At 37.9% G+C, this 576,716-nt stretch overlaps 2 protein-coding genes across 5 annotated transcripts; both read left to right on the forward strand.

Moving 5' to 3' along the window:
- The first annotated feature begins 22,216 nt into the window (after positions 1 to 22,216).
- Positions 22,217 to 317,847, forward strand: ERC2 (ELKS/RAB6-interacting/CAST family member 2). The gene is made up of 20 exons (XM_053989685.1): positions 22,217 to 22,244; positions 26,100 to 26,899; positions 64,699 to 64,722; positions 65,329 to 65,745; positions 95,961 to 96,035; positions 103,763 to 103,918; positions 108,802 to 108,969; positions 136,608 to 136,775; positions 158,926 to 159,063; positions 163,776 to 163,916; positions 164,459 to 164,599; positions 168,003 to 168,038; positions 173,100 to 173,129; positions 173,977 to 174,170; positions 179,075 to 179,086; positions 190,118 to 190,253; positions 227,303 to 227,463; positions 290,400 to 290,547; positions 303,694 to 303,825; positions 317,821 to 317,847. The coding sequence occupies exons 2-20, from the start codon at positions 26,243 to 26,245 to the stop codon at positions 317,845 to 317,847; spliced, it is 2,961 nt and encodes a 986-aa protein (XP_053845660.1). The 5' UTR covers positions 22,217 to 22,244; positions 26,100 to 26,242.
- A 123,248-nt stretch (positions 317,848 to 441,095) lies between these two features.
- On the forward strand, positions 441,096 to 456,281 carry WNT5A (Wnt family member 5A). Of its 4 annotated transcripts, none has more exons than XM_053989566.1 (5): positions 441,096 to 442,058; positions 445,323 to 445,456; positions 446,598 to 446,863; positions 451,582 to 451,874; positions 453,426 to 456,281. In XM_053989566.1, exons 1-5 carry the CDS (start codon positions 442,053 to 442,055, stop codon positions 453,882 to 453,884), a joined length of 1,158 nt encoding a protein of 385 aa, XP_053845541.1. In that variant the 5' UTR covers positions 441,096 to 442,052; the 3' UTR covers positions 453,885 to 456,281. The 4 variants fall into 4 exon arrangements, with proteins under 4 accessions (XP_053845541.1, XP_053845544.1, XP_053845540.1 ...); XM_053989569.1 differs by lacking the exon at positions 441,096 to 442,058 and adding an exon at positions 442,630 to 442,662; XM_053989565.1 differs by lacking the exon at positions 441,096 to 442,058 and adding an exon at positions 442,669 to 442,880.
- Positions 456,282 to 576,716: the final 120,435 nt, after the last annotated feature.

Here is a 576,716-nt window from a genome sequence, read left to right on the forward strand (position 1 = left end):
GCAGATTCAGCTCTGAGTAGAAGAAATACTTGCAGAAATTGATTTGGTTAAAAACCATCAACTACACTGAATCCTCCTGCCTGTTAAATTTAACAATAGAAAAAGGCTTTTAGAATTAGAAATACTTTTCTTTTATGCATATTTTTAACCTGTCCAAACCTTAGGTTTTTAACCTGTCCAAACCTTAGGTATGGCTGAAACCGAAAATGCAGCATAATAGAGATTTAACAAAAAAGGAAAGAATGACCTATGCTAATGTAATGCTTTCTGTCATCTTTTGTTCGAGTGTCCCATTTTGTCAAGTTTTCTAAGCAAAGCTCTTTAACTGTAACTTGCTTCTTGAACCAAGTTAGTCTTGATCTTGGATATATTTCAAAATAATTTAAATCTCAACAAATGCTACTTGCTGAGTATTATAATTTTCATTAGTGCTTTAGAATTTCTGAGCATGTAAATTAATTTAGTTGTAGTCCTTATCACTCTTTGAAGAGAATGTTAATTATATCTGGCAATAATTGTTTTGCAGAAAATTGGGGAATCAGCCTGGATCTCTTGAACAGTTTATGATTCAATCCCACTTCATGAGTAAGCTTTGCCAACTGTTTTGTTTTTACAATGAAAGCTTTAATATATGTGGGGGTGTGTGTACACACGCATACATACATTAAATATATATAAATATATGGAGTTCTTATAAGCATACTTACCCAAAAATATAAGTATTTACTGTATTTCTTTTTTGCTTGTTGTGAAAGCTTCACACTGTTGAATTAGATAAGCTTGAATAGAAACAGATTGGGACACCAGTAATTCAGGATATTCTTTTTGAATAGGCAAAGGAGCTTTATTAAGAAAAGGAGATAAATCTGTTGTGCCATGGCTTTCAAAAATGTTCTATGCTTCTGCAAAACAATTATTGCCAGATATAATTGACATTCTCTTCAAAGAAAAAACACTTATCTGGCTACTACAGGACAAGCCTGAAGGTGGTGATGACAAGTGTGACATGGAACCATCGTGTCCTTACTGGAGCTCAGGTCAGGCTGGAGTTCCTTCTGCAGGGGCTTTTCTGTCCTGCTGTAAGCAAGTGCACATCTGATAGTGCTGCTGTGTTATAGTCTGGAACAAATGAAATCTGCCAGCCATTATTCCAGTGTCTACAAGTAATTGCCTCATACTTGGACAAATCTTTATGAGTTACAAAAAGTTACCAGTTTCTGAAAGGGAGTTCTGTACTGCTGTGTCATACCTGGGTTTTTTAATTGAGTATGCTTTCACAAGCATACTCATGGGTAATTCAAAAGTGTACATTATTGGATCAGAATCATAAGAATGAGCTGAATTCTGTCACTTTTATGTATACTAAGTTGAAAATAACTGGGGTCTAAAAGGATTATTGCCAGACCAATGAACATTTCAGAAAAGGACTCTGTATCTGGAAACACAAACACAAATATTTTCCCTGAAATTTTCGATGATTATTCTTAGCCAATTGTATGTTTGTGAGTGCTTTTTGACTTATATTTTGGGAGTTAAATTACAGAGCTAGATATACTGTGTGGAACTACTATCCTGTCAGAAATGCCCAAATGGAATTTCCAAAGATCACCTGTGAAACTGCCCTATGGCCAGGAGCTCAAAAACATTGCTTGCTATTCCTGGATAATTGGGGTAAAACCTCTTTCCTCCCTACTTTACTTTTCCTTTTGCAAAAAAGACCAGTATTAATAAAGACTTTGATAAGGTTTTTCTTCAAATACGTTAGATTATACAGTAAGTAGCATCTCCCTTTCATAGCATGTACACTGCTCTTGTTTCCAGTAACACAGAAAAATGCAGTTTCATCTCATCTCTATGGCTACGTGGCATTATGCAGTGTGACTTTTGAAAAATTGTAATTTAATTTTTTTCACGGTAAATAAAGTCTTTTGTTCAGTCACAGGGAGGAGTAGAATACTGAAAATAATATAAGGCTACATGGCTCTTCATGTCTATGATATATAATATTTCATAAATGATTTAAATAATTGGCAAATTGAAGGAGTGAAGCTTCCATAAAAGCTTCTCTGAAAGGGATTCCTTACACAGAACTTGCTGTATACACATCACCCCTGATAGCTGCAGTATAGAAGGTGTGGTTGTCTGAATGATCTCTCCCTTTCTGTGTGTATATATATATATATATATATATATATATATATATACAGAGATAATAGATAGAAGGGACCTGTTGCCTGTGTCTTTTTCACTTCCATCTCTTTCCTAAAAAAAAGGAGTTACAATGTTTTCTTTTCTCATGCTAAAGAAATCAACAACATAGAACACTTGAGATCTTTCTGAATGACATTTCTATACCTGTGAAGTTTGAATAAGCCAAATAACACCACCATGGGATTAAACTAAATTTTAAGGCCATTTGGGAGAACATAAAATGCTTACACATTTAACTCTTGGTTTGGTGAATAAAAAGAAGATGACATCTGTGACAATTAGAACTTTACATCATGCAAAATTTAAAAAAAGGGAGAAAAATAGGGGCAGCGGTACTGTTGAGTGCCTAAAGGGCTGAAGCTGCTGAGCAATTTATGAGGAACTGATTTATGAGAGTTCCTAGCTCAAAATGCATTCTACAGGTGCTTCAGAAACAGCAATTTCTGTCTTCCTAATAAGTATGATATGACAATGAAGACTTTCTATTCCCTCCTTCCATCTGTGTTCTACAGCCATCTGTCATACTTTATCCCTGTTTAGATTGAAAATGTTCCTGATTTATGCAGTGTTTGTATTTACAAACTGAACAACCAATAGGCTGCTGTGGGACCCATGGATTTCAGCCCTTGGCAGGAGGGCCCCTGTTACAAGAGGCCATTTTTATCCTTGGAATTGTTAAATTCTGGCCTCTAATGCTTATCACGAAATAACTAAGAAAAAGCACAGTTGCACTCTACTGTCCTGAGGACACACCACCTCTGAATAATAACAGATCATCCAAAGGATGTCTGGAAACAACTGAGTCACCAGAATGGTAATACTTCCTAAAACATAACTCAGGCTTATCAATAAATAGATATTTTTTCCTCTGATGACAAAGCCAAATGTCTGTTATTATATTTAACATATAGATGCTCTGTAGTCTTTGGTGAGTCTTTAAATTGACACAAATGGAATTTTTAACTAAAATTACACAAGCATTTACTTTAAATTTTAAAAAGCTATTTGATTTACTGTAAATGTATCCAGTCAATTGTATGTCAGCACTTTAAAGATAATTGTTCCTTTTTCCTAGAGAGATATGTATTTAATATAAGCAACAATTTAGATATATGCTTACTCAAATTATGACTAACAAACAAGTTGAAACTGCTAATAAATAACTTGGGAAAGATAAAAATGGCTCAGAAGTATCCTTACTGTGTTCCTATAAAATGTGATTGCATCAGGAGAGCAGCAGAGGGAACAGCATATAAAAATGAAAATAATGTTTTGACAATTTATGTTTTTTTTGATAGCTTCCCTTCAAAATCAGACCATGAAAAGACCATGTCTTATGAAAAGGGGGGATAAAATGTTGAGGGATTGAGTAAAACAAATCTTTAGTTTATGTTTCTGCAATAAAAATTAGCACTGATAGTGCTAGAATAGTGCTAGGAAACAGTTAATCTGCTTTTTGAGTACAAGAACTGTGCAACCTTAGGGATGCTGGTTCACCTTGGGTTCTACTGTAAGAAGAAAATTGCATTCTCAGGGATAACACTGTATCCTAAATTCCATCAAAACCTCACTACCAGAGGTCATTGGTGTAGGCAGCATCATGCCTGTACTTGAGGTGCTGACCATTGCTGACCTGGGCTAATAAAAAGTACTTCATCAGTAACTCAGTAGCTTTGACTTATTCTTCTGGTATCTATTCCATAACCACAGCCATAATTCCATTGCAACATGGAGTTTTTTTCTTCTACAAATAAAAATTCTAATGATTGCAGTACTTTATTCTGGTCTTTCCCCCACTTCTCTTATTCATATCTTCCTTAGGTTTTATTCCCCCTACTGTATGTGTCTTAGTCATTTCTACACCTCTGAAAGCGTTCTACACTCGCAGCTGATCTGCCAAAAGCATCTCTAAGATCCACGCTAATTACACGGGTGGGTTTGATGACCACTGCTTAAATTTCAAATGGCAACATGCAGATCTTGAATATTTTCTGTTCTATATCAGAGCTGCATGATTTTGGAACACCTCAGTTTGAGCTTCAGTAGCGTACAGCATCTTTTAATAACTTAGTGTAGGAGAACTGCAGTACCCCAACCGTCTGCTTTTTGCTGAACTCTCTGAAGCAGCCAATTTTGTCTTGCAGAACGTGGCTGCTGCACATGCTGAGTGCTGATTGCAAGTATTATCTTAAGAGAATCACTTCTCAATATTTAGGAACATGACTCTCCTTTTAAAGGCATGCTTTTGGGCTTTTATACCCCTGCTGGCTTCATCTCACCAGGAGCTACCTGTCAAACACCATCTTTCAGTTCTACAGCTGCCTTTGCTGCTGTGTTATGTTTATCAAAAAAATTGGGAGGAAGAAGAGGACTGTTAAAAAAACCACAACCTGCAGCTTCTTAAGAAGCAAAGAAAGTAGCCTGGCAAGAAAAAGAAACCTGTGCTATAGTGCAACCAGGGTTTGAGAAGGGCCTGAAACCAAGACTCAGAGCCTTTGGGCAGCCTAATCTGCTTTACAGAGAGATCATGAAAATTGAATGCAGGTAGGAGCCCTGCAGGAAAACGTATAACCAGAATATTTCTGCCAGGCATTTTTCCTTGCCTACCAACCTTTTGTGTTAGCAGGTATGACTGGAAAGTTCAGTAATGGGTGTGCTGGGCAGGCACTATACGAGGTGCTGGAGATCTGGGGGTTAATGTGCTCACAACCTGAACTCACCTTACACTCCTGAGTACTTGCTGCTGTACCAAATCCTTCATAAGCCTGATCTTCTTTCTTCACTTGTGTTCCTTATAATACATTGTGAATCACCATAATCTCTGCTCTGTAACAATACCACAGAAGTGCTATTTCACTCAATTAATGTAATTGTAAACTATTATAAATTAAATAACTGTCAATTTCCAAAATACTTTGTTTTCTCTAGTTATGCTTCCATGTTCCCATCTTTTCTTCTCATTCAAAACCACAAAGTAGTTTAGATTACCTTTTATTTCTAAATTAACCCTGGGCCATGGAAATGTTTAGGATCCTAAAATTCCAACTGAACCTTAACACCAAAACCATGAATCCAATTAGCTGCATGAAAGAAGCAGACAAAATATTTCCAGTGAGATAAGGTTTGTGCAGAGAGGTAGTATGTTTTCTTAGACCAATTGCTGTAGCTGCAAAATATTTCTACTAATTTTCAAATGCACTCCTCTTCATGGCTGTATGGTGAAGGTATTAAAAAAGATTTAATACAGGAAATAAAAAATATATTTGAAAATTGAAAATACATTTAAATAAAGAGCAGAGAAATTTAAGTAAGTGTAAATAAGATGCAGAGAAATGTTATTTAAAATACTGCTGCTGTTACTTCTGCCTCCTGTTTTATCCCAAGGTCTCTGGTTCTTAATTCATGTTAAAGATGGTCATATGCAGCTCTCACACAGCAGCAGCAGCAGCACAGTCTGCTCAGGGATCAAGAAATCATGCTCTGTATTGTAGTCTGATCTTTCGTGGTTTATAAAAATCTTTTTAACTGAGCTATACTCAAGTGATTAATGCATTTATCCTTCCCTTCACAGTGGCTGCTGCTGTAAAATATGGTTTGTCTGTCTCTCTTGTGCTGTACTTATTTGCTTTCTGATTGCCCTGAAGATTTCAGGATAAATTCAGTACTGCATGGCAAAATACTGCTTTACCCAACATGAAAAATCTTTTTGTTTAGAGTCAATAGTTCACTTGCATATAGGTGTCTGACATCCTGAAGGAGCAAAAATGGAAATAAGCTATATTTGTGAGATTTTCTATTGCTTTTCTCTTACCTTCTCTGTGGCTGATAAATGTAGTGAAATTTTGCATTGCATTGCTTCCTCTAGCTTGTAATTTAACAAAAGAGTTTTACCAATACTTCTATTTGTTTCTATTGCCTGGCTTTTCCTGGGAGTTCTAAATCTGCTTCTCATCATTTCTATATTGCTTCAGCATAGATTATGTGTTTTTTTCTGTTTTTTTTTTTTTTTTTTCACATCTGCCAAAAGAATCCTCGATACCAATGCATTGACAGGAGCATCCATATTTCTTCACCCTTAAAGGTGAGTGAAGGATAGAGTATCAATTGTTTATAGGCTTCATTTTTCTTCCTGTGTTTCAAGGTGTATCATTTTTCAGCTAGTTCAAGTAAGTTTTCTTCCCAAGATTGTGTCTAAATGGATAGAAAGATTATGGGGAAATGAAAGTTATATTTAATCCATAACCAGAACTGAGTGGTAACAAAAAAAAAAAAAATCCTTGAATTTGCAAGAACTTTATTATGAGAGCCACCTTCTGCCTCATGGCACAGTTACACCTCAGGCACAGTCATGCTCATGATCTGCACACACTGAGTCTTGCAGCCCACAAGAAATAGAAGTGCCAGACTGGCAGGGAGGAATTCCTGTACTTTAGCAGCCATTTCGTACCCAGTTGTAGGGAAATGTTATATAATATCAAGCTGACAATTTAATATATTTCTCCCTTTCTATTTTAACTTGTGAGCCTTCTCATTTTTTTTCTATATAGCTTAATAAAGAAAAGTCATCAGTTGAATTTAATGTCGGCCTCCATTATTGGTTTATACATAAGTTCTTCTGTTACAATGTGTGATTGTGTTTCTATCACTGAAGTCACAGATTGCTCTTAGTTAGAAAGATAATCAGCAAACTTTATGAGTGGAATAGGATGTAAAAGTGGGATTGGAGAAATGAAGAAAGCAGAAACTCCCAGGGGAGGAATGCAAAAAAGGCACTGCTGAGTTGGATCCTGGATCTAAAGCCTCCCCTAAGGAAAGTTCTTCATCTGCAATCATCAGTACTGAATAGGCTTTCTTTAAAGGCACATTTCAGGGTCTGAGGGGAACTTAATTCATTAGATGCTTCTGTAGTCAGACAATCAACCAGAGAGAAGGAACTTCACCTACAGTTACATCTCTGCTAGTAAATTAAACAGGTTCAGGAAACACTTCTTGGCACAGAAACTGAACTGTTAAATTATTAGAAAAATCATGTTTTGGACTGGACAAACTCCCCCTATCCCAGTTCTCAAGCATGTTTTGGAAACTGGCATAAGTTTGTGCATAGTCTCAACTGGAATTCTTTATGGGAATATGCTATTTTGGGAGTTGAGAGAGTCCAGAGGCACAAATCAAGATAATGCTAAGCCATTTCTTCTTTATTCCAGAGAATTGTTCTACAAAAATTTAATTACATGTGCTTGCATTCATATGGTTTACAGGGCTGCTTCTAAGTGATAAAAATAAATGAGAAAAAACCATCATCTCTTTTTAGTTCTAGAGTTGGTACAATAAGGGGGCATAACCTCTTGAAGTCAGATCCTCAAGTAGTGGCCAAGTTTTGCTCAAATGTGGGAGAAGTTCTGATATTTCACAAAGTCAGGCTAGTAGATGATTGACATAGAAATACTGATAAAAGGATGTTTAAAAGCCTTTATTTTAAAGCCTGTATTTAATCTTTCTTCAATTTTAAAGCCTGTATTTTATCTTTCTTCAATTTTAAAGGCCAGGACTTAAATGAAGTAGTCAGAATTGTTTGTGCTATTTGTTATTCTGTGTCACAGCACTGACAATCTCAATGACAAAATGGATATCCAATGGTTATGAGATCCTGTTGTGAGTAAAATGGGACAACAAAGTTAAGATTACTTCAGTGAAGATTATGGAGTAGGTGACAACTGTCTGGTAACTGAAATGTAGGATTCTTTGTCTAGCCTTAGGTTGTACATGAAGCAAAAACTACATTAGTAAATATAGAAATCTAGTGTTCTTGGGTTCTCTAGACTGTTTTTTTTTTTTTTTTTTGCATAGTACCACAAAAGTTTTGGATGAACCACAGAAGCAGGAAAAGTGTTTTCTTCTTAAAGGCTCTGGGACTTTGTAGTGAAGAAGATTTCAAGATTGAGACAGCCTGAACCTTTGTATCATAGATTTTTTTTTTTTTACTGTGGAATTGTGGAGGTTTTTTCATGTTTGTATGCAGAGGAGTATTACTATATGTGTAAAAGCACCTATAAAACCATGTTTTAAATTGTTTAATTAATATATAAAATAAATCTAACTTAATTCCCCATAAATGCACTTTGTGTAATCCTGTGAAGTATTATATAGTGGATATAATGTGTTATGCTCTCAAAACAGTCTGGAAATTGTCTCAGTGCATCTATATAGAGTAACAGATGGAATACTATCAATACTATCCCCTTATTATAGATATAACAGTAATGTGAAGCTCACACCTGCTATGTAATGTCAGTTATTAGCTAATAATTAACCTTTGTGGGAGCTGGAGCTGCCATCCATGGTCAGGTGTTTTGTATTTCTTGTTATTCAGTTGGACACGCAGCTCCTCAACAGAATCCACAAGGAGCACAAAAGAGGCAAGCAGCTCTAGGTTCAGTGTCAGTTTCAAAGCAGCCATACAGGGCTACTGGTTTTAATTATTTTCACATTATTCCTGAATTTGGTTGATCTAATAGGGCCATACTCACTGCAGAAATTTGCTTCCATTGGGAACTGCTGTGGTGGATAGAGTTTACTTCCCCCAGCTCAGGTAGTTTTGTTCCTCTCCCAGGCCTCCCAGCATGTGAATATGATTAAGGCAGTGCCTCAGGCTTCAGTACTCAGCTGTTTCAAACTGGAGGAGATTGTGCTGCCAGTAAAAGGTTCCCTCACTGAATAGCTGCCCTGTAGTTCTGCTGGGAAAAGGTGATGGGTAGGGGTGAATAATCCTGTAATCCTAGTGTTTTTACATGCCAGGTTTCCTGCAGAGTTTGAGATCATAAGTAGGGAAGAAGATGTGTTTTCTGCAGCTTGAGAATTAAGAGGAGAACCTCAGCTGCCTTTAGATGAAGTGCCTCATATTGACACTTGTAAGTAAAATTTTATTATCTGTATTTACTTTTCAGGAGTGAGGTTGGCATTTGGAAGCTTAATTCTTACTGAAAAGTCAGTTGGACATTAGCTCTGAAGTGACTTTAAAAAGCCCCAAACCAGCATCTAAGAGTTTGCTAGTCAGTGCCTATTTAGCAGCACTCCTCTAGAACAGTCACTGTGCATATTCATGTGTCCAATAGTGGTAGCAGTAATACTGTGTTTCCAACCAGGAAAATAAAGGGTCATGGATAAAATTTAAAATGTTAAACCTAATTCAAGATATTTAAGCTGTATATGCTACATACTGTTAGAAATTCCTGGAGTGTGAGTGTTCCTAAGAAATATGTTTAACTCTCTGAAATATGTTGTAAAGCTGCTGCAAAAGCCTATTAATAGCCCTATTTTGAGATGTGGAAGCTGGAGGTCTTATGTGAGGTGGATATTTTTACTATTAAATTATTTTAGTATTTTTGCTCTATTTCTTACTGTGATATTAACAGCATCTGCCAGAGTAGCTTTATTTCTGTCCTGAATAGACATAGGCTGTGCAGTACACAATAAACTGCTGTATTATGTAATTACAAAAGAGTATATTTTCCTTGTTTGTTTTTTGCATTATAATACATTATAATGAATTCCTCAATGGTCTCTTGTGTGTTCAGGTATATTCAAGTAACACTTTTCCGTCCTCTGTAAAGCATGTGATCATGTAAATTAATAATAAATAAATTATACTAATAATTTTAAAAACCACAATAGCAGTCTTGAGTGATATGCCATGAGGAAAGCAAAACAGAAGCTTAACATGTAGTGGGAAACTATTTTGTAATTCAGTTTGACAGGTATTTGTAGGTGAAAATAAAAACTAATAAAGAGGAAAGAACAGTCCATAGTTAATGACTCATGAATGCACCATCTCTGTGGACTTGACTGATAGGGCCTCATTCTGAAATCAACAGAAAATTGGATTTTATTTCAATGACTTTGTTTGTATGGAGTTTTTTGTTTCTTTCGAGTCAAGTGCTTACTCGAAATCTGATCACCACGTCATGGTAAAGGCAATTTTTTTTTTTTTTTTTTTTTAGTTCTGTAAATCAAGTTAGGGAAGCACAGAGGAATAGGGTGGGGCCAGGTTCAATGACTAGAGCTGAAATACATTTTCTTGGGTTTTTAAAGCACACACCTGCAGTTGCTTGCTAGGAATTATACAGCAGGGACCAAGCTTAAAGAAATTTCTTTTTAAAGAAATTAAGCACTAAATAACATCCAGCTTCATCAAAACATGAAAGGGAGCAAGCTGCTGCTAAAGTCTTAGTATCACAAGTGAGAAGAAAAGAAAGATGTGGGAAAGATGAAGGGATGCACAGGAATTGAAGACAGTAACATTATACATTATGTGTTATTTTGAATTATTTATACTTAGAATAAGTAAACAGAATGGTTGTAATAAGTATGTTTTACATGCTTCTGCTTCCAACATCAGAACAGCATAGATGGAGGAAAATAAGAGACTCGAAAATCTGTATTTCATGTTTGCTTGGTTCAGGCCTTAATTGTGGACTAATTGAAATTTTTAAAAAATTGCCATTAATTTCAGTGGGATTTCCATGGCTCCTGATGTGAAAGCAGAAAGAACTGTGAATATACTGTATTTTTAAGGTAGAAAACAAATAAACTGAAGTCTGCTAGCCAAAAATCTATTTGAAGATAGAAACTGTTGACAAGTGCAAACATTAGGCATAGTGTCACATGGCACCTTATAACATAAACAGTGGTTTAAGTTTTACAACAGACTGCTTTCCTCTAACAGTTGGCTGAAAGATATGTCTAGTAGTTAATGGGAACCTCTTACAATAAGCAAAATAAAAAAGTGTGGTAGTTTACTTATATGATCTGCCTCTTTTTGTGCTTAATGGCACCCACCTGCATCATGGCACCAAGGACGACACAGATGGTCCTGTGATTAGACTGAAATGAGAACTTCCATCAGCTGCAAAGCAGTCAGCCTTAAGGACACAATTGCTATTATCTTACCCTTTGGGTTTGGATTCTGGCATGGCCTTGAATGTAAGGCATGAATATTATTGAAGGGTTTGGATTACGTGACCCTGAGGTTCTTTGCATGGATGTTGTTTCTACTAATACAATAAGTAGATTAACTGTAAAATTCTGATTACTCCCCCCCTTCTCTTGAACTGCACATTTTTCTAACTAGTCCTGTTGAGTACAATTTGGCAAAATATTTTTTTTCCCCACTTATCCACATGGTCTTATCCATGGTGGGTATATTCTGTTCTTTGGCACTGGCAGTGCTGGCAGTCCCCTGCAGAGGGTCTGCTGCTCTGAGATGGGCTGTGATGAACTCTGCTATAAAGTTTATTGAATGACAGCAAGCTTAATTCATTGCAGTATTGTTGCAGCCTTATGGCAGCTCTGTCTTCCCACAGTGATTATTCCTTGGAAAGAAGATTCTTAGGCTACTGGTCCTCTGTCAGGACGCTTCTGGCTTTTGCTGGCTATCACAAGGCCCTTGGTCTTTGCCAGTGAGTGAGTCACAAAAAGATAAGGCAGAACCTGATGTTCCTTGTCTTTGCATATAGACAGGAACGGTGTGACATGTTGTTTAAAAAACTGTCAGCAGCTGACACCACTTAGAACAAAAGTCCTGTCATCATTAACAGTACTGAGACAGAATTGGTTTTAGCAATATTGAGACAGGTCTGTAAGAAATTCTTATTTCACACTGAATCCAAATTAAGGGCTAAGCTGAAAATGGACACTTTTTGTGCTCTGAAGCATTCAGTGTAGTGACCCACATTTTGTAGTATTATCTGTTTTCTTACAGATGCAGACTTGCTAACTCTTAAGGAATACTTTGTTTGCTTTTCAGATCAAGTGAAATTATTTGTATACAAAACCATGTCCCTTCTTGTAAATTTCTCCAGGAACAGATTTTCTCTGTCCATATTTTTCATAGTTTTGAAACTATTTGAACAGAAGTGTCCTCAAATAAGTATGCAGACTTAAAAGCAATTGAACTCTGCATTTTAATCATGGTTATTCCATTACTTTGAACTCAGAAAAAGTATTTGCCCTCTATTGCAATTATAGCTGAGGTAGGTGGGTACTGTAAGAGTGTGTCCCTTTCTTGGGGAAATACAAACCTGTTATGCTCCTGCTGGGAATGGCATTCTAGCATCTCCAAATAAATATCTGTGACAGCCAATTTTTTTAACTGGCTTTGGATAATTCAGATACAGCAATAAAGGGATTATGCTAATTTTAAACATGATTGGTTGACATCAATTTGATTTGACATAATTTTTAACAGTAATTCCATAAAAGTTGTTCTTCTCAGTGATGTTTAATAGTGGCGTTTATAGATGCATATGTGAGGGAAATAAAATAGAGGTTATATTAAAGCAACTACAGATCTGAAATTGTTCTTAAAATCATTGTTATGGCAATGAGATCGAGACAGATGAAATATGTTTGTGAAATTTTGTGTAGGCTAAGATATGAAGGTGCATTGAAGCTAAAGACTAAAGGTGGTTACTTATAATTGTATACAAAGCCATTAAACTAAAAAGAATTTATAAGAGGGAAAAATAGAAGAGGAACAAACCCTCTGTTCTTAGGGTGAGAAGCCAGTGATGTTTATAGAAGTTTCTTTCATTCCCCTTAATAAAAAGCAATAAAATCTCAGCAATAACTTTTAATGCAGTTTTCTTATGGAAAATGGTTTTCAGGCTTTGTATAGCAGATAATCTGTGGGTTTTTTTTTTACCCTGCATACTGTTTTTTGAAAAAAAATCCACAAATACGGATGTCATCTTAATTTCTTTTGCACTTAAGCCCGAACACGGATTCAGATTTCTGGGTTTGTTCTGTTTATGTAAATGCATGCATATGGCAATGGATTTTTAGGCATCATGTTCTGAAGCACCTGCCTTTGAACGTTTCTGGCCTTCGGTGAACAGGGGCGAGAAAGCAATTTATCCTCTGCAGTTTTACGCAGACCTTAGGTGTATTTTTAGGCTGTTTCACAGTGAGTAACACACTCGCAGCCGTTGGCTGGGTGGGGGCTGGAACCCGCGGGCTGGCGATGAATGGACAGAGACAGACGCTCGCAGGAATCGGGGCTGCGGTGCGTGCGCTGCTGCTGCTGCTGCTGCTGCCCCCGGCGGCTCCGAGCCGCGCCGCTGGAGCCCCGGCTCCTCGGGAATGCTGGGAATGTTGAGTCAGGGACTGGCAACCCAGACAGCCGGGCTCGCAGCTGACTGAGGGAGACTCGCTAAGGGACGGAAAGAAGAGGCACAGGGGCACACGAGCCTCCCCCGACTGCAGCAGGTTCCTTCAGCCCCTCGCAGGTATTCCGCGGCTCCGGCTCTCCCTGCTGCCGCCTTCCTCCGCGCAAATGGGATGCCAGCTAAACGTGATGTTGTAAAATCCATGTGAGGACGAAAGGCAGATGCAATGATTTGAAAGGTGAGAAGCCTAAACAAGAATATGGCTGGGATGCATGACTGTAAATTTATTGTGATCAAGGAAATGCTGGATATTGCTTTTTACAACTGTCTGGTAGCTGAATCCGGAGATGAATTTGCAGAATAGGCTTTTTATATTGCTTTGGAAACACATTGTAATAAATGGGACCAAGTGCACGTCTTATTCTGGTAACAGAGTGCCTCTCCCTACAGAATCGTCAACCAGAAACCTCTCTTGCAATTTCTATTAAAAGCAGCCATAGGAGTCTATTTTTTAATATGTTTTAAATTTTTTTTTTTGGTGCCTAGTGTTTAAAAATATTGTTGTTAAAGTTTTCTAGAATAGAATTGATGAGTTTTGGAAATTACTAGCTTTATGCCTAAATAATGGATAATGTTTGGTGTTTTAAAAACCGTGTCAGGAAAAAAGGTGAGAGATTTCTGCTCCCTTCTAGTGGCTGGCAAATGGAAACAGATGCTAACAGGGTATTATTTTTTAGTTATATAATTAATGAATACATACTGTGGTCCCTCATTAATGATGCTGGGGTTTATTTTATTTTTTTTTAAGAAAAGATCATTTTAGGCTGGACAAGTGATGGATGTGATGAAATCCACGCCTATGTTTACCAAGGATACGTAGATATCAAGGATACATAGACATTTTTCTGAGAGCACTACAATAGTAATTTGATAGAGAAGGATATATATATATTTTTTTTTTTTTTTTTATTAGTGTGTGATTGATTTCTAGGCGGCTACCTGCTAAGCCTTGTGATGGATGGATGGGAATCTATTCCCTTAGCGGCGAATTGCTCTTCCCCTGGTGATGGACACGCCGGCCGACCACTGGCATTGGCAGACACGAGCTCGTTGCACACGAGCACGGCCAATAAGTGCAGCCAAGGGGAGGGCAAATCCTACTTGCCAGGGTTACTTTTCTGGTCGGCTTTCTAAATCAGTGGTTTCACTTAGCTGTTGTCGTTCGGGATTTGGTTTTATTTCCATCCCTGTACCTCCAGCCTCACGTGCGTGTCCAGGGCGGCCGCCTCGAACGCGGCCCCTTCCCAGCAGCCGCGCCGGGCGCAGGCCCCGCTCCGGCTCCCCCTCCTCGGAGGGCGGGGAAGGGAGGGAGGTTCCTCTCCATCAAGACGCTTCGCCCCGGCACTTGGTTTCCCCGTCGCCAAGCCGAGGACGGAGCGGATCCCCCGTGTCAGCCCGGCCGCCCTGCCCTGAGGGGAGATGCTGGGGATGCGCTGCCGCTCTCCTCCCTCCCACCCTCCCCCGGGAATGGCAGAGCTCCACAGCCTACATGGGGGCGCGGGGAGAGCCCTCCTGCGGCCCTCTCCCAGCCCGGTGCGGGGGCAACACCGGGCACTGCCCCCCCAGCCCCCCTGCTCGGCCGCGGGGCTGAGGGAGCCCGGCCGCCTTGCCGGCCCGGCTCCGCGGAGCGGCGGTGTCAGGGCTGCACGTCCCCACGGGGACCCCAAACCAATTCCTCTGCCGGGGGGATTTCCTCGGACTGTCCCCGTGGAAGGGCGGGGGATGGCGAACGCTCCCACAGCTCAGGTGAAGGAAACACCAGCCATAAAACCCCACCAGCAGCAGAGCAGGCGAAGCTCCCTCAGCCGCAGTCCCCTCACGGTCGCATGTGCTGGAGCAGTGCATTCCCCGTTAGTTCCTTTCCCCGAGCAGCAGGAGGAAAAGGGCCCTTTGCTTTAAGGGTCTGTTTCTGCACACGCAGAGTGTGTAATGGTATATCCAGGTCCCTTAAGGAATATGTTTGTGGGAAAAGCTTTCTTAGTTTCTTGATGGAAGAAACTTACAGTCCAAGTCTTGGCTTTGTGGGTGACTGTGTTAATGGCTGTGTGTGAAAGTGCCTCCCCATCTCCTCAGTGCCTTAAAGGAAGCATTTTTACTGCTATTATTTTTGTTTGAAAGCTCTGGGTAAAATGGCTTTCAAAGGCATCAAGGTGAGTTAGCATTTTCACTTTTCCTAGAGGAATCTGGGAGGAAGGAGAGGCTGCCTGTCCGGTGAGTGAAGGGAACATAATTTCTTCTTCCAAAGGCTCATTGAGATAAGGGCAGTCCCTGGGGTTTATGGCTGTCCAGCTCAGGCTGAAACTAAACCTTTGAACTATGGAGAAACCCCATCCTGTGCTTTATGAGCACACCCAGGATGGGGGTAGATCTTCCAACTAAGAACTGAGAAATGTCTTGGTTAGTGTTTGAGTGCCTTATTATACTCATTATCCTTGCTCTTGTGGTTTGCCAGCATTTGGAGGAGACCCATCTTGCTGCCTCTTATCCTGTGGGTGGTTCTTCAACTCCTCTAATCTACTGCTAGTCAAATTCTGGTGGATGGTGGTGTGAGATCCATTGTCCATGCCGGTCCCTCCTGCTATTCCTTGCCTGTTCTGAAGGCTGTAGAAAGGTGTGGGCCTTATTCTTAGCAGCCAAATACCAAAAGAACACATACTACCATTTTAGCATGTAAAATATATGTGATACTTAGAGAATTATCTATTCAGCATGTGTTTTTGTATAAACGTGCTCAAGGTGATATTTTTTTCTTTTGCTTTAGAAAGATGATTGTTACTGACCTTTGAAGGATGACTAAGAAAAAAGAGTGGGTTGTTCACCCCTCAAAGAGGGTGAGGCAACCAGCCTGTGTATCAGTTCCAAAGACCACATATGTTCCCCCACCTGTATCTCTTAGGGCGTTTATTATATGTTTATCCACTATGATGCATTTGTTATCATCTCTGTAATTTAGTTTTTAAATGCCTGGGAGATATAGATATGGAGGATCTTAGATCCACGTAGGAAATATTACTCTGATACAGATTTTTTTTTTTTTAAATTATTATGTGACCCCTCTTAGCTGTGATATTTTATTTGTTTGGTTTAGGATTGCGTTAAAATATTTTTGTGATTTAAGTCTTAGTTTTTGAATAATCTCATGTACTTAGCAATGATGAGCTTGCCTCAATGTATTTATATTTTGCAACACTAACACTAGCTTATATTTTCTGTCAAGTCCCGGCAAAAGGCTGAGAGCTATTTGAAAGTAAAATGACTTTGTAATTTCTTTTTCAGGGGTTATACTTGAAACTAAATTCTGAAAATGAACTGTGTAGTGCTGCTTCTTCTGAGTGGTACTTTGACATTAAGAAAATACAAAGGCATATCAGCAGAAACATCAGTGAAATGTTGCTCTGGAGTATTTTGGTTTTAGTCCCTTTTTAAAGATGTAGAGTATTCTATAGAAAGAAACAATCTTAAACAATCTTTCACAGTCTTTCTGAAATCAAGTGAAATAGACTTATGTTGGTTTCTTACTGCTTGTATGTAAGATGCAAAAAAACCCCCAACCTGTTTGCTTGGAAAGCAGGAGCTGACTACTTGTGCAGGTCCAAGGGCTTTTCTAAGCATGGATATCCAATGTTTGTATGAGAAAATGTGTGTCTGATGAATTAGCATTGTGGAATTTAAATTTTGTTGTTGCTTTCTTGGCAATTGATTTTGGGGATTTTTATGATTAATTTAATGACGGTGGCTTTTAGATTCCCAGCTTTGGAATATCTTTAGTCAGTTTTTGTTTTAAAGTAATGGCAAAAATTAGGAAGCACATCTCCTTTCAGGGACAGTGTCTCAGGTGCTGAGCTCTGCCAGAGGAGAAACAAGGAGCAAAGGTGTTCTAGCACTTCTCTGGATACACTTCATTACTGCTATACCATTTCTAGTCACAGAAACTTGGAATTACTTCATGATATTAGAAATTTAGACTTTGCAATGGGCAGGTGATGTGCTGTCCCTTTACTTTAAAATGAGACTAGTGAGGGAGGTGTCTAGAGTTGGAATTTCTGTGCTTTTAGGACAGCACAAGAATATGTCTAAGAATTTGAGGTCTATGTCAGTTTCAAATTGTGATTGGATGTGTGGGAGTCTTTAACATTTTGGATGTTTAGCAAAGCTGGAGCTTTTCTGTGAAATTTTAAGATTAGGTTTTTGAAAGGTGATACTTGCTTTCTAGATTATCTTAAAAACTCATTCTAAGACAGTCTTGCAGACTGGCATTCACTGGAAATGTTTTGGGCTAGTGACCACATGGCTTCTTTAATGATCAATGTACTTTTTATTTGATTGGAATACTCCACTGGCAGTAAATACTGTTTGGTTTGGTTTTTTTTTTTTAATACTCCCCACTGTTTGTCCTGCTCATTATCCTATTCCTCTAACTGAAGTCACAGTGCAGGTATAGAATCTAGCAGCTAAATTCTACAAAAATTGAAAATTGAGAGGTTTTTGAAGTGATTAAACTCTCATTGTGTGAGAAATGACATGGGACATTGAATAGAGTAAATGAATAGATGAAAGTGGTGTGTATATATAAATATATATTGTATAGGTATGTGTGGAAATGATACACTGTAGTTTCAGGATACTGTGGAGTTGGGCTGGGAAGCCACTGGAGAAAGCATTGTCTATAGTGATTGCTTAGTTGGGTACAATGTGCAATTTATTTTGAAGGAAGTGAAAGAAATGTAACAAATCTCTGCCATTTCTGAATTTAGTCCGAAAAAGCATTTTGCACAGAGCACTGGTAATGTGTGGGGCAGTTTCCCTCCAAGTGAATAACTCAGGTCACTTGGGATGCTGACTGATGGGACATAATCTTCTCCATACATTGAGAGGTTTACAGAGCACATCTTGGTCACTTCATTCCAATTCCTCATGGAGGTTTAATATGTCTGTACTTGTGGTTACACTGTTTGGTATGTTTGGGTTGTTTCATTGCAAGACTTGGAGGCCATAGTACTTGAATTCTCAGGAACTGATTTTTCTTTGTCAAATATGAGCTGAGTCTTGTTAGAAATTTTGCTGCTGCCCCTTTAGTTTTCAGTGTTATCTAAACACTTTTCATGGCCAGTAAAATTAATTTACTGGTAATCTGCTTAGATATATATTTTGTTATCTCTTGGCACATGCAGTGTCTGAATTATTTAATTACTTTATAAAAAAAGCACAGGTCTGTGTTATTTCTGTGATGGTGAGGCTTTTGACTTAAACAGTTTTCTGCAGTGCATTCTTTCCCTCAAAATATATTGCTGAAATACAGTTCTTACCACTTTTGTTCTTTGAACAATTCAGATTAGTGGACAAATATCCTGGTAAATAAAGCACATTTATTTTTGTTTACCTATGTCCAATAACAGTGGAAGAAATGGGCACTCTCTGGAGTACCCATGCTTCTCTGGAAGACAGTTTGCTGTGTACAGCAAGTTTATTTTTGATAGCTGAGTCTTGGCAGTCATGATGTACCTCAGCTTTCATTTATAGACCTCATTTGAAATCTGCTCAAACCATTTGTTTTTCCTTAAGGAAACAGTTACAGTAACATCTGTCATCAACTTCAAATGTTAAGTCAGGTGCCTGTGAGGACTTAGAAATTGCACTTGTGAACTGGTGTGATTGTGCTTGGCTGAGTGTGAGCCCAAAGAGGGCAGATTGGGCTGTGCTGTGAAATTATGAGCCAGCCACCAAGTGCTTGGGGAACTCTTCAGCTCTTTTGGTGAATAAATAAATAAATAAAAAGGCAATTCCTGAAGTGCAATGTCTTCTAATGGTTCCAGGATGCTGATTCTATGATGAATTGAAAGCCAATCTGCTAAACCACTTCCATTGCTTACAGAGCCTGTAAGTTCCTTGGACAGCTTTGATCTGATGTGGCTGAAGCACAGCCAGTTTTTCTTTGGCATGGTACTGAAACGTGCATGCTCTTGTACCTGAGCAAAGACAGCAGAGGAGAGATGTTCTACAGGTTTTTACATTGTGATGGTTTCAAAGCACGCTGAATGCACGAACATGCTTCTTGTTTTGCAGTCTGAGGCTTCCTAAATATCCCAGTATTTAAGTATTCTAAGAAACTGCTGGAGGCTGCACAGTCTTAATAGCTGATCCTATGACTATTTTGTTGCCTTTTTACAGAGAATGGAAGCTTTGTAGCAAAAAAAGAAAAATATAGCTTTATCTTGCAGATGTGTAAGCCCGTGTTTAGTAACATTGATGAGAGTAGCCTTATTCAATTGAAAGTACTCCATTGTGTGGGAGCATTTCTGTTGGTTTCTAAACCATTAAGAGCTATAAATGCATCTTAAAATTAAAAGTATGACATAATTGTAAATGACAGACTATGTGAAAATAGACAAATTTACAGGTCAAACTATGAACTCGGTCAATTTCCATTTATACTATTTTCAGTTCTTAGGTTATTTTACTAAAATGAATGTAGTCTTTAATATGCATTTACTATATATATTACTAGCTGAACAACTTTTTGTTTCAAAGAATTGGTATAAATGCTGACAGTACAGGAATTACAGAAAATGTCTGGTCTTTGTGGTTTTTCCTGGGAAACTCTTAGGTTTTCTTAAATCATGCTTATTTTTAAGCTCTACCTTCTTAAAGGATAATTTAGTCTATATCTGTGTTTCTGTAAATTTAGTCATTCAAGTTAGGTAAATGCTGACAAAAGCAAAGCATAACTGTGCTAATAATTAGGCATAACTTTCAAGTAATCCTGAAGAATGTTGTGTATTTTTACATTCTATTGTTTTTCCCCAAAGGAGACTGTTTTAGTAAAAATTCAAGACATATGATTGTTGTTGTTTTTCTTTAATAGACATTAAATGAAAAGTACTGTTTGCCTGATTTACCAAGTGCCTTAGAATAATCCTCCACAAAATACTGGAGTTTGTTAATGCAGGCTTGCATTGATAAATGAGAATTCTTATTGAGAAGGGAATAAAAGGCAAGTGAATAACAATTGCAGGATGGAAGGCATGATGAATACAGACTAGGATGCAGAATTTAGCATACAAGGCACCTGCATACCTGCAAGGACTGAAATGTTAGGAAATATTTCTCTGGAGAACCAAAAGCTTGCCAGGTCTTTAGAAATATCTGTGTATCCTGAGAACGTCATTATGGTGTGGGGAAGCTGAGAACAAAAAAACTGAGCAGGGACAAGCACTGTTTTGGAATTTGTGTGTTTCTATCCCTTGTCGCTTGTGATTCACACCACCCACCCTCCCACCTGTCAATAAAAAATAGAATGCCAATGTTAAGAGCTGCAGGGAGCAGATGGGCAGCAAAACAATGACATAGTGAGTGTGGCACTGGGAGCTTCAGTCAGTTGCAGCTGAGCTGTTTTACCCTGCACCTCTGGAGCTCTTCACATCACCGTTGGTGCTTGTGCTTCATAGTTTAAACAAAGGGTAGCCCTAAACATCCCTGCATCCGGGGGGTGACTGTTAAATCAGAAGGGACTGGACAGTGAGAAAGGCTCAGCACTGGCAGGTAACTTGTAGAGACTCTCCGTGGTTGTGTTTGCCCAGACTTGACAGATAGGCTGCCCTATAGCTTTTTACAAAGATACAGTGTGTTCTCTGGCATAACAATTACAATTAGATGTGATGGTTCTGCCTTTGCTTGGCTGTAGAAGCCTTTTTTTTTTTTAATGTTCAATTTTCAGGTCTTTAATATATTTCATTTTATTTTTCTGATGTTATGTAACAAACTTGAAATTTCTCACCTTCCTTAAGTATTATAGAAACCCCAGGAAGACTTCTCACATGCAGGACTGCAGGAAATAATTGTTTTAATGGAAGTGTTAGAGATAAAATGTTAAGAGTTTGAGCAACAAAGAGACCTAACTTAAAAGTTATAAAATAATGGCGATGTCAACTGGCGGAGTTTAAATATTACTTATATTATTTAAAGCCCAATTCTAACTATAATGATGTTTTAAAACAATTATAATGTCTCAAACACTGTATTAAAAAGTAAAATGCTTTGAAAGAAATCTACCTTTCTTGAACACTAGGCTTGTTTTAAACCCATGAAACTTGTATAAAAGAGTTAAAAAGGTATTGTTGACCCTTCACTTAAGTATATTTGAGAGTAATATAATTGACAGTCCTGATAATGGTGTCAGAACTGCTTGCTTTTCACGATTTTTAATACAGCATTTTGAGCAAATATTTCAATTGGTGGAGTGTTCTGATTGCATGACAAGTGTTCATTGCTGTCACTGCACCTGACAGCATTAGAATGCCTGACAACTTTATTTTCCATATATGTCATTAGATGCATATTAAGCAGCCACTCCTACTTTTGCCTTCATATTTTCTTCTGTGTGAAAGAGAAATGAAAGGCAGGCAGGCTTGATGTGAGCTGTTCCTATGAGGTGATAAATGCCAGTTCTTCCATGTAGGACTGATGGGAGTTCAGGGACATGAGCAGCTCACAAGATTAAAACAGGCTTTGGAACTAACTTTATTTACAACTACATATGTGTAATTTTTACAACAAGCTACAAGAGAGGGGATAAATTAATGTCTGTTAACTAGTAAAATGAAATGTACTGTGCAGACTGTAGTAAATCTAAAATTTACATAAGAAATACAGATTCAGGACACTGTTAGCAACCTAAATGAAAATGTTGCTTTTGAAATTGTCATATACGCTTTGTTTTTCAAACTTGTAAGGAATAGTAGAGTAGCAGGAAGAAATGGATTATTTTCTTTTTCAGATTAAAAAAAGGTGAGAAGAAGTTACTTGGTCAGCCTGGTAAGCAGGAAAATAGAGTACTTTGTCCTTTTAATAGAAACAATGCTGGTCTTGTACTAACATCATATGAAGAACATTGTATTTATATATTTTTTTTACTGTATTAAAAGATGATATGCTGGGCTGCTCACTCAGATTAATGAAGAAAGGAAGGATACTCTACAACAGATTTGGGTTCTTTGTATCTAGTTTATATCAGCTTGCTGCCTTTTTTTTATTTTACATCAGCACTGATAGCAAAAAACATGCAAAGAAAAGAATATTCTCTTCTGTGAGGAGGTATTGTGCCACTATGAAAGCAGTAGAAAACCTAGGTAAAACAGAAGAAAGTGCTAGAAATATTTCTGACTCTTAGTCACTACTTTTAATGCACATGTGCTCCCGGTGTTCTGTGTACAGAGATGTTGTGTTTTAAAAGATGCTATAAAAATAAAGAAATCATTGTTTGCTAGGACATGTTTTTATGGAACAGATTTTTTTCTGTCAATCTCCTTCCTTTTGTGGTGCCTCAAAGTGCAGTCCTGGCAGAGAAAATATGAGCACTGTGTTCTACATCACCTTTTTTTTTTTTTTTCCTCTTTTGCTTCTTTTGGTTTATATGTGGGGCGCTGTATAGTACTAAACAGTTTTAGACAGTTTGCAATTGGGTTGATAATTTCTGCACTTAACTGTCACCATATATTGTTTGGGGAGGTAAACTCTAAAGAAGAGGTTTCCTTAAAGCTTTTGGTACTTTTACAAGTGTTTGAGCTCTTGGCTCAATGTTAATATTGGCAAGTAGTTGTGCAAAGCTATTAAGTATTTGGCTGATACCCAAACTTCCTGCTGACTAGGTGATTCAGGCCACAGGAGGGGACACTAAAAGCCTAAATCATCCCTCAGCATGTAAGAGTGTGTAACCACTGAAAATCAGAGCTTACAGGGTACTGTGTATACAGTATTTCAAGCAAACTCTGTAATTATGTTAAATGTAGGAGTAAGGATTTGGAAACTAAATTGAGTGAGGTCTTCTAATAGCATCCATATTAGAATCCTTTGCTCCAGGTTACTCAAAAAATAGAAAGCTAAAAGACAAATAAAATGACTTGTCAGACTTCAGCCATGTGGGTAATGTGAGCCCATGATGTTGCTGTGTGCAGAATGCAGGTGGGGCAGGAATGTGGAGAATGAGGCAAGCTGAAGTTGTAACCAGTGTCAGGGGCACTGTGGCATGAATGGGGTCAGGTCTGCTGGGGTTTTCAAGGCTGATAAGAGCATGGGGCAAAGTGTCCAGTGCTTGCCCTCCTGCCCCCAGCTCAGAATGCATACTTAATTTTCTGGACCCTAAAATGATCCGCATAAAATATAGTTTTGTTTGTAATGCAGAATGATAAACTTGTGATAATAATGGTTAATTTTACATCATGTACATTAAAGGCTTTTATTTAAAATAAGAAAATATCGAGCCAAGCAGGTGAGCATCTGGGGTTTTTTTTTCCTAGTACTGAGCTGATTTGGATTTTAAAACTCAATTCTCATAGGAAAATGTGTGTAGTGGGTCTGCAGTCTGTCCCTACCAGACTGAATGAAGCTGGGTGACTTTTCGTCTCAGAGAAGGTTTTAGGGGGATATGACCTTTGTTTCCTTTGTCCTGGCTACTGCAACACCTACAACTTTGGTAAAGAATACTTGAGAGTATTAGTATTCCTGCCTCCCTGTCCAATTAAAATAGCAATATAAAATAAATTTGCCTTTCAAAACAGAACTGTCTATATCTCACCTGTCCTAAGTTAAGCTCAGTGGGATGGCTCTGTCAGCTGGTTCTGTTGGAAGCTGGGATCTCTCCTCTCTCTTTTTCTCCAGGCAGTAGATGATGATCTGTGTGGCAATTGTTGAGGTCCTGAGGCTGATACTGCTTCTTCAGGTCTCCAGTTCCTGATGTGTTGAGACACACAGTAAATCTTCCTGAAGCTAGGAAGGCTCCATGTAAAAGCAGTAAAGAGCAGAAAATGATTTTAGGTGCTTTTTCTCCCCTCTTTCATAAAGCAATGGTGTCTGGCTTCTACTGTGTCTGAGGCTTCACAGCCATAAAGAAAGGCTCCAGTTTTATCCTTAAGAAGTACACATGTTGAAAAAGCATATTTTCATGTGCTTGCCTTTTTCTGATGTGTTTGCAGGAAAGCCAGTTTGTATAATTCAGGTTGTAGACAGTAACAAACTGCAAATGAAAATGGAGAAACCCTAAGAATTTTTTAAAGTCAGGGTTTTGAGCTTTTGGTCTATGAGCTGTCCTTAATAGCCAGTTAAAGTAAGAAAATCAAGCATATAATCAGTGTATTTGTGTTTACAACACATAGGTCTCTGTTTTGATTAGAATACTTCCAGGGGGAAAATATAAGAAATTGGAAATGCTGTGTAGGTAATAACACTGGTTGATGGTGTTTTGCTTCTCTTTTCCTGTTGCTTTCAGAATTTTCAAGCTTATGGAAGTTACAATGTTCAGTCAGCATTTGAACATTGTTTAAGAAGTTTAGTGAGAAGTTAGCCTCCATTTGGATAAGGAATGAGGATCCTTTTTTTTCAGTAGAGCTCAGTGGTAAGCACTGGAGTGCTAAGTAAGATAGGTGTTCTCTGATATAAGAACTTCCAAAACTTCACAAAAGTTGAGAAAAGAAAGACGACAACTAATAAGCTCTAAAAGGCAAAACAAGTACCTAAAAATATATGTCAGAGACATAAACAGAAGGCTAAGTAAATTATTAAGTAACTCTAAGCAAGAAATGTATTGATTTATCAGACTGCAAAGGAAAAAAGTATGGACATAAGATTGAATATTATGCTTCTGAGGATCAACAAATTTATACCCAACCCCACCACCTGGCCATGTATTATATCTGCTGTATTTAGGAATATTTTATTGTGTGCAGTTTAAATTGACACTGGCATTTCCTGCCAGCAGTATTGTTTCTTTCACCAGAATTGAGTGTAGTGTTTTTTATGGAATGTTTTTGCTTTGTGGTTTTTTTTTGATTGAGTGAGCAAGAGGGTGGGGTGAATTCTCTGAGTTTTGAAGATTTGTTGTTGCTTTTGCTCAGGATCTGCCAGGAGCCAGTGGAAGGAAAGTGATCTTCTGCTGCTCTCATGGGAGATTTGTCTATGAAGGAGCTATGGAACTATTTCAGGCAACTAGAAAGATAGAAGGATGGATTTCTCAGAGGGCTTGCTGGCTTATTTGGCCAGAGGATGGCTGGCACTTGAGAATTAGGATTAGCAGTTGCACTGCCCCAATCACCATTATGAGAATTTTTTTTTTTGATTGGTCAGTGTGTTGAAGTTGAGATGGCAGAAAAGCTGCACAGGTTCTTGTGGTGGACCAAGCTGTGGGTCATCTCTTGAATGCTGCGTGAGAGCTAAAAAGAGGGGCAGATTTGGACAGTGATGTTAAAATGCCAAAACTTGAAAAAGTAAATCAACAAGATTCTTTTATATCTGTTTGCCTTGGGAATGAATTCTGGAGGCTTTAAGAGGGTAGTTCTTTATGCCAACAATATTTTTCTTAATATAAATTTCATATTATCAGTTATTTAAGTCTGTTAATGTAGCAGCTAAGGTATGTTATTGGGCCCATGTTGTTCATTCCAACCTAGTTTAACAAGCTTTAGCTTGAAGTTTTCTAGCAAGAAAGAAATTAGGAGTTTTATTTTGATTGAAATTAGTTTGAAAATGCTTTTTAAACTAATCATCAGAAATATAAAATGTATAGCAGTTTTTATTTTTGTGGTTATTACCCTGGGATGTTGGTTTTTCTGATATATGGTGATTACTTGTAAGTTTATTTTCCAAAATGAAAACTTAATCTTATATTTTTTTTTTCAGGTCTGTCTTGGGAGGAAAACCGGATTTTGCCTACTGGAAGAATGCAGTGAAACTGCCAGTATTTCTAGCCAGAATTATTAATTTAACATTTAACTTTAGTGTTACTAGTTTCTTACTAAATAGTACCTCAAAGTAGAAGAAAAATGTATGGAAGTGCAAGAACAATCAGCAACTTGGAAGGAAGTCCCTCCAGGTCTCCCCGCCTGCCAAGGTCCCCTCGCCTGGGCCACAGGCGAACCAGCAGCGGGGGAGGAGGGGGGACAGGGAAGACGTTGTCCATGGAGAACATCCAGTCCCTTAACGCAGCCTATGCAACATCTGGACCAATGTACCTGAGTGACCACGAGGGTGTAGCTTCTACTACTTTCCCAAAGGGCACAATGACTCTTGGAAGGGCTACAAATCGAGCTGTGTATGGTGGCCGAGTCACAGCCATGGGGAGCAGCCCCAATATCGCTTCTGCTGGACTGTCACATACTGATGTCCTTTCTTACACTGACCAGCACGGAGGGCTGACCACATCCTCACACCACCACCACCACCAGGTTCCTTCCATGCTGAGACAGGTTAGGGATAGCACCATGTTAGATCTGCAGGCTCAGCTTAAGGATCTACAGAGGGAGAACGACCTTCTCAGAAAAGAACTAGACATTAAGGACAGCAAGCTGGGGTCCTCTATGAACAGCATCAAAACTTTCTGGAGTCCTGAGCTAAAGAAAGAGAGAGTATTGAGGAAAGAAGAAGCAGCCAGAATGTCAGTTCTTAAAGAACAGATGAGAGTTTCCCATGAAGAAAATCAGGTAAGTAATTATGAAAGTTTCTTTGTGTTGATTTACAACCTAGCACTTGATGTTTTGCTTTTGGTACTGTATCCAGTGCTGGCACAAGTTTGATATTTGCCACAAGAATTTTGTATCTTGGTATATCTGCTCCTGACTGCTAAACTGCAGGAAAGCACACTAATAAGAGAAAATGCAGGTTATAATTTCCTTCATGCAGCATCCCTTCACATTTTAGATGGGTAATATAATTGTTATTACCCTTTCTCTTATGTTTGAAACTTTCTCTAGGGTTTTTTTGCAACTGTCTAAATGTTGTCTTGGCAGCATTTTCTGAAGAGGTAAATGAGCCACTTTGGAAGAACTGTAAATAAATATCCAGAGGCATATTTTGTTTAAGCTGTACAGGGAGTTAACAGTTTTAAAGTTAAAAGAAGATAAATCCTCATATTCAGCTTTCTGTACTTCTGCATTACAGAATGAAGTTTTCAGTAATATTTCAGACACCTGCATTGTCGTAAATGACTATCTTGTAAATATGTATTTCAAATACTTCTATTCACGTTGTAACATTATTTTCCTGAAGTTATAAAAAGATTCAAATATTTTAGTCTGGATGGATAAATCTATGAAGTCAAACTTTGAGACTTTGGTATATCAAATATACTGCTGTATATACGAAGCTATATGAAACAGCAGCACAGAATAGATAAAAAAGTTTATGCTTCCTTTTTCCACACACTTTTTGGCTTCTGGTCTTATTTTAAAGCTGCTCCTTTTTAGACCATATGTTAACTTTCCCCAGACAAAAACACAGTCCTGTGTTTCTCTCACTTCCAGATTCCAAATCTAAACTTCTTTGCTGGCAGGCAGCAACAACTGAGATTTTTAATTTACTTCCAAGTTTGTGATCAATTAGAGCTACTCAGCAAACTTTCCACCTTTAGGCATGTCAGGAACCTAAATACCTACAGAGCTGGCAAGTCTGTTACCAGTTACGTCAGTGGGAAACTGGCTGGGTTGTTGTCAGGAATTCAGTCCATTAAATTAATTTATTACTGTCTTGTATAACTTTTGTATCCAGACTGACGATAGTAGTTGCTGATTATTTTTTTATAGCAGATGGACTAGGATGCTGCTAGAACCAGTATTAACAAAAAGATGCACGGTGGAGGTTCTGTTTTTCAAAAACTTTGTTGGTTAGATACTTTAATGGTGGTAATTGATGTCACCTTAGGAGGAGAAATATTCTAATTGACTGTGTATCTTATGGAAATGTCACATTAATATCTTATACTGACATTTGGAATTTGAATCTGGTGTTAGAGACTTTGTCACGCACCAATGGGGTTCTGTTTTGGTTTTTCTCCCGAAAAGTTAGTTTTGCTTATCTTGAGGGAATGTAAACTAGTAACTCAGTTATGAGTTCATTCATGTTGTATCTTTCTGACAAACTCTCTTGTTTTCTTGTAACAGCAAACCTGACAAAAGCAATGTATTTTGCCCTATGTGTATATTTAAGATGAATCCTCCCTCTATAATACACAGAGATTGGGTAGTTCTATTCCATTGCTAAGTATCCAAACATTCACTGAAGAGGATAAGTAGTACAGTGGTATCCCCAGAGAGTGCTCCTTGTGATCCAGCTGCTGTTTCTTTGTGCTTAATAACTCAGTGAACTTTAAATTCAGCCAGTTACTTCTGGATTTGTTTAAAATGCCAGTGTCCACAGGCTCTTCCAGCCTAACATACCTGTGAGAAACCACTGTTTTCATTTGGTTTTGTACTAGACTTTGGCTGCTTTTGCTAGGATTTCCTGCTCCTTGTACTGAAAGAAGCAGTAAATAAGTGATGTCTGGTGCCAGTCTCAGTGCCACTTAGGACTTTACAGTGCCATCATCACATCCCTCCCTCGGCTCTTTTCCAGACCAGGAGCATCTTGCCATGTGTGATAATTCCTTGTGAAACAGTTAAATGATCACTTTCAGATCTATTATGTTTGGGATTTTTTTTTTTTTTTTTTTTTGAGGTGAGGGGACCAAAACATAAGATGTTTTTGATAGGGTGTAAAATTAGTTGTGTTGATGTTGTAGTGTTTGCCCGTTTATTCTGTATGCTTTTGTTCTTTCCAGTTTTGGATGCCTTTATTTTTGCTGCTACTGAGTACTAAGCTAATATCTTAATGGAAATATTTATCATAACTGGTAAAAACCTCACTGTTAATTCTAACCAGTTTTGATCCCAGTTTATTATGCTTAAAGGTGGGATTATTTTCGCTTGTGTGCCACTTTTATCTCCCTGAATTTCATCTGCCAGCCTATGACTATTTGCTTAGTCATATAAAATTCTTCTTTGCATTTGGTTTTTGTCTTTATTGGACTGAATAACCAAACACCATGAGGAAAATCAGTCATACTGATCACCCTGTTCTTTGGGCTACTCAGGAAGTGTCAGTCAACACAAGCCCCAGCCACAGGTTCCAGCAAAACTCCAGGGACCTTCTGTTGGTTTTAGGAGTCAGCCATGTGTTTCTGCTATTTCCTCTGTTGTAATTAAATATTTGTGTATAAAAGTACCCATGCTGTTATGTAATTGCTGCTTACTTTTCTTGTAAGCATTTGGAGAGGAGCCTTTCTGAAGGAATGGCTTTGGAAGCCCAAGCTGGCTGTGTCAGCTTGTTTGTCACATTTATTCAGGAGGCTATTGATTCTTTCAAACAACTAATTTAAATTAGAATCATCAAAAAGCTGTAATTTTAAAGAACAAAAAAGGCAGTGTGCTCTATCACATCTATCCTAAAAGTGGTCAGTCTGTCCTTGTGTGTCTGAGGTTGACTGGCTTATAAAACTTTCTTAAAAATGGAGTTGTTTCACACTGAAACACTAAAAAGTGTTTTCACATTGACTGTCCATGATGAAAGTGACCCTGCCTGGATTTCTGGGTCTCCTAGCAAAGTTTGGGAGCTTCCAGGAGATGGGAGAAGGGCAAATCTGCCTGCCAAAAAAGAAGTGAAATGAGAGAATGAGTGACATGTGTTTCATATTTTTATAGTGGTTTCTGAAAAAATATTGCAAAACCCAAAGATTTATTTGGAAGCTGTATTTTAAAAAATCATCAGTGATTTCTAAATACAGAGAGAGAAAATAAAAAATACACAAACACCCAATATGGATTTATCAAATATAATGTCAAAGATGTCTGATTTTTTTGGATGACAGGAAAACACCTTACGCATAATGGAAGAGCAGTAGCAACATATTGATATTAAGAAAACTTTGTCTCAAAAGATCTCCCTTTAGTGAGTTGGTGGGAAGCACATGACAGGAAATTGCTATTACTTGGAGAAGTATTTGATTGGAAGCCTATGTAAAAGTGTGATAATCAGTGATTCATGGTGAAATTGGAAATGTTTCCAGTAGCATCTAGTAGGGATCTGTCATGTGCTTGAGCCTTTCATCAATGTCCTAAAGGATGGATGTGTTATGCATCCGATAATGGCAAGGTTGGGAAGGCTTAAAAACATCCTGGAAAGTAGGATTATAAATGAAAAGAAATTTGCCAAATAAATGAATTAGTTTGAAATAGTAGGGTCTGTTTCAACAGGAAAATTGATGAAATTCAACCTTTTGGAAGCAGTAGGAAGTTTATGGACATTCCTGTTTTCCTTTTGAAAGTTGTTATATGTCTGAAAGTGTATGCTTTCAGCACCTGTACTTTAATATCACAGCCCACATTTAGTTGGTGTTTATTCTGCATATTCTCTGTGATATTTTCTCACTGTGTAACTGGAATTATATATGTGTTGGTATACATAGGGGCAGGAAGTACTCTGCATGTTTTTAACTATTTAAAGTAGCTCTTCATCTTGGAATCATCCATTTACCATGTCTCAGAGATTTTGTTTTTTCCCCCTAGGTAGATAGTTAATCTCTCTAATCTGGCTTGATTAGAAGCTTCTAATCATGTGCAATATATATGAGAGTCAGTGTGGAAGGTTTCAGTGGAGAGCAAAAGGCCATGAGGTGGGAAGTGCTGGGAAGACACAAGACATTATTCCTTTCCAAGGTTGCTGCCTGCCTGTCAAGAGGGGAAAACTAATTTATTGGTTTGGATTAGCTGCTTCTAATACAATATATTAATGTTTATCAGTTTATATGTTGCTTTTAGGACATTGCAAAAACTGAATCACTGTGATATTTTTTAAAATGCCATTAAGCTCTATTGCACAAAATAAGGCCCCTTTTACTTAAAAATGTAATCATTTAATAATACATAATTAATACATAATGGACACTGTGTGCCATAAACAGTAGCTCTTTTTCAGGCATGGCATGGTTATATTGGAAATAAATGGGTGAGCATGATCCTTTTTTCCCTTACAAAAAACCAGGTAATTTTAATTGACTTAATGTGTTCTTTGAGAACACATTACAAATTTTGATCTTTTGAAGTTTAGTTCCTATCCTGATACTGCAGGAATTTACTTCTGATTAATGAGATGGAGAGAGGATAAAAAGGATAGTGAGCAGTTCCTCTGAGGCTTATAGTTCTGAATAAAAAATTTGCTTGAAATAGTTTTTCTCCAAGTAACTTTTGTCCATCTGTAGCAATGGGAATAACTCAGATGCTGCAGTTAGCAGAATAGAGCTGATAAAATAATCAGTACAGAAGGGAATGTGTATTCATGAATTTAGAACTGTGAGTAGCTCAATGTTACTTCCCAATGTGCTCTTGATTTTCACTTTGATTCATGACAAGTATCTAAATAGAACAATAAGGTAAAATCTACTAACAAATATTCTGAAATGGCATTACCCTTCTCTGTACTAATTAAACTATGTTCCCGATAAAATATTGATTAGGCTAAGGTATACATTATTTAAATTTTTTTTTTTTCAGATATTTTGTTTATGCCCTTTGAAGTTCTTGTAGGTTCATTGTAGTGGAATATGCAGGCAGTTGCCAGCACTTTGGTATTTAGTGTGAGTTTACAGATGGGTATTGCCTTCCTTAATGGGTCAAAGTATGCACTTGATTACCGGTTGGAAAGGACCTTTCATTGTTTGTTGATACCAGTTGTGGTCAGAGGAGGATTTTTTCTGGGTATAAATATTTTTCAGCCCATCTTATTATGTAAATGTCTGAAACAGCAGGGATTTTGAAAGTTAATGTGAATATTAATGAAGTACATGGTTATACAACTCAAAGCTAGGAACCTGAGGAGTGGAAACATTGTGCTTGTGTTTTACTATGCTACCTGAGGTATGTTTTCATATTAATAATCTTAAAAAAGAAATTGGCTGTATTTTTATTAAATGAGTCTCTTCAAGAAAAAATACTTCCAACAACAAATTTTAATATAGTATTTACAACCAGTGAAAGCTTCTTAAGATGTTTTAGGATGATTCTGTAAAGCCAGTAGGTTCATCACACCCATTCACCTTGTTTTCTGCTTTTCACTGTACTGTTGTTTCCTACTTTCTTCAGCTTTTAAAAAAATATTTGTTTTGAGCTGCATGCATACTTGTTGATTTTAACTTTGTTTTGCATGTTTCCACTTTTGTTTTCTTCATTTAAACTCATGTACATTGATGGCAATTTAGGTAAGTGCAAAATATTCTTCTTTACTTTGTTTATTAGATGCGGCAAAGTGCTTAAGCATTTAACCCCATGGAATAGATTAAATGGTCATTATCTGAATAGCAAAGTAGAATGATATCAGTGGATCTTATATTATATTCAAAATAATAATGTCTGTGAGATGGGAAGAGGCCAAAACAGGACTCTTGTGCTGAGGAGGGATGGTGTGTAACCGGTGAGGAACAGTGAATAAGCTGTGCCAGAAGGGAGTGTGTTGCCTTCTGTTGCTGCTACTGATGAGGAGCAAAGGCTCCTGGCTCTGGTGGGGACTTGAATTTGATAAGGAGGGGACCATGATACTACAGACAACCAAGGGAATTTTGATGGAGTAATAACCTGAAAGTGCTTGAGGGTGAGTAAGGGAATTTAGTTACTTTTTAACCTTTTGAGACTCTCTGTCTCAAAAAGCTTGGCAAGATATTGAGCTAGAAAAATGAATAATAGGAATGTGACTCTGTAACCTGAAGCTTTTTGGTGCTGTTCTGGTTTAGATAGTAGTATTCATGTATACATTAAAAAGTAGAAACTAATTGTTTATGCTGTATGAGAACCGTATAGCATGTTAGTGGTAAATTGGAAAGGATAGTAATAAGAAGTTACACCCTTTTGGGTATTTTTGAGGTATAAAGAGAGCTGAGGAAAGTAGTTTTTGGTTTTGTTCTGTTGTCCCTAGTATTTCAAAAAAGATAAGGACCATGAATTGTAGTCTTTAGAATGCACTGCGTGTAGCTGTCAACTGAAAGAGCACTATTTCATTTAGAACAAAAGGTACTTTAGTCATCATGTTGGAAATGAATAATTATTGAACTTTGCAAAATACCTACTAAATTCAGGATATAGGTAATTCTGTTTTCCAGTGTCAAAGTGCTAGCATGAAATTTCATTTGTATCTTGAAGGATTAGAATGAGTGTCAAATAAGGAGTGTCAGTGAGTGTTCTTCATAAAAAAGAATAGATAAGACCAGTAACATTTTGAGAAGGTGGATTGACTCTATAGTTGACAGATCATTGAAATGAAAGGTAGTTGGAGCTGTGTGAGGCTCTGTGACTTGAAACTGTGAACTCACCAGCTTTGAACATAATCACTTCCTTAACTAGTGTTCGATGGTTCACTCCAAAACTATGAAAGCTGCCAAGTTTGTTGTGGTTTTTTTTGTCCTGTAATGGTGGTGATCATCTTAAAACTGAAGTATCACATGAGGAGTTTTCTGAAAGGCTATAGGTTTATTATTTGTTTTTGAAGATGATATTTTGGCTGAATTTAGTAATTTCATCCTGTTTGTTAAACTTCCCGTGCAACATCAGATGGATACTGCATTCTCTGTTCCCCAATCTGATGCACTTTGTTCTGTTGTTCAGTGGTGATTGTTGTGTTGTTGTGTGGGTAAAACCCTTTAACAGAAGCCAGGATTCTAACAGGGTCTCAGAAAAGACCACTTCTGAAAAAACAGAGACCTAGCAGAATATTAGTTGGGATGAAACTACCTTTAAGTTACCCTTTATGGTTGTAGCCCTGCTTGAAGGTGTCCCTTCAGCACCTACTGCTAAGCCACACCTGCTGCTTTTTACCCCCTCCTGACTTAGAATTGAAGCTGGACTTCCCTAATTTATCCTGGTAGGTACTTTGTGCTGTCAGAATGACTTAAGGAAATGAGAAGAGAGGTACTTGTATGTAAGCCATTTTGAATTTTGTTAGAATTGGGTGGTGTTGGATACATCATATTAATCATAAATGGGTTCATAATGCAGGAATTTGTTCTGAAAGCAAGTTTTACAAAACATAAATGAAGTCTCTTGGAGATGTTAATTAAACCTTTAATCTCATCAATAATACAGTTTCTCACAGGTATCATAGATAATACATCAAACGTTATCCTTGGTGAATTTCTTTTCCACTGATTGTGATGGAGCCAGTAGTTCATGGAGGATTTTTTAAAAATATATTTTTATTTCACTGTTAGGTTCTCTAAACTGGCTTCCTTCCTTGAGGTCTTAATCTGAAAAAAATGCTGGAAATGATTTTTCAGAGTTTTCCATCATCTAAAGTGGAAGAGAGAAAAGGAAGGAAGTACTGAAAAAAGAGTAATTTCTTTCTTATTTTATATTTTTAGTCTTTGTTAGTGAAATTTCAGATGTTTTCCTTCCTCTTGGTCCTTTCATCTTGTATTTTCTGACAGTTGTCCCCAAATCATCTAACAGGCAATTGATAATGCCACATTCAATTAGCCTGCAGTACAGAACTCCTCCTCTGGGCTATTTCTGAGAAACACAACCCTTTTGGCTGTGCTGCAAAGCATTATATTTATTTGTTTTATATCTGTATATAATTTAAAGATAAACTTGCATGACACTTCCTAACCTTCCTCTTTTCTGTTATATTCCTGAATTCCTAAGATGCATTTCAGATTGCTGTCAGGGTAAGGGCAATGTTGTGATGGTGACTTAACCTGTTGGTCAATTTTCTTCTGAGTTTTTGCATCTGGGGGTTATGCTTGGTTAATGTCATGCAGGGTCAGATTTGGACTGTTTGTCATTTGCTCTGTTGAAGGTGTCTGGCATTCCTGACTATGGAACTGTGTATTCCCTGGTGCTAGCAAGTCACTTGTTAAAGCTGTCAGCAGCAAGATAATATTTGTTACTTGAATTTATTGCTGGAGTATCTGTCAACTGACTTGGTAAAGAAACTAGGATTCAGGAACCCTTGGCATATTTTATAAAGGATAACTTTGGTTCAAGTTGGATTGCTTGTGGCAGGAGCAAATAAGTAATTTGAAACTACTAATTTTATAATATTTGGCCTGTGGGATGGGGAAAATATTTATTTTCTGAATTTCCTTAAGCATCTGCCACAGGATAGTTATTGCTCTTACTCTTGGTAAGATCTTGGAAGATGACAAAAAAGCTAACATAACACATGTTAAAAAAAACCAGTAGATTTCATGTAAGTACTCTTTGTACCCCAAAGGAAAAGGAATAAATGATGAGTTTGCCAAAAGGAAAATCCTGAGGCAAATCAATATGAATATTTCAGTGTTAGAGATGCAGAGAATGCTAAGGTCTTGTAAGGTCTGTATTCCAGTCTCATCTATAATTGAATGAGAGGGTGGGGTCTCATCACATGACATTGGTGTAGAAGAAAAGCCAAGGTCAGCAGAACCTACAGGAAAAGCATAACACATGTTGGGGTGCAGCTTCAGAGGAGCAGCAAACCCTAAAACAAAGCCTGCTTTTTGAACTCGCTCGAGTTTCCATTTAATTAACTACAGCATTAATTGTATACAGTGCAAGTCTCACTGCAAACCCCTGCATTTAAATTGAGATAATCACAGACAGAGGCAGGGAGCTGTACTTTGAAAATTAGATGTTCTCTCTGTATTTTGATTTAAACTGTGTAAACGGACATATAGCTTTTGTAATTTCTCGGTAAAAAGGCTGAAAGAATAGTCCTGTTAGTGTGAACTTTTCTTGTGTGTGTCATTAACTTCCAGGTACCTGGCCTGAACATTGTGGTATAATATTCACTTTGGATACTCTGGAAGGCAGTGATGAACTAGTGGCTTATATTTAAATCATGATAAACCAAAGCATAAATAAAATGTGTAAATCTAAACTTGAAGAATCACTGTTTGCAATCAACATGTCTGTAATAAAAGCCTCCTGTTCTATTGATGTGTATAAGTAATTATGCACATGGGTACATTAAGAAATTATACATAAGTTTTGATAATTCAATAGTCACTTAACTTCTTACCTGAGTGACAGAAACTAAGCTGTATCTTGAGGGAAATCAAAATTCCCAATTACCTTTTCTTTGGAAGCCAAAATTCTTTCCACATCATTCTGAAAATGCATCTTCTTGTCAGCACAGCTTTCTGGGCTATGGAAAAATTTCTGGGCTATTGAAAAATTGAGGTTTATAGTCAGTTTGATGTGAACATGAATACATTTAGGTACATATTATACTGTATTATCTGGTTTAATATACATTAAAAAATCCAAAAGAAACCCACAATCTTGAATATTTCTGATAATTAACACTGTAATGAAAATTACAACATACCATTGGAATTATAGTACAATTCTCTGGAAATCTGAAGTTCTTCCTAAAAAAATTTGTTTTCAGAAGCACATTGGGTTGTATGCTGGTGTAAGTTTTGCTAGCAAGAGTGATTTAGCATGTTTTTTCATCATTGGTTAACAACCACTGCTTCCTATATCACCCTTTGGTGGATAAAATCTATTTTCGTTTTATATTATTGTTATTTATTTTTAGTATCTTTATTTTTCTATTTATAATGTAACTTGTACATTCTTAGTTTGGTTGAAATATGGGAATGAATGAGCTGCACAATTGTGTATGAACAATCTGGTACTTTCCTTACACTTGAGATATATTTTTGTCTTCAGATTCTGTGTTGCAGTAAAGGAAGGGAGGAGAGGGCTGAGGAGTAGAAAACACAGGAGTTGCTGACGAAAGCAAAACCAGGCATTCTTCATCCTGTTCAGGCAACTCATCCCCTGAAGAGGGAGAACTGTCAGACTGAGAATTCGAGTAATTAGATAAGGACACTCATGATAGACTTTTCCACCTGAATGAACTGCACTGTCCTGGCTGCAGGACTGCAGAATTAACAAGCAGTGCCAGTCAGGCAAACTCCAAGGGAAAATATTTGTAAGTAACATGTTAGAGAAGAGATTTTTTTCTTAAAGGCATATATAGATGTAACAATAAAACGTGAATTGAAGGCACCAGTGATCCTGTGTTAAATAGGGCAAGGGCATTGTCCTGTTCAGGGCTTGTGTAAAGCATTGCCTCACTGTGTAGAGAAGTGGTGCCTTGATGCCTAAACGTGGAATCAAGCATTGGAGAAAAGATTATGCAGATTTAGAAGAAAATGAAATTGTCTTTAGGAATATATTTTCCCTACTTGTTTCATCTAGAGCATCTCCTTTTTTTTGTGTCACAGTGGTCTCAGAAGAAAATGGTAAGTTGATCCATTTGGAAACTGTATTTGAAAACCAAATTTTGTTCCCAAGTTTTTCTAGGTGTTCATTTCCCGTCTGTGTCCAGTTGAATTGTTTCCAAATACGTGAGGTAGAATCTACTCTTTATTTGCTATTCCAAAAGCTTAATTCGAGGATAACTTGGAAGTAAAATAGATAAAAAGTTAGTGCCATTAACTAATTGAAATATTAATGTAAATATTTTATGGCAAATTTTGTTACATATTGTTGCATTATTAATATTTCAGGTATTTCAACATATCTTAATTAAAAGCCACTCAAAAAAGTAGAGTAGTTTGGATATAGGAAGACACCTTTGCCTCACACTAAATTGGTCCCAACTTCTACAAGTATTTTGTGCAGGTGCCTTTCCCCCTACCTTTCTCCCCACCACTTGCAAAATCACTTTATTTCTGTGCCAACCAGCCATTGCTCACAATCTTCTTTTCCTAAGTCAGTGTCACATTTGGGGTACTTCAGGTGCTTCACACTTGCATTGCTACTTCATGAAAATGTTGGATACTGATGATAGTGTGAGTGCAGTGAATAACGCAATTTGCCATTGAGTTACACTCTCTTTGGCAGGTCAGCAGTGTGTTTTAGCTCTTACAGTGTTTGGTGTTTGCCCTGGACACTTTGTTTTCCAATGTCCATAAATACATTTTTTAAATTCTGTATTTATACAATCTGAAGGGTTGTGGCTTTTTTTTAGTGTCTTAATTAACATCAATCTTTTCCTACTACTGTGGCAATATGGTGTGGGTTTTTTTTTTTTTTTCCCCTAATCCTGGCTTAATAGTGTCTACAACAAACTTCACCCTTCCAGACCTACTTTCATTATACATTTTTTGTAGAATTAAGCAATCATCTGTTCTTAATAATCATCTTAACAGATGAGGAATTATAAATTGTGCAGAAACAAACAGTTTTCTGTTTTTCTAGTAAATCTATTTTGCTATGAATTTCCTTTCAATTTATTGATTAACTCATTTTTGCCAGATGGTAGAAAATTCAGGAAAACACATAATGAGGCTTGCTGCTGTTTTTTGTTTTTAATTCAGCTCGCAAAAGGCTACTGGCAGGATTATGTGTGATTAAGAAGAGTGAGTCAATTTGTATAAACTCCTTATTTATACCATTTACACATCTTGCACGTTCAGTATTATCCCTCTCTCCTCTCTTGTGCTGTTCAGCTTTGACTATGCATTTTCTTTGACTCCTAAATTTGAAGTCTGCTGTGTCTTGAGCTAGTCATTCTCTTGGACAGTGTGGCTACTCACCTCCTTTTCCCAAATTCAAAAGTAACTTTTTCCTCTTCATCAGTGCTTTGTGTTGTGTGATCACTAAAAGCAGTGCTCCCTTCTGTTTCACTGTGCAGGGGACTGTAGCAAGCATCACCCACATGTGAGAGGATAAAAAGCTTAGATGTGAGGAGGCAGGCGAAAAGGCAGTGTTTCCTGTTCCCCAGGATTTGTCCTTCCCTTTTCCCAAATTGCCTGCCCATGAGTGAGGACATGGAGTGAAGTGCTGTGCTGCAGGACCAGCAGCTGGACTGAAACACGCTCTCAGTTGGGAGCATGGATGTGGACACAATGGAAGAGTTTGTCACCTTTATAATGACCATTATAAAATTGGTTCATCCTGCTCTCTTCACAATTCAGGGAAGAGGAACATCCTGATAGTCTCCAACAAGTTCCTCTGAGTGAATTTACTTTCTCTAATAAATGAATAAGAGAAAACAAATAATATCAGTTGAAGCTGTTGAACTTGCCACTTATACTGTGAATTTCCAGATGTACATAGATGATTCAAGTACTCAATCAGGCATCAGTTTTTTGGATGCAAAATCTTAAAATTTGCAGTTCATAAGCTGTAGATGAAGGAAAAAATTTTGGTGCAAGTTCTGGAAATAATAAGCCACTCTTAAAACCAATAAAAAAGCAAGACCCCGCCAACAGTCCGAAAGAGAACTGTTACATAAAATAACCATGGCTTGAAATGTTCCTTTCTTTAAAGCACTAAGAAGTGCAGTTTTGAAAAGACTCCAAACAGAATGATCAGATGAACTTGGGTATTATAAAATTATTCTGAAACTGTGAAACCTAATGCTTTAGCTGTGAAGCAAGAAAACCCAAACAAAACAGGTAAAGTAGTAGTTTCTTTTTCAGATTAAGAAGTGATTCTGTCTTTGGGGTTGAATTCCATTTCCTACAGCTATTACAGGAGAATAGGGAATGTGAATATTCTTACGTCACCTGCAGAGGCAGGCAGTGAACTTCAGATCCATACCTTTGCAGCTGTTGGATACCTAAAACCAGTGCAGACCAATATACAGTTAAAGAAAACTTCATAGTTTAGAATGGCTAACTAATAGGTTGTTTTATAAAGTCACTTGCTTTTGCTTTTCTGTTAAATGTTAGAAGTCAATTGGTTTTGGGCCAATATGTGTCACAACTCCTGCTACTCTGTAGTTAAAACATGGGATAAATTACAAGTTCAGGTTGTTTTAGAGAGGAAATTTCCTATAATATCAAATATAGATGAAGCTTTATTTCAAATAAGATGTTAATATTTTTTGCATTTCAAGAAATTATGCTGGAATATTTACTTACCTTCTAGGAACACATGTAAAACTGCTGAAATAAGAAAGGCAGAAATTCAGGAGAACCCAGCAGTAGCTTTGACAATCTGCATTGTAATGCTCAAGAAATGTAGTAGCACTTTACATAGTTTGCCGGGGTAGGGAACTGTACACACTTCTGCACTTCATAATTCCATTTACCAGGCTGCTAGAGAAGAATCTGAAGGAAAACAGAGCAAATTGTGATAAATGCTAGAAAGAATAAATATACAAGTGCACATTTGCTGTACTGGTATTTTTAAATTCTGCCTGTGCATAGCGACACTGTTGAACTTTACATTTTAAATTGATAATACTTGTATATGAAGTAACCCTCCCAATCTCTGTTGTTGAGATGATACAGCTTTTTCTTTTAATGCCTTTCCATTTTCTACTGTTTTACTTGTGGGTTCTTTTGCTTCTGCCTTTTACTCTTTTAATCTAACTCCCTAGTATCTAAGTAATGAAATGAGTGAGTCTGAACACAGTCTCATGAATTTGGTAGAGCTATTCTATTTTAGTTTACGATTTCCTTTAAGCTGGGCAAAACCTGAATGACACAGCAAACCAAGAGGCCTTAGCAATATTTCCTGTTGAAAGTGGAGTGTTCAGTTCTTTGTACAAAAGCTTTAAAATAATTTAGCTGTGCTGTACTGAGTATTTAAGGAACAAATGCTTTGGAAGTGTCTGTATTTGAGAAGTAAATTGTGGAGGTTTAATTTCAGAAACAAAAACCCCTGTACAGCAGCTAAAGGAGCTCATGCTCTGTCCTGTCTGGGCTTCTGGAAATACTCACCAGATAAATGCATTCTTTTTTGGATTTAGCCTCTTGGATCTAGTGTAAAACTTGATGTTCAGAAACCCTATTGGCAAAGGTTTCATAGCATCTGAGCATATGATTTTAATTCCTGGATTGCTTTTGAATATGGATCTTTGCCATCAAATAACTTAATTTGCCTTCATAAATCACGAAAAAGTATCTTTATACTTTAGTGACTGAGGCTTTGATTCTTCTGGTGTGAATATCATCAGCTTTCCATCAGCTCAGACTAGTTCTCACTATTTTAGTTGCATGGTTTCTTGCTGTGCTGTAAGGGATTTCATTATTAAATCTTACTAAAACTGAACCCAAATCTGATGTTTAAGAACACTAAGTTAAAAAAATACATATTCTCATTAATCTTTTGCTAATATTATGCTGTATTGAAATTTATCTCTTGATAGTAATTGATTACTAAAATATAAACTGGAGGTTTCATATCAGTAGAGCATCAGAACAGTGATTATGCCTAAAGGGATACAGGAAATGCTTTCTTTTTGGTGAATCAGATTCCTTAGTGTGAATTTAATTTGCCTTTTTTTTTTCCAACTTGTAATTGATGATCTGGAATCTACAGAGCAATATTGAGACTAAATATTTTCTCTGTTATGCTCTTGGTATACCTTGACTAAGTTTTCAGGTATGCCTGAGCATAAGTAGCTCTTCCCTTGATAATAGAATTATGATGAATAAAAAAATGTACAAATGTCTGCAATAGGTGCTGGCACCTAGCATGTTGTGTGTCTAACACGTGGGGTGCCATTTCACTGCCCTTGCAGCATCTCTGTGATTTTTCATGGTGAGCCCCTGTTTTGTAAGCTGAAATGTGAATATGTTTAAGAATGAGTCACATTATTTGCAATGAAGTGGACCAATGTAATAATTGTAAGAAATGTAATAATTGTAAGAAATGTAATTTCTTCTGACACTTCTCAGAGTACCATAGAAGTATGAAAGCACTTTACAGAAGTCCATTTATTGAAATCCAGTTTTATGTTGGCTCTTAAATCTGTAGTGTTCTTTGCTTCCATTAGATGGTTGGCAGCCTTTGGCAATTCCAGCATCCTTCTTTGTGAAACTAAAAATATCTTGACACACAAAAGTATTTTCAAGACTGCCTGCTTCCCCTGTACTGGGAAACTAACAGTCTCAGGGGGTTGAGGTTTTTTTTTTGTTGTTGTTGGATTTCCCCCCCACCTTGTGTGGCATATATCTCTTTTATGCCAGAAACTGTTAGGAGATGGAAGAGCTTCTTTTATTGAAACTTCCAAGATTTTCAAATTTTGTACAAGAATGCTTAGTAATATATTTAAAAGTTGTGTATTTTTTTCTGAGAACTTTGAATTAATGAACTAATGAATAATCTTTAAGACTTAAAAATTAGAACACTTAGTGTTTTCTGGCTGTTAATGTAACAGAAAAGGATTAGAAACTTTCGTTGTTAGTACACCCTCCTAACTATGTACACAGGAATAGAGCTTTACACACAATAAGAATAAACTAACGTAACAAATTTAAAACAACAGGAGAAACAGAAATTTTCTATATTTACATACAGTACATCCATCAATAGCATAACTGGAAATCGCAGAACTCTTTTTGAAGCACAGCCAAAATGTTTTTATAAAAAAACTCACCAACCATTTGTAGGGAGAACAAAAAAGAGGAATTTCTTGGCCTGCTTCATGGAAGAGGCCGAAATAGTAAAGTATTCAAACAAGGTTTTTTTGTTTGTTTGGGTTTTTGTGGTTTTATGTTTGTTTATTTTTGGTTACTGTTTTGTCAGTGGAGCAATGGGATAATAAGGCATTAGAAGGGAGGAAAAATAGAGGTGACATACAGAAAATATAGGTGACGTGCCAGAATTGCACTTGTGGGTTTGTTATGAACACAGAAACATCTTGCTTATGCTTAGGTGTTGTCTTTAGTGCCACATGTACAGGCTGTTTTTGTCCTGTGTTATCAGATTTTACCAAATCAGTAGTCAGCTGAAATTGCTAAAATCATGTTGTATGGATTCCTTAAGGTGGATTAGGTAGGAAGCACTGCAATTTGTGGGTGAAATTCTGGTTACAAGTGAGGGTAGCACCACATCTCAGGACTAGAGCAGGGAGAGCCTGTAGGGATGAGGAGGGGTGGTTAAGGAAAGAAATTTGATCCTAAATGCCCAGTTTGTTCCTTCAGAGATGCCAAGAAAGAATTGTTATCTTGATTAATGCCAACCTCAGGTGTACTGGAGACACAGGCAAATTCTAGGCTCACCTCAGGGGAGTATTAATTAGCACCAGCACACCTACTGTTCTGTCTTGAGAACTTAATTGCTTTAGCCTAGATGAGAACCGTGATTCATAAAACAGAATTTAATGACTGTATTAGAAAAATGGTTGTGAATAAGAACATAAATTAATCCCTAGAGGAATTCCTTCTATAACATGAAATAGGGAATGTTTCTGCAAATTTAGCTTTACATCTTCCATACTAATTTAACTTTCTTTTCACAAAATATTAATTCCGTTTGATTTATTTTTTAACGTGTACTAAACTGACTTCTTCCAACATATTAGAGTAACACTAGAATGTTCATTTGAACATTTCATGAGGTGGAGAAAGAAGTGTGTATTTGATGGGTCAAATCCCTTGGTCTCAACTAGTTTCTCTTGGGTGAGGTCATGTCTACCACTAAGAAATTTTATCACCTGAGCATTTGTCACCTCCCAGCTGCCAGCTCTGCTGTGCTGCGAGCACCTGGGTGCTTGGCTGCTGGGGCTGGTGCCTCTGGTGGCTGAGACACTGTGGTGGCCAAGGCTGTGGTGGAGGGTGGGGGCCCAGAGCTGGCAGCTGCTGCCAGCCCTGAGCCCTGGAGCGGGTCCAGGCTGGCGCTGCAGCAGCAGCTGAGTCTCAGCTCAGGGCTCGTGTCACTTGTGGAGGTGGCTTCACTGGGAGGGCTGGGTTTTGTCTGCTTTATTTTGGCATACTCTGGGTATTGTGGAGCCATGGCAAAAAGAAGGCAGTAGCTTACCAAAAAAACTGGCAGGATATGACCAATCTAAAATAAAAAAAGTATCAACCGATCATGTTAATGTTGCCTTAATTTAAAAATGTTCATAACATGATTGCAGAAGTGTTTACTTTGAAAAATTTAATTGAGAAATGAAAGAGTTTCATTAGGTATGCTGTGCTATATTTTAGCTGCATGCCTGTAATTGAATTTACTCTGCCCGGAGACTGTTTATATCCTCCTTAATGTGCACTGAAGTTGGTGGCATAAATACATATATGGTTAAGGAATAACATGTCTGTCAGCACTAAATGAATATATGGTGAGAGATGAGGGATGGAATAAAAATATTGGTGGAACTATAAATACATGGTAATAAAAATGAGAGTGAATTGAAAAATTGTAAATGTGTTTTTTCATAGTTTCTCTATCTCTTTGGTAAATGCTGCTGCTTGTACTTTAATAAGGAAAAACCCCAAATCTAATAGCAGAGAGGAGGGTAACTTCTGAGTACATCTAGTCTTGATACATGAAAGAAGCAGGGATGTGTGAAGGCCCTGTTTTTTCCTTCCTTGAATTGGAATGAATGTTACCCAAACAATGCCACTTTTGAGATAAGCAACACTTTGTCATATATCTTTTCTTGAGATAGAGAAGAATGTTCTTTTTAAAGTTAGTTTGTGCAAGCTTGTACTTAATGCTTTGAAGGAAGGTTGTGAAAAATGCCTGGGGAAATTGGGAGCAGATCTCACTAAATTTAGCTATTGAATTCATGCTGTGAAATTTTTTTTAAGGTCTTGCAAAATCCCGTTCTAAAGTAAAACATAAGTTTTGAGAAAGTGATGCAATACACACTCTATAGCCTTACACTGCTATATCTTCAGGACTGGGAAGTAACCAGGAGGAAGAAAGTTGGTAATTAATTGTATTTTATATTTTAGTAATGCTCTTGTTTACTTGCTATTAAAATACTGAGAAAGTATGACCTAGCTCACTTTTTATGAGTGAAAAATAAAACGTTCTGTAGAAATCCAAATTGTTTGAGTTTTCCTTTCTATAGTTTTCTTTAAATATTCTACTATACCCTTTCTACTGGAATCCTCAATCATATGGTAGAAACAATTTCAGAGGATTTTTTCTGATTAGGTATTTATAAACACATATATCTTTATGTATAAAGGACTTTCCATACAGCTAGGAAGCATATTGGTATTGTTATGTTGGTGTGTGGGAATATAATAATATTTCAGTTTAGTGTAGTGGTAATGGCATATCTGGAAAGCTTTTTTCTTGTCAACAGTCCAATTCATAAAAGAATCTACTGAAAGCCATATGTTTTATTGAAATATGAAATATGATAGATGCTCTCATGTCAGTGTTATCAGATGGATCAATGAATGTCTAAAACCCTTTTTCTTCCTGTAAATAATGCTGTATTTGCTCAACATGTGCCTGAAAACACCTTCCTTGATGAGAATAATTTACATGCTAACTTTTTATTAAGGTGCAGTTATTTTGGTGGTTATGCACAAAGAACAGGGAAGAAAAACAGTAAGAGGCCCTCAGATTAGAGCTGGAATCATTTATTAATTTATGGTATTTACAGCATACTGTAAAGTGTGTAATAAGAGGAAACTATTCGGACTCTTTATTGGTGAAGTGGCTGGAGAGTTAAAATCTCCTTTACTTTCTAATTCACTGTTTATGACCTAATTCACAGATTCATCTTTCCCTGTGACAAAATTGAAATGGAACCTTTTCAACTTCTGATGCCAATTTTCAATGTGCCAAATCCATCTACCTCCAGTCCTTTGCTTTCCAGCAAAACAACCATCTGCTTCCCAAAGAAATGGGGAGGCTTGAAGTCCCGCAATTAAAGTTGGCATTGCAGCAACAGTGCTGTATTATTTTCATTGCATGTTTATTTGTTTAACAAAGTGGCATTCAGGTTTGCCAATCAGTGTCCCATTGTGAAATGTGACTTAAAGCCCATAGGAACAGACAGATGCTAAGAAGTATTTAGATTTTTTTGGTAGACTGGAGACAAATTTTTGACAAATTAAGATCTTTTTGATTATATTTATTGCTGCATTTTTAATGCAATGCCAACACCATCAACTTCCAATATCAGAGTCACAAAAGATTGCTACTTTTGGTTTCTCTTTATATTTTCCCCATATCGTCTCTTTTGAGACACAGGCTATTCTGTATGTATGCAGGTGTAAAAAATTTTCTCCATGATGTTGTGTTCCAAGTTATCTTGACTATTTGCATGTTCACTGCTCCCATCTCACCTCCCCTGTTGTGCTTTCATTGCCCCTTTCTGGGTCCAGTTTTTCTACAGATTACACATTCTTTGCTGCCAGGGTTATTATTTCTCAGCGAACATCAGTCTAAAAGTTCACCCTACAGATAATACCTCTGTTCATCCTCTCTTCCCCCCTTGTGCCTTTTTCTGGCTCATGCCATGTTCCTGGTTTCAGTTCCTCGCCATTCTTTTCTCAGTGTTCTGTCCCAGCTCTTGTCCTGCTTTTTGCCTCACAGATGTTTCCACGTGGCTGTTGTGCCTGAGGTTGCCCATTCACTTGGAGAATGTCTTTGTACAGATTTGAGTGAGTATTAGGGTTTGCTTAAATGAATTTTAACTATTACTTCTGTTGGTACCATCTCTTTTCCATTGCTACCACTTCCTCTGAATTACAGTGCAAGAGTGTTTGCAAAACCAAACTTCTGGAAGTGAAGGACTGTAAAATGTTTGGTAATGACTCCTGGTTTCTCATGTCTTAGTTTTGGTTCTGCTATCTTTATATTCCACTGCACATTTGTAGGAGGAGGGAAGGAGGGAGGAATATCATGTCCCTGGAGTGACAGTAGAGGTGGGCTGTATTTCATATGCAGCTTAAAAATAATTATTATGAGCCAACAGAAGTGTGTGTTACTGAATGTTGAAAGAAACAGCACGACAGCAGAAAGACAAAATATGAAACAGATGTACCATATGTTCCTGTGCACTTGTTTTCTATAATAAAACCATGAGGCATGCAAGAATAAGTGTATACTAAAAAAAAAGTAAATTTGATTTCTTTTTTCAAGGCTTGGGGAAAGCCCCAAATTTATATTTGATTCATTCAGAGGAACTTCCTTTAGAATAGTACCTTTACTGTATTTTAATCACTGATAATGGGGTTTTTTTTGCACTTTTTTCTGTGTGATTTTTTTGGCAGTTGGGAAGACCTGAAATGGGCCTCAAATGCCCTCAAAAGCTGGCATGAATATCATTTTTGCAAGAGGGAACAGACTTTTAGGTGAAGAATTTATAAAATGTTCATGTATCCCACACTAATACCTTCCCTAGGTGTTCTTGGGGGATATAATGGAATTTAGAAGGCCTATATGGCTTTTATGCACTGGAAAGTGGATAGATGTGCTAAGATTTCCCTGCTGTTTCTGGCAGTCTGCAATTATTTTGCCATAGGAAAGGGTAGAAAATGGGTGTGAATGTTACTTTTAAGGTTTACATGTAGGAATTACTTGAATTACAGAGTATATTTATTGGTAAAGTATTTTGTCACCTCCTACCTGGAATTAAAAAAAAAAAAATAGTGATTTAGTATTTATTGCAAACTGATCTACTGGTGAGAAATGAAGACACTATGGATTTCTGTGGAAATTTCTGAGGTCTTTGAGTTTGTCTGAAAATAAGATTCTTTTGTGAAGTCTTCAGGACATTTTCCACCTGTAAAAGCAAGGAGATGTCCACAGCTTTCCCTCTACAGCACTAAAGATCCTATAAAGCTCCACAGAGAAGAGAATTTAGTCTTGAGTTATTCTATAGAATTTAGCCTTTGCTTATTAGAAATTGCAAATATATTGTAATAGCAGATGAGAGACATGTTAATGTCATCAGCATAATGATTTTTCTTGTTCTGTCTTAATTTTATGATGTCTGTCACAGTAATTTGTGAAACACCCCATTACTTTTATGCATGAGTAAAATAACTTGTTCAATACGTGCCTCCCGGTTTCATATATGCAAGATATTGCACTTCTGTAATTTTTAGTGAAATAATATTAGAAGAGCTTTATTTACTGCTCATCTTGTAGCTGCAGGTGTATGTGCAGAGTGATCTTGAAGTTCCCTCAGTATTTAACTTGATGAAGAGAACTTCCCTCTGAAATGAAACAGAAATAATCTGAAACATGTGCAAAGTATCTGTTAATAAGGGCTAGTAGGACGGGTACCACTAAAACTCTAGGAATTTCCTGTATAAATAAGTTAAATTCTGTGAAATCTTGTGTTTGAATAAGGGCACAAAACCTTATTCAGATGGGCAAAACTTGATACCCATCAGTGATCTGTCTACGTTCTTCGTGTTGTTTTCAATGTTTTTTTCTGTATAAGTTGATTCTATGCTAAAAGTAATGATTCAGCTTTAGATTTTTGAACATATGAAATTTGCATTATAGTATTATTGTAGGTGTTCTGTAGTGCCTTTAGGTCAGAGATAATTTTATAGAAAGCAAGTAAAAGGGAGCTCATCACTTTTGTTAAGAGCATTTACCAAAAAGTGGAGTTAAAGGCTCTGCACTGAATAGACTAAAATGCCATTTTTTGATATGTATGTTTTAATGGGTAAAAATGAGGCCATTATAGAAAACCCTTTAGGAGTTAGCCCCTTAGGAGTACCAAGAGGTCGTTCATTTATTACCTAAGGAGGTCTGACTTTTGATGTGCTTAAAAGATTTTCATTATACGTGCTTTTTTTTATACATGCAGACATTCCACTGTGTAGCTGCTGTGCTGATTGACACAATAAAATAGAAAATACAAAACTCCAAGTTTTATAATAGTGATTTAATGTCTTATATTGCATCTGGACCAGTTTTTGAGAACAGCTGAGAATTCTGCTTTGATCCTTGATTTATTTTTTGGGCTCTTGTGCTTTTTGATCTTTATTGGGAGGCTAAATACTTTGGTAGCTAGGGATAAAACTTTGTGATGGTTTCTTTTGTGTGCTAGTTCCTATTATCACCTAACAATGAGTTGGGCCTATGCTTTCCCAGTTCATCTAAGGTTACTGCTATTTCAGTTGTTCCAGTTATTTAATTGCTAAGTTAACAACTGAGACCCATCATCTAGGAAGGTTTTTTTTTTTCCTATTTTTTCCTTTTTTTTAAAATTTGTAAGACATTCACTAAATCATACAATTACAGTCTTTTCTGTAAAATATAGCACTCAGCTTGTGTTTCAACTGCATTTATACTCTACCTCTCCCTGGAAGTTTAAAAGAGGAATTACCTGTGTAGATCTGCTTTATATTCCATACCCTTCCCTAAAGAACAGCAGAGTGATCACATCATAAATAATGACATCATCAATGACCAGTGACATCATCCAGGCAAACACATCAGTCTGTGTTCCAGATATTCTTTCATCCTGGTTCTCTCAACCAGGGAATCTATCTCCAAATCAGGGGGAGAAGTGCCAGAAGGACACCTCCATCTGGAACAGTGCCTATAGTGAACCTAAATTAGTTGTTGGCAAACCTAGAGCAGTCACTCTTGTTCACAGGCAGGTTGTGGTAATTCACTTCACAAAAGCTCTTCAAGCACTGAAGAATGTTGATCTCTCAACAGGAGCTGCTCCTATCACACACAGGCATAATATCAAAACTGCCACATAGATTAATTACAGGATATTTTAGGAGACAATGCATTTGTGTTTAGTGAAGGCGATCTTTTATTAGGGACAACAGAAGTGTTGAGGTTTACCATCTGATCAGGACTAGTCTGACATTTATAGACAAAGCTTCCTTTAAGTGGGTGCCATTTACTTTGGAAAGCACTCAAAATCCAAGGCACCAGATATAAAGTATTAGAAATGGTTCCATTTTACCATGTAAGTTTGAATTAAGAAAATAAAATTGAGTTCAGAGGGATAAGACTGTCAAAAAAGTAAAGTTTAAAATCAAAAGTCTAAAAGTACTTCCTTTTCCTGTAACTTTTAAGTAAGCACATTTTAATGTTTCTTTTGTATGTCATGAAAATTTTGATTTTACTGTTTCCCAGAGTAAGAGCCAGAAAAACCATCAATGTGCTGAGAAGTCTAATTAGCTGAAGCTATTGCAAAAATTTGCATTATTGCTGCTGAAATGAAATTTGAATTCTGGCTGATGGAAGTATGCTACATTTGGGTATTATTTATAACTGTCTACAGTGCATAGATTTATTTATTGAATGGTTTTATCAGATGCTTGCATTGAATCAGGCTTCAGGACAGAAAATTGTATCTGTACATCAGTAATAACAGGCTTCTGGTGTTTTGTCTCGTTCAATTGAATTTAATACAATAAAAACTGTGAGCATACTTTCTTTTGTAGGCAGGTATGTAGTTATCAATCTTTTGCTGTTGGGATAACTTCCAGCACAGTTTAATTTGGAAGAAACTTTGAAAAGATGATTTAGTATAGAAGAATATACAAATGAAGTTGCACAATAAGTCTGAGTAGGCATGCTTGATTATTAGGATTTATTCTGAAATTCTTGGTTAGACTTAGCACATTTATCTTACACCAAGTCCCTGGGGTCTTGTCAGGTTACCCAAGTAAGAAATTATTGAACTCTTTGCTCTGTAGTTACCAAGAATCTAGCATTTCCATTCTAGATATTATTAGGGAAAAAGGTGATAAAAGATTCTACAGAACAAAATAATAATGTAAGTCTATTTGATTACAAAGGCAATTAAATGTTTAATTTCCTTTGTTTTCTGAAGTGCCTGGAGCCATTTTCTATTTAGTGATAGTTAAAAATAAATGATCCAGCTGGCTGAAAGCTTTTCACTTGGCAGGTAAACAGTATTACTCTCCAAGGAGGTCAGGATATTTTGCATTTCATCATTCCTGGAATTTGTTTTTTATGGTCCAGCTTGATTAAGCCTCCTGTGGCACTGGAAGAAAAGGAAGCACACCTCTTAAAACAAGAAAATTGCTACTGACTAATTAAAGTTTAGGACAATACAAATTTGATTTATATTTGCTCCCTTTCTAATACTATTTTTACTAAACACGATACAGAGTAATCACAGAACAGTTACTTAGAAATATCCACTGATTATTTTATTATTTAATTGGCAATTGTCTTGCTTGTGGTTTAAGCCCAGCTGGCACCTGAGCCCCACACACCCACTCTCGTGGGAGAGCATTGGAAGGGTGAAAATGAGATACTAATAAAGAAGAAATAAAGAGGAGAAATATCTAAAGAAGTGAAGCAGTTTAAACTCATAGATAGCAAAGCTAGATGGGTCCCTCCAAACACTTTTTTCTTTGAGGGTTATTTTTCCTTCTCTTTGAAACTGAAGAGAACCCCCAGAGCCATACAGTGATTACAGCATCTCCTGTTACCCTTTCCAGGGGAATTTTTTGACCAGTGGATTATGTGGTTATCCCCCTCCATTTTTGTCTGAGAAATACTTGAGGAACAGCAGGTCCTCCCTATGCAAGCACAAGGAATCAGTACAGATTACTCTGTAATATGTTGGCAGCTTCTGTGATCTGGTGAACTGAGAGATGAAAAGGAATAGGGCTAATCCCAATACATGTTTACATTTTACTGCAACTAACAAGCTTTTTATATTTAAATGTGCATACAAGTAAAAAATGTGGGGTTTGGAATGGACTGCCCTTATCTTTTAAAGTAATCAATAATAAAAAAAAGTGCTTGAGTTATTTTAGATTTTGGTTTGTCAATAAATATTTATGATGAACGGAGGAAAATGGGATGGTTATTCACATTATCATATCCAGATATTTGATTCTTATTGAATATGGATAACAGTCAGGATTTCTACAGGCTCTGTGTATCAAAGGAAAAAAAAAATCCTCTAATCCTCTCTAAAAAGTATAATGTTTTAAGGTTTTTGACAGTAGAAATGGCAGAGTGCTATTTTAAGGTACACTTTTCTATAAAAGCTTTTTTGCTTTAAGTTTCAGAGTACAAGTGGCCTAGACTTCTTTCTCTTAATATATAAAATTCAATATCTAGGACTGAACTTGTGTTTCCAATACAACTGAGAATATTAAAGCGAGGGTCAAAGTAACAGATGAATCATGGACCTGATCAAGGTTATTTCAGTAAAAGACATTTGGGAGAGGTAAAAAAACCCCAGTGAGTACCTTTGACATGGCATGAATAGACTGAATGTGCTGCATTTTTTTGTTAGAAGTGATAGCAAGTGGTTCATTATTTAACTGAATTTTGAGTTAGGAGTAAAGTTATATTAAATAAAAAGTATGAAATATACCTTTGAGCTAAAGCTGTCTGATTCACTGTTGCAAACATCAGTGAGGTCAGTATGTCCTGTTTGTGAGTACAACTGCAGTTTTAATGCTGTAGCCTTTCTTTTCATCTCATGGTTTTTTTTTTTTTTTTAATAGAATAAGGTAAGTGATAATACAGAGGAATTGAGGCAGGAAGCGAAGGGGAAAAGTTGTAGAATTCATATCCTGCGTTGTCTGAGATAATGGTTTAAGACTTGACAAAAGGTGAGTGTTCCATTGACCACCTGTTTGCTTCTCTCATGATGAAATACAAAAAATGATCATAGGAAAAAAAGCCTGTAATGGAGTTTTTACTGCCACCATTCTGGCAAGTGTTCTTGTTAGGGATAAAAGGTAGTGTAATGCCTTTGAAGTTCCATTTTATTCTCATTTCTAGGATTTCTAATCTCTTTCGTGACTCCATGATCACACTTTTTGATGTCTAGTCCTCTTCTCCTTTGTGTCTTTGAACACAGTCTGGCTGTTATGTTTTTTGTACCTCTGCCTCATTGGTGATAGTTCCATACCACTGAGTGTGGCATCATTCCTTAGAGAAAGGCTTTAATTATTTTTCATCTTATGTAGAAATAATTTTTAATAAATGTGCCCGGGGTGGCTTCCTGTTATTAGCAACTTTATCTTCCCCTGTAGAATAAATTTGAAGTAAGTAAATTATCCTGTGATCATCAATCCACTTATTTCATCAGCAAGTTGATCTACAGGCTGCAAATAAGAATGTCTGCTCTGGAGAACTAAAGAAGAGTGTTGTGTTTAATGCGAATTTCTCTGTGCATCTCTAATAAAACGTCTCTTGATTGGAGTGATGCTAATGTTTAATTAACAGACTCTTCTCTTTGACATATTTTGAACTTAGGGTTATACACAAGCTTGGCTTCTTGGGCTAATAGATTTGACTGTAAAGATGTTAGATAATACTTACAGAATAAAATCTGATCTCCTGCCCTTTTCAGTTGAAAAAATGAATGTGGTTTTCTTAATAAGTATAATTGCATTTAATAGCTTAAGATGCAGGCTTCTAAATTAATTTATAACAACTGATATAAGTTCTCATTTATGGTGAATTGTATCCTGTATAAGAACTTTCTTTTTATGGGGCTTTCTCATTGCTGAGTAGCATACAGGTTTGATGTAGAGAATTCTGGGACAGATTTTACACCTGAAGGAGTATCTTGCATTACTGTTTACCTCAGAGGTGATGTAAGTGCATTTGCTTCTAGATTGAGTGAGAGGCAAACTGGAAATTATGGGAGCTGTAGCATGTGAAATAGTAGAGACCAATTCCCCTGTGACTAATCCTCTGCTGCTACAAATGATCTCATCTGTACAGCATTAGAGTATTTCAGAGCAGGATCTCTTCCAGGTCTTAGATGGCCCTGAATTAGAGAACAATAATTCAATATTTTATTACCTCTGGAAGCAGTGCAGTCGTTTGAAATATCATCAATATTAATTTTGCTGTGCAATTAGTGTGTAAAAAACTTCAAAAAATTGGAATGTGCTGTTTCTGTTACTAGGAATGTGGTGTGAAAATAACACCTTGTAGTGTGATGATTCTCTTTTTGTTAGAGGAAGAATCTCAGATGGAGGGGTTGGAATCAGCTCTTCTGAATTTGATGCAAGAATACTAAGGACTGGTGGCAGCAATAGCTGGGCTGAGAGAGGGCATTCTGAAGAGTAGTTTGAAATGTGGGAAAACAAAGTCACAGTTACACAGATGATACTGCTTGTCACACTCATCCTTCAGTGGTAGTGCTCTCATTGCCATACAGGCTCTCAGGTTTGGAGGGGAGCACTTGTATTTTCCAACAGCTTTGCTCTTGAGGATCAACAAACAGTGGCCACAGCAGGAATGCAATGATGCTTTGTTTCCCTTAGCATATACAAATATTATTCCCATAAACTTTACACTGAAATTCATTTACCTTTGATTATCTCATTTTAAAATATTGTCTTCAGTTTACCATATTCATAGCAAAACCTATGAATCTTTGCAACAACACAGAGTAAACATAATAAAGGATCAGGGAGTTTTCGAAGTCAAATATAAGATGCACCTCAGCATGAACTGAAAAGTAGAGAGATATAACATTATATACCTTTTTACAAAGAAAAGAACCCATATGTTTTATTCAGTTATTGACAGAAACTGACATTAGCTGAGCAGGATGCATGGAGTGTTTTGGATGGCAGAAGGAGTATTGATTCTATACTCCCACTTCCTTTATACAGAATAGAACAAATCCCCTCTGGTCATACAGTGCAAAAACTGGGGATTAAGGCAGGATATGTTGAAAGGGATATTCATTCTGATCACAAATCTGTACTTAAATTGCAATGAGTTTACATTATATAGCCAACAGATGTGTAAGCATGTGATGTGCAGAAAAAAAAAAAACCCACCCTGGCAGTTACAACTAAATAAACATTTTGTACTTCAAGGTGGCTCTAAAATCCTATACCCACCCCTGGATCTTGTGGTGTCTTATCACAAATGTGGGGTGATGGAGAGAAAATCAATAGTAGTGGTGTGCTTGTGGAACTTAGCATTATTTTTTTGTGTGAGTGTAATGCTTGGAGCACAGAGCAGATCATCAAATTTCTTTATTTGTTCTTACCTTAATAATTGCTTTCTTTTGTGTTTGGTTGAAAAGTAGTCACAGAGATTTAATAACTCCTTTCTTCCTTAATACCTGTGAAAATTGAATATTCTTACAGCATGCTTACCTAAAGCAGTGTGAAAAATGAGGAAAAAACCAATAGACTTTTGGAGGAAAAGTAGATAGTGCTAACAATTTAAAATTCAACACTGTGGAATGCATTTGGCCCCACTGAATGAAATTACCCCAGTACCTGTTTATTTAATTGAAGTTGGCAACAAAGGGGCCCCTGAAGGCTTCTGGACACTTCAGGAGTTTGAACACCACTAAATATTAGCCCAGCATATGGGTACACTACTATTTCAGTAATTAAGGTTACGCAATGCACTTGGGGGGAAAAGACTCCACCAACATGCAAGGAAAGGTGAGGGATAAAAGAAATCAAGTAGTTTAAAATGGGATATTTACTGCATATGAGTACAAGGTTGTATCCGGTTGTTGGTGCTTGTGGTGCCCAGAGGGCTTGGAGTCAGCACTGCCTGACCCGTGGGGCGTCACCAGGGCAGGGCAATCAGTTCTGCATCAGAAATATTGGTTCTGGGTCCGAACTTGGAACAAAGAGCCAAGCGCTGAACAAAGAGTGCAACTTGATCTCTTCTTGAGTGCTGACTGTAAGTCAGTGTGTATATATGTATATGTACACACACACGGTATATGTGTCTCTGTGTCCCCCCCACTACAGCTGTCGAATTATGAGGGGGAAATTACGGTATCTTCTAAAACACCGGATTTAGGCTGTTAATTTTATTATTCTATCCTGCAATTTGTAATCCGTAGATAGTCTTATGTATTTATGTGATGTCCGTGGCCGTGGTGTGTTATTTCTGCTGTGCCCGTGGCCGTGGTGTGTTATTTCTGCTGTGCCCGTGGCCGTGGTGTGTTATTTCTGCTGTGCCCGTGGCCGTAGGTTTTTGCCCTTGCGTTTGTGCGCTCCGTGCGGATTTTCCGGCGGCTGGGGATTTAGTGCCACCTTGTGGGAACACCCCAGAGCTGCAGATTTTTTATGGAGATGTCCTGGGTTCCTTTAGGCCGCGAAGAGACTCTTAGGAAATCTGTCAAGAATAAATCCAGCTTTAACAAAGTTCACTGTGAAACCAAAGTTCTCCCAACTTGTGAAAGCGTATATTTGTTAACTGCAGGGATCTTTTTGAGCCCTGATGATTTCTTTCCTGCATATCTGCATTTCTTCAGTAAACTAGGGTGAAATGTTTTCCCAGATGGTCATCTTGCTTTGTGATGCATCATTTGTCACTGTTGGATCTAACCGAACTCTGTTTTGAGTGGAGCCACTGAAATCCCTATATTGATTTTTTTTTTTTTTCATTTTCCTTTAACTGTCTCAGAACACAGAGTTCTAAGGCTCCTTTTCAAATTGTTTCAATGGGAAATGATTGTGTATTATGGTTAATCAACTCACAGTACTATTCCTAGTAGTGAAAAAGAATTGAATGCTGAAGAGTGCTCTTTTTTGTATTTTGCTGATTAAAATAGACCAGGGGGAGGTTGAAATTGGAACTTGTATTTCTGGCTTACTAAAAGCTGTACTTGAAATTGTCACGTGAATAACTTATATTCATGTGATTTTTCTAGTGGCTGCATTTAAAAAAAAAAACTATAGTTAGAAAGTTACAAAATGGAAAGGTGGCAAGGGTAAGAAGGTCAGCACAGATATTGAAATGTCCTGTTCCCACAGCTTAGTGATGCTCTGCATTTGTCTCTTCTGTCAATGGAGCCTTCCTGTACAGAAACTTCAAGCACCAGTTCACATGTTAATTAAACTTCAAGGTTTGCAATACAGTGCTGAGGTTTTGTTTGGTCTTCTAACTTTCCTCTTTTGTGTCTTTCAATATAGTGTAAAATAATCACCAAAATCTCCGCTGGGCAGACTGGCAGGCTCTGTCTGTTGGAGTTCCCTGTATTGCTTCTTAGATATGATATATAAAATGTTAACTTTTACAGTGTGTTGAGTATTAAAGTCCTCTGCGAAACAAGCACATACTGCATATTATGCAAATACTTGTTTTCATTTTCTAACATCATTCAATGTTTTGTAGCTTGCTGTTCACTGATAGTAGCAACCATTTCTGTTCTGATCTGTTCTGACTTTATAGTTGGAAACACTATTTGGACACCTCTATAGTTTTTCTTTATCTGCATTTCTCTTTGGTAGCTTCAGCAGAACCTGCACTTGGTCTACAAAAATCTCTTTCCTCAGATTTTATTTTATTTCTTTAATGAAAGAAGTGGGATGTTTCATTAGAGGCAGACTACAAAATAGAAAAATAGACATTTTTTCACCTTTTTTTTTTTTAATTTGGGAAAAGGATTAATTTTATTTTCATTTTTTCAAGATAATAGTGAGCTCTCTGCCAGAAGGAGAAACTCTATAGCAAATTTTAAGCAGATAAAGGGAGGGTCTGAAGATCAAATACCCCAAATTTTTCAGTGTTTGAAATGTGTCCTTGTTTGCTCTCAATGCTCTCCATTTTTAAGCAATTTCTTGACTTTGTGCCTGAAAAAAATTCCTTTAATGTACACCGACCTCAGTTTTTGAGAAATAAGAAAGTAATAAGTTGTTTAGCATCCAAGATTTTTGCTATGCTGTGATTTTGACTGAATCAGCAGGCTGCACAATACATTCTACTCTCCAAAAAGAAAGAGGAAAGTAATTGGCAAATATTTTTGTTGCTTATCAGGTTTTTTTTTTTTAAAGCTGGCAATCAGAAACAACAACATTCAGCTGGTAATCAGAAACAACATTCTGAACTTTCTGTTCTTCATTAAGTGCAATTTGCACAATGGTTCACACTTAACTGGTGTTACAGAACATAATCCCATGGATGTGAAAGTAAGAAGGCAAATATTCCCAGGTTTTTGAACAGGTGCATTTCAGTCATACATGACCATGGAAGCAGGAATAAAACTGAGTTCCCTGTGACAAATGCAGATCTTAATTCACACACAATCCTGCTTCTAAATTAAATACTCTCATTTATGTGCATTTTGTTTTAATTTCTTGGCCCACTCTGATCATCACTAAACCTAATTTCTCCTCAGGCCCCAAACCAGCAGTGAGAAATGCTGATCCTATGGCATTCTACTACTGTTTAAAAAAAACCCAAATAATTATGTAGTCCCTAGAGTTTTCTGAGAGAGAAAACTGCCCTCCAATACATCAGTAATCTATTCTGGAATCTGACAGGGTAGTGCTCAGTCTGTTGCTAGTCCACTGAGGACATTTGTGATTTCACTTTCAGGGGATGCTCTGCTTTTTTTTTTTTTTTTTTCTTTAAAAACCCCTAAAATATTCCCACAAAACAAAAATATGCTCTTAGCTTCTCCCAACATTTGATTAATCAGTTTCCATGTTGATAACAAATATGTAACCAATTTTATGGAATGAAAATGAACTAAAAACCTGTAGCTTGGTGAGGCTGAGACAAATAATACTTTATTAGTTTTTCACTTTAGTTACCTGTTTGTGACTTGCTGACTTAATCTGGATATGGTTGTTTCTGTAGTGGGCATTGAATACATAATACCCCACTAATTATAACAAAAGAGGAATATAATGCTATTTGATAAAAAGCTTGACATTGAACATCTCTGTGCTGGGAAAAAATCTGCTTTGTGTGTGAAGACTTGAACTTAGAGATCAGGGAGAATTTTTTTTTATTACCAGTTTTTGTTTGTTTGTTTGTTTGTTTTTTGGAAGTAAAACAGAAACAAAATTTCAGTCTGTAATAATACACAGTGCAATGTTTTGTTAGTGAACAACACTCAGTTTTAAGAATTTATTCCACAATGTTTTGAGAGCTTTGTGTATGTTGACAAATATCTTGTCTAAATAGAACATATTGAAAACCCTTGCTAATGTACTGTTACTTTCTGAAAGTGTGTGATTATTACTTTAGGGGTATATTTATTGTGTTAAATCTTTCTTCATAGGAAAGCTTTAACAGCAGAGAAGGCAGTCTCAAAAGCAAAGGCTTCCAGAAAGTACCAGACAGTGCATCAGCAGAATTGAAACCTTACTGTTCCTCTAGATAAAAGGCTGAGGAGATTTTTCTGTTTCATGAGAAACAGAGAGCTAGGAATAATGTGCTCTTGTGCTTTTTGTTTTTCTTTTCATCTTGTATCTATTTGTTACCAGTGGGGCTTGTGGGTGAGATCGATGGGGGAGTGGAGTTTTTCTTGTTTGGACAAGGCCTCGAGTGTTTTCTCACTTTCCTAGATTTGTGCTGTGGTGATGGGAAACTCAGACCATGTTTCTGTTCAGTGATTGCAGTTACTCCTGGGATTAGCTGTAGAACAGGGATTCTGCTCATCTTTGGTAAACAATGGGCAGTCAGAATACAAATCACAAATATTGATTATGTAGAGCCAAGGCCACGAGGGACATTTTGTGTGGGGAGGATAAAGGTTTATCATCCCAAATGGTTTAAAAACTGCCTTGGGGAACCTTAAGTGCTTCAAGCCTGAAAAAAGGAGAGACTTTTTATGCAGGCAATAAAAGAGTATCAGAGGAGCTGGAGTTCGTGAGAGAATGGAGGATTTCTCACAGTATATAGTTTATCTGTTGAGAATAGTTTTACAACATGAATGCCTAAGATTTATCCTTGAGTATCCAGGACTTCTTAACCGAGCATTGTTCTTAGCTGGGTAGTTAATGTTGCAGACAGAACTATTGGGAAACAAATAATCATCTGCTTTTCTTAAACTGACATTGATTTCTAGGCCTTGTTAAAAAGCATTTTGTGTTTTCCTCCTATAAACTGTAAGAAGTAATCTGCAAACAGATTCTTCCACATGTGTTCATATTGGTCAAAATATTTGTTACTGATGATTTTTCAGTCAAGTAATATACTATTTAGTGACTCTGGCACTGCTAACAGTATTTCTCCAAAGGGAAGAGGTGAAAAAAAGGAGGCCAGTGTTGCCATAGCAGCATAACTGGACTGCTTAAAAGTTGTCATGGTAAGGATCACCTAAATACAAGCCCCTGCATTTTGCTATGATACTGATGACAAAGGTTTTAATAAACCTCCTCTTTTTAATAACTAAAGAAATTGGTTTTTTTTCCCCACCATGAATCTTTGCAGATTATTCTTCTCAATTCTGTTTGACTTGTTACATTTCTAAAAGTACCTTCCTCTTGACCTTCTGGTTCTTGTGATTACATGCTACAAGATTCGGCTCAACAACATCTCTCAGCCCACAGCAAAAAAGGGAATTAGGAAAGAAATATATTTACAGGTTGTTCCTTAAAAAATAGGTGCAAAACTGCTCTGAATTTGCAGTACTAAAGCTTTTTAGCCTGTATGGGGATGCATTTTTGTTCAATGACCTCAAGTCTTTAGGCAATACTTGTTTTTTTGCCAAAATACTTATGTGAGGTGACCTGGAGAAGCTGACTGAATAGTAGTGAAGTCTGATACTTCAGACTAAATATGTCAGCACTGCCCTATCAGATTCCAGAATAGATTACTGATGTATCGGAGGGCAGTTTTCTCTCTCAGAAAACTCTAGGGACTACATAATTATTTGGGTTTTTTTTAAACAGTAGTAGAATGCCATAGGATCAGCATTTCTCACTGCTGGTTTGGGGCCTGAGGAGAAATTAGGTTTAGCGATGATCAGAGTGGGCCAAGAAATGAAAGCAAAATGCACATAATGAGAATATTTAATTTAGAAGCAGGATTGTGTATGAATTAAGATCTGCATTTGTCATAATGAACCGAGCTCTATTCCTGAACTGAGGTCTCTTCCATGGAAAAAAAAAAGAGTTTTAAATGTACATGACCAGATTCCTTATTTAACTTGCAAAGCCCAGGATCAGGGGCAAACTTAGGGGAGTGATAGAGCAGCTTGGTGGGCACTTGATTAGTAACGGAGGAGGAAAGGGTTGAACAAGAAGCTGATGGAGGGGGTGTTCTTTATTACAGTGTTTGTCTTCTGGAGCAACTTTACTGAAGCCCTACTGGCCAGGAAGTGCCTGGGTATGGGCTGCTCATGGGACACTGAGAGTGAATCTTGTGTTTTCCTTTGCTTCTGTGCATGGCCTTTGCTTTTGTTTTAATAAACTGCCTTTACCTTGACCCATGAGGTTTATTTCATCTTATTCCCCTCCTGCCCCCAGTCCTGCTGAGGAGGCGAGTGACAGGGTGGCTTGGTGGAGTCCTGGCCTCCAGCCAAGCTCAGCCCACCACATCTGTGTTAAGAAATGCAGATTTAAGTGTACGTGATAAGATTCCTTATTAAACTTGCAAAGCACGGTCGTAAGGGCAAGCTTTATAGAATTTGACAAGACACCAAATTTAAAGGCATAAAGAAAGAAAAAGTAAGCAAAGTCAGACAAGAATTCTCTCTTTTCAAATACGTGGTTATATCAGCAAACAGTGTTTTGCAAAAGCTCTCTCACATCTCACGCTCAGAATTTTCAGTGCTGAAGTTTCATCGTGTGTGGTCAGAATCTCTTGCTATTCCTCCCAAATTAGATCTCTTTTCTCCTTCCAACTCTTTCTGTCAGTCCTGTCTTACACAGGCAAAATTCTAGTCAACTGATTTTCAGTGGGGATTTTTGGATACCAGATTTATGAATTGTAATAGGCAGATGAGGAAATGCATGAGATAATTAGTTTCTTAATTTATGGTAATGAAGAAAATGTCTCCAATTCCCTTTCTTTTTTTTATTTAAAGAAGAAAATTAGGATTTGCACGTTTTTCTTTAACAATACTTCATTACAAATATTTGCAAATGTAATGCTTGTACTTATTTCAGTAGCACAACTAAATTTAACAAGAATTGATTGAACTGCATCTAAATCAATTTAAGAAATTGATTTAGATGCAGTTCATAACAAAGCTTTAAGTAGTCTGTTTCCTTTTGATGATAGAGCCTCATACTGTGGAGAATTAAAATAGAACAGTAATGGATTATCGAATAAATAAAGCTTGATTTTAGAGAATGAGAGGATGGTTGACAGGATAATTTGCTGTTATATTTGTTGAGGTATATTCTTCAGGTATAGCTGTAGCTTTCTAAAGCATACAATTGCACAGGATGATTTTTTTGCACAGTCTTCATTTTATATTTGCCACTGCCAAGAGACTAGGCTATGTTAGCTGATTCAGCCCTGCCAATTCTCTGTTTACTGGGGTGGGAAAGAAACAGGAGAATCAGGAGTCAAAATCCAGTGGGCTGGGTTCTTGAACATGTTCTTTGCTTTTGGTGGCAGTGTGATGGTGCAAAGCACAAGAAGCTGTGTGCTTCTGTAGGTGGACCAACAATTTGAAATCTGAAAGTCTCCTTGTGAATTCATTCCCCTCTGCTGTTCACCATGTCTGTGGCTTTGGGATGCTCTGGAAGTGTTTGTGTGACCCAAAGCACAATGTGGCAGGAGAGTTCTCAGCAGGCAATTCTTCTGGGTGTAGTTAGTTGGCACAGACTAGAGGAACTTCCTTGTGTAGAACATGAATTGAAGTCTGGGAAGAGCCATTAGTTAATCTTCTTTTTATAGTTTTGTTTCAGTTTATGGGGCAATTCACAGTTCCATGGATTGCTTCTTGGAGCTGGGCTGTGGAGAAGAATCGAAAAAGTTCTGAGAGAACTGTTTATATATTGTCAAGAAATTAGCATGGAAATATTTCTGGTCAACTGGTCCATTTTGAATAGAAATGATAAAAAATGTGATAGATCTTACATGGGTTTTTTAAAAAATCCTGTAAAGTTCTGTGTCTCTAATGAAAGCCATGTGACAGATATTCACAGCACTCCTACATTCCTTCCCCTGCAGTTAATTATACAATTTCTTTCCACCCTCACAACATTTGTTCTTTTCTTTCCTTAGCAAGCTGCAGATACAAAAATCTCTGCCAGCAGAAGTCTAAATCTGGTCCACCATGTTCTAAGTCTTGAAGGTGTATAAAAATGGATTCTTTTATGTCAAAGTAGCAGTAGTCTGCCACAGTTGAGGCTGTTAGTTTTAAGATAATTACAGAGAAGCAGCCAGAACTACTGTCATGCTTAGAGACAAACGTGGGTTTGGGTGGAGCCTAAGGAGAGCATGCACAGGCTGCTGGGGGCAGAAAAGGAGCTTGTCTCATTTATCATAACCAGAATTGTTGTTTGAGTTCTGATTTCTAATTATTTTTGTGTTGAGCTTACATTCAGAAGGTTTGTGTGTTAGCAATGTGTATGTCAAGTTTACTTTCATTTGTCAGTTAGAACATGGTATTTTAGAATTAGTTTTCTTTTGCTCAGCCAGATTTTTATAGACATATTGACATTTGATATATAGGGACTACTTGACTTTGGAAAAACATTCATTTGTAAATAGGTTGTAGCATGAAGTAATAAATATTGTCTGATTTAACATTAGGAGGATGTATCTTAAATCATTATTCAGATCAGGGAAATAATTTTGATTATTTTTGGTAGTTACTGAAGATTGCTGTTGCTTAGTTGTAGCATAGTAGTACAGAGAAGGTTCTTGGACAGGTGTGAGAAGTAGGACAATGAAATAATTTTGGAATCCAGAAAGTAGTAGTCTTGGGGTCACAAACAGTTGGCAAATTGGTAGATTCGACGTGGGGAAGTTTCTAAAATCTAAAGGATTTTAAAGTTTACTGGAGTTTTTAAGCTTATTATAGCTAGTTAAAAAGATGGTGAGATTAAGAAACAATTAGAGTTGCCATTAAATAAAAGCAGGGCTGTAAATGAGTGGCCTACATGTGTATGCTCTCAGCTGAGTGTGTGCCTAGTAAGATGCAGATACCAAGAGAATTAAGACCTGGACATACATTAAAGTACTGCTTATTTAATGATAGAACAGATTCAAAGTGTCTTGCTGAATTCTACCACTGGCAATACTTCTTTTCTGTTTGAAATAACTGATAAAAACATTATTTCAAAAAGTTGGTTTCTTAAGATGTTTTCAAAAAGGTTGGTTTCTCAAGGTTTAGAATTTTTCATTTAGTTTAAATCATTGCCAAAACTCAACAGATTTACATATACTTGTGTAAAACATGAAGGCAGTATCAAATGAAATTAAGTTTTGTTGTTATTTTGGTGTCTGTGTTGTTGCTGTTTTGGGTTTATTTGGTGTGGTTTCTGTTGTTGTTTCTTAGAATGTGGAGTTGCAGAACATCAATTAAACCTGAAAGGTCTGATGACATGCATTTAAGTCCCCTAATTCCTTCAGTTAAATGTCTTTTAGTACAGACTATGAGAAAAAACAAATTGTCAGATGAGGATATAATCTGAAATGAACATCATAAGCCATAGCAATTTAGGCTAATTATCTGCACTCTAACCTTAACATGGGCAAAATCCATTTTGTTTTGAACTGTGTTGAGTAAGGAGTGCAAGACATACCTCTGGAACAGAGACAGATCCCTGTATTCAGATGTAGTATAAATATTTTAGGACAAGTTACAGTGTTCTGAAAAACCTAAAAGTGTAAAAGAACAGCGATGTCCAGTAGGAATGTTGTAATTTATCATGGGACTGATTATTTCAAATGTTTTTCTTTGTCACCTCTATTGAGTGAAGTCTGTCTATAAGTTTATATATTTGAGTACTGTGAATTTGTTGTTGCCTTTCTGTATAACTCAATAAAATTATTGTTTTCTGTTGAAGATACTTTTTGTTGAATTCAGTTCTTTCTGTTGAATCTCCTTTGCTTGCATCTGACCTTTATTTATGTTGATTTTGCTTCATTTTTTCGTTTACCATGCTGTTCAGTTTTTGGATGCCAGAAGAACAAAGGTTTGTCCACTACTCGCAGTAAATTTATTTTTCAAAATTCAGTATCGCTTATTGTGGTTATTTTTTTTTGTTTGCTTTTTAGAGATACAGTAATCCTGTTTACTAAACTTTTCATAGCTTTAGCTACCAAAATGAAAAAATGAAACCAACCAGCCCGAACTGAGCCCCTCCCCAAAGTCCCCTTTAATTGTAGTGAGGGCTTTGATTGACTTTATAAACAGCAGTACTGTTGAGCACCATGAAAAGTAGATTTATCTTTAGTCTATGAGGTAATTTAGAAAACATGGAATACTGAGTCTTTGAGCTTTGTAGGTTCTAATGGATGTGTCACTACCTAGTGTTTGCATTTTTTGCTATTAATTTTGTACGTAGCTGACATTATTTTGCGTCTGTGTATGTTGTCTTCTTTTTTCTTTCTAGAAGCACTTGAAAGATATCATTACAAATATTGTCACCTGCATTTGATATTTTATAAGGTCATTTGGTATACTTTCATTACTAATTCTAATGACTTTTTGTAACAGCATACAACAAAACTTTAATCAAATACTAATTCTACATTCAGATCCTAAGCTAATTTTTTCTCTTTCGTCTTCTTTATTGCAGCATCTGCAAATGACAATCCAGGCACTTCAAGATGAGCTTAGAACCCAGCGAGACCTTAACCATCTTCTCCAGCAGGAAAGTGGGAACCGAGGAGCTGAGCATTTTACCATTGAGCTCACAGAGGAGAATTTTCGAAGACTTCAGGCAGAACATGATAGACAAGCTAAAGAGCTCTTCCTGTTGAGAAAAACTCTAGAAGAAATGGAGCTTAGGATTGAAACACAAAAGCAAACACTAAATGCCAGAGATGAATCAATAAAAAAGCTTCTAGAGATGTTGCAAAGTAAAGGTTTGCCTTCTAAAGGAATGGAAGATGACAATGAGAGAACTCGAAGGATGGCAGAGGCTGAATCTCAGGTTAATCATTTAGAAGTGATTCTAGATCAGAAGGAGAAGGAAAACATGCATCTTAGAGAGGTAATGAAAAACTCATTTCTTTGTTTAAAACACACATTTTTGTTAAAAATAGTAGTGAAATTTGTTGGAGTTTTAGAAATATAATTAGAGTATTGTAGTGTTTTCTTTTTGCGCTCTAATTTTTGGATGGAAAGGACAGCATGCGTTTGTTTTACATCTGTAATAAGTAATCAGCAGGACTGTAAGATATTTGAAAGCAAGAATAAGAAATTATGAAAGAGAAGTAGGTATATTTGGGGTTATTGTCTCTGAAATGTTGCTTTGCAAAGTTTCTTTATCCTTTCATTTTGGTAAAGTGATATCTGGCAAGTGAAGACTAGACCTACTGAAGGGGAAGTGACACCTGCTGCTGCTCTAACTAAAGAGTCATGAGTGCATGCTACCTTTGTGTTGGATTTGTATGCCTCTGGTGTTTGAAGAGTGTTTTAAAAACATTTTCCTCCATATACACAAAGGCTTCTGCTTATGTGTATTTCTAATATATTTTCATGTGGGGATACTCCAGTTTTTTACATAAATATACCATAATGTCACATTAAAACACTGTGCTGATGGTTGTGCTCTACTTTGAGAAAACCTAAATTTGATTCCAAGCCCACCTGCACTAGCTGCCTACGTCTCTTGCAAATGCATTTTTGGGACTGGATTTGGGATGATTGGATTAGTACAATTGAAAGAAAATCTGCCCTGGTGTCAGGCCCATCTGCCCCTTTAGATCCCAGCAGTGTTCTCATGTGACTCTGTCAGGCAAAGAAGGCAGGGCCAGAGACCCTGCTAAGGAGGGTGAAAATTTGCAGGGAGGTTGTGGACAACTACACACAGCAAGGGAAGTCAGGAGAAACACATCTGTTCACTTAGAAACTCGGCAGCAGTGTGGTCACTAAAAACACCAATTAGCCTGACAGATCAATGCACAAATGAAATTAGTGCAAGAACTTAAGAATTAGTGCTCAAGATTAAGAACAGATATTTACATTTAGGGACTGTTGGCAAAATATTTTCTTTGCTATGGACAAATTATTTTCTATTTAACTTATGTTCTTCTCTAACCTAGAATATGCATTGAGGACTCAGTAGTTTCTGCTGCCCATTTGAAGCTTAGAAAATGGAAAATTTTATGATATGCTTCAGTGAAGTTTTCTTGTGAAGGTGTGGATCCTGAATCTTTTCACAGGCAGAATTTTAATTAGAACTGATGTACTGCATTAGTGGATTCTGAAAGGAATTGCATAAGGACCTAATGATACTGAATTTGTGATGAGGAAGGCTTGTGGAATAAGTTCTGTAAACTAGCAGACAAGTTTCTGGATTTAGATATTTAGATCTGCATATACTCTGTTTTCAAGGATGGGTGATTGTGTGATTGTATTTCTTCTGTTGTATCAGTGTCAATTGAGTTTGTGAACCTGAATTTGGCTTTATATGAGACATGAGGAAATTTGAAGAAAGTTTCTAATGAGAATGGTTATCAAGGACAGTGAGAAATAGAACTAAATTGAGCTCAAAAAATAGATAAAGCGTAAGCTTCCAAGTAAAGTCCAATTGGCATCTGCTTTACTGGATGTTTATTTCCAAGACATGCTGCAAGGAGAAATTATTGCTACCTATAGACTATGCATGTTTCCCCTGTATTTATACTGAATTAATTTGATATTCCCCCCCAAGTTGTTCTCAGGGGCAGGGAAAAAGTTGTTTCTTCCTCAGTTCATATGAGAATATAGAGGTTGTCTTTTGTCTGGAGTGCTGCAAGTGTAGATTGGGATTTACTGCTTGTGACATGCTGATATACCTTGGTAAGTGATCAAGGTTTAAAATTTTACTGGATTTGTTGCCTGGAATCTGTCCCAGCCAGATTGGCAGGAACTGTCTAATGTTTTGGACATTTTGGCTCACGATTTTTATAGAATTCAAGGCTTTGGGTGCAGTCTTTCTCTCCAGTTCTCTTTCTGTTGCACATAGTATTTATAGGTTTTATTTTATTTATTTTTGAGTTTCTGCATATTTCAAGTTGTAGGGAGCTTGGAAGTATGATGTGTAGGCTGTAGGAGCTCTTCAGAAACAAAATGTTTTAGTAGGTGCCTGTTTGTTTATCCAGGGCTCTGGATTTTATTGTTCTGGTGGACTCTTGGAAAATGTACTGATATTCAAAATTTTTTTTTTTTACTTTCTTGTTATGGAAAGTTGTCTGCATGCTTTGAAGTAACATCAGACATTATGTATAGTTTAAAAGTATTATGTATTTGTTAAAAGTCCAAATAGATCAACCTTTGATCTTCATGTGTAGCTTGGTAAATCCTTGTTCTGCAGCGCTCATTTGAATTTCTGTCTCTGCTTTTAGTCTTCATCCTGCACAATACAGGTTCTCAGTATGATAAAACAAAGGTTACTGGGTTGAATCTTCTGCAGCAGCCTGCACAGTGGATTTTTTTTTTTTCCTGTAACTAGTGTTTGTTGTTTTTCATCATAAGTGTATAAATCACCTGTCAGTTACTGAACATTTTTTTCCTCCTGAGAATGCTTTAAAAGTAAGCTAGAACTTGGATACATTCTTAATGACTTTCGTTCATGATTTATTTAGAATTCATTCAAATTGTGTTAATCTTTCTATAACCTTAACAAAATATTTGTCATTTTAGAACATAATCTAAAATACTCTGCTTTCTTTATTTTTACAGGTTGGAGTATAGTTCAAGTGTTGAGTGTATTTCTGAGAAACTAGTATTGGGTCATGTGTAATGTTCTGTTTGATCAAATCCTGGATGGCTGTTTCTTCTCTTTAATTCAGGGGGAATTCCTTCATGGAAAGGGTTGTTAAATGCTGGAATGGACAACTTGGGGAAGTGATGGGGTCATCATCCCTGAAGGTGTTCAAGAAATGACTGAGTTTGGCACTCAGTGCCATGGTCTGATTGACAAGGTGGAGCTTTTCAAAATCTTTGGACTTGATGGTCTTGAATATCTTTTCCAACCTTAATGACTTGGTGATTCTGTGAAGCAAGGATGATAAAATTCTGTGTAGCATCATATGAAGTTATTCAACAAATAGGGTTTGTTTGTGTCAGTTTACCTTTACAATGATAGATTCTGCTGTAGATTCCAGCAGAAAGAGTGCTGTCTGTGGAAAAAAGTTACCATGGTGCAAATGAAATTGAATTTGGAAAAAATTAACTGAAGACAACTGATTTTATACCTCCTCAACACTACCTTAAAATGAAATGTAGAGATGGACTTTTGTAGAGGGACATAAGCCCTTTGCTGTGGGTATTTAATTTAAAATTACTTTCCATCTGAATTTTTTGGTACATGAAATTTAATTGTGTACCAACCTAGCTAGAAGAAGGTCAAGTCTTACATGTTGAGCTTTTGACCATGTTTTTCCCCTAATGCAACCATAATTTTCTCTCTTATGCTGTTCATTTCTTAGTGCTTTAAAACAGTGGAAAGCTGGATTTTTTTTCTTTTTTTCATTCATTTTGTTAATCTTTTAAATCATTCAACATGGTGGTGTAGAAAGCTATTAATAGTCACTGATGGGTGATAGTTTGACCAAACCAGAGAATTAAACTACCATGTTGTGAGAGAAACTCAAGCAAGTGGTCTTGAAACATTGGGAATTAAGGACAACCTCTTCAACACACTTGTATCTCAAATGAATGTCAGTTCTCTCTCCTTGACCTGCACCCCCTGAGCACTGATCCTACAAGGAATTGAATAGTAAGGGAGGTGGTCTTTGTTACTCCACAGCTGCTTTTGTCTACCTGGCAACTTTTTCACTTAACTAGGTAGAGAGAAACAACTTCTTGTTGTCTGTCAGACTCTACCACCTTGTCAAATATTAATTTTCTGGCAATTTCACACAAGAATGCACATTATCAGAAATAAATATCCTACTGTTCTGATTGGCTGGTTATGCAAGAATCATGCAGAAATTTCTTGTTTTTAAGCCATTGACTGCTTCTTGCCCTTCCCCCACCCACCCCCATGAGTAGCCTCAGCAGAATTTGGTAATTATAGCTGCTTCAAAGATCTGGGAGTTCTCTAGGCTTTAGATGGTATTTCTTAGAGAAAGTACAGGCAAGAGTAATGGAATTGGCTGGTGTACTAGAGGCAGAGAAATAACTCCAGAATATAAACCAGTTTTTTTTTTCCCTTTATTTGCTTTCCTATTCTTAGGAGATACAGGCTGTGAGGTGTTGACTTGATGGCCCTCAAAGATTGTACCTTTCTGCGCAATCCATATATCTTTAAACTTTGTTTCACAGAAGCAAACTTGTGATGACTCAAGTTTTACTCAAGCTTTGTGTTTCAGGGCCTTAGAAGTGGCAAATGTGAGGCACATTATGGAGAAGGAGAATAAAGCTGAAATTGGAATCTTGCTATTTTACAGGGATAGCAAAGAATGTCAGTGTCGGCAAGGTTCACTAAAATGTTGGGAAATAAGCTGTGTAAAAAATGGGATTAGATTTCTTTCCTTTATCAAGGAATTTAAAATCTAGGCAATAAGCTTTCACAGGGATAGCAGAATTCCCAGCTTGGAGAGAGTTATAGCAAAGGCTTCCTTAGTTCCTGATTGACAAAGCAGGAGAGAACAAATGTAGCTCTGAGTAACAGTGTGAGCATGTGTTTCTGCTTCAGTTTGGGAGATGGAGCCTCTTGGGAGAGTGTTGAGCTCTGTTTCGTGCTTTCTGAGGATTTCTGCCCAGATTGCACTTGGTTTTCCATCACTGTTAGACTGAATCCCATGCTTTTAGCTAACTAAATTCACTCAAGTATTTTTGTTAGTGTTTTTCAAAGGTAGATGAAATTTATTGTTGTTTTCTGAAAAAAAATGAATAGCTTTTGCTTTGATAAGAAAATTAATGTATCTTGTGGGGAACAAAGTGGTCTTTGCACGTAGACTTGAGAAAAAGGACATTCTTGGTCTGTTAGTGGTTGAAAATCTGTCTTGAAGCCCTAACGTTATACTACGGCTTTCTTCATGTTCAGAATTAAATATCATAAAGATCACTAAATATACATTCTTGTCAGAAAACACAAGGTGCCTGCCTTAAAGTTCTTAAATTGGTTATCACATGTCTCTTCTAGAATTTTAAATAAACATTTGTTTCTCTATAACTTTGGGAGAACTGTAGGTAATATGGGGATTTTATCATGTGGAAATCTAGCACAGATGTTTGGTATTACTTTTTTTTAAACATAGTGACCACACATTATTTACCCTAAGTACCATTAAGTATTTTTTTATTATTGCTATTAAAAACTTGCCTAAGGCAAAGTCCCACTAAGTCTCTAGTGAAGTCAAATGTTAAAATTCCACAAAGTATTTTATTATATATACATACACGTATATTACACATGCCCTCTCTGTACAACATACAATTTCACTAAAACAAATTCTGCGATCATATAGGATTTTATATACACATTTTAACTCTTATCTTGCATGTATTCTTAAAATAATGTTGTTGCTCATGGTTTAAAGTTACAGCTTTTTTGTATTTAGTAGAAAGAAGAACAACACATCTTTATAATAATTTAAAGTGTACTTCTAAACTTTCAAGGGGCTTTTTAAAACTTTGCTCTATCTTTGAACTCAGCTTGGTCAAATAATGAAGGCTGCTGATAGGATTTGAACTGCCATCATGAATTAGTTATTGCATGTTTTTAAAGTTATTAATGGAGCAAAGTTCCTTCTTCCACTGTGAATAGAACAGATGCCTTGCAGACTTTTGGTGTTTACTGTAAATGTCTTACACTGGAGCCAGTAGTAATTTACTAAGGAAATGCTTTATCGACACCGAACGTTTCTTCCCTGAAGTTGGTTACCCAGATTAACAACCATTCTAGACTGAACTTTTTTATTAGGTTCATTAGTATACCTCTTTCCTTTTATTTCTCCTGCCTCAACTGAAAATATTAATCTTATCATTTGCTCTAAAGACAATTGCTTTTTATCAAAATACCAATAGCAATGTGTATTTTTAAGGTGACCCCTTAAGTATACAGAAGGACTCTGCAGTGTTGGCAGTTGCTGGAGACATGAGAAAGTAGACAGAACCTGATTATGCTCTAGAGAACAGTTGTTACTTCTAACATAGCCCATTCAGATTTTGCTATGCCCTGTGATATTCTTGCCAGGGTGCTTGGTTGCAATAGTTTTTATAAGTCCATGAAGGATTGGAAAGCTTTGTTCATTTAGAAATCACTTTCTTTAAAAGCAGGATTGACCTCCATGACACAACCACCAGTAGTTTGGAATTGCATATATGAGAAAGCTGTCAGTTTGAAACTGCCATGCCTCATATCAGCAACTAAAAAAATTATTTTTAGAAGAGAGAAAAACCAGATCCATAAATAAGCTGGATTTCTGTATTTTTCCATGTGTGGAGGTGATCAGTATTGATCCTGCCAGCATTCCTGGAAACTGCATCCTTTAGAAGGCAATCTGGGGACTGGCTTAAATTGCTGTAATTCAAGTGTTGTCCCCAGACATAAAATGCTGTCTTTGCAAGGTTCTTTGCTCAGTTCACACATTTACTACTTCCTAGTTGCATGACAAGTTTTTGGAGACAAGCCATGATGAAATAGAGAAAAATGATCAATTTTGGTTTCTTTCATATTCCCTGTTCTGTAAATGTTACTGCTGCTACACATTTCTGTGCCAATAACTTCATTTATCTATAATGTAATTAACTTTTTCTAGCTCCATCTTCCTGTCCTTTTTTGTATGAATGACTATAGCTCATGGAGGTGACTCACAGCTCTGAGATGTTAATGTATTTTCTCAGAATCAGAACTGAATTTCCAGGGAAGGGGAGAGTTGGCCACCCTTGAATTCCAGTGTACACTTCTCTGATTTAGACCCTCTCTGTTACCTGAGTTGAAATTCCTTTGTCTTAGGAAACATTCAGCCTTTTACCTGGACTGGAAATCCATGTACTGTCACACGAGATGGAGTTGCAGAAAACTGCAACAGGCCAATCTCCTGCCAGTGTCTATATCTGTATATATATATGTATGAGCACACTCTTCCCTTGCAAGGATGCAAAGACTCAAAAAAAAAAAAGTTTTTTCATCTTCAAAAACAACCTCCTCCCTCTTTTACTCCTCAGTCTGCGAAAAAAGTAGTTTTTCATTTGCTAATTTTTTTTCCTTGTACAAGTCTTAAGCTCTGTGTAAGAAAATGAGTTTTGCCTTGGTATGTGCTGGCTTATTTTAGTAATGAAAATGGAAGTTTTATTGTAGGTAGTAGAACACAGATAATAATGTAAACCCTTTCTAAAGTTTCACCTAAAACTCAGCTTAATGAAGAAAAGTGTAACGTTAGATTAAGCTATTTAACAAAACAATATTTCTGATTTAGTGAATAGATTATCATTTCCTAATTTTAAGATGTAGTTATTGGCTTGTGAGGCAATCCTGATAATAGGAAAATTTTTTTGGTTGTTAACAGTTTGAGGCTGGTATTCCAACATGATTATAAGGCTCTCAATAGATTTATGCACAAATACAAAATTTGATAATGGCTATAAACATAATTCATCTTCCTTATTTGACTAAAATGTTGGCAAATAACCCCAATAATGCTCTGAAAGACATATCCACCAAAAATGTGGATACGTTTGAAAGCACCGAGGACAAAATTCTGTTTTTTGGTTGTTTGGGATTTTTTTTTTTTTTTAATCAGATGAGGTCAGTGGGATTGACTGATTTAAGGGGAATAGGATTAGATTTGAGAGAATAAATGAATCCAGACTTAGTTACTGGTAGGCTACACTGCTGGAAGGAAATAGTTTGCCATAGCTTTTCTGTAGGTGGAGCCAATGTCTTCACCTGCTTGGTTTATTTCCATATATCAGCACATCATCTTCTCCTTGAAACACAAGCCTTTAAAAAACAAAACAACCCACATGTTTTAGAGCCATTTATGTCTAATGAGTGTATTTAGGATAGTTACTGGTTCTGTATGTTCTTCATTGCCCTGCTTTTTATGCAATTTACTTGAATGTATTCTTTCTAAATACACACTTTATGTTCTTTCCTAGAAACCTGGGATAATGGAAGATTTTTTACATAGGTCAAGTTCTACTGATATTACTTAAAAAAAATAAAAATAATGTAATAATGCTTAGTCAGCTGATGGCTGTAGTTGGTAACTGCAAACAGATTCTTTGTGGTGTTTCACTGGCTGCTGTATGCCCCATTAACAAAGTTCTCATGCTGCCATTGCTCTGCAATGTTGTCTCATTCCTAATTGCATTCAGACCAGTATTTTTTTGGGAAAAACTTCCAAATGGGGCTAATAAAGGGCCATTTGTTAAAGGGAATGAGCTTCACACACCTTTCTCTTTAAAGTATGCATGTGGAGAATGCATTATTTTCATTTGCTAAAAGATAATTACATCTAATTATCTATTTTTTATAGTCACACTGCTTTAATTGGCTTTGACTCTTACACATTTAATTTCCATGAATATAAATTTATTTATAAAAGTACATAGGTCTTAGGTTTTAGGTTTATAACAATGAATATGAGCTAAAATAGATGGGTTTATTTTCTTTAGCTCATTATTTGACTCAAAACTAAACATTGGAAAAATATTTCTCTAATGCATAGTCTTTAGAAGAACTCCAGGAATTTCTCAGTTCAGGAGACCTTTCAGCAAAAAGTTCCTGTAAATACCGAGTCAATTAAATTTCTCTCTGCTGAATTTTTGCAAGGTTTATTAACTAGAGCAGTGGTCTTCAGATGCTGAGTGAGAAACAGTGTGTGGGTTACTAGGTATTTGAAAGTATGGGGGAAGAATATGAGGCCCTACATAATTCCTAAAAATCAGCCAGTAGCTAACTTGAGGATTTGCATCTTTCATGTAGAGCATGAAGGCACTAGATGGCTCTCTTGAACGAGGATTGTGTTTCAGTCTTGTTTTCACAGACAATCTCACCCTATTTGTTATTTTTCATTGCTCATTTTAGAGTGGTAGTCAATGCAAAGACAATTCCACACAGATTTTATTTAAGTCTGTGATCTGAATGCAGTTTAGAACAGCTAAGTCAGAGAACTAAAGCAAGGAGACTGAAGAGGATAGTGCAGCTTTCTACAGAAAATCAGGAATGCAGTCTGAAGGCATTGGTGGAATTTGGTCCCACTGTGTTAGTCAAGGATTGTAATTTGATTTACAAAAGGTAAAGAGCAAACTAAGGGTTCATTTTCCTCTTTGAATGGGTGGAGTTTCTCCATATCTGCTCTGATACTGCAGCTGCAACACATCTGAAAGTGCACTGGGGAGCCAGCAGTGCTCATTTCAGGCGTTAGCAAGTTCTTAGCAGTGCTGAATTAAAGCACAGCCTCTCTCAGCTTGGGGCACCTGTGAGACACTGGGCACTCCCATGGCTCCAGCATTCCTTGTTTCAGTAGCTGGAGGAATAAGCTGCCATTCAAAAGAACAGTGTTTTCATGGAGAAAGCACATTTCTCTGCTACATCTTAAGAATTGTAGGCAATGTCATTGCTGATGGAGTTTTCTGTCCCCAGCTATGAGTAATTGAGGTTGTTGCTACTTGCTATTTCATAAGTGATTTTGCAGGTGTCAAATAGATGAGAAGACCTAATATACTATCTGCTCAATTGTCTTTGCTGTCATTTATTAAACATCTGTTTTGATGAAGAGTTACAGTATCCTTGGGGAATTACCACTCTGATAATTCCATAAGATGTAGCATTCATTCTGTCTCTCTATTTTTAACAATTATTTAAAAATTTTAGAATTTTTTGTACCTCAAGTGAAAGATGCTTGTGCAGGTTTCCAAAGCTTGAGCAACATAATGATGAACAAATAAATATGTGGTGGACATTTTTTCTGATTTTGTAGTGCTTTTACACATACATGCCACAAACAATTTTTCCCCTTGTAGACCTTTCTCACAAAGGAAGTAGAATCTATATGCTATTTAAAAAGGTACCATTGTAGCACAGGAGGAAGGATTTTTACTGCAGATGCATTGTTATCCCAGCAAAAATGTTGGTCTGTTTCAGAGCCTTGGTGGACTGAACACCTGCATGTTTCAGTCACAGCAATCAGTTTGTTCTTACTTGTTCCTGATCTGCCTGGAGAGAGTAATTTTCAGCTCTCAACTTGCATATTTTCACATAGGAGGACATGTGGCAGAGAAAAGATTTTCTGCTGATAACAAGTTTCAGAAACCATTATCAAAATAATGTTACCTTTCAGCCTCTCAACAGTATTGTGAGTGTTTGCAGAGGTCTTGGCAGTGCTTACTCCCCATCTGCACCATTAAGGCACAGCATGATTGGCCAGAAAAAGGAATTCTTACCAAGAGATTGGGAACAGACAAGCATAGGCTCCCAGGAAAAAAATTCATTTTGACACCAACTCAGATAATAGAATTTATCAAAACAATAGTGGGCTTCAGGATGGTAACATGGAGCTTCTGGAAGGATTCCAAATTGGGGCTACTTTGATCATTTATTTCTGCTGTGTCCTGCAGCAGGAGGAGTTTCTTGCCTCAATCACATGTATCTGGAAGCCAGGTGCCACATGCAAAATTTTTCTTTAATTTATTAACCATTTTTTTTCTGAATGGCTTGCTTTCCACCAAAGCCTAAAAAACTGGTTTAAACATCCAGAAAACCGGAGTGTTTTTTTGTGTCTGATAGAAAAAAACAGAATTAGAAAGTTTCATAAAAACTTCCCTTTTATTTCTTTAGAAACAAAGTGAGTGTATTATTAGGAGGCTGAATATTCCCAGTATATGAATTTATGGTTTTGCTCATGGTGTGAAGTACCAAACCATGGTACTTCACAAGCATCTTTCATTCCATTTTATAGAGCTTTAGTTCTAATGTCAAATGTGTTTGAATATTGACTATGAACCCCTCCTCTTAGAATCATTGGGCAGAATGACAGTGATGAATGCCATAAATAAGGGGAAGTATAGGCTGTGCAATTACAGTGCTGCCAAACAGGGTTTGGAACTGGTATGTGCATCATGATAGTTGTGAAATGCTTACTAGTTATTTACAAAATGCTGAAACTTTGTGCAGAAGCTCTCCTGAGAAGAGGAGCAAAAGAGCTGGCTTAACATATTTAATTTGCCAGCTGTAGGAGTTATGCACTTTCTTTTGGATAGATATTTACTACAGGGACGTAAAATTTAGGCAATTTACAGCATGAAGGAATTTATGAAGAAAGCTTGTTTTTTCAGATTGAAATAGGTTTTATACATGATTTGAATAATTGCATTTGCCATTATGACAGCTAAATTTATTTCACTGTGTTCTGCCCAGGTCACAATTATGTGTTGTAAACTTGGCAGTCATTGGTGTTCCTGATCTTTCCCTGGACTTCTGCAGCTTGAGGTTGCAGCGACTCACAGCTTTATGAAAGACCTGCAAGAATTTTCTTTCCGCGAGAATGTCCTCCCCTTTTTCAGAGCTGAGTTAAATATTCCACATCTAATGTTTTTAATTTTTGTCTACCATCCCTTTTCCATTTCACTTTGAAGGAGGAATTCAGCAATAACAGTATCAGCCAGTATCAGGCTTAAACAATTGAGACTTTTCTGTGAGACTTCTGGCTCGCTTTGGTGTTTACTGTGTCTCATCATCAGGTGATTGTGATGAAGCCATACTCAAATTTTTTGCCCAAGACAAATTTGCCCAGAATTACAAATTTAATCAGGTTATATGCTAACCTGTATTCCTTTTGAGACACATTGAAATGAGAAAACTACTTGGCACTCTTAGATATCAGAAAAGCCTTTTTGTTTGAAGGTTTGGAGCCCTTCTTCCCTGAACTGTTAGTCCTAAAGACAGCTTAAAAATTCTACTGTCTCCCTGATTACCCCCTGAATTACTGTTAGTTCAGAGTATCTGTCTCTGAATGTATTCAGAACTTTCCTGAAGTGTTACATAGTGCTTGGGGTTCACGGAGAGGGAAACATCAGGACAAGCAACTTGGAAAAAGTAAAGTTTACCAGCTTGTCTGTACTCTGGATTTCTTTGAGATGTTTTGGCCCTTTCTGTATTCAACTTCACACCCTCCTCCACTCTCATCTGTACTTGGGGCACAAAGATCAGTAGCAGTCATGCCTTGTTCTTCCCTCTCTCATGCTGGGAGTGTAGCCCTGGTGCAGGTGCAGAGTAAGCAGCAGCTGTTTTCCCAGCTCTGTTCCAGGTGTGTGAAGCACGGCAGTGACTTTGTGGCTGCCTGGCTCTCACACCTGCCTGGTGCACAGCTTGGACTTCACTTATTTCCCAACCTTCTCCAAAAGCAATTGCTTGGTAATGGCAGCTGCTTCTAGATAAATAGAAACAGCATACACAAAATCCATGTTAATGTACAGACTCTGAATCTTTCTTTTCCAAGTGAATTTCCTGGCTACAGGAACAGAGTATTCTATGTAAGTAATATAACATATATAGCATCTTTATATGTAAAGTGATATTTGTGGTATTAATGGATCCGTAAAAAATGTTTTGGGGGATGATTTATATTAGTTCTCTTGCATGATATACTAGGTGAAGTGTCTCATGAAAAAGATGGATTCTGAAGACAGACAAGTGTTCTTTTAAAGATCTTTTAGACGAGTATTTAATTTTTTTCTCCAGTGTAAATTCAAACTTGTTTACTGCATCCATAAGTGTTTTCTAATATTTCTGAGACAGTGATAATACCATTGCTCCTGTCATGAATGTTTCCAAATGCAAAAGTAACTTTTCTTTAGTTTCACAATAAAATTCATATAAATGTTAAAAAGAAGAGAATGGCAAGGTTTGAGTGTAGGAATGTAATTCTCTATAGAACACCTATTTTGTTTTCAGAAATAAAATAGAACTATCTATATTTTGCACTAATTTTGTGTTTTGCATGCTTTCAGAGCTCTGGATGTGTAAACTGTACCTTCCAACATTTCAGATTTGAAGCATGACACATCCTGATTCATCTGTAAAAACAAATTTAAAAATTGACACTTCCTGTGAAGGAGAGGCAATGCATACATAGAGCATGTTGTAACTGTGGAGTCTTACAGAACACCTGACAGTTCTGGAGTTGTACTTCAGAAAATAGTTTTTCCAATGATTTCTTGCGTGAACAGCCTATCAAAAGCTTGCGGGGAAAAGGAAATATCTTTAAAAGTTTTCATTGTATTCTCAGCTGTGTTAAACCAGTTTATTAAGAGTGGATTTATACGCTCTGGTACCTGAACAAAGTAATTTGTATTGGGATTGTTCAATGTGATGACAGAACTGGAAGTCATTATTACATTACACTTGTATTTCTTGTTGCTGGCAAGTTCCTGAAGGACATGAGATTTTAGATGTTGTCACACTGAGACAGAGTCTCACCTAACCTGGAAACCAGCAAGATAAAAAAGCAGGAAATGACCTGTAAAGAACAAAGTTCTTTGGGATTTTTCTGGATCTGGTTGGGGATTTCTTGAAAAGGAACTGAGGTAATGATTGATTGTGGAGGAAGGAATGAAAATAATGAGGTGTTGTTAATTTTTCATAATTGTCAACACTACAGGTGATAACTGGAAGCAATATATTGCTTTGTCTTGAAAGCACATGTCAAAAGCTGTTGTAGATGTCACTGTACCATAACAGCTGAGCCAAAATATAGTGTGCTTATATATGAATCTGTTAATCTTGCCTAATTTAATGCACTGAGAAATCAAATCTAACTTTTTGGTTTGTTTTCTAGGTTGAGGTTAAATGAGCAAGCAATTCTTTGACTTTTTAATGAAAGAAAGTCTGTGTTGCTTTAAGTGTTAAGAGAAAAAAGCACTGAATTAAAAGATGGTTTTAAACTTTTTTTGTACTAGCTCATGGATTGTTACAATATGGGCTGTGATTTATTTATTTATTTTTTAGTCGGCCATCTGTTCCTTGCTAAATAGCAGGAAAACAGGAAAGGCAAAAATATCAGAAAGTAACTGAGAAAAGTCTTATACTGCAGCTTGGTGGGTGACATGTGAAAAATGCAAGCTCTTCACTGACTTTTAGGCTGCATGTACATTATAGCAGCAGAAGAATAGTTTTGGAGCTAAGGAGTTTAGTACTGAGGATATTTTGGGGGATTTATATGAGGTGGGTTTTTTTTTTTATCTCTGCCCTTTTTGATATAAAGATCAAAACTAAAAGTCTGTGGTATGTTTAAGGCATATTGTGCTAGAGATAATGATGATTTTACAGAACTGTTTCTGTAGGCCATTAGGCTGTAGTGTTGCTCTTTCATAATTCCTATTACCACAATGCATTGTTTAAGTTCATGTACACCATGTTTAGGCAATAAACAAAAATCCAGAGCATGTGGAAAATTCATTTTCTAGAGGTTTTGGAAAAATCTAATTATAGGAGATAATGTGTTACGGTAATGCAAAAGCTTAAGTATAAAATACATTCACTTGTAACCTGAGCAGTGCCCAGACTGCTTTCTGTTAAATGTTTTCTGTTGGAAATTACTGGCATTAAAATCTCAGCAGGTTTTTTTTTTTTTCCTGATGAAGGCAAACCCTTTGAACAATACTGTTTTTATGATTTTGCTTAAAGTCTTGACAAAATCTAATTTCATAACTTAGATTATTTAAGATGCTTTGTTTTCATGTAATATCAGCAGAGAAGTGGTCTGAGAAGTAGCAGTGAGATGTACCTGTTCCAGATTTTGCTTGGCTTCTTTCATTAGGTTCTGCTGGTATTTTAGGGTATTTGGAACTTAATAGGATATGATCTTAATTTCTTTGTGGTTAAAGGACACTGAGCAAAATTTGAGAAATAAATTTTAGAAAATAAAGACCGCACAAGAAGTGTTCAGGGCCTGAACCTTTGAAGCCCAGTGAGTTTTATATGTATTCATGTGAAAATACAGCATTTGTGCTTTAAAAATGTGCAAATTTCTTACAGTCTACAAAAAAGGAGGGAAAAGTGTTCTTTGTGATACTTTAATATACCATGAGACTTGTAGTCCTCAAACTCTACTAAAATGGTAAATGCTTTTTCCATAGCACATTGGGATATTTCAGAACTACTGGGCAGTACTGTGCAGCAGTTTGACAGAAGCTCTGTGTTCATGGCAATCTCATGTTTCCCAGGTGGATATTTGAGGATGTCCAGCCCTAATGAAGGTTTTCAGTACAAGTGTACTGAGCTGAGCTACTCGAGAATGGAAGGACAGAACACACTCTGAACATCCTCATTAAACTGACTTCCAAGACGAAGACAAAAAATGTTCTGTAATTCAAATATATTTCAATTTTAAGCAAACATTTTGTATCTTAGTGCTGGTAGTATTAGAGACATTCTGAGCACATGCAGAAAGGAACTGATGGACACCTGCAGTTCCTTCCACTGTTGCAAGTTTTCATGTCAGTATTTTATTCTGAGTACCTATACTTAAAAATTACAATTAAATCTCTGACACTTACTTTTGAGATATCCCACCTTCCAGCCATGAGCCTATTCAGATCATTTGGTTTAGATTAGAGTTTCTCAGATTCTGACATCACAGGTCTTTAAATAGTAAGGGAAGCCCATGAGGTTAATTGTGTAAGTTGCATTATCTAGAAAACAATTTGCCCTCTCTCCAGCTATTGCTGCTGTGTCTGAGTAGTTCTTGCTGTGTTCTTTAGCCCTTACCCTGAGGCAAAGTCTCTTCTCACTCAGGCTTGAAAGTTCTGTCACCTCAAATTCAATGACTTTATAGAGCTAATCTAATAATAGAAGTACAGAGTCTACTTTTTCTTCAACTGTTATTTGCCAATAAAGTAAACTGACAATTCAGATGAGTATAGGTAAATAATGATTAACAGCCAAATATGGATATAAATGTCTGTATTCAGATGTTGGTAATTGAGCATGACCATGTTTAAACACCGTGCCTAGAATATTTGGTTTGCTAGTATTGGAAACCCATATGACTATCAGGAAAGACCTACCTCATGAGTAAGGCTATTAAGTAATCTAAGGTAAAAATAATTCATGTGAGTCTTAATTATTGAAAAAAAACCATCCCAAACCAACACAACAGTCAACCCCCTGAGAAATGCATAAACAAAACAGCAATGTGTGAAAAGTTCTTTAATTCTAACCTCTAAAGCATTTTTTATTGTGAATAGATAATTTCAGACTAATTGTTTACAACCAGATAAGTTGTGATAATTCAGTTGAATTTCTAAGAACTGTTTTTAAAAGCTATTCTGACAGACATTTGGTAGCATTAATATGCTCAAGAAAAGAGAGAAGGATATTGAGATTTAGTTCCTCTTCCTATAGATAGGTAAGAGAACTAGCAAGTGAAACTTTGAAGCATATTCAGGTCTGGTTCCTGAGCAAGAAAACCCTCATTACCATGACCATTTCTCATTTTGTGGACCAGTCATTGATTAATTCAAAACAACCCCATAAAATGGTACTTATTCTGTATATAGGGATTGTTCTATATGCACACATTTGCAGAGGAGGAGAACATCAGGGTGTAGCAGAAGAACTAAAGGGGGGCCCTCATGGTGGTCCATTCTTCTCGGTGAACCACAGAAGTCCTACCAGCATTTCTGTGGTAAGTTTGCTCCAGTGAATGAATTATTTGTCAGTCACACTTGTATTTATGTTTGTGATCACAGAGCTAACAATTTGTGCATGTATCTGGGAATATTTTTATTTTCTAATTTTTCAGTTAAATTTACTTTATCATTGTATTTTAATTTCTCACTTTACTTTTTTGTTTTAAGGGGTTGGACAATGATATGAGCTACAGATCAATTTAGGGTTCTTCCCTTTTCTTGTCTTCCAGATTCTTAACATCTGGTAGGAAATGCATTGCATAGGAGGAAGGTCAGAAAAAGGAATTGATGATCCCAACTTGAAAGACTAAATGGAGGCAGGTAATGATGCAGTTCCTTGGCTTATAATTCTGCCCATTTGATATGAGGCCTATATAGTAGCTGCTTCTTAGAATGCTACATGATAGATATTAATGAAGTACAGAATTACAATCATTTAACCTAATTGCTCTGTAAGATAAAATAATTAAACCATCATTGTTTTATTCTTTCTCTTAGATCACCCTGTGATGACCTCACTCTGTGTACCATCATTTTCCTCACAGAAAACATGAAAAAGAAGAGGATTAGAAGAAGCCTGTGAAAAGAAGGATTAGATTGCACTCATTTTTTTTTTCAAAAATGTCCTTATGTTGTAAATTGTTCTAAAGAAAATACTGTCGTCCAAATGCAATAAGACAAAGAACTTTCAATAAAAGTATATAAAATGTAGTTACTTTAAAGTATGTTTTTCTTAAAATTTCAAAGAAACTTGGTGTTAGGTTTTTCATAGAATTATACGCTTCCAAAACTGTGTTTACAGAGATACGGGGTGTGGAGGACTTGAGCAGTGAAAGAGACAAATGCAAATAAGAGATCTAATGTAGAATGATGCTTTATTGTTGGCATGTTTGCTACTAAATGAGGATGTTACATCCATTTCATTTGTATTGCCTGTAAATTCAGTAAGATCCTCGGATTCATGGTTATACTTAACAGACTTGCACATGATTTAATCTGCAATGGCTTTGCTGCAGTGATGTCACTGACTAGGATGACACTTGTGCTGATGTAAATAAGGAAAGAGTCAAACCATTGGTTCACAGAGACCTGCTGAGAGCCAAGGTTCAGCCCTGAAACCCAATCTTCTCAAAAAAGGCACAGAGCAATATCCAAATAGAAAATGAATAATGCCTGTAAAGGGAGCCTTTAGCATGCTGAGGTACTGACTGTGGACCTGTTCCTGAAGATATTGCTGTTAGGTAGGAGTTGATGCCAAGAATTTTTGACATTTGTGGGATAAGGCCATCAATTGGCAGGATATGTGAAGAAGTGATTTTGAAAATGGAGGCTGTGTGGTAAGATATAGGGGCCTAGAAAATCTGCCTGACTCTATTGTGAGAGTCCATAGAGAGCTGTAAATAACCAGATAGTATTTAACCAAGAAGTAATGCAGTAAGTAAACTATGGAATAAATTGTTTCTGTAATATGTCAACAGAGTTATGTAGTTGGCAATTCTCCACCAGCTAACTTTTTATACTCTCTAGGTTTCTGTTCTTATTCCACACAGTTTCTCTCTTCTCTGTACAGTTAACCTACTTCTTATATTTTTTAACCCTTAAATTATCTGGAACTCTTTGTTTTGAATTACTTGTGCCAAAATGTCTTTTTTTATAAGCTTTGTTATCTGATGTCAGTAGAGCTTGGGTAATGGTTATTATCAGCCTACTGCTATATTTAAATGAAGGAAAATCTGCCAATTCAGAGATGTACTGGGTAACTTAACAGATCTTTTTTTTTTTGTAATTTAATGAAAATTTGGTACATTGGTACTTGTTAAGAGCTCCTAAATGTGGCTTAAGCAGTGAATTGAAACTATGGAAGGTGTATGAATGGCATTTATATCTAGGCTGAAGATTTGGCATATTCTGTGAGTCCTGTGTGCTTAAACCAGTGACAGATTCAAGCTCCCAAGTGATTTACAGAAGGTCTAGATCAAATTCCTCACAGGGATGTTTGGGAAGACATAGAAAACAAACTGCCACATTTGAAAGAATTGTTAGGACTGACCTTGTCTAAGCCTATAAAAACTTTAAGAAAGAAATAGGAAATAAATGTGAAATCAAACATTTCAGGTGGTATTGAGGTTAAGAGTTGTTGCTCTGTAGTGTGAAGGGAGAATGGAAAGAAAAGAATAATCAGTATGAGTTACAGAATCCCTGAGGTGTCAGCATTAACAGATGCCTAACTCCTAACAGAAATAGCAGAAGAAAAGTGTAGACTTGATGGATGGGTGAACCATAAATATATTTAAGTGAGGGGCAATAGCTCTTTGCAGCCTCAGTGCATAGAAATTTTCTGTTAACTTGATAATCAGTGAGTTAACAGCATTAATATTTATGTTCTAATAACTGGGCTTAAGAATAAATGATGAAAGAAAATTATTTCATCCCCTAAAATATAGTAGTCTTTAGGGTGGAGACTTGGCAAGGAATTGTTGAGTGAAATTTTGTAGCTTTGACTTATTTAGCACTTTTTGCTCAGCTATTTCAGAACTACATTATTAATATGTCTGTGAGATGTTTTTTGAAATGTATGTAAAAGTCAGGAAAAGGTTGGTTCTCCTTTGTTACACATATCACAATCCATGTGTTTTGGACTAAAGTTTTCTCTGTTTTCTATTATGAGTTTTAGGTCATAGAATTCAAAAAGAATTCATTTGGTATACACTTACCTGCAAGTTTTCATTATGCTAATTTTGTCAACAGTATATAGACTGTGAAGTCTTAGTGCATTTATTAAGTGCTAAATAGAGATTGAGATTTTTTCAGATTGTCTTTTCTCAGTATGGCTAAGGATTCTTTAGCAACATATTGTGTTTTCAAAAAAAATTGCTCTTTAAAAGTGAAACTCTACAAATCAAATCTCCATAGTAACACTAGATTCTTCTGCCAACCTGTGCTGTTGCACATTTCCTTGTCAAACTGAAGGTAGTTTCACAGTTGTATAAAACCAATCTTGTTCGTGTAGTTAGAATGGAGAAGTAAACCAACACTTTTACAGGTAATTTTGCTTATATTATTGTACATCCTTTCTCATTTCCATTGCTGGTGTTTTATGTTTTTGGCATTTCTGGGGGGCAAAAAGTGTTCTGAAGTGGAATTTTAGCTTGTAGTTGTACTACAGAACATGTTTCGTGTAAGACAAACCTTGAAGAAATGGCTTATTGACTGAAATGACTTTAAAAGGAGTCTTTTAGCACGTTGAGAATTCTGTTTCTATTCTACATATCTCCGCTTACCAGTGAGACTTCTGCCTGTCATGGAGATCATAAGCTGATTGAATCAAAATGGCATAAAAATAATATCTCTAGTTCAGAAGTATTTTCATAAATAATGAGTTAGACCTGTTCATCCAACTCTGTAAATAAAAGGAATCTATTGCCACTTGAACTGCCCTGGGAAGCAGTGCAGTGTATCCCTGTGCTGCTCAAGGCTGTTCAGCTGAAGGGGAACACTGCATGGGCTTTCCTGATCCTGGAAGGAGGCATGACTGTGGATTCCTAAAACTGTGGATCCTGATTACTTCTGGCACATAAGGTGTCCCATGAATTATCTTTCACTGTCCTGATGAGGAAACAGTTCTTGAGTGTGATTGTTGGGGTTGTGCAATTGTTAGAGTGGATGATGAGGTAGCTCTGCATGAAACACTGACTGTGTGTTTGACCTTCCTTCCCACCTTAAAATGAGAAGTAGATTTAATGGATGATCAAAATGCTGTTGGAATGACTTAGTGACAGGATGTGTCTGCTTATGGATGGGAAATGTCTGTATTTTTATACATAAAATGAATGTGCTTTTGGTCTTTTGATTAGTAATGAGTTGCAAGTTTTTAATGAAAATGGTAGTGGTGTGCAGCCTGGCATAACTGTCCAGTGAGCAGAAAGGAAGAGGCTGTGGGCTGACTAAATTGTTCTGGTTTCCCACATAGAGTAGGATGTTTGCCACTTTGATGATTAAAAATTACCATTTTGTGGACTAGCAACTGATCTTGTGATACCTATACTTAACATTGCATGAAATGCATACAGGTATGTAAAGGTCCATGTAGATGTCTATTTAATAATGCTGCTGATCAATATGTGGAAATCCTGCAAGGGGGGAGGAATTCACATATAAACTTTTTTTATTCTGGAAGTTCAAAAATACTTTTGTTGAAACTTTTGGCTACTGTAACCCCTCTGCTTTTTATATATTGTTCAGTGTATGAACCAGAGCTTGAAAGGGTTGATGGTGTCTTGTCTATACATCCCATACTTGCCTTAGACTGAATTAACCTCTAATTTTAATGTACAAGAGAAAGGAGAAATGATAAAAAAGAGAAAGCTCCTTCTTGGGTATGAATTGAGGTCCCTGCAGTACCTCTGGGCTCATGAGCATTACATTGTCTTATGCGCCACATAAAAGAGAGAATGTGTTCTTCAGAAGGACAGCCTGGCTAAGAGCAGAAAACATTGAACCTTCTTCTTTATAAAGTTCTCCTGAAACAAAGTATCACTCTGAAAAGCCAAGAGCTGACTCTGCCTCTCTTTTGAAACAAATATGACAGAAGATGTTTATAATAGCACTAATTCCAAGTTTTTGAGTTTATAAAGATACAGAAATCGGATAATACATAGCATGTAATTTTTTTTCTCAGTATATTAAGGAAGTTTTATTTGTCGAAACTGTACCTGCTGTATTCAGGCCTTCTGTAATAGTGACTCCAAAAGTTATCAAAACAAACCAAACCCCAGACCTATACTGAGGTAAGTTTTGTGCCTAAAAAAAATGTAAAACATGGAAAGCATAGATTACAGTGGTTTGTTATTGCTGCCACTTCTATTTGGAACATGGTGGATTTTTAAAGTACACATAATCATGTCTTCTGTACAGAATTTAGTATCCTATGTCAACATGCAGTTTTTCTCTATTTGCCAGTTTTCCAGTCTCAACCTATGCAAGCATCATTACATGGATTCATAAAGTTTCGAAAATTCTCCTTTAGGGTCTGTTTTTAATCACAACAGATAATAACAGTAATTTTGGTTGAGATTATTTTGATTTACATCTATGGAGAAAACGAAGCATTTGGATATACTTATAGTATCTACACATTCAGCATTTGTTTTGAGTACTGATGCACAGGGAAGTAGTTTTTAAACTGTCCCTCAGCCCCTGGTCTATAGGTATTCGTGGCAGCATGAGAAGTCTGAATTGTGTGAGGAATGGTGTCTTGCTCCTTGTATTGCCCTGAGGTAAGGAAAAGGAATAAAATAAAGAATTTATTTTCCCATTCTTAAGTCTGTGATATGAAGTGATTTTGTTTCTAAGAGACAACATCAGACACTTTTCACTCCACCATAATAGAAAAACAGATATGGAACTGTTGTATCTTTTATGCAGTGATAAAATATGGTGGGTTTTTTTTTTTTTGGTTTTTTTTTTTTTTTTTTTTTGATCATATTTTCAGTTCATGTGTGGGTTTTTCTGTTCTGATAAAAATGGAAGACTGGAAGAGGAAATTTGAACAGATGGATTTGAGTTACCAAGCAACACTTAGTTTCCCAGGCAATGGAAAAAGATTCAGAGCAGGTGCTAAGTGGATTTTATTCCTTTTTCTTTTTTTTTTTAAATTATTGTGAGCTGATGTATGAGCTTCACTTTAACAGACTCTTGACAAACTTCATAGAATGATAAATATTCAATTCACTACTTGTGCAGGTTGTTTCCTATATGAATTGAACAGTTCCTTTCTGTAGTTGTGGTAGAACACAGGCTGTGCAGCAGGGCTGTTGTAGAGGACATGGGTGTTGTTTGCTTCACTCCAATATTCTCATATACAATCAACTCTGTTTTTCTGATTTTAATGTGTTCTTGTAATTTCAGAGTGAAATAAGTGTTCTGCATTCTCAAATGTTTAGACATTACCCCCACTGCTTCCCTCTTGAGGAAGACTTGGTTGGCAAATATCAACTGATAGGCAGAGCTGCATTGAATTGGTAGGTGCCGTAAATTCAGTTTCTGGCAGATCCAAAAATAGGACTTTTTTTTTTTTAAGTCAGTGCAAACTAATTTCTTCCTTTCTTTTTTTTAGTGAGATTGTGGTGGGGTGAGTTCTTTAGACAAGCATAACATTTTAGCTTTAGGTTAAAAAAGCATGCTATTTATGAGTTTGTTTTTTTTTTTTTTTAAACGAAACCAAAATGCCCACCTGCTAAAGCACGCATGTCACTCAAATTATGTGAAAAATTATCCATGTCTTATCTCTTTAGGGTACTGCTCTCATGTCCCTCTCTGCCATATATTTGCATAACCGAACAGCTATATAGAACACTTGGGAATGTAGGGATGACATTTCCCTGAGTATCTAGGGGAGATAATATCTTGTTAACTGAGAGCTTTGACATTCTGTTACATGATGATAGGATGACTGTAATCTTTGTTAGAGAATAATATCTAATTTTTAATCTAATTTTTAATCTAATTTTTCTATCTCCACTTCTTTTCTGCAGCACTGCTCTCCATGCACCCACTCATCACCCAACTGGGGCATTGCCCCACCCAGGTGCAGGACCTGGCCCTTGAGGGTTCCCAGGAGCACATTCCTGCAGCCTGTCACTGTCCCTCTCACCCATCCCTTCCCAACCAACAGCACTGCTCAGCCTGGTGTCACCTGTGAGCTTGCTGAGGCTCTGCTCAGTTCCACTGACTGATGTATTGGATAGTATTCATCTCAATATGGGCCCTTGGACGCCACAAATATTGTCACAGAACTCTGCATTTTAAAAAAACTTGAGCCTCAGAGCCAATGAATTTACACATTTGAAGTCTTATTAACTCAGATGTTTGCTGGCTTTGCTGATTAAGTTTAAATACTAAATAGCCTAAACCAGCAGTAATTTTAAACGCATGTAAGTAAAACTCACCCATATTTAGAAAAGCCCTTCCTGGAGAATTAGGGAACTGAAAATCAAACCCGTAAGTTATTTTAGCTAGTGATTTCACCAAGTCCACATGAAAGGAAAAGAGACATGAAAATGTAGGCTCAGAAAAGCAATAACAAAAGAGTATATCAATTAATAAGTCTGGACATTAGTAGGTACAACTGTGCTTTTCCAAATTAAAAAATCCTGTGCTAATAAATTTGAAGTATTACTGCAACATGGGGGTGGGCCAGCACTCCCCTGGGTTGGCTCAGGCTGTTTACAGTGATTGGTGTTTTCTTAGTGTAAAGTTTATAAAAGGATTTCTACCAGAAAAGTGAACACATGTTTGAAGTTCTGTGCATGTTAACACCAGCTAACACATTCTGCAGTAACCTTAAGAGCTCTGTGCAGCAAGTGTGGGAAATATGTAGTACTTATGGCTTTGAGTTGTCGAGTGCGAGTCTGGTTTTGGCAGGGCTATTTTGCTGCCATTTGAGAACTAAGTTCTTAATTTAATAATTTGAATTGATTTTGCATCTGCAATCAGGCTGAAGAGGAGCACTGGTGCAGAGCAGAAATTAAACAAATGTTGTTGGGTGTGCGCATAGGTTGGAAGGTGGGGAAAGCACTAAACAGGATATCACCCTTTGTCTTTTTGTTTTTCTAGGACAGAACTCTTAGGTTTCAGCTTGTTTAAGGAACTTATCAGGAGGTTAGTTGTGTGAGTATGGAAAGAACTATTGGAAACTGCTTTCCTCTATTTAGATGAACTGGCCTATAGAAATACCACAAACACTGTGTGTTGGCACTGCTGTTAACATCCTGTCCCGCAAGTACCATCCATGTTTAGATGGTTTTTGTTTTTTATTATTTATGAGGAGTGGAGCTGGCACACAGCAGCATCTCTACTGTGTGTTCTGGATCTTGGGATTGTATTTGGTAATCTTTGCTGTGACTTTACCCTTTTAAGTGTTGCCTGTATGCTTTTGATGGCAGGAGCAAGGGAAGTCTATTCTTAGTTACACCCTAAGGTGGAATTCCATTATTACTCCACGGTTAGTGTTACACTCATTCTAAAACTGATGGGATATTGCTTTCTGCTTGGCCTTATTAAAAAGTTCTTTGTGTGCTCAAGCTTCTAAATGGGAGGGAAGAAGTGGAAATAAGTCTTCAAAATAGTGGATTTGTTGGATAAGGATTTTTTTAAACACTATGGATTACACAAAGGATTTGTAACAATAAGGATTTTGCATTTTAAGAATCTGAAGATGTGATTTTAATAAAAGATAATCTTCTAAAAAAAGATCCCCACACCCAAAACCAAATAGTTAAAAATCCTGGTTTATAGCTACCAACAATGTTTCATTTTTGTGTCCTACTGCAAATTAAATTATTCTTTTTAGTGCACATGAGTTACTAATAAATGACTATTTAAACATTTAGCTTTTAAAAAAAGGCATATTTTTCCATGCAGTTATAAAGCTTTATATGCACTGAAAAGAGAAAGATTTTTAGCCAAGATGTTTCTAGAGTATATTTGCTTTGCAGAATTGTAAGCAGCAGTTGGAATGTCTGTTTTCTGATTCTAATGCACTACACCTGAAAACAAATATATGGCCTTCCTTTACTGCAGACACTCAAGCATTTCAGTATGCGTTCTTAAAGGAAATGGTGAAAAGAGAGAAAACTGTTTATCATCAAAGTTTCTTTTTCTGAAAATATGTGTGTAGCAATAACTCTTCCCTTTTTCTAAATTTGGGGAAGTAATTTTGGTAAGAGGACAAGAGATTAATGGTACTGTGCAAAACAGAAATGATCCTCTAGGAGTTTTATTCCTTCTACAAAGAAAAGAAATAAATTTTCAAGAATTCTGGTAAAAGTAGAGTTTCAGTAGCTCCTTTCAGAAAAAAGACTGTGTGCTTTCAATTACAAATTAAATTGTCCCACATGCATTTCAAGCTCCATATACAAATCTTGTTTTCACTTGAAACTTTTTATATGTGGTCTCTTGCCAGAGGACAAACTTCCAGTATGACAACGCATGTGTTTGCTTAAGGTTTTTGACATATAGGTCAAAGAAAAGCTGAGTTTCTTAAAGCTCAGATTATTTTTCCTCATAGTCTATCTTTAGGTATGTTAGTAAAACTTCATAAGCCCCTCTTATATGCATGAGTTCAGGAATAAATTGAAGTCTGATCATTGTAAAGAAGTGCTTTGGCTCATGATTCAATGTGGTGATTTTCAACTGGTGTAAAAACTCTTCCTTTCTCCCTCATACTCTTCTTTACATCTCCAAGTTTTTAAATGTAGGCCAGAGATGGTGTTAGACTCATTGTTCAAGAGTAGTACTGGGGCCATTGAGATTGTTACTGGACTTCTCCATTGTCATGAACTATTGACCTTTGTTTTATAGTTTGGTGGTGATCCCTGATAAATGCAATTTCTTTCATATTCATCAAAATTCATGTCTGTTTATTTAAAATGACAAAAAGAGAGATAATTAGGCATGCATCTGAGTATTTTGCTTAACTCTGAGAACTTAACACATTTTAATACCCCTAATTTACAAAGAAAATCTCTGCAGGACTTTTGTAGCTATCCACCCTTCCCATTTCCTCTGATTTTTCATTTCATGTTCTTATAAACACATTTTCAATTCTCCAAACTGTAAAATTTGTTGGAATTTGACAAAATTTCTTTTATCAGGTTCTCCCAGAGTTCAAATACCTACAATGGTGAATTTTTAAAAGAAAATTCATGGTAACATGATTTTTAGAACCCTTTCCAATAAAAGGGCTCTCTATTCATGCACAGTGGAGACAGACATAGGAATTTTGTGTTGTCAATTTATGGTTTCCAGAAAGACAAAGAGTTTGATCAGGATTTCTTAAATCTACTTTCATTTTAATTACTGTGAGACTGTTTTGGTTGGGGGTGGATGTGAAGAGTTAGAAAACAGCAGAGAAGTCTGCATGTTAAGAATGAATCAATTCCTGTATGTTATATTTTTCTAGTATTCTGATTAAATCAAATTTTATCAGTGTTTCTAATGGTATTTTTGACTAAAGAAACACTACGGTTTAGACACTTCAGGTAAGTGCTGTGCTTTTACTTAAAAGATTGAAATACTGAAATACTGCTGATCTAAATTTTTAAGTTCAGACAGGCTGATCCTGTAGAAGAACTACCAAAGCTTTTTTTTTCCAGGAGAATGGAACCAGTGTGCTTTGGGGTGTTTGAGAGAACTAGCAGCTCCTATGCCATTGCCTGCTGTGATTTGCAGATTGGTACATTTTGTCTGTGAAGGCAAAAAGCTGCATTTACTGACACAATGGTTACTCATGCCAGTTTTTGTACTGCCTTCTTTAATAATTTTTCTTTCTTCTTCCAATGCAGACACTCACAGTTTCACATCATCTCCAAATTGCCTATATTTCTGAACATTTCCTTTCTAGCACTTTGTTTCATTATTTTAGGCAGTTTTGTGTAAATAAAGGTAAAACCTTGAACTACATTGACAGTATTGGTATCATTGAATGAGAACAACACAGTCACTGATGTCTTGGGAACATTAATAAAATAATTCAGAAACAGAGTAAAGAAGGATAAGTTTGCAGCACCCTGGCTTTCCTACAGCTAAGGGATGAAGTGTCTTTTAATATAGCTGGGATAAAAACACAGTTTTATTTGGGTAATTAGTATTAGGTTCAGATTATGCTACGTAGTGGGGATTTTCAGCACCAGTGATTAATGACAAAATCCTGCAGTATCATCTTATCAATTTCTGAATAAAAGGGTAGAATTCATCTTCCACCAGTATTTTAAGATTACAAATATACTCTGTCTGCTCTTTGGATCTTTTTTGGTGTTTAAGTTACTTCTGAGGCCAATACAAGATGCTAACCTAGTATTGTGGAAGGAGAAAGCAATGGCCAAGTTTGGATTGAAGCTCATTTTAGTCTACAAGCCAAGACTATTAAAGTAAATTTAATGTGAAGAAGATCTGATTACCTGCTAGTTTTGTGTGGGTGTGTTAATAACCTTGACAACGGAGCATCATCAGGAAATACAAGGTGTGGGCATTTGGTTACACAGCATTATAATTAATTTCCATGTGCAAAGTGGTTACTCAGAATTTCTACTATTTGCAGGTGTCATGTAGAGGGATATAAAGAAAATTATTTTTATAAATGATTGCATCTCTGAGAGATTTTTAGTATAGGCTTTGATTGTTACAGAGATGATGACACAAGAATGTTTTCATGGATTTAAGAATCAAGAGTTCCCTTCAATACAGTTTAGGTTTAAATAAACTATCCTTGGTAAGTTTTTGATTTCCCCCGCCCACATTTTTTACTTGTCTCCCTGGGCTTTTTATTAAAAGAAATTGAAAACAAGAAATAGACATCATTCCAGAAATGATGTAATGGATAAAAATCTGGTTTCCTTAGGCTATGAGGACTTTCTGAAATCTCTAGAATATCTTTTGCTTAGCTGTTCAGGCAAATTTGAAAGCCTCCAGATGACCTCAGACAATCAAGGTAAGGTATCATGCACATAAAGTGTATCTTTAAATTAGTACCCCAAAAGTATATTCCTGAATCAGGTACCCCAAATGAAAAAGCACATACATAGAACAACATAAATCCAAGAACTGAGCCTTGTGGGAGTCTCCAAACATTTGAATCTGATTGGAAGAAAACCCGCACAAAATAATAAAGTGGGAGTAATTTTCTGATCTTCTCCAGAATCCTAAAGTCTGCTTCATTTTACCATCAGGGATAGAGAAGAAAAGCTTTTAAGTCAGCCAGCATCAGATTGATTCATAAAGCAAACAGGAAAAGCATTATGAGGCAAGGCTTCATGCTATGATAGACATCTCGGAATACGCATCTCTGGCAGTCTATACATCTTTGGCTAAGGGGGTGGAAACTCTGGTTTGTCTCCCTGGGCAATGTGTGGAATCCTGTTTATATTCCAGCTCAGTTTATATGGCCCTGGGGAGCAAAGTCTGGTCTTAGAATTAGCTGTAATTTTTGCTGATCTGATAGTGGTATGACTGGCCAACTATTCTTTTTTGTAACTGTATGACAAATTCATTACATACTCTTATTTTTTAAAACATTCGTGCAGTGAAGGTACTTATTTCATCTAAGAAAAACAGCTGGTGGTGATTGAATGATTCCTTGCATAGGTGATTTGCAAAAATGTCTTTCTTTTTATAATATGGAGAGTTGCATTTAAATTAAAAAAACCACAAGGAAAAAGGTCCAATCAGATATACGATTTCATAAATGCCAAAGCAATTGAAAAATGCATAAAAGCAAAATTATAAGTTCACTGTTATCTGTTAACAGTGGTTTAAATATATGTATATGTACCTGCAATACATTTAATCTAATAAGAAACTGTTCAGACTTAGTGTTAAGTATACTAATATGTCACTTCCAGTTATTTTAGTACATTAGGCTGCACATTTTTTAATCTATTTTATAAAGATGTTTATTAGCAGTAGACTTCAGTTTAATAACATACAGTAATTAGTCTTTGAGAGCAGTTGTTTCTCACAGTCATGGATAAGCAATATGTTTGTTGCTGCACAGAAGAAACTGATTGATAATTTGTGATACAAAAAATGACTTTTAAACTTGTGGTTTATACAGGAGGTTATACCTTGGTTATAACTTGGCTCCTTGGCCTCAAGCATAAACATCTTTTTCATGGCTACAAGGTTAGTTCAGGAGTCTGTGTGGAGTACTGCAATAGAAAGAACTGGGACATAAAGACATCAAGGATGGCACTTCTGTCTTTTAGAGCAGAAAGACTCCAAAGGAGTAGAAATGGGACAATATCTGTCCTGTTTCAGGATTTTTTATTAATAAACTTCTCATATGGTTTATGGGAAGGGAATCAGCATCACCAAATTCTCAAATGAAGGTGTTTTGTCACACTTTTACTACATTTTTTCCAGGTAGTTATGTGAGTTTTTTATTGGGATATGTCATACCAAGATGCAACTCTGGTTTCGTGAGACTGAGTGTTGCTGTCTTCATATTCTTGTGGGTTTTTTTTTAATTATTGTTTTTATAAAGACCAGTATGTATTGGTACTGTTAACTTTGTCTTAACCAAATGCAATCCATTTTTCTTTTGCCTGTGGATTAAGATGCATAAAAAACAGTATGAAAATGTGAAAACTGAAATGTTAATGCTACTGTAACGTGTGCTGCGTCAGCCCACTACATAATTATTATCCTTAAAATGTCAAATTTGAATATAATGTGTTTAAATTGCTTATTTCAGACAATAGAGGAAAAATTAAGAAGAAACTGCAGTAAAAGATTTAACACCAGTGTTTGAATTAGTAACAGAATTGAATAAAGTTTTGGTGTTTAAGCAGCAACAGCAGCATTGTATCTGGACTAAGAAATTCCTTGCTGGGTTGTCACGCCTGCTGTTAATTATTGATAAGGGGTTTCAGAAATAGCGCATGTGCTGTCAGAGTTGGCTGTAACATAAGATAGGGAGTGCAGTGGTGGCAGAGGGGATACAGCCTGGGAAGCACCTGTAGCACTTGGAGTTACCTGCTTCTTGTCATCAGACTTATTTTGTTGCAATGAGTTCATGTGAGTGATTAAAATAATGGTAAGATGAGTCGTCAAGCTTATTTCTATCGTGTCCCTCCACAGGAATTGCATAGAAGAACCCAACTTCAGCCTGAGCCAGCAAAGACGAAGGCTCTGCAAACAGTCATTGAAATGAAGGTATGGCCTTTGCATGTTTCCCTGTTATTTCTACAGAATGAAGTCTTGTACTGGGTATGGCTGGGATGGAGTTAATTTTCCCTGTAGCAGCCTGTCTGGTGCTGTGTTTTGAATTTCAGACTGAAAACAGTGTTGATAACATGCTGATGTTTTTGCTGTTGTCCAACAGGGCTTACACAGAGTCAAAGCTTTCCCAGTTTCTCGCTCTGCTGCCACCCTGCAAGTAGGGTGGGGGTGGACAAGAGGCTGGGAGAGAGCACAGTGGGGACAGCTGACCCAAATTCACCAAATAGAACGGGAGGGAGCACAGTGGGGACAGCTGACCCAAATGGATTATTCACAGGGATAATCCATACTGTCACGTCATGCTCAGCCTCCACAAACTGAAGGGAGGACCTTCAGAGTCATGGCATTTGTGTTCCCAAATAACTCTTGTGCCTGATGGAGCTCTCCTGAAAACAGCCAGGCATCTACCTGCGCATGGGAAGCATTGTGTGAATTCCATGTCTTGCCTTGCTTGCATGCCCAGCTTTGCCTTCCATATTACACAATGGGTTTTCCCACTTCTGCTCTCTGGTTCTCTTGCCCATCCCACTGAGGGGGAGTGAACAAGCAGCTGTGACAGCTGCCTAGCAAGTGTTGATTTATGACTTTTACTCATTAGTTATTGAATGCTTCCTTTAGCATGTTAATTTATTTTATGTAGCTAGGAGTAATTAGTACTTATTTCTCCTGATCTGTTTTATAAATAAAATTGATGAAAAATATAAAGTGTAGCATTGCTGAAAAATGAGAACAGAATATTGCTTTTTAAAAAGACTAGGGGACGTGTCTAGGAGATCCAAAGTACATAGAATAAACTGGCTAATGTGAAATGTTTTCCTCCTCAAACCTTAAAACCAGTTCTTCTATTGGTTGTTATTAGGCCATAATTTTACAGCCAACCTAAGGGAAAATCTCAGTTGCATCAGCAGGTATGACAAAATGTGATGAAACAGCTCTCTTAGTCCTGACTATAGTTTACTCTTTTTGGTATGTAATATTACTAAAGTGTTATAGCTTTTCACTCCACAATAACAAAGAATAAAAATAGTAATTTAAAAAGGGAAAACTGATATTTTTGCATAATTCTGTGAGTCTGGATTGTTCATCTTTAAGAGAATTACTATAAGACATGAGATAATTTGTGAGTTGGCAATGCTGCCTGAAATTCATTAATGATGATCTTTCATTTCATTTTTAAAAGGAAGTGCAAATTAAAGGCCTCATTTTGCCAGGGACTTCTGTTATGAGCAAATGAGTTCAGCATGTCTGAACGTTGTGGTAAACACACACTTAAAACAACTGCAGGACTTTATCAATACAATATCTGTCTTTTAATAGATAGTAATTAGTTTGGATTATATTAGTAACAAAGAAGATACATTGATTACAGAATTCCATTTTTGGATGTATATTTGCTTTGGACATTAGTTTGGAAGTCTTTGTATGAAATCTATGTTTTTGCAGTAACTCACTACCTTAAGTAAATGGGAAAGTAAGATACTGGCTGAGAAACTTGGTTTTTCTATAAATATTCAGAATTATAAATTTAAAAACTCTGGGATACAAAAGCAGTGTGTTAGAATAATGTATAATCTTTCATGTGGGTTATATAACAATGTAAAGGATGTGTTGAAGTTAATTTTCAGTTCCTCTTCCTGTACCAAAAGTCTTTGAAAAGAACAGGGATGGGGGTACAGGACACATGAATGACACATGTGATGGCTGTTGTTGCTCCTGACAGTGTCTGTCTCTGAGGACACTGAAGTGTTTTCTGTTTGAGTCCCAGGAGAGGTGGGTGTGGTGCAATATTCCACTTTTTAAAAATCAGATCTTTATCGTGAGGATTTTGATTTGTTGTGAGTGAGGCTGCAATCCTGTTGCTGGAGTCCTGATGCAAAGCTGCTCTTTGCCTCTGAGGCACACAGTTCTTTCTGTCCCTATGAACACACCCCTTTGGGGTTGCCCCTGTCTAAAGTAGGCCTAATATTGAAAAGAAAAAGGGACAAATGTAAGATGTTGAAATCCACATGATTAAACAGCAGTTTTCATTACCAGTTTCAGATTTGGAATGTTTTTCAAGTAAATTTAAGTTGTCTTAATCCAGACAGCATTTGTTTTGAAAAAAATGTGGAACATTTGTTTTGAATGATCAAGCTTTGAAGGAATTGTTTCCCTACAATGTTGAGGGTAGAAGGAGGGAGAGGATTAGCTGCAGTATGGCAGTCTCAGGCCATCCACTCCCCCACGCAGAGACTCCGAGCAGTTTACATTTCTCTTCACCACACCCAGCCCCTTCCAGCCCCTCACCACTTAAGCTTTTGTCTGAGTGCCTTCCATGGCTCCCCCAGGCTCTGCCAGGATGCAACTTTCCCTCCGTCATAAATCCTTCTGTTCTCTCTGTGGTTTTCTTCTGTCCCTTGCCACTGCTGAATTCTTTCTGTCCCTTTTTCCCATTTGTATTCCCTTTCATCCAATCAAGGATACCCATTTCTCCTACCTATTCTCCCTTGTGTTTGTTTGTCCTAGACATCTTCTGCACTACGTGTCCTGTCCTGTCATCTTTCTCTCTAAAGCTTTGCAAGTAGCTGCTTATTCTTACAGCAATTGCATTTTCTGCATAACTCCTGTCTTGTTGACCAGTGTTTATCTCCTGTATATTCATGCAAAATAAAAAAAAGGCAAACAAAAAAAAATATGTAAAATTCACATCCTATGCCTTGACTCCTGTTTTTCTTGCTTTATTTATTAATTTCCAGATATCTGTTGTCTTTTCAGATGCATTGCACAGGCTGTTCTTTCCTAACTTCCTGGTTTTGCTTCATGGACACATTTCCCTCCAGATATCTCATGTCTTTTGTTCTATTGCTTCTCACTACACTGTTTACTTTGTTCTCTTTTCTGCAACTGACCTTATTCTCCAGAAGCCCTTTTTTCTTCTAGAAAGCAGTCACAAAACTAAGGGAGGGCAGGATGCTTCCTTCTCCCACATGCTCCTGTTATTCCCTCAAACTAGTCTAGTTTTGATGCAGTGGTTGCTTTTGTCTTTGTGACTGTGGGTATATGTGATTAAACTGCATATTTATCCCTCATGCCTAAATCTTAATCTATTAAAGTATAAAATAAAACTGGTACATGGAAATCCTTTCATTTGCAATTGCACGTATGCATGCTTCCTTGCATATTGTGTGCTGCCAAATGCCAGATGACTGATATCTTTGAATGTATCCTGAATATCAGTGATATTCAATGTTGATTAACACCTATTAATATAATTTAAAAAAAGATTAAAAGTAAACACCCTTTTCACTTGACTTTATGGTAAGTACTGCTGAGCACATGAATTGGGTCAAAGCTTGCTCATCCCTCATGAGGCCCAACCTGGAGTGCTGCCTTCTGTCCTGGGCTCCACAGGACAAAACAAGATGTGGACCTGTTGGAAGAAGTCCAGAGGAGCCACAGCAATGATCCAAGGGCTGGAGCAGCTCTCCTGTACAGACAGGCTGGCACAGCTGGGGCTGTCCAGCCTGCAGAAGAGAAGGCTCTCTGGCCTTGTAGCCTCTCAGTACTGAAAGGGGACACATAAAGATGGGGACAGACCTTTCAATAGGGCCTGTTGTGATAGGACAAGGAACAACAGCTTTAAACTGAAATAGGATAAATTTAGATTGGATATAGGAAGAAAAATAATTTTATGATGAGTGTGGTGGGGCCCTGGCACAGGTTGCACAGAGAAGCTGTGGATGTCCCTTTTCCGAAGGTGTTCCTGACCAGGTTGGAGGGGCTTGGAACAACCTGGAATAGTGGAAGGTGTCCCTGCCCGTGGCAGGGGGTTGGATGAGATAGATGACCTTTAAATGCTGCTTCCAGCCCAGCCATTACATGTTGCTAAGGTCTACTTCTATCACCACTAAAAGAATGATAGTACTTGAGAGAGAAAATCAGAAATTGCCTACAAATATGGCCTAGAACTCATCTTAAGGATAGGATATTGAAAAATATGTGGAGTCTAGCAACTATAAAGTCTTTATAAATGTAAGCTGTAAAGTAAATGAAAATATTTGTGGTTTACCTTACTTGCAGAAAGAGCCATCTTTATGTATTGATCCAGCTGTGATATTTCAGGTATGGGTTTGGTTCTAGAGAAGTGTGTGTGATTGCAGTGCAACATATTCTATTGTTAAGATTGCATGAACTTTCACTTCCCTTATCTTCAAAGATAAACCTGAGTATTCTCTGCATTAAATTGACAAGGTAAAAATTCATACATTCATTTTCTTCAGTAAGGGTAGTTGCGTATGGTCTGTTGACAGTCCATGCATATAAGTGTGTTTAAATTCAAGCTTTATTAAATATGAAGTTTCAAATATTTCCTTCTGATTGTTTATTGAATGCCCTACAAGCAAAATTTTGCAGATGTAATTTAAATTTATGATGTATCTCAAATGATGAGCAGTAGCATTTCCTTACTTTTCCTTTCAGAGTAAGACAGCCTGGAATGCTGTATTATATAGGGTTGGACTTGATGATCCTTGTGGGTCCCTTCCAACTCAAAATATTCTGTAATTCTGTGGTTATTTACAAATGTTTTGCCCTTTTCCTGCCCCTCAGTTTTCAGGAAATGAACTATAGGAGTCTTGCAAGGACTGATATGATTCATGAAACATCACTGTGGAAACTCACTTGTTAGACTTTTTACATTGTGAAATATTGTTTTCTTCAGCATCAGGACACATACTAATTTTTTTCACATTCCAAAAAAAGGTGGGTTTCTGCTAGCTCCAGCCAGCAGAAACCTAAATAGCCCTAACCTCTCTCAGAATATCTGCAACATATTCTAATAAAGGAGATAAGGAAGAAGTATTGGTTACTGCTAGAAGGAGGGGATAGATTAGGGTGAATGCCCTCATCTCTGTCACAAATCCTGCTACATAATCTTACAACTTTTAACAGATTTAGAGGGCCTGGCTGAAAAAAATCTGAACAAATGCTGTATTGTTTTAGAACTCAGATGATGTTATTAGTACAATTTAATACTAAGCTACTTCCTTAATATTGCAAAGGAATCTTTGTTGTGATTCAAGACAGACCTATGTAGTTCTTTAGAATGTTGCTAATGGGGATAAATCTTAGAGGTTTGAAGGAAATATTGCATCAGTTCCCATTTCAGTTTCTGAAAGCTTGCCAGACTTGTGCCCCAACAAGACTGGTTGAAAGTTTTCCAGTTGAAATTTTCTGTGGGAAAATGCTGATTCAGCTGAATCAGGAGATTTTTGTGGGAATGTGTCAGAACTTTTGGCAAATGCAAAGCTACCTAACTTTCTATGCATCCCATAAGTCAGCCCAGCTCCCCTGTGGCAGTGCCACTGGGAGCTCTGGGCTCTCTCTGTTATCTTTGTCCTACAAGGTTGTTCACTTTCCAGCTGCTGTCCAGGCTGGAAATCTGTAAGGTTTCCTGGGCAAGCCAGCATGCAGTAAGAAACAGTACATTTGAGTTTCACACAATTTGTGAAATTACTGGCTTCTGCTTCAATAAAAAGCTAATGTAGAGTTTAGTGACAATTTTTCAAGACATTGCATCTTTAATCACAGTATGCAAAGATTGATTAAAAATAAACTTTTCCTCAGAGATTTCAATTTTATGGTGAAGCAGAAGTACAGAAAGTTCTAATACTTTTTTTCCACATGTTTTTTTAGGTATTTCTCATAAAGCTTAAATGTTACTCTGTGGTGTATAAACCTTCTAAAGAGTGTAGTAGGCTGTGCTAAAATTGTTTCTGCTGTATTATATTTGCAAACATGTAAAATACAAAGGCAGTAGAAAAAGGCAGACTCTTGTAGACTTAGCTGTGCAGATTTGATGAAGACAATTCCCATATGTCATGTCATAGCAGGTCATGTGTAAGTATTAATATATTTCATTGCAAAATCATTCCGAAGTGTAGTGGAGCTTAGGTTTTGCTTTTATCTTCACAAATAGGATGAAAATAGTTTTGAAATGAAGTCTAATGGAGCAGGCTGAATTATTTATAGTATCTGTGAGATCTACAATTATTTTTGTGTTGTGTTTAAGTCTGGAGAGCTTTTAAATACTTCTGTATCTTTTCTTCCAGTATTTGGCCTTTTGTGCAGCTTCTTTAAATGATAAGAATCAATGAAACTTCTTCCCTTTTTTCATTCCATCTCAATATTTTACTTCCCTGTTTTAGAACTGAAATTAATTTTAAAACTAATTTTTGTTGTAATAAGAAAATAATAAAAGAAAACTTGTTGCGGTTTGAGATTTATTGTTGACTATAATGATAAAAGCAAAAATGTTAGAGGAGTGGCAGTGGGCCATCTAAATGACATTGCTTAGTCCTTAGCTATCATTCTATATGGACTTGCAGTGTGAGTATATTTTATATATATTATTATTAATGTAAATTACTTTTGGGCTCCAAAAATAATCTGAGTTTCTTTTTTACTTCAGTACCAAAAATTCAGATGCTTTTTGGAACATCATCCAGACTCTCCTGCATCTTATACTGCTGTATCTTAAATTGCTATGTTTGCCTGGCTTTGTTATGAAAGAAGTTATTACAGGAGTTGGGGTTTTTGCTTATTTTTAGGCAATCTAAAGGAAGCAACAGAAACAAAGTTGCAGTGATTCAAGCTTAGCTTGTCCCTGGTAAAGGATCAATTCCATTTGTATTTTTTTCCCAAATTAACTTTCTAACTTAATAACCTGGTCTTAGTGAATCAGGTTGGTTTTTGTGTGGTGTTTTTTCTATTTTTTTAAATTTAAATTTAAATTTATTTTAAGATTTTTATTTAATATTGATCTCAATGGTACAAGAACGGTATCCAGTCTTTAATATTTTGTGGGTGGTTGATCCTTTATGTTGAACAGATTTCCTAACGAGTAATTCTGCAATGTTCTTTCAAACAGAAATTTGTGACAAGTTTGTGTAATCACTTTTGTAATCTTTCTAACTCTCACAAAAGGGACTTGGCCAATTCCCAAATGACTGGAAATAACAAAAAATTTTCACTGTTTTCCAGTGCAGTGCTGGCACACATGGCAGCCGTTGGCTGGGATGTAGAAATTTTTCGTGGTTGTGGTTTTGTTTATCTTGGGACTCACAATAAAAAGTGCTACATCCTCTCTTAGTGATGTGGCTAGATTAGCCAAGGAAAAATATATGAGGACACAACCTTTCTCCTTCTTGAGGGCAGGCAGAACTCCAGAGAAACTGGGACCCTGAGCCACACAATGGAGTGGCCTTTGCCCTGCAGAGACATGGGCTGGTCTCTCCAGGCTCAGCTTGGTGTTTAAGAGCTTGGAAGAATAGCCAGGCCTAGATGGTTACTAATGATAATAAGGTTTGTTATCATACATATGTGGAAAAAAAGGGCATCTGCTATTCTCCCTGTTAAATGAATTAAATGGTGAATTAAATGGTGTTTTGACCAGAATGTGTTCTCTACAGACTGTGCAACTGTGATGAAAGATATCTGGTCTGAATTCTGCATTTCTTTAAGCTAAAACTGATAGAATTATTCCTGGTTTATGTGGATTCTCTATTTGTACCATTTATTTTGCTGTCTCATTATTTGATATTCACTCAAGTACAGATATGCTTCTGTTACTCTTTAATATATGTCTCATATAATTTTCAATACTTTCTTTTTTTGTAACTTAGGATACAAAAATAGCTTCACTTGAGCGCAATATAAGAGATCTTGAAGATGAAATACAGATGTTAAAGACAAATGGAGTTCTGAATACAGAGGACCGAGAAGAAGAAATCAAACAAATAGAAGTTTACAAGAGTCACTCAAAGTTCATGAAAAATAAGGTAGGATCTATTTATAAGAGAGATTAAGACTGTTTAAATAATGGAAAGAAAAGTATTAATGTGACTGTTTCCAATGCAAGAAGCTGCCTGTCTCCTTTTGGTAAATCTCTACTATATAATAATCAGTAGACAGAAAGGAGTGAAACATTTTGGGTAAATGAAAATTATTTGATTTTAGCTTTTGATGTCGTTTTGCAGTAAGGACTTTTGTTTCATAGGTGATACCAACTTGTACTCTGCTCATATTTTTAAGACTAGCAATTTAATGACTTTGTTCCTTTAATTTCAAATTACTGTACATAGACAATTAGGAGCTGACCACAAGCAGGTAGTAAATATGTAGTGATGTGACACATTTCCTGGTTTCAAACTCACAAAACTTTATTACTTGTTCATTGTTTGGGAGTTTTTGCTACAGAAGAAATGAAAATATTAGTGCCCATGTGGAATTAATCCAGATTTATTAAGAAAAAATAATAAAGAACATACTTATTCTGTTGGAAAAATGTAAGTCTTAAGCTACTGAAAACTAAAGCTCCTAAGTAGCATTATCATCAGGAAAATTATTTTGCTAACCTAAACATCATTAATTTCAAAGCAATTCAGTTTTAGTGACTTACAGCAAAACTCCCAATGCATGTCAGCAAACCTGTTGATATAAAAATAAGGTACAAAGCCTAGAACCTTAACACTCTCCTGATGTTTTGTGAGGAAAAGCTTCAGTATATTTCTGTAGCACAGAAAGCAGATGAATGAGAAGAGTATTAAATATGCATTGTTTTGTCACAGCCTTCTGATTTTTGATAAATGCCACGTTCTGATGAAGCTTTGTCTATATTCTTTCACTAGTCTTTTTCTTCCACTCAAGATTTGCAGCAGAAGATGTTATTTTTATGACTCATCTGAGAGCCTTTCAAGGTGGAGAAGTATTTATGGAGCTGTCAGCAAACAGATCTTGCTGTACCTGATCTGTTGAACCTGAGATTGTTGATGAATTCTGATAAACAGGATTGATGGCAAAGAACAGTACAAAACTCTTCTGAAATGCTTGAAGCTCTTTATACGTTTCATATTCTTGAAGTAAAACTTGTTTTCAATCTGTTCTTTATTTCAATAAATGGGAAAGTGTTAAATGAAGGCAAATACTGAACATCACTTATTTACATGAGTGGCAGAGAATGTTTGGAAGTGCTTCTTTTCTTGACTATTTCTTAGTAATATTCACTCCTTCCAAATATATAGGCTTTAATTGTGACTTGCAGTTAAAAAAAGTTGTAAAAATGAGAAAGAAAACTTGCTCAGATTTGTTTTTCTTGCTCACTTGATAAGGCCTCTCCTTGCTCAGTTTCTGAAGGGAGAAAACTTGTCATTACTCACATAATACAGAAGTTGTCAAAACAGGTCTTAAAGTTCATATGACCAAGAGATCTGCACCTTCAAATATCTTGATTGAGAATATGAATAAAACATATAGGATGATACATACTTTTAATAATTCTGCTTTGGAAGACTTTCTTCCTTTACTGGGGAAGAGTAGTCCTTTGGCTGTCAGCTACATATTTAAATGAACACAGATGCATTTTTTTTTCAGGTGTGAGTTTGCACTTTGCATTTAAGTAGTCCTTTGAGTATTAGAACTTTCATGCTATCCACTGGAATGGTATGAAAATCTAGTGGTAGTTGAGTACAATTTCAGTGAATTACCAGTAAGATGAGTTTTAAGTATTGACAAAACAGTAGTAAGGTGCTCTCTGATTAATGGTGCATTTAACAACTTTCCATACTGAATGAAGGGAGCATGCAAGTTCTAGGAGATCCTCTAGGAAAAAAAAAAATACAGCAAAACAAAACCGCAAAACTTGGAAAAAGCTACAGAGTTTAATTTTTGTGTGGGCAGGCCTGGAAATTTAGCAATCAGTTTAAAACAAGACCTTTACTGTCATAATCTGTAGAATCTACTGATAGACTTGTAGGGTCTGCTGTATGCAGGCATATTATTTGCATTGCTACTCCTTTTCCTAAATCCTTCACTTCAAAAAGCAGTTGTCATTCGTTGAATCAGATGAAATCCTATGATGTGTTAGTCAGCATAGTATCATTTAATTCAATTATTTATTTAAAGATTTAGCCCATTAATTTTAATGTGCAATATTCAGAAGAAAAGCTCTGATTTTTTTTCCCCTTTGTTTTCTGGTTACTCTGCATAATGTCACATAAGAATTTGGTGTGTAAAAATAACAGAAGAACACCCATAATGGTTTTCTGGAAATGGAAAATTAATGGGTTCTGAAGAGCTGAAATTATGGGAGGTGACAGAATCGTAAATTAAGAAGGAAGAGAAAGGAATTAGGGTTTCAGGAAAGGAGGTGAAGCAAGATCATATTGGGCAATGTTGAAAAAGTGGTGACAGGCAAATTACACCCATGAAATGTGTGAGATAATGGGAAGGTCAGGGTCAGAGGACAGACTTGGACGTTTTTGGTGCTACAGCACTTAGATCCAGACATGTAGGTTATCTTCATTTTAGTCCTTACAAAGTATAAAAATGTTTTTGTTGTATTATATGACATCATGAGGTTTCATTGAATCGTGACAGTTGGTCTTCCACATCACTTTAGATATAGCAAAAAAAAGTTTGCATATCTGCTCGAAGTGACAATCTATTTCATGTCCTGTTTAATTAGTTTTTTTACACACTGAGATACTGCAGAACTTTAAAAAAATGAATATACCCATACCTAAAATTTCTTAATATGATTTTTATAGTTTGTTTTATTATACCTCTTTATTTTTGTGGCAGTTTTTAAAATGAAAATCTTAGTACTTTTTCACCAGGATACTTTATTTTAAAAAGACATCAGCATATTTATTCAACAATCTTTGTGTTTGGTTTACGTTTTAACTTTGAATTTTTTTTTTATTTGAGAGCTGTTACACATTTTTAAACTCCTGACAATTTGTAGATCTTGTAGCCAGAACTTTACACTAAACAGATTCTGTTTCTAAAACACAAAGAACACACCTGCAGTGAAAGCAAAGCCTTTTAATTTTTTTTTTTATTATTTCTCAGGGTGTGGGTTGTGTCATAGAGAGAAGGGGGAAGAGTTTCTAGAAGAGATTAAGCATCTGTGATGTTCACATGCATCTCATATAAAGCCTGTGATGTAATGCTGATTGGCTGCAGATCCACATTTTGTCTTTGTATCTTGCGGACAGATTTTCCCATTGTTCATTTTCTATCCGTTTTCTCTTGGTTGCCATACTTGCTTACATGCTCTGGCAAGGGATGGAGGAAGGTGGTTTGCTTTCCAGAGAAAGCTTTCTCTAGCAGCTTTTAATTGCATTCTTTCCTCATGTCTGGTTTTTGTATGCTTCTTTTCTTATTTTGATATTTTCCAACTTTAAAGGCGATTTTTTTAGTGCCAGGGTAGATTCTTGATTCTATACAGTAGCTCATGGGTGACTATCTGAGCACCTTAAGCAACAATGCAAACATATTGAGATTTATAAAAAGAAATAAGGAATAAATATATTAAGACATGCATACAGACTGTTTGGAAGAATCATTACTTTAAAATTTAATTTTTAAATATGCACTTGCAATGTAAAACAAAATAGAAGCATTTTGATCAGCAGTGAATATTTCCAGTACCATGCAACACTGAATTTGTGAAATGTTTTAGTATGTGGATTTTTGGAATGTGGTTGAGTAGGATCAAGCTGTGGATATTCTTTTTTTTTTTTCCCTCGGGATTTTTGAATCATCGTCCATCTTCCACTTCTAGATTTCTTGTATTGTAAATGTCTGTTGGGACATGGAAAAGAGCTATTCATATAAAGGAAGTGATTTCTCTGAGTTATGCAGATGCAGTGAGGCATTTTATTTCAAATAATCCTCATGAGGTGATGTATCTGGATTCAGCTGGTGACCAGTGTTATACCACAAGAATTTAGGAGTAGTTATATGCCACCTAATTCACCATCCTTTCACCTCTACACATCATTCTATATATAGTCCAGTGCTTTGCTCTTATTCATATATTCTAAATCCACCACAATTTTGTGTTCTGTGGCTATTCTTCCCATTTATCATTGTGGAAAGAGGAGAGTAATCACAATTTCATGACATTTACTGATGAACCTTAAATTCACTTAAATTCAGAAGCCCTGTCTTAGTATTGTGTTTCTGCTGTTTCCTCTGGGATAAGCTTTTATAATCTCAGAGTCCTTTCATTGTATGGAATTTTGTATAATGTTTTCCCCAGACTTCTCTTAAGTTAGTCTTCTTGGCTTGGCTTTTCTACTACCTGAGAATTCCATGTGAACTGCCAGGGAGAAAAATAGGAGGTGGGGATGGTGGGTAGCAACAAATTTGCAAGAAGAGGAGTAAGGTTAAAAGTCCACTTTACTGTTTTGCTCTCCTAAGATGCTGGATTTTCTTTATCAGACTTCTAAAAAATTCCTGATTCATTCTGGCCAATGATAAGTCATGGGAATCATGCTGTTGGAAGGATTGAATGTATGCTTTTATGAGCACTTTTTTTCCTGTGCATTTTTGCCGTCCTGCCAGACTTGCCTCACATGGGATACATGCCTTTGAACTTAAGTGAGGTCCATGGTGAATTTATAGGCCAAATCATCTTTAAGATTTTCCTTTTAACTTCTGCAACAACAGGCCATTCATTCATTCTTAAGACAGAGTGCATTAAATTTCAAGAAACACAATTGAAGGTGTGAGTGTAAAAAGTCTGAACCTTAATTCTCTTCCAGAATTCACAGGTGTCTGATTTGTCATATCATGGTCATTCACACCTTTCAGATTTCCAGTGGAGCTATGAATTGGAGACAAAATTAATGACCTAATGTTTTTTCCCCCACTGCAGATTGATCAACTGAAACAAGAGCTCTCAAAGAAAGAATCAGAACTTCTTGCCTTACAAACTAAGCTTGAAACCCTTAGCAATCAGAATTCAGATTGCAAGCAACACATTGAAGTGCTTAAAGAGTCCCTTACTGCCAAAGAACAGAGAGCTGCCATACTTCAGACAGAGGTATTGTATTTCCTAATCATGAAATGCAATAAAAATATTGAGTTCATGGACAGTATCAAGGTTTTGATATGTTTGATTCAAGTCTTTGTGGCAGGAAAGTTGTTAAAGAATTATGAATAATTGATCACAATTTAAATGCCAATGTGTTTGGTGTAGATATAATTTTGGTAGTACACCAGCTCTCATTCTAGAACTTTTTTAGAAGTGCTTATGATTGCCTTTTAAGAAAATGTTTGTGTCTCATTCTCATTGGCTTCGGTGGGGGGAGGTGAACCTTAATGACTTGATTGTTGTGATATCATGACCTGATTCCTCATCTGTTAGGTGACTGAGTTTCTCTTTTGATTGCTCTGGTTGATGCTCCCTTACTTCTGTGTAATTCTGTTCTGAAGGATGAAGCTATTGATGTATTTTTAAGGGATTTCTTGAAAGGTGCATATTATTAATCTTATTATTTTTTTCAAGCACTGTCAACTTTTATTTTAAAATATGAGTAATTTCATTCTTTAAAACAGACCAGTGTATTAATTACTTATGTACCTACAACATCAGACCATAAAAATGGAATACTCGTTTGAGATGGTTGTTACATTTAAGGGAATATGTAAATCCAGCGTTTAAAGTGCCAATCAACTATTTTCCTGGTGTTTTAAAAAACTTCATAGGCTTGGAGCACACAATATTGATTAGACTGATTGCTATTAAAACTTCATTATTTTATTTTTAATGTGTTTGCTTCTTTCAGGAAACAAATACCTGTTGAATTTAGTCATACAGAGCAAATAGTTTCTATTCAGAGAAGTATATTTAAGGTATTTATTATTATACTATTATTTAAGGTATACAGGAATCTTATAGAATGTTTCAAATGTCTGGCTAGCAAAACTCTAGGAAAAAAAATGGCTTAAAACTCATCCTTCTTGTGGAAACAGGAAGTAAATATTTCTAAGATTCCGATTATCCCTTTTGCTGTATGTCTTGTGCTCTGCATGGTAAGAAGATACAGATAAAATTTAGCATTTCTAGCTTGTGTTTTATGGGCCAACCATCACATGAGTATAATACAAAGTAATCACAACAGGACAAGGATAAAGACTCCAGCAATTTCAATGATCTCAATCTAGCATTTGAGTAGGAAAGATTGAGTATTTTAAATCCTGGGCTGTGCAAATCTGTTTTGCAAGGCTTATATGACCTGTCATACTGCTGAGGATGGTGATGAATTCCATTGGTTCTCCACTGATTAGACTTCCTAATCCCTCACCACACTGGTTTGTATTCAGTGTGTTACAGTCTGGCTGGCTGATGGGCAATGGTACAAAGAACTGAATTACAGTGTTCTTGATGAGGGGCTGCTGGGATTCTGCAATCTTGGTGGAGAAACAATTGGCTTCTCACAGGTATCTAATGCCTCTTAGTTTCTGCACAAGGCTGTTGAGCTTGAACCTTTTACACGATCAGGCCTAGACTGTGCTGTGGTAGCAATCCACTGCAGGTCTGGGTCTCTGGGAATTGGGAAAAGATTTTGGTTGCTTAGAGCCAACTGTATCATCCATCTCCAGGCCTCAGATCTTATCTAAAGGGAGGGCAATGGCTTCCAGCAGCAGATGGGAAAGCAGCTGCAGGGAGATGCAGGGCAAATGGCAGCCTTCCAGCAGGTGGAAGTCATAAGGGAAGAAATTTTGTACTGTACAAGCTATTGTTGTTGGTCATTCCCAGATGAGGAAAGCTAATAACATTTTGGACTGCATTAAACCACACATCTTTCTTCCTGCTTGTCTATTTGTAGAACAGTTTTTGTACAATCTTGTGTCCTAAAACATGTTCATAACTTGCTTCATAAAGTGCTTCATTCTGGAGGAGAAAATAACCACCAAAAGGCAGTTCTAATCCTGTGCTGAGTAAGGTGTTCAGAGTTGCAGTGTCAACTTCCTGCCTAAATAGGATTACTTTGTAATCACCTTGTTGTAATTAAATTAGCATAGTAAATCCTGTAATAAAAGAAACCCTCCACAGGCTCTCAGTTATTTCATAAGAAGCCTTTTATTATTATTTAGCTTAATGGTACTCTGCAGGTTATCTTCAGGTTTTGCTGAAGCAGCTGCATATGATGCAACGGGAGGTGAGTCACAGAATCACGTCATGGTTGAGATTGGAGGGGAGCTCTGGAGCTCCTCTGGTCCAACCCCCTGCTCAGGCAGGGCCACCTAGAGGCAGCTGTCCAGGATCATATCCAGATGTATCTTGAATATTGCAAGGCATGAGACTCAACAAATTGTTTGGGCCTCGTGGGTCAGTGTGAGTGTTCCCAATGCTCAGAGGGAACCCCCTGGGTTTCAGTTTGTGCCCACTGCATCTTGTCCTCTCACTGGGCACCACTGAACAGTCTGGCTCCATCTTTACAGCCTTCCTTCAGATATTTATACACAGTGATAAGATGCCCCGTTCACTTTTCTAGGCTAAACAGCTCAGCTCTCTCAGACTTTTGTCATATGAGAGATGCTCCAATGCTTTAATAAAGCCTTTAATTAATCCTTTAGTTTCTTTATGACCTTTCACTGGGTTGTCTTCAGTATGCCCAGAGCTGGACATGGTATCTCAGGTGTGGCCTGAGCATAGAGGAGAAGGATCACCTCCCTAAACCCCTAGTGAGCCTAGGTTGCTGTTAGTGTGTCCCTGCAGGGCCACATTGCTGGTGCTCACCATCGTGACCACCTTGACCCTGAGGTCCTTTTCTGCAAAGCTGCTTTAAGCTGAGTGAACTCCAGCATGTGTGGGTGCTTGGCATTGTTTGTCTCCTGGTTCAGGACTTTACATTTCCTTTCCCTGAACTCCATGAGGTTCATGTCAGCACATTTCTCCAGCTTGTCAAAATCCCTCTGAACAGCAGCACGACCCTCTGCTTTATCTGTTGCCCTTTCCACGTTTTTTCCAGCAGCACACTTGCTAAGGCTGTACCCTACCCCATCACCCAGATCATTAATGAAGGCATGGAACAGGACTGGATGCAGTATTAACCCCTGGGGTGCCATACTGGTTCTGCTGGAGTGTCCTCATTCCACTTGATAGCCAGCCCTCCACCTACACGCATGGTTCTTACAAGCCAGGTCTGGTAGGGCCTGAGGCTTGGAGTAACCTGTTGTTGTAACAGTTTTTTTGTAAGTCATGTATCCCTGGAAGTGCATTGGTTTCACTCTCTTTGTTGGCAAATTCTATCAGTGTTTATTATTTGGCAGAATGGATTTTTTTGGGGTATAATGTCATGTTTGGAATTTTAATGATGGCTTAGCAAAATTAGCTCGGAAAATATTACTGCTTTAAAAGTATAGTTTAAGTTTGAGCTCTATCTTGCACAAATGGTTTCAGCAGTAAGAAATGAAGTAAGGAGAGTTATGATGACCTTCATCCTGAAGAATACTGACTACTATTGAGGCATGACTAGCAGATTTAGTTGGTTTACATGTGTTATACCAGATCATCAGAAATAAGAGGGCACTTGAATTTTCTTGATGAGCTTTTGATCAGGTTTCAGGTGCAATAGCACTTTGTGTCATAATGTGAAAGAAGTTAAAACCATTGGTAAACAAGCCTAGAATCTAAACAAAACATTCTTTTTGAGTGGTGTTTCTGTTGTCCCAGTGATGTCAGGGTTTTGTTTTGATTTCAGTATGTTTAGTTGACTTAAAAAAGCTATCACTTGAAGTTTTTTTTGACAGCTGAAAGAAAAAGAAATAAACCCTGTGCAGCAGTAACTATCACGGTGGCCAGAGTTGGGAGGTCTGAAAATGGTTTGCTGCCAATAGGAAAAATGTTTGGAAGCAGTCCTTAGAAGGTTCACCACCTCTGCTACGTGCATTTCATTTTGTTCCATTTTTAAGGTCATATATGATAATAGTGCCAAACTATGCAAAATTTTCCTACCCTAATGTATATACTCTTTGTTTTGATTATCTCTTTATTAATGATGTGAAAACCCTGAGGTCAGATGAAAATGAGGCAATGTAAGGCTAGTCCAGCTACAGAAAACTGAAAATGTCACTGTGCTCCACAGAGAATTGTTAAAAGGAAGAATAAGACACTTGATGAGGTTTTCCCTGATGTGTGAAAAAGCTGTTAAAAGATGTTAATTTTTAAATGAAGCCTTGTAGTGTTACTGCAGAAGGAAAGAAGTTAAAGAGTGAATGTTATTTTCAGTTATTTAAAAAAGATGAACCATGGCCATTTGTATACTTTAAAAAGTGATAGACAGTACAGTTTGATTCTTTTTTGTGCGTATTTGCAGTGACTGGTGCTTAACTACTGCACTTACCATCAGAAGAAAACTTATTCCAAATTGATGCAAATAAATTCAACTCAGCTGGGTAGCTCAGTGGAGAAAAACTTTCATAAGCATTTCTGACACAAACATACTTTAGCACTTAGTGTATCATTGCTTTAGATAACACACCTGCAAACTGGCAGGTGTGCTTTTTGAAGGTTAATGAACTGTGAAATAAGTAAATGTCTACAAAGAAGTTTCTGAATTGTGAGCATAGTCCTATCAATGGAGCAAATGGATTAGAAAAATAGGTAAAGCCTGTACTGTAACTGAATAACTGATGTGTTCAGCATACATGTATTAATATAGAAAATCCAATAAAAATGAAGAGGAAGGGTGATTATAGTAGTTATTTATTGCAATCTGCTTTTTTGTTTAAACAAATCTGTTTATAGAGAAAGGGTTGTGAAATGATTGACTTCTTGGCAGTTCTTAGTTTGCATAAAGAGCAAAGAAAAGCAGACAGCACAGAATACTTGGAACAAGACTAAAAAAGCTTTATTTTTCTTTCTATTACAATGTTGATATTTGATATTTCTTGAAATGTAAATCTGCTTTTAATTTTACAACAATAATGGTATAACTACGGTTATTTCACTCTCACATTTTTGTTTTTCTCAGTTAGAGTTTTACTTTGAAATTGTGTTTTTCTATTGTTTTGTGATTTTTCTTGTTTCGAATCAGGCTGGGCCAGATCTTTCAGTGTGGTCTCTTTGCTGTGCTGCCAGGGCATTGTTCTGGTGGATGTGCTGTGCGTGCGAAGGGAGGATCACCCGTGGCACAAAGCACTGCTCTGGACACCAGGCTGCCATTTGCTCTCTGTCACTCTGCAGCTGTCCACTGCTTTCTTGACAAAGGGCTCCACATTTCAAGTGCAGCTTTGTCTCAGGTGGAATGTGCCAGACATTTCAGTTTCTGTGCAGCATTCACATTTTGTACACCCTGTGACTGCTCAGAGTAGGAGAGAGGAGTGTAGTGGCAGAGCAGTAAATTCAGAGTAAAGCTGAAAGAACACATAGGTTAGCAAAATGCTGTATCTAAACAGAAGTAAACTGTAGAGCAATCTGGGAGGCTTTTCATTTGTTTTTTATTTTGGTATCTATCTGCTTATTGGATTCTGATTTCAAGACTGCTCAGAGGCACATCAAATGGCCTGGTCTGATTTCAGGGATCTCTGTGCTTTGAGCAGGAGGTTGCACTTGTGACCTCCTGAGACCCATTCCAGTGACTTCATGGTATTACAAATGAAGTTCTCTCAAATACCCCATATATATCATACACACAACCCCATCCCCCTTGACTGAATCCATTCTTCATTATTGCTTTGAATATCCTTTCTTTCTTATGGAGACACCATTATTTTCATTTCAAAGAAATTGAAACAGAATTTCCTGTGAGCAAGGTGACTGAAAGAGAGTTCCATTTGCAGGGCCTGTAGAAAGTAGTGCCCAGAGGCAGGAAAACAAAGTTGAAAAGAAAATGGGAAGGTAGAAAGAATGGGATGTATATTCAGTGTGTAAAGACTTTATGCAAGTTATTTGGGACAAATAGTTTGATGCATATTAGATTTATCTTGCAGTCAAAACACTTCTCATTTTCATAGATTTTATTGAATTAAAGAGAAAATTAAAGTGTAGTTCCCTCCTGCCCATCACCCCAGTTCTTAGTTTTATAGAAAATTACCTTGTTGCCATTGAAAACAGTATTCAGTTAGACAGCTTTAATGGGCTTTTATAACCGGGCAAAATTTACTCTGATAAGATAAGTCACTAGTGGATGGAAATGATTAGAAAAATGTTAGCACTCTTAGCTACTAATTTAAATGCTTTGCTCTAACTGGAGATATTTGAAGAGGAACTTCATCAGGATTGCTTCAGAAATGATTCTTTGTATGCCCTAACTACTGCTTAAATTGTAATTGATCTAAAGGGGCCTAGTTATGATCCTGGTGTAGTGGCACCATGTAGAAGAAATACGGAGAAAAATACACTTCAAAACAGCATTGAAATTTCACCAGGTAGATGCAAACCCAAGGGGAACACAAAAATGTTGTAATTAGCAGAATAACCAGTAGAGGTAACAATAACCAGTCTGAAACAGTTAATGACTTGCATATATTGCTATAGTGATGAAGTGCATGGAGAAGTTATTGAAGTAGTTTTGCATAATTTTGGGATTTCTGCTTAAGAGACAACTGGGAAGAAAAGGCTAGAGCCACTTAGACTCCTTAAATTTGTGATTTTCTTTTTCAGGATATCCTCTTCCTAACATAGGTAACAGTCCTTAACTCACAATTGCTCTTAACCCAAACACTCAAAGTGTAGGAGGTGCAAAGATAGAGTCTTGGCTGAGGAAAAAAAATATGCTTACAACAGAAACAGAGTTTAAAATAGGAGTAATGGTCCATTTGGAATGAAAAAGCTTCTGCAGCTGTGGTCATCCAGAAATCTTTAGAGATGCTTATACTGACAATAGACCTCATATGGCTTATTGATTATTTTCTTGGTAAGATTCTGAATAATATTTTCCTTTCTGCCTGTGTCATGTGTGTTGTTTGTTTTCTTCCTTTCTCCCTTGTTTAACTTTTAGAAGGAAAGACTTTTCTAGTTCTTGATATCACAATGGACAATGAAAGTGTAAGGATCTGAGCTTCTGAAAGATTAGTGGTTTCAGAGGTGACCTGCTAATATTTAGAGAAGTGTTCAAATAAGATCAGCTCAGGCAAACGGAACTTACACACTTCATGTCCCAAGTGATAACATGATATAATTACATAATATTTTACATTTCTCTAGCACTTTCCACACTTAGAATCAACTAATGCAATCTGTGAAAATTTTTAAAAGATTTGTCATTGTTGTAGGTAAAAAGTATTTACAAATTATTCCCTGCAAAAGAAACAGCAGCTGCATTTTCTCCTGAATAGTTTATTTCAGTCATTACTTGGTATGTTTTCAACTAGCTGATGTGATAAACTTAATGGAATTCCAGTTCTGTGACTTCCATTTTGGTTTTCTGTTAAAGTCTGAGCTGCTTTTTCATTTCATGAGTTGGATGAAATATAACCCAGACAGAAATGCACTAGTTCATTTGGACAAGCAAAGGGCACAAATGTGGCAAAAGCTGTCTTGCTGAAGTAGATTTGGTACTTCTTATCTCTACCATGGTAAGTCATGGCAGTTAAGGCTTTAGTAAATGAAAGTCCTTGAGTAAAGGACTTGAGTAAATGCCAGTAAATGCCAGTCCTTGAGGCTGCCACAGATGTGGGAACAATCATCTTGGTTTCGAGTTGTTGCAAGGAGAAAGTGCAGTTGTGCACACAGAGCCATGAAAGCAGTGGCTTGACACTTAAAGAGAAGCGGGGCCAAGAAACTACTGTGTGTGATACCACCTAGTTAAAAAGAACATTAATGTCCTTGGAGCAAAAATTGTTCAAGATGTGTGGTTATTGAGATGGCTCTTAATTGAATTCAGTTAAAACACAAAGTGCTCTCAAATGCAGGGGGCTAATCAACATAGAATGGACTTGACTAAGAAAAAGTGCTTGTAACAAATATATGAAATCATCTGCCTCCTTTGAAAAGTGTTCTTTTTATATCTTAAATAATGGAAGTAGTTAATGGTGTTAGTAAATTTTTCAGTTAGATAACTGTGCCACAGTTCTCTATTTGTTTCATTCTTTCTTGTGATTTTTTAAAAATATGGCATTATAACTTAGCTCTTCAAAAACATCCTTCACTTTTGCCTTTTGTACAGGAACACACACTTTCTCCTTATTTGTATGCAGTAAAATTTGTAATACAGTAACATTTTTAAAATAAATAGTAGCATTAAGTGACATTAAATAACTTGAATTCGTTTAATTGCCTTTATTATCTGTTCTGTGAGATATAAGGAGGAAAAGCTTTGAGTTGCTTCCTCTGTGCTTCTCCCTTGAATGTGCTCTCTGTCACACAGAAGATTAAGTTGCTCCTGTGATTTTCAATATTAATTTCTGTATTTTTGAAAATGAATTGTGCAATGTAAAAAGTGATGACAGTACCAAAGTTTGCTGATGTCATTGCAGCTATGACATATGGGGGTTTTCTTGCTCTTTTATGATCACGCTTTTCCTACCTGTGCTCATCCTAGCAGCTGTAGTTGGTTAAAGGCTGCAAATGCATCCTGAGGAATTTCCCCTGTAAACTCTTTGCCACAAATCTCTCTCTGTTTTTGAAGTTACTGTTCCTAATAACTGGGAATGTTTCTAGTTTTACAGAAAAAACTGTATAAGCTAGAAAAAATGAAAATTTACAAGAGTGGAAAAAAATTGGTTTAAAAATGCAAACAAATATTTCTGATATATTTGAAGAAGTAAGTCACAAAAGAAGGAAACAAGAGGACATTTTTCTCAAGCATTAAGAATAAAAGAAGAAAAAGAGGCATTCTACAAAATCAGTAGGAAATGAATGAAAAAAGAGCATGAAATTGTGGAGGGGGGTTGTAGAAGATGCTGTTATGTAAGAGCACTGGGACAGGAACATCTGTGCTCATGTACAGAGCTGCTTAAACATAGTCTGAATCAGTGGAGTTCTGCTACAATTTGTGTTAGAAATGTCTAAGTATTGTAAAACTAAGACCTAACAAGATAAAATCCGGGGTTTGCAGATCAAGTATTTATAGTTTTGAAAATGTTGGTACTTGTGTCAGGTTGGATTGAGAAGTAGATCAGAAGATGGAATAAAATAGATAAGGATGCTTTGATTTGTGTTACTGTAGAGTTCATCTGGCTGCCTGGTTTAACATAAGAGGTCAGACTGTATTTTTAGAGGCAAATCCTAATTCTTTTTTAATGTGTGGTGTTGATCCCTCCTCCCCCACATTGAGTAATAATTTTCATTTTAAAAAGGTTGATTTTGTAGACATTCATAAAGGGCTTGTGAACCACTATTGCCTTTGCTCAATACCCTTTTCCTTCTGTCTTTCAGTGGAAGTAAGTTTGATACAAGCAAGGTGCATGTCAGGTGCTGTTAGCAGGGCTGGCTGGAAATAGGCTGGAACAATTCTGCAAGTACTGCTTTTATGAGGACTCATTTCATTCTTGTGTCCTTTTACTTTTGTTTTTCAAATTCTTCCTCAAGTCAAACAAGCATAACAGCTGTTTCTTATCCTTAAAGACTGCTTTCTTCCAGCTGTCCTGTGCTGTGAGATCAGGCACAAGATCAGTACAGGATGGGAAAGACTGAGGAGTGTGTAAATAAAAACAGTTCAGGCTCACATTCACTGCATGCTCGTTTTCCCCTTTCAACTGTTTAAACTGTTGAATTCCAAGAAAATACTTAAAATACTTTCCATTAGTTAATTACTTTTATGCCGTATCACTTACTCATTGTTCTGAACATTGTTGGAGCAACACTAATTTGGATTCTGGAAAAGATTATAGTATTTATAAATACTGGAGAGTTTTCCTATAATCCCTAATTGAAATTAAAATCAGTATCTATCATATCTGCCTATTTCTACAGATTCCTAATCTTTTGCATAAATAATATTTTTCTATTTTCCAAATATAGGAACTGTTTGTGGTTGAAATTAAAACATTTTTGTAGCAAGATCAGAGAAAGTGACTTTCTATTCCAAAATATTTAGTGTTTTTCAGTAGTAAATTTGGAGGAACATTGTGATTGAAATACTCTGCATGGAGGACACAAATTTTGCCTTAAAACTTAGGAGAAATAATAAAATAATAAAATTGTCAGTAGCAATTACTACCAATAGCAATAGGAATTGCTAAGATTCTTTTTTCTTTGCTTTCTACAAGAAGTGTTCATGATGCCTGTGTGCCATATCCAGTGTAAGAGAAGTAATTCTTTGGTCAGGAGCTTGCATGGGAGATGGATTAATGCTGGAAAGATTTGTACTGGAGGCTCATCTTTCACCTGTAAATTTAGATAAATAGCAAAATCATGTAAAAATAAGCAGAGTCCTTACTGGGCAAGGCAGGAAACTGTGGTGGAAAGTGTGCTCGGGTATATTTGAGCTCCAGATTGCACTTCACATATCCTTTACGTGTTTTGGAACTCTAAAACATAACATAGTGCACAGTTGTTAATGGACTCCCTGCTACACTGAATTTCAAACAGAACGTGTATTTTTGTGTTGTGGTTCCACAATCTTTTCTGTCTTTGAATATCTATAGCTAAATTTCTCTGCTTTATGTCAGGAGCAATAAGGTTCCTGAGATGAGAATGTGTGGGAATAAAAGATGGAAATCTTAATTCTCCTCAATACCTAGTCAGTTCCACATAATGTGAGTTACAATAAAGTAATCTTTTCTTTTACTGTTGATTTAATTTTTTAGTCAAATTTAAATTTAATTTCACTCTTTCAGCCAAAAGAATTCCATTTTCTTGCTTAATAGGCACAGGTAATTACTAAGATACTTAATTGTGGACCTGTTTAATCTTCCTACATATGTGATATAAGAGAAAATTGGTTTCCTCTTACTAAATAATATGTTTATTTTTGTTTTAGGCCAGTTTTATCTTCCCTTGACTCAGGTGCTGGTTGACCTTTCAATAGCAGCATTGGTTTGGTTCCTTGTTTATTTTGAAATGTTGCCAGAAGTTGGCGTGAAGGGAAGGAGGGGAAGACACGTTCCCTTTATTTTAGCCCATTTTAGGATTTTATGCATGATTTCATAACATTGTGGTAAATACAATAGTACATATTTAATACAGCTTGGAGGTTTATGTTTGCAACAGGCTGGAAACAATTGACAGTACTTTTCTTAAGCATAACCAAAAACATAATGAAGTTTATCCAGCCAAGTGTCAGGCCACAAATAAAGACAGGCACATGTGTGGTCAACCTGCCCTCCACTCCTAGGAAAAGGGCCATTGGACCAAATGAACTCATTTTGCATCAGGCAGGAAATCTTTGCCAGACGTGACCCAGACTCGTGTGCATTGGTGGCTCCTGGCTGTGCCCAGCCCTGCGGCTGAGTTGGCTTCTGAGCCAAACACAAGTCCAGGCCTCGCTGCACTGAGGTGCCAGTGGCCTCTGTTACCTTTTTCTCTTCCAGGGTGATTCTGTGTTCCAGCAGTCTGGCAGCAGGCTCCACTCTACTTTGTGTTATGTTCACAAGTTTGAAGCGTGCTGTCACATACCTAGTGAGAGGATAAGCTTAAATGATGTGTGAGAGGATAAGCTTAAATGATGTATGTTTTTCCTGGACAAAGGATGCTTTCAGGAATTGTTCAAAATAGAGGAGGATGTTTTGCTACCATGCATTTTTATAAATGATCTATTTTGTATAATCAAAATCAGCTTTTGTACTTTTCTAATTATGAAGCTAAATGAAAACTAGTGACACGGGGGGTGGGAGCAGGCACAAGTGTCTGGGAGGAACAGGGAGACCCTCTCTGAGAATCAGATTTAGGGTTAAGAAAGACAAAGCCCATCTGGACTTAACTGTAACAAGAGCTAGAAAGGACAAGAATGGTTTCTACAGGCACAGCAATAACAGCAGACTAGGGAAAATATGGGGTGATTGATGAATGGGAGGGGAGATCTGATCCTAAAGGAGATGGAGACAGTCCAGGTACTGAGTGCTTTGTTCACCTTGACCACTACTAGAAAGGCCAACCTTCAGCAATCCCAGGTCTCTGAAACCACTACAGAAGTCCAGTGCCGGGTAAACTTATCCTTGATGGAGGAGGATCGGCTCAGGGGATATTTAAAGAAACCAAACACAAGTCCCTTGGCCTGCTGGAACACACCTGCAAGGGCTGATGGCATTGTGTCAGTTACCCTTGGAAAGTGGTGGGAACTGGGAGAGGTTTCTGAGAACTGGGAGAAAGTCAATGTCTTACAAAAGGCAAGAAGGAGGATCCAGGGAACTGCATTGATTACACTGATCCCTGGAGAGGTCATAATGAAGAAGGAATAATCATGGAAGCCATTTGCAGATACATGACAGACAAGAAGGTGATTGTAGTAACTGGCGTGGATTTATGAATTTCTGGGTAAATTCTCCCCAAGAAAAGCTGTATTTTTGATGGGTTGCTGATAGTTTGATTTGAAATCTGTTTCCCTCTGTTTATGTTCATTGGATAATTCTTAAGCATTTTTTATTATAGTATTCACCTTTTGCAGTTACTAGCAAACTCTCTTTTTCAATAATCCTTTCCGTAGTGGTTCTAATGGTTTTTAGGCAAGTAGAAGCCTTGAGAGATCATCTTTGTTCAACTTCATTTTGTAAAGGATGGTAAAACCTCAGGTATGCAATAAATTCTCACCACTTACCTTATGAACAAAATTACAGGATAGCTGGAATTCTGGGACCTTCTAACTCTCTCTTCTGTGTGCATTTCATACTCAATCCACCCAGTTGCTGTGCCTATGGGGAAATCCTCAGGGAGGATTGGGTTCTGGGTGCTTCACAGGGTGATCTCAGGCCTGGTTAGAGGTTGTGTAGCCCAAGCTTCTGATCTAAGTAGGTTTTAGGTACTGCAGGTTGCTCATAATGGCATCCAGCCCAGTTTTGGATACCTCAGGGATGGATTTTCCATAACCTATTTAGACACCTGCTTCAGTAGTTGACCAAGCTTGTGGTAAAAAAAAAATAACAAAAACCAAACCAAAGATACGTTTTCCCTATGTCAAGATGGAATTTCCATGTTCCACTTGTCTAATCCCTGCCTAGTGCTCCCTTGAGAAGAGTCTGGCCCTGTCTTCTCATGCCCTTCCACTCAGTAATAATTGAAGACAGCACTGAGATCTTGCTGTGGCGTTTTTGTCACAGTGCACAGACCTGGTGCTCAGCCTCTGCAGGTACATTCTGTGTGTCAGTTCCCAACCATCCAGCTGGGACCTTCAGCTGGAGATACACCAAGTCTAAGCTGAGCTCTGAGTGTGTTCCAGAGACTGGCTCCACATCCCCAAGGCATGTGCTGCCTGTTCCAGTTAGCTGGCTTTGCTTCCTGCTGGCTTAGCTATTGTGAAGCATTTTATGTTCTGATGCATAACCAAAAGAAGCATTTCTAGAACATGACTTTGGAGTGGCAATGTGTTATTAATTGCAATAGTTATTATTAGTCGTACATAAGTCCAGGAATTATTATCCACTTACTGTTCTAAGATAAACAGTTTGATGAAAAGCTTATCTTGATATTTGATGTGGTATTTAACAGTTCAGTGTATTTAAAAACATGACATAGTAGTCTGTCAATAAAAAAAGAACCTTTCCTATCGAACAAAAATCCCTGTGACAACTATAGGACAAATATAATTGGGAAATTATCTTATGTTTCTCCACAAAGATAGATGTAGCTTTTATGATTTGAAGATGAGGATGTGTTTTTCAAGCCCTGTCTTGGTCAGTTGCAGGATTATTAGTAGATAGATTTTCTTAATATTGTTGTATTTTCCTTGTTTGCTTCTGTTGGAACAGTGAACAAATGGTTTTGGTGAGCAGCTTCTCAAAAAGAACATGCAAAGAAGCTGTGGCAGCAGTTTATGTCAGTCTCATAGTATCTGCTGTCTTCTGTTTTCACCTCTTCCTGGAGCAGAAAGAGATCCAAGGCAGGCTGATGTGATTCTCTGCTTCCATCTCCAGTTACTGCCATGAACCCCATAATAATCTCAAAGGGAACAGGAATGAGGACATGGCATACTTTGGAGTTCAGGGCCTCTCTTTATTTATTTCATTATTTTTGAGCTGGCTGAAAAGTGTCTGCAATCACATGCACATAGGGGTTGGCCAAATGGGTAAGAATCAAACACAGATTTCAGATCTGTAACGTTGGATTTTGCCCATCTAGGAAAGAGTTCTTGCGTGGTTGTTATCGTTTCGTAGGTTTAAAATGTAGTGGCAATAGTGCAAAATTTAAAAATATAAACTATCATCATTTAAAATGTCAAATGCAGCAGCTGAGAGAGAACTCAGGATGGCAGCTGTGATGTGCCATATTGATAAATCAAAAAAATAAATTCAAAACATATGATCTCAGTAATGTGATCCAGATTATGTATTAGAGGGTAACAGTTGTGCATTTTCAGTGCTAGAAGTTTACTTTGCCTTTGACCCGGTGCCTTGATGTGCACTGAAGGTACAGTGGTGCTGCAGTGGGATGAGTCATATTTGTGCTTAAGTTGTACTAACAACCTAAGTTGCTATTCAGATGAATCATAGAAGTTCAATTTATAGTGTAAAACTATAAATATGCTTATTCTATAAGAATTGTATTTTCTTTTCTTTGTTGCATAAGATGCAGAGGGTACTCTAAGGTATCAAAATTTGAGTGTGGGGGAGGTACTTGCTGTGGTAAAATCTTAGAGTGAGTGTGAGAGCATTTCTACCCAAGTGATGAGAACCTCCTGGACATGATTGACTTAAATTAGCTTGATTGGTTTTTATCAATTGCAGCTGCACTATTTAGCATAAAAATGCAAAACATCCAAAAATCATTTGCCTTGCAGTGTAGTAGAAAGATGGTTTTAGTTAGTCTTTAAGATGTTTCAAATGTTTATTCTACACAGATTCTCTGAGAATGGATCCAGAATATATCCAGTTACAGAGAATTAGTAAATATATTGTAAATGTTGAGAAAATTAATTAAGGAAAATATGCTGCTTTATGAATTGCGTATTTAGGATTTTTTTTTCTTTTATTTTAATTGTGTTAGTAAGTTAAACACTTCAAAGATACTTGTTGTGGTGTCATAATCAGGCACCTGCCATTAAAAGCTAAAAGAGAAAGACTGGAAATTTTTTGTGATGTACAATTTTCTGACTTGCTCTCTCAATCAGTGTCATGCTTGAGAGAAATCCTGAATAAATTTCTTTCTAAATAAGACAGGAAAGTTTTAGACCAGCGCTGAGGGTTGCAACCCAGTGTTGAAAACTTGGCCAGGGAAAGGCTGCTGCTGTTATTTAAGGGCTGTATTCTGTACAGTAAGGTTTGATATATGATAGACATTTTCCTTTTTGTAGAACTGTACCTGCAAACTCACGATCCTGCCCTTGTTTCAAAGTTTCCTCTTTTTCAGTGGCTTAATGATTTTCTAGCATGGAAAAAAAGAGCCCTTACTTATGTGTGAAATAATAGGTTAATGTTAAAGAGTGGGATTACCTAAAGTCTTATCTTTTGTACACTTTTAAATGTTTTTGGTACAAGAGGCCTGTTAAGATCAATGCCTTTTATTATTCCTAGATTCATTTAGTCTTACATGCTCCTAAGATAATTATGCCAATTTAGATCTTTAGACAGGTACGTGGAATTACGATGTAGAAAATGGAAAACCATCCAATTAAGAGCATACTTAATGGTATAATTTCACTTGCTGAAGAAATTAAATATTTATACATATGTGTATGTAAAATTTATAAATTTGTACATATATGTAAAGAAATCACAAGGAAGTGCAGAGACTGCTTTATTTTATTCCTGTGCTATCAATTTCATACTTGGTTGACATTGAAAATCGCATCTATATTTATAATTCACTAAAATTTTTTTTCAGTTCTCTGTTAGGTCTTGCAGTCCAGTACAGAGATGAATGAGGGCAGAAGGTTATATTTCTTCTTGCATAAATAATACAAAGGTTTAGAAAGTTTCAGTTACAGAGGCACTTAATTGCATCTGCACAGGTTTACAGCCAGCCTGGTGAGATATTACTGGGGGTATAACACATGCATGAAGAACAAAGGCTGACTTTGCTGTCCTGAATTTAATTTTCAGGAATGATAGGCATAAACTCCCCTGTTTTTTGTAGAGGTAAAAATCAAAGAGGCTAATACACACATGTGTTCAAAAAATGTTTTTGTAATGCAATGTTAAGTAGATGTAAATTTAATAAATTCATTAGATTTTACATAGTTGCTGTTATTTGCCAGCCAACTGCTCTTCACTTCTTAGAAAACAACCTTACTAAAGGGGTACTTGGAAACTAAATTCTTTAAGACAGCTTGGGAGCTGCAGAAAGAAGTATTAGGACTTCTTTCACATATCTTTTATAACTTACTGGTTTGAAAGGTGAGGTTTTTCTGGGGGGTTGGTTTTGGTTTTGTTTATTTGCTTTGCTTCCACTTGAGAGATGGTATTGTGATACTCTTATATGTTGATAAATACAATTAACTTTGCATAGTGTAGTGCAGGATCTTATGTAGTTAATCTATGCTAAACTTTACATTGGGATTCCTTTTGTGTCCTGGCATTGTCCTGTTTCTTGAAATGTATCTTTGTTTTCTCAATCTTTTGAGGAGATTGAAAAAAGGAGCAGAATTTCACCCATGTGCAGAATTATCCATGTCTGGGAAAAAGATTACTTTCAGAATGCTTTCCAGGAAAAGAAAAACAGATGAGGAATAGTACTTTATTTATTTATTTACTTTTAGAATTTTCTTAAGGGGCAGATTTATAAGGCTCCATGGTAATGTCAGCTGTCAGAGATTTAGGAATGAATTTTCATACTCAGGTTTCATTCCTATGACTAGTACATCTGATTTCATGTAGCCTCTCCTTCTGTGTTAAATTATTTATACCCTGATTTTTTTTTACCAGTAATATTTGTTTATACATGAATATGCATATATGTGAATATATATGTATACATATATGTACTATTTATATATAGACTGAAAAGAATAAACTCAAAATGTATATACTGTGTACACAAAATAGAATGTTATAAATGATTAAATAGTAAATTAAAAAAAAAAAAATTTTCTTCCATGTTTTCTGTAGCATGTTAAGAAAATAATTTCCACCATTGTTTGTATCTTTATATTTAAGGATAACCTTTGTTGAAAGGGTTGAAATCCTAGAAGATTCAATCCTAGAAGTATTTCAAAGACATGCTTTGAAGTCCAGAAACTTTCAAGAGACGTCTTTTGAACACAATCAATTGAAAAAGCAGGAATTCTGGTGATATTTTTGGAACAAAATCCAAAGTTTGCAACTTCATTGGTAACATAGGATTTAGAACTGAATTTTACCACTCCTGTTCCCAGACAGGATAGCAGGCTTGAATAAATAGTAAAAATCCATTCATGTCCAAAGTGATAACATATTCTGATTATTCCCCTTTGGATTTGCTATAAAAGATTATTTCTCTGGTGTAGAAAAATACCTTTTCAGTTTTAGAGAACGCCTGTGCATCCATTTTGGTTATGAATTTGGCTAAATAAGGCTAAAGCAGTATCTTTTTTCGATAAGACTACTAATCTTTAAACAACAAATATGCATAATGTCTAATTTAGCTGAATGTTAGGAGGGCTTTCCATGCTGTACCATATTTAGGTGTTTAAGGTGGGACATGCTTCAGTCCAAGAGTGGTGAAATATTGGCTGACAGAGGAGCAGTGGAAATAGCAGGGAGAGGAAAAAACAGGTGGGGAAACGTATTGGTGAAACATCTCAAGAACTGTACTGCAATGAGGCTTATTTCATACTGAAATATTTCATACTGGCTCAGCTTGCCAGAATTTGGAAGCACACACCTGGAGACACAGAGACTGGAGTCCCTGGTGATGATCCTGAAATCTGAAATGAGAAAAATGGATCACCTAAGGTAGTACAAAATGTAGGATTATACCCCTCTGGACAAAAAAAACCAGAACATTTTAGTATAAAGGTTTAGGTAAAGGTAATTATAGTGTGTTAAAGGATTGCTGTTAGTCACCAATAAAATGTGGCTGTAGAAAATCTGATACTGGAATGTATCAGGAGAGAGATTTGTTACAGAAATTGGGGAATATTTTTATGTACTCTCTGAGATCTTGTCTGGAATGCAGTCATCCAGGTTCAAGAAAGATGAATTCCAGATAGATAGCAGAGAAGAAGAGGAAGGTTAGGGGAATGGATGATCAGGAAAATAAAAGAACTTTCTTATGATGCTAAAAGGGCTCATATCTATCATTGCATTGTGGTTTCATTTGCAGGAATCATTGCAGCCAATTCATTTTGCTTATCACTGTTGTGAACTGGTGGCATTCTTCTTTTTTTCAGCTATGATATATTGGCTAAGGAATAGTAATTTCCAATTCAAAGATGAACAAGTTTTTAAACAACTTTGATTGTTTAAATGAGGTAATGTGACTGGACTCTAAAATACTGTCAGTTTATGCTCAACATCTTACAGCTTAAATGTTATATGACAATTTAATATTATTTAGATGTCATACTCTGGTGTTTCAACAATTTCAGTTTGTTTTGTGCACAAAAATATGTAGAGGTTTCTTTCTCCTGTCCCCTTAAAAAATGGAATCTGTTTGTCTTTACGTGAGAATTTTTTCATGCTTTTCTCACATGTGTGCTTTTTTGAGGAAACAAAATGAAGCAAAGGTTTCATTCTAAAAGAAATTATTTGAAATGTCCATTTTAATTTTTTTTTCTTTTTTTTTTTTTGCTCAGCTGAACTTTTGCTTCAAGCTTGTGAATATGGGGAACTTTTCACAGTCTACCTGAGTAGGAGTACACTGCACTTCCTAGGGGCATTGATGAGATTTTTTGCATATAAAAATTGGAGATTTTTAAAATAATACTAACAGAAGTTTGTCAACTGTCATTATGGGACAATGGAGGATGTTTCCTTGGGAATTTTTGGAAGTGGTATTGCTCCTAAAGGTCTTTCCAGAAATTCCTTAAGTTTCCTGCTGTCCTGATTCTACATTCCATCAGACTATTTACTTTTTTGTGCCTTTGTGGCATGGTGCTTCTCTGACTTTTTGCATAAAAACACTTTTCAAATGTGTTAACAAAATGTTGTTTTCTTGTAGCTAAATAGTTCCCTCACTTCCCCATTGATTGTTTCTTCATTATGATATAAAGTAATAGTTTTATTTCTCCAGCATATTTTTCCGTTTAGCAGATAGTACATTGAATCAAGTAGATTAAAAAAAAGGAGGATTTAGAGGGTCTTGGAAATTAGTTGAGAGACCTGTGGGTTGAAGACTTTGTTGTGAAGAGCCAAAGTTGGCCTGTGTTCAGCTCAGTTGAGGACACTCTATTAATTTAGTCCCCAGGTCTTGGCTGTCACTCTTGGTTCTTGGAGGTTGCATGGCTCTTTCTCTGAAAGTAGTTTTTGAGAATTATTTCACTGCTGATTCTTTTCCTGAAAACATCCCTTATGTATTTGACAGTGTAAGACTATTTCTGTGATAGGGATTGTTTTCATATCTGACTTTACATGGCTTGTTTAGTGTCAAGGCTGTAAGGAAAGCAGCACTTACCAGTTTTGCTTTATCTTGCTCATGCAGATGCTGTCTGTCCTGAGGAACTTTGTCCCAGATGTAATATAATTGTGGTAAACTAGTAAACCTATAGCATCCAGATGAATAATAAATAAATGCAAGATCAGATCTTGTCATGGCTCTGACTTGCTGCTAGATGATCTGGCAGACCGGATTCAGTAAAAATATTTGGCAAGGTAATCTCTGTTAGAAAGTTAGGCAGCCTGCAACTGAAATTTGTCTGATTTCATTCCTGCATAACTTTTTATATTTAATTTACCATTTAACCTCTACTGATATCACTGTATTTATGAAAAGAATGAAATTGTTATTTTTATTTCCTTAGTTCCAATTTCATGCACTGTTTTAAAGTATTGTTTGGGTCTCATTACTTGCCTTAAACTGTTCAAACATTTAAAATATGAGGTGAAGGTCTATCATTCCTGTGATTATTGAAGTTCTTTAGAATAAAATGCCTTCTCCAGTTCTACCTAGAATACCTAAAAAATGTTACTGCAAAGGTGAGATAAGTAAGGAGTTATCAGTTTGGAATCTGAAACAGTCCTTTCAGTCTTTTGACAGGAGCCTCTCATGATTGAAGTAGCCTTTCCTTGTCTGGAATTCTTATCACAAGCCAGCACAATCTCTGGAAACTAGTTTGGAATTCTGTTTCCAGCATAAAGGAGGAAATATTTTTGCAGTGTCTAGGATAGCCAGAACAGATGCCCTTTTGTTTCAATAGGAGCACAGGCTGCTTTTTGGTTGAGGTGCTTCGTATTAAAAAACATATAAAGCCGTGTCATTTTAAGAAATAAATTAATAGATGTGATACGTTATTTCACAGAGCAATTTCTTAAAGGGCTCAGAATATCCCTGAATTTCATCTTGCTCATATATACAGGGGAAATAAGCAAGAGGGTTGCCTTGCCTTGCATGGCTCAAAAGTCATGCAGTGGGAAATTTCTGAGTTCTGGAAGGGCCCAGAGGACTGAAGGTTTGGCTTGAGGACATGTCATGGAGGGAAGCAGACCTGTAACCCTTCCTGGTACTCGAGGTCCTTATCAAACCAGCTGATGTTTCCTGTTGTCCAGGAGATTATGGAGCCTGGCCTCTTGAGAGAGAGAGAGGACTTCACTCTCAGCTGTTGTATTTGAAAACTTTTGGAGGTGAATTTTTAATTGGAGGGATGACAAGTATTTGAAGTTTATTCCCTCTTGTGAAAAATGCAGCAGTTTTCAAAGAAAAGGCTGTAACCTGGTTTCTGAAAGAATGTGAGCAGGAGAGATACAAGAGTCAAAATGCCATATTTCGTGGAGAAAATGCTGTGTAGTATTTAAAATAAGCAATATATGTTTAGTGTATTATTTTAACCTTTTTCTCTGTTTGCCATGTTCTTATGAATAAATGAAAAGTAATACCAAGCTGTTTTATGTCACTCTGCGAGCTGGCTGTAGATTCTGGAAGATGAGTCTGTAGTCGACCTGATTCCAGCTGGACCTGCAGCTGTAGGAATGTCTGATAGTGAAGTAGGTGACACAGCCAGGTGCTCCAGTTTCAGAACAGGGTGAATCATGAGAATCTCCTCTGTGAGATGTGTCACTGAAAAGATGTGAAATTGAGAGAGATCTCGAGGACACGGCTCGTCCCTAGAAGCCATAGCACAGCTCTAAGCTTGCTGGAGAGAGATTTTACCTACAGGCACCTCCTTTATTCTGAGTAGATTACAAACATAAATGTGCTTTTTGAAAATTACACATTTATTGCTGTGTCAGCTATTTTTAATTACTGAATCCTACTAGTAAAAAAAGCTAAACAGAAAAAACAGTTCATGTAAAAACTCTGTTTTTGCCATATTTAAAATTAATGGATCTTTACTGATGATTCTGTTATGGAATTCTACCCATTTTTTTTCATGAAGCAGTTAAACACATTGGCTTGACTTTAAAAAAGAACACCATGGCTTTCTAATTAACTTTCTATTAATCTGTTACAGTACAATAACATTTGAATAGTATTGAAGACAGAAATTTAAAAAGTTAAAAGCTTCCAAGATTGGTAGTTTTGTAAATTGGTTTTAAGTATTTTGAATTTATAACTATCATTATGTTGCTCAATAACATTGAATCTGGAATGACTGACTTCCTTTTGCAGTAATTCAAAAGTATTATGATAGCTATAGTTTTATAGTGAGCATAAAAATCAGTGAGGTAAATTCAATGAGGTAAGGTTAGTGCTGGAAGTTTTATTAACAAAAACTGTAAGTATTAGCACATGAGTTACAGGTCCCATGTGTTTTCCAAAATTTGCTGGAACTAAACTGAATATTAAATTCTGAACTTTGGACTAGTTGCTTTAAAGCACTTAATTTTAGTGGTAAGAATAAGCAATATATAAATTAGAATAAACCAGCTGGTAGGCAGTTGGCTGCATTGATAAGGTACACTGATCAGAATTCCTTGTGGCATATGATGTTCCACAAGGACAAGCTTCCTACTGCCTGAAGGAACCATTAATATGTTGTTTACAGTCTCTGGTTCACTGAAACCTTTTCTGGTGTAGTTTGACCCATCAGTTTACCAGTTTTCTCTTTTAAAGAGCAGCATAATCTGGACTGGTGGATAAGAAGAATGTAAGAAAAATAAAGATTGATTAGTAGAGCTGCCAGAGCTGTTGAGGGTGGAGGCTGAGAAGTTTAAATTGTTGGTGTCATCTTCAAGGATTGAGTAAAGTGATTTTGAGGTGTTCCAGCACTGGGTGCTTCTCCTGTCCTTGGAGTGAAGGAGCTCGTGACAGAGATTCTGTCAGGGACATGGCAGGAGTTTGTTCTCCTGATGGGAACAGCCAACACTGGCCTGTGCTAGCAAAACATCTCCTGTTGCTCACTGTCTGTTTCCCTGGACTATAAAGTCCTCCCCTTGTGTCAGTTCTTAAATACTGAAGTCATAGAAATAAAACAGTAAACTAGATTATGTTTTAAAGAATATAAAACCTATAAACTATCAGCTGAATTAAAATGTGAACTAGAGCAACTTAGAGCAGTAGAGGGGTGAGAAGGAGGTTTGAGATAATGCCTGAAAGTGGAATTTTCTTCTGTGAAGTGAAAAAGCTAGCAAGCTCACTAGAGTTTCAATTTGGAACAGAGTGTAAAGGATATTAACTGTACAAAATTCAGGTGTCTACAGCTTCAAAATGTTCTGCTTGTTCTGCCTTGAATTTTACATACATCAGATGTTTTTGATAGAAATGAATGTATGGCTTGCCAGGTACAGCTATTGCTTTGAAAAAGATAATCTTTATCACATCAAACTAAAAAATGAGGGAAAAATATGAATAAGAGGTAGTTTTCGTTATATATTCTTATTTTAGAATAGGCTTTTTTGGGGATTTTTTTAAATGGCTCTGGAGAGTACAATTGGGACACATTATATCCTTTCTATACTTGTAGTTCAGTTCTCATATTTGCAAAAGGACCCATGTGAGAATATGCTGTCTGTACTAATAATTCAGTAGTTCTGTATGGAAAATCGGAGTGACAGCTCTTTTATTCTTGGTTTAAATTGGTTTTCATAGGAACAGCTTAGAACTTCCCCAAGATATATGTGGGTGCATAAACACAGGCACTAAGATCTTTAATAGAAATTTGCGTTTTTTATTAACTGAAGATTTTCCTCAAAAGGTGGCTGCATAAAATACTGAAAGAGCAAATAATAGCCCAGAAAATGTCTACAGGGCTGTGGGGCCTGTAGTGATGACGAGGAAGGGGGAGAATGATGGTACAGAAGGGGAGGAGCCGAGCTCTTGGGCACAGTGGTGAATAGTGGCAGCAGTGTGTGCTGGAACAGGGCTGGCTCAGGAGGGGATTGACAGTGGGTTACAGATTTTTCACCAGTTACCCCAGCTGTGGTACTACAGCACACTTAGGACTTCAGCAGGACCTTCAGGTTTAGTTTAAAAAAATACAGTCAAACATTTGCTTTAAATATATCTATTTATGATGGTAAAGTAAATAATTCTTAACGGGGGAACACAGTAGTGCTGCTTCACATTTTACTTCCCCGTGGAGCTCCTTAGCACTAAACCACTTTCATAAATGATATATGTAATATAGCATCTAAGTTAAACAGTTAACAGTAAGGAACTTCAAGGAATAGACTTCACTACTGAAGCTGGTTATGAGTGCTGGGTGATGACATGAAAATTAATAAAGTTTGACTTTGAATTTGGCAATCTTTGCCACTTAACATGAACTCTTTTTTTCCAAAAGTATAGCCCAATTCTAAAGTTTTTACGGTGTGTTGTATATTTCCAGAGCAAGTGACAGAGTTTATTGTATTAAATAGTAGAAATAAGTAGCTGCTGAGGAAAAAGAAGTAAGACAAAATTAAAAAGCAATTTACTTGGGGAGAGTTCTTTGAATACTTAATGTGTTAGCTATCAGATCTGGTTTTGCTTTATTTTTCTTGAAAATTATGGTATTCTTTAGACTGCCAAGTTTTACTAGTAAATATACTGCAAGAGCTTGGAAAAAATAAGTGAAGGACTCTTAAAATTAGATAGTGTTGAGTGAAAAGCCAAAGAGAGGGGTTTTGTGTATGAGAAATCCTTATGCTTTCAAATATATATATCTACATATCTGTTGCTGTAAAATGACCTGAATTTAATTTCCTTTCAAATCATATTTAAAATGCCTTTGATGGAAAAGAGGTAGTAACAAAATGGTAGATATTGCTCATAGTGTGCTGGCATGCTCCATCTAGAGTACCTCACTGTTGTGTTATTTTTGGGAGATGTAATTTCACATCTTCAGGGAAGAGACAATTTCTTATATTGGCAAATTTAATCTGGCCAAAAATGAAGTAGTATATTTTGCTTCTGGTTGTCCACAAGATGAGGACCTGATTTAACAGCATTTTGGTTTTCTGCCATCTGGAGGTTCTTATTTGACTTATGAGATGATGTCATACATGCTTAGTGCTGAACAGATAGTGAAAGGTCGCCTGCAGTTCAGCCTGAGGTAGTTTTGTTTCCTGTTATGAGAAATGTAAGTCTTGGTTCGTGGTTACTGCAGGCAGAAAGACAACTTTAGGGAAGGAGAAAATGACTGACCTAACTGATATTCTCCTAAACCTCCACATGGCACTCCTGTGAATAGAAGATCAATCTGCACACCCAAGATCACACACAGTATGAGTTGTCTATTCCCTCTCCCAGGCTGGCACCGGTCAGAGTTCTGCCTCCACTTTCAGAATAGCTCCATGCTGTGAATGTTAGTTTGGGGATGTTATACTTATTCCATCAAAATACTTCATTGTGCAGGTAAATTTTTGAATTAAAGTGCTCTGCTGTATCAGTCTCAAGATGAGGAGATGTAAGAAACTATATATGTATTTGGCAGATTTTTTCCTGCCACCTAAGGCTGTGGTGGATATGCTGTGCTCTTTCCTTCCCAACTCTTGCACTGTCCTTGTGTGAATTGGAGTTGAAAGGATTGAGACTCTTTGGCTGTTTCTCAGTGCAATTGAAGCTGTATGTTGGTTATGCTTTAAAGACTTTATTGGAAGCTAAAATCAGGATTTGAGTTTGAGAAGCTGGAGTGGACAGGAGCTCTGCTCCCGTTTCCCAAGCAGGTTGTCACTGGGCATTCAGAGCCAATTTGCTCATCCTCTCCACCCTCCTTGTGCTCCTAGGTTTTATTGCCTAAAATCCCCCCCATTCCTCCATTGAGTCTAGAGAGCCATGCTGACAAAGTGTGTGGGAAGAAATCTGTGAAGAAGAGTGAGAATTGTCTCCTCAGCCCTTGGGGCAGGGACTGGATGGGCAGAGCAGAAAAGATTATTGACTGAGGCACTGCTGGGTTCAGCCAAGCAGGACAAGCTGCATCAGACCTGTGGAAGCTGCTGTGTTATCCCAGCCATGGGGGAATGGTGTCAGTGCTTTGTTTGTCTGAGGATCCAATCTCCTCCAGCTCCCTTGACTTGAAGCTTTAGGCTCCTGCCTGGTGGCAGCTGGGAAATGAGCCTGGCAGTGGCTGACGGGGAGAGCTGCTTAGAGCTCCTCCAAGGTCCTGACGAGCTCCTCAGCTGCAGCTGAAAGGCCCAACAGAGAGTTCTGGGATTTGACTTCAGGGATTGCTTTCAGACATGAAGCAAAGAAGTGATTAAGTATAAAGAAGATGTGGCAATGAGATTCAGATGAGGTCTTTTAGGTATATAAGAAAGAGGTCTGAAAGCTTGCTGCTACTATTATTTCTTGTTTTCTAATTGAAAAAGTCATCTTTGAATCCCTTACTGCATGCTGCTTACAAACGGAGAGATCCTATTACTGTAATGTTGTAAAAAAAGTTTTAAAAATAAAATAAATCTAGTGGAATATAAATCTTTTTTCCAGTGTATAGAAAGGCAATGAGCCATTTTAAAAGCAGGAAGAACATGCATTTTGAGATCCAATAGATCATCTAAATTGGTCCCAAACCAAGTTTTAAAGTGGCATTGAAAATACTTTTGCTTTGAATAAATTTAGTGTTACAAAACACAGAATATACATAAATATAGATTTAATGATTGTTTTGCACTCTGGCATATTCTGATTAACTAGAGAACAAATTGCTTAATGGAGGAGACCCTTTCTGACTGTTCCATCTGCAGAACTAAGAAATGCTTAGCTTTCATTTATGCCCTTTCAGTTTCTTCCATCTAGCTTTTTATTATGAATTAACCTTATGCATTTCTAGGAAATACAAACTTTAAACTCTTGTTCTTTATTTTCTAAAATTTGTATGTTTGAAATTTGGGTTAGTGAATCTAATATTTCTCACTTGCCTGACTGCCTGCAGTTCTCTTGTAGATGGAGAATTATTCTAATTTGCCACATCATACATTTTCAATCCAAATCTTGACTTCTCAGTGGTGAACCTTGCAGCCAAAGAAAGCCTGTGAGTCCACTTAATGTGAACACCTCATGGTTCAGAGGTGCAGAAAAAGCCTCTGTTCAAGGAAGCCTGTCTCTGTAACAATAAATGATTGCATTCCCTTTATCTTAATGCTCTACTTTCCATGATTTTTATTAGCACTGACCAAATTTTGTGGTTATGTTTTCTTGCATTATTTTATTTGCAAATAAGCTTTCAATAATATGAAGCTCACAGTGAAAAAAATCTTGGTTTTCAAAAACTTCATATATGATGAAATCTGTTCTTCACTCCCAAATATTCCCCACCCCCCAGTATTTTATGCTGAGCTGCTCAGCAATTCATTTGTAGTTGCTTTTCTGAACCAGAATATGTAAACAGTGGAAGTGTTCATGAAGGCACCAGTGCATCTCCAGGGTGATTCTTGTAGTGATGATGGTTAAAGCCAAACATATTCTCTTTCTTTAATGAATTGAGATCTCTGCTATTTTATTACTGTTTGAATTGCATTAAGAGAATAACAAATTTGCATATTTACACAGCAAGAAATGAGAAAATCAAGGGTGTTTACACATTCTGGGCTGTTGGAATTCTTTTGTGTTGTAGGCACAGAGTTTGTGGTGATTGGGATGGGGCTGGCCCAGCCTCATCCCCAGTGGGTCCAGCTGTGAGCAGCACTGACAGCAATGAGCCATGGAGTGCCCAGGGGCTCTGAGCAGCCACCAAAGGGAGCAGAGGGCACACAGGGGCAGTGCATGTGGGATGAAGAGTATAAAAGGTTGTGCTGTAGAACAATAAAGAGCTGTAGATGCTTGAAGCTTTCTTCGGTGTTGGTCATGCCTTCACCTTCTTCCCGACACTTTTGAATTATTTTTTTTCTTCTTTTTAGTTTTTTTTTTAAAAAAACCCACCAGTGATATATGCAGAGTGTTTTGCTTAGGAAAATCCTTGACTATCCCTTATTTTGTTTGATGGGGATTTGTGATTACTGCAGAGAAGTAGTCAGACCCATTTGGTAAGAGACTTTTGGAATAAACACTGGAGAAAAGTGTAACACGTAAAACAATGTCTTAGAGTTCAGTTTGGAAAATTACATTGAAGAGAAATAAAACATTTCTTAAGTGTGAATAAAAGAGTATTAGAAAAAAATATGCTAATGATCTCTACTGAACCCTAAATATGCTTGATTTACTTACTGTAGGTTGATGCCTTGCGGTTACGGTTAGAAGAAAAAGAAACCTTTCTGAATAAAAAAACAAAACAACTTCAAGACCTCACAGAAGAGAAAGGAACCCTTGCTGGAGAAATTCGTGATATGAAAGACATGTTGGAAGTAAAAGAAAGAAAAATTAATGTCCTTCAGAAAAAGGTAAGATCACTGATGAAATGATATGGTGTACAATTTTTGAGGCACATTTAAAGGAAATACTCCTGTTTCTTAAAGTGTATTACTATTAATATATTAAAAAAGATGCAGAGAGTGTTTATTAGTAGATTTTTCTAATGTAAAATGCCTTGCTTTTATCTGTGGGTACATTTTATTATAGTATTATATCATATCAGAAAAATATTAGATGCTGCAGTTGTCACATAATTATTGGAGTTAAAGTGCTAAAAATCCTGATAAAACTTCTTATCCCTCAACATAAGGAATTCCAGTGTCCTTATGAACACTGATTACTACTCTTTCCAAATAATGTAAATAAAATGTGTGGACCTGCTAAAGGATTGGGCTATTGCATTTTTAGCCTGTAGGACTTCCTTTTCTGGGTGGAGAGAAGGGGAGTGAAGAAGGAACCTAAATGAAGTCAGTTATCTGCTTTCCTTATGGCCTAAAGACATTAAGAAAGGAGGCTCCTTCCAAACAGCCAAATTACCTTATTTCTAATTTTCCACAAGTGTAACTAACTGCATTTGCTCTCCTTGGAAGTTGGAGTCAATCATTGCAGTTTTCACCTGGGGGAATGGGGAGGGAATTTCCTGTAGAGGCAGCTCTGCAAGGGTTCTGCATACAGTAGTAGAATGTTCGTTTCCAAATCCTTTTTCTCACACTCACCAAAATATTTATGCTGCCAGACCTGTACTGTTTGTGTCCTGTGTGTCACTGTTTACCATATAGAGATGCACTTGTTAGCATACAGAGAAATGAAGGAAAAGTTTCTGGCATCACCTATATTTCACTCTTCTCCCCTCCTTTTACAGCCATTCAAAGAATGTCTACTCCTCCTTACTCTATTATTATGTAGGTAGTTCATGTTACTGTGGTTTTCCTCCAGGATTCATACAGGGTTCACATGGTCTAGTTGTGCTTCTGTCTGCAGTTGCTTAAGTACTGAATTTAAAAAGCCAAGTTCTTATTTTCCAGAAACTGAGAGGGCTGCTTTTTCAGGCCGGGGAAGTAAGGCCTATCAAAGCTGGAATATAAGTACTCATCCACTTTAGTACTATTTCTGAATATTTGCCTTGTTATCAGCGCTGATCATGTAAAAGAAAGCAAACTTCAAGGCTTTTATCCTGAATGCTAACTAGTTTTGGACATTTCTTGAGCATTCTGAAGAATAGAATGAAAAAAAAAAATCCAAACCCTTGAACAAACCAACAATTACAATTTCTCTTGTATGTAGATCTTGAGGAAATGGTTCAGTAGGAGGAATGTGTATTCAGTGATGAAAATATTGTGATGAGTAACTATCACAGAGCTATCAGCACTGTCATGGCTTTGTCCTCAGAAATATGCAGCATAACACTTTTCCTATTTCTAAGAAATGTTGGCCATTTTATTAGGGTGTGCAGATGGTCTTGCCTCTTTTGCACTTGCTTCTTAATGGACATAATCATTCTCAAACTGCACTTTCTCTTCACTAGATCATGGAACAAAATGTGTCATAGCCTCATGAGCTCTAGAATACAAATAAATACAAATAGAATACAGATAAATCCTGCTAACAGCTGGGGGAAGATTGGAGCTAGTACTGAACTGATCTTTTTAAAACTGGAGGTATCACTTCCAGTAGCATTTTCTATATTGTAGGTTTTTATTTCCTTTCATTAGGGGACTCGTGAAGTTTAGTTTTTCTGCTGTGGGCTGAATACTGGGTTCACTTAGAGAAGAATGAATTTTGCTGATTATTTTTTAAAAAAAGCAATAAGTATTGTGTTTACAGCACAAAAGTTATGTGTAGATTTACTTTTCTGAAGCATTCTTTATAACCATATTCTTTTAATGTGCAGATGTTAGCATACTCAAAAATACTAATGCCAGATTGTCATAATACCATTATTTTGTTTATAGAAGAAGAATGTTGTATTTGGAAAATACATTTTTTAAATTACCCTTAGGTCACATTTTCAGATTTGGATCTTTATTTTACTTGTGTTTCTCTTCCAATATTCATTCACAAATCATTTGACTAAAGAGAAATTTGATTGAAAATATTGTCCTGCTCTGCTCACCCCTCATTTAAGTAAATCTAGAACATGATCCTATAAATGATGCTTTCAGGATTTACTTTTCATGTGCCTGGTGTACAATTCTTAAGTAGAAAATGCTGTATGTCACCAATGCAAACCCAAGCTTTTACATTCAACTGGAAAAAAACCCAAAACAAACCAATCTACTTGTCTGGCTAGCCCAAGTGTTCAGCTTCATTTTGGCAGCGCTTGTTAGATCATGACTTCTTGTGTTTAGGGTCCCTGAGCATTCCAGTGTCCTTGGCAGCAGATGAAATCTCATCTCTGGATCACGATACTCGCATGCAGAAGGGAAGGTGTTCTGGGTCTATTTTTTTTTCAAGAAGCTTTCCTGGCACTAGTGCCTTTCATTTCTAGATAACTTCACCCTCACCAGATGAAGTTGTGTCCCAGGGCATTTATACCTTGGACAGTCCACATGTTCTGGCAAAGGGAGCACAACTCCTTTTGGAGCACAGGCAGATTGGTCATGTGTTATTTCAGAAGTATGTTGGACTATGTATAGTACTAATTCCTAGCACTATAATATTTGTTTTTGCAGTATTTTTGAGCAGGCCCTTTTCAGGGGTTTTCAGAGAGTGTAATAGTGGATGGTGTGCTTTAAGAAAAAGATTGTCTAATATACCTGTTTGCTTTCCAGTTTTGAAACCATGCCTTTCCAATTGCAAACATAACTAAGAATAAATTTTTATAGAAAAGTATTTAATCTATCCTAATTACAGTAATTTTATCCTTTATTTTAATCTAATTATAACTTTATCTTTTACTCCTTTCTGGTTTGCAAATGACTTTTGCTTTCCTCCAGTTTTTGCTCATCATCTGAACTTTTGGTCACATCTGCCAGTATTGATTTCACTTTGGGATGGCAGCCAGACATGTCTGTGCTGAGCATTTAGAAACTTGTTCTCATTGTGCACATACATGTGGAGAATTCAGGGAGTGGAAAGCAGGATTTCAGTGACACTCAGGAGGTGGAACAATGACCGGGCCTCACAGTGGATTGCCCTGTGTTTACATACCCTCCCTCATTCAGGACTGCTCTGGTTCTGCTCACTCTCCTGAAAACCCTTCTGAAAATGAAGGAAGTGCTTCTAGTTCTTTTTTGCAGGTTCTGTCTGGACATCAGATTCTTCTAACTGTTCTATTTTAATGCTTGCCTTATTTTCTTCTTTCTACTCAGGACCAAATTTTATAGTCTTGCATTTTTGTTTACTTTTGATATGAGACTTGTGAATAACCAGTTGTGTTCGTGCCTTCAGTTGTTGATGCAAGATAGATGGCTACATCTCTCTCCACTCAGCCTGAAGTAGCTCACTCAGCCTAAAATAACATTTGTTTTAATGGTTATATTCAAGTAACTGAAGAAGGAAGAATTTGTGTATAGTGCCTAAAAATATTTCTGTCAGTAATAACCTGAAAGTGAGCAGGAAGGAATATGTAACTTGGAAATATACATTTTCTAAACTGTATTCCTTCTCTTATATGCATTATCTGCTGTATAGAAAAAATATTACAAAGGAGATAAAACCAAACCCTTGGAAAGTGGAGCAGTCAGTCCCTTCTCTTTTCTAGATAGCTGTCACACTGGGAGGGAAGGACAGGTTCTGTTGAGAGCTCACTACCAAAGGTGTGGAAGAATCAAACCCAAAACAGCTGTGGTGAGGCCCATGGGAAGCCATAGGCATGAACACAGGGTAACAAGATGCAGAAAAATTTATGGGCTAGATGAGGATCTGGTGGTGCATTGTCCTTCTGTGCAGAGATTTGGGTGTAATTTTTGACCAAATTGAAAAACCGCTGCACTATTCAGTATGATTTGCAGGCTTAAGGGAGGCCCAGCACTGGAGCAGCATGTGTTTAGAGGATTTGGATCAAGGTAGATTGGCATGGAGTAATAATAAACTTATGTCAATGTCAGAGGTGCAATATTACTTAATATTTCTTTCTTTTAGAGCCTTTGGCACCACTGTTCCATTTTAGTGCCAGTAAAGTTGGGTATGCTGTTTTAATAGCCTTGTTTAACCTGGCAAAGCTAGTCTTACACCTCATATCTGTCAGTTTAGCATGCAGAGGGGCAGACCTCAGAAATCTTTAAGTATTTCTTACCAGAACGTTCCAGTTCTATGAATGTGGTCGAGTTGTAGGCTGGAGGGCAAAAGTGCTGAGCTGGATGACGTCCCTCTTTGCTCCCAAATTTCACCTTTTGTACAGTAGGTGGAAGTGGATTGTTTTGTCCTCTAGGAATCTACAGATACTTAAAAACTCCAATTATATACTCTGAAGTAGGAGTCTCAGTGATGAAAACAGTAGCTGTTGAGACAAGAGCAGTGTACAGGATGTAGACCTGGATCATATTAAGACAAGAGCTTGTGGAAATTCTTTTGTGGGGACTATCATAAAAGAACACCAGCTAAAAGGAGCTAATATAATACTCTTCCTTGATTTGCTACATAACTTTTCATGTAAAATGTTACAGTTTCCATCTTTAATAGTTTAATCTTTGTGATTGATGAAGTGCTACATGACTAACGGGCCTTAACCTACCAGCTAATTAGCATTTGTAGGAAATGTCATAAAGTCTTAGTTCTCATGTAAAAATTGCAATCTGTACCTGGAGTGGCTGGACTATGCATTTAGGTGATATTGTCCAGTTTGTGTTAAATTGTGTTGCACAATTAATTGGATGCATTGCTGTTGGCTGTCTTCTAAAAAAGAGGAAATGTACATGTGGTCAGATTAGGAGTGGTTAGTACAAACAAAGGAGTCCTACTCTTGGGCTGAGAAATTTGCACCAGTATTATTGCTTGATGCAGGCTACAAGTAGAAGCAAGCACGTTGCGGATAGAAGATGCCTTTGGAATGTTTTTTTTCCACAGTTTAATCAGCTGGGAGCATGTTTTCATATTCCCAGGAAGGGGTCAGGGCATGACAAAGGACATTTTTTATTAACTGTGTCAAATTCTATCAGAACACTGTAAACAGGCTGTTATGTGAGCTGGCATTTTGCAATCACAAGTCAGAGATCTATTGTATTTCTGGAGTCAGATGATAAATTCTGACTCGTTCAGAATATTGTTCTGCAAAATAGAGCAATGTTCTGACCATAGAATTAAGATTTAAAAAATAAAATTAGGAAGCCTTTCTGGTGTAGCATAAAAGTTTTGATGTTACAAAACTGCTATGGTGACTGTTAACTTTTGTACTTTTACAAATTGAATATTTAATAGTAAATGTCCATTTTAAGAGTACAGTGTTCAGTGTACTGAGTATTAGAAAATTGCGCTTTGTTGGCTACTAAGGCTTGTAGCTTTGCCAAATCATGGTATGTTTTTCAGAACAGTCTGAAAGTAAAATTGAACTAAATAGAGTCAATCGTTCATCCAGGGTGGTGGTGTTACTGATCCAAATACGTTATCAGAAAAATGTGTCCTCAAGGAGTCTGTGCAATCAAATGCAACTTTGGGACTGTTGGGTAACCACAAATCCCCCTTAAGCATAACCGGAGCAGCTGTTGGGATGCTCTCAACTTGCACACAGAGACACTGAGAACAAGGTCATTAAAATCAGAAGCAGGGATCATTTTCATTTTTCTTTAGCTTAATTTCCCATTCTTTGTAACACACTATGCTACTAAGTTTTTACAGTTTATAAAAGACTACTAGAAATATGTGACCCAATATACATTCAGTCAGTGAAGCCAACCTGAATGTTCACCCATTCTGAAACCATAGTTATGAGTCTAGGTCCTTGCACATTGAAATTCAAGATCGTTATAAACTTTTCTAGCCTTTGCTTGAATGGATTGTCCTTTCCAATGAATTTGGGACTCACTGAGGCTAGAAGTCCAGAATTTTGTTGTTCTCCCCTCCTCAGTTCTCCATGACCTGCTTGCTACTGCTGTTCTTTTTCAAGCCTACACTTCAAAAGGGGAAAAGATGGATTACACACTTCTGCTTACTGGCCTATTTGAAAATAAGCACTTATCTCTGTAGGAGAAAATCACCAAATTCTCAAATAGAGTTTCATGAGATTACAAAATTTAAAAACTTTTATGCAATGCCAGTTCTGTAAACATGATAATTTTTGAATATCAGGTGTATTGTAAGTCATGGAGTCTCAAGTAAGAAGAAATACTGACTGCAATTGTCTACGCTACAATAATAACTTATTGTAGATCAAGTTATTGTAGATCAAGTTGTAGCTGGTTTTGAGAGGATTCCTCAGAGATGAAGAGAATGGGGTTGTTGAACCCTCAGGCTGTTCACAGCATACACAAGTGCTCCCAGACTCAGTGTGTCATGTGCAAAGTGGGACTGAGCCTAATGAGGCACTTACATAAGGGTTTCACACTGCTGGTGTGACACCCGTGCTGCTGGGGGGGAAGGAAGCTGCCCTTCAACCCTGAAATGTCAATACTAATTAACAAAGTTACCTTTAAATAAGATATTAAGTTTTATTTCTACTGAGAAAACGGCCAACTCACATGCTGGGAATTTTAAGCTGTGTGAAGAGTAATATATTCTTTTTAATAGAGTTGGGGGAAATTTCTTTTGAAGTGTGAAAGAGTTCAGTTATGTGTAGTGTGACTGGGCAAAAGGCAAGGGGAAGTTGTCATATTTTGGAGGTTCAGTAGTCCATAAAAGAATTTTTTAGGGAAATTGATGGCTACCAATATATCTAAAAAAGAATCAGGGAAAATCAGAATTATTTAGGAGAAAAATATTTTTCTTGGCAGAAATGAAATTTCTCTCCAGAAAATGTAATAGAAGTCTACGAATTTGAATTAAAAATTATAAGGGAAAGTTTTATAAGTGTAATAGAATAAATTTACATGGAGGTGTCCTGCTGTCATGGCTCTCTTAGAAGTTTTAGCTGCTGACTGAGGGTGTATTCATGTAATTCCCTCCTCTTGGAACTGCATCTTTGAGTGGCAGCCTGGCTATTTCCCCACTGTCTCAACATGACAGACTCAGCTGGTTTTGTTCCTGCCAGCAGTTTAGCACTGAATCTTTGACAACTCATTGAAATGACACAAAATCAGATCCCCCAAGAAGCAGTGAGTGGAACAAAGTATTGCACAAGCCCAAAAGGCTTGTATGTCTTATTACATGCTGATGTTTTTCTTGGAAACTTTCAAGGTCCATGCTCCAGGTGAGTGATTTATGGCAGGGAGGAAGGAGGTTGGGTGGCTTCTCACCTTCAGTGACTGACACAGACATTGATGAGGGGGATTCACAGGGATAGGCACATCTCAAATCATAATTTTATTAAATGTTCCTTAGGAAAATACATGAATCAGCTTGTTAATTAGATGCAGTATTATGAGAAGACAGGTTTAAATCTGAAGTGATTCAGAAATTATAAGTTTCATGTATGTTTTCATCTGAGATTTATTTTTTTATAGTCTTATGTGCGAAATATTCAGCAATATAGTGACTGAATAACATTAACCAGGATAAACCATCCTTGCCTGATCCTGAAATAAATAGAACCCACTGCCCTTGTTCACCTACTTGCTGGGGTAGGCAGTTACACTTGATCTGCAGCTTTACCTAATGTATATCCAATGTTATATCTGGAAATGAAAAAGAAACGTTTCCTACTAAATATAAAAAGTAGGGTGATGCATTAGCAGTTGGGTTTTAACAATTTTCTAGTATATTAAAACTCTACTCTTCTGTTGGCATAGAATCAGCCACCCTAATTTAGACATTGCTAGAGCTCCTTGATGTTGGCAGTTGTGCTTTCCTGGTGGTATTCCTTTGCTGTTCCTCTGACTGAGCACTCTGGGACTAGAGACTCTAATACCTCAGTAAACTGGGTATTTAATCACATTTGGAAAAGCATCACCCTTCACCTTTGAGTGGAGCTGTTATTGGCTTTATGAAATCACGAAGTTCAAAGACTCAGGAGTATGCATGCAGATAAGTTTAATGGTAACAATAAATGAGAATTGTTATCTTCGTGCTTCTCCCTTCATATGATTGTTACCAGATGTGGCTGGAGCTAGAGGTGCCAATTTGGTCAGATTGCTTTGATAATTTTCTGGTTGCCAAGCAGTATGTATTTCTTGGTGGGAGAATCAGCAGTGATATGTTTGAATATGAGTAGAATAAGTCCAACTTTAGAATGGAATCTGAATCTAATTCACTTCCTTCTAACACACCTGACTTTAATCTTTAACGCCCAGCCAGGCACAGTGCTAAGATCAAAGTGAAACAAAGAGGAGGGAGTAAAGCAATTCTTGGAAAGTAAAAAATAAAAATGGCATAACATTGTGTAATCTTTTATATGTGACAGAAATATTTGGCTTATTTACCGTTCACTTAAGAATAAATCTGCAGTAAATTTGCTAAAGGTGAGTATGCCAGCAACCCCCCTTACTTATCAGGGAGAAAAATCAGGCCCACTATATTTATTGCCTAAGAGGTACCTTAATTTGACAGCAGAAATCTGCATTAATGTCCCCAGAAAGGCACAGAGTCTTTTATTGCTCTGTGCTTAACCCCATGCCAAAGTGTCTGTACACCATGGGAACCTCTGCACGCTGCTCTCTGTAGAGTCTTCTGCTGATCTTGAGGGAGAAGCTGCTGAAGGCCCACAGCAATCTGTCAAGTTTTCATCGTAAAGCTTGTTGACAGACAGGATTGGGAGGGTGTTAAAGCATAATTTAAATTTGAGTGAAGTATCTGCTGTGTCCTATCCCAAATTCTTCATTCATGGTTAAGTCTGAGATTTTGTTGTGGCTGTCATGGGAACCATAAATAATTTGATTTCAATGTTTATTTAATATAAATCCATGATTTTTGAGATTCTTTGAATGATGGAAGGATAGTAAACAGCTGATCAAATGGGAAGAACTTCAATGTATGGAATTAGAATATAGTAATAGAAAACAGGAGTTTGTTAATTTAGTTGCAAAAGAGGTCACCCCTGTAAACTGTCCTTGGGAGCTTGTCACGTGTTACAATAATTTCTTGCATGTCATTTTGTCTTCATCAGTTCTCGTTGTTTGCACACTTTAACTCTTACTGATTTCTATGTACTGTCAATTTATGAAGTGTAATATAATTCATCATCTGTCTTGAAATTTTTGGATTGCAACACCTTCCATTAGTCCTTATACATCCTTGTCATCATTCAATCCAAAGTGTCAGTGGTATCTACCATCTGAATGGGAGACACTGAAAATGGAGTTGTCAGACTATTGTAGCTTCATTACTAAGTGATGCTCAGGTTTTTTTGAGAATTGTACAGTTAAAATTAGGTGCATGTTCTTGAAGAGAAAGCCTGACAAAATTAATTGGTAATGATTCTAATGCTTGTAGAAGTACAGAGATAGTCAATCTGTGTAATATATTGATACAGTCTGTAATACATTGATATAGACATAATTTCTAAAGGATTCCAAGTCCTTGTTCTTAACTTCAAGCTCCTAACTCACCCCTCCTGTGAGGGTTTTATGCAGTGTCTGCCAAACCTCTCCATGCAGAGGGGCTCATGGCTCACGGAGTGAACATGAAGATCAGTGGGAGAGAGCTGCATCTGACAGCTGCTGAAACTTCTCATTGTCCAGCAAAGAAACATAAATCAGAGAAAAAAAAAATGACATATTTTGACTATAGTATGTCAGTGTCACTGACATTGCAGCAGCAGGTTACCTTCAAATGCATCTTCAGGATTTTCCTGTAATTGCAAAAGGGACAGTGAGTGTTCTTCACAGATCCTTTCATCAAAGCTTTTACAATAAATAAAAAAAACTGAAGGAAGCAAAATGGATGAGGATGGCTAAATTGATTAACAAATGTAGGCATCAGAGTCCTAATGAAAACTGATTCAGAGAAAAAAGTATTTCTGTCATAGGTGTAATTTATAAAACTTTTCCTTTATTTTTGTGTAGTTGATGGTATTAGAGTGAGGCTAAGTTTCACATACCAACCTGCTGGTTTTGAGTAGATACAAGATAAAGGAAATTCAATCATTTTACTTTTTAAAGGACATTTTTCATACCAAAAGCAAACTATCTTAAACACAAAACCATATCAGATTACAGATTATTGCCTATTCAGACATTTCCATAAAAGCATTGCTGTCTTACCTTTGCTGCTATAGAGAAACTAAACTGTTCAGCAGATGTTGATTAAAGACATCCAAGTTGATGCGTTTAACATTTCAGTTTAAGTTTAGTGGTGCTTTGATAGTTTATATGTCTAAAGACTGTGCCTGGCCTGCAGTAACTAATGGTGAAACTCAATATGTGCATTGTCTTTGGTGCAGCTATAGTGAGAATATTAAATTACATCTCATAGTAACAAGAATCTGAGTTCTCTGATGAACCTTTTGAACACTTCAACTCTTAATGGGTCTAAACCTATGTACATTGACCATATGTTAATTTAGAATGATTTAGAAAAGACATCTCTAAATAAGGGGGCAGGGATCTGTTATCCTTCTGCTTTTTCTTTCATGTAAATGTATTCCAGTGTCTCTTATATATGAATATAGATGGTTTCTATAACCAAGGAGCTAAAGAGAAACTTTCCAATTGGAAGAATATTATTATTTCTGATTAATTGCTGCCTAACCATTTCAACTTTGCTGCTCTGGGGATTTTTCCTACTTTTTACCACTGGTACTTCAGGAAACTCATATAAAATGATACCGTGTGAAACTGGATTCTCCATTACAATGCTTTAAATGCGATTTTGAAGGCCAGGGTGTTCTTATAGTAGAAATAAACATGGCTGTATTAAATTCCTATAGCCATTATTTATAGTAGTGGGGGGACAGGGCTGTTATTTTTACTTTCAATGTAAATTTTTTTTGCTATTACAAATTAAAAAAAAATTAATCTAAAATTAATTTCAATTTTAGGGCAACCCTCCTCCCTTTTCAACCTTTCTGCCCCTTTATGCCTTAATTTGAGAATAAAGTAGTGTAAAGTTTAATACTTTTCCTCTGTTGATGATGTATTATATTATTAAGTAGAATATTTTATAAGAAAACTGGAAAACAGAGCATATGGGAAATCTCAAGAAAATTTGTAAGAGTATGGAAAGAGATAAGTAATTAAGTACTAAATAGGATTGAGCAGTTTTAAAGGACCATACTTGCAATATTTTTCCCTTCAGGTGTGACATACCTGTTATTTACAAGTTCTATGCAATTAATTTATTGTTTCAAATTAGGAGCAGTGCGCATATCTGAAAGTTTCTCAATTAATGAAAGTATTCTGGGATTTCTCTGAAACAATCAAGTAAAACTAACATGATCTCTTGAGTGAATTATCTGTCTGTACTTCTGAAGCCTTTGTACCAAATATGTTTAATATTGTCACACAGTTCTGTGTGAAAGGGATGTTGTGAAACTCTTCATATGAGGAGATATAAAATTAGGGTTATAATATAATTAATGGCGAGGTCTTTTGACAGAATTAGTTGTAGCATGTTGGGATTAGGCATTTGCTATTTTTGGAATTGTTTATGATTTGAGTTACACTGTCCTGTGGAGCAGTGTGATGATGTTTGAATGTGCATTTATTTTGCTTTTGTCTAGACTCTTGTATCTTTTATAGCTTTGCATTGGAATCAAAACTACATGAGTTGTTTAAATGAGAAATGTATTGAGTTTCAAATTCGAACCTTACAAAGCATGTTAAATATCTCTTTAAACTTTCCAGGAAAGGAAATAAAGGTATTCTTTTCTTTCGCTCAGGCTGGTGATTTAAAGAGTAACCTTAAGCCATCAATAGAAATATATAGTGGTGTTAGTAAAAATAAAGCAGATATTTTTAAAGTGCACATGTGCATAAACTAAAATATGAAAAATAGGCAAGAAAAACTGGGACACTGCAAATTATGATAGAGTTTAAATTTGGTGTCAATTCCTTAACTGAATTGCTAACATCAAGTATATGGTATTTCAGTGGAGCAGTGACTTTCTAGGTTTGAAATATTTTATTATAAATCATAATTCTGGATTGAATATGAAAAAAAATAATCCAAGAGAGCAAGAATGCAAGTGAAAAAAATACTTTGGATAATAAAAGAAATTATTGAAGTTGATTGAAAAGGGATCAAAAAGAATAAAAACAACTGCAGTTGAGAGGGACTTATTTGGTGTGAGAATGACTTTTATCTCATATATAACTTTATTCAGCATTTTCATTTAGAAAATATTCTTTACTGTTTCAATTAGGGAAAAAAAACCAAAAAAACCCTAACCATCTTTGAATGCAGATGAAGAACAGGAGATGATGACTAGCCTAAAAAGAAATTTGGATTGTTAATGCCAGGAGGCTGAAGGCAATGATTAATATAGTTTTGAAAAGCATTTCAAATGGGATGTGGTAGTGAAAATTGCCAATATTCTGTCTGCAGAAATAATGGGTAGTGGAGCAAAAGATGATAACTGCTCTCTAAATGACTTTTGTGTCATCCCACCTGAAAAACCATGTGTGATTTCAGACATCTCGTGGTCAGAAGAAGGATGAAAATGTGAAAGTGTCAGACAAGAAGAATGGTCAAAACCTGTCGAGTTTGGGTATCTGTCTAAAGTCAATAGAGCTTAGTTTTTTATTTTAACATTCTGAAGGTATAAATCTCACAAATGAGGATAAATTATTTTGGACAGTGTAAATCTTAGAAAATGAGTAGCATGAAATCAGATTGACAAGGTCATCTATTAAGTGATTGGATAGCCTTCAAATGGGAAAGGAAATTCAATTTTCATAGGTTTTTCATTGCCGGGTAACATAGGCAGTCCTGGAAAGGATCTTAGGGTATTACAGTATGTTCCACTGCCCACAAGCAGGATTTGAAGGAGATTCTTACAGTGAATGAAAACATTGCTTTTTCTCTAGGGATTAAGTCAGGCTTCAAGCCTTTCCACATCACAACCTGCTCAACCTTTTCACTTTGAAATGAAGCAGTTTGTCAGGTTTCTGCCTGTTATTCAGAACTCAAGGTTATGGCTCTTTTCTGTAATGGAAATCTATTTTTCTGGATGTGTCTCTGTTTTCCTATCTTAATCATTTTCCTAAGGATATAAAATGACTATATTGCTCTTTAATAACAATATTTATTTTAATAACATGTTATAAAGTGAAATAATTTAAATTAAAAGTAAGGTAATATACTTTTTAGTGTTTTTCTTGTAATACTTTGGATATCCAAATGAAATCTGCTTTCAGAACAGACTGGTCATCTATTTCACAGCTTATGTTGTTTTTCCTTTTCTATTACATATATTTCCCTTTATATAGTTCTGTATTTTAAAGCACAGCACACACCATACACCTTTTGTTACTCCCTGTTCCTGTCCAGCCTTTTGATTTCTCTGTGTTCATTGCTCTGGAAAACTTCCCAAGCTACTGTCGAACTGGCTTCTGCTCTCTTTCTGCAGCCTCTTGAGGTGCCTATTCTTACTCTATTTCTTTTGTAGCTTTCCTTTTCAGTGTTCCCTGTTGCCCAACACTTGTCTGTACAGCTTGTCAGCCACCTCTCTCTTCTCACCATCTGTTAACTTTTATATGAGGCGTGCTGTAACTTTTCAATCTGGACCGAGGCCCCCAGGTCTTCCCAATTGATACAGACATAGTAGGAATGACAAGATACACACTATTCAACTTCATTGATCTTTATTAAAAGTATAATAATGCCAAAGCAGCTTTGTTTTTTTCTCCATGTGAATTTACATTACAGTATATTAAAGCAGATGTACTTCTCTCACTGGCATATGACATAGTATAATAGTTTTTCATGCAAAGTAGTCTTTAAAATATTTTTGTGTAAGCCAATGTAGCCTATATTATAGGGATATACACCAAGTAGTACAAAGCTGGCCATGAATAAAATATCACCAGATGTTTTCAAGCACCAGAAAGGTAGTATTGACCAGAAAGGTATGGTTTTTCATGGTTAACTTTGACTAGTAGTTCAGGTGCTCTCAATGTGCAAATTGGGCTAGACTTCAAAAAAATTTCAGTAATCAGCCTGTAACTCATAAAATATTGTGAGATGTAGGTACCCAACCAACCCAGGTTGAAAATCTGCACCTCATATATACAGACAGACATTATAAGAAGCATTAGATTAAGAATGAATGTCTGCCTCCTCTTGTCATAAATGGAATTATGTGTTAGTCTATTTTGTATTTCTGTATTTACTATCTGGAAAATAACTATTGCATTCTGAGTTACATCACAGTAAATACATATAATGAGAGCAAAAGCTTTTCAATGGATGTCTCACAAGATTGTGAGTCCTGCTTAGAAGAGTCCAAGAGTCAAGCTGTTTTGTTCAGAGAATTTATTGGCCCCTGAGGAGAAGGAGACAGAGACTGAGTATTTCCAGATACACAAATGGATATTATCAGCCCAGGCTTCTTTTGGCTAGCTTCCTGGTGAAGGTTAATTTTAGCGTTAAGTTCCAGCTCTTTCTCAGCTTGAGTCTGGCAACAAAAGCCAAGCTTTGAGTCCAGGAGCTCCTTTCTGTGTGACAGCCTTCTCCTCTCTTGGCTCGTTTGCCCACTGACCTGCTTTTATAGCCCTGTAAAAGTATCAGCTGACTTGAGGGCAGAGCTCTTCCCTAAGCAGCCCTGGGGGAGTTTTCTTCTGCTCTCTGTATGAAAACTCAGCGCACTTCTCTTTTTTCTTAATACTTGTTGATTCCTCTGAATCCTTCCTGTACCTGTACTTTGAATCCTGTCTTATGGAAGGATCTAGAATCTTACAGTAAGTAAAAATGGATGAATTATTTCCTTCAGTGACTGCACAATAAAACAAATATACATGCTTGTTTTGGAAGAAGAAGAGGAAAAGATAGTTATCACTTTTGATCTCCAATTTTAGTTGCATTTGCTTCTATTTATTGATGCAATAGGCTGCTCTCAGTTCCTATGTGTACATGAGACAGTAGATTGATGTTTCCCATCATGGAATAAAGACAATTTTTTTTTAAAGTCACATGTAACAGGTACTGACCAGAGAATATTACTGCATATCCCAGTAAATGACATATATTTTTCCCTACTGATCAACAGTTCATAGATTCTTTTCCTTCCTTTTGTTCTTTTTTTCTCTCTCCTAAATTATTTGGTATATGTATTTTCTATTTAAAGTTCAAATCCTATTGGATTTTTAAATATACTGTAATAACACTTTATGCTTCTGTACTGTACTGTTTTCCCTGAGTATTCTTGAATCCTCAGCTGATGTATTTAACAAACTGAATCAAACAGAACAAATAATGACGTGGGAAACACTTGCACATTATGTGAGTAGATCTTTGAATTCTACCACAGACTGACTTACTTTCCTTAGCATACTCTGGGAAAGTTTAATTACTGTGTAACAGCTCTTCAGAAGCTTGATATCAATGTAAATTTCGTGTCTTCATTAGTATAATTTTTTTGCATTTGCAGCTTTATGACTATACTGTGGTGGATGTGTTGAGTAGACTCTCAAAGGAATGGATAGTCAGAGTGAACATATGGGACAAAACTGTTTACAGCAAGAATGTCTTCTAGATCTTAAAATATTCCTCTATTCCTCGATTGCTTACTCTCTAGGACAGAGATTTGTTGTACGAATATGTGACATTTTTAGTAAGATACAATATAAGAGCAGCTCAGTGCTGTTCAGGTGGCTGAACCCCACAGCTGTGCTTCTGCTGTCAGTGTTAATTACTTCATCATACGTCATCATTTTGTGCTTTTCCCTTCTTTTTGCTTGTTCTATTTTCTTTAATTAATTCAGTGAAAATTACCATCTCCGCATATCGGCATCTGTGTAAACTTGCTTTTTTTGCCTTGTATTTTCTTCATATTTGGTTGCTACTACAGCTTTAATGTTCAGTTAGACACCAGTTAGAACTTGAAGCCTTATTTTGCTTAAACACTGTGTAAACTAACATCCTTCTGGCCCAAAGCACTTGCTCCTTCTTTAGAGACAAATTGCATGTAAAAATCAGCAACTTCAAACAAAGGAAAGAGGAAGGTGATGGTCGTGCATTGAATAAAATGGACACCATCATGTGGTTGATAATGTAAATGAATATACAGAATATAATAATTTTACATATATAGAATATATGATAATGATAGCCATATGATAATGATCAGCCATAAAATTAAGTTTTCAAACCCCAGTATTAATCTGGTCGGCTGTGTGATCTTAACAGGATCACACAGGATCACTCATTAAAAAATGAGTTTAAAGAAGTAGAAATTGTGTTGTATTGAATTGCTGTAACTCGGGGGGGAAGCAGTGCAAATGTACATCAGGAAAAATGGCCCTGATTACTTTTTTTTGTTCTGGTTTCCTATGTCTTATGTATATTTCTGTTTTTTAAGCTTGTCAAGTAGAGCAAGACTGGGAAGGATTATTTTCTTCCTGCTGGTTTAGGTTGGAAGGTGGCAGTGGGGTGACTCCCAGCTCATGGCTCTGCTCTGTTCCCTGGTGTGAGGGCTGATGTCTGAGCAGAGCCTGCTCCATCAGCTCCTTTGGGACAGTCACTTTGCAGCTGCACTGGGGCACTTTGAGCTGTCCTCCAGAAGGCAGCTTGTGGTAAAAAGTCTTCAGACACATCAATCACCTCTTGTGGAAACCTTGCAGACCTACTGAGCTGGAGACTACTTTCTCCATGGGCATATCCATAGTTGGAGATGTTATTTACATAACCTAAAGGGCTATGTGATATTTATGGACAGCTTTAAAAATACCTTCACTATCTCTGATTGGTAATCCAGTAAGATTGAGCTGGTCATATGCTTTGGGCTATCTAGAACCTCTGGTGTTGAAGAAAGCCTCGTGGGGCAAAATAACACAAGAATATAAAAGCTAAAAAGTACTATTGAACCATGATTACTATTGTAATTTGAAGTAGGTAAAATGCTGCTGTATTTCTTCAATTTGGAAAATATAAATTTGCAAGGTAGTAATAGGAAGACACTTTGGAAATATTTTAAATTGAGAACATATTATGCAATAGGCAGCTGCCAGGAAGAAGTGTTGTTCTTTTGAGACATAATCAAGCACTTTTTAATGGAATTTTTACGGACTATGGAATCCAAGAGTATTTTATCATGTCATTATAAGATTAAGAGTAACAAGTTCTTTTCCAGTTACATTAGTCAAGCAGAAGATTAGTACAAATCTTACACTTTAATGAACATATCCAGCTGCAAGCAGCAACCCCCTATTTTATAATAATTTAAGGAGTTTTGCATTATAGGACAATTTTTTAACATTTATTTTAATTTTTGGAATCTAAAAGTATGTAATATTTTACTTCTGAAAAAATATTCCTAGTTAATACTTGTCCACCTACCTACTTAAAAGGAATAAAAAGTGACAGTTACTGGCACTGGTTGAGGAAGCACTTTTGAGGCAGTCTCTTTCAGGTCCAAAGGCAATCTGCAATGTCAAACTGTTGAAGCAGAATTTGTCCTTCAATGGGTTCATTTTATTATTGGAAATTCTGCTTAAACTAAGAATTGCATTTAGGTAGTATCGTGACTCTAAGGAAAATTTCCCCTCTCACTCCATAGGTTGAAACTTGAAATAGCTGCTGTAGAGCCTGTTAATTTTCCAATATTTTGCCTGATATGATATTTAATAACTGTACGCCATTTGGTAGAAAAGATATTGCTAAAAATCAATAGTGGTCTCCAAAAACTATACCTCTGTATTAAGTCTACTATTACTACTCAGATAGTAATATTTTTAGTCATGGTAGGGTAAAGTAATTTCATTTTTCCAGCTTTTTCATTACAAATTAAGCATGCATGCAACCACAGACACCAGAAGGAGATGTTGGGATGTCTGTAGACATCTATTTTGCTGAGTCACTACCAAAGCTGGTTTCATGTTCTGGGACATCCTGAAATGTTTCTGAAAAGGGCCATATGAGCCAGAACATTTACCATGAATCTTACTAATAAAAATAAATTATGTGTAAGTAGCCATTTAGTTGTATGTTTGAACTATGCCCTTTTTTTTCTGTTTTGATTAATAGTTACATTACTTTTGTCTTTTGCTATCTATGTCTATAAGGCAGAAGCTAGTCTGAAAATGAATACTGAGTTTTAAAGTAGTCATAGATAATGCTCATGTTGGATAAATGCTGCTTATTAGATCCTTTTTTCTTGTAATGCCATTACTTGTTTAAAATAGACTGTAACAGTATTTGGGAAATTGTTTAGTAGGATTTAATTTCTTAAAATACCAAGTTTTTTTTTGGTAATTAATGCAAATGATACATAGAAAAGTTCTGTTTTCTCTCCTAAGTTTCAATTTTAAATTTATATAAAACTAAACTTATGTTACTGATCTACTTCACTGGAATTGACATGGTCTGTGCTTCAATATGAAACAAATCTCGAAGACTTCTGCCTGTAGAAATTTAGAACAGAGCAAAATGAGCTTTTGGAGTAAAAAAACCCATTGTTACAAAATACTTATTGTCTGAGTTATTTAAAACTCAAATACAGAGAAGAGAGAGAAATACTTGCTGCTAAGTTTAAATATATGGCTTTATGGTTTCGTTAGCTAGGACCAAAAAGTCTTAGATAATTTCTCTCTTCCAGGTTCTTAAATTCTCATATACTTTAATGCATCTCTGAAGGCAAATTATTACAGCATGGAACATTTTCTTTGATTATATAATTTTCTTGCAAGTTCCATAGTACAGCACCTTAATTTTGACAATGAAAGGAGTTTTCTTTTGAGAACCTGGGATACTGGAGACTTTTAAAGCCTGTCTGCGGGTGAGATTTAATTTAATCCCTTGAGTATTTAATAAGCATTCCTGAGACTGTCGCCAAAAGGTGACAAGATTAGCACTTGAGGTTTATTGACAGGATGCCTCATAGGAAAGACATTTATCTGTAAGGGTATTGTTTTAAAAGAAGGAATAAAGTCTGGGTTAAGCCCTGGGAATATGTACACTTTCTGAAAAACAGAAAGAATAGAGCACTTTCTTTTCATCCTGGCACAGGGACATAGCAGTTTACAGAGGTAAGAAAAAGATGTGGACAAAACCTCGCAGTAACTAACTTCCTATTGGAAAAAAGAAGTACTTGAGGATTAAGAAGGTCTTGACAGTCCCTGCCATAAACTGAATTCAGGCATGCTCAAAAGTCATTATTCAATAATAGAATTGTATTCTTTCATAAATGCTCATACCCAAATATATGTGTGTGTTGGAGAATGACAGAGGTTACCAGAGGGTTTGTTGTTCTTTCTGGATTTAAAAATCTCAGGAAGAACTAAATCATATCTTGTGTTCCAAGATTTTAGCATGTGAGACCTCTCAATCTCTTTGTCTCCTGTAATATTGTTGAGAAAACTCTGTGATTAACTGATCACAAAGTCTTGTCTGCATCAGTTGGTCTTTGCTAGTCCTGTGCCCATCCCAAAGAGCAAATACTCTGTGGTACTGATTCTACTTTAGCATACCCCAGTGTGGTCCTGTTCCCATGAAAGTATTTCCTTCAGTTTATATAGCACAAATAGAAGAATAATTAGATCCTTTCCTCTTATTTTATCTATGGAGTATGTATTGAGTGACTTATTTTAAAGCAGTTGTGATTCAATGGGGATGTTTTTAATTTGCTGCCTGTTCTCTTTTACCTCTGAGGAAAGAATTTTGTAAATGCTGAATAATTTTAGAACATGTTTTCTTGGTTAAGGTTGGCTCATATTTTCAATTAGTTTTAAAAGGAAGGAAATAGTGTAAATGCTGTGGAATTCAGATAAGCACTGTGCATAGGAAATAAGTACTTTAATTTAGGGTGCCTAGAATTGGTAGGTCAAGCTGATGATAGTAAAGGACCAGATCTTAATTTTGTTTCAAAGAACATGTAATCAATATTCACTCTCCTGTTTTATTTCCCTTCTACTTGTGAATTTGTTTTGGTGAAGCTGAAATGTGCAATTGCTTAAGTATTCCACAGGGTGTCATGATGTAGTTGTTGGAATCATTATACTTGGATGAAGTAAAGAAAGAAACATAGTGTGCAGTCCTCTGACTGCCAGTTAATGTAATTTTAGATGTGACTAATACACATGCCATAAAATAAAAAGTTCTTAACTCATTAACACGTGTATCATGTTTCTGTATCTGTATAAAATATACATACGAAGAAAAATATTGCAAGAGGTCATTCACAAGAGTAAGCTATTCTATGTCAGGTCTTCCCAAAAAGAGCTTTCTATATATTCCTTAGTATTTTATAGTTTACACAGCAAGTGGAATCTTTGGCTCATAGCAGTAATCTGATAGACCAAACAATGTATAGTAAGAAAAAAGAAAAAAGTTAGAAGACTTGTATTTGACACACTATAAAGAATTTCTAATTGAATTGTGCTCCTCCAATTTTACTTTCAAATTTTGTTTTAATTTTTAAGTTCTTTTAAAATTTAATTTTTTAAAAACACGCTTTATGCAGTGCGCACAGCTGTACTGTGGATTTTATGACTTGTTAATTGTAGATATATATGATGTCAAAACTTCAGGATTTTTTCTCCCACACTTGTATAATGTAGTAGGAGGAGAATTTTTACCTAGGTGTGCCCTAAATTAAAGTGTATTTGATTATGGTGGTATGTTCTTGCATATGGAGATCAAATTTTTATTGATATAACTGTTGACTTCTGCAGAGCTGCACATGCGTTGAATTCAACTTCACATTTGTAAAGAAATCTTAAAAGCAACTGTAAAAGCTTCTGCTTCTCTTAAAATCTGAGTTGCTTTAAATGGAAAGATATTGGCTATGTGGAAAAAAAAATCATTACATTATAAAATGAACAGGAAAACTGAATTCATTTCAGTAGCAAGAGAATGTGATCCAAAGTGAAAAATCACTGATGAAAGTAAGAAGTTGAATATCTGCTGAGAGTAATAATTTGTGCGACCTTGATAATATATTTAAAACCAGTTTTGAACAAATGATACTTCATGGATTTTGGCATATTTTCTTATATTATCTGAAGTGGCATACTAAAACAACAGAGCAGTTAATTTTCTTGTTACTATTTATTTGTGTGAAGTCTTAAGTAACAAATCTTGGGTTTGTGCCAGTTGGTGCATAATAATAAGTGGCACTGAGAGTGCAGGACGGAGGGAGGGAGATTCTTCCAACAGACAATTAATGAAATTTTACACATCTGACATAACACACACAGCCCTGCATTCTGCCCAGAGGTCACAATGCCCTCCGGCCACAGAAAGGGATTGCTGTGACCATCAGCAGCTGAGTGCTTTTATTCACATTTGCTTCCAAAGTCCACATTGCTCTGTGGGCAACTTTTTGTGCAAAACCTTTATGATTTAACTCTTCCTGAATTAACCACTATAAGTCATGACAGTGTGCTTATAGGTACTTTAGCAATATGTTCAAATACTTTCTAGATGAGGAACCGGTTTTATTTAAAGAAGTAAAAATATCCAAAATAGAGTGACGTGTTTAAATTTTCATGGAGGTGAAGAAAGTGAATGGAAGTGGTGCCCCTTGAGATTTTTTGTTTGGTTGTTTGTGGTTTGGCCTTTTTAAGAATAAACATCTTGATCTCTGCCCAGCTGAGTTTTTCTTACAGCAAGGCATCATGGAAAAAGAGATTTTTAGATAGGCAGATTATAATCTTTCTTCTTCCTCATTTTAAGGCTCACTCAAATTGCTTTGTCTCACCCTTTCTTTGTCCTTCTTATTGAACTAGAATAATCTAAAGGGGTAATTCCAGACATACTTTGAATTACTGAGATAACGCAGTACCTTAAACTAGAGTGATTAATATCAGAAAATATTTAAATAATACCTGACTGCAGTGAGATTTTCCCTTTATTTTATTGGAAAAGTATATTTCTTCAGCAAAAGAAAACAAAATAGAAAGGACTGAAGTTTAAAACTGTTGATGATATAGCAGTTACAAACGTGGCAGTATAATGAGGCACGTGTATTATATGTGTGATGTGTATGCACTCAGCACTCAAGTCCCTCTTGGAAAATTATGACAAGGTTGATGATTATTGTAATGTTTTTATTTACAGATTGAAAATCTGCAGGAGCAACTTAGGGACAAAGACAAACAACTAACTAATCTAAAAGACAGAGTGAAGTCACTGCAGACGGATTCCAGTAATACAGACACAGCTCTAGCAACCTTAGAGGAGGCTCTATCAGAAAAGGTAATGTTTCCTCGTGAAAACCTTTATGTGCTGCTCTTGTGGGTGAAGTGTGTGCAGAAAATGTGCTTCTAAGCTGGCCTGACAGCTCTCCCAAAGGCTAGGGCCTTATCAGGGAAGCAGGTGGCCCTGTTCTGGTAGGATGAGCAGGGAGTGACTGCCAGGGGATGAACTGACACAGACCTTGGAGGGGAAGGACTGGTGTCCTTTGAATGCTAATGGAGAAAATGGCCCAGGACATGGGAAGATTTTGCCTTAGTCAATGAGGTGAGTGGTTATTTCCTGAAAGAGCTGAAAGGCATTGGACACCTGACTTAAAGAAGGTAGAGTTTTGGGCATTTTTCTGTCTTTGTGATCTTGATTATCCTGTTCTTTGGCCCATTAAGCACGGGCCAAGAGCAAATGGCTGTACCAACTGTTACCTTGGCTTGCTGTGAGCACTATTGGCTTCCTACACTTCATTCTTAAGGGAAACTGTTTCATTAAAAAAAATATTGAGCATTCCTTTTTTTTTTCTTTTACAAACTCTATGCCTTTAATTTGAAAATATCTCGAGAAGGGATAAATCTGGACTGTTTAAATTAGTGGCAACATTCCTACCAGTTTCAGTGAGGTCAGGTTTCTTCTTTCAGTTCACTTTGAATATGAGGTAATGCAAGTGAATTTATATGCCAAAAAAATTAGTACAAATACCTACATTTTTCAGCTCACAGATCTTAATATGTACTACTTAAATGTGAACAGTAAAGTAATATGTGCCATTCTGCAGTGTGTAATCCTATGAAGGTATTTATGACTGCATATGACTTGAAAATGCTGCTGTGGTGTTGGCACTGACACATACAATGTTAATATCAGATTTTTTTATTTCTTGTGTGTTTAATTGATTTCCTAACATTTGCTTGGTCAATAACAGTGAAAAAAGTTCTTATTTGGTATTGATTCATGTGGATAAGCATTTATTTATACAGTAAAATTACACATTTCTGTAATCTTTTACTGCTAATCTGGACACAGTGTTCATCAATTTCACAGCATGTTATTAAAAAAATGACAGAAAGTACTTTTTAATCTGTTTTCTCTCCTTGTAAACTATCTTATCTGGATTAGTCACTTTCCCAAAATGCCTGTAGAGGCAACTGAGGGTTTTTTAAAACAGTCATTTGGGAAGCAGAGTGACTGTCACAATGGAGACTTGCATAGGAGTAGGAGGCAAGCAACGCTGCTGAGTTAGGATTCAGATTAGCATTTGAAAAATGGGGTGCTTGATCTGAGAGCATGAGCCACGATGAGGAGAAAGTTCCCAAGGTAAATGCATCTCTCTGTAGGATTTTGATTGTTGTCCAGGGAAATCACCCTCAATTTCTTTTCCATTGTAAGTCCCTTGAAGGCCACACTTGGAAGGGCAGATTTTTTTGAAGTCAAGGGTGATTTCTGGGATGAACTTACACACTGAAAGAAGCCAGTAGCCATCCTCTAGAAATTCCAAATGGACAATTACACCTGGCTTTCTTGTGTCTTCTGGCAGCTAAATACTTTGACAGTGTTTATTTACACATGTGCCTCATTCCTTTCTGTGTCCAGCTTCCCAACTCCTCCTAACTGCTCTCAGTAACTTTCTTATGCAGTAGCATTCTTAAGACCTACAGACTTTATCAATAGTTACTAAATATTTCCACTGGCAATACTGGTAGAAATATGAAATAGAGGTTTGCCTGAAGTAGAGGTTTGCCCAAATAGGACAAAACAGGAACCCTTAATGATTTATTAACAAGTGCATCAATAGAAGTGCTTTTATCACTATTCATTATTCAGTATGTAATGCTGTCAAGAAAGGATGATGCTTTCGTTTAGGAATACCTGGTTTCCATTTCCATAGAAATGCATTCTTAGCATGCTTTGTTTTTCTTTCTAGAAATTGTATCAGACCTACTTTTTAACTATATTTTTTTTTGTTTATACTCTGAGATTAGGCTGATTTTGCATTATATTAATTCTTTGCCCATTCAATAGTTTTTAGAATTTTAGTTTAAAAATAATGAATAAAATTCTTCAAGACTGTCATGGGAAGCTCTTTTAAAACAGAAATAAAATTTAGTCATAGAAGTTTAGCTAACCACAGTTTACTGGAATCTGATTGAGTTGCTGTTCTTAGCTTCTATAGGAAGAAAAAACAAATTAAAACATGTTCATATGATATTAATGAGTTATAAAGCTATTTTTAAACTCCAAAACTCAAATGTTTTCCTGCATTTTTCTTGAAAATACACAGATTAAGATTTTGGCTCTGAATTAGAAAACGTGTCTCCTTATTCTTTATGAAAATAGATTTTTCCGAGTATCTGTCTCTTGATTTTCTTTCATATTTAGTGATTAGGTATCTTGGGAGCACTAAATGAGAAATTGATGTAGACATAATAAAACAATGTCAAATTTTCCTTCTTTTAATCTTATAATTTTTTTGATGATATTGCTGGTGGGATTTGTCTTCTTGTCAGGAATCAGAAAGAAATCAACTTCAGTCGCGTTTGAGTTAATTTTGGAACTAAGCTGCAAAAGATTCATTCAACTATTTATTCCTAATTTCAGAGCCTCTTCTAAGCATTGAAAATTTGTAACAACAATAATAAGGATTACATTACAATTAAAAAAGAAAAAAAGCTTTGAAAATCAGACTATGCAAAAGTGCTATCAGCTGCCTTGATGTTATAACAAGAAACTTTTCAAAGAATATCTCAGCTCTTGGACTGGCCCAAAGCAGCTCAAGAGGTTGCTTTCATGAAGCTGATATTTATAAAGTTGGTCCTACTGCAGCAGCACACAGCAGATAAGCAATGGAGTATGTCTGATAATGGAGCTATATGCTGGGGCAATTCAGTTCCTGCTTCTGTGATAAAGTGCAAATAGATTAGACCTGTGAGGTCCCAGATTAGTGCATAAGGAAAGCTGCCCAACGCAAACAAGACTGAAACAAGAACACATTGTTGGGATTTCTGCAAGTTAGCTGTTAATCAAGCAAAACATGGTTTATTAGGGCCTTTTAACACGTTTTTGACATTTAGCCTTATGCAGCTGACAGATAAATTAGTCTTCTTTTGTGATTGACTGAGAAAAAAATATACTGTTCATTAAAAAGTTGAAATAGTGTTATGTTTAATTTGTTGTTGTAGATGAAAAAAATCATTTGGGTAAATAAATCTTCAAGAAGAAATTGGTAAAAAATTAAGTCTGAATATAACCAGGTGGAATCTGAATGTTTATGGTTATTAAACTATTCTACTTTATGGAGGCTGGCATCTTAAATATTAATATTCAAGGTAGTAAGAATTTGCATCGTTTTCTTATTAGGAACAAACCTGAAGTTATTTAGTATCATAAGTTTGGATTGGAAGGATGTTAAAATCATCACCTAGTTCCAACCCCCTTGCTGTGGGCAGGGACACCTTCCAAACAACCTTCCAGGTTGTTTCAGCCCTTAGATCTCCCTGGCCCTCCTGGGGACCCTCTCCAGCACAGCTTTGTCCTTGTGTGGGGGCCCCAGAGCTGGATGCAGTTCTTCCCCAGGTGGGTGTCAGCAGGGCAGGACAGAGGTGCAGAGTCACCTCCCCTGACCCGCTGGCCACGCGGCTTTGGCTGCAGCCCAGGAACACAGGTGGTGTTCTGGGCTCTGAGTGCTCATGGCTGAGTCATGTTGAGCTTTTTGTCACTGTACACAACCAGGTTCTCCTCCTCTGGGCTGCTCTGTCTGTTCTCTGCCCAGCCTGGGCACGAGTGCAGGACCTAAATGATGTTGCTTCTACTGCCCCCCTGACTGCCACCACTCAAACAATACCAGTAGTTCTCCTGATACTCTGCTTAAAGACCTGCTTCCAGTTGAAAATGCAGTTCTAGTGGTTCTTTCATTGTACCCTAAGTATTTCTCTCTGATTAGTATTTGCATCCTTCAAGTATTGATGAAATGTGATTTTGTAGAATATAATCAGAGCTTAACAAAACCATACTGCTGTGTCTGCTTTTTCCATTTCACCCTTTGAATTAATCACCCAATCAATGACTGGTGATAGTCAGCAAACCTTGAAATAGTTATTGGAAATCAGCAAAATATGCAGAAACGTGGCTGAGTTTAAATGTCTGTAGGGTTACAGAGAAAAGTCTTTGGGTTTCTTAATTTGTATCAGGGTACTTTTTCTGTGTCTTGGACAACTGTTTTTTCACATCTCAAAATATAATACATATAAACTGTAAGTTACTGATAGTTAGCAAGTGGCTGATTAGATCTGGAACTTTGACATCTTATTGCAAGCACTGTAGAGTAATAACAAAATTGAAGTTGAGTAAACTGGTCATGGCCTCTGAGGAAACTACTCATGGCTTTTTTGAACTTTTTTCAAGACTTCAATCATGTATGAATACAGGAAATATATTATTGAAGTGAGTAACTTTCCACATCTATCACAAAATGAAACATACTCGTATCAGTATAGGTCTTTAATGAAGTTCCTGTACTGTGTTACTCTTATCAAGTATTTAAAAGCTTGATCTTATGATTTTGAAATCTAGAGAAATCTTGCACTGAATTTTTATACTATATACAATCATCCTCTGCTTCTGCAGTTTTTTTTTTAATAAGTGCTACATAATGCAAACAAATTTAATGCTGTCTTTTCTTAAAATTATTTCCAACTTTTCTGTTTTGCAATTCTTTCCCTTGTTAGGAAAGAATAATAGAGCGTCTGAAGGAGCAAAGGGATCGAGATGACAGAGAAAGACTTGAAGAAATTGAATCTTATAAAAAAGAAAACAAGGACCTGAAGGAGAAAGTTAATGCTTTACAAGCTGAACTGACAGAAAAAGAGGTCAGTCTTTTCTTAAAAACTCTGCTCTTCTATCTCTGTCATTATGATGAAAGAAAGAGCATTAGGATTACTCTTGAATCATGTCAAGTACTGAAATTCTGCCACTTCAGGGTTCTGCTTCAGAACTGCTGTTTTCTAAAGCATTCTTCACAGTCCTCATTTGTACATAAAATATTACTTCAGTTTTTACATAGTTGTGCATCACAATCTCTACTTTGTCCTTTACCTAAGCTTCCACTAGGTTCAGATTATTCCATTGCTGCTCCCGTTTTTGTTTGTCAGTTAGAGAAATAGTTTTCAGTGTGTTTGTACCTCCAGAATCTGACATGAACTCATGTGTATTATGAATGTTTGTGTTTCACTGCATGCCAGCTCCTGTGGTTCCAGTTTATGCACAAAATGGTGTCTTTTGCTATCAATGCTTATGTTTGAGTCAGTTCTTTTTGGGGGAGGGGGAACAGGATCCAGGTGATTGCTAAGTTGGCAATGAGTTAGTGTCCTGGTGACTAGGAATTAACTTTTTACTCTTGGTCGTTTTCCAGTCTAGTTTAATCGATCTCAAAGAACATGCATCTTCATTGGCATCAGCAGGGCTGAAAAGAGACTCCAAACTTAAGTCTTTAGAAATAGCCATAGAACAAAAGAAAGAAGAGTGTAGTAAGTTGGAAGCACAGTTGAAAAAGGTAAGTTCCATCTACAAACAAACAATCAGCAAAACAAAAATCAGCATCACATACCCTCATTTTGAAATGATGAGCTTATTTACTCTTCTGGAGTAAATTTAGAATCTACCCATCTTATGCTGTTTGCTGATGCTTGCATCAAGTACTGCTTTTTCTCAAGAGGTTTGTACCAAAGCCACTAGTGAGCCTCAGAAATTGTCCTCAGTACCTCTGTGAGGGAATTCTGAGAAGCTGCAACAAGTAGATGAACTGAGAGCAGGCCATTGGAGGGAAAAGGGCAGAAAGGGATCACCAAACCAGCAATTTATGTATGTGTGAATTAACACCACTTTTAGAAGTAAATTGAAATGTTTGCAGGATGAGAAAAAAAAATTAAAGGCTTGTCTAAGAAATGCTGGAATTCCTAATTAAAAAAAAAAATCAGCTTCTAAAAAGAAAGGTATAGCTAGGTTTATTTTGATGTATTTTTGGCTTTGTTGGTAAACACATTTGTGATAATTAAGCAAAATAATCAAAAGTTTATATCAGCTGGCAATTCAGTATTGCTATTCAGCAGGAAGTGGAAGCAAGCATTTAAAGGAAAACGTACAAACCCTGTATTTTATTACATGGTTTTACTTAAATTGCTGCAATAAACTAGATTTTGCTTAAATGATTTGCAAGTGTTTTGATACCATTGTTTCTTTGACCTTTCTCTGTGTTGTAGTAATGTCTGCTCTCATTGTTCTCATTATGTATTTGATGGGGTCAGGCATTACGTTTGCCTTCTGCAATTCATGACTAAGTGTACATCAAGTGTTGTTTTGGTTTTTTTTTTTAAATATTGATATAGTTTTTCATTTTCTGGTAATTAATATTTGTTCTGTGAATATTATCACTGTTAGCATAATATTCTGACACTCTTTTTACCCAGGTTGAGTAGGATCCTGCTCAGATTAAGCATTGTTTCAATAGCCTGACCTGTGAAGAAGGTATTGCAAATTATAAAGGATACCAGCGTGTCAACCTTATACTTGTATTCTTTCTTAATTCAGAATAAATCTATGCAGTTAGATGCCTGCATTAGATCTTTAGTTGAGAGGAAGGGAAGCTTTTTCAGTAAACATATACAAATGGAAACACAAATAACTTAAATGTTTGATACCTTAAAAATGCTATCGATGGTCAAATTAAAATCTCCAAAAGAAAGATTTATCTGGAAGTCATTTAGTTTGTTAGAATAAATGTTTGTTTACTTTGCACTCCACTTCAGCAGATACTTCATTGCAATCTGAAATATCTTTTTTTCCTCATTTAAAAATTATTGTTAAAAGAACCCTGGAAGCACAGATCACTTAAAAAACCCTCATCAAAATCCTCTTGAAGGATTTGAAATCCTAAGTCAATCATTTATGACTGTACATATAAACACATCATACAGTCATGGAAAAACAAGCACTTACAAAAGTCAGAGGGTGTCTGGGATGTCTTTTTTTATAAAAAGGGAGCATGTTTCTTGTGTATAAATACAAACAATTATTGAATGAAAGTTGAAAACATAATAGTTTTATTATATCATAAATACAGCATAAAGCCCCAATGGAAATTCACCCACCATTTGTAGGAGACCAGGTATTTCCACAATAAAATGCAGTTACAACCTTCTTTCTGGGCATGCTTAATTGAACAGAAACAGTGACTGTTAATGACAGTAGACTCCAAACAGTCATTTTCAATTCACATTTTCTTTAATGAAATACTTTATGTTCAAACCTGTAAATACCCTGCGTTAAAAGTAATTGGTCCCCAGAAAAATACCTGCACCGTGTTCTCACTCCTCAGGAAAGTGAGTGAAACAGAAACCTGGGTCACTCTTGCACATGTCTGGGTCAGAGGAGGAGGGGACAGCGACAGGGTCATAAATGAACCCACGTGTGCCATGAGTGTGCTCACGTGTGAGCACCAACCTCTGCAGGAGCAGAGGGATCCGGCACAGTTTACTTCTCTTTCCAAACCCACTCCAAGGGGCTGTCTCCTTGAAAAAGTTCCAAGTAGCTTCCACAGTACTCCTCTCTAAAAATATCATGGAGGAGGTACTTTGTTATGCTGCTGTAAAATAATTATAGTTCAATGTTGATTTATAAGTTTCAACAAATTAAACTAAGAAATATGAAGATAGTACTCTGTGCATGCTTGCTGGGAGTTAGTTTTGCATGAGCACTAATGGTGGTAAGTGCTATGTCTGAAGGAAAATGTGCACAAGGGGCAAGTCCAAGCTAAAATTGTAAATAAAAAACACCAAAGCAACTTCTGGAGTTTCTCCTCCCCAGCTTTCCCTACTTCTGTTTTTTTGGAGACAGTAGGATTAATTTATTGATAATAAAGATGGTTTTTATTGGATCTGATTAGATCCAAATATTTTTCAGTCCTGCAATGCTGGACTTTTTGCATTTCGGCAAGAAAAAATATGCTGATCCTAAACCCATGATTTTATACAGTAGGCACATTTCAAAAATAATGAAGAGAATATTTGTACAAAGTAATTATTCATGTGACTTTGCTATATTTTGGTATAAAAAATAATGTTTTAAATTCTAGATGTGCTTATTGAACATTTTGTGACAAATACTATGGATTGAAATTCATAAAAAAAAATTTTTAAAAAATTCTAAATACCAGAGAATGGTCAATGCTTTTTCCCCCAGATTCCATAGATTTTTGTTGAGTTACTTTGTATTGCTACTTGTGGAAGAACAGCAGGAATTGCCTAATAGGTAGCAAAGTGTTTTATTATATATATGTATGTATATATAATCTTTATTATCCACTCCAGATTTTCCTCCCTTTGTTGTTTTTCATTATCTTAAATTTACTTGCTTACTGACATATTTGCAGTTGCTAAAGTACTATTTGCCAAGCTGTACTGTTTGAAAGTCATTCTGCATAGAAAATTCAGTATTGTATTAAACAAAAGGAAAGTAATAAATTTAATGATACTATTTAATTAATCTTTTATTATTACTGTCTTTGAAACTTTGGTGATAAATTGCAGCCTCAGCCAAAAGCACTTCTCGTGATTCATTGCTTGAGACCAGCACTTAATGTATCATCAAAAGTGGACACCTCTCTTTATTTCATGGGTTATTTAACTTGAGAAAGGGAAAGTAACACAAACCTTAAGTTTCTTACTCCAGCTATTCTTTTTTAGGAGCCAAAGTCAACATTTATGTTTCCCCAGTGCCTCTCACTTTCACCAAGGAATGTTTAGAATCTTAAATTTCTCCTTTTTTTTCTTTTTTTTTTTTTTTTTTAATGACATGTTCTTCTGTGCAAATGCACTGGTTTTGTTGAGCTAATGCTGTTTTCCCGGATCTTTCCTTCTTTTCCTATCTGTGCTTCACTCCTTACCAACTTTGCAATGTAGCAAGCTGAGCAGTTGTTCAATCAGATGTACAATCCAGTAAGTTCATTTTTAAAATGCCCGCTGTAACATATGGAAGCATGAGGATCCATTCCCTTACTGTCTTGTGCTCTTCCTCTGTGGAGCTTTGCAGAACACCCCTGGTGCTCACTCTGCTGTATCCATTGTATCCAAATAAATGAACTTTGTGGACTTGAAGGCCATTTTAAGAATCTGAAATGTGTTAAATAGGTACATACTGTGTTTCTGAGAAAATAAACGTCCTTTAGGTCCTCAACTTCTCCATTAGAAAATGCATGCAGAATTTTTTTTGCCTTTTGCTTTGCTTTTTAATTCCTCCTTGTATAGTACTTTATTTGATCCTTCAAACTTACATAACTCCTGATTTATTCAGCTTATCTTCAGTGACAGAATTAATTAGATGAATAATAATATCTAGGAAATGACTGGCAGTATTTTCAAAGTTCATATGACTAAAATAGATCAGTTCTACTCATGAAAGAGTGCATACATTTAGCATATACACATTAGGAATGTGGAAACTTTGTATTTAAGTGAAGAAAATACTGAAATATAAAATGATAAATGCAAAAGGCAGTCTTTGAAAAAGCACGGTATTGCTGTGGCTTGTTTAGCCACATTAACATTCTCATGAATTCCTGCTTTAGTTGCACAATATCTCTTTTAATTTGACTCCTTCAATTTGAGGAAGAGCAGCAACAAACCTTTTCTCTGCAGAGAGGAGTTTCCATCTTTTTGGCTGAGACTGTTACATTTAATGTGCTGTGAGCATCACCGGACAGAAAAATGATGTAACTGTAAGAGCAATTTAAAAGCTATAGTTTACATAGTAATCCTAGTCAGAATCACTATGTAATTTGGATAGTGTATATATAGAAGAAGTGGGTTTGTAGCTTAAGTAATGTGATACTACACATTAGAGGAAGTATTGCCATCACTGAAGTCAATGGGAGCTTTGCCATGAGTGTTCGTGGACCAGGATTCCAGCTTTGGGATCTATTATGGTTAGGTTTTGTAGTGCCAACCATGTAATGGATGTGTCATGACTTTTGTATGGGAAAAGAGAGTCCCACAGAATGTGCTGTATTTACTTTTAAAGTTATTGGTTACCTGTGTTTAGAATTTGGTCCTAAATTTCAGCACAATAGCATTAAACCTGATATTATCACCTCTACCCTCTGGCACAGCTGGAGAAAGAGCTTGTCCCTTTCAGTGATAAACTCCTTTTTTCCTCTATCATCTTGGGTCACTTCTGTGGTAGTTATGTTTCTATTCACGTCATTTGCACTGCTCTTGTGCGTGTCTTTTCAGACTGGAGTCTTTTTTTCTGTTAGTTTTTAGCTTGGTTTTCATAAATACTGGCCAGTCATTAGCTCAGTATTAGTGATTCTGATGTATAGAATTAATTTGTTACTTCCTAATCTGTTTGTGTGCAGTATTCCAAAGTCAGTCCTTTCTTAACTGTTTTTTCTGCCTTTATGTGGTTAATTTTCAAAAGGACAGCCTGTTGGAAGTTGCAAAGCAATGGGTGTAAGATCCTTTTCCTTTGGCACCAGGCAATCGTACTATACTTACAAGATGATTTTTTTAAAATAAACTTCTCTTGCTCACCTGCTTTCTTCTCCTACATATATAAGAATAAGTTTTAAATAGAATTGGACATACATTTCTTTATGCTTTAAAGGTGAACTTTTTGAAATACCCAATGAGATTTTGTGCAAAATTGATTATAAGAAATTATTGTCTTTGTGCTGTCATGAAAATATTATGCTGTACTGAGTCTGGAGTTCAGGTGAACCTTTTTCTGAATATTAAAGACTAAATTTTCCAAGATCTTCTATAAGAGAAATGTCAGATTAAAATTTAAACTACTTGCAGAATACACTATAAATTACTTAGAGCAGTCCCTAAAATTAAATGAAAACCTCCTGAGTTTTAAGGAGACAAGACAATTCATGTGACAGCAATGTTTTTTTTTCAATTATTCTTGAAAGTAATAAAATTTGAAGGATCTTAGAAAGTAATAAATATCTTGCATGTAAATTCTGCTGTTCCTTTTCTTTTTTTTTTTTATTTTAAGTACCCACTTGATTTCTGTGTATGTTTGTCTGAAGCTTTAAAAATGAAATACTTATCTATCCATCCATTCCTATTATGTAGAATAATACATGCATGACTGTAGCATAAGACTTTAATAGCCTAAATAATTCATGTTGCATGTCTGTGCCACACTGTTATGATATTTCTATAGGAAATTTGTGGTTTACATAAGGAAATGTTACTTTTCTTCTAAACCATTTGCAGTGCTTGTGAAGCAGAGATCAGAACAGATGGATAATTAATGTAAAAATCTGTGACATTCTAATGGTAGAGTAATATGCTATTTTTACTCAGTTGTAAAAATAACATACAACATCAGAGTCATAATATTGGGAGAAAAAAAGCATCATAAAGTGGGTGGGTTAGTTTGAAATTAACCTAATCTTCACACACAAGGGTTATCATTTGCAGATACAGATTTAAGAAGGCTGAAAAATACACATGGACCAGTCCTACATGGACCCAAACCCCATAGAAGCAGAAAATGTATTTTCCAAGGTAACAGAGAATTTAGGGAGTAAACAGGGGACGGAAATTAAACAGAAAAAGGTGAGGACAGGAGAAATAGGCAGGGAATTTCTGATTCATGTGATTCATGCTGCTTCTGTCTAGAACTAGATCCAACAGTTCAGTCTACAGCCTAAAAAAAGCCAAAGAAATCTGCCCTGTCCTGGCAGGAGCAGGGTCAATATCAGCTGAGCAGCCCTTTAACTCCTTTGGGCCTACTGTTTGACCTCAAAAGTCAAGTTCCATCTGTCAGTAAATCACCCCTGATTTGTACACAGCAAATTCAGAAAGGTGCCTAGTTTAGATCCAAACACATCTTTCAAAGCCATAAAATAAAATGGAGGCTTATAAGTAATTCTATGCCTTTGTGCTGGCAATGTCAGATGGATTGTGTTTTGCTCTTTTCTGGAATCAGCAGCTTTGTTTACAACGTGAAGATTCCCTTAAAGGGAAATGCAGGTTAAAGTACTGCCTGCAGAAAGCTCTTTGTAAAAATTGTTTATTGTTCTTGCTCTCCCTTTTTAACTAACTTTCTTTCTTCATTTGGACAATAGACTTGTAGAAATCTGGTTCCTGCCAATAGTCCAAAAAAGAGTCTCTAAGTGCTTTGAAAAGTAGAGACAATTGGCTAAATTGGTGGTTTGCAATACTGGTTTTATTGTTTTTTTTTTTTTTTTTAATACCAACCTTGTAGTAACTTAATGCTTACATTGATTTATATGTGACATTGGTTGGATGCTTAATCACATTTAATCATACCTTAGAAGTTCCACTTCATAATGGGGAAATGCAGTGACCCAGTTTGTGCTGCAGAATTTTCCAAAACCACATCCCACAAATATGGAATAGCATGAGTACCACAGAAAACACAAGAACTGAAAATTTTTGCACCTTAATGTTGATTTCCTTAGCATGCTGTTGAGCAATGATTTGAAGGGCTAAAGTGAGGAATAGATTTATTATTTCAGGTGGTGATTTGCTTATCAGCTGTGCAGTAGGTAATTTTTTCAGTACATTTCTGAGCTGCTGTGTGACAGGAATACTCCATGGTAATAGAACATTTGGCACCTCTGCATTGGTGATGCTATCATGTTCTTGCCCAGTTATGCATTTTCCTTGTAGAAAGTGCAGTGTGGCAATGAAGCATAAAAAAGAGACAGGTTTCTCTCCCTCATCTCCATTGCTTCTTGCTCTGGGATAAGAGAAGTGTAGAAGTACATGGGGGAAAAAAATTTGGGCTGAAGCTGAGACTTATTTTATGCTGAAGTGAAGACTGGTTAGAGGAAGGAAGGTGAGTATTTTTCCTGTCTATGAAACCATGGAAGCAAGGCTGGTATGTCATTAATTTTGTACCAAAGTAAAGGGAAGGGATGGAAAGGCGACAGGGAGTTACACAAAAGAGCAGTAGCATTTAGAGAGGAACTGTGAAATTCTGGATTTACCCTTGGGAGAGGAGGAGAAATCTGAAGAGTAGGGAACAATATGCTTTTTGCATAAGTTTCTTAGTATCTTGAAGGTGGGAGTTGGGTTATATTTCTTTTTCTAGAGTGAATTTACCTATGGAATTAAATGATTCCTTGCAAAATTACATAGTGATAAAAAAGTGTATAATATTGTAATAGAGTTGATGGACAATCAAAGTGTTTTCTCAGATAATTGCCCATGAGTCTGAGTATTACACTGACTTCAAAAATGACAATGCTAGGTGAAAGTAAATTTCTTGATACAATTAGCAACTGGTATAAAGTAAATCCAAGTTTATTATTAAGGAAGATTATGAGCCTGAAAGGAATCTGTTGCTGACATCTCAAACAGTAAAATCAAGATACTCCTTGAATGTTACCTTGAAAGGAGTTCTGGGTTTAAAAAGTCTCAGATCTGCATGGAATTCAGGACTGGAGCATGTATCAAAGCAGAGATTTTGAAGAGCAAGGTCAGTAGGTTTATTAGGCTCCTCATGTCATTCCCTTGGCTTCTTTTGGTGATGAAATATTTCTTCTGAATAAAAACCTCCAAGTAGGATAAATAACACTTCAAATCTACTATCCTTTTCTAATTATCCTCATGCTTAAATGATATGTTACATGCAAACCCCATAAGTTTTTTCCCTACTAATTTCAATTTTTTGTTGTATTTATAGTAAACTCAGACTTGTTCTTTATTTATACAGAAAATTTTAACCATTGCAAAGAATATGTACCTTCTAGTGCCTGTAGTTTATATTAGTTCTTTCCCAAACATGCATGCTTCATTTTGATCTGCATTTCTTTCATTGCTTGCTTGCATTGTCCATTCCCTGAAATTAAGAAGGATAAGTAAGTCCATGTCTTCTCTGCGTACTAAGATAGTTGGAGGACCTTCAGTTCGAAATACCATGAATTTCTGTAAAAAATCCTGTATGTTACCTGAATTTTCTATGTTTAATGTGCACTGCCTTAAACTACTTCTTTTTTCCTTGCCTGCTCTTTCAAGATGCCAATTAGGAATAATGGGAAGCAAGGGGTAGGCTAAGCATTGCAGTGCATCGTTGTTTCCATCTGTCTGTGATTATTGCAGCCAACAGTTGAAAGCACTCGGTGCCAGGTCGGGCTCCCATTGAAGTTAATGGGGTTTTTGCCATTAGGTTTGATGGGAGCTGGACTGGGCTCTGCACTGTTGTTGTTTTCATTGCCTTCTCTCTTGTCTGTGAAACTCCCACCCATCCATGCATGTGTTTGCCAGGTTTGTGCTGTTTTCACCAATGGGCTTGTTCCTCTGATGTTTCAGGTTAAGTATTAATGATAGGCTAAAAAGGATTATTGGGTAAGATGTCTGCTGAAAGCAGATTCTTAGTTTATTGGTTCATCTTTTAAGATCACCTCTGCATTAAAAACAATTTCTTTCCTTTAAATTCTTTGTATGAAACTGCATTTGAGACATCTGTTGATATAGATATATACTATATGTATATATGTATCTGTGTTTGTATATTTATACATGGACAAAGTGTGTGTGTTTATATATAGGGAAAGAGGACCTGATTTGTTAAGAAATTGCCTATATATTCAAAATACACTGAACTTAATGTGAATTTAATGAATTTCAAGGTGAGTTTTTGTTAAATTTGAAAAAACACCTTTAAAGGGGGGGTCACTTTAATATGTAAAAACCCCCTTAATAAATCCCCTCCCCTATCAGAACAACAGAATTTGACTACGTAGATACTTTTGTTTCTTTTTATAATGCATCAGACAGGAATACCCATAATCCTTTTTAATGTAAACTTGAACTCTGAGACTGGAGAAGTAAAGCTCTTAAAGCTATTTAAGTTATTGCCATCCTTATCTTTTTTGAAATATTGATTCTGAAGGCTCATGAAGCTGAAGAGGAGGCACGGATGAATCCAGAATTTGCAGACAGAATGAAACAGCTTGACAAGGAGGCCTCGTACTATAGAGAAGAATGTGGCAAAGCTCAGGCTGAGGTTGACAGACTTCTAGAAATACTCAAGGAAGTAGAGAATGAGAAGAATGACAAAGATAAGAAAATTGCTGAGTTAGAAAGGTAATTTTTGTATTGTCTTACATTGAGTAGCATTTTTGCTTACTTGATCTTCATTTCAGAAGCAGAGAAGTTACAAGTGGAGTATATTTTTTAAGAGAATATTTGTTATGCTTTGTAAAAGAACAAAAAAGGGCTACTTGAGAACTGCATCTCCTGTCAGCTGACTTCAGAAAAATGTAAGGTTTCCATTTTTTAATACTCTTCATAAAACAAGCATGTACAGGAAATGGCATGTGCAATTTACAGGCACAACAACCCCCCCAAAAACCGTATTGGGGAACAAGTCTGTCTTTTTAGTGACTGGTTAATCAAACCTGCCCCCACATGTTTCTTCAAGTGTGAACATCATCAGTCATTCTCAGAGGTCATGAAAAGTATTGGTAAGTATTTCTGACCCATCTCATGACTATTTAATAATAGTTGTAACTATTTTTCAGTGTTCCCATAGTCTTTGTTTGCTTCAAAAGAATATTTTCTGATGTTGACCAGGCAATGATTGTCTTGTTTCTGGGAAGATTGTAGAGACTTTCCCTAATGGAGAGAGGAGGGTTTGGGGATTTGTTTGATGCCCTTTATAATTAAATAGATCTTGGAACCTTCTCCTGTATGGGGTCCTGCAATTTATTTGATTGATCTGTTTTCTTTGTTCTCTTCCTTTAATTAGACACTCTTGCTTGAATGAAAGAAGGAATTCTATGTTTTCAAATAATTTATATAATTGTTTGATAGTGATCAAGTCAGAAGAAAACTGTTTCATGGTTCCAAAAAAGAAGTTTAAGTGATTTTAATTTTTGTGATTGCTACAGTTCCAGTCAAGACAAAGCACCCATTAGGGAGCATTACCATGAAAGAGAGGAACGTGTCAGAAATGCTGGTTACCTTGGGGGGCAGAAAACAGCCAGCATGAAAAGAAACATGTATAGAGCACCTTTTACTGAGGATGACTTAGCAACCTTCACAGCTACCTGCTGCCAAAACTTGTTACTCTTTGCAGATGTTCGGTGAAGTTCAGTAATGGTTAAGTGTCATGAGAATGGGGACCTCAAGTTCAAAGTGAGAGAAGATTTATATTTAAAATAGAGCTGATTATTTACATAAGGACAACTTTAATTGGCAGTTGTCTCTCTCAGCACATCAACTTTAGAATACTCAAGTGTTTGCATCTATTTTAATGTGTAAAGGAGGTCCCAGAGGAAGTGAATAATCAAGAGTGGTCACTTTGTGCACCATGCCTGTGAGCTCTGCCTACACTCTCCAAAATCCTAAAGCAGCAGATTGGAAAACACACCACAGTTAGAGGTTTTGTGTGGATGAGAAAGTGCTGCCTTTTCCATGCAGTGGTGCAGGGGCAATTACAGACACAGACTTGTAATGCAGCAACTCCAGGTGTGACCACCAGGTGTAAACAGCAACTGATCCCCTCCTTGCACTGTAACACTGAATTATTGTGTGACACCAGACTCATTAGTAGGCACAGTAATCTTGGGTTCAAGAGGATAATCTTAAGACCTTTATTAGATAGCAATCATGAATGAGTTGAATATTTGAATATTAAGATGACAAAATTAAAGGATGATCATGATGGTCATGATTGAAGTACTGAAGCTTGTGATCTCAAATTTCTGGAAATGTTAATTTGATTTAAATACTTAATGTAAAAAGAGATAAAGAATTTATAGAGAGCAGTAAATTAATTTGAATTGAGAATTACTGATTACAAAACAATTACAAAAATACAAGGAACTAAGGGGTCCAGAGATACTGGTACAGTATTGTCAGCCTCCAATCTGTTCCTGTTGTCTGAGAATCCTGCAATGGGTGAGAATTTTCTATTTTTGTATTCATTTTCTTTTCAAATATGTTATACGCTTAGCAGTGAAGTTTGGGAGCACCTATTTCTAGTCTGTTATTGCTGATGAGGGTGTTGACCCTAAAATAACTTCTCAGAAAATAATGTGGTACTGCTGAGTGAACACAGACTTTTGAAGAGAATGTACTGTACTTAGAATGTGATGGAGTGGTTAAACTTTGCAAAGGACCTTTAGCATATATTTGACATTTCCTCAAACTTCAGATGCAAGGGCATCTCTGGGGTCCTGTAGGAAAATGAATGTGACATTAAAATGCATTTATTCATTCACGGCTTGCTGGGATCCACGTTCACTGCTATGCCAACATCTTTACATTGCAAGATAATTGCAACAACATAAATTTTCAAAATACTTCAATATAAATTTCTGGGGAAGTGATAATCTAGACTATTGCAAGCTGTAGTATCCTCACAATATTTGTTATATTCACACAGGAATTCTTCAATATAATGAGGTGTGCTTGTATAAATAAGCTTGAAAAGTAAAAATGGTTGTAATAAAGTTATCATTTACAAATTCAAAGAAAAATTAAAACAAGGAGATGAATACTAACGTTCTACTAGACAGAAAGTATTGACACATGAAGTGTCAAATAGTCAAGGGTAGAAATATCTGCTTTGAGATATGGGCAGTTAAATTTATAAGTGTGTGCTACTTGGCAGATGAACATTATTAATTATGAAGTCTTCATATGAATGTTAATTCTTTTGGTTTTAATGTGATTTTCTTGGCTCAGAAACTATCACACTCCTGAGCGTCACCACTTCAGATTAATATTATTGCTCATATGAAATCATGTTGGTCTGTTTCTTTACTCTCCCTATATTAACTTTTTATTTTACAGTTTCTTATTACTACACAGGAGAAACTACTCCTTCTTCTATACTTAAGCTATTTGATAACTTTTATTAAAATTTTCACAATTTATCTGTTTATAATTAAAAAGTTTAAAATCAAATGCAAGATATTACATTTAATGTATAATGTGCTTTTGTTAAATTTACATTGCTGATTTTCTTTGGTTTTCCTGATGAAGGAAATGTGGTTCAGGGTTTTCTGGTTTTTATTTTTGTGAGATTTTTTTTTTAATAATGTAAATGAAACTGGATAAGGTAGCGATCAGCTCAAGTTTTAATGCAAAGAGCCTCACCAAGGAGAGGGAGCTGCAACTGAAACAGAACTGTCAGGATTGAAGGAATGTATTGTTTAAAGCTTTTATTAATAGTGTTAGAATGAGAAGTATGTTTATGAAATGTGATAGAGAGTTTGAATCACAAAATGAAGTGAAATACAGTGGTATAAAATGCATGTTTGTGAAGTTAGGACCAGTAAGGCTGCCTGACATAAACTAAGGATAATCCTTGATACAGTTCAGGAAAAGAAAGATTGGGTGAATTTGCTTATGGCTGTGTCATTAGGAGCCATCTAAATAATGAAGCAGAGATCTAAATAATGAGGAGTGAATCCTGATATGTCAGAATTAATATCTACAGTGAGGATAGGGAGGTATTAATGTCATTAGGTGCTGGCAAGGCTCTGTGTGGAACTGTGCTGTGTACTTCTCATCAGTCATATGCCTGGAAGTTGAATTAAAACTGGCAACAGGTGCAGAGAGGGCTGGTAAGAAGGAATGAAGTGCTCATGACACAGAAGGAGTCTAAGCAACAGTGTTTTGTTTCTCTGGTAAAACAAAGCTCTGTAGGGATGTTTGTTCTGTGTTAATATGGGAAGGGGTAAGCACTGTAGGGAGAGTGATTTCAGTGAAAGAGCACTGGCACATAGTACAATATAAATTATCCATTGGTAAATTTAGACTGAAAAGAGAAAGAAAGTGATGACAACGTGGTGAAGATTGCAAAATCTTGGATCCACGTTTCTCCAGTGGTATGTGAGATACTTGGTCATTTGCTTGGCTAGGTGTAGCTTCTCAGCAAAGATTGCAACAATATAAAAGTCCATTTAAAAATATTTTATTAACTATGAGACAAACCTGTTTGTTCTTAAGCAAGAAGTTGTTTTTTGTTTTTGTTATCTACTTCTCATATGCAGTGGGTTTATAATACTATAGATGTGTATTCAAGCTCTTGGGGTATTCAGTCTACAATTAATTCATTCTGAATTGATTTGGATTTGAATTCTCATGAAGGTAAGTCTACACAGCAGTGACAAGTCATTACACAAGAGAAAAAAACATCAGCACGTGGAATAATTGCATTTAAAAAGAAGTACTTTTATGGCTGTTAAATATGCTCCTTTTCCTAAATGAACAAAATGCTGTGTGTCAGAGAATGATTTAAGGACTAGTCTAGCTGGGTGGGGATTGTTGTGGCCTTACATTTTTGAAAAGGGTGTGTTAGGTATTTTTTAACAAATAGAGTTATAAAAAATCAGAGTATTTTCAGGCTGAAGTATTCTCTTCTTTAATTCATAAATTAAAAATTTGCTGTCAGCATTGGAAGGGGCTGCATTTTGTGGATGGGGTGGGGTGCCAAATCTTCATCTTTGATTATTAGCTACAGAGCTTTGTGAACTTCTCAATATCTTTGAACAAGTTGCCGAATTGTTTAGCTGCTTTGACTTCCATTGGAAGAGTTGCTGAATGAGGGTCACCAGCCTATGACAGTTCAAATGAAAGACTCTGTGGCATATGACAAGATGTTTGTGGGGCAGCAACTGCTACCAATATTCATCCAATTTATTTGTTCTATTTGGTGTGTATGTGAATTTGGAATTTGGATGTTTATAAATATGGATGTCTTTCTGCTGTCCACCAGTGACAAGACACCCTTTTAATTTAAAGTTTTTCTTCAGTGCACAGGAAGGATGTAGCTCTGCAGAAATTTCGTTTTAGTTCTTGCTTTTCCTTCCCTTCCCTTTCTTTTTTTTTTTTTTTTCTTTTTAATAATCTGCTAATATAACATCTGCTTGTTATATTTTTAAAGAACTAATGTGTTCCTCCCTTTATTCTCTTTTGCTGTCTTCCTCCCTATCTGTTTTTCTCCAAACTGCTGCTTTCATCCCTTCTCCAACCAGCTTGACTTCCAGGTCAGTATTTTCTGCTCTCCTACTTAATGCTCCTTCCACAATGAAGGTTTTCATTGATGCTTCATTTATTTGGTTGTTTTGATTCCACATTATTAACTTCTGTTTGTATTTTGTTGGTTTTATTCTGCTTGTCCCTGTTGCGAAGTTTTTGGTCATGTAATTTCTAGACCAGAAACTTTCCAGTAAATTAATCTTTTTCTTTAATGCCTAGGAGAAAAAAAAAAAGTTTATTAACAACATATTCAATTCATATGTTGTTTTGTGTGAAGATGTTTTCTTCTTTTGGTTTTGCTTATGTTATCTTTGTTTAGGGAGTCCAACATTGGGAATAATTTTTTGGTAGATAACCCAACTCAACAGGTAATGAACAGTGACAATTGTGTACAGAGAGATTTATACCGAAGATCAGTGACTTACTCTTAATACTTTGCCATTGCCCCTTTTACTGCTTACAAACAGAATATAAGATGTTGCAGTGGTTCAGAAACTTTTAGCTGTTTTTGCTGGCCAGATTCTGAACCAGCACATAACTGTAAAGGAGTTGTCTGTATGTGTTTTTATGCTGTGTTTGGATGTAACCTCATCTAGTCAGGTTCGTGTTTTAAATTCTTCCAGGTTGGAGATTAGTTTAGCTGGCACTGGTCTTTGCACACTGTTTTAAGTAAACTTTTCAAGTGTTACAAGTCTTGTGGTGCTTGTTGGAAGTAAAAATTGATCTGGTTGACATTTTTTTCTTGTAGTAGGCCTTGATGTCAATTTTCTTTCTCACGCTTATGGGTGGCTGTAAATTGTAAGTTAGCAAAGCCTTAAAACATCTTTTTGATGTTTTCTCTTGTGCTTCTCCAAGCACAATTCACAGTTCTGATATGTCAGAGAAGTCTCCGACAGGGATGTCTTCAACCTGCACAGCTAAAGATGGCTCATTGCAAAAAGATGACAAGACTTTTCTTTTTCCTCCTGATGTGCTTTAGTACATGTCACAATCACAAGTTACTTTCCAGCTGAAAAGTTTTGTTTCTGAAATTTGAGGCTTATTGATTGCAGTAAAGAATTGGATGAACTCGAAATTTACTGTCTATCTACTTCAAGCACATTTTTATGTGCTTGAAGGGATAGTTATTGCACCCAGATTGTGAAAATACTTCAACAATTTATATTCAGAATCTTTCTTTCTTCCAGAAGTTAATTAAATGCGTTTATTATGGAGTTGGCCATGATGAAATTATTGTCTGAATGTGACCACTTTGCATTTCTATCAGAGCATACTCAACACTGATTGAAAATCTCTCTAGCTCAAGAGAGCCTAAAGAAAGGTATTATGCTGTGTGGTTGTCATTTTGGTTGATTTCACTGGAATTCAGTGATTGGTATGCAGAAACATTTATTCAGCAGTTGGAGGTGCAATTTCTGTTATGTTTTATTGACCTGAAAAGCCAACTGACCTTGTTGAAGCAAACTGTCTGCATAACCCTGCCAACTTCCATCCCTAGAGTCCCAGATAAGTTGTAGAGTATGATTAGAATTTATTGTGGGTATTCAGTGAAGTGTTAAGTTTTTTCAGCTTGAATCTTCATTAAGGTTAAAACTTAATTTAAGAAACAGATCTATTAATTTCCATAATTTCTGCTGATCAGTATGTTCTTGGCTGTCATTTTAGTCATCATACTCCTGTGAGGTTTTTATGGTTAGAAAAATGCTGCATCTGTTTTGTAACATGCTAGGCTATCAATACTGATGACAAACAAGAAAATCAAATATATTGGCATAATGGCCTCATGTGCACCTGCCTGTACAAGATAAAATATTCTGAGTACAGCCATCAGTGCAGTGACATCCCCACACCTTTTGGTTACAGCAGGTTATATACTCCCCAAACTTTTCTACCTGCAGATAAGCAGGAGGTGGATATTTCTTCCATGTGAATTGTACTGACCAGTGCTAGAAAGTTTCCCACCAGCTCTGATGTTGTCCTTCCTAATTGTTTCCGTGGGAGGCCAGAGCTCAATGAGATGTGCAAGGGAAGGTTGAACGGAGTTTTAAATTTAACCTACAAGCCGTCCACGGTTTTGTCAAATGTCAGTTTGATGGTTCCAAGGGCAGAGTGATATGTTGTTCAAAGATAATGTCCCTGGAGAAACGGAGATAGTGTACTACTGAAAACTGAGAGAATCTGTGATATACGTTACTCTTCTGAGAGACTGGTTATTCTGAGTGAGAAACATAGTTGTCACGTTGGATAACAGGCAGATTGCTGACATGTCATTCTCTTTTAGTCTGTTTGCTACATATGCAGAACCAATGTTTTAGCATTTAAACATTTTGAAAGAGATGACATTTTGAGGTGAGATTATATAGATTTGTCTGATTTTATGTGTGGTTTGAAGTTTTGGAAATTTCATTTTTTAAGAAATAATAAAATAGAAAGTTTATTTCTTTGGTATTTTACTTTAAGGGAAAAAAGGAAAATATTATATTACAAAATAAGCAGAAATCATAACAATGAACAATAAAGATGGGCCCTGGGACAAGATGGTGCACTGTTGTTCAATTTCATCCCACTCACTACTGGACTTCTTCTGGACTTTCCCTTTCAGTTTGCTGAAAGCCATGCAAAGGTTAAAATAGAAAGGAATTATTTAAATAAGGAAGGATATTTTGTAATTTGATTTGCTTTTTTTGAGGTTTGATTTGGAGGTATACTCCATAAAGTAAATTGTTGTGCAGAATGAAGTGGATAGGAGGAGGAAAGAGCTCTACCTCACTGAAGGAAAAATATCAACTTTGAATTTGGTTGGATGTGACACCACAACTCTATGCTGGGGAAGAGAGAACAGAAGGAGCTGTTACTCTTTCCTTTCATGGTAACTGATTGAAGGCATCAATATTTCTTATGCTTCTCCAGACCTGCTGCCTCCAACTAGTTTTCCTCAGAGTCAGCATCCAGAGGGCAGATTTCTCTACCTCTTGAACGTGTGCATGAAGTAGCCCCAGAGCACTCCCTGGGGATATTGGTGGCTGCTGGGCTCAGTGCTGTCAGGATTCCCTGAGCACGGTGGAGGGGTGTGTGGTGAAGAATCATTGTGAGATAGCACAGCTTGCCCTTAAAAAGCTGTTACTGAAAAGAGACAGGGGCACTAAATTTAGGAATTGGGCTGTTGGTGCAACCACTCCTTCCACTCATATTGTTTGCTTTCACAATGCAGGAGCAACGTGACCGTGCTCTGATCTGAATTTATAATAAGAGGAAGTTTGTATGTCTAAACAAGAATCATACAGAGAGTACCTGATTTATTTGGAGGTCTGAAGAAGTTACTGCAAAAGCTTTATAGAAAGCTTGATTTATGTATTGGATGATAATGGCTGGATTGATCCTGAGAACTTCTAGGGTGAGCCAGGAGTTGCAGTCAAAAGATTTGATCCAGAAGGAAATTGCAATGAAACATGGAGTGCTGCAGAGGAGGTGTGATCCCGATTGCTGTCAGGCTGGGCTGGATATGCTGTGGAGCAGTTGGATGCAGAGAAAAACTGGAAAGAGTCTGGAGCTGCTTTTTCTCTTTTTTTTTTGTTTGTTTGTGTGGAGATGCTTTGTTAGTTTGGTAATTTGAAGAGAAAAGCTTTTCTGGAATACAGCTGGGAAGGACCTGATGGAGCAGTAGCAGGGCTGCAACTTCTTGGTTGCAAATTTCAGGCAACAAATTATTTCCAGTAACTGGTTACAGTTATTGCTAATGGTCTCAATTAATAAAATAGCTGAGCAAGCAATTGCCATATTAAATCAGATCAAATATCCTTCTCATCTAGCGTGCTGTCATCAGCAGTGCTTTTTGGTTTTTTTTTTAAAGAAGAACATCAGAAGAAAATACACGACAATCCTTGGTGTAGGAGAGAGATGTGTGACAGATGAGTCTTCTGGTACGAATTTCACACATGTTCATGTAAAGTGTCATCCAGCAGGAATGTGCTGAGGAAGACAGCAGTGCTGGGTCGGAGTTTCCGTGGTTGCAGTGCAGATCTGCCTTGAAACAAAGTGACATGAACCATAGTTTGGAACAGGATTTTAGTATGTCTCTTTCATTCATGCGTTATCCTCACGTGGATATTTCTAGCATCTCTCCAGGGCTTTGGAGGGAACTGTGTCAGACTAAACACTTCTTAAATAAAGATTTTGGAAAACTTCCCAGAGTGTGTGTTAGGTAAACCCTTCCTCCCACATTTTTGCCTGTGAGGTGAGAAATGTTTCAGTGACTTCTGTGACGCTGGCTTGATTTCTTCTAGGCAGAGTTCTCGGTTGTCCCAGGACAGTAATATTGTTTTGTGGTGCCTCTGGGGGCAAAACAATTGTCTCACTGAAAAACTGTCATAATATGAGTATTAAGAAACCTGAAGCCAGCCTTCAGGCAATTGAAGTGATGAGATGTAAAAGTGGGGGGAGTGTAAGGGGATGGGAAGAAGGGAATTTTTGAGACCTACAGGTCTCTGTGGGCTACAAGGCTGCTCCTTGGTTGGAACTGAAATAGCTATCTAAGCTATCAGTAATAGGAGTTGGGAATGTAATGAAAACACTGAATATACCAAAATTCATTTATCTTATCTGCTAATTCTGCATTCAACTGGAAAATTAGGGATATAGGAATTAATTTTTTTTTTAGATATTTAAAAATGATTTTAATATTCCTTGGTTTAGGTGATGTTTTTTGTCCCATGTTTGTGTTGGTCATTTTGTTTCAAGTTCTTTCTGTCAAAGAGATGTGGAGAGAACACAGAGGGATACCTGCCAGTTCTGATGAGCAGATGAACTCTGATGTGGAGTTTCCCATAGTCTCAGCATCAGGTGAATGGCAGAGAGAAGAGCAAGCATCCTCCTGCAGTCAGAGACAATATTAATTTCTTGTGACAGTATTTTCTCAGGCATGTGGAAAATAGTGGCCTTTTTTACCTAAAGTCAGTTTGGCCAAGGTTAACCAGAGAGAATTACCTGCGTCCAAATTCTCATGCTCAAAAGGCACTAAGATTTTACTCAGTTTTCATAATCTGCTTTCCTATGGGAAAGTCTTAATGTCCTGTTAGCCTTCCTGGCAGCGAGGAGATCCAGCCACAGGCTGATAACATTTTCCTGTCTCTCCAGGGGGCATCCAGTCAAGCTTGCTTTCTCATCCCAAATGATAATAGATGTGTTAAGGAAGCTGAGCTACTTCCCTTTATGTCACTGTAGAATAGATTTTTTTTTTTTTTAGTTACAAGATCAAATAGCGTAATTGTAAAAATGGAATTTTGTGTGGTTATAGATTATGTTGTCACACAGGTTAGGAAGGAGACACCAGATTTTAAAAGATGTCTTGGACACTAATAATTCTTTAGGTTATATGATCTTGATTGAAAAAAAAAAAAAAACCCAACATGAAAGTTTTAAATGCAAGTGACAGCACAGAAAGTCATTGCTTAGTTTTTTTATTATCATATTATAAAACTTACAGTGACTATGTCTAGCTTATAAAATCAATTCAGCAGTCAAGCATGGGGGCTTTCTTTTAGAAAAAATTGCTTTTGTTCGCGATTTGTTTTCTTTGTTATATTAAAATTCAGCCTGTCACAAGTAGAGATTTTCTTATCCTGATAATATCTATTTTCTACAGAAAAATCCATCTCTGAGCTGTAAGTGAATAAACAGTGTCCTTGTTTGTGTCAGGAATGTGTCTGTCAGTACCCCTCTTAACATCTCTTGTGATGATTTTAGTCTCTCAAAGTCCAACCCAGCTTTGTTTTTCAGGTTTATAGATAGGTAGTAACAAATGCATTTATATTCCATGAAAATGACAGAAACAATACTGAACTTGCTTATATCTTAATAAAATTCTAGTTTTGCATTTCAGTGAAATTAGACCTGAATTTTGAAACATTACCCTTATGCTGGTTTAGTCATGACTCAGTGAGGCACTTGCCTAGACTCTCTTTCTTAAGACAGTGAGAACTGAACTGCTAGGAATAATTCTACTGAGTCTTACTGAAGTAATGTAATTTGGAATGGACATTCACATGGTTGGGATTTAAAGGATCAGGTCTTCTGCATGACTAGCTGCTGAGACCCAGAGTGCCCAGTAAAATGTTAAGATTTGTTTCATTGATCACATACGTGAATTCTTTGTGAAAGTGTGGACTGTTTATAAAGGAGAAAGAGATAATAATTTCAAGTAATGATGATGGTAATATTCTACCTATTGCTTGCTTAGAACACTGGGTGATGTTTTTTTATTTAAAATAAGTGTACTATATTGAATTTTAAACCACATTTTGATGCTTTCTTATTTTATATAGATTAATTGTTTTGACTAAATCGTATTTCATAAAATAGATCTGGTTGGTTTGGTTTGGAGTTGATTTTTTTTTTTTTGCTTGTTTCCGTGAAAACATTCTCTGCACTCTGATTTTTTATCTTTTATTTGCTGAGGAGCACAGCTTCCTAACACACTGCAGAATTTTTTGATTGACTTGCAGACAGCTGGTCTCATTGCAATGCTGTTTAAAGTGATTAAAATTATTGCAGAGACATATTCCTTTAGAAAATGTTTCAGATTTTGCTCTTGGGAGCATTTTGCATGTCTGCATTTTTTGCATGCTTTGGGGGAAAAAAATCCTTTATGAAATAGAGTAAAGGCTATACTAACATGTAACACTTATTTTTGGCTGACATTACCAGCTTTGTGGCCAAGGTACCCAGGTGGCTAATTAAAGCAGGGAATTTAATGAAACAGTGTGATTTTCTATAGCTATCAGAGATGAAAGCATTGGAGGTTAAACAACACACACTACTGTAAAATAAAATCTAAATGCTACTCACGCATATGCAGAAACTTAGCGCTTAATATTTGTCTTAAAAATTTGAACCAATTTGAAGGAATTACATGTCCTATAGTTAGACTGTGGGATCAATTTGTGTGCTACTCCAGAACAAGAAGAAGCTCCAAACATGGTTAAAGTGTAGTCATTACAGTTACATTCTTACCAGCAGAAAAAAGTGGTGCCACTGTTTTGCTGGTTATATTTCTGCTGGCCCAGGGTCTGGTTTGCTACAAAGACATTGCAGTTCAAAGATTAACTACAATGAGAAGTGCGTTCGAGGTAAGGACATCTTGCTGTTTGCTCAGGAAGATTGATGGGCTCTAAGTCCTTTGGAGAGATAAAGCTAAAGGGCTCTTTGTGGCTGTTTTGTCTTTTCCTCTCGTGCTTGGATCTGTGATACACTAAGGGTATCTAAATATTTAGCAGCAATAGAGGATGGTTCTTCACCAGCACAGAAGTCAGGGCTGCTGCAGTCTGCTGACTCCAGCACTGGCATTCTGAGGCCACTTTCCTCAAAAATTTGTTGGATGCTGAGAAAAACAGAGGTATTGGCATTGCTGTCATTTAGATACCTGATTTTAGGTCTAGTGCCCAGCTGAGGTGCAAATTGATTACTGTGGAGCATTCTGAGTGTTGAGAAAGATTATAAAAAATGATCCCAAGTCAGAAAGATGCAGGAAGAGGCTGATTTTTATGGAGTAGCATATCTAAGGTGAATGACTATTCAGTTAAGAGCAATGCCTTAATCTAGGTATAACAAATGAGAGAACTTAATGAGTAGTAAGGTAGCTTCTAGAAGAGTTATATTACTTTATAAGAGTTATGTTACTTTTTGTTATCTTTTTCTCTTCTTTAGGAGTGAGAGAATGTCTAATGTACTAAAAGAATAAGATTTTAGAAATTTTTCTTTTTCCTGGTGTTCATCTCTTCTTTATTAACTGCCCATATTATGGGTATCTCGTATTTATGTGGCATGGGGTGTTTGCTGGATGTTGCATATCCTCATATCTCTGATACTGAATTATCAAAAGAGTCAAGAGATGCCAAGGATATCATCCTTTAATTTGTAATTCTGGAACAGAACTAATTTCCTTTTTTAATTTTTTTAAAATTATTTTACACTATTCAAGGTATATTTATATTCTAGCTCTGTTTTCAAGACAGTTCAGTTTCACTCTGAATTCTTTTTTGTTCTTAAGCTGCTAGATATTCTATAACAGTTGCTGACTGGCTTTAAGCATAGGAACACAAACAAATGTAAATTTGTTATCTGAAAAACTGTCATTAATCTTACTTTTTAACATTTGGCCAAGATTTTTTTGCAGAGAGTTAGTAATCTCTGCTTTTTTTTTTTTTTTTTTTTTTTTTTTTTTTTTTTTTTTTTTTGCCTGCTTTGTTTCTTAAAGATTTATGAACTCAGAACATCATTTCTTTAAGCCAAGTGTAGTGTTGGCACTATTTCAGTGTACTGTGGGCTTGAGTGCTTCAGAACTGGTTTGTAGCGTGGCTTTCCAGTTCTGTGAAGTTTGTAAAATCACAAATTCAGCAGAGTGGTGGGTTTTAACTAGCTTGGGATGACTGTAATGTCTGGCTCAGAGGTTAAAGAATTAACTTAAAAGAGAATAGATAAATAATAATAATAAATTTAACCCTAAAAAAGAATAGATGCCCGACTTCAAAATGAACCATAAGAATGTGGACAATGAGAGAGGTGTGCATTTCGTCTTCCTGCTCTGAGGCAATTACACTATCAGAAAATGCTACCTAAGCAGAAAATTATTAACTTGTGATGGTAAGAGGAATTCTACTGAGCAGACGCTTGAATTGTACACTTCAGATTTCAAAGATGTGTCTTAAGCAGTAGTCTTTTATTTATTTTATTCTGTCTAATGAATTTTGTGGTCTTAGAGCTTTTAATTCAAGCAGTGTAGCAGAAAAAATGAAATTAATTCCATATGTTAAAAAGTAATGTAGACATAACTGTGTATATCAGCATTGTTGCTGGTAAGCTATGTGAATATTTTATTATATGTCCTCTGTGGTCAAGGCATATATATTATGGTGATTGGGTACTCTTCCCAAATATTTTTCTATTTCTCATGCATATTTTTTACTTATCCTGATCTTCTATTTTATTCAAAAGCATTTTAGAAACAGTAAAGCCACATGAAAACATACCAGAGCAGGCAACTCAAAAATTCTACTGGACCAAGGATTGTATTTGATATTTGCTATTAAAAAAAAAAAAAAGCTGGTGGGAAATATGTTTTTGTACTTATTTGCTGCATTGTACTCCCCCAGTACTTTTAATGCAGACCTAAAGAAAAAACCTCAGCTGGGCTTTTTAACTGTAGCATTTTCTGTTAATTTCCATAGGTATGTAGCCAGTTGTGGCATAAAGAGATTCTATGACAGAGCTTTCTTTTACTTCCTTCTCTTCCAGATTTTGCCTATCACAGGCACCAGATGTTTTCCCTTTGCAGCTTTACCATGTTCTGCTTTTCAGTGTGGTATTAGAGAAGCTGAAATGGGAAGTTGTGTCAGGCACGGGTGATGAAAGAAGCAGCTAGCGTTGGCATAAAATTGAACTTCTTATAGAGATTAAATGAAAATGAATTTATCATTTACTCAACATGAGACTGGATACCAATTTATGTTTTAACAGCACGAAGCCATATTGCACCACCAAAATTTCTGCCAAATACATTTATATATGAAGTTGTGGAAGTGGTTTTTTTTTTCCAATATTCATTTTGGCATTATGCTGAATAACTCTGTGCTTACAATTATGAGACAGACTCATGACAGGGAACTGATTTTCACTTGGAGCTGCGAACAAATTACCTATATTTGAACTAATTGTCCATGCTTTTTTTTTCTGGGCAAGTTTATGGCACTTTTTTTTAGTTGTAAATGATTGGGTTTTCTCTAATGTGCTATACTTACAAACTTTTACATGAAGTGTCTTTTAAGAATTTTTAATTTTTAATTTTTTTTTCAATGGCACATTTATTGATTGCAAATTAATTGTTAATTTTTGATCATTAATAAATAGTGAAAAAATAAATAGTGGTAGGACAAAGAAACCAGTGATAGAAGTAAATATTGAATGACCCAGTTTCTTTAGCATAATAAAATCTGTGCAAGAAATGTATTCTATAACTTTTTTCACTGCTTCTGATGTGGAAGCAAAGGAGGGATTTTCAGTGATCCTTTTGGGCATTGAATAATATTCTCTTCATTTGCCACAGTAGGATTAGTGAGTAGATCTCATTAGGAATTTGCACGTGACTTTTATTTTTTTATAGATAAAAGGGAGCAAATTCCTCCATGTCAAAGAAAGTCTGGAAAATAATATATAAGAATTCAAGCAGGTAGGAAGTATTACTGCAAGGATATGTTTTCATTACCTGACAGACAAAATTAGTTTGCCTTCTTTCTTAAAAAGGTGTATGCTAAGTTTCAGAAATGCTTCTGGTAACTTAATGAATAACATCCACAAGAAAAGATAATTAAAACTGAAACAATTCTTTTTTATTAATACAATCTTATCAAAAGAAAACATGTAAGGGTAGCAAAGATTTTTTCATTTCCTTAGGAATGGCTCATAAATTGGTTTGTTGATTATCTTTTTTAGAAAGAAGTCCCATTATAAAAAATGATAAAAATGTTTTTTTCATGTACAAAGCTATTTGAAAAGGCATCCTCTATTTTTCATGGCATATTTATGACCTGACCTACTCCATTGCACTTTAATCCACCTAAACACTCCATTTGTAGTCCAGGTTTTAAAAAACATAATTTTGCAATGTACATTAGTCACCTTCTGCTTCCTTTGAAATTAATACTTGAAACGCCTATTAAAATTGTTCCTGAATGCAGTGTGTGTAAGGATTGTTGGGTAATCTCTCTCTTTCAACAATTTTTCTGCACAGAGCTCAGAATATGTATGTGTTTTTGTGAGGAAATCATAAAAAGGGGGAAATCTTGTAAGCCCAAATAATTTCTCTACCACTCTATAGTTGAAAGCTGTTTTGATATGCCATCTTGCAAACAAGACGAAGCTTTGCTGTTACAACTGATGCTTGGAAATCTTGTGTCTGTTGGAGAATCAATGTCCTGTGTTGTAGTCACAAAATTAATCTCTATTGCAATTATCACTAATGGGTGTGTGTGTGTGTGTGCAATTCTTAGACATATGAAGGACCAAAACAAGAAGGTTGCCAATCTGAAGCACAATCAGCAATTGGAGAAAAAGAAGAATGCACAGTTGTTGGAAGAAGTTCGTAGGCGAGAGGACAATATGACTGACAACTCTCAACATTTACAAGTGAGTTTATTTTTCAATTTTTTTTTAAGCTATCTAAGAAAATACACTTCTGTTCCAGAATGGATCTGTTCACACAAAAAACTGATGGTTCCTTCCTTTTCTATCAGAGGATGCACTGCTCACCTCAGTTGTATCGATGAAATATTTACTATTTAGGATAAAGAAAGAACCAACAGAATTTAGTTACTACACAGTTACAGTTCTACATCAGCAAATGTTTTTTCTGACAGTTGGAAAGAAAAGGTTCAAGTCTATATCTTCTATATTTCAGATAGACTTTGAGCTTTATTCATGGAGAATTTCTACAGTTTGAAAGTTACTGATTTTGGTGGCTGAGAAATGAATGTTCTTAAACTGATCTGTTTAAGTGATACATTACATACCAGGGAGCTTGTGTTCAAGGCCACAAATTTGATGCTTGACTTAAGAAGTATTCTCTGAGATCTGAGTGTGAAAAACCACGAAGAGAAGTGCTGATTTCTGTTGACAACATCAATGTCTCCATGCCCAGTGTTTATAGGCAATTTACAGTGCAAAATATCAATTTTGCCTTGATCTGGTTAATATAATGTGTTTCTGGAAAATTTCCAGTGGATGGAATTTGACCCTCTCATGCTTCATATGGTTGTATTTCTCATGTGTTCCTATATGCAAAATGGAAAAATTAACACCACATCTCTCTTTAGGCTTGTGTTGGTGAAGCTTTATGTCAGAATCAAGTTCAGGAAATGATACATTATTTATGCATCTGTGCAGTGTTACGTTTACATTACAGCCTTGGTCATTACATACTGATTGCATCACCATGCATTCCACTGCTCAGGATAGAGCAATAAAAGCTTGTGAAGGATTTGGTCTGCCAATATGGTATATCAAAATAAAACTTCAGTGTTGAGCAGCTACTTGTAATTATAGTGGTTCAGTACAGAGAATAAATTTAGCTTATTTTTAGTATTATTTTTGAAATCTATTACTGCGGGGTGATGACTGGAGAATAGAAACCATTCTCAGGATCTTTGATGTAACTGCTGTACTTGGAGCTTTCTGCTTGTGAGATGAGATTGGGTCTAGCAAATGGAGGTGGTGTGGCTGAATGGCTTGAATTTAGAAAGAAATTACCTGTCTGGTATATAGTTCTGTTCCATTCACTTCTTGTAAAGCATCTATGCACTAAGAACAGTTTGTGAAAACCAGTTAACCAAGAACGGTTATTTCTTGTTACTGTGCCTTAAAATGTCAATATTTTAAAATTATGTCCTTCAACATATTACTTTCAGTAATGTATATGTTAGGTAATATATTACATTCCCAGTAGCTGCAAGAGCCAGAGGAGAAAGGGAGCCTTGGTTGTCTGATTGCTGGTAGGGATGATCCTGCCTTCTCTGCCATACAGGCAATCAGCTGCTCTTATCAGTTTGCTGCTACAAATGGTTGTTGTATTTCCTCTGTCAAAGACTTCCAGTTTCCTTGGCTTATTTCTTCTCAACCATTTCTTAACACTGAAGAGTGTGAGGAAGCTTGTGTTGCCCTGGGATTGCAAGATTTCGCGAGGTTTTGTTGCTCTACAAAAACACTGTAGTGAATCTTGCAAATAACGTAAATGCTCTGACATTGAATAGTCATGTCACAGTGCAGGTGACATGATTAATGTACATGTATTCTGCTGATAGGAAAGATTTTTTGTTTAAAGTTTTTCACTGGTGTAATTTGTTTTATATGTGTAAGGTAATTACAAATGCTAGGTGAGAGCGTCAAGTCTTATATGAATTTGATAAGCAAGTGATTGACTTGTTGAAAAGCCAAATAAATTCTAAAGCTCCAGTAAATAACCTTGGTATATAAAGGAATTTTTTTTTTTTACATGTTTTTAAGAAAACCTTTCATCCTTCATGGAGTTGTGTAAAAAGTAACAGCAGTGATCTAAGGATTTAAATACTTAAACATTTCTGGGGAGACAAATGCTGTGACATACATGATATACTTTTTAAAAAAAATCTAGGAGTACTATGCATCTGCTAATTAAAAACAGTATTAGCTGGTGTTTCAATAAATGTTTAATTAACATCTATAAACATTAAATAAATGTTTAATTAACATCTTAGTAAACCATAGGGACCTGACCACCTTTTCTTACTGCTCATAATAACTTCTGCTTTTAGTGGAAACACTCTGCATTTATATACATTTATAACACACAGTGCTTGTGTCTGCAGTGTACTTATTACATTTGTGAATGATGTATTGAGCTGTTAGGGGAAAAGTGTATCCTAAAATTCTCTGGCCTGATGTAATGACTGTATTTGTTGGCTAGCTGTGATAAGCTGGCTGTTGGCTGGCTGTGATAAGCTCAGCTGAGAATTGAAGAGCAGTCAGACTGGTCAAATTACGTTTACTGCAGCCAAGTCTTGATCCCTTTTGCAGAAGTAGTGGAAAAGATGAAATAAGAAAGTGAGTAGGGCTGTCCATGGACCATCCAGGGGCTGCCCAGGGCAAACTGAGGCGATCAAGTGCCACCCTTTCTGTGCAGCTCACCCAGGGGCTGAAGCTGTACCCATTCAGCTCTTTCTGGTGCCTGTGCAGAGGTTCAAAGGCTGTCGTTTCTTGGAAGCTTCAATAGTGCGTGATAGTTCCTGAGGCTTGTAGCACCATGTGTATTGGGACACTGCTCACAATCTTTTCTGGTAAAAGCCTCTCTGAGCTGGTTCATGTGCCAGTGTCAGTGCTTGCAGGGCAAGTTTGAGTCTCTGGTGGCCCCATCTCACTGCACTCCAGGGCCACTGCTGTGATGGAGAGTGCTCTGGGATGCCTGTGGAGGGAATTCACTTTTGCCTCCCTCAGCTATCACCTGTAATTGTGAGTGATGCTTCAGGTGTGGTTTTGAGGGGTTCTTTGGATCACTGTAAAATTGGAAACATCAGGAAGCCAGATTAATTCTTGGGAATGAAGAATAGTTGTGAGGTTTTCTGTTTTTTTCTAACACAAATCAAGGGCAGACCTGTGCAAATCTTGCCAGACATGATGGTCATATATTACACACAGCATCACAGCAGGAGAGCCTGCTTGAACACTTTATCATGACTTTTCTTGAGATTGGTGTATCTAACATGCCTTCATTTTTCTCGCTTTTTTTGGTCTGTCTTAAAAATGATAAGCCTTTTTGAGAAACGCTGAGCTAAGAAATATACAGATTCCATGTTATAGATTTGTGCATAATTCTTCAAGTCTCTAGAGGATCTTGAAACCTTAGAGATGTGAGACTTGTTTATTCCCTGAGATTAATTTTTTTCTTGATTCTTGTGTGGAACATGTTTCTTTCAGTACCACTGGTACCTCAGTAGAATTGGGAAAGGAAACATTTGCATCACATTGAGAACTTAAATGCATTTGATTTTGATTCTGATTTTCAAATCTGCTGTAATAACAACAACGAAGTCTTTTTGTTTCTCTAGAGTAAGCAATAAGAGGGTGCACTAAGAATATTCCCATGTGTCTCATGGCCTCAGAGGGAATTGAATATACACTTTTTTCTGAGTATGCTTTTCATAAATGTAATATATCAGTAACTGATCTAAGTCTAGAAACAATTCTTTTTTGAAATTTTATGCAAACTGTCCCATACATATGTGTCACAAAAAAAAAGTGCAGAGATGAACCTGAAAAAAAAGTTTAATTTAATACCCTATTCTGCCCTGATCTACAGCTTCTGGGTGTTTCCCCCCTTTGTTCCAGTTCATCTGCTGGCAAAGTTCTTGACGCTCCTTATGTTTTAAATGTTTGGGTAATTTGTCACAATTCTCTTTGAGGTAGCTTGGGTTTTCTTTGGCTGGAAACCCACATGCAGAAAAGAGACATTTCACTAACAAAATTGTTTTTGAGTGAGACAATGTGTAGTTCTCATTGATTTCAAATATCATGCACAGGCAGCTTGATCAATGGTTTATGCCTGCAGTACTGTAGAACAGGTTGTGTACACATGTACATTTTCCAGGTGTAAATACCTCACTTTTTGAGCAGAGTTCAGCTTGTCAGTCATGCTTTTTCATGGGATGTAGTGAGGAAAGGCAAGAGTTCCAGTCTTCCAATAGCTCTGTACTGGCTGGAAATTTAGTCTTGGGTAATGAATAAAACATGATCAGGAGGAAGTCCTGTCAAAAGAGATAAAAAAACTGGCTAGTTAATATTACTGCTTTCTAATTCTTGCCATGTGAATATCTGTGATGTCTTAATCACTGAAAATAGCTCCCAAGAGGTTTCACAGCTAGTCAACATGAATCCTTAACCCTGGATTTGTTTCTTTATTTGTCACTGTGTGCTTTACCATATAATTCTCAATTCCATAATAGCTCTAAAAATACAAAATGTACCTAAGACATTGCACATTGCTGTATGTTATTTCTGTGTCTTACAACATGGCCTAAACAAGGGGTATATCTGACTGCTATGAATTTGCTATGACTTCTCTTAATGCAGTATTCCTACTGCATTGTCTCAAAAGCTTTGATACTATAATATAAATAAAAAGAGGAAGCTCGGGAGTGAGATGAAGTCTTGCAAACAAAAATGAACAGAGCAGTGTAATCAGTTCAGAGACAGAGGAAGCAGTCCTGACTGCTATGCAGACAGGCATTAGTGCATGGAACTGACACAAGGCAGGAGAGAATTCATTGCATAAACACACAGCTTTGTATTAGCAGTGCTGAAATTCATATGCAGTGACAAAACACAACCTTTTAAGAGGTTAAAATCATGATCTATTGTATTAAAAGTAAATTCTAATTTAAGCATCCGTCCTAAGGTGGACCATACCTTTCTAGACAGCTTTAAGAATTCTCTCTGTTTAATAATTCTAAGCATTCTGTATGTTTCTGTCTTTAAAAGGCTGGTCATTTTTGTGGGAGGCAGACAGAGGTAAGATAGGGATTTTACCTGTTTACACCACTCCTGTGATTTCCACGACATGCACGTGTGAACTGTAAGTTGTGGTCTAGCTCTGATGTGTAGAATTGCAGAATTGCTGGGTACCTCTCATTCTGTTGTGGCAGAGCTTGAGGGAAACGAGGTGACCTCTCTTGATTTTCCTTTCTTAATAATATGAGCAATCAGAACACATAGATGAGATATATTGTAGACAGACTTTTGAAATATGCTCAGAGACAAGAGGAAGATATGGCCTGCAATGCTTGTGAAGGTCTTCCTTCTCCCTAAGATTTCTGCTATCAGATATGAATATTTTGAAACAAAAGCTGGTTTTTTTTGTAAGTCTGGATAAGAGTCAGCTACACCAAGTCCTTCAGTTGTTGTGTAAGATGTTTGTTGGAGCCAGTTCAGTGACAAATTCAGAAGGTGGGGTAGCGACAATGAGAATTAAGTTCTCCCTTAAAAGTATCCATGGTCTTGTTTGGGAAAAATGCAGAATAGAGATTAATTTATATTATGGTTGTAATGAGTTAAAAACTTAATTTTACTAAAACTTGTCTATGATTAAAGCAGAAGTGTAATGATGCATCTGACATTTAAGATTTAAGACTGTGATCATCTTGTGTTATAGACGTTCTCTTTACTATTGCAGCCCACACAGAAATAATTTCAGCAAAAATTTTATTTCCAAAGTTTTGAAATGAATTGTTTGGCTTCTTTTTCTTTTTCTGAATGGGTATATTTGTTCAAGCTGTTGCAAATACTGTTTAACAAGTGAGTGAATTTCAAGTGCAAGTAAGCAATTTTTGAAATATTTTTGGCTAAGTTCTCTCTATATAGTCTATTAAGTAAATGAATGAATATATGAAAAAATGTGAAAGTCAATATTTTATGCCCATTTTCTCTAACATATCTTCATAATTCTCTTCCTTTTAATGCCTTAAAACTAGCATGTGGTATTCTATGCTCTTATTGTATGTATGTTTTAAACTACAGTTTCTTTGGGGACTGTAACATTTTTTATTTAAGTGGTTAAGCTGAAGTTTAGTCAATTTGTAAGAAAATTAGTGTTCATGAACGTATCAGTTCGTTTCACCCTTGCAAAGCAAGAGTTATGTACTAGAAAACAGAGAGAACTCAGCAAAGTGCACAATTGTGAGCAGTAGAGGTGTGTTCATGGGTAACCTCTTTGGCATTTCTCTGCTTTTTTAATTGTAGGTGGATTTTGCCAAGGTAGATTGTAGGAGTAAGTACAGGCTCAAAAATGTCCAGCCCTTAGCAAAATGTATAGCATATTTTAAGCTTCACACAATTCAGGGAACTTTTTTAAATCTTGTAGATAGCTAGGAAAAAGGCAGGAATTGCATTTTCTTGAAGTGGTTGTTTTTGTGGATTTGAACATACATTTTTAATAGGCATTTAATAAAGGTCTTTTCTGTACTCATTGATAATGAATCTCTAAAAACCCCACAAGTGTAGTAGTGGACACTAGGCTTTAGAAAAAAATGAGTAAACCTATGGTGCTGTAGTGCAATGTATTAAAAAATGATTACCAGATTAGAAATGCGTACTTACAAATCTCAGGATAATCCACTCAAACACATGTGAGACTATTGAAGACACAGCTAGTGTACTTATCTTCAGATTTCCAACATAATATAAATATAAATTCAGATTGTAAACATGGATGGACAGTTAGGAATTTTCCTTCCTTGGCCTGTGGAAGTTCCTTATGCTGTGGATAAATTCCATATGTGTTGCTGAAACGTGTGTTGAACTTCAGCCAGTAGTTTAAGATTATGTTGAAGAAAATATTTCTAAAAGGTTTCAGATGAAGAATGGTACTTGAGAATGTACAGAGGGCAGGAAGGTTGATTGGTAGGTCTGAGGATCAATACCAGAAGTGGTTTTTTTGGAGGGATTTACTTTGACATTTGTTTTCATTGTGCAGTGTAATCCCCAGAAGCCAAAACCACTCCTGTTATAAAATGTCCCTGTAGACAATAAGTGAAAATCTCACTTGCAGACCAATTTTTACTAGAATCAGAGCCTCTTAACTTTTATTTTTTTCTTTGTCATAATTGGTGAGTTGTCAGAAGTGGTGGGTTGACAGAAGTCCTGCAGTGTTCTGTGCTGTGTTGACCTAACCACATATAATATGAAAAAAAAATGTAGTGGGCAAAGCATTATCAGCAAAACTGTTCTATGCAGTTGTCATATCCTTTCTTTTGACTAATGTATTCCATTATCCATTAATTTTGGGGTTTTATGCAGTATAATAGAATATTATGGATAATTTTTAATACACTCTTTGCATTATTAAAAAGACTTGTAGGGCATCCCATATCAGACAGTCTGAATACTGACTTTCTCAGTTTTTCAGTTTCTACAGTTAAGTCAGAAACTTAATGTTTTTCAGTATTGTCTATGTAATGTTAATTTCCTGGCTTTAGTTACCCAGGAATAAAACCTGGACTTCCTGATTTGCAGTTATTTAGAAATCTGTGAACTGCAACTATTGACAAGTACTTTATGTTTAAATTAAATCAGTTATTTCTACTATGTACTTTAATATGTTTTGTTAGTTGAAAATGGAATATATGGCAAGGTACTGGAAGGGAATGTTGTTGTTGGAAAATAAAAACCTGCAACAATAGGAAACAGAAAAAAATTTAATGTGATACAACTTTCTTTTCTCCCTCTCAATATGTAATAACTCACACATGCAGGACTCCTGTAGTCTCCAGGGGGCAATTGCATTCACATGCATCAAAAGAAATAGTTCAGTTAAACCAACTCTCCCTACCCAGCAATAATTACCACAGGTTTACACTGAGATATAGTTGCAAAAGGTTAGTCAGTAGGGCATCTGCAAATCAAGTTATATGTCAGCTCTACATCAATAACCTCATTATATTAGATGTTAGTATTTCAGCACATGACTGTCCAATATAGCATTCCACATATAGCTCATTTTTAGCTTTTACATTGAGTTACAGCTCATCTAATACGTTACTAAATTATGGATTTAAACACTCTATATGACATAAATTATAATTGATGACAAAAGCAATGATTTAGATTGAAATTCTACAAAGTGAAATTGCAATAAAATGTCTGACCCTATTTGTGTAGCTGCTTTCAATGTAAGATGAATATAGGATGTTTAACCCTGTAATATAAAAGAAGTGCAATGGCAATTAGTATTAGCATAGATTTTCCAATTTAGGCATTATTTAAAAATGTTACCTATAGATATATAGTGAAAGCTGTTTTCCTATATATAAAGAAGCAAAAAAGGTAAATATGTTCTAAAAGTACAACCAATTGCCTAACTTCTATGCAAACTCCCTCCATACACTTCCTTATATTTGTTGCTTTTGCACAAGCTATAACATTTTTGCTGAAAGCTTGATAGGCTGGATGGAGCTATAAAAAGCTTTTCAAAAACCTTCTTGTGGTCTGCATCAAGATCAGATTTCTACCTAGTTCCATCATTTGGTTTTGTATTTACCTGCTTAGTAACCAGTGAGAGCTGCTGGTGCTGTTTGTCACTCTGCATAGATAATTTTGAAGTCTAGTATTAATATATCTGGTCAGCAACAAAAGTTCTGCTTGAGTAAGTCTAAGTAGAACTATTTTGGTTGGTTGTTAATGAGCCAGATTTATACTTATCTCTCATTATGAATAGTCTGTAATAGCCTTATACATTATTACTTACAGACTCTCTTGTATACAGACTGGAAAGATGTTGGAATCTCCCCCAGATTGGGGTGACCCTGGGTGGTGGTAAAGTCTCTCCTCCAACCCGTGCCTTCAAAGAAAGACTCAGCAGTCTTCAGTCGTCTGGTCTCAAGGCAGTTTATTGCATGTTATCTCAAGGCACACAGACTCCCTGACGTTCTCCCTGACTCCTTCTCCTTCTGCGTCTCTCTCTGTCTCCCTCCGTCTTCGTCTCTCTTGCCCAAGGGGCTGGTGCCATCTTTTATATCACACATTACGTATTAAATGTTTATAGTTTTTCCCCAATGCTTATTACTTATATTGAACAGTGAAGGAAGGCAGTACACCTTTACATATAGTCTTGTTCTACCTTGGAAAATATTATTATTTATTGTAACCCCATCTTTGCCCTGAGAAGCTTTTTTTGTGAGAGATGAAAAATCTCTCAGTAGAAAAATCCAGGGTCAAATATCATTGTAAGATTAAAAAAAAAAAAAAAAAAAAAAAAAAAAAAAAAAAAGGTGTTAAATTAATAACTTCTGAACGTGACAAAACATAAGAAATAAAGGTTGTGTGCAAGGTGTCCCAGATGGGTGATGGAACCATTGAGGAGCACAGACTTTGTCTGTTCAATATTCCCTTTACTTGTCTGAACTGTTGACTCAGAATATTTTACTTGTGATACTAAAATTGTTGCTAATGAATTCTTACTGACTGAGGTACTTAGTGCAGGTGAAGTTGATACGGTTTCTGGTCCAGTGAGTGATCAAAAGTTTGTATTTAGGCTAGGAAAGGCAAGGGAAACCATGTACCATATTAGTTATTTTGCAATTTAGTAGTCTCTTGATTCTCAGAGGATGGTGAATAATAGCTGCACATGAAGAAATAGAAGAGTACTGATATTTGTAGTTTAGAGGCAGCTGTCTTTTTAAGCAAAATTGTGAAGATAATCAGATAATTCAACAACAAACACTGTAGTGCAATATATTAAATTTTATAGAAGGCTCTTCTTTCAAGTTACTGCAAGGGTCCTTAACAAGCATTTCTTTGATCCATTATTTCTGTTTATATTTTTCCATTTCTCCTTTTCCTTGGGAAAGTCTGTTTAGCTTTCTGCATCTGACAAAGACTCCTCTACAAACACCTTGGAGAAAGCTTGACAGGTTTGGGATATTGTTGAATACCAATCTTTTCACTAAATGAATGTCTTAATAAAATTAGAGCTTTTTTTCTGTGACACCTTTAAAAATTGTAAATAGGGGAAAAAATGAACTTATTTTAAAATATTAGTCCAATGTAGATGAACTATAAAAATGTTAACTTTGAAAGATCACAACTATGCACAGAATAGAGATTTTTTTCATATTGCCTTTTAAAACATACATTTTGAGTTATTCTTTGTATTTCTATGATATTTTAGTGACATGAATTAGAAATGCTTTTTCTAATGCATTTGTTCTTTAGTGGAGTAAAGTTTTATTGAGCAATATTATTTGGCATCAGGTAGTAACATTTCTTTTCAGACTTGCATATTGGCATAATGAAAGAAGCATTTTACACCTCCTCTTCAGCTGTCACATACCTTTGTCATATTGAGAACTACCATAATTTAGCCATCTAGAAGTTATTTCAGAGATAAAAGCCAGGTGTTTGTGATCCCCTCCTTCTCTTTGTTTTTTTAAACTTCAAAGGGACATTATAACAATGTGAATAGTGTGTCACATGAGTGCTATAGTCTCCTCATTTTGAAGAAAGAATTTTGTGTGTTCCTACATATGGGGTGAATTCCTGGCTCTACTAAAGTTAATGCAGTTTTTGCTACTGCCTTTTCTGACAAAGATTTCTCACATGAAGAAAAAATAATTAAAAAACCCTGTACAGACAAAAAATAAACTTAAAAGGTCATTGAGAAAGCAGATCTCAAGTAAAAATGGAAACAGTCCATTGTCATTCATCATTTACATCTGATCTGTTGATGGGAATTGTAATTTGTGAGAAAGTCCTTCAGCTGTAAGGCTTGTCAAAATTGGCTTTTCTGTCTGGGTGTTCTTTTATAAGAACATTTGGCTGCCAAGTCCTAGCAAATATAATTATTTCTGTTAATGCAGACATTAGAAAAGATTGCTCAGAGGTTGCTGTCTGGCTCTTGTGCTTTCAACATAGGCTTTGATCCTTTATTCATGATGGCTTTGTTAACCTTTTTCTTATGAAGCTGATAAACACTAAAATAATTAGTGTTATAAGCAGGATAACTAGCAACAAAGCAAAAACCTCAAGATTGAAAAGGGAAAGCTTTACATAGAACCCGTGTTTTAATTAAAAAAAAATAGTTAAGTAGTAATCATTCAGTTAAAACATTTAAAATAATTTAAGTGTTACTATGTAGTATATTTGTTTTCCTGATCTTTTACAATGAAGAAGTATTGGATTAGTATTGCTACATGAAAGTTCCGAGAAAGGAAGGAGTAGTTTCAGTGGGTAGTCTAGAAGTCTCTTTGGTGCACAGGTATTAAATTCTGCTCCACAGGTTTTACCACATGTGCAGTGGCCATTTCTTCATTTGTTCTCTAAGATATGGATAAAGCAAGTATAAACCTGTGTTATCTAGCAAGGTTCTGAAGGTCCTGATGTGTCTGATAGGTTTTGTGTTTTGTTTTGTCATCTGTTTTCTTAATTTTTTCCCCCCTCAAATTTATTGTTCCCCAAACTAGTTCTCAAGTATAAAACAGGTGGCCAGATGTTTCAAGCAGTGATTGAAAGACAGTAAATCAGGCAGAATGTAACTATAGCATTTGTGCTTTAAAGGAAAGTGTAATCAGTAATAAACTCAGTGAGCGAGTAAATGTTTTTAGAAATGTTAGGATGCTGAAAAATAGCTCAGTATTTGCATGAAAATTTGAGGTATTTGGCACTGAATATATATTCCCAAGGAGAAAAAAAAGAATGCTTTTCCACTACCTTTTTTTAATGCAATTGAACAAAATCTAGTCGTAATATGAATATGTCAGCTATAGGATGAATCCAGAATGAAATTTAGGAATAATGTTTACTACTGTTAGTGTAGAAGTGCGTGTGTGTTTCTGGAAAGTATCTCTATTCACAGGATTAATATTTGAAATACGAACCAATGGAAGTCTGCTTTAGGGAACATGCATTTTCTGAGACTTTTAGTCTTAGTCACAGTCAGTATCCATATTGCTGTTAGATGTCAAAAAGTGTTTAAAAAAGACAGTCAAAGGAATAAAATCTTTACAGGCATCATGAAAGCTATTTAGAGAAAATTATATTGGCTCAGAGGAAATGGATACCACCTATCATAAACTGCTTTAATAAGACCAAACGGAAACCAGCACAATTAAACAGCAGGATAAAGGAAGCTAACAAAAAAACAAAAAGCAACTTTCTCAAAACTGAAATTTGTCTAGTTGATAGAAACAGAATCATAAAACCTGGCAAGTAACAAAAGCACAAATAGGTAGACCATGAAATGCATGAAGAACAATAAGGAATAAGTAAGGAAATGCACTTAGACTGGTCATTTTCAAATGTGTCAGAAGGCAGAAGCCAGCCAGAGAATCTCTAGAGCCAAAGATAATCAAGGCATATAAAGAGTGCTTTCAGAAAATGGGGTCATGAGGTCAAAAAAATGAAAGATATTTCTTGTTCTGGTGTTCAGAGAAAAAGAACTTGGTGGGTTCTGCTTCTAGGCCTCCTCTTTACAGGCAAGGTATTGGAAGGTGTGTCTCAGAGTCAGGTGACAGAGAATGCACTGTGCAACAGTTACTAAAATTAAAAATGCTGTCATCATAGGATCAGAAGGTAATTCAGGTTGAAAGGTACTATCAAGTTCAAACTTTGTTAAATGTAGGCTGAGCTTGTAGTCAGGCCAAGATCCTCTCAATACCAAGCACTTTTCATGCTAACCTTCTTGAAAATTCAAGGTGAAATATGTGAATTTCTAACTTGCCTAAGAACTGGAGGGTGACTAATGTGACATCTCTTTCTAAAAGGAGTTTTGGAAAACTACCTCCACATGTGATATCCTTATTGGAAAAATCAAGAAAAATTGTTTTTAAAAAGTAGAAGCAGTGGGCATTTGACCAACTAATTTACCAACATAGTATGTTGGTAAAGAAGCCAAGTGCTTTTCCAAAAAATTTAAGTCATTTCTCCTCATAAGATTACAAGTCATTATATTTTTCAGAAGTCCCATAGGAATATGCACTGAGACTTTGTCATGTTTTTAAAATGCCTGGAAAACAGTGAATAGTTTAAAGAAATAAAGCATCATCGACTTGAAGACCAAGGATTGCTTCTTTAGTTGCGCTTCTCTACAAACTCAGGACATGGATTGTATTTAAAAACAAACCCATAAGAGCAAGTTAAAATGAAAATGACAACTGTTATAGAACAAGAAAGACATTATGATATGAAGCTATGTAATCATGTTACTAAATGCAATACTGAGGGCTAAAATTTTAAATGTTACTGGGAAAAGTTTAGTGAAAAAGGTTTTCTTAAGAAAATAACATTTTGGCAAACTTAGGCTGATTTATGATGGTAGGAGGAATTCTGTGGGTTTGCATGGTTTTGACCTTAAACCTGCAAAAATATGTTGGATTTGGCAATGTTTCACTTGGAGTTTTGGCTTTCTTCAAGCTCAGAAGTCAAAGAAACATTTGGGATGTGAACCGAAGCCAAAGAAAAGGTTTGGATGAACCATACATTCCATAAAAGCCAAGTTTCACCCAACTCTGATTTTCATTTTTCCATTTTCTTTGTTTCTTTGCACTTTTTTCCAGAGCTGCTTTTCTGTTTCTGAGTCTTAATTGATAGGAATCTCTATACCCAGTAAAAATCTTTTTACTGTCTATGCATAAGGAGATGAGAAGGGAGAACTCAGAAGGTTTTGTTTCTTATTTTTGTATTACAGCAGAATTTGAACAAGAATGTTGCACCTTAAATGATAAGATGTCCTCATGTTCCTTTTGGGAATATTTTTTTAGTGGAAATGATGTTAGATACTTAGCCTTCCTTGTGTGTGTTTCAGATTATGAAATGACATAATTAAGACATCCAAAGCACTGAACGGTTTAAGAAAAAGATACAGTTTTGTGTCTTTTTATCACTTATATTAACAAGTGTCTCTTAAATCTGGTCATGTGAATACCACTTTCCATGAAGACAGACACGCCTGTGCAGTAAATGGTGCCTGTTCTGCATCTCATTTGGATCTCATGAAGCTGTGGGATACGATACGTTCAAGCTGCTGATCTGAGAAGTGTCTCAAATCCATGGTCTTTATATGCACATCAGACACTACACATATGGTAAATGATAAACACACCATATGGGATTTGGGAAGTTAAGACTATTGAATTCCTATCCCATTATTTTTTCTTACATTGTATGGTCAAATCAAAAACATATTATTCTTCACATTATTAAGGGGTTATGTTTGTGGCCCCATTTATAAGGTTACAAAACTGATCATGCTTTCCTTTGGCCTAGAAATTTTCCTGGTTACACTCAGGCTGTCATTTAAAAAAAAGGAAAAGAAAGGGGGTGAGTAGTGTTTGTGAAGTTTGTAGAGTTCGGCCAATTTTTGAATTACACTTTTGAAAACTTCACATGTAACCTTAGCCAAATATTACAGCTCAGAACAGCTGAGCTTAAGGTTAACTTTGAAAACTTAATTTTCCAAAATTTTATTGTGTGTATTGTGAAGGTGTTATCTGGAAAAAAATAGTTTCAGACCTGACAGTATGGTGACTATATGTACACTTTCACGACAGTTTTTTTTGGTGTTGACTTTGTGACTGGAACAACTTAGTATCCTCAGCTGAACTATCAAATATTTATCTAAAAAATTACAAATTTTGTACGTCTTTCACTTACTTTCAGGTGGCAAAATTATTTTCATCTTCAACGAAGATTGAAATTAGTTACTCTGTCAAAGAGTTTCCCAAAACTGTACTTACTCTGTTGAAGAAATGTGAATTTACATTAGGTTTGTAATTCATCTTGGAACTCTACTATTTCTTAAGCAACAATTTTTCATTAAACAGAAATTGGAAAAGCAGCTTTACCACAGTAAAATATGGCAATAGGAACCTGTGGGTAATAGGGGAGGAACTAGAAAACAAAGCTCCTTGAAAGGTGTGTCAGGAATTGCAGGGGGGGAGAAAGAGATCTTGTTCCTTTTAATGCTGCATTACCATCCTTGTCCTAATTGGAAAGCAAGAACTGTGTCCTGAATGCATCAGAGTGCAGCTACTTTTGTGTTCTCTTCCCGTGGTAAGTCAATAACTGAAACAGGTTAGGGGTAGAGACTCTTTCATGCTAAATGTCTGTGGTTGAAAACTGTAGTTTAGTGTAGACTTCCCCCAACCTGTTTTGTTGTTTTATTTTATTTTGGAGATGTGTGCAGAATGTCCCAGTAGGTTTGTGTTATAACTAAGAATAAAAAAGAAGGTTCTGTCTGCATGTGGCCTTTATGTAGATTCTTAAACATGTGAAAACTTCTGCACTCTTGTACTGACACTTTGGGTGTTTGGACAGTTTGGGCCTGTTCATAGACATTTCATCAATGAGGGCACTCCTTGAAAACTGCCCAGGAAAAAAGTCAGACACGTCATACTGTAGCCTTGGGGGAAGTGGCATAAAAATTTCTGAAGAGATGGAATACTAGAAATACATGAGAGTAATGCAAAATATCAGGCTACTTACATAGAGAATTCTAAAATTAATTATTTTTTAACTTATTATAAACAATGAAAATGTCTGTTTGTTTGGCAAGCAATAGTTAGGGCACCACTACAAACCTGCAGCTTTTGTTGGTGGGCTGCATTCTGTGCAGTGTACTTAGCTAAGAAAGTCAGCAGCTGAATAGAAGGAACAGAAATGACATTATTAATTCCCACTTCATATATCATGAGCTGATCTCATCAGTTGAGCTGGGATTGAAGAACACTGTGTATAAGCTATACTTCTTCTCATTGTACTTATTAAAAGCTACAATAGTATGTTAGAAAGGATATGGAGGTTTGTCTGTAGGGTGAGTGAGACTGTATACCAGACCTGACTGGTTTCCTTAATCTGAAAACCTTTGCACCAAAAAATTATACGGATGAGAGCCACGAGACTTACACCTTGGAATATCAAAAGTGGGGAGGTAGAAGATGGGCTCTTGATTTTGTTTACCAAAGAGGAAATGACTCCATCTGTAGGGGTTCTCTGAATAAATCTACTTTATCCATGGAACTGGCATATAAATCAATCTCATCATTTTAACTGGTTCTCTTCCTTGCCAACCAGGGATTCAGATTATCCAGCTGCAAAGCACTGTTATCAGTTGTGTAATGAAACCCGGGCACGAGAACTTTAGTTGACCTATCCACTATAGATGTGGCTCAAGAGTCATAGTCAGGAGACCCATTTCACATACAGCCAAAATGTGCCTTAAGTTAAAAAAAATAAGCATGTATAAATCTTTTAAAGACAGTCAACTCAAACAAGACAACTATTATAACTAAAGAATTAAGCATCTCCTGCTCTCAGTGAGCATATATTTGGGCCTGAACCTTAACTGAGCTATGTTTGAATCCATTGCAATTTTCCCTTTAAAATGAAAGAACAACACACTGATTTCATCGGTCCTTTAATTATGTAAAACAGAAACATCTAAGAAATATGTTGACATGAAAAATTATCTGGTGACAACAGAAGCAGCAGTAAAACTGATCTAGAAGGAATGGTATTCTTATACAGCATTTGGGGGAAATCTGCACCAAAATAATTGTTGAGGATTTTTTTCATAGCCTGTAAGAAAGGTAAAATTAATTTTTTAATGAAATTCAGGAAAACTATAGTTCGTAGAATGACAATAAGACTGAAAAAATGATCCATTTCTCTTTGTAGGGCCCTAAAATTGATAATGGTTGAAGACAGGGAAATTATCAGGCAGAAGCTATAAATGTGGAATGGAACTGGAATATGTAGGGAAGGTGTTCTTAGGCTGCAAAAGTGAAATGGAGGTGCATGGTACTGCCCTGTCGAGAACTTCTAGAGTTGTTAAGTGCCCAGGTAATGTCTAAGTAAGGAGGATGTGCTTTAACTGCTCCGTGGGTTCACTGAGTCTGTTGCTCAGTTACTTCAGACTTAGGTAGTAGAAGATTAATATAATAAATTTAAGACCCCTGTTTTATACCTTTGAGCATACTACCAGTTAGTACTATACTTTCTAAAACACTGTGGAATCTGTGACTGCAGGAAAAAGCTGAAAATATTATGGTTTAATCTTTTTAAGAGTGTGTGAAATCAATTTAGTTTTCATAGAGCTTTTACATTTTTTTTTTTTAAACTTTTAAATCTGACCAAAAGCCTTACACTTTTGTACCTCAAGAACTGATGTAATTTTCTGTTTTTCTCCCCCAGCCCCCCCAACCATATCCTGAACATGAAAAAAAAACTTCATTATATAAATCACCAATTGCTTGTAGAATCCCAGAATAAACTCTAGACATCAAGGCCCATAATCAATCCAGCTGGTGTCTTACTTTCCAAGGAAGGAATCCAAAATGGCAGCTCAAATGACTCTGTTTTGTGAGTCATCTGAGCTGTGGTACAGAGTCTTTTGGAGAAAAATGGTTTCCTGAGATTTTCATACGATCATTACACTTCAGTAAGTAATAGTGTATGTAATGATATGGTATATATACATTTTAAATTCCAGTGTTGTCAAGGAAAAATGTGCATTGCATTAGTGTAACATACTGTGATTTACAGTAGGGCACTTCTGTCCGCATTACTGAATGCCAGAGGACCAAGAGGATCTGTCGGGTCTTATCTGTCTACTCACAGCTGTATTTAAGCAACTAATACACGTTTCTATAAACAACTTGATTTATAGACACAGTTGGCCACTGAGAAGTGAAGTTTTCCTGAAGGGTAGGAGAGATGTCATTCTTCAGGTTAGTGGGGAGATCACGAACGTCCAGCTCCTGTCGTGCCTGTTGGTGTTCAGTACCAACCACTTTACTCTCCATACTTATGAGTCCTTTTAAATGTATGATACTTTCTGGCCTTTCTTAATTTTTTTTTTCCATGAAGCTAAAGTGCTTTTTGTACTTTTATTCTAGTTACTATCATTAACTCTTTGATTGACTTTCTTGATTTTAGGTAGAAACAAAAAGGGATTTGACTTTTATTTTTCTGTTTTGGAAACTTAGTTGATTAAGATTGGTAATGGTCTCGCCAGAAGTGTTTTCTTCCCTCCATGCAAAAATTGACTGAAAATTTTCTTCAAGACATGAATATTTTTGCAGTTCTCTAAGCGCTTTTTACCCAGGATGGTTTTGGGTTTGTTTGTGGGTTTTTTTTTTATATATTTTTAAATCTGGTTCCATATAAGGTTATACATTACATTACTAAGGCTCTGAGGCCGAATTAGTGTAACCCGTGTCACAAACCTGAGTGGGTTTAGGTATTACCCCAGAATGACTCTTAGACTCCAAGCCATGCACAGCAGTAATTTTAATTAATATCTGCAGATTTTGTGATCGGTCCATACAGTTTGGAAACTCGTACTGTAATGTTGCATAACAGCTACCCCCTGCAGGTATTAGTATGATAATTATGCCTTCCTGATGAATTGAGAATGTGTTGGTTGGAGCACTGTTTTCAAAGAAGGAATCATCAGCATAAGAACTGGATCAGATAGGAGATACATCTACTTAATTTTTTTTTTTGTCCTGCTCAGCAGAAAAAAAATTAAGTAAAATAATCTATGAATTGGTGCATAAAAAAAATAAGATTAGGCAGTGTTTTTTCCTCAGTATCCTGTCTCAGGTTTGCCGGTGGGTAGCTTTAGGGACCTTTTGAGCTAGAAATAGCACATATATTGCCATGTTTAGAAGCCAAAGGACTTAGAATCAATAAAGCATTTAAAACTTTTGGGCACTCATTTTGGGGCTGAGAACCACCCCAGATCCTTGAGCTGTAACAATGTAAAATGTCATATTAAGAGTTTTGCCTTTTATGTGGTTTTTTAGCCTGTTGCCTTGTAATGTCCTTAGGTGCCCATAATTCTTCAGTTGTCAGAACCAGTGAACAATAGGTCCCAGTTCACCTTTTCCATAGCATTTTATAGTCTCTTGCTTCTTTCTCAGTAGTGCATTTTCCAAGGTGAAAAGTCCTGCTTGAAAGTCTGCCTTTCCTCATTGCAGATGGCTTTGTTTGCCTTTCTTAACAGGGAGAGTAGATTCTTCTAAAATTATTTTTGGCAGGTCTGGAGTGTTTTGTCTAGTCATTCTTTTGTGCATTTCATACTAGGAAATAAGATAAACAGGATTTATATACATTTTAAATTGAAATTTCATAGAAAACAAGAAGGGACAAGACAGTATCTTTTAGTGCATCCATAGTACTAACTGAGTATCAATTACACCACTGTTTCTAAGATGTTTGTCTTGGTTTTAGTGACATATGTAGTAATTTTGTTTATTATTCATAGTGCACAGGTATGAAAAAAAATTCTCTATTATCTTACATTAGTCCCTTTTTCTGTAATTCCAGGCAGTTATTTCTTGTCTTACCCACACTGGCCATAATAAATTGAGTTCCCTCATCCCTTGTGATGGCCTGTAAGTGCAAATGCCTAGTGTGTTCCTTAGTTTTCGCTTCTTGAAGTTGATAGACCCTAATTCTTTCAGTCTTACCACAGAGGTTTTTTTTTCTAGTTTTCTTATTATCCTTGTTGCTTTTCTTTGTAGTCTTTCCAGTTTGATCACATCTTTGAGTGGGTAAAATTTGATCCAGTTCTCCTGCTGAGATCTTGTCAGTGCCAAAGAAAACAGAAAGATTACTACTAAATAGGCATCTCTCCATAGTGTGAGTTTTGCAACAACATGACACTGTTGACTTGTCACCTTAGTGTCTCTTGATTCTTTTCAGTGAAGAGAATGAACTTGCTTTTCTCGCTATTAAATAGCAGATTTTTTTTCCCCTGTTTAGTTCTATCTTTAAGATCCTTTTTTTTTTTTTTTTTTTCTTACTGCAACTTTGTAGTCTTAGTATTTGGGGTTATTTAGGAACTGAATATCCTATGGTCCTGCAAAATTCCATTTTTTTAAACATCTTTCTCTTTTAACAGTGAACTGTTGGTGACTCACCACAACTTCCAAACAAGTTTGGCATCCATGTTAGGTGGCTTTCATTTGGCTTATATTTTTCTTTAGTTTGGTTATATGAATATCTTGAAATTTGTTACCACATACGACTCCTATTCCTGTTGTTCAGTTAAGCCAATTTCACTGTCATATGAAAAAAATAATTTGATATGGCTGCCTGGGAACTCCATATTCATTCTTCTAGGTGTCTGAAGCAAATGACTTGTTCCAGTAAGCCTGAGAATCAAAACTGACTTATCCAAAATTCTCCAGTCTTACTCTTTTTTTTTTTTTATTAAAGACAAAATTATATTGTTCATTCCCTGGTATTTTGGTATCACAATTGTTCTCCAAGAGTTCTCAAAAGCACTTTTGTTTTCAACAACTCTGAGATTTTATCAGTCATTTCTACTCGTAGGGCAAAATTGCCTATATCTAGCTAGTATGAAAACATCCCAGTGTTAATTGTACTATTGGATCAGTGCTGCCCTTGGCTAAAGAATGATGTAAAAGAGCCTTTTGGTGGTCTTGGCATAATCATTTAATAAATTTACAGATGTGCCAAAGAGAGTAAACTTAACAGAGGCAAGCCTCACTCTTTCAGTGTAGCTTTAGTAATTTTGTTTGTGAGTTTATTCACAACATTCTTTTAAAAGTTTTCAAATAAAAGGGATGATACTGTCTCATCTAGTAAAACAATACTTGGACATGAAAAGGGACTAGGATAGTGGGGAATCCATTTCATAATTATGATAGTTAATGATCCCAGCGGGGTTTGATATCTACCAGCATCCAGTAACTTTTGCACAGACAGGTGGTAAAAGATGGGGGAAATATAGTTGTAGCCTCAGGCAGATACTCAGCTCATGCAGCTGTTTCATGCATTCTGGAAACATGACTCAGTTAAAATCAAATAAGATTCTTTATGCCAATATTTCTTACCTGCATATGAAACCAGTTGTCTTTCATTTTGCAAAAACATGATAATTCAAAGAGCATTAAAAAATGTACTGTTTCTCACACAGAATTTATATCTTGCAGCTGCACACTAATCCAAGTGAAATGGAGTAGAGTTTCACTTTATCAGCCAATCATAACTTTAACTGTTTTTACAATTCATCGTACAGTTTTTAAAGCCAGATTTAAGTCTGTATATGAAAAATAGTCTACTTGATGTATGAAACCATAGATTAGTCAATATGTATTTAAAGAAGTACTTCAGTAATAGCAGAAGAATGACTTCAGAGAGTTTACGGACTAAACTCTGAATTATACATGTGGAATGTAAGTGTTACGCCATCAGGACATTTAGGACTATGTGTGAGAGGAGTAGCTGAAAAATATAGTTAATTACTTAAAATAATACCTGATCCTGGTATTATTTTACAGCTGTCATATCAAGACTCTTTGTCTATCCCATATCACAGAATCATAGCAGCATTTAGGTTGGAAAAGACCTCTAAGATCACTGTTTACCCAGCACTGCCAAGGCCATCACTGACCCATGTCCCTCAGTGCTACAGCTACGTGGTTTTAAACACCTTCAGGGAGGGTGACTCCACCACTGCACTGGACAGCCCATTCCAGTGCTTGACAGTGCTTTTGGTGAAGAATTTTTTCCTAACATCCAATCTAAATGTCTCCTGGTTTCCTCCTGTCCTGTCACTTGTTAGCTCGAAGGAGAGACCAACCCACCTCACTACAATCTCCTTTCAGGTGTTGTAGACTGAAAAGGTCCCCTTCACCCTTCTTTTCTCCAGTCTAAACACCCCCAGCTCCTTCAGCTGCTCCTCATCAGACTTTTGTTCCACCTCCTTCCCAGCCCTTTGCCCTTCTCTGTATAAGCTCCAGCACCTCAATGTGTGTCTTGTCTTGAGGGGCCCAAAACTGACCCAGGATTTGAGCTGTGGCCTCAGCAGTGCCCAGTGCAGGGGGACAATCACTGCCCTGGTCCTGCTGGCCACCCTATTGCTGACACAGCCAGGATGCCACTGGCCTGCTTGGTCACCTGGGCTCAGCTGGGCTCATGTTCAGCTGCTGTTGACCAGCACTCCCAGGTCCTTTTCCACTGAGCAGCTTTCCAGTCACTCTGTCGCCAAGCCTGGACTGCTGTGTGGGGTTTTTGTGACTCAAGTGCAGGACCCATCACTTTGCCTCCTTGAACCTCACACTACTGGCCTTGGCCCATTGACCCAACCTGTCCAGATCCCTCTGCAGAGCCCTCCTACCCTCCAGCAGATCAACACTGCCACCCAGCGTGGAGCCATCTGTAAATGTACTGGGGATGCCCTGGATCCCCTCACCGTGTTCATTGATGGAGCTGGCACTAATATGGAGCCCTGGCAAAAGCCACTTGTGCCCCTGGTCCCTTAACCAGCCATCTCAAGGCCCTGGCTTCTAGTGTGGCCCTTTTTTCTGAGAGAAGTTATGCAATAGGTATTATGCAGAGTAGATGTGTCTGGGAATTGCTGAACCTGTTCATTATTTCCTTAGTTAGGATCATTGAAGAAGATGAACAAACGAAATTTCTGCTTGTGTGCCATATGAATATGCCAGGAGATTATCTTTGTTCTCACAAGACACTGCTGAGAATTGAATTGCACCTCTACAAAAAAAAAAAAAAAGAACCAAAAAGTGCCACATCATGATTCCTATGACTTCTTTAATTCCTTCTTAGAGATTATCAGAATTAAAGAAAAATTCCTTATATTAGGAAATAAGGGAGGAAAATCACCAAAATCACCATAGTCAGCACTCCTCTTCACACACCAATGGTCAGGTTGTGGCTAAGAGTCTATGGCATAGATCTGGGACTGGATTGTATATCCAGAGAAATGTTTCATATTTCATCTTTGCTGTCTGAAAGTGTCAGGAGACTTCTAAGATACTGATTTGACCTTGTTTTTCTTGGGTCAAGCTTGAGTTTTGTCAAACAGACAAAATTTTGTCTTTCCCACTCATATTCTTTTAACATACTTTTGGTTCTTCTTCAGCAAACTTTTTATGCTATACAGGCTCAGATAAATTTGTTTTAATAAATGAAAAGGCTTTTTTTCTGTTCTTAGACATTTATGGTGCTTAGTCCTGTGGTTGAACAATGAAAATTACAGCACTGACTGTATGTGTGACTGTAGTGATCTCCATTTACACAACACATTTAAATATACTCAGACATAGGTACATGACAAAATCTAAGTATGACTTAGAAAAGACAGCTTCCAGGAATAAAAAACTATTCAAGTTTTACACCTGGTCCATCCTTTAAAATTATTTTTACTTTTTACAATTTTCTAATTGATGCTATTTTTGCTGTTATCAAACTGTTAGAGGTATTACTATTCAGCTTTTTTTGGGCACAAAAAACGTCTTTCCTATTTCAACTTTGTTTTTTTTATAAGTAACTTCCTGCTACAACAATATTTTCTGGAAAAAAGTCAAGGATACCTAAATACCATAAGCAGGTTTTACAAGTTAAAAATTCTGCTGTAATTAGTCTTCAGGCTACCTTTGGCTCCATGGATTTAAAGCTATCAGAGTTTACTGTTTTGTGAAAAATATGTTTTACTTTGTTTGGACATGCTTGTCATAAGTTTCTCAGTATATCATTATGCTTTAAAACCTCCCACTGGCAGTGTCTGGAAGGAAAAAAATATAGTGTAAACTATAGAAGACCTAATGGCAGCTTCCTGCCAACGTTCATTCTTGAGTCAACAACGCTCGTTTTTGTTTTTGCTTTTGTGAAAATATGTCACAATCTAGTCTTTCATATAAGTTGGCTATTTTTTTAGCAGCCTAGTAGAGCATATATCCGTATCTTCTACTTTCCCCTATTTTTTTCTCCTTTACATTCTGTGGTATCTGTGTTTCTGGTCATGCCACCAGTGAGTGCACACATAAATTATACACCTAAAAACACTCATCACTAGAAAATTTATTGCTTCTAATATCTTTCTCATGAACAGTTGTGTTTATTTCTGAGTTGACTTCTCTGGTAAAGACAGCAATGCGTTTAGCTTTGGTTCAGTTCTTTGTTTTTTCAAGACTTTCATTTTAGATATTACACTGTATGTGGGCTTTTAACCATAAGTCTGTGCTGGGAATAGGAAAATGGTTTTAGTTTATAATTACAATGCTGAGTAAAAATAGTAGTGGATTGCTGTACTTATTAACTCTATTACTTCTGTCCTGCTGAATCAACAGGCAGTACATGTGAGAATAATATATCCTCCTGGCAGAGCATATAATTGGCATTTTTTTCTTTTTGAAAAATGGAAATGCTATTTGGAGAAGGCAGGGGGCAGGGAGGAAAGTTGCTTTTAGATAAGGAACTTGAATCTTCTTTCTTATGTTTAAGAAACTTATGTTTTTTGGTTTGGGAAGTCTTTTATCTTCTGGGCCTCCCTTTGGCAGCATAATTACTAACTGTGCTTAATTAAAGTGAAGGAGAGACATACAAAAAATACTGCCTTTGAAAAATAGATGCTCTTCTTTTTCCTTTCTTCAAAAAACAAACCAAAGCAAACTTCTTAAGCATTCTTTGCCAGTATTTTGGCTTTTTGACGCTGAAATACTAACTGATTTGTAGTATTAGAATAACACAGTAAGTCAATAGCAGTTATTATTTATATTATCTCATGTTAGTGTGCATTTATAGCAGTGAGGGGTACTCTTTGGTGATGGCTAATTTTCCCTGCTCTTGAGTTGGAATGTTGTATAACATTATATCTAGTACCAGGACAGATTAACTATATTCCTAATGCAGTACAGTAGGATAGCACTTATTCAAACAACTTGTATCACACCCCATTTGTCCGGGTTTGTGTTATGAGGAGTCACTGTTGGACAGGAAGACATGTACAGCAGGGAAGTTTGGATAACCAGGATCATACTGTGATTATTTAGGCTTTTTGTTGACCAAATCCATTATATGTAGAAAGGCTATATATCTTTTTTGTTCCTTTATAGAGACCCTCTGTAAGATTATGCTATGAATTTGCAGAACAGATGTTGTATTATAAACTGTAACTTTTGATCTTGTCATGAACAGTAGATTTTAGATAAGTGGCACCAGCACAGAAAAAGACCCCAGACTGAAAAAGCCAACTTAGAACAAGAGAATTGCTGATCTTTACTTTTGAAAAATACTTTTATTTACTCATTGTAAACAGTGTTTCTTAAAAGGAAAAACAAGTAAACACTTAAGTGCCAAGCTCTCTTCCTAGATAAGAAAATATTCAAAGCACATCTTACATATATGCAACATTATTTTTCTCAGTATCTCTTATACCAATCAAGATCAAGAAAAGTCCAAAGTCTTTCACTAAAAAACCCCTGCAGTTGTTTAAATGGTGTTGCCTAAACGAGTGAGAATTATTGAAAGTTTCTATAGCTCGCTCTCTGTGGAGATTTTGCTTTGTAGGTGTTTCCTGTGGAATTAATCTTAGAGAGGGGAAGGAATTTAGATGTCATTTATGTGCATATGTGTGTGCTCACTGAAGTGATTTTGAAGTTCTTATGTATGCACCAAGAAACTGGAGAAATTAGATATTTGGAAATGGAAATTGGTGGTCTTCCAGGCAATATTGGATCTGAAAGTGCTAAATCCTTTAATAAATAAACCTTGATTCAGACTGGAATGTCTTGGCTTGATCTTAAAGGTGATATTATGAAGGTCTTCTAGTTGTTGACTAGCCTGAAAGATAATTATCTGCACATTCCAATCTTGTTCTGCCATCAGCAGTATCTGAGGCCTAAATGGAACAAATGTTATTTCCACTAGAAATATATTATATTTAGACTCTCCTCATTCCAAAACATTTAAAAAAATATTTGTATCTAATTGGAATTACAAAGAATAAAATAAATAACTGTATGACCTGCTTCTAACAGTCCTGTGTGCTTAATTTCAGCCCTTGTAGGCAGTTTTCTAACTGAAAGTGTAGTTTGTGAGCACACAGTTATATTATTGGGTTACTCCTTTTTTGAGCTATAGATTAAAGAATAACCTTTTCTTTGCTGAACATTTTGGAAACAATATTTCTTAAAACACATCAATACAATGTAAATTTTATTTACTCTAGTGGGTACTGGAGCAAATTTGAGGGACTGAATAGCCCATTTGAAATGGAATATATGCAGTATCAGGCATCTTGAAATGGATAGAAAAGCTTCTCTGCCTTAAAAAAAATGACATCTTAGTTTATACTGCATAGCTACTTATTTAATACATGATAAATCTAAGAATCTTTTGGGTTTGTATTCAAAGTTCTGCTTGCACAAGTGAAATATAAATGTGATTCCTTTAAGGACTGTTGGGTATAGCAGAGACTTCTGTAATAAAGTATTTCTGTGGGACAAAGACCTGTACAAAGTTGGAAAAGAAAGGAAGCATTAGTTTATAAATACAGTTTCAATATGTATGTTTGCAAAGGCACTCTTAATATAGTTATAATGTATCCTCACTTGTGGGATTGTGTGTTCCATGGATAAAGACTCTAGATCTTAAAAAATCCTTCAAATGCACAACTTGATGTGTATGTAGTCATCTCTGATCTCCAAAACCAAGCCTGCCTTTGGAAGAGAGGGATGTAAAAATAATAAAATATATGTCCCCATGAGAGTTAATATACAGAATATGAGCAGTGACAAGTAAGATAGTTCAGAGGAAAGGTCAGGCAGATCCAAAATAAAGCTCTCATCAAGGCCTGTTTAATCCTCCCATATGTAAATTATGTAAGTCCTGCCACTCAGATTACAGTCTGAATTCCCATATATTTTGCCTCAAAACAAAGTTAAAAATATCAGCTTGTAGATCTGCATGTTTTCTGTTTATACTCTCCTGAATGTTGCTTCATGTGTGAAGAGACTTGAGAGACTTAAAAGGAAAACAAAACTCTTAGATGAGCAATAAAAGGCAGTTTATGTTAGTTAAAGGTTCCATGACTGCTTTCCCTTTTTTCGTCTGGTGAGAAATACTATTATTCTCATCAAAGTTTGTCTAATATATTTTGCCTACAAAAATACATAGCTGTATGAAACTTGTATTTTTATATAAGCCTTACTTATAAAGCCCATTACTTTAGTGTCTAAATAATGCCCATATAAGAGGAGTTACAGTAGTAAAACCTTTAGTAAATTCCACAGAGGAATTATTATGGTTCAGGCCAAAGCTTTAGAGTATAATTTCTTTCGGGTTTCTTCTTATTAATAATTTATCTGTACAAAAAATTTCTTCATAAACAGAATTCCTGCATTTTATGAGACTACCTTTCATAAGGCTTCCCTTTGCAATGTACTGTAAAGTGCAATTTAGGAAGCACAAATGCTCAACCTAAATACTGATAACTGCTCCTCTTCACTATTTTCTCTAGCACATGGCACAAAATGCTTGTAATCACTGAGTGAGCAAAGCTGCAGTTTTGAGCATATAACCCACCAAGAGGCTGAGCAATAACTGCTTCATAAGATGTGGGAAATCAATGAACTTCCAGAGGGAAGATCTGTAGGCACAGAGTTTGTGGTGATTGGGATGGGGCTGGCCCAGCCTCATCCCCAGTGGGTCCAGCTGTGAGCAGCACTGACAGCAATGAGCCATGGAGTGCCCAGGGGCTCTGAGCAAGCACCAAAGGGAGCAGAGGGCACAGAGGTGCAGTGCTTGAACATGAGGGGATAAAAGGCTGGGCTGAAGGACAAGAAGGGCAGATGCTTGCAGCCTTCTGGAGTGGAGTGATGTTACTCTCACTGGGCAGCTGCCTGAAACCTTCTGATGAGGTAAGGTGTTATTGTGTATGGGGGAATGCTTAAAGCCTTCTGAAATTGTGTGGTGATGCTCTGTGTATCATGGCCCTCTTGACTGTGGCACATGCTGTGACAAAGATCTGCTGGAGTATTTCAGCTTTCAGAGAATGAAATACCATTTTCTTCTTCCTTTTTCTGGTGTTTTCTTGTACCTGGTAGATCCTATGGAAGAGCCCAGTAATAAGGTGAAGAGTGGTATAAATATAATTTTCTGCTCCCCTTTTTCAGTCCAGCAAAACAAAATCTGTCACTCAGTGGAAGTGCATTTGGCTGGTATATTATTATGCAACAAAAAAATTTAGGTTTTACAACATTCAGTTGCAGTATTTGCATTTATGTATTTGTTTTAAATTCTCACAAACTGATGTGATAGAATTGAAATATTTGTTTTCTTTGTAGATGAGGCAAAGGTTTAAGTGGCTGGTCTTTTTCTTCACTGAAGTGTATTCACTGAAATTTGTTTTGATTTAGTAATAGTCAGTGTAGCTTGGTTGCTTGGAAAGTGCAAGTTCTGTAATTCAGCATCTTTGTTTTCCCCAAAAATGTGAACTCAAAAATGTGATGCTCAATTTCCCAAAGAGATGGAGATGAGCTTTTCAGGAGCTAACCTGGTATAAAACCATGGTCCTGAAGTCTTTTACTTCCTATTCTTCAAATAGTTATTGAAAAAATATGTTCAGTTTTGGAAGGATGGTATTTCTTGGGCTATCTTCCTACACTTGTCAGTGTTCTCTCCCCCACCTGATTTTCTTCTCCCACCTCTGTAATCACAGCAAATAATTCTTACAGAGTTTCTTTTCTGCATGATGCATGTGTGTACAGTTTGTACATGTGTGTAGAATTGTGCAGTCTGTCTCTCTGCACCTTTGCAGCACTTTTGTGTGGCTGTGCAGTTGTGTGTAAGGACCTGTGCAGTTGCTGCACGGTTTCCTCCTGAGCTCGTGTGGCTGCAGCGCTGTGGAGGCATCGAAGGGCTCCGTTCCTGCCCTTGGCTTTTGCCAAGTGCTGGCAGTGCTGCTTCCAGAGGCAGCTGAGCCTGTGCCACCACCTCCCATCTGGCTCCCTTCTCACACAAGTTCTGTTTCCTGGGGCTGGGTTGTTGAATTCAGCTCAGCATCCTGCCCCTTGAGCCCTGCTTCTTCCAGCCACAGGGAGTTTCTCTCCCCTGTGTTGGCTGAGGGAGGCACTGTGTTCTGGCACTGATGTACCCAGTGAGATTGTTCCTGTGCAGTGGCTGTGGAGATAGTTTCATGGACAGAGAGCTACAGTTTGAGCAAGATTTCTCTTTAGTGCTCCGAAAAATTGACATGCTGATGGTGAACTGCCTTCATGGAGGAATTCCTGTTGACAAATTCTGGGCTGATACTTTTGCTCCATCGTGATCATTCCTGGCTTATCATGTGTTAATAATGGAGTCCAGTTGTCAGACATTTTGTTGTCCCCTCAGGCCTCCCTGACTGTCCCATGGGCTGCCCTACCCTGGACAGCCTCATAAGCACTTCAGTGCTGTTCCTATTGACTGGTCTCTTCCTGAAGTGATTCTTCAAAGCTATTTTTAATTGCTTTATTTTAAATTATTATATTACCCTATGAGGAAACTTGTCTTGCTTGTGTTCTTTCTGTATCTGAAACAAATTAGTGAACTGTTTGTATTTCTGCTCCATGTATTCTCCAGTACTTTCCCCATGGCTCTGAATAAATTTGAGTCAGGTTGGAATTATCAATTGCTATACCAAGTATTAAAATTTTATTTATTAAGAGTTATCTGTAACTGGGTGTACCAGAGATAAAACTTGGCTCTTTTGTGACAGACATACTTGACTTTCCTTAAAGTTATTGATATAGTTGATATTACACTATAAACAATAGGAGATAATTTTAGTTTTTAAGGAGATAGCATTTCCATGCCACTGACTTCTTTATGTATGCCAAGCCAATAAAATATTACATAAATAATTTTATAGCAAAAATGCCCTAGGATTAAGTAAACAGGGCAATATTATCTCTATGAAGAGAAGAGCACAGATGTGTCTTCCTTGGGCATTCAGTAGTCACAGAACTTTTAAAGATGGCATGAAATTTTTGTTGCTGCAGAAGCTATATCTTCCAATCAGTTACATGAATCTTTATATTGCTGCCTATTAATATTATTTATTAATAGTCATTGTGTCAAACCTTGTTAGGAAATAGTTTTTTCGGGGATTCCTCACATAAAATTATCCAGGTATTTTCATACAATAATGTTTTCACTTTAAGTTTTACTTGCTATTTCACAATATATAAGCACAATTCACAGTGTGGAAAACCTCTTACTTAAACTACTTGTTTGTAGTAAGACTTTACACACACCATGTGAATCCCTGCTGTGTTTGGATACATTCTAAGGAAGCATTTCTAACTTGAATAATATATTGGGATTATGGATTAAAAGTGGTGGGGAAATAGCTTTGTGCACTGTAACCTAACAAGCGTGCTAAGAATCAACTTTTTGGCAAGAAAACTCCCAATTTGCCCTCTCTCCCAGAAGTTGACCTGGTGGATGAAATAGTAGATGTGTGCATGATTCTAGGCATGCCTTCTCCAAAGATCAACATTTGTACACACTTTAGTCACTTTTATACGCAGTGCTATTGACATTAACCAGGGAGGCCGCTCTGACAGCGCTGGGCTCTAACACCAGCTAAAGAGTTGCTCTGCTCTGCCTGCACGGTTTATCTGAAAGGACTCAACACCAAAATCACACAGCCTAATTGTTTTCAGCCCATAAGGGTTCTCTTCCAGATACAATATCCTGTAGGACAACTGAGTGTCCTACTGAAATCAGCATATTCAATAGTCAACTCAATTTACTTTTATTCTTCTGAAAACAAAACCTTGAGCTCTGTAATTTATCAATACATTATATCAAGTTTGCTTTCACTTGCACAGCTATAAAACACTTTTCATGCTACCTTTGTAATTAGGTTTGGACAGTATCAAACAAGTGTAAGAGCAGAGCTAAGGCTACCAGCTGATTAAAAAGATCATACACTTGCTCAGATGAAGCTCAGTGGAAAAGCAGAAAAAATTAACAAGACATGTCAGTGAAATAACTAATTTTCAAAGTAAAAGCAAAAATAAAAGGATGCTTTTTTTTGATTGTTTCTTCTCTTTAAAAATGGACCTGCACAGCTTCTCAGGTGCTTGGTCTTGTTTCCATCATGGTGCATGTCTGGGTGAATGAACTGAATGGGGCCAAGTGTGAGTTAGGCCTTGTCAGCATGAAATTTGCCTTGGAAAAAGAACATTTTTGACTGATTCTTGCATATAGCCTTGAAATATCATAATGTGATGTTATTTACTTCATCATATATATAAGTGTTTTGCTGTTGATGAAGGTCTGTTTGGGACAAAACATTCCAGCTGCATCTGAGAGTAATACTCTATTCTCTTGCCCATCCTTTTTAGTTTTCCTGAAGGTCACATTCACATTTTGGCAGTGGGTTGTCGTACAGTGTATTTTAGATGAAGCTAAGTGAGAATACTGTAACTGAGGGCCAGTTGTATTTCACAAGATGAAGTGTTTTAAATAGATGACAGTATTCCTGGGACTGCAGGGGAAGCATCGTTTTTGTTTGTACTTGAGAGTAGCTTTTTTTTTCATCTGTCTAGGAACATGATCCCAGAGCACAGAGGTTACCATTATTTAGATAATAATTTTGTCTGATTTAATAAAAAATGGTGTTGTTTTTAGTTGTTGGTTTGTTTTGGCTTTTTAAACTGATAGTTAATCTATTTACGTGATTATGACCAGAATTTTCCAAAATAATTTAATTATGTTTTTCAGTTATAGGTAAAATCACTATATTAATTGGAAAACCAAATCACGTATAATGAATCAAAGAATGATATTGTTGTGGTCCTATATTTTATTGAATTTCTGAGGCTTAGAATAAGATGGTCAATGTTCTAACTTTCAGTAACAGAAAAGTGAACCACTTGAACACAGTTCCCAAAACTTTCATTCAAAATCTTAACTTAATAAAGACCCCACAGCATTAGTAATCCTTTCACTTAGGTTATCTTTTTATTTTAAGGTATGGGAATCCACTACATTCCAGCATGATTCTATGTAGAGATGGACATATGTCTGTCATAACAGTGTGCTTACATGAATTAACATGGCTGGGAACCACCACGTGACAGCAGCAAGGTGGTACTCAGGAAACTACAGAACCTTCTCTCCCTGCCTGTGGTCCCTGCAGGTCTGGAAGGGAAATATAGAAGTGCCCTTTCTATGCTGTGTCTCTTCTTTATCTGGATGAAACAAAACCTTGTGTATTCTTAACATAGCTTTTGGTAATCAAGTAATCTCAGTGAGGTTTTTGATGTCAAATTCTGCAGCGTGGCGTCCCATTTGATGACTGTGCTGTTGTGTTCCTAAGGACATGGCCCTGCCCTGGGGACTGCTGCTGCAGTGCTTCTGGTGCTTTGTGTTGAACTGCCACTGCATTGCTGGCTGACGTCACTGGGCCCTATGTATCTTTTACGAGTTGGAAAACCAACCTGGAATTTATAAATACTACTTAATATTCTGTCAAATCCTTCACTTATGATGTTTATTTTAAAGCTTTTATGCATTCTAGAGTATGGTTACTTTTCTCTTCTCTGACAATTTCCAAAGTTGTGAAACACAGCATGTGTCTAATTTCTTTGTTTGGCAAGGTTCAGCAGCGTCAGCCTCCATAACTGTATTGGTTTTGTTAGACCTGTTTCCTGGCTTTAAGAACTGTGATAGAAGTCAGAGGTGAAGAATTTGTCTATGGATGACAAATGGCATGGGAAGAGAGTAGAGGGGAGGGTGACAAAGAGTTTATTTCCATGTCTTGCAAAGCTCAGGATGACACTTTGCTATGTCTGTTTGCTTTTGGGAAAAACAACTTTGCAATGAAACTGTTCAGGTAGTTGCACACTGGAGAAATTTGCATTAGAAACAGGAAGGAGCAATGTATTTACAAACCATCCTGCAGGATAGCACTGGAATTTTTAAAAGCAGTAGGTCCACATGGCTGGTGCTGGCCCTCCTGTAGGTGTATAATTGAATTAGCCATGAGATAAAGTGGTTCCCTGCATGGCCAGCAGCTGCTGGCATGCCTGGCACTCACCTTCGCTGTGCCAGGCATGGGCAATGTGTTCGTGGCAAAGGCTGAGAGTCGAAAGAGCTGTAGGTGGACATTTGGTGTGTCCAAATTCCAGCTCTTATCTGTTTTCCCTCATCTCTGTGAATGTGTCTTCTATGCCCTTTTAGTCCAGTGACAGAATAGATTTGTAGGAAAGCCACAAAGAGTAAGTTTGAGGATTATAGGCTTTCCTTTTTTACAATCTCATGCTTAATCTAAGGGGAAAACCCCCAAATATTATTTTAATTAAATTAATCTTCACAGAGCTGGAGATAACTGAAATTTATGTAGTGTGTAATTTGGTGTAGAGAAAAAAAGGCATTTCCTTAGGAAATGGAAAAAAAAACCCTTTCAAAACTACTGGGTGGATTCTTACACTGAATGACTTATTATCAAAATGCATCCAGCTTTATTGAATGAATGTAGTGTTTGTTAAACTTTTTTAAAAAAAGTAATGATTAATATTTTAATACTAAGGTAAAAGGATCTCTAAATAGATAGATTTCTTTATTTCTTTTTACTATGTAAAATTCATAAATTATCTGTGTGCTAACACAAGATTAGGTTTTAAAAGAGGTATGAAATTTTTGTATAGCTGCTGATACTTGAAAAAGTCAGGGAAATCCAAAACTCTTGTATTTATCACCAATGTTGTGGCCAAAATGAAGTGCCAATCCTTTAAAGGTAGTAGTACTAACCATACTAACCTTGACTGCTGGGATGTTGCCAGCTCTTCGTCATCCTGCAGAAATATATTATACTTGAACTGAGAAAACATGCAATTGTCCCTCCCCCTCTTCATTCCCACAAACTGGAACAGTATTATGTTAGCTTGAGCTGTACTGAGCCGAATCCAATCTGGAATTAAGAATGCTCCAGGGCATTTTTAATAAACTGTCATTCATTTGAACTCTAACCTCCTTTAATTTGCAGAATCTGGTAGCACAGATGTATTCTTCAGCCACATTCATTTTTTTTATTTTCTTATCTTGGTGTGAAACACTGCTGATAGCACTTAAAAATGTGAAGCTGCAGAACAAGTAGAAAGTGTTCACTGAAAATAGACTCAAAACTAAGAAACAATTACTGTAGTTTAGTTTGCTGGGTTTCTGCCATTCTGAAATGTAAACTTAATTCTAGTGCAGATTTTAATAAAATCCTCAAAGTGCCGAGGTCAGTTAAGCTCTTTCTGAAAGTATGAAGAAAAAAAGGCTTTTATTACAAAATGCAAAGGATAAAATGAGGCCATTGTCTTGCAAAAGGGAAGAAAACCCAGCTAATAACATATTCAGGGCATAGAATACTCCTGAGTTAAGTGCATTCACTGAGGTTCTTGCTGTAAACTCTTTCAAAACTTGTATTCCTGGGAATTCAAAACATGCAGGGTTTGTGATTAGGAGCATTTACACTCAGGGATAGGGCTGGGAAAAGAGAGCAGCTTCCAGGTGGGAACTGGCCCCAGTACCTCTGCCCCTGCCAGGTGGTGCTGCTGGGCTTGGGCAGGGATTGCCCAAAATCAAAATTTTCATCTGTAATACTGCCTTCAGTGGTTAAAGTTAAATTTCCATTGTAACACATCTGCTACAGCTATATAATTAATATGGTTGGAGGATTGTTTGTGCAACTTCAACATTCACACATTTACATTTGATAGGAATGGATTTAAAAAAAAAACAAAACAGTTTCTTGTGTACATGCCTGCCAGTTGAATTTGGTTGTAGGTGTTGGTAGGACAGTTAACTGGGAAAATGTGCAGCCATGATCTGGGGTCATATTTGAAAAATGAAGGAAGAACTAGCTGGCAAATAGTGTGTTGAAAGTGTAAATGCAAATAAAACTTTCAAGTCAACACGTGTTAACAGTTTGTGGTTTGAAAAAGTTTTCATATTTAAGTTTTGAAAGGTTTTTTTTTCTTTTAAACTTTGATCTCTTTTGTCTGGTAATGTAATAGTATATTATTAATAGACATTAACAAATCCACAGCTTTGTTTTCCACAAGTCTTTAATTCTCTTAAATGTTTTGAAATGTAAATTATGTGATATATGTGATATGAACTTGGGTGAGGATTCAGTCAATCATCAGGTGGGGTGCCAAATTGAGAACATGGAAAGGGAGCAAAATGATACTAAAAATACAGAAGTTCAAGAATTCTACTTTTTTACATTCTCATTTGCCCCACAAATCTGCAAGTGGGGAGTGACTTGGTGTTTAAAGATACTGTTTCAAAGCTGGAGAATTAATGCCTTTTCTGTTCTGATCCTTACTACACTTTCTATTAAGCTATGTTGTCTGGAATTAAGTGATAGAGTGGATGCTCAGGAGAAACTAGATGCAGCTTTTAAAAGGTACAAGGAAAAGCCAAAGAAATAACCCAGAAAACAGAAATATCATGTGTATTAGTAGTTGAGTCTTGTCATTGTTGGAAACATCATGGGTTTATGTTCTTGCACTAAAGTAGAAGATGAAGTACCTGGTGTTATATTAAACATTGAATCTGTTTTTAAAGAAATATGATCTGACTCTTTACTTCTGGCCTGTTAAGTCTTTTTTTCATGGGATTTAAGTGCAAATCCAGCTTTTTTATTTCTTTATTTCCCTCAAGTATATGCTCCCTTTGCTGTTTCTAAGAACATTCACTAGACAGTCATTTTACAAAGGTATCTCAAGTCATCATCTTTCTTCATGGTTTCTTCAGTGGAATCATGCATCTGCAGAGACTCCTGAGTTGCACTCCTTGCTGTTTCATTGATATCACCATTACACTGCTTTTACTTTCTGAGTGGAAGGTTGCACATCAGTATTTTCAATTCTGTTGATAATTCTGATCTGCATTCATGAAATACAGCTTCTTATGCACTGCAGGGTATCAGACACCTTCTAGTATTTCACTGATCTCATTAGAGTGTTTGTATAGATGGTGTGGAAGGAGTAAGTAATCAGAGTATCATTGGCAAACAGGCTGTGAGTCCTCATTGTAATTCATAACAACTGTTATTTATTTGTATTATTTATTGAACTTTTTATATAGAAGCCCATCTATATGGGAATTGAAACAGAAATGGCTTATAAGCACTGATTGCCTGCTAGGAGGCTTTAGAGAACAGCATGAGCCTGGGAGATGTAGCCCCACTGATGATATGAGCCCTGTGGAATTTGGTCAGACTCTTCAATTCGCAGCAAAATTGAACTCCTTTCAGTACTTTGCATAACATGGATGAATGGAATATATCTTCTTTCCTATTTTATTTTATGTTATTTCATATAGAAGTTCTTCCTGAAGTGCTTTCTCGTTTATAAAATAATTATATTTAGACAAAGGATGTGAGAAAGAACATACAGGAAATAGGATATTCATTATTCAAATCAATATGTGTCACTAAAAAACCTATTTAACTTTATGTAAACTGTATCATTTGAAGAGGGGGAAATCCCACTGTCATACTGGAGGCCATTAATGGAAAATGATTCACCCCACAAGTAAATCTGCTGCTGCCAGACAGGTGTCATTGCATACTCTCCATTCTTTAGCGTGTTCTTTAAATTTCTCCATGCTGAGGAAAGAATGGGATCACCACAGCTTTCCTACACTTCATGCTTCAGAGCTTCTCACAGTTATCAGGAGGAAAATAACTTGATTGTTATTAGAGGAGTTACAGACCTTTAAAGTTCAGGATGATAGAATAATTTGATTAGAAGGGACCACTAGAGGCAATGCAGTATAAACTCCTACTCAAAGCAGAAATAACTTCAAAGTTGGATCAGATTCTCCAGGCTTCATTCAATCAAAATCTTAAAATACTCAAGGACTGGAGAGTTTACAGTTTCCCTGGGCAACCTGTTTTGCAAATGTGTGCATTCTTCATGAAAAAGGTTGGGTTTTCATTAACACTTTTATATTAAAACATGCTGCATTTAAAATTTCTGAAATTACTTCTATGAAGAGTTACCACCACCCTGAATTTAAATAATACAAATGGTGCAGGACATATTTATAAATTGTATGTGGCAGTGGCCCAGGTTAAATAGGTTTCTGGTGATCTGTGTTAGTTCTATTTCGTATAAATATTGTTTATTACTAATGGACTCATGGAAACTTTGAGGGTTTTTTTGTGGTTTTGAAACAACACTGTGCGTTTTTGAGACAGTTATGATAGTAAGAGATTTGAACAGCCATTTACAGAAAATAATTCCTTTAGTGTGTTCCCCCCCCCCCCCCATATTTTATATGGATTTAATATGTTCTTGTTGTAAAGAATATGGAGTTGAAAGTGTCCTCTCTCTTAGGTAGAAGAGCTGATGAATGCACTGGAAAAGACTAGACAAGAATTAGATTCTACCAAAGCCCGTCTTGCCTCAACACAGCAGTCTTTGGCTGAAAAAGAAGCACACCTGGCTAACCTGAGAATAGAGCGAAGAAAACAGCTTGAAGAAATTCTAGAAATGAAGTAAGTACCTTGATTTCTCTAATTTCTGGGAAAAAAAAAAAGCAGCAAATAACTACTTTTGCCATAGGAGAATGTTTTGATGTGTTTCTTTTGGTGTTATTTTTTGATTTTTCTCTGCATATATTTCACAATGCTTATATTTAAGTGTGAATCTAGGGATTTCTAATAGTTTTAAGACACTTAAAATCCTTTAAAAGCACGGAAGTGCAAAAGTCTTCATTTTAGAAGAATCAACTCAACATTTTTTGAAAGTTGTCCTTTTTTGCATGCAAATAAAACTATCAGTACTATAGAACTTCTGTGAGAAACTGAAAACCTAAAGCCCCATCTCTCAGTGGGAATGCAATGCTGGAATCTCTGCCAGTGTCACATGCAAAGGAAGGGAGTTATTAACTTTCTATTGATGGTTCAAAGCTTATTGCTTTGAATTGGTTAAAAACACCCCCAAACTAACAAAGAACTTTTGCATACACTTTACCACTGTGGATATATGGTCAGAATGAAAAAGGAAGAGGGACATATAATTTAAATCTAACTTCCTCCATGCAAAGAAAAGTAAACATGTGTAATTATGAGGCATTAAAGCTCTGCTATGATCTTTGAAATTGGCAAAAAGGGTGAACCTGCTATGACTTGGCTAGGCTGATAATTGTGTAGTTAACATTCAACAAAGAAAAATCAGAGTTATAATTTTGAAACAGCTTTTTTGAAGGAGGAAGCCATATATAATTTCAGGTCAATTGTTACAGTTATCCTTGCATTTTAAAGGAAGGGAAATAATCAGAAAAAATTATTTTCATTATGTTATTGTAAATAAGACAAAGTGGAAATGGAGTCACGTACTTAGCAGAGTTTTATAAAAGTGAATTTTAAGAATGTGTGCCAGGTAATACAGGTGCAGAAATACTGTAATGGAAGCACAAATGTTTCCAGGGATATCTAAAGAATTTCTGGTTTTCACTTTAATGAGCTCTGTATTCATATAGAAAAATGGAATCACATATGAATTAGAATACCATGGGACATTATATTTTATAACAGATACATTTTAAAAGTTTTTTTTTAAATTTTAAGTTATATGTACATATTAATTGTCCCATCATAACTCAGATGCTCAGTGCCAGTCATCTACTTTCTATGTAGTGCTTTGGTCTGTTTCCTCAAGTGCCTTTTTTTCTTTTCTAATCATAAGATTTTTTTTTCTAATCATAATTAACAATTGCTGAACAAAATAGAGGAAAAATTTCTAATTCTGTTAATGTGACTTTTTAAATTTGGTACACAGAACCTCACAGAACAATCTGGAAAATGAGGTTGGCAAAAACTGGTGAGGTAGAACTTGTTTTGACAAAAGCTGTTCTGTTTTATGCATGAAGGACTGGTTGACTGGTATTAGAATTGAAAGACTCAGTAGCAAAGATCCTAGTTTTTTTAATGTAACTTATTAATTGGAAACATTTACTCTAACTTCTACTTATTGTTTAAAAAATTCAATATTGAATGAGTACAGTTTTTGGCTATGAGCTTCCAGTTAAATAGGCATGAAGTGTGTGTTTAAGAACATTCATGATGATTTCCTATGCTTATATTATTTTCAAGTTCCAACCATAACTCTGCATTCTAGGCCCATCTGGCTGTCATTGTCAAGATCCATCTTAATTTACTGGCCACAATCAGTTGTCAGTTTTCGAAAATTTCTTCAATTGTCATTTCTTGTTCCCATATAAATTTGCTTATTTATGGAGGTTTAGAATAAAAATGAATAGCAGCCTAGTCTTGTTCATATCTATTTGATCTTTTTGAACTGGAAAGAAGATAAATACCTGTTAAACAAAAGGTAGTTTGATAAAATCAACTCTTTCTTAACTTGATGACAATTTGTGAAAAAAAGGTTTATTTTAACAAATTTGAAAGTATAAGTTTGAAGAAGGAGTTGCAGTTGCATGTTAATTTCCAAATTTTTTTTATAAATGTCTATTAAAAATATTACTATATTAGTTCTGGAGGAAATATTTTTGCTATGGTCATATTATTTTAGCAGTGCACACATAACTCATACTGACAGTAATGGAAGTTATGCATACATGTTAGCAGTAAAATGCAGCATGTGTTCAAATCCATCATTTTGTCTAATTGTCTTGTTGCTTTGTGCTTTTTCTGTGTCTGAGCATAAAGCAAAAATCAATGCACTTTTTATTTTTTAGTAAGTGATACTTCAAAAAAATCTCTACTGCATAGTGTGACAAAAGCCATGGTAATGTGTTTTTTTTTTAATGTATTTATCATCCATAGAAATATTTCAGTTGGCCTGAACTTTAAATATGGTAGTTAGAAATATATCCTAAGACTGCTTTTTCCAGACATTGTTTTTGTTTTCTAAGAGTCCACAAGTAGGAGCACAACCTCCTGAGAACTTCACAAGGCCTGCCTAGAAAAGCTCATTCATTTTGTAACATGAAGAGCTTGAGGGTAGGAGAAGTTTCAGCGCTGTGATGTGGTGGAGGTTTGTCAGATGTTTCAGAAATGCCATATTTGTGGAGCATACTTTCATGACCACAGTGCTTTCATACAGATCTCCTTTCCTATGTGGCGGTTCCTTCCAAAACTCATAAACCTGCTTGTAACAAAATTAGGTAGCTGTATAGATAGATAAATGAGTATTTATATAATATTAAAATTTCCTTATATATATATGTATGTGAAATAAATGCCTGCCCTCATGGAAAGTGGGTTTTGCTCCATGGCACAGATAATCTTTTTAGAAATGGTTGAAATTATTTTCCCTTTGGAAGATATAAAGTTTGACCTGGAGAGCCAAAAGTTATAAAAGAAAGTTTAATGGCATGTGGTAGAAAAGACATAAAAATGATTGTCACTCCTTTTGTAAGTTCAGGTTTTAAACTATATGCATTTTATCTTCAACTGCAACCTAAAACTCCAACACCCAAGCTCCCCCCTAACTTTGGTATAAAAATTTAGTGTTTTCTTGGTTGAAAATCTTTGTTAACTTTCTGTCATGTTTACTCTATTTATTAAGTACAAGGTTAGAAAATATTTCATTGTGGTTTTGCATTAATTTGATGATCTTTCAGTGACTTAGTTGTGTGGCAAACACTGCACTCAGTGAGTGGCCATGCGATTAATCCCTCAAAAGACAGAACTTCGTGTTTTGACCTGAAGATCTGACAAGTCTTAATTTTTGAGATTTAGTTGTTAATTACTGAGTGTTTCCTCTGTTAACTCGGCATACTCAATGCTCTGAAGCTTTCAGAATTCTTGCCAAGAGTTTGAAAGGCAATTTCCTTGCCTTAAATAGAGTTCATGCCATCACCTGTGGGTATTGCTAAATCAGTTTTGTTGGAATTGACTTTGCCCTGAAATTCACTACAAATTTCCAGAAGAATATATATTTTCCCTTATGTGAAATAAATTGGATGATTAGTAATGAAGCATTAAAGAGCTAAGAAAAACCCAGCTACTAGTTATTTTATTCAGTAACAAAAACAGAACATTACTGTGCTGTCCAAAAAATATACTTTAAATTAGATTTTGCAGTAAACTTTCTTACAGCGACAGTATAAAATTAAACATCCCTTCCTTTAAGTATGGTCACCACTTCTTTCACTGAAAATAATAAAAGGAAATTGCTTACCTTTGTTTTTCAGTAGATTTATTCATTTAAAAGCACCTGTGTATAGTCAGGGAGGAAATAGTTGTGAGAAGAAGGGGGTAAAATGTTTTTTCCACCAAGCGTTCAGTCCCAGCGGCTGCCGCTCTGTGCACAAGTGCTGAACACACGGTGCCCTTTGCCTGCTGGGTCAGTGGTTCAGCTGCTGGCCAGAGAAGGAGAGGGCACTTGGATTTGCCACTAGATGCCAGTCTCGGGTGCAGGACCATGGTTTGAGTCGGAGCAGCTCCATGGGGTGAGGAGGAAGCTTGTCCTGTTGGGAGGAGAATGTGCTTTGTCCCCTTGTCTGTCACCAGGTCTGACTGGTGCCCTCCTGCCTTGTAGAGCAAAAGCTTTAGGCATGGAAAAGCATACAAATGGCTTCAAGTGGACTTTTCAGGATATTGCAGGGATGAAGAGGGTCTTTGAATGGATTCTGGAAGTCAGGGGTCATAGCCTAAGGGAAAGACTGTGTAAGATGTAAAACTAAAAAGTCAGAATTTGTACAGAAGTCAAAATGCTTTATGAAGTACTAGTGGCAGAAGTATAAGAAAGTTTACCATTCATCTGGTTTTCTGCAGACATACCACTTTTTTCCATCTATAAATTTTACTGGAGTAGAAGTTGGGGATTTCACATCTGTGTAGCAGCTCAGCAGGAGTTTCAGCTCTGACAAGAGCTGTTGGATATCCAGAGAATCTATCTAGATGTGTTTCCAGCACCTGGACAAATCAGCTCATGTCCCTGCCTTACATTATCCAATTACTATTTCCATCCATCACCATCTGAAACTGACACCTGGGGAGGGAACTCAACATGTTTGCCTTTATTTATGACCTAATTGCTCAACCCTAAGAGGTTCTGACACCCACCGGAGAGTGGTTTCTTCCTCATTGCTGTGGGTACAGCAATAGTGAAAAGGGCTTCTGAAATCTCTGTGTGAGTAGTAAATCCAGTGCATCTGGAATGTTTCAGAGTAATTATGTATGCAATTCACCTGTTCCAGGCAAGCACAGGCCAGAAGCATGACACTCATTGACAGGGAAATCCCTGATGAAATTGCAGGGACTCTACTTGCATGTAGTCATGAAGTTGATTTCCATTTTTTTTGGTTCTTCCATACAGCATGAAGGACAAGGAGAGGAACATAGCAAGGTAGGAGAAATTGGCAAAGCGATTTAGGGTTGGAACTGCTCTTTGAAATGTGTGGAACTCGCTTCTTAAAACCACTTTAAAGGATGGCTTCCCTACAGACCTCCCTGCTTTCTGTGTTACAGCCAGGCAGAGTTTTCCCCTGCGCCCATCTTTTCCAAAAGAAAAGCAGGATGGGAGATTATCAGTTCTCTTCCCTGCAATGGAACCTGAGGTGTTTCTCTAAAAGGTGTGGGTGAAGTTGCTTAGTTTCTGCTCTTTTGAAATGTTGGTGTAGTCTAAAAGCAGCCTGTACCTACCTTGGGAGTAGTTCTAGGCTGAGTGAGCAGTAGTGGATATGTGACGGTAAATTAGTCTCTTTGAAGTTTAAGCAAACACAAGGGTCAGATTTCTTATATTATTAATTAAGTATTATTTTGAAAGAAGAGTAATATTTTTTTTCTATGTTTCCAGCTGTATTGCAGCTTGCATTTGGAGAAGGATATCTATGATAATTTCTCTAACGTGAATTCTTTAACATATCTTACTCAATAGGTTAGATAACAGAATGTGTATAAATAGCTGTAAAGTGTATAAATAGTGCATAAATAGCTGTAAAGAAAAAATAATTTTCAGGAAGAAGTTTACTATTTTTTTATAATTTTATTAGAAAGATGATTTTGACTTGTTGCATCTGTGGTAATGTATACTATAAACATGTTCAGATAGCATGATTGTCTCAAAAATTGTACCATTTCAAATGCAGAACACTAGACTGTTTTTTAGTAACCTGTGGACTGCTTCAATTTAATTGTAGGATTCATGCTGAGAGTATAGAGAGTCATATCCCAAGTTAAATACAAACAAACCAGCAGGATGTTGATACAACTGTGACTTCCATAGGAAGTAGTTAGAATGGTAATGTGGTCTCCTAACTTGGGTGGAAAGTCTCTTGTGGCTGTTTTTGCCCCACAGACCTGTAACACAGCATGCCTTGACTAACATTTTTGACACCAACTTGCAAACACCATAAAGATTAGAGAAGGCCAAATGAAGGCTTTGTTCTCTGGAACAGAAGCTTTCTTGATGAAAATGAAAAGATGTTTTTCTTTTGTAAACAACGAAGAGGCTCTAAGCAATAAAATGTTTCTCTCTCTGAGAATAGAATGAGTGAGCTGTTAACTTGTCAGAATGCTTCCCTTAAAGACATCTGAGTGTCACCGAGTTCTTACTTATGTTCCTACATTCAGATTACAGGATAGTATACTTTGATTTTATTCTATAAGATTCCTAATGTTTGAAATTTCATCAGCATGGGAAACAAATTTCTTTTCTTAATTTTGTTCTTTTTAAGGTCATAATTTACTTTCAAAATAGGTTGTCACCTGCTATTGAAGGTTAGTAAGATCAGTTTAGGATTTCTACAAACTGTGGTATGAGAGGCTGTGCTACTTTATATATCAATATTCAAGTAAAGGAAGTTGGATCCTCTCCCACTGTTTCTTGTCCCTTTTAGACAGTGGGAGAGGGAAGTAGCAACCCTAAGTGTTTCCAGGGAGACAATGTCTTCCTCTCTTTTATGGAAAGGTAGCAATGCTTATGTCACAAAGGCATTGTCTGAAGGCAAACCAGGAGTTCAGACATATTCCAGACAATGCATATTATGGTTATAATAATTAAACATACTTTTCTGAGCTAGAAAATAAATCTGGCTTGTTTTCTTAATTTCATAAGGATTTTGTCTCTAGTTGTACAAGTGATCATTCCAGTTCCTTTGATCTATGTGATTTGAGGCACCTGCCAGGCAGAAAGAGAATTTGGTGGTCATTCCCAGTCCATATCCTAGGAGTGCACTCTGCTTTCCAGTTTTGTTGCCATTGTTCTTTACCCATTCTGCTTCAATAGAAAAATAGCAGTCGGTGCTCCAGCAAACATTTTATATTGAAAATTCTACAATATTTTTCCGATTTTCCAAAATAAAGTATTTTACAATCCTTTTCTTTTGGTTTAGTGCTTTCCCCAGGACCTGAATGGTAGAGACATGAAGGGGATCCTGCAGCTGCTTTATGAGGGAGACACTTTAAAGACTTCTGAGTCTGGGGAGGGTAAGGCAGGGGGAGGATAAGTTTGAAGAATCAGAAGAGAAGGCATAAAGTCAGTGTAGAGTTTAGGCAGATCTCCCAGCATGAGGAGTATCAGGCACTTGCTGAAGTTAATCAGTGATTGATTTGAAGGGGAGAAGTTCTGCTTTGTGGAGTGGTTGCTTGGTGACCTTTTGGAACTTGCTTCCACAGACATCAGCTGATTCCAAAAGGGTTTAGACAATTCATAGACAAGAGCTGACTCTTTATGGACTTCTTTACACTCTTTGGTTGTTCTTGACCTGTGTTCCTAAAATTTGTTTTCTATCTGTAGTATCAGCTCTTTCCTCCCACATTGCTCACTTTCACTGAAACACACAAAGTGATAATTTCTAACCCCTTTTTAAGTTTAATTTTTTAAAAGAACTGTTTATATTAAGTCCACTTATAGAATATGGAAAAATCAATGGCCACACTTTGAATGGCCTGTTGTGTCTTCTGTTGCCCTATAGTGTATAAGTGGATTTACAAGATGATGTAAGTGACAAAATGATTGGTTTAAAGTGCAGGTTTTAAGTGAGATATGACAGTTACATGACATTCTCTAGTGATTTAACCACTTAGGAGACAGGCAGGATTAACAGTATTTCAGGTTTACAGGTGTTTCAAACTGTTTGAAGAATGTGGAGATGCAGAGTGTTCTAGCCTTTTGTAATGTGCATGAAAATGTGAAGAAACAATTGCAGTTGAAAATCATTACCTTTACTTCTCCTATTATTTTCTTTTCCCTTTTAAATAATTTTTTTTTAATTAAAATGCTTTTCTGGTTTTTTATATTTAAGTATGTTAAGGGTTAAATTTTTCTAAGGAAGCTTGTTATTTTTATCTGAATTTAAATTACTGAGCAGTTTAGCAATCTTCTAGATAAAGAAGTAGTGGTGAATATGCTACCTACTAAGTGTTAAACACTTTTGGTCTGGTTTGTTTTGCATAATTTCTTTATTTGCAATGTTAGAAAATATAAGGAATAGAAAAGATGGTACCCTGCAATTAGTGATCTTGACAAAGCTGTGTATACTATGTTTTAAACTTACCTTAAAAATAGTTTTCTTAGGTAAAACAGTAATTATGGTAAAAATTATTAGATAGGATGGCATTTGTTTGGAAGTTCAGCCAGCATGGGAATGTAGAGGCCACCACCTCTGATAATACACTCAAAAGAGCAAATGGCTCAAAAGTCAGAAAGGAAGGAGTAGGAGGCTGTAAGTAAAAAAAAAAAAAAAAAAAAAAAGAAAGAAAAAGTTAGGCTTCTGTTTCATGGGTTTTTTTAAAGCTGACTGAATTACGCCCTTGTCTACTGAAACCCTCTCAGTGTAATTCCCATTGGCCTCCGTGACACCTAGGGCAGCACTGATCAACTGCAGGCTCCCATAGTCCTAACCTTGGCCAGCTCAGTATGATTCTAGCAGATGTTTCTGCATTTTAAACCTCAAAATATGATGGGTCAGGTTTTTTTTTTTTTTTTTTTTCCCTTTTTCAAGTGGCAAATCTTGCATACTTGAGATGCAGGCCATGCAATTCAATGATAGGAATTATGAGCTGAAGGTGTCCCCAGTGGGATAGTGCTGAACTTAATGTAAACTCAGATCTTTGAAAATGGAGAAGCAAAAAAATTTTAAAGGCTTGGATCATTTAAACTAAACTGGTGGATTAGTCTTTAATATTGTATAAAAATGAAAAATATAAAATGTGCTTAGAAATGCATGTTTTTGGTTAGAAGGAAAAGGTCTTTTAAGGTCAGGAGAGAGCAGAGTCAGAAGCAATCAAACAGGAGCAGTTTTCCTATCAGCAGAAGGGAAAGGTTTGATTAGCTGTCTCTGCCTTCCCATTACTCCTAAGGGGCTACGGGGTAAATCCACTGCTACCTTCTTCCTGTGCTTCCTTAGTCCTCCCCATGCCCCCAGCAAAACAAGTACTTCTCTCTGTGCTGTGGAAAAATATCTAAATTTCCATCCCTTAGTTCCCTCTAATTGTGCTCTCTTGTGTAGTAAGGTGCAAGGTGTGCTTGAAGTTTTGTGCTCTCTTGTCCAAGAGGGTTCACTGATGGTTCTCTAATGTGCCTTCTCTTGTGCTTTGTAAGGTGTGAGCTCACAGGGCAGCCCTTCTGCCTGCAAGGCCATAAGTAAAATTTACTCTTTTATTTAACATACATTGTGACACCTGTAAGAATTTATCCTCCTAGATGTCTGTACCTCTATCTTGAAATGAGTAACAAAATTTGCCCTTTGGAGGAGGAGACACACTTGTTGTGGTGGTGTTTGTGCCCTCCCACTGAACTGTGTCTAGATTACTGTTTGTGACTCTGACAAGACTGATCCATCCCCTTTATTAATACAGTGCCAGGTGTTATGGGTTCCCATCCATCATAACTGTAATAAACAAGATAATAATAAAAGCATGCATGACATTATGACTGTCAACGCTATCTGAACAGTGTGAATACAGAAACATTGCAGCAAAAAGAGAATTCTTCAAATACAATTGGTAAAATATGACATAGCACACAAAAATGTGCTAAAGCACTAACTTTTCAAGGAACAGCACCTCTCCTTTCAATGCTGTGTTGCTGTTTAGCAGAGACTAACAGATCATGAATTATGTGATGATAGTAGAAATCAGGATGAGCTCATCTCTGTTTTCTCTGATTGTGAACAAAGCTGGCTAAGTCCACGCTGTTGTGCAGTGTATCAAGGTATGTCAGCAAAGAAACCCCTATTTAAGAAAGTACATTATATAAGATTGTGCTAAATCCTATAGTCAAGGTGTTTTCAGCATAAACATCACCTTAAAAGGACACTTTGCCTTGTTTCCTTAGGGTCAAGTGGCTTCCACTGAATAGACAAACTTTTCAAGGTGAAACAAAAGCTAGGAGATAGTAGAAACTTACACAGAATATCTTTAGTGAAAGACTTTACGGTTGTTGGTAAATAGAAATGTTACTTTTGTAGAGGAGCTTGCATAATTTTAGTAGGAGTACTATGCTTATTGTGTTACATTTTAGTACTAGAAGTTTTATTGGGGTATACAAGTGAAAAGTTTGATATATTTTTGTCCTTCATATTTAATAATGATTTTCTCAAAACCCATCTAGTCTCAGTTCTGTAAATGTGCAGATACTGAAGGGGAAATGATGATTTATTGGCTTAGATTAGAAATGTAAAATACATTTTTGTGGTTAAACTCTTCCCAGTTTCTAACCACTCCTACCTCAAACATGTAGTTTATCATTGTTGCATTCAGCTCTGACCAAAATTAGGCCACACAGGACTCTGATGATGACCATATTGCTAAAATCGTTCTAGTTATGATGGATTATTCATGTCTGCTTCCCAACAAACTTTTTGCATCGTTTGAAAACCAGCTTCCATGATTCTCATCTTCTAGGTGGGAGGGTGAAACGTAGATTGGTCTAACAGAGACAGTCATTAAATGTGCTGCTTTGTTCTTTTGGTTTCCAAACTCCTTGCCTTTGTTATGGTTAGGGAACAGAAATAGGTACTGAGTAGAAAATGCCAAAGGAAGGGGTTTTTGCGTGAGGGGACTTTGTGGTAGTTGTGGTCACCTGTCTGCATGTTATGGCAAACTGTGTCCCAGAGGCTGGTTAAGTGCAGTTGACAGGGAGAGCTTTTAAACTAAAAGGAGCATTTCTCCCACTCTAAAAGTCCCAAAATACAGAATACTGTCATTTTGTTAACTTGTGAGTGTTTTTTTTTATGAGCTGGACAACTTCATCCATCTCTTGCATGACTACCTTGAGAAGTTTCCTGTGTGGTCAGTAAACAAAAGTTATGCAATTGATGCCTATGAGGTTTAAAGGACCTGGTGTTGGGACTCGTGTGAATTCAGTAGCAAAAAGCAAGGATTATTACCTAACACCTAAAGAGTAGCAGCCCAAGAAGCAGGGTAGATCATCATCTAACATCCAGCAACCTGATACCCTCTTAGCAGAGAGGAGAATGCTCTGACATTCATGAGCTTGAAAGAAAAGATTTTTCACCTAATGAAAAATGTTTAAACTTGCAGCAAGCATGAAACAAACTTGACTGCTTTCCAGTTTTGCTCTGGGTGCCCATTACCCTCTGTGCCCACCTGGTTTATTTTGTCAACAACTGACAGAAAACTGCTGAATTGAAACCAATGTTCCTGTTCTTGAGTCTATGCATCCCACCCAGGTACCCACTGCTCTATTTATAAAAGTACTACAAGGATCCAATCAGGAAGGAAATTTACCTACAGGATTTTCACAATTTTATTAAGAAATAGAATTTAATTTTTTTTCTCTCAGAATAATCTCCCTTCAACACTTCAATACTGTAATGTTTTGTTTAGTCTAATGTAGGGTTTTGGTAGTATCTAGTCTAAAAATGAATCTAATTAACAGATGACTTGAGGAAATCCCTCCTGTAATTTAGCAACTAAATGAATAGGGGATATCAGTATCTGACAACCAAGTTCCACTTAAGGTTAATGTAACTATTACCTCATTAGTACAAGTTTCCACTTTTCAAATAAAACCTTTATTGATCTAAATATGTATTTAACGAAGGACTAGATGAGCTTATGTGAAGTTGGCTTTGTGAAATTATGCTGCCTTTATTGATACTGACTAGCTTTATAAATGTTTATCCTAATTATGTTTTATTGTGATTAAAAAAGATTGCAGATACTCTGCCATTTTTGTAAAGTGAGCTGTTGGAGCTTTTTTGTTCAGGAGGAGGGTAGGGTATGGAGAATAGTCCAGCTCCAGAGAGGAGGCCCCTTACAGGCCATATGAATCCACTTACATGTAAATTGCTTGTCTATATGAATTAAGGTGAAGGTTATGAAAGAACTGCATTTCTGTGTTTATTGTAGGATTTTTGACAGTCTCTTTCCTCTTTCAAGTAAATTTGGCTTAAGTCCACAGTCAGTACAGTTTTAAGTAAACTCCTCTTTTGTTACATTAACAGGGTTATAACATCACTGAGGCAGATTTCCAGCTGCATGAATTGAGGCCTGAGCATGCAGAGTAAGGGGATAATTAAAACCTTAGGCTGAGCGAGTTAAACTAGCAGCTAAAATTGGATAAAAGGCTAATTGTCCATAGCAACAGAGTGAGTGTTTCTAAATATCTGTGAAATATAGATAAATATTTGTGGCCTTTTAATTCCTTTGTAAATGCTCAGATTCAGATCATACTTTACGGCATAACAAAAATCAAAAGAAAGTAAATAGAAGGCCAAAGAATTGTTTTCCAGCTATTATTTTATTTTAGTTATTAATTGAAAAACAGAATCCTTTTGAAGACTTCAGTGAAATTCTGACTTTCTTTACAGTTCAGGAAGCATTTTTGTGTAGGAAGTATGAGCCTCACTGTGTGATACTGTATATCAGAATGGACTGGTCGGTGCTTTGTCAAAATTTGTCATATCTCTCTTTCCTTCCTCCTTTTTTTCATTATTGAGAGTGGAGTTACATACCTTTGGTGACCCTCAAGAAGATGACATAGAGTCAGGCAAGATGATACATTACCACAAAGTTAAAAAAACAGAATGGGTTGTAATGGCAGCTTGTACTGAACTAAATGAATTGTGAAGGCCCATTTGTTATTCATTAGGAGAAGCAGAGCAGATACTGTTCTGCCTTCATAGGGAGCCTTTAAACTTAAGGTCATTTTACACTAGTACCCTTGTGGCATGGACAGCATTTAATACATTTTTAACAGCTTTTACATTTCCATGGTTTGCAGCAGTGCTTGTTGAATCATTTCTCTAATGAAGGTGTTTTAAAGTAGTTTAGAGTTACTTTGGGGGAAAAACAGGAAAAAAAGGAAATAATTGGGTTGATGAAGTGACTTTATATACTAAAGAGCTAAGCAGGCAGAACATATTGCTGTGAAGTAATGCATGCTGATTCCCCCTGCTACAGAAGTACAGCCCTGGAGAATGTGTTTTGTTGTTGTTGTTGATTTTGTTTGGGGAGGGCTGTTTTTTAAAATGTAAGTAGAATTAAAGTTGTTTTTTTCACAGTAATCATTCCTCTGGGGAAGAATGGTCTGAAGATAAAAATTTAGGCATATTTTTGAGCTATTTCTGAGTTGCTCAGGAGTGTGATGGAGAACATGCAACATTTTGGTGTTTTTTTGGGAAACTGTACATAATGTCTATGATAACTCTTGATGTGGGCATCTAAGGAACCCAGGGGATGAGTGGCTGGGAACATTCAGGAAAAAGGGGCAGGGTCGCCTTGATAGGCAGGGAAGGAACGAGAACAGAGGGAGGGGAATAGCTTGAGAGATGGCTTTAAGGGAGGGTACAACTTAGAGATAAACTAACTTGGGCAAAACATGGGGGGATAACAGAATGAACAATTTAACAATAACTTAATGAAATAGACATGAACCACAACAGGCTGTGGTATGAATTCCATTTAATTTTTTTTTTTTCCAAGCTAAATACGTGTAATTAATGGTAATTATACAACATTCTCTGAAACTGTTTATTTTTCATTTATGATACCTTACAACTTTATTTTCATGATTTAAATGTATTTGTTAGAAATGTAATATAAAGAACTTCCCTGTAAAAGGAGAGTTCCAGTATTAACTACCTGAGACACTTTGATGTTATCCCTTTAGCACAGAGCTGTCTCCTAAGTTGAGGATTTTTCCAGGAGCTCCCGGTTCTGGAGTGACTTCTGGTGCAATCCTGACTCAAACACCTCTTGGGATGCCATTGCTTGGGCATCTTGTAACATCTTCAGATGGATTTTGTAGCAGCTGTGATCAATAAAACAGAAGGCAACCAAACCATTTCTCTGCATTGTGTGTCATTAGGATGGTCCCTGTGCCGACTGTGCCAACTGGGGCTTTCCTAGAAAAATTCCAGATGTTTGTTCTGCCACTGGAAAGCAATACAAGTCACAAGTTTTGACTCAGGCAGAAGTTCCAGAGTTCGAACAGGTTAAAAAGCCACAACAAACCAAAACAAATGAAGCAATGATAATCTCTTGAACACTGGCACACATCACACAGTTCACAGTAATGACTATTGAATCAAGTAGAGACACTAGGAGGAGAAAACTTGTTTCATGTTCATGTTAACATCCTGTTACAGTGAATCTGTTGATACCTTCAAAATTAAATTAATAGTCACTAAAATAAGACACTAAATTTGTCTGGGGTGATCTGCAGTTATATTTGAGTTTGCCTTCTATAAGTAGTGTAAGAAGAGTTTGCTTGTAGTGTTCACTGACCCACTAAATTTTTAGCTTGTTTTAAATAGTGTGACTGTATGTGTGCATCCTTGACTGAAATTTGATTATAAAAGTTGTCTACCCCAGTCTCTGGAAAGGCATGTAAAAACCCCAGACACAGGTGATAGGCAGGCCAACTTTTATAAGAAACAGCTTTTTTCCTACCCTGCATTTTTTAAAAGTAGCTTGGTTTTGAGATATTAGAAGTGTACCTATGGTGGCTTATTTTCTTTGATCCTCTGTGAGTCAGCCCTATGAGTGATCCAGTGCATCCGGGCAGAATGACAGTTTTACCTCTTGTTCAGAATAAAGTGGCTCCTTTTGCTGTGGCACAGAAGAACTGTGGTGTGGTAGGATTTGTGGGAATCTGCTAATGGTTAGAGCTTTGCAGTGTGCCTGCTTCTACCTAGGATAGCTGAATCTAAGTCTGCGCAAATAATCAAATTTGACTGAATAGTTATTAGGTATTACAAAAATATATTGAAAGGCTAGATACATGGTAATCCAAAGACAAAATCTAGCAGTGCTTGTGGGTTTTTTGTCTGTTATTCTGTTATCATAAAGCAAGCAGGGAGTTATTTTAAAGAAAGTGCAAGGAAAATAGCCCGATTTGAAAGACTCAATATTGTGGTAAATCTGGTAAGACTATGAGAGGAAGAAAATCTTCATTTATATTCCTTCAGATGACTAAACCTCAGACTGATAGGAACAATGGCAGATTAATTGACTGCCAGGTAAAAGATTCATGTTGAGAGCAGATATCTTGCCTCATGAAGAAATTAACTGATTTCTGTACCAAGTGATTCTTTTGACACTGACCATTGTTGGGGCATGTTTTGTAGATGAGAAAGACCATAAATTCTTCTATGTAGAATTTACATGAAAACAACATAAATGCATACAGAGACTATTTAATGTGTTCTAATCCCAGAGGTGCTGCAGCAGTTGTTTCTGAATCAGTTGAACCACAAAGCAGTCAGGTTGGGATCTTCAAAAAAAAAAAACAAAAACCCAGGCATTGGTGATAGAGAGTGTAGTATCAGTCCTGTGTTTGCACAGGCATGAGTTTATGGCAGCTCAAGGTGAAGAACAGCAGGCTCCAGGGTCCTGCTTGCCAAATCTATGGAAAGCCTGGAAAACTCTGTAGTTCCCTAAGTTAAGGAAGGAGTATTGGGGTAAGAGCTGAGCTCAATGAACTGCATAGTAATGTATTGTATATTCTTTATGAAATATTAATGTACTACACTTTGTAGGCAGGTAGTAGTAAGAGTCAAAAGCAGTTGTTGAAGTCAAAGTCAAGAAAAGGAAGGTGGAGACATTAATTAATTAATAAAGATGTATAAGAGAAAAAAGCTTTGGCAAAACAAAAGGAAACACACTCCAGTGAGGAAAAACATGTTTGTCTCAAATCTGGTACAAGCTAGTTTTTCCTCCATTGGAAAGTAGGGGAATTGTCTAGGTAATTTCAATGCTCTGAAGGGTTTAAGCTGTATGACCTTCAGAGATTTTGACAGTGTGACTGGCTCCCTCAGAGTCACAGCTGGGATGGTCTGGGGGTAGCAATGCATGTTTTCTTAGGAAAATAATAGAGGTACCAGCTGTTGTTAGGAGCCATCATGTCAGTAACGTGTGGTGAATAAACATGGTTGTTAACTGTTACCTTAAAATTCCTGGTATCAGAGATGATTTTTTTTAAGACTTTTTTTTTTCCACTAGTGGAAATGAGTGATCTGATCTTCAGCTAATTTATAACTAGAGTTTAGATTTTGTAATGCAGCAAATCAGGCTGACAGATTTCAGTGGGGAAAAGCTCCTGGTTAAATGAAGTGAGCTGCAAGAAGCAATAGTCATGACACACTTGGGCAGAGACAGATGTGCAGATGAATAACTGAAATTAATGGCAGGCACCTTTAGGGGGCTGGTTAATCTGCCAGGAGAGAGTCTGTCTCTTTTCTACCCACTAGTACATCAGCTCATAAAAAATACAAATGAGCCCAATAGCAGCAAGAGCCTTAAGATCTGCTTCCTCATTAGTGAAACTTCAGAGAAGCATTCCCTATAGCTCTGTATCTTTTTCTGCCTTTAAAGCAAAGTTGTTAGTCTGAAGTATGAAGGCTGAGTTCTTGGGGCAGAGGAAGAGAGAGTAGTGGAATGAATCAATAAAAAGAAGAGTTTATCTTGAATTATTTTGGTAAACAGTATATTTAAGGGTTTTAATGATGAAAAAGATATTAATATATTTGGTAAATGGTTTTTGTATGCTGGAGACAGACTGCCTTGTATGGTTTATAGTTTTATTCATGTTATAGCCCATTAAGAGCAGCACTATTAGTGGCTCATGTGATATTGTGGTCATTCTGAGCTATCAGGGTAGCAAATTCTCTTGTTATGCACAGCTAGGGCCAACCTAAGGAGAGATTCCTGACAGCATGGAAAAGTTCATGAACTGTAAGTTGTGTGTATAATGTTCAAAGAAAAACAAAGTTGCCAGTTGGGGTGGGAGGAAATGCCCTTTCCAGAAGCTGAAAATAGAAAAAAGGGTAGAGAAGGCTGAGGAAAAAAAAACCCACCAATATTCAGGTTTAGAATGTTTCCATTTCCTGTAGTTGTGGAAAAGCCAAAAAAACAAAAATTGTGATCGACAACTAGAAAGAAGAGGTCACTGGTCAAGAGGTACATTAGGGGTTGTTCAATTGTAGTGATAACTGGAACTGATAAAGTTAGCTAAGGGGGTTTCTAGCACTCAGAAACCCAAGAGGATGTAAACAACTTTGTTCCCTCTGTCTTCCTTCTGAAATTGCCCAGTGAAAGCTAGAGTTTGCTCCAAGCACTCTCTCACAATTTATCTTCTCTTTGACCTTTTGTTTGCATATGCTCCCTAATATATAGCAATTACCTCAAAGCTATTTGTAGTCATCATTTGGGATCATGTGGCTGGTTATGTGAACTGCTTTTTTTTTGAAAAGCTGGAATAAAAATTGTTCCAGGCAAAACAACCAAAAAGCAGAATTGTAAAACTGGTTGCACATGTGTTTAGTGTAATGAAATTTATGCCTGACTCTTTCCCTAATGCTACATAATAGATCATGATGATCTTATTTCTGTACAATGTAATCTTCTGTGTGTCTGGGTTATCTGACTGTTGCACTATTGTTCGAATGGATTTGGGTGCTTGTTTCTCTCCTTTTCTCCTCTCCCTCACAAAGACTAATCATGTGGACTTGCATATTTCTGTATTTCTTTTAATGCCCTAGTTTATGCTTATCAGCAGCTCTTATGAACGTTTTCATGTACTTTCCTAAATTGACACGCTCTGCGCCTTCCCAAGTTCTTTGATTGTGTATTTATCCACAGCCATGTTTCGAGGAAAGGGCCTCCAGGCATGAAAGATCCAGAGGGCAACAACAGTAGAGAGCAATGATGCACGTTTGAAGTATTACAGTGATGTACTGACTAGTGAACCTGTATGTTTCACTTTTGAGTTTTGTTAATTCAGTTTTACAAGATCTTTGTCAATTTTTCTGTGCCTGTCTACATCTATAAAACACATACATGCACACACATACATTTTGTATTTGTCAGTGATATTAAAGACCCTTTAACCCCCTTCTGCTGTCTAATAGGTTCAGGAATTACTGCTTTTAAAAGCACTTATTGACCTGATGGAGTCAGGAAAATCACATGCTTCTAAAATGCAAGGTTTTCTATGTCAGGAATATTATTCATTAGCAAAATTGTTCATTTATCTAAATTTATCCTTAGCCTATGCTTAAGTACTTCCTATAGGTCTGTAATTACCAGCTGACATGCCAGTTCCATGCAGATAGAATGTGAAGAGATTCTAAAGCTTTGCTCCCTCTAGGGAGCCTCAGAGACCAAGAAACATATTAGCCATTTGGAACAAAAGTAGTTGTATAATTTCACAAATTTACATTTATGGAATTACTTAAATTATTCCTATTTAAGGACAAAAGCATTTGTGTTTCCTTACCTGCCTTTTCTACACAACAAAGATGTTGGCTGCCAGTTTCATACAGAGTTTGTTTATGTTTGACACAGTAGGGATGGCCTGCACTTTCTCAATCATCTGCTGTATTTGCATAACCTTGCAGAGTTAATGGCTGCCATTCTGACAAATTAAGCTGGTTTCCTGTGTCTTTAATGGATTAAGTCCTCTTGGACAAGTTATACTTTATTTTAATCCATGAATAGTGTTTTCTAAGTGTTGTAAATAATACATTCATTTGTTTAATTCTATTGTCTTTTGATTTGTGTGCTAAAAAACATATATGAAGAATGCTAAACAAATATGGAACAAAACAAGTTATATATCTACATAAAGATGAAACTAATGATTATCAATGCTTAATAGAAGAAAAAATCGAGTTATACTTTAATCACTGTCAAATATTTGAAAACATTTTGGCTGTGAGGGTATTCATACTTTTAAAGCTTTGATTTCATTACAGTAGAATCTTAATTCCTGATTGCTGAAAATTACATAATTTACACCGTGTGCTCCAAGTGTAGCAGGAACATTGCAGCACATGGTTTAGATGATGGAGTTCCCTGTCAGCTGCAATATACATTGTTGTCGTCAATATGTGTGAACAGGTTAGAGGCAAAATATCAGAATGGAGCACATGCTAATATTATAAATTCCTGAAAATGTCATATTTTGCAGGTAAGGTTGTGTTTAAAAATAGCAATCTGTGGGAATTGAGCAGCACTGAATCTGAGGCAACACCACTTACCTATTTGCAGAGCAGCATTTTTATAGTTCATAAATGATCTATAATAGACATATTCTTGAAGCATACTGGTATGGTAGAGGGGTAGTGCTTCTGCAGGTTTTACTCTACAGATAACTAGAGGTATAAAGCTACTTCTTTTCATGTAAATGAAACTTTTTACTGGAGTTTTTTTTTCAGTGAGAGCATTAGGCAATACACTAATTTCAAACTGCTTCGGGCTGTGCATTTCCTACTTTGCTGCCTGTGCATTTCTTCAGAAATACACCTGAGTGTTGAGAATGCAAATATGCATCTCTGTTCATCATACTGGTGTTTGTTTAGACAAATGAGATTTTCTCAACTCCACAAAATAAGTGATAAGATGCTTGGATTAGGACCGCCTTGTAACAGAAATGTTGCATTTAGCCACACAGTAGAGCTGAGTGCAGAGGAATTGAATTGTTCCTGGCTGCCAGACCTTCATTCAATTCATTAGACCACACATACTCTGCACTGATTTTTTTTTTTTTTTTTTTTTGGTAACATGTCATATCTCTGGCAGTGTTCCTAAATGCTCTGTGTTTTGCATGCACAGGCTTATAAGCTAACTCTTCTGTGTGAGCAAATCTGAAAATGCTATTTCTTCCATATAAGTCCTAAGTATGAGATGTCTCCGTGGACTACCGAGTAAAACAATGCTATTTGTGAGATATGACATAACAACAAAATATTAAACAGGAGCTTAATTCTCCCCATCCTCCTCAGGACCATGACAGTGGTTCTCCTACTGGGAAATACAATGATCTGTTATTAAAATGACAGCCCCACCTAGGGAGACAACAGCCCAATTCAAAGGACAGAGCCAGAAGCGCCTCCACTACCACCACCAGCAATTGGGATCAGCTGGTGCACTGACAATTTAAACATCTGGTGGCAGGGCTTTCTCAGTGGAGGTCTGTTGACTGTGGAATTCTCTTACACAGACACATACATGGTTTAACAAAGCCAAAGTTTTTTTATCCTCAGGGTACGGTGTCGGGCGATTTCCTTTCCCAGGCAGCAGCGTTTGCTGCTGGTTCCGCTGGCGTGCAGTGCTGCGTTACAAGAGTTGTCCTGGAGGGGTACAGCCAGTCTTGCCAGAGGATGAGCTGCTGTGCAGTGCCAGCTCTTCACCAGCTCTCCACAACTAGCAAAGCCCTTGAGGGAGTGCGGCGTCAAAATATCTCTTGTTCTTCCATGGGAATTTATCATTTTTGCACATTATCTCAGTTTTACATGGGGGCTGTGCATTGCTAGGAGCTAGGAAGTCAAGATGTATGTGCTCTCCTGTTCTGCATCCTAGAGCTTATGTTCAACTGCCCATTTTCCCAGAGTGCTTCTTTAATTAATCTCCCCAAAATGGGAAAACTTCATTTGTGTTTTGCAGGTATGGTTCTGCAATGCTTTTCTGTATCACACCCATAAAATATGTCTGTGTTAAAGACAACGTTTCAAAAACAGTTGAGGTTACAGTAAAAAAATAACCAAGCTACTACTAGCAGCCAGTACAGTGGCAAAGAGAAGACAGTGAATTTGTCTTGCAGCTGTGGCCCGTTGTCAAACCTCATGGAGGAGGGGTTACTGTTCTCCTAGGTTGTCTCTGGACACTTTTTTCCTAAAAGTTGAGTGTTTCTTTTAGGACCAGGTGAAATCTGCAATTGTGATCATTTATTTGCTACTATTACACATATTTCAATTTATGAGCTCCTAAATCAAACATAACATGACTTATTTCACGCCATGGTTTATTTCAGGGTGTTAGGAAATTAAGACCACACAGAGGAAACAGTACTCAACACAGAAATGTGAATGAAGCAAACTGTGATGGAGGAATTAATACATATCCATGGGGTTACGATGTAGCATGACAGAGGAGTGTAACACAGTACTAAGTGCTGCAATGTAGATACAAAGCAGGACAATTCCTCCTTGCTGCCCCCAAATCTTCTACTTTGCTAAGTAAACAGAAGAAAGAAGTTTAGCTGGAGGAGATAAAATATGTGTACTGACTTTTGAGTGGTTTTCCACCACCTTTTTAGCTGCTTATCTACATGATGAAAATTCATTGTGAAGCCTGTGATAAGGAGATGCTGCTACTCTTAAAATGTCTGTAAAACTTTTATGTGTAACTATAGTCTAGAGTAGTGCATTGCATTGGCTTTCACTATGAAAATGCAAAAGGGAAATCGTAAATGAGGAAAATTAGGAATGTCTTCTGTGCTATTTTAACCAGCTGTGGTTTGAAGACTGTGGTAGAAAGTACATGCAAGTAACTTTTCCATATCTCTCTCAGCTAGTTATGAATGGGAATGACAGAGGCCAGGACACCAATACATTTACATACAACACCCTTGAAATGATGATTAATTGAAATGTATTAATTTCAGCAAGTCAGTTAAAAAATATCCTGTTTTTTAACTAGTTATGTAGTTTTTTGTTTCTTTAATTACTTTTATGTACTTCATGTAGCTAAGTTTACACACATTCTTCTCACTGTAACTGCTAGTTTATATAGAAATAAATAAATATGCTTTTATATGTTAGTGTAGAGGGAAATATATTTAACAATACTGTAGAATATATGTTGGTGTTTGTGGAAGAAAAATACTTGAAAGACAAAAGTGTATACCCTTCATTTACATTTTTAAAAATTTGTTTTACTTTTAGACTAAACTGGCCATTACTATTATTTTTAATTCTCTTTTGCCTTTTTCTTTGAACTCAGTTTTGTACTTTTGAACAAAAGAAACCAGTGCGGGGCAGGGTAAAATTCAAGATGGTTGTGTATTTAGTGTATGGAAGAAGGATGTTTATTTCTTTATGTGAAAAATTATGTTGATTGTTTTGGGTGTTTGAGATAATAGTGAGTTTATTTCTGAAATAAAAGATGTCCAGGCTTTAAAAAGGGGATAGAAATTTGTTTTATGAACTTCCACTAGAAGTCCTTATTAAATACATGCAACTAAAAAAAAAAAAATGCAAATAGCAGAATCCAAAATATTCCTGAAGTCATATTAGCAAACTTAACTAATACCCACTCTTATATAAAATAAACACCAAGCTTCACCACCTTCCCTTAGGCATAGTTAAGAAGTATTGGAATGTTGTTCCAAAATGGCACGTGTCTTTGCAGTTCTAATATCATCATTATCCAATAGATGCTATCCCACAAGTGGGAAAACAAAAATGTGTTCCAGAGCCTTTTCTGCTGTCTACATGTGTGGCAAAAAAATTCCATGCACCACATGTCTCTTCACTATATCTATATGGTGTCTGCCAAAATAAATATTTTATTCCATTTATTTGCAGTTGGTATTGCACAGGTCCTTCTAAGATTAAACAGTCAAAGGTCAGATAAGTTGAGATGAGCTATAGTTTTAAAATAGTTGTGCTGCTCATAATTGTGTGTATAGAGGTTTTTAGATATATACACATATACATACATACATTATAGATACACAGACATATTTGATTAAAAGCTGAGGATGTTTGCTCAGCAGAGAAGCAAAACCATCATTATCTGATTGTACATGGAAGCCAGTGGCTGCTAATCAAACCCGGGGCTGCATCTGGTTAAACATACTTGGCATGGCCTTGTTACAATTAGAGGTTTTGCCATGTCAAGGGAATCTTTCACTCAAAGCAGCGACCCATATTGTACTGAACAAACACATGAGTTTTTAATTGAGAACAATAGCTTAACAAACCACTTCCCAGGACCACTCGAAGAAAAAAATGTGCCTGTGGCAATTCTGGCACTGAATTGTGTTTATTTGAATCCATTTATTCCAAGCCAGGCTTCAATATACCAAGCAAATTAAAAAAAAAAAAAAAAATTAAGCCAACATGGAAAACAGAGTTAAAGTGAGAAAAATATAATATGCTGAAATGTAATGCTAATCTGTAATTGAAATACTTGTGATTTAGCAGATCTGTGTGTATATACTTGTGCCCTCTACTCTCATAACTTTTAACCTTGAAGATCTGCACCTAAATTATTTTGTTTTGTGTGTGTATGAATTTCACAATGTATATAGCTGTGATGTAGTATGTATTTACATTATAAAGTGAGCGCTGAATATGGCTTCTGTTATATAGAATTTATGCTACAGCTGTATTTCACAAAACAACTTGGTATAAATTATTGTATATTTAGAAATAGCTGGAAATGGTAACAAGAGCATAATAAACAGTGAAGAACAGAATGCTTAGTTTGGGGGGGTTAGGTGTTATATACACTAGCCAGTGCCCCAAATTTTTAACTAGTACATGTGGTATTCTAAATTCAATAATATCTAAAGTGTGAGTATATTTCTAACATTATTAGTTAACCCAAGGTAAATGACTGAAAAAGAGCAGCAAAAACTTGACATAGTATTTATGATACTGGAATAAAGATTAGGATATTTTAGTTCTGTTCTCTGTTTTTCTACAGCTTTCTCAAGATTTTGAAGACACAGTTTAATAACAATTTTTCAACCTGAGGTTTCCAGTAGAAAAATATTATCATCTGCTGATTACATGCAGCTGTAGGTAAAGTTGGGTACTCAAAAAGGGAAGCAATTAGATTAGTAGACTTTTAAAGGTTCTAATCTTGATTTTTAAGGTGTGTCATCTTGACAATTGGTCTTATACTTGAAGCATTATTTTTTCTCCACTCTGCCATCCTGTTGGTTAAGTTTCTGAGTCATGATTGGAACGAACCAACTTCATACCAGGGACACAAAGGTAAAAGGAAAAAGCAGGGAGGAGAGTGAAAGGGAAAGGTAGCTTGGAAAAAGTGTGTGCTGTACTCACTGTGGTCATAGCTCAATTTAACTGTGTGATGCAGCTTGAGAAATAGAAGTGAGGGGTTCAAAATGCATCATAAAAATGCTGTAGGCAGTTCTACAAAAGATGGAAGCTCTGCAAGTGCAGCCAGTAAATCTGTAATAGTAAAGAAGCAGAATCTTAGGGGTGAGCTCACTGTAAAGGAGGATGTGTGTATAGAGGACGTGGAGTACCTGTAGCTGTGTGAGCTCTGACTCAGGGAGAGCATGAAGCTAAAGAAGTTCTGTCAGTAAGGAACAGATTGTGGGAGGGATGCATAATCCCAAAACTTTTTGTTTTGAGCAAGAATTTGAGGCCATTTTACCTGGAAGCTGTATGGCCCAGTCTTGCTACAGCTCTTTATCAAACTTAGGTTTTTTCTATCCGGAGACACTAAATGCAGTTTTAGGGGAGTTATTAACAGATTAATGATGTTAGTAAGTATGAATTCTGTAGAAGCTTGCTCTTGTGATTCTTCTTTTTTTTGGAAAGCATGTTGCTTCTGGTAGAATCAGATATTGTCTGACTGTATGACTGCTGGGCCCTGGTGTCCAGGAGGACAAACTGTACTCTGGGGTGCATGAAGCACAGTATAAGCAGGTGCTTAAAGGAGAGTACTATCCCATGGTATTCAGCATTGGTGTGACCTCACCTGCAGTACTGTGAGCAGTGCTGGGACCCACCATTTAAGAAGGACACTGAGGTGTTGTATGCATCTAGAGGAGGGCAGCAAAGCTGATGAAAGGGCTGGAAAGTACATCCTGTGAGGACAGCCTAAGGACTTTGTCTTTTCCAGTTTGGAGAAAAGGAGACTGAGGGGCAAACTCTCAGCTCTCTACAGCTTCCCGAGGCAGGGAAATGAGGAGGGAGGTGCTGATCTCCTCTCTGGGATCCAGTGATGGGTGCATGATGTGGGAACAGCTCAAACACCAGGGGACGTGTAGATTGGACTTTAGGAAGCATTGTTTTACAGACAGGGTGGTCAAACACTTGGACAGGCTTCCTAGAGAGGTGGTCAGTGCCATCCCTGGCAGTGTTTCAGAGGTGCTTGGACAATGCCCTTAACATGCACTAGCCTTTCATCAGGCAGCTGGGCTACATGGTCACTGTAGGTCTCCAGCTGAACTATTCTATACAGGAAGCATTTCTGTCCTCTTGCAGGTAATTTAAAATTGGGAGAAACACCCTGTTTTATGATCAGCTGGCATGATGGAAATGCAGTTATTCACACTTCAACCTTTTTGTACCACTGGGCTCCAACACTGCACAGATCTTTGAGCATTTAGAGCTCAAAGTGTTTTGTTAAAATAAGGTTAAAATGTTTTCCTAATCAAGAAAAACTGCTTTCTTGTTTCATAATCAGACTGTATGTATTTGTGATTTTGTATAACAAGTGCAGTTTCATCTCATTATTTTTAGTATTATTATGTAACTTGTGTGTTAGGATCATTTTGATGGTGCTGCTGATTTTTACATTGGACTCTACTGCAAATAATGTTGCTTAAGCTTTGTGTTGGGTGATTGACAATGAAAGGTTCTTGAACTAGGGAGTGTGGGTATTTTATCCTGTGGGCACATGGCACCTCAGTAACATGGAAAGAGTAACCTAAGAAGTAAATTACTTGACTGGATGTTGAAAATTCACTATTGTTTTATTCTTCTATGTAATATTGATAACCCTGAAGCATGAATTCATGCAAGTAATACAAAGTTTGTGCAATCCTGGTGCTCGCAGGCTGTCACAGTAAGTCACTGCAGCTTAGAATTTTCTTACTGATTTCCTGAAGTCTTATTTCATCACTGGAATCTCCTCCTGGCCATAGCATAGTTTTTTCAATATTGTTTCTTTATACATTTATCCCAGAATAAATTCCAACTTGTTGACAGCACAGCCTTGTACTAACAGAGTAGTAGAACTGAAATATTATTATGATAAAACTGCCAAAATGGAGTAGAGGGACACCCTGACTGTTTTTTTCTTAGAGATGGCTTATCTTATCTATGTTGGGGTTTTGTTTATTTTGAATGTAGCTTGTTTTTAAGTTAGTCTGAAAATGCAATAGTCAATGGATTTCATTTTTAACTTTGTACTATAATCTCAGTGGATGGAGAAAAAATGCTGGTAAGTTTTCCATGATGGATTTAACCATGCTGTGTGTCTTAGCCTCCATTCATACACCCTGTTCTGGCAGCAGCTGAATCTGGTTATGGAGTTGCCTCCTCAAGTTTAGCACTGCACGTTTATATGCTGCTAGTGGTGGTGATTCTTTGTACTTTTAATTGCTTTCTATCCTGGTTCTGTCAAAATGATTGATTAAATTATTTAATAATGATTTAATTCTTTAATAATGTTGAATGATTTTTCTAAACCATATCATTTTGATATGGTTTAATTGTAATTTACAATTACATTTGTTGTTTTACTATGAAATCTGAGGAGATGGGGATGTTCCCTCACACAATACTTTTGGGAAGTTGTGCAGTTAAGATTTAGAAAAATGGAAGTTGAGCAGTTCCATTTTGCAAGATCTTCAGTGCTGTGACAAGTGAGGCTACTGGTGAAAGTTGGCAAAAAATAGGGATGTTTTTTGCAATATGTGGGTGTGCCTGTGTCATGGGAATGTTTGAAATGAAGTTATGGTTAGAGTTACAAAACCAGGAGCTGATAAATCCCTGTATTTGCTGACTATTTATTTATACTGACTACTCTGCCAATACAAAGTGTGGGCAACTGTCAGCAGCACAGATGGACTCATCTTTTCCTCCTGCATCCAGAAGAGTGCTAGAGGATGGTTAGGATTTTGGGTAGATTAGCAGGAGGAAGGAGGCACACACTAGGAAGGGTAGCAATAGATAATTTTTAGATGATTATTTATTTGCAGGGATACTTGGAGCCAGTGTAGTTTTACCCAAGCCACACAGATTATGAACTTCCTCATTTACCATAACCAGCTGTCTTTCTTGTTTCTTTTGGCATCATCACAAAAGGCTCATGTTTTTTCAAATAGCATCTCCTTGTTCCATCCACATTCTCCTGACTTACTAACATGCAATAAATATGGAAGCTCCTCCCTCGAGTTTCCTAATGGCAGCTCTGTCAATGCAAGTTAATGCAAGCCTAAGTGAGGCAGTGTGCTTTGAATTGATTCTTCATGCCTCGGTGGGTATCAGTCTGTGTAGCTGAAATAAAATTATGTAACTGTTATATCCAATGACAAGGAAAATTTTCTTCATTCAAATGCTTGTAGGTTCATAGGCCACTAGATGCTTTTGGCAGCATTAACATGTGAATTGTAAGCCATTCAAATTCTAAGGAAGAGGTGTTTCGAAGCATCAATAAAAAACAACATCCTTGAAAACTGCAGTTTGGAAATTTTAATTTTTCAGGCAGGATGGTATCTAGCTATCTCTAGCAAAATTACAGTCCCTCTCAATTGATAATATATGGTGAAATGTGTGGAAAATTTTCATTGTAGTCTCGTTACTTCAGTATGCACAGATGAGCTTTTCCTTGGGCTGTTGAGAGCAGGTCATTCATCACATCTTCTAATGGAAGTCATATGTTGTGGAAATGTACTTTAGCTACTCCTATCTGGGGGAAATAAATATACATTGAAAGGTGCAGTTATCATTTGGAGATAACAGAATATAAAGGAGCTTTCAGTCATTCTGGAAAGAGTCATAGGCTTTGCTCTAGTTCTGAGAATAAATTTTGTAGAGTCCTTCCAGCTGCATTAATTAAAATTCATCAGAATTTGATAAAGGAAGAGCTGAAGAAGGAAGATTCATGGTGATACATAGGCATTAGAATCACTGCAATATTTTTTATGTAGTCATTTAAAGGTATACCATAAAAAGGGCAGTAGACTTCATACTAGAAAAGCAAGAAGAGTGAATGTATCTGCATGCATGTAATACACAACATTGAATCACATTTTATTTTAAAAGAGATTTCAATTCTGCTATGATGGATTCCACAGTATTCCTTGTGTTAAGAAAGGATTAAAACCTCCAGCCAAACAGTTTTAGATACTATAGGTAATGTAATGTAATCCAGAATGTTCAATTAGAGCAAAAACATAAGTGACTTCTATTTAATGCCATGCAAAGATAATTATTTAATCTTGATAAAATTTTTAAATATATATTAATGGATATTCTAAACTCTTTTTTTATATTTCTTGTCTTCTTGTGAACTGTATTTTTTTAAATGAGAGTTTTCTTTAAGCTGAGAAAAAAATATATTTATGCCTGTTAGTAGTATGTTGTACACTGTACAGTTAGATGACCTAGAATGTGAGACTTAATGGAACATAGCTGGAGGTTATGGTTAAACTCACTTTTATTATAGCCATTTTATACACTGTTAGGATGATTTAATTAGCTAATAAGCAAAGGAAGTTATTTCAACCCTCATCTGTTGAGGGGTTGAAAGAATCAGATGGTCCATATGGCTGCATTTAAGCTTCCTGTTGTGTTTTTTTTTCACAGTTCAGATATCTTCTTTGTATTAATCTGGGGGATCAAATAAGCCAGACATGCCTTAACTGGCACCAACAACAAAGACAAATGCCTTGTAGCTGTGAGACCTCATGAAAGCCAGACTTTGGTCTCTTTGACCTTTTTAATACCATTTACACGTGTACAAAGTCTATTAGTGACATTTTTCCTAATGTGGAATTACTCACCTTTGAGCTTAGTATAAACTGAGAACTAAAGATTAGATATTTCATATGACACAAAGTAGATTGTAACACAGGTTTTATTGAATGCATGATGCTTACAGAATATTTAAGGAAATAAACTGTTGTAGAATATCCATGGTTCCTGTTTCTTTTGGAATTTTATTTCACTTAAGATAATCACTAAAAATAACTTACTATAATGGATAACTAGCTCTCTAAAGCAATCTTCCATTAAGGAAATGACTCATTACATGTAATTTTCAAGTTCAAGAAGAGACTGAGGTCTATCCTATAACAATACAAATAGTGGGTCTACCACAAAATCTGAATTCCAGCACATTTAGTAGTCTAAATAATCACTATTCAGCTAAGTAATGAGTTACTAAAAAAGAATGGAAGTGATATGCCTGTAGGTTTTCTACACAAAGAGGAAGTTGGCTACCTTGAAGTCTGTTCCCTGGAAGAACAAATAATCTTTCAGTTACTTTATAGCTTGGCACACTACTAAAATTCAGTTGTCTAACATTTTGGATAAATATTTATGAAGGGTGCCCTGCACAGTTTCATAGCGAATTAAGAAATATTGGCAGTTTAACTGATATAAATCTACAGAGGACCAGAGACATTTCTTTTGATCTCTGTCTTACTAAGAACCTGTAAAAATGACCAGAACCTGATAGTACAGTCTCATCTCATAGAGGCTGATCTGCTGAAGAAGTCCTGCAGGACATGGTTTTGCTGAAGGGCAGTCACAGGTCCTGAGCACATCAGATACACGTCTATACTTTGCATTTATTCCATAAGGCTTTGGAATTGCTTTGTGGGAATACATTTCTTGTAAGAAATTAATTTATTCCCTGGAAAGTTTTGATGAACTGTGAAATCACAGCATAGCCCTGCAGCCAGCAGGTTTTTTTCTGTCCCCTTATAATTTTTTAAATACTTCAGAAAAGTAAATAAAGATCTGTATTTTGCCTTTCATAGCCATGTATCCATAAAACAAAATCAGTAAGTTTTGCTGTCGCATTGATCTACGGCTGTTCTTTGAAACCTGTGTAAGCTAGTAGAAAAGCCTGTGTTTACCTGTGTTTGGTAGTCGAGAAATCAACATTTCTTTGTTCTGACATTTTCTGTCTGACTTGAGAAACTTCAGTGTTTGCAGTGTATCTTGTAGTTACATTAGCAACACAGGCAGAAAAAGTCAAGCTGCATGAGTCCCACTGAAGTGGGAATAAAGTAATGCCCTAAGTTCTCTGCTACAATTTTGTATGTGAAAGGCATATCCTGTTACATCTATTGAACATTGTGCAGACAAATTTTGTTATCCAATCCTTGCCCATTGTCTCATTTATTAAGTTGTACTTTTGTGAACAAAACCATGGGAATCCTTGCTTGCCCTGTTGAAGTGCGCTGACTGACATGTCTTAGTGATCTCAAGGGTAATCCTTAATCGTAGCATTGCAATAATACAGGATGGAGGTCAAATGGAGTGATGACCTGCAATTTTTCAGCAGCAGAAGGCTAATACAAGCTTGCTGTAATGGAAAAATTAGTCGGAAAGTGCAAGCAAATTCAGCAACAGGCAGGCATTAAAATTATTTTGTAAAAGTGTCAGTGTGTGACCACATTTTACTAATCAAATAAGCTTTCATATTTATATCTACAGAATTGCTTTGCAGTTTGTCCAGTGATGGGAGGAAAGGGTTTATTTCTTGTCAAAACAAGCAAGAATTTTTTGTTCCACTCTTTCAGTCATTGTAGCAGAAAGAAAGGTAGTGCTTAGGTTCTCAAAGAAGGGTACTGATTTAATTTTAATTGATAGGTTGTGGTTGAATCCACAGGCTTCATCTGCCTGGAAAATGTTGTAACTTGATGGCTGGCAGTCAGTCTCTCTTGATATATTTGCAATAATCATTTGGAAAGAGAAAAGAAATGTCACTCTGTTTATGGGATACCTGGATTCCAATCCTTGTACTAGTGAATTTAAAGAAAAAAAGCCAAAACATTTGACTTTAATCCTTCAGTTACTGTAATTGTTTTACTTTCATGAAAAAAAAAAAAAATTGTTTTCTTTGGATTGATTTGCAGTCAGTTTTTGTCCACGTTTCTTTCTACTGGACTAAGATATTGGGAAAACAGGGATACAGAGGTGCTGAGTTCAATCTCTGATACAAGGTGTTGTCTCTGAGCAGCACACAAGTGGCGTTTGAGTGCATTGCTTTTATGATTTTGTGGTTTTGTCACTGAACTGCACTTTTGTGTTGAGCTCTGCCTTTATCCTAAAAACAGAATCTAATCCTATTGCTGGAAACCTCTCTGTTTTAGGAGTCTGTATATGTGCACAAAACTGCAGCCCCAAATTCATGAGGACGGGCTGGATTTCCTGGGTTCTTTTCTAAACTTTTAATTGAGGAAAAAAGCATACTGTGTTCAATAATAGGGATCTCCCTCACAGTTCAACATGAAGCCTTAGTTGCAATCTTAAGAACATCAACAGATATTCAGGGTTGACATATGTATGGTTTGGGTCTGTGGTGTGTTGTGTGTTTGTGGGGGGAAGCATGAGGTTGTAATTAAGGTTTTACATTGTACTGTGTGGAAAGATTAATGTGTTTGTCTGTAATGTGTTTCTTCATCACTGGGGGACAGGGGAAGTTCTTAATAATGATGACAAGCCTGTCACTGAAAATATGCCATTTGGGCACTGGCATGAAATTAAGTATTGTCCCATAATTTGTCATATCCTGGGTTTGCCTTGTGAGCGATACATTTATTCATTTTTTTTTTTTTCTTTTAACATGGAATTTTTATTAAGAAATTTGACACTGATGAGAAGGAAGACTAGTACTTCTTTCGATTTCAATTCTTGTAACTGAAATGTATAATATAATATTAATTTTAAGAGTGCATGAATAAGTAGTGTCCTTTTTGAGATGCTTGATCAGAAACTGCTCCCTATATCCTGAATCTAAGATGTTAAAAATGGAAAAAAATATGAAAATATTTATTTTCTTTTATAACTCCTTTAATTTAGTTTATAAAAGGTACTTTACAGCATGTGTTCATCATCCTAAACAATTGTGCTTGACTTTGTGCTCATGGGCAGCACTCTGAAAAGCAGACTGAAAGAAATATGGAAACATGCAAAGCATTTCATGACTAAATTGAGATACCACTGCTGTTCAATTTAAATGGCTGGAACACCTGAAGTAGTTCTGTCACACAATAATTAATTGAGGAGGCAAGAATAGTATAATAAAGTTTACCAATGAATTTTTTAAGTTTTATGACTAAAGATATTTAAGTTTATTTAGGAAGTGGAGTAAATGTTGGGGAAAAGGTGGAACATGTCCCTGTCCCTTGTTGTAGCAAGATGGTCTTTAAGGTCTCTTCCAACCCAAACCATTCTATGGCTCTTTGATAAGTCTGTGATTTTAGAATGTTAGAAAATGAGAAGAGAAGCAAAAGATTAGAATGAGTAAATTCTTGGTGATTTGTATGGAACATGGAAATACCAATGATATAGCTGAACCAGGGAGGAAATACTGGAGAGAAAAATGATTAGTACGGAGATGCTGCAAAACAATTAGGAGAGTCAGTACTAAAGAGCAGCACTGTTTCTATATAAGTGCTTATTTTAATGTAAAATGTAAAACCAGATTATTTCACCTTAGGGACACCTTGTAAGTAACAATCTCTTTTCCTATCAGTACTCTGGACTGATAGAGTGGCATTTTACCAGTTAATTACTTGTGGAAGTTGTTTCACTATAGGGTCTTAACATAGTTCTCAGCTCTGGGTGACCAATAGAGAATCTTATGTGAGGTCACTGTTTCTCATGTGATCCTCTTGCTATGATTTAAAAATAGTGTAATTTTATTTCCTTTTAAATGTGTGGCCTATGAAGATAGAGGAACTGTCACAACTGGTGCCAAATTCTTCATCCCACAGAGAAAGCATTTGTGGTGCACGTACCTGAACTGAGCTGAGCCCTGAATGCTGGCTGGGCAGCAGGAGGTTGAACTGCTCAGGAGCCACAGCCCCTGGCTTAGAGTTGGAGAGGAGTGTAAAGTAGACATTGCAGTCTTCTGTCTCCACCCCAACCTTCTCCCTCTCACTGGCTTCCCAAGTCCTGCTGTTCCTTCGTAGGCTCCTAACACCTTGGTAGCCTCCTTGCACTCTGCATGATGTATTCATATTGTGCCCTCTGGAGATGAATGGATCTTTTATTATAAGGATGTTTATATTTCAGCTGGCAGTGTCCAGCAGGATGAATGCCTGGGAGAGCCAATGATAAGGAAAAAGCCTTTGCTAACAATCGTAGTGGAATGACACAAAGCAATATATATAGGAATGTGGCAGTGTGAGAGCAGGGTACAAATAATTCACCAATAAATTTCTGTGTTTAATTATACACAGATTCAGACCACATGTTTTTTTCTTCCCAGGAATGCCTATCATGGGAGAGATAGCACTGTAGAGGCTTAAAAAAAAAAAAAAAAAAAGAGGAAGTTTCTCATGAGTTTTGCTGAATTAGTGAGTGAACAGTGCTTTAATACACCAGACCTCTCTCTGAGTAAGAAATATTGCAATAAGTTATAAACTTAGTTCAGCTCTGAATTATGCACTGTGTACTTAGGCTATGCTAGACCTGTAGTATGTTTATCTGTTGACTTCCACTAAGATTTAGGGTCTATTTTGACTTAATAACTTGCTTTATTTTGTTTGACATATATTTTATGGCTTCCATGTGCATGGATACATAAGATACACAATCGTGGGTGAGGGTCTTGAGAGAAAGTACAGCACTTTAAGTGCTAATAATAGTGGTTGTTGCATAAAAAATAACACATTCCTGTTTTTTTCTGATGTCTTGTCACCCCTTAACTGGTGTAGAAGCCTTAATAAATGGTAAGAAGCAGAAGATAAAGCTGTCTATAATGCTTGTATTATATTTTACTTGGCAAGTCCAAAACATAAAAAGCCATAAACAAATAGAAATAAAAAATATATCTCCTATCCCGCTGGCACACAACTATTGTGTTCAGTGAAAAAATCATTCTACAGAGTGTACTGATGATTGGCATCCTATTCTACACTTCAGTTTTTCTTTCTGTTACTAAGAAAGATTAGTGGACAACTATATGAGCATATGGAGTTCTCTTAATTTTAGATATGATTTATGATACAATGCAGACTAAATTGTACTTATTTGGAAATTTTAAGAACACATATGTTTTAGAAAGCAAAAAGTTTTCAGCAGTTTGATCTTTGTTGTTAAATAGAGAAAGATTAAAGCTAAACTACTGTGCCTAGAAAATATTGTACACTGTTTTTGTCTTTTATTTATCCACATTTGGCTTCCTTTCACTTCATGGTTTATAAAGGAAGTCAAGGGCAAACTGCTGTTGTTATGGACCCCTCATGTTTCAGAGCAGAGCTGAAGCTAATCATTGCTTTCTTAGAGATGTATATAAGAAGATTAAATTAAAAAAAAATGGACTTTTAGTGGAGGAAGTATAATCCTCAGGGTTTATTAAAGTTTTAACTGAGGTGACAGGGCAATCCTTGCCATTTTGTCAAAGATGATAGAGGAATAAACAAAAAGAAAGAAAATTCCAGAAACAAGTTCAAAACGAGGAAGCAATCTGTCCAAAGGCAACTTCCAATTCAGTGCAGTTCATAGGGGAAAATGGGAAACTTGCACTGCCTTGCTTTGGTTCTGCTTTTCTGGCATGTTGTGCCTCTTCAGAAGGGCTGGTAAAAAGCACTGCTGAGATTCTGTGTGGGGAAGCTGATTTTAGTGTTACTGTGGGCATGCTTTGGCTGTTTGGTATATTTGAGAATTTGGCTGCTTTCCTGTCCTCCACCACAGATGAGCAGCTCTGAATGTGGGGCTGTGAGCGTGGAATTGTGGGACAGGGCTGGAGGTGTGTTTGTCCACCTGGTTCCTTTTTAGGAAGTCTATGGGCATCAAAAGACACACCTTGAAAACAGTGCTGTGCCTTTTGGGACCATCCATCCAAGGTCCATTGAAGGCTATCAAGTAAATATCATAAAATGTTTTATTCTGCAGAATAATTTTCATTCTGTACAGAACAGGCCTTCTACTATGGGGTTGACATGTAGCTAAAATGGACATTAGCAAGAAAAAGAGCTTGTAAGTAGGTAGTTCTGTAGGGTGGGTTTTTTTTTTAATTAAGGTGGTTAGCATAATAATGAATAATTCAGACCAGTCTTCTGAGAAACTTTGGTTTATGCATTCTGGTGTAGAAGATGGATGTGAGTGATTTTTACAAATACTGACTCAATTTTAATGGAAAATTGCTGTTACAAAGGTTAGCAGGAATGCAGTATCAGAAATACACTTATTAACTGAGGATGATCTTCCTGTTCTAGAGAGCAGGGTGAGTTTGAATTCTAGAAATTCTAGAAACTGCAGCAGTACATGACCATCTGAAGCAAATAACCTTGTCAGGTCTTGTTAGCTGGGATGCAGCTCTGAGCCAGTGGAGCTGGAGTCCTCACACTTTGGAGTTATTTAATTTCTGCTGTGTCAGGGCTGCACACAAGCCCTGTGAGCCAGCAAACCTAATGTGAGGCAAGATAGATCTCACTGTTGCTGTTCTTGCCTTTGCCTAATTTTTTACCTGCATTACCTGTGGATCTTGGTTGACAGAGTCAATTTCACCTTTGTATTGCTGTGTTTATCATACTGTCTGTAGCTTTTGAAAGGCTAAGGAAAAGGCATATCTGGAGAATACACTAAAACACAACTATTTGTGGAGATTTTGCAATGGAAATATCATTCATCTTCCTATGCAGTCATTTCAAGATCAAGCTGAGGGCAATGTTCCGGGGCAATGTAATATGATTATACTTTCCTTGGGAGCTGGACAATATATCCTTTTTGAAAAACGATTATATATTGATGACTGAAAAGGAAAACTTGACAAACTGCAGTGAAAATAACATCCCCCTTGAGAAAGTTTGTTTAATAAAATTATGACATCCCAGCATAAATTCACTATTGCACTTTTTCCAAATTTTTTGATCCCTGGGAAAAAAAAATCTGTGATCAAAATAAAACTGAAATGTTGAAAATAGAAAGTCTTCCTTACCTGATATTGAAGCCATGGCTTTTATGATTTCAGGATTTTGTTGAATATTTTATTGTGGTTTGTTTTTCATATACAAAATTAACTTTGAACTGCTGTTTCTCCAACCAAAAAAAAAAAAAAAATCAAGTTATAGTATGTGTATTCATGTAGAAACTGAGAAAAGATTCTGTTAATGCACTCTTGAGTAAAGATCAGTTAATTTTTCTATTCTCCCCTTGTGTTACATTCCTCTAAAAAAAGAAGTGAGAGAAGAAAGTGCTTGAGAAATAGTTGTAAGTAAGTACCATTTTGGTTTTTTCTTAAATTGTAATGGAATCAAATTATGATCCACCCCTGCCACTGTTGAAATATTACTTGATTTTTAGAACACAAATACTTACCCTGATTTTTGTCATGTACATTTGTAACTGCTGCCAGAATCAAAGCTTCTGGGTGTTCCCAAATGAGAGCTGTAAACTTCACTATTAATAGAGAAAATTATGTTTAATTTGTCTCTGAGAAGAAAAACAAAGTTGGGAGTTGTTTCATGAAGCTAGTAGAGGAAGCTTTGAAATCTCTATTGAAGATGATGTTGTAAAAATTGAAACTGCTCAAACACAGACTTACCGTACATGCTTTTTTAAGAGGAAAGGCCTTTTCCTAGGTGAACTGAGACATTATTTATTGACAATATATGTCTGCACAGTGAGGGATAATAAATCTACATAGAAAAGCAGCCACAAAATAATTTTACTATTCCAGTTGGTGTCCTGGGCCAGATTAATCCCTGTTTTTTTTCTGGTAGATCAGTAGAATGGCACTAGGGATTCATTTATCGCTTATAAAAACATCCATTCCTCAACTGTAACTCCCAGAGCCATCACCTTCTCTTGTATCAGAATATAGTCAAATGTTGTGTATCTATATATATGTATGCTGATTTTACATGCCTTTTAGCAGAAGTTACCTTCACATACCATTGCTCATTCCAGGTGGTATAAAAAATAAAACACTTAAGATAGAACTGCAAATGGAGAAGAACTTGCACTTTGGATATTTTTGTATCCCTTGATATCTGAATGCTTTACATTGCAGTCAGTCCTTCTATATAGGAGTTTGTGAAAGCCAGATTTTCTAAGTACTCCAGGTATGATAAAGTTTTTGTAGATTCATAATGTTTAGTGCTAAGGTCTGGTATTTCTGATCTTGCTGTATGAGGAGCCAACACTGACTTCTAATGGGTTGAAGCTGTCTGAGCCACAGAACCACATATAAGCATGAAAAGATTGCTGTCTAAATTACTCAGTCTCTTTGTGCAAATTTTTACTCAGGATATTTTGAATTTAGGAGGAGGAATAAAGGTGTGTTTCCTTAGGGGAAAAAATGTTTTAAGTAGCATAATTTTTCTATTTATATATATATATATATATATATCACCCAGGTGTGTTTCAATCTAAGTGTGATAACAACATCAGTGTAGGTAACTCGTGTGATGTTCCTAGTGTGTTTCTTATTTGGTAGATTAGAGTTGATATAGAAGGAGACAAACAGATTTGAACAATTGTTATATATCTACACAATTAAGAAACAGATTTCCAGCCTATTCTAAAATGGCAGGGTCAGTGATGGAAATCTTTTTCATGACATGATCTAGAAGTATTTTCAGCACTAGCTTCTGTGATTCATACCTGGGGTCACCTCTGATGAGCAAGTTCCTATAGGAGATCTATCACTAGATATAAAAGAGAGCTTCGTGAATGTAGGTAGCCTTCTTTTCTTTCCTCTGGAGCAGGAGTGTCTTCATGACTCAAACTCTCAGGAATGTTTGGTAGAAAAGGTGCAAATAAGGTGTAGCACTGTGTTGAAAGCCCATGAGTTTCCAGCTCCCCTGATGGTGAAGATTTGAGATGTAAGTAGCAAAGAGTTCTGTTTGCCATGCATTGGTTACTACTTACAGGGAATATTTTTCAGAAATTCTATTGAGTTTCCATCTATGCCTTTAGCTATTTAAATACAATTTCTTTCCTAAAAAAGAAAATTAAGTATTTTTTTCCTATTTTTTCTTCCAGTAACTTTACTGAAGTGATTAGTAGAACCTAGAACAGAGGCAAGAGGCACATAATTATCTCATGCCTGGTCTGTAACTGTACTGGGCTGTTAGTACTGAGCATGTTAGTTCTGGACTAGTCAGACATGAAAATGTGAAGCTGTGTTCTGGAGAGGTTGTTAAGAATGCTGTGAGCATGTAAGGACATCAAAGGTGTATGACAATGTTCTGTCATTGTGTCCACAGGCACATAGCAGCTCTCTGTTATATTGTGCATGTTATGTTAGCAGTTTGTCTTTCTCCCAGAGCCCTGCCCCGCTTGCAGTAACAAAGATTCATTACCTCCACTCCAGCATTCCATGTCTGCACGGCAAGAGGTGCTGACTTATCGTCCTGTTTTCATCATCTACCTTCAAAAGTGCCTAATGCATTGCCTGTTGACAATAATTGTAGCCTAGATTGCTTTTGCATATGTTGGCAGGGATATGAGAACATAGAAGTATAAAACTATATAATCTTATATGATGTCAAATTCTTCAAGCAGCATTCACTTACGCAGCTATATTGGAGATGAGAGATATTATGCATCCTTTTGTGGAGTTATTTTTATGATTGCAACATGGAGAGAGAGTGTATTAATTTTTTAAATTTTCATTGGTATCAGTACAAAATTTCCTTGTGGTGTAAGATATTAATAATGAAACTGCCTTAAGTGTTAGTTCACATGGGATCATTTCAAGATACGTATGTTAATGAGCATAGTCTATCACACAGACAGCTTGGAGGAGTTTATTGAAATTCAAAATACTTACAGGCCAGTTAGTCAAATTTGTGTCCCAAAAGTGGTGAGCTACAGCTAAATATTTGATCTTACTACTGTGCATTAAAATTATTTCTCAAACTTTATGCCACAGTTCTTCATTACTTAGCATAATAGTGAGGAGTTTATAAATAACAACAAGACACTGAATATTTTTGAAAGTAGTTTTTCCTGAGAGGAAAATACAGAACAAATGACTATCAGAATTCTAGATATTTTAAATTAAGAAACAACCACCCTCTAATATTTAATTGGGAGAAAATTGAGATAGAAAACAAGTTTTTTTGCTAGTTCACGTAACGCTTTTTTTGTTTTGGTTTTTTTTTTTTTTTTTTTTTTTTTTTTTTTTTTTTTTTTTTTTTTTTTTTTGTTCCCTGTCTGTGTTTTGCAAAGTTCAGCAGTTGAGCATGACTTAAAAAACAGTGAGGTTCCCTTAGGGACACTTTGGGGATTAGAGACATACTGTAGTAGAAAATGTAAACATGATAGAGCAAAGAGCAAGGTCATGCAGAGCGCTGTCTGTTAGCAGAAGATCTTAAAATTGATTCACTGCTTCTCTGTAAATTCTCTCTGCAGAGAAATACTGATCTCTGACACAGACTGGGTGATCATTCTTGCAGGAAGGTTTTGCATAAAGTACAGTTGCTTAAGCAGACTGGAAAGATGACACTTTCAAATAATCAGTTGTGTTATTCCAGTCTAGAATTAATCGTCTTAGTGTAAAGGCTTGTTAGACTTAAAAACTATTGAAATAAAGTGAATTAATGTAACCTAAAGAAGTTTCTAAAGGTTCTAGGATTATAGATTGTGCTTTAAAGAAGGACATGAAGGGAAACCCAGGTGAGGACCAGTGCAGTGTAACTGGTCTAAGTTAAAATCCCAAAGCCATCAGTTGATTTCCTTGAAATCAACTTTTGGCCACAACATCAAAAGATGGCATTTATTTTTAATATAAAATTGGTTTTCTTTAGATGTATTGCTTTTTAGAACAGTCAGTCATCACCAGTGTTTTGTGTGTGTGTGTTCATCACCTCTTACAAATCATTACCACCATGATTTTAGTTTGGAACAATATTTCTCTTATTGTCTGCCCATATTTTTGAAAGTGATAGTGATCCTATCTCCTGGGGGCAGCAGAGACAAGTGACTGACTCTTACATGGGTCTGAATTAGCATCCACTGTGGAAAAGGCAGAAGTGCTTTGTCTGCCTGAGAGTGTTGAGGTTTGCCACTGGAAGTAGGGAGGATTAGAAAGGATTTTTAATTTCTAAGGTATCCTTTCCTTAACCTGCTGCATTATTCCATTTTTTGACCCCAAGCTTTTAAAAAGAACAGGTTTATCCTTAAAAGAGTCTGGTTTTTTTTTTTTTTTTTTTTTTTTTTTTTGAGATATACTTTTTAGTCAGGGAGCAGAATAGAGATATCGGGATGCTAAACCAGTTGATAGTTGTTCTTATCTGAAGATTAAATAAGATTCTGAGGAATATGAAGACTGTTGAAGAATATTTGTGACCCTTTACCACTCCTACAACCACAAATGGATGGGATTTAAGGGAGGATCTTACAAGTAGCAATCTTGCTGTTCCTGACTAGCAAAACACTTAAGCCCTTTCTCAGCTGAAGAATGTGGGTAGTTTTACTGAATCCACATCTGATTTGCTTGTGAGAAAGCATGCCCTGAAGTGCTTTAGTGAACAGGAGCAGACCACTCCGAGCCTTTCAAGTACTCAATAAAAGAATCCTCAAAGGTGTTCTGTAGACTTGAAGTAGAATCCCCAATGGTGATGAGTGCAGGTTTTTGCCCTCGTCTTTGTACCCCCTGACTGAATGAACTCCCAGAGTCACTTGTTCTCTTAAGACTTCTGTATATATGTATCTCTATTACAGTGTTTCTCACTTTCCTTATAAACTCTATCTTCAGGAATTTGAAACGTTTCTTTTGCTTATTGTAACTCAGTGGCAGTCTATGGAAAATTTTCATTGTTTAACAATGGGCATGGGAAGGACTTCACATTTGGGGTGAAGAGAAAACCATGTTTAATTGGTGTATTTCAAATACATTATACAAGGAAATAATCATAACCCAGAAGTTCTAGAATAGGGAAGTGATGGAAATTCTGGATAGAGGTTGAAATTCTGGATAGGAAAATTATTTTGGCAGCTTTGATCACAGTAAAAAAACCCTGATCAGTGCAGAGTCATTTTTTATCGTTCTCACATTCTGGATGGACCTCTTCATTCTGTTGCAGCTGAATGATGTTTCATTTCTTTCTGTTAGAATTACTGATTTTAAAATGCTCATTTCAAGTAGAACAGTTGTTAGTCTAACTTTTGTAATAAAGATTGCATTTTATCTAGTGCACTTTTACTTTATCAGTGTTTCTCTATTAATAAAGTAGAATATCCAATATGTACTTGGTTGCTGCATTATACATAATTAATTCATAGCACAGGTTCAATAGATTGGCAAAAAAGGTACTGTATATAAAACAAACCTGAGGATTTAGTAAGCTGTTTGGTGAACAGCTATTAGTGCATTTGGCTAAATGTGGATCTTTTGCTCAAAAAAGGGTAAGAGGAAAGAGGGTACTGCCATCTTACATGCATGAGATCAGTAAAATGGAACTTTTGTTTTGGATGATTTTGCATTACAGATTAATTAGCTGCACACAGGCTGTGCAATTACAATTTTAATAGCATGATCAGCTTTGAAAAAAAAAAAAAAAGCTGGGTTCTTGATGTCATTGGGGAAAGAATCTGGAGAACACTAGTATAAGTGGGAAAGAAAATGCCTGATGCTGTTTTCCATTTATCCTAATCTTCCTTTTTCCCTGTTATCTAAACCCTGTTTGTCTGAGACATGTGCTTGGTCCCATTGGCATTAAGTAAAATGAATTTTTTTCCTTTTCACTGCTTGCTTAAGTAACAGGACTGGTTGTCTCCTGAACTCACTTTTGCTTTGTGCTTCAGTCTCCTTCTCTTGTAAGTCATTCCATATGTTTATTGTACGTGTCAAATTGTTCAAACTGTTATTTCTAGATTGTTTTATTTAAGATTTATTTTTAAACTGGCAAATACAAATTTAGTGAGCCTGCCTCTGTGTGGACCAGTGTTGACACCCTGTGGCTAACTAGATTAAATCACAGAGGAGTATTTAGTAGGGGTTTCCTGAGGGACATCTCCCAGGCTTTAGGCACTGCTTGAGTAGAGTAGTCTCATAACTGAGCTGTGTACTAACGGCACAGCAGGCTTCTGCTCTCATTTCCTTCAGGGAATATGTGAAAACAGTACAGTAGTACATTGAATAACTACTGAATTTTATGGCTACTTTTCCTTATCCTGATTCGGTACCTTTTAACTGCTTCTATGCTAAGGGAAAAGTGTGCAAAAGCATTATGGGATGTGTGTCTTTCAAACAGTCACAACATCAGTGTTCTACTCATTGACCATTCCAAACATTCTGTTGCAAAAATCTGTAAGCCTTTTTTTTTTTGTTTTTTTTTGCTGTTGTGAACAGGGCCTTTCTCTGGAAATTGTTGCTATGTAATTTATTTTAATCTGAATGTCTGTCTTTACTCTAAATGCTTCAGCCTTAAAGCAGCAAATTCAGAGCAGCAACACTGAATGCAGAGACTTTATTGGACTGGGAGTAAGGTGTACTTTAAGCACTGATAAAATAATAGACTTTTAATAACATACATTTGACTTTTGTGATGGATTTAAATGTGAAAACATGAAGACTTGATATTATTTTTTGTTATTTAGCTGTATAATGATGGCTTAAAAAAATTAAGTACCACTCAAAGTACTTTTTTATCATTTTTTAAGGAAACGCCATAAATGAAGCCAAGGAATAAAGAAAAGCTCAGAATAATTTCACCATTTATGAAGTCAAAGGCTGAATTTTTACCAGTAGTTAGTGTGTTCATTGAGCAGTCATGGATAGGACATAAATCAGGCACTCAGGTGAACTGATGGTCCTTACAGCATAACCTCATGGACTGGTTCACATCAAGATGTGCAGTTTTTTCCCTCCTTTCTTTGTCCCTATTTCTCTTTCTTCCCTGCTGCCTCCAGACCCTCACACTTCCTTTGGGAGTACACTCACACCAGGTCTCTTAAGCTGCCCAGCACAAAGGAAGACAAAGGGGGAATCTTCCAAGGGGGCAGGTGCCAAGCCACTTAAGACTTTGTGGATCAAAACAAGAGCTTTCTGGTTCACCCAGATGTTGGCAGACAGCCAGTGCAGGTCACAGAGCATTGGTGTAAAGATCTTTTTCTAAAATACATGATTTGCTAAATGGATTGCTGCTTCTGAACTAGCTCAGACCTCCCCTTACATCAGCCCTGGAGTAGCCTCATGTTGAGCACATCACAGCAATTAGCCCAAGAGGGCACTTTAGACTAAATTCTTACCTGACTTTACACTTTCTACAGTGCCAACCATCCCAGGGTATATGGTATCTGAATCAGAACAGTTGTAATATTAGTTGTTGAGCTGGCACCTTTGTGAGCTGCTTGTTCTTTGTAACTACTAACTTCCCCTCTTCCTTAAATAAACTGTATGTCAGCCTTTTTGGGGCATTGTACCCACTGATGCCACATGACTTGTGTTATCCGTTAAGAATAATCAATACATCTGTTAAAGCTTCTGTGATTTCAATTTTTTTTATGATCTAAAGAAGTACTGAAAAATTCTTTATTCTTGGGTCAACTGAGGAGTTCTGTGGCAGTGTATTTTTGGAGAATAGCTAGTTGAGCCTTTTTTCCTCCCTGTCTCTCCATGGGTAATTCACTGCACCAGTCCTTAAAGTTATTTTAATATGTCTGTTTGATATTTCTCCTTCCATTTTAACCCTTAAGGCTGGGCAGAAAGCTGGTCCTCTGTAGTGCTCTGTGGGTCCTTGCCACCCTCCAAAAGATTCTTCCACTTTAAATAGCACCACAGTCCAAAAGGCTCTGTCACTTCAAATTTATGCAACCCATGCTGCTTTTGCTGTACTGAGGATTTTTCTTATGGTTTTGAGGGAGAGCAGGTCTGCCTTGTGAGCTTTCCACCCTATCTCCCTTTAACCTCTCAAATCTCTTTGCCTCGTTTCAAGTTTCATTACTTATACTTTGACCAGCTTTACTTGTTGCCAGTTTTAGACTTTCACATTCCAGTTATTATATTCTCTTGGGAATAAAAACTTGGTGTGCTATAAATTTACTTTTCTTTTACAAGAAACAGAATGTAGTTCTTTGGAAGTTAATCTATTGTCCCCATTCATCTGATAACCTTTGGGCTGTTTTTTTCTTTGAGAAAGTGAGTGAAAACATATTTTAGTGTTCTTATAACAAAGTAGTTCAGTTTAGGAAACCAAAGTATATGGATTTACTGTATTTTGATATAGTCTTACATGAAAGGATCTCAAAGACATAGCATTTAGAAATTTTTACACAATGGACAACAAATTTAACTAAAACACAATGTGGATTCTCTTTTAATTTTTTCCATTTACCATGGGAAAATGTATTTATTTTCTCTTTAAGTGTTTTACTCTTCATAATCCTCCATAAATCTTGAAAATGTCAGTCATCTAGATTATTGAAAGCACATAATAAGTGTAATACTTATATAGTTGTTAAATTAACTACTGAGTACATTTAAAGACAAAAGTTTATAGCAAAAAATGTTTTTGCCTTCTAATTATGCATTAAGGAAAAAATACATTTTACAGTTAGTGAGGTTAAAATATTCTCTTCTGTTTAGTCTTTCATCTTGAGTTTTGAGAAGATGAACTGCCATGTTTATCATACTTATTTTGACCTTAACCTTTTTTTAATGAAAGAGACTTAAAATGTCCCAGCTGGCATGTCTCCCACTGTTGTGAAAAAAAAAAAAAGAAGAAAGAAAACTTTGAGTAGCTCTTCCTGTGCAGTAGTTGTAGGCTGAATAAAACCATATAATGTATTAAGCAGAGAGTCAGTAATCTGTTATTTGGAGATGGAATTTGAGACATGTCTTGCCCCCAGTTTGTTGTGAAACCTATAAAAAACACTGTAGAGAAAAAAAGGCATAAAATGTATTAGTAAGTATAGAAAACCATTAAAATATGCTTTATTTTTATAATTTTTCATCCATAAGTATAATCCCAACAATCATCATAACACCTTTATAATTTTGATGTAAGGTAGTTTGACTCAGTGCAAAGTTTATGTACCAGACCAAGTTTGATCTAGGACATTCCCTGTGTTTTTAGTGGAATTTACAAAATAAATGTGTACCAGCTGGAGATCTGATTCAAGGAACATTATAGAAACCTCTGTACATAGCCTACAAAAGCAATTACAAGTTTTTAACCAAAATTACAGGTGAAAATTAGCTCTGGGAATATGTTCTTATATGAGGATCAAAAGGGCATCACTTCACATAAATCAGAAGAGTCTCCATTGGTACAAAAGTAAGGAAATACAAAGATGATATTTCTTTTATAATTAGTTTATGATTTTTTCCACAACTGTGTCCTGCATCAAATTTGAAGGAGATGAGGTGTCATTGTCTTGCTGTCTGTATCAGATGTCTGTTAGTGAATATTGGCTGAGAGAGCATCTGAATGGAGAACACCTTGTTCCAGATCCCTTCCAGGCACATGTGGGAACCAGTGTAAGGCTTCCCAAATAACAGCAGCATTCGCTCAGGGTTAAAGATGAGAAATAATTCAGTGCCTTGGGTCTTATTTTAGTGATGAGCATTCTGTTCTGGTACTCAGAACCTGAAATTTCTCCTTTTACTTTTTGGCAATTCTAGAAGAGTAAATTACACTTTTTCCCTTGGAACAGAGGGAGAATCAAGCAGACATACACTCTAGCTTATGAATAAGATTTAGGAGTAAAAATTTTACTAACTTCTTATAGGAGTGCTTCCCCTAAAAGCTGTTGGTAGCTACACACTCTGGCTCTGTATAAAACCTGGGTATGTTGCTGATTATGTTATATGCAGAATTAGAATTTTATCTAGATAAAAAGTTCTCTTCTCTTCCTGACTCCATTAAAATTATCCATGCTTTATAGGGATCACTGGTAATTAGTGCAGTATAAAGTTCTTGAAAACCACACATCAGCAAATGCATGTCCTTGTGCACTGATGTAACATGTTGGTGTAACAAGGGCTTCACTCAGTGTTCAAAATCTGCGGGAAGTTCCTCTGGATTATTTGTGACGTCAGTATTTCATCTGTTCAGCTCTAGTATCTCAGCTTTTCTGACTTTTCATTCAAAGCCTTAATATGGGAGAAGGTGAACAACTTTTTTTAACAGGGCTTGAATTTATATGTCATGCTTGAAGTTGTGTGCAGTTGTGGCAAAGACCTGGAAGGAGCTGTGACTTTGGTCAGCCTTGTGGCATCAGCCTGCTAAGCCTGGTTTAGCCTGGTATACTGTTGGATCAGAGGGACAAAGGGTTGTGGGTAGGAGAGTGATTCAAGGCTTGTACCTCAGCTAGTGTATTATTCTTGATAAAAGTCATAAATGTTGATGGAGTAAGATTGGCAAATTTGATCTTCATGAATGATCTGTGGTAATGACAGGTTAATATTCCAGAAACCTATATTTTGTTAAAAAGCCTATCAAGTAACAATATTTTTTAATCCGGTGTCTTCTAAAGAAAGAAGTAAATGAATGAGCTATAACTATCTAAAAAGTACTTCCTTGAAAGCTGTCATTGTCCTGGTAACTTGAAAAAAAACGCTCTCAATGAATATTAAAGAAATATAGCATATTTAAGCATTAGATGTTCATGATAATATTAGTAGATATCCTAGTTATCCTAATTTGTTTTTCTCTTTGTGATACTATTGCGTGAGGAATAGGTAGTGGTAAAGTGATGTTTAAAAGCTTGGTTGTGGTGGCATTATGTAACAGTCACTTTTCAACACAGTTATAGTGTTTCAATTTGCAAATTTTACATACTAAAAAAAAAATCAGTTCAGCAAGCTGCAAACTTTTAAAGACTTTAAATCTGCCAAATTATAGCCACTTATTTTTGCCTGACGTATTTTCAGCTTAGACCCACATAGGAGCTGCCAAACTTGTTTCTTTTCATTACCTGTTCTATGTCTAGCTCGAAGTTTAGATTTTAGAAAATGGAAAAAAGCTGTTTGTGAAATCACAAGGCTCTTGAGCTCTTAGTTTCCTCTTAGTATCAACGTTTATTTATTTAGGTTTGGGCTGGGTTTCAAAAGATTGAAATTGGAAACAGAGAAGGTGACTCTGAATACCATTTATCTGTATGTAAGCGAACATTCAATGTACATTTAATTTAAAAAATTGCTGTTTCCTACAAGAGGGAGATATTTTTCACATTGTTAAAACATTTTTAGAGGTCACTAGGTGGTCATGTCACCAGCAGGGAGTTTTTGTTTGGCAGGCTGCATTAGCAGTTAGTAACAAATGCCTCCCATGATTCTGCGTTCAAAAGGAGTTGCTTTGCAAGTAACAAATACTTACAACCTGAGAACTGAAGTATAAAAAGTAGTGACAGGGGAAAATGTTTGGAAATGTAAAACAGCATCTTTAGTGGCCAAATTGGAGTGTTTAGGGAGTTGAAGATTACATATCTGCTTTATACTTGAGCTTAGAGTTTACAGAAGCAATAATATTTTCACTACTGCAGTTGTGAGTCTCATCATTTCTAAAGAACTGTAAATTTGCAGCTTACAGAAGTCCTTGGTTTGGGCTATAATTAACTCTTTCAATATAATTGTCATCAGAGCCTTCACACTCGTTTTAAATTTTGTTTCCTTATGTGGATTTGCATATTTTATGAATGCCTATAAATATTATTACTTAATTTTCCTCAGATTCGATTTTTTTAAAAAATTAAAAAGAAATAAAACTGAATAACACCAAATTTATACTGAAAGTTTTGCCAAATCTACACTGGGAGAGAATGGCAGCCGTGTTTGAGAAATTTTTTGTAATCTCTGTTGTTTTTCTGGATTGAGATATTGTGTGTAAACATTTGCTAGTGGGAGTACAATGAAAATAGTATTTGGAAAGTAAAAGTACTGAGAGTTTCACTGAAAACATCTATTTATTATATGTGTAATACATTTCATTTTTAAACAAATGACATTAGTAGCTGGAACAGCTAAGGATTTCTTCCCTCAAATATAGGGTTCACTTTTTCCTGATGAATGTAATAGAGATGTTCTGGTTATTCAGGTGTATTGTTTAGGCCCATTTAGGCAAAAGAAATTAGGGAAGGACTCTGAAAGAACATAATGCCCATGGCAATGCTCATCTGAAGCAGCTGCTTGACTTAGGACTGCATTGATTCACACTTAAGATCTGACCCTGGCACTTCTGCTGTTGTATTGCCCAAATCTCCACAGTCCCTAGGCTTTATGCACTCAGATGTCCTTGACAGACTGGTTGTATTTTTCATTTAAACTGATCTTGTCCAGAGTTAGAACCTCTTGGTAGGAGAGGGTCTGTTGGTGGACGCACTGCCTTCCCAGTTTCACAAGGTGCACCTTCTATGGAGAGTCTGCAAGGGAAGGACAAAGCCAGAACCAGGATGAATTGGACACATGTGGTCTTTTCCTTGGCACCTGGAAGTACGTGTTTTCTTAAAACAGAGCTTTGCACTCCTCCAAGAGCACCTCTTGTTGATGGACAGTGCTGAAAGTCTGCGAATGGAGATTCTCTGAAGGATGGCAGGGTGAGATCTGCAAGTAATCCCATCAACTCACCTTTACATTTAACTTGCACAGGAAGGAAACTCTAGAATATATGAGATAGGAGAGAGTTGCTGTGCCCTCTGATCCTGTGACCTTGTTAAAACCAGGCCCCCAGTCTGGATGAGCTGAAGAATAATGTGCGCCAGCTGTGCAGGCTGCATGGAGCATGGGGAACCAGGAATCTTTGACAAAAAAAGGTGCTTGGAAAGGCACTTTAGGCCAATTGATACCACATGGTGACCTTATGAGGACTAGAGTCCTTGGGGTCCCTTTTCAGAATTAGACTTGGACCAAATCTAGCAGCTGGATTTTTTTACTCTGGAGAGTTGCTGTGGTTTAGTTAGCTATACTATTGCTCATCTGTATTGAATAGGAAAAAAACCCCATGCCTGGAATTCTCAATATCTCTATTTTATGATACTCAGAAGACACATTCTGATAATTTTTTCTGGGGATTCCTGGCAGGAGCAACGTGAAACTTAATCCTTACCTCAAGTTCTGTGGTACTAGAGTAGCTTGTGCATTACTGTGGTTAGGGCTCATGAAGGTGCAGGAGAGCATTTTCACAGGTCCATGGGCCTCTGACAGATCAAGCAAGGAGCAAAGGACTTGTGTTTCTCATGTGTGAGTGTTACCTGTTGCTCTCAAACCTGCCAGCAAGCTCTCCTGTCCCTGTTTCAGTGTGGACATTCTGTTCAGATGAGCTGGTCTGGCTCCTGAAAGATGGTTTTGTTCATTATTGGGATATAATCACAAAACACCTGGAAGCAGTGACTTTGTGGTGGGTACTGACACAGCCTATGGCTCATGAGATTTACTTAAAATATTTTCTTGATTAGGATTTCCTAAACTGTGGTCTTACCTGATCGGGATAAACAACAATAAACTCAGTCCAAGAGTTTTATGGCCCTTAGTAGATTTCTCACCAGTTCAGTTTCTGTGCAAAAAGGATCTGTGGGATATATTGAATGTTGTTCAGTAACTTCATTTTTCTTTAATCAATTAGGCTGAAGTTACAGGGTTTTTTTAAAGAAATTTGTAAGCACATATTTTGCTATGTACACTATAAAATAATGTCAAATTGATGGGTTTGTAATTGTATATTAAAGAACAGTAGATCACCTTAAATGTGACAATTGAAAATTAATCTGTAAGTCATTAAATGCTGGGAAATGCTATTTGTTCTTTTGGTAGCTTGTCTCCTGTCCTGAAGCAGCCAAGGTTTCACTGCTGGAATATATTAATTTAAGGTGATTTCTGTTAGATTGATCTTAAGAAAATTAATGCCACAGCTTTTTAACTAGCAAATTTTATCAGTATGTTTAGCAAATTGCCAGTGAGGTGCAGTAGACATTGTCAGTAATCATTTCTTTGTGGACTTGGAAATAGTTTCTGAGTTGCTGTTCTGTTACTTGAAAAACTAAGGCCTCTCTCAACAATCAAAATATATACTTGAGTCCTTGGAGGAACTTCAGGTGTTTCTGGAAAGGAGTTGGGGACACAGTTGGGGTTCTGTCCATCTCTCAGTTCAAGAATTGGTCATTTATAAATAAAGTCTTAAACTTGGGCTATTGTTTTCAGCAGATTTTGATTGTGCTCTGATTTATTCATTTTACTACATTATGACTGCTGGTTTAGTTACCAGATAATAACAGAAACTTAATGATGAGACACTACAGAGAGTAAACTGCTCTGATAAGTTCTGCCAGGTAAGTTTTGGGTTTATGCAGTTTGTCCTTCAATTGTCTGTGTATCAGCTGGCTGGAGCTGGGGCTGTTGGGGTGCACAGGACAGAGATTCCAAGCCAGCCACCTTCCTGGCCAAGTGACAGTGCTGGCACAGCTGCAGGGAGCAGAGGAGCTGTTGGTTGAACGGGCAGGATGTCAAGCTGGGTCACTCAGTGGGACATTGCTCCTTAAGAGATTTTCAGTTGCAGAAAGGTTGGCAACTAGTGACGTTGCTTACAGTCAAATGGAAAGTACTAAAAACTTAATCTCTATTTAGTATTCCAAATCCATCAAAAATTCACTGGCTAACACCAGGATTTGATTATAACCAGTAAGAGTTATGCTACCTGTTGATAAAATAGCTATTGAGGAAATACCTGTTAGCAGTTCCTCCTTTTATTATATTCTCATGTGTCTTATTCACTGTAGTGATTCCAGAGAAATAAATATAATTTTCTTTATTATATGAGTGTCTGAGACAGTGTTTGCTTAGAAAACATATTTTGGAGGTATTGTCAACACATGTGAAACTGTGTTCCAATACACTTTGCTGATTTGCTTTTCACTTAGGTAGTCAGCACTGATGTGATGAGTTCCTTGTTCAGATCTCTTGCTTCAAGCTACTCTGCTTCCTGTGAATGTGAACTGAATATGTCAGCCTTTATAAACATCATATGGACTCTGTTCCTCCCAGACAATTGTAGCTGTTAGTAATTGTTCATTACAGAGTAACTTCCACTAATGTTCAGAAGCATGGAAGTAATTTGGGGAGAAACATACTTTGTTCCTTTGTACTCTGTATAGTACCAATCTCTGCCTTAAGGATAAGCTGAAGTCAACCATAACTGTAGAACCATGAGCAGTATTCAAAATGTAGCTTTAAAATTAATAGAAGAAACAAACCAACTATATCTTTAATACTTGAATATAGTTTTAAATATTTTATTTATTAGAATTTTACATAGTGTTTCCTACATTTAAAAATACCTCAGTTCTTTGTTAGCTAGAACTTTGTTTTCTGTTGTTAAATCACAGGGTTTTGTAATGAATACAATAATAACCTGCATGCTTTTCTCTCTTTTTTTTTTTTTTTTAATAAGGCAGACATAGATAAAATTTCTTTGTGCTCAATCCTGACGTGAATTTTTGTTTTTTTGGTTAATCCTCTAGTCCAGAAAGGGTAATGCTGCATTCTGTCTTTCTTTTTGGCAAATTTTTGTGTTACTTTCTTATTTGGGGAAGTATTGTTGTAGCCAGCTAGGATGGTTCTCATATGCTTTAAAGTAATGTCTAGAATATTTCACATCATTTTGTATTCTGAGAGTGTGCATTTTCTTTTGTGCTGGAGTGCATACTCAGCAGCAGAGGTACTTGCAGAGTTGAGTTGTAGTGACTAAGGAGGTCCCTTTTGTGCAAGAGGAAAAAGATCCCACACCTCCTATTCTATCTAGACTTTGATTTGGTAACTTCTGGCTTCTCTGAGCAGCTGAGGTGCCATTATTATCTCCCACCTGTACTGAATCTCTGCTCATTGCAGAAATTAACAGCTGCTGTTTTATTTCTCATAGCAATGGCACTTCTATTAGCATTCCTCCTTCTAGTGACAGCTCATCTGAAAATGGATCACATTATTTGTGTGAGTCACAAGGCCACCCGGATAGCAACTTCAGCCAGCATTTTCCATGGCAACTACTTCTTAGGCTGATTCTGCCACAATTCTTTCCAGATGTGCTGTTGATTCAGGTAATGTTCAAAATCCTGCTCAGAATATTTTTTTTTTTTTTGTCTTGGATTCTAGAGCTTATCCACGGTTTGCAGTAAGTGTACAACTTTGGACATAGTTTTAAAAAAGTCAACCATGGGCATGCAGAGGCCCCAGAACACATCCTCTGATTCTAAAGAGAGTTTTTTTTTGTTTTGTTGGTTTGTTTTTTTTTTTTTTTTTTTTTTAAATTACTGAATTTGTTTTTTTTTTTTTTCCCAAAAGCACTATTGATTTTTGTTAGATGGACAGTCCATGTCTTACATTTTGGAAGGAATTTAGAGATTTTTGACTTACCTCTTGTAGGACTGTCCCTGGGGAAACCTGATTTTGCTCTCTGACCTGTGTTTGGTAGCTGCTTCTGGAAGTCTCAATACCCTTTTCTCCCAAGAAGATTCACCTAAGTTATTTTAACATATAATGAGAATACCCAACTAGACCAGTTGGTTTCTGACACTGGCTGATAGCTTGGTAAGGAAGTGTTCCAACAATGGAAAGAGATGATAGATAAAATATTGGCAAGAAAGAAACACCAGTTTGATTGACCAACCAACAAACAGAAAGAACCATATAGTTCTTTAATTCTAGTTCACTGATTTTAATAATTTCAAAAGTATCATCTAGTACTGATTTTCAGTAGCCAGTGTAGTTTATGGATAAAGTGATTTTATTATTGATTTTTGTAGTAGAATTTGAACCAACTTGATCTTAGCACAAAAGCAAAGCCTTTTTTCCTGGAATAAAAGTACTTCAGTTTAAGAAGTTTTGCTAAAGACTGTCAGAAGTGTTACTGAAATCAATAGGGACTTCATGTGTTAGTTTGGTATGACATGTAAGAAGTTTTTTATCAAGACTAAACATGCTACAATTCATTATGGAACTATATTAAGATATCTCAGTTCTGTTATTTCTACTGTGATGACTCGTTAATGCCATTCCAAAGCCCATCCTGTGGGCTCTAAACCTGATCAGACAGGGTTTATACCTCTTTAGTCTGCTTTGAGAAAGTCAGCACAAAGTGTCTTCACTGTGAGCCAGGGTGGGTTATTTTAGAGCTCCAAGACTCTACATATGCATTTTCTAGAATGTCTCCTTAGTCAGAAACAGATTTTCAAGCAGTTAACCCACCAAAGAAGATCAATGAGGAAACTTCTTTATGCAAAGTTGAATCATGTGAGGTCTTTGTGCTTCTGGCAATGCTTGTGAACAGCTCCATTAGCAGGGAAGTTATATAATTAAATAACATCATGTGGTATCCTATCTCTTTCATTCTCAATCTTTTAAGACACTAATTAGAGAAATATTTGTGTGCTGCTGCCTAATTTCCTCTCTCCTTATAAATATCTTGTTCCTACTCCAGGCTTTCATTGTCTTTATTGATACTTTTCTATTTTATAGTTATTCATTTCATAGGCTGTATTTTGAGTGTGCAGTATTTTATTAAAAATGAAGTTTGGAGATTTTTTCAACTGAGATAAAGTAATGGGGCAGGGTTTGAATCAATATTCTCTGATACAATGTTTTTAGGCAATTAGGTCTTTAGACATTCTGCACCTAAAGGAATTGTGGCCTGCTAGTTAGAGAAGAAATAACAATAACTTATCTTCTTTATCCAGGTGTTTATTTTTTTTTAATATTAGCTCCAATAATTATTGGTGTTAATACTTGTTTTCTGTGGTTTGTTCCAGTCGTTTCAGATATAATGAAATTGTCAGAAATGATATGTTAAAGTTTCTTATGTGCCTAGCAATACCTTATCAACCAGGCAAGTTTAACAAAAATATAATTTTACAAAATAAAAATGTTGAGTTGTAATAATTGATAGAATTTCCTGTATCAATCAAATTAAGCTATTTAACTTTTAACATACACTCATAATGTAGAAATAAATTATGAATGTCGTCATGTTAGTAAAGGTAATTATGTTTCTGACCTCACAGATGTAAGTTTAAATAGTTAAAATATGAAAATATCAGCCTTCTTGGGGGGTGTGTGTCAGGGGTGCTTGTTCAGACATCTGAGGGGTTTCTTGGCTTCAGGCTCACATACAGAGTGTACTCTGACATGTATTTGTGACTGGTGGGATTTACATGGCACTGGTTTGCTGAGCATTTAAATGGTGCCCTCAGATCAGTTATCAAATATGAATGACAATTCATCTCACTGCCAAGAGAGTGCATTCTGTTAATTCTCTAGGTGCCCCAGCAGTTTTATTTGTCAAAATTGCCTTCTAATGCACTGTAAAGATCAAGGCATGAATTCTAATATATTCATACTGATTTATAGATTTTGATTCAAAGCCACTTTGATTCAGAGCCACTTTGTGACATATTTTCAAGTTCAATGTGATCTACATTGGATTTTAGGAGTTCTATATTTGTTGTTCAAAGGGCAGTTTTTGTAGAATTGTGAAAATTAGAAGGAAGACCTTAAGAAGGAAGACTATTTTGAAACCAAATTAATATTTTTCTTTAATTTCCAGTGGAAAGGAAGGAAATAGAGTTTTTTATATTTTTGTTTGTATGGATAATTTTCTTGATCAGCATTTATTAAAAGCTGAAAAAAGGCTCACTGATTCTTAAATATAACCATCTACTTTTTAACAAATGGTTATTTGGAATATATTTTCAACTCAATATTAAGGACAGATTACAGTTAACAAAAGTTAAAAAACAAAGTTTTTTTTTTAATATTGCATTTCTGCATCTCAGTTTTATGTCTTTGACTCAAATATTTTGAATTCTCTGCAAATTCATTAAAACCATAATAGCTCTTAATAGTAACATAGTTTTCCCTGCTTAAACCTTTATTTGGCAGTTCAAAAACATTACCAAGAACTATATTCTAAAGATCAAACCATTCTTCCTCCAAAGCACTTTTATCTTTGTCTTCTATAAACAAAAAAAGCGGTGTTGAAGGATGAGGGGGCTGACAGTGACAGATTACCTGTAGTTTTGTTTTCCTGTTTAACTTAGGTGGACCCTGTGCAGTGCCATGTTGTGCTGTAACACAATCCCATGTGCTCAGATCCCATAGTTCTTCCCAGCAATCCCCATTTCTGCACTGCTTTGGGCTGTGGCACAAAGCAGGCAGAGGGATTTTATCCAAGTGTTGGTGTCATTCCTGTGGAGAATCAAACAAAGCCAAATGAGCAACAGGAGTCAGTTCCAGTAAAAAGCTGCAGAACTCAGGAATAATTGTCATCTAATTTCTTCTATGCTTTGCTTTGCAGGACTGTGAATTATTTTTTTCCTCTGCATTTGTCACACAATCTGAAGCTTGTTACGTCTACTCCTGTGTGAGCAATGCTGCCTGTTTGAATGAAATGATAATGCAGTGGTTATAGAAGCATGATCTGTGAAACTGTGATGTGATTGCTTTCACAATGTCTTTTCTAGGCCATCTGTTTTACTTATGTGCCATTTCTAAAATAGAAGTTATTGAGACATCAGAAGTACAATGTTATAGGGCTTGGAAAAGTTCAGAGAATTCAAAGGGCAGTTGAGTGTCCAACTTCTTACTTGAAAACTAACTTCATGCCCAAAAGCTGGGCATGAAGTTCCTTCTTTGCCTTTTAATCTGCATTAGTTTTGTTTCCTTAATAAAGGATCTATATACTCATTTCAAATTGCTGTTGAGGAAAAAAGTGAATAATTTGAAATTGCCAATGTAAAGGCAATGTGGAAGATGTAAGTAGAGGTATGATTATGGGAGTAATGAACTGTGGCTCTGGGGAGGTAGAATGGAGGAAAAGCAAAGATGGATAAGGAAGCTGCTTTGTCAAGAAACTCCTTGAGATTATTCAGAATCAGGTCCTCTCTTTTGCTTCTTTCTTTTAGTCTGAAATTTCATATTAGGGACAGATGAATCTTCCCTTTTCTCCTTGATTTTAGTCTAATCTACACCTAATATAAATTCAATACAGGTGTAATATAGAGAATATTTGTTGTCTGTCTCACACAATGTACATGCTGGTAGTTCATGCTCACACCTGCTTCCAGCAGAAGACTTGATCAGATGGAAAATTCGGGGTTTGATACTCAGATAATGTGAGGAAAAGTGTTTGTTGGGTTGGAGTGGGGTGTGTAAGAGCAGGGCCCTCTTTTTCTGTCCCCCCCTTAATGGAGCAGCCCTTTCTTGGTGTGTTTGGGCTGTGGAGCATCAATAGTTGTCTGTGTTTGCTGTTAAGGGAACCAGCACAACCCAAAATGCCATTTCATGCTGTCTTTGTCTTCTGGAAGTATTTCAAAGGGGTTTGTTCTTTGAATACAGTGCAAGATAACTGTTCATTTAAAAGGAGTAATCTATAAATGTGCTTTTGTCGAGCAACTGGAGAGATAAATTTTCTGTCAGAAAAAGCTTTAAAATACCAATAATATTCTGAAGTTTATTTTCTAAGATGCATGCACATCCATAATGGATTAACAGCATGTTTTAACAAACCATTTATTTGCTTTGGGAGTGACAGAGAGAAGCTGTTTCAAACAGGATCTCTCATCACCGTCTATCTCTAGTCACCTCCTACTGAACTTAAGGTTGAATACCGGGGGTCACGAGGGAAAGAAAACAATAATTAAAGTGAAAAAGTTGATTGAACTGGTTTTTTTTTTTGTCCTTCAGTATGATTAGCATGTAAGAAGCTGGCTGGTATTGTACTGTATATCATTAGTTCAAACATTTCTGACTTGATTTAGCTTTAATAGTGACTTTTAAAATTGCATTTCTGTATTTTGTGGAGAACAGCCTAGGTAGTAAAGGCAGTAAAAGTTCTCATTAGAAGGTCTTGTTTCTATAAATCTTAATCTTGGAATTCTACTAGGTTACAATTGGACTGTTTCTAAGAACTCACCCCACCTCCCAAAAACTTGTCATGGGTTCTTTTATTAAAGCTCAAAAAATTATTCTTAGACTAACAGAGGTGGGGAGTAAGGCAGCAGTGTTTACAGAGCGCACTTCTAAATTGACTGTGATAAGTGGCAATGCAATGTATTATGATTAGAGGTTTCTGGGAGACTCTTTAAGAAGGTTAACTGCAAGGCAGCTCTCAAAAGAAAGCATTTATCTTAGTGGTCATCCTTCAGTGTTTTATACTACTGAGATTTTTTGTGGGTGGTTAGAACCATTTTTTTGTGTTTTATTAGCTGTATCTTGAATACCTCCTACTAGCTGAATGACAGTTTAGGGTTATTAAATCTGTTCTTAGTACATTTTTTTTATCCTTAGTTAATCTTGACTAAATATATGCTAGTGAGCAACCCTTTTTTCTCAGTTGTTGCCCATATTTGTTAAAAAAATTATTCCATTTGACATTTGTTTAGGCTGAAGTTTGATAAAATACTGTATACAATATACTTTTTCAGTTTGGCATTCAACAGAGACTTTCATGGATTTATTTCTTCTTGCATTATCTTATCTTCCCTTCTACTATGCTAAGACTTCCTTTTCATATTAAGTAATTTTTTCACTCCTGGACAGATGCTTTCACAAATGCAAACTCTGTGTGTGTACTGCTAGAGATCCCTAAGATTGCATTTTTCAGGTGTTATGTAACATTTATAAATGAGATACTTTGCTATCATCTGCTTTCTCTAATCCTCAATAAGGTACTTTTTTTTTTAATTCAGATTTTTCTTTGACACTACTTCCAGTGACTTTACTAAAAGATTTATATTATTTTATACTTTCTGTTTGTTTAAAAGGTATCTCTATTATCAGATTAATAATTGATCATTCCTCCAAGGAAAGGAATCTTTGTATTTGACTATCACTGAGGAATGGCCATTATCATTACACCTTGGCTAGATATTAGGAGGAAAAAATTTGCTGCTTTCTTCTGCAATTTATGGACATTACCTGTTCTGTGTGCCATGAATATAGAAAAAAGTAGTTCTATTTCAATTTTGACATAGCATTTTATGTTCTTATTATCATGTTGTCCCTCATAGACTATTTATTATAGTTTTTCTCGGTGTTTTCTCATCAGTCATTTTTCTGCCTTTTTCCACATTTTTCACAGATTACTGGATTAAGTATTTCAGCTAAGGCTTTTTGTGTAGATGAAAAGACTCACTTCTGCCTTGCAATCTATTTTTGTTTTTACTTCTTGGTATGATACTTGCCTTATTCACACCAGATCACCAATATGAAGTTTCTCCTTACTCTTCTAGACAGCATCTTTGGTTTGGAAAGACCAATTTTATTCCTGTCTTCATGGCACATGAAAAATCCCCCCATTCTGAAGCCTCATTGAAATGTAACAAGTAGATTTTCTAGTCCATCATTCATTAGTTAATGAAAACATTATACAAACTGGAATTTTGGGTAGAACACAACTTGTGTAAATTCCTGGCCATCACAGCAGTGGTGTTTCTTCCATCTGTTCTTTTGTATTTTATATGAAGTGACATTAAGTATAGTCAGATTTTTGTGCAAATTTCCTTGGTACCTCTTAGTGGAAGCACTTGGACTGTCAGCCCAGATCCCTCAGCTGTGAGTGTGCTTGTTTAGAGACTGTTGTATTCACTGGCTCTGTGTTAAGGAGACTTGCCTTAGATTGCTGTGAGTTGTTGCAGGCAGCCTTTGCCAGGGGAAGAGAAATTTCATTTCACAGGTTTTGCTTTTCCAGGGAAAAGTTTTCCCTTCTCTCCTTGCAATAAGCAGCATATTATAGTGGAAGATATAAGCTGGGAATCCTAGGAATTACTTTATGAAGGTGAAAGACAAATGTACAGAATAATTACCAATTTGGAGCATTTGCTGTTAGGTTTAATATATATTTTTTAATTTGAGGGTTTACTTACTTTTACTGTGAAAAGTTAGACTGATTTTTTTTTTTTGTGTTAAAAATACTACCCTGTTATTTGTATAACAGATTAGTTTGCCAAAAAAAGAGAGGAAAAACTACTAAAAACAAAAGGGATTACTCTTTATAAATATTACTGTTAAAGAATGTCATTTAATCCACTGCTCTAATAAATTATTTTAAAATGTATTTTATTGCTATAATTTATTAAACAATAAGGAGACATTTTGGCTGCAAATAGTGATAACATCTCTGTAGAACTGTATTTGGATAGTCATTTTTTTTTCTGACACAGTAGATAATTAGGAATTATAAATTATGCTTACACTCTTAGGCACGTTAGTGGAGACTGTATCAGACTGTATGTTGCTCTTGGTGCCAAATCAGGTCTTGATTTTTAAAAATTCTAGCATTAAAACTCATGATGAGTTTGATTTTCTCACAGCAAAGTAGAAGTCTATGACTCACCCGAGAGATTTAGGTAAAAACCTTGCCACCAGTTTACATTTTTGAATGAAATTGCTTTGTGTTTGTAGGTGAGAAAATCGTTATTGTCAGCCACTTTGCTGCCATATTAACCTTGTTCCTAGTGGCCAGATAATCTCATTTCAAATGTTTGCTGCAAAAGCAGCAATTTTAATTTTTTAGCAAGGTCACTGAATAGCTATAATAGATTTCCTCTGTCCATGAGATTTTGTTCTTCCATAGGAAACTTGAAATATGATGACAGGCGAGCATAACAATTTTCACAGGTGTGGGTAAACTAGAGTGCAAAATGTAATAAATAGGATATGATAATGTAGAGATCCCAATCTGTCCTGAGAGGCAGCTTCATAAATGCTTGGATCTCTTCACTTCCAGTGCCTCACAAGTGTGGGCATGGTCTTTTTCCACTTCTGTCTTCCAGGGACCTAGTGGGGGCTGGATCCTAGGCCATGCAGGAGTAAAGGAGGACATGGCTTTCCTCAGGTGCTCTATCACAACCTGCATCTTTATTTTGTACTTTAAAAAAAATAATAAAATTTTTGGGCTTCTCTGTCTTCCCTCTGAGCAAGAGTAGTTAATTAACAAGAATTAAAGCATCTGACATATCATTTGGTAGAACAGACCAGCTATGCCAGCCTCTTGTTAACCCACATGCCTGGTTAAATGACACTTATATTTGAGGTTATTGCTCTTCAGATTATCCATGCTAATAAACATGGATAATCTGCTGCCACATCCAGGAATATGTCTGTGCAGACAGTGCTGTGCCCACCCTTGGGCAGGCTGTGTGAGCCAGCCCCAGTCTGGAAGCCATCAGCACGTTGTGTGGCACCATGCCAGAGCTAAAACACCTTGTCTCAGATAGCTGAGGCTTTGCAGCCCCTCAGTGGAGGCTGGCTCACATTTGGGTGGCTCCAACAGTGCTGGCAGTGTGAGTTTGCTTTTGATGTGTTCATCATTCCATGTGGCTGGGGAAGCACTTCCCCAGAAATCCCCACTCTTGTATCGTGCAGTCGTCTCCTCCCAGCTCCACTTAAATTAACTACAAAGATTTAAAAAATATGTTGGCAATAATGTTGGGGGTGCAGTTTAAACATATATGTGCTGTGGGTTTGATTCAAATCTCGGAGTGTCTCAGTGGACCACTTGTGGTGTGATTTGACAGCAGCTATTTCACATGACTATGAACCATCATTTCCTGGAAGTGCTTGATATGAGTCATTATTTCCTGGAATAAAGTGTTTGGTTACATATTTTCCCAAGATAGGAAAATCCCCATCAGCTGAGAAAATACACGCAAGGGTCTGCAAAGTTTTGTGGGTTTGGGGCTGCAGAGTGCAGATTTCTCAAAGCATGGCTCTCCTCTCCCATGAAAGGTTTCACCTCATCTGTTACTTTAAAGTGGGCTGGATGTCACTGAATCCTATCATCAGATGTTGAAATGATACCAAATAATTCAGTAGTTCTGACTCTTCTTCCTCACTAGTCAGGTTTGTGTTTTTACTGCCAATTTAGAGGCAGTGACATGATCTAAACTTCAGAGAAGTAAAATTCAGTATACTGAATTTTAGTAAAAATTCAAAAAAGAAGTAAAGAAGTAAACTTCAAACAAAGAAGTAAACTTCAGTATACTTCATGTCCTTTTCAACCTTTAATTTAATAGTTTTATTCAATTTTTGGCTTTTTACAGATGTAATATGTGTTAAATAACTATATATCATTAAAAACCTCATGGGTGACAAGTATTTGCTGTGGAATTTGCTATTAGAGAGCAGACATATTATATTGGGGCTGGCTGGCATGGAGTTAGCCTATACAACTTAAAATTGAACTTAAATATATCCTAAAACCTTTGAAATTCTGAGATTTAGGTTTCTTTAACACACAAAAATTAGGTAGGTTTGTGATGGTAGTATTAATGTTTATCTTGAGATATTATAACTGGAGCATTATTACACTTCTAACTAACTTTCTCTGTAATTTTATGACAGTATGCTCTCAGAAAACTGCAGAGGACTGAACCTTATTTAATTTGGAAGAACATATTCTATGCCTATATGCAATATGCTGTTTCCTTTTCTTTGGCTTTAAAGTCACAGAATACCTTTATTTCTGCCAGAGAGCTTGTGTTGTCATGCCTGACATCTGTGGGGGAGGTGAGGCCCTGGCACAGGTGCCCAGAGCAGCTGTGGCTGGCCCTGGATCCCTGGCAGTGCCCAAGGCCGGGTTGGATGGGACTTGGAGCAACCTGGGACAGTGGAAGGTGTCCCTGCCATGGCAGGGTTGGCACTGGATGGGCTTTAAGGTCCTTCCCAACCCAAACCATTCCATGATTTTATGATAAATTGCTTCCTTTCTGCAAGTTCAGAGGAAATGAATAGTGTAGCAAATCACCTTGTTTTTTTCTATTTTGGTGCATTAAAAATCTGATCTTTTAATGAAAATGTTATGGAATAGGTACTTGAGCACAACACATCAACAGACTGACAGTCTTTTACAAATTACTACACAGCAATTTTTATGCATTATTATGAGGTTTATAGAAGAACAATGTACCTATACTTCATTTCAAATTAACATAATGGATATGCAACCCTCTGATATATATTTTTTGTGTAATATTGGTTATTTAAAATAATTCATAACTATAATTTAAAATAAGACTGTTGGAGTCTTACAGCATTCTCTTTTAAACATCATTTAACTGAGATTTGAATGAACAAGACAGAATAATAAATGAGACTATTAATGTGTATGAATAAAATGCAACTGTTTATCTAAAATTGATCCATGTCGCATAACTTTGCCTAAAATAAATGGGTTGTTTTTCTTTGACTCCATCAGAAATATTGTCCTATAAATATTTATATTAATACATTAGGAACTTTGAAATAAAAGTGAAGTAACTTTCTTGACATTTTTGCTGGCAAGCAAAGGACTGTGAAAATTCCAAACTTTTAGCTCACCTTGACTGTATGAAGTTCACGAGCCGTATTCTTACATTTATTAGCAGTTGGAGCCTAAGGTTAATTTATGATTCATTTATCCATGTTTATTTTTTAATGATTGATCTTATATAGTTCTGGGAAAAGGTGCAGGCCATAATGTATTCTTTTCTAAAAGCTATTAGGTATTATGTGCTCTTTCTTGGCTGATAAGTCATAGTCTGTCACTGAATACGTTGCAGAAGGTGAATATATTTCTTTTATTTTTGAAATTAAAGGACAGATTAGGGCCTTGCCAGAGCATGAGCATTTTAGGGTATAAGATACTGCAAGATCTGTGCTTTCAACTGCATGTTGTAAAAAATTGCCTTTGTCTGATTTCCTCACAAACTATTTGTGGTGTACCCTTGTGAGTGTCTGTGTTATCCCATATTTATCTGAGCGCTGTAAGATTATGTTCGCTCTCTAAAACTGAGGGGTCAAGATTGCAAAGGAAATTATTTCTCATGAACAATCAGATCAAAAAACTTGTATTTTACTTTTAGAAATATATTTTTCTGTTGACACAGCACATGATAATAAATCCATAGGAAAACATGTAAGTAAATATGAGGAAGATATCCAGAGATTCCTGCACTGAGAGCTCTAGGGTACCAAGTTAACAGGATAATATAAAAGTTGGTTTTATCTATATCTTCTTTCTATTATTCAATCTCTGTGAGCTGCATACATCAAAAGAGATTTGTGTAAGGAATTCTAGAATTCAGGAAAGTGAATTACAAAAGAAAAAATCTAAGATTTTTAAAAGCAAGACATTTCACAGAACTATTGTTAGATATCATATTGTAGTAAAATAGACTGTGATAAATGGTTGATGAAGCAAATAATGAAAAGTCTATAAAGAGAAACTTTTGCCTAATTAGTTTATTTCATGATTTGGTTAGACCTGACAGTGTTTGCTATTTGAAGTGTTCCAAAGGTAAGTGATTGTTCTCCTAGTGATTGAAAGAAACATCTCACATAGTGTGGTATAGCAATATATATTCTGTTTTAATGAGAATGTAACAATTTTAATTTTATTTTATCAGACAGGAAGCTTTGCTTGCTGCAATTAGTGAAAAAGATGCAAATATTGCCTTGCTTGAGCTGTCTGCCTCAAAGAAAAAGAAGACGCAAGATGAAGTAATGGCTCTTAAACGAGAGAAGGACAGATTAGTACATCAGTTAAAACAGCAGGTGGGGAGACTTTACTTTTCATACTTTCATAGCAACAGAAAACTGACACTTATTTTCATTTGCACTGTTTTATGCTGATGTCCTTTTGAGAGTGTTCAAGCCAGGTCTGACACGTGTCAGCAGTTGCACAAGGTAGGATGTGTTCCATTTAAGTGTTTATTGTTTCTCTGGAGTTGTTAAGGATGAGCTGCACATTTGCTTGGCTCATATTATATGCAGCCAATACATTTTGTTTTCCCTTTTCATATAGTTTCCAACCTTCTTAATTCTGTGAAAGGGGACAGCAGATGCTCTTTGCATAAAGCAAGTTCTGTCCATTCTGTTGAGTCTTTTTAACCTCCTCTTGTTCAGTTGTTTCCTTATCTGTTGTAAAATAATTGTGTTTCCAGAGGGCTTCAGGCCTTTTGAGAGGTTATCTAGAAATTGTGATTATCCTTAAAATAAATTCTCAAATGGGTAAAAATCACTGTGTCTTCAACATTATAAGTAATTTGAGGTTTAAATAAAAACTATATATAGTTTAAAAACTCTCTAGAAACAGATGTTACCACATATGTTCTGGCCATGATGCAGTTGTCTCTCAGGTCAGTCAGCTGCCCAGGATACATTTAATCAAAATCTGTATGATAAATAGGCAGACATGCTTCATGCTTTTTATCACTTATCACTGTGCTGCACCAGAGCAGATGATGTTGAGGTCCAAATAATTTTAGGGATTTTTGTTTTGGTTTGCTTTGGAAAAGATGTCTTTGTTAGACATCTCCCTTTTTTGCCTTCATCTTAGGTTCCTGAAGAGTAAATGAATACACCCCTTTGCTATGTTCCATGACACCTTTTAAAAAAAATGTCTGTCAGAGAACTGAGCAACTGTTTTGTTGATGTGCTTGTTTTGTTTTGTTGTTGAACCTTTAAGCTATAGCTGGAAAGTGTTCAAAACACTGATGACTTTCTTCAGACAGAGAGGAGGAAGAGGGTTGCTAGAGAAGCATTGTGTTGGATGACTTCAGTTAGAATTGTAACCAAATACTTCAAATACCTCCATTATTTATAGCGATAAAGATCTTCAGTAAAGCTATTTAACTAGATTAAATTGATGCCAAAATAATCTCCCTGTTATCTCAGACACCACAAAAAAAGAGTCACCAGGAACAGGAATGTGGTTTAACTAGGTCACCCCTTTATTACACTTAAGAATTATCTGATAATAGAGGTTGTAGACTTCACTCATACTTCTTTAATCCCTTTGGGGAGGACCACTGTCTACCCCCAAAGGTTTCTCATGTGCATCCAGCACAAAGGCTTGCTCTGACTTTGCTGGGCAGGAGGCAGTGGCAGATTCCCCCTGTGTGATTCAGTTCCTCTGTGTCCTTGAGAGATGCTCTCTTGAGCTGTTTCTGATTCTCGAGAACCTCAGTGAATGTTCAGCTGCAGCATTTGTTTTCTTCTGCTCTTATTTGTCCCATCCTCCATTTCCACAGTTGTTGCACTGCTGAAAGAGAGAATTCAAAAAAGCCCAACTTTTCCAGCCTAATGCGATCATCAAAGGAGAAATATTTATAAATATTAGAAGGTGAATCACTAGATAATGTTAAACATTAACATAAAGCCCTAAATTCATCCCTGATCTATACTGTAAGAGGAATTTTTGCTTTGAGAGGCAAAATAACATGTTGGTCCATGATTAAAAATCTATATTCCTTTCATATATATCCACATTTTCTGGCATTTGTGAATGTCAAATACATTGTAAACCCCTATTAGGACATTGATTTTAAAATAATTTGTCACAATTTTTCACACTGCAAAATAAAAAGAGGCATCCTAGAGAAGCGAAATATTCTGCCTTTGTCAGGAAATGGGAATATTTATGATTTATTTTAAAAAAGCTACAGATAGGCATATCATATTTAAAAGATTAAAATGTTATTTATATGAATGAGTTAAGCCATCTTTTTATGGGTTGTGACTGTGTGAGTTTAAGTAAAAGTTCTGTTATTTTTAAGCTGGAAGAAGAGAATTGTTTTTATGCCAAAACCTAGATAACCTAGAAAAATTATTTGTATCACGGTGTATTCAGCTGTAAAATTAGTAGTAATAATTCTGACCTCTGTGTTGCAAACCCATTTTCTTACAAGAAACAAACATTTAATTGTAATGATTTAAATACAATTTAGCAGCTGCAATCTGTCAGTTAAATATTTATTGTTTACTGCCTAAATATTTGGGAAGCATTGTAATACACTCCCAGCAAAACAAGACCACTGGCATTGCTTTGATTCGTACACCAAATGCTATATTTTGAAAGCTGTAGAACTTTGTAGTAGGTTTAGAAAAAAACCTTTCAGTAATACAGTATTAAACAAAATTACCATGTGGGCTTGGCTGAGTGATTACATAATGTGCATAATCACCCTGGCCAAGATTCCTTTTGAGAATTCTGAGAAGGTATTTTTAGATAAATTTGTACAGTGATGCAATCCTTCATGAAATAATTAGCTAAAAAGTCAATTTTTAGAACATCTCAAGAGATTCTTGGGAAGAGCAGAGGACACTGCTATGTTACTGATTCATCCTGAACTTGGATACTGAGATAAAATGTCCCAGTTGTCTCTTTTCACTTCCAGGATATAGTGCCAAAAATGTAAGTGCAGTTGGCCAAAAGGCAAGGTCTTCTAACTCCTTAAGAGCATTTTATTTTTCTTCTCAAAACATGAAATTAGAAACCTTTCCAGTGCTTTCAGGGCTGCAGGTGTACAGAATACTCTGGCCAGAGGCAAAGCTGGTGTTTGGCAGAGTTTTTTAGTTCACTGCTCTATATTTCATCACATCAACATATTGCTAATGCAACAAAAAGGGTGAGAAACAATCAAGGAATTTAAAAAATGTGTGTAATCACACTTCCTCAGCAAGCTAACAGCTAGCAATATTTTCTCCTGCATGCAATACACAGAATTAATTCTGACTAATTACCCTGTAAATATTTTAAAAAGCTCTTTCACCAGAAAATGAGGAAAGTGGAGTTGTAGGCAGAGTGTTGCATTGCATATACTGTTCTAGTTAAATACTTCAGAAACCTTGCTACTCTGATATTATGGTGGTAACATCAAGCATTCAAGAATTACAAAATTCCCCAAGTTGTATTTTCCCTGATTAATTCAGCTTTACTGCATTGTGTATTTTATGATATTGAAAGGGTTTATTTTACTGTATCAAAAAAAGAATATTACTAGAAGTTGTTGCGATTGTGATTATTCTGGCAGCCCAAAACATTTTTCTGCAGCACTGTGAATTAATTAATTGCATTTAAGCTCTCTATAAGTTTAACAAGTGTGGGAGCCAAAAAGTCATGCACTGTTTTTTTACAGTGTCATTACAGACATTGTTATCTGCAGCACTTGTGCACAGCAGCAGCTCTGGGGTTGGTTCCTATTCTCTGTTGCTTCAGTTTCTGATGCTATACAAATTTAATCTTTCTGATTGCCTTGAATTTCATAGGTGTGAATGTTATAGCACTACATCATTTTATTCTTGTTGTTGTTATTGCTGTTGTTATTGTATTGCTGCTGCTGTTTACACAGATCTGCTTCAGACAGACATTGATTGTGCAGTTGAATTGTGCAGTATTACTGCACAGTGAGTAGAATATGTGTTAAGAAGCCATTCACAGGGGTACTGCAGACGTAATTGGCCACTCTGCTTCTTTTTTACCTTTTGGGTTTATGCTGTTTACCATTACTCATAATATTGGTCTTGTTCAAGCTTTAAGCACCTAATTTTAAACAAAAGAGAAGTCTGAGGCCCTTAAGTTTTAGTTTTATTTTTGTTGCACTTACACTACACAGGTTCATTGTTTATTTTGGACAGGTAAGAATAGATGTCCTAATAATTTCCTAATCAGCCTGGTTGTTTTTTCCTTAAAAGTTCTCAGCAAATGTATGAAAATGGCTTTTACTCTCTGATTTTAAATGTGGCTGTTCAGATCCCATGTAAAGCAATACAAGGCATTCAGTGGCTTTACTACCTTAAAAATCTTTTTAGTTTATACTTTTCTATTAAGCAGAAATATCCTAAAGTAATATTTCTGCATGTCTTAACATTGGGGTTTATTCTCCTAATTTTTAACCTGATTTTTAATCTGTGTTTTTGAGCATGGGTCATGACAGTCATTGCAAATGGATTGCATCTCAGTTTTGCCCAGTGCAGGTTCCCGTGGGGGTGGAGGTGCAGTGCCACTTTTCCCTGTAGCTTAACACTGGAGGGCCACAAGGTAGGCAAGGCAATGTGTGAGTGGATCTAAAAGCCTTTGCCTGAATGATTTAGTTGATTCAAAAGACATTCTGTGTTGGAAAAATACTGAAAATGTTGGCAGTGCTCTCGTAACACTTTTCACATATTCTCAGTAAGATTTGACAATTTATATTATAAAATTTGATGGACTTGGGTCATAGCTGGATATGGCATCACTTTTTCCTCCTTATGCTCTCAGGAATCCAAATCTTTTGGATGGTATTTTTACAGAAACCTTTTCCAATGAGAGGGGCTTCTTTTGCCTTTAGCAGTCAGCCCTTGAAAGCACTAAAGGCTTGGTACATGAGCCCTTTCCTGCTTTAAAATCTGTTTCTGTTTGTTCTCTGTTCAGAGTTTTTTGATTCTTGAAGGATCTGTGTCACAATTTAAGCCGCACCATGGCTCAAGCCTTTTTTCACTGGTGATAATCTGGTCTTGAACTTTCCCTAGAACTTTGTTCAGACAAATAGTTTAACTTCACTGAGACTGAAAATCTTAAATGGAAAAAGTAGGTAATGCAGATATAAAATAATATATATATTAGCACTGGAACTTTTATAATTCTGGATCTGACTTGCTTGGTAGGTGAAAATGGTTATTAAGTACCTCAAACAAGAGTAGTGAATATCCCCATTATAACAATCTGAACTCCCAAACCAAAAGGATTTTTCTCCATGTGACATGTTTTAAACAAATCCTTATGTTCTACTGCAACATACCCCATGATAATAAGACTAAATATAGTTTAACACTTGATCTCAAATGCAGTGCTAAGAAGCCAGGTACTAAAAAAAATACCGTAGAAACTTGGTACTTCTGATGCTGTAATTGTGGATAAAACTGGTAATTCTTACAATCCAGCACCATAAAGAAATTAGTGATATATAAAGGGTCTCTATTAAGCATATCAAGGTGTGATGTTATCACCATTTCAGTCTGTATTTAAATATACAACCTATGTATTGAAATGTATGTTTTATTTAGCAATTTTTGTTGCATACAATGGAATAAATGTAGGAATTTCAACTTAAGCTATATTTTCTATATGATACAAATGGGACACCTGGGCTTGGTATTGAAATTGTAAAACTTACAGCTGAAACTCACTATTCAGACATTAAAGATGGTGAAAAATGACCAGTGCTGCCAACCAGAGATTTGCAGTTTCTAAATCCTTATTTAGTTGCTGAAGTTTCTGATTCATGCCTGGTTTTAAATAATTATTATGGGGAAGTATCTTTCTAATGAGTTATTTCCTGTTGTAAAAAGGAAAAAAGAGAACCTTCCTTCTTCCGTTGCTTGTCTGCTTTTAGTAGGACCTGGCCTGAGATGTCCTCAGGCAGCTACAGTTTCAGAGCTTTAATTATGCTTTTTAACCCACTGCTTTGTGTCTATGTTCTTACATACTTCTATGTAATTACCCAGGTTAGTAGTAGGACTCAGACAAATAACTTTAGCATGACTTGAGCCTATACATTACTGAGTATGCTGTATTATTACGAGATATTTCCTGCGCTTCAAGCCATACTTTTAATTCACAGAGCTTTAAAAGACTTCAAAACCACAAGTTCTAAATGCGGGAAAATGCACAAAAAAAGTCAGATGGTCCATGTTCTATTCAGCATAGCTTTGTTTAATCACAAGTGTCAGAAAAGTTGAAATTTGGCCTCAGTACTTTAGATAAGTGTCTGCTTGGCACTTGGAAGTGCTGCCTGTCTCTGTCTGCCAAGTGTCCAATATCCCAGCTGGTGTTTGGGAGGCTGTTGTCCTTCAGCTTGTGAAGAGGGAGGCTTACTCTGAGCTGTAACTTCTTTCAGGGTAAGTCAGTCACATTTTGTCATCTGGCAAAGCAGCAGGTGTAATGGTTGTTCATACCAGTTAAATAGTGTTCTAATTAAAAAAGAACTGAAGTGTCTGTAAAGCTTCTATCTCAGGTTCAACACTAAATTACCAGACCTGAGTCTTTGAAAAGATTTACATAGAAGTTGCTTTGCAGTGCTGCAGAGGAGTCAGAGTATTAATTAGTCCATTGATTTTGTATTTTCCCTGGTAGAATGTTGGATTTAATGAAAACTTGGAAAATAGAATATACCTTTTCTTAAACCCTATTTTCTGTCCTGCGAAGGCAGACAGGGCCTGAACGTCAACTGCTCTGGGTTACATGTTACAGATTATAAGAATTCTAAGATTTAAATGTAAAAATACCATGTGAGTTAAGTAAATATAGATATGAAAAATAAAAATATGTGTACTTTCTTAGCATGAAAACTTGACTGTGTTCCTTACATCGTGTGGAACAGTCTTATCCTAATGAGGTAAAACCTAAAAAGAGTTAAATGCAGAGTAGCCAAGCTTTTCTGCAGTGTGCTATCATGCACACTCTGAGCCTGCATGCATCCTGTCTCTCACACTTTCCAAGACAAGTCATACACTATAACAGGAAAAGAAAAACATGCTTATTAGCCCATTTGGAATTTTAACAGGGAAAAATTTGTGTTCTTCAATGGAGGCAGGAAACAAAGCACCAAAACCCATGTTAAAATGTAGTTAAGAGTAAGCATACAAGAACAGATTACATTACAGGGATGTTATAAAAAGAAAATGCATAATTAAAGCACTCAGTAAAACATAACGCCGCCCCATGGTGATGCATTCCAACACCCATACGGTTATGATTATCATACTTAGTTAGCATTTACAGTTGCTGCTTAGTTAACATACTGCAATGTTTTTGTTATCTTTCACTTACTGATGAGTGCTTGCAAACTTAAGAGTCTTAACCTCATTTTTTTTTCCCATTGGAGTTTTCTTGGTGTCTAAAACCTCCCCACATAAGCAACAAAGAAGCCTGAATTGAATATTATTGTATATTTATACTCACTGAAGACAAGAGTATAATTTATTTTGGAAATAATTAGCATGATGTTGTTAGTATTACACTGTTAAAAGTGGCCTGAATAATTAGCATAAAGTAATACAATCTCTGGAAGTCTATTAAATCCACTTCTTCCATGCAGCTCTAATAGTGGCAAAGATCCTTCAGAGCAATAACCAGTTAACAGATCCTCTGGCTTGTGGAAAAACGACCCTTCTGTCAAAACCATACTTGGTGGATGTGTTTTAACAATTTGTCTCATTTCATCATGTGGATTCAAGAAAAGTGCTACCCTTAAAAATGGAGCAGTCTCAAGGTCTGGCATTCTAGCAATAGCCTTGGAATTTTCTTTTCTTCTACAGCTGGATAGTTAGTGAAGCAGTGCCCCAAAGTATATCAAAAGTTTATACTGAAACATTGCAAAGGAATCTCTCCTTTTCTAGGTGGCAAATTATTCTCACTCTTTGGCTTATTTTCATATCACTTGTGCAGGATGAAGGTATCTCTACAGGCTTGAGATGCTAAAAGCAGGTGGAACAATGACAGTGAGGTTGAAGATGATTTTTTAGAGGCTCCAAGGTTGGAACTTGAACTTGTTATTCTTGATCTCAGAAAAATATTTAATTCTGTTGAGACACAGAAGTGGAATAAAGGGAAACTTGCTGAAGTGGGTCTAAAAAAAAAAAGGATTAGTGAACTTTATTAAGTTATGGAAGTACAGGCTTTAAATGGCATTTAATTTTAGTTTTTTTTGTAGCTTGTGGTGACTCTTTTGTTATCAAAAGTCACCGTAAGGGTTACTGACAAGCACAGGATTCTGTGGTGCCTTCTCAAATACCTTTTGTAGCTACTTTCCAAGACTGTCTTCCTGTTACACAAATGTGGTAATCTACATTGTTTTATTGTAATGTTTTGGTTTTTTTTTAATAAGAAAATACGCTGGTTTTATCTAGTCATGATTTTATGCAAACTTTTATAGTCCTTTACAGATTGTGAGTGATGAGTGTAATTTCTTGAACTTCAGGGGTGTGACCTTCAGAGGTCAAGTACAGCATTTGCTGTCCAACATCTAATGAATTGTAACTTGCCAAAAAAGCAAATCCAGTATAAATTGTATTCCATGGCAGTTTGTGATTTCTGAGTTGTGCAGCAGTAGACATGGTAAGAAATTCTTCCCTTCTCTTCAGACGACAACAATTTTCAAAGAACATGCAAAAATATTGTTCTAATGTGAAAACTGATTTTAATTTGGAGAGCCTAAGTCCAGACCTGGCTTAATTAGCAAACTTTTTTTCATTAATTCCTTCATGCATCTTCTGGATAAACTTGGTGAACTCTGTAGTCTGGAGAATGCAATTTTTTAGATCATTGCCCTTTTCTGTTTTCTAAAATATTGTGTCAGGAGAAAAAAAGCTCAAATAAAGTCACCTGTTATTAAAAATTATGAAGACTAGAACTAAATGCTTGCCTCATGAAGTTTTCAGAGTTCTTTGTGGAATTATTAGAATGGAATTAGAATGTGGGATTATTTTCAAGCAGTGAAATTGCAAGAAAAAGAGTTTCTGTGTCATTAAAGACAGCAAGAGGTCATTGCAGAATCAAACCTAGAATGTGTGTCTCTAGATTTTAAATTTTGTGCTCTAAGAAATGGATCCCAGGGTAGCTCCAGGACAGCTTGCAGGCTTTATATCTGCCTCCTTCTCATATAGGGAAAAATCCTACCCTATTGAAAGTGAGTATTCTAGAAATATTTCAAATTCCATTAAATGAAAAAAGATTGAGTAGAAAATGCAAAGGAAAGTAATAGCTATTGAATTGTATTACACCTATATCCCAGAGCAACAAATCTTACTATTTTTCCTCATTTGAACCTCATTTATGAGAGTTTCGTTGTTAACTTGATCCAGATGACAGATGAAAGCATAGTTCCCTATTGCCACCTTGCTAAAATATTTTGTAAAAGACAGTTTTAATATTACAGTTTTACAGTTACAGATTGCTGTTAAGCTATTTAGTCTGTTACCAGTCAATCAAAGACTTTCATTTCACTTTGGTATATCCTTCCTTAAACTCAACAGAATTTTAGGAGGACAAGAAATAGCTGTCAGTTTTCTTGCAGTGCTAGGTCATAAATTCTTTGGTAAGTGGGTTAAAAATTCAGTTACACATACCATTCATGACCTTGACAGCTTAGCAAATAGTGATATTGAATGATCAAAGACAACTGTTTCAAGCCCTAAGGGTTAATATACCTGTGCAAGTAGATCTAAGCTGCTTTTAATTCCTTGATCATTCCTTTATTTCAAAATGGATGCAGTATTTTTTGAATGTAGTCAATAAATTGAGAGCAAAAAAAAAAATCTGAGGACACGGTTTAGGCTAGAACTAATAAGGCCATACATGTTCTTTAGGAGATAGAGTTAATTAATTGTTGCATTTTACAAGTTAACATGTTTTTCTTTTCTAGTATAAAACCAAATTAAAACATGTTCCTTCTCAGGTGTGGGCCTGGTGTTCTCTAGACATTTTCAAAAATAACTGTTAGCATGACAATTTTTTTTGTCAGAGCTGTGGCTATGTAAAGTTTTTGCAACCCCATTTTCAGGTGTGAGAGGAGAATGTGAATACAAGTTTGACCTGTGCAATATAACTATTTCAGATAAGGTGTGACTTGTGCAAAGTAACCAGTGGTGCACATTAGATATTATACAGTTTGAATGCATGTGTGATCACCACTCTAATTTTCATTTATTATCTATTCCAAGATTCAATTTCTTGATCATCCAGAAATGTCAGTATTGAGTAATGTGCTGTGCTTTCTAAAGAAATGTAAGAAAAGGTCTTGGGTGTCCTTGAATAGGAACTTTTCAGGCATGCTGAAGATGTTGCAGGAAATGAATGATGGAAATGCCAGGTCACAGTGTGGCATTTCCCCTCTCAGGCAGCACTGAAGCACTCCCTGAATGTGTTGCTCTGGCACCAAGACCATGAGGATTTTCCTCTGGCTGATAATCCAGTATCCCAACACGTACACACCTTTCTGTGTGTGCCTGTATGTAGGTGTAGGGGTGTGAAGCCCTGGGGTTCTGAACAAATTCCAATGTGGTTCATTAATTCCTTCGTCCAATAAAAATGTAGTTGGCATTTCAAAGCCTGCTAAATATCAAAAGCTAGCAACGGGAGAAAACAGAAGTGATGTTACAGATTTCTGTTTAGAAGGATGTGATAAGGATTGTACTCTTCCTCAGGATAGCTTTACTTTTGTTCTTCTCCAGAAATCCTCCTGCTTGTCCTCCTCAAAAATCTTGCTTTTGAAAGTTTGAAATCATAAGGTGTTTGTACTTGTTAAGCCAAAGCTAAGCATACCTGTAAAATACAGTTCAGTGTGGAAGTGTGGCAAAAGACAAACAGAACATCAAAATTATATCTGCTCTCAGTTGAAGAGCTAACAAATAAATACAAAGTGCTTTTAAAAGTAATATTTTGCCAGGTAAGTTGCATCATTTTAAGAAATTGATGGCAGTTACAAGTCATGATGAAGTTTAGATGGTTTGATGGGTACTTGAGTGGAAAAGAAATTCTCATTTCATATTTCTTGCATATTTTGCTTCCGGAACAGGCACACTAAAGGAAGGCTACTAGAGCATTAACATTTCCTTGTGCACTTTTTACTGCAATCTGGCATGCAAAAGGAAGAAACATAAGAAGTAGTTTATTTATATTTCAGCACCAAATTAGAAAGATGACATCATTCATTTACAGTTCTTATCCCATGACACACCTAATCCCCAACACCTCATTACAGAGGACACTTTTAGGATTGCATATCTCATCTTGTTTAACTTTTGCATTCTTTATGGAATACAGTTGAAAGGTAGGAAATTTAAGGCTGTTCATTGATAAGAAAATAAACTCATAAAATTTTAGGAGCTTCCCCAAAGAGGCAGAGTATGACAGTGTTTATAGTAAGTGGCTTATTATTTGTCTATTAATTCTCCATCTTTTCCACTCTTTTGTTCAAAAGGCCTTCCTCTTTGAACCTAAAGACAAGCAGACCAACCATGATGATTCAGATTGAGATGATACTTTTAGCAAAATCATAGAAAGTCACATCTGAAATTCATACAGCTGTTTTCTGCCATCTTTGTATTTGGGAGGGAGAAAATAAAATATTTCCAGCTGTGCAGATTCTTCTCACTCTATACCATATTGAGACAGTGCTCTTACAGTGCTATGGAGATGCTCAGAAAGTCTGACAGTGCACATCTGACCTGTGATGTTTCCTGTGTCTTTTTGTTGGGGATGCCTTGAGGGTTTGGTTGGGTTAGTTGGTTGTTTCTACTTAAACTGAATACAGCTCCCCTCCTGTAAAGCAGTTTTCTCTGATCCTCTATTGAACATCATGTGAAGTGCTTGAGAAACATTGTGAAAACTGAGAAAAATTAATTGCTGAAAAGGTACATCAGGACTTCCTAGGACTGTGTGGCTGTTTTCCTTGCATTAGACTTTGTTATACTTGAAATGTTATATAATATGAATATTTAGTTTACTTGTTTTTTTTCAAATCGCTTTTCAAATTCAGCAAAAAACATTAAAGTTGGGGAATTTAATAGCAATCTCCAAGTTTTGCATTTTCAATGAAAATATACTTGCCAGTGAAATTTTCTAAACAGAGACTTTGATATAGAATTGTTGTTGAAGGAAAATCAAATTACGGCAGTCCTGGAAGTAAATTTACCACATCCTAGCTATGGGACACGAGTTATCTCATGGACACTTGCCATTGGAAGGCAGCTAGACCAGTTAATATGGGAACATACTGAACAAATGAGTTGTGTTCAAATTCATCTGCTTCTCTTGGTCCTTTGGAACACATTAATCTGGGCAAAGTCCTGGGGAATGTTTTTAGTTCCCATCCTCGATGGGGTTACCATGAATCCTGCTGCCTTGGAGCATGACATCAAGTGAGCTAAGACTGTTATCTTTCCTTCAGTCATTAATTGTATATGCCTGTAACTGATTATTTTAATTTTGGAAGAGATCTTTGGGTGTTGACAGCATTTTTTTCTGGGTTTTGTTAGTGCAAAATTAATTAAAACTTGATTGCGGTTTAACAGGTTTGCCTGAGAGAGTCTTCAGTCCTGCTACCATGAAAAAATGACAACTGTATCCATTGGTGTCAGACTATTGGTAATAAGATATTTTTGGTGTTATGAGCAAGGTTTGAATTATTCAAGTCTATGTATTTCATGGTATGGAATAATTGTAATAGTGATAAAGAGCAGCAATGTATCTTGTTATCCCATGGTGACATAGATTTTATTATCTGCACACAGCTGTAGCTGAAGTGTTGATCTGTTTTTCAAGATCTATATCTTAGACTTACTTCCATTCAGTAACGTGTCAAGTTCCATAATCTCTTATTTCTCTAAGTGTCTGTGTCTCTATCACTTAGTTTTCAGATTTGTTTTACTTATTGTTTAGCAGAGTGATCCTGGTGTACAATTAAAATGAATTCCCCAAAATAGAACTTTTAGAACTATTCGTGGTTGTTGCTGACATGCCTTGGTAGCTAACTGTAAATGTTTGAAGTACACTTATTATTCCTTTCAGAGAGATTTAAGAAGTTAATTGCTAAGACATAATGTTAGACTGGAAAGAATAGGAAACAGCTCTAAAATAATATATTTAGAAAAGCTGAATATCCTTTGCCCTTCAAACACATCATCCGTCATCATTTACTTTTCGGACTTTGTGTCATTCTATGCATGTGAAAGCTGAAACAGAGGATGTGTTCACATACTTGATTTCTCTATTTCTCTTTCCTTTCCTTTGTGAGCCAGCAGTCTGGATTTCTATTCTTAGATCCTTCAGCTCAAAAAAAACCTCCTGAAAAACCCCCAGAGCCAAGAGATTCCTAAAACACTGTCGGGATAATACATTCCAACATGCAATAAAATTGTCTTGCTTTACATTTTAAACAGACACAAAACAGAATGAAGCTGATGGCAGATAACTATGATGATGACCATCACCACTACCACCACCATCACCACCACCACCACCACCGGTCTCCTGGGAGGACACAACACAACCACAGACCCTCTCCAGATCAGGTTGGTCACCTCTTTCTTCATCCTCAGTTTTATAACTTTGTTATTTTGTTATTTCAGAATAAAATAAATTTTCCAAAGAACTAATAAGCAATGGTGCGTTCTTTGAACTGAAGCTAATAGCTCTGGTATTTATTACCGTCCTGAAATAGTTTAAAATTTTGGCATTTTGTCTGGTGCCTTATTTTTCTGGAGTAGAAAAACAGTCTGTAGAAACCAGTAACTCATTTTCAGATGAAGGAGCCTGAGGAAAAATTTAACATTGCTTTTATATGAAAAATCATTTTTTGATACTAAAATAGGTTATAAGTTCATAATGTCTGGGTAGAAATAAAAGGGAAAAACAGGGATGAAAATATAATGGGGATGTATGATGGACTACTTAATTGGGAGAAGGAGGCTAAGAGGCAAATTACACATTTTTACAGTGACCGATGGAATTGTGTTAGAGTCAGGAGCAGGTAAGAATGAGAAAACACGATTTCTTGGATACCGACACAAATTAAAAAACCCAAAACCACAAACCATGAACCTGAACAACATAATACATAATCATTTCAATTCTTGGAACATGTTAAGAACAACTTTTTCTGTCAGAAAGAGGAGAAGGGAATTAAGGACTTGCTGTCTTGGTTTGGTTCTGTTTCTGATTAACAGAGATAAGTTGGCTGAGTTTATAAAAGAAGGAAAAATTGTATGGAAATATCTGTAAAATAAAAAAGTTTTGGCTTTATACAAGGAATGGAATGAAAAAAAAATCAAAATGAAGACAAGAGATGTGAAAAAACAGGTAATAACCACCACAGTGTTACTGAAACCCAGACACTGTTTTCAACTAATTTAAGAAACCTGAACCTGTGAAAGAAATTTGAGGCACAAGACAATGTAAGAGCTAACGTTTAGTCAAGTGCTTTTCAATGCATGGTAACAGCTTATTTAGGGAAGAGAATGGATAAGGAACATAAGGAAGGTCAGTATTAAAACATATTCAAGAACATTGAGATGTTATATGAATAGTGGAAATAGGTGCATGATTAAAGATAGAGCACATAAAATAGTAGCTATTTTACTAGTATTTACTAGCACTTGTACTCTCAGATTTTTTCCTAGGTGATAGCTTTGGGCCATTCTTTACAAAAGAATGCAGGTCTAGCATACCCATCCTATATTTAGTCTGCTTGAATTTGCCAAGGAAAATTATATCAAACAAATCTAATTTCCTTTGATAGGGTAAGTGGTTTTGTGGTTAAAGCAGAAAGTGGTAGCTTTTAATTCATCAGGTGTTTAATGCTGTCCCACCAGATATTGTTAAATGCCAATAAATACATAATTTTGTAATGTAATGAATAACTAATATAAAATGAATTGCAATAATAAAAGCTTTATTTAAAAATATATTTTTTAGTTTAAATAATAATGAGATTGCCATGAGTTAGGTGTGCAACCAATAGACAAATTTTCCATTGCTCATTTTCAGACAGGAGGGCCAGTTACAGCAGGGTTTCAAAGAGGTCTATCCTTTATCTGATTCTGTGGAGTATTTTTATTAGAGATTATTTCAGTGGTGAAATAGAAAGGCCATTAATATTGTTGATCATGAACAGAGGTGTAAGAAGCTCCAAGCACAGCAGGAGAAGTCAAGCTGCTCAATAAGCTGCTCCAGTCTTGATAAATTGGAGAAAGTCTAGAATAAGTAATGTTAAATTCGGCAAAGACAAGTCCGCTTACAGGGGAGAAGTCGCATGCTATTGAGGTAATAGCATGGAAAAAGGAATCTAAATTGCACAGTGGAATACCATTGCAATGAAGTTGGATCTAATTCTAGGATAGGTATAATACTGAAGAAGAAGCAGGATGCAATTATTCTGTTCCTTGGAGCACTGCTGAGAGCTTATCTGAAAAGCTGTTTACAGTTTTGATCTCCATACTTTAGGAAACATAGACAAAGTAGAAAGGGACAAAAGGAGAGCAACAAGAATGATAGAAGTTTGAGAGAACATGACCTGTGAGGAAGGCTTAAAGAACATGATTTGTTTAGTCTAGAAAGTACCAAAGGGGAGACATAAGTCTTCTAATACATAAAATGTTGTTGTGAAAAAGACGATGATCAATTGTATTCCAGTGCCCAATGGAGAAAGGCTAGGAGCAGTAAATTCAATTTTGCCAGGAATAACTAGGTTAGTTTTTTAAAAGAAGACTTTTTCACTATAAGTCTAATGAATCTGTAAGTGGAAATAAAATGTGGACATTCTTTCATATGCATGTAATGGAAGGTCCTTTCTTGGAGGTTGCTAAGAACAGGTTAGATGAACAGAGCTTTATTTCAGCTTGTGTTGGACTTAGAATAGGTGTTCTGAAGTGCTGTCATCCCAAAATTTCCACAAACTCTGCAAACAATGGATTAGCCTAGCATATGTTTACATGTAAAGAAAGCAAACAGGAGATTCATAGCAAAATCCTTGCTGAAATAACCTTTGAAAACAGCACAGTCAAGGGTAGTCATGAGTGAACTCTAGACATTGCTTTATCTTACTTTTTTTCAATCATGGCTTTTACTTTTTTCTTTATTTTTTTGTTGTTATTTACCGCTCTTTGCAGTATTCATTCTGTGTACCACAGAAACCTGCATTTCCCATTCAACATTACACACAGATTCTAGGTGTGTGACTATAATCCAACATGTGGTTTAAAAGCACAGACTAAGATGGGAAAATAATAAGCCTGCAAATCATCAGAGGGCATTCTTAGTTTTTTAAGGAGATAACGTTGTGCATTTTTAATTTGGTGGATGCTAGGGAGGGATTTTGAAAGTTTTCTTCCACCTTCCTGAGAGGCAGAGACAGTTGAACAGAGTTAATTTGAAACATTCTTCATTTCTGTAGATAATACTGTATTTTCTAATCCACATGCCACATTTATATAGAGAAATGCATGCTATTTTATGTCTGTAAAGTATGTACAGTGAAGTGCATTCTTGCAACAAAGAATAAGATCTTTCTCTACCCTTTGTAAAGAGAAAGGTGTACCAGAGGTCCTTGGAAGACCTTGGAAGATGCACATCCTATTTGAAATAGGCATAATATTTATGAGAAGCTTTCCTCTTCAAGTATTGACATTTTATAAATTATTATGTTTTTGTTATAACTCTTACCTGATTTCTTATCCTGCCAAGGGCAGCATTTGGCAGAATGACTCTAGACTTAGTGAAGAACAGGATCTCTGACTTCTTTTGAAGGAACTAGTTGAGCACCTTTTTTTACATACAATGGATTGTGTTTTGGTCTTCTGGCTGCTGCTAGGGAACAAAGACAAATTTCCAGACATTTTAGCCTTTATTTCCTCCTTTTTTACTCTCTAGGGAGAGGCATAGATGAGTGATTTTTTTTGCCATTCTTGTCTGGACCTAACTCTGGTCAAGTTGTAAGGAAACTTCATAAAGAGTAGGAAGACTCTAACTCTCATCTGCCCATACACGTGGTATTTTTACAGTTGGTCATGATGTGATCTCTGCTTATCTTGATACATCTGATTTTTATTTGACATAAATTTCTGGGGATTGAGTGCTGCCATGTCAGTAATGTATATTAACAAATTTTTACTAGTCTTTAAAAAAAAACAGGAAAAAAAATTTTGCAGCTTTGCACAAAATCTTAAATTTATTCTCTTCAGTTTTGGCTTGAGAGTTGGCAATCTTTCTTAATTTCCACCTGGAAACATTTTGGCAGTCAGTGTGTGTCCTGAAGCGCGGGTGTAATACTCCTAGAATGAAAATGAGCTGAACAAGCATTTTCCTCTAGCTTCAGTTTCCAAGGAATTGTACTATGTAGCCCCTTGTAGAGTGCATTACAGTAATCTAATCTGGATTGTTGCATCCAGGAGTTATCTGGGACAAAAACCCCCATGGCTAAATAAATTGGAACTTCCAGATTTTGCAGCTCTCTTGCCCCACAGCACAAATTCTCCCAAACCCTACTGTCTACCTCCCCAACTCATATTTCTCACCTCTACATCCTTACTGTTTTTTCTTAAAACCTTTTTGTCTTGGCCTTAGTTGCCCACATCATCTTTCAGTTTTTTTCCTTTTATAGAAAATGTTTTGAAGGAAGTGCCTTCGTGTGTCACATCAGTGACTGTGTGCTCTGTTTGCTCAAGCAAATTGCTCTTGTTGAAAGTTGTTAGGAATCAGCACATTTGTATTCCCTGCCACAGCTGCCTCACTGGGCAGCCCTCCTTCTGTCAGTTGTGTCCTTTCAGGATGGGAACAGGCCTGTGAGTTACCAGCCACAGAGAATTCTCCCTGCTAGCCACAATTCTGGTCAATTTGTGACCTCTCGTTCCCTTTGGTTTTCTAATCTCTGGAGCCTCTCTGACCCTCTCTGTTTGTTTCCTGTTCTGAGTTTGAGGCTTTAGTCACCCATATCCACTTACTGTTCATTTCTGTGGGCATTTTTCACTCCCTGTTCAAAGTCCTTACAGTCCTCAACTTACTGGCATGTATGACCAATCTCTAACTGCAGGATGGTCTCCACATAATGAGTAGCAACCTTTGGTTATCACCCAGGACTTCTCCAACTTCATGAGAACATTAAGATGTGGTTGAATGTTCTAAGTTCAAGATTCTGCTTATGGACTACTTGGTAAAAAATTGTAATTGATTACAAAATTAAAGTGGCATCTTTACAGGAAAAAAGAAGTGTAGGTAATCTGACATGAGTGTGTCTCAGATTAAGTTAGTCTGATGGCATTCTTAATAGGAAATTAGGCTATTTGAGAGGTCATAGGCAAGAACTTGATTCTGCATTAACATAGTATAAGATTGGAGGTATAGTATCTGAATAATTTTCATACTTTAGATTTTATTGCCAATCCTGATGCTTATAACAACTATCAAATCTTACTTCCCACAGTACTGGAGATTTTAAAAGAAATAAAATGTACAGTGTTCTTAATCTCCTAAGAGTTTCCTGAATACCTGAGCTGTAGTGGATTCAAAGCTGAATGCTTTACTCTGTGGTCACCAGGGCTACAAATATATTTTGATTTTGTTTTATGAGAGATTATGTGCTCATAGAAAATCAGATTTTTAGAAAAATGTGAGTATCATAGGGTGTGCTTTAGGAATTGGATGCCTTCCAAAAAGTTGGCCCTATTCTTAGAAGCTATAATTGAGGATGGAATGTCACATGGTGCCTAAGAATGTAAAAAGATGTCCTTTTACATCTTTTAATCCTGTCTGACTACACAGATTTTTTTTCCTACTTAAAACATTTTTGATGGCTCTTCTACAAGATTTAGTGTTTAGAAGTAATTTGTTACAAACTCACCAACAAGTTTTCTGTTCCTCTGAGATCTCAGCAAGGAGGCCTAAAAGGTAGTTCAAGGTTTCTGAACTATCCTTCTATCTACAGGAAAAGTCCTCCTTATCAGGGCAGAGATGGGGCAGGCTGTATCTCTGGAGCTTTCCTTCCTCCAGTCACAAAGCAAACTGTTCCAGAAGGAGCCTGTAGCTGTCTTACTACTAAATGTGCCTCATGTTAAACAGGCTTTTTAAAAGTATGCTGATAAACTCCAGCATTTGAGAAAAGAAATCACATGCAGTGATGCGTGAAACGTGACAACAAACTGACTGTCGCCAAGTAGGTGTATGCCACTAAAAACTAACTTTTTGAAGAAGACCATGTGCTCTGAAAAAAAAGTGTTTATTGATTTGTAAAGTGGTGACTGGTCTTGGCAACAGGTCCTTATTCATCAGCTGGAACTGCTAAATATCCTTGGAGTTGCTGAAAGACGATATGTGAAAAACTCTGAATAGGTCAGATGGGATTTTGTTTGAGGTGGATGACTTGGAAATCAGAACCACAGGACAGTCAAACAATGATTATTATTTTAGCGTCTGGATCCTGATCTACAAATCACTGTATCGATCTATATGTAATTTTAGGGGAAGGGAGATCATGCTACTTTGTGTATTTTGGCAGTCCTGGTCGTTAGCATAATGCCTTGTATTCTGTGGCCACCCTGGAAAATTGCCAACCTCAAGCTCCTGAACAGGCCTCAGGAATATCAAAACTGAGATTTTTCCTTAAAAAAAAACCCAAAAGAAAACCAAAGAACAAAACCTAACAGCCATAAAAACATAAAACAGAGTATTTTAGCTAATGCAAATAGCCATGGTTATTTGAAAAGCATAAAATTCTTCAAATTTCTTTAGACTCTGAGTAGAAATTTCAGTCAAAGCAGAAGTTTAGTACCTGGGAAAATGAAATATCTTGTTTGGGAATTTTCTGCATCATTGAAACTTTGTCTTTTAGTTGTTCAAAAAGAAAGAAGAAAAGAGAAAAGAAGGAGAAAACCAATGACACTGTCCTACATAAAAGGAGTGATATGATATAGCTGCCTAATGCATTAAATTGGAATTACTGTCTTCCTCCCTGACCCAGATTTTATTTAATATTCTGTGTGTTTCTTTATCCTGTATGTTTACACATTGTTTTTAGGCAGGTGTGAGCTTGCTCTTGTCTGTTCCCCAAATGGATGTGAACTTGTTCTGCTGGTGCCTCAAGCTGCAGGGCAGCACGCAATTGCATTAGCACAGAGCTGAGCCTGCACTAAGCTCATTGGAGTCACATGGATTTATTTAATTTAGGAATTTGGGCAGGGCAAGGTTTGCTTGTCAGTACATTCAATATAAACAATCTCAGACATATCCACTGTAAATAACTAGTATTGTGCTGAATTAGTGTTTTGAGAACTCAAAAGTGCAGTGCAAATTAGTCAGATAAATGCTTTCAAATTTTTAATCTTTCATCTAATTTTTCATCTTTGCTGCACATATTATTCTTCTGGAACAAAGAACTTGTGATTCATATTGCACATTGTTCAGACTTGTTGAACTGAATGCAACAAAATCCTATTTGTATCATGGTCACCTTTAAAACACCAATTTTCCATTTAAGTTGTATACAGTTTTCATAGCTATATTGTTTATTATAAGCAGCTACTGAATGGCAAATACTTCTCTTCTAATGAGGAAGTAACTTCTGTCTAAGCATTTCCCAAAATTCAGTGTTATCATGTGCTTATTTCAGTAGATATTGAAAATTTTGCCTGACATCTATCCAGGTATTTCTGTCTACTTTGTCCTAAGAAGAAAACTGAAATAGCGTTCCACAGAGGCTTGCCCACATTTTGAGGTTTGGCTTCAAACATAAGGATCATTGTGAGTTACACTGTACTCATGATGGAAGAAAAGAAAGAGCCTTGAAGTTTGGAAGAGTATCTCTGAATCTGAAGTTATCTTTCAGGAATACTCTGGTTCTTGATTTTGATTTGCTGCCATTTTGCAGGTACAAACATTGTGAGCTATTCAAGATTTCTCACTTGAAAGTGAAAGCCAATGGAAATTTGAAGTATTTATTAATGCTTTTGTTATTCCTGCCTCCTAATTGCAATTATACTCTAGCCAGGCTACTTTTTAAACATCTTTTAATTATATTAAATTTTAATTTACAAAAAGACCAGCTAAACTGGAGTTGTATTAAAAAAAAGAGTAGGAAATAGGTTTTGCTGTCTTTGATACTCCAGGAGATGAATTTTTCACATTGAAAAGTTATACTTCTCCTTTGCTTAGAGAAATTAATTTATTTTATATTTTGAGGTTTAATGAATGTGATATAAATGTATACACATTGAACAGTGTGTATATTTATATATATCTATATTTATATGTTAGCTTTCCAGTCTTTTCCACATATGGAAGAATTTTTTGAGATCATGTTTAGCTGTAGAAATCTCTCCCCTTCATTTCCCCTGAATGTGTGTGTTATAATATACAACACTTATATAGAGGTTTACATTTATCTTACATTTCTTAGTAGAAAAATTATCTGCCACCATCATAGTCTAAAATAGGTCTTTAGACCAACTGAGAGAGCCAAAAATGCATTTCTGGGAGACAGTAACTTGATAACAAAAGTTGCATATCTGGTGCTGGTTACTTAAGTGAGATAACATGTCACAGGCTTTCACTACAAAGGGGACCATAAATTTTTGCATTGCAAATCTGATTTCACGGACCACTTCTTGTAAGAAGCATTGAGTTTCCGCTTCATCTAGTGATAAAACTTTAGAATGCATGAGTATCTGGTGAAACATCTTATTCATGTTAACGCTGGTCTGGGTGCTGTAAAGTACATGGTCAGAAACAACATTTTGCTTTCCTCCATGGCCATATTTGTGATTGATTTTAACCCAACTATATACAAATAGAACAAATGGTGAGATGGGATTTAAGGCCATTTTCATAACTGGGTGATGCATGGTCACTTGTGACCCCTTCTGTTATGGATAACTTTGAAACTAGACCTCTGACATAAATACATATTGCTGAAGCAATTTTTAAGATTTATTCAGCTTTTTGAATATACAAATGAAGCATAAAATAAAGACCTTTTAAAGCTCTATGCCCCAAACACTTAAATGAATCCACTGTTAGTGTTTGCACTTTTTAGCTACAGGCTCAGTTCTTCAAATCATTCATGCACAAAACTCTTCTGTAGTAAATTGTTCTGTGCATGGAGAGTTTGTGTGATTAGTCCTCAGCTGTGTTTTGCTCCTAGAAACTGAGCAGCAGATGAAAGTCTCTCTAAGCTCTGAAAGATTCTGATTTTTAGACTAAGGTCTTGATTTGAAAGAAATGTCATTGCATAGCAGGTAGATTTCTTTGTAAAAAGGGAAAATTAATATTAGTAAATGTAAGTAGGACAATTTCACAGTTCAGAGCCAGCAGTTACATGTTTAATGACCCATTAGAGGCTGTAGATAATAAGGAGAGCAGTGTAAATCAGTCATCAGAAAGTTAGTTGCAGAGATGAGCAGGTTATCACTAGATTTATTTAACCCAAGTTAAGACATTAATTCTTAGCATGCAGGACATGAAAGGGAAATGTGGTGAGCCTTGTCAGGAAGGGTCTCCTATTGTGGGAAGAGAGCCAGAAAGGCTTAACTCATCAAGTTTTTAATGTTGCCTGTATTGCGAAAGCTAGAAGGAGATTAGGACTTCTTTTTCTTAAGAATAGATTTTATAAAGATACTTGCATGCCACAGGAGTGCAAGGGATTGGGCTCTAACCAAATTTTATACACATATTTTCATGAGGTGGCCACATAGTAATGCAGACTTTTGCAGTCTTCGAGTGCACCTACATTAGGGTTTTAGTTCTCATCAAGAATCAATAATTTGAATCAAATCCTCCTGGTCATTCCTACTTCTGCATATGGTTCATATACAGATGTGGTGCTGGACTGGGCACCCCAAGTTCCTGTTTGATTCAAGTTAAATGAAAGATACATTCCAGGAGGTCCTCCAACACTGAAATTGCTAAAGGGAACAGTTTTGGGCAAAATTAATTCAGAATACCCCCCAAGACAGGGGTATTGTACAGAGGTGGCTCTCAGGACCGTTGTAGGGGCTGTAGATCTGTTGCTGTTGGAACACAATTATTACCTCCTGCAGCTACTCCATGTTCACCAGTGATCAAGAATACGCTACATGCAGAACAGCAATGACTGGGCTGATAATTTCTGGCATCTGATTATTAAAATTTTGTAGATAGACCTAATTGTGTAGACCATGGTTAGAGTTCTCCTTTGTTTCTAGCCTGCAGTGTGAGGTAGCCCCTGTTACCTGAAGGCTATTGTCTCAAATTTACTGCTGACACTGATGAGCCTTAGAGAATTGATGGCTAAGAAATCTGCCTGCAAAGCTTGCATTGAGATACACTCCAATAACAAAACAGAAAATATCTCTGTACAAGCCTTCTACATCTGTGTGTAGTGTTTTCCAACCACTGTTTATTAACTTCCTCATTTGGATACTTTGAAGCCATATTTGAGGTTTTGTGGCAATTGGATCAGAGCAGTAAATCACATTTAGTGACAGCAGATACTTGTTTTTAAGATATTAGGCAATTATAGTAAATAGCAGCACATAAATTTAAGAAAAAAGCAAAAATATGAAATAAAATCAATGATTTGTAAAAAGCCTTAATATTATTTGAGATTACTCCACTTTACTATAAATACAGGTCCAAATTAGATGCTGAGGTGTCTGTCCTAAAAATACAAGGCATTCAATATTTTAAACACTCCAAATTGTTTACAATTTTATGACAAGTGTGTATACTAATTTCTCAAGTCAAATGGTATCTCTCAAACTTTGGGTGTTTTCCTGTTTCGCTTGTCAGTAACTGAGATTTTGCTTTGCAGTTTTTGTCATTGAATTGCTATTCTTGACCTTATAAACCAATGAAAGATCCAAGTTTAAAAAGCAGTTAATGTACACAAACATTAATGAAAAATTGCTTGATTGCAGTTTATTGTTTGAAAGAGCCATAGATTAATGATTCTGTAGGATACACACACTGATATGAAAAACTAAGCATACTTCTGGAATCCTCTGTTCCAATATTAATACATGATAAGGCATAACTGCAGCTTTTATTTTGCTTCACTGTGTGTCAAGAATGCAAAAATAAGTAGTGAATTTTATTTGTCTCAGAACTTCAGCGAAGAATTCTGTATTCCCTCCATTATCTGTTTGCACTGAGGCACCAAACCTTAGCTTCTCGATACAATGCTTTATTCATGGAACCTGTCAAAATTACAAAATTATGTGCTTTTTATCCAGTGCTTTTGGGTACTTGTTTCTATCCATAAAGAAGAATTTATAACTGTAAGCCAGGATTTACACCAGTTGAGACTGGTTTTGAGGTTGTTCTTAGTATTAAAAGTTTAAAATACAGCGATGCTATTGTTTGTGTTGTTTTTGGTTTTTTTTTTTTTAATTATTATTCTTCAATTTTATGTCAAGACAGAACACTCTGCTTAATTTTATGAAATTGCTGATAAAAAAGATTGGAAAATATGTAATAAATTTTTCTGTACAGGATAAGATGGATCATGGCACACATTTTCATTGAAACACATGTGAGGAAAAAATTATGGAAGAGGATTTTTATTAATTGTAGCTGTTGAAGGTTAAGTGAACTGTGATCATAATGTAGACTACTCAATAATTTCTTCATCAAATCTATAATTTTAACATTCATTTGAATATATCTTTTAGAAAATGTCTAAGACTTGATATGAAATCTTCAAATCATCCAGAAATGACAAATTACTGAAAAATATATCCTGTATTTGCAGTGTAACTACATCCTCTAAATCTCTATCTAGATGTTTTTTACTAGAGAAAAGATCTGTCTCCTTTTCTCTATGTTACTTAATAATGATCAGAAAATCCTTTAATGTTTTCTGAGGGATCATTTAGGTTGAATCTCCTTTTTCTCACTGCCAAGTTTATTTTTCAATAACTTTCTAGCTGTTTCCTGATCTGTTTACAGTCTTTCAAATATTCACAAGAGTGTGACATGAGGACCAGATGTGAAATTCTCTTAATGGTCGTATGCTACTGTCTAGAGATGCAGTAAAAGTTCTGAGTTTTCTCTCTCTGCCTGTATTTGTCTTGGTAAATCCAACATTGTACCACGTGTTCATTTCCACCATGACCTGTAAAGACCTTTTTGATGTCCTTGATTTCAGAAGCAGTTCCCTTTCTTCTAGGCCTGCCCTGTATGTTTTCCAATTATGATAGTGGATTCATGATTTCAGGCATATGTGTATGTGTCTGATAACATTTTTTCAGATAATTCCACATCTGTTCACTTTTCCAAGAAGACTGTTAAGCTTTTCTTTCAGATCATGGGAATATGGAACAAGTTTGGGATGAGAAAGATATCTATAGGTCCCCTTCCTTCTCCAGCAAACATTCATTCAGTACAGAACTAATTGTTCTGACACTGTGTCACGTGGCACATAATCAAATGCCTTACAGAAATCTCAGCATATTATTTCAAAGCACTTACCTTATCAAAGAGTCTGTAATTAGAAAAGATAGAAAGTTACTTTGACAGGGCTGGTGCTCAATAAAGCCACGTTGATTGACATTAACTGAGCTCCAGCTTTTAATTTATTGCTTTTTGTATATCAGGATCAGTGTCAAACTATATTTGTCTTTAATTTCCCATAAAACTCTTTACAAATATTTGACAATATTTGATTTTTCAACTCTTTTAGAATTCTGCCAAAAGGAGATGGCACAAATGATTGAAGTAAAAATGAATGTCTACTGTTTGAAGAATTGTAATACTCTAAACAGCAAACCAGCAGTGTGTAGTTGGGGAGGAGTCACTTTGAAACCTGTTGTAGTGTCCATTTTGTTGATTTCTTGCTGGTTTTAAGGATATCACCAAAGATTAACCTAATGTATTATGTTAGTGAAAGAGGATCAAACTACTCAGTGGAAAAGAAATCCTTCACTCTTTCTTCAACCTTTACTCTGGCAAAAACTCTTGTCAACTTGAAAGTCAGTTCAATTAGCATTAGTGGGTCTGACCAGGAGTGGCTCCTGCAGAATGCAGAGGCAATAATTGTGTTTCCAGTGAGGCAAACCCAGCTCATTGGAAGTTTTACAGAATCTGTGCCTTTGTTTCAAAAATAAATTAGGATATTCAGGCCTTACTCTGCCTTTGCTTTTTGGTGTATTTGTGCAGATCTAATAACTCAGATGTGTTCCAAGTTAACTGTAAAAAATTTACCCACATTTCTTCTGTGTTAAATGATAGCTAGGTTTATAGTGGACTGTCAGATTTCTTTACTTAATTCAGCAACATGCAAGACATCTATCTTAACATCTGGTTTTTAATAACACTTGACATCTGGGAGCTCTTTTTTATTCCAAGAATGGGTTAGGAACAGTAGTGATACTGGCAGTGTATATTTTCAGGCTAAAATTCCTGTCCATTTCAATCATAATTAATTACCATTCATTTTATTAAATTTTTAGACTTAATTAAGTGCCAGCAATATGTTACACCAGCTAACTTTCAAGGTTTTGAAATTATTGAATGGATTTTTTTAATGTTTCTAAGATATTAATGGGTGAATTTTAAGGATAGCTAAAATGATATGATTTTATTTGATTTTGAAATCCAGAGTTAAATGAAAAACACTGCTATGCACCTCTAAGTTCTAGCAGCTGAGTACCACATCATTGGGCACAGTAGAACTGTGTATAGAGATATCTGTGCACGTGCACATCTCTGTGTGTACAGATAAAGAGTCATTGTAAAACTGCAATCTCAGTCTGTCTGGGGAAGAACATTTCAGTCTCCTGGTTTAGTTCATGTTTATTTTTTAGATTTTATTAAAATGTATTTTATTATTAAATTCAAGTTTAGAATAAATGTGAAGAAAGACTTTCTGGTTTCAACTTATCTACCATAAATTAACCCCCTTTAAAAGCAAATTCAAGAAATTGTTATGAATTTTTGTATTTGTCATTAATGTTATTTATCCCTAAAACTCGAAATGAATAAACCTAATGGTTCAAAACTGGAAAAAAGGGGAAGAACTATTTAATAGCATCCAAAAATGTGCAGTGTTTAACATGTGTTGAAAAGATATTTTAATTGATAGCATTTTGGAAAAGTCTATTTTTACTTTGTTAATGATAAATGTTTTGGTTTTTCAGCAGTTTTGTATCTTTTAACAAAATGTAAGACAATTTGATTAATTTTTTTTTCTTTCTTAAAGTTTTGACCTTTTCATTGCCCTCAATGTTGGTTTGAATTGCATGCAATTAAAAAATAGATAATCTTTTAATATTTAATCTTATAATCATCTTCCTACACAGTTTTAACTGGGAGGGAAAAAAATTTACATCACTGTTGTTGTTTTTTTGGTTGCTATAGATGCAGATTCTTGTACATGTAACACAAGCTTGTTCAGTTGTGTTCACTGGCTTACATTAAAAAAAAAAAGCCACGTTAACAGCCAAGAAAATTGTATTTTATATGCACCAAAGTAACGAACCTTTCTTTCTTTCTTTCATTCCAATGCCAACACCTTCTCTGTGCATCTCCTCATGTCTGGCACACAGGATGATGAGGAGGGTATATGGGCATAGCCGTTCCTAGAAACCAAAGTTCCAGTTTTGTTTTGAGGGGTGAGAAACTCTCTTTTCTCTCTTTTTCATGTTGCAGTCTAATTGTTATGTTTTCTTTTACACTGCATGGAGCTGTGTGTTTCTTGACAAGTGTGTTTGTGAATGCTGTAAGGATGTTTTCTCATATGCAGTGAAAAATGAGAAACTCTGTCTAATGGTTTAATGGTCTAATGGTTTCATTTTTTTCCATAACTTATTGTGGCTAAAGGTGTAGGTGAATACAGAACTTTAAAAGACATGTATCTGTATCTGTCTAGATAATTTTCTTTTTTTCAGTAGGTAAGTTCTTTAAACTAGTATTAATTTGCTGTACCTTCTCTAAAATCCCTGTAAGAGCACTGTAATATCTTTGAAGAAAGTGTATGAAAGTTTGATACTTAAGAAATTTTGCCACAGATTAAGCATGCAGTTTTACTAGAATAGAATTTATGATATACATAGAAAAACATGAGACTACCTCTTTAGCTGAAATGTTTTAGTGAAATTTTAAAACAAGTAGCAGATATTTAGTAAGGGAAGTATAATCTCTCTGTGCAAGACATACTCTTTCCTAAAATATTATCATCCAATAACATCCCTGCAATAATTTGCTTGTAATATTCAAGAGTACAAAGTGCAGCTTGAATTGTTTGTCTCTCGAATTATGTGTAAACACTGTATTGTCATGGTGTGTCAGGTGTTGGTTGATGCATATCCACTTGTTTGGGGCTTGCCTTTGAATCTGTGGGTAATTTGTAGCTCAAAATCGCTGTGGTCTCAACGTTGCTGAGGACACCAGGCTTTGGTGGATTGCTTGTAGAAAATGTTGCTCACAACTTCTTACAGGAACAATTTGGAATAATTTTATTTACTTCAATGGGCCTGTTCAGAGGAGCAAAATTTACTCACATAAGCAAAGATTAATGTCTTATTAAATCTTCCACACATTATATTGCTTTTGGTTTTTTACCATTCTACCTTTCACACTGCTGATTTTCATAACAAGTAGTATGGCTGAGGGAATCAAATCTCTCAGTCAACTAAGTGTAAATTAAAAAACAGCATTAATAAAATTAAATTTGGTGTCTATCCATCTTATTTATAAAAGCTTCTATGTATTTTTTTTGTTACTGCACTAATTTTGTTCACTAATTGTGAACATGAAGAAAACAAGGGATGCAATGAGAATGAACATGAGGAATATATTTTATGTTGGAGAGGAAAATAGAATAGAAATAATTTAATTTTAAAAGTATTTGAACTGCAAGAATATGGGTTTCTAGAAAAGATCTTCACCTTACTATTTTGTACTTAGTATATTTGTCATAATTTGTAGTTACACAGTTTAAATTATTTAAACAGTGACTGTATTTCCATTGCAACATGGAACATGTTTATGAACCAAAACATATTTTTGCCCTTTTAGAGACTCAAAACCACATTTGATTTGGTTTAAGAAAACCTGTGTATCAAGAATGCAATGATTTTGAAAGCTGGCTGACAAGAGACTGAAGGGAATATTTATTTAGCATTTATTAGAGCAATGTAAAATAGATTATATGCTTTTGAATTATAGTTGATTTTTCTTTCAGAGGATTTTTTTCCCTACCAAAAAACATAAGTGCCTGATATACCAAAACATTTAGCTTCTGATCTTGTTTTGTTCCAAGACTAATGGTTATGATTGATTTATGCAATCAAAGTTTTTCTGGAGGCCATGAGGTGGGACTCTGCCTCAGTAAAGACAGTACAGGCTGGTCCTCTAATTATGTTTAAGACATAGTTAGTTTAAAAAAAAAAAGTTAAAGTCCCTTTAAAGTTCAGGATGAGGAAGTGTTCTTATAGGGAACTGGGTACTCATTAGGGAACAGGCAAAGGTGTTCAGGGAAATCTCCCTGGCCAGCCCATTTAGTAGCCAACATAGCTGCAGTGCTTGAGCCTTATTAGAAACAGGATCTCTTCCCCTCTCCTCACCCTTACAGAGGAAAAAAAAGAACAAAAATCATGAGGTGATGATAAGTTTTAAGAATTAAGCCTATATAGCAATCTGTCATGGGTAACTGAAGCCATGTGACCCACAGAAAATGTTTTGTGGCACAGCTGAGGAGTGCAGGTAGAACACAAGTGCTTGTTTTCCCTTTCCAGTTCCAAGCACTGAAGTGCAGCAGACACTGGAAAAACAGTTCAGGCTTTGCCACAAGCTGTCCACGTGTGAGAGAGAGCTCAGCACAAAACCTGTTTGTACAGTACTTTGTTTGTACAGTACTGTAGACTGCGTTCTGTGTCAGATGTGAAGTAGGTTGGATGTTTGAAGAGATGCTGAGGAATGTTTGGACAAATTTATTGTCTGTGACATCCTCAGAGCAGGGTTACCTTCACACGTGAAACAGAGAGTGACTGAAGCCTGGGCCTGGCAGCAGGCTAGTGCTTTTGAAAACAGGATCATAAAGCTGGACTGGCTAAATTTGGTTTTAGGAGCAGCTCATAAAGTCTGTAAATTTAAAATTTGGCCTTAGTAACACTGTGTAGACACTTCACAAGGCATCAGTGCCATTCAGTAAAAAACTCCTTCAAAACAGAAATTGTCTGCAACATGGATGAAAGAATATTGCTCAGGCAAATATTCACTGTTCACTTCAAACTATTGGATTGTGTTTCATATGCTTCAGGGAGGAGGAGAAGGCTGTTATAAAGCAAATGTGGTGCCTAGATTTGTCTTTGCTGAGATGTGGTGAACGGTTCTCTTTCAAGATGTGCTTGCTAAAGCTAGCAGTACAAAGAACAAAATTTGGTCATGTTGCTATATAAGGATATGTTTAAAGACATTAACTATTAGCTATTGTTCTGCATTTTGTTTTCATTATTTCAAGCTAGGACTTTGGTAAATAATTTATTTTTCTTTTTGTTTGGCTTGTTTTGGAAAAAAACATGCTAGCTTTGAAATGAGCATCAGTAGCATGCAAGGCAAGGGAAAAATAAGGAGCATGACAGTTTGCAGTGTTCATTTTAATTTTCTCATTGAGTGTGCGAATACCAGCTCTATGCTTAATTAGATAAATGGGTGTTGCTACATTGACTGGAGCCCAAGGGCATTTTGGATTTGTGAATTTTTAGGCATGACTGTTGTTTTACTGTAACTTAGTTTTTACTAAACAAAAGAAGGAACCTCCCAAGCAATGTTTGTTTTCCGAACCGTGGACAGATTTGTGACTAGTCTTTATTCCTGTTAAAATACTTTTATTCTTAATGGAAGACATTTATAGCTTTTAGTTTTATTGGGACATTTTATATTGGTTTAAAAGTTACCTTTCTTTTATTCTTAAAGATTTCAATACTACTGCTAGTATTTTTAGATATTAATTGCTCACTGCTGAAGACAGAGGGTTTTCATTAAAAGTAGGAATTTGTTTAGCTGTATGTGTTTGGTTATTTTTTATTGATTATATACTGGCAATATGTCAATCACTTGACATGAGAGTTAAGGCTGGTAGTTGAAACCCTAGGCCTGTTAGAGTTAATGAAAGCCCTGTTATTTATTTCAGTACTGTTCAGTTTTTACTCAGAGCAATTTCTTCCTTTTGATTGTTCTATTCATAGTACACATAGAGACAGTATTTGTAGCACCTGTGTATATACACAAATGTATTCTCAAAATTATTTCTATGAACTAGATGCTCTTTGACAGGCATTTATCTAATCTTAAACATTGTATTTATGAAGCACCAAATCACCCTCATGTGTAACTGTGGAAATTAATGATATAAATCGAATGGTTTTTTTGTCTCTCCCTTGTATTTTAGCTGTGTGAGTCAGGCCATTCTGCCTGAACTTTGGCCTCAGCTTTTTCACTGCAGGTGCAGAAGGTGTACAAAAGAAGAGAAAATGTAGCTGATGAACTTCAAAGCTTTTGATGCAGTCAGTCTGAAGACAACAATCACAGGGCCTATCATCATCATCAGTCGTGCTCTTTTATAATCTTCCATAGTAAAAATAAATAACATACCAGAGCGGTTTTAAACACTGTAGAAAGTGAGAAAAGGCTGTATGTGTTTTCACAGCTTTCATCTTTGTTTTGAAATGCTATAGTTGCTGTAAACTGGAATAGTTAATTACTGATTTCACACAAGTAATCAAATCATCTGGCTGTTGTTTAAGATCTGAAGAAGTCGACATCGTGAAAAAAATAGTAAAAATCTGCTTTAAAGATATGAATTCAGTGATGGATTGCATTGTGTTGGATTTCACATCTACAAATTATCATGAGAATGTGTGAAATTACTGTTATTTTATTTGTCTTGAAAGCAGTTTTGAAGGGCTGTTAGTGAATATTAGGGTATGTGAATGTGGGACTGCCCGCAGATCAAGCTGGCTGGAAGGGCCTGGTTTGTTTGGAAGCAAAAGTACCTCCTGACCTAATCAAAGGTCATATGACATAAACTTTTGAATGTAAGATTTTACAATGGAACACTAAAAGATGAAAAAAACCAATTTTGAATAAACAATAGAAATTGTTCTGGGAAGTTTATGAAAAAATACAAGAGAAAATGTTCATCAAAGGATGGAAAATTATACCTAATTAAAATCTTCTAGTATCTATTTTTAATATTCTGTTAGTTACAATACTGTAATGCCACTCTAAAAATAAGAAAAAAAGTAAGAAAACCTCCCTGTGCTGACTTACTTAACATCAATGAAATACCAGTTGTCACTGCATTTGTCTCTTGGTTTTCTCAAGGAAAACCTCTGAGAGGTGATGACTGCTGTCAGAGATAGCCAGTCCCCCCAGCCACAAGCCTGGAGCCAGTTTGGAGTCACATTCACACTCTCTGTTGTGCTTTCTGCTCTTCTGGCACTGGTTCTATATGGGAGCAGGTTTTCAGATCACACACCTTCAATAAGGGAAGCACATCTTCAGGGAGTGGTGTCTGGAGCCCAGGCTGAACTGAGGGTGGTGTAGGTGCAAAGAAACAAAAGCATTTGGCTGTTCCAGCATCCTTACATACTCCTCTCCTTTTTCTGACAGAGTAAAGGCATTGGGCAGGGTGGGATTGTCTTGACTATGAGCCTCAAATAATGGGCTGAAACATGATAATTTATAAATAATTCTACAACAGAGAGTAAAAACACAGAAAGAAAAAAAAAAAACCACTGGTTCATGTGATTTAATTAAGTTCAGTATTTGCATCTTGGGATTGTTTTGACAATATTAAGCTATTTGTATACTTTTGCTCTAGTAGTAAATACTAATGTAATGAATTAGAAAAAGCTAAGAAATGCCTGTTAATATTTCTGATTTCACTATACTGTCCCACTCTAATTAGTCATCTGTTTTGGCATCAATGTTCTTATTTGTTCAAAATATCTCTTGGAAATGTTGCTCATTTCCAGTGGTAATAGAATGTCCCTGCATATCAGAAATGGCAGAGCCTTGCTGTTTCATTTTCTTCCTGTTTTGATCTTTGCTTTACAATTAACCAGTGAAAATGTGTATAGGTCTGTTTTCCAGAAGAGCTGTGATTGTTTCACTGGAGCCTTTCAGCACATCTGGCTGGCCAGACCATGAGCTCTTCTTCAGCTTGGCTGTGAGTTCTACCAAAGCCAGCCAAGCTAGCTACACAGTTTATGCACTAGTTTTACTTTAAACCAGAATTTATTCTCTAAAATGAACAAGCTACTCACTTGAACAGTGTTACTGAAGGGTTTGAAGAGGTCATTGTCTTCTAGGGAAGAGGGATGAGAAGCTGGGCTCCTTCCACAGCACACCTGAATGGATGAGGAGATCTGTCCCCAGCCTAAGCTGTGCAGCTGTGCCAGCTGAGGATGTTATTGCCACCCACATTATCCACTTGCTGCTCTTTTTCTGCTGGGATTGTAACCCCCCAGATCCATCAGCAGAAGAAATCAATCCCTTATCAACTTCAAGCCAGCTGAGCCAGGCTAGCATCAGTAGTGATGAGTGCCCATTCATCAGGCCAGCCTGGTTGTCCTTTCCTGGTGTGGATAAGGGAGCAGAGGAGCAGTGATAACATCCAGCTGATGGCTGGGGCACAGCAGCCAGTGGCACTAACATCTTCAAGTGGAAAAGCTTAGTCTGGAAGAGAATTATATCCATAAGTTAAAAACAAAAGGACCCTTCCTGAAATCACTTTATCTTCAAAGGCTATAGCACCAATTTAGGTAATCAGGCTATTAAAATAATATAAATTTATCCAGTGCAGTTTTCTTGTTTAACTAATCAGAATCAGAAACTCTTTGTTCATTTTGCAGATAGACATATTTCTACCAGATGCAAACATGGAGATCAGTAATAAATGATATTTTCCATGGAGCTGTAATTCTGGAGAGTAAATCTGTGTCACGTTTTAGGAAAACAAGTTGTTCTAATATTTTTTTTTGTTGGGATTTTTTGATAGATCTTGCAATAAGCTTTCTCTGAGCCAATTATATGAATAATATGATTAATTTTGTCACACATGGTTCTAGGACCTTGAAATTATGTGATAAATCTCAAACAAATCTGGAAGCTTATAAATGGCTACTGTTCCCAACGTGGCTGAGGCCTCAATCTGAGTTTGCTGGAGCCATCAAAGCAGCACGGTTGCATTCTTTGTGTTGTGTTTTACATCTGCTGAGCTGGCCTGCTGGTGAGCTTCTCATGAGGATTCATTTTAGCTCCAAGAATATGGTGAGGGTCGAATGTAAACACTGAGGTAAGTATTTAATGATTTAGGGATTCTATTAGCTAGGATGATTTTGATTATGGCAATTAGAGGTTTTAGGTCTGACTTTTGTTCTACAGGCTGATAGGAATTTATACCTGAGTAAGTAATAACAGATTCCAACATTCTGATCGAATTGTGTTCAAGCCTTGTGCATTGAAAGTGCTCTAAGATTGCCTTTATGTTTTTTTAAAGTAATTGAGTATTATATCCTTACTTATATTTATTGCAGGGCAAAAAATGATAAAGGTTTCTTGCCTTCAATGTTATACTGCTGAAACAAGTGTTTTTACCAAGTTTCTAAATTCTCTTATGTGCTTTACTCTATGTTGCAGCTGTGGTTAGATATAATAAAAGCATCCTTATCCAGCCTATTTAACTTACCCACAGTCATAATATGTCTGAGATTGACAAAATTGTTGAGAAATTTATGTAGATCCTGCAGCATTCATTTGTAATATATTTATGAATGATAGGACATTTAAAAAAAATTGTAAAACTGCTTGAAATTTGCTAGCTGCTTTCCTTCACCAGATTTCTTTACCAAACCACATTCAGCTTTTAATCCATCTATTTTACAACTCATCTTCTAAGAGAACTTATTCTCCATTTGTCAATTTGCATAATTTCTAAAGTCAGTGGCAGAAACTTTAATAAGGAACTGTTGTATTATTAACTGTTTTATAATTGAAATGAGCTATTTTAGAGTTCCAGTGCTGTAAATCTCTTTTCCTTGAGGCTTATAATCTATTTCCATTGAGTAAGTAATAGGTGGAAGCATATTTAGAACTAGAATGACTCTTCATTTTTAAGAAAATGAATAATCCTCAAAAATATCTGCTAGTAGTAACAGTTCTTCAAATTGAACGTGTCAACCAAAAAGACCTACGACTGATTGTGAGAAAAGAGCTCAGAGTACTAATTCCTTTTTTTTCATTTATCTCTTTTACTTAGTAAGTTTCTAATATTTAATTGGAAGAAGTGAAGACAACTTGTTCAAAAATTGTAGTGTCTTAGGATACCTTTTCTTTTGGTTTTGTGGGGAAGAGAGGTCTTGTATGTGAATCCTTCACAGATACAGTATTATTGCTTGAAGGAAATTTGAAAAGTTTTATCTGGAAGTGATTCTTTAGGAGAAAAATACCCTGTCTTTCCCTCTTAAAAGCAGTGTAGCTCCAAAAATGCACTTTAAACAAGGTGAGAAAACCCTGCCTTAGTTACAGAAAAAAAGGTACAGTACAGAGAAACACCCATGAGCGCTCTGGCTGTATTTGACTGCTGTTAGCACCAAGAGCAAATGAGTACTGGCAGCTGTACTTTCACCAATGTGCTCTGTTTTTCCTTGAGGATTGATAGGTTTAAATGTACTGATGCTATCCTTGAGTCTGTCAAACTTTGATCTCATGCTGAAGTGTTCAAAAGCTTCATGCGTTGCAGGGTTTCAGCGAACTTGATCTTACAGGTTTAACTTAAATATTGTTTCCATTTTGAAGGCTGTCATATGGGTGTACCACAAAGAGTGTTTGGTTTTAGCCCTGATGCCTTGAGTGGTGGTATGCAGCCAGTAATAGAATACTTGGAATAAAGAAAAATCCTGAAATGAATCCCTCCAGCTATGGGCCAGTTGAGAGCGAGAGAGACAGGATGTAAAGTAAAACCAGTATGTCTCCTTTGATCAAAGGATAGATTCCCCACCACCACCCAGCAGGTGATTAACACATAAGTACATTCTCCCCTAAATGGGTGGAGGGACAAAGCTGAGTATCTGCTTAGCACCCATAAAGCAAACTTTAGTTAATAACTGATGTTAGAAGTATTTCAAATGCTGTCTTTGTGCATTCATTTTCATGGTTTGATGTGATCTGATGCATGTAAATGCAACTAAATTGTCTTAGAATAGGAACTTCTCTAAAGGAAGAATTGCTAAGCACCTTATGAAACTGCATTTTTATTTTCAGAAAAGAAAGCTCTTTCCACATGTAAGTGATTACATATTTTTCATCTGTGTATGCTTTCTATATTTAGAAAAATTCATTAATAGTCAACTGCACCATGGATTTGGAGTATGGTGCAACAGCCCTGCAGGGTGTGGTGGTACATGGTTTTATACATAAAAGCTGCTCAGAAACAGACTTGACCAGCTGGAAGATCTGAAAGCCACTGACTGTTTTTACTTCAGAAGTAATGACAGTGGGTGTTTCAAATTTTTTTTTTTTCTGAAACTATAATACTGGGTTTAGAAATCTTTATTTTCTCATGGTTTCATCATATTTTATTCATTAAGTGCTGAATACGTGTTTGTTGAAGAGGAGGAATGTAGCACATGAAGCTTCCACTGTCCTGGAGGATTTACAACACAGCAACACATTGATGTCAGTAAACTTTGTAATTGTCCCACTGACTTTTTGAGGCTGAGATTTCACACCAGAACTTTTGGAGAGAATGTCAACTCTGCTGTTCTCATTTTCACGATTTTGATTCTCTTTGCAGTACAAATCATGAATGCAGTGACCAAAAATCTAAATCTCACGTACCTTTGCTGTATTCTACTCCAGGTATGATGTAAAAATGTCATCAATGAGTCTTTTTAATAAGTGGCCTCACTTGAATTGCCTGATGGAATATCATCTTAAGAAAAACTGTATTAGGAATTAACTGTAGTATAGATGTTTTTTATGTGAAAGAAAATCAAAACATCTGCCTCACCAAGCAGGATCTATCACATGTCATTATTCAGAGACCACTCAGCTAATTACAAAGCCCAGTTTTTTTTTTTTTTTCATAATTTTATCACGTGAGATCAAGTGTAGATATACATATGACACAGATGTTTTTTACTAAGATCCTGCAAACACTAATTAAAGTATTTATCCCATTGCCCAAGAACTCTTACATTCTTTTAATGCCATGATGGAATTTTTTTTAAATGGACAGAGATTCATTGCCAGATTCTAAAACAGCATGGAATATATAAATCTAAAATAAAAAAAATATGCAAATATTCAAAAAATCAAGTGTGGATGTGGTATTCTAGAAAAGAACCCAAATCTATGAAAGCTGCACTGGTTATTGGCTTTGTTGCAAGACTGCATTGTGGTTGGTCCAAATTGTTTGCATTGCTATTGGTATTATAATGTAATTTTAGCAAGCCTTTAGCAAGGAAAATATTGTTTATCAGCCAATCACTTTTCCTTAGATCAAAAGCAATAGTTAGAATATAAAACCTCTAAATCTGCAGGAGAGGTGTTTGACAAAATAATGCAATTTAGTAAGATGGAAGAACATTGGTTTAAAATGTTATTTACATGTTGTTTTCTATATTTTTCCCAGAGTGTTGGGTAGAGTGTGCAGAGTTTGCAAGAACAAGTTCCTGTCTTGTCAAGTGTTTCCAAGACTGATGGTCAGGTATTTCCAGCAGTGTGGTTTTTAAATGGTGACAGATAAAGGCTCTGTGGTGAGGTAAAAACAGGAGCTGAGTGTCAGAACGACTTATTCTGTGTCTTTGGGGGCTTTTTTTTTAGTAGTAGAAAAACTGCTTTCTTCTTCAGTGCCCAGCTTTATGTTGCTTCATGACTTTAGCTCAAGACTCCATATTTTGTGACACACTGCTCAAAGCCATGTCCCGGTACAGCTGTGACAAAGCATCACCAATCTCCTGACGCAGCCTGGCTGCCAATCACAGGTCGGCTCTGTCCCGAATATCCCGAATATCCCGGGGCTGAATTCTTGTTTGCATTTCCTTTACAGAGAGCCTGCGGTTGTTATTACACCTGCTGGTGTTCAGTGTCACTGACCTCTCACCTACAGCACCATCAGGTGCTCTCTGGCATCCAGCCCACTTCAATTAGCTTCATTTGTCAGGTACTCGTATCTGCCAGCAAGCAAACTGCAAAAAGAGGTCAAAGTAGGGATTTTTCAAATGTAAATGTTTCCTGCAAGCTGCTGTTGAAACTTAGACATGTCATTCAAAATGCATGCTGCTGCTTGCCCAGTCCCTCAGCAAACTAATTGTCTTTTACAAGAGCTTGCTTTTCTCAGTGTCTTTGCAAGTGTTGTCTGGGGTTGTTGCATGCATATTCCTATTGCCAAGTATTGTTGCAGGCAATCAATAAATCACAATATTTAGAGCATGTTTCACCCAGATGCTGCTTTGAAATACTGAATGAAGATGGGGAGGGGGAAAAAGTTTTAAACCACAAACAGGAAGGATCCAAGTATCTTGTTACAACTGGTGCTTTTTTTATATGGGATGTGTTCGGATTTATTTTACTATATGATATTGAATCTGTATTTTGATTAAAAAAAAAATTGTCCCCCTTTATGGTTTAGGGTTTTTTGCTTGTTTTTGGTCCTTTATTTTTTGGGTGATTTTGCTAATTTAGTTCCTAGGGCCACCATATGAGTAACATAGTAAGATGTAGTTTCTGGTAGTAGATGATCTTTTAAAACTCAGTGGTAATTAATGTCCTGAGGAATTGTGTGGATTCTGCAAAATTACTAAATGTTTCAATGCCTATGACAAGACTACAGCTTGTATAAGGTAGTGGTCCTTGAATTAAAATTACTGCAGGAAGACACTGCTATTCCCAGGAACTGAAATGAAGCATGATGAGGTGACAGAAAATATTCTTCCTGCCTTATAGAATAATAATTTCTTTTTGGTTTTGCCATTCTTATAAAGGAACTGAAACTTCATCAAAAAACTATACAGTTGTACTTGGATCAAGATTTAGCAATTTTGGCTAAATAATATCCTGGCTTTCTTCTGCTGCTCTTTCATTGCCACTGCCAGTAGTCAGGAGGAAAGATTTGGCTTGGTGAGATGGGAGTGAGAAGGAAGAGATTGGTTGTGAAGTTGGGAATTGGCTTTCTGGGAGTGCCGATTGAGGAAAAGAGCCCTCTCCAAACCTGTGATTGTCGTGTGTGATTAATGACAGAGCTGCAGTCCCGGGTGTGTTTTCAGCAGGAGGAGGCAGGAAGGAGCTTGAGAGCTGGGTTCGTTTTAGCATTAGGGCAGGGCTCAGTTTGTTTTGGCAGGATTGAACTTCTGAGATGGAGTGAAAAGGTGAATGGCAAAACAGGTTCTTTGGGTTATGTCCAATGAGAGGGGTAGGTAAACTGTGTGCTAAGAGCATTGGGATAGAATTAGGATACATGGAGAATAACAAAGGTCTGAGAGAAAAATAGTCATCATTTCTTTCAGCTCTTCAAGTTATTCTTTGGTGGATTTTCTCCATCATTCTTTTGATTTCCTTTTGTTTCCATTTTCTCCTATTTTCCTTTTCTCATGGTTTTTCCTTCTTGTCTTTGGCTGATCTCACTTGACAATACAATTTATTTACTGTGGCTTTCCTTTAGTTCATAATCTACTTTCCTACCCCACATCCAACTTGTTTTCTCCCAGTAACAATCATGGCTACTGCAACTTTAGGTATCCAGTTATTAACTCAAGGAAATATATGTAAAATAGATCATCTCCCTTTTACTTCTGCTTCCTTATTTCATAATTTAACTTTTCAAATAGTTTGTTTTAATTAATCTGGTTAGATTCCCCAAATAGCCAAATTACTGCAATTTGTAATTTACTTTTGCAGGTATGTAAATGAACAGCACACAGCTGAAACCTCAAGGCAGGAAAGGAGAGGGAGGTGAGGTCTAGAACACAAAGGAGGAGGAGGTTTTCCTTCTGCCTTTGATTTTGGCTGTGTTGTGCTAAAGCAGCTTTTGTTTTGGTGATTACTTCAGGCTATGAATGTGAAAAGTGACTTTCAGAATAGAAAACAGTTGTTTTATTCATTGCTAAAGGTAATAACTAACACATATAAACTGTCTGCTACTCTAGGTGAGTCGCTACACAGAAGTTTTAATACAAAATAAACTGCCTGGGATTTAGTATGGTTGGAGATGTAGCATACACAGGATCTTGCCAGCCCAAAGACAAATCTTCTGAAAGGCTCTTCCAATCGAGTTAGATAATTTATATTGATTACATTACTACAATAAAGCATGTGAGCAGTAAGAAATAGTCATAATTGGCACAGTGAGTTAAATTATCTTCAGTCATATACAGAACAGAGCATAGGAAAAAAAAGTAGCTGAAGAACAGGTCAAGTTTTAAGTCAAAAAACCCACAACAAACTATTAAACCAATAGTATTGCAACTGATTTTTTTTTCAGATGCTTTTATTTGCTTTTGTGAGCTACCAGTATCACATGAGCAGTGAGAACTTTTCTTCTTTCATTGTGGCTTTTTGTCAATTCTTGCAGAAGCTCTGCTCCCTTTAGGAAAGTTTAAAAAAGTGGTTTTTTTTCTCTATGTCTAACTGAAACTATACTGGAAAAAATATATTACCTGATTTTTCTTGTCAGAAGTCTACATTCAGTAAGATAGCCAGGCTGCATTTAGGTTTTGATTTGGTTTTTTTTTAAGAATTGTCCATTAATGGATGGAGAATTCTGGCATGTATAATGGATTTAGAAACACACATGTACAATACAGTTAGATAGAGAACATAAAATATAGCATATAATAAGATTAGAGATTCACTTTTATTACTTAATGAGTTTTTGAATTAAACTCCTCAACTTGTCGACGTTAATAATACCCTGTCTCCTGTTTTCCACTTGGAAGAATAAAGTTTGAAAGGTCTTCACAGAATTTAACATATTCTAAATAATTTTCAGGAGCTAAGGAGTGATCAGGAATGGTGTAGGAAGTTGTATAGAAGATAAAGTAAATGACTTTTTCCCTTAGTGTGGATGGAGCATCATTGACACTCTGCTTTTCATTTCTAAGAGCCAGGGCTTTGTCTGCTGGACTCTTCACTCTACAAAGACAATCAAGGGCTGCTACTTGGCAGACTTTCAAGTCCACTCCAAATGTCATTTAGTCATAGGAATCCATCTTGTTCTCCCTCCAAACAAATGGATGCTTCCTAGTTTCTGTTTGTCTGTTTTCCTGTAGAACATGAAGAAGAGATTTTAGAAAGAATCTGTGAATACAGAGTGCACAGTATAAATTTACTCCTATGAAATCAGGAATTACTCAAAACTTTGGGTGTGTGGTAGAGAAAGAATTTTGGATCCTTATTGCCAATTTCCAAGGCAACTGCTGAAATGAGTTTTGAACACTTGTTCTCACTTTAGCAATTTCTGGCAGAGACAACGATATATTGTATAGGACAGCTTTTATGATATCCAAAGCAGGACAAAAATTTGGAAACAATGGAAGAATCTGGCACATACTAATCTGTAGGGTGTGCACATAGTTTAAATAACTTTACGATGTGAAATCTCTGTGCTTGGAGTCAATAATCAGAAGCTTTACAGGTTTAGCAGAAAGAATTCCATTTTGAAACAAAATTAACATACCATAAAAAAAAAATCTCAACATGAAACTGGAGTGCAGTATGATGTAGCGCACCAAGGCTTACATGTCCAAATCTTTTTTTCCTCTTTTCTGAACAAAGGCCAGTACACACATGCAGATTAAAATAATGAATCAAATGTAAATTAAGCATCAATATGTTTGGTGCACATAATTTTATATCTGTATTTGAAAATATTGATTTCCTTAAATTAATAGAACATGTACATTTACATTTATTATAATGTTGTTTTTACAAACTGTCATTGACAGCAGATGAAGGGATCTCATGCTTATGTAAGAACCTATATACTCTTTTAATAGCTACTTTTTTGCCATTTGACATCTACTAAATTTCCCTTTTCTTCTGATTTTCTTAGAATTGTGCACTGTTTGCATTACTGTGGTGAAAGAGCTGTATCATGGTAAAGAACATGACCAAAATGCCCATCCACCATCAAAGAATTCCCAATGCTAAAAAACAGTGAGTGGGTTTGATTCACCAAATTTAAGCTGTCTTTATGTCTGGGCAGAAATCAGCTCTACCAGATTCCAGATCAGGTCTGTAGTGTTTTCCAAGGGTTTGCCACTTAGTAAAAAGGCAGCTTGTTGTGCAGAAGTCTTAAAAGTATAAACTCAGCTATTTTGGTTTTGTGGTTAGGACAGTGCTGTTTATTGAGTTTCCAGGTAGGAATCTGGTAGGTTATCTAGCACTCAATAAATTACAATATGGCCATTGAGCTAAAAAAACCCCAAGATACCTACAGTGTCATCACTGGAAATTAATCAACCGGTCAATCTGCTTATTTAAAACAATATTTCAAAAATTACAAGATGCCCTCTGGCATGACTTCCTGGTTCTATAAGGGTATACTTGCATTTGTCTCCTATTTACTACTTCAGAGAAAACTCATTAATTGCCTGGATGTATATGCTATGTTTTGTTGGTTTATCTTTGCAAGCACACGCTAAGCCCAAGTTGTAAATATATTGTACTAATTAAGTTAGCGATTTCCGAATTATTTTATTTTCTGAAAGCTTGAAAATTTGACATGAATTGAAAAATAAATGTATCAACATTTGAGGTTGAAAGAATGCATGTCATGGCTCTTTCTTTAGTGATTAAGATACATTTTAATAGACTATTTTATTATCATGTTGTGTTCAAGGAAGTCCAGATCTAAATTCCTTTGGCCAGTTGGCTTGACTCTTCTTCCAGGGACTGAGCAGTGTTGCCAATTTTTTTTATTCATCCTTATTTACACAGAGTGACTGGAAGCTTTCAGAGTCAATCATTCCAATCACTCATACCTGAGCTGAACCCACATGAATGCAAATCCATCTGGCATTTACCCATCCCATTAAATTTGCATTTTGAGCTGTATGGGTTGCATGTTTCTTGCAGGCGTAGTCAAATAGTGTTTATTATTTTGTGAGACCAGCTTGACCAGTAGCATCCTCTGTGAGGCAGGGAAAGAAGGAAGGGCTTATAAAGGCCACACTGAGGAGCAGTGCCCCAGCTGCTGTTCCCCCAGGGCTCAGGCAGTGCATGTGTGTGCTGGGGAAGGTGCTGCTCAATGTCCCTTTAGCGCTCTGTGGTGTGAGGGCCAGGGTGATGAGGCAGAGCACGCCAGCTTTCCCTCCCAAAGGGTCCAGTTGTTCATATTGGCAGGAAGTTTTACTTACCAAAGTGGTTTAGCAACTGGCAAAGTGAGCACATCCAGCTCTGAGGTGTTCCTTACACACGTTTCTTCATGGGAATTTCTTGTGTTAACAAAGGTACAGTATGCAGTGTGCTTAATATTCTGTTTTATTTATCAAGGCAAAGAAACAACTGTATGAGGAAGGTCAATATACAGTAAAAGTTATTTTAGGTTGAAGGTCAATATGTTGGTGCTTGTGGTTTGTTGTTTAAATCTTTAGAGATTTTATGTATTAGCAGTTATTTCCTGGAAGTTATAGGAATGATGTGAAATCCTAGAAGGATTTTCACTTTTCGCTTTCCCTATCTTCTTTTGAGAGGAGAATGGTACTCAGCCTCGTAAAATTAATTCATTCCTTAGTTGTAAATCTTATAAAATTTTTGAGGACTTTAATATTTTGCATGTATTAAAGAAAATGTGTGACTATGTTTTAAAAAGTACACAGATCTCATTCATATAGAAACTGAATAAAATTAGATCAATTGAAGTGTTATGTTTACAAAATTTTCACTTTCTTCTCATCTGCACCAAATAAAAAACTACAGATGATCCTTTTTAAAGGTAGCAAGTCCACAGAATTCCCTCCTTTCTCAGGACATGATGTCTCAATGCACTGTCCTACCATTAAAGTGATTTCTTTTCACTACTGCATTTGATCTAGAACATTATTTTTACTGAAACTACTAGGGTTTAAATCTTTTTCCTAAGGGGACATGTTTCTTCAAATAATTCACTGAACAGTAGAATTGATTTCTACACCTATTAAAATGTCACAAAGCTGTTAGTCAAAACAAAAAAAAAACCAAATAGCAGTTTAATAGTTTATTTAAAAAATAAAATATGATTGTCAATATTGGGACACACCATGCTTTGTCTTAAAGGTTTTTGATGGGGCACTGATGGATTTAGTAGTCTGTGATCATTCTGACAGGCTGGCTGCTGACAGACCATCCCTGTGGATATCTGGAGATCAAGGTGCAGCAGCTGGAGAACAAGGTCTTGGATCTGAGCAGTCCTTCTGGAAAAGGGAGCACAAGGCTTTGAAAGAATGTTCCAGCTACCTCCACCCTTTCACCTCCGTCACAAGCTTTGCTGTATGAGAAGTTTAAGGGCAGATGAGTTATTTCCACAAAGGCTCCTGTGTTAGCAGGTTTTAGGGCTGGCTCCGTGTTCTGTTATCAGTGTTTTCTCAGGAGGATGACAGCAGCTGTTCTTTGATTGAAACATGAAGAAAGATGTGTTGAAGTCAGATAAGCATCACTGCTAAAGCAGCTTTACCTCCCAATTTGCTGCTCTTTGTAACATGGCTACTAATAAGGGATGCTGAAACTGAGCTTTATACTTGATTTAAATTAAAATCTTGTAAGTCATGTATACCTCAAGAAATTTTTCTTCACAAAGCTCTGCTTGAGACAAAATATACCCGTGTCATTGTGAAATAAAAGGCATGGAATAAGGGGACCTCATCTGACCCTTGGTAGGAGTTCTGTAGGATTTTTTCTTGTCATTCCTTATGATCATGATTTGCCTTTTTGATGATTTATTGGTCTTTTTTTATTTATTTTTGGTATTTGAAGTTATTTGTGCTGGCCAGCAGTAGCTTCTTTTAACTTCATTTCCAACACTGCATTTGTAGGACCACATTCAGCAGCAAATTAATTCCCAAATACCTTGGTTCAGTTTTCACAGTTGCTGCCAAAGAGCCCTTGTTTCACAGACCATTTTGTACTTTGTGATACTTGTAATTAACAATTACTTACAGCAAGTTTGCTTCTGTATTCTCCACAATGGGAAGTAAGCCTTACTGCTGGAAAATACTAATGAAGATAAGGAACATGAAAATTTACCGGAAACTTTCTGTCACTTAATTTTAAATGCTTTGAAGTAGAGTGGACAAATAATCTCTTGGTGATATGCCCCCCAAAGTGCTCTGGCAGATATTGAGGATTTTTAGGATGTAAGTAGAAATGGTCAGAAGTGGTTTATTCTGATCTCATTTGATTTTTGGTTGTGTACAATGCTGAATGGCATTCTTTTAAAAATGGAGTACTGCTTCTAGTGTCTGCTTAAATCCACTGGATGCCATTTAAATTGCATTCAGAATAAATGGGTCTGGTAAGGTGTATTTCCACCATTAGGTGAGAAGCTGATCTCCCAGCTTTTTAATGACTTCAAAAAATATGTATCATTGCCAAATTTTCTTGCCATGACATTGAACCAGTAAATTTTGCAGTTCATCTCTAGATGAGGTTTTACTGCATTAGAAATTATTTCAGCTTCATTCCAACATTTGTCAAAACATTTTCAAAATAACAAAACTTTATTGCTGCAGTCAAAGTTTAAAAAAAAACAACAAACTTGTTTTCAGTAGGGTTTAGTTTCTCTCCATGATGATCTGTTTCTAATTTTGTATTGCAACTAAAATAAGAAATATATAACTTTTTGGTATTTTAAATTTGCAGTACACTCAGGAATGTGAGTAGCTGCACAGAGTAAACAAGAAATCTGAAGCAAGTGTTCTACTCTAGGCTCTTCCTTCTGCTCCTTTCTGGGGCTCCCAGAGCCTGTTATCATTAAACAACTTTATATTATGCAGAGGCTTTAAGGGGAATGAAAAGATGGAGTGAATTAGAGCCCCCATAGTGGGAAAATCTTGAATTGTTTGGTGAAATACTGCGAGGTCATTATAGGAAAGCAAAGAATTTACAATGAATTTGGATGAAATAAAGAAATTATGCTTTATTTTGAATCCTTTACAATTTTAATGAAACTGTAGTTCATTTTTGAGAAGCTCCAGTGTCACTTCCAACCAATTAGCCCCATGAAAAGCAATTAGAACAATGAGGTTTTTTAAACTCTTTTTTCCCTCCTACATTGTTTTTAAGGAGACTGACTTTAAAGTATTTAGGCCTAGCTACCCTCACTGTATCCATTATCACTCTTTTTTTTTTCTTTGTATTAGTGAATGTAAACCAAGACATTTTTAGCCTCCCTGGTTTTCATTCAGTTTTTCAAACAAAGTGGTAGTGACTAAACAGCTCTATCAGCCTCTCAAGGAGGCCAATTTAAGCATTGGCAACTTGCCAAAAACATAAAAATACTATTTATTTACCAGGTGGGGGGGGGGGTAAGATGCAGCAAGTGCCCCTTTTAGTTTTTTAAACAAATATTAAATTTGAATGAGTTTGAATCTTCTTCAGCAATAAATAGTACTCTTTCAAGTTTCAATATTAAATAATAGCAATAATTAAAAATGTTGAAAGGAGATTGCTAGGCTCAATACCTAAATTCATTGTATGGTGGAAATAAGGTGTCAAGTTTTTTAATTAGATTGTATTTCTATCCGAGTAAAAAATCCCATTAACTTTTTGCATATTTTAGTGTAAAAAGCAATTCACATTATTATTGATAGCATTCATACCTTGTTTTGAGAAATATGCTTTGTTCGCTATTTCCAAAACTGAGTCAGTGTTAGAATTTAAGGTTGAAATTTCATTTTGAAATTTTGTGTAACTTTGCCACCCAGTTTAGCCCCTGCCGCTGCTTTACTCCTAGGTGTGACCCTGGTCTTGAAAGGCTCCATTTTCAAGTCCTTGTTGCATTTATGGCTGGGTAGCCTTTTCTGGTGGGACTTTACTTCACAGGGATAAAGTAATCCATCTCAGTTTCTGAAAACAGTTTGCAAAAATTCCCACCTGATTTCTGCATCCAGCCCATCAACTGCATACTTGGATTGACACCTGGTAATCGTTTTGTCATACTGTGAATTAAAAAACTGACACCTCAGTTGGTCTCTGGTTTTTATTTTCCAAGCAGTAAATAATAGTGGTGCTTTTTAAAAAGAATTATTCTCAGTAGCATTGATATCACATTCATTTGCTTTTCTTCTCTTTGCTTTTTCCCTGGTCAAAAATATTTGCATCTTAAACTATGAAAATGAAAGTTCAAGGAATCAAAAAGGCATATGTTCATTCTAGGAGGATCATCTATGATCTTCATCTTTTAGCATAATTTTTCAGCAGTATGGTGCTTCCTTTGAAACACAAATCAGGGATTTTTGATGATTTAACAAAGTGCACAGTATGGAGGAGTGAATGATAAAAAACTTAGAAGCAGATGTGTGTCAGAATACAAGAAACCTTATGTATCATGGGTAAGTTATAACAGGGATCCTTAGAGGAAAGTGATACACTGTTGATTTTAGGGTTTAGAAAAAGCATTCTGCTGGATTTTATTTAGGAATTGATACAGCTGCACAGACTGCAGACTGTGAACTGCTCCCTATTCTGTTGGGATAAGTGAGACATCTTTAGGAACTACCTGGACCCCCCTTTCCCAGGTAGCCTCTGCCATGGGGAACTGCACTATTCCCATAGGATCAATCTTAATGAAATTGAGCTGATATTTCACTGTATTTCTTGGAGTAAGGAAAGATGCTTACTGTGTGCTTTACTGTACTGCTTAAAATAATGACCATGAAAAATTTTGCCTAGGTGGAGTGAATGACAGCAATTTGTTCTTCTAACACATTACTGATTTCTGTCTTCTTATTGGAATAGAATGGGAATTTATGCAATTCTCAAGGTTAATGCTCACAAACTGTGATTCCATAACGGAAGCAGAATTTAATGAAGGATTTCAAGGATTTCATGCCTTATGGAGACAAAATTTTGTGACAGTAGAGACACAAATTGTCCCGAGATGTTCGTCAGGTTGCAAAGCTGTGCTGCTTCTGGTGGTCCAACATTCAGGTGTAGGTTAATACCTTAATAAAAACAAGGTATTACCTTATGTTACATAGGCATGCCTTTGGCTCAGAGTGGAAGCTGGGGTTGGTGTTTTGTGCTGGAAGAAGGCATATAGATAGTTTTGGGAGGAAGATTGTTTCTGGGGAATTAGAGTTGCTTATATACCTACAGCAGCCCACACCCTGATAGGGAATTTCCAAATTGCATGCTAGGGGACACTACTTCTGTACTGTGCTGACTACAAGAGTCACAGATAAAGAGAAAAGTTTGATGCTTCCTAGTGAGTCAAAAAAATGCTGCCTGTATGGGTTAAGTGATGGTAAAACAGCACCAGGGTTGCATGAGATGAGAGAGACGTAGCCTGGTTACTGCTGCTCTGGTCTGACCATGGAGAGTTCAAGCCAGCTCCTTTTTATGCCAATATGTTGCTTTACTCATTGTGAAATCATGATGATAACCCTGCTTCTGACAAAAGAATATGTTAGGTTGTGTGCTGTCATATTGGGTGTGTCACCATTTTCAGCTCATCTTCAGATCACCACTTTTTCCATGAAAGTATTGCTCTTCAGGGTCAAATCTAACTAAGGCAGTCATTTTCTTGATATTCTGCTTCACTTAAAAGTCTGCATTGTATTTTTTGCTGGAGTCAGTATGTTTTAATTTTTTTTTCTAAACTATTGAATCACATTGGCAGTTTTATTTAACTTTTGTTGCTTTTACCCAAAATGAGGTGTGGCTTGTGTCTTGGTTCATATATACTTGGTTTGAAGAGTGGGTAGATACCTGCCTGGATGACAGATGTTACAAAGATAAACTACTGTCATGTGCCCTAATATTGCTTCTGAAGATGATTAATCAAGTGATTAGCAGAGCTGCCAGAATTCACTTATATTTAGTTCCTCTAGAAAGCCTTTTTTTAGCCACTGACTTGTCTTTCTGTAATTTTTAACTGGTAACTTCTCCTGTTATTGTGGAGAGACAATGCAGAGATCTCTGCTTCTCAGGAGGTAGTTTTAGAGGGTAGTTTTTGAGGCATAAATTCTCTACCTTTAAATAACAGTAATGAAAAAAATGTCAGTGCAAAGGATTTCCTAAAGTAAAATTTGAAAAAATTGATTACAGAAGACATTATGAAACAATATTTTTGGTTACATTGACTTGCTTGGAAATGCTTGCTTTTTAGTGATTGAAGAGATGGTTGGCTGTTTGGTTGGTTTGTGGTGTTTCATGTGGAACTTTAACTAGCCTGCATTAAAATAAAGCTAACTGGATTCCTGATTTGAAGTTTGTCTTGGAAATATAATGTTTTCTATATTACTGTCAATAACCAGTTGGACAATGATCAGTGTTAATGCACAAAAGTGACTTGTATTTTCAGATATGTATTTGTTAATTTAAAAGAAAAATAGTTGCAATTTAAAGACAATGGAACTTTTTATATCTTGTTTTAGTGCTTAAACCTTATATATTTGTTCTGGAGGAAGGATATGAGTGGAAGTAGATTTTTAGAGACAAAACTAAACAGGAATTTGTGAACAAAATTGGATTTTGTATTTACTTTTTGTAATGCATTTTGTTTCTGAGTTTCTGTACAGGCATGAAAATGTGAAAGGTTTAACTGAGAGTCTAAGAGAAGCTTTGGAAAATGAATGAATTCCTCTTCCTTCTAATGACAGATTATAAAGGTGGTTTAATCTTACACTGTGAGTGAGTGTTCTCCTGGCAGGTTCTCATGTGGACAGATTAGACATCCATCTGAGACACTGTTATCATATTGATTCCTTCCCGTGGAAGAATGCAGGCTTTTACTCATGTCAGAGATGATTCCAAGTGGCTTGCTGAGATTACATCTTGCATGTGAATTTTAGCTGGGATTATGTTACGTGGGAGTGACAATTTTTAGCAGGCATGGTTCAGGTGGTGCTGCAGGAAAGGAGGAGCTCTGCTCAAGGGGAAAAGCTGACATACACTCATGCAGACAGCAGCTCCAGGGAATTCCTCAGATAATGTTCTTGAACAGTGCAAGTGTACATAGAGAGTAATATCACAAAATTGCAGCTGATTAATGTTCTCAGAGAATAGGCAGTTGTATATAAACCACCGTTATGTCTGGGTGCTTCCAAGCCAAGTGGCAGCTCAGATCACTTTTAAAAGCATGTTTGTTGGTGGACAAAGGGGACTAAATGTTTCCTGAGCCAAACTTGATTCATGGTCTGGAGTGCTGTGGCACTTGGTCCTATTCGGACAGATTTCATGGATAAATCAAAATCTTACATAAAACTCAGCAATCAATATTTTGTATAAATTTTTCACTATATGCTACTAGAAATAGATTTTTAGCAGAAATAGATTTTTACTTAAGATGCCATTCCTGCTTGAAGCAGTGCTGACTTCAGAGTTAGATTAGGCTTGTTTGGACTGAGATATTTTACCAAGAACTCAGAGTACATGGTCACTGAAATGTATAGACACATACAGCCAGGTAGTACAGAAGTGAGAATACTTTTTGCATTTGTCTCTCTGCCTTTCCTGCCAGCAAAGGTGAAGCAAAGATTCAGAGGTTATAATAAAGGACCAGATGTAACTGAAAGGTCTTTGCTGGCATCACAAGTTAAATTTAAATGAGTCTTCTCAGCAGGAGAACTTGGGGCTTGCATCAAAGAGACTTTAGTTCATCAGCAGTCAGTCAGGAACAGGGAATTTAAGAATCACTCTTACCTGTATATCTTGCATATCTACAGATCATTAAGTGCCCTTTTTCTATGTGAGATTGAGCTGCTGTGAAGGGAATTTTGCACATAACTTCCTGGTGAAGCCACAAGTGCTAATACATTTTGGGATGTGAATTTATTAGAAAAGTCAGAAGAACACTGTGAATGAACCTCTTTTCTCTATTTGCAAACACTGAATTTTGTCTTCTCTCCTTGATTTTTCCCTTTAGATTTCTAATAATACTGTACTGGCCAGCTATATAGTACTACTTAGTGTCTGTTAAGACCTGAGATCACAGGTGATAGTAACTAATTCAGCGTTATCCACCTATAAGGCTGTTATTAGGCTATAGTAATTTTGCAGTAATTACTAACTGGACTTAGCTAAAGAAGAGCTTTATATTCCTTTATCAATAGCCTGTCTGTCCATTTTTCTACTTTCATAATACAGAAATCAAAATAACTTGCAAACTTCTTTGACATTTTATAGGAGAGCAAGACATTCTAATTAATCTTAACTTGTTATTTTATAGCCATGTTATATGAATAACCAAAAAATACGTTTCAGAAGGCAGCAATTATTTATGAAGGAGAGACAGAACAGTATATATGGGAAGTACAAACTGTGAAAGCTGGTCTAAGTGTACTGATGCTTCTGTGAAGGATGTTCCTGCCCTTTCCTTGACTCTGGGTCCTTTTTGCCATTATTGGTGCTCATGCTCAGCCTGCAGATCTGGCTGAACATAACCCTTATCAAAAAAAAAATTAAAAGATTGCTCTGTTGAATCAGTGAGTTTATCCAGCTCACCAGCTGTGAAAAGTATATTGAAGCCAAAAAAGGTCAATGATGAGAACTGCAATCTGTGCCTGGGAGGCTTGGGGAGAGAGGGCATAGAAAGGCAGGGTGTTCACTTTTAGCAGAAGAGCAGATAAACTGAAGGCAATTATAAAACTATGTCCACTGGCATCCAGTGAAATATTCAGAGTTACTGCATGTTCGTGCTGGTTTAGGAAGATGCTGTTAAAACAAACAAAAAATAGTCCAAGGAGATTGGATTTATAATGTGTTCAACCAATCAGGAGGGTTTGCTTTCCTCTAAACAGTCCACTAACATGAGGCTTTCGGATTTTACCTACATAACCCATTCTTTAAAGCTCAAATACAAATTCACCCTGTCATGTCTTTACTGATTCAGCATAACAAAAATGGCTTTTTCCCATCATGGCCAGCTGTGAATCGTTCAGTCTAGTCTCTCTTTGGATAGGTTTCAGTTGTCATTTCTTATACATAGCACTTGAAAAATTATTTCCAACCAGAAGTTGAACTTCAGTAACAAAGTGCCTATTCATTAGACATGATATTTCCTGGATATCAGAAGGGTATCTGCAATAGCCTTTTATCAAAGAAAAGATAAGATTCCTCCTTTCACTGTGACTGAGCCAACCCCAGCAAGGAGCAAAAAGGGGAGTTCTGTAAGAGAGTTTTGTATCCTGTTCCAGGTAGTTAAGTCAATTGCTTTTCAGTTGGCATTAATAAAACATTTCTTTCAGTGGTAGATTAATCCCTGGCAACAGATGTCTTTATGTAGAAATGCATTAAATATTTTAAAGTTTAAATGTATTAAAGATGCTTACACTTGAACTAGGATTGGATTTAAATATCCATTATTTTAAACACAGAGAAAGTTTTCTGGTTTTCACAACCATAAATATGTACAGACTTTTCAGGGAAAATTAAGCAATACAGTGAGTGAAGTCAAAGTAGAGGGAAATGGAATTAGTTCTACATAATGGGCCATTCCAATTGTAGAAAAGAGGATTTGAAACTTAAACAAGCCAAAAATATATAAATAAGTGACAGCCATTGGTCTGCTCTAATTTGCATTCTAAAAGATGACCTACAGTTTAAAGCCTTGGTCTTGCAGAACTCAATACAAACAATAGAAGTAACAGCAAACTCCCTAGCTTGCCATGACAATCCCCTAGCATGGAAGAGAAAAAGACATCTGAGATGATGAAAATTGAGAAGTGCTTGCTGAATTTTATAGGTCTTCCAAATAACAAAAAATGTTTTAGGAAAAAATGCAGTTTACACAGATTTCTTTATTTACTGATTCTTTTATCTTAATATGACAGAATTTAGTCTGATGTTAGAGGTTTAAAAATAGTCTTGAAAATTGCAGTTAAATTGTTTTGCTTAGATGTGTGAAACCAACACTCAACTCATGGTATTTGGCAAGTCTGTAGGCATGAATTTTGCATGAGATTATTTCATGTGTTCTTACCAGAGATGACCAAATGGTTGTTGTGGTTTTCTTTTAAAGTGGTTTGATTTAGTCATTGTTTGCTTACTAATGAATCTTTCCCCGGTGCTTATATTAAAATCATTTATGTATATGCAAGTATGAATAACTGTTTTTAACAGGGAGTGTCTGTAAGGAATGCAACAGAGACAGAATTTTTTAGGGGGAAAAAAAATCACAATATAGAAGATCAACAGAATGCAGTGACTTCACCCCCAGCACAGGATTGCCAGGGGTAGGAGGAGGCAGGTTCTGTTCAGCAGGGCACAGTGGCCAGCAGGAGCAGGGGAGGACTCACGTGTGGCTCTTGTGCCTGGCTGTGGATTGCAGTGTGTGCCCAGCCACAGCAAATGCACTCACAAGGCACAAAGCATCTTCTGTGTCTTCAATCCCACCATGTATTTTCCCATTCTTTCTTTGCTATTCAAGCTCTTTAAGGATTCTGTAATATTTTCAAGGTAAAAATCAATCCATGCCTACCTTACAAATACCTCTTTGTGAATGGGTTTTAGTTAAGTCTGGATAGAGTCTTATCTGTGCTGACTTCAATTTCATTTTTTATCCTTAAGATGTCCCTCATGACAGTTTATATTTCTAGACACCATGTACATCCACCTCCAATGAGTGTGTAAATAACACTCTTCATTGCCTCTGAATGTAGTAACAGTGCAAAGATGTCTTAAGTAGCATAAGTGGGTTTAATCATAATATTGGGGGATAGCAGAGGAAGAACTCTCAGAAACATGTGTTAGAGTGCAGATGTAGGGATGGTGTTCACTTACATTTTCTTTCACATTTCTGTTTGCAAAGTGCAGTCAGCACATATTCTGCTTCATTGTGGTTGGGCAGTCAAAAATGAAATGCTGCTTCATTTTCTTTTTCTCTCCCCCGATTTTCCACTGTGTCTTCTAAAATATTCAACCCTACTGTAATTACACTGAAGTTTATTTAGTAGACTGTTTCATTATTTGGATGAGAAAACCTGCAAATTTGAGTTAGTCTGCCACAGCTGCTTCATCACAGAATCATAGAATGGTTTGGGTTGAAAGGGACCCTCAGAGGCCTTGTCATTGTCCCTCTGCCATGGGCAGGGATGTCATCTCCCCTCCACCAACATCTTTCCCTTCAGTTACATGAGCTCATTTTCCAAGCCCCAGGGTTCCTCCTGGGGAGGTTATTTCAGTGAACAAATAACTTGCACATTATTTCATATTGTTTTATTGTTGTTACTTCTTATGCATAATTTCTTGTGGTACTCCCTAGACATTAATTCTTTGTTGCTAATATCACTTGCCTTTCATAAATTCGTTTTCACCAGTGACAGACAGGATAGCAAAAATAAATAAATGAAAAGGAGGATCAGTTCTAGGATAGGTCAAATTTTAGGCCTTGGTCTTAAAAAAACCAAACCCACAACAAAAAAACAAAGCCACCACCCTATAATTCTGTAAAGACATTACAGTATAATAAGTTAACAGTGTAAATGTTTATTTAAGGAATAGTTTTTTAAAAACTTGTCACTGACCCAGTGTGATAAATAACCAAGGCTGGATTAATTTTAAAATTGTATCCAGCCATAAGCCACAGGTCATAAGAAGTTTATGTGAAGAATGCAAAGCTGTAGTCTCAGGCACTTGCACTGTGGAGCTTACAAGCTGCAGGATCTTGCTCTTAGAAAGTTTTGACTGGATTTTGTCATATACACAACTGGGGAGTGCTCCAGAAGCATTAACATCAGCACTTTAGCTGGGATTGTGTTGCATGTGCCAAAATGTCTTCCTGTTTCCAACATTTTTCCTCGCTTAATTTGGCAGTGGGAAGACATACAGGGCCCATGGTATTGCTGTCGCTGGCCAGAGGAGATGAAATCAGGAGAAAGAAGTGGTTAGCCTTCCACTAATGTTTGAGTTGAATTAAATTAATTAAATTAAGTTTAAAATGACTGTTCTAAACCAAGAACTTGCTTTGCAGTATAGGGTGAGTCTTGGTGTCTGCTGGGAACATCCCTGGAATGTGCCTTGGAGGGAACGGAATGAAATGTTCTCTGTCTCCTGGAGGGCTGCTGAAATGGGCCCTGTCTTGGAGCACTTAGACCAGGGTCATTCCTGAGCTTTAGAAAACCTGCCTGCAGTTGTTCTTTAAAGACAAAGTGCACTGGGTTTGTATATCTCAATCCAAGTTTCACGAGCACAAAATCTCTACTGAAAAGTCCTTTGTCTACTTTGACTCCCAGCCATGGTGAGTTGTGCAGTGTGTGTGTATAAAGGCAGATCCATTCTGTGCAGAAACAGGGTGATGTGTGCTCTTCAATGCAAACATACAGTAGCATTCTAAAGGGAATGAAAACTTTATTTTTTTTTCTGTGATAACGCCTACTAAGTCCTTACATATTTTATATTGTTTTTCTCACAGTTGTACTTGGTGGGGAATTTGGAAGTCAGGGTGCTAGGAATATGAATTCTTTCAAATCCGCTCTTAAAGAGCAAATTGAAGAAGACTATCTGCCCCTTTTCCCTCCACCCCCGAAAAGCAATTTATTTATGGGAAAACAAACACGTTAGTGTTCCACTGTGGACTGTATCACCACTTGATGTTTTATGTGCCTCAATTGTTGTGTTTTCAGATTGCAAGCCCCAAGGGGCAGGGACCATGTCTTCTTTTGTTTGCACAGCCCTGAGCCTACTGTCAGCACTCCATAAATAAGAAGTAATTATAGTGTAATGCACCCATGTATTTTGAAAGCTTGGATCTGCTCCTGTTGAAATCCAAGGAAATTTTTCCCCTCTTACTTCAGGGACAAAGGATAACATACTGTATTAACTAGCGGATTTTTTTTACATTGAGGGAGAGTGTTTATGTGAGGAAAATAGACTCAAAAACTATAATGCATCCTTTTGATTATGTTAAATGCATATATAGGAGCTGTTGTGAATTACAAATACTGTTTCAAAAGATGATAACCAGTTTTCCAATGCTAACGACTTAGCTTATTAACGCCATAGTAAAATAAGAAATGGAACTGCTCCCAACTATGGAAAATTGTAATTAGAATGGAAAATTCCATCATTCTACTCAGTAGACACAAAGGTTTTTCTGAGTGCAAGGAGTGCAGAGAATACTAGAACAAGAATGAGAAACCTGTTTTGAGCTACCATGTAATCTGAAAGGCACACCATTTTTTTTAATATATGTGAAACATACTTTAATGCTGAGACCTTGTGTGTTAAGGTTCTGCCTGAAGTGAAGTTTTACGGCCAATTTATAAGGTCTTGCAAACAGGAGTTTACAGTGGAAACAGTGACTCTTACCTTAATTGTAGCAATGTCAATAGCATTGCTGTAATGAGCATCTGGCTACATTCCATCTGTTGACCACACCAATGGGTTTTGTGCATCATAAAAGAAGTGTTTCCCCTCCATATTTGATTTTCCACATGTCAATCCCTCCTACATGCTCCAGTCCTCTCAGTTTATTGGAATCCCAACGCGTGAGCCGTGGGACTGGGAGATGGGTGTTTCTCCCATGACACACACAGCCCAGCCCAGCAGGTCCCTTGCTTTTTCAGCTGCCTGAGCTGCCCTTGTCACTTCCCCACTGCCATCTAGGTCCCACTGCATGAACTTGGCTGATCATCCTGTCAGTGGCCTGCAGCACATCAGATTATGGGTTTGGAGAGAAGAAGCAGCACCATGCAGTAAATGCTTGAGTTCTTGCAGCAGGAGAGCATGAGACGAGGTCAAAAGAATCAATTTCATGTTTAGCACACAAGACTTGGGAGATACAGTTACTGGGATGTGCTTGGGGGCTTGCTTACATGTGCATTTGTCCAAGCTGTGTATTTAAAAATGTTACAAAAATCAAACAGTGTGATTTTAAATTAATGCTTTTAAGTCACCTCATTACTTCTTTAATCAAAATAATAATTGGATACATGTCCCTACTAAACTAGGTAAATAATTTGGAATAAAATATATTTCATATGAAATACAAATAAAATCTTTTTGTATGAAACTCCAGATGTGCATGTAAGGTTTCACAGCGTACAAACAGCTGCTTTTCTTCTTCCAAGGTATGTTCTGTTACTACAACTTTCACGGGGTGATCTCTTCCGGTATCAATGGCTTTTCCATCTCCCCCAAGGTGAGATGCTATGAATATCCAAGCTTGTTCATGGTTGGGGCCTGATGTACTTATTCTAGGAACAGAGACAATTTGTAGTGACCTGCCTCTGTTACAGACCTATATCTGTATTCTAATATACACAGCTTGGCTTCCTGAGCACAGAAGAAAGAAAGTAGAAGTGCTGTAACTGCTTGGTGTCCTCTCCTGGTTTTGTCAGCATTTAGGCCCCATGGCTTAGCAGATCACACCATCAGTTTCTCTCATATTTCTTCAAGGTGAGGGGAAACTCTGTACAAATCTATAAACTCACCACCATGTCTCCCTTTAAATCCCTAATAATTATCCTTAAAGGCTATTCACTTCTGTCTGACTAAAGAGGGTCAAGTGATGAGCAAAGCTGATAAATACTCATTCAGATCAGAGCTGTATCTTCCTATTTATCTCACCTTTATTTGTTTCTTTATAATTTTATCTGAAGCTGTAAAAATTTGGACGAAAGGGACTGAAGCCCTCGAATGGGTAATAGGTGCAATAGTTATAGAAATGACTACTTCTGAATGTTATGATCTGTGTGATTTTGCATTTTTACTTTCAGTAAATCGAAGAGCATCACAAATTTTTTTTTTTTTTTTTAGTTTGTTTGTTTTGGTTTTGTTTTTTGTTTTTTTTTTCATGCATTTTTTTTTATTCTCAAAGTGTAATTTGCCAGGAGTCACTTAGTTTTGCTGTGTAGGTTTTTGTTTCTGAGGGATAGTTTTTTCACTTGTTTATTATAGTTTGTATGTTGTAGGCACCCTAAATGTTTGCTCACAACACAAGATAAGTCAGTCCTTATCTAATAAACCATAGAAGGACTACTAATTTTTGAAATGTCAGAGGACTACTATAATCATAGCTGTCCTTTTTACAGGTGAGTGAATAATTCCTGTCAGTGAAAAACATGGACTCAGGAAAGGACTATTGAGACCAGAGGCTGAGCTTAGTCACTTGAGATTCCCAGGTTAATGAGGTGCCTTGGCTTTGCTGTGTGCCCTGTAGGTAAATCCTGTGCAGCCCTAGCAGAGCTGTAAATGCGTAGTTTAGATTACTGAGCATGTTTAGTCCTGGATCATTTTGTGCCTCCTCTAAGTGATGCCTCCCACATCACTTAGGAGTGATTCGAATTTAGGAGTGGAATTATTTTTTTTTTTTCCAATTTGTATGAGCCTGCCTCACAACTGCTGACAATGGCACTGAAAATACAGGAGGCTAGCATGCAGGTACAAGGCATTGAGAAAGTTAGTTCATCAAAGGGTTCCACAGATCTTGGCTGATAATTTTCTTTGTAAATCAATCTGTGATTGTTGCTTTTGCTTTCACCCTATATACAGAAATAATAATAAAGAAAGGTATTCCAATGATCAAAAGCAGAATAAGAAAAAAGGGCATGTATCTAATGTGCATCACATTGACTTAAAAGATGCTTCAGATGTTTAGAGAGAATTAAAAAACATGGTATTGTTGTGTATAGTGGCTTTCATTTCCCCTGTTCTAAGCATTTCCATGGTATTCTATCTGTGATATTTGGGTTCTTACTGTAACAAACCTCAGTCAAGTATTGTTGTTTTCTACCTGAAAGTCTCAGGCATGCCAGTTCAAAGTTGGGTTATTTATTTATTTGCTTATTTTCCTTGATGTATTCAGAGAAGATAAATATCCAAAGTATCAAAGACTTAGATGCTTATTTTCATAGCCAAAGTCTTTTGGAGTCTTTGAGGATATATCTCTTGGAACAACAATAAAGAAATTTCATTTTATTGGAACCAAAATATTTTTCAAATGTTGGTAATTAAACTGAGTCCATAAAAAGGCTGAGATATTAATAACAAGGGTGGATATTTCAATATTAGGAGAGATGGCAGATTGCAAGATTCATGATTAGGAATGTGGTTCAAAACTACCATAGTTATACCTTTAACCTACAAACTGTCATATTTTAAATTATAAACCCTACATAACCAGGGCATGCCAGAGACCTTTTTGTACTTTTCTGTACTATAACAGAGGATGCCACAGGGGTAGGAGGCTTTTTGCAGTGATATTTTGCAAAGTGAGAGCAGGAACAGAGAATGTGGAAATCAGAAATACACTCGTTCAGGAAGCAGAATTTAAAGGAGTCTGATGAGTGAAGGAAGAGTATAAAGCAGACAAATCAGTCATGTCTGTAGAAGAAAATAGGGGATGAAATGCTCAGAAGCATTGTCACGATATCCATGGACTGAAAATTGTAGGTAGCCACTTAGGATGACTGGAAAACTGCAGTGGAACTAATTGCATCATGTATTTCACACAAAAGTAACAGGGCAGATAAGAGAGAAATCTGCAACTGGGAAGAATTGAGCATCAAACAATTGTGGTGGATTCTGAAGCTTTCACTTAAGATACACTGTTCCTGCTAAACAAAAAATTCTGTGTTTGTTGAAGGAATCACTTGAGGACACATGATGCATGATGTCGTGGGGGTTCTTTATCAGTTCTTTTCTCATGGCTTTAGCCATGAGGGTAGAGGACCTGGAGAAGTGTTAAGAATTTTGCTATAAAGAACAGTGGAACTTGCTCACCACCCACACACTGCTGTCCTCTAGGAGCAGGACTTTTCTCTGGAAGCTCATGCACAAATACATACTCAATACTCAACACCTGTTTTTAGTTTTTAATACCCAGTATAAGGGTATTGTGATCAGTTCTACACTTGTGGTTAGTTCTAATTTCTATTAAAATTAGCAGATGATCTGAAAATGTTCATATCACCATGTTTAGATGACTGGTGCAGTCCTTTTTTTTGTCTTAAAAATGACAAACCTGACAGCAAAACAGGAGCAAGAGCAGAGGAGTGAGGAGAAAACTCCCTTGCCCAGCTACAGCTTTGCAGTGGGAGGTAGAGAAGGCAGTGTCTGACGTGGGGTCTTCCCAAAGGAGAAGGAGCAGTGGTGGAAGCCCAGCAAGCCCATTTTGATCTCAGCTACTTGGTGTGCAGGATAAGGGACCTGCACAGGCATGACTGTGGAGGAGGTGATTGAAGTGCAGCCTTCTCTTCTCCAGGTAGATCTCTGCACAAGTTTGGGAGCGTAGCTTCTATCCCAGAATTAAAAAATAGTTGAATGCATTCCTAGGCAGTAGGAGATCAGTTTGGGGAATGAAGGGGCTTTCGTGGTGTAATATTTCAGCTGGTCTCTACCAGAGCTGAGGGGGTAATTATCACTGTTACTGTTTGCCAGGGTGACAACAGAGGGGGTCCAAAATGCTTTTTCTGTCTGATCATGTGCTTAACTAGCTTTCAATGAAGTTGCACATCATGGTTCATCGCCCTTGAATTTTTTTGAGGACCCTAAGTGACTGGTTTAGTGACTAGCAGCAATGTATCAGTGCAGATCAGCAGCAGATAATTTAGTCTGATCTTGTTTGATTTTATGGGTCTCCTAAAAACTTTGTTTCCACATACCAGCAGCTTAACAGACAGACATATGATTTCAAGCTGCTGAACTTCAAGGCTAGTTGTAGAAGGGGCAAGAATGCATGGTGGAAGAAAAAAGGGTGGAATTAATGCTGGGAAAGAATTTGACTCTGGCTTATACTCTGGTGCCTTTCATTTTTAGACACACTGAATATTATGCATTTCTGCATCTGTTTGTGGTACAAAAAACCAGAAATGAGATGACTAAATTTTAATAAATAAAAATGTTTTCATATGTATATGGTTCTCCATGGTCCTCTAAAAGGAAAAGAGAAAGTTCTTTACAATTCTAAATATAACTCAATATCTACAGTGATTCTTGAAGTTGTTATTATTTAAAAGTAACCTTTTTAGAAATAAGGACATATCTTTCAAATACTTAATAAATACAGAATACCAGTGGACTTAGCTGGGCTTTCAGACTGTGTAGATCTCAAAGCGTAACTAAATGGATTAAAATGTAGTTTGGACTTTTTACCTTTGAAGTGAGAAAACCCAAGGCTTTTCTGTTTTTACTCCATTCATACAGTTAGAAAAACTCTTGTGGCTAAGCAATTTACAAAAAATTGAGCCCAAGGAAGATGAAATATAGTTGTATTTTTATGAATTGTCTTTGTCCTAAGAAATAAGATGATACACTTTTTGAGTTCAACAGACATTGTCCACAAACATTTTTTTAGTCAGCAAATAAATCTGATTTTTAAATATCTTGTATTTTAATCTTAAAATTATATATTGAAAAATGACAACTATTTATATTTAAAATATCTCTAATTCCTTCCACTTCTTCTGCTCAGTTGTTTTTCTCTTATAGTAAGAATTCACGTTTGATATAGTAAATAATAGCATTACTTTAATTTTAGGTGGGATTAATTTGAATCAAATTTAATGGTGGGGGGGTGTGTGTAGAAGGAGCCAAAACACTGTAACAGAGATCTGTCTGGTATTAACTAGGGATTGCAGGGTCTCACTTTTATATGCCTAAGAGCCTGATGTATTTATGGAGTGTAGGATAGTGGGTAGTTTCCTTCTAGTTTTTTTACAGTTTGACAAGGTATTACTGGTACGAGCAGGTATTTCCTATATGCAGAGTAGGAAATACTGCTAATACAGTTAATAACCCACCTAACAGAGGAAAAAAATTGAAAAGGAAATGCTTTAAGGGCCCTCGTGGTACACTGTAGTATGAAACACATGGCAGTCCATGGCCTCCAAATAAAATCTTGCAATTTGGGTGTGATGTCACTGGTCAATTATTTGAGTGTGGCAGCAATACTGATAGTGATATCACACCTATGAAAACTGGAATTCCTCCAGCTGGCTTTGAGAGTGTGATGTCCAATCCATCAATGTCAGCTGAGAGTCAACCATTACCTTTTACATCAAACCATAAAAGCAAGTTTCACCTTCTCTGCTGAAGCATGAAGGTGTTGTTCAAGCAGACCATTCTTTTTAGGTGTAATGTGTGTAGTTTATGCATTATGTTCCTCTGTGAGGACTTTGCTTCTTCAGTCAGAATCAGTATCTGGTGTTAATTGCTGCTATTAATTTGTTCTCTTTTCAATAAATTTAAGCTTCACAAAATAAATTGTAAGGAAGAGCAATTATCTTTCCATTTTGAAATTGAATTATGAAGACCTGTACATAAGTTATTTGGTATTTATTTATTTATTCATTTATTTGTACCTGGTGTGTGACAAATTGTGTCCCTAATTTCACCATGGACACTAATATAGTACAAAATATTAAAAGAAAAAACATTGTTATGCTAGATTTAAATGTATTTAATGAGCTGGCAATACTGTAGCTTGAAAGTGCAATATATTTGTTTTTCTTCTACTGAATATATAGATGCAATATTTTTTTATTTCTATCATTCTTAGGAAGAAGAATATCAAAATTATATAAACACATGACAATTTAAATCAATATGGGAAAAATACATAAAAAACTAATATCAATAAAATTTTTTAATAAGAATTTTATCTATATTTATTGTTGTTCTGCTGAGTTTTAGTAGAGTTTTTCAGCTACTTTAACATCATTACTAAACAAGATTTTCCACATCTTTTTTATTTCATAATTGCAGCACTTCAGAATTTCCTTTCTGACAGCAAAAAGAAATTAAATAAGTCATTACAGTAAAGCAGTAGTATGGAGTTTATTTATCTGCATTATATATTCCCAGTTTACAGTCCTGCCTAGTTATCCTTTCTTCTTTTAGAGGTTGTCTGACCTTTGTCATAAAGAAATCCTTTCTTTTAGCTGATAATTTTATAAAATTACTTGGGACACTTGCCAAGTGAGGTATCTGTCTGAAGAGTTTATACTCTACACAAATGGTTCCAGGTGCTGAGCTGGAAAGTCTCAACTATTTCCAATACAGAGAATAAAGGGAAAAAAAACCCAAAAAACAACAACAACAAAAAAGACCTCAACAAACTTGTAAATAATACTTTACTGATCCAGTTGCTTCAGCACAGAGTCCTGAGTGTTAGCAGTTGCATGGTATTAATTTCACGGATGTATTTTCTGCTGTCCAAGAAAATGTGTGTTAAATTTGGTTACTGTAGAAGAATTGTGCTTTCTGTGAGATTCTCAGGGAATTCATCTGCATATGAAAGAAAGGATAAATCAGCTATAGGGTGAGATAGAAATGATAGAACTGGTGCAAACAGGTGGGAATAATGGTTGGGGCTTCAGGAGACAAGGAGGAAGCTGCTAAACTCTGCAGGAGAGGGTGAGGAGATTGGAATTGGAGGAAAAAAAATGATTGAAGATGGAGGGAACATTGGAACTGACAAAGCAAAATCCCTAATGGTCAAAACTGAAGAGTGTCTGGAGAGGTGAGGGTAAGTGCAGGTGGACCAAATAGTGGACACTGACAGTCAGGTAAATGGGTGCAATATTGTCACAATAAGGATGCCCTAGAAAAGCCTGAATGAATCAATGTGTGTGTTTGACATTTATTTCTGAGCAACATTCAGTTAACCACTTTGAAGATACAATGGATCAAACATCTTGGCTAGTTGGTCATAGGGCTGATGTTTCTTCTGTGTACTGATTGAGGCAAGAGTCCTGGGGGAAAAAAATATGCAGAATTAATGGCTGTATCATAGCTAATATCTAATAAGGTTCAAAATTCAAGCTGAACAGATTATCTCAGTTCTGGAGCTTTTTACATTTTGCTTGTTTCAAGTTGTAAGCTGACAATGTTGTTATATGTCCTAGGTTGACTGTTTGATGCTTTTATCCCCAGTGGTCTGTTCTGTTTATGCTGAATAATAAGTTTTGCACCTTTAAGACTTGTTCCAGGAGTGAAGGGAGGGAGAAGAAGCATGGAGTTTTTTCTGTGTGTGGAGACCACATGAAATAGATTGTATGCAAGATAAAAAATGTGATGAATGTCTAGGCTTTAATTGTATTATGCAGTTAACATTAAGGTAGGTAGTGCAAAGAAAGAAAGATCAACTTCTCAATATCTTTTTAATCGGTAAAATATTTACTTGTTCATCCCTGCAAGAGGTTAAATATACAGCAAGAGATCTGCTAATTAACAAAAGCTGTAATGTATTTCATCTTCAGTGTGTGTATCCCTGTATCAGTCAGCTTGTAATATTTTTAATAATTATTTTGTAATCAGTTGCACTGTTCTGCTAAGACACTGTTTCCTTGAGTGAGCTGCATGGCCTGACAGCTTTTACTGCAGAACCTAAATGTGTCAACATTGGCAAATACCAAATACTTCTGTCACTTTTTGGTTTTTTTTTTTTAATCTACAACATAAAATCTTGAACTCAGAAAAGCAAAGTAAATAAAACAAATAGGCTAAAAGAGACAGCTGTGTGCTTTTGTGAAGAGAAACAGTAACAGAGGATAAATCAGAAAGCTGAGGATGACGTGCTGCAAATAAACCTTAGTACATATGACAGTTCTCTGTTTAGGATTTTCTCAGAAAGGTTCAAGGTATAAAACCTTAAAGGTGGAATAGAGTACTGACAGAATATCTGACTTTTCCTGTAGGCAATTTTTTGAGGCAATGGAAATATTTAGTTTATCTAAATATGTAGAATTTATTGTCCAAGAAGACAAGGTCCATGCATGAGCAGTGTTTACAAAACAATGGATGTCAGACTCCACAATGGGGTTTTTATTTGACAGAATCTGGTCAGTAAGGTAGGACATAGAGTAAACATGATGGAATGGAAGGGAATTCAAGAATCCTTTTTTGTGAGTCTGGTGTAGAAGTCTGAAATCTGTAATAACCAGGAACCACAGCTTCTCTTCTGGAAAGTTAGAGAGTATCTGGTTATTCAGAAAACTGATGCCAAGGTGCCTGCCCTTGATTTGCGAAATCTTCTGTGTGTTCCCAGAAACATTTTTTTCATGTCATCACTGCAGCATTGTGCTATAAAAGAGGTATAAAGTGTAATACACTGCAATCTATTTCATAAATTTGCAAGTTATGTTTGTAGGGTTGTTTTTTCATTTCTTTTCTGAATAAGGAGATGAGCATTTATCCTAATGTAAGAAACCAAAGGTTTATCTTAAGCATCAACTATAATTCCGGAGTTAAAATCAGAAAATGTGTGTCTCTGAATTTCAGCAGAAGTTGAGGAAACTTTAAGCAATGTTTTCCTCTTCCCATTACTATTGTCACAGGCTCTGTAGGACCTGTTATTAAGACAAAGGCTAAGTACATCTGTCTAAATCTTCTATTGTTAAAGCCTGAAGTTCTTCTTGCCATGTGATTCTTTTCAAAATTCTCTGTACAGATTAGATGCTGCTTAAGCACTGTGTGCAGCACTGCCTGGAAATATTGTTAAGTACAGTCAATGAGGAGAAAAACATCAGTGATAGTGACTTTGAATGCAGTAGAAATAATTAATTACTTATTTTTAAACTGGATTAAAAAAAAAAAAATCTGTGTTTCCAAGGGGTTTTTTCCTGTTAATTTTTTAAGTATTTATGAGGACTTAAACATAAAGATATGTTTAAATAAGGCTTTTAGTCCAAGAGTAAAAAAATTAATGCCACCTAAGAAAGCTTCAAAGTCAGTCTGTCAGGTTCTTTATGGCAATGAAGCTCTCACATTATCTTTTTAATGTTGAAATCAGTTCAAGTCAGTGAAATTTCTTTAATGAACTTTAGGGCACATCTTCAAAGAAACCTGCAATTGAACCTGTGGAAAGGCCAATGCCTTTGAACTGTGGAAAAGAAGTTTATCCTAGATTAGCTTGATCTTTTAGTTTACTCTGCCTTCTAATCTAGTAAGAAAGATCTAAGCTTTAAGAATACCCCTGAACTGCAGTGACAACCTAAAAGTAGTGTATTGTTAGGGAGAATTTCATTGCTTCCCTTAGGTATTGGCATTTTAAATTTGGAAGGATAGCAAAGCTGTTTATTTTGTACCGTGAACATGACCACTCTGGGTCTCCCTGAGCACTACATTTTCTTTATTTGTTAGGAGATGTTTCTTTGTTTATTTCTTTTACTTGTTACTACCTTATAAATTAAAAATTTAACTTCATTTTTGTTTTCATTCTCCCTCTAACATTTCAGTGTACTTCCATCCAGTTCAGTCTTTCATCACTTAAATGTGGAACAATGTACCTTCAAATTTGAAAGAAATAACAAAATCTGGAACAAATTACAAAGTGATGGAGAAGAGAAATGCAGAGCTGTATGGAAATAAGTGCATTAATGCATAGGCTCTGATGCATATGAGTCTGTTTTGAAGGACACTTCATTTTAGTTTGAACTTCTGCTTTTAAATTTTACTGTAATCTGATATGGCATTTGCTTGGGTGAGTACTTGGGGAACTTTCAGTGTTAACAGTATTCTTTTCCATAGAAATTCTATTGGATTTTGGATTTTGTACTCTTTCCAGGTTACAATAAGAAAAACATGGAAGAGATTTTTAATAGAAAAAAACAAAGCTCAGTGGTTTGCAGCTGGCAATCACAATGCCTCTACTGCTGCTTTTATTTTATTAAGTGGAACAGGTCAATTCACTATCAGAGCTGACTATGTTCCTTCTCTGGTGAAAGTAAAAACACAGGTCTAGCAAAAAATTAAATGGCCACTAGTTTCTTCTTTTCAATCATTCTGTGAAATGTCTTCTTAACAACTCTCTCATTTTGTGGAATCGAGGAGGACAAGGATGGTTATCACTCAGCTGGCAAAGGAAAATGCACCTCTTGTCTATAGCACTGACTTCCATAAGTGGAGTTATTCAATGTCCACTTTTAATTATGGGTTAATAAGCACTTATTCCATGAAGAAAGTGCAGAAAGGCAGAGTTAGGTAGAAAATTTCATTCAGATGAAAGAAATCATGTTTATAAAACTGGATTTTTGAAAAGGAAAGTATTGAAGGGAATAATATAAAATGTATTTGAGAAGAAGTGAAAACTATATGCTTATCCAGCTTATAAATTATGCTATATTTTCCTGTATTTTATTTTTTAAAGTTAATTCCTTGACCTTTTAAGGCTAATGGGATTTTCACCACTGGCTCGATTGTGGGGAATCTCACTGGCTCATCTGTGAGAAGCAGTTTCTGCTTTTTATTACTATTTCAAAATGTTATCCTTCCTTTTCTTCTCTCACTCCAGTTTCCTAAGGATTTATAATCTTTTGCATCAAAAGGAAGTACTTCTCCTGGTACATACTGTATAGTTGAAATCAAGTACCAGCAAAAAGCTGGCTGACCTAATGGGCTGATTCCAGCAGAGCAGACGTTTTGAATCTGGACTTCTTACTTATTGAGGGTACAGGATTTTGAATGCTTTTATCCTTTTATTGGTGAATGCACTAAAGTGCATGCAGACAGAAAATGTTAAAGTGGCAGTCAGATAAACTTGTTAAAGCAGTGGGAGTTTTTCCTTTCTTTCTATGTGACTTTATCATCACAGTGGAGTTAAAAGGCAATTAGCCCTTCAGCTCTTTTCTGGCCAGTTTATTGGCATTTTACACACAACTGTTGAATAGACAGTGCCATATTAAAAATTCCAATGAAGCTGGCCTGGGGATAACAGACTCTAAATTTCTGGTTAATGTAGGTTTCCTTGAGAGGAACTATTGCCAAAAAGCTCGGGTGAAATTATCTAAAAACAGTACCTATGCTGCTTGTACTCATAGTTGATGGAAAATTGTAGTAGTCTTGCTACATGCTGTGTTACATTTCCAGGGAAATATTTTTATAAAGAGTGTTTGATGAAAAAGTTTATTCCTTTAGTAATAACAGGCTACCCACTGTGTTACTTTAGGCAATGAACATGGTGAGCAGAATAAGACGTTTTCATCATCAGAACAACAATCATACTTGCTTTGCATTTCTGTAATTTTCGTTTGAGGTCATTAAAACACTTCACAAACATACTTATTTCAGTATATGATAAGGTGGGAAATATATTATTATGTCAAAGTTTTGACCAAATGTAGTTCAAATTTGTTTAGGTTTTGTTTGTTTGTTTTGGTTTTTCTGTTTGGATTTATCTTTGTTGTTATTTGGGAAGGGGGGAGGGTTGGGTTTAGAATTGTAAGGAAACATTGTGGGGTTTTTTCTCATTTCAGGGTCAATAGAAAATCAAACCTGTCTTTTGGACTTCTTGCACCCCCAAGTATTAAGAACCAAAACCTGACTGTAATATTTTTCATGACTGAGGAGAATGAAGTACAAACACAAGACATACAAGCTCACTGCTGGAGAGTAAATTGGATTTTTCATACCATTTCAGTTTTAAACTGGTCCTGCCAAAGAAAATAAAAAGTTTTTGATAGATGTGACTGAGACTATTATTGCATCTTAATGATGCATTCATTGCTCCTGTGAATAAATTTATTTAGTTAAATTTTGTAGCTGATTTTAATTTACTGATGTTAGATCATGAGAAATCCATTGAGGTCTGTGAGTGTGATTGAGAGCTAGAGGGTAAAAGCAAAGAGTAGATCTGATTTTTAACCTGACCATATGCATTGCTCCAATCTGCACTGGGGAATCAGCAAAAAGGCTCCTTAGAAGTCCAGCTGGTTTTTGGGTCAGATCTCTTTCAAAGTAGGGAAGGAAAGCTGGTAGATTTAAAGAATCAGAAGTCCTATTTTCACTATATTTTGGTTTGCATGACAACTCCAGAGGGCACTCAGATTTTGTTCAGAGAGCAATTGATGGATTTATGCTCCACTGTGCCTTAGCAATAAGCAATGCAATTCAAAATGCCTTCATTTGCTCAGGTTAAGTTAGAATTTCTTTCAGTGCATAACACTGATTTAAGGTGATCCCCAATAGCAGCACGTCTATTTTAAATGGTGTGTGCATGTATTTCACCTCTGTTAAAAACTCAAACTTTGCTTCTGATACTCACAAGCCATCATTAAAGTTGTCTGTAACTTTTGTCTTTTAATATAGCAAATACATATTGGAAGACGATGGTTTCATTAAATGGGTATTAACATGTAAGTTGAAAGTCTGGAAGTTGGAAAGTGCCAGATTTAAAGTACCTCATATAATAATTTTTTTTAGTGTCCTTTTGGTTGCATGTTGCAGCACTTTTCAGTTACACAGCCTTTTCCTGCCTTTTCTGTAGCACTCAGTGCTGGTCTGTGCTTGCTCCCCATTGCACTGACTCCATTCTTGAGCTGCATTTTAACTGGGACAGTAACTGTGGGACACACAAGCAGTTATGTTATTGGGCAACTTAGCCCTACCCATGCCCTTCCTTCAGATTCCTTATTGCTAAAAAATGGGTATGGTGTGGATTCTATTTAATTCAGTCAGGACCTGTCTGAGATGCAGAGAGCACCCTCGGCAACTTCAGGGTGATAAAAACTCTGCCGTGAAGACAGGAAGAGTGTCTGGTCATCAGGAGCAAAACCAGAGCTGAAGCAGGAGTGATTCTGAGCTTTAGGCCATCTCTGACAGTTTTCTGGGCTGCCAGGAAAAAAATAGTTTTTTCACATCTACAAAGAGAGGAAAATAAAAAAAATACAATTTTATTTTATGGAGATGTGTCAAATATAACGTCTTGAAGTCTATGCAACTGTTTTAAAAATGAAAAGGACTATAAAAACTGAAGAACTTTACACTAGGAAGCCTAATACATCAGAACTAATGACCAAGACATCTGCAACAAAGACTTTTGAAACTGTGCCCAGTGTCTGTGCACTGTCTTTTCCCACGTTGATAATAATGCTCTCCTCCTATCACAAAGAAGAAAGTGGCTTGTTAGTGCTCTAGAGAGATCCAGATATAGTGATGAGCAGCACAGGGAAGCCCAGGAAGCAACCAGCACTACAGTTCCAGGGAGATGCTCAGCAAAAGCAGCATTTTAAAAACATTGATAGTTCTGAAAGCAACTGCACTGTGTGAGGAACATTTGTCCTGTGGACAGAGTGACACAGACCCTGGAGTGAAAAATAACATGTGGTCATTAGTTAGAAATAGCCATAATTTATAGACACCAGGGGGCAGAATTAAGGTCACAAGGATAAAGCTGGCATTCCCAAGCAGAGGGCTATTTATGTTCAAACTCAAGCACGCTTTTAAATTTAAATATTTGAATGGTCTCGTATTTGTTGCAAACAACGTTCTGCTTGTGGAAACAAAATCATTTAAATGCAGTTGGAAGAGAGGTGTGATTGTTCATTTGTTACAAATGTGAATTTAACTAAAAGCTAATTTTAATTAGTTTCAGCTAATGTTCAACACTTTATTGTTTGGGCATAAATTAGTCCAGCTTTCTAAAGGAAAAACATCAAACAAATCCTTTCTTGAAGGTTAGGCCTCTTTTTCTTACTTTCTGAACTGCAGAAAACTGTAGATAACTGCAGCTTTTTATTTCCAACCTGACCTTCCACATTCTGAAACTAATTTGCCATACTGCTTCTCAAAGTCTGCTCAAGGACTTCCTTTAGCAGAATAATGTGGTTCTTATTAAGCACATCCTATAAGACCCAGGAGGATTGCATGCAAAGAAAATAAGACGGAAACACAGATGAATTTCCATCCTCCAGTCAGATATATGATATTGATGACCAGGATTCATACGAAGGATATTGTAAAGAAGACAAAGAAAAAGAATTAAAGCAAATGTCTGACAAATTGGCTGTCTTCAGATGCAAGGATAACAAGTGGTCTGTGCAGCTCAGTGGAGGACATGGAGGCATCAAGCCAAATTGTTATATAGTCAACAAGTCTCTTTGAATCACATGGTTGTGTGTAACCTCTCTTTTAAAAAAGGCCTCAATTTAAGTTACGTCATCATGCAAGACTTAAAAGCCGTGAAGTTCTATGTGAAAGCTGTTAGTTTTGCTTAACTCCAAATGTTGTTCTTCACAGTTATGAATTTTATATTTTTACAGGAATAGTGAGATATTCTGTTAAAGTGGAACTTCTTTCAATTATTATTTCCCTAATTTTTAAGTAGATGCACCAAATACAAATAATTGTGCAAATAGGAGCTTTAACGTCAAATCAGTTTCTTCCTTATTTTTTTTCTATGAGGTGACAAAATAATTTCATGCTAGCATAATTTGATGGAAAAATGTACTGAAATAGCTTCAGTGTACTATAATCTCTATAACTTGTGATGTTCTCATTCCAGTGTACTAAATATAGATTTCAGAGGTTTTACAAGGTTAATGAGGAATCTTTACCCTCTGTATGCAACTCAGTGCAAGTGTAATTTAGTGAATTGGCTCCAGAATTATCACTACTTTTTCATTTCATTCTTCAACAAGATGCAGAATTTGGGTAATCAGAATTGTAATATGATTTTCCTGTTAATCTGTTTTAAATCTGATATTTTCACCATGACTAATCCATGAAATTTGTCAACTTTGTCTGTGATTTACACAAGCTCTATTTATAAAGAGAAATTGTTTGAGTCCTAAGGCATGGAATATTATTTCCCAGCATGCTTTTAGTGACTTTTTACTAACAAGGATAAACAAAATGTGCTCATTGACTATATTATTATTTCAAGATCAGGAGGTAAACCATGAGGAATGTTGAAGAGTATATTCCCTGTAGCAGTGTATATTAGTCTTAAGCCATTAAGAAGAAAATAGTCTATCATATCAGAGTTGGTAAGGATGGTTGTGATCATAAAGTTTACCTAAAATAATTGGATAACTTGCTTGTAGATTAAAAACATATGCGATTCTTGTATGTCTTTATGCTGAGGCTTTAGAATTAATTGCTGTCAGCATAAACCAGACCAAACAAAAATAGATTTGCATCAGTTCTTTGTAATGAGGGAAAAAGAAAGGCTTGAATGACAGTGAAGATAATTCTGTTTTGTATTTGGGGGGAAATGGCTACACAATGTTCACGTACAGGAGTGCAATTTACTATATATGGGAAAGAATAAAGGTCCTTTATGTAAATGTAATAACAGGCAAGTAATACCTTCAAAGGAAAGAAAAACAGTCTCTTGGGTACAGAAAGTTTGTCTGCTCCAGCTGTCCTCTCTCACTTGTTGGGGGAAGATGTCTGGGGAAAGGCCAAAACAGATATTCACAAAGCATTATGCAGTTTTTAGCTCAGCACCATGTCTTAATCAGCTTTTCCTGAGCTCTCTGCTCCATTCCAAGCAGGTTTAAATGTGCAGCACACCCTGCCTGTAAATAAATCCCACTGCCTGTGGTGATGAGAGCAGGATGACTCCGGGCTTCAGTAACAGCACAACTGCAGGTGAAGGAGGAGCAGCATCACCTCCTCTTCCAGCTGAGCTGGAACTGCTCAATGCCATGGCTGTCTCCATGTCTTCTCAAATTCCTGGTCATATGGTTTTGTGAAAGATCTCCAGAAGTCATGCACACTGTCTCCATGTCTTCTCAAATTCCTGGTCATATGGTTTTGTGAAAGATCTCCAGAAGTCATGCACACTGAGATCACAGAGGGGCCAGCTTGTTACAAGATCCATGGATTGGAGCCAGGTAGCACAAGCTTGGCCTGCCCTGCAGTCTGGTCTTTCTCCAGCAGAAACGGCCACAAATTATTCCTATGTCCATCAAGTTACCAAAATGCAGACGTGCTCTGTCAAGGTCCCTGTGGTGTGAAATGCCCCCTTTGTGGTCAGATCACAGGAGAGCTCCTGGCCATGTGGAGAAAGGTCAGTGTCCTCAGGTGTCTTCTGCTAATGCCACGGTGTTCTTATGTGATTGCCCAAGCCATGGCAGGGTAACTCTGTGCCCTTATGCTCCTGGTTGGCCTTCTCTCTGTCCTGCTTCCTTAAAAACTCATGTTCTCAAAGGCCCAAATGCCTCTTAATCTGGTTTCTGAATGAAAACAGTCAACTGCACCACATAGAAATTATTTCACAGTGTCCTAAGAGTCTAGGGGAAGTTTGGCCTCTGCTCCAGGCTGGAATCTGACCTCAGAATTGCAATTTATTTCAGACTTGCAAAAGTATTTAGCCCAAAAGGATATTTTGCAGAGGACAGGGAAGAATTTGGGGTAGATAGATGAATGTTTTGCGCGTGATGTTTTGCACTTCCCCAGCTAAAAAGCAATTGAATAAATTTTCTTTTAATTGCTCATAGCATAAAGTGGAAAATAAGTGGAATCTCAGCCTTTTAAAATATATTTTTAAAACAGTAGAAGTGAAAAATAGATGTTTAAAGTCTGATTTAATATAATACCAGAAAATTGAGAAACCAAAGTGATTTATTGATCATCTTACTTTAATATCTCAATGTCTCATTATAAATGCAACTGCTCCCTTCAGAGCCTTGAAACTTGTCTAATACTACTGATGTATGCAATTTATAGATAATCAATGGGGCTACATGGATTCTGTTATTCTTTCTGGATATCCTAGATATTTGGAGCTAATGTTTTTATGTATATTATCCTAATGTACACAGAATTGCTTGGGACACATTTGAAGCTTCATCAACCTATGAAAGCTCTTTGTTTAATCCATTTACTGAATAATTGAGCAAAGACTCCTGTATTTTCTACATTTAGGTTCTTTAAATTATTGTCTTTATGTTGTAAAGAATTCTGCTCTGCATGGTTTACATGACATGTTTGTATAAGAATAAAATGCTCTCCTGTGTAAATTAGGTCTAGAGAATTTGCATAAATATTTGTTGCTTATGAAAGTTCTACAGCAAGGCCTTTTCTTCAGACATACATTTATCAGCTGAAATCTTGATTGTTTTGCCTGTATTATGTCACTCACGTCTGGCAAGAACAGCATCCTGCTGTTTGTGAAGCTGACCTCCTGCTGCTGCTTAGCCACTTGTAGGATTCTATCCCAATTCCTCTAATCCACTCTGTTTCAATAGCACCATATTTGGGCTCCTTCACAGATTCTTTTGCTGCTCTGTTTGGGATGCTCTATGAGCTGAATTAGAATTTTAATGTTCCGTTCAAAACAGAAGGAACCTTTTTGTTGAATGAGAATATAAGGAATAATCTCCTCCAGTCCCTTGGACAGAATTTCTACACATGCACTGTATTATTTTCATTCAAACTTTTGTCCAGAAGTTTGGGGCACTATTTCAATATATTGGTTTACTTTGTGTAAATCGGATCCAATTTGAGGTTTAATGTTGCAATAAGGCCTGCTACCATCTTAAATTGTTTCTTTCCTGTTGTAACTCCTCATTCAGAGTTCAGTGCTCCTTGTTTCCATTATGTCAAGGGTTTACTGAAATCTTTTCAAGCTCCTTGTGCAAGTCAGGCCTAATTAAAGCAGAGAACTGAAAGGACTCCAAAAATGGTGTTAGAAACGACACCAAAGCACAAAGTGCACTGTAGGTATTTTTGCCATACTTTCAAGAAGTCAGGAAAGATTTTTGTATGTGTTTTTCCAGTAGCTATTTTCTGATCCCCACATGAAACAAGGTTTAGAGAAAACTTAAAGCATGATTGGTATATGTATGTGTGTATGCATATATATATATTTATATATATATATATGGGGGGTGTATGTGTATATATATAGGGGGTATTTATATATATGTGGTCTGTCCCTTTATTCACACCTAAGCTTATTAACTCTGATGGATCTATTTGTGGTCAATATAGCAACTGAAAAAAGCAGGATAGCGGAACATGATCCTTTTTAATGCCAAGCTCCTGGGCTTGAACTTGCTTTAAGAATTATTCTTTAGAGAATGGGATTTAGTTTACTGAAGAATAAACATGTGGTTAAATGATAATGCCAATTTTATTCTTTGAACAAGTTCTTTGGACACAGTGTAATATTGCACGAGTCTCTCTTGTACAATTTGAAAAACCTTCAGTGCAGTATATAGAGCTTACCTAAGTGTTTAAGGAGAAAAAAGATATTATCGAGGTGAAACATATTTCAACAATTTCATAAATTGTCTCTCACTTGTACCAAACTTCCCTCTCTGGAAAATTCATTTTAGAGTATGTACCATGTTTGCTTCAGCAGTAGCTTTCTGCAGTCCAAAGTTCCCTCTCAGCTGGATCATCACCATCAGAAGCCAGCTGGTGCCAAGACCTGCTGAGAAACCCCGTGAATGGGGTCAGGGATGCGGATGGAAACTGGAGAAAACAGCTACAGCAGTTTGATATAATGATAAACTTTACAGCTAGAAATGGAACAGAGAAGATAATGAAGAAAACAGGGGAAAGAAAGAGACTTCAGAAAGAGGTGATGAAACAGGGATAGAGGCAATGAAGTATGGGAGGAAGCAGAGGAAACAATACTGAAGAAAAGAAGTGGGATAAAACAAACGTATTACTTGGTCTCCTTTCTTGCACTTAGCAAATAATGTGCATACATGATTTGTCCACAACTGTGTTAACATTTCTAATGATAGCAACATAGAAGAAAGATGTTTAACAGCTTTTATCAAAGGATTTAATCTGTGGAATCCAAAATGAAGAGGTTAGTAAGTGATCCCGCCATGCAGTGTCAGTGTGAGGACTTGCGGTTCTACTGCTCCTTCTCTGTTTGTACTTTTAAATTAATTGAAAGCTTCATTGTTTTGTTTAAACTGTGAAAGCTTCCAAGGTCAATGAGTGAAGTAATTGACCTGCCTGTTGTAGGACAAAAATATGTATGTTAAATTGCATAATTAGTTTTAATTACATAATTATGGTGTTTAATATGGGGGGGGGTCAAAGGTTACTATTACATTTAGAAGTCATGGCAAGAAACACAAAAATAAGCAACATAGTTTAATTCTGTGTTTCTTTGGGTTTAAAAAAGGGGTCCACTGTGATCTATCTTTGACCTTGGATATTTGATGATTATAGCAAATAATATACTGCTGTTACCCTTTTTGGAATCATAGAGACACCTTTGTAAATGACTAAGTGACTTTACCAAAGACTTCATTTAGGTTCAGAGTACACAAAAGTTAATCAACGGTGGGAACTCAACTGACAGCAATTTAATCTGATTGGGTAAGGTAATTACATGATTACCAGGAGTGTTTATATATGGACAAGGATATTTTTATTGGAAAAAATCCTAATTGCTTTCTTACTGAGAAGAGAAAAAACCAAACAAATTTGTTGTTGCAGGTTAAGAGGACATCCTTCGTTCCTTGAAATAGCTCCTTTTCATATTTTAGTGACAAAATGAACGTATAATTCTTTGCAAATTTGCACTGGGATTATGTTAGGAGTTCCTCTGTTTCTGAACTTGAAATAATGCCATCAATATCTTGTTTTATTTAAGCAGCTTGTTGCTTATACATCAATTGTGTGATAGCCTAAAGATGTCATGATGCTTGTAATTAATTATCTCTTTTACTATGTGTAAACACCGTTGCTTAAATACAGGTTGATTTCACCAAACTTAAACCTAAAGATCCATTATACTAATGGATATTTCTGGGAAGGAGGGCAGTATTTGTTTTTCCATGATGGTAAAAGAAAAAGAAAAAAGAAGGCACCATTTAAAAGATAGGTAGATAAAAGATGGTGATCCTAAATACTGGAAGAAAAGGTATCATTCAAGTTCTCTGAATGGTCCTTTAGAAAATGCTCTTTCATTCTATTGACATAGAAGGGAGTGTTGGGAGATGTATCTTCATTAACAAAACTTTAACCTCTGTGCTTACCTCCTGAAGAGCACTGCAGAGTAGAATCCCAGTTGGCTGATAAATACTGGCTTGTCCCAAAATCTGATTAAGGAATGGGCTGGGCCTGGCCCTGGAACTTTGTAGGGTTGTGTCTAAATCTAGATGCCAAAAAAATATATATTAACACACACAAGAGTAACTCCATATCACACTGGTAACTTTTGAACATATTCTGCAATGGAAATAGGATACAATCTTCTCAAGACTGACTTCTAAGGAATTGAAGAGTTAATGAATTAAATGTTAAATAGGAAATAAATGAATTTTTGAAGTTAAATATATGATTATGGAAGGACGTTCTGTGATATATTCCATGTTATAAAAATTACATGTTCTCCCTTTTGTTAATTTTTCCCTTATAAGTGCTTTAGAAAATATTACAATTTTGAATTGTTTTTCTAAACCAGATGATCCAGTCACTGTTGGAGGCACATAGCCACGGCAAAATCTCATGCTGTACATTGATCACCTGTCCAACCTTTGCCTAGAGTGTGATCCCCAGTTCCTTCAAGAGATCCATCTTTACCTGTCTATAAAGAAGAAGAGGAGGAGGGAGACATCTGGGATATTCAAGTATCAAAGTATAACACCAGAGCAGGTTGAATCTTGATTTATATTATTCTCTATATGTGTTGCTAGTTTTGACTTGGATATTTGGCTGGATATTTTTTCAGTGATTGTATAGTATGGGTGGAAGTTGCTCCAGTGTTAAAGTGTTTTCGTTTGGACTGTTCACTTGCTGAAACTGTACATGCATTTTTCATTGTTTTGTGGTGTGAAATTGAACCCAAATCACTCTGCTATTGAGGAAGTTGGCTAAGACTGAGCATGCCTGGAGTCTGTACCTCTCCCTTGAACATGTGCTGACCACAGAGACTAAAATGTGACAGCTTCTTTAAAACTGTTCAGTGCACTCTAGCTGGACCATTCTGTATTATTTAGCACACAACCAAATCCAGGTCCCCAGCCAGCGCGATCGTGTTCATTCACTTGTTAAACTTTCTTCTTACTCTTCCTCTTCCCTTTGCAGGAGAACTTTGATATCCCCAAAAAGCCAAGGTTTCGCTTACTGTCCTAAGGACTGCCCCTTTAGGAGTGTAGCACAGCCCACACACAAACCTGGAATATGTCCAACTTGTTCTTTGAGCAGAATGTGAACCCCTGACCTCCTGGGCCTCCGGCAAGAGTGCTGCCTACTGAGCCACCAATACCCAGGCCATCAATAAGTTTTAAATGCCAGTTGCAGACTTCACAGAGATAATGACTTCAGTGTGTAAAGGTTTTGTTGTGGAGGCTGCAGTCTCACACATGGCGTGACAGAGTAAATATGCTAAAACCATAGAGAGCCCTTGCATAACTCGCCTTGATATAACAGTTTTTTTAATATGTTTCAAGGCACGGAGTATTATTTAAAGGGACCCTGTTATGTAGGCTTAGGCCCAAAATGAAGCTATTATGAAAAGAATGTTTAGCAAAACCAGAAATATGTCCATGAAATTGTTGGAGTGGGAATTTCAGGGTAACCTTGCTTGGATTTAAAGTCGCCTGCATGACATTGCACTGTTGTTCTAGGGAATGAGAACCAGCAAATGAAAATACTGTTAAGTGAGAATCAGAAACTGAGCAGAATAAAGATGTTAGAAGGCTATTACTATTTTTATAGCTTCTTAAAAATCTTACCTCATCCTGACAAAGATGAGATGAAAAAATAACTTCCAATTTAGTGGTTCAAAGCAGCATTATTGACACAGATAAAACCATGTATTTGCATTTTAATAGTATTTTTAACCTGATCACAAGTAAGCTCTTGTATTGTAAGTATTTTAAAGGAAAGTGAATATGAAATAAGCTTTCAGATTTTGGCATTTTAGTTTCATTGATGTTTCCTATTTAAAATTTAGCATTAAAAGTGCACAAGAGATATGTTGATGTTTGCAAACAAAGTGTTATTTATAGACTTGGATCAGGAAGGAAAACATGGCCAGATTCAAACTAAGATTTAGATTGTTGAAAGGCTGTTAGATAAATTGCATGAACCTTCTATGGTGCACAGGCCAGGAACCCAGGACTCCTTTTCCCAGCTGAGTGCCCAAATCACTAGGCTACAGACTCTTGCTCCCTCTTGTGTTCTTTCTCCAGCCCAATGAATCTTGAATTATTTTCTGTACAAGAGAAAGCTTCAGTGGTAGAACTTTGATATCTCCCTCTCCTTGCCCCAGCATTTACTGCAGCCTGTAGCCAAGTGATGGAACGTTCTGCTGAAGGACATTGCTGGGTCCTAGGCTGAGGAAGGAATGGGACCAGGGGATTTGGCTTCTGGGATGAGCAGAGCTGCTGCCAGGCTGGGAATGACTGATGCTCATGTGCTGTTTTAGAAAGAAATAGCACCTGAAGAATTTGTAGGGAGCCCACCTGGTTGGTGTTTTATTAGGCTGGCTTTGAGAATACCTGGTGGGTCAAGCTCCTCAGAGCAGCTGTGCAGCTCCCCACAGGATTTGGCATAAACTGAGCCATGAGATGAAGCACCCTGGCTGAGCAGGTAAACTCTGGCCCTGCACAGAGATGCAGCTTCTGGCCTGTGTTGCCATCAAAACCTTTATTGCCACCAGAAACATCTCCAGGATGGGGTACGAGCATCTCCAGGATCATCATTTTGGCTACACATGTCTAAAGTCGTCTCACTACCCATTTTGAATTCTTACATTTTTAGGCTTTTAATTAGTTTAATTTAACAGCTCTTTTGAATGTACAGAACTGAGAGATTTCATGAACCTGTTTTTCAAACAAAAGTTAAGTTTTACAGAATGTGTTATAATTAGGCAAGATGACAAGAAGAATTTGTGATTCAAAAGTGCATCAACAGTTAGGAACCAGAGACAAACTGTGTTTTGAAGCTTAAAAAGTGAAATTGCTTTGAACTCATTAATGCTGTTCAGGCAGTACTGTAGGGCAGTGTGTATTAGATCTGAGCTTAGGAATAGCCAACTAAATTGACTGCATCACAGTTATAAGACAAAAGTTTGTCAAAATTACTGACTTAATTCCTAGGCTCTTTTTTTTGTCCCATATATATGTTTTTATAAAGTCCTGCAGTGCAGGTCCTTATTCATGCAAATGTATTTATCTGCCTCAGTGGAATTATTCTGGTGAATAAGTCAATGTCTAAGATCAACTAGGACGAGTCTGGTTTTCTTTTTAATAGAAATGCTAATTTTGAAAATGACATCTGTGCATTATTTTTAGTCTGAAGACCTACAGACAGTATAAAATTGGAACTGTAGATTTCCTTGGCAGTTTTTGTGCAATTGTTTCTACTTGTTTAAAACTGGAGAAATAATGTGATTCATTACACATTACTTTCCTGGTAGTAGATGTATCACCTAGTTTGGTATCCAAATGTGAACTATTTCTGCTTTGTAATATGGTGAATTGTGGTGGTGGAGGTGGGAATAGAAACTTCTACTCATGACAGGTGGTTGGTTTTAAAGACAAGTCTTTTTATGCCATGCAATTATCTTTTTTGATTGCAAGGAAACTTTTTACGTAGTAGGAGAACACCGAAGTAGGAAGGATGCAGCCTGTACCCAGTTGTTCATGGTTTAGCTGCAGTTCCTTTGGCAACATTTCTGGTTCCACACACAGGACTTTCATGGTCCCATAATCTGGCTTTAGCAGATCTAGCATTTTCTCAGTGTAACATTAATGTCTCTCCCTTCCCAGTGAACAGAAGTTAAATTGATAAAGACTGTAATCATATTAATGATTCTGTGTGCATTGGTGCAGGGAACTGCTTAGCAGGTGTTGACTTAATTGCTTTAAAGTGGCTGTGAGTTGGTGTGTTAGAGGGGGTCTTTAGGTACCACTGTTATGAATTTGGGATAAATAGCGAAAAAACACACAGTAGTAACCCACATGATGACAGGGACAGGTAGAGAGGACTGGATGAAACTCAGAATGGGAAAACTGAGAAGGAAAAAACATTGCTACAGAAAGCTCTGAGTTGGTGGAGTGGTAAATTTGGGGGGTGAGTAGAGGTCTTAAAAAATGAATACATTTTGTATAACTATGGATAAACTATATTACAAGACTTGGGTTGACTTCCAATCATAGTAATTTGGGAAGCCCTGCATAAGGCAGCTACAATAACTAAAAGTTGTGATCAGTAAGGATCTTGATGGACGCAATAGCCAAATGCAAGATCAGCTATAGAAGAACAAGCTAAGAAAAACAGACTTGTAGTTCAAATCACATGAAAATTGCTATTTCATTTGGGAACAGCATACTTCCAAGATTATAGATTGGAAGGGTAAAAGTAAATCACTGTAAATATGACTCATATGTTAGTGAAAGCCCACATTAAAGACCTTATCCTCCCAGCTATAAAAATAGTCAACTTCGTTCTGAGTTAGGTAAAAAAAAAGTAGTGTGAATGCTGTTGTGTTTTCCCTTGATCAATTTTGCATGAAAACATTTTTAATTTTATTATATATTTTGTTATTTTTATTTTATACGAGAGGTTGAATTGTGTATGATTAGTAGCAATGATTTCTCAGCCTTAAATCACTTGATTATGCTGAGGAGGGAAAGATCTCATGGCATGGTCTTGCTGTCCTCTTTTTAGTGTTGCCACAAAGGAAGAATATTGTATACAAATGTCTGAAATTTTTTGCATCTTCTCTTGGAAATACTAAAGCTAATAGGGATTTTTCCAAGTTAACAGAGTTTTTGATAGAAATTACTGCTTTATCAAACCTGAAACCTCTCTCAAGTCAAGGGTATTTTTAAAAAAAAATCCTTTAGAAAGCTTTAATTTCAAATAGCAAATAAATAACTTATTGGAAATGGAACTGCTCAAAAAGAAACCTTGAGAGAAATCTGCATTACAATACCCAGAGCCTAATAGTTAGGCATTATCCTTTAAGACATGCAACTTTGGTTCAATTTCCTTTTCTGAATCCAGCTGAATAGAGACTTAAATCCAGTTGAATATCTAATGCATCCAAGGCAACTGTCTTTACCATTGGACTATTGTCTGTAATAGGTTGGGTATCTCTGCTTTTGTGAAAATTGTGAAAGGATTTGTCCTAATACTAACAAGACCTTTCTGAAATCTTCAGAATTCTTACAGGCTGGGAAAGAACCTTTGTGCTTAGCTTTATTCATAACCCCCAGGCTCTGAAGAAATGCCTGTAAAAATCATTATTTTATACATTCATACCAGGCAACATTTGTTAATCTCTACTTTAAACGAAATCTCAATCTCAGACTCCATATAGAACTGTCTTTCCATGCCTCTGGTTATTCCTGTCAGCTGTCTTGGGTTTTTCTGGTTTTCCTATATCCATTCTTTTTAACAGTTCAACCAAATCTGCCTGAAAGTAGTACTTGGGTTATAACAATGAATTTAACACCATTTTCCAATATAGCCTTTTGTGTTCTTTGCACACTCAACTTTATTATGGTAAGCTAACTCTGTGATCACTGCTGAAGATACTTCTGGTTGAAATATCCACTTAATGAAAGAAAAAAAAAAAATTCCAAAACATGTTGAAAGTAATTTGATGGTGGTTAGGACATTGTTTTGGAGTCTGCAGTCGTGATGGATTCCATGAAACCAGAGGAATCAGGACTGTTTGGTGGCCTGTCAGAGTGTAGGTATTCTTCTGAGATTACCAAAAGGGATCAGTTACCTTGGTAATGTGTCCACCAATATTTATTGTGTCTATTTCTTTACACAGGCTAGCAAACATTCATCATGTGGAAGTGTTGGTCATGATCAACTTGAGCTGAATTTAAATTGATGACCTAAAGGTTAAAGTCTCTGTATCCCATTACCTCTGCCTTGGGCTGTCCAGTGTCCCTACAACTGAGTTTAAAATCGCTTTTAGTTTATCAGTGTCTTTGGAGGAAGAGCACTCTTTAGAAGCGCTGATCTGACAAATACCATGGATGTCCTGTTAGAAAAAACCCAAACCAAATCAATCTGACTTTTGCAGCTTGTCAATACCTTCTGAAGAAGGTTCTGAACAAGTATTCAGATGCTGGACTAATAACTTCACCAGCCTGTTAGATAGCTTTAATCTAGTCATATGGGAACATAATGCAGTGTAGCAGCTCAGTGAAACATGAAACTATGAGAACAGCTGAATAAATTTAAACACATTTTTGAACATTCTAACCTTCATCATAAAAATCTGATAATGTAGAAGAAAAACTAAAAATGCTTGCTTTTTGGTTTTGTTATTTTGTACAGTAGTTGAGAAGACAACATCTCTTATGGCTGCTGACTTGAAAGCAGCGACAATTTCTAGAACTACTTTTTGCCCCATATGAAGTTTATTCTTTCTCACTCATTAAGGAATGAATCTGGTTTCTGTTTTATTCAATACTGTATATACATCTCACCCATAAATATTTAAACTGAGTAAATATAGAATCTTAAACATGGAATATGCTTTCATTCTAAACTGGTGGCCGTGGGGGGAGGTAAAAATATTTTTTTCAAAGACCAGTGGTTCCTTTGGATGAAGGAAAAAAAAAAAAAACTGTTTTGTGCTTGCTGTAGGGCAGCGAACTTTTTACCAGATTATACCTTTATTGTTATAAAGTTCAGACTATAAAGGATCTGTAGGAAAGGGTTTGCAGATACTCACTTCAAAAACACATGGCTAGTATTCAGCCCCTATATCTGGGGCTAATTTAATTCTTCTTCTTCATTCAAAGTGCCTCTCTCCTGTCTACAAATGCAGAACAGATTCCCGGGTAATTTTCTTTCTTGGAAGTACCGTCATTTTATTCCTAACTGGGAATAGCATGAAATGGAAATACATTTATGACTCTACTTAAAAACAAACACCAAAGAAAATAAAAGCAGGGATAATATGAAAGATAGTTCCATAACAAATTGATGCAGAAAAATGCAGAAATTTGAAGCATATTGAAAAAAACCCACATTTTCTCTGGGAAGATTTCCTTTAGCAAACTGATTTTGGAAACGGTGTAATGTGGCATACCTAGAGTAGTTAATAAATTTTGGCCAAACTGGTGAAGCCAATTCATGGTTTTAATTTGATCCAGCAAGCAAAGTCCAACGCATGTCTAGGTATGCAGCAGGCCTAGATCCTATTCTAATGATACAATGAAGAGGGTTGCAAAATTAGAGTTTTATTAAACTGAATACAACAAACAGTGGATATTTGTGCTTTAGACTGTTGTGACTGTGTCACTCCTACATGCATTACCCACTCGTCTTTCATACATATTGTACAGTCAGAAGTGCTAAGGCTTATCAAGGTTACATCCTGAGTCCTGCTGAGGTTTTCTTGAAAAAAGTCATGCTCTTTGTTGTGTTTTGGAGTCTGAGGTTCAAGCTGTTGCTTGTGTAGGTGGCAAAGAGGTGGACCAACCTCTTCCATAAAGTCTAATCCTTTTGTGGGTAATATCTTGTTGAAATGTAAAATAAACTTTGATTTTAAAAGGTGACAAAGAAACGTACAAGTGTAGGACTTTGTGTTTACAAAGCAAAATCAGATCAAGCCTCAAACAGAAATGCAAAGTAGATAATATTTTATTATGCATTATAAATATGTAATTAGCTGATCAGCATGAATCTCTTCTGGTGATTTTGATGAGGTGACAGAATTGATTTTAAAGGGGAGAAAAAAAAATCCACCCATTAATTTATTTTTATGTGTGGGCCAAGTACTGGACAAATAGGAAAGACTGTTTTGCTAAATTTAGTATTGCTTCTAATTTTTCTTTCTTTCATTTTTTTTTTTTTCTCTCATGTGTAACAGGAACAGGAGGTAGAACAGTATTTTCAACAAGATTCAGTGCCTCTTGTTGACCTTTTAATGTTAAACCTATATTTATGGAGCACAAAGGCAAGAGTTTTTTTGATTCTAAAAGACAGATTGGGATATGTTAGTTTTGCCTACTGTAATTAGCATGATAAAGACTTTTTTTTTGATGTAGAGTTTTTTAAACAGCTTCGTTTGGAGCTGCCCTGTCAAGGTCTGCTGGTTAAAGTGTTACAGTAATGAATCCTCAATTCAAAGATGATTTCTTAGGAGTGTGGCTTTGTTCTCCTGTGCAGACTGACAGATACAGAGAGGACAAAACCTTTTTTTTGGTCTTAGATCAATACTGTCATGAACATGCAAATACTTGTGTATGTTACCACAGCTCCCATAGAAGCACCATTCACATGTTGGGTTTTTTCTCCCACTTTGATTATCTGTACTGGCCCACAAATTCAGTCTGTGTTGGCGCAGAGCCCTGGAAAATCAAGGCAGACCAAAACTGTCCTGTCATGTCTCTGTGCTTTTATTTTCCAACTCTTCGAACCGTCCTTCTGCTGAAATTCTCCACTTCAGCTTTGTGGTTACTCTAAGTACTTCATTTTACTAAATTTGTTAAGTGAATCTAGACTTCTGAGCTCCAAGTACCATTTTCACATGAACATAAACTTTTTTTTTTCTCTTTGTGGGCATCTTAACTCTGCTGCGCAGAATGAAGTACAGTCCCTTTCTCTGTAGTTGTAATGTACTTCATCAGTTTCCAAAAGACAATAACTTGCTTTATTCCCATTTTATAAGGATTAATTATACTCAGAAAAAGCTCTCAAATAGCAAACAGAAAAGGAAACCAGATGTTGCAGAGTTATTTAACCAGTGTTATTTGCAGACAAATATTTAAGTTATGTGATTTAATTTTTTGTGGAACCTTTAGAAGCTGGCTAGTGAGTGAATAAAACATCCACAGTGTATGTGAAAACATATTTTACCTGATAGTATCATTTTTTTCACCTAACTATTACAGGTAAATACTTTTTCAGTTCTTGGCAAGAAATTTGCAAAAGTATTTGATTAGAACAGGAACAATCCCTAAGGCATATTGTGTATAGAGTCATAATTTATAAATAGGCTTCTGTTGCATAAAACACAGTTGTGCATTTCCAACAGTTTCAGTTTTCTGTGCACTATTGAAATGGAGACGTGATAAACCTTTGTGCAAATTTGTTTTACTTAGAGATGCAGAATCAAATAATGAATCTTTAGAACAAGCAAGTGAATTCATCATCTGAACACAAATATTTATCTATGTTTCAATGAGACCAAGCTTCACTTCTGGAAATGGTGTTTTGCAAAACAGATGAGGGCAATTTCTCTTATAGCAGTGGTTTGTATAGGCAGTTAAAGGCATATTTAAAATGTGGCATATGTTCCTAAAACTGATCTGTTTTAGCTAATTTTCATGTTGTGTAGTACCTGTAAGATTTGTAAGACATTGTTCTAAAATATAAAAGCTTCCTGTTCTAAGCTTTATAGACCAAACAAAAATATCACTTTCTATTTTCTTTTTCATCATTTCTACACTCTTGACATCCAAGTAATCCAGAACTGTACTATCTCGCAAACTTTGTCTTCTAGTTTTCCTCTTGAGTACCGAGAACTTTTTGTCTGCCAACCCCTCCTGTCAAAGACAATCAGCCTCATGTCATTAAGAGAAAATTTCTAAACGAAAAATGTTCAAATATTCGATTTACTAATATCTCAACACATGCATGGATCTGCCTCATATTCAACTTTGTCTTCCTAATTCGAGGAAGCACCTTATCCTTATTTTCCCAGGTTTGCCCTTTTAAAATTTTCATTCAGGGTTTCAATCTCCTTTCTTAGAGCCTCTAGTGACTCCTCATTCTCTTATCTCCTTTCCCTCTACAGCCTTTTCCAGTGCAATATTCCTTCCAGGGTTTCAGGCTTGTTTGATTTCTTTTCAATCCAGCCTCTTTTCCCTTCTTTCCTCATTAGTAACCTGCAGGCTCTTCAAACCCTCTTTTTCCAGACTTAAAACCTCACTTTCCCAGGTTACATCATTTTAGCAGCCTCTTCCTACTGATCTCCAGTGGCCCCAACTTCTGCCACAGTTGTGTTACAGAAACTTCCACTGTTCTCTTCTGACCTTACAGTTTCCTGTTATTTGGTCTGTGAAAGTGCTCAGCTTGATGGACTTTGCGCTGAACATAATCAGAAGGAAAATGTATGTAGTTTCTGTCATCAGAGATGATAATAATCTGTTCCTATTTTTAAAATACCATTTCCTGTTTATGGAAATCTATTATTGCTGACAGGTTATTGCAAAGAGGCATCATTCTTAAATATGCATCCATTTTTAAGAAGTTTCTGCTTTTTTTTTTTTTTAATCTATGCAAGATTGTTTTCTTTATGTAACTATTTCCCTTGTCTAAATGTAATTTTCAGGATGCGATGATAAATGTTTAATGGTTCTTGTAAAACTCTTGCATTGTCAGTCTCAAAGTTTAGTGGAACACCAATGTTTTCATTTGGTCCCAGCACTGAGGAATGTCCAGCTTTCATCACAGTAGGGTTGTTTAATTCTGTAGAAGTCTAAATACTCTGCCCTTGGGAGATACCTCACTGTCACCTGTTCCTAAATTGAAAATTATGTGTTCAGTCCAAGGTTGTGGGGGAAGGTTTTAAGAATCTTTCTTTTTCTTTAACAGACATCTTTGATATGGGACAAAATCACTTCAATGTGAAATAAATCAAAGCCTGAGAAACGATTAAACAACCCTTCAGTATAAATATATCCAGTTCTAGATAACAAAAGAAAAATGTTCCATCCTGCCCTCGTTTGTTCTTTCTCTATTCAAGATGTGTAGATTTTCAGAGAGTTCTATTGGCTACATCATGAGCTTCTAATCACTAGCACTCTTGCTGATGAATAAAATATAGTGCTAGATAAATTTATTTAGAACACATTCTCAATGAAAATATTTAGAAACATTTATCTTGAACAAGAGGTATAGCCATCAAAATCAGTAAGTTAATGTAATTCAGCATAAAATATTATCAGAGCTGAATGTTTCTCATCTTTCCTAAACAATTAACAGAATCAGTTTAATTTATGATGTCAGAAACCCCTTAAAACTGTATAGTGCAAATACAGTCTTGATTTACTTGTGCATAAAGAAGTGTTGTCATGTTTACCAAGGTGCATTTGGCTTATGCCTAAGCAAGAACTTTTTTTTTTAATAATGCCCTGTTTATCTTTAAGAAACATAAGATGTAGGGCCAAATCAGATTTTGTTCGAAAGGAATGAAGGAATGAAGGAATGCATGAATAAATGTATTAGAACCTAGTTGAACAATATTGTTTTGAATTCTGTAGGATTTTTTTTTTAATAATTAATGGTTGAGATTAAGAGCAGGTAAGCAGCTCTTGCAGAAGATATGGCTCCATAGGTTGAAAAATGAGCATAAGGCAAATATTACAGAACTAGTAAAAAATTTTGCAGAGAACAAGAGACAGAAAATAGGAAAGAGATGTTGAAGTGTTTTAAATTTATTTTCCTAGTCCTTGTACAACCAAGACATCCCAAAATAAAAACCCCACAGAAAGTTCATGCAAGCCTGAGGTATATTGTAACTCTGAAATCTTAATCTATACATCTTAAAACAGAAAATATCTTGGAATATTCCACCTAGAAAATATCTTGGAATATTCTGCCTATGGAGTAACAAGAGTTTGTTATCTGGGCTTGGAGTTTTCCCATTGGTACAGAACTCTTATTGTATGGTACATCCATTTGGCTGGGGAACATTTATCTTTTTAGAAAATACCTGTGACCATTTTTCTGCTTTTCTTCCCCCAAATTTTTTTTCACTTCTAACACTATAAGTACTTCATTGCTTAGATTCTGTTTTTAAACAAAAAATAATTCTGATGTCAATAGATGCTGCCCTGCTGGCACAGGGCTGTGCATTATTGGTAGCATTTTTATTCAGCATCAGACGTCTAAATCTTAGGCGTCTCTTCCTGAAATTTGAAAAGTGCCAATTAAAGAGGTGATGATTGGGGAAGACCTAATTAACAGAGGTATCATCATGGAACTAAGATAGATATACTATAGATTTATTTTTCTGCTTCCCTCCTCTTCAGATTGCAGACACAGATATAAAACTTAAATTGTCACAAGGTGAAAAGTGATTTACAGAGGGAGTTGTGTGTCCAGGCTAAGAATATCCATGGATTTGATAGCCACAGAAGAAGATAATACTCTGTAATTCTGGACAGAACTGAAGGGCATTCTTGTGTGCCTAGTTAGCAGAGCTGCTGTGGATCCATGTCTTCATGTCTTCTAACAGGAGGTATAAGGAAAAAATCCTATTTAAGGGATTTTTACCTTAGTCTTGATCAAGTATTTGCTACAGGGGCTCAGCAATGAGAAAGTAGCAGTAAAATGTTTCTAACTTATCCCATGTTCAAAATACTAGTCAGATAATGAGCAAAGAAGCATAACTTCATATTGTATTTATATATTATGAATTTATAAAATTAATTATTAATTTAAAAAATTAATGCTAAAATGTATGTGACATCTATTCCTGTGAGTACTGTGGACTTTGCTTACGAGCAGGTCTCAGGTGATTTTGTGCTATGTTGCTTTTTAAATAAAACAAGTGTCTACTCAGCCCACCTACGAACCAAGAGGTCATTTCATTACATAGAACATGAAAAAATGTATTTATCTGTGATCCTGACAGTGTAAAGCCATGGGTTGGAGTATGGCTTTACTTTTTTTTAAGGCCTGTGTGTTTGTATGTGCAGTGAGCATGGCTGGTGTGTGTTTGTGTGTGTACACAAACATGTTCCTTTGTGTACACATGCCAATTCAACAAGCTTAGACAACACCATGCAAAGAGCTGTCAGAACTCGTTTCCAGGTTCCAATCCTGTTTACAGCCTCTGGGCATTATTTTAATGTAAATAACAAATGGGGGGGGAGGGGGTGGGGGGAAGGCCAAGATTTCCACTACGGTTCCTTATTTAGGGGATTTTTCACACGGCTTTATAATATGGTAAATTTATTCCCATGATGGACAGCACTGGACAGGACATGGCTGACATGTCAGCTTCCAGTTTGACAACTGTTGTTTGATTGAATTGGGCTTTCTAGAAGTCTAATCCAAAGCTTGCCCTGTAGTGATTTTTGTCAGATTTTCAGATTTCCTAGTATTTAATACCTTTTTTTCCTAGTTCGTTTTGACTGTATTTTTATTTTTTTTTTCCAGTTCTTGCTTTCTGTTATTTATGCAAGTCAGAACTTCAGCACCTCCCCTTATCCTCATATTGAGAGATTTACTATTCCTATAGAGAACTTAGAGTTGTTTTGTACATATACACCAATTTAAGAATTTCTCTGATCACTGAAGCCTTTCATCTTCAGACAACATTCAACTCCTCACGACCCGACATACAAAATTTCAAGCAATGTTTTCAGTAATGAGTATTTATTCAATACACAATGATAAGAAATCTTTCATCAGCCAGACTTTAGCCTTTGCATATCTTAAATAGTTAATAAAAAGAGAATCTTGCTGATACCCGAAAAAAGGTCTATTTTATATGACCTTGTCCTCCACTGTGCATAAAATTTGACACAAGCCTGTTACAAGATTCCTGATATTGCACATCTTTTAATAAAGAAATATGAATGGAAATTTTAAAGGGCTCTCTAGAGTAACTGTTTCATCAATTAATTAGAACTTATCGCCAATGAAAAACTTGGTGTATAATTGTTACTTAATGTTTATAAATGTATTTAGTACAAAATGCCTATGCATGAAATGCATTTATACTCATTTAACATCGAGTTTACATCTAGATTATGTTTATTTTAAGATTCAGGTGTTATACAGAGTATAGTAATTGTTTTTTCTTTCAGCCAGAAAAAGATGTAAACTGAAGGTGGCAGAGGTTGCCGAATTCCTTAGTTACACTTGCTTATTTATTAAATCCATTCCCAATATGACTTAAGAATATGATAGTTAAAAAATAAAATTATAGTATTTGGCAACTTTAAATTTGTATGAGACCAGGAATGATTTATTGTAGCACTGAAACAATGCCAATCACAGAGCCATCTAAATCCTTCCCTGCTTTTGTGTCATTCACAAGGAAAGCACTTATTATCTGTTTTCAATTTCTAGTCTGCATTCTTGCTCTATACCCTCAGTTTGGATACAGAAAGTCTGGAAATAGCCAATGGCAAATCTGAAGTTTCTTGAAGCTTACAGATTAATTTTTTAATTCCTCATAAATCAGTTAGTAATTATTAATATTACAGCTTGAAACTAAGCATTAAGAGAATATCTAAATTATAAAATACAGGAAATTAACTGGTACATGAGTTTCATTCTTTCAGGGTAGAAGGGCATAGCATGACTATCAAAGCTCAGTCATGTATGACTCCCAGTGAGCACTGTGCCAAATGCATGAACAGGTAGCTGTGAGTAAAGGACCTTCCTTCAAAAGCTTTTAACTTAGCACTACCACGAGATATGTAGTTAATAACAAAAACAGCTGCACAAGCGTTCTTGGATGCCATAATAAAACTGATAAATCTGCAGTGGCAGATATCTGTGATGAAGGGATCTGCCATTAGTGGATTTTTTTCTTTAGTGATCATCTGTATATCTGTAGCATCTGGCTGAAGAATAAAGCTCCATGCTTAAAATCCACTTGACATTTTTTATGAAGGTAAAAAAGAGCTATATTTTGGTTTAGTACTTTGTTACAAAATACTCTGAAACAGCAAAATTGGTAATTTTCCCTACCTTTTTGGTAGACTGAATAGTTTTACAGCAAAAATCTATGACCAGTGTCAATTTTGTCATCACCAATCCCTGCAACAAACACAGAACAATCCCTGTACAAACACAGAACAAGTTTCTTTTGAAGAAAAATTACTGCTGTGTATATGACATAAGTAATTGCTGGAAAAATCACTGAATTCTTAGTGTTATGGCTTGGATAGGAATGTGATTTCTTTTATCTCCACAATTCAACTTTCTTTTAATGGATATAAAATTCTCTGAAGCAGGAACCATGTCCATTCTTATAAATTCTTTGTATCATTACTAGGTAATTTTCAGATGTCAGCTATATTTCCCAGTCCCTGAGCAAATGTACGGTCACAAACTATACTGTTTTGCGCAGAATTTTGGGGGCACAGAGGGCTGTGTTCAGTGTATGCAAGTTTGTGTTTCTACTGAACACTCTGAAAGTTCTTTCCTTGAGCAGTATTGAACTGCTGACTGCTGATCAGAGGGTCACGTTCATCTCCTGTGTCCTGGAAGTTGTCCAGCTTCCGAGCAGACACTCATAAATTCAAGGAGTCTGTTCTAATTCTGAGTAGCTGGAAAGTGCAGTAGCAGATGAGAGCTTGGACAGGCTCATGGGGAAATAAGGTATGCAAAGAACAAACACATTAATTTGAGATTACCTTAGTTAACCAAGTAAGGAAATGTTCCTTGCTCAGTTAGGATTGTCCACAGTGATGAGGGATTTTCCACAGTAAGGGTGACTGCTTTGGCTAAAGGGTTGAACCAATGTTAATATCTGGATTTGGGTTGCTTGGGTTCTTTGCTTGGTTAGGAGTTTCTTCTGTGGCAAAGGTAATTACCAATTAATTTATTGAAATAACAACTGTAGTAAATGACTGTAGAATTGTTAACAAAACTATTTTAGTAGGTGCTTATATCTTGATTGTGAACCATACAGATGTATTCTTCTCATAATTGATGTGTAAAGCAGATGGATGGATGAATTGAGATGGGATTTTATTTTAAAATTTTCCTATTCTTTAATGATAATTCAGTGCTGTTTTTGGAGAGGGTTTTTTGAGCATTTTGAATTGCTTTCAACTTGTGTTCCTTATTGTCATGGATCAATGTGGTCTGTATTTTACAAATCTCTCTTTATTGGTGGTCATTACAAACTATTTTCACTTTCTTCTTGTTATGATATGTAACAAATTAGGAAAGTAAGTGCCTTAGGCTAGATGGAAATCTGTAATAAGTCATCATACATACATCATAAATGCTGTGATCGTGGTTCAGAAACCCTGTGGAAATTCTGGTCTGTAGTATTTTGGGAAATGTTTCCAAAATCTGCTGTGCTCTTTTCTTCTTCCAGATTAGTGGTTTCTCTCAAAATGCAGGTTAACTTTCTAATTCTTTTTTTCCAGTTCTATGCTAAACTACTCGTGTACTTCAAAATTCACTGTGCATAAAAGCAAAGCTTTTATTAATTATTTGTATAAAAAGATAACAAACAATTAAGCCATGAGATTACAAATGCTATCATGTCATTCCTATTTCCAAAACCAGTGAGCCATACAAAAGGTGTTGTGGTGCCAGTTTCAGAGAACCTAACATGAGGTGCAAACTGCAGAGTCCAGGGGAGCAGGGCTGCAGGGCTCCAGCTTTGCTTGAGCCCAGGAGGTGCCTGCTCTGGGTAATCACCCTTGGTCACTTCTCTGCTGTCCCCTGGGCAGTGGGAGCTGCCACTCCCTGTGCTCTGGCTGTGCAGGTGACAGCCCCTCTCTCCATCTCTGTTTCCCAGCATCTGCTGAAGTGCAGGATTCCTTCAGGCTGCTGTGCTCAGGAGGAGCTGGACAGTTGCTGGAGCTGCCTTTTGCCCATGGAGCAGCAGCAGGAAAATGCAGGTTCCCCTTTCCCTGGCAGCGCCCCGGGGTGCGAGGCAGGGCTGTGTCCCACAGGAGTGTCAGGAAAGCAGCACCAGTGAAACCATGGAAAGCTAATCATCAAGTTTGCCTGTGCTTCTGAGAGATTGCTTTGTAAGCAGTGTGACATCTTGCTGTGGGTGTTAGAATGCTTGTGACATTCTGTAAGCCAAGAGTTCTGTGTGGGTGACACCATGACTAAAATGTTGTACCTCAGCACTGCCCCGATTGCCTGCACAAGTGCCTGTGTGTGTGGCTTTCAAAGTCTTGTAGAAAAGAGCCTGGGCACACAGATAAGAGAGAAATCTGCTTCCTTTTCCTAGGACTCAGTATTTGTTGCTAGTTTGGGCCTCTGTGTCTTCTAGTGTATATAAATTATCTTTATCTTTATGAAGATAATTAGGAACATTTTTGTTGAAAATTTGAAATTTATTTCGAAAAAAAAGTTTTAAAGGATGCTATACAGTGTGCAAATTCCAGTCAGACTTGGTGAACAGATGTGCACTTTCTCTGAAAAAGAGAGTTTTTTGAAAAGCTTTAAGCATTTGTTTTGTTCTATAGATGAGGCAAGTTAAGATAAATTCATAGACAAGCACAGCAGGTTTTTTACCCGAGTGTTGAACCTTCTGGGCACAAACCAGCATATACTTTTGCATTTTTTTTCGCTTATAATATGTCTAACTTTACTGCATGTTTGTGTGAATTTACATACATTTCATATACATATGGTCTGTCATTTAATTCTCCGCTGCGTCATTACACAAGAATGCCAAAGCTGATTCTAATTGTTCAGCAAACTAAAGGAATTTAGGGAGGTTGCCCAGAAATTCAACGTTTCTTAAATAAAATACATATGTATTTTAAACCTTTTAACAGACACGTTCTGTGCCATACCCCCTTTACTAATATTAAAATAAGGCTTATCAGCACAAGCTGCATAAGGTTGTGCTGCTGGAGCCAAATCCTGGGATCAGCATCCAGGCCACGAGCCTGCAATCAGTTACACTTATGTTGAACTTCATGCACATTTGTCATTCTTTTGAAATCAGCAGGATTATTCACCTCCATAAGACAAGTATGTGTGGAACTGATTCCGTGAGCAGACCCTCCATTTTTATTGGCTTTGTTATGAATCTGAGAGGAGGAAGAAAAAAAAAAAAACCAACAATCTGCATTAGGAGCAGAGAATTTAGCTCCTAGGGATCACACTGGAGACAAAACTGTGGCACTCAGGCTGCTGGTGTCAGTGAAGGAGAAAAGGATCACGCAGCTGACACGCTTGGCCAGTGGTGGGAGGTGTGTTCTGGGGATAAAAGAGATTATGAGAACAGGAGAGCAGAAAGTTACTCCATTGGTTCCTTGGCTGAGCTGAACCTTTTGAGCTCCTGTGAAAAATCACAAGCACATCACGAAATGGTAGGAATGGTAGGAAAACAGTAGAAGTCTAGAAGGAAGGATTATAAAGGGTTTTTTTTTTTTTTAGATTTTAAGTTCATAACATCTTTATCTAGTAAATATTTTGATCCCTGAGTTTCCCAAGCAGTTTAATTGAACCTGCAGAAGGATGTTTTTTGGCTCATCCTAAATGATAACATTAATATAATGTAGGAAACATTTTCTCTTCCCTAGACACTTATTTTTTTACATCATATCTGGAAGTGCTGTATGCATTTTCAGAGTCATGTGCAGTAGTATTAGAATCTTTTGTTATCTGTGCCGGTATTTAGCAATATTTTTTAAAATGTATATGTAAGTATGATATTAATGATCTAATTTCCTTTGATCCTTGAGGAATTTTTGTTTGCATATTTGCGATTGAGTCTTTTCATAATAACATGCAAGCCCTCCCTTCACTGCTCAAATAAAAGTCCAGTAGTAGCTCTGACGAGGTTGGACAGGCTAAATGAAATCTTGTTGCACTGGATGAACGTAACTGCTGCAGGTAATTAACACTTTTCATTCTGAAGAATGAGTTCAAGCACTTGAGGGAAGCTGGAACAATATTTTATGTTTTATTCCAACTAGTAATGTAGAAAGGAAATGAAATGAGACTAATTTTATTTTCCATTTTTGCTGTCTCTCCTCTCTCTCTGTTCTTTCTCTTGTTGAAAAACTATTGTCATTTATGTCATTAAAACACAGAATTATTGCCCCCAGACTTTCAGTGAACCACAGCTGTTGACCTTTTTTGTCAAAAGCTTTGAATACAAAGCTACATTGGGAACATTTGTAGCCTGTGGACCATGACAGTACTGTAGACTTCTCTCCTGCCTTAACAGAAGAGAGTGCCAGAGGGTGTGCTCACATAGTGACTACATTATTTTCTGGCAATTGTGGTAAAGATTTCCTTGCTTTGGGTTTTTCTGCCTCCTCTCAAGTGTACAGTCATCCTTCAAACCTATTATACCACCTTCTGAAGGCTGTGGCTTTGTCCCTTAGGCTACATAATCCATTGTGTAAAATGTTTACCAGTCCTGTACAGATATTAAATTAAGCATTGCAGCTTAATATGAAGTGTGTAGATACTTGAAGCTGGATTTAAAAGACATCTTGATTTCCTTCCTGTGTAACAGTATATTACATTGAATGGGAAAGAGAGTTAAAAATTAACCTTTTATAGTACAAAGAGTGCTAATTTTCAGTGAAGACCTATGAATATTAAAGTAAAAAATAGTGAATACTAAGCATGTGAAAAATTCAAGATGTCTTCACTGAAATATGCCATAAACTATTTTATTTTTCTGGCTGAATAAAATAAGCTCTTGTGAGCAGTGCACACCAGCTGCTGCATCTGTAGGGAAACCAAGTACTTTCCCACAGTACATGCTGTATATTTCATTCTTGCAGCATTTTATTTTGACAGGTAGTCTTCATTCTTCTGCATATGGAGACAAAATTTAGAGGATAAGTAAAAAGTAAATACAATATTCAGTGTGTTTCACAGTTTCTGCGACTTTAAGTAGAGACATATTTTTATTGACAAATATGAGCACATGTAAAGCTCTCATAAATACATAGTCTACATGTAGCATGAAATACCAAGTTTGGACCTAATTTCTTCCTTCTCTGTGCAGCTGATATTAGTCTTTCTGTTGTGAGTGTATGAGGGAAGCAGAAAGGGTGGTAGTGGAAGGGAATTCTGCTTTTTTTCTTAGGCTAATTTTCTCAGTGAAACTTGATCTGTCTTGGTTACATTTATGAGACTTTGTGAACAGAGAAGGAGCAATGTGATGTGAATGCAAAAGTCACGCATTTCCAATGCAATTCATTAGATTTCACTGCAACTTATATAAAAAAAAAACAAAAAAACAAAAAAACAAACAAACAAACAAACAAAAAAACCCCACAAAACAAAAAAAACACCCACCCAAACCAAATCCTTTCATAACTGAGGTTTCTAAGCATTACCATAATTGTAAGCATACACTTATTCTAAATAGTCTTCCCTTAGAGAATAAACAGGTACGGTTTTTTTGAATCCACAGTCAAGTCCACTTAGAGGTGCAAGGAACAGAAATTGTACTTGCAATTCAACTGGTATTTTGAAATTATTCTGGCAGAAAAGAGGCTGCCTTTCAGAAAACTGTTTTCTATACACTTCCCCCTCCCATCCCCCCTTTTCTATCATGGGACAATACACTTCTTTCAGCTGAGCCTCGAAGTTCTTGAATATCCTGAAAATCAAAATCAGGATTAATGCTGGAAATGTATGCACGTATCCCAGAAAGTTTAACCTGTGACCCACAGGCTTTTGGTCACCCCATATCCCAGGAAACAATGCTAGGCACATCAGGCCACAGTGATTAAACAGGAATGCAGGCTCCTCTGCCTTAGGTAAAACCAAAGAACTACAGCAATGTCAGAAAGGCTTTGTAGCGAAACGGATGAAGAGCAGCAGCAGGCACTGAAGACATGGTTTAAGTCTATTTCATCCAATAACCTCTTCTAAATTTACAGCAATTTTACTGGAAGACCTGAGTGTTTGAAATGTCTACAGCTATTTATAATTAGAATGCCTGTTGTACTCTTATACAGGAGTACAGTAGTTAAGAAGGTAAATGACATCAAATTCCTCAAGGATGTGTGGTAGGGTGTGGATCTCTGGCTGAGGATGCACTTCAAAGCCCAGGGATGAGGGAGGGTTTCTCAGTGCTGAAGACTGTGATGGGAAAAGGGAGTAGGAGCATCAGGACTTTGGCTCCTGACACTGAGAATTCTGAATAAAGCACTTATGTTGAGTTAGATTTGTGGCAGTATTTGAGCAGAAAAAGTACATTGCTTCCACTCAAATCCATCTTCTTTTCCTAATTTAATAGACAGTTATACTAATAAGAGGCATAATTTTTTTCCTTTTCTTTTGATAACTGACATAATATATCTGTTTTATTTTCATTGTAATTGCAGGCAGAATGGCACAAACCCCGCTATAGGAAAGGAATAAAATGCTATTTGTATATATGAATTTACCTGTAGATTCTTTGTAATACACTAGAACATGAAGGGAGGGTATATTTTGTGATCCTGTCATCCTGCAAAACTAAAGCTATAACTAATTATAATATGTAAAAATTAACATGAGGATTTGTTATTGAACAGCATGGCAGTGAAAATGGACTAAGTAAAAGGTTTAAAGCAGTACATTAAGTCATGCAAGCAGAATCACACAAAGAGCTGAGAACTGCAATTCAGAGTAATTGGGATCTAGGAATTAGAGGTCAAATCCAGCCAGGGTTTAGGGATCATACCTGTTATATTGGTGTTTTCTATTTATATTGGTTAGGTAATTAATCCCTAGAAAACAACAACAAAAAAAAAACCCTTAAATTTATTAGAAGGCCCTATCTGCTCACTTGTGTGTTTTGAAAACAGAAGTTTAAACACAAGGGTTACCTAGTCTTAACATAAATGTCTTTTTTCTTTTTCTTTAACCCGAAAAACCCTGTTCAACACACTTATTTTTGGCTTTTACTTCATTCAAAGTCTTGATGATACAAAAGGGGCAAGTGTCTCACTGAGCTAAATTGTCAGGGATCCTTCCATCACCACCTGTTGCCCTAGGCTGCTCTGTCCCAGCCCAGACTGTCCTTTGCTTGTCATCCTAACCTAAAATTGTCTTCCTCCAACTCTTTTGACAGGGATTTATAAAAAACTACCTCTGTCTGAAAACACAGGCTGGCCAGTCTTCCTGCTCTCTGCGGTTCTTTCCCAGGACTCTCTCCTGTGACACAATTTTCATCTGTTTTTTGAATAAATATTCATTATCTCCCAACTGCCACTTGTTCCTATGGATGGCTTTCTGTGACCCAGAAGTGCTTGCAAGAGACCTCAGTGGAGAACAACTCCACTGGGCATGGCCTTATTTTGGGGAAGAACTCAGAAGTCCCAGAATACAGGTCAGAAAAAAGGCTGAATTGCTGAGTCCTGCAAAGGTGGGGTTTCCTGTGCAGAGCAGGGTATAGCAAACATGGGAGAACTTGAAATGGTGAGGGCAGAGTAGGAAAAGGTGTGAGAGAAAGAGCAATCCAGAGCTTAAGGTTTCTATGAGTGTACGAGATGGGAGGTTTCAACTCCTGCTCTTGTTACCTAAGTGCATTCATTAATTTGTTGTGCATTTCATCTCCTGAATCTTTTCAAGGTGAGCTTTACCAACTTATTAAGAATTTTTTTTCCTGAGAAAAGGAATCTCTGTATCCAGAAGGAAAAAAAAATGCCTTACTGCTATTACTGAAGTTTGTGGGAGGAAAAGAAATTATTAGAGCATAGTTTTTGAAACACAGGGTTAAATTTTTGAGGTCATATGTGGGATGTTAAACACTGACAAATATCCCAACTCACATGTGCCTCTCCACTTTGCACTCAGTGTTATCTTTTGTGTCCCAAAATTGAGCTTTATCAGGGAATTACTGTGTTGTGTTACTTTGTTACTGTGCTAATATCAGAAGCACATCAAGGCAAAAGAATTTTTTAGAGAGAAATTGGAAGAGACTGTAAAGTTCAAGACAATGGTCAATCTTTAGGGACAATATTTTAATAATAAATAGAAGAAAATAAGTCTCTCTGGAAGAAATAGCAAACAAGTAGAAATTAACTGGCAGTTTTTCTCCCCATGTGATACTCTTGGAAAACAAAAAACATTAATGAAACCAAATTATTTATTTGTCATATATAAATTAGATTAATAGGCTGAGATGTTTTTAAATTCTTGACAAAATTGAAATCAGTATATATATATATGTATTGCTAAAATAAAATACAAGTATGACAAATCTGTCATATGAGCAAAAGAACATTTTTGAGCACATTAGATGCAAAAACATTGGAAACTATTCATCTGATTTTATTGTAATCTTTTGCCAGAATCATTAACGCATTACCTTTGAAGAGTAATTGGTATAAAGAATATCCTCAAAGAGGAGCATTTCCACATGCCTAGGCTTTATTTTGTCCTCATTAGACATTATTCTGAGTTGAATATTTCCTGTCTATAGCATAAGGATTATTCTTGTTCTGCAAACATCTTAACCTATTAGTTTTGTCACATTATGTTCCCTGATGCCTTTTCCAGATGTAAATCAGTTAAGGACAATCAAAGGGAATGTGTAAGCCCTTTAATGTTTTCAGGTTTGCCTTTCTCCTTTGTTTAACCAGACAGGTTGGAAACTCATTCTGGTCAGCCTGTTCATCAGGTGAAATGGGCACATTTTTAAGCATTAATGGCTTTCAGGCTGAATAGGAATATGTACAATATGTACAGTGCAACTGAAGTTCAACACAACCATGAATTAAAGAGTGATGAATGCTAAGAATGGAAGGAACCTTGGGCAGTACTGTCATCTACATTACTTTTAGTCCCAGCTTTGACTGAAGGACTCACTTAAGGAAATCCTGCTAGTTTAGCATCATATTTATGCACTTCTGTGTGACCCTGACTGAAGTCTTTCTCTGCAAATTTGAATTGATCCTTTTTTGGAGTTCGGCATTAGCTGTATGTGCATCACGATGAATCCCTGGTCATTAGATGCTCAAACTAGATAAAATCAAGGCTTGTTGGTTTTATCAATTTGTATCATAGTCAAATGAACTGATGCCATTGTCTATGAACTGGATTTATTTCCCCATGAGCTCAAGATCAACTAGATCCTTAGAAGTCAAGATGATGTCACAAAATGGAAGATATATGAAAAATAAAGTCTAGACTTACTATCTCTCTCCCTTCCCTCTTCCTCCCCTCAACATCCTATTTTCCCTGCCCACATTATCTCATGAACTTTGCTTCTCACCATAAATTTGTCTGATACTGACATTTCCAAGATAGTAAGTCTAGACTTCTGGAAACTCTGGAGACAAATGAAAAAGTCATAGAGGTGGTTCTTAAGTGTCTTGGGCAGTGTTCCCAAGGCACCTTTGACAATCAGTGTTACTTTCCCATTTCCACTCTACAGTATGAGGTCTTCTCCATTAGCTTCTGCCTGAAGCTGACCCTATGGACCAGCCAAAGCCTATGAAAGGGATTTTGTGGGTGTGTGATCCAGCAGGACATTTCCTTAACTTCACGTGGCCTCTACAGTCACAACTCTTAAAGAGCTTTGCCTTTTTTTTTTTTTTTTTTTTTTTTTTGACCTGTAGGTTCCCACAGCTGGGGAATAATCCTGGCCACACATTGGCTGGTTTTGCCTGCCATTGATCCATTGATCAGTCACTGGCTGCAGGTGTTAGACACTCTGCACAGGAGGCACCACCTCTGCTGTGAAAGCAGCTTTACCTGTTGTTATCTGGGGGACCTGAATTTGATGGGTTTGGACACTCTTGTGCAGCCAGAATGAATGCTTTGGCTGGTACTTACTTAGCAGGGTTTTATTTGGGTTTTAGTTTACTTGTTTCATAACAGCTTGTAAAGTGCTGAGAAAAGCCAAAGGAGCAGAATTGCATGAGGGGAGATCTATTTTGGTAAGACAGGAGCCCAAGGGCCACAAGCAGGAGTCAGGCTGCCTGCAGACACACAATGTGCAAGCTCATTAAAAATATCTCCGTTGTTAATGTCTTTTATCACGTACTGCTAACGAGCCTTGGACAGATAGAGCTTTGAGGGATGTCATATATTTTTTTTTTAAAGGAAGAGTTTTATCTGACAATTAGTGGGTTTGAAAGTTATAAGCCTTGGCTAGGTTCCCCTTTTTTCACAGATATTATATTGCTTTGTGATTAAATAATGTCTAGAGATGAATATTCCAAGAGATCAATTCTTCCAAGTATGAGATGTTTTCTGCCAACTAAAGAATTTCATTTTTGGGACATGAAGAAACACTGCACACCACAGGTCTCTAAGTGTGGCAAATGTCACATTTCCTTTTGTGAACTGGAATTGATTTTATAAATAAGAGTTAATATAATAACTCTTCAGATGCGTATTTCCATCCATTCTGAAAACTGCTAATTGCCAATGACTATGTGTTTAAAGTATAAAATTGGGTAATATAATGATTTCTTCTTTTCAAAACCTACCAGCTCAAATGATTTAACAAAGTTTTCAACTCTAGTGTGTTTTTTTTCCCCAATGAGTGTCCACTATATATTGCCTATATTGCACATAGTAGACTTGTATATATTTGTAGAGAAGTTTCAGAGGTATGTTTCAGCGTCTGTAATGTAGTCACTGGTGCACAGAGATTTGGTTCAGAAGTGCCTGACAGTGCACAGCCAGCTGGCAGTAACATCAGTAGCATCAGAAAAGCTCTGCTTACTTACATTTCCCTGATGGTAGATGTGCTTTTCCTTCTAGTCAGCACTGAGGAACCTGTGCAAAAGCTTTGATTCATCTGTCTGTGTGTTAGTTTTCAACCAGTGTCTTTGGATGCACCAGTTCCCCTTGTATGTGCTCTGCCCATGTGTTCCTTTGACCTTTCTGGTGAGGTTGATGGATGTGTTTTTAAGTATCTGCAAGTGAATTGTAATATATGCTAAAATTATATATTTTTGCAATAATTCTGCCAAAATGAACTACAGTGGATGGCTTGTGTCCACATTACTTTGGAATGTGCATGCTCATAAAATTTTACACCGGACATTTGACATTTTGCCAACATTCATTTGCTATCACATCACCATCACTTCCTACTTTAAACTTGTTAGTACCAAGTGCATGTACAGTGCTTAGGACATGGTGCATTTAAAGGGGAAGGGGAGATGAAGTCACAGAGTCTGTATGGAGGTCTATATAAGCAGCAGAGCAATGTTTGGGTTTTGTCCATCCTGCCTTACACAACTGCATGAGATAGGTAAAAAAAAAAAAAGAAAAAAAATCCATAAGTAAACCTTCTGGTATTTCTGGTATTTGCATTCTAAGAGCTTATCTCTCATTAAGTTAAGGACAATTTTTGCCAATAAGAAGTGAAAGCTTCATTAATATGCACATAAGCTGTAGTCCAGGAAATTACGGGTCAGAGGCGTCTCTGCTGTCGGAAGAATGCAATGAAAAGACTTGTTTTCAGGATTCTTTTATTTAAAACAGTATTTCTTCCTTAAAATAGAATTATAGCTAGAGAATGTAAAGGAATGTTGTCAAGGTAAACTGTGTAGCTTCTAATTGTAACTAATATTTTGGGATTCTGCAACAGAAGAGAGTACCAAAATCGGTATTGATTGTAAAACTTAGTTCAGTTGCACATTTTCATTTCATTTTGGCAATTACCTAAGCTGGTTTTTTTGTTCATAGTTCTTTTGTATTCAGGTTCATAGCACAGACTAGGGGCATGCAATACAAAAACATTTCAATTAATATTTATGTTATTTTTAAACTTTGAAGGCATTTCTGCTCTACTAATTTACAAAATGTCTTTTTTTTCCAAAATATATAAAGTAATTACTGTTGGACCTGATCTATATGTATCATATGGGAAATCTGCCATACACCTACACATTCATACCAGCAAAGTTCTACACATCCACAGGGGCAGGAAGATCAGATGGGCTTTTCTGGAAATGTACATCCTTCTTGTCAAGATGACCTTTAAAGGAGATGGACATATAAGTCCTTAATAGCAAGGTAGTCTCAGTTGTAGGGGATATTTTGGAAAGAAAAAATGGGATTCTGAGAGGAAAGCATATGAAGTTAAGGAGGAGAGAAAAAAAGTTTCTATTAGTTTGAAATAAAAGGAAAATATAGAGATAGATAAATATAAGAGGAAATATGAGAAATATAAGAGGAAATAAAAAAGGAATGAATGATTCCCCAAAGCTTCTGATGGTTCTTCAGTTGTCCAAATTTTTGTACTTTACCTGAACCATCTAGACTTTTATACTGATTTTCTATATTACGTCTGTATGAGCTCATGCTATAAGAAACAGAAGTACTTGAAAGAAAATGAATAAACAAGTCTGGTCTTTATTAGCAAAAGAAAACAAAGGGCTAAAGCAAAATTAATCCCCTTTGTGACCATATAAAGTTAAGAGGCACAGCGTTATGAGACAAACAGCAGAACAATTACATCTGAAGTCTGTAATAAGATTTACAGCATTATATTTGAAGTAGCTTAAAACCATATTTATGAATGTTTTGCATTTTATATTAATCTTATGAAAAGATATAATTTTTCCAAGGTTTCTGTATTTCAGGAGTAAAACTTGTGGAAAAAGATAACTTGCTGCCCTGCAGTCAGTTCAAAATTTCCTTCTAACCCCATTGTTGCTGGACTTTGCTACTCCATTGCATTTATTTTGTGCCATGCAGTCACTGTCTGCTTAAAAGATAAATGTCAGAAATTGTAAGAGAGTCCACATTTCATATACAATGTTCTGTTGCTGACCTACCTCTGAAAACAGAAATGCTTCTTGTAGTGGTCTAGGCATTATAGTGGTCTTTGAATATTTGAGTAACAGGCATGTAAGATAGAACTGGTTGAATGCAGGAAGAAAGGATTGTAACAAAACCAACTATATTGTTGTTTCTTCTGAAACTCATGATAAATTTTAGGCAGAAGCTTTTCTCCTCACCTTGCTTCTGGAAGGCACAGACCTCACCTCTCTTCATGGGTTCTTCCTGTGGTAAATAGGCCATGGACAAAGTATCAAATGCCATTTATTTCCACAAAGTTTGAGGGATTCCCTCTGATTTTCTTACTGAAAAACTGCAATAGAATTCTGTCCAGAATTTAGGATAGCAGGGCTAAAAATCAGGCTTTGGTAGGATTTGGCACACTGCAACAGGGAGGCTGTGAGTCCTCTAAAGCTCCTACAGCCTAAAGCCAGCCCTAGGTCTTGACCAGGAGTTATGCAAGTGTAGTGGATATCTTCTTTCTTCAATGTCTTTGGAAGTAAATAAAATCTCCTTGGGCTATTCTGAGAATGAAACAAATTTGAGTTAAATACCAGCTGCATTATGTGTTTTAATACATGGGTGGGTAACAGTAAATATTATGTAACTATTCAATTTTGGACAAAAAAGCAATGCCTTGCTATTCCCTTGTTAGGCCCTCATTCCCTGGGGTACTGAACACTCATTTTCTGTAGTAATAACTCAGCCCATTAATTTCATCAAATGATTGCATTAGATAATACATTTTATTTTGCATAGCTTAAAACTAGTAATACCAAGAGATTAATAAGGGTACAAAAGTAACTAGAATTTATCAAATTTCATGAAGAGAAAAGATGATCATGGTGCTATTTTTATTCTTGTTGTCAATCTGTCAAAAGCCAACAAGGCAGAATTTAATCCTGAGTGGTGTAGCAACAATTCGGGATTTCAAAACTTTCCAATTTCTAGAAATTCTGCTTTGCAATTGTGACTGTACAAAACAGAATGAAGATCAATGTCCAGTGCATTAATTCTATGCTATTTGCATCTTCAAACAAGGTGAAATTAAAACTGTAAATATCAGATGTAATGCATTAAAATCCAGACATAGCCTTGATAAATTAATTTGAACTGGTCACTCAACATGTAGCTCATCTACAAAGAATTTCTGATGATGGATCTCTTGGACTTCCATTTTGAGAAAAGCAATGTTGACTAGTAGAGATCCAAGACAATTTTTTCTGGCTTTCCACTTTATATTGTTTTGTTTTGTCAGAATAAATTTGCGTACCTATCTTGGAAGGAAAGTGTTGACTCTCTGTCTTCCAGAGATCTTTAATCTTGTTCTAAACAGAAAGTTAATTGTGCTCTGTTTGATCTTACTGGGAATGCAGCCTTCAGGGTCATTTTTTGTCCACATGGAAACATGGACAATTGAAATTAAAAACTATATGTATCAGTTCACCCATTCCATTTTCCTAAGCAACAACTTCTGCTGTCATGTTCCCAAAGCTATTGATTTTTGATAATATCTCACCTTCAAAGACAGATTTTTAGTGTGTGCAAGACTGGAATCAAAAACATAAAATAAGGAAGTTTGTCTTCCAGTTAGGCCTGAGTTTTTAGTTGGAGTGAGTTCTGAGTGACTAATTTATGCTAATTTAAGGATCTACATTTCTTTGGGGTGGAAGCTCACTGCAGGGAGCAAGGCCCTGTAGTCCAACAGTTGTAGCAATGAGTGGGCCATTATTCTACTGTAGGAGGTGGAACAGACTGTGTCACCTCTGTCTTTGATGCTGCTTTCAGGCTTTATTTGTCTTATCTGTTTAGAATGCTTTTCACTATGCTTGTACAGCCATTCCAAAGGCTACTTATTATACAAATTTATGATGACCATGTAGTTACAGACCTATCCTCCCTTTGGAAGAAAATTTCTCTTCATCTCATATCCCACTGCAGAGTGAAGATCTGGAAAGGCCCACATTGGCACTGACACATATTGTGCTTTTGACTTCAAGATAAATGAAAAGCAAACAAACATGTCTTTGTCTGACGAGTTTTGTCTTGGGCACACCCACCAATCCCTCATCAGCCAAGATAAATTGCTTCAGAGGGAGGACTTCCATGTTCACAGAAGGAATGCAGAAATTCTTTCTATTTTGTACATTCTTGGCGTCTTTCCTTTGTTATCAATTTCACGTCCTCTTTGTGTTTTGAAGCTCTGCTTGGGAAAAGAGGTTATAAATATTAAAGCTCTGCACAAATTCTTAAGAATAATTTGGGAATTTTTTTGTTTTGTCTTAAATATTTTTGTTTCTGCTATTTTTAGCTCAAAGCTATCCTTCCTCATCCAAGCTGTGTATTTTTAGCTCGTCCAAATAGTTGAAAATGTTGTTACTCATTAGACAGAGATTACTTTTGGCTTTCCTCTTTCCCAATTCTGTTGTAGTATTATCAGCATTGAGAAACTCACATTTAAAGCAGATTTTGCAAATATTATATGAAAGATACATAATTTATATTTTGAAAGTACTTTAATGAATCCCTTACCATAAACAGAAAGAGTTTTTAAGTACTGGAATGTGTGTCTTAAGTTGGACTTCATGAAGAAACATCTAAAGACTTTGTTCATAGTTGCATAGGACTTTGTAATTAAAAATTTTAATATGATCAGGCTGTGCTTGATACAGTTTCTATATCACTGTAGACAATGAAAATATGTTTCTGGCACGACTTGAATAAGATGAGAATTTCCATTTCCCCCTCCATAAACATTTACAGCAGTTATTGACACCTAAAAGGTCAGGATTTCAACATTTAGCTATGGGCAAATCCCTATATTATACTGATCCTCTATGCACTGTTCTGGAGAAAAAAAAAAAAAAAAAAGTTACCTGGAACTTTTCCACATAAGCTTCTCCATAATTCCTGTATTTTGTTTGCCAGGTTTGTAGATAAATAGACCCTTTTCCCTCTTATGCGTGGGTAATGTACATCTCCCTCTGTCATTTCCCACAATCACCTGAAGCTCCATAGGGCAACGGTGGGAAAGGATATGGAATAAGTAATAAAAGGAGCAGTCCAAGTGCAAAGCAAAAGACAAAAGAGTACTTTCTGTAATTGGGAGGTCCATAAATTACTGTAGCCCTGGGGTCAAATATTTGTGTATGGAATTGCTGGACCATTTAAGGAGCTACTCATTAAAACCATGTAAGTAGTCCAACAATTAAGCTATCATTTTACACTGATAGTGGTACCTGCTTCCAAGGAGGGAAAGCAAATGCGCATTGATAAGGATACCCTAAGGTAGATTCCCACAAACATAGCCCTTCTCCATGCAAATATTTCCTTAAAAGCATGCTGTCAGGTAAACTGTGCACATTTTCAGCCAGGCATCTGTATCCTGATGTTAGGACCTGCTGTAACACTAATGGCAAAAAGCCTACAAAGAAATACAGAAAATTTCCCTGCTGGTTGCTCCAGTTTTTGATGTTTTAGCCTGCAGTGCAGCAGGAGCAGTGTGGTTTGCCTGCATGAAGAGAGCAGCAAATGTCCCAGGGGATCCTGCAGAGCCACAAAGCCGTGCTCAGGGTGATGGGCTCTCCTGCATGACCTCTGCACTTGAGTCTTCCTTCCCTCTTCCAGTTTCTCAGGCACAGGGAGGAGGGAAGGATTTGCTCAGCAATGGTAGTTTGCTCATAGTTTAATTAATCCTCAACTGTGTTCACTTTTTGGCAGCCTTCCAGTGGAGTTCAGCAGGGGTGGTGGATATCACTCGTGCCTGTACCTGCCTTCTTCCTCTTCCAGAACTGGGGAATGGCTCTGCAGGCTCAGAAACAGCAGTGCCACCCCTCAGTCCCCTCAGTGAGCCCTGGCACTGAGGGTCCCTCAGGTGTAAGTCTGCTGCTGCCTTTGTTTAACATGCTGGGCTAACCCCTGCTCTGCTTTTCTTCTGATGCAGTCTTCCCTCTTTAATTGCCTGGGGTGTTTTATCTCTTCTCTCTTTCTCCATCTCTGTATTTAAATTCAGTTTTTCAATTTTCCCTGTGTTTTTCCTTTCCCATTTTAACTGTTATGATCAGCTGCTGTTTTGTTCTTTCTTCTGATCCTTTCACCACCCTGCTGAGGTGAGGTCTCTCATTCTTCAGCCCCACGTAATGTGAGTGGGTGAGCAGAGAGCAGATGACAGAATTAATTTGCAGGTGTCTCCCTCCTTTTGCTTTTGACATCCTGTCATTTGCCATGTCCTTATGTCTAGGGGGTTATTTGTCAGTGTTGTGCAATCCTTTTCTAGGTTAGCACTGAGCAATCTTAATTATTTCACAGACAATCTTTATATAAGGAGATATTTGTTGAGGAAAAAGATTTTCAAATGTATTTCCTTTAAAAACAGTTGAATACAATAAAATGGAAAAGGCAGGGAAGTAGTGGCATCATTTTATGGCTTGTCTGCTGCTGCTCTAAGCCATGAGAATGGAGTGGTTTGCAACAGAACAAAAATGTACAACTTGAAAAAGTAAAGATAATAACAGTAAGATACTGCTGTGTGTTCGTTTTTAATCTTGGGAGATGACATATGAAAGGTTTGGCCTACTGTGCACACAGCTGCCTCCTGGTGAGGTGGGGCATGTCTGTTTGCAGAAGTGCAGGGTGGTTGACTTATATGTGAACTTCTTCTTTGCACTCTCATTTGTTAACAAAAACTGGGAGGATTTACTACATGTATTAAGTGCACACTTAAATATAATCTTATTTATTTAATTGCTGCTTGATTTCCTTTTCAAGGTTTTAATGAACTTTTTAGTATTAGTTGTTTTTTTTTTTTTTTTAATTCTGTTGGGTGGTCTACCAAAAATTCATTGTTCTTAATCATTGATATTCTTCCTCACTTTGGAAGAAGAATGTAAATAAAAATGTCCAAAACTCTAGGTCTTGTGAAAAATCCTTCATCTTTGAGCACTATAGATACTATTTCCTTAGAATACTTCAGTTATGCCTAGCCTTAAGGGAAATCATCGTTCTCTTTAAGGAGTTTCTTTTCATTATTTTAAACATTTCTGAGAATGACAAGTGAGATTAGGTGAACACAATACACATTTGGGGAAAGGAAGGAAGAATAAGAAATTTAAATAACATGATCACCAATATTCCTTTTTATGGGCTTCATGCTATATATTGTTACATGATATATATTGTTGTATGATTATGAAGAGCAGGTATTGCTAACAAGTCATTAGGAGACCCCATTTTCTTTAACTGTGGCCTTAAATGCATTAAGTTTTTAGCAAAATAAATGTGTGCACATCTGTGCACACATTAGCTATCTGTGATAGCTAAAGGAAATAACAGCTGGAAACAAATTTGTAATTCTTCAGTGCTCACTCTGAATGATAGTTGCTTTTTATGATCAATATTACAGTTCATATCTGGCAGGGAAATAAGAATCCAAAGTGAATTATAAAAACCAGAAATATTTGTCTTTATTTTTTTTAAGCTTTCAGACTCAGTGCTGAAACTCTTGCTGTAAATTATGAATAACATCTAGAATTTGATATGGTTGCAGGCCACATTTCAAGACTAAATGGATTGATGATAATTTATTCTTCATAAATTACATAAATGTTCAGATTCCTTTCACTGGTTGCATGTTCCTGGTGACTTCAGTGGGAATTATTGGTAGTACGATTCTTTGAAAACCAGGGCAAAGACAATGTTGTGAAATGCTTTTTGTGGGGTGGTTTTCAGACAGATGTGCACAATTCAGTTCTGACACAACCAGAAATCTCCAGGAAGCTCCAGCCTCTCCCAGTGTCTTTGTGGGAAGATGGTCTCTTTTCTACAAATCTTCTTCCAAGCATCCCAGATTGTTTAAATTGTATTCCACATATGAGGCTTTTACAACAAAACTTACATCCTTTCTGTGAAATTGAAAAAGTCTTAGCACATTTGTGCTGGTGCTCACTTTGCTTTTTAAACTAACTGTCTGATAAATCACTCTTTTAATATTAACCTAAAGATGGGCCAAGCAAAGCTGAACAAGCTGAGATCGCTTTGAGATGGGGCAGGGCATTGGAGCAGCTGGGGAGGGTGACAGAATGAATGCTTAAGCCAACCTGTCTAATAAGGGTGTCTGTCACAGTTCTCCCTGTCACAGAAGGCTCTTTTACATGCTCTATTTATAATATCGTGTTGCCATTTTATTGTGCCTTTAACAGCTATGCAAGAGTGATTAAAAACAGTCCCTAAGTTTCCTGTGTCACTTTTCACTCATCATCACTGCTCTGAATGGTAACAGTTTAAACCTTTCCATGCCCCTTAGCTAATGCCTGTTAAGAACATAACATTGGCCTCTTTCTTTTTATTGCAAACTTCATGAATCCGTATTATTAATTTTTCATTGTCAAGCTTATGGGAGTGATCCAAGTCTGGAAATTTAAATAACAATTAATCTTCCTTGTTTTCTGGTCTTTGAGTTCGTCTGTGCAAAACTCTACTTGACACAGCATTACTCTAGAATTAGTTTCAGTGCCTTTGCCTAGCAACACAAATACGTTTTACACTTTCCAGGTTTCTCCTGTTAACTTCTAAAGCTGATTGTTGTCCCCGGCACATCTTTGTTTGCTATTTATTTGTTACTAGGTGTCGTGGCTCTGGATAGGCTCCCCGGGCTGGATGCTCCCCAAGCTCGGTCCCACCAGGCTGGGGCTGTGCTGGCTCAGTGTCCCTGGCTCTGAGCAGAGCCCGGTGCTGCCTTTGGCTCGGGGCCTTCCCCGCTCGCTGCCCCGGCTGCTCAGACCTGCTCCCGCTGCTGCCGGGGCCTGCACACACACAGCATCTCCAGGAACAGCCTCCTGCTTGCACAAAACTCAAATATTTGCACTGCTCTTCTTCAGGCTGAGATGGAAATTTTCAGGCTGAACTTTTGACATTGCACAGAATACGCTGAATCCAAAATACAGAAACATCTCTTGTGTCCTTGCATCGCTTTCCTCCTGCGTTAGGAACACAGCTTTTGGAGGGGCACGGTCCCTCTGCAGCGTTTCTTGCTGCCAGCCAGCTCCCCTTCACCTTTGCCATTACTCAGTAAGGAGGGTTTATTCTTTGGCCCAAAGCCTGTGCCTTTGTTCATCCCTCTCCTGCTTTTTGCATCATCTGTCTTCTTGACCCACCCTATCTTCATGGATTTAAAAACAGTGTTTAATACTGTGCTCCCTTCAGATTGCCCCAGGAGGGTGGTTCTGCCTTCTCAGGCAATCCTTAGCAAACTTGCTGCCCAGCTCAGCACATTCTTGGAGAGTTAGCAACATCTTTGCTTGTTCTGTAGTTTCTCTGGAACAGAGGTGTCAGAGGACAGTGTCCTCATCAGATTTACGTGGGGTGTGGAATGGAGGGGAGTGAGGACGTGAGGGCACAGCACAGGTTTGCCGCTGCCTGTCTGAGGCTCGCTGGAGCTGGCATTGGTATTTTTCCTGGCAGCTTCTGTCCTGCGGGTCCCTTCCCGAGTCGCTGGCTGGGAGGGCTGGCTTTGCAGCCCAGGGACTGTCCTGGCCAGGCAGGGAGGCAGCACTGGAGACCCTGGGGCTGGGCTGCTGGATGTGTGGCACAGCTGCTGCTGGCAGCACGCAGGGTGACTCAGAAGGCAGCAGGTAACTCAGTGCTGGTTGCTCAGTACGAGCCCTACAGCCACAGCCCAGACTGGTCATTTCAGAGCTACTGCCAGCACATTCTGCACCCAGCTGATGCCAGTGGTGGTGGAAGCCCTGAGCTCCAGCCTGATTTCCCTGTGTTTTCTCCTCTTGCTGGCCACAGCCCCAGAGGTGACACCCATGCCAGCCCCTCTCACACAGAGGATTTCAGACAGGGACAAGTGGGACAAAGCTGTGAGCGGAGCCTGTGCTGAGCTGTCTGCAAGGGGCTGGTGCTCGTGGTGGCCCTCAGTGTTTATATTTCTTTGAGAGAGTTAATCCCTTTCAGGAGCGTAAATGAAATGTTACTGTAGAACTTCCTGAGTGTGTGTGTGGGTGCGTGGTTTTGGTGGTTTTGCATAATATACGTGATTCTCAGTTTTGTTGATTTTTAACAGTGTGCTGTGTATATTACACATGTGAGGTCACCTATTTGTTCTTTCTGTGGACAAAAAGAAGGCATTTGACTGGAGATTGCTTTTCAGTGCACATGCCTCTGCTACACACACATTCATGAATCAGTTACAGTCTGCATTGGGAAATATATTGTGAATATAATTGGCTTGGTGAAATGAAACATTTACAATGGGTAATAGAAAGATACTAAGAATTTATATTAAAAAAAATATTAAAAGCAGGAAAGGACATGACCTTCTTATGTTAGTGATGGTTTTTGTTATAGGAATGAGAGGCTTAATTCCTGGAAGTGCTAGAGTTTTTTTGTTGGCTGAATGTGTCCTTCATAGTGTCTGTTTGTCATCCCAATTTTTTTCTGAAAATGGAATTCAGGTTTGTAGCCAAAAACAGAATATTTTTTTATTTTGTATTGAGGTTATGTAACAGATGGTGAGCTAAAGTGTGCTCAGTGCTTCAAAATTATTTGATGAATCATAAAACCGAATAACACTTTTTCCCTCAAATCATGTTTTGATTCTATCTAGGGATGAGTAAAACTGTTAAATTAGAGAAAACTCTATCTGAAATATTAAGCACGTATTTGAATCATGAAAATCTGTTGGGATTTTTATTAATTCACTTGCCTGTGGCTTGTCTTGTATTAAGAAGTACTTGAGATCACCAAAGAAAAATGTGCAATTTCTGAATGTTTAAAGAATAGCTATAGTTTGGTCAACATTGAAACTGCAAACAAAACCTTGAAGTTCTCTGAGAGTTCAACTGTTCTGTTTTAACTGGAACCAACATAAAGTATCTCTCTTTAAAACTGCTGTTTTCTTGTATATTTGGAATCAGTGGGAGCCAGATTCCTTTGGAAACACTTTAGAGGGTCTGTTGGGAAATTAGGTGTCCAGTTCATTGAACGCCTGTCCCTAATGCTGGTGTGGTGGACAAACTTAAAAGGCACATGTCCAGTGTGGGAAGTTTCACACCATGGACATATCCAGTTCCTGCTGGCACAATCCATCATTTTCTTGGATGTCCTAGCAGCTGCCCTCAGGTGCTTCTGCACCTCTGTTGGATGTGGGATAATGTCACTGACGTTAATTAGGTCTCAGCAATGCACATTTGGACCTAACGCTTCCTGGCTAGAGTTCAGTCTGGCCCCTTTTAAGAAGCAAGGCTAATCACAATATTCTCCTTGGGCTAGGAGGGAAAAGAGCAGTGTTTGTGGTCTTAGGCCACGCTGATTGATTTGTGAGGTCTGAGCCAATCTCAGTGCCCACAGAACTGCCTGGACCAAGGGGGCAGGACAGGTCTCTGAACGGGTGCTCAGGGGGTCTGGCAAAGGAGCTGGCCACTAGCCAGCTCTTGAGTTCAGCTTAAGGATTTTCATTCAGCACAAACTCTATTTATCCAGGCCTAAGGGAAATCCTCCATTATCATACCTTACTGTGGATATATTTTTAAGGTAACGTACACATTGCTATGGAAGAAAGCAGGAAACGCAGAACACTTCTATCTCACAAGTGCACAAAAGCATATTATATATACAAAGAATACACACTTTTGAAAGGGCTCTTAGGCCTGCTTGTGATGTTTACATAGAGACTTAGGATTGCCATTCTAGGTGTATTGGCAATATTTGCCTGAAAAAGAGATGCCATCCCTTGAATATTTTTTTTAAGTTATGTTTTTACTCCGTCTAGTAGCTCAAAGCTTGTTTTTCTACGCATTGCTCTATTCTCAAAGATGATAGGAAGATGTTGGAGTTCCAGCTTTTCTTCCTGGTATTCCATGTGTGTCTCTATTTGCATTCTCTCAGCTCATGTTTTCTCAGATGCAGAAAATTATGTAATTAGTTGTGGGGTCTCATACCATCGTTTCAGAGATGTTTCCCATTTAAATTAAAGGCCTGTTCTTCTACCCAATCAGTAATTGTCTAGATCTTTTAAGATCTCCTTCAGCTTGATTTAATTGTTAAACATTAATTTAGTGGGAAAAAGGCTTCAAAGGGGAAAAAAAAAGAACTGCTGGAGGGGCAAAATATTAATAGGTGCTTAAAAGCAAAACAGTAATTCTTCCCTTTCTAAGCTTGCAGCCCTTCAGGCCTAGTGGAAAAGAAACAATTGACTGTATTACAGGATTATATAGGTTTCATTGACTTAAAATGAACTGAAAGCAGCTGTAGGGAGATTTACCTCAAGTCTTTATTATTAGCCATATGAGGCAGAAAGAAAAACAATGTTTTGTTTGAGTCAGAAAATACAATTTTCAATGGTGGTTTAGAAAAGGTTAGATAAAGAGAGAGTTGCTTTTCAATAGGGAAAAGGTGAATACAAAAATTGTGTTTTGCCAGCATTATATACCATATGAAAGATTTCAGCCAGCAGAAAAAGAGCCTATCTTATACTTTTAGGGTCTTTGTTTTGTTTCATTTCTGATGGATAATCTTGGAGTTGAGTACACTTGATATCTCTTTTACTTACTAATGACTGTAATACTTCACTCCTTTGAATACTTCTACCATGCAAATGGAGATAAAGATCAAAAAAATGTTGCTTTTTTAGAAAGAAAATCCTTCTAAAGTCTGCCTCTCATTGAAAAATACATTGGTACAGATTTGCCTCTTAGTTTTCTGCCTTTGGTTGTTAAAAATTCTAGTAAAGAAAAAACTGAAGAGTTTTTAGAGAAAAAAGTTGAGAATACAAAGTCAGTATCTACTCTAAAGATCTAGAATATTCCCTTACTGTGAAATATTCAAAATACTTAGAATTATTTCACCGACCATAGACTTTTTTTTTTTAACCATACATGTAATTAAAATGTAGCTAACAGTAGTTGTTTTATAAACTGTCTATACTCAGTTACTTCTGTAATTCAGGATGTTGCTTTAACTCCAATGATGTGCTGAGAATGGGAGCTGCTCCCTCTCAGATAAAAGTGCCCTGATGTGCTTCAATTTTGGGGGATAAGGAATCTGTAACCATACACAACATCAATAAAAACTGACACCTGATATCAGTAATAATTGATATAATAATTCTCCTTTGACAGAAAATATAAAACTTGCTGTCTTATTGGGATTTTTGATACAAGTTTTTGTTTCTTAAAACTTACCTTTGTCCAAGGTCACATGTGTTTTGTTAGGTGGTGGTACTGAAGAGATTCTGAAATACTTAATAGGCTTTTTCTTCCCCTGGGTTGCTCAAGTGAAGTGCTTTTATATAAATGTATCCACAGCAGTATTCATTGTGATGCAGGATGGAATTATGCAATTTTGAACATTATGTTAGCAGTGCATTATAATATATATTGGCATTGCAGCAGCATCATTTCAGTGGAGCTGAACTTGATTTAGAGATATAAAAAAATAAGTCCAAAAAAATCTATGGCCATTGAAGAAAAGCTAGAATTAAATTCTCACTGATATCCAAAAATATTTTCTTAACTTATAGACCAGCCACTCTTTAGCTGCTGTTTTTGACTGGAGCAAGAATGAAGTGTTCTGGTATAAGGATGAACAACTTTGTGTAGCTGTGAGTGGTTATGCACCCGCTTACCCATAAAGTTCCTTCTTCAAAGGAAAGTCTACAAAGAAAGCTGTGGCTGATTCTGTCTGCAGCAATGTAGCTTTGAAGTGTATATTGCTGCATCTGGTATTCTTTGCATGCAGAGGTGGAGTTTTCCCATATTTAAGAGTTGTTTTACACTCCCATATTCAATGAATATTGGTATGCTGCTGTGTAATTTCTCAAACTCTTTTCAGTAGGACAGGATCTTTTTGAGGTATTAGAAATGGGAACTTTTAAAAGCTGCAGCACTGTCATCTTAAGTGCCTGGTTTGATTTTGACATATTTATGGGAGAGATGCTCTCTGCTCTAACATTCATGGAGCCAACCTGGCACTGAACTACCAATTTTTTCTCTTCAATTCATAGAATCATAGAATGGTTTGGGTCAGAAGGGACCTTAAAGTTCATCCAGTTCCACCCCCTACCATGGGCAAGGACACCTTCCACTAGACCAGTAGCTCAAAGCCCCATCCAACCTGGCCTTAAACACTCCCAAGGATGAGGTGTCTTTCAAATTCTTACACAAATCCTTCAGTAAAGGGTTGTCTTTCCACAGCTGCATAGCAGCTATTAAAAACCTGACTTCAAACTGGTGGACCTCAGTTTTGAATCTTAATTTAGGAAGAGATTGAATACTTTGTGAAAGTAAAGCATTTAACTTTTTTCAAATTTGCCATCCAGATCCACTATTTATGCTTTTAAAAGGTAAGCCATGGTTCCTTATCAGCCTGAATTCAGATAATACTGCATATGTTTATCAACCTAAAGAAACTGAAAATAGTGTAATAGTGCAGAAGAAAGTGTAGAATTGACATTCTGCTTTGATTTGTAATTTGAAAGGGACTTCTCCAGGTTTAGTAGCAGCTTTTTTGGTTTTTAGAGTTGAGAAAATCTTGATAGAGATTAAGCAACTTGCCCAAGGTCTCAAAAGGAGCCACTGACACAATCAGAGCTGAGCACTGAACTCCTGTCTTGTTCACAACATTTAGGTCACATGCTGGGAAGGTACACTTGCTCTGGTGTTTGGAGGAGTTCTGTCCTGGAATCTGATCCTCTGTTTGCTTCTCCAGCAAGAAATCCCAATCTTCCTTATCTCCTATAATTTCCAGTAGGGTCCTCCTCCCTTATGCTATCAGCAGACACTCCTTATTATCAATGTTTCTTCTAGCAAGAAGTCCAAGTACCTGCCACTGTGTGTGTGTGTAGGAAGTTGATGTTTTCATTCAGGCTGATGGGTTTCATGCTCAAAAGTATTCACTTCTAATTGAGACCTCCAAAAGATAAGGGTTCAACAAGAATTTGATGTATTTGCTGTAGAGGTGTTGTCAGACTGGCTAAGTCCAATCCCAAACATTGGTGGGGCTGAGAAGTGGACAGTGGAGACAAGTGACCTGAAACACCCCTGAATGGTTTGCACAACTACACATGTAATTATTGGATATGTGCTTGCATTTGCAGTGCTGTAATTGCATGTCTTATGCACTTTCAGTTACCTGTTCATCTGCTAATCTGCTGAAGAGAGCAGAAATATTGAACAAAATGAAACATTTCCAATAAGCCGTTGTATTTCAGGCACGTGCTCACAAAAAGAAAACTAACCTGGGTGTACTGTGAATTTGGGTTTGTGCTCCTGACAAAGTGGGTGCTGCTGGTAGGACAGGAGTAACCTCCCTGCTGGGAAGTGACTTCCAGCTATTTGTGTTTAGGGTGTACAGAATGTTCAGCTTCCTTGGGCAATGGTCTCTGTTCAGAGCTGTGAGGGACACGTTCATTGCGTTAGTGACAACAGGAGTTATGAATTATTGGAAGTTAACACGCCTGCCAGGCATTTCAGGGCAGTAATGTGTAGCAAGAAGAGGCACATTTCCCTAAATGAATACATTTTCATTCACAGGGTTATTCATTTATGCCAGCATTAAATGTAGTCCTCTTTGAATCTCATGGCCACCTCCTACTCCTGGCAGTTTCTATCTCCTGCAAAATCACGAATCCAGCATTCAAAAGGATAATAGTTTGGTTAATTCACTGTTTAGCTTTCTGTAAGAAATACAAGAGAAATTTTATAGAATTAGTGCAAAATAGCTCAAGGTCAGTGGCTCCAATATTTACATCCTAAATAAAATATTCTTCTTTTTAATTTTCTTTCTTTTTTTTTTTTTTAATTTCATTTTATTTTTCTCTTCTATTTTCTTTGCTTTTCTTATTTCCTTTATATTTTTTCTTTTTCCTTTATTTCACCTTTTTTTTCTTTTTCCTTTTTTTTTTTTTTTTAAATGTTTGAAAGGTGTTTGTTTCTAATACACCATCATCACCTCTTTTTATGCTGATTTCATTGTCAGACAAGGCAGATGACACTGCTGGCCACTGCGATTTGCTGCACACAGCTTTGCAGAATATAATGGAGTAGGACAGTATTCTTTTTGATGTGGTTAATCTCTGTTGTACTTGTGCCTGTCCTGAAAACTGCACTGTGTCAGAGAGTCTTTTGTAGCCAATGGTGACAGGAAGATCAACAGAGAGAGGTTGCTCCATTAACCTCTGGAGTAATGAAGTTGCATTGCAGGCAGTCAACACTCACACTGCCAATTTATTATCATTTAAGAGGAAGTGAAACTACTTCAAGCCACTCTGGTGTCCACATTTTGATAAATACACAGAGTGCAAATGTTCTAATGCTCCCACTCAGCCTTGAAGGGACCTCTAATGGCATAGGATGCTGTGGTTGTGTCTTCTTGCCCTTGCAGAATGACCTTCAGCACCAAGGGAACAGGCCAAGTCTGTTTACTGCCATACTGAATAGGCAGGTGTAGTTTTGCTGGCAGTGCCACCTCTATCTGTCCATGTGGAAAGGCTGAAAGTAGATAAATTATTTGATAACAAATTTGTGTAAACTTTCAAGGGTACTGAATTCAGATCTCCAGATTTGCTTTTATTTAATTCTTGTTTCCCAGGCAATGCACATTGTTAAGGGGATTACTTTCCATCTTAGAAACGGACATAACCAAAATCTTGGGAACACGTTTAAACCTTCAATTTGTTAAAATCTTGCAGGATTGTCTGACCTTATAAGATTTTCATGACCTATAGTCAAATCCTGTGAGAACAGCTTTCTGAGGAAGCAATAACACTAGTCTCCCCCACCTCAGCAGTAAAACAGGCTTGTAAAAGAAAGCATTGCAAAGCTGGCATGACCATACCCCCATTCTTCCCGAGTTCTGCTCCTAGGCATGGTCTTTGGCACATATTTTTTTCCTGCTAAGGGCAGTGTAATTTACATGTCTGGCTTTCCATATGTAGTGAAAACACTTTTTATATATAAAAAATCCAGGTGGTTTCATAGCCATATCATACATTCCTTTTCTCCCAGGGTGACATAAGTAGTTATTTATCCACAGTATTTGAGAGACAGAGAATCAAGGTGGTCAGCTAAGTGCAGTATGTTTCTGCTAGTTCCTTGCAGGACTTCTGATGTATTTGTGTTTGTGTTTGGGCCCAGTTTTTGCTGCAGATGGGGCTCTGAGTGTTTGCTTCCCAGGACCACTTAATGTATCTCCACTGAAATAATCTGGAAGATTCTGGATGGATCCTTTTAGTGTCTGGGAAGAGAAAGGACTCGGTAAAGCACAGGGAATGTTACCTGCTTCGTGTGAAAAAACATTGTTTATGAAGAGAATACCCAGCCGTGGCCTCGTGCCCACCTCTATCTGTCCATGTGGAAAGGCTGAAAGTAGATAATTTATTTGATAACAGTGTGTGATCACTGTTTCCTTGCCTCTCCTGCCAATAGCCTGAATTATCCCGCTCTCCCTCTGACCTGCAGCTCTTCCTGCTGCAAAGCAGATCCCCTGCCTTGCTTCCTTCCCCCTGCCTCTGCCTAGGGAAGGTGGCTGCAGCTCCTTGCTTGGGCTCTCCCATGTGGAGCAGTGATTCTTCCCTGGACTCCATATCCAACGAGCTCTGCTGAGGGCCAGAGCAGTGGCTGCAGGGTTTGGAAAAGTGCCCTGTGCTCGGCTGCTTGCCAGAGCTTGGGACAGACCTGGTGCCAGGGTGAGGACCACAAGCATCTCCCACATGTGCCACAAAGCTGCATCCAGCAGTGCAGCCTGCAAAGCTTCATGGGTTTTTCTCCCACTCCCTCTCTCCCCCTGCCATGACACATTTTTCTCTGTACTGAGACAACAGGTGTCTCAAAGCTCTCCCCCTGTCTTTAGGCAGACAGGTTTGGGCAGGGCCCCCTGCCAGGTTCAAGCACAAGGTCGCTTTGGAGCAGCTGACTCGACACACAGTTGTTGGCTTTTTCAGCTGCTCAGCGTGGGGAGCTCTGCCCTGGCTGCCGCAGGGGTGAGCCTGGGAGAAACCCACACTGCTGCTGGGGCAGCACGTCTGGGGAGCATGGCAAGGGTTACAGACCCCAAGAGCATTGCAGGAAAATGTTTGGGATATTGAGGGAGCAGGATGTGGAACCTCTGCCAGCTGCGCCGCCGGTGCTGCCGTGGAGCACTCACACGCCATCTGTCCCAGACACCATCTGAGGTTCTGCAGGGACACGTTGCAGAGGGATAGGAAAAGCTGTCAGGAATCCCACAGCAATGCTAAAGCCAAGGAAACATGGGCAATGCTCTGGGTTAGTACTGTTACAGCAGCTTCTGCCCTCTGAACCCCTTCCTTACTTGTCTTTCCCAGCATTCACAAAACACATGGAAGGCACCGTGTTTGGGAGAGAGAAGAGGGATGGAGTCTGTGCTGCTGGGAATTGCAGAAGGATGTTCTTGGTACCTTTATCAGATTTTTATATAGTGAAGATGTTTTCATTTAACGCAGAATTAGTTTATGTGTAGTATCTGTTTTCAAAAAGGTGGGATAAGCTTAGGCGATTCTGAATTATACATTGTAAATGTACAATTTGTTGTTGGTTTGCATCTGAATTTTTTATGTGATTTAAATATACAGCTCACTGTTCTTAGCTTCTCTTCAATTTTTAGTCAAAGTGGACTACTGAAGAATATGAAATATATTATTTTATTGACACTGAATCACAAATGAGTCAGTGAACCTTTTTGCACTTACAACTAAAACTGGATTCTAACTTCCAAAAATTTATGACAATTGCTCCTTCTTGTGGCTTGAATGTTGACATATAATTAATTTAGGATTTCTTCTTGAGATTTCCTGTCTAGGTTTGTACCTGTCACAAAAATACCCTTGGAAGTTTATCTAACAGCTGGAGCACCACGAGAGTCGATTGAAATTTAGCAGAGATTTACTGGGGCCAACAGGAAGTGCTCAAAGCAGGATGGCATAAATATGCAGAAAGAGCTCTTTTATTTCAGCTGTTTTAAAGGGTCCCAGTGCAGGCTGATGGTGGTGTAATGCTGAAAAATGCTGACACTGTGTCAGCCAGCAGCACCAGCACAGCAAAGGATTCCACAAGCATGGCTTGGCACTTTGTTGAATAATGCACAGAATGGAGCTGTGTCTGTTGCCTTCCCTCCATCCCAGCTGCCCTGCAGGTTTCAGCTCATTCTTTCAAGAAACCAGATATATTTAATGGGAATTTCCCACAAAATGGTTTTGAAATCTATTTTGTTGTTCTGCAGGACTGAAGGAATTCTGAAAATGCAAAATCTAGGTTGCAGTGACTTGAGGGACTGGGCAAATGTAATTACCTTTAGATAAATGTAAAATGAACCATATGGAAGAAAAGTAATCCCAAACTCTAAGACTGCATAGTAATTATCAGGATATAATATAAGCAATTACTCTTCAGGATGGAGATGTTGGAATTCTTGTGCACAGTCCTCTAAAAGCTTACCTTTATTTGCAACAGTAATAAAAAAGGAAAACAATGTAATAAATAGTTGGAAAAGAAAAAGTTATTTAAACACAAAGCCATTTTTAACCCCTGTACCTGTTCAAGGCTTTCCCACATCTTTGCTATTCTACCCATTTCTGATAAGCCTCTGAGAAAGAACAGAGAGCACAACAAAGGCTACTAAAAACAAAAAGGAGATTTAAAATTGTTTCTATGTAAAGAGAAGCTATTACAATGTAAAAAATTTAGTTTGGGAAAGAAATAGAATATGATAAATCTCTAAAATCATGAATAATCTGACGGGGGTGAAGATGAATTGAGTGGTAAATTTTCCTGCAATATGGACACTCAGTGCAACGGGCTGCATTGGTTCTGGATAGAGCACCAGCAATGCTGACTCAGGTATCATGGAACTGTTGGCCAGGCTTGCCATGCCAGCTGCAGAAACCACGAGGATAAACGAAACTGGAACTGTGCTGAGTGGTTTGTGGATGGTATTGGCCTCCTGAGGACCATGAAGTGCCATGTTCTGGGTTCAGCAGGAGCCCTGAGCTCCCCGGGCCATGTGCATTGCAGGGAGCCTGCAGGGTTCATTCCCTTTCCTTCTGCAGAGGGACACTGGAAGGTGTGAACTGTTCCTGACCCACACTTTGAAATTTGGAAGACAGATAAATTAGGAATTATTGCTGGAACAAGCTGCATTTTCTACAGTGAGCCTACAAAATATTTTCTGATCATTATTGTGGTAATGCCTGATGATGGAAGGTGCATACCATGGGGAATTAAAAATAAGATTTCATTTAATGAAATGAAAGATCCCCAAATATTCTATTGGAAAAAAAAAATCTGCAAAGGACACAGGTGACCCTCCTCTGCTTCTTTTTCCCATCTCCTATTTGTGAACTTGTGACTTGAATGAGAAATTACTGTTTGTTTTTTTGTTTTTGAGGTTTTTTTGGTTTGGTCTTTTTTGTTTTGTTTTTGCATGTTTAACCATGAGCTCTGCTAAAAAGCTATTCCTGGCTTAAACAATAACTTTTGATGATAAAAGAATTAATAAATTACAGTTGGGGTATATTCTAAAAAAAAAAAAAAAAAGGGCTTGTTCAAAAGAATGAGTAGCTTAGATAAATTAATAAAAAGTTAGCTTGATTTGATCTCTGGAAATGTTTGTAAAAACAAGATTTCCTGATAAAAATGCAGTGAAAGTGCACTCTTTGACTTAATCCTCACATTTTCGTAATACAACATGCCACATTCAGATATGAAATAATGATCCAGCTGTGCTTTTTTTGCTGAATTTCCCACATCTTTTTGTCCAAATCCAATGTTCTTTATACAGCACAGGCCACTCTGTCTCATTTACAGGCTGTAAAAATATGAATGTAGAGGTGTACCTGGAAGTGGTGACCTATATATTATATCTTTAAGTTCCTATAGAAAATGAGGCAAGATCTGCAAGTGTAAGAAAAGAAAAATCCAGAAAAATAGAATTAAATGGGTTAGATAATTTTGTTTGCATTTAGAGTGTTTAAAGAGAAATTAGAATATGTTGTCAAATATGGTTTTACCTTCTTGAATTAGAGAGTTGGTAAAAACAAATTTTCTGGAAAGCAGCCCTAAAACTATCTTGTCTTTCTTGTAGTTGTCTTAGTGGGAAATATTTTTTTTATAAGTACCTGTTTAGTTGCTGCTCTCCCTAAAATTAATGGAGGAATGAACAATTTGTGCTGCCATCACTATTCTTATTTTCCAAGTTGTTTCCATTAATTGAGTTCCACTCTGGGCTTTACCTTTTCCTCAGTGGGATTGACACAATTGTGCATGCACATCAAGAGTATCTACTGGGTTTGTTTTGCTCTTTCTAATTAGCAAATTATTGTCCTCAAAACTGCTTTTTGTGAACTACTCTTCTCATGTTTTATCTTGTTCTGCAAGAACTGCAGGGAAAATAGAGGGTGGTGGTGTCACACCATTTCCAGCTGCTGTCCAGTGCCACCTCTCAGCAGTGAGTTGGGCAGAGGTTGGTGACAGGGCAGAAGGAGCTCTGCTGCAGAAAATGGAATAAGAAAAGTCGGGAGAAATCAAGTTTAAGCAAGGAGAAAAATAAAGAAGTCAGACAAGGTCTGGAATGGGAGATTGAGAGGAGAAAGAAAATGGGTATAGAGAAATAGGTGTTCTCTAGAAAAAAAAATACTACTCAGCGTAAATTGTAGTTAGCAGTGGATTGTGGTGATTATTCTTGCTTGTTAATTTCCTCGTCTTGTTTTGCCAAACAGTTTAATTGCAATGCATCATTTTTTTATAATAGTATCAAGCAGCAAATGTCAACACTGTAGTTTTATCTGATTTCATAAAGTTCATGTTTTTAGTTGTATGTGTTTACCTGTCATTTGACACTTGCATGGATGGTTTGAGTATCTTTGGAAACCTTGCAGTCTAAGCTTCTGATCTCTCCGACTCTTGCACACATATATGTTTTTGAGTGTACAGTGATTATAAAGGTGGTGTTTGAAGATTGGGAGGGAACAAATGTTTGCTTACTGCTATTTTATCATTTCCCTTTATGTGATACTCATCACCATTGGAATGCTGATAAATGTGGGTCCTCAGTCTGCATGGAATCATATATGTGTGCCTTTAGTTGAATGAAAATCTCTAAGGTCCCCTTCAGGATAGACTCTTAAGCCTTCTCTTAATATTAAGTGCATTTTTAAGTCTCACATAGAGTAAAAATTAAAAAATTAAAACATATGCTTGTATGTTTAACAGAGCTGGTCTCTATGTCTTCCCTATCATGCACTGAGAAATGCGTGGGCAGAGCCATAATTGTGGAGAAGCTCATAATATTGGGGCCTAAATTATAAAAATTATTGCATAATTAGACCACACAAGTTAGATTTCAAAATGCTGCGTGTTACTTGGATGGGTATTTAAAAAATAAGTAGCTGTTGAGCATGTATGGTCCTGTTCCCAGTGCCACACACAGTCATTGTAATGCTTTAGCAGTTTGAAGGAGTTTAAATGGATCCAGCACTGGTCTTCAAACAGACCAAACCTACTAACACTTGCCTTCGTTGTATCTCTTTCTTCTTAAGATTAAAAGATGAAACTGTAACATCAGGCACCATTTTTATAAGCAGTTTCATATCACAACCCATGTAAAATAAAAAAAATATATTTAGGATAACTTGGAAGGGAAGGTGAGAGTATATCTCATGTACTTAAAACAAACTTTTTGTGTACAATAGAATTCTGACTATACTTTGACATATTGATTTCTTTTATATTGTTATTCTTAATACAATAAGCATACCTCACAATGCCTTCCACAGCACAATCAGTATTTAGATACACCTGATGGGATAACTTCAGTGAGTCCTGGGGTATTTACTAGCAGAACAATCTAAGGAAATGGCATGTTAATGGTTTATCTAAATTATGAAGTATAGGTGGGACATACAGCTGTTGGTACAAATATTCAGATCCACAGAGCAATACCCTGAAGCACTTTAGTTTATTCTCAGCTTTAGAAGATGAGAAATCTGAGGTGATTGGGAAAGCAGGCACAGGCCATGAGACTTTATTAAATTTCTTGTTATTGCTTGGTTAAGGAAAAAATAACCCCAGAAAACTTTCAATAACCTACTGGAGTCGTGTGCCTGAAGGACACTATGCTTATGTCCAGCATTTCTAAGAAGACTTTTCAGGCCTGGCCAAGGATCCACCCTTTTCCTAAAGACAGAAATAGGCACACACATAAAGCACCTCAAAACTGCACTCAGCCCTCACCACCTCTCTTCTGCCCGACTCCATCCAGCCTTTGGGTGCATCAAAAGGAGTACAGCCCTTGTGTGCCTCCTCACTGGCTGGGATGCTTTTGGATTTAACTTCCTCTCCACAACCACCAAATTTATTAGTATTTACTCTGGTACAACATCTAGTAACCAATATGCTTCTAACAACAGTGTGGTAGCAGCCACAGTAACTGGAGTTATCCAAGCACAACAGCCAGCCAATTTTAGCTATTAAATATTGACTGACTCTGGTAGGATGCATGAGGTAAAACCCAAATCATACTCCCTACAACCAGACAAATATGTATGAGATTTTAAGAATTTCCTTCTAGTCACAAATTATCAGCAAATCTCAAAAGATGGCAGGAAAAAAACCCCACCTCCTACAAATTCTAGAAATTTCCCTTATCCAGAGAAAAGCCACAGCTCTGACCTTGTTCGGCTCAGGCAAACTCTTAAGAACAGAAAAGAAGTGCTCCTTCATCACTGGTGGCCAAAGAAAGAATGTGCTTTGCCCCGACATAATTTTCATCCCTCCAAAAGGAGTGGCAGTCATTTCTGTGGATCAGCAGAAGCTGGAGCTCAGCTGTGCTGCCAGAGCAGGGAGCTGGGGGCACCCAAAGGGCAACCACGCCTGAGCAAAAACCCCTGGAGGAACAGGGGACAGCACCAGGGAAATGCCTGTGCTGCAGACACAAAGAACAAAAGATTGCCAAACCCTCCCCTCCTTCAGCCATGACCTGCTTTCATCCCTCTCTGCACATTTCACCTCTTACATAAGCTTTGCCTCATCTGGGGAGGAGGGCAGGGGCAGCACTAACAGGCTCCAGGGAGAGACAAATGTTTCAGATGCACGAGTGTTCAGCCAACTCATCCTTCGCCCCGTATCTACACACTGGTAGCTCTTGGCAGAGATGAATCTGCAGGGACTCATAAAACCTGGGACCACAACACAATTTGGAAAGGCAAACAGATCCCTCAGAGCTGAGGGACCGCGTGCATCCTCATCAATGTGCAACAGAAACCTTGCAGTGTTCCCTGAAAAAGTGTGGTCCACAAGGAGATGGGAATGTGCATTCTATTCTGCATATTAGGGTTTAGAATTTAAATCTATCCCTCATTATATCTGTAGTACCTCATTTCATTAATTTAATTAATCTTTCTTGTCCATTTCACAACCCAGTTTTTAAAATCTGAATTAAATGTGTATTTTATCTAAAGAAATGGGGAAAAAGTACAGTGGGGGATCGTTATTTAAATAAGTGGATGCTCATAAGTGAAACTTATCCAAGCTGATAGTTTATTTGGTTTGTTTTTTTCTGGTTTCATTTTGCAGTGAATTTCTAGCAACAAAGATTTCTCTCTCCAGTGAAAATTTTGTCTTTTAAGAGAAAACAGTATCTTGAGGTTTCCTGTCTCTTTTTTTTTCTTCTTGATTAAACAAAACATGCAGAAAGTTGCAATTAAATTTCAGTTAACAAAGTGCAAAAATACACCCGCCCTCCATCTGCCAAAAATAAATAGTTTGAAAAGTAATTTCACATCCCTGACAATGACGACTGTGTTTATGACATATTTCTGGTGCCATATTCCACTCTCCTATCGCTGCCAGCTTGCATCCAGTATTTAGAAATAAACCAGAAACACATTGAACTTGCTGAACTAGATGTTGCCACACTGCAGCTCTAATGGGCTTAGTGACCACAACCTACAGGGGCCAGAATGTGTCAACAGCAAAAGGGCCAACCTCAATCACTGTCTGTGCTTTTACAAAGTTGTTACATGTTTAATTCTTTGCAGCTTAGTTCTCCTGCTGTTTTGGCTGCTCCAAACCAAGGCTCATATATTGCAGCAGCCCTCTCTACCTCGTATAATGCCACAAAGGTCCCAGCAGGAGACCTTTCAGTGGAGCAGACAAGCCACAGGCGAGGGCAAACAGGGCATCACAACTTCCTAATAAGATGACTTATTAGATTGGGGGCTTGACACAGCGTTTATTTAACCACTTCTTTTCCCAGGCGCAGGCACGGGCGCCGTGTGCGCGCTCGGGGCTCCGCCGGCGCTGCGCGGGCTCGCTGCGGAGCGCGCTCCGAGCGCGGCCCGAGCAGGGCGCGGGGCCGGGGGCGGCTCCGAGCTCCGTCCCGCCGCCGGTGCGGGACCTTCGCGCTCGGCCGCGCGTTTGCCGCCGCCCGGTCGCTGCTCGGCGGCAGGGCCGGCTCCGGGCCGGCAGAGCGCGGGTTAAGCGCGGCCGTGCCGCGTTTCCTGCCCGCACTTGCCGTGGCCCGAGGCGGTGCCGCCGCCGGAGCCGGGCGAGCCGCGCCGGGCCAGGTGGCGGGCAGGCTCACCGTGTTATTAGGCAGCACCGAGCGCGAAACCTTGATCTTCAAAAAAACCCCAAAAAAGGCCCCTAATTAATCCCGCGCATGAGAATAAATGGCATTCCACATCAGCCAGGATGGGAAAGGCACCTTCCAATTTCTTCAAGTGATCCCTGCTATCCACGGCTTTCAGGGAGCGTCGCTGTTCGAGGCACTTAAACCCGAGAATTCTTCTTTTCTTGTCACTTCAATTCGATTTAAATAACAAGAAGAAGAAGTAACAATGGTCTCAATGTGCTCTATCTTTAGGAAGTCATAAACGTCTTGACAAAGAGCCCGGTGCCCTGCGCTGCTGAGTCCCGGCCGCCTCCCTGTGCGGCTGCGGGGTCTCGTAGAATCGATGGAAGCTCTTCCATCATCTTCACTCCAGCTCAGCCCATTGAAAAGTCCTGCTCTGAAGCCATCCTTTACACTCCCTCTTTTTAATTCAGTGTCCAAGTGACAGATTGCAGGATATGTACTGAGTTTTCTCATATTTCTGAAGAGCTTTGATTTGGACTGGACTTGTTTTATGAAAAGAAAAAGGTTCTAAGAAAAAATAGCTGGCTTTTAACTCATCTAGCACTTGTCTAATATTGATTTATAAACATTCCCAGTAGAGAAGGCATCCTTGTCCAAATAGTCTCAAGGTTCATAAACTTCATCTAATTTTATGATATAATTGTACAGTAGTTTTCAAGGGACTCTTACTGTCTAGAGGGCTTGAATCCATTTGATTTTATTCATCCCAATGGTATCTGCTTTTATCCCTAACTAAGATTAACAATTCTGGCATTATAGCAATATGGAAAGTTCATCACATTCGTGCAGTGATTCTACCACCAGCTGCAGATCCTTCTGAAGTTTACTGTGTAATGAATTTAAAACATAAATAGCAACAAATGGGATAAATAATTTCTTTGCCAGAATTGGAGCAAAGTTAATTCTGTCTTTATAAATAACTTTTTATGATGGTGGTTTTTTGTGAACCTTTCAATATTTAATTAAATCACACAGTTTCTGGATCTTTCTTTTGAATATGTTTTACTTATGTATTTATCATTTTTAAGCTTTTTTGTAAGTAACTATAAATCATTGAAAAACTAAAGAGAAAAATGGTTTTAGTTCTACAATGTAGCTAAGAAGATATTTTCTAACATCTGAGAAATAGACCTCAGAGTTGCTCATTCAATATCAAGAGTTATCATTACCAGGGATATTTCACATTATCTTAAAAGAGGGATTTGGTATTGGGATGTTGTAAAAGAGGTCTGAGCTCTTTATTTTCTGAAAGGAGTAGAGCAGGACACCATTTGCAGAGGTGAACCTGAATGTTGTCAGACAGTTGCAGATCTCCCAGGTAACATTTCCTCAAGTGGAGTTTTTAAGAATGACTAAAATTTGTTCTCCTCCAAGCAGTGTGTTTACTTTCTGTGTCCAGTGTTCTCCAGATAATGTGCAGTGCTGCACTTACCTTTAGAATCAAGAAACTTCCTTAAGCATTACTTTAACCCATGGGCTTTATTGATTTGAGATAAAAAAAAAAAATTGTATGGCAAAACTTTGGTTATTATAACTAGATCTAAACAAGGAAGACTAACATCAGTTTTGACAACAAACAAAACCAGTTTTTGTTCTATCGGTTATGTTTAAGAGATTCCAATTTCAAACCAAACACAACTTGTGGTTATTCTGTCAGATATTTATATAGCCACTGGGGCGCCATAGTTATGCACCGCATACATCATTGTATTTTTAAAATGTACTTAATGAACATTTTTTCTTTTCTGGTAACTACTTCATTGCCTTAAATGAATGCATTCCAATAGAATTTGTAACAAATGAGCACTTTGTGTTTGCATTAATGCCAAACACGTTTAACAAATTTTTAACAAGGAACACTGGCAAAAAGCCAAACTCCTAGAGGGACACTGAAGGAATGCTATAAATTTAAACTAGATTTTACCTTTTCACTCTGCTCAACAAGTGTCTTAGGTGTCTTTGGCATCTCAGCATTGAAAATTTTCTACGTAGGTTGGATACAAATTTATGCCTTAATTATTTTTCTTCTTGGCCCTCCTCACTAGAGATTTCCATGTCGATATAACAGGCTTTAACAGGTTACTGTATTCTTTAGAAAGTGAGAGGTGGGTTTTCTTTTTTTTCCCTCAAGAGTTAGGCCAGGAGGAGGTAGCAAAAACCAGCATTTATTGTTGGGCTATAATGACAGGGAGGTTCAAACAGCACATATCGTGCCATTGTCACATCCTGTGTTAAGGGACCTCTACAGTGGTGAGCGCTGCAGCAGATCTGTGCTACCCAGTTTTGTTGCTTGTGCTGAGTTGCAAATATCTGGGCTGTGATCGTGTTTGCAACTGCACTTCAGGGCAGGGGAAAGCAGCCCACAGGGCTCCCGCTGGCCCCAGCTCTGAGCTCACACAGAAGCCACGAACAGATTTTTGGCTGAATCAAACTTCTGGGGGGGTTTTCAGTTGTTAAGTTATGCCCACATGGTACATGTCAGTACAGACCTTGGGAATCACCTACTCTGTAATACATGTTCGTATTAAAAGTGTTACAAGTAGCTCCACAAACCACATGCTTGCTCTTTACTTGTAACTTAATATATTAATTTAATTTTTACTGTGTTATTTCAGTTTTAATCAAATGCAGGAACTGAAAAATAATAATACTTAACACTCATCCAAGACTTTTAAGGCATATACAAACATTAAGCCTTGCAAATTCCTGTGAGGAGCCTGATGTTATGCCTGTTGTAGCAAAGAGCAAGAGTAAGCACAGAAGAATGATATGACTTTTTCCTTAGTCCCACAATAGACTGGTGGCAGGGGTAGAATTTAGAGCGTCAGGGCTTTGTTTTAGTTAATAAAGTCATTCTTTTCATTGTTTTGCACAAAGGTAAAAATTGAGAATGCTTTTTTTTTTTTTTTTTCTCCCTCCTATAATTTACATGATGTTGTTGCAAGAGGCATAGGCAAATTCCAGGACATCACTTGAGAAAGACTTTATGAGTTATAGCCTTATTCCAGTCTAGTTACTTGTTTCCAGAAAATGAAATAATTTCCCATCATTTGTTGGTACTCTGATTGCAGTAATGATGAATGAGTCTGGAGAAGGAAACTGAGGAATTCATCCTGACAGCTTTTTCAAGGATGTCACATTCTAGTGCAGAGGCCTTGTTGTAGATTAGAGAGCAGAAATAGCCCTCACAGGTTTTCATTAATGATATCCTTCTCTACTAACATTTGGTCAGATACCAGTTCCCTGCAATAAAGTGTCTATTCCCTCTCTTTCTTACTCACTAATTACCATATCAGTTGTTGGCCTTTTATGTAGGTACCATGTGTAACAGGTTAGGAGAGGGCAATTTAAGCCTATGTGAATGGGTATCTGTTTTTGTATCTGGGTGCTTGTTGCAAACATTTGGAAAGCATATGGAGCATAATGGACATTAACCCAGATGTCAAAAATAGCCTGCATTTTACTACTGTTATTAAACAGTTTCCCCTTTAACCCCTTTGTGTTTACCCACCCTCTCCAGCTTGTTTCTGCAAATCACTGCTGAGAGGAAAGGATTGGAGGTAAAAAGTACTAATCAGGCAGGTGTCTTTATCCAAAGGAAAAACAATCTGAACAAATATTTGTGGGCTACTACACTTTTATATCTTCACATCCTTCTGCTGTTTTCATTGACTGGTATCTAATGGACTGACAGAGGTGCCAAACTCATAAGACATTAATTTCAGCTGGAGCACTGCTGAATTCAGGCCCAATGAATGTTACCAAACTTTATTTCTGTTTTAGAGGTTCAGCGACTTTTACCAAGTGCAGCATTGAAGAAACAAATATAAATTTAATTTACTCAACCTCAGTTGGTATTTGACAGCAATATCCTTTTATATATTTATTTGACTTACTTGAGAAATACTTTGCATTTCCTACCTGTGGTGAACAAGTTTTTGTTACACTTCCAATACATATATGGTTTCCTGATGAATGGGTGGGTTGATTAAGTGGGTGAGGTTTATTTGGGGGCTTTCTTTCTGTAGTAAAACCCCAATGAAAATCTGAGGACCAGGCTGAAGAGGGAGTGCATTTTGTGCTTTGCTGCTGTTCCTCGGATTGGACACTTTATTCTGGGTTCTTATTTTTTCTGAGCATAAAAGTGTTAATTGCAGAGGAACTTCAGCTTGTAAAATAGCAACTACCTTGAAGATTTGCTGTGATTACATTTTAGTTTAAAAAACCTAGGCATTATTGTGCTGCAGTTTCTGGAATGTGCTCTCCTCGTTAATTTATAGGTGTGCTTCCTCTGCCCCAGAATCTCTTTGAATGATGATTAAGAAATTCTCAGCACACAAAAGAATGGGAGCTATGCACAGTTCACCAAACGTAATGCATGTGCTGACTTACAGTTTTCATAAAAAGTTTGCAACAATTTTATGTGCCAGAACTAGTAACATGATCTACTTTAGGAACTCCCTGGCTTTCCAGCTCTGCAGAAGTCATTTTTAGACTGTTCAAGGGCCAGATCCAAAACTTGTTAAAATCGGTGGGAACCTTTCCATATTTCAGTGGGCTTTGGATTAGTCCCTAGGTGTTTTGACCAGAAGAATTGTACCAACCACTCACTGCAAAATTAGAACTATTCATCCATGTTTGTATGATATAAACTGTTACGTGTGCTTTCCAGCAAGATGTGAAGTTGAAAATAGGGATCTAAAATAATATGATAATTTATTCTGTTTCAGAAACAGTGTTTCACTTTACTCACAGAATAATTTATCTGATAAATATTAGATTCTGAAATTTTAAAGGGGAATTTTAATCAAGTACTTCTATTTAAAAAACCCCAACTTTTCAGCTGTATACAAAACCCTAAACATTGTATGGCAAATTCTTTTTCATAAAATGGGATGTTTTGGAAACTTTTAAGGTTACATAAATGGAAGGGCAATAATGGAGAATCCCATACATAATGCATTTTAAATTTTCTAGAAAAAGTCAGTGGATAAATGAACAACTGCCCTCTAAAGGAATCATTTAATTCCTCTCACTCATCTGATATACAGATAATGTGAATAAGACCAATTCACTGCTCTCTGTTCAAGCACACCATGCTGTTTGCTTGCACAACTAAAGTAACAACAGAAATCACTGAGGCCTCACTCTGTAGTCACAATCAGACAGAGTCTCATCCAAAGTTGGTGGAAGGCAGGCAGATTCTTCCCACTGGCTGAGCTATGCTGACACCAGCTCCCTCTTTAGTCCCCTGGGTTTCAGCAGTGCCAGCCAAGGCAGGCAGAGCACCTGTGATTAGTGGGTGTGTGGCTGAAAACCTCCTAACACATTGCTCTGTGTTCTAACTTCTGCACATCTGAGCTTCTTGTATCCATAAAACCTTTCTCCACTGTTCTGCAAATTAAAGTGAACTTAAAGTGCTTCAAATATGACAGGAAAATGGTGCTTCAAATTTGGAAGGCTGCTAGAGGTACTATACATTCCCACCTGCCACAGAACTGGGTGGAAATAAACCAATGATTCTCTTGGTTCCCACAGAAAAATATTTAATTTTATTAATAACATTTCCCTTTCAAAGTTACTGTGCTTATAGACAAGATCATAAAACTCACTGTTTACAGAATCACAAGCACAACAGAATTTGACATCTTAGGAATTTAAAATATTTCTCATGTAGGGGGAGTTGTGTCATACAAATTAGCAATAAATCTAATTGCCACCCTATGAACGTAAGTGGGTTCAAATTGAATTTAAATGCCTTACTTAATTGTCAGCCCCTAGAAAAGCATTATCTCCTCTCATATGTATGAGAATCTTGATTGGATGAGAACTAAGATGCTCTGGATGCTTCAGTCATGTTGTTAATTGGAATATTTTTTCCCTTGTTACAGTTGTCAGAGGAACTAGTGAAAAAGGAAGAAAAAACTGTAGCACTGGAAGGTATCAATGATAATCTATTGCATTGGATCTCCAAACATGACCATGTTATCCTGGAGAAGATCACAGATGCAGAAAATGAATGCTAAGGTTGATATCTAATGAAATGCTGCATTAATTAGCATTTTCTCCATTATTTCTTGTAGTCTATTGTGAAATTAGATACTTTGGAAAGTAATGAAGGAGACTCAAGCAGAAATTATAAGAGCTTCATTTCTGTCTTTAATGGGTCTTGTGAGTTACTCTGTTTTTACAATGAAACCATCTGTTCAGAACATAGTTGTTTCATAAAGTTCAGTTAAACAGGTTATATAGCAAATTTTTGGTAAATTAATATTGATTTTAATAGGTAATTCAGATTCCCTAGATGTGGCATCTGCATTTGCTGATTTTACCTAGTCTACTCTAAAGTATCACTTCTATTGCACTAGATTATCAGAGAGGTATTAGTAAAATGCTATATAAGGGTGTTGACATTAACTTTACCCCCAGTTAGATACAGGCTTTTCCAAAAAACTAAAACCAAGCCTTTACCCTCCTCTGTTTTCTTTTCTCTACTGATAAAATAATATAAATTAAAAACAAACCAAAAGCAAATATTGATACTATAACCGGTATTAAGCTCTGGGCCAGGTTGGAAATGAAATCAATTTTTGGTACTAATAACTGTTGACAAAGCTTAGTTTTATGAAAATATGGTGTGTGTCTCTGACAATGCATAGGACATCTAATTTGAACAGAAATATATGATTATATACAAGTTGTATCTATTCCTGGATGGTAAAAGCTTGAGGTGTATATAAATACATATGTGTGTATATATACGGACATGTACACAAGGATGTATCAACCTTTTACCATCCAAATGCATACATGTTTTCAACAATAAAAGCTGGGACTCTTAAAAGAAACAAACAAAAATAAAAATACAGATAAGATTGCTGTGAATATAGTATATGCACTAGGTCTCCTGTAAACGTGGAACTGTTTGTTATTGTTCTCTGCATTGAAAAACAGTCTCCAACATGGACCCAAATGAATCTAGATGTTAAAGAAAATACCAATGAACAAGCAGCACTTGACGGCTGTGTCAACAAAATGTGTCTAGTAAAATAAATTTAAAGCACATGCAAGTAAAAATAAAAAGTGAAATCATTATATTCAGTGAGAGACTCTTAACTGACAGTCAGATCTCTACCACTTCTCAAGGAGAGGCTCCTTCTGACTCCACAACATTTTCAGTCAGTCTGGCAAACATGTGCAAATGTTTGGCTGTTTTGTTGAGGCATCTTTTTGTCCATGGAAGAAATGCTTCCATGCTGATGGCAGTGGAAATAGAATATCTGCATTTTTAAAGGACAAACAATAAATTTAAGCATGGGTGGCCTTAATCCTTAGTAGTTTTTCTTTGCTGCTGTTAAAAAAAAAAAAAAAAGAAAAAAAAAAAAGAAAAAAAAGAAATCTAAATGGATACTCCTAAAGTCTTGCACTGAATTTAGAAAAATTATTTTTTGAACCTGTGGTGCGATTAACCCTAAACATCCTACATGAGCCATACATAGTAATCCCCTTAAAATTACTGTCTAGAGATGGTATTTTATTTATTTGTACCATGATTCTCAGTGCAATCAATAAGCAATTTATTTGAGCAGGAGTCCTGCTGGATGTTACTGTCTTCAGTAGATAGAATAAAATGTATAGAATTAGCATAGCGTAGATAATCCCAATTTCATTCATGTTTAAAAAGTTTGTCCTTTAACTATCAATGGCATTTTAGATCTTTGTTTTTGAAACAGCAAAGCTTTTGGGAGTATATTTAGCACATATGACAAATGTTGCACTTGGAAACTCAGACAACAAAACAGGTTTCTCATGACAAATTTGTTGTCGCAGTAGGGGACAATCGTCTGTGTCTCTTACAATCAGGTCTTTACCTTAACTCTGCAACCGAATACTTGAAGTAGGATATAAACTAGGGGGGAAATAGGGTCACAGATACAAAGCTGTATAGTTAGATATTTATATGTATGTGCCAATTTTGTCACAGACATTATTTTAGGGGCATTTTTGCCCCACTCATGTTGGTATGAGTATTGATCTAAACTTTTATCAGGGCCTAAGAGTTAGCCCCTAAAGAGGAAAATTTTGTCTAACATTGATTTTTTCTTTCTTGCTTTGATTTTTTTTTGTTTTGTTTTTTTCTCCTTCTTTTCATTTCATGTGATATTCTATGATGTTTGGAGTAAATCTTTTCATATCCTAAAATAGAATCTCGGGGTTTACAATAAACACTGTGATGTTGGGAAATATTTTATTTGAGCAACGTTTGGTAGATTTTTTTTTCCCCCTCCTCTGAGTGTAATGAAGCAAACCAACTTTTGCTTAACATTTAAGATAATGGTTATTATTTTAATGTGAGATCAGTCTTGTACTGCATATTCTTTCTTTCATTTAAATGTACAGTATGAATTTTGTATTTAATGAATTTTGTGTATCCAGTATGCACGTACCTGCACATTGACTTTCATTTGAAAGTGGGTTTCAATTTCCTTTTTAAACAGTGTTTATGAAAAGACCTCAGATGTGTTGACACAAACTATATCCGCAATGTTTCTTTTGTGTGTGTAGGGTGACGTTTGAATGTGATGTTCTGCAGCAATGGGTCAGTATCCCCTATTTACCTTAGATCCTCATTTGATAGTGCTTCTTGTAATAATTTTTTCAAGTGAGTGGCATGTTCTGGATTGTGATATTGATATATGGATAAGGACATTGATATGAAACTAAGGAATTCCTAGAAATTACCAGTGGGCATGTATTAGACAGTCATTGTAATTTAATGTCTTGTAGAAGTGTAAAGTACCAAGGTATTTAGAGTTCATAACATTGTTATCATGTGTATGGGAAGTATTTAGTGTTGATCAGCTTGTTTATTTTCATCAAATAAACTTTGTTTCTTTCTGAAATCAGTGTTGTGTCATTAAAAGCAGGTTTAATGACTGTTGGAAAATGTGTGAGAGATGTTTTCCACATGGTAAATCTATCACACTCCTTATTTCTCTAATTGCTACCATTCAAAGTAATTTATCTTCCTGTTGTTACTATCACATAAACTGTTTAAGAAAGCATAAAAAGGAAAATGTCTCGTAGGCCCCACTTCCAGAAATGCTTACGAGCAACTTTAGTAAAGTGAGGAACCATTTTCTGGATTGGGCTCTTACACAGCAATATGCTTTTGAGTGGGTTTCTAAAACATAATATTCTTGTGTGACTCTGTGTAATTGCATAGAAAATTACATTTTGTTTATGTGCTTTACTGACCAAAAGCCATAAGGTGTGAAATTCTCTGCACAGTCAGCTCCTTTTTCAGCTGCCTGGTAAGTGGTTCCCCGTTTCCATTATGTTCACTTTTTTTAGAAAAGGAACTTTTGTTGACCAGGAATTTCTTACCTCATAGAAGTCCCTGGACCAGCTCAGGGCACACACAGCAGGAGAATAAAAGGTAAGTAAGTATGCATTTTACTTAGCTTATTTAAACCACACAGTCTCTTAGTTTTAAGCTCTTTTTCTTTACCTATAAATTAGTTTTCTTTTGTAAGAGAAAGAAACTACACACTAACATAGGATATTAAGTTTCACTTTTAACTACAGCTGAATATACATTTATTGTGTATTCTATTTATGCCTACTTAGCTTTGAGATGCAATGGTACAAACTGAGTGGCAGTAGCTTCTATCTCCTTTCCAGACCTGCACAATTATTTGGAGCAGCTTGTTCTGTGTTATGCTGGTGTCTGTGTTAGGGGGCTGCCCATCCCACTGGAGACACATTTTTGATTCTATTTTCAGTATTGATCACATGCTGCTTTAAAGGCAGCTTCCCCACCTGCTGATAGGTGTGACAGTATGTGCCAATGTGTTTTACTAAGGAGCTGAGAGGACCACAGTGTCTTCGGGGAACCTGTCAAAGGCCATTAAAGCCTATTTTCTGTAAAATGGTTTTCAGTAAAGATCTTTCCTCTGTAAAAAGCATCTGTGAGGGCCCCAGGGGAGGGCCAGGACCAGACCATGTTGTGTCTGTGGGTGCTGCAGAGGTGGGGAGCTCCCCAGAGGGCAACTCTGGGTGCAGGAACATCTACACTGATGTTGAAGTTTGAGTTCATACAGTCAAGAGCTCATCCAGCTCTGAGTGAGCCTGATTAAGGATCAAGCTTTTCTGAGCTTGAGGTTTCCTCCTCAGAGAAACTCCTCCTCAGAGTTCACTCCAGACTTGAGCCAGAGTAGCTCCAGGTTTGAGCAAGCAGAAGTATAAGCAGTGGGGGATGCTCAGGGGATGAAGCTGTGTCAGCTTGCACTTCAAGCCAACATGTCAGTTAAGACACATGTTGAGAGTCACAAACAGCTCCATGCCAGGATGAGTTGGATAAATCTGAGCTCCTACTGCATCCCAAGTTGTTCACGCTGTGCTCTAGGTCCAGGATTTGTTCCTGGGAGAGCCTCACTAACCAGCACACACTGGGTCCTGCCCCGTGCAGAAACCTGTCACAAAGTACAGAACAGAGTGGCAAAGAAGGGCGTGTCACCTGTTGATACTCCTTCTCCAAACCACGAAACTTTTAATAACCAAAGTATTAAATCATTCTAAATAAAGCCAAGTGAGCTCTAAATAAGTAATGCATTTCCCATTATGAAGTCAGTGGGAGCTCTGCACATCGCCAGGGCATGATTTGAGCCACAGATGAAAAGTACAACTGATGAGGGGCTGCAGTGCAGATTTGCCTCCTGTGAGATTACAGTGATGTTATTTCATGCTCATAACTTTCCAAATAAGATATCTCTTTTTCAAATGCACCTTTTCAAACAAGAGGCAACCTCTGCCTTCATCAGGAATAGCCCAGGGCACATTGTTTCAGGTTTTGTATGAGGCTGGAGGCACTGGTGCACTAGAAGCCCACCCTTGATGGATGCAGTTACAGAATCAAGGACTAATTTTGTTTGGGTTTGCATTCCTTCCACGCTTTGCTCTTGAAAATGACTCTTTCTTCAGAATGAGACTGTTCTAACCCCAAATCTCCACAGATGCAGGGGAAGAGCAGGCACAATGCCAGTGCATCCTAAAGACAACGCATTGCATCCCTTTGAAACGCACACTTGAATTTGTGTTACAGACAGTTGTCTATTCCCACGAAGCTGCGAGTCTCAGGACAAATAGGAGAACTTTGAACTCATCCAGTTTCAGATGGAGGCGAGTGTCCAACTTTAAAAAGGCCGTGCTTTTGGTGCTCACCCCAGCAAGGCCAGGAGACAGCAGATGTTCTGGCAGCTGCAGCTGCCGTGCACTCGGGGAGCTGGGGCTGGAGGAGAGCAGCCAAGCTGCCTCCAGATGGAGCAGACAGGGAAGAGGCGAGTGGGAGGCTGCACAAGGAAGTCAGATAGCTCCAGATAGCAATGGACTGATGATATGTGGCTCCAGAGCACCTAACCAGCTTCACAGAGGCTGCACAAGAGAAATCAGCACCAGTCCACAGCTAACCTGGGCTCAGTGAGAAGCCTTCTCGCCGTGGGAAAATCGATAGGGAGGAAATATCTGGGCAGAACACATGATAATGGAGCATGGTAACTACTTTTTATTTGAATGTAATTTGGACAAATGCATTACTCATAAGTGAGTTATCCAGGGCTTGCCAAATATGTGGTTAAACAGTTATTATAGCAAATTACACCATCATCTAAACACCTCTGTTTTGGCTCTTAGTTGACTCCTTTTGCAATGAGGTTGTATTTTTTTTCTTGATTGTTGTCTAATATTGCTGTTCTTTACTGTTTTGGTTACCATAGAAATAAATAATGACACAAACAAGAACATGCATATGAGTGAATAAGATCATTTTCTGAATTTCACAAGTAGAACACCCTTGTTAATGAAGACCTCTATGGTTGCATAGTTCTTAACATAGTTCTCATGTCTATTGATTCATGTCCTCATATGCATTTTATTATGGGCTTTATATTTCATTTTAAACTTCCAAAAATAAAGAAAAACAGCTGAAGTACATTTTTTTTTCAAATGGCCAGATTTTGGTTAGAGGTTAACACAGGCCAAAAGAGAACACAGATCTGCCCCCAAGCTCTTGCAGTTTTGTTTTGTTTTAATAAAAAATCCTTATTACAATCCACAAAGGGTCACAAAAATGCAGCCATTACAGACCAGCCGTATTCCTTGTGCAGCTCTCCTGCCCTCTGCACCTTCTCCAGGCTTAGATCAACCAAATGTGTGAAGGCAGGACTGTTGTCAGTCATGATAAGCGTGTGCATTAAGGGGCTAATCCAAACTTTACTGAAGTGAAATGAAAGTCCATTGATTAAAAGTAAATTTCTGATTGCAACCCACTTTCTTCTTTCTGAAGCAAATGTGTACATTTACAGGAGCATGGGGCCAAACTGTTTCCTCTATATATCAAAAGTCCAGCTAAATGTAAGTCAGATGAACAGACTGCCTGACTTTTTGAATGCTATGTGATAAGAAAATAGACTTTAGGTCTCATTATTTAAGTTCATTTACAGTGTATTTTGTCTGTAGTTGTCCTGTCTGTGTATCTAGACCAGCACTCAACTCCTACCAACTCTTAACACAATCTTTCCTTGTGGAGTCTTTACATTATGATCACTGATCTCATAGAATTTGTTTCAATTTAATAAATATCATTCAGTCCATTGGTTACTTTGCTATTGCTAAAGGTAGGTCTGCTATTGCCTAGAGGAGTAAAATGCATTTTTTTAGGAGTCTATTTTCTAAAACAAATTAAATTCTGAGCAATCTTCAGGAGAAAGAAGAGGCAAAACCCTCCACCATAATTATTAACTCCCAGGACTGTCCATGTAGCCAGTTTCTAGAGGATTTGTTCCAATTCTGATGCCATTCACCATGTCAGAGTTGTTCTCTCTGAAGTTAAACAACCAGTCTCCGTATCTGAAAGCTGAGGGTTGTAAATCTCCCTTGTGAATGTTGCCCATGACAGGGAAGGAAAGACTTGCATAATTACCACTTGTACTTCCTCAGAGAACATGAGCTCAAGTCTAAAGCAAGGAGTTTGGTCAATAAAACATCAGAGTCTGAAAACTACAGGAAAAGACCTGTCCAGCTCATATGATAAAATTTTTTTTCTTGGTTAAAGAAAAATTAATATTTCAGAGGAATAACACAGAAGCCTCTTCCTCAGACCTGATTATTTTTCAGATATTCTTAATTTTTCTTCAAGATTACCATCCGTTAATGTAATTCATAGCTAAATTAACTGAAATGTCTTAAAATCTTCCTTCTCTGTAAAGCATAGCAGACTGGATATAGTTATTCTGCTAAAATACAGAGAACCATTTACTAAGCTGACTATAAGCATGATTATATTCAGTAGTGTCTGTGAAACAGGGTACAAGTTTAAAATCAGGAAGCAGGAGGAGCACCTTGTTCCCACGCTACTGAAGTCAGAAGGAATTACTCTCAGTCCTTCTCCAGTGAGTGAGGGATATCAGTGCTTGGTATTTGGGGCTATAATTGGTCAGATAACTTACAGAAGAACACAAGTACTCATGTGAACAAATTTTTACAGGACTTAGAGCCTGAAATCAATTATAAATGCATTTGGGTTAATGTGAATGCTCGTGGTCAAACTGGTACCTTTTCACAGCAATCCTTGTCCACATCTGTTCTCTACATAGGTCACAGGGAAAGATTTGGGTTAAAGTGTTTGTGATTGCTGCTCTTCTCCACTGCTTTTTCTACTTCCTGCACTGCTTTGCATATTTTTTAGCTCTAAATTCCCTCACACAGAAGTTCCATATGCAGTCTTTGAAAGCTTCTTCATGAAGGAAGCCTCTGATTCTTCAGCTGCTTTGCCATCTTCTCTGGGGATGCACAGAGAACTTGGCATGAGGCAGGAGGCACCTAAGGTAAGACTGGATGCAATTAAACACAAGTTTCAGAGTTGGATTGCCCATGTGTCCTGTGCAGTATGAAACGCCCTTCTCCCTTTGATGGCTGTGGCATTTGAATATAATTAGAACCTGGCACAACAGAGACTGAAATACAAAAAAAAACTCATAAAAATTTCTTGATATATATAACATTTCCATCATCAGTGTCTCAAGGAATCAGGCAAACCAGGAAATATCAAAATTGGTTGTTTAGAATTTTTTTTTCAGAATTTACCTGTCTAGTTTGGCTCAATTATTTTTCCCTCTCAAATATGAAATACCAAATACAAATTGCAATGCATGCACATTTGGTAAACTCTGAGCGATTAGAGAGAAATTGCATTGAAGGGGCAAAATTGCAGCTGGTTTGTTTGGCCTTGCCACCAGAGCAAGTTTGGAGAAGAATTTAGATTACTTACCAACACAGATACTAAACTGCAGCCTGAAAATAAAGTAAATGTATTTGAATTGAGTAATTCACATGAAGGGAATGGTGCCTTGATGTGTAATAGTCCAGTACTTCCAGGAAGGTCAAGCACCAGAGGAATGGGATGAATTTTAAAAATCAGATGTTTTTATTTTTCTAAATTTCTTCCTATTTGCATATTCATTTCAAAGTCGCTGCCTTAGACTATATTATAAACAAAATGGCAGTGGCAGAGATAGTTTTGATGTGATGCACATCCTACTTGCACCGCAGGAATGAAGATGAAAAGGACACTTCCTTTGAGTGCCACATCTTAGTACGGTTTTGTAATTATGCTACACAGACAATATTAACAATTCTTATTAAATACAGGATATCATCTTGAAATGAATACCAGACTTTTAGGAAGGGCTTTGTAACAAACATTTCAAAAATCTGATTTTACTTTGAGTTAGCTTTCAAAATCCAGTGCAGATATATGTAAAGAATATAGAACGTAAATATATTTTCTAAAGTACTACAGTATGTGACATGTATAAATTGTTACATGCTTTCCTTTCCTAAAGCAGCTGGGTGAAGCTTAGTCTCAGATCAGATAGAATCTTTTAGATAAATCATTTATGACTAGATGACTTCTTATCCAAAAGTCAAATATGTGATCATTTACAGAGGTCACTGGCTGTATTCTGCTCTGTGTTCCATAATCAGTTGAAATAAACCCCAAAAGTCCCTCCTGAATGTATGCTCACAGGGTCACAGTATAATAAAATACTGCTCAAATTGTGTTTCAGACAAAGAATGCTTTCCCCAAAAGTGCTCTGGTCTCAGGGACAGGACTGTCAATATGCATTGCAGTGCAAATGGCAAGTATAAAGTCCAGCATTTGGAAGGGGAGTGCCCTGCCCATTTAGTGGCAAAAAGCCCTGCTGTGACACACGTTTAACTATTTAAGTGACTTTTACAATGTATATCCTACACTCTTTTACAGAGTCTAGCTGAGACTTACAACTAAGGCACCTTTTTGACACAGAGGAAAAGTACAAAAAAAATGAAAATCTTGAGAATATTTTCTGAACAAATACAAGCTGATGCTGTGGAATAGTGAAGAAATCAGATTCTATGGAAATATCCTCAGAATATCTCACCCATGATAATGCAGCCTCCACAGTAACATCATAACCATATTGTCAAAAAAAACTGTAGAAATACACCTAACTGATCATGAGGATGCAATAGATGTTCTGTATAAAACCTTACAGAAAGAAATGAGGTTTGGCTTTCCTCTGAAGTTCACTTCAAGCAGCAGTGGATCAATCAGTACATCCACCTCTGTTCTGGGAAGCTCCCCCGTATGCCTCAGATAATCTGGAAGGAAGTGTTTTATGAAAATATTGGCAAAACAACTGACTAAATGAGGGAAAAATGTACAATTGGCAACCTGTAATAAAGACTATTAGATAAACTGAAGTGCAATGACTATTATCAAGCAATTAAGTGGCTACTCCTGTAGCTGTTCCTTTGCTTGGCTGCTTTGTTGAAAGTGCTATCATGGAGTCACCACTCTGCTTTGAATTATAGGTTATTACTGGCCGGGTGGAAGAAATGCTGCCACCAGGACAGGTGCCAGCAAGGCAGGGCTGGGCAATTACACTGGGCAGTAATGAGCACCTGTCATGCTCTCCCAGAAGCAAAGTACAGCTACTTGATGAAAATGCTTACAGCGTTCTGTACCATTATAAAGGAAAGATCTTCCATCCCCATAGGACTGTCCCGCAGGAACTACTCAGATGGTGTTTCTCTGCCTTTGGGTGAAGAAGCAGAACAAGAGCAGTCACACACACACAGGCTATGGACTTTGACACCAGCACCAAGAGAGGTTGGAGGGCACTGAAGGCCTCAGCTCATCCCCATGTTGCCAGGTCCTGCCTGGAAGGACAATGCACTTTTCACCACTTTCACCTTTTTTCTTCCAATATTATACTATAAACATATTTTGTCAGGTTGCATCTCAAAAAGTGACACTCTACAGACTCTAAAGAGCAGAAGAGAATAAGAAGTGGTTCATAATAAACCAATTTCCAGCTTTCCAAGTTACTGATTTTAGCAGAAGAACCAAGTGCCATATGCCCTTTTCACCTGTTCTCTATAAATCTTAGCACATATTCCTCTGCCTGGTCCCATGTCTCTGCTGTCAGTGTTGTGTTCTTCAGTCTGTTCTTCAGTGTTGTGTCGTCCTTGTGTTCTTCACTGTGAGCAAACACTCACACTGTCAGTGCCATTTTCAAAAATCATCACATTTTTTATTTAAATTGAGGAAAATAATGTAGAGCTGAAATAGTACCTTGATCATGAAAAATAAAGACAATAATATCACCAGGGCAACAAGTCACAAGGTCTGCCTGATCAAATACTTAAAATGAAGAGCTCAAAACTCATCTTAACCTTAAATATTTTTTTAAAATGAGTTTTAAATAATGCCATATTCTAAATAAACTGGAGGAATCGAGGTCAATTGACAGACTACTATGGAGCTTGAAAGATAGGGTTAAATTTATCAGATGTTTTGCTCATGGTGCCTGAATTAATAGCTATCTTCAGAATGGTATTGCCTTTAAGCAGTCATGGACAAATATACATTGGCTTGGCTGTTATGACATATCTTTAGTCCTAAGGAAATGATGAATTAGCTAAGTACTCTTTAAGATAAGTGTCATATAGGGGCTAACCAAGATCCCTTCTCTCACTCTTAAACACACTTTACTGATGACATGTGTGTGTACATACACTAAAGAAACCCTTGGAGATATTTCAGGTGAGAGCTTCAAACAACATCCACCTACATTCCTCCTTGAGCTATGCGGAATTTGAGGATCTAATATTGCTACAATTAGAAACTCCAGCCTAATCTTCTAATCTTCTCGGAGGTAAGGAGTGCTATTCAGGAGCGGGTGTGGCCCCAGGCAATGACACTTGGTTGTGACCACGTCAGAAGTGGGTATCAGACTGGTCCATGCCTACAGAAAGTCTGTGGAGCCCTTTCCTCTCTTTTCCTTTTCCCCAGTTCATGGTCTGCTCCTCTGCTGTCAATAAAATCAGTCTCCTGAGAATCCTTGTTGCCTGCAGGTCGTGAGTGCGGCACAGCGATCACACCAACACCACCAAAATATGACACCAGAAAATGGGATTTAAAAGCCTCCTAAGGTAGGATTCCTACCTCCTAAGGTCCAAGGGGGTGTGTTCAAAGAGCAGAGATCCCAGTGTGATCCCTCACCTCTACAGCTCCTGCTGGGCTGCTCCTCTGGCCCTTTGTGGCTGAACTTGGGAACTGAAGCACAGCCCTGAGGCAGAGACCTGCATGGAGATCAGGACTGGCTGTTCCATGGCAGGGATGCGGACAGGCTCTGGAAAAGAGCCTTGTGCTGTCCTTGTCCCACTGTCTCCCATGCTGGCCCCCTCTGCAGCCATGGCCTTCTGTGCAGCTCTCTGAGGAGGAGCCAGGACACCTGGCTGGGCTGTAGTCAGTGTGACAAAACTCCCTGCCTGGTCATCTCTGGAAAATGAAGTCTCTGTGTGCCTTTGTGTGCATATTGGGGAGAGTTATGTTCAGGGCACTCAGAAGAAACATGTAAGAGCCCTCCAGAGTTTATGGGAGGTGCCTCTGGCCTCAGTGAAAGAAGGAACTGGTAGCATTAGGAGAGGGTAAGTACTCTGTTGTTAAGGAGTGGTGGTGGGATTGTTTATTTTTCCTCCCATAAACGTTTTTTTTTAAGGTCCTAATGGAAACAAAGCAAAGTATTATTCCTCTAAAAGCACTATTCTTTAAGTAAACCAGACTCACTACTTGAAACATTCCAATGACATATGGTGGCAGCAGGGGGATGGCCGAGATGTGGACGGGCAAGGTATCACCGAGATAAAGACCCACACACAGAGACAAAGGTACAAGGTGTGAGCAGAGGGACACGTGCCCCACGAGAGAGGCAGGACAGGAGAGAAAAGAAGCACATTCATCTATGGGTGTAAATTTATCCCTTTGATAGTTACCTTCAACAACCTTACTATTCCAGAGATCAAATTAAAAAATGTCAGAACCCTCCCACAGCCTCTCTAACTCCAGAGTTCCAGGCAGCTTTTCCATGTCCTGCTGGCTGCAGGGGAGTCATGTCCTCCTTGAACACCTTCAGGCACCTTCACTGCCATCAGCACCTGCACCTCAGCTCACTGAGCTCAGTGTGCCAGAGCCAGGGCAGGGCACAAGCTGCTGCCTGTGGCACCAGTCTTCCAGAACAGCAGTCATTGCTGTGGGGCACCAAAACACAGCCCTGCTCTTGTGAAGAGGGGCATTTTCTGACCATCTTCCACCTGGCTAAGCTCACGGCAGTGGAGCCCTATGCTGCAATAGATGTTCATCCAGCTGGCATCCTGGTTCAATAGCTTTTAGTTACTTCTGCTTCTTCTTTTTTTTTTTTTTTCTTTTTTTTTCTTTTTTTTTTTTTTTTCTTTTTTTTTATAAATTATTTTCTCATCTCTTTATTTTCCTCCATGACCCAGCACACGTCTTGTACCTGTGCTGTGGTCTCTGCAGTGGCACTGGAGTTTGTTAGACCTCAAAAGAAGGAAATGGAAAGAACCCACGTGTGTTTTGCACATGAAAAATGAGTCGACAGCTGTCTTTCCGCAGCTGATATGCAGACAAATTGGAGCTGTTTGCTATGCAGTTCATTACTAGTAATAATAAATTGGTATAGTTATCATCAATTTAAATGTAAAGTGGTATATTTTTTTCTATAGGCTTTGCAGGTTTGGAGATTGGTGTATTCACCTGAATTTGTTATACTTCATTACCCTGTAAACTTTCCTCTCTTGCCTGCTGCCTCTTATTTGCATCTCACTGCATCTAAATTATGTCTTCATCTGGTAAAGATGAATGCTAATCTAGACTCTTATTTCTTCCTCTCCAGTGATTTATTGCTGCTCCCAAATATGCTGGCGTCTTTCAACATAATGAATTTGGGATTTAAAAGATGGGAAAGGAACAGGGTGGGGGTACATCCATACATGGACACAGATCCACACTTTTTTCTTTGTCTTCTAGTCTCTCAACTTGTCAAAGTCTGTTCGGAATTTAGGCAAGCTAGAAATACAGAATTATTTTCTAAAAAGAGAGTTTCCCGTATTGTTTCTTGCCTCTATTGGATGAGGATTAGGAAAATAACACTTATTGCAAGATTTGGCATAAAATTATCATCTTTGGCATTTCTTTTGTAGTTTAGCCATCTTTTGGATGACAGGGTGGTCTGTAGAAAAAAAGCAGCAGCATGTTTTTGGGAAAGAAAGTGGCCTTAAGAAAGTACATGTGTGATTTCAAGGCTGTTACATCTAAATCCCTAGGAGCTTGAAACATCCCTGGAGTAGATGGTCTGGTGGGCAGAGTGCAGGTTCCATGTTTAAAGTGATGTGACATCTTTGCTCTGTCAAATGGGCATTATGGTACAACCCTCACCTAAAAAAGCAGATTCACTGCAATGACACCAAAGCAGCTGCACATGGGCTGTGCCTTCACAGTGGTTCAGTGTGAGATACGTCATAATTCCTACATTATATACTCAAACTCCATAATGAGCTAAAAAGACATATAGGAAAACACCTCCTTTCCTTGAAAGTTGTGTTTCCCCAACAGGTTCTTCATAATGAAAACCCTGCACTGGCCAAAGTGGAAAGATGTAAATCACATGTTCCAATGAACACAGGCGTGCAAGGTTTTGATGTGACTTTGATTGTTAAAATGCATTACTCTGCAGAAAAATGGCAGAAACACTTCAAAAAGACCAGAAATTATTTACTTCTGCCCTACAGAGAATTGCAGAGCTGTAACAGACCTAAATCTCTAAAATCCTACAGTGGGGCTTTCTGAAGTTCTGCTGTTTATGCATTCGACGATATCATCACACTTCTTATGACATTACTCTGAGAATTTATCTTTTTTTCCCCAGAAAACTCTTCGATGTTGGCAGTAAAGCCAGACAGATCAACTGTCTAGTTACATTTAGATCTCCATCACTAACAAACCTGGAAAACAAAACCTTGGGCAGCATGAATGCCTGTAACACTGTCAATACTTCTCCCTCCTGCCCCCTCTTGCTTCACCCAGCTGTTTTAAATAGTGAGGAGAAATTAAAATTCTTAAAGCCTTGCAGGATGTTTGGATTTCTGCCCTTTATTTCCACTTATATGCGCCATAGCTTGAAAATTTGCCTGTGATTTATAAATTCCCTCTTCAGTTCTCTTTTTAAAAGCAGCAACTAGGAATCCCGGCACAGAAAATGATCTGGTGTTGGCTTCCCCCTTTGCCAAGCTGCTGCTCACAGCCCTGCCCGTGTGGATCATCCCGGGCTTGGCATTTTCCTGTGCCCGATGACATTATGCAATTACACGATGATAAACATCGTTCGGGAATACAAATGCGAGAGGTAAACAGCTCGGGGCTTTTTATTAGTTTATTCCAGGCGATCTTTCTTGTTTTACTGTGCAGCTCCTCCCCCTTTTACAGTTTTCTGCTATTCTTTACCAATTCTAGTGATTTGAGAAATGACCTTTAACCTACGCAGTTTGCAGACTCCTAAAGGGGATAATTGAAATGCCACAGTAAACCAAAGGCAATAAAATATTATTTACTGGGCATAAAACTAAGGTTGGTCTTCTTAAAGAAACGAACAGCCCTCTTATTCCTTCCCCCTCCCCGGACCTGGTGCTACACCTAATTTATAAATTCCTCACCCGGCGTCCCGAGGAACGAACAGCAGCCCGGGCAGTGAGGATTCCCAATGGAAAGGCTCTTTGGATATTAGAGAGTACAAAAACCTGCCGAGAGCGCTGCTGCCGCCCCGGGCCCCGCCGGGGCGCTCAGGTGTCGCAGAGTCCGGGCTGATCCCCTGCCCACCGTGAGCCGAGGGAGCTCCGCGCCGCCCCGACGGGCTCCCGTTCCGCGCCCCGCGCTGCCGCCGCTCGGTCCCCAGCGCCGCGCCCCTCTCGGCGGCCCCTGCAGCGCGACTCCCCCCGGGCCGGCTCGGGGGGGAGCGGGGCCAGCCGGAGCAACCGAGGGGGCGCAGGGCCGAGGGGGAGCCGTGGCCATCGGGGCCCGCCGGGGGCAGCTGGCCCGTTCGGTCGCCGCTGGTGCCGCCGGAGGCTGCGCTTACCTGACGGGCAGCGCCCCGGCGGGGCGGACGAGCTCTTGGCTCGGGAGCAGGTGGGCAGCGGCAGGGGCTCGGGCCGGCCGGGATGTGCCTTTCCCCATCGGCCGCCTGAAGGGATTTTGTTCGCACTGGAATGGCTTTGAAGGAGTGAATGCATTTATTGATAGCGGAGCTGTTCTCGCAGCCTGGTTGGATTTCCCAGGGCTGCTTTGATAATGTGCCCCCTCCCCCGCGTCCCCTCGTGGACCCACAGTTGCAGACGGATACAGGGGAAATACTGCGGAGTTACGGCGTGGCTGGGGGAACGCTCCCATTTCCTGTGCTTCGGTGCACACGGGACGGGAGAGGTGCAATAAAAACCCGAGGGCTGCAGAGCGGGGAAAGAGCGGGGAGGTGCAAAGGGTCCGCGAAGCCCCTCTCCCCTGTAGCTCTCATTGGGTCTTACTTGATTTAATCCAAACAGTTTTGTCAACAACTTGCCGAATTTACAGCGCCAAAAAGCCGCTGCAGAAGGAGGAACACGAGCCGTCGAGCTCGCTCGGTCCCCTCTTTGGCACACGCGGCCGCCTCCGCGCCTCGGAGCATGCGACAAGCAGGGCTTGTCACCGAGCAGCCCGGCGGGAATGCTGGGGCAGCCGCTCGGCGCGGCCATGTGCGCCGCACATTGTGTGCACATGTGTGCGAGGGGAGCGCCGCGGGGCCGGCCCGGCACAGCCCGTGTGTGTATATGGGTGTACGTGGGTGTATGAGTGCGTACATGGGTGTACATGTGCGTATGTGGGTGTACACGTGTGTACACAGGTTTACATGGGTGTACATGTGCGTATGTGGGTGTACACGTGTGTACACAGGTTTACATGGGTGTACATGTGCGTATGTGGGTGTACACGTGTGTACACAGGTTTACATGGGTGTACATGTGCGTATGTGGGTGTACACGTGTGTACACAGGTTTACATGGGTGTACATGCGCCCCCATCCCGGCCCAGGAGGAGCAGCCGGCGGTGCTGGAGGGGCCGTGCACCCCCGCACGCACCCCGCCGGCCGCGATGGGCGCACGGGGCAGCGCTTTGCAGGAAGCGTCTGCCCTCACGGGGCTTCACGCCGAGCTTGACCAGCGAGAACGGCCCGGTGATGCGGGACTCAGCGTGGCGGCCGGGCCGGGGACACGCACGGCGGGCGCTCGCCGCCAGCCCCGGGGCTGCGCGGGGTCCCGCTCGCTGCCGTACAGCTTTAAAATCCAGCCCCGTCTGCAATAGGCCGGCCCTGGGCGCATGCGCTGCCGAGAAAGTTTTCCAGCTGCCGTTGGCTCTCTTAACTTTTTTTTTTTCTTTTCCTTCTTTTTTTTTTTTTTTTTTTTTTTTTTTCCTCTTTCGCAGTTTTAAGCAGCGGGGTGAAGAGGAGCGAGGGAGAGACGCGGGGGGAGCGGGGCCGGCTGCAGCGGGCGGGGGCAGAGCCCTACGGAGGAAGGGTCGGCTGCCGCGACGCCGCCTGCCCCGGCTTGCTCTCCCGCGTATCCCGCTCCCCGGCGCTGGGCGCCTCTGGCACCGATGGATTGGGGGAGCCGCAGCTCCTGAAGCCCGGACTGCTCCCCTCCCCCTGCCCCTGCTCGCCTTGCAGGATCAGTCGCCCCGTAAGACAGGCAAACGCGTGCACAGCCCCCCTCCCCCTTCCCGCTTGTGCAGAAACTTCTTTTTCTGTTTGGGCTTTTTCTTCTCAGTGTAAAATGGAGGGAGCCGGCCCCGGGATGGCTCTGCAGCGGCGGACCCCCGGCTCTGTACCGCCCAGCCTTTAAGCAAGTGAAGGGGGGCGGGCAGGGGAGAGTCCTGCACCCGGCTCGGCTCCATCGTCCCCCTCTCGCGGGCCGGTCCGCGCCGAGCTGCGGAGGGGGCGGTCGGTGGCCCGAGCGCCGGCGGAGCCGGGTAGGAGCGCGGGGAGCCCCGCGGCGGCACCACCTGGGCTGGTGGGACGGATCGTCGCCCGCGGCGCTTTCGCTGCCGCTTGTGAAGATTTTTATTTGCTTCCGCACAATCACGCCCACGGGCGCTGTGTGCGTGTGTTGGGTTGGCTTTTTTTTTTTTTTTTTTTGGCTTTTTTTTTTGGCTTTTTTTTTTTTTTTTACGTCCTTCTTCTGCTCGTGGAAAGCCCTAATTACTGCGATTGCTGATGGACCTTGGAAAGAAGGCTGCACTGGTGCCCCGCTCCGCAGTCGGACACGCTCGGTTTGCGCCGGACAGGGCGGCCGCTCGCCCGCCGCCCCCCGCCAGCTCCGCGGGCCCCCGCGCTCCCCCGGCCGCGGCTCGGGACGATACCGCCCGGCTCCTGCGAGCCAGGATTTTACTTTCGTCTCGCCGTTTCTCCTCCTGCTCCGCTTGGATTACTTGGCTGCTCCGGCTCGGTGATCCCGCGCGATGGAGGTGAGTCCGCGCGGGGCGCGGGGGCTCCGCGCCGCAGGGGCCGCGGGCGCGCAGGGTGGGCTGCGCTCGGCGAGGTGCGGGGCCCCGGCGCGGGGCGGCCTCTCCTCCCCTCCTCGGCTACCGCCGGGTGCTCGTAACTCTCCGCTCTCACCCACCGCGGAGAGTTCTGCTCGCCACTTGGGAAAAGCTCTTGTACTTTCTGGTTTTCCTTCTCTTTTTAAATTTCCCCCCGAAGAGAGGCTGCCCGCGGCAGGGACACTTGCTGGGCTCTCTCTGCCCGCCGCGTCCCGGTGCATCTTTCTGGCAGCGGCTCCTAACGCGAGTTTAAAGACATCTTTCCAAACTTCCCAAACTTTCCCGAGGAGGATGGCTATGGAGGAGCCCAACGTCGGCGCTAATGGTGGCCTGTACCTTTAAGGAGAACTGGCTAGGGGCCAGCGGAGGACCCGGAGTCAGCCCCCCCCGCCCCCCTCCATTTAATTTTATTCTCAGTTTCTGGAGATTATCACTCTGCATCTGCAGCGGGTCCCGCCTGGGTCAGCGCGGAGGAGCGCGGCTCCTCGGGGTCCCCTCGGCGCTGCGAGGACTCCATGTTGGAAAGGCTGTTGGCTTTTTGTTGTTTGTTTGTTTTTAATTGTCAATTGTATGGTAAATGGGCTGCGCTCCGAGGGTCACGGGGAGTTCAGCGGGGCCGAGGAGCGAGGCTGTCCCCGGGCGCCGAGAGAAGGACACGATGTGCCTTCACCCCCGGGAAAACAACCCCTCTGCGCCTCCGGTGGGGAGAGCTGGGCCGGGACCCGACCAGTGCCTTTCTCTGCAAACGTGAGACGTGGTCTGGCTCCTCCAAATGGCTGTGAAGACGCAGCGGGGAGCAGGGGGCGGCCGGGGGGTCCCCGCGGAGCCGCTGCGCCTCCCGCGGTTTACAGCCCCCCGGAGCCGGGCTCTGGATGCCGCCTGCCCGCTGGTAGTGCTCCTAGAAAACCAGATGCCTTCGCAGGCTTTCCAGACACCCCGTGTAAAACAGGATCAGAGGCGATCCCGCGGTGCAGGATCTGTAAAAGCCTCTCTTTTCATCTCGGCAAGGAGCGCGGGCTCCGCATGGGGTGCGTTAAATACCAAAACCCAATCTCCGCGGCCCTACAAAGTTGAACACGGTGCCTCACACTCCCTATCTCCAGTGCTCCGTGCTGCTGGGCAGTCTGCCTTTTTTTTTTTTTCCTTTTCTTTTTTTTTTTTCTTTTCTTTATTTTTTTTTTTTTTTACTGTTGGCTTTTTTTTTTTTTTTGGTGTTGTTTCTGGTGGTACCTTGTCAGCTGCTGCGTGCAGAAGGGCCGGGCTCGCCCGCGGCCCCGGGCGCAGGTGCCTCCTCCGCCTCGCTGCTCGGCGCAGTGCGCGCAGCCGAGGAGGGCGATGGCAGCGGGGCTGGGGCGCGGAGGTGCCGTCGGAGGGGCAGAGCCGCCGAGCGAGGCCGCCCCCTGTTGGGAGCGGGCCGCCACCGCTCTCCGGGGCGCCGCCATCGGCCCGGGGGCTCCGGCGCAGCGACGACCGAGCTCGGGGGGCACCCGGGCCCTTGCAGCGGGACAGTGGCCTTTGACCCTGCCGACCGCGTCTTGCAGCGGGGACAGCGCTCCACTCCCGCCGCTGTCCCGGCCCCCCGCTCCCTCCGCGGCCGCCCGCCCCGCCGGGTAGCTCGGCGTGCCCGGGCTGACTGCTGGGCCGGGTTACTGCACAGTTGTCGGCGTCCCGCATGGGCACCGGCGTCTCCGACTTCCTCTGGGTTCGGGCACTTTCGTGGCGCTTCTTTGTTACTGTCATTATTTCAAGAAGTAACAAGATGAAAAGAGCCCAGCGCGTTGTGCGCTGCTGGGTTTCGCGGCTTGCCCCGCGCACACCTCGCTTCGCCGCGTCCCTCGCTCAGCACGCCCTCGGCGTTCGCATCTTTGCCGGGACTGAGTCCCAGTGGGGCGGGCGGGCTCTTTCTGCTGCAGGAGACCGGCCCCCATTTACCCACCCCCAGCGGTGGGGACTTGGGGGGGCTCATCTGGCCCGGCAGGGGACGTTTAACCCGCACGGCGCGGGGAGGCTTCGCCCCCGGGCTGCAGCCCCGGAGCAGTGTCGGGGAGCAGCGCATGGGGGTCCCCACGCTGCGACAGCTTCCCCGCGTGTTCCCGGGCAGGTTCCGTGTCCGGCCCCGCTGCCAGCGCACCGCTCCTCCCGGCCCTTCGCAAACAGAAATAAATTAGAATTAAAAACACCTTCAATTCAGCGTTAAGGGCCTTTGCAGAATGAATAGGGAATAGGGAGCCCCCAAGTGTCGAAATGTCCTTTTTTTTTTTCTTTTTTTTTTTTTTTTTTTTTTCTTTTTTTTTTTTTTTTTTTTTTTTTCCTTCCGAGGGGAGGGGAAATAAACCCCGGGAATGGCTCTAGGGAGAGAGTGAGAGAGTCCCGTGTGAGGACCAGACGGTGATCGCGGGACCTGTCGGGGGAAGCGTTTGACTTCCAAGACGGCAGCCCGGTTGTTGTAGGGTCCGGGTCGGGACGCAGAGCTGCTCTTTATCGCTCCTGGTACCTCCCCGGGCCGGTTCCGGCCCTGGAGCTGCCGTCGGGGCAGTCACCGCGGGGCCAGCGCAGAGCTCGGGGCTGCCTCGGCGATCGCGGAGGGCGGGAGGCCCGAGGCTGTGCTGAGATGTTTTAGGGGACGACGGATAAAGGGCAAGGACCGGCCGCATCATCCTCGGGCGGGAGCCCTCGGGTCCCCCGCGGAACCGACCCCTCGAGGCACCGGTCCCCTTCCCTGTCGGGCTCGCTTTGCAAACCTGAAGCCGCCTTTAGCCACCCGTGAGCCTTTCGTGTCCCCGGCGCGGGCAGCGATGGGGTAATGCCCGGCCCGGGGCCCGCGGGTCGCTGTAGCCCCGGGGCAGCGGGGATGGGTCCTGTGTCCGGAGCAGCTGTTGCGCTTGGTCCCGTCCCGTCCCGTCCAGCGGCGGGCGGGGTGCGGGAGCGGCGGGGCCGGGGCAGAGGGACGGGCGGGCGCCCCGGGAAGGCGGTGTCCGCGGGGGGGTGGGGGCTGGCGGGGTGGGTTCTGCCCGGTGGAGCGGGAGCTGCGACGTGCCTGTGTCTGGCACCAGAGCCTCGGCGGGGAGAAGGGCCGGCGAGTCAGAGTCAAGTTAAAAGGGGCCCGGAGACTTCCGTTGTTTAAACTTGAATGCTCGAAAATGGTCTGAGAAGCAATAAACAATCTGATCCTTTTTCTCCCCCCTCTAGAAATCCAGTGCAGTATTAATCCACGGAGGTGCTGTGGGGACAGTTGGCAGTACAATGGCTTCTCAGTACCTCGTAGTGGCTCTGGCCGTTTTCTCCTCTTTTACCCAGGTTGTAATAGAAGCCAGCTCTTGGTGGTAAGCATCTCGTATCGACTTGGTTTTGAAAGGGGGTGTCAAGATTTGCTTGCTTCAATGTCTCTGTGCTTCTTCTGTACTTTGTTTCTGCGGGAGTGCGGCAGGAGCGAGGCAGCAGGGGAGACGTGTGCTGGTTGGAATATGTTGTGTAGGAAAAGGAACGGGTCTGTCGAATAAGGGTAAATGTGCAACATCTCGTCTTGTAAAACACAGTTTTTAGAATGGTGTCTGGTAGATTCTCTATGAATTTTATCATGTTTAAATTACTATAATTGTTTTTATTTTAAAAGAGACATTTCAACTCCCTTGCATTAAATGTTTTGCACGTACAAGGGAAAATGCTGATTTGCAAGGAAAATTTAATGTTTCAGTTTGAAGTTTTCTGTAACTGAAATGTTTACAAATATATTTCGTTACAAAGGAGTACGTTTAAATTCCTGCTTTGGCAAATTATCTGTTTAATGTACAATGTTGAGAGTTCTTGAAATAGGTGTTTCTCTGCTTTTTCCAGTGATGCTTTTTGGATTAATAGCTACTTTTAAATTGAAATGTATCACATGAAGAGCACTTTAAGAATTAAGAAAACAAAGTTGATTTTGTTTAGAATGAATATACTTGCCTGTATATTTCTGTGTTGTCATTTGGAAGAAGCTAGACGTAGTCTGTAGGAAGTTTCTAACTTCTGGCTTGCTAAAGGTTTCCCTATTTGTTTATAGTAAATCAGGTTGAAAAACCCAGACTTAAATATAAAATATGTGTTAAAGCAAATTGGGATTTGGAGAGCTTTTTACATTTTTGCTTTATTTATTTTCCTGGCCTTTATTTTCCTGGCAATTGTTTGGAGCTTCTGTTTTTTTTACTGTGTCAATTTAAGCTGGTAAAAGACTGCCTAGATGCAAGTCTTCCAAGTCTGTGTCGTACTTCAGTCTCTAATGTATGGTGATAACCACATGGGTGGAAACTAGTAACTTCTGTCCTGTTCTTCAAACAAAAGATTCATATTTAAGTGTCTGGGGTTTTTCCTCACTTGCTAACAAAAGCAGGAGTTGTATACTCACGTACAAGTTACAGTTCTGTCTGGGATTTATAGATTTTTATTTTGAAGTCTTCTGTTTATTAATGCAAATCTTTCTTTGTGCAGGTCTTTAGGGATGAACCCCATGAACCCCATGAACCCTGTTCAGATGTCAGAGGTGTATATTATAGGAGCCCAGCCACTATGTAGCCAGCTAGCAGGGCTTTCCCAAGGACAGAAGAAACTCTGCCAGTTGTATCAGGACCATATGCAGTTCATTGGAGAGGGTGCAAAGACGGGCATTAAGGAGTGCCAGTATCAATTCAGACATAGAAGATGGAATTGCAGCACTGTGGACAACAACTCTGTTTTTGGCAGAGTCATGCAGATAGGTAGGAAGCAACATCTTTATGATTAAACTCTTGTCTAAGGATATGTATGGCACACACTGTTCTGCACTTGAATCTCTTGCCAGGTTCTTACTGAGTACTGTATACAATCAAGTGTTTCTAAAAGTTGGCAAAGGAGCTGGATTATTTTTAGCTGGAGGTGATTTCCCACCACTGTCCAGCCATATGTCTTGGAAAACAAAGTAGGAATATATATTTGCATATGGGAACAAGGGAGAAAGGAAAATAAGGCCCTGCCCTGAAATCTCTTTTTTAGAAAACCTGAGACAAGACGAAGGCAACCTACAAGAATTAAAACCAGCAGTGTCTTGTAAAATTAAAGATGTCCATGTCTAGTTCCAAAGTTAGCAGCTGGATAATAAATCGCTCTTGGTCCAGAGGTTAACTGAAAATTGCTGCTCTGCCGATTAGTGTTTACAGGCAATTCCTCCTTCCTTATTTCCAGATACAGTATTTTTTTTTCTTTTTTTTAAGGAAAACAGATTTTTTTTAAATTGCTGTAGCAGGGTAATTTTCATGAGATCAGTTCTATCATGGTAAAATGTGTGATTGTCCTTGTAACTGACATTTAATGTAATCACGTTGCTGGTAAGAGACAGCTTCTTGTTTAACATCTTATCACAATTTGGTGGACACCCAACCCTTCCCCTATCAGATCCTCTTTGAAATGGCCTTCTCCAGTGCTCATGTGCTGCCTGCCTTTCTTGGCATTTAAGGACCATTTAGTATTTTAAAGTCCTTGGCAAAATTTTAACCAGTCCTGTTAAACGGGGTCCATGGCGAAACGTTCCTCTGACTTTCTCAAGTCAGATTGCTGATTTTGTGTAATCAACTGAAAACCACCTACTTTTCTGGGTGACACTTGTGAACTTCTAAGTAGAGAGTGGTACACTGGCAAACGCAGCACTGCTTTTTAGTTGGAGTTGTAATGTAAAGCTTTTATGGCCCTGTTTTTCTGTTCTGCTTTAGAAAAAGTTTTAAAATCAGTCTCAATCTAGGTTTGTTTGTTAATGGACTGACTCCAGTTAAAGTTGAAGGAATTCACATTTGGTCTCTCAGTTTTTGTTAAAAGAAGTTTTTATTTGGAGATTGTCAGACAAATAGAAAAAATCTATTGCATGAAAGTATTGAATTGGAGCATTTGATTTTAGATAAACAACCTTCCCTAGGCTTTTTAAAGCACAGTATTAACCCTCCATAGAGTTTGTTTTTTTTTTTTACCTTACCCAAGCAAAAGTCTAAAAACATGAAAGCAAGCTTCTTCTGTACACTTCTCTGTTCTAGTAATCTAAAAAATGTTAGAAAATTAATTAGGCATTCATCCTTCAGCCCTTATTTATTATCCAAGTAAGTGAAAATTAGCTCAGGGGGACTGTTGGTGTGAAGGAGTGTACAGGATGGGGCCCATGATTTGTGGTGTCTGTCTCTGGAATCGATATTTCTTCTGCCCTCCCCAAGTATGACAGATCTATTTAAAGGTGGTTCCTTTCAAGTTAAATAACTTTGCCGCACCCTTTTGCTGGATATGACTGTATTAGCTGATGTCTACACAGCAATTCATCATGTAATTAAGCCACTTATTCTAATTGCAGATGGAAGCAAGGTTAATAGCCATATTCAGGAGTTAGAGCATGAAGAGTATATTCACTGAGAGCAAGGAAGGAGGTGTAGCAGTTGTAGTATTTCACGCTGACCCTCAGTAATGACCAGTTGGTGTTCCTCTGTGTGGAGGGAAAAGTGGACACTTTCAGAGCCTGATTCCATTGACTTCAGCCTGCCATGCCCTGTGTGATGGGCTGTCAGATACCCCTTGCTCCCAGCAGTGCAGGAGGTGCAGGCTCTGAGTGCCCATTGTTTGGGAGATTCTGCCACGTGCCCTTGGTTGCGCCCCAGAGAGTTCCCAGGCATGGCACTGCCCGCCGGCACAGCCACGGCCCCGTGTGTCAATGGACAGTCTTTCTTCCAGGATTTGCCCTGCAGTTAGCTAAAGCTGTACAAATAAACCTGCCGTTGGGTTTGGAAACTTGCTCTGTGGCTTATTGAACTGTAAAATTTTAGGGCCTGTGTTCTGCACTGCTCTCCTTGGGTGCTGGTTCCCAGGTCAGGCCACGGTGCTCACTGCCATCTCCTGGCTTTGTGGCCAGCCCTGTGCAGGCTGCACGTGGGCTTTGCACACACAGCTAAGTGCTAACAGGAAACAAAATCACTGGATCCTCCCCCTACAGCTCCGTGTGGTTGGAGTCCAGTTTATTCTGCCTTCAGCCTGATGCTGAATGCTTTTAAAATGCAAGACAAAGAACATTTTGTATCTTATGTTCAGGTATTAAAAAAAAAAAAGGTTCTGTTCTTGCAGACTTATTCAGATCAAGTGTAAAGCTCAGTGCCTTGCTCTGTGGGTGGCTTCCTACAGTGTGTGTATATTGAACAGTTCCATTTCTATGTTTTATATATATGGGAGAGAGGGGACTCGAACGTGTTTGGAATGTGTGTTTGCTTGCCATGGCTACAATAGAGAGAAATCCTGGACTGTGGGAAAAGACAGATATGTTTGACAGTGAAGGAAAGCACAGTTGTGCCTAAAGACTGAAAAAAGAAGGAAAAAAAAAGAAATCTCAGAGTAACTCATCCGTGTGGAGCCATCATTCTTAATGTGTTTTTGGGGTCGATGACTTGAAGCAGTGTTGGCTTGAAGTGTACTTCAGCAGCTGATGCTATTTTATAATTTGCCTAAATGTTCAAGGAGGGAACTTGCAGGGCAACTCTCCTTTCTGTACCCAAGCCTTTCCTTCTCCTTCCCACTGAGAGTTAAGTTCTTTAAAATTTGTTCCAGATTAATAATGAAAACTAGTCAAAAATAGTCAGCTTTATGACTTTAAATCCCGCAATAAGTGGCAGAGCTAACCATGTGAAAGCATGAGTTAACTAAACATGCAAAAGAACAAAAATGGAATGGAAGAGGCGAGTCCTGTGGTCCAAAGCAGACCACGTTCCTTTCCTCTCAATATAGTGGAAATTTTGCTTAAGGAATTAATCCAAAAATGTATGTTACAGAGCAAATGGGAACATTAAAATCTGTATGAGGTTCCCTCTGCTATAGTTTGCAGTAGATGCAAGGCTTAAGTCACCACATAAAGCCAATGGTTTTTAACTGAAAATGCTACTCCTGTAACCCTTTATACCCACAATTCATACTTCCAAGAGCAGGTGTCTGTGAGTATAGACCATTGTAAGGTAGCAAAGTGCTTCTGATCTTTCTTAAGTCTCATCTTTCCTAACATAAGATTTCTGATTTTTCCCATTTAAACCCAGCATCTATTACTAAAATTAATCCAATGGATGACATCTGTTGTATTAACAAAGCTGCTCTGATCATGGTGTCATCTTGATGTTAAATATGAACCAGACTTCAAATTATATATGTTTCAGAAGTGCTTGAAAGTTCCTATTAGATTTGACCTGTCATGATACATCTTGTAAAAAGAGATTTTGCCTAAAAATGTTGCTGTCTAAATATACGTGACTTGCCCAAAACATGGCCTCTTAACATCCTAGTTTTTCAAAGGCCTATGATGTTCCCTAAGTAAAATCACGTAAAATCAAGATTAAAAGCTAGCTTGATGTATTGATTAGACTAAAGATTAGGAATAAGACTTAAGTCATATAAACAAAAAAAAAATATTTAGTCTATTCTTAGTCATTCTGAGAATCTTTCTTGGAAGCGACCCATTGGGATGCTGTCTCTTAAGGAGAAAAACAAACTTCGAGTGTTGCACTCTGGTGCAAGTTTTGTGTTTGTTTATCTGCAAGCTTTGCTGGTTGTACTCAGAACTTTTGGCACTCTTGGAAAAGTGATTGGGGAAGTCAGACACTTAGTGAGGTGGGATCCAATACTGTCAATAGGATGGTATGTGGCTATGTCTTACATTATGGGTATCGTAACTTTTTCTTAACGAAAGTTGGAAACTTGAGGTTTTCCATTTCCATTTAAGGGCACCAGATGCAGGAGAAAGCCTTCAAGGCCACCTCGTGCCAAGGGTTTTTTCTTCCCTGTAATTTGTAAAAATGATTGTCCATGGGCTCCCTTGCCATATTCACAATAGCTGAAGTGGTGGATAATAACCAGCACAGGTTGTTGTTAGTTTTATATAGTCTCCTCCAGAAGTGTCTGGCTAATGTGTAGGGTGAAAAGTTGTGTGTTATTCTGCTGCGCGTTTCTTTTGATACTAGGAGACTTCGTAAATTGCTTGAACTTTAAATAAATTGGAATAAGTGGGCGAAGTGCATCAATCACGTTTGAGAAGTAGTAATTTAAGAACCAGACTTTTAAAAGTTGTATTTAACATCTCTTTCTTCTGATGGGCAGGGAGCCTGTTACCCTTCCCTCCCCTCACATGCAGGCATGGCTGCTTTGGCCCCGCTGGCCTCATGGCCCTGACCCACCTCTACTCTGCATTTTCATCCAGGCATTCACCAGCATGAAAGAGAAGTGATTTCTGCTCTTGACAAACCGTGGGTGCTCACATGGCTTGGGTTGGCTTGGTTCTTTCAGAGTGAGGATGTTTTGGGCAGCGTGGTTCAGGGTTACTCTCCTTTTTACCGTGCCAGTGAACTTGGTGGCTCTGGAGAGCCTTTGTCCTCTTGGCCCATCAGCGGGCCGGGAGTGGTGACTGTCCCCTAACCCCGCTTGTGTCTCTGTGCAGGCAGCCGGGAGACGGCGTTCACCTACGCGGTGAGCGCGGCCGGCGTGGTCAACGCCATGAGCCGCGCCTGCCGGGAGGGCGAGCTGTCCTCCTGCGGCTGCAGCCGCGCCGCGCGGCCCAAGGACCTGCCCCGGGACTGGCTGTGGGGCGGCTGCGGGGACAACATCGAGTACGGATATCGCTTCGCCAAGGAGTTCGTGGACGCGCGCGAGCGCGAGCGAGTTTACCAGCGAGGCTCCTACGAGAGCGCCCGCATCTTGATGAACCTGCACAACAACGAGGCCGGCAGAAGAGTGAGTGTCTGCAGCACAGTGTGTCCCTCCACGCTCCTCCTCATCCCTTATTTTTGGGAAACACATGGTTCAGCAGGGCACAGAGCAGCCCCCATGGCTTGTCTTTGTTTTGATGCACAAAACAAGAAAATGGCAAATACAGGTTGTGGATGGGTGGGGAGTGCATGAGTTGGTGTTGTTTTTTGTTGTATGACAGTCCTGTTGCTTTCCTCATGGGGGACCAAAGCGTGTTGTGTTTCCCTCTGTATTGTTTCATGAAAAGTGCCCTGCTAGCTGTGTATTCTCCGTAGAACAGAATTTTATTAGTTGGTATTTCCAAGCAGGACAGTGTGTGTTGGAAGGAAGAGGGGTGTGCTGGGCTTCCCAGGCTGGAATTGTGCCACAGGATTGTTCTCACTTTTTTTCTTTGCCTGGTTTAAGAGTATGTGAAAAGCTGCTCTATGCTATTAGAAAACATGGTCTTCTGTGGTTGACATGTCTTCATGGTTTCTTTAATCTCAAAAATGCTTTAAATGAATGGGTGTAAACTTTTTTAATAGTCTGAATATGAAGAGCCAAAATCATTATTTTCCTACAGCTTGAAGTGCCAGCAATAGTCAGCTGAGACTTTGTACTTGTGTTCTAAGGTGAAGAAGGATGAAAGATAATCAAAAATTAATAGTATTTAAATGTAAGAGGAGGGTGTCTGAAAGTAATGGACAGGCCAATTACTATTAGCAAGAAGAAAAATGACGCTTTCACAGTTGCTTACGGAGACTTGAGGAGTTTTTTCCTTCCTCAGCCTCATCTTTGCAGTGCCATTTGGCAGTGTTAAGACTCTGTAACTGCTGGGTGGAAGCTGTCTACAGTATCATCTAATGTGTCAGACCCCAGGATTTTTGGGACAGTGTCAACACTGACTCTTATTTTATTTGTACAGGGCAAATGACTGAGGTTTCCCTGCCAAAGCTTTGTAAAGAGGATATTGCTATGTAGCTCTGACTCCCACCCATAGGTGTTTGGGGGTTTCTTCTTGGATGAAGTCTCTCTTCCAGAGCAGTATTTGGGATAGGAGGAGGATGCCGAGCCAAAAGTAGACAATCAGCTGCAGCTGAGCCAGGAGCAAGAGGAATCTTAACTCTTTCTCTAATTGCAGCCTCAAGCAGAGATCAATAGGGAGCGTAACTCAGATAGAAAATAAGGGGATGTTTTACATTTCTCAATGAAACAGCAAAATCCTTTGCTGGCGTGAGAGCAAATTCCTAAGATTTGAGTGCAGCCTGAGTGCTGCTGCTGTCTGGGCTGTGTGTGCTGTTGTGGCTGTCTCCATTGTGGGGAGAGGCTGGTGAGACTCTCCTCCTCCTCCTGGCTCTTCGGGGTGCTGGGGAAGCATGGTTGTGTCAGCTGATTTGTCCTTCCCACTGTATTGGAGGAGGGGAGAGGATGCTAAGGTGAATACTGTGGAGGGGCTGGTGGGAATATGACAGAGGGCAGGAGATGAGGGGTATAAATGCTCTCACAGCCATGCTAGTCTTTGATCACGGTTCTTGCTTCTCTCCCCGACTCCTGCAGACGGTGTACAACCTGGCCGACGTGGCCTGTAAGTGCCACGGCGTCTCCGGCTCCTGCAGCCTGAAGACCTGCTGGCTGCAGCTCGCCGATTTCCGCAAGGTGGGCGATGCCCTGAAGGAGAAATACGACAGCGCCGCCGCCATGAAGCTCAACAGCCGGGGGAAGCTGGTGCAGGTGAACAGCCGCTTCAACGCCCCCACCATCCACGACCTGGTGTACATCGACCCCAGCCCCGACTACTGCGTGCGCAACGAGAGCACCGGCTCCCTGGGCACCCAGGGCCGCCTGTGCAATAAGACCTCGGAGGGCATGGACGGCTGTGAACTCATGTGCTGCGGCCGGGGCTACGACCAGTTCAAGACGGTGCAGCGAGAGCGCTGCCACTGCAAGTTCCACTGGTGCTGCTACGTGAAATGCAAGTTGTGCACAGAGATCGTGGACCAGTTTGTGTGCAAATAGGGCACGGACGAGGTGGGAGGAACTGCAGCCACCTGCCAGCAAGGGGTGCAGGCCCCTCTCCCTTTCTGCAGGACTATCTCCACTTTATTTATAGAGTCCAAGGAGTTTTCGTCTTCTTTTAAGAAAATAAAAAAAAAAAAAAAGAAAAGAAAAAAAGGGCGGGGAAGGAAAAAAAAAAGAGAAAGAAAAAAGAAAAAATTATAAAGGTTGCAAAGAGAAGTGCCTGGAAACCCTCTCTGCGTCCATCCCAGAACTGTGTGAGGCTTATATTTTTTGGCAATAATGGGGGAGAATCTGAGAATATTTATTTTACAAAGTTAAAAAAAAAATAATTGACTTTTCTTACAAACAATAGAGTAGTTTGAGGGGAAAAGCTGACATATCCTAATTTAGATCCATGGAACGTAATACTTGTGCAGTAGACAGAGCAACCACGTAATGTGCTTGGGATGTTAGAACAATCCTTATGGATGTGAGAAACACACAGACCTGTTCATGACTTTTAGGTTCAGACACTAGAAGTTCCTAGAGTAGGGTGTATAAAGCTGTTCAGTGCATGTAGGGCTCTGTAAATAAGGGGTATGTTCATCACAAGGTGTGGTGTCGGTTGCCCGCCAAGGGTCAGCGGAGGGCAAAGAGCAAAGGATCAGAAAGGCTTCAACTGCGCTATCCCTGAGTCACGGGGGCTGGTTCCAGAACCAAGCAAGACAGGAAAAAAAAAACAAGAAAAAAAATCTGCCTTGGTGAATAATAAAGATATTCTTCAAGGCAGAGCTTGGCCTCATCAGCTAATTGTGACGTTCGAGTGTCTCATGTGCCGGAGCAGCGCTTCCCTGCTGCCAGGTGTGGAGCAGCCCGGGGCAGGCTGCCCGGAGCACTGGAGCTGGGCAATGCTTACAAACAGCTTTGCTTTCCCAGCCTGGAAAGCCCATGGAAAGAAGAGTTCCCCAAATTTGAAAATGCCTTATAATGGTGTAATAGCTGGCTGTCTTTCAAAACACAGCTTGACAAATAACTCCTCTAATTTTATGTGAGAAAATAAATCATTAGATATCCGCTCTTGGAATGACTGATTTTTATTCTTTTTGCAGATTTTGGGAACGCTTTCACTCAAGGAGACAGTAGTTTCATATTTTAATAACATTAACTGACTATTATAGTTCAATGAAACATTGCAGCGATACCAAATTTATCATCCTATGTCTTTAATACACATGCTTTAGATAATATTCTGCAAATATACACTACAACTGTTCAGACTATACTCGAGCAGTTACATATATATGGGAGAACTGTGGTCTCTGGTGTCTGATACTTCAAAGCTTTTTGTACATATATATTTTAATGATTTAGAAAGAAATAAAACATCTAAATTAAACGGGCAGTTCATCCCTTATTTTCTTTTTCAGATCTCTTCAGGTGTTTAGATTGATTCTAAGCTTTTAGTGGGTTTTTATTTTTAATTATTATTTTTTAAGAACTTTTAACGTTCAGAAGTTTTAAGGATAATCACAAAGAAGTAAGCCTCTTCCCAATTTCAGGACTTCCTTGGGTGGTTGGTAGAGGCAGCACTCTGCACTTGAATTGATACCAGTCTGGAGATCACTTCTATTCCACTCTCACATTAAGGGCATTATTAATTATTGCTGAGAGGAGACACCTTCCAACTCCAAAATGTGCTGCATTTGGCCCTTGCTTTTCAGTTTTTGAACGGAGAATTGTTATTTGTCAAACAATATGTGTTCCCCCCACGCTGTGTAGTTACACAGGATTTCATCTTTGGTTCAGATGCCCCTTTCCAACTCAGTCCCATCCTACAAGTTAAAGAAAATGGTTTTGCAGATACCAAGTGAGAAATACCTTTCACTTTAGCCTAGTTGTACTAAAGCCTTGACTTTCACAAGCCTTTAAGCTGTATCATTAAATTCATCTTGATCATTTATCAGCTTCTTAATGGCGCTTTATTGCTCTTAATTTATTGTACAAGGACATATTTACCCCTCATCTTCAGATGTTTGCAAAGAATATCTTTAAAGTAAGAGAAATAAATAAAGCACTAATTCATTGAATATGTCACTTTGGTTTTTATTGTACAAAAACCATGATCTTTGTTTTTTTCATTTGCTGAATCACCTCATGTTCCTTTTTAGTGACTTCTGTCTGAGCAGAATTGAATCTCATGATCCTAGCTATTAAAACCCTATTTAATGTAAAATATTTTACTTGTCATTCAGATATGTAAATCTTCTATGTCCTTTCCTCTGTTCTGTACATTTAATGTACATATTTCTGTCTTGTGTGATTTGTATATTTCACTGGTTAAAAAAAAAAAAAGAAAGGATTATGCCATAATTGAAGATAGACTATAAAAATAAAACTTTGGTTGTATATTGGGAAGTGGTTTTAATTATCTTTCAGAGGAGGGTTTGTTAAGACAATGAGCAGAGTTGATTTTTAAATTTATTACATGGTAAAACAGGGAAGTGTTTGTTGGCCAAACATACAAAGTACATTTTGAAGCTTTGTTTCAATATTAAGAAGACTTACAGATAGAAGGGGAAGACTCCTAAAGTAGAAGGGGGAAAAACCCAAAACCAAAAACAACACCAAAAATCCACTCAGAAACTGTGACTGTGAGCTAGGCAGCATTTTAGAGATGGGCAACTCCTAAATTGCCCAGGGACCTGGAGAGGGACCTGGGTTGTTACTTGTGTACTTACAGCTTCCAGGGCTGCCTTCAGGGATTTTGGGGCAGCTGCTTTCAGTAATGCCAGTGAGGGCAGCAGGATCCTGGAGTGAGCAAAGAGGAAAAGCCCTGGCACTGGGTTGTGTGCTCTGGATGTTCAGGGGGTGGTTCCCCCCCCCCACATAGCTCTGACCGCCCTGGGTGGAGCTGCAAGGTGTGAGCTCACCAGAAACAGTGCAAATGAAGGGAAGAATCCTTAAAAAAAGCCAGGAAGGCAAAGTGCAATGAAGGATGAATGAAGTATTCATATTAAGGAGGTAAAGCAGAAAACAAAAATTAATATGAAGCCCAGGCTTTCTGTTTTGTGACTGGCTTGTTTTTGATTTCTTAAGTCATGATTTTGTTTTTTGCTATAGGTAATTTGATGAATTAGTGGCCTTTCTTTACCTCTCTCCTCCTCCTCCTTTTTTTTTTTTTTTTTTTTTTTTTTTTTTTTTTTTTTTTTTTTTCTTTCTCAAGGATAACCTTCTAACATATCGAAACTCTTTCCTCTTTCTGGCTGCCAAGAATGTATTATCCCACAAACCAGTAGACCAACATCATGTGTTTAAAATAGCGATTCTGGGCAAATGCAACGTTCTGTGGTCCTATTACTGACATCTGGTTCAGTTTTCCTCCACTTGTATATTGACCAGTATTCTTTATTGCAAAAACACAGCCCCTATTTAGGAAAGTCAGCATTTTTTTTTTTTTTTTGACTGGATTGTATTCAAGCTCTTCCCAATAACAGAAAAGTTACCAAAAAACTTCTTTATTGCCAGCAGTAAATAATCTGTATTCAAAATAGTCATTATGGGCTCAGATACAAGAGAGTTGTTTTTAATTTGCACCAAAGTTTATCTGTTTAATTTTGTTAAAAATACTGTTTCAGAATCTTGGTTTTTAAGTAATAACTTCAAATGTTTGTGTTTGGTTATGTCTTTGCCAATACTGACATCCACTCTGTTTTTACAAAGTACCAAAGCCTTCAGGTGTAACCAGGAAGTGCACCAGAGATAAGAAACTTGAAGAAGAGAATGGCAGCTTCAAGTCAGGCATTGCATGCAGGATACAAGCTGAAATCCTTCCTTTCTGAAGGATTAGTTTGATAGAATGATCTTAGAAAGATGATACAAAACTTGTAGGAATTGGTAGGGAAGTTGACAGAAAGGCTGCTTTCCTTGGATAAGAAGTTTTAAGGACTAATATCTAAACCATTAGGATATCCATTGTAAAAGTGTGGTTTTGGTGAATCAGGAAAAATGTCTAGTTTTTTTCTTCTGGACTATATGCTAGAGGAAACCAAGAACAATGAGGAAAAATGAAGCTCTCTTAAAAATATAGGTGAGTGTATTAATGTAAAGCTTATGTATGTACTTGCTGACTGTGGTAGTCTTAAAACTGTTTATCTATTATTGAAGTCAGTTTGGAAAGCAGGCCAGATCTGTTCTTTTGCTTTTGGAAATTGTGTTCAAAATCCTCAATGGGAAAAAAAAAAAGAAAAATCTTTCTTCCCTACTCCAGACTCTGGTATGTCTGTTTATGTTGCAGTGGGATAAAGGATCCACGTAGGAGCACAGTGAGAGGTTTGTACATGAAATGTTGTTTTCTTTAAAGGTGTGATTAAAAAATCCAATCTGTCTCATGCTCTGCTCTTATATGAGATTGCGTGTGTGCATTTGTATATACTCTGCTGGTATTTTCCAATTGTGTTGGCCAAATTCTGCTTTTAGTTATGGTTAGGCATCTCTCCTGACTCTGGTGGTGTCATATGAGCCTGACATTTTTCGACCAGACGTGAAGGCCCCCCTGCTCAAAGAGAATGCATATGAAATATATCAGCCTTTCTTCTGCTGGCTGGTTGTTTAAACATGGGTAACTGAATTATTGTGAAACAAATTCTGGGACTGCAGCTGCAAAAGCAGTAATACGGTATATTCGTAGTGATGTTTCTACACCATACCTCCTAATTTCCCAGTTGATTTCCAGTGCAGACAGAAAGTCTAGAATGCATGTGGTATGTTCCTCATCATATATTTTATAAATGTAAAATAATGATTTGTCAATTACAGTTTCTATTATAGAGATAAAATGAGATATTTCGGGCTCTCCTGATTTGTTGACAGCCCCGTACCTTTGGCTGTGTGGAGCACTGCTGGCCCGGAGCAGCATGAGGTGAAGCTGCTTTGGGAACGTCTCTGAGGGCCGGGCTGTGCACTGTGGATATTGGTGCACTGATTGCTTTTGTAGCCAGTGTTGGTTTACCTTGTGTTGTCTTTCCCAGCAGTCCTGCTTTCTCAAATGGTAATTGAACAGCAGCAGTCAAAATACTCTGCTGACGGAGAACCTTTGGCCACTCCATGGGCAGTTATTCAAACACTTTCTGAACCGGTTTGACCCATTGCTGATTTATTCCAGATCCATTGCGAGGAATTTTAAAAATGCAAACTCTACACTAGAGTTCATAGCATGGCTCACAGTTCTTTTTTGGTTTTGTTCTGTTTTCATAAAGCACTCCATACCAACCATCCATCTTTTTTAAAGTGGTAGTTTTTTGTTTTGTTGGTTTTTTGTGTTTGTTTGTTTTCTTTTTTTCCAGTAATTTCCTTGAACACCCTGAGTAAAGGATATGGTTCCCTCAGTAAAAGGTGATACTTTCTGTGCCATTCCTGCAGTGACTCCCTCCCAGACCTCAGTGACAGGTTCCATGGCAAGAACCACTTCCAGAAACCACCCATCCCTCAGGGTTTCCTCCTGCTTCTCCTGGGCAGTTGTTAGCAGAGTGCAGCAGCTGCAGCTTGTTAGTCTTAAAAGCTGCTTAAAAGTCTTGGCTGCTGTTTTCTGCTGCTGCTTTCTGCCTCGTCTTTTGCCCACTCAAGCAAGCCTATCTTCTGGTGGATTTTCCTGTTGTTTTTTTGTACAGAAAAATTGCAACTTTACACAGCTTTTCTCAAGGATGGGCTGGGATTTACTTTCCATGACTGTTGATCTCAGAAGAGCTAATGCTTAGTAGGCAAATAATGCTAGTGCTTCTCAAGTATCTCTTTGCTTTGTAAATCAGCAGCCTTGGAGGAGTGAAGGGTAATCCCTGAGCAAACTTGAACTGGCCATTACCTGGGGCAGGGAGGTTAAGGTCATTAATGCTACAAAATACTGTTCAGATGTATTTTTGTGCTTTTCTTTTGGCAAAAGAGTTCACAGCATGAAAAAGAGAGTTGCTACTCAGTAAGCTGTGAAGTAGTAATCCTTGAAGAAAATGGGGAAAAGACCAATTTATGGTTCGCAAAGTCATTGACTTTGTTAGCAGTCTCCATTGGTGTTGATTGCCATTCATATAAAATAGAGAATATTTGTGTTTCTGCATTTTGTTTTCTGAATCAAAGTAATCTCTTGATATTTTCATCTTGCATAGTACATTTGTGGGTAAAGGGTCTGTAAGTAAATGAAGTTTGAGGACTTAAAGAGCTAGAAATGAAACCATCACCTAAGAAACAGCTCCAAAAAAGCACTATGGAGAAAATTAGCAGTGCAAGATGCAGCAAACAAATGCTTTGTTTTAAGAGTTAGTGTTGCTATAGCTGTCAGACAGGCAAATGGTTCCTGGTGTTAAGGACAGTATGTCCATTTTAAGCCACAGTGCCAGTTGATTTATATATGTACAAGCAGGCAAAACCCAATGACAGGAGTCTGGGAGCAATTCCTTGGTAGTTATATGCATTATATGGAATGCTTGTTCCTTGTTGACCTGTGGCAATCCTCAGTAGGCATGATGACATGCTTGTACTTGCAAATAGGTGATAAGATTTTCTAAAAGGTTTGTAAAAGTGTGACAATTTACATTGAATTATATATATAAATGGATTTTTAACTTTTATTTTTGTTTTTTTTGCTACAGTCTTCCAATATATATGGGAATCTGAATAGCTGATAAAAATAATGGATGAGGGTGCAATGTCTTGGCATAAGCAGCAGCTGTACAAAGCCTAGGGAATGGGAGATGGAAGTTTATTCCTCCTGATGTTGTCTTTTGTAGAGAGCCAGTGTTGGTCCTGCATAGCAGATGCTCTGGAAAAGAATGGCAGTAGGACTTCATGAATGGAGGACATAATTCATTCATAGTAACAACAAGGTCTGATGTACTTGTGTTGCCTTTGCCATGTCATTTACATGCAATATATATTTCTGTATGAGCATGTCAAAGTCTAAGATCTTTGCTCAAACTTAAGGACTTTATTACAGCAGATTAAAAGCAGAATAAGCTTTAATGAAGCCAGATGTAATAGGAATTGAATATGTCCCTTGTTCTTACATTCTAGTGGATTTTGTTGTTACCTTGTTAGGATTCAAACCTTGTCTTCAGGATTTGGCTGACTGAAATGATAGATTAGTCATTGTGGAGGATTTTATGGATAATACATTGCCTTCTTTTTTTTTCTTCTTTTTTTTTTTTTTTTTAAGGGATGATAGATGTCTTTCCTAGAGGGCATTTTTACCAGGGAATCTGCTTTAATTTGTAATATATTTTCTGATCCTTCCTGTGGTTAGAGAATATGTAGAAACATCTATGCCTTGTGTAGATTCTGTCATCTCTCGTGTCTTGTTGTCCTCCTTGGTGGTGTATATTTTGAATACTTTAAGTTACTATGCTTTACTTTTTTGATGTCTGACTCTTGAAAGTATAGATCTTACCAGATCCCTAGCTTGTGGACCTTACTGGAGGAGATCTGTTGCCAAGTTTAGTGGAACCACATAGTGTAAATAATAATGGCAAAATTTAATCATTTATGTGATGAGCCAGCTTGACTGTACATTTTAAAAATCTAGGCAAGCAAGGTTATAAAAAGATATGTTTTCTTTGTCTTATTCTCATGAAGAACTAAAGACATCCATCCTCCATGCCCAGGTGAACTTCTGGAAGGAATAAAAGACCAGTGTCAAATACTAGCCCACTCTTTCCCTCTACGTCATGATCCTAATGTACTTTTATTATACTTTGAGATCCTAAGGCTATGTTGATCTGCTACATGATTATATAATGCTCCAGGACACCTGTGTAAATAGCAAACAGAGAGGCTTTTTATAGATACTAGATCTTAGATAAGTGACTCTAAGAAGTAATATAGGATCCCAGCTGTAACCCCCTGCTATACATACCACGTATTTTCGGTTGGTTGTTTATTATAAGAAGTACAGAAGCTGTTCCTTGTAACATAATTTTTGTAAGACCTGCATATGTAAATATTAAATTTGCAAATATTAAATGGAGAAGCATTAGAGAAACCACTAAATGAATAACTTCACATTCCTCATTCCTTATTCTGATGCCGATTTCCTTAAATGTTGCTCCACTAACATTCAAATCTGTGTGCCGTTCCAGCCTCAGAGAGGAACTATGCAATCCCTCAATCCCTCTCGGGGTGTAGATCTCAACCAGTGATCTTTAATGGTACCAGATGTTTGCTGGAATCCTCCTCGGGGCGCTGATGTTCTGGGTCAGGAGCTCATGGTGTTAATCAAAGCACCCTGTCCATCAGTGCAAGGACTGGGACTGTGTTTGCCAGGGAGGTGATTCTGCTCTAGGAGTCCACAGGAAGCTCTCCTCTCTCAGCTCCATCCCATGGTAGGAATATCCTGGTGCAATTAACTTGGCTTGTGTTGATGAGAATAGACTAGGATCCCAGAGGGTGAGTTTTATTAATTTTTTTTAATAAATAAGCGATCTTGGGAGAAGCAAACTTGCTCCAGTGGTCCCTGCAGGTACACTTCTGGTCTGCTGATGAACCACAGTCCTTGGATTCCTGAAAAAAGTGACCCTAAAATCTACAGGAAATAATATTGAATAGTTCCCTCTCTGTAGCTGCCTGAGATGGTAAGGAACTGCAGCAGTGAGCAAACTGTTGTTTACCAGTGTTTATAGAGGGAGGTTGTTTTACATTATCACTTTTTAATTATTTACTAGGGCACTTATTAGAAATGAATCATGGTTTTCTTTCTGAAAATAGAGCGAGGAAAATTGAGGCAAGAATACAAAAACGTCGTGGATGTGGCAATGCTGGCACAATCCTGTTCCTATTTGCAGTGTTAGCAGAGGGCTCTGACCACATAGCTGTAATTAATATTTGGTGTGTGGCTTGCAGCCGACTGACCCATGGCTTCCCAGGGACTCCAGGGTTCCTTATCCAGCTGTTCCTTGCACTACAGTGAAAGGAAAATAAGTCATGTGGGACACTGCAATCAACAAGAAAGTGCAAGGTAAATTCAGTGGCATTGATGAAATTTCTGTTATAAATAAGCTGTGTACAAAATCTTTTTGATTCCAGCTGCTTTGAATTGTTGTGTGTGTTTCTTAAACCATCCATAAGTAAACTAGTTATGATGCTGGTGATAATATGCCTTTTATATTGTAGGGAAAAATAGGAAATAATATCAAAAGTGCTTAGTTAGGATACAAAAACACATATGCAGGGTGGCTTACGGGACTTGAAGTGCCAGACCCATCAACATACTAGAGTAAGTAACAATATGCCAAAATTAATTAATTTTAAAAGATTTTTTAGTGACTGTTAATTTTTTCCTCCAGTTCTCAGACTGATTTGTCATGTTGGTGTTATTAATTTAACATTTGATCTGAAAAAAAATCCCCAAACTTCAAAGTTCAGCCTGTTCTTTAGGACCAATCCAAAAATATGTTTCTTCAGGCCCCAGGCATTTCTGAAGTAGCTGAAGTTAAACAAAAAACATTTCTCTCAATCTCTGCAAATGTTCTAAAAGCTTTAAAGTGGCTCCTCACAGGGAGCCGGAGCAGAGAGGGAACCCCTGGGTTGTTTTTGTTGCTGTGCAGTGGCACAGGGCTTCCTGGCGGAAAGCTCCAGAATTATCACTTTTCTGTGCGTCTGTGTATGTTTTTCCTTCCTCTTTTCACCTCTGTCACTGAGCTCCTCTCTACTCTGTGCCTCGATCCCCTGTTGAGAAAGTCTGCAGAAGGTAAGGGTTAGATCATCCTTCCAGCAAGGATAAACTGAATTCATGTCTGAATGGGAAGATGACTCACATCACATGTGAATTTTTTCTAAGCTCCATGTTGGAAGGGATGAAGAATGACTTTCTTTCATTGAGGAACTGTATCACCACGCTGGGGCCTGATGGAAATATTTCCTCAGCGTGTTTCGATTTCGTAAACTGTGTTTTTGCTTTGCAGTAAAACAGCCTTGGGAAACCAGTCTACATTTTGCTGGTTCCTTTTGCTGGTACAACAGCATCCCTGAGGTTATGAGTGCTGTTGAGAGCTCTTCACTGGAGTCATTTTGGTGTGGTCTTAATTCATTTTCCCAGGCAAAGACTGCTATTCACATAAGATGACAACATGGCTAATCTGCTTTAAGAGCAGGCTCTGAACATATAGAGGCATTTCTAAGGGAATTGCTTCATTACTCTGAGGAGGCCCAACCCATGCTAGTAATTCTGCATCCAGTTTGGTTAATATTGGTGTTTGCTTAAAGGTTTTCCATTTACAGTTCTCTTCTGGAAATTTCCTGCCTTCTGAGAGGCTCTTTCAGCTCAGTTTGAAGTGAGCAAGAGCACTTTTCAGGACTTGGTTGTCATGAAATGTGTCTCGCAGTGGGGAGTCACATTAACTTCTCCCAGACAATTGCATTGTATGTTAAAGTATGTGCTGTAGCCCTTACATCATACGATAGCTAGTTGTGCCACGTCACAGGCAGGAGTTTGACATATGTTACAAAATAAAAGTTGCCAGTCATGGACACTATTTTGGATGTTTTCATCTCCAGCAGTGCTGACATGATCTCTACCAGCAGATCGTCTCCTGCTGAGAGCATAACACAAACACCGCCAACACCCTGATTCCAGATGTGCTACGTGGCACGGAACCAGTGACAAATGGTACTATTTCCATCTTGTATGGTCATGGACAGCAAAGGGGGCACCTTGAAATCCCAAAACATACTGTTTAACTTTTTGTCTCAGCGGCATTAAGGGATGGGGTTTGTTTTCTGTCACTAGGCACCTGCTCTATGCCAGATGTGGCCTTGCTGGGGCCCGTGGTGTGACCTGTACTCTGCCTCTCATGCCGCACAAACACCCTACACAGCTCCTGAAACTGTGTGCTCAGTGGCTTTGGTCTGTGTAAGCTGCTGTCTTGGTCCTGTAGGATGTGAAACACCATGCCTTAGCTTTAAAGCTGTCTTAACATCAGCCATTCTGTCCAGGAAAATCATTTTGGTCCTTGGAAAGTAGTGAACAAAGTGGCATATCCTGAATGCTATTTACTAGTGCACTCTTGAGCTCTGTCTTTTTTATGTTTTTGGAGATGACTCTTGAAATGATGAACAAACTGAGTTTGTTCAAACCCTTTCCTTGAGCTCTTACTGAAATATAAGCAAATATAATGGAGGCTGTAGCAGTGAGTGCAGGTTGGGGCATTCAGTCTCTTTGTTCATATATTGCTATAGAAAAACTCTGCTGTGGTGTTAATACCTTTGTCTTATACACCCAAGAGAAGTAAATGAGCTTTATATGGATTTTCTATGGAAGAAACAGCAGTGCTGTTTTACTTTGTGGCATTTGAATTGGCTTTTCAGAGCTTATTTGACTGCCTGCTGCTTTTGAGAGAGGCAGGAGAGCCAGTCAGGTTTTGTATGGTGAATATTTTGCAGTAGTAAGATACAGGTAATTAGAAGGGAAAATATTTAAAATAGCTGTATGTCTTAATGTCAGTTCAGAATGGCATTTGTGCATGCAGTCTCTCTTTTCTTTTTCTTAGTCATTAATCATTATAAGTGGACGTATGTCAGAATTTATAGTTAGATTCAGCTCTTACTGTGTTTTTCATTTCTTGATAAGTTTAGTGTTCTGGAGCTCTATTAAAAAATTAATCTGCTTTGTGTTTTGTTTTCCTAGTGTAACAAAGTGACTGGTGACAGCAAATAATTGAATTTCCTGTGTTTCTCTGGGACATTGAAATAATACATTGGATAAGGCATTAATAATGATGCTTTATCTGCTATGGATACAGTGTGAAAAAAATGGACAAGGGTTTCACATCTGAAAATCTTTGATAATCTGGCTATGAACCAGCCATCCAGTTATAAATTGGATCTCCTTTGGGCTCAGCAGATGAAACTGCAAAAAGAAAAACACAATAGAACAAAATAGATGAGAGCAGACCAAGAAAGGTACAGGTTATGAGTAGCTTAATCAGGAAATCACATTGTGCAGACTTTTTCCCCTTTTCCAAAGGAGCTGAACACTTTCCCTGGGATAGAAATTTGCTGGTTTTGGGCAAATACTTCTGAAAAAGCCCAGGGGACATCACCTCTCAAACTTTTTTTTCTTGCTTCTCTAATTTTGAAACAATTTCAATGGTGGTATAAACCTGAGGAAGGCAGGAGCGCAGCTGGGGAGGTTCGAGCCCTTAGGCGGGCGCTCGCTCCCAGGTTGTGCTCCCTGGGTTGCTCCCCATGTGCATCGTGTCCTAAGGCCAACCCACGCCCTCATCACACATGAATGTTCTGGCACCAAGGGCAGAGAGATGAGTGAATCCACAAGATTGTTAAGACATGGCTTTGTAGCTAAAGTGAAATCTTGCCAGTTGTCTGGAAAAAATGTCACAGTGGGTAGGCTGTAAATGCAACTGTATTTTTACCTACTTCTCTGATTTTTTTAGAAATGTGATTTCAGAACAAACTATTTACTAGAACTCAAGCTGACTTCATGGCTGTGTCTTCTTTTCTTTCTCTCTGCGTGGTATTCCATCCATGGTTTACGTGCTGCAATTTTGATTTTTCTCTTCATCACAAGTCTAATGGGTGAATGGTGATAAGTTTGTAGCTTTGGAGAGATTTTCTTGGCAGTTTCAGTCTATATTTCTGACAGGAAATAATTTTCTCCCTTGAGTTATGATTGCTGGGTTACATGAGTGCAGTCTAACCACCGCTCAACTGCTGTTTGTCTGCTGTCTTTCTGGTCTTAGGGAAGGCCAAACTGCCCCAATGTGAAACATAAAATTAGATGAATGCTGCAGGAAGGGAATAACAACATCATCTTCTGTGATCTTTTGTGATTTTATTTTACCACTTCTTATCTGAAAAGCATCTTCAATTCCGCTTGGAGTCAAGAATTAAATTTGTTTAGAGTGAGTTCTTCCCAAATATGGAAAACAAATGGAACTGGCTCCATTTGTGTGTGTTTTTTTTTTTTTAGTGGAAGATCACTGTGTTCTGCTACAGATGTTTGTAAATGAGCAAACTAGAGTAATATGTGGACCTCATCTTAGATCTACAGAAATCTGCCCCGTAACGTGGCCTGTGTCACTTGGCTAATCCTTGTGTAGTCCACATCAAATGAGTAGTCTAGGCTATAAACCCTGTATTTGGAGGAGTTTGCAAAGTTGAGGAGAGGAACAACGGAAGAGGGACAACTGGAGTGAATCACGGACTAAAAGGAATAGAAGTCTCGCCTACCCAGTGCCAGACACAAAGCAGAACTCCACTTCTATTTTTCTTCCCAATACTGTGCAATGAACATCTTCATGGCACTGGTGTGAGTAATGGCTGGAGAATGGGAGGGAAGAGGGGCTCAGCCTGGCCCTGCTGAAGAGCAGCTCTGTCAGCCTTCTGCAGCTCCTCAGCACACAGAGCTACAGCTGTCAGCTTCGATGCTCTATTGAACTTGCTAACGTAATTGTAAAGATCATCTTGAAGTAATTTGAGTTTTGTCTTCATAAAGTCACGCAAGTTTTGCTGATTTGTGTACTTGCTGTGTTTATTTTTGTTGCAAGTTCAATTCTAGTCCATTTAATTAGGAGGCCAGAGGGCCATCTCCCCCCTGTCTATGCCAAGCCATCAGCAGATCCCCATGAGGTGCATTTGGCTTCAGCAATGGGCACAAGCTGTGCCCTTCTTGAGTGGGTGCTGGAGGTGGTGGGTGACAACCAGAGCCCCCAGGCATCAGTGCCAGTGTCCCTGCCCAGCCCCTCTGGGCACTGCTGGCAGTGGCCAGGGCAGGGCATAAATCCCCATTTCATGGTTTCTGCTGTCACCTGGGAGATGTAAGACCATGCTAATGCAAACAAATCTTGTTAATTCTCATGAAACACATGCAGTTATAGCCGTGTTAACAGCACAGCATTAATTAACTGAGTAGTGCTTGGATTAGGTACTTATATAATTTCCCTAACTCGTGTTCATAACCTGTAGCAACACAGAACGTGTTGTGCTCCAGAAAAGCTGCAAAGGAGGAGTGCAGCATGTCTTGTAGTTTTCTTTCTTTTAGGAAAGAAATTAGACACTGGTGCAGTGGTGTCTGATCCCTTTCCCTAATAGTTTTGAAGTCCTGTCCAGTGATGCAGCCTGTGTTTTCCCTGGGAACAGAAGAGGTCAACAGGCTGAGGGAATTTAATACATGAGATCTGGAATATACCTCTAACTTGCAGCCAGCATGCTTCTTAAAGGCTGCCAGTCTCAGGTTTCTGTGTGTGCAGAGAGGATGGATGGCATAAAGTGGAGTATAAGGGAAAGAAACACTGAAGGCTGAGTCAGAGTATTAAAGGTACTCATTAGTAACAGTCTTATAACTAATTTTTTCTGGCTCAAATACAAGCAATACAAGCTCTAGTCATCTTTGCTGTTCTTGAGTTAGGCTTGCCTTTGCTTGGGAACATTTTACTTAACAAAGTAGGTAGGTTGATTTTTATCAAACGAAAAATGCCTCTGTAAAACACTGTTCTGACATGGAAATAATTATTGTAAATGCTTTCATGACACTGGAATTTTCTTTAATGATAAAAATTTTCATGACAATAGGATGTTTATTTGGGTTTTACAAGAACTCAGAGTTTCCAAAACTCCGTAAGAGAGCATCAGGTCATTCAGTCTGAGAGAAGTCCAGAGCACAACCCAGGGAATGGGGTCAGTACTCAGAATAACATGATTGTAGCAGTGATGTGCTTCACTAAGGCTGATTAGGAGAAACTTGGAAATTAAACTGCACATAGAGAATAGGACCTGCCCTATGCTGCCCTCCCCAAGGCTTTGGCAGCTGTGAGCTGCTGTATGTGGTTTGCTCAGGGGGCTCAGCAGCCCATGGTGCAGAAGGCAAAACTCCCCCAGCCCTACAAACCTGGTTTGGGGAAAGGACTCCTGCCTTGAAACACATCCTTGTCCTCTTTGTTCTTGGACATTGGCTGCTAAGCGGGAGAGAGGCTGGAGAAGTTATTTCAAACCTCTATGGGTGACTGGCTAAATCCCTAATGGTTGCCATTAATCTAAGCATGGGTCTCCAGGAGTCTGGAGTCTGTAGGCACTGTCAGCAATCCTGTTTGTATTATGGTTTGTTCTTAATAGAAAAAAAAGAGAGTACATGGCAGTGGCAAAGGTGTAGCAGGGCTGCAAGGGGGAGGATGTGGAGCAGGGACAGCGCTGTACAGTGGGGCTCTGCTCCAAAGGGCTCCTGAGTCTTGAAAGCAAATCTGCTGCACCACCCTGGACTGGGGGTGCCTGGGGGAAACTGTGTGTCTGTGTGACTGCAGTTCATTTTAGACTATGTATCTGTAAGGCTGGAAAATCTCCACCAGAAGATTACAGTTTTCCATGTGTTAGCACCTAAAAGCATCAGAGAAGAACATCTCAGCTGCTCCATGACTCCCATGCCAATGAGTGAGCAACTGGTTTAGTGTGGTAAATAAAGGATGAGATCAAATATTCAGAGTCCACCACATTGTCCTCAATGATGTCTCTGAGAAAATGCCAGAGGTTGCAGTATAAATGCAAACACTTTGAAGAGTGCTGCAGAAGTTTTTTTCTTGTGGACGATGACTAACTTTGTAGAAAGCATAGTAACATATGAGCCTCTCAATTTAGTCAAAATTCTTTCTTAAGCTGTTGTCTACAAGAAGTCCCAGTCTACAAGAAGTTTCTATATCTATACCAACTTATTTTGCTACAGTGACGACTCACTCTGTGTGGAAGTTTTACTTTAGTGATTATTCATTTATTGGCAATCTGAGTGTATTGAACAAACTGTAAAACCAGTGCCATTAAATAAGTAATACAAATCAGAGAAAAAAAATACTTCTGAATTGGGGTATGTTCACCACACACCTTGTTGGCATATTTCTTGCCACTGGTACATTAGCATCCTTCAATACTACTGAAATACTTCAGGACTACTACTTTTTTTTTTTTTTAAACAGCTGTGGATTGGGATTGGCTTTAGGACCTGGTAGGATGCTGTTGCAGACTATGTCATTCCCTTGAGCCTGATCTTGCTGTTGGCAAATGCACTTGAGTTGGCAGTGTTTCACGGGAAGAGAGAGAAATCTGGTCTTTCTCAAAAGATAGTTACCTATGAATGATGTGGATGTTGTTAAATATTTCTGTGCTGCTACAGATCAGGTTTAAAAGAAAACCTTTACAAGCCTTTTTTTTATCACTGAATTTGAACAAGATACAATCTATGGACAGAGCAGTGTGAATAGGACCCTGCCTACTTGTATATGCTTTTAAAGAGCACAAAGGCTCGTACCAACGCGGATAAGAATTATTTTATGCACAATGCCTTTTCAGTCTGACTTCTGTTATACAGAGGTATTTGAACTCACAGGGTACTAAGAGAAAACACATGGTCAGCTGAAACATGAGAGAGCCTTTTAAGCAGCGTGTCTTTCAAGTCTGCAGCCATTCCCTGTTGGCCTGGGAGCCGCCAGCTCCCAGGCAAGGGCGAGGCCAGGCCTCCACCATTTGCTGGGAAGCCACCAAAGCCCCGGCCCAGTGGGCTACTGGGAGGCACAGCCCTTCTGAGTCAGGGGCAAATGAGAGCTGGAGGAAGTGGTGGGCTTCCAAAAGTGTCATCTTTGTGTGGGCATTGGACTTGATAACAATGCTATCGCTTGATAGCATTGTTGCAAGAGTACTGTCCTGGCTGAATTCTGGCTTAATTGAGGTGGAATGGGAAGAGCTGATGGCTCTGTGGGTCTCCCACCTGGTTTCTGCTTTCTTTGGTAGAAATAGCCAGTGATGGGAACATATTTTCTTTCCCCATGTAGAAGCCTCAGTTTAGGGTGGAGGTGCTTTTCTTTGACTTCATGGGAGACTTTGATGGTGTGCCAAGCATAAAAAAAGAAGACACTATTTTCCTACTACACTGTATGTCTTAGATGTGATGAGAAAAAAATGATTTTCTTAAATTGCATGGGATGTTTGTGGGATTTGATCCCTGGGTAATAGCGTGTGGTTTTAGGACTCTGCATGTCTCATTAGTTTTACATAACCTCTTGCTCTTTCGTGATACCACATCCCCCAAATTCTTCATCTTTCTCCCACTTACGTTCCTATGCCTTGTGCTGTCACCACCCACCCCCTCTGTTTGCAAGGACATCATCCCATTTTTGTTGTAAATAGACCCCTACTTTTCTTTCTTCAGGAACTGTCTTTATAATAAATACTTCCTTTAAGACTTTTGTCTTGGATCTGTACAAACTTGATGCAAAACTTCCAAGAATCTAGTGGTTATCTGTTATGTACTAATCTGTCAGCACTCTTGAAGACCTAAAAATATTTTGTTAATGTAGACCTACAACACAGTTCAGTAACAGTGTCTACCAGTCTACAAAGACCAGAGCATGTTACAAGATTTTTGGGACACAATGTCCCAGTCACAGTACATTTCATGGTGTGGTCAATCTATACTTTCCTTGGGGAAGAAAATAAATGTGAGCTATGTACTGTACAGAGCTGTGCATGTTGCTTGTACTGGATAAATTGCTAAACAATATAACTGCTTCTCCAGCACTAATGATCAGAGCCATCCCTAATTATGTAAGTGCCTTGGGCAAAGCATTTGGGTAGTGTTGCTGCTCCAGCTTGAAAGACCACACTGTCCCCATCCTGCTGTGGCAAGGCTACTGCCCAGCAGAGTGATATCAGCACACCTCGCTGGAGGCTGCAGGAGGCACTGACAGGTAGAGAGGTTCCTGTTGAGGGCAGAAAGATATATTAGCTCTAATTTTGAAGTGATTACATCTGAGCATAAGAAGTTGCTTTGTTTCCACTTCACTTAGCAAAATGCAATCAATTCCATATTTTCTGTGAAACAATACTCTAGATGACATCACAAAACCAGCCTGATGCCTGCAGTCCTGGGCAGATTTGGTTGGAGACAGATTTTCCATGTAGCCATTTTGTGCAGCCTCAGGACAGAACCAAAATTCCCAGCTCTTTTGAAGGCTCAGAATAAATAACTTTAAATTTCTCCCATTGAATTTCAACATGTTTCTTTTATTGCAGAACTTGGATTTTCATGCCCTTATTTGAATTGTACATTAAAATCTGTTACTTGCCAGCATCCCACCCACATGTAGTACTACGTCTCATGGAAGTCATCACTTAGTTGGAAATGTGTGCACCATATGCATACTCTCAACTCCAAAAGTAGCACCCAAGGGTTTTTTAAACTCAGCCCATAATCTACAGACACTGTAAGAAAAATATAAAAGATAAAAGAGAATATTTTAAGATGCTATAAAATCTTTTAGAAACTATTTTAAACCTCTCTCTGTTATAGGGAATCTGAGGAACATTTATTTTTCTCCTCAAACAGGAGAAAAGATAGGAGAGTGTCCAAAAACTTTTGCAAGTATTTTTATTGCCTTGCAGGAATAGGAAATGGGAAGCTTGGAAGGAGCAGGGGGAATGTTGTTTGTTTCCCCAGATTGAGATATCTAAAAGTTTGGAATCTCCATGAATAATATATATACATTGACATATTTCTGGTTGGGCAATGTTAAAATACAGATGGTGTGGAAGCTCCTAGTTGCACATTGCTATCATAACTAAACCTTCTAAAAGAATACTGCACATAATGATGATACCTCTGTAGCAGCTGCAGCTGCTCTCGTTTAACAGAGAAGGGTTTCCTCGTTGCACATAACATTTCTGCAAATCAGTCCCCTGCTTTGGGATCTGCCATAGCCTGCTCTCCTTTGACAGAGAGGAAGGGAGGCTGTCCTAGAAAAATGACTTTGCTAGTCTGACAGTGTGAGTTAGTTAGATGGGAGTCTGTTATTCTTTTCAAAATTACTTAAATATTACAAAGAAGACTAACATAGAAAGGACATTTCTAAAATTACTTCAGGAACAAGCAGAGGCAATATGGGTATCAAATGTCAGCATTGTGGACAGTTCTGGTTGGGTAACATTTTATATCCTGTTGGCTCAGTTCTGTACGACTACGCAGGGTAAAAGGCAAGGGAAAGTCAGGCAAGTAGTGTTAAACAAAGTTCGCTTTATTTTGATAGCTGGGTGTGCATCTTTTGTTTGAAGCAAGAGATCAAAACGTGATGCCATCACCATATCAACCTGTTCCAACTCTTTGTGTTGCTACTTTAAAAAATCCCACCCCCCCCCCACAATAATTTAAAGAAACAAAAAAAAAATAAAAAGGAAGAATGCTCCCCAGGAGATGGAAGGAACTTGGGTCAATGCTAAAAAAAAGTCAGCACATTTTAGTAACTAATGGCCTCAGTAGTAGCGGGTGCCAGCCATACTGATGACATGGGCTCGGCTTACTGCTCACAGCTCGTGCTCTGGAGAGGATCCTGCTCTTTACTGAAAGAGTTTTCTCCCCCCCCATTTTAGCTCTCACAGTCACTGTATTTGTTTATGCATTTTTGCTGTTCCAGGCAATAGATCATTATTTAATCAGGAAACCTTTTTTTTATTTTGTTTTTGCTTTGTTTATTTGTTTAAGGGCACACTCACATATGTCATTCATCAGCTTGAAACTGAGGAAAGGCAATCATTTGTGTTTTTTAAGTTACATAAAGGATTTTGGTGACTCTTTCACAATCCTGCAGGTGACGGTCACCTGCACACTCAGTAACTCAGTTTTCAAGTAATAATTTCCAGAAAATTGCTAACTAAATCCCCCAAATGAACAGACCTTGTGTGAGGCTTCTTTATACAAAAACCACACCCCATGGACAGCTATTACAATTAAATTACTACATCTGTTAAAATATAGCCAAATGTTCTTAAAAGCTCAGGACACATGCAAGTGTAGACATTCAGATCCTAGGCTAAGGGTTCAGAAGAATTTGTTCTTACAAGAAGATTGCTCCATAGCTGCTTGCTGTAGCTCCCACACATCTTCTCCGGCTGCTCTGGTACCCATTACTGGCAGACACAGCGAGGGAAGGAACTGATGGGCAGGGATTCCTGTTGTCCTGGTTTCAGCTCGGATTGAGTCAGTTTTGTTCCTAGTACTACTGGTACAGTGCTGTGTTTTGGATTTAGGATAAGAATAATGCTGATATCGCCATGATGTTTTTAGTTGTTTCTGAGCAGTGTTTGTACCAGTCAAGGACTGTTCAGTTTCTCCTGCTGTGACAGTGCATAGACTGGGTGGGGCAAGAGAAGTTGGGTGGGGACACAGCTGGTCCCAGCTGGCCAGAGGGATATTCCAGGCCATATGGCACCGTGCTTAGTGTCTCACGGAGTCACTTAGGTGGGAAAAGACTTTTAATATGATAAAGTGCGACCATTAACCCAGCACTGCCCAGGCCACCACTAGACCATGTCCCTGTGTGCCACATCTTTAAACCTCTCCAGGGGTGGCAACTCCATCCCTGCTGGTAGAGCCTGGGCAGGCAGTTCCAGTACTTGACAAGTCTTTTGGGAAAGAAATTTTCCAATTAGAAATATCAAGTTAGGGGATTAAACATCCCCTGGGACAACTTGAGGACATTTCCTCTCATCTTATTCTTGTCACTGAGGAGAAGAGACTGACCCCCAGCTTGCTACAACCTCCTCTCAGGTGACTGAGCCAGAGCAGGGGACAGAGGTGCCTGGCCCAGCCACTCCTGCTGCCTCTGCTGTGTCCCACTGCCCACGTGCAATCAGCCCTGTCTGGGCTTGCTCAGGGGACACCCAGGACTTCAGGGATGGGACACATCCCTTTCCCTCTGCTCTTTATCCTGCTGCAAAGATCAGTAGAGCCTCAACGATGTTTTGATGTCTCTGGAGAACCCAAGGAACCCAAAACACTGGTTAATGCTTCTCCAGTGACTACCTCCTGGGTGACTTCATGCCAGAGGAACATCAAAAATGCACTCCTAATACCTCTCAGGAGCTGATAAAACACTTAGAATTAAAAAAAAAAAAAAAAAAATCCACAATGGATTTTTCTTGTTAGACAGACGGATGCTTTTTATGAGATCTCTGCTGAAATGTTGATTTTTGAAATTCCTACTACAGAAGTTACTGTTTGCTCCATTGGCAGCTCTTATGTTTGGTGTCTGCATGTGAACTTTTTGTCCACTTTGTTTCTGAAATTGTAGCTGGCTTGTATCTGGCCAGGCAGACAGGAACCAATAGTTTGCTTGTCTAGTTCTGCCTTTAGTGTATTATTTAAATTGTAGTTGCAATTTTCCAATTTAAATTAGATCAGATTCTGAGACCTTCACATGAAGAAGAACACAGTGTGTGTGCAGCTGTGCCACAACAAGAACCACCAGCTCCCAGCAGGCCAGGGAGCATCCCTGCTCCATGGGTACCTCGTGGGGAGGGAGCCCTGAGCTTTGCACAGCTCTCACCGGAGGAACAGGGAGCTGTGCTTCCTCAGCACTGCTGACATCAAGGCCTCTCTTTCTGCTGATTTAAGAAACACTTAAAGGAGCAGGATGAGAAATTATAAAGGCTTATTTAAATAGATAATAATAACACTGTATATTACAAAATTTAGAATGTATCTTTCTTATGTAAATAAATTCTAAAACTGTATATTCCAGTCTCCCTGTAGGTAGTTTCTCTTATTTAGAAGGAAATATGATTTGCACTCAGTTTATGTAGTTTGATTAAGCATTTTTAAATTGAAATGTACTTGAGCTTCTAAGCAATCCATAGAGGCTTCTTTGCCATGATGTTATTACCAGCTGTCTACATTTTATGGGCATTTTGCTCTATCTCATTAGAGGAAATCCTGAGGGTGCACTCTGTGGAATTTTGTGTATTGACCCAAGTGTTTTGATTTTCTCTTTTATGGTGAACTTCACATTAATTTGTAGATTTGATGTGGTCTTGGACTACATAAACATTTGATATTGGCCAGAGACGTTTGTGACATGAGGAGCATACTGGCCTTTCTGCTGGTTTCCATGATGTGAGCACTACAAGTCACCACAGTTCTTGCTGGCTCCAGGCTCAGATACAGCTGAGCTGTGTTTGAAGGAACCCACTCAATACATGAGTGCTCAGATGGTGTAGAAATGGCAGTCTCTGCTCATAACTGCTCTAGGGCTTGGTTTAGCTTCTCTAAATTATGCCAAGTGTCCCTCCCAGTGACTCCAGGGAGTGTTTCAGCAGGTGAGAAGCCCTTTACACAAGCAGGTGTGCTTTTTCGTGGAACAAAACAAAGACAGGGGTCCACGAGTGTTGTAAGAGGACATCTGGTACCAGCACAGCACATCCCTGAGCATCTGGATACAGAGTTCTCTCAAGCCCTGATGCAGAAGTGAAAGGTAATTCCTGGCTCAGCACTGACCACACCCCACCTCCTGAGGAGCAAAGAATACAAATATCTGCCAGGGCCTGGGCTCTGTCCGAGTCTGTGCCATGGCTATCGCGCCCTGGGCACCGCTTGGGCCAGTGCCCTGTTCTTTTGGAGACATCAGAGAATCTTTTGGAAGCAGGCTTGGTTCTTGGTTAATGCTTTTAGAAAGTAGCACAGTTGTAGATGAGTGAAAGATCTGATGTCTGTTCAAGCTCCTGTGGAGAAATAGCTAATTACAACTGACTTAACTGGAATTTGAAGGAAGTGTACAATATAACGTATCAAATTATGTATGTTATCCATGGGGAAAATTCCTTAAGCGTTTAAATTTAGATACTTACTGCACTGCTTTATTTTTAGAAAAGAAAGAATATTATTCACTTGTAACACGCCATGCTGGATTTGGGGCACTGTGCTCTTTTTGGCATCCCCTGATCCGTGCACTCTTTTTCTCAGCAGAGAATTAGCCTGGTTAAGAAGCAGAGTTCATGCCCTTGTGTGTTCCTCTTCCATTAAAACTGATTTATATTTTTAACACTTTATTTATTCCTACCTTATTTACATAATTGGAAATTTTCAGTAATATTTTTATTGCAGAAAGAAAGTGAGAAATTGAATGTTTTGGCCAAATCAGTCTGCTTCATGTTAGTTTGGCTGGCATGTTAATTTTCCCAGTTTGATCTGAAATAGCAATTACATCACGATGAAAGCCTAGCATAGGTTTTGTCTATACATTGCACGTGTTTATTAGCAAGTTTGGGGTGTGTGTGTTAAATATTTCTTTCACTTTATTTATTATTTGTGGCACTGCTCTTTTTTGACTGGGTATGCATATATGTATATGCATATAAACACACATATTATATAAAAGATGGCAGTTTGTGGTAGTAAATACATTTCATGGCATGAACTTGGAATGTCAGCAGTAGTCATGAGTAGCAAATTTAATTCTTGCCAAGCTAACATAGAATATAAGCAAATATTTAATGTTATATATGGTTGTTTTATGGACTCCAGTCAGCACACGTGTTCTCTTTATACTGCTTTTGCTGGGAGAGAGATAGCTTTTTCTTCAAATTAAAAATCTGATTTCAAATTTTGTGACCCCAGGGAAAACTTTCACCCAATGACTGGTCTTTTTCCTGAGCAAATCCTTTCTGTTAGTGATGGGAATCAGCTCAGTTGAGAACAAAAAAAAAAAAAAAAAAAAAAAAAAAAAAGGGACTGAATTTCTTTGCTGTTTCCTTGGGTCACATCAAAGTCCAAGCCTGTAAATACTTACCTATGTATTTAACTTTGGTATTTTGAGTACTCTTAATGATTTAAATGAAATTCCTTATGGCAGAATAGTTAATCATGGGAACAAATGTTTGCAGGTTTGAGTCCCAAGGGTGTTTTTGCTCTTCAGCTGCACCATTTCAGGATTTTGGTATTCTCCTGTAAATCTCATGTGTGGGAGTGGTATGCACTGATCAGGTTATACCATATCTTACAAAGCAATAGCAAAATATCTCCATGTGTTTTCTTCTGACTGTCTGTTGTTGGTCTAAATACTCCTTTACTAACTGCTTTAAAACATTGGTTAAATGTACAGGAGAATTAAATGTATAGGGTAGAAACCCTAATCAAAAATTGCAGGGTGAGGACATTCATAGGAGGAGAATGAAATACAACATTATCATGATGAAGTGGCTGGTTTGATTCTTTATTTTTAAAGCCTTATTTAACTCCACTGAACTGTTATATAAATCTTTAGGGAAAAATGTTAATGCTGATTTAATATGCATTTAGTAATCAGAATTTTGCAAGCCATTTGTGGTGTTTGGGTTGACAGGACTCAGCTGGAGCATTTACAGGTGTGCTGAATGCAAATATTAAATCCTGGTTCATCTAAGAATGATCTATTAAAAACCCAAAATGAAATATGGATAAAATTTGTGACATTTCCTCCCTTAAGTGTATCAAATAATGCACTCTTAATTTAGATACTTGTGTTTCAAAATAATTTTTCTAAATGTACCTAGTGCTCTAAGGGAAATGAAATGCTTGCATTTTCCTTGCAGTGTGTTGCACTGTGAGTGGGTTTGTGTGTCGGGGTGGTAGCCCAGTGCTGGAGCAAATGGGCTGCCATTCCAAATCACCTTTTAAGTGCTTTTTAATATCTGTAGGAGATGAAGGGAAAAATAGGGCTTTTGTGATTTTCATCCTGATTTACAGGACTGTATTTACATAGAATTTATGAAATGCTTCAGTTTAATATTGAGTTTGTTTCATGAACTATTTATTTGGAAATTTGCTGAGAAATGTTGCACGCACATTTTGGGTTATTTTAAATGGACAGATTTGCTTTAAAAGAGGTTTTAATCTTTATCACATCTGTAGTGGATTTACTACACTTCCTGTAAAACATTTTGTGAGGTAATGAATATAACATTAACAAAGCTTACCTTTTGTGTGTCAGTCAACATGACTTGATGTTTTTCCCCTCTTATTCCATTAGATTTTTTTTGGTTGTTTTATTCTCCTAAAAAATATTTACGCTTAAATGCATTTTAAAACATTATCTAGATGAGAAATATTTTAAGTGAACCATCAAAGGTACTCAGATAGCAATATAAATTATAATATTTGGTAAATTTTCATTCAAGCATACATTTAAGTTTCTAGATATTTTTTAAATCAAAGAAAAGAAAAATGGTTATCTGCATTATTATCATAGTTTAGAATAGCCTTGTACTTTGTATTCTGCCTATGTTGGTATCTTGACTTTTATTTATATTTTATAAATGCAAATAAGAATGCTCCATATGCAAATACAATTGCATGGCATGTGTTTTCTTAAATATTCCATTTATCTGGATAAAGTTTTTAAGGGAAAGTACAGAATGTATATTCTTTTAGGCAGCTCTTCATACTAGAGTGAAATATTGCCCTTTTGCACTTGTCCAGAGCTGTGGTGACCTGAGTTTTCTGCCATTAGTTTTCCATCTGGAAATTCAATCCACCTTCCCAAGGGCTGCCTCTTCCCCCACTGAGCAGGTCTGAAAGGTGCTGGTGGGGGGAACTGGCTGTCTTCCTGTTGCTGCAGAATGGCATGCTGTGATTTAAATAATCCATCCTTGAAACTTGGACCTTTCCTTTTTGGTAATAGATTATTCCTAAATGAACTTTAATAAGAGTGCTGGCAGGTAGTTAACAGAAGCAAAGGCAATCATTCTGAGTATATGTCAGAGCCATAAAACTTAGGAAAGTAAAATATAATGAGGTTTTTTGTCTTATCTGCAAGGAGAAAAGGATAGGAATAGAAATGAATGGATTTGAGGACCTAATGGAGTACAGTTTATTTCTTTGATAAATCTTACAGCTTGTGCCACATGCCAGTGGAGCAGTCATTTTTTCTGGACATTTAAGCAGCTGTTTCATCTGACCTGTAAGCCTGAGCTCAGATTTAGCTATTGCTGCTAAACTTGGTACCTCTCCCACTTCCAGCACTTAACAAGTGTGACTCCAGCTCCAGAATTATTTACTTTGCATGTTTACTGACAAACTTCTGCTGGGTTTTCTTCTTGTGCCAAGTATCACCTTCATCTGAAAATGCAAAATGTCATCATGAGAGACAAGTCCCTGCCTTCAGTGGGACTTGTTAGGGTTACACTCTGACACAGCCTTTCCATGCACAGGAGGGGAAGGGGAGGCAAACGCTCGCCTGGGACAGGGGCGCTCACAGTGGGGGAGATGAGCCCTGGCCTGGGATTGCTGGGGGAAATCTCTTCCCCTTCCAGAGTGGCAGCTTTGGGTCTGCCACAGCCAGGTGTGAATGGTCCATATTGTTCCCTAATTCAGACACCTGACAAACACCCTGAAACCTGCCCCAGCAAACCCAGATTTTTTGGCCAGTCAAGCTGCTGTGGCAGTAAGTTACTGCTGTGTAAGTTCTGCAAAGCTCTGCCTGGAGCTTGGCTCCTTCTTGTACTTGCCAAAGTTTTCTCAGAGGGTGTTTTGGGTTGATGTTTTCTTGAGACTTGGAGTAATATGGGAGTGAGGACAAGATGCCTTAAAGAGGACAGTGACAAATGCAAAAAGAAACAGTGAAAAATGAGAAGACAAGGATCTTAAGGAAAAATCATAACAAACAACACATACAGGCTACCCACTTATGCCAGCTCAGCTTTCGGGGTGTTTTTCTACACTCAGTTAATATATAGCACAGGTTTCCCTTCAGTTAGGAAAAACATTAAAAATATATTAATCATCCTTAAACAAAAAAACATGTGTTTGAATGACAGGGGAAAAGCATGCAACATCAAAGTAGATGTTTCTGAATTTTGAACACTCCCTCCATACCTTCCTCCTGAAGTAATTCCTGAAATTTCAAAAATATCTCTGCCATCCCCAGGCCTGGCACTGGTGCCTGTGGACAATTGTGCTGGCACCAGGGCAGCTGGGCTCCAGGTTTAGGGGATGGATCTGGTACCCAGGCTGTTTGTAAGATGATGCCCCCATGTCTTACTCTCTGTACCTAAATACTTCAGATTCAGCTCAGAATCCTGGAGAAGAGGACTGTGTCTTCTCTCACAACAGATGAAACAGCGTGGCTGTGCTTTCAGCAGCAGTATGACCTTTAGCTTGCCTTTAATGTGGGGAGTTGTTTGTCATCCACTGCAGCAGCATTCAGTGACAGAAGGGACAAGAATGCAGCAGGGGAATGGGAACAAACCTATTTGCATGCAACTTGTGGATATCTAAACAAGCTGAATTGGGGCTGTAAATGTAGAGCAGTTGCCGTATGCACCAAAACTGCTCTTGTTCACCAGGCACTGGGAGGTCTCTGTTTATGCAACATTAAAGCACATAAGGATTAGAAACCCAGTGCCTTTAGCACTGCAACAGAGCTGAGTGGTCCCTATTCCCACAAGCTGCCTTGCTAAGGCTTTGCACGGTGCCTCTGTTAACTGTAACACCTGGACTTAGACTTAAACTGCATTTTATCTGGCCTCCATTCAGGAACCATGTGGGCAATTTAAACAGCTGCTTCACTGAGGTCCATGAGCCAGAGACACTGAAGATGCTTTCTGAACTAGGTCCCAATAGTGTGGGCAAAGGAAAGAGAGGGGAAGAAACAGCAGACTGGAAGGAAAAAAAGAAAGGATTTCAGAATAGAAATTCGTGCATATTTACCCTCAGATGCAACTCAAGAGGTGTCAGTATAATAACCTTTAATTTAAAAATACTCAACAGATATTGCACTTGGGAAAAATGGGCAGGCTGATATCAGAGGAACATAAGTGCAAAAGAAAACAGATTTTGAGAATTTCTTTGCACATTGGTTATTATAATCTGGTTGCTACATTTGTCTGAGAGAAATGTTTTCAGAAAAGGACTTCAGAGCTAGTTCTAGGTGAGTATTTGACTTGACTGAAATGAGAAATCAGTATGTGAAATGAACAACTAGGTGCTGTGTCCAGCAAGGAGAGTCATTTTCATAAAACATCAGAGCACATAATTTAGACTATCGGGCTTACTTGTCTCTTTGTGGAGCCTTCCACCCATGCATGAATCACAGCAGCCCCTCACCCCATCCCAAAGGTAATAGGCTGCCCCATGGCAGCTTATTGGCAATTTATGAGCAATTGTTAGAGAAGACAAGGTCAAAAAGCCATATTTGACCCTGAGAGCAGAAGTGGTGAGCAGAAAGGAGAGTTGATTCCCACAGCCTTGAGCCACTTTTGAGACAGTTCCAGTCTCTGGGAGCTTCCCATTGGTGTGGAAGGGCCCCCTATGCTGGGCAACCAACTCCTACAGAATATATTGCTTTTTGCATGGTGCTCCTCTGGCAGAGATCAACGAAACCAGCACCCAGTCCTGCCCCAGTACTACAGGTCCTCAGGCCACTGTGCAGAGCAAACATCCCTTTTCCCTGTTTTGGTTTTCTCAGACATGCAGAACTATTCTTAGAAATCCTGTTTCTGGCCTCATTATCTACTTTTTCTATCTTGTATTGTAGCACTTTATTTTCCTTGAACAACATCTTAAACATGCCAACATATCCAGCACAGCTAATTTGCAGACCAGCAAACTTGTTTTCAGCACCTTCTAATCTCTTAGAGAAAGACTCCGCTTAATTTTCTGTAGCAGAGCCAGTCAGCGAGGAGTCTGTTCTTTCATGGATCAAACCCTGCTCTGAAGCACCAGTGGTTTCACATCTAACATACCCATCTGCAACACAGGACTTCCAGGAATGGATACAATTCCATTTACTGCCAGACTGCTTAGGTGGTGTTGGAAGCTTGTTTTTAAACATGATGAAAACAGAAGTTCTGCTTACCCCCTTCTCCAGTGTCACCTCAGCAATCATAAGAAATTTCCAAAAGAGGTGCAGCTAAGCAGCCAGAGACAAGTGACTGCATGGTCTGACTGTCTCTCTCTTCCCTGTGAGCTCATGGGGAGGAAGGAATGGCCCCTGGGCCTGTGTTTCTGAAGTGTAACAGGTAAAAAAGGAACTAGTACATTTGTGGAGAATTAGTCCTTGGGAACTGTTAAATCCTACGGTGCAGTTGAAGCCCCCAGCTCTGGATGACCTTATGATGAAGTTCAGAGGGCAAATGTTGGAGGGGGTGCCACTGTCACTTGTCTTTAAATGTATCTCCAGATTCAGATGAACCCCCTCCTTGGCTGCCAGAGCTGCTGTCAGAGGCACCACAGAGCTGGGTGAACCTTTGATCTGATGCAGTACTGACACCCCTGAATGAAAAGCTTGGGTCTTCTCCTCTTAAGGAAGTGAGGAGGTTGCTGTTGCAAACTTAGAACAGCCTCTCTCACCATTTAAAATACACATCCCTGCTTACCATACTCCTGGTTGTAGAAGACCTCTGAGACTGGAGAGCATGAGGAACTCAAAATCTGTGCTGTAGGGTATACTGCATGCAATTATGGGTCTAAAAATTCCATTAATGCATCCGGTATCTACTGCTCCTCTCACCTTGTTCAGCCCCTGAAGAAAAAGACAAATGCTCTTTTCTTTCTATGCTAGTTGGAGTGAGGAAGGAGATAGCTGGTAAAACCTACTGATAAGATTTAGACAGAGGTGCCAACAATTCCCAAGAAGACGTGGAACATAAAATGTAAAGCTTTTCCCAGAAGAGCAATTTCTAACCACACTGCTAATTCTGCAAGACAAATGCAAGAGAAGTACTGACTGTTTACTCTGTCAAATAAACTTCAAACGCAGCACAGACTTCCTTTAGTCCCTGGCATAGACAGGGACATTGCTGGGATGTCAAATTTGTCCACCACTGCTCCAGCATATTTTACTTTCTAATTTATGGGTTATCATTTGTTATGCAGTTTCCCTGTTCCCAGACCTTCCACACAGCACATTGCTAATGAGCTGCTTTTCCCTGAAGATGGGTATTGGTAAATGCTGGGCAGGCAGCAGGCTGCCCTTTATAGAGAAGCTTCCTCCCAGTAAAAGCTGTAAGGGCAGCAGATGTGTTGTAGAATCAAATGGGATCAATATGTTCTGCTCAGACTGAAGACAGTTAGGCTTACTCTGAGCAAAGCAGAGGTGAATTCCAAAAGAGATGTTCCAGGTCTCGTATAATGGGGATTATGAGACCACTGAGCCATATAAGATATTTTAAAGCCTATTCAGCAAGCTTGCTGGCAAGCCTGCTGCAAAATCAGGTATCAAATGTCCAGTGGTGTGGAGTCCATCCTGATAAATTCTTTGTTTTCTGTGATATTGAATACAGGAACATCCACCAGAGCTTTGGAGAGTGCTACAGGAACTGCCCTCTGCCCACCCTGCCTATGAGGGCATTGCCTCTCCTGTGGCGTTCCTGTCAAAATCAGAACCTGCCACAAGTGACTCATTTTCCATGAGTGATGAGGCTTTGAAAGGAAGATATAAAAAGAGTTAATGGAAGCAGGGGGATGTTTCTGAGTCAGTTGGCCATGTAAATTTTGAGTGGGGCTTCCCAAACATAACTTCCAATATTTAAGTTAAGTGAATTAACAAGGAGCTATTGAAGCAAAGAGCAATGAGCACTGGATATTTGGCTGCCACGATGTGGTTTTGATCATAGGCACATTGGAAGGACTGTACAAATTTCCTTTCTTTACTTAAAGTCTTAAAGTACCTAATTTGTGTTTTGGGGTTTTTTCAAACTTGTGAGATAAAAGATAACTACCTTTTTTTTTCGTATTGATTTTTACTCATCCTCTCAAGACTCCTTTCCTGTGATGTGATTTAATTTTGTCCGCTTCCCTGATGGTAAATGAAAACATCTTGGGAATGCAATATGGGCACAGGCACAAACTTTAAAAGCAAGGGGTGATCAAAGACAGTGCTGGTTAACCACTGAACAGCTTCTAATTAGCTTTCAGCTATCTTTATAGAGAACAAACTGAATGATAAGGAGTAATTATTCATACATAGGCCACATAATTTAGACAAATAACTTGTAAAACACAGCAATCAACCTGCATTGCAATCTCTCTTTTAATTTGAATTCATATTTGGGATCGGTGGGAGGATCCTTCTGGTTTAAAAGTGGGGAAAGATGTAAGCTATAGGAATTAGAGAGGAAAGAGCATAATAATTCACCTGCTTATCTAGATAAATGTGAGCCAAATGTGGCATTCTTGCCTTGCTGCATCATTGCAAAGAGCTAATCTTGCCACAGTGAAACTTGAATATCTTTCCCTGTCTCAAAGGAGGCACAAAATATTCAGGATGGTTTCTACCCGTGTCACATTATGTGAAGCAAGTGTTGCAGAGTTAATTTGCTTCCAGCAGATATTGTAAAAGCCATTCCAATTTCAGTGCAGAATTTAACCAGCTCTTTTTCCAGGAATTAGCACATATATTTTGGGTGGTACTTTATTTGTTTGCTGCTTTCTGGGATTTTAAACATTTCTGGGTCCTTCCTGATATCTGCAGCACTTCCTAATTAATGTATCATGCATATTTAGCTAGTGTGCAGTGTGCTTCCTCTTAGAGATATTAATAAAGATGTTAAATAAAATTGGTTCTAGTATTTATCCAGCAATCACTGTCCTTTGCCCTTATACAGACGTTTATTACAACACACTCTATCCATTGCGTTTTTTTCTCTCACTTAATGTTCTGCTGCTATATTGGTCTTGGGTGTTTCTAATGGAATCTTCCCCAAATTATAATCAAGAGTCTGATATTAAGAATCTGGACTTTTTAAATATAATTGAATTTTTAAAAATCTAATTAAACTTATGTCATTTGGATTTCTCAGCTTGTATAAAGCAATGAAACGATTTCTCTGCTTGCAGCCTTGATTGCTGCTGATTACTGTGTCATGGCAAGGCCCTTCATTATCTATTTTGGCCGATTGCTTCATTGCTTCCTAAAGGTACATTTATTGCACCACTCTCACATGCATCTTTCCCTCCCTTTCAATGATTAGCCATACCTTTGCTTTCCTGCTCCTCCCACAGCTTGTTGCCAATTCCCACTCTGCTTAATCTTTGGAAATTACACAGTTGTTACTCATAATTCAACTGATACTGAAATATTTTGTTTCTGTTTAGTAAATATCAATTCTCAATACTAATACATCATGCTTGGAAAAAGACCAATACCCTATTAAGAACCTACTAATATACGAAAGTGAAATGAATCTCAGAAAGGGATAATTCATTCCAAATTTTAATGAGATCAGTTAATTTAGTTTTTGAAAATGATCAGATTTGGTTTAGCATTCAATTATAGATATAAAATCAATCTTCTATTTATGATGTTCCTGAGAACACTCACTGGAAAAATCATGGGAAAACAGAGTAGTGTTTGAGGATGCAAGTATGGTTTAGATGAACAGTGCAAATACTTGTAGTGCAGGCTGGGTTTTCACTATGTTAAGGGAACCAGGGACTTTACATAAACTCCAGCTAGCGCAGAATGTGGCTGCCAGGTTTCTTATGAAAAGGAGATGACAGGAGCACATTCGATTTATTTTGAAAATGTATTGGCTGCCAGTCAAATACCATACTGGTTTTGAAATTGCTTTCCTTGTTTGTAAGGTGTTGCACGGTCCCAGCCTATCTCTTTGACAGTCTTTGTCCTCACATTCCTGGTCAATCTCTGTGATTCACTCAGTTCTAAGAGTCCTCTAAAGACCAAGGACTTTAATTTCTTACTGACAGTTTCTTCTGCAGAAGTTAAGATTGTTCCTGACTTTGGCTGCAGCCCTGATGGAGCATTTCCCTGACCCAGTGGAGCAGTGGCTCTGAGCTGGAGCTGGGCACACTGCTAAGTGCCTTGTTGAATTCATCTCTCAGTATGACATTGTCTGCAGCTGTTTGCACTGCACAGAGTAAGAGAAGGATCAGACTTTTGCTTGTTTGAAAGTTAAATACAAAGTGGTAACTTCTTTTTCCAGTTTAGCTTTTCTGATGCACTGATTAGACTTTAAAAAAAAAAAAAAAAAAAAAGAAAAAAAACCAACCAAAAAGCCCCAACCCAAAACCACCAGAAAAAGACTCAAAACCGCTGAGGGTTAGTTTTCTGTGCCAGTCATTGTGCAATATTTTCATGACAGCTGGTAGAAACACATTTTTTTGTCCCATGTCAGACTTAATCTGATTTTTTTCTTTCAATTATAATGAAGGAAATCTCTACAATTTATGACAGGTTTTTATTTTGTAAAAAATTACTGTCAGATACCCTTGTGAATTTGTTTCTCCACCACATTTTTTCTGCTTTTATTCTTTTTTGCTTTGTTTCCTTTGCTCTCCTTTTTTGTCTGCACTTTGTATTAAGTTCTTCAGTCATGATTTTACATGTCAAAAATGCCTTTTTCTGCCTTCCCACTCACACATATTGAGAAACATTCCAAACTTTTGATAAATTAGAGTGGTAATGTTGTAATGCTCCACATTTTACCATGTTTCTTCAGCTTTGGAAAAACACTTGAACTCTTTGGAGTGTGCAGCTCGTAACATGACAGTGACATCAGGGGAGAGGGGAACAAGAAGAGAAAAAAAAAGGAGAAAGGAGCCAATATTCTTTCTCAAGGACATGCATCCATATATCAGCATTTTCTTTTTTTTTCCTTGAAGAAACTTTTCTGTAAAAAGACAAACTCACCTTGCTTTCTCCACTAAACAGGTGGTAGATGGGACTGGAAATATTTGGTTTATTTTTACAACCACTTCGTTTATTTTCTCCAAGTCACTAAAGAACTTGATTTATTCTTTCTTTTTTTTTTTTTCCCACAAGGATATCATCTTTTCTGTGGTTGTTTAATGTTTTACAGTTTAATTAAGTTGATTCCATAATTTCAAAACCACAAATAGGCATTTTTTCCAACTCAAATAAGATGGTAGCTTATGATCAAATAAGCCACTGCCAGTGCCACCCACTGCCACCCATTACTGTGACCTGAGTGGGACCGGAGCCCTCTCCACCTGCAGTGCCCCAGCTGCTGAATGATGCCTCTGTTGGCTCTTGTTTTCCAGGGTTTTGAGCTTGTGAAATGATTTTTTTAAGGCATGGATATTCAACAATACCAGCTTAAAAATTCCCAAAATTTAAAAAAGGAGGTGATTACTGGCCAAGCCCTTTATAGGGCAGGTACCAGGCATAAAGAAAATGAGTTATTTACAATTGTGCTACTAATTAAGTCCATGGGAAAGTAAAAATAAGTGCCCTCTGTGTATTGCCTTTTGCATGTAGAACGTAGTTGTACAAAAGTAATAATAATGAATCCCTGCTTTCCTTTTTGCCTGACCACTAAAAATGATTTTTCTCCCTGGGGAGACAGACCAAGATACTTAGCCAAGGGTGTGTTTTATTTCTCTCAGTACTTCTGCTGCTCTTTTTTCTTAAAACAATGTGGTGTATACTCATGATTTTTTAGAAAGCACAAAATAAGTATAAACATAGCTGTGCATAGTTGCAATTCTGCAAAGCCAGGTTTCTTTCCAATAGCTTCTGTTCCCTTCACTGCTGCTCTTATTTTTTAATTTTTCTTGGACAGATGGTCCTACGTTTTTATTTCTTTCAACATTGCACAGTAAAGTTTCTGTCCAGTTCTGTTTTGTTTAATACGTGTGCATGAATTTCATACTGGTACTAAAGAGCGAATTAATGGTGCTGACTTCTTTACAGGACCATGTCAATACCTCTTATTTCATATTGGCAATATCCCTTCCGTGTTACACTTACTCCATCACTGAGGAGCAGTAATTCTGCTGATTTATTAAGCTTGGTGATGTGCACAAATGAAGGGGAAGATGAGATACTGCAAAGTATTTTTACTTGTGGTCTAACTGGAATATTCAGAACTCTCCTGGGCAAAATTAGAGTGCTTTGGGAGTAAAACAAGCAGAATTTTTGTTGTAGTTTTGTTTATTTGGATCAAAATTAGGAGTAGTTTGCCTTTGTGTCTTGCGACACTTGCAACAAGTGGAATGGGTCAGGGAAAATTATCTGAAATAAATCTATCTTTGGCCAGTTTCTAGATGAAAATCAAGTGAATGAACTAATGTTCTGCATTAGCAAGTTTTCGTATTATCTTTTATGTTCATTAAGTGCTTACAATTTTTTCCTCAAATTTACTCTTTGAATCCTGAATTGTCTTCAATTCACCTCAACAATTACATACCTGGCAGTATCCCAAAGACAGCAGTAGCCTCTCCCATGGTGGGATGCCAGGATGAGAAAATAATTTTAAAAATCCAAACATGCAAAGAAAATATTCTATCTTTCTTAATGTATGCTTGTTGCAAGCAAGGGACCAGTATTTGCAATAGAGGGAAAAGCCTTATAAAATACTACCCAGATGCTAATGCTTTTGCTCCATTTTTGGGTTGCTCAATACATAATAATGATCCTCTTCTGCACAAACCTCCTTTGATATTCAGCCTCCTTTACAATGAGCTGCTCCTGTCTCAGGAAACAAAAGCTGTAGTACCAGATAGGAATGAATAAACACAAATATATCCAACAAAGGCAGTCCTGAGCTTGACATAAAGTTTACTAGCAAGAAGTAGAAAGAGCATAAATACAATGTACTACAAATCAGTATAACTATGGAAACACCATTAGAGGGAGCTCTGTTACTTGGACCAATAGTTTCAATCTGACAGACTGGTAATCAGGCTGCAGATTTGATGAAAAATTAAAATAACTTCAGCTCTAAGCACAGCCATCAAAAAAGCACTATGAACGTGGGTATCTTTCTTGCTGAACGAGCACATTGGTGTCTGCTCCATATCTGTACAAGCTCTAAAACAGACTCAGCCCATTTCATTTTCCTTGTTCTCCCCTCCCTCCATCTTCCTCAAAGTTCTGAGATTATTGGCTTGAAAGTAATTCTTTAGTCTTTCAAACACGTGCTGTTTGCCTGCTTTTATTTTTTTTTTTTTGTGCACAATCCAGATGTATGTGTATAGTAACATGCGTAGTAACATAAGCATAGGAAACTGTGGGGCCTGGGATTGGAAAATTTATTCTATAATGTTATCTCTACAGAATGCGGAGTTGAAAGGGAAATCAAAATGTATCTTAGAATTAGTTAGTGATGAAATGTAGAAATAGTATAAAAGGAGTGAGAAAATAGCACTATTCTCTTACTATATATCTACTTTAGAGTGCATGAGGTATAATTCTGTAATTATGGTGGTATTTTTTACATTGCTTATTTTTCTTCCTTTTCTGAATCTTATAAATACTTCACATAGTTTATGAATTGGTTAAATACTAGTTATTGAAAAATTATTCTGTTTGTTTCTTACCAGTAGTAAATTTGATTAGATTTCCCCACCTTTGGTCTACATAGTACTTAATGCTTGTTCTTGAAGGGGCTTTTTGGCTGTCAGTTTGTCTCCTTCCTCATCCAGTGATGCTTAAACCAAACTCTGCAGGAGAGAATTCTAAAATAGCTTCCATTTTTATTTATTTTGTAAAAACAGCCCAGCAGAGAAAAGGGACTTAACTTGGGTCACTACCAGAGACCAGGTTGAAGTGAACATTTAATCTCTTATTACAGATAACAGTGTCCATGCAGCAGTTCAGTGTCAGGCACAAATTCTCAGGAAGGCAGGCTTTGCTGGCTCTGCTGTTGACAGAACAACTGCTATCTCACAGGGAGGCTGCTTATGAAGATACCCTGAGATGGGATCATTCTCAATATTTTAAATTCTTGATCCTAGAAAGTCAATAAATTTCATCTGTCTAAAAGCAGAAGACAGGAGAAATAAATAAATGCAGAAAAGGAAAACTGGGCTCTGCTTCCCACATCCAAAGTGCAGAGAGGAGCTCCCTTGTTTGTGTGCGGGGCCAAGGCAGTGGTGCTGGGCTGGGCTGCAGCACAAGGCAGTGCCTAGCACGGGTCACACACCCCGGCACGGCTCTGGTGCAGCAGCCAGACCTCGCTGCCTGCTGGGTGCTGGGCTGGGGAGAGCTCCCTGCCCTCCTCGGGGACTCTGCACTTCCGAGTCACATCCCAAACCAGGGCATTCATTGGATCTGAGCACCTGATATGAATAAGTGAAGCAGTTTATAAATGGTGGAGTCCCTGACAAGTTGCCACAACTGAATATTCCTTGAGTTCCTGAATAAATACGGACTGGCAGAAGAACACCAGCCATATCCGAGCAAACAGCCATTAGGAGTGGGTTTCTTTTCCTCCTCTTGTGTGGCCTCTCTCCTTACACTCGTGGTAGCTTGTCAGCACTTTCTTTAAAGGTAACACAAATCGCCCTGAACCTCCCAAACAATGAAAAATTAATTTCCATAATGTATAATAAATAAGAATCGCCTCTTAAATCAGTCAGTGGCTTTCTTAAAGGGGTCCCAGAGCCTTTTGCATTTTCAGAGCTGCTGTGAAGAGAATTAGGTTACACTATCCTCAGGAAAGATGGCTGGGGCAGTGGGGAACGGGGATTTCTCATTTTTTTTTTCTAATTGCAAGGGGACAGAACAGCAGCATTCAGGTGAATGAGTCACAGTGACCAACTCAGGGACTCAGGAATTACAGACAAAGCTGTGAAAAAGCATTTAATAATAAAAAGTAGTATTTAAAATTAATTAGTCTAGATAACCTGGTGGCAACATGCTAACTCCTTGGCTCACACTGTGGATGGAGTGCCTAACCCAGGAATGAGTATTTCCACTGACATGAAGCCCTTTGCTCTGCTTTTTTTTCTTTCTTTCTTTCTTTCTTTCTTTCTTTTTTTCCCTTTTTCTTTTTTTTTTTTTTTTTTCTTTTCTGGTCCCCTCCCAAAAATCTGTGGGACTATATCTGAAGCCACATCCCATACAATGGTAAAATAGCCAAGATCTGGTCCTTACGAGAAACTGAAATATTTCTTCCTGAAAGTCAAAGGAGACATGAAATCTGAGTGCTGACAAATGTGGGCAATACTGGGAAAAATGTTGAAGGAGAATAAGAAATTAGTTAACAACACTGTTATTTACTTTGCCTGAATTTCCTCACCCTTCCTGGCAAATCTTTTTTGCATCAGAAGAGAATCTGGGTAATTTGACACTTCAGTCACTAATGGCAAATACAGCAGAATAGCAGAGGCAGTGCTCTCCTGCATTTATTGTGGAGGAGCACTGATTTCAGCCAAGTGTATTGATCCATTCAGCCACTCATTTCACTGCATTGGAAAATGAATTAATTTTGACAGGCTTTGGCAAGAACTCATTAGACTGTAGCTTAATGCTTAATAAACTGTCATCTCCCCTTTAACAGTGTAAGACCAATTGCCAGACAGCCTGGGGATGCAGGGAAATCTGAAGACTTCATTTTTATCAGAAATTAGATTAATAAAATACCAGATGATATGGGAGCAAATGAACAGAAGTGCATATATGAAATAAGTAAGCAGACAACCTACCTGAAAATGGAAAGAAAAATTCTCAAAAAATAGAAAAATAGAGAGGGAGATTGGAATTTAAACCTATATCAGAAATTTTGCTGTGGCAAAAGCATGAGCCACAGTCTAAAGGTTGTGAAACATCATCTTCAAAATATTGCAAAGTCAGGTTATTCCTGGTGGTCTCAATGGTATAATTTCCTGTACACTAGACCAATAGTGTTTAAATCTTCGTAGCATGTTAATTATCAAGATTTTGTGAATGTGAGGAAAAAAACAACCTGCCTAGGGAAAACCATATATGCAACACTCTGCTTTGGTAAATGATTGATTGGCTTCTTTGCCTCCCTCTATCTGCTTTCAAATGCTGAGATCAACCATTACTTTGAACAATAAAAAGGATTTTCTCAGGCTGTGGTAAATGCTTTAAATACAAAATTATGTTTTTAATAATTTTTGGTGTGTTTTCAGATGTGATTATATGATATTTTACACGTTTTTCCCAGCAAAGCTCTTGACTTTAATTTAAAGTGACATCTGAAAAAAAGAAAAAAAAAAGAGGAAAACTGTGTAAAATTGATAATCCCATTTCTGTATCTATGGTATTTATTCTGCCAGATGTTCTGGCCTTTCTGTGTCTACTCTTTGTGAAGTTTTACTCTGGGTAAAAGTATAGGAAAGATGTCCATAGGTGGTACTTGAAAAAGTCCTGCACAAACATGTGGGAAACAGTGTGAAATGGATTAACTGTTCCTATATATGGGGATGTTTTTTTCTTTTTGCTCTTATTCCAACTTGTCATCAAGCCGTTGTCCAATTCTCTCACTTGCAAGTAAAATTAATTTCCTTCATGTTTTATGATAGAAGACAGCTTGATGAAACCACTTGAGGATCCTAGTGATTCTTCCAGCAGGCAGAATGAAATGGCAGTCCCATTTCTAATGCAGCTAAACCAGGTCTTCTGTCTCTTCATGTGGCAGGGAACTTGCCCTAGTGCAGCTGTCCCATCACAGCGAGTGTAGAGGAGCATAACCCAACCTCCAAATGCTTCTCCCCTTCACATCTTCTTCAAAAGAGTTTGGGCCTCCTGAAATTGCTGACCTGGGACAGATTATGGAGAAAAGCAGTAGCATATCTCAGTGGTGTCTCCTACATGCAGTGTGGTGAGACTAGAGAGAGTTAATGTCTGAGGCAACATTTATCTGTGGGATAGCATGGATTGTCTGTGCTAGAAAAGATTTGGCAGTTTGCTGTTCTGGCAAACTTTCCTAGTGTAGCCACAGCTTATACTGGCAAGCTAGTGTTTTGTCTGTATGTAGTTTATACCAGTTCCTTGAATGAAATGTGCTATACTGGCAGACTCCTTCCTCCTCCCACCCACACACAGCATTCAGTACACAGCAGCAGTTTTGACTATAGATCTATTAGTGTAAGAAAAATCACACTCCTTGGTAAAAAGGGGGCTGAAAATGTGGAAGAGTTGGGTAGAAATCTGTCTTTGCACTGTAAATATATGGGAGAATTGTAATCCTGTGTATTTGGTAAAATGATTTACCAATGCCACTGGAGCAAGATTAGTACTCCAAGAATTGTACCTGCACTGGTTTGCTACTACACTTTCCAGGTGGAGAGCCCAGAGGCATTTCTTTGGGTTGCACAAGACTGGAGGGTGAGAAACTGCAGCCATTGATCAGTTTACTCTTACAAATAACCCTCTTTTCCCTTACAAAAAAACCCCTCTTTTCCTGAGGGGATGTTCAGTTTGAAATGCTGATGGCACAGAAGCCCTTGTCTCTGTTATCTCATTTTATGGTTCTCTTTGAAGGGGAGAATTTCCCTGCCTGTGGCTGAGATAACAGAGAGATGCTAAGTGGTGGGATTTTTCACAGCACTTGACCATATGCAATAAAAGGTCAATTTGGACACACATCCCAGTGAACTTGGAAACATCAGAGTTTTGCTGGTTTAATGTGGAAATCAAAGTGTTTCAATAGGTCTCCCAGTAGAGCTATTACCTCCTAATTGCTTTTTTCTTCATTTGCCCCCCACCTCTTAAAAGCACAATGCCTTACAGCTTTCCAAACTTAAAAGTAAGTAGTAAGTAGCTGGACTGGGATTGATTCTTGCCCATCTCTAGCAGGAGAACAAGGATTCACAGGTGAGAGACTGCAGGGACCAAGGACCAAACCCCCAAATTCTCCAGCAGAAGATCATCTGGGCTGAGAATATTTTAGGTGTCAGGCTTTTACATGGGCCTCCAGCCACCACTGGAGAAAGACTCATGAGAGAGACAGTGTGGGGGTTAGGGAGCAAACCTCACTGGGGTTGAGAATCAGTGGAGCTGAGGAGACTGGGAGAATGCTCCCAGGACTGGGAGTATTCAACACCTTTCCATTTTTTTTTTTTTTGTTTGCTTGTTTCTTTGCTTGTTTATTTGTCTGTTTTTAAGTTTTTATTTCCGTATGTGCCAGCTGAGAGACTGCTGCAGGCTGGAGGTGCTTAGATTCACCCCACTATGGCTGTTCTTATGTTACTGTGTATATGGGGTTAAATCAGCACAGAATTCAAATTTCTAGAGACAGAATATATCCATTTTGTAATGTTCCTACCATTAAGCAGTAGTTTATTCTTTGCAGAAACACTCAAGAATTAAGGTTCCTTTCCAGGTACCTCCTTGATAAAGAATGTTTGGCACAGTTAAAATTTTCAGGTTTTGAGTAATATATAGTTAGGAACTGGAGATAGCAGCACACAATAAATTCTCTTTTGGTTTTGGCTGGGCACCTAAAGCCATCTGACTGAGCCTGGAAGGAAGTTTGGCATTGCTAGTATTGAGAAGATTGCCTAATGCAAGGACTTGGAGTATAAAACCCAAATCAGAAGAAATATTTCATCTTCATAAGGTGGTCCCTAGGCTCAGTCCTGCAGCTTTGCTCATGCAAAACTAACTCCTCATACAGCTTATTCATATTAGGGGGAAGATCTCATGATTGGGCCATTTGCTTGCCAGGATCAAGAGCGTTTCTCCAGCTGTTCGGGCCCCTGGCATGTCTTTCCTCACTGGGCTGTTTCTGCCCATTGAAATCACAACAAATTGGTCAGCACAGAGGTGCAGAGGGCTCAGGTTTGCTCAGGGGCCACAGGAAAAGCACAGACACGGCTCTCCCAAATCCTCCCAGCCCTGGTGCATGGACAACCTTCTGCTCCGGGCTGTGTCCTGTGCCAGGCTGGCTGCCAGCAGGCCAGGCTTTTGCCACATTCAACCTCCTGTTTCTGTTCCACTGTTTCATTTATATTCATTTCTAACCCTGTCACTTTCCCTTGTCCTGCCTTCTCGTCCTCCCCTATGCCTTTCATTTTGTCTGGTCTTGTGTTCCCTCAGTCTCAGAATGGGATGGGGCAGTGCCAGCGTGGCTGCACGGGGGCAGCCATGGTGCTGGGCTGGGGGTGGCAGGCTCTCAGGGAGCCCCGGTAGCACCAGCGAGGACACTTCCATTTTGGCTCTTGGCTCGGTGCTTCCAGGCCCTGGGAAGGGAGTGAGGCCAGGTCCTTCCCTACTGCTGCGAGGCTTTTTTGGCCAAGAAGCCCCTTGGAGCACAGCCTTGGTTGTGTGCTACTCACAGCCCAGCTTCAGCCTGTGGGGAGAGCACAGGACCTTTAAAGCCCTTTCAGATGCCCCTCAGGGTGGGGGGCAGCTGATCCCAAATGGGCACAATATTCCCACGTGTTGGTGCTGGGTGATGCCACGTGGCCTGGCAGCCGAGCCTGCGGGCTGCAGCGCAGGCCTGGCCCCGGCGGGCGGCCATGTCAGGGCCCTGTGGGCAGGCAGCGGAGCGGCTGCCGGGGCTGTGGGGAAACACAATCCGCTTTCCATTTCGTCAGCACAAATTGTATCACTTCTTGCTCCCTGTGCCTCTAAAAGTGTGGTTTGCCTTAGTTTGGAAGATACCTTGCCCTCAGCAAGTAAATAAACGCCAACTAAAATAAAAAGGAAGCACAAAGCAATAATGAGGCTGCCGCGCGCCGGCTGTCGGAGCCTCTGGAGGCTGGACTAGGGGAGCAGTGTAAGGGCTGGAGTCTCTTTTAGATCCCTTCCAGCTTCAAACTGATTGCGAATTTACCTAAACACTTGAAAACTTAGTAATAGTTTTACTTCTTAGCTCCCTTATCTACCATTTCTGGAAAATGTTTAAAGATTCCCACCCCGTTAATTTATAAATGGGTGTATCATAAAAAGAAATATACCTTACCAGTGAAGGACAGGATATCTTTTGGCAGAATTTCTCACAAACAGATGGGTTTTTCTCCTAACCAATGTATTGTTCCTAAAATAAGCTGTGGAAAATAAGAAATGCTTATTTTTTAAGCACAGAGTTAAATCCTTAAGTCTGAAGTAAACAGAAAGAGATTTGACTATAAATGGAAAGACCCTAGAAATAACTTTAAAGGGACTTTATGTGTGAAAGACGTAGACTTCACATTAGCCACACCAACTACGCACTGGTTAGGAGAAAAGAATTATGTAGCATATTGCTTACCTCTGTTTGAATAATTCATATGTTTTCCCATCAAGATGGTGGTAGGTTAAACACTTAATTTATTTTTGCTGTATACTCTTGCTCTCTCTGATGCTTCATGCCAAACTGCTGTGGTAAAAAGAAGTCAAATATATTTAAGATGTATATTTTAATTAAAAATATTAGAAGAAACATATTAGTGTTCCTTTTTTTTTATTAACAGCAGATTGTTGGCTGACTAGGCAACAAAGTTATTTATTTGGAAGACATGTGTTATGCTATGGAATAATACTACAAGGGGGACATTGCGTTCGATAAGTGGTTCTGTTGGCAAACTTCTTCACTTCTGCTGTGTTGTGGGAGCACGGGCAGATTCTCTCGTGGTGCAAACTGGCAGTGCCCTACCAACTCTGATCCTGAAGTCACAGCAACCAACAGCACCACATTTGGTGTGAGCAGAAAGAAATCAGTTCTGCCATGAGCTGATTTAGGGCTGGTATCTCTGAAATGGTCAGAAAAAAATAAGGCAATGATACATTGCACGTGCCAGCTTTTTCCTAGAGTTGAACTAAGAGCTTAATTCCATAAAAGTTGTTTTTCTTTTAACTTTTTAATAGCTTAATTGACTAAATCAGGCAAGAAAACTAATGATTGGTCACAATAGTATCAGAGAGAATTATAATAAAGGAGGTACAGATACAACCTAGGCTATTTTTATAATTTTCTTCCATTCTTCCTCATCTTTATCAGTGTGTTCTAAGTAAACCTGATATATTTATATATGTGAAACAGATGCAAAATGAAGCAGTTTTGTCTTCAGTTATGACCATGTTTTTTCAATCATGGACATGATTTATGGAAATGTTCTTTGCTGTAAAAAATTTCTTTTAAAATCCAAACCACATTAATTATAAATCTAACATTGCGTTTCTTTTGATACTTTAGGGAGTGTGGGGAAGTAAATTTTTAATGCAAATAAACAGTTTCTTTAAAAAATCAGTATTCATTAAATGTTGAGATGAAACCAGCACAACACTTCTCAGTGAAACTACTAGAGAATTTAATTAGATGTTGAGAAAATTAGCTCTCTTTTTGCAATAATATTATATGTCTCAGATTTATATCTGCTATGGTATATTTGGCACCCCTGGGGCCAACCAAACTGTGAAAAGCTGTTGATGTTGGCTTCTGGGCTGGTCAGCCCCTTCAGGGTTGAGCTCAGTTTACTGTGGAATAAACTCTAAACATTTCAGAGTTCAGAAGAGCTGTGCAGAGGTGTAGGAACTGCATGAGACTGAGCAGTATCTCCAGTAGAGACCAGGATAATTTGTAAGATCAGCAGCTGGAGAGAATTTTTTAATCCTGGACAGGGCCGAACTATATAATATCCCCAGCACTGCCAACTCCCAAAAGCTGGGACAATAGCTTGTGTTCTGGCTAGCTCTCTATGCAAGTTATTTCCCCACCTAGCTGGGCTTTGTTGGAGCTCGGATCTGCACATTAGAGCTTCCGTGTAGATGAAAGCTCTGATAGCCCCCGAAGTGCTAGGGAGGACAAGGGAGTTTGGAGTGTGTGGAAGGAAAGAATCCCTGAGTCCTGATGTCTGTGTAAAACAAAAGCAGCATTACAGAGTCTACAATTGAACCCCCAATAAACCAATTTTGAAAGCCCCAGCTTCCCCTATGCCCCTCCTCACTGTCTCCCTTTGACAGGAACAGGAGGTACATCTTCCCAGGAGTGTAAAGACGTCTGGTCTGGAAAACATGAAAGAAGAAAGCTTGTGTGTTTATTTTGCACGCCATAGATTTCAGGGCCAGAAAGCCTTTTTCTTTTTCTCTAATTAGAAGATAATATCTTGTTAAAAAGTATATGTTCTGAGGCTTCAAAGAGGAAAAAAACAAACCAAATCCTCCTCTTGAGCTATAAATACAGTTTGAAAAGCTGCAGCAATTCATTGAAGTTTACTGTGATAACTTGATTTTGGCCTCAGTCTTGAAGATTTGGGTACTCTGGGAGTTGCAGGAATCTTGAATCTCCCTGGTAAACTGTGAGAGGAGAAGTATGAGAGCATGGTGCAATGCTGACAGGGTGGAATGCAGCATTCCTGTGCATTGGCAGTGTCAAAGAGTGGAGTTTATCGCTGCTGTTTTGTTCTCCTCCATCAGTAAACACAATCTCTCCACTCCCTGAAGTGAAATCAAACCACTGTAAAGAAACTCGTGAGTAACCAGGGTAAAATTTCCACTGAATTAATCATATATCTGGTCCAAAATATTTTAGATATAAACAAAAGAGGATGGAATAAGATCAGCCAGGCATATAAACATGTCCAAAGTGGTTGTTTTCCAGATAGTTTTTGAGCTACAACTGGAAAAAAACAGGGTGGTTGTACAAAGCTAGCTTTGAAAGAAATGGATTGTCATCAGTTTACACCAGCTAAGGATATGATCTTGCATATTTTGTGACTGTGCAATGGTTATGGATATGTTTGAAATATGTCCAAATGTCCTTGGAAAATATTTTTCCATCTGAAGAAAAAAGGGCAAGAGCATATCTACAAGAAGTTGAGCAAAGTTTAATAGATGTTCTAATGAAAATAACCCTACTAGTTTTAAATAAAAGGAAGAAGCTTTAAATCTACATCCAGTGTCCTTATTTGGGTTTCCAGTATATGAATGAGAACAATAATTTGTATGACAGTTTTCATTTTCTTCTTTGATAGCATAGTAAAAATAGGAAGGACAAGTACTAATAAATCAGATCAAAACCAGAGTTGTTGAAGAAGCTAAAGTCACAGTCATTTGGGAGAGACTAAAACTCCAGACATCTCAGATGTGGTTCAAAGTCTTTATGATACACAGTGTGAAATGTAGGGAGGCAGCAGTTCACACAGCAAGAAGTAAAGTGCATGACAAGATACAGTAGAGTAGGTCAGCAGTGAAATATTCTAAATCCTAACTTGGGGTGCATCAGCAAGCTATGAAATGTTGAAAATTATCTCTTTACATCTAAAAATCAGTATGCAGACTTTAGGAAGTTTGAACTATATTGTTGCAGAGTACTGTTTTCTAGTGTTGTGTGAAATGAACCCAGGCTGAAGTCCCAAAGTTGTTCATGCTTCACACGCAGACACCTGAGATCTATTAAAATCATAAACTTCACCTAAGAGGCTAAGAATGTCACTTATTGCTCTCCTACAGTACCTGGAGGAAGAAAATGCATTTAATATGTTAGCTTGAGAAGTTCTTCCTCAAGGCACATATTAAATACTGGTAGTACACAAACTGTATTCATATTTATGGAGACATTTGTGAGAGTGGCTAGAATCTGTAGTTCCTACAAAGTCTTTGTCTGACACAGTTCCTATAAAGGCTTTCCTGACACAAGGTTTTAAAGTCCTTTTGGTGAAAGTCAGTAATGGTCTGAACTTTTGGTGGAGGGAACATATTGAATGTTACAGAGTTAAATTTCACATAAGTGATCCTGAAGAAATTGGAAGGGAGAATGTGAGAATGGCTTTATTTTTCTTACCAGGGCATAAGCCATTTTTTTATTACATGTATTCTGCTCATGGTCCACCAAGCCAGATAGCAACTGAGTCTTGTGAAGTGCAATTTGTGGTCAAAGTAAAAAATCAGCAACAGCATCTTTTGGATTAAGCACATTTTGAAAGAGTCTCAACAGTAGCAGATGACAGTTTCTCATTTGTTACTGAAGCCTTGGAAGTTCAGTTGAGATGATAAAGCTGAACTGAAAAAGTACTTCAACATTAGTTCTCTGTCCCAGGTAGCCTTATCCCTGGATTTTTTTGAAGTGGTACATCTTATACTGACAAATTGTGAAAAATTCCAAACCAAGTCATTTTTCACAGTGTTTCTCTAGCCTAGTAAAATATTTTTGCTGATGGAGGATACAAGTGTTCCTTGTATGACCTCTGTAACCTGCTGATACAAGTGCTGGATACCAAACCCAAGTCCTTGCGTGGCCTTGGTTCACAGCCAGGACCTACAAGGCAGTCTTCTGCACGTCTGGCACGCATCCTTAGCTACCAGACTATTTGTTATTTCTGGATGTGTCCCTGATTTTCATTTTCTAGCTGTCCTGCTTTGTATTAACTAACTCTTCACTAGGCAGGGAGGGAAGCAACAGGAGTTGGATACTCCAACCCTCAGTTTTGTCGCTCCCTTGGTACCTTATCTAGAGAAACTCCTAAACACTGGTTTATGAAGTTCCTGATAGCAAAGCTGTAAAGCTCCAGCTGCCAAAATCAGGAATTTGTCTTCTCTCTGTTAACTTCAACACACTCTCTTGCAGACACAGGACTGAACAGCTTTGTGTAGTTTAGCCCCCAGCTGTTTCCCCTTGGCGAGGTGATGGTATTCCATGCTTCCTGCTGGAGGTCGTCCATATTATATAAATGTATATGTTGAGGAGCAAGTCCTTAAATGCCACTATCAGAAGTTAGTCTAGATTGATTGTCCACTTCCTTGTGGCTATGGGAGAGGGTGGTGATGGATTTTTAAACCAGTCTTGGAGCCTAGACTTGGTCCTGTCTCAGTAGTTAGGCAATTATCTGGAGCTGTTTTTGCCAGCTTAGTACTTCAAAAGGTAACACTTTGAAGTTTTATTAATTCTTGTTTCATAAGATCATAGCTCATAAGTGCATGCTTAATTAGTTCCTGCTCTGTGAGCTGATGCTTTGCACATTTAAAAATTTGTGCTGTTTTTTTTTTTTCTTTTTGTATGACAACTAGCAAGTCACTTAAATTTGATATTATGCATTTTCTCAGTTCCCATGGTGTAACAGTTGGTGTAAACTGCAATTTTATTACAAATCCATGAACTTTTAAAATGTTCCTTCTAACTGGTGCTCTGTTCATGTCCTTTGGGCAAAACAAAGCCCTTGAGTGTGGTAAATAACAAGCAGTTGAATAAAACGTCATGTGCTTGAGGGAGCTGATGCAGTTTTCTGTGATGGTGTTAAAGATAACTCTGCCAAGTGTAGTCAGTTCCATAGGACCAGCCGGTTGTCTCGGGAGGTAGGGACTGAAACACAGGAGTGGCTGCCTCTCGGGTGGGACACCCTTTCACCACGAAGCACTGAGCGTGCCAGTTGGACTCTGCTCAGCCAGGAGGGCTGCCTGGGAACAGGATGTTGTGTGCAGCCCTTGTCCTCAGCCCGAGCAGAGCAGGAGGCACCAATCACAAATCACTCCCCTTGTATTTATTTTCACAAAAGACACAGCCTAGCTTGCTCGTCTAAGTACTGATAAAAAGGTTGAGGCTGCAAGTTATGCTTTAAATGACTGGTGTTGATACTCATATATGGAATTTTTTGGAGGAGCTAAGGACTGTCCTTAAGTTTACGAGAGACCTCAGCAGCAGGTGGGAGCAGACAGCAGGTGAAGATTCATATCTCCCTGCAGAGGCCAGAGCTGTCAGCAGAGCTTTCTGAACATTAGCACCAAATGAGTATTCTATGCAAAATAGCACCAGTGCTCCCACCAAGGCTCAAGTCATACATCTGGCACAGTACCTGCAGATGACAATGACTTGTTTATTTTATTAGATCATGTGCTACTCTCCCAAACTCAAATAAATTATTCATTTCTGAAGAATGTCAACAGCTAATGAGTGCTTGAACAGCTCACAAATGCTCAATGCTCTCTGGAGGGTTGGATCTGTTTTTGCTGCAAACTGGTGCATTTATTCATGTATATAACTTATACAAATTAGGGCTATTTTTGCATCTTTCACTTTTGTAATGTTTTTCCTTTGAGCTGGCAAGGATAAAGTAAGTACCAATTAGCATGGCCAATGATAAACTAAGTCATATGTGCTGCAAAATTGTTTACTATATTTTTCAAGGAAGAGAAGTAATTGGTCTGTACTTTGGATGGCAAGATCACTACAAGATTGCTGTGTTCACGTCTAAAATTTGGATAATGGATGTATTAGAATAAATCAGACAACACTCAGAAAAAATTTTAGGTACTATTTAGTTTTGTATTTTGTCTTAGTTTTTCTACACTAATTGGACTGTGAATGTTATTTCACCAGATTGCTTCTAATTATGTTTGTTTGGATAGCAAATTATCTTTGTGAAGGAAATATTTGCTTTTATGTTGAAACATTTGAACTGTGAAAACTATGCATGGGATTTTTTTTTCTCACTAATAAGGTGAATTTGCCAGGTCTTCAAAGTGGTTAAAATTACCTAATAAGGAGATGAGAACAGAGATAATATTTTTGAAGTTATGAAGCAGTTGTCAGAGCAGAGAAACCATCACAAGTTTTTCAGCAGCTCTTCTAGAAAAGCTACACAAATATGAGGTTCTGCTCTCTTAAAGGCATAGTAACTACATATTTCTGTATTTGTTTCCAGCCAATTTCCAAAGGTCCAGAGACAAGTATCTCTGAATGATTGTTCTCACTTGGGGAGAGGGAAAGCCTAAATCAAAGTAGAACACCTGAAATTTGCCAGCAGCTTGCTGTGAATTAGCAGAGCTAGAGCAGGATTTATATTTCCCATATATGTTTCATATTATATGACAGAGCCAAGCAGTATCAAACTGTACACACCTCTTTGAGTAATGTGTTCTTTCACAGAACTCAAATGCCAACTGAAGTGTGAAACAGGAGCTTTTTGGGACAAGTTTTGTCCTTTCCTTCCTAAAGATATTAGGTCTGTACAGAAGCAATGGATTTATGCTGCCCTACTCCAAAACCACAGCAGTCAAGAGACAGCACAGTGACAATTTCACACAGAGATGTGATTTATCATTGCTTTTACATCACCATTACCAAGGCCACAGATGATGGAATAATAAAATTATCCACACATGTCTATATACTGTCCCTCTGCCAGGTTGTAGTCAAGGTCTGGGTCTGTCTAGTTCAATTTGACTGCAAATACAGTCCTGATGGGGGCCAGGCATGGCAAGGCATGTTTGCTCACATTCACTGAGCTGTGGATGAGCATGTTTTTTTACCACCACATTAGCAAATGTAAATTAGTCACGTTCCAGAAGTCAGCTTTAATTCAAAGCAGAAAAAGAGATCTCTGTCCATTTGAAACATGAGCTTTTATTAATCACTAACATTGTAGCTAAGCATAGAAAGTGTTTGTAAATGAAGTAAAATTCTTTAATGTCCATCATGAAGACAAAAATTAATGTGATGCTCTTCCTATTTCATGTATCATACAGAATTTCTATTTCTTGAGCTCAGTCATTATTCTTTAAATGTTCAGCCATGTACAAAATGCTTGTATGAAGCTCTTGTGAGATGTGAGGAATGTTGAAAAAAGAGAAGTATTTCTCTAACAAAGCAATTTACTGCCAGATTATGTCCTTGAATTTTCAGGAACTATCTGTGTTAAATGCCATTTCAGTTGTATTTTCTTCTCTAGCAATTGAATTATTTTTCCAGCATATATATTAAGCAAAGCAAACATTTTAAGTGTGCCTTTTCTCCTTAACCAAGGCCTCTCATACATGAAACACTGGTGTTAGCAAAGGCTCATGAATTAGGGGGGTCTGAAAAACTGTATAGAAAAACTGATAAAAGTATAGGAAAACTGATAAAAGTTCCAAAACTGAGAAAAGTTACTAAGGTCAATGTAGTCAAAGACAGAAGTTTTAATGACTTTTTATCTATCTGTTAACAGCTGGATTGTTTAGGTTTTCCTTAAGCACCTTTCCCTGAAAGCACTTCTAAGACAAGTACAGGTAAATTGGACAGCTTCATCATTTTGTCAAAGTTGTATTCAGTACTACTTTCAGCAAGGATTTTGTGTATTGTACGTGATATTGAACAAGAAATACTGATTGGTGTTTTCTCTGGTAATGCTACAAGAGTTGTGTGGCAATGAAGACCATCCAGACTGGTATATATGGAAGACTTTAGTTTTATTCTAGTCTCTTTTTTAAGACATGTTGTTGAAATGGGTTTATGACAGGCTAAAGAAGATGTATCACTGAAATACAAATCAAATTATTTCCTGTGCCTATGGCACAGTCGTGTTTCAGCCATCACAGCCCGGTTTTTATGAAGAAATGTTTTCCACTGTCAGGAGCAGATGTTGTAGGAGATATTCAGAGTGCCACCCTTGGAGAGTTGCACTGGTTAATGCAGAAGGTGCTAAGAGCAGCTTTCTGTAGGAGGGACCAAAGTGCTAAGGTCTGGCTGAGGGCTTGCTTAGCCAGCCAGGTCAGCTGTGTGGGGGATCTCCAGGAGCAGCACAGCAATCAATATATGCCCAGCATCTGCTGCGTTTCTGTGAATGCATGACAAACCGTAGTGCAAAACTGGAAACCAAAAAGATGACACAGATGTGCTGGGTGATGCTCACACCACACAGGCTGACTGCTACCTCAGACAATCTCAAAGTAAAGCAATTAGGCAAACAGGCAAGATTTCCAGAGAAGCTATATTTAGTAAGAAAAAAGAAAAGCTAAATTACTGTCTCCAGTCACTATATTGGTGCTCCATGTTTTGTCCTGATCACCAGTCTTGTGGAAGAAGTACAATAAATCTGTGAATCAATGCATGTTACTTCAGTCTTTGTTGCACTTCAGCAGGTGTACATGCAATTTTTATTAAATTAATTCTTCATAGAGGGGTAATAAAAAAATATTAAGGGTTGCTCATCCCTTTTGTAACAGGACAGTCTATCAAAGGTAGCCAGTGGCCTTCAGAGTCTTGTACTGAAAAGATTTAGTAGTGTTGACTTCACTGTTGCCTCTTCACAAGCCATAGAGGGAGACCTGGACATCAGTTTACTGTTGGATAAAATGCCAAACCAAAGCATTGTATCTCCTCTAGCCTGCTGCAAAATGGATATTGGAGGAAATTCTGTCTCAGAGCCTAAGCTCATGTGTGTGGCTGCATTTATGTGAGCAATGAAAATGTTACAGGAGCCCTGGTTTAATTGAGCTCTGTCTTCCACCTACTGCTTGAGCACTGCATTACTGGCAGGAATAACAAATTTTGAATGCTATTAATGTTGAAGAAGGCGGAATATATAAATATTAAGTGGCTGCTTGAAACACTATTTTAGTTAAGAATTAATTTAGAAAGAACAGATGCCCTGAAAAGAAAAATGTATCTCTCTCAATTGAGGTGTTAAGAGGATTAAGGATTAAATAAGCACAAGATCAGAGGCTAGACTAGGGCCAAAATAAACAAATCTATTTAGTCAGGTATAATAAGAGGAGATCAGAAGAAATGAGAGGAATTAAAAGACAGTAATGAAGAAGGTGACTTGCAGAGAATATTCAAGATATAGAGGTCACAGACAGAGTTTCTAAACCACAAACCAGAATTGTTAAATCAAAAACAGATGACATGCAGAAAAACAGGCCATGATAGCCAGATGGTAAAATTCTGTGAAGAACTGTCTGAGGATAAAAAAGCCCTGTTAAATAATATTGTTTCGACAGGTGACAGAGAACCGTGACATGAAGAGTTGAAACAATGTCTGCAGTCAAAAAATTCAAGAATAGATGAGTACTAGGTACCTTGCCTAGGTACTAGTCAGGGTGCTAATACATTTTTCCCAGGCTGAATGTCAGTACTAGAGATGACTTGTTTCAAGTAGGAACGCAGAAGACTTTGTATTAACAATCATTCCATTATCAAGAGAAAATAGTGGGAAGATTTATAAACCAACATACAACTTTCTATTATTCTCTGGGATCAAAATCCACACTGGCAGCTTTTAGAAAAGGTTTTCAGAGGGGTCAGTGCTCCCCAAAATGTGGGATATTTTTCCACACAGAATAATGATTAACTTTGTACAGTGAACTGGTCTCAGAGACAGTTTCTAACATCTCACACAAATTTATGATATTTGTCCATCTCTTCACAACCAGTGAGTTGTCCACTTTCAAGAAAGTGGACTACAATATGTTATCCTTACTAAATTCCATCATTGTGAAAACAAAATTCCACATCATGTGCAACCCAAAGCAGCATGAGTCAAAAGAAAGTTCTGCTCTTGTTCCTCCTTACATTGTTCACCGTGGTCTTTCAAACTCTGTCCCATTCATCCATTTTTCAGCAATCTTTATTTTCTTGCTCACTTCCCCATTAGCATTGAAACAGTCACTAACTAGCATGTAAGGATCTCTTTAGGGACCTGGACACTTTAAATTGTAAATATCCCTAAACCCCTGAATATCCCTAAACCCCTGAATATCCCTAAACCCCTGAGTATCTGCTTCTGAACAGGGCAAGACCTGATCTAATAGAAAAGGGTCTTACTTTGAGTGAGTGCTGAGGAAGCCTCTGGGAAAGGAGGTAAGGAGAAGTCCTTCTACGATTTGTCCAGATTTCAGACCAATTCAGTTAAGCTGAGTGTGAGTACTTTAAAGAGCAGAGAACACAGAGTGCATTGCCATGTTCCAGGTGAGCACTGTGCCGGGGGTGGTGTAGGGTGCTGCCATTCCCTCCTTGCAGAGATGTGACAGGGACAGCTGGTCCAGGGGCATGGTGGGGCAGTCACAGCTGAGTCCCTCTGCGGTGGGAGGAAGGTGGGCCTGGGGGAGAGCTCTGAGAGGCGGGTGGTCCAGGCACCAAAGAGCAGGAATCACTGCAGACATCCAAAGATAACTATCTGACTTGTGAGTCAGAACCCAAAGATACCAGGATTAACAAGCTTAAAAGCAAAAGACTTAGCCAGACAAAGATTGTATATAATCCAATGTATACATAAACGCCTCTTACACTGCCCAACCAGTGAGCCAAAGTGCTTGGAAGTGACTTCTTAGTGGGAAACCACTGTATCTGATGGTTCTGGGAGATGGGGTAGAAGGCATGGTGCCTAGTTTCTTGCTTGTGAAACTTCTCAAGCCATTTTGAACACATATTTTTAGCACAAGTAAAACCGAATTTCAGTGAATCACAGAGTGAAGGCCTTGTTCCCCTGCACTGTGGGGTTATCCAGCAGCATGAGGGAAGCAGTTGAGCTGATGTGAAGGATCTGTGCAACCATATGTAATTATGAAATACATCTGCAGTTGGTGTATAATCCTAGGCCAAGCTATGGTGTCCACTGATAGCAGTAAGTGTAAAATCATAACTTCACACAAGCAATATCTAACCTTTAGCAGAATATCTTTTTCTTCTTTTGTAACACCTACTCAGCTATACCCATAAGTGAAATTTCTTGTTAATTATGCAGCATGTTAGATGATTTGAATAATTCTAATATACAGTTAAAAAACCAGATCTGCTTTATGAGATGTGCATTATTTTCTTCTTCACCAGATGAGGAAAGAAAAGCCCATCTCCTTATAAATGTGAGAAATGAAACAGTAAAGAAGGATGGACTGGATGGTGGGTTTTTTTTCCCCAGACAATTATTATTTGGATTCAACTTCTTTCCTAAGTTAAAGGCTTATTTATTTTTTCAACTGCCAACAAGTGCTACTTTGTTAATTAGAGCCATTTCACAGGTGCTTGTACCACTTCATGTCCCAGGGAGACTTTTCTGTGGGATCATGAGAATTTTCTGTTTTAATCTACACTGCTGCCCTTTGCTAAGGAACACCCCCACAAGTACTGAACATCTACCATTTTATTATTTACAGCAAGATTGTGTATGCAAGAAGATACTGCATGTTATAAAAATCCTGGGAATTGAGATCTTTTTGGTGCTACATTATATGCTAATTAATTATTTCTAGCACTTGGCACAAAACAAGAAGAAAATCTTAAATTCAGCATATCTGATTTGTAGCAATCCAAATATGTAACTAATATTACCACAATATTATGGTTCAAGCAAGGCAGGGAGAAAATAAATTCATAGCTGAATCACTTTAGGGGGAAAAAAATTCAAATTTAATATACCACCCACAAGGAAGCCAGAAGTCGTGTTTGCTGTTGTTAAAAAACAAACAAACAAACAAACAAAACCTCCCAAAATACACTCACCCTTTTTGGTGCTGTGGATGAGATCCAAGGGATCACATCATATTATCACACTGAGTGGGTGAAATCATGTTAGCAAGTGTTTTGATCTGAGTGTTGGTGACACCTAACAGATATTCCCCAGGGCACTGGCAGGTCACAGATTCATTAGAGTAGTTGCTTTCCCAAAAAACTGTGATTCTCAACCATCTGCAGGAAAATTAGTTTTGCTAATCTTTCTACTGATGGGCCATTCAGACACTGGGTCCTGGGAGTGCAGATATAACTCATTAATTGTGATGAATATTAATTATGATGTAGGAATAAAGCATTACAAACCACGGGAGAAGCAAAGAGAGGAAACCAGGGCAGGAAGCAGGGAAGCTTGTCATGAGAATCCAAACAGGTAAAATAGCACTAGAAGAGCATCAGATAAGAAGGAAGAGAAAGGAAAGGGGAAAAAAAAAAGAATTAGTGAATCCAGTTGATCCTCTGTTGGAGTCTGTGCTGTCTTTCTCTACTTTCTGTCCTTTGTAAGGGTAATTGCAGTTTTCAGATAGAATTGTGGTTACATGGTGCATCCTGACACTCAACTGTGGCCCCAGGACATTTCTAAGAAATCGCATAAAGCCCCAAACAGTCTCACAGTGGTGCTTATTGGCAGAGGAAAGGATCAGTGATGGTATTTCTGACAGGAGAAATGCATGGAGTCTGAGCACTGTGTTTGACAGCTGTGCTGAGGATGGCAGCTGGCATCCTGCTGCAGACACAGGCTGAGCAGTATTGGAGAGGAGAAGGGAAAGCTGGAGAAGTTGCTGTCACATAGGTAAACATGTGTTATAGGCATTTATGTAAAGAGCTGTGTTGAACCTTTTCTTCACTACACTTTGATGCACTCTCATATCAAGTGTGTAAGAGCCCTTGTCTCTGCTCAGATGTAAACTCTCTGGCAGAACTTTTAAAATGGATGTCTTTTTCAACTTAATGGAGCTGCCTCCATGCTTCAGACTGAGCTGGCAGGATTGGAGGCCTGATGGTGTGACAAATAGCAAAGGACCCCTGAAGGGCTGGGGAGGCCAGATTCCAGCTCTCATCAGATGGCACCTCATTGCTGCAGAGACACAGGGCAGGGCTTGCACTAATTCTGTAATTTCTCCAGCACAGCTCATGTCTCCTGCTGTCCCCAAAAATAAAATAAATTAAAAAAAAAAAAAAAGAGGAGAAAACAATAGCAAAGCATGTCTCATACTGTGTTTGGGAAGTGCCAAGCAGCTTGTGGAGGCTGCTGCTGCAAAAAATGAGCAAATGACAGTGATGTGAAGTTAATGAGGATCAGGACAGTTGGCGGTGGAGGTTTCTGGGCTGCAGGAAGGAGGGGGCTCTCAGGAGGTCCCGATAAGCATTAGCAGTTTTGGATGCTCAGCCAAAACTTCTGTGGTTTGCCTGTTAGTACTGAATTTCTTTTTTGTTCAGCCGTTACTTTATACTGTGCGGTCTGGCCAGCAGTTGTACAACAGCATTTAAAATATACAACATGCTGTGAGACAGAATGCAGCTACCTTGTCAAGGATGCCAGCATTAAATTACAAAGAGGCTAGTATGCTCCATATATGGGATATGGCCATTTTGCCTGGAAAAGTCCAGATAGCCAACCTCGGTTATTGTTCAGTTTAGGATGCAGCAGCTGCCTTGAGCAGCGTGAGGGAGGGGGAGGAAGGGAAAGGAAAGGGAGGTGGATGATCCCAGTTGAGTCCATGAGAAGTCTGACCTGGGAGAAAGAGATGTGGTTGGTGATCTTTCTTTGAATGAGTAAAATGGAGGAAAAGTAGTTGTAAAATGCCTCCACAATGCTCATCCCAGGAAAGTGCAAGGGTTGTTTGCAGGGCGAATATAGCAGAGACTGTGATTATGGTTTTTGAAGTGAAACAGTGAAGAAACACTACATTTACCTGTGGGTTTGGCTTTCTGTCCTGTTTTTTTTAGTTTGCTGAAATTGATTTCTTCTTGAACATTATTGGCTTTAAGAGAAAATATATAGAGTAGGACATTTGAACAGCAACGCTGCTGTGACATATCCTAATCCTTGGTGTTATTTTCATAGTAGTTAATTCTGCATTAGTGAAAATAAGTTCCATACTCTTAAAGGAGGTGGAACTAAAGTTACTCCAGAAGCTGTGTGAGAATTACAGAGGAAATCTTAAAATGATCTTGTAAGAGAAAGAAAAAAAAGACACCAGATTAACTTTGAACTTGGGAGTCTCCCACATTGCAAATCAAGTGCATTGTCATACAAAGCACAGGTGTACACCACATGTACAGGTTAAAATCTAGTCCCAAGTGCTGTGATGACAGTTCTGCGTTCATAATGTATATATTCAAAAGTGTACTTGTGTGTCTGCTATAAATTCAGGTAGGAGAGGTATAGGGGAAATTCTTTCTAAGTTGCAATATTGTAAATGCAGCTTTGCTCTATTGGTATCAAAGAAACTATTCACATGTGAATTTGTCCTAGAGGTTTTTCTTTTCCTTGGAATAATAGTTTTGTAGACACCAATATGTAAATACTTATGTATCTGTCCCACTTACAGACATAGAGAAAGATTATCTTTTCTGTGGTCTGATAAGAGCAGAGGGAATTCTCTGCAGGAATAAGTCTGATACTTGCTGTGGTAAGGATATAAAAGGGCTGAAAACCTCTTGGAGGTTTCACAGTTTTTAATTGACACAATGCAGTGTAAATGGAAGAGATGTGTTAAAACAGAGTAGGAGTTTGAAGAACAAAACCAACATAAAGCTGTTTATCTGACACTGACAAAATAAAAATGGTTTTGCATCAGAAACATGCATAAAGTCATCTTTCCCACCTGATACCACAGTAGATGTTTCAGCAAATTTTTGTTTGTAGCACAGAAGTTGAAAGCAGCACATGTTTTAGGTAGTTATGAAAAATCAGTGAGATTTTTTTATTGCAACTTTTCAGAAAAAAATTAGTAGTTTGAGCTCTGTGACCCTTGAGTTTAGCAGGGTCCACATACAGCTTGGCAGAGGATCAAACTTTATGGGCAGAAGCCTTTAGGGGATGTGTTGCATAAGGGACTGAACCCTCCAAAAAAAGCTCTGCTGCCTGTGTTTTTGAGATCCACCACCCTGGGTTATGAAAAGAAAGAGGAAAATTTGAAGAAGGAGAAAAGATATTGCGCAAACTCTGTAAATGAATCACTCTGGTGGTTTTGTTCATAGCGTGCACCTAGAAGCCCTGAGTCAGCTTCAGGCCAGCACTAGGCACTGTATTCCACACATAAGAAATAAGGAGATTGCTGTCATCAGGCTCATACTGCTCGAGAGAGGTTTGCCAAATTGTTCTGCCATAAGAATGCACTTGTTGGCCAGACTGGAAACAAGAGAGAATTTCATAAAGAACCCAACAGAAGTTTTGCATCAGCTTTGGTTTCTTCAGGCAACAATAATACCAGAACAGAAAATAAAAAATAAAAAAAATAAATAAAAAAAGAAAGATAGTGACTATTGGGCTTTAAGCATCTTTGGAATTAATTAAAAAACATGAAAGTGCTAGCAGTGAGCTTTGTCGGCTTTGCTAAAAGGCTGATCAATATTTACATAATTCATTCATCCCGCTGAGTGAGAAACGGGCAGTCAGAATAGCATCGCTTCTGCAGAATACCACTGCAACAGGAAAAGGAAAATATTTTCTACATCCTGAATCAGTTACTTAAGGCCTCTCTACCTCCTTGGGAGTATGACAGAATTGATCAGCCAAGCTGAACAGCACTGGCATTGCAAACATTTATTCATACCATCTGGTACAGAGTCAACTCCAAGTAACAAAGGATTTTATTTTCCCACAGAGGCTGAAGGTTACATAAATGTTACCCACATTCTTGTGGCATCCCAACATGTTATTCTCACGTGCTGTAGAGAGATTGACAATTCCCAGACCAGAACAAGACAGACAGCCATGAAGATTCCTGCAGCACAATTGCTTACTAATACCACTAAATGTACATTTTAGCCCTCTTGAAGAGCCTTATTGCACAGATAATGTACATGGCCCAACATGACAGGGAACACCTCCAGTGGTTAAATCCAAGGGTAGTAGAGTAGGATTTTTAACTGATGTGGAATGACCACTAACTTGAACTCACTTATGGCTCTATTTCATTCAGCTGCTCATAAATTAGCTTGGCATCGTGAACTCATGAAAGTAAATACATATTTGATGCTTCACCAGTGTATAGTCAGTCACACTTGCTGATTTTTTTCCTAAATATTCAGATGCCCACATGAAACTTGTTATCCTTCATCATAGCTATAAATATCTTCCGAACAAATTTTAAAACTTAAATGTTTCGTAAAAGGTTCCACAAAAAGAAAGGTTTAAGAAATACAGACAATCCTTCAGAGATTTTAATGATATGGAGGCAATATGTAAAAACATGTATTTTCATAACTTCCCTTCCAGAATCTTCTGCACTCTATTTACAGCCTTACTGTTAAGGCATTTATATAAAACAGTTTCAGGCTTTTAGGGCACAAAGACACACTGAGATCTGAAATGTGGCATGTTTGCTCACTTTCTGCTGGTCTGATGGCCCAGCTCCTCCAGCAACTCCCACTCCATGCAAGGGGCCATATCCTGCTGACAGAAAGCTGCCAGGGACATTTTCTTTTTGAGCATCAGAAAAGTAGACCTAGTCAGAATAGTTTTTTTCCTGAAAGAAGCATTAAAAGAAAATATAAATAAAAACAAGAGTGGAAGGGAATTCACATGCTCTTTGGGAGAGAAAACACAGGTAGAAAAAAAATTTAAAGAGGAATTTTATGTGTTTTACACAAAAAAATGGAAGACTTTTTTTCTCTGATGTGCAGTTCATAGTTGTTTTCATGTTGTTTTATTCAGATTGTATTTTTCATGTAAGATTTAGCTCATGCTTGTTTTTTCCTGAGATATGTGAGTCATTCTGAATCTCTCTAAATGAAGAGCTACAAATAAAATGTTATATTTGCTGTTCTGCTTTGATGGGAGCAAGCTTTCAACTGTAAAGCCTACAGGATCACTATGATAAGGGGCATGGTAATCTCTAGTTCTAAAGATGAATCAGGGGCGTAACATACACCACTGACTTTTATTTCCACAAATTAAAATCAATATCCTCAATTCCTTATGAAGCTACTGAGATTGCCTGATGGTAGTAACAAAGAAAATGGGAAAATCAGGATGAGATAGTAAAAACTTTCCAACAATCCTTTAAAGCTCTTCCTTTTAAACTTGAGCTGTGGCCTTCTATTCAAACCTGGTTTTAGAAGCTGCTATGGAAATTTCCATTCTGAAACATCAGACCAAGCTCAGCTCTTACTGGATTCAGATGAAGAAAGGTCTGTCTCTTTTGGAAAAACTATTAATGTCTCAATTAGGTGAGAGTCTTGAGCGTTATCTCTTAGAAAGTCCCAAAGTCAGACACTGTCAGAAGCTGCAAGGGCTTCTGGAGGAAGAAATCACTGTATACATACTCTGGTTATTTCTTTTCCTTAGCCAGGCAAAACACTGCTAGGCATATGTCTCACCCACAAGCAGGAGCATGTTTGAGAGTTTGGATTTCATTATGTCTCACAGCTTTCTAGGTAAATCCTGAATGGCATTGGGCACTCTGTTTGTGGTAAGGGGCAAAAAAGTCTTTACATTTTTCTTGTAACAATTTTATCTCAATATAAACCCACCGACTGTCTCTTGAAAATTGCAGTATTTAGTCAGTTAAATAAGGCAAAAAACTGGCAAAAAAAAGACCTAATTTATCCTTGTCTGACTGATTCCCAGTCACCTAAGGAAAGAAGCTGTCAAATAGAAAGCCAAATCCTGTGGCACCTACACAACAGAAGAAAGCGATGGGAATGTTTTTTGGGAGATCAAATAAGGACTAGAGTGTTTGATTTCTATAGCAAGAATAGTGCACAATTTCCAGATGTTTATGACTTTGAAGAAAAACTGGTTTAGAGATAAGGATCTCAGAAGAGCTCACACTGAGTGCTGAGTGCTGTGCATACGAGACGTGCAGTACTTCAACTTCTGATCCATATAATAAAGAAAACTTTCATTTAAGGCACCAGACAAGACTGTCTGTTGCTCATGTAATTCAGAAGTGTCTTAATGGCATAGTTTCAGACTTCTGCAAAGCTAAAAAATAAAAGAGGCCTATAAAGCCACAGCCCTTTCTACTGCTATTATGAGACAGCTTGGTCAAAACGTTAACATTCTTGACCACATTTACCCTTCAGTTTACCCTTCAGGACTGTGCCAGGGTCCTACCAACACATATTTCACAAAAAGAATATATTTGGTTCATATTTGTGTATTGAATGAGTGGAAGAAACACTGTTCTGGTGATTGAAATGATTTTCTTGACATGCTATGAATAGATAGATGAAGGTGCTCAGGTATGAGTGAAGACAGCATTGGCGAGAGAATCATTGTTACTTTCAGTGTTTATATTGCCATAGAAGGAGAAGGGTGAGGAGCTTGCAGGAGTGGGATAAGAACAGAAAACAAGAAGGTGTTTCGAAACAAAGTCAACTTCCTTTGTGTAAACAGAAGTAATTTTACCAAAACAGTCAAAAACGGGAAATTAGTTATTTATCCATTAGAGTATTATGGCTGTTTCTTTTAATTCTTATTTACCATTTAGATGAAAGGTAGAAATATTCTATTTCCTTGGTACATGAGCTCTAAACCAGAGGTGTCTTCCTTCCTTGGTAGAGGGTTCAGAGACAACACTTCAGAAATGCACTGGAGGGATTCTTCAGAATATTTGAATTTTATATCTGGAGTTTGATAAAATCAGTTAATTATGAAGGAATCTTTCATCATTTCTCAATCTAGTTGACCTTAAATCCTGAAGTTAGACAAGAAAACAGCAGCTCAAATAGTTGGGCATTTGGAAAAAAACTGGTTATGAGATAAAGATCACTATCAGAGTTAAACTAAACTACTTCATAAACTTCTGTTTAAGTACCATGAGATGTAGCACATGCTTAAATGTCTCAATTATTATTCAGGTTCTTAAAATAGCCCCACAAAATAGACTCTAAGGGATCTTTTTTTCTCCTAGCAATAAAAAGTCTATGATGACAGTGAGAGCAGCCTCCTAGTGAGACCGTATCCTAATTCACCAGGTTTGCAGGGGCTAAGAACCAAAGACTAGGAAAATACTACAGGACAGCTTGTGGCTTCTGGAGTTTTTAATCTGATTTTAACACTTTCATTGACCAGGCTATACAATTAATATTTTAAACTATTTTGCTCCTTTTCAGCCTGTAAATCTATGCCTTTGAATAAGGCATGTCTTTATTCAAAGCTTCTGTAAGAAAGAGACTCTTGTGTTAAACATTTATGTCTCACTGCTAGCTTTAAAAATTGCTCATCTTTAATAAAGTTACCACAAACTGCACAATTTATTTTTGCACAACAAGAGTCGATCTTTTTTCCCTCTCCAGAAAATATACAAAAGCAGGTGGCTATATTTCCCGAGAAAAATCTATTTTAAATGTTTACTTGCTTTAAGGTGTACTTAGGAATCTTAAATTATATCAAGAAAAAGTTTTTATTAAGTCAAATTTTAGTTGACTTTTAGTTTTTCTTTTCACCTGCTTTAAATATTCTCAAAATCTAGATTTTATGCATTTTGTGTCTGTGCTAGTCATGTATGATTTTCAGATTAGGGAAAAAAATCCAAATAACAGTAGAGAAATACAACATGCAGTAAATGTTTTTCAAGTAGTTTGCTCAGTGGTTACAGTTCACAGGGAATGCCTAAATACATGTTTAAGTGGCTTAAATTAATTTCATAATTATTGTAAACTACTGATGCTGTAAACACAGCACAACATCTGAAAGGGCTCCAGTGGACATTGTGGAAAAATGCTGTCCAGTCTATTTTAAAAGGGTTAAATATAAAAGTCTAATAATTTCAAAAGTATTCTCTTGGGTTTTTGTCTTGTTGGGTTGATTTGGGGATTTTTTGGGTGCAGTTTTTTTATGGTTTTCACTTAAAGATTCTGGATTGCAACTTTTGGAATAGCAAAAGAGAGGTTTGGTTAATGAAATAATAAAATCTTTTGAATCCATATTCCTAGATGAAATCATAGTTTTACAAAGAGCCCTTTTTCCTAGTGAAGTTCACAAATTAGATTTTGTTACTGGTAATGTTACCATTTTTGGCAAACTGGAGTTTTATGAGCATTTTTGGCTGAGAAGCCCTGTAAATCTGAAATAGCTTTGCCCTCCATGCGTACAACCATGAAATGACACAAAATATTGACAGAAGTGAGCCCCTTTCCCATGAGAGCTCCCTGGCAGGTGGGTGGCATGGCAGGTCCCCGGCAGCCTGGATGAAACAGGATTCTGCACAGCTCCTGCACGCGCCCACAGCTCCCAGCTCTGCGGATTTTGTTGGGATTTGAAGGCATTTAACACCCTGTGGTCAGTCAGGCCTGGAGGCTCAGAACACCCAGCCTGTGGGGACCTGTAGGTTCATGGTTGAACTCAGTGATCTTGGAGGTCTTTTCCAACCTAAATGATTCTGTGACTCCAGGCTCTTGCTTCCCATCCAGCTCGGAGCAGTACTTCCACTACCTGACACACCCACTTTTACCTCTCGAGCCTCTTTCTGATTTATGAACTTAGACACGCTTGTAGGCCTCAGAATGGAGGGATGGATGGACAGGATCCAGCTGGAGCGCTGGGGTTCACGCTGTATTCCTTTTATTCTGTCATAACTCTGCTCTCTGTGATTTCCCTGGGGTGTTTAAGCACACTGTGCCACACTATGACCAGGGGACTTTCCTCCCTCATTACAAATAGCAAACTATTGAATAGCTGGGATGTTTTTTGATTCCTTTTACTCTCACGAAGAAACAAATGATCGGCTCTAAACTAGGAAATTCCCACACAGGTTTTCAGAAATGAGCATGCAGTGGATGAGATGGGAGGAGGGGAAGGTAAAAGTCAGATGAAAAGTTATTTCATCTTCTTTATCTTGGAAGATGCTGCAATTGTGGACATGCATTTCTACGTAGCAAATTTGAAAGTGTCTTGTAACTCATGGTCAAAATAGTAATTGAAATGTATAGTGTTTATTACGTTCCCATATGTTTGCAATCGAGGTATGTCTCTATTGGATGGGAAGCAAAAAGCTATAATTTGCTGCTTAGCATCAGAGCTGTTGCACATTCATTTAAATAGCTTTATTTATCTTCTTCCTCATAAAGAACCTTCCATACTGTAAATTTATTGAATGGTTAATGGCCCAAAAGTATGGGGTTCATTACAAAATGAAGTATTTATTGCAGTGTTAATTAAATAAAAGCATTGTAATCTTTCCAAATTGAACAATTATGCTCATTTGAACATTTTAAACAGAAAATCTTTTATATACTAATTGAGTTGCGTAATGAAAAGCACGTGTAATGGAAATTTTAATCAAAACAAATACTGAAATAATTTGAACATTTTTTACAATATAAAAGGTCTACCTCAGTTTTTATTAGGAATATTATAACAGCCAGATTAGTTTCAGAACTCATGACCTTTGAGTGCGGTATATTATTTCTGAGCTGATAGGCCACCCTCACATACCAGTTGGCTAACCCCTTAAACATCAAAGTTACTGCTTGGCTACCAGCCCCAAACCATGACAGACTGGCTGCGAGCCCAACACTTGACAGGCTGGCGCTGGGCCTGCAGCGGGGCTGACAGCCCTTTCTGGAGGGCTGATGGATGGTCCCTGGCAGCCCGCGCCGCGCTCCCAGGGCACGGAGCCGCGCTCGCTCGCGCGGCGCACGGAACCTCCGCGGCTCTGCCAGAGGTGGCACCTCGCCCGGTGCCCGCATCGGCGGCGTGTTCACACCCACTTCTTTGTTTATTTACCCCATTCCGCCCAGCCAGCCTCCAATATCTGCAATTGTATTTCTAACAGCTCAGCCGCCTCGCATCTGCGTTTTCTTCCACATTCAAGGCTATTCTTCTGCTTGGCTCTGTTTCCTGTTCTGAACTTGTGCTGGCTTTGTTTTATCATTTGCAGACAAAAGCTGAATAATGTGTATTCATTTGCGAATATGAAGAAAATTCCTGAAAGATGAAATTGCATGCCACAGGCTCGCAGCTGAACTTTTTCTGTTCACAGGAGTACACATAACCCAGTCTCTTTTACTGGGAGTTTTCTTGTTTGTGGACTGTCATTTCCTACATTCAATTCCCATTTAACAATGTTAAATCGAGGGAAAGGGAAAGGGACTATTTAGATCTTTTCCTTGGCCTGCAGTTGCACTGTAAGGGGAGTGGTCCATTAGCTGACATGAAGATTTTGCTGGGGTTATTGAGAGATTTAAGGATAAATCTCCAGGGAAAAACCCCAAGTAATTAAAAGGTATCAGCCTTAAGCTGACAGTATGTTGATGAAAATGCTTTGGAAGCAAATTCCAACTCAGTTTATCCTAAAGTGAACAATTTTTTATTGTAATGTATAATAATTATCCCTTACAATGACTGAACATATAGGTTTCTGTAATGAAATTGACCTAATTCTGTAATAAAATGGACCTAATTGAACACAAGTGCAAAAAAACCCAGTTTTATTAAGCAAAGAGGCTATATTTTAGATCTAAACCTCAACAAACACCATGCACATGAAATAACATGTATAGCAAGGGATTTTAATGGAGATAAAATAGGATCTAAAGTGGAAAATCTTCAGAAGTGGTGAAAGCCCCTCTGCTGGGGATGATTTTTTGCCTAGTGTGCACTGGCTCTATCGGATAAAGCAAGTTATTTCCTCACTCTGACTTATCCCAGGAAAGTCTATATGCATTAACAATCTCTCCTGTCACACAATCTGTCTTTGGAGCTGTTCCAGGGCAGGTTGAACATTACCATGGATGGGCATTCACATGATACTGGTGAAGGTGAGTGATTGCCAGCAAGTTAGGACTGATATTTCTAGATCACTGCTAATGGGATGTGACAAACCCTAGTGAGGAGTCAGCTAGAGCAGCCTTTTATATTTCAAAAGCCATTTTCATCCCTTCTCCCAAAAAGTCTGAATGAACTAGGAAAGGAACCTCTCACAGTGAAAACTTGTTCTTATTTTTCTTCTATTAGTTTGGAGTGGATGTTCTGCTGTTCAGAGCAGAGTCAGTGCAAGCAGGAGACAATCTGGCTGTAGATTTCCTGAAGTTATTCCATCACAATCTAACAAGCTAGAGGAGAAAAAAAAAAACACAAATGATGAACAAATATGCAGAAAAATATATATGCAGATCACAAAGTCTACCTTTATGCATAGGAATGATTAATGCCATGACCAAGGATAGTGTTGAAAATACGACCATGTTGTTATTTATTGTCTATAGCCTTTACCACCTAAACCACTGCAGAACAGATTCTTCTTTCCTGGGTAGTAGAAGGAGAACATTTCCAGCCAGAAAAGATTTGACTGCTTAAAAATCCAGGTGACCCAAACTAAAATGACTTCACAAGTTTATTCAAGTTAATATCCAATCTTTACTTCCTAACTAAGACATCTAAGTTTCACTTAAGAAAATGGAAAGGAGAGAGGGGAGTTTGTTGCCTTTTTTTTTTTTTTTTTAATAAAGCAGGGAAACCATTTTCAGTCTTATTGTAACCATCTGTGGGAAAAACCAAGACAAATGAAGTCAAGATAAAGGAGCAGCAGACAAAACATCACTGTGTGCACCCACCAAAAAGCACGTTTGAGAGTTCAGCAGCTGATGGTTCAATGCAGGGCACTGGGAGTAGGGAATATCCTGCAGCCTTTAGGCAGAGCTGTGGGCAACCTCCAGAAGGGGAAGGGGGGGAAAGCAAGACCATGGATAATTGGAATTTTTGCTGCTGAGGGCCTACAAGGCATGGAGATGAGGGTGCGGCTTCTGGAGAAGATCTTCCTTCCCTCCACTGGCTCTGACCCTCTTGTGGGACAGCATGCACCTGACATGGTGCAGGTGTCTCACCTTGCCCAAGGCAGCTGCACTCAGGTGGAGAATAGCTTTCAGATCAATATACTACCAATCAGCTTTCACTAGTGCTTTTCCTGCAGAACAGAAAAAAATAAAAAAGTCATTTTTGCCTGTAAATGAAAATATTAACTCTTATACTGCTAATAACTACTACAACAAGGATTGGGAGCTTCATTCCATGCCCTGTTCATGAACTGTGGCAGCAGCTCCCACAGATAGACCTGCACAGGGGCTGCTGCCTGCTCTGCTTGACCCCACCCCACTGAGTCCCACCAGCTCCCTCCTGTGCCTGACCATCAGGCCTGGCAGTGGGTTTGACTTGCTGGGCATTCCCTCCTGTCCTTCCATGGTTATTCACAGGAACAGCAGTGTTTTATGGAGAATGAAGAGGTGGCCCTGGTATTCCTAATCCCTGCTCCTTACTGGCTCTGGAGGAAGGCAATGGGATGAAGTGGGAATGTAAGCATCCCATCTGCTAAAATGTTCCTAAACCTTGCGGAGGGTGGAGTTACTCATTGCTCTAAGCAGAGCTCTATGCAAGAACAGAGACAGAAATCTCTCCCCAAAAGCCAAAGTCCGGCAAGATACAGGAAGGAGGAATAAGGGTTACAACTTTTATCTCAAACATATTAGCAGGTGTTGAAGGAAACTCAAATTCACCTACTTCCAGGGGTTATTTCAGGATTATGAAAAAGTGACATAAAGAAGGGCTGTTTCTCCTGCAATTGCCTCAAATTAATCATTTTAATCTTATTTTTACATGATGTCTCATGTTACTTGGGATTTGGAGGTAAATCTCCCAATTGTTCCTGCTAGCCAGTGTGTTTCCAGAGTACAAATTCCTGGGAAGTGTGCTCCAAGACACCCCCTGGGCTGCTGCCATCACTGTGAGCCCAGGCCACAGGGCTGTCCTGGAGCTAAATCCCTTTTCCCTCAGAGAAGCAGCCAGTGTTGCTCTGGGGCCCATGGGATGGAACCCACCATGCCTGCACTGCTGCCCCAGATGGGGCAGTGGATGTGCACAGGGGCTGGGGCCTCACTCCTGCTGAGCCTGCCCTCAGCAGCTGCAGGGAAAAGGGCTCAGATGTGCCCAAACCTTGGAGCAGGAAAGGGAATAGAGCATCTTTCCTGCCTTTTATAACACAAAGGTGTTCATTTTGGATATCATTTAGGGGCCTGTCATAGAATTGTTGCTTGAGTTCTACTCACCCACCCTCCCTAATAAGAACCGTCCCTTATAAGCATTTTGTTTCAGTTATATTAAAACCAAAACAGGATTGTCAGCTCTCCACTGGTGCCACTACAATGTCTATGTTCTACCTTTCATTGGAGTGAAATGAATCCAGTTCAGAGGTCAGCTCAGCTGATTGGACCATGCTGCTTGTGACCCATGGGCTCATGTGGGCCATTTGCTCAGGAAGTTGGACTCATGGATGCCCATTGTGGGTCCCATCCAACTCAGACTGTTCTGTGATTCTTTAATTTCCAGTCTCAATCAAGGCCTTTGATGCTAAGCTATGCACAGATTGAAAGACCAGGTCATATCTTAGAGACCCCCTTCTTTAAAGGACATGAAATGTAGTGAGTTAAAGAAAAAGGAGAGTGACTGTCTTAGCAGAAGTCAAATTCAGGGACCTGAGTAGTGGTTTGACACAGGGGTGGCAGAATAAATTTCCTGCTTTGTTAAAGCTTTCTAATGTGATTTAAAAAAAAAAAATCAATCAGTTTGTTATGACGCATTAAAGATATTCAGCTGTTAATTCTCCTTGATTTTAGTGAAAGACAGGCACTCAGGTATTCTTGAAAATCCCACAAGTCACACATGTGCATATTTAGGTGATCAGATATGTCTAAAAAACCATTTACATTAAATGGAGAAAATACCTTCCTCACAGAGAAATTTGAGGTTTAAAAAGGCTAGAAGATAGTAAGATTTTTTTGTTATTGCAGTAATGTGAATCAGCTCTAAATACCTAAAATGGACCAGAGGGACAGGGGTCCTGGTATTTGACTGTTAATCACTGGTGTGGTCAAAGTGGGCCAAATTCTACAACCATTACTCAGGCAAACCCCTATGAAAAATCAGCGTAAGGTTTGCCAGGGTAAAGATTTAGACTTACAGTGGGTGACTGCTTAGTCTTTTATCATTTGTTAGATCAGCAAACTCCTCTCAGCATGCAGCGTGCACACAGGATATAATTTAGACCACCTACAGAACAGCTTGTCTGATTCCTAACTGCAAGCCATTAAAAACTAGAATGTAAATATGATATTTGAGCCAGTAGTGCCATCAGCATAGCATGGATTTCTGCTCTGAAATCAGAGGCATCTCTTGCCTGACTGGATTTCACAACCACTGTTTGTTTATGAATTGTCTTCTTGAGGCTCTGAAGATAAAAAAAACCCTGAGCTGGTAACACACTGCTGTTTTAAGGACTATAATTAGATTAGAATATGGCCTGGCTTTGGTTTAGTTGCAAAAGCACAGAGAGAGAGAACTTTTTCTCACCTGGATGCTGCTTTACATTTGGAGCAAGTTTCCTGACTTCAGCTCCTCGGCTGTGCAGGAGCTGGGCCCGCAGTGCCCTACATGAAAGGTTACTTTTAATTAGTTCTAGAACAGGCCTTCAGGAGCTAAATAAACTTTGAGCCCTTATTCTCTCAGGAGCCATAGCATGCATGCCAGGCCTTCAGAGCTAATCTGAGTGACAGAAACATAACAAAAACCACTTCAGGAGCTGGGGAAACCGAATATCCAGAGATCTGGAGAACCTGTGTGTGAGGGCACAGGGAAGGTGACAACACAGCCTGGAGTGGGAGCCTGGGTGGCAATTAGTGCCCTGTATGAGCAGCACCCACTGCCAGCGCTGCCCTGGCTGCTCTCATCCTTCAGTGGATTTTGTGCACCCTGTTCTTATGGTTCTCTTGGTATCTTTAAGCACCCGAGAGTCATAGCCATTTATAGTGAATGGAATTTCAGTGGTGTTTATATTTCCATGTGAAAACCACGGATATGATGACTTAGTCATTTATGTAACATTAGGGGATAGATGAGGATGGGAATCCTGGCCTCTTTCCATCCTAAAACATGTCTTATGTTTGTAACATTACACCACGTTTCTTTGGATCTATTTTTGCTGCATTGATGAATTTGTGATTAATGGAGTTTTATCATAAAAATTCTGTATACAACTAAAAATTACATGTAATTATATATGCAGAAACAAAGAAAAAATATTTGGGTTGGAGTGCACAACTTTAATTTGGCCACATTGCTGGTTATATTCAACCCAATGGGGTAGTTTTTCTTTCAAAAACAAAGTAATTAAATAGCAGTAATGATACTTCTGCATGCAGACTGAGTGACCTAAGGTGGCTTATTAATGAGAACAACAAAGAACCACGGAATTAAATGTATCCCTGGTGTAAGACAGTTGCTAAAAATCAACATTACCACTGGGACTAATTTGGTCTAAAATGATTTGTTTCCCAAGGCTGCTGCCATGTGAAAACTTCTTATCTTTGAGAAAAAGGGAACAGTGACCTCACTTTACATTTGCTTTCTTTTTCACGTGCCTATTTCCACTGGTTTCAGTGTGGTTATACAGGTGAAAATGACTACAGAATTTGATCCAACCATGTAAATAGGTACCAAAATTTAACATCCTGCCGGGAAAAGAGCACACATTGAATCTGCCACTTTTCAAAGGGCTGCAAATGACATGGCTATAACATATTAGTGTAACTTTAAATGTGTCCAGAGGCTGTGCTAAACTGGTGAACTATAGCCAGGAAACTCCATGTTATCTGAAGAATGATGAATTTCTAGAAGCTTCAGTTGTACCTCACAAGATGAAATGACGAGTCATCATTTTTAAAGTAACCTTTCTTTCTGATTTCAGAGAAAGATCGAGATGAGTCGGTATTACCCTGGTTATGGTCAGGAATCAAACTCTGTAGTTACAGGGTAACTGACGAGTCAGAAATGCCCTGCGTTGGGAGCATCTCCTGAAGTATGTTGTTAAACTAATAGTGAAATACTCACTGAGCAGGTTGTTATTAATGATTATCAATTATAAACTTGCTTAATTCAACCTGTTTTGCTTGCAGAAATGTTGCTGTAATTAAGGTCTAATCCAAAAGTCACTGTCTCTGTATAAATAATTTAATTCAGTTCTAGACATAAAAGCAATTCTTGTGGTTCAGCATGCAAGTGCTCCATGTTGATAGATCTTTATGCATGTGTGATACAGAAAAAATAAATTCAGAGAGGAAATCTAATTCAGCTTTAAATTTCTAAGAAGTAATTGTAGGTAACAGTGAATAAAAATAAATATTAAATTATGAAGCATAGGTTGATGGCTTCCACTTAACAATTTTAAAGCTAAATTTATGCATGGGAGGATTAATATAGAACAATAACACTGCACTCTCCTGAAGGCCAGAGGTTGAGAAAGAATAATACATCAATGTTATACTGAGATATAATACTCTATACCCTATTTTTTTTGTGCAGGATAACATGTTTTTCTTGGATAGAAGAATTGTGTGTCAGCTTCTAGCCATTTACAGTTTCTTCTGGCATCTAGACTTGGGAAGCTAACATTTATCTGGTTGGGCTATTAGCACCTTACAGCCCAGTCAGAAACTTTCTTTAGTCCTTCTACTAAATAAATTTAACAGAGTCTAGGAATCATAGTTTTCTCTTTACAGATGCCCTTTAACCTCTGTGACTGTTCCTAGCTATACATTTATTTACACAAGACACAGTACTTCTGTTAAATACTAGACTGCCTACCTCTACAATTATTTCCTGCAGAGGGTGGGGGGAAACCCCCAATCTTGTCAATATGCTTCAGTTTTCATTTGTCTCAATGTAATCATCCCCTGTGATTTAAAAGGTGGGAATGTGTTGATCTTCATTACATCACTGTTTTAAAGGAATGATAATGTGTACACAGCCAGCTTGGGTGCATGGACTGGAATCAAGTTAATTTTCTTCTGAAAGGAATTTGCTGAGCACTGAACAGCTTGTTTTGCAATGTATCTTAGCTGTGGACCCTCATAATAGTTGGGATGGTGTTGTAGAGAGGCTGGAACGGCAGCTGGCTTGGCTGACTATTGAGCTACGTTCCAGTTTTCCTCAGTGTAAAATTTAGTTTGAAAGTGTCTTATATAGGATCTGAGCACAGCAGGACTTGTTTTTGGTTTGCATGGCCCAGCTTTGGTAGCCAGACCCAACACAGGCTTTTAATGGATGCCACCACCCCCACTCCCAGACAAGAAATTTGTCAGAACCCAGCAACACTTCCTAGGCCAGGCATCATGTGGTCCTACTTCAAGACTTCTTAGGGATTAGAAAAGTCTCTGAAATAAAGATCACCTTTAAAACCAAATTTTCAGGAACATTTTGGTGTTCTGCTGCTGTCCCTGCAGCTCACTCAGTGTGAGTCTCCTCTGCCCTGGTGCTGCCCTGTTCTGGGGCTCCCTGCAGGAGGCTCAGAGGTCACCGTGTCTGAGGGGTTCCAGGGAAGGGCAGTGACCCCAGAGATCTCGTCTGAGAGGGAAGGGGGTGTCCTTGGGAGAGGCACAGTTCCCCAGGCCAGGGAAGGGAAGCAGCTGTGGGGTTTCAGTGCCTGCTGGCCCTGTGCTAGTGCACAGTGAATCCACCCCACAAACATCTGTTCCCGTGCCCAGTGCAGCATCCCAGTGCCACTCAGTGCCGTGCAGGAGGTTGAGACAGAGTGTTTGGAATTCCAGAATGCCTCTCTCTTCACTTTAAGGAAATACAATCCCATAGGTAATTATTTCACTGCTGAAGGATGACTTTCCAGGCATGGTACCTTCCCTTTTACAAAATCTGTGTCTGTTTTCTCTAAACCACCAGAAATCATAATAACTGCCCTCCTCCCCCCTGCCTTTTTTACACATAAATTTGCTATCATTCCTTCTCATACTTGAATATTCTCCCACCTGTCCTCAATTTAATCCATGAATGTAAGCACATAAATCTTTGTGACATTTTGGCAGAAAGTACCTATTTTCAGATGACTCCTTTAGGAAACTCTGAATCCAGGTGTTTGTTTTTTGTATAAAATGTTGCAAAAGGGGAATTTTAATGTGACCATACAACCAAAAAACTGGTTACATTTGAAATTCTGAAAAAGGGTGGGTTAGCATGCGTGTAAACTTTGTGAGTCTTTTCCACACCCTGAGTTATATTCTGAGAGCTATATGATAATTACTGCACCATCTGTAGAGGGAAGCAATATGGAATTTTACTGCTGCAAGCAAGTGATTACACAAACTTTGTTATGTGTAAAGAACATGCACTGGATATTTAAAAGTCCTTTATCACATTTGACACATAGGGATGAAAAGTGGAATGCTGCTCACAAAATATATTTTTGGGATGAGGTGAAAAAAGGGAAAAAAAATGAAAAAGAGCTGAAACAGTTGGCTATTTTTCTTTGGCCAGATGGTTTCCAAACAAAGATCAGAATCTATTTGAAAGTCTGATCATAAGGTCTGGACTGAATAGCTTTGACGTAAGGACTGCAGGGTGTGAAGTTTGAAATCCTTTTACCTATAGTTACTTGGAGCCTAGAGGAACCCCACCTTTTTTAAGGTTGTCAGATGAATTAAAAGAGAGGTGTTCACTCTTTCTACCAGATACTGAACAGGGAACAGATTTCCTATTTATTAAGTGCTGTTCTTCAGCCCTTTGGAAGAAAAAGATTCTTGCTCTTTTAAGATTGTTCAGATTTGTGACCAGACTGAAAATGCCCCCCCCCCCCCAGTTAATTGATTAAAAAAAAATCCTTTTTACCTAACCACATGTGTATAGATCTCTTAAAAAGAAAATACATCCTTTGTTTTTAAGGTGATGATAAACCCACAGTCCACAGTCTTTTACTGTTCTCCCAAAGGTGAGATGAGCAGCTGGTGTTGCTTTCGTTATTAACAGGATGAATAACTGACTTGGAAGAAGTTGGAAAAGCGGGAGGATGGGGGAAGAAAACAGCACTCAAAAAAAGGTCAAAAACTAAAGTAGAAGAAACTCTGTCACAGAAACCGATGACTTTTTTCCCCTCTGATATAAAATCTTAGCACAGCCCTCCCCCTTCTCTGAAAAAGCTATGTCGAAGCAGATCCCCATCTCACACACCTTTTTCTCCGGAGGCAGGAAGGAGGGAAGGACCACACAGGACAGTGGTTACTCTATCTCTCTCTTAGCTCACTCTCCTGGCAGCCAGGCCGATGGGGTGGAGATAAGGGCAGTACAAGGACTTAGGCAGAGGATAAGAGCACTCATTGTTCCAACACTGATATTCCCTGCTATAGACAGACCATTTTTTCCCCCTTTAAATCCCGTAATCACTTATATTTTGCAGAACAAAAAAAAAACCCTTTCTCTTTTGCCTCTAATGGACTAATCCTGCAGAAAAGCTTTGCTCTGAATTCATACTTTTCTATAGGGCCACAATCTCTTTTCCAGTGAAAAGGTTAATTCGAGGGTCTTTGCAGCGGCTCGGGCGGCCGGGAGCGCTCCCGAAGGGGCCGCACAATTGGCACAGGAGGGGAGTGGCAGCTGCGGCCGCAGCCGCTCCCGGTGCCCTGCTCAGGGCTGGACGTGGCTGCCATGGCAGCCAAAATTAGAGCCCGCTGTAAGGCAGATTGATGCAGGGATTGTGCTGCGGGGGACCGCAGCCTCCAGCTGCCGCCAGCCCCAGCACCGAGCTCGCAGGGTTTGCCGGAGCGCGGGGAGGAGAGGCTGCGCCGGCGGTCTCAGGTGGGGTGGCCCAGGGAGCTGCTGGCACCTCCGTGGCTCACTCTTGCATGGCAGAACACACCTGGAGGTGAGCAAAGCCAGCCCCTCCCGCTCTGTTCCATCGGGGTGCATTTACTGGGAGAGAAAACTGGGATTTGGATGGACCTGGAGAGTTGGCTGTTCCTGCTGCTCTTTTGGCATCATCAGAACAATCCCTTTAACATTCCAACTTCCCATGAACTTACCCATTCTGATCTGAATTTCGGGTGCAGGGATTCCCGCTGGCCACCCTAATCTCCCGCCTGGGCAAAGGATTCTTTTCATGCTGATGGCACAAAGGACTTTGTGGCAAGTTTTGCACAGCATGCGCAAATGAACCAATCTTCTGTTTGCAACCAGGAGGAGAGTTTTCTTTCTTTCTTTCTTTCTTTCTTTTTAGAGTATTCAGTTCATAGTGCCTTGTTTCTTTTACTGATGAAATATATCCCAGGGTAGAGAGGGAGTTTCTTGCCAAAAATTGAAGCATATTCTACTTTTGTGGAGGAAATAGCATTAGTGTTCAGAAATAGCACTTCACATTTGCTCTAGAAATCCAGAACACTTTATAGAGAAACCTTATGCTGCTGATAAAACAAATTTATATGATGAAGTTATGCCCTAGCTTCAATGGAACTTGTCCATGAACATCTGAGGGCAGATTGTTTCTTGAAAGCTTATGTTGCACTTCTTTGCTCCCGAATACCAGTCCCAGCTGCAGCAGATATTTTCAAATAAAAATTGAAGGTAGCTCTTGCTATCTAAAGTAAATATAAACTGAACAAGAGGTATTAATCTCTAAAACAGATCAGGGAAAAAAAAAAAAAAGACCTGTAGATATTTCTGATGTATAAAAGGAATTTTCTTCTAGAGGAGCTGATTGAAAGTCTCCTTTGGTACCTGAGCAATGACATTTTCCAATCTCCCATCAGAAACATTGTCTACATTTATCAGGCAGCAAAGTAAGCATAAACACACTTTTCTTGATTTTTTTTTTCTTTTTAAACTGTGATCCCATGACACTGAAGATATGGAGAACTATGGGGTTTCTATGTTAAAGACTAAATGTTTGAAATCGTACAGGTCTCAGTGTCAAGTTCCACTTTTTCTTAGTAGAAGTGTCAGTAAATTCAGGGGTCTGGGCCCAGTCTGAGTATTTTCTTAGTGAATGTCCTGCTGATTCCTTCTATCCTTTCATTAGAAAGACTTTTATAAGCAATTATAAAATGTTAATTGGCAAAGGAGAAAATACCCAGTTTTTTCACAAAACGATTTCATTTTGTATCAATTATTAAAAACTTCAGAATTTCTTAATAGGAGACACAGTTTGAACAAATATATTCGTAGGCAACCTAGTGCTTAGCAGCTTTAGCTTTTATTTGCCCTAAAAAGGATGAAAAACAGTTTTATAAGATCCTAGGACTGCACAATACTCACAGGGTGTTTCAGCATAAAATTTCACATCTGAAATGCAGTTCCATATTTTTAAGTGCTTTAGTAACTTAAACAGTAGTAGTGGCAAGACTTGATTGATGTATAAAGTAAGCAATCACAGGAGTATAGTCAGTATTTCTCATACCAAGAGAAAATTATCATGGTAATTAAATTTGCTTCTAAATTGTTTTGCAGCTGTGTTTTTGCTAATCTAATAATCTTGGAAGGTTATAATTACTTGTCTTTTAAGATGCACCTGCTGACACGGTGTGGCAAGCACAACCAATATTTGGTTTATTATAATCAGTGCCTGTGGAGTCATTCTGGAGGGCAAAGCAAAGAGAATCACCACTGAGGTCAGTTGATCATCCTCCTTGGTGGGCTTTGAGTACAACTTACTCAAAGTTGTGTTTCCTGCCATCATCAGTCAGGACTGATTCCTGTCTTTAGTAATCGGTTTAGTAGGAAACCAACTTTTTTTGCAGGAGAACAAACTCTGCACGTGTCCTGATTTTGCATATTTGTTTACACCAGTGACAGCTTGGGCAGTGTGTCATCTGGTGAAGAAGAAAACATTGTGTATTCAATGTAATTTTTGTATTTGTGTATTTTCTGTACATACATTCTCACAGTATTTTTTTAGGAAAAAAGTATTGGGTCAGATGTCCTTTGACTCAAGCTGATGATGCAATCTCATGCATTTACTAAATCAGTGAACCTCAGAGAAGATAGTGTGATTAATTGAGCATACTAGTGAGAAAGGACTGGGTGTGAGTGGATGCTAGGGAAAAATCCCTACCTCTGCTTTTCAGTCCCAGAATCTCCATGGATTAGAGAGAGATTATTCAATCTGAGATCAATGAAAATGGTACAGTATTTTATGACTGATAAAACAAGTGAGAGGGCAGGGGGGGCATACCCAGCCCTGTTTATCATAGCAAGTGTCTGTGCTCACACCTCTTCAGACTCACACAGTCTATGTCATTTCCATCCCAAACACGGTGGGATCCACCATTTCTCTTGCGTTGGTGGGGAGAAATGACAGCTGAACTTTCACTGCTCTGCAATGAGCAGTTTTATATAAAAATGACCTCTACAGCTGAGGTGGATGAAGTCTTTAGACCATTTGTTTTACCAAAAAAAAAAATAATCAGGTCATAAAAGCTAGTCAGAAGTAATCCCACTCAAAATAGAAACAAACCCCTGAACATTTCAGTTGGAACCAAACTTGTCTGGCCCCAAAGAAAGAATTGTGTCCAGTTTAATTCTTACTTGTTTTGGGGTAGATGAAAATTCAGTCCTAACATCTGGTCATTCTTATAATTTTCCTGTTTTTCCAGCAAACTCTCTGCCCACTTCTGCTTTGCAAATTTTTAACATTCTTTAGAGATATGAAAAAACCCCAACCACTCAGCTAACCAACAATAGCAAACCCCAGGGTTAACTGCCTGGTTGTCCAGTCCTCCACTACAAACACCCACTGAAAGGAGGTGTTACCACCTACAGACCTCACCTGTGATCTTGGCTGCTTGAGCCAGGAGTGCTGGCCTGCACATCCAGTCCTGACCTCCTACTTCTTCAGAAGCTTGTTCTGTTCTCCTGGACAGTAGCAGTGCTCAGGCTGCAGATCCTGTGCCCTGTGGGGAGGTGTGTGGTCCTGTCTCTGTGCCTGGAATGAAGAGCACAGGTAGAACACAGAGAAGCAAAATTCTAGTGTCAGATATGTCTGGGAGTGACGCAGCTGAAGCATTCTTCAGATTTATGTGTACCAGAGGGGTGAAATTTGATAGCTCAGTTATTGATAATCATAGGATGGTTTGAGTTGGAAGGGACTGGAAAGATCATCTGGTTCAAAAATCTCATTTCTTTCTCTCTGTTTCTGCAACATTCAGGCTTCGCTGTAGGAGGGGAAAAGCTCTGAATTTCTAAGATACAGTTTGGGAATTAAAATGCCAACAGCATCATACACAGTGTTATACCCATTTGTACTGTATAAATAAATATCCAAAAATGTTTTTTAGATTCTGCCTTGTCTGTTACTGAAACCAAATGCACTTGTGCTTCCAAAATGCTCCTTAGAGAATTGCTTTGCATTTACAGAGACTTTCAGATTGGCAGGGAGCCACTGGACAATTTACTGAAAGCCACTGAAAGCTGAAAGCAATGCAAGGGTTCAACATGGAAGCAGTTTCACAGATATTACAGGGCCAATTCAGATTTCACTTACAGAGGAGAATGATAACAATAGAAATATATTTCTTTAGTAAATAAATATATGATTCCAAAAATATCTTATTACTGCTTTTTATAGTTAATATAATGCATCTAAATGAAAACAATAAAAAAATAAATCCTGACAATTCTGCTAGCCGTTGAGTAAAGCTGTTGTGAGGAAGACAGTCAGAGTGCAAACACCTGGCTATGGAATTTGGTTTTGAAGATGTTCAGGATGAAAGTATTAGCTACAACAACTTATTTTTTGGATCACAGATTTTTTTAATTAATCCATTCTATTTGTCAAAAATTAGTTGCTGTTTCTTTGAAATATTGTTTTGCTTTTTGAATAGCACACAAGCAATTTACAGTAAGGGTTCACTATTTAAATGTCAGAAGCCTTGGTGTGGCTGGCTTCTGAAGCAATTCGACAATGTTTCGGGTTGGTAATGGGTGATTTATGTAATCCAATGAATTGCAAATTGCAAGCACAACAATGGAGAATTAGTGCTATCTTTGAAAGTCTGACTCATCCTTGCAAGGCTCAAGTTCTCCAAGTCTCCAATGGTGACAATAGCATGCAGCACAGTGGAGGCTTTTAAACTGAGCTGCCTTGGGGATTATGGATTGCGATGAGGTCTTTGGTGAGAAAGAACCATAGGCAGAGCTCTGCTGAACTGCAGCCATTGCAGATGACTTTTGTTCAAGATGCAGCTTTAAATTCGGCCCAGATTGCTTCTTCATGGCCACTGTTGTTTTCTCCTACAGGCTCTTGCATTTTTCTTTGAGCATCCAGGTTGCAATCCAAGTTGCTTGCCACTTCCACTGGGTTTTAGCAGAAGAGGTGAGTGTTTGCTGTTTTGCTAAAAGCAGAGGAACCAGGGACGTGTAATCAAGAGCCACAGGAGAGGTCTGTGCCCTCCCCTCGCAGCTGCAGGGGAGCTCCGAGGGCTGGGGCACGCAGCCCGTGCCCACAGCAGCCCTGGCACGCCGGGGGCACAGGGCTGGGCCAGGGACTGCTGCGGCAGCTTGTGGCAGCTTGTGGCAGCTTGTGGCAGCTTGTGACAGCTTGTGGCAGCTTGTGGCAGCTTGTGACAGCTTGTGGCAGCCAGCTTAGAGGGTCGTGCAGCCCCACTGCCCTGCCCTGACACCGGGACACCACACACTTGTCCCAGACTGCCCTCCTTTCTCCTCCAGTCACCTCACTGCAGTTTCCATGAAGCACAGGATAGCTCATCAGCTTGTAAGCAGAAGTGACATAGCTGGAAATCACCTAAATCCTCAAAGATTAAATCGATATTTAAATTCACTTGGTTAGTTCATAATCCCTGTGGCAAGAAGGGAAGCAGGCAAGATGTGGCTTTGAGAGCAGCAGGTGCCCAGCAGCAAATCTTGCAAGAGAAATTAAATCATGCTGGACCATGCTGGAGCACGAATTTCCAAGGACACTCATTATTATTCAGACTTTTAAAAGATATTTTATAACAATAATGGACCCTCTGCTGAAGCACCTGAGAGATGGTGTGGGCTGGTGTTTGGGCAGGATGTAGGGAAGCAGATGGAAAGGGGAAAGTGCCACCAGTTAGGCTGAAGTATTGCTCATTTTACCTCTAATTCTTAGAGAAAATGTGTCCATGTGAATAAAGGCAGTGGACCAAACAGGACTCAATTGGCATATTGAAATGCACAGGATCAAAAGTACAAACAATGCACTCCTACAAATGGTGAAGCAGGTTCAGTATTAGGATAACTGGATGCTGGATTTGGTGGCCTAAACAGGGGACAAAAACTTTTTATGTGCCGACTTGTCTGCATCTCTGATCCTCAGCTATTACATGTTACAGATCCCAGAGGTGTGTTCAGAACCCCTGCCCAAAGCCTGCAGAGGGTCAGGCATGCTGGGGGCAAGGCAAGCAGTTCCTGGCAAGCAGTGTCTGTAACACTGGTTTGGCTCTCTGATTGGGCTTGCTGTGACTGTATCAGGCTAAGCACACCAGATTTGCTTTGTCACCAGCATTTTTTGCAGGGAGGACTGTATGCTAGGCTGCCTTTTGGCAGGCTGCAGGGAGAACAGCTGTAGAGCCAATAATTAATTCCATAATTGCTCTAATCTAGACCAAAACTGAGACAAACCTTAGATGGAAACAGAGTGCTGGCAGGGCTGGGAACAGCCCTCTGTGGAGCCAGGAAATGTTAATGAAAATAGGCTGAGGAACAAGAAGGAGCTTAGCAGATCTGAACCCCAATGTCAGAAGTGCAAAGGAGCCTTTTGAAAGTTAGATTTCTAAAATGCAGCTATGATTAGTTTCCCTGAAAAAATTAACAAATGCTCCACACCGACTGAAGAAGTGACATTTTTACCCTGTGGGTTATCAACACCTTTCAAAGCAAACATGGTAAAAGCTTCTTGCAATGAGCAGAACATGCAGTTGATAGTGAGTTGAAGACCTTGAGATCAGCTATCCAAATGAATACTCTTGGATAAGCTATGCCAGTTTTCATATGAGATTCTTTAAATAACTGCATAAATAAAGAAACTAACATACTTTCTCAATGCCTTTGGGTATCCACCTTTGATTTTAATTTTCTGCCTCATAGAAAATGCTGTTTGTATATTACAGTGGTGAAACATCATCAAAATATCTTTACTTGATACATAAAAAGGAAACCATGTAGCAGAACAGAGCAAACTGTCAGTGACCGCAGTACCAACTGTACAGCCTTTCATTGCACTGCTCCTTGCCAGTAGCGATGCCTTGCATGTATAATTGCAAGTTTCCAAATCTATTACTGGCTTTCACAGGGAATTACTACAGAAATGATCCACAACATTTTTCTGTATTTCATTTGCAGCAGTTTCGCAGGCTTTTCCCTTTCTTTTTGCTGTGGAATTGGAGGAAGCTGTTGGTCTCCCACTGAGAAAAATGAAGGCACTCATAACCCTGGAACTGAATATGGATATTTGTAATGGCACCTTCAACAGACTCATTAAAGTGCTGTTTCTGAACAAGTGCTTGGCATGAAAAAAAGATAGATTTGGCCACTATATAATATATACTACATAATATATATATTAAAATATATAAATTCTCGACAAGTATTTAATGTACATATTTGCAGTCCCTTCCTATTGCTCACAGCCAGGTGCACAGGGCTGCCACTTCAGTGGCTGCTGGGTACTGTGGAAAGAGTAGAGGCAGAAGTGTAGTCAGGATTGTTGAGAAGGTGAATATTTACTGAGTGACTGTCCTGTAAGTCAGCCTGTTCTTGGCAAGAATCAAGAAAGCTTAGTAAACATCATTTACCTTTGAAATTAAAGTCCATTTAGTGCACTTCAAATATGTAAGCTTTTGAAACCACAGGTTTAGATTTGGCCTTTCTTGACCAACTAAATGCATATTATTTATGCATTTAGAGGAATTTAAAGTACAGTAGATGGAGAGGTGGTTCCTTCTCCAACAATGTCAGCCTAAATGGGGAGTAAATTTTAGTTTCATTGATGCTCTTCCCCCTTGTCACTTGTACAGCTGAGCAGAGATTCATCTTCCATGCCCTAATCCATGAAGTATTGTTAGTTCATTAGCTGGAGTGGACTAATGAACAACAGACATTTAGCTTTTAGTCACTGCTACTTCATACTTATACTATGTTTCCCAGAAGTGAGCCACTTTATTCTAAACTAGAGTTCTGGAATTTATTATTTTTTCTTCTTTTCTCTGATGACTACAACTATTTTTCATAGGCAGCCTCATTTCTTTAGTTTATGCCAGCTATGGAAAAAGGATAATGGGGGAAAAATAAATCACAGATATGACAATGGTAATAGCTGGCATGAATGTCCTTTTCCAAAGCACTGCATTTAGCGCTTTAATTTTTTTTGCAAAGTGCAGACATAATAGTTTATTGAAGCAGGTCACAGGAAAATTGACTGTCTACTAAAAGATGAGAGGCACCACAGAACAGACATGTGAGTAGCACAATGACTGCTGGATCATGACAGGAGCAAACATGGAACAGTTGTCTGTGCTCTGCTAAACCAGCAGCTGAACCCTGTGCCCCAGGAACTGCACACCAAAAGTTTTGGTCCTCAACTTCTATTCTTTTCATACCCTTCTCTATTTAAAGAGATCTTTTACCAATGAAAATATAATGGTTTTGTACTTTGCATGGGCTACCCAGGGGAGGGCAAACATGCCCCATTGGCCTCCTCCTGAACCCCTCTTTGTAACCCAGCAAAGGCTGTTTAACTGGGTGAACAGCACAGTCACTCACTGCAAGGAAGCTTAGAATTCAGTATTGAACGTTTGTTACCAGTTGATTGTATTCTTACATTTCTGTTAGATACAGTGTGACTATCTACTCTGTAGTGTTTTGTACTCATTTTTTATAAGATGCATGATTTGGGCTGAATAAATATTTGTATTCCCCTATCAGCTGCTTTTAGAGTGGCTAATTTAAAATCAACTACTAAAAGTAAAATTTCAGTAATGAAATAGAGAGGACAGAACACACTTATATTTAGATTCATGCCTGCCTGCATCAAAAGCAAAACCCACCTATTTATAGTTGTGCACCAATTCACATCCTGAGAGACTGCAGCTTTAATTTTGACTGATACTGGCACAGCACACAGGGCTGGAATCACATCCTTGTGCCTCCCATGGGGTTCACCATCTCAAAGGGAGGACACAGAGTGTGCATCCAGTCCTGAGAGTCTTCTCCAGGAAGATTCCCATCACACGTGTAAGAGAATTAAACTAAAGAAGTCAACTGCATGGTTAACATTTATATTCATTTTTTTTTTTCACTAAGAAAAGCAGTGGGCAGATGTCTATAAAACATGTCTAGGCTTAATCTAGTTGGCCACTGGATGTCACTGATGGCCTCAGAAATACAATGGTAGCATGCAAAAAAAAAATACATGAGCAGGTATTAAAAGCAAACCCTGTACATCACACATACATTTGAATGGGAAATTAACAGTGTCTGAGAAGCTTTGAAAGGTGTCAGTACTGGAATTTTTAGGTTCTCAGTGAAAATGTCTGCAAAACTGTCTCTCTGGTGAGAATATTTCTTCATGTAATAACATTATAAAATACCCACAGTTTTCATAAACTGAAGCAGAACCTCATTGTGATCTCAGACAGCCAAACTCATGAGAGATGAATTGTACCTGAAACTCACAGGTTGAGGTCAAGCTTGCTGAAGAGTTTCAAATGAATCAAATATTTTCTTCTGATTTAGATCTCTTCTTCCCTCTTGTATATCCCCTTTAACCCTAAATGGGAACTGCTGATCTGTCAAAAAGGAAGCATATTTGAGCAATTTCTCAGCCGGTCTGAAGCAGGAAGTACCAAAGGTTTTGTTGGTGTGGGAGTTTGGATAACTCAGTAAATCCTCTGGCTTTTGGGTGCTCACCCACACTGACAGGAACTCCTCCATTTGGGGACATTTGCCAGTTGTCACTACCTTTAGCTAATGTACCCTCAGCAGGTAGGACAGAAAATTGCCTTTGTTTTGGTAAATGAAAATATGATGGTGTCTAATGCCTTCATCCTCTGGGGTGAGGAAAAGAATTGCCCAGTAAATCAAGCTCAGACTTGTGCTCTCTACAGTGGCTTCCCAATTGCTAAACATCTGCTGGGTCTGTTGGTAACTAAAACACTGGAAAGAGCATTTCTGGAAAGAGCAAATATGATTGTTATTTCCCTGCATTTTCCTGGGATAAAAGTTAAATGAGGTTGCATGAGACTGAGAACTGAGTAACTTCTCTTGCAGTGCCTCAGCAAAAACAAGTGACAACTGCTAATGGAGACTAATTGAAAAAAAGTTCATTAAACATCTGAACATATCCAGTGTTGGCCAAGTTATTTTCAGAAGAAAACACAGCCATAGGCTGCGCTGAGTTCCTAGCAGTACCAGAAAGACAAGGCTCCTGAATGCACTCTGAAGAGCTAGAAGGCTGCTGAAACCAAAAATTCAGGGGTTAATTTTCACATTTAGCTCACATTTAGAAAAACATGAAACAGATGTTCATATCAAAATCTGGTATTTTTCCGTAAGAGCCTAACATGAAAAAGAAGTGAAGTTAAAGCATGCATGTTAATAGCTCCTTTCAAATAGTTTAGTCTTTTTCGAATGCATAGATGTTCAGAAAATCTCAGTCTAAGCAATTCTGGGTAACATAAAAAAAAAAAAATCTCTGCTGGTTTAAGCTAACAGAGTAACTGCTTTATCTCAACAGGAAAGAACTTTCCTCTTGGGGTCCTCTGTCTCACCATGGAGTTCTTGTGTTGAATTAACTTATTAATCGGTGTGTACATATGTCTATATATAAGGATGCCACGTGGCAAACAGGCAACCTGCACAGGGAGATATGACCATGCTGAGCCTGCTCCCAGTAAGAACAATCCAAACTGTAGTCAGAAAGGTCCTTTGCCAGGTCCCTCTATGATCAAAGCTGTAGCAATAGTCAGACATGACACCATGAATGAGAAATGTAGCACAAATAACACAGAATCAGTGGTGTATTGTGCTTAGCATTTTTCCAGCAATTTGCTGTATTAGCACTTTGGCCATCTGACACCTGGGCAGTCCCTGGATCGTGGCAGGCTCTGCAGCTGCTCTGTTTGCTGTAGCTCACCAGACCTTGCATGCAACTCCAGTGACTGCGCATGTGAATCCCTGTCAGTTGGTCCAGCTGACTTCCAGATAGACACTGTAGCAGATTAGAACTGCTATTTTTGTAAATCTAGATAAAAGTATAAAAAATCCATTATTATTTTGGGTAAAGTCAGCTTCACTGACACTAGCAGCACAGGCATGTTTTTGTCAGTCTGCTCAGAACAGCTCTAGTTTAATCTAACTACACTTCAGCACTTCTACTGCCTCCAATTCCTTATCCAGAACATTTTTACCAGCTGTGTTGACTGGCTCTTTCAGAGATTCTTGACATTTTGTCTCAAGGCCATGCAGATTTTGCTCCATGAAGGACTTCCGTGTTAAAAACCCCAAAAGGCAGAGGCTGATCAGAGATCCAGCAAGTGCTGCACTGTGCCTCTGATGCCACTGAGAGCAGGGGGGGTCATGGCATACACAGCTCATTTTTCTGTCCCTGCCACTCCACAGGACTGGCCAGTTTTTGGTACCCTTTTATGGACCTTTTCCAGTTCCACTAGAACTACTTTTGCAATGTAGGACACCAAGGTTGTACCTGGTATTTAAAATGTAGGCACAGGGTAGTTCTCAGTTTTGTTTTTCTTTCCTAATTATTCCTTATAGTCTGGCTTGCTGTGAAGTGGTGTTCTCCCAGACACATCTGTTATGGCCCCAGATCTCAGTCCTTGGGAGTGCTGGTGAGTACCTCAGTGTCCCTCTTTTGCTCTGTGTGGGACTGCGTGTTCATTGCAATTCTTCTGCAAATGCTTTTCTTTTTCATAACCTGGTATCAGCAGCAAGTGTTTCCAGCTCATTTGTTGTCCCCTTTCCAATTTACTGTGGTTGCAAAGCCAATTTTCATTAGTTAGGGCCTTTAACAATCCCTGGCATTTTGCTGAGGAGCTGCAGGAGGTTTTAGTAGTAAAAAGTCTGACAGACTGAAGTTGATCTCTCTGGCATGATGATTATATGTGGTCCAGAGTAGGGTCAGTGAACCATATAGGATACCTTATGTGAGAAGCAGGGAAATGTCCATGTCTATCCTAAACCACCAGAAGGGCACTGGATTGCTGCTGCTGAGAGGTGAAATGGGGGTGGAAAGGAGAACACTGTCCTGTGGTTATGAAGCCCTTGTGTTTATGTGTTTATAAGTGACTCAGTCTGAATAACCTCACTCAAGATGCTCCAAGACCTGTGCCAGGACATACCTTAGATAAGTTACAGACACACTTGCTCAAAATTCCTGGCATTGGGTTGTGGCAGGAGAAGCTCAGGAAATGTGCATCTCAGGTCAGGTTTGCTACAGAGGTGTTATCCCAGTTGGAAGGAGAAAAATGATGGCAATGTGGGCGTTTGATAACCCAGTGAAAGATGCCACTCATTGGTGCAGCAAGCAGTGACATGATAGGATGTGTGCAGACAGAGGCTGGAAAAACTGCAATAGGGAAGGAGAAGAGCCCAGGTATAGGCTTTGGAATGATTAGGCTGACTTTGAAAACAGTTTCATTATTTTATACTGTAAATTGAAATTACTAATCTAGGACTAAAGCACATCTCACATACTTTGCTGTGGAACTTGAGACTGAAGCAACTAGGTAGGTATTTATAAAGCAGGATTTTCCTAATGAAAATAAGAAAAAAAAAAAAAAACAACCCAGCCAGCTGATGTTCTCTGACACTGACTAATAATCTTTTATTAATCTTATGGAGAACTGTCCAAAAATAGCTGAGCTTTGAAAGTGTAAAGCCAAGTGCAAGAAACACCACAATAGTGTTGGGACAGTCATGGATCTGGCTGGAGCACCTCTGCTTGCCCCTGTGTTTTCTCCCATTGCTATTCCTAATATCCTGAATCAAGTATCAAGCCAGGGCTTTAATCTGAATAAGGCTGTTAATAATAATAATAATAATAATAATAATAATAATAATAATAAGCTAAGTACTAGCCCTGGATTTAAGCCAGACTTCCACTACAAACTACAGTATCAGTTGATGAGTATTATCCCTTGTTATGTCAGCAGAAGTCCTCCTGTGGACTTAGTTATGACAAAACTCTGTATTCACCAGGGCAGCTTATTTCACCCATATTACACAACAGAAGTTCAGTTTTGCCAGAATAAACATGTCTATGCCAAGAGCTAGGACAGTGCTCTATAAAGAGCTGCACTGGGAGCTGCACTCTGCTGTGGCCCAGGTTTAGGCACAGGGAGATTGGGGGATCCTGCTCCAGCACAGATAAGAGCATGAGGCATAAGTTCAGACAGAGGGAGACTGGGAAATGTCCCAGTTCCTAACATTACTGTCTCCTAGCCTTAGCAGCAATGAGCTATTGGCAACTTGAGACAAGCTGCCTCATGCAGAGGAGCTACAGGCCAAGGGAAGCTAACTATTTCTGTCGTGTTTAATTTGACCACTTAAACAGTTAATCCCTTTGCAATGTCATTTTTTGGCATACATACCACATCTGTCTATTCCTCAAAAGATCCTCTTACTACTACAGCTTTTTAATATATGAAACAGTTTGCATCAGATTACAGAGCCTCAGCAGTAGCAGGCACTGCAGGCACCCACACAGACAGACACACGGACATGTGCACCCAAAGATGAGCAGTTCCTCCAAACACCTCTGCTCTCCCCCTGAACCTCCTGGTTCTCTGTAATGCCTGCTTTCCCCTCTTTGTTCCCCATCAGAAACAAAACAGAACATGCCCCGTGCAAGTTGTATTCCTGTGTGCTGAGGCTTTATGTACAAAATCCAAGGTGTAACAGATTACCTTTGATATTTCATATTTGCACAGTTTTTTTTTTGCTTCTGTTTCACTGCCTGTGTTGCTGCCCTGTTCAAGTGTGTTTAACACAGGCTCTGCTTTGCTTTGAACCCATCCTTACTTGCAGATATTGCACATACTGGAGAGAGACCAGTGAAGCACCATAGAGATGAGTAAGGGGCTGGAGCACCTCTCATCTGAGGAATGACTGAGGAAAATCGTCAATAGATCATCATTGATATATCATCAATAAACCTCTGAAGGGTGGGTGAAAGAAGATCCAGCCAGGCTTTTGTCAGTGGTGCCCAGTGACATGACAGGCAGCGGACACAAACTGAGCACAGGAGGGTCTGGCAGAACACCAGGAAACACCTTTTCTGTGAGTTTTACCAAGCCCTAGCACAGGCTGGACAGAGAGGTTGCAAAGTCTCCATCCTTTGAGGAGCTCCAAAGCCATCTGGACATGGTTTGAGGTAATTGGCCCTCGGTTGCCCTGCTTGAGGAGGGGGATTGGGTGAAATGGCCTCCACACTCCCTTCCAACCTCAACCATTCTGTGATTCCTCAAACAGGATAGTGGTCAGTTCTTGCATTAGGTTCAGGAGGAGATAGGTTTAGGAAATGAGTTTTTCTCCTCATTTTATAGGAGGTTTGGGACTGCAGGCCACACTGAAATAGTTTCAATTTTGATGCAACAGACACTGGAGTAGAAACTGCATAAGAGAATGACTTTCATGATTAATATCAACGTGCAGAACCCTGATGCTGAAGAAGCAGCATCTGTGACTAGAAAAACAGGCAAGAACAGGGGTGGATTTCTCTTCCATGATTCCTCTATTTATTCCTTCATGAAAGTGATGAAATGTCAGCTGTTTTTCCACGTGTGAGACGATCTTGCACAGAGGACTCATGTCTAAGTACATGCATGTGGTGTTTTTACAGCAAAAATAATGTTGCTTTGCAATGCATAGGTATATAGTAATTTTATTACACCTGAGAGAATTTAAAAAAAACAGCTGAGAAGACACGCATATGTCTTTTTTCTCCCTTCTTTTCTAAAGAGTTTAATTTAATTTTAATCCATTCAGAAATGAGAACAGAAAAAGAAAGGGAAAGGGAGAAAAATGTAGACAAAGAGGGGAATGAAAATTGAGTATAATTTAAATAGGAAAACTGAGTTTCCCCTGCACCTTGGATTTATTGTGAGAAGACTTGTCTTTCCAAAAAACTGTTGTTTTTTTTTTTTAAGTACATAGAAGTAATGGGCCATGGGAAGGTTATGGAGTAACAGAGTAGCTAGAGTTGTCTGAAAAGACATTTAATTTGGAGCTTGCCAGATACCCTTCTGGCAACTTAGTATTAAGGTTTTTATATACTGCGGGGTGTATCTTGTTCCCTGGGTCAAATTTGGGTACATTCTTTTGGTGGAATGGATTCTGAGGCAGCTGAGACACATTATTCTCTGGCTATGTCTTGTGAAAGTAAAAGAAGCGGGCAGAAAAAGATGTTTTGAGATAAAATCTGAATGGAGATACTGGGTTTTAGACAGCAAGTACAGAAACTTACTTTCAAGGGTTTGAGAAGAAAATTAAAACAAGAGCAAATCTCCAAGAGAGAAAAAATTATTATATTGTTATTAAACTGTTATTATAACAGAAAAGAGTTATTAAACTTACACCAGTTGCTTTACTTTCTAAATGAACATATGTAAAATTGTCATCATATTTCATGTCCCCAATTGCAGTACCACATTATTTAAGTAATTATATGTATCTTATAAATGAGTTATATTTGATATATCATTCACTGGTCTATGTTGATTCATTGCTTGGAGTCTAGCAAGTAAAAGAGAAATTCTTTACAGATTGACTTCAGTTATTTTATTCTAGACTTCTTAATATGTTACCTGTGTATTCTGATTCTAGTCACTTGATGGTTTCTATTAAACACTGAATAAAAACCCTCTAGGAAAGCTATTTAGAAATGCATGACTTATTCAGTGTGAGGTGTCGGCAGATGATTGATTAGAAAAATTTACAGGCTAAGGAAAACTTTGGCCTAAGGAAGAATTTTAAAATAATTTCATCTCTGAATTTACAGTGACAAAATCATTGGATTGTCTGAGAAATCACTGGATGTCAGTGAAAATGCTTGTACGTGAAACTTAGTCATTATTACACATTTGTTTCATAAATTAGAAAAAAGATCTAAGGTAAATGTTCAGCTCATCTGGTTTGTAACAGAAACCATGACCATGGTGGATAGGTACAAAGATGAGCTCATTCAAGAGCTCTTCTGAAATGGTAATTTATCATCTAGGTAATTTTAAAGGTTCTTCATGTCATTGCGAGGGTGGCAGATACAGGCTTTTTAAAAAATATTTTTTGTAATCCCCTGGTAAGCTGGTGCTTAAAAAGAAGATTTCACTAATGACAAACTTGTAAATATTGGGTAAAATTTTTCAATGTAAAAGTCTGTACTGAAATGTATACCACAAAATTGTCTCTTCTTCCACTAAACACGGATGACTTCCAGTATCATTAGCAATTGTTCCTGAGAAGATTCTGTTTCGGATTATATTATATATACAATGGGAATTTATTTGAGGTTTCCCAAGTTTACTAGTTCCATTCCCATGAGCTAACAGACAGTAGATCAAGTGCTTTCCAGTCAAGTATTCCCATGGCAAATATCCACCAGTGTCCCTTTCATCTGATGCAATGGCATAGTGCCCATTCTTCTGCTTCATCACTCTCTTTCAGTGCTGCAGTGTTCCAGGAAAGGGCCATATCATGTATGAGACTATGCAGGAGACATTAAGCCTAATCTTCAAAACCTTATGGTTCTGATTCGGGTTTTGCTGACCACTGGAAACAATTACAGCACAGACAACACGTGGGAATGTCTGACAGCTTCTTCAGACCCTTTGCACTCAATCACTTGGTGAGTCTTTAGGTTTTTGATTATTGCAATCACAGTTGAAAGCCTTTGTTTGCATCAATGTCCTGGAAATGAGCAAGAGCCACACGACAGGTGGTCAAGGTGACTGTCACTAGACATGTATCGAATAGGCAAAATAGACTGTTAAACAGACATTTTCTTATTTCTGTCATTATGCCAAGAAATCCATTAACGGCCACTGACACCTACTCATCTGCATTTTTTGTGCTTGCCAGTGCTGAAAGCTCATAGCCTTCATGACTGGTTATAGTTATCACATCTTTATGAACATAACTAGTTAAGTTTACTTGCTCCTGGGAAAATTTTTCATAATCTTGGCTTTCACCTAAGTTTTCAAAACAAGATCTGGGCATCCACAGAAAGTAGAAAAATAGATGGATTTGGCGACTTTATATGCAGTACTTCCAATAGACACCATACTGTTAATTCTAGAGAAGCACAATCTGTGCAGAAGATGCATTCACCAGTAAGCAAGAGCTGGGTTCAGGAATGTACAAACGCCATGAGAAAGGCTCATCTGTTCAGAGAATTCAGGAGCTTCTGAAGGATCTTCAGGATCTTAATTTGAAGATGAAAGCTGAGAGGCTGTGGAAGTGAGAGACAAGAGAACTGAGCAGTCTGAAAGAGGATTGAGGAAACCCAGCTAGGCAGGAAACCAAAGCTGATAGAGAGACAAAAAATTTACAAGTGATTTCTCACGGTTTCTCACAGGAGAAACTAAAAATATAAATTAGGAGGACAACACTTATTCCCAGACTGATTGGAAACTAGATATTGGAGGTTCTACCACACAGAAGTAGATACTGAAAGTGTGACAATGAAGTGTGCTGCTGTTGCCACGGCTTGGGAATAATGCTTGTGAGGGTTGGGTACTTTCAGCCTTTAGCTGCCTTTTTTCAATGGAAAAGACAAAAACACAGATCTTCAGATCTTCAGGGAGATGCTTCTTCATTTTTTTCTCAATGAAAAAGGGTAAGAAACAATAGCAGGATGTGAATATGGAGGAATGGAGCCAATTTTTAAAGCTGAGCACATAGTGAGCAGATACTACAGTTCCACCTAAAATAAGATATAAAGAAGATTCAGATCTAACTGCTTTCATAAGTCACAATCTGTATGTGCTTTTTCCATGATGTTTCTCATGTCCTGGGTATTGGGGATGTTTTATGTCTTATGGCACTGGCAGGATAGAATTAAGTGGGACCAGCCATGTGGTAGCTAAACAGGATAAATGCTGAACAGAAGAGAAGTTTCCAAATTAATTGAAAGGGATAGTTGTAAAAGTATATAAAGTGCACCTTTTAAAGATTTGGCCTCTGTTTATTTCTTAATAAACAGTCTAAAATGTCACTACTTGCTGGGACATTTGAAAGCATCTTTGTTCTAAAGTGCCATGAAATTCAAAAAAATTCAGATGTTCTGCAGACGTTTTTATTGATGGTTCTGCTTTAGGCTTTGACCCCATATATATTTAATGCAACAGTTTTGTCCCACTCTAATTGACATATAAGAAGGCAAAAGCAAAGAAACATTAAAACCCCTGAATTTCTTAAATTATAAAAAAAATATTGGATTTCATTGGAACTTTTTTTCAAAGGTAGTTTGGTTTTCATGTTCCCTGAATCAAAGAAAATTTCTTCGGATGCACTTTAAAAGAATTAGTCTAATCAGACTGTATTCTGTACCTTTGATCTGGTGTGCCTGTGTCTGCTTTCGTAAAATACCTCATGAGAGAGACCTTTTGATTATTTGAGAGTTTTCCTTGAAATAACAAACATATACAGCAAAATAAATGTGAAATCCTGTTCTCTTTGAGCATGGACATTGAATGAGACAAAGAAAAGGTCTGGCTTGTTTGTAAATAGTATTTCCAGAAGGATTCAGAAAACCAGCACTTTGCTATAACTTGCCCAAGCCTCTCCTTATATTATTCCTGTATAAAAGTAGAAGAATTTTGCATCCAGTCTCTTAGCACCCCTTTCTGTGAAAGGTGCTAGGTACTCCTATTAAACTCAGCAGAGGCACTGGTTTAATGTATAGCCCTGCACAAAAATGAAGTAAAAAGAATAAAACAAGATTGGCCAAACTCTGTAAGTAATATAATGTTTCTTTTGAATTGTGAATGATGATCCATTCTTGGCTCAAGAATAATATAAATACACATTCCTCAGAGGAGAGATGAAGGATTGACGTGGATTTTTCAAGGTTTCTTTTTGCAAAGAGGACACCTTGTTGAAAATGGATGACATGAATTACAGTGGGTAGGTGTGCATTCTATTTCTATTACTTAAATTCATGAACAGTGACTGCTGTTTGCAGGAAAAAAAAAGATGGCAGGTCTTCAGGCACTGAATTCATACACTGTTTATAATTACTTACACACAGTAGTTATTGACCTGCTGCTACATCACTTTTCTCTTGCGTTTAGCCTAACCAGCACTGCACCTTCCCCAAACTCTGTCATACACCCAGGCATGTCTCTGTTTTAGAAATGGGGTTTTTCAGTCCCATTGCTGAAGGCTTTGGAGCTAGTGTTCCTCTTGCATTGGCCTAATTGCTTTGGTGTGTTTTATATCTATAGGTCCAGACTGCTCAGTCAGTTATGGCACTGTTATTTTATAATTTAGAAAGGGTAAGAAATGTAATGAGAAATGCAAAATCAGAAGTCACTCAAACATCTCTAATTGCTGTTATTCCTTTATTTGTCTTGGAAGTCCCTTGCATTTAGAAAGCCAAGGTGCTTCCTCTTCTGTTCCTTGCTAAGCTTCCCCTTCAGAGCCTGGCATGACTCCTTTACTTTGAGGCTTTTCTTCCTGCTTCACTTTTTGTCTCCTGTCATACTGCTCTCACTGTTTCTCTTCCTTCTTCTTTTTTTTTTTTTTTTTTTTTTTTTTTAATGGTGAGAGATTCTTTCATTTTGAACTGCCTCAGCCTTGCTGTGAAAGGATCAAAGCTTCACACTTTGCTCCGTCTCCCTTTGCTCCTTTGCCTCCCCTCACTTTCTTTCCACCCTTCTGCTCTTTCAGAGTTCAGAGATGAAAAAATTGTTTTGTCCAAAGTGGAGCAATCTCTTTGCATAAGGAAATTCTCTTCAAATGGATGATTAACAAAGTTGAATGGCTCTCAAGTATTAATCTTATGCCAAGCATCAGAATTTCTTCTGTCACCACCTTTAGGTTTTAATTCAAAGTAAAAACAAATACAAATGAGACACTAATAAAGTCCTAGTCTCCGAGAGGAACATTTGATCTGACATGAATATAATATGAAACCAAGTGCTTAAATTATTCATGGAAAGACATACTGAATCATAAGGCATGTGACAGTTTTAAGCCCTGTGAATCTTTTCACCTGCACCTCTCCTGCATGTTTGTACATCATTTACTGCCTTTTTTCCTCTGGAGTATGCAAGTGGGATAGCATGTTTTACCAAAATGGGATCTTGAAAGAGCACATAATTGCATTTATATGGGTTTTCCAGTGAGAATTCAGACATTCCTTGGCTAATAAACTTATTTACCACAAGTGGTAATGTGCAGGTGTGCATTCTTAAACAAGCAAACATCAGTTTAAAATGAGTTACACAAAACCTGTGAATACAAGATGAATCTTGCATACTGTGAACTTTTATATAGCTTTCTTTTATTGTTCTTTGTATGTTCTTGAGTGGAAAGAAACTTAATTAAAATCATAAAGAAGCATTACAACAAAGCAAACTCATTCCAGTGGCTGTTTTGCCACCTTCCTGTGCCTGAGATAAAAGGTTCTCCAAGATGATTTGATACATACTCAACCTTATTGGTGCTTGTCTTCCATACTGTTGGAATACAAAATGCAAGGAACTCTCAGAACTTTGGGCCTGTAAGCCAAAGCTTTAAAATTAAACACAGGATTTGATCTGAGATCTTAGACAAGGCTTCCAAACTTAGGTGCTAGAAGCGAGAATGTAGATTTATAGTTTAAAGCAGAGACATGTTAAGCTAAGTAAAGGAAAGTTTAGAGTTTGAGTTTAAGATATAAAGAAAAAATAAAAGTAGTTGCAAAAGTAAACAAGGAATGCAGTACTGTAGGTTTGTGTGTCATAACATGATTGGCTAAGATAGTCACACTGTAGCATGGATCCATAAGATGAAATATTTAAGGATTGGGTCAAAAACATAAATATCCTTGTTAGCAATGTTTTATTAGTCAATAACTCCTTAAAAGTTCTTGTAACTAAGGGCTTTGTGACCTTCTGAACCATGCTGTAACGATGTGAGCCGAATTCACCCTTCCTACCTATGTAGAAGGTAAGAAAAATAAACTGCATCCTCAAAAACAATTCAGAGGTCCTGTCTCAAATTCCTTCCAAAATCCCCAAAGTGAGTTATCACACCATACCCAAACTGTCTTGTCATTTGTACTTCTGTTTGGCTTTTTAGAAAGATGTGTGTGCCTTTTGATATCTATTTTTTGGATGTCATCTGACTGGAGACCAAAACCAAGCCCTGCATTTACCTGGCTCAGTCACTATACCATGAGAAATCCTGTGATGACAGCCAATGCAAGAAGATGCCCCACTGCAGCAAGGGTGCTGCTGAGAGGGTCTCCACAGCTCCACTCTCGCTTTCTTTGTCTCAGAATGTCTCTCCTGGCCTTATCAGCTGCAATGCCGTGTATCAGTCATGGTTTGCTCTGTCCCATCCCTCCACAGGGTAATTCAGCTTTATAAAGCCTCTTCACCAAATCAAGCCCCACTCGATGCCCCTAGGGTGGGACTAGCCTGACCCACAGGGCCTGCCCTCCTGCCACCCTCCTTGAACCTCTGAAAGGCCATGCCAGGGGCAGCACAGGGGTTGTGAGCTCTATTTTGTAACATTTCCTCATATTGCAGGGCTAATCTCCGCTCCAGTGTCCCAGTCTCAGCCAAACATGTGTGAGCACAGATGTGAGGCTGGGAGGAACCCGTCCTCTCTGTGGAAAGGTGGGGGGTCCCCGCAGGTCCCAGCACAAAGCTGCATCTGCAGCCCTCTCTCCCAATCAATTCCAGTGGGCAGAACAAAGGCAGACCTCGCAGGTGGCAGCATCTTCCACTTGTAATTCCATTTTCTGTTTAAGAACATGTAACATCCTGGGTTAATAGCATGCACGAAAGTCAACAGGAAGGAAACTAGTGGATAAACTCATCACAGAGGGCAGTAAACAATCCCAAATGTAGGTCTGCTTCCAGCCCCCACGCTGCATCCATCTTGGCATTCTTCAGCACCAGTGGGAGATCTCACAAATGTTAAGGGAAAATAAGGGGTAGGTTTTAAATGCTTGTGTGAGATTTCAGTTCCCTGGAACCTGTTTATCTAAACCAAAGCAAACATTATCTTCGGTGACTTGTACTTGTGACTTATTTCCCATGCACACCATAGATTAGTAAAGCCTGCTTTTGGATTTGTTGACATTTAATAAAAGCTAGACACTCCAGGGGAAAATAAATAGTTTTTGTTCTGTAGCCATAGCTGGATTTCCTTTTGGTTGGAATCTTAGCTGGGTGCTCATAGCATTTATATGCAATTAGAATCAAACACAGCCAAGAAAATTGGAATCAAGACACAGGTTTGTATCTGGGCATGGAGATCATCACTTCATCATATTCTCGCATGCATCAGGAGAAGGAAATATATTCATATTAATTTTCCTCATATTAAAGTCTTTAGGAAATCTGGCAAAAAAATTGATTTGCATGAGTAATCATTTGGAGGTTTAGAAACTGAATCATTGACTTAATCCATATGTTTTAGTTCAGATCTCTGAAATGTACCATGCTTGTTCTGAGATGAAAATAGAGCAGTTTTAAGGAAGTCAACGGTAAAATAAGATAGATATGTTAAACTTTGGACTGTCTAATAATAAAATATGAAACAAAATAGGTCTGCTAGCAACATTTGAAAGACAAGGTATTTACTGTGAGGTTAAGCTAATGTTATTCTCTCTGAATTTTATTTTATAAATATTTCATAAAATATGGCATAACCCTTGGGATCTAATTCTTCGGTATATTATTGGTGGGAGAATATCTACATGCTGGCATCACCACTCTACCTGTATTTGTATTCAGCATTGTAAGGGCTTAGGAAAATGACACTTAAGGAGGCTGTAATAGCCATTAGCAAATCCTTCCACAGCTTTCAGGGCTGGCCAAACAGAAGTGTTAAAACATATTTTCACCTAAGAGCATTCCTATTGATCACCTAAATGGCATCAGGAGGCATAATACAGGAAATGAAATTATTCTAAAGTACGCCTTTAAAAGTAAGCATTTTATGGGCATTTAATACAATAGATACATACATGCATGCACATATATAAACTTTTCATAGTTAGTGCTAATTTTAGAAACACCAGGTAGAAAATATCTTCCCTTTTAAATGATTTATAAGGTTCATGTGCCAAATAATCTTTAAAGTATGCGTGTTAAACTGAAAATGCATGTTACACTTTACTTGAACTACAGAGCTCCTAGTGTTACTTCTTGCTTTATCAAAAGTTGAGAACTTTTCTCAGGTTTGTGTTCTATTTTAATAATAAGATTTTTTTCATTTCCATTATCCTGTGATCTGCTGCAAACAACCAAGTCTACTTACTGCTGCTAAAATAGGCTGCTCTTACATGAAAGGCCAGTGCTGGTAGTGAACTGGAAATGAAAGGTTTGTTCCAGTAATAAGAAAACCTTTTTCTCAGAACTACTTTTTTTCTACTATCTCATAGAGATGGAAAGATCAAACACTATTTTAAACACAGTAGTTCTATACTTCAGCAACAAAATGCTTCTTTATAATGTGCAACCAAAAAAAAAAAGTCTGTTGTTCAACAGTCTCTCTGAAAATGGTTCGGCTTCTTCTCTCATCCCTGTGCTTAAGGAACTCCAAATCTGTGCCTTATTTCTTTGTAGCTGCACATGTAGCCTCCCCCACACGTGTTCCCACCATCAGACATTGAAGTCCTAGGCTAATAGCAGATCCATGGTGCTAGTACATGTTTCCCTGGGATTTGGGAAAAGCCTTTAAATAGATTTTTATTGGTTTTAAAGAACAAGGTTATTTTGTGTTAATAATGGGCATGCATTAGGCTTTAGATAATTGCTTTATGTAACGTAAAGTTTTGCCTTTCAGCTAAATAAACACTGTATGTGTTCACAGGTGTATTGTCCTCCAGGGCATTCTGCTTTTCAGGGTGGCAGCTGCTGCCAAGGTGTTGCTGATACAGCTCTGTGTATAATTTATTGGAAACAGGTGCTGGCTTATGATGAAGATAGACAGGAAACTAAAGCAGACAACATGTTTAACCACCATTAAAAAAGTTCAGGTTCAGAAAGACAATGTGTCTGAGATGTTTGGTTGATGTTGCCAGCATCTTAGTGAGAGTTTCCAAGCTCCCAGAAATCCCCATAAGGAACAGATTGCCCAGGAACTGCAGGAATTGCACTCTAACGAGCATTGCATGTGATGGAGCCAGTGCTCGTTGATTACACAAATCCTGTCATTTGCAACTAACAAAAATTAGGGAATGCATTCCCAGGCTGATGCTAAAAAGTACTTTGAAATGAGGTTAATACCTAGAGCTCTTGTGCTGGGGATGCTGTGTGGGACACAACACTGATGTGGGCACAGGGACATTTGGGCCTTTGCAGGGTTCTAAAATCTCTTCTCCCACACTTTACTGTGTGAGGACTGTAACAAATGAGTGGAAATATGTTAAAGCAAAAGTGGAAATCTGATTCGAATGTACAGAGAAAGGACATTCCAGAGGAGAGCTCCTCTGCCACCAGTAGCTGACCCCGAACTTATGCACTGCACAAGGCAGATGGATGGGGATGTTGTGGGAGCTGCTGCTTCAGTCCATCAACACAACACAGTGAGGGAGCAGCAGAGCAGAGAACAGATCCAGCACACATGGGAATAGGTGGAAAGCCTTCTTTTGGCCTCAGTCAGCTTTGGATTAGATCCCAGGAGAAAAAAAATGAACTTCTTTATTTTCTGAGGCCAAGTTAAACCATTAAATTATTTAAATGTTGATTTTTTTTTCTCCCCTCATCTTACTTCCCTTTGCTTTTATTGCAGCTTTAAACATTTTATTTTTTAAAAAAGAAACTTTCAATAGGGGTTCATGAGGATGTTTATTCATGGATAGCAGTTTGCACATTTTAGCAAGTAATCTCCAGTTTAATCTCTAGTCTCTATAAGATACATATGTAGTAAATATGCATACTAAATATTTTTAAAAGAAGTTGTTAAAGTGTGTGCACAGTTCTTGAACCTCAAACCTTAAATATCTCAGTGATTTACATTTAAAAAAATACCCAAAGGCATCAGACCACATTATGGACTAATAGCCTGCCAAATTTCATTTTTTGGAAATGTTTGAGTTACAATATATGAGTGTAAAAAGGCAACTGAAACAACAAAATTTGGTCGAGAAAATATTGACCCCAGGCTGAGACCTTTTACGCCAAAAATATTGACAAAACTTTATACCAACCCTAGGAGGCATGTCATGTTTAATACTGGCAGTATATGGAAAAAAAATTGGCAATTTAATGCTTGTAATAATTTGAAAAACTTTTATGCAGTGGGTATAAGCTTTTACATTACCATTCCTAATTTATACCAGCCTTCCTTTTCTTTCCCGAAGAATAAATGAACTACAGTAGTGGGGTTAGAGAGGCTTGCAGAGAAATGCCCCAAACATATAAACCAATGAAGCCATTTGCTGTATCCCACCCAAACCCACATACCTGGCTTGGAGTGATCACCCCTTCCATCTGATGGATAATTCCATTTTCATGCCATTTACATTTCTGGGTTATTTTTTCACATAAATTTTTCATAGGAAAGCAAATAGTTGAAATGAAAATAAATCTCTTTGAAGGAATATATGTAGAAAATCTTTATTTATATTGAAACTTCTTCAAATAAATATTCCGTTAACAAACTTGTGTAAAGAATGATAATGTTTCATACTTTACCAAGTGATGAAATACAATGCCAGAAAACAAGTGGAAAAATTTGATGATTGATTATTAGACTCCTTAAGCAAATAAATGTGCACTAGTTAATGATAGTTCCTTGTGATAGGAGTTTCAGTGCATCAATGCTCTGCAAAAAATAAATGAATGGCAGGAGCCAACCAACTCTCGACCCTAATGCTTTGCATTTTAGAGGTCTACTCTCTACCACCAAGTTACTTTGAGCAATGTGGTGGTTTGAGCTCCCACAGCTGCATATCAGTGACTAAACTGCACTGACAGAGCTGTAGGAGCAGCGTGGAACAGGGGGTGAACAATGATCCCCAAGGCTGTGCTGGGGTCACAGCTCATGTACTCAGCAGGGAGGGATTGTGAGGGAGCTGTGTCATGACCACATGTGAGCAGGTTGTGCCCCAGGGATTACACAATGACTAAAGGCCCCTGCTTGATTACTAAACAAACAAAACCCAACAAGCCCCACAGGATCAACACTGTGGCAGCTGAGCAGGGGCAGCACAGCCCTTTTCCCAGGGCTGGCTTCAGTTCTTTCCAAACATGTATTCCCACTTACACACCCAGGCTATGTTCTAGGTAGGTACTGGAAATAACTACAAAAAGGATAATTCAGCCATTAAATATTTCATTATAGCCAGTGGCTGTTCTAGGACACATAAAACCCCGCTTGGTGTGCGCTGGGCACACCTGCTGACCTTGTTCCTGCTGATCCAAATCAAAGCTAATTGGCAGGAGTATCTGCCAAGGTTCTGGAAACCCAGCCTACAGTCCATCATGACTCAAATCATGAAGGGAACTTGTTAACCTTGTCTGCCAGGACTGTTCATCTTTCATCTGAAAAGGTTTGGGACCTGGAGCAGTGGGTTAGAGCCCACACTGTGGTGACCCCTCCTCACATCCTCCTGTGGTTCCTCAGGCACTGCTGGGGTCATACTGGGTTGGAATTACTGGGCAGGGCTGGCTGTATGTCACGTGGCCTCCCTGCTTCTCGGTGGTTTATGATGGGTGACTTGTTCAACATATTGCTCATCTGAAGGAGCAAGTACAAACCAATAAATGTCTGAAATTCACTTCTCAACCATCTCAGTAGACATCCATGAAGATTTTGGTAATTTTTCTTTCAAGGTGGAATCCCTGGATGATGCCATTTTTCAGTGTTGTTGGACTTGAAAGTTTTGCAGTATGTATTTTATTTAGCATCAGGTTAGATGCATTATATAAAAAATATGAGGTAATCAAAGTGAAAACAGAGCACTTTGGTACTGACAAAGTGAACTAATTCTGTGAACATGAATTAGATTGTTTTTCTCTGACAATTTTCTTCATTGAATATTTGGAAATTTTGGAGCTTTGTTCCAGTTTGGAACAAAGCCATATTTCAAGACCCTGCATGAGATGGATCTCCTATGTTTGACAGGGCTCTAATTTTCATCTTTTTTCTACTATGAGTGGGAAAAAACCCAAAGGATTCCCCTGCTCCTTTCACTGAGCCTTGTCAAAAATGAGCTTCACTCAAGTGATAACTGCAGTAAAATTGTGCTTTATACCAATCATTCATATTTTCATATTCAGTAAATGAAATCTTCATGCTCCTTGCACCCTTCTCATGCCACTGGTATGTAAAATCCAAAATTTACTCATCTTCAGTCCCAGCAGAATGACTGAAGGCAGTTATTTTTTCCTTCTTCCATTTCCTTTGTTAAACAGGAAGAGTGTACATATAAAATACAAAAATAAAGGAGAATCCAGAAATAGTGAATCAATAGGTATAGAAGGTATCACTGAGGCTATATAAAGGTGCAAAATGTAAATTTTTTTGATTACTTTGGACAGGGACAGAGGAGTGTGGCAGAAATACTAGAATAGGATTTGGATTGTTTCTCTGGAAATGTGCAACATCTTTCTCTTCTTCAGACCTGGTGGAATTCATGCAAATGTCACAAAGCTTGACTGAATAGTGAGAAAATATTTATCCCTGGAAATGAATGGAAAAGTCAGTCACCCCCAATGGTACACTGAAAACCTGACAGCAGACAAAGAGCAGGCTCTGGGCGACACAAAGCGAGAGGTATGGACTTCAGACATATTGAATAATACATGTTTATCTTAGAGATCATTCTCAATTTCCCTGCTTTGAAGTCTTTTGTCCCATTTGCTGCCCTGCACTTCCACGAAAGCCAGGAGCATCTCTCAGGAGCATGGGTGGCTCTTTGTGATGTGTGAAGCACAGGGAGAGTGTTGCTCCATGTAGGGGTTAATGCTGTGAAGCAGAAAAATGGTAATGAGCTTGGGAGCAGTAGACAAAGAATAACAACCAGCATCTTGTCGCACTTCACAGGCACTGGAGACACAAAGGGATCTTTAATAATGCAGGGGTTCCCTATATAAAAAATTTTGCATCACCTCACCTGTAAATGTTGCTGTTTCCATTTTCCTTGAGGCAGTTCAGGACCCGGAGAGGCGACTGCTTCTCTTTTGTGGTTGAGATTTGCACAAGAAGTGCTTCAAAAACTTCTGCTGTATTTGTTAGTCAATTCAGGAAAGGGATGTTGGATTCTGAGGAGCGAAAGCAGAAGAGAAACTTCATTAAAATATGCATTTCTTTTTAAAATTCTAATAACTTTTTATATTTATGTATTTTAAAAATTAAGGCTTGTGGAAAGGAAAATGTGTGGTCTTCTCCATCATGACAAAAATACTGAAATCCACCAATTACCTTTGTACCTCTAAGTGGCCATGGAAATCATAAAATGCTGTTTCTCTGTTTCAAAAACAAAAAGGCACTTTGCACTGGGCATGAAGTATGAACAATATTTACTTCTGGATTTGTATGTACACGGTAGCCAGCTACATGTTTGCAACAGCTTGTTTGCCTCAACATGTCTGCAATGTGAAACTTGTGAATTATGCATATCACTGGTGCCAGGAGTCTTAAAAAGTGATTAAAATTCTGAAGGTTATGTCTTTAGGATTGTATCTGTCCCTAGAAGACCTGCAGAAGAGGCTTAAATCTAAAGAAGATTTCAAGAGATCAGATCTACTGGATTAAATGATTCTGTACCAAATTCAGTGACTGCATAAACAACGCAAATCTTTTCTGAAGGCAATGGTCAATATTCCACAGCTTATTCCACAGCTCAGTTTACTTCTCAGTGCTTAAGATGCTTGAAGAAGAATTCACATTTACACAAACTGTTGCTCCTTTTAATTTAAATGTCACAATTTATGGATACACAAAAAACATTCTGCTACCTATTTGGAAAAATCGAATCTTTTGCATTATAAACAAAACACATTAAAAAAAAGTCAATTAATTTTTATCTGTTTAAGGCAGGGTTAAATGGATATCATACAAGTCAGACACAATCCTAACAATTTTCCTAGAACTCCCTCCTAGATTATAAATATAGAAATAGCTTTAATTTTTTGGTACATACCAACTCAGTTTACAGCTAAGAGAGATGATGCCATTCCATAGGTCCCAGTCCATCTCATCCATACAGAAATTACAGTGTGTTCTCCAAGAGTGCTAATTTGTCTAGAAGTCAAAACCATCAGACTTTTTGGGGGATAAATCCTGATTAACACATTATGTTTTAAGCACTTATGAGAATTACAAAACTTGATAGAAATGTGACAAAATAAATTGTCTAATTCTTCATCTCCTATGTATAGCATGGGAGTGGATGGAAAGTTCTGTATTAACCCCCTAGACATCATACCAAATGAGTTTATCTTATGTTATCTTTTTATTATTCTATTTTCTCAGTAAAAGTTGGGCCATCTTTACCAAAAGAGATGGCAGCAGAGAATGGGAGAAGGCAACTAATTCATGATCCACCTACTTTTCAGGTAGATTTACCTCTTTCTGATTCCATCAAAATGGATTTGTGAATGATTTACTCTGCCTTTTTCTTGAAGTAGGAACAGTAAGACCAAGTCTATGTCCATGTTTTGTAGCAAATAAAGCATAACTCCGTGCAATCAAGTCCTTGATGCTTTGAATCCAAGAATAGTGGAGCACAAGGTGGCAAAAGGGTCCAGAGGGGCAGTGCTGATGGTTGGAGCTTTGGCATTTGTGACAGAAACATCACCAGCACATCAGGCACTTGCAATCATGTCACATTGAGCTCATGGCCAGGGAAGTTCAGGGCTGTACCAACTGCCTTGTGCTCTCCATGGCTCAGGATGATCCCTAGCTCTGGATTTCTGCTGACTATAAAGCTACACAATTCTTGTCCTTATTATTGGCTAAGACATTTCTTGGAAACAAAAGTTTATTCCGTGTTCAGAAGAGGTCTCTCCTGCCTGAAAACTTACTTTTTGGGCAGAGTCCACAGAGGTGGCAAAAGATGCTTGAAAACTCCTTTCTGAGTTCTCAGCTGGAGATACACCGGGTTCTTTCTGGCTGATTTGAAAACAGCAAAGAGAGACCAACCTGAAATTACACCACAGGAATAAAATTCTCCAGGGACTATTCTGCTGACAGATCCATTTCAAAATACTGCAAATTCTGGCTGTGTCCCATCACTCTCCAAAGGCTCAAAAGAGCAGATGTCCTGAAGTGGCTAAAGCAGCATGATGACTCCCCTACACCACAGGATCACCAGATGTCCTCTGCAGGCAGCCTAAAGATTGCTTCTCTGTGCCGGGCCAGAGGAAAGAGCTGGGAATTTGGCACAGCTTTAGAAATTATTTCCCTCACAAGTGTATCCTGTGGTTTTTTTCTTTTCTCCAAAAACAGAGTTGCTTGAAAATAAAGGCTTTAAAATATCCAGGCAGAGACGGGTGTGTGGCCTCCCTTTATTTCAACAGTCCCCATGGCTGGTTGTTCTACAATGCCAACAAAGTTGGTCCCTAAGGAAGGATCTGGAAGGATCCAGTTTTCTCTTGGCTGTCTGGCCCAAATGCCATTAAATCCAGTTAAAAGTGCAAAGACCTTAGAGAAAGGAGGACAATACCTCTAAGTAACACAGTATGTAGAAAGAAAAGAATGTGGGGAACAAGTCTCAAAGGAATTCCAAACAAAGTGTAAAGGAGTTGAGACAAAGAGAACAGAAGATGATGCCTGGTGGGTAGTGCAAGATGGTAAAGAAAAATAATTTCTGACAGATGTTACTCCAAAAACTCCAAGAACCCTTGTTGTACCTGGGCTCTTGGGTCTGGACCTTTCTGTCAGGAATGTCACTGCTGCCCAGCCCCGCCCCTGTCCAGCCTGGGCTGGTGCAGGCCTGCACACACCTGGTGGGGATCAGCTCAGCCCTTCTCCTCCCCAACACTGTCCTGTCACATCCAACTTCACCACCAGTCAAACATTACATTTAAAGTGTTGAGGAAAAAGCAACCCATGCAAATAATGAAATCCATGAAACTGTGACTGATAAGACAAAAAGTTCAAAATTAGATTTGATGGTTCACAATGAAGCTCCCAAAGTCTTGACAGCTGACAAAAAACAGTACCCACCCATCTTCTCCCACCTTTGTTTAGAATGGATTTGACAATTAGGGGTGATATCCTTTTGTCAAAACAAGCCTTCTGTTAAGTATTTTACAGGCACTCTAGGGATTCTGGCAAAGGGTTCACTTTTTGTACAATTTATCTGGAGTAGAAATTTCCATTTTATCATGATGCTGTGAGATGAGAAAAAAAATTACTCTTGTTTTTTCTTTTGGTTTCCTGATTCAGAAAAATAATGAATCTGCACATGGGATAAAGGGAATCTAAACAGAGAGAAATGCTTGAAAATAATTCCTAATATAAAGATAGTTAAGTACATGTCTATGTACAAGCTTCTTTTTGTAAAGTATAAAAATCTACATTTACATAAATTGCTATCTGCAAGATTAATGCACATGTCTCACAACAAAGTTCAAGAACACAAGGAATGGCATGCAATACTGAAAGAGGAAAAATCCAAAACATGAAGCTGCCCAGGGTTCCCCACTGCCCAGGTGGCCCATCAGACCTGCATTCCATGGACACAAACCCAGCACACACAGGCTTAGGACTTTGGAGAGAAAACCTGGTTATGGCAGAAAGAAGCACAAGCCAGCATGATCAAGGTCACCTCCCTTGAAGCTTTCTGAACCCCCAGGTGCACATTGTGCTTTTTCAGCCAGTATTCTTCCACAACATCCATATCCTCAGAAACATTAGAAAATAGTAATTTCTTTGGAGCACAACAACCCCCATACTTTTTTATTAAAAAAAAAAAAAGTGATTTTCATGAAAGCAGAAAATTCCAATTGTCTTGACCCCAAGTACCCAATGACACCAAAGGAACACCACCACCTCCACCTTACAAGTGCAGAATATGTGTGGCTGGTCCTGTCAAACGGGGAGCCTAAATAGACCTGAAATCTTTATAGTGGATCAGAGTAACCAATTTTTCACTAAATTAGATTTAAACTGTAATTACATACTTATTTTGCATTTATTTGGAGCAGAAGGTTCTTCTAAACATAGCTCTGATACACAAGATCATCACAGGAGCAGTATGGCAATAATATTTTTTTAAAGACAGCAGACATGTTCTTTGTATAATAACATGTATAAATAATTTTAGGTCTGCATAAGATATTGAGGAGGTCAAAGCAATCCTTTTTCCTCTCTGTGACTGGGGTGTGGGTAGGCATCTGAATGAAAGAAAAACTTCCAGCAGAGACGGTCTTTTTTCCTTTACTTTACTTGATCCACCCAAGAAGGAATATGGAAGAAAAAGGTCTTAACATAGTTGTCACTTTGAAATGTTCCAGTGTTTTAATTAAGATCCAGAGTCTGGTAAAATTTGTCAAACTTTCCCTTTGAAAATAAGCTGGTTTTAACCTTCAAGAACATTTCTCTGGGTTGTTAACACAGTTCTTATCCAAAGCTGTGCTGAGCAGTGAGGTAGGACGAGGTGTGCTCCACATCCTTTTGAAGTGGGTGGAAAGACTCTCATGGTCCTCCGAGGGCTTTGGCTCAAACTCATAATTCTAAATTTACGCTCACTTGTAATTGTCCTTTTTCCTCCACTAGCTGCTCCATACCTTTTTCTATTTGTTTGCTTTTGTAATCACAGGAGACAGAAAGAACTATTATATTCCTCCTTATGATATTCATGCTTATTCCAGAAAAAATACTTTTTTACCACTTTTTGGTATGTTCATTAGAAGAATGAGAAAAAGATCACAGGCAAACAAAAGCTGAAGTAAAGCTGCAGATGGGACTCAGTAGCTGATGCAAAAGGAGCAGACATACATACTCTGAGACAAAACAGATTAAAGAGAGCAGAGATGATGTAATAAGGAAAAATAGGTCAAAATTCAGGATACCATTTCCTTGGTTAGAGCATTATTGAAGTCAACAGTCTTGTAAATCCAGGATCAGGATGTGACCAAGAGTGAGACTAGTACACTAGATGATTAGTCTAGCCCTAAGCTTTGTCTTCAGAGAGGTTTTAAGGACTGATCCCTCTTGGTTTTGTCCGTCCTTATTCAGTAGTAAGAGTGGAGACAAGAGATCGGGAACTGGTGAACTCAGCAGGATCTAGTGGGAAAAAATTTGCGGGAATGGCTACTATTGCTGGAGTTTTCCCTTCTTAACAAATGTTCTATTTTAAGAATAATGCTTGAAAAGCCTGATGTCCTAAGAGACCAGTTGATCTTGTGTTTCTCCTTGATGCAGCTTTAAAGGTGAGATCTGCATTCCACAATGTTCAGTCCAGGTGGGGAACATGATCTGGCAGCTCAAAGTTGCAGGGGAAGGCTTTAGTGCTTGGCTGCACTTGCACCACTACGGCCAGTGCTCCGTATGGGGAAAAACTCCATGGGCTTGGCATATACAGGAGGGGAGAAAGCCCCAGTGACTAGAGATTCCACAGATAAACCCTCATTGTCTACAAAGGAAAAGTCTTTGGCATCCTAGATACTATTTGAGATTAATTAACAGCTTGTTTAATGAAGCTGCAGCCAGACATCTTTAATCCAAACACCTTTGTAGAGCACATTTATATGCAGAGCTTTGGGCAATAACCAAAAGTACTGCTCCATAATAAGAAAACCAAACTCATTTATGAAATAATATACAGGTATTAATCCATTAAAACGAAGAATAATATACACTTAGATATATCATAAAAATAACTCTACAAGCCAGACAACTTTGACAAGATCTCCTGGACACTTAAAAAGCACAATAAACATCTGTTTTATTTCTGAAAGCCAAACCTTAAAAAAAAACACTCTCTTGTTAAAAGTCCAGCTCCTTATTTTAATTAAATTACCAGGTGTTTATAAAATATCATTCTCTTGTGAAACTACAGTAAACAGGAGAGATCCAAACCCCTGTAAATTGAGAATGCAGGCTTCAGCTGTCAGGATGTCATTGGGAAGATTCAAGCTGCTTTGTTAGTGTGCATTGGTGCAGTGACAGATGTATACTGACCATTTGAAGGAAAGTGAATGAGTTTAGGAGAACAAGTAGAATTGCTAAACAAATCATGTTTAAACACAGGGAAGAAAAGGACAATGGAAAAGAAAAAAAAAAGACCAATTTCAGTGGAGGGTATCTTATTTTATTGTTCTTATTATGTCTTTACTGGAACACACTAGAATAAATGCTCTGGGCTGTAAAATAACACCATTCAGCACAGAATGGATTAAATTCAGCCAGAACATCTTTTCTGATCCTTTGATTACATATGAGCAATGTTTGTGATTATGTCTCCCTTTTTCGGCAGAAAACGCCAAAACATACCATGACATTGCTGCATGACATGGAAAACCTTCTCCTGCTTCTATAGATGTACATATACATTTATCACATTAAACAGTGGTGCTTTAAATTAGCAATGAAGGAAATATAGACATGACGAAGAAATCTAGGGAAATATTTGTTGCTAAGAAAAATAGGAAGTTTCTTCAAGAGTATATTGTCTCTTTTGTAATTCATTAAGACAGTATGAACAGATTATAAGAATTGCTTAAAACAACAATCTTATTAATACTATAGATAAGACAGAAAAAATATAAATTGTAATAGACACATGCAGATACACAGACACACTCTGTGTAGTTTAGTATTTGAAGTCAAAAAAAGATGGTACAATCAATGGCCCAAAGATAATAAACTCCCTTGCATCACATTGTCTGAGAAGTCACTGTTAAAATCCTTCTATTAGAGATGAATATTTTTATATCAAAGATTCCATGCACTATAAATCCAAAGGTTCTTAGGGAACAGTAGAAATATGCAATGCTGCCAGAAGCCAAAGTGAGGAAGCAGAAGGATCACAGTAATTACAGGTCAGTTATTCTGGCATCAGTCCTAAACAAAATAATGGAAAAGTTGATAAGGGCTTCAATTGGTATAAAATTAAAGGATGGCAGTATAATTGGTGCCAGTCAAGTTGGCTATATGGAAAAGTAAGTCTTGCCAAACATTTTGGTGAATGCAACTACACAGGTGTAAGACTTGCATAAGACATTTGGCTTAGTCCCTCTGTGTAGCCTGATTAAAGGACTGGCACTGACAGAAACAGTTTATGGGCAGAGCGGCAAACGAGGGCAATACCAGCATGAAGTAGCACGTTCAGCTTCCTGCCTGACACTGCTCCTGTGTGCAGACAGGCTAACCAGTGCCAGGTAGAGACACAGGAAAGGAGACCACAAAAAGTCAGAGGCCATGGCAAGGAAACAGCAACAGGAAATCCTGAAAGCAGTGGCAAATCCCCCCTAACGCCAATAACCAGAGCTTTACATATAAAGCTTGTAAAGGACCCAAAACCTAGGAAAATTCTGCAGAACTTCAATTAGAACACATATTATGAGACACGTACTTAAAATCTGGATGGAGATCAGAGTGTCCAAAAATTTGAGGTTCAGTCCAGAGGAATGGACAGGTTCAATTCCATTGCAGAGAGCATTTGGGGGATTTGTGGCAAAATATATAAACTGATTCCTGAAAGCTGCAAGAGAAGAACTGAATATAGTGCATTCCAAGCCCTACTAAAACTAAGTCTAATCCCAACAGATTTTGTGTACGTTCATCACAACATAGATGCTTTCATGTCTCAAGTCTCTTGGGAACACCATGTGTTTTGTCTGTTTTGTTTCTTAATGATTTGCAAACTTTTAAAACTTGGCTGTGCTGCTACTTTGCTTGTGAGTTCAAGAAAAGACAAGAATCCATAAACCTTTGATCCACATGCTACAAATGTACTAGAAAAAAAAAGAGAAGAAAAGAAAACATAGTGCTGTCAACAGGAAGATATAAGGGTTGGTTTGTGTGAATGGGGATAATTAGTTGAAATGTGATATAAAAATTGTTTTGGTTTTTTCTTTCTGGAAAAATATATATATTTGTGAGAACAGTTTTTATGTAAAGTGTTTTAGAGAACATTTTATATCAGATTAAATCTCAAAGATATTTTTTCTGGTCTCATCACAAAAAAAGAAAGGACATTGAATTTCATAGTTAGCTGCAGAAAAGAGAATTGTCATTAATGTTTTTATCAGCTATAGATTTAATAATCTAAAAGAACTATTAGATCTCTTTACAACTATATTTTTAAGTATCACATTTCAGAAAGCGTGGGTTAAGAGTTTTGTACATCTCACTTTAAGGAGCTCAGCCTACTAACAAGAGGAAAAAGAAAAGATATTTTCAGGGACTTCTGTACCTTGCTAGAGAAGTTTATCCAGCAGAAGATGCTGCTGTGGGACAGACAGCTGCTTACCTGGCTGGTCCAGCTCAAAGGCAGTAAGTGACTGTCTGGGGATGGCAATTTTCCTTCTCCTCATCAGATGGCTGTGAATTAAATCCCGAATAACAGCTGGGCTCCTGGTCCAAGCCAATTGTCTTGGCTCCCTCTATAGTCCAGGAAGGAAATAGGTACTTCTGAATAGCAACTGCTCCCACGAATGCCAGCAGTCTGTCTTTGCTGGAGTGACACGTCTTGATCCCCAATGGCTCTAGAGGGAACCTTGATGAGCAGCTTAGCCTGGAACTCAAACCGCCAACAGCCAGCACCAGGTGAGGTGAATTATATCGAGTGGTACCACTGACACATATATCTAAAGCCAAAATACAACTGTGCCCATGAATTTAGCCACATGGGTCAGGTTTCAAAAACCCAGATAAGCACTGGAGATTTGACTCAGGCTTTAGAAATATCCATTTCATATTTGACTCAAATGTAGCTATAAAATGAAATGTGAGAACCTTATACATACATTTGAGAGGAATGTTATGAAAATGGCTAGCTGAGAGGGCAAAAAGAAGCAGAGGTACTTTATAGCTTTCCCTTGGCTCAAGGGAGGCATGGAGCAAACTTGCATTTTGCCGCAACCCTCTCCAAGAAAATGGGAGGATGGCTGTCCACAGTTTTTCAGCTTTGGTGCAAGGCCCGTGCAAGCTATGATTCAAAAGCAATTGTGGTAATTGCTGTAAGTACAAAGTCAATGCATGCAACGTTAATTTTGTTCACAGAGAGTTGTGCCAGTAATGGCACCATCCATCATTTTCTGTTAAAACAGGAACAGGTGTTAATCTCCACTCAGCAATGGGTGCAATGTGAGTGAGCAATAAGAAAAGTGCCAAAGAAGAAAAACCACTGTCAAAGCTCTCTGTCACAGAAAAACAATTTCTAGCAATATCTCTGTAATTGGACTCAACTAAAGAGTGAAAAATTGTTTGACTTTTCAGTGACAGGGATTGTTAATGAATCCAATTTTTCTCTTCCACCTTGATTAGCTTTCTGTGTGAAGATCCATTTTAGCTCTGTACAACACAGCTTAGGGTAATAGACACCCAGCTGCTGTAATCCTGTCAGTACTCCCACTTGCAGAAAAGTATTTTTTTCCCTTAGATAGGCTGCTAAACTATTACCAGGTTTCCAAACATAATGGAAAACAGTGCAGAATAGAATTTAAATAGGACTTCAACAACAGTTTGGTATTTTTCTAGCTTTAACAGCAACCTTACAAGACTTTTTAATGCTTTGCACATCCTGTCCTCCTAGGCATAAATCTGTTCTCCCAGGGTTCTGGGTATTCCCAGATACCCTTGGCACTCCAGTGTTGGGTTGCTCAGTTCCATGCAATGCTACCTTGCAGAGCAAGAGCATAGCCAAAATCCCCAAGGGCTGGCTGTGCAAACTGGTTCATTCAGTAGCACTCAATTTATCAACCAGGGTCATTCCAAGCAGGTAGCAAAGCACTTCCAATAAGCAATCAGAGCAGTACTACACTTTTAGTTACACTCTGTATTTGAGACATTTCCAAAGGCCATGCCAGGGGCATCTGCGTGGTTTGGCCTAAGTAAAGGAGCAAGCAGGTTTGTGCTGCCCAATGCTCACACCTTTTCCACCAAAGGCATGCCTGCACCTTTTTTGACAAAAAGTAACCCATGATCCTGACTTTGTCCTATGGCACAGACTGCAATAGTATTTGGGAAAGAACAAGGTCATTTGGGCAATATAAGAAAGAATAAAAGGAAGTGTTGAGTTGGAAATACATTTTTGAAACAAAAGTGAGCTAATATCTAAACCCAAGGTCTCTGGATTTGTACTGATGTTTAACTAGTGCTACTCAGGGAGTATCTTCAGCACTGGGGATACAGTCTGATATATTATCAGTAAGGAACCTATTGATATGCAAAATATATGTTCTACATATAGAACAAATACTGAGACTCGTGTGTGTTGAGAAACAGAGGCAGTTTTGCAATGCCAGTTAACACCACCCTCTGTGTTATCTCGGGAATGATGTGGCTCCCTTGGATTCAGGGAAGCTGTGCCTGCATGAACAGGTGGCATCTCTGAGCTTCACACATGGTCTGCCCTCAATTTCACTGGATTTGGGGTCAGCTGCAGAGAGGATGAGGATCTGGGTAATGGATCTGCCTCACTTGAAAATTCAGGCTTTGAGAAAAGACAGCAGCACACCCAGAATATTTAGCAGGAAATGAAATATTTTGAGAAACAGTGAAAAAAAGAAGTGCATAGGTTATGTCTTTCATATGAGTATAGTCAGATATTGCAAATATTCCTTCACCTGTACAGCTGATCCTTACAAATTACTCAGTGAGTGAAGGCTTTCCCAAGGGATCCTGTGTTGATTTATTTTGGTTTTTAAAAATAATTAATTTATTTTTCAAAAGAACTCTGAATTGAAAAAATCAATGTATATCTTTCATTTGTCATGTATTCAATTTAAAATCTGATGTTAGTACTGGAGATTTCAAAAGGAGAACTAAAAAAGAAAATTTTTCATTTTGTTTTAGGAAATCACTAAAGGCAAAACCTGTAAATCACAGAGATGGGCTTGGTGCTGACAAACAGACAAACCCCAGGAAATTTAAATGCAAATTTCACAGTCCTTGTCAAGAAAAGAAGCCTAAAAGAAAAGATAAGAAGAAGGGGTCATTGTCCATTTTTTCCTAATTCTCTTTTAATATAAATGCCCATTTGACAGGAGGTAGAAGGTAGCATAATATGCTAGCACTCTAAGTGCACCCTTCATAATTACTGTTAGTAAAAAGTTTTAAAATGCCTGCAACTTTAACTCTGTGTTTCACAATTTGCATATTTTTTGTATGTCATTCAGCTGCTGAATTTATTCTTCCAATTATTATTTCTTTTTACATAATAGGCATAATGGGTAGATTAAATAAAAAATTGTGTGTGGACTGTGAGCTCTCATTATATAAAATGTTCCTATCCCTCTGGCTTTTGAGATAACTTTCCTATCTACTCTGCTTGAGTAATTAGTTTTCCTGAATATATTACACATCATTGCACAAATTTATGGGGAGCATTTGTTGTATGAAACACAAAAAACACAAACAGAACATTCCAGGATTGACAGAACTGCACAGCCCAATGTAAAAACCCAACACTACAGTAAGTGTGGGGGTTTTTAAGATTATGAAGCTTTTTGACTTGGGCATGTTTCAATGCTGTCTTTGTTCTGTACTGCTTTTCAAGTCATCTTTAAACTACAAAGAATTAAACATAATTTGTGTATTTCTTCATGTTGTTGTGGCTTAGCTCCTGAAATGGGTAGTTCTAACCCAACAACTACAAGTTGTTGTAGTACTGATAGTACTGACTATCCTTTATATGGTCTTAGGAGACAAATGCAATTTTAGTTCATCTCCCCTGTTACAATTTGCAGTTCTGGCAAACCTGAAATGTATAAAATTAACAATAACATTCTCTACATTATACTCTGATTAATTATCAAATGCACCTGCTCCATACTTGGAAGCCATTTTTTCATTTTATATCAATCACTGCAGTGTTTTGGTGGTTTTTTTTTTTTTTTTTTTTTTTTTTTTTTTTTTTTTTGTTTTTGTTTGTTTGTTTGTTTTTTTGTTTTGTTGGTTTTTTTTGTGTTTTTTTTTTTTTTTGTTTTGTTTTGTTTTGTTTGTTTTTTTTTTTTTTGTCAGAGTGAATTTTAAAACTTGAGCTGGCAGCAGCCTGGTACCACTGGCTGGTTGTGGCAGCCTGTGAGAGTACAGCTGCCATGGGGGGGTAATGGGCAGTGGAGCCCCACATAGAAACTTGGCCCTAAATTAGTTTTGTAACAAAGAAATCAATAAAATGTGAAGGAATTACAGAGCATTTGGTGACATGAATAAGAAGAAGATCACTAGATATGAAAATCTGGGGTGTGAAACGGAGAAATATTGAGAACCCTTATTGATGTAAGTCAATTTTGTTCAAAAAATCACCTTTTGGAGTCAAATGATGACCCCACAGAAGTCCACAGTAACTCTTCCACAGCCTTATGTGGGGCCTGGATTTCATCTTCAACAGCCAGGAATACCCTACAGCAAATATTTTCATTTGTGAAGACAGAAAAGGAAAAAACAATTTAAGTATTCCTAGCATACAGAGAGAATGGATTAATGACATTATATTATTCAGAATATAATTAAATCCTGAACTTTATTTTTAAAAATAGTGCAATCATGTGTAGACCTAAGGCACTTCTTCCCTTTATTTCTTTTTTTAAACATTTCATGATGACATCAGCTAACGCTGCAACACTTCTCAGGGATTTTGTGCAGAATCTTAATGTTTACTCTGACAGCGTAATTTAAGAAAGTATATTATGTAAATCCTTGAATCTCCTAGGGTCTAGGAATGAAATGTAATGCTAATTTGATTTAGTAATTTGTTCTCTCTCCCCAGAAACACACAATTACTGCTTTTGAAAGACTTTTTTCTTTTTCCATCACGCTAGGACTAAATTGAAAACTGAGTCGGCAGCAAAGCCTAGGCTGGGAACATAGAAGAGCTCTGCTACTCAGGCTCTTACAGCCAGAACACAGAGTGCAGGGAGATTTATTTCTCAAAACGGAATGTTCATTATCTCTTTTTTTTTTTTTCTTAAAGCAAGAAATGGAAACAAAATAAGTCTTCTTGAAATTCCATAATAGTAATCTAAACGTGAAATGTGAGCTGAAAATAACGTGCCTCTCTGTGTGTGTCTAGAAGAGAGAGGCCTTGTAGCTCTGTGCGTGTCTGTCTGCAGGAGGGAAGGAGGGAGGTTGTGTGTCTGTGTACAGTAGTGTAGAAATAGTTCATCAAATGAGTGGTTTCCTGTCCTGATCTGTAGATTTTCTTTCTTCCATGAAAGGAAATGGAGATAATTGATCTGACTTCCATCAGCACATAAAAGAGATTGTCGGCAATTTGTTTTCTGAAGGGCTACTTAAATACATGGTGATGTGGTGAGCAGGAAAGATCACCCACAAACTCTGCAGCGGTCCCAGATGCCTGGTGGGCACACCCAGAGGACCAATACATTCCGTCATTTGCAAAGTATGACTTTCCTTTCTTTCTCTCTCTCTCTTTCTCCCTCTTTCTTCTCCTTTAAGGATACACGGTGTCCCTCCAGGTTCTGCAGTCTGGGTTTGATTAAATAATTATAAACTTCAAGCAGCAGATCTATCATTTACATTCCTGAACATGCCAACATGTGCCTTTTGTGGGGATGCCAACCAATACCAAAGCTTCAGTCATTATTGTCATTGAAAATACAGTGGTTCAATGTTTGTGCTATTTCCTGGATTTTGGCAATATAATGTTGCCCAGCAATTTGCAGTTAGTGCCAACAACACTAAAGAACTTCATAATAAATCCTTTCTATATTTACTCAGTCCACCACTGTGTCACTGAAATTAGCATTTTACGATCTTATGCTCCAAGGAACCTATTTTCTCTCTTTTAACTCCATGCTATTATGAATCCCAACAGAAAATCCTTCAAAGCATGGTTTGCTTCAGCTTTTCTGTATAAGGATTGCTGTAAGTCACGTTTGTTTTCTGAAAAGATGTAGAGCTTGCAGCTTCGTGATCCACGATGGCAAAGATAAACCCAACTAAGAAACAGGACAGAGTGTTTAATTTAGGGATATTACAGAGATTGCTTTAAAGTGTCGGATGTCTTAATGCAGCCTTAAGTGCAGAAGAGACCAAAAAAGTAACAGGACCAGACTTTTCCCTGAGGTCCAGATGAGCCAACTCCACTCATGTGAGTGACAGACAGAGTGAAGACAGAGGGTTTGTCTTCTCTGAATGAAAATATCATGGTAATGGAAGAAAACAATAACCAGTGTAGGGGCCTTAGTGAAGGAGTGGGATACTCAGGGGTGCTCCAGCCAATGCTTCATGGAAACCGTGGGACCACTGGGGCTGAAATATTCTTGTAACTGGGTAAGTCAGCCCTTTGCTTACAATGGTGTGGGAGAGAATAAAGCAGTGCCTTTTGCACTGAAATGCTCAGAAGGCCTTCCCTATGAACCCTGAGTTTGGGATCCTGTCTAGGTGGTCAGCGTGGGCCAAATTCCACTCATTTGTTTGGTCCAAGCAGGGGAGCGGCCATATTGAAAGGATTGAGGGGAAAATGAGAAGCAAGGATTTTCTAGGAAAAGGAAGAACAGGTTTGATTAGAAGGGAGGGAGAGCAGAGGGCAATAGTTTTTGCCTGTGCAGTGAAAGAAGTGAAAGAAATGCCTTCTGGAAAGAGATGGATGACTGAAGAAGAGGAGGCTTGGGAAGAGGCACACCAAGTGACTCACTGCAGCTGTAATTTTTGTCACTGGAATAGAGGGAGGCTAGAATTTTTTGACTAATGGGAAGCACATCATTGCTATCCTCTCATAACCCTGAAAAGCTCAAAAGATTTTGCTGCACATTCTGTCACGTAGCAAATTCACCAGAAAACCCCTCATGCCCCAGAGCGGGTTATTTTGGAGACGTGCACGTGTGTGTGCACGGTCACAAGGCCGGGGAGGAAGCTGCTCTGTAATCTCAGCCCTGGTGGCAGAGGCGGCTCCCACAGCCCCAGTGATGTGGGTGCACACCAGCTGAGTTACAAGCTCCCACAGGCACAACCCCTCGTTAGGAAAATCCATGGCAGAAGCCATTTAACCCCTCCAGTGCTGGCCCCTCGCAGAGGGATGAGTGCACCGGTGAGAGCGGCTGGGCCCTGTGCGCTCACCGGGACTGGAGAGGCTCTGTGGGATCTGCTGGAGCACTGTCATTAATCACAGGACATTTTCAATAACAAGGATACCTCCGAGGAAAATAAGAAACTCCATGGCAAAAAGAGAGTAACTAACAAATAAAAATTGGGTCATTTGGCTGAGCAGCTCCAAGCCCTGCAGCCCCTCTGTCCCCATTCCCTGGGGTGAGCCCAGGGGTTGCAGTGGTACAGCAGCCATCCAAGAACACTCTCACTGCTCTGGGCAGCACAGGAATGGGAACAGGTGATTCCAAGAGGCTGCAAAGGCTGGAAACAAGCTGATCTTCAGGTCATACTGAGAGAAATTTTGTAAGCAACTTCCAGGTATAATCTATGTTTTGGTCCCCCTGAAGCAGGCTACAAAGGAGTTTTTGCAGTGAGATGGACACTCTGCACTGAGCCACTTATTAATCTGCTGTTTGGTAAGTGTGGTAATGGGTGAGACCCATTTCATTACAGAGAGAAAATATTCCAGCTGGTTGAATTAAGGCAGCACCCTACCTTTTCCCATGTTTTATAGTTTTGTCTTATTTGCATAGCAGCAGTAGTTTTATAACTTTGGTTTAAGGCGCCCAAGATGTTGGAAGGGTGTGCCATAAACACAAAAAGCAAAAATGTTCTTGCCATGCTGCTTGCACAGCCGGCTGGCTGGCTGTGTATCTCTGTATGTCAGATGTCACACATGCATTAGGTGAAAACATGGGACCAGGTATACAAAAGTGCCTAGTTCCTGCCTCTGCTGGGTTCTCTTCCCATGGTAGAGGCATTCAAATTTCCAGAAACTCTGGGAACTGAGCATATAAAACAGTAAAACAAAAATAATCCAAAGGTAACCAAAACCACTCTCTTTTTTTTTCATTTCTGCTTTTTCTAATTTAGATGCACAGCTCAAATTCTTTCCAGGGTTAAATCTGTTGAGCTCAGTGTGTCAGTGCAAGCATTTACATGGAAGGACATTTCTATAAAACACATCAATCTCTGGAATACAGAAATCTCTTCTGGCATGACACTGTTGTGGCTGAGTTGTGTCAGCTCCTTCCTGTCGGCACTGGGGACACAGGTACTGAAATGTGGGACAGGGGGACACTGGCTGGCACATCTGGTTAGAGGGAGCCTGGGTGAATGGGCTGGGGCAATTTCCAGCCCATTGGGGGAGTTCCCTGAATTACACCATTACACCATTATACTCATTTTACGAGTTTAAACAGTCAGACTGAGCCCTAATTCTGTAGGCTTGTGGTGTGACCAGAAACCACCTCCTTTTCTGCTTCTGATTTTCCTCAGTAGTAAGGAAAACTGAGTTACAAGAACAATATTTCACCAACAATTTCTACTAAAACTGTTCTAATAAAAACATCCTGAAACTAGTATTCATCTACTTCCTTTTCTAAGATTTATTTTTGTTCTAAGGTGGTTGTTTAAAAAAGTGGGTTTAATCTTAAAGGGCACAAAAAAGAGCAAAAATTATTACTGAAAACAACAAAAAAAATTTTGCCATCTAACTTATGATCAAACCACTACTCGGTTACTGAAGTTGCAGTAGTCCTTCCCTTAATTTGTTACTAATGACAGGGAAAACATCTATAAAGTAGGTTCTGGGCTTGTAAAAATCTGAATATAAGCAACTAGAAAAATAAAAATGTATGGAAACTTTTCATATCCTCTGAGATACTGAGGAATACAGCAGATATCAACATTATTTTAATTTATTTTGTCTGCTTCCTTCTGTGTGCCCTGTACGGTTGGCTCACTGTGATGCTAGATTTGTTATTTTATACTTCTGTGTATGAAGGTCGCTTCTCTACTGATGTTTTCACTTATAGGACCTCATTTGTTTCACAAACCCCTACTGCAAAGATGGGAAAAAGGTCTTTGAAATGATAAGAAATCCCCATGATACCAGTGTGGCAGTGACTATTCTCACACTGTCGCCACGGGGAGGTAATTTCCTTGGGATGGTTTTGGCCACTGATCCTGGATTGAAATCTTAGGTAGAGTGCCAACAGTACAGGTTGAATTGTACCAAAAGACCTTTCTTAACAGTGTGCAAATGCACTTTTAACTGATGTTGTTCTTCCATCACCTTTGACAGTACTCCATCATTCCTATACACAAAGGAAAGCAACATTAAACAGGACATTTTTTCCCGAGTGTCTGGCAGGAGTTTGCTTGGCATAGGAATTACTTCTGCCATGATCATCATTAAATATCTGTTGCTGCAAGCAAAAAATTACATTGTGCAAACCAAATAAAACCAAAACAAGCGCTTTTCATCCCTTAGAGTTCCAAATTCATACATTATTGCTTCAAGAAAGAACTGTAAAAAAACTGGTTTGCTGGAAGGGTGGGTCTTTGCTGGCTCTGTGTCAGATCATACCTTTGGGATTCTGCCATGTTTACTGATTTTTTCAATCAGGCAAAGAGAAGAAAAATAATGTGAAGAGGAAAGCAAAGGGCAGCCTACAAAATAAATTCCCTTCTATCATTAGCTTTCTGAAAAAAGACAAGTAGATGTAAGAGCAAGGCAGCAGTAAGTGAAATAGAGCACAAAACATCACTGATTAAAAACATCACATACACAAACTCAGAGCTATTTGAGGCTTCAGCCCTCTGATGGATGCAGTAGGCAGTGTATGAGGGGATAGGTGGAGAAAAAAATGCATGTTATATTGCAATTCACTGATTTATGGGAGAACATCTCTTTTACTACTTTGGGCCATATTTTCATTGATTTACCGTAAATCTTAGTTCTTCATCTTTATCTTTCAGCTGTGCCAAGGAAGACTACAGGAGATTACAGATGTGTCACTGTGTACACTCAACCCTCTTTCTGCAATAAAGTTGTAGGCATGGATTCCCTCACCATGTGGTCCTGGAAAGCATTTTATTTATTCTGGTCCACCAAACTGAATGGAAGAATCTATCTTCAAGTACTTGTAGTGACTTGGCTGTTGGCACTTGCTGCACATTTTAGCAAGGGCTTTCTAAACTGCTCCTCAGTCCTCAGTGTTTGAGATGATTCTTCAAAGACCTACTGCAAAGACTGTTTTGATGGACTTGACTTATTTGAGGACTGTAAGAGCTCTAAGGCTGAAACAGTACATCAGTTCTTACAGGCACCTGAGACTGCAGCAATATGTGCCTTGAACAGGAGAGCCAGGTGTGTATTTATTTGGACTGCAGTTGTTTCTCAACAACCGCCAGAAAACACAAGTAAGGTAAAAGACTTACAATGAACTTCAGTAAGAAAGCGATCAGTTGATATAACTTCTTGCCAAAGACCTATCTCTTCATGATAGCAGAGAGCTTTCTGACTGCATAGTCAGGTTCTGTACAGAAATGGCTTACGCAGCACGTCACAAAAGTTATTTTTGAAACAAAGTTCCCAAACCTGCAACATTGCCAGCCTGGCATGGAAGGAAAAATTTCACCCTAACTCTCAGTAAGGGATTGGGGAGCCTGGTCTGCCTGACTCGCTGGCAGTGACTAATTTGCAGCAAGCCCCAAACATTTCTGAGAAATGTGTGATTACTGAAGGTCCCTGCAGGCCATCAGGGCAAGCCACACCTGCCCGTGTTCCCCGAGGCGAGCAGAGCGCGGTGCCGGCACATTTTGGCAAGAAGGAGCCGACCCTGACCCTGCACCAGCCTAGCTGAGGAGGAGGGAGCACGGCTCTCCAGCAGGCAGGAAGGTAGGCAGGCAGGGAACACAGTGTGTTGCAGTAATTTGGGATGACAGGGGAGACATTGCGGGTTATTATATCTAGCATACATTGGAGCTTTGTTTTGTCTAACTCGAGCGATATTCTGGGGCTCAGTACTCTCGCCCCAAAGTCTGGGAGGAAGCGTGGGGGGGAGAAGAAAAGGTAGCAAGGAGGAACAAAACCACTACTATATTCACACTGGCCCAACACAGAGACCAGGCCACATTTGGGACTGATTTAGAAAACTATTTGGCAGCATCTGTGGAAAAATGGAAGATCAAATGATACCTTTCTCTAATCTAGGTGATTTCTGCAAGTTAAATATGAAGCATCCCAATCAGCCACAGTGATAACAACTCTACTGTGGAGCTCAGATTGTCTCCATTTGATCTGTATGTCTGTGGATGTATACATCCACATCTAATACTGATCAGTTTGGCCTCAAAAAAGGCCCTTACCAGTAAGGGCTTCAAAATTTTGCAGTGGGGATAGCAATCCTGTCTAGAATAATGTGAGCCTGTAACAATATGGCCATTTTAGTTACTGTTGGAGGCCCATTAGTGGTAGTGAAGTGGAACCACTTTCCCCCTAAGGACCTGAAAAATAACTGGGTTAAAATAGGCACATCAGCCTTGACACCTGAGTTAGAGGTAAAGCATCATTAAGGTCTTCTGCAGGACTGAACAGAAAAACACCAAGGAAGACACAACCCCCCAAAGATCATTCCTCAAACACTGTTCCTCCTTCATGTTGTGATGACTTCCAGTAAGTGAATATTCTCAAAGACAATTGTTCTGGTATGAAAAGAACACAGAACAGAGAGGTATTGCTGTCCAGTATAGGACAGAGCTGTAGCCTGTGTGTTTTTATTAGAGCTGAGAGTTTAAGAAAAGAGCCCTGTAATGTGCATGTCTCCCTGGTGAGTTTATGCATGCTCCCACAGCTCTAATAAAAACATACGATGAAGGTAAATTAGGGCAGACGACTGCTTCTGTCAACACTGAGCAAACAGCATCTTTACGGTTTATGTGTGACTTAGAATTCAAGAATGCAGACTTTGTTTTTCATTGATGGGCTTGTTAAAGAAAATTCTTTGATAGCTCCAGAGGAAAAAGAAATTATATAGAAATGTGAAGAGATTAAAGCAAAGAAAGAGCCTTGACATCAGACGGGAGCTTGTTTGATTAGGTCACTCTATAGACGAGAAATAATTAAAAATAAAGAAGACAGATGGAGGATGTCAGGTGCTTAAAACAACATCTCGAGTCTACCCGTGCTAGTGTTCATGTGAGCCAAGACTTCAGGCTTCACAGATGTCGAACGTGTCTCTTGGCTGAGGGTCCCAGCAGGATGAGGAGAGGCACCAGATCTTGGTGTGGGCAGAATGGAGCTCGTACAAGTCTGACAGCAGCAAGGAACATTTCTTACTCCCAACAAGCAGAGAAGGAGCTTTGCTGACACTGTTCTGGGGCAGGCAGACAAGCCTGTCTCTAGTCTGGTTCCCTTTTGCTCCTCACCTGCTGCTCATTGCTCGGTCTGCCTGTGCATTAATGAAGTGGTTTTTTGCCTTAAGGAGCAACTTGTTGGGTTCCCAGGGGAGCTGCTCCCGCCTGCCTGGTGGCTGCGGTGCCGTGCCAGCAGCCGGGCAGGTGGTGGCAGATCAAAAAGAAAAACTCCCACAGAGCTTCTGGGGATTTCCTCACTAATATGCTGATACATACATTAGCTGACTGACTGACACTGCCTAAATATTTGTCCTTTACTGCTATGTTTGGCTGTGATTTTACAGCAACTTTGGTGGTTTGTGATTTAGCCCACTTTATGCATGAGCTGCTTTGACTTTTGCTTGCTGCCCATCTGCTAACCACCACTGCAGGATTAGAGGGGTTGACATCAGGCCATTTCACCTGAGTTTTCTCTTTCTCAACGAGAAACAAATGAGTTTTCACCTCTCACCTGAGTGCTGCAGCCAGTAACAGAACATTAATGGACTTTGACAGAAACTAAGGAAGTCTGCGCTCATATTTACCTTGCACAACACTATATATTAGTCTTGAAGCAGGAAGGAGTTTTCAGTGTCTGCACATCTCTCTAGAAGGTATTTGCATGTTTGCTAAATTCCTACTGAACAGGGAAGCCTGGA

This window comes from Vidua macroura, chromosome 13, assembly GCF_024509145.1.
Source record: "Vidua macroura isolate BioBank_ID:100142 chromosome 13, ASM2450914v1, whole genome shotgun sequence".
In the NCBI taxonomy this organism is placed as follows: Eukaryota; Metazoa; Chordata; class Aves; order Passeriformes; family Viduidae; genus Vidua; species Vidua macroura.

What these genes read in the sequence shown, in the direction of transcription:
- WNT5A (XM_053989565.1), top strand. Translation starts at nt 442,704, where the DNA reads ATGGTAAATGGGCTGCGCTCCGAGGGTCACGGGGAGTTCAGCGGGGCC. An exon ending in CAGTGCCTTTCTCTGCAAAC is followed by an intron (nt 442,881 to 445,322) that starts GTGAGACGTGGT and finishes TCCCCCCTCTAG; the next exon opens with AAATCCAGTGCAGTATTAAT. An exon ending in ATAGAAGCCAGCTCTTGGTG is followed by an intron (nt 445,457 to 446,597) that starts GTAAGCATCTCG and finishes TTCTTTGTGCAG; the next exon opens with GTCTTTAGGGATGAACCCCA.
- ERC2 (XM_053989685.1), top strand. Translation starts at nt 26,243, where the DNA reads ATGTATGGAAGTGCAAGAACAATCAGCAACTTGGAAGGAAGTCCCTCC. An exon ending in AAACAGTCATTGAAATGAAG is followed by an intron (nt 96,036 to 103,762) that starts GTATGGCCTTTG and finishes TTTGTAACTTAG; the next exon opens with GATACAAAAATAGCTTCACT. An exon ending in GAAGAAATTCTAGAAATGAA is followed by an intron (nt 227,464 to 290,399) that starts GTAAGTACCTTG and finishes TTATTTTATCAG; the next exon opens with ACAGGAAGCTTTGCTTGCTG.